A 554,522-nucleotide genomic window follows, 5' to 3' on the forward strand; every position below is an offset into this window, starting at 1 on the left:
CACCTGAGGGTGACAGCCACTCTTGGCCTGATACCGTTTCCAGACAAATTAAAAAGCGAGCATGGGAGCATGAAAACTCTGTCTTCCTGTCTCGGTTCCCTGAGACACAAACACACACACTAAGACTACATCAATCCTCCTTGATGCTACCTTTAATCACTCAGTCAGCTTTTGAGCAAAAGTTGAACAGAAGTTAAACACATTCCAAAAAGAGCAACGGTATGCACACACACAGAAAACAAACACACACACACTGTTGGCTTAGTTGGAGGGTTCATTGATCAAGTAAACATTCTGAGTCCCGGAGGTGATGATCACTCACAAATTGTGCTTCATTTGTCCTTTCCTCTCTTCATCTTTTGTCCTCGATATCCTCACCACCTGGAAATGTCTGGAACAAAATCACCCTGTCTCTCTCAATGCTAGTATAAAATACCCCCTACTGTGCACAAGTCACATTTCACAGACTTTTGACAGTTTGGAAACAAAGCAGATGTTAAGAAATTTAGCAAAACAGATGTTCAGACACACATTGTTCGTACCTTAATCTAGTTTGGAAAGTTTAAATTTAAACATTTTTTCCTCTGAAAACAGAGATATCTTGACAAGACATGGATGTAAAGAATATTTAATGTGTTAGCAGCTATAATGTTCAGTCTGTGCCTTGGATAGCATTCAGTTTCCATATCTGAGTATTTTAGTAGTTTTCCATATCTTGCAGTGTAACATTCTGAATTTAAATAGGTATATTTGTGCTTTTATCATTTGATTAACAAATTAAGCAGTCAAAAGTCCAAACATCTCTTTCATATTCAAGTCAGCCATGTGGAAATTGGCTTGGTGGAGATCTTAGAACTGGGGTTTAAGGCAAAACACTGACAACATTTGTTATGTTTTTATTTGCAAGTTATTTTGAGTTCCTTGAAATATTCACCCTTCAAGCTTTAGTTGTTCACAATTTTGTGTTGTGGCCTCACAACAAACAATTAGAGTTTAAGAGGAGCAAATACTAATTCAAGGAAGTATATTTTGGAGGTTTGCATGTTTAGCTGATAAGTAGAACTGAACACAATGTACAGCTGAGGCTGATGGGAATTTATTTGTTGTTGTTAATTTATCTATTGATCTAACCATCAGTCCATTAAACCCTCAATCCCTCCATCCATCCCTCCATCCATACATCCATCCATCCACCATCCATCCATACATCAATTTATCCATCCATCCATCCATCATCCATCCATACATCCATCCATCCATCATCCATCATCCATCATCCATCCATCCATCCATCCATCCATACATACATACATACATCCATACATACATACATACATACATACATCGATTTATCCATCCATCCATCCATCCATCATCCATCCATACATCCATCCATACATACATACATACATCGATTTATCCATCCATCCACACATCCATCATGCATATTCTCAGAGGATCTCAGGGGGGCTGGAGCTGAAAGATAGCTGGTCATGAAACAAAATGAAGGACAAAAAGTGAAACCAAAGCCATTGCACTTAATCTGAGTTGAATATGTTTGTCTTCCAATTTCTGTGATACACAGATCAATAGTTGTCAAAAGGTGGCCATTTTCTGGTGATTCTAAAAGCAAAAGTGAGGGGATAACAAGCGACTTCAGGATTTGTCCTTCTAAATCATTCATTTCTGTACAAAATGTAGCTGCAACCAACCAATATTTCCTTGAGATAATTCAGTATCGACTAAAGAAGCAACTGACTGACATCGCCATCTCCAGAGCCATAGCTAGCTCAAAAAAGAAATCAATGCAGGCAGTGATATCCTGACATTTTTTCTCTAGCTTTTGGAACATACTGTACATTTTCCCATAATGTGTATACACAAAGCCACCACTACTCCCCACTACCTTAATATGTGAAAAAATAAGAATTTTCCTTGTCTCTTGAATACCAAAAAAGATTACAATCTTTTTCTCATTTAAGTTTCTAACAGAATATTTTGTTCCATCTATGAAGTTTAATTTATAATTCATTCAAAGCTCACAGGTACGCCACTCATACTCTATCTGAAGCTGAAACAGCAGCAGAGACGAGCAATTTCTAATGAATTTCACTTTGTCTTTTCAAAAGAATCCTTTATCTGATGAAATATATTACACATGCAGTAAATGAGACAGTTTGTATTCTTATTATCCTCTCTTCCCCTGACAAACCCAACGATGAGTCCATGCTTTTCCTGTCACCACGGGTTTGTCTTTTACAGTTATTGCGTGCATCCTAGCAACCCATAAAGGCTACAGACCTCCTCCACACTCCCAACCCCATCTGTGCTTCTGCCAAGTTATCTTAAAATATCGGTTTACTTAGTTTCTCTCCTTCAGATCAGCTCATGCTGCACCCTCTCCGTCTCAACTCTGTGTCTCCCTCCCTGAGTCGCGGTCTCACTTCATGAAGCTGTGATTCTCATTTAAATAGATGTAGTAGCTGGGCCGACGCGCAAGCCTCGCCTTGTAGATCCGTGCACCTCTTGCAACACAATAGAGAAGGACGAAAGCCAACGATTGTGTGACAAATTATGTTTTTTTTATTTTTCATTCTGCTGATTTTTCCCTTTCCTCTGCTGCACTGCCGCCTATAATAACCCTTTCCACCACTCGCACCAACACTCATCAGCTTCTCCCCCATCCTGTTTCCCATCTCCTCCTATCCTCTCGAGCGGAAGGCCCATAGCAGTGGTAATGAGGGAGGTTAATTGGCCTTGCTGTGTCTTTAGGAGGTCACTGTGAGACAATGGCAGTAGGAGCAGAGGGGGTGACATTTTTCAAATTTTCTCTCGATGCCCTCCAACTTACCCTCTGCTGTGTTCACATAATCTGAAACGTTCCCCACTGAGGATGACAATTAAGGAGATTTTCAACATGAAAAACTCCCGTACCTTACACCCTTTTCAGTTACTCTCAGAGGGCACTCTCTGATACAGCATACTGTTTAGGAGTTCATTTGCATTTCCAGGGGCCGATAACTGAAGTTGGACAAACATAAGAAGATGAATTTTGCACATTGATGGATTGTGGGAAATCAGAAGAGATTGGGGAATGACATGTTGCCCACTTGGAAGACTGTTGCCTCCATACATGGGGTGTGACCTAACCGCTAGGCCATTGGCAAATCCAAGGTATGATGTTTATTTGATCATACACTGATGGGTGTGCAGGTCTATATTTGTAGCACTCACGTACAGGAACTCAGACTCGATAATTTGGCTCTGTGTTTGAACAATATCATACCCTTTAAGTCCTAGGTACAGTGTAAATATGAAGACTCAGATAGCAGAGAGTTGGAGATCAGCCATGTAGCACTTCACATATTTAAATTAGTTAATTAATTTGCTGATTTTGGAACCTCACACTCAACCCTGAGGCCTCAGACTTGGACTAGGAGTCAGGTAATCGGGCCTTGGCTCAGACTCGACTGGGATTCTTCTGGACTCTACTCAGACTTGAGCAACAAGTCGACTCAATTAGGTGAGTCAACAACAACACTGGTCACAGGTCAACATTTCTGGCAAAGCCCAGCGTACACTATATGGGTTGTATGCAATCTGTGGGGGAATGTTAGCTCAAACTGTACACCTGAATACTCTATGACGCACAAACTCAAGATGTATGTGCTCACACTGTACGAGTTTTAAATCAAGATGGAGCATGGACAATTGTCGATAGAAAACTCCCGCAGACAGAGGTCGAGTAGACTGTGTGTATTTCAGTTGTCTTATGAGGACTGCTCAAATACACCGACCGGCAAAAAGGGTCTCACTCCCTCTCTCTCTCTCTCTCTCTCAGACTCATTCTGCATTAACAAACACAAGGTTAATATAATAAATATTTCCTTTCAGCTGGAGGTCTACAAAAATTTCCTGTCAACGTTTCTTTTTATGATAGGAAGGGAAAGACAAATAAAACAGACATGCCTGCTGTTGCCATGGTGATTTCAGATGCTGTCTGTCAGTATGTGCCGGTACAATCAGGAAAAAAGTCCCAAAGGCGGGGATTTGGCTTGTGGCTCTGCTCTCACTGTGAGAGTGTGTGCAGTCTTATGAGCAAAATATAAAGAAAATGATCCATCTGATCAAAAGCCGCTGATCGAGCCGTGATCTGCAGTTGTGCCTTACACTACACGACTAACTCCAAATTTCCACTTACGCACCCTGGAACTTGAGCACAACAGAGTGCAGCCATGGCAGCTGTACACAAATCACAGGAGAGCTACAAGATCTAGCGGGGGATCGGGCTGAACCATAAGAGAGTATGTGATTAACTTGTTCAGAAAACAGCAAGAATGATCTGTATGATAAAGAGGAATCAAGAAGTGTTTTGTAAAAGTCACCTTATGGAGAATTTTTAGAAGCCTTGGGTAGCTTTAATTATGCTGTGTTAATATACCTATATGTAATTATTGTGTCTTTACATTATTCATCGTTAACTGTTTCACAGTCCAATGTATTTAACCTGCTGATATGTGATCATTCAAACGTACCCAAAGTGAAATGTCCATTGATTATTTTTAGTTGAACAGTATTTGTGTGTTTTTATTTCAGAGCACATAACATCAATATTAAAAAGAGGTCAATATATCCTTTTTCTCTTTCTTTATCTTTCTCTCCGCTCGTCCTCACAAACACCTCCTTACCCTCAATTTCCACTCAATCTCCGCCACTCCCTTCATTCTCCATTCCCACCCTTCATCCATCTTTGCACCGTGGTCAGTAAGGCCTCTCCAGGTGACCGATGAGAAGGGCCATTGATCACTTTGAAGTCAGCCTTTTAAACTTAATGAAATCCCAGCTCGCTCATTCTGCACATGCAAAGTGTCAGGCGCACTCGCCCAGCACGCACACAGACACGCTCACAGAAGTGTTGGCTGGAACTGGATTAAATCAATAAGAGTAGAAAAAGATGGAAAGGCAGGCAGATGGATGGTTTCAACTGATCGTATTTATGTGATTTACTTATGCACAGCTAAGCATTTATTTATTTTCCCTCTTGACCATTTGACCCTGTTTTTCTTCCTTTCTTCATGCTTTAAGTCGCGGTAACCTGCCGTTGGTATCAAGAAGCCTTTGATTTGGGTGTTCATGCATCTTGACAGATGGGCACTGTGTCAGGTATAGGTTAACAAGGTATGCACCTTGAGCACACCTGCTTTAAAAAAAATACACAGAAATAAGCACAGAGGAAACACTCAAATAACAAGCACTAACACAGAGGAGAGAAAAGGGTTGATACTTGTGTAACTTAAGTGGCAGCTTGTTAAACCTCAGTTGCTCTGGAAATGTAACAGTGTGTGTTTGTAGAAGACACACACACACACACACACACACACACACACACACACACACACGCCTGGAGTTGACAGTAACAAATAAATTGGTGTAGGAAGGACAAAATGAAAGTTCTCCCCTACTTCTAAAAATCAAGTTGAACACTTGATTTATGTGTTAAGAATTTATAAAAGGATATGATTCATTCATGATGAAGAGGTGTGACTGTAGCTTAACACCTGCCTCTGCTCCTGCTCTTTGCCTGTTACTGCACTGACCAAAGGCTAGTTTAAGACAGCTTCAAACGTATGCTTCAGAAACCAATAGGTGACGTTACATGACCATGTTTTGTCGTCTTTGATCAGAACTCGCGGGTCTTTCTTTATACCTGCCTTTGCACAGTCATCATTTACTTATTTTATGGAGGGTGTGAAAAATAACTCCCTTTACGATACATCTTTGAACCTCCTGCTAACATCACACAGCCCCTAAAATGCAGAATTTATCATGATTTATGAAAAAAAAAACAATATGTCTTTCCAGGACGGGAATTCACAATCTGCTGCAAAATGGTTTTAGATCAATGTTGCAACAATCATATTCTATCACCCTTTCAACGCCAAAATAAACACATGATCAAAATTATAATACAAGTAGTGTTTTCTGACACAGTGATGTTATAGCTGTTTTTTAATCTGGTTTAAAAGGAGATCCTGGACTTTCAGACCTCAAACCTGTTTTCAACCTAATAGCAACAATGAAATCCCATTAAGTGCTCAAAATGAGCTGAAAACTAGCATACCTGGGTCCTCATTTATCAACAGTGTGTAAGCATGGATGTGTGTGTAATGAGTGCATCAGAGCAAAGTAAAGAGTAGGAGTTATCAACTTGTACTTTTACTTAGAAAATGTGTGTAAATAAAAATCGCACAAAAAGTAAGGAAATTTGTGTTGAGTAGATTATTTCTTTGCTGCTTCTTGGCAATAAATCTTACACCATTGGAAAGTTTATTTCCATTTAAAATGGTGCCACATCTGTAAGGAACATGTATTTGTGGGGTAAGCAGCAGAGCTGAGTATGTGGGTTGCGCCCATGAAAAACTTGCCAAATCTTCTCTATACCAAACAGCAAGAAGCATTGCTACAGCAAAGAAATAATCTACCAAACACAAATGTCCTTACTTTTTGTGCGATGTTTATAAGCACAGTGTAGAATGAACATTGAAACTACAAATAAAACACACTACGAGTGTTACAGCATCGGTTTGGTCCAGCTTGTTCTGTTCAGAGACCGTCACTGCTTGATTGTTTTCCCAGAGAGAGCTATGCCACTGATGACCTGAAAATGCTGTCCAAGGATGAAAACTGTGTGGTACTTTGGCTTTTGGGCCGTGATGCATTTTCATTTTATTTTGCACTGAGCTTTTTATTTTGTGTTTTTTTTTATTAGGTGATGCAACAACATGACAAACATAACAAGTGACATTAAGACAAAACAAGAGTATGACTAAGAAGATGGAAACCACTACATTGAAAGCTATTCAGTAGTACTTGCTAGAGTTGAAGCAATACAGGTCACACTAATTAATTACTGTGTGATAGAATATGTAATAGATCCTCATATGTTTTTTGCAAGGAAAACGGGTATCCCATGTGTCAGGGAGAGTTAGAGGAGATACAAAGAAAGATGACTAAACAGCTATAGCGAGCTACTAAATAAGACAGTTATGAAAACAACAAAAAATTGCACAGATCTAAATCAAACGTCGTCTTCTTGACTTCTTCAAGTGTTTTCTCCTCTGACCAACAGAATCTACAGCATTTGTCAACTTCTCTCATGCAGCTTGTTTTTTTTTGTAAGTAACTTCCCAGCTAAGTTATTTAGTTCACCTCACCCTACTCCAATGTCTGTTGCTATGACGCTCCTTTTCTTTGCTCTTGTTGCCATTATTACAGGGAGGTAAAAATAAGTCATCGCCTAGCAGGTGGCTGCGACTACCTGCAGGATGAGTGGCACAGAAAGTGAGGATTAATGATGACAGTGAACCAGGTAGTGAGGAAGAAATTGACTTGTTCCAATGAAGGAGGAGCTTCTTCTCTTTTACTCTTTTATTTCTGCAAAAAAGAGAAACAATAGAAATGTGGAGCAGAGCTGTTCAGGGACAGCTTCTGATGTGGCTGTGACTGATTGATAAAGACAGAGACATACTGTGGACTGTGGCAGATGCCAGCCGAGGTGAGGGAGTTGTGCTTTTTATTATGGTAGATCAGTGCTAACTGTTTACACAGATGGCCTGTTTAGTTTGGAGCAGAGGGACAAAGGTAGCAGCAAAGCGTCAGCACTTAATGGATCCAAACAGAGCATGGTTTGCCTTTGATTTCCCAAACACGAGAGCAGAATAACAATAACAGTGACCAGGGCTGAGGTGTATGTATGAGGCCCGAAAAGACAAAAAAAATCACTTCACAGATATATTACTTTATTAACAGTTTGTCATTCGGTGTGGATATTACAAAGAAAGGTTTGTCTCTTACATGCTAATGTGATGTAATTAAGAACGATGAGTGAATATAGCTATGAGTAAAACTCTAAAAGTTTTCATAGATTTATGCAGTGTAGTCCCTACTGTGGCCATTTTCATCTGATTTCATACTCATTTGCCTCATCACAATCTCCACACTCATGGCCTCTGATTGCGCTTACAGATGGCGGGATTCTTACACCTCGTGTGTAATTTGTATGAGCCGTAACACCCTGATCAACCATAGGAGGTAGAGATGCATTTAAAGAGGAGAGAGGATGGGAGACAGTGGTGATTTGTGACATCAGAGCCGGTGTTCTGTCCAGATGTGCTGACTTACCGAAAGGATGCTTCCATATAGCAGAAAGCGATAGCAGAGGCTATTTAATTCCCTCTGAAACAATGCTCATAGAACTAAATATCTTTATATTAATTCTACTACTCACTCCATTTACATGTTTCCTTTTTTTATAGAGCCGAAGCAGAATAACCTCACTCTTTGTTATATTATCTACAAAGACTCAACATTAATCCACTAAGCTACTTTTAGCAAAGTTACAGTGGCAAGAAAGAACTTCCTTTAAAGAGGCAGAAACCTCGAGCAGAACCAGACTCTTGATGAAACTGGGCTTGAAAAGTGGGATAGATGGAGAGGCAGGAAGAAGAAGGATACAGACAAGCAGAACAACGACAATAAATCAATTAATACATTGTCAGAGATTGTGGATCTTGTTGTTTCAATTATTCCCTATCCAATAATGCACTGTGTTCAGAATCACTTTAAAACACCTCTACAGGCTGCATTTGCACTGTAAGGAGATTGGAGGAAGGTCTGATACCCTTTAATAAAACCATTATTTAACAAAAATGCATGTTGTTGGTTTTTTCATTTTTCATTTTTTTTATATACTGTCAATGTGATGTCTATATGTTTGTTTGTTTTTGTGTTACTGTGTTACAAATGAAAATATAATATATAATGAAAAATATTGGTTAAAAACAAAACAAAAAAAACATTATTGAACAGTATGCAGGAAGCACGTGTCAATAGACGAACAGCCATTAACAAATAAGGCTCCCCATACTGCACAGAACACATCTCCATAGTGTAGGTAGCAGCGTAGCACTACTCGAGCAGGGTGGACAAATGCTGTGTGTGTGTTTGTGTTTATGTGAAGCTCCCACTGTGTGCTCATACGCTCTGCCTCTCTCGCTTCCACAACTCCATGTTGCTATATGACAACACACACTTGCACACCAATATTGTGCCACTGCGGATGCATTGTGTTTGTACAAAGGTGTAAAGACAGCATATCTTCGTTACAGCGCTGTTGAAGAAACAGACGTATGTGTTGAGTGTGTAGGTATGCGCAGTGTGCATGGGCTTGTGATTGTAGGAGTGTGTGTGCGTATGTTTGGGTACCTTAGAACCAGGGTAAGCTAATGTTTTGCACATTTGTAATAACTGATGTTTGTATTTAATTGTTCTATGTTTTGTCTATGCAGCAATTTCCCCGTATCAGAGACAAATTTCTCCCGAGGGAGACAAATAAAGAAACCTTGTTCTCTGTATACCATCTGTTGCAAATTGCTTAAGGGATCTGACGTTTTAAACCAATGGGACACTCTCTGTGAGTCTGCTTCTCCACAGACTTTCCGGTCAAACTTATCCAGAGTTCATCGCATATTGGTACATGAAGGATGTGATTGTCCAGCCCCTACTGAACGTAATCGCGTTTTCAGGAACATGTGTGAAAACATCAAGTAATATCAACTTTGGAGGTGAGAGTTGGAGGCTTGAAACTGCATGGGGAGAATTGGTGTTGAAACCAATAAGTGATCTGCATCACTGATTCAAAGACGTCCAGCTCTTCCCTCTGGAAGTCGGCCATGTACATCGCTCTGACCTGTTCATGATCAATCAGGACCTTCAGGCGGTCCACTGCTGTCAGAGAAACTTCATACATGACTATTCTGCCACATATTCATTGTAAAGTAAGTTATGCTTCATTTCTCTAATGAAAAAGAACATTTTCAACATCTATTCAAGTCATATAACACTTTAAGCTGATGTAAGTAAACAACCTGGTCATATATGATGCTATTTTCTTTACACATAATGGTGCAGAGGGTATTATTAAGTCCTGAGTATTTTTCTCTGCATGCTGCAGACTAAAGGAACACTAAGGCATGTATAAAGCCTCTCACTGCCAGCCCAACAGGAGACTTCAAAAACAACCCTGTTGCTCCTCCACCACGGAGAGCTTAATGCACCTGAAGCTGGGTGGCGCTGGAACTAACAAGACTTCAGAAAAGAGGAGAGAGCTGAGGGGAGAGGAGGAGTGGGTGAGACTAAGAACATGAAGGATCAGTAAAAAAAGAAAATGATTGAGGCTTTTAGACAGCTTTCATGTACATATGAAGCATCATAAGGTTTTTCCACCCCATGACCAAGAACACATTGCCTCCATTGATCTCCACCTCCTCAAATAGTGTCCTTGTCATATTATAGAAACCAAAACTAGGCCAGAGAGAATGTTTATTTCTCCACGCTCGTCTTTACGGATCTTCATTGGGAGCTGAACTAAATCATCATTTCAACCTTAATCTTAACCACATATTTTGGTGGAATATGAAATGTGTACACATTGTCACATTGTGTGAAAAATTAACTTGTTCAACCACAACTCCTCAAAAGTTAGGAAGTTCTGTATGGTTTAAATCCTTGATTTTGGCCTTGCTCCATGCAAAATCTTATAGTGCACTGTAAAAAATGAAATCCAAGGCAGTAGTATTGGGCCTCATTCACAAAGAATGGATTGCGCTGGCTGATAGCACCATGCATTGTGCAGAAACATCACAATCTGATATCTGTTTGAACCTACACACACACTACATATATTTACTTAACAGAGACTTGTTGTTGATCTATGGGTTGCTCACAGGCGGCAAGGTTGAGTCAACCCCAAAATCAAGAATCGGTGAAGAGCACAGAAAATCAGAGAGGTAGATGGAAGATCAAGGCAAAAATACCAGATGGAACTATATCCAAACACAAAGAGACAGAGATGATTGTTCCTCTGCTCCCGTCAGTCAGACAGCCATGACTCCAGGCAATGAGCTTCGGCTGTGATCAGGAAAAGTGTCTCTCTGCACTGTGTGTGTGTGTGTAGACGTTCTGAATCTTAACTCACCTTCTGTGACTCCAGGCCTCCATCTTCCTTCCCATTCAGCTCGTTTTATTCCTCTGCTTCTCTGTGTTTCACCTACTTTACATCACTCAGCCTCTTCCTTTATCTCCTCTCCTCATGCCCAGTGTGCCTGCATGGCTTTGCATCTGATTGAGATTCCAGTTTTTATTAGATGTAGATTACACAGGCATTAGAAAGATATTGCTTACAAACCCAGAGGGGCCCCGGCATGCTTTCAATACTTTTAATGAAGAAATCCCTCGTAATCTTCATCCCTATCTCTGTGATTTTCTGCCTTTTACTTCAAATATGCCCACAAAGTGCTGGCAACAGTGCTGCAAACAGCAGCTGTGTTGCACCAGGAAAGATGTTTGCATGTTAATGGAACAGACAGGTACATGATAAGTTCACACTGCCGTCTTCCCACTCTCATTATGCTTTAAGTCATTTTCTTCACTAATCATTTTGACTTTCTGCTAATTGCACGTCTTCATAACACTAGATATGTAACAGGCATTTGTAATAAACAGTAAAAACATGATAGCTATGAATTCATGGTTTAACGCGTCACGTGCCAAGAATGCAGCGGGTCAAGGATGCTGGAATAAAGGAGCTGAAAGAGAGGGAACGAAAATTGAACAAATGACTCTTTAACTCTGTAGATTATTAGTCAAAGAAAAACATTAAATTGTGAAAAGACAGGGATCTTCAAAAGCTTCTTCAGTCAGATCAAGTCAAGTTACTTTTAATTTGATGTTTTTTATTAGCCCTGAGTATTGTTGCTTTTCAAACTCACCATAATACAAACTTTCTCTATTTGTGTTCCATGCAAGCGGCAAACCTCCGGCGTTGAAAAATGAAGCCAATGCAGAATGCAAAATCCTGCGGTTCATCGAGTGTCCGATTAAGGCTGGCTCCAGGAAGTCGCATACACACAACAGGCAAAAAAAGCTTTTACAGCATAAATAAACATGTTTACCTCCTGGTACAAAAAATGAAATAGGTCTGATTAATTTCATGAACGATACGTGTTCTCCATAGTTAGTCGTCTAGCTGACATGATTGACAGGTGGGCGTGATGTAATGGTTCATTAAGATATTTAAAACCCGCCTCAGCTCTCAGCCTGTTGTTAGGTTGACTGAAAGTTAGTCTGAGACAGGATTTCCAGCATGATGGCTGCTGCTGATGAGCCTCCAGAGCCCCCTGCAGGAACAGATGGGTGACGTCACTTAGGCTTCTTCCATATATTATTACATATTTACATTATTATGTTTATTATTCCATGTCACCATGTGTTTACAGCATATCACCAAAGTGTAAAAACACAGAGGTTTTACTTTCACCTGTACGTTGTAGACTTAGTTGACTGAATAAGTTTTACTCCGTTATGACATCATTTAATGTTTGCTGGATTTCAGCGCTATTCAAAAACCTTTCATTGAGCAAAGCAGAAAGCATGAAATCATCGACGGCGTATTGCTTCCTCACAGGTCCACATGATATCTGAAGGCAAAGCAAGGATTCGAGTGCACAGCGTCCTGTCTCCGCCGTGGTTTTGCTCCACTCCTCGGTGCTCGCCCTACCCCACTGGGTAGAGCAAAGTTCATGAGAATAAAGAGAACAACGTGCAAACAACAGGTTACCTTGGTGCCTGCTTTGACATAATGTTGATGAAGTGATGGGATGTACGATCCAGAGTCTGTACATGATGTTTTATTTTGAAATGACCAGCTACTCTATGTGTTCCCTTGTACAACTTCCTGTCTCGATGGATCTGCTCTGTGCAGCTTGACGCATGCTTGCAGCGGGCTGATAATTATTGATTCATCCTTTTTTCCTGTTTGACCTTCATTCTTTGTTTGCAGACTTTTTAAAAATGACTCAGGTCAGGTCGGAGTTTCTTTAAAACAGTCCCACTTACAACCAGGCAACCAAAAGCTAATACTTTCTAGGCTCAGGCCTTTTCACAACCACCTGTCTATACACATTTAATATTAGTCTATTATACTTCCTAGGTCCAAGTCTTTTGGGCGCTCACACAGCTCCTTTGTGCAGCACAATGTTTTACGATTGCGTTTAATTATGTGAACCTGTAAGTGCTGCCTTAGCTCCTAAATTTTAACAATAGCCTATACCCATCTTTATATTAAATATAAGTCAACTTAGTTTTCTCTATGTACTCCTTATCTCACTTTCTCCATTTTGCTTTTCCTAATTCTTCTCCAGTGTGGCGTTTCTGTCTTCTTTCTGACCCACTTTTCAGTACAGTCCTTCTGTGCTGCATATTACAAATACTAAGTCCCATTTTACCACTAAAGGGGAAAAAAAGCTTTCCTCTGGAAAGAAACTTTTTTAGTTGAGTTTGCAAAATGTCCTCCTTCAGGTGCTGCATTTGTAAAAATGATGGGAAAAACTGGTGCATACAATTTAGCCATGCAGTATATTTGATCAGATAACATCGAATGGTAATTGCTCTTCACACACGTTGAAATCAACCCCATAAAACTCAGAGACAGCTTCAGTAAGCTATACATGATGAGTTAGGGAAGACAGGAGAAATCCTTGTCCTCTGGATGTACGAGTAGTGTCAACAGAAATGGGAGACATCAGGCGCTAAACGACTCATTATGACGTCCACGCTTGACATCCGACCATTAGCATATGAAATCACGGCCGTGCTGAGCTGCCCTTGAGTTGAAGGTAAAGAGGGGCATGTGTATGTTTGTTGGAACATACGTGCTGTCGACATGCCTCAATCATTCTGCCTTCTCTCTCTCTAACACTAGCAAAGCCATTAGCAAACTCTTGAGCTGTAACAAAATGGCAAATTCATAATGGTATCAAATCAGGCTCCGGAAGCACGGTTTGTGCTGCGACTGATTCTTGCCATCTGTTTTCATTAAAATGAAAATGAGACAGTTCATCCATCTTCCTGCCAGAGTGATATCCTACATGTGGGAGATGTAAAAGCATTGAATATCTATGTAAATGACATTGGCATGTAGCTCATAGTATATTTCAAGGAAGATGATATGAACCTGACATGTCACACAGAGAGTAGAATTTAAAATGTTTTGTGGCATTGATAGTGATATAGCCTTATGCTAACTGTGGAAGTCCTTTAATGTTATCACCTCATATAACATGTTGACACCTCGGCAAAACAAAGAGAAGGACAGGCTTCTAAAAAACATGATACAACAATTTCCTGCATTGATATCCCAGCTGACACACTAAAGACTCCAAATTGCATCTGTCTAATATTTGTTTACTGTTTGGAATTTAATCCAAGAATAATTCTGCTTTCATTGAATAAATGTTTTGTTGTTCAAATTGAATTCAAAAGATTTATTATTCGAATTTCCTTGTTGCATGAAGGGGAATGAGAACTGAGTTTAAAAAGCCAACAACCTTAATCGATGTGTGTTTGCTCCGCTTCACCATGCCATGATAAGTTTTTACTGTAGTCAATGTTTGTGCTTCCACTCGCTCCGCTGTATTGGCAGCAGATACCCAAGACTTCTATTTTTCCAGGATGCAAGAGAACAGATCGAGCGGGACAGGAAGTCAGAATAATGTGTGTTTGTTGTTGTTTATAATGTTTTATATTACATACATCAGTGAATCTGTAGCTACCATGAGTTCCTGTGACTCCAGCTGTCCAGCTGTTTGTCCTTCCTTACTTTCATCATCCAAAGTTCTGTAATGTTTCTGTTCTGGACACCATCCAAAGTCAATGACCTGGACAAACTCCTAAAAACATAATTACCCAGAAAGTGATCAGCTGAGGCCTCTCCCCCTCCCCTCTCCTGTCCTCTCCTCTCCTCTCCCCCTCCCCTCCCCTCTCCTGTCCTCTCCTCTCCTCTCCTCTCCCCCTCCCTCCTCTCCTCTCCCCTCCTCTCCTCTCCTCTCCTCTCCTCTCCTCTCCTCTCCTCTCCTCTCCTCTCTTCCCCTCCCCTCCCCTCCCCTCCCCTCTCCTATCCTCCTTGCTGTGGTTTCTTCTCACTCAGCAAGCCTGAATCTGGAGGTTTGCCAGTTTGCCACTTAAACACCACCCCTAAAAATGCCTTAAGAGCTTCTCCTCACATCTTCCAGCCTGATCGACCCTGCTCTCCCCATTTCTCTTCCACCTCCTTCACTGTTGTGATTGGCTTCCTCTCCCGTGAGCTCCATTGCTCCTCTCTGCTGTGATCACTGTTTAATCTCTTTCAGAGGCACTTCCGATCTCGTTGCTGTCCTCCTCCCAGGCAGCTCTGAGCCTGTCGTACATCTCCTCCTGAGAAAGGACAGTTTCCCTGAGGAAGATCTCCTTTTCTTTGGTCTCCTCTTCCTACTACCCGAGTTACATGTCAAACTGTTTTGTGTACATGCCATGTTTTTAAGGTTTGAACAACTGTCTCCTCGGTTTCGTATGAAGACGCTCATTTGCATTCACCAGGTTTATTCTTTTCTCGTCCTGGAGAAGGCTTTTGATAGGTCATGTCTTTTCTTTGTCATTTAGAAGTTCTGAAAAGGGCTTGATTGTGTGTTGCATTACCAAAATCGAAGCCTGTGATGTCGCATGTATTCTATACATTTCAATCAGGAGAGACTTAATTAAGAATGAAAAATTATTTATTTAAGAATTCAGGAAATAAATGTGCAAAGTCTTTGGGGATTTCATCATGACGACTTCATGTACTCAGAGGGGTAATGAGGCCAACAGCAGGATAGGATACCCCCCCTATGGAGTCTAGACCCTGGTGGTGGTGGTGGTGATGGAAGAATGCAGGATGTGATGAGTAGTTTTCTTTCCTGAGGCTGGATCTGAACTCTGCTGAGCTGGTATGGAGGTGGCGGGGGTGGAGGAGGAGGGTCGCAGCAGTCCCACTGAAATGACAAACTGACTGAAGTTTAAAATTTGACAGCAGCAGGATGATTGGTTGAGAGAGGTTGTGGCAGAGTCGGGTTGGATTATTACCTAAAGAGTTAACGCCCCAAATCAGCTGATCACCAGAGCAGGCAGAGGGAGGAAGTGGTAGAGAGGGAGGGGCTAATTTTAATGAAGATGAATAAATGTGTGAGAGAATATAACCAGTCTTCCTGCTTGAACTTATGCTGAGCTCCATATCTGTCCATATTTATAAAAGATTTATTTGATCATTGAGAGTGTGGGTACTTGGCAGCCACCCACCCTTTATACTGGCAGTCGTTGTTCTCTATAAGGCTTGTGTTTATTATCCTACAAGAGGAAATCCACAGTTGCATGAAATCCAGTTCTCCAGAGCTGAGTCAAACAATGCAATATGGATGTGGAGGTGAGGACAGCGTGGGTTTCTAAATGTGTGAAAGCAATGGGGGTGGTCATTGTGTGTGTTTCTTTCTGCAGTTCCTTAAAGGCCCTGACACACCAAGAACTAGGGGCGACAAAAGCAGACTGTGACATCGCTTCATGTCACCTCAAGATGCCTTGCACTTTGCACACTGCAAAGACCATTTTCACACCGCTGTCGGTCACCACTCGTATTATAGGTAGCCTTCTAATGGAGAATAGAAGCCGATGGGTAGCGATTGAGCCGGACACACCACAGAAACTAAAGCGACGATCACTGTCGGTCAAACTAGGGCTGATGGCCGATGATCTCCTAGCTGTGACGGGGCCTTTTCAATCTAATGAAAGCAGTAAAACAGTAACACTGTTCTTCAGCTCCATAGGATAAATACATTTCTGAGGAGAGGTCTGCAAGAAAAAAAAAAGGCCTTCAGTGATGAAAGGTGAAGTTGACAAGTTGTCAGCCTTTGTTTAAAAGAAAGAAAAAGGAATGCCAGGACAAGCTTCCTGTTCTTACTTATTTTCTGTCAAGCCCAGCTCTGCGTCTTAGATCTTCCACCTCTCGGAGGTTTACTACAAAGTGAGTTGGACATACTGTAACCAGGGTATCTTTTCATGATCTGGCCTCACTAATCCTGACATGAGAGATCACATGAAACGCTAAGACAAAGCTGGTTATTTCATTTTCATTTCATTTGTTTTAATTCATTCTGATAAATCAGTACAATGTAAAGGAATGCTTTCTTTTCACTTGGCCTTGGTTTGGTTGTCAACATGATGAGTCAACACACGGCAGAAACTTGAATCTAAGCAAGTGTAGTTGTCTCATTTCTAGTCAAAAATATCTAAATACACTTATTATAATCCATATTAATCATACAGGTCCAAACAAACAACTTACTTCAAGATATTAAAAGCAAAAAATAAGGCCTTAAATAAACAAAGTGTAAAATGAGTTCATATCATAATTAGGAAGTACATCTTATACCAGGACACACAACAAGTAAAAATGTTCTCTCCCAACTAGCAGATATTTTACTTATTACAGCAACACATGTCTTATTTTTTGCTTCTAATGTTTTCTAAATTAGATGTTATATCCACACTTGTTAGGTGAATGTGGCTTATATCAAGTGTAATGAGATATTTTTCTACAATAAATTTGACAAATACACGTGCTGAGACTGTATAAAAAAAGGGGCAGACTAAGCAGCATATGAGCCATCACAGACATGAAGAACTCTGCTGTCAGAAGATCCTCATATTTCATGAACTTCAACGCATATTCCAGACTGAATCAATCAAGCTGCAGGAACACATTATTACACTGTTGTCCGGTGAAGCCATTCTCCCAGCACTGGAGAGCAGCTCTCCCCTGGCAGCCCTGCAGCGTTCTGCCGCCCGGAAGGCTTCCAGAGAGCCGGCCAATCAGAAGAAAGTGGACAGGTGGGGAGGGGGGCAGGGCCTTAAAGAGACAGCAGCTGATACAAACTGTTTCAGGCAGAGGCTGAAATGAGGGTTTTTACTGATGCAAGTAGAAGAGAAATAATGAGGTTTAGTTTTTTAGCTGCAAATTATGCAAAGCTACTCGATAGGTTTCACAGACTGACAACATGAGAGGTGAAAATGAGGAGAATATGGGATCTCTAATTATTAACCGAATAAACTGTATACCTGCTATCAAAGTTCAGAACTTTGTTAACTTATTAACAGTTTATTAAGTCCCATTTTTGATTAACTGTGCCCACCTCTTTCCTTTGAGACTTTTTTACATTTTCATTTCATGTCTGTATTCGCTTTTGAACAGAGGAGAGTCGCAGGCTCCCTGAGAGGGGAGGGGGAAGAGTTTTAACATGTGCTCAGCTATTCACACAAAGGACATCATGCTATACAATGGTAGAAGCCTGAGGTGAGTTCAGATTGAGTGCAAAGGGAACTTTAGACGTGCATAAAAAAAATCTATGAGTGGGTTAGCTGACTGACATTTCCCTCACAAAAGAGTTTGAATGTATTTTTGACTAGGATTCCTGCTGGAAGAATGTGCTCATTTATTTCATGGTCACAGTGTGAATTCACAATTATTGAGACTGAAATGTGGTAATATCCAAGGATAGGACACTGTTGCACGCCTGCAACAGAAAACCTGACAGAAATGTATCAAAGCAGGCTGGAATGAAATAAAGAAAATCACTGCAGGTTCCTCCGAAAAAAGCAGGACGCCATTAGTATTTTTTTTACTGTTCAGTGCAGACAGCCAAAGCAGGTAATGAAATCCAAACATTCAGCTTCATGACTTCTGTGTTTCACATTACTGAATATGTCTAGCTGTTGTTTTGTTGTTTCACTAATTGTCCCTTATGTCATTTAAAAATGAAAAAATATGTGAAATGTGCATGCCACTCTGAAACCTCACCTTTAAGAATCCATAACTTAGCGGACCACCTCAGCACACAGAGTTTTAAACTCTCTTATGTCATTTCTTTGTTTGTTTGGGTGTATGACTTTTTGGTTTGAGCTCATTGCACTACAATTTATTTCGTGGACGCTTTTGTCCAAAGCCACATCCATCTGCGTGCAACACAAGCAAAGATCCAGAAAGTTGGAAAATGTTAAGTTGGAAAGTTGGAAAGTGCCAAGACAGTGCATAGGGTGTATGGAAGAGTTACATAACATAGACATTACATAAGAAAGGTGATGTAGAAATTGCAAATGAAGCAACAGTGACAGACGCAATGACAGCACATTTTGCCTTCCTTTAAATGCTCTGTGTAGTTGTGTAGGTTGAGGTGCATGTTTAAAAGGCACAGAAATATAATGGTCCATTCATTTGGACAATAGTCAAGTTTTTTTTATAAAGCACATTTCAGCAACAAGGCAATTCAAAGTGCTTCACACACAACATGAAAAGTATCATGACAAAAGGAAAAAGAAACATTTAAATGAGTTCAATTCTTGAGGGCAATAGTGAGAAATAAAAAAAACAAGAACATGCATTCCTCAGAGCACTGATTGTAGGAGCCACATTTAATTTAATTGACATATTTTGTTTATTTTTCCTGCACTTCATTTGTAATACATTTTTTTGTGTGTGCCTTTCATAGGTAGAGAGTCTATAAGTCAAGGTGCAGAGCGCTTCTGGGAGGAAGATGGGTCACTGCATACAGGGCAAACCTGATTTTTGAGTTTTTGCAACTTCACTAATGTTGTTTTGTCTCACCCTGATAATACCTGAACCTTTTGTATGATACACATGCATGAAGTATGGTGTTTCTAGATGCGTGGAAATACCGTCCCTCCACTTTGACCCTCAAGGTTACACTACTGTGTGTCAAGAAAAGTGTCAACACAACATTTATATTCAGTCTGAGGCTCCACTGTCAGACATCACTTGAAGTTGATTATCATGGCAGTCACACTATTAAAAGCAGGACTCACAGTGAGAGCAGGCCAGAATACAATTACATGCTAATTAATGAACAAATAAACAACTTGATCTGTCATTAAATCCATTACGGGGACCAGCCTCTTGGGACTGTCATGGCGTCTGTGACATTACAAACTGAATGGCTTCTTCAGAAGAAGAGGACAGATGATAACAAATGTAATTTGTTTCTGAGCTGACATTTAGCTGACAACTCAACAAAATATGAGTCCAGAATTCATTTAGCTGATAGCTCCTCACTACCCAATCACTCTTTTACATCTGTATCTCATGTAACTCAAACTTAGCTTCCTTAGCTTCTTTGACACTATGTGCATCAGGACACACTTTGTGTTATAGTACGTTATCACAAACCTGCAGACTGTTTCACAAGTTTTATATTTACCTCAAAGGTTTTCATCTTCAAGATTTTGATCATCAGTTCCTTTTTCTTAGAATATGTTTTATGTTGTTTTCTTAGAATATGTCAATGCATGGACTCAGTCTAGGTTTGGGTATCTTGCATTCCTTTTGCTTTTTTTTGTTGCGTCAAACAACAACTGAGACTGGAATGAATGACGACTCCATCAAACTGAAAGCAGCAGAGTCAAGCTCATGGACGGTATACAACATGGACGTTGTCTCAGTGACGTCACCCATTGGTTCCTAAAGTGGACTTTAAAGCCCAACAAAGGTGGTCTCCATACTGAACATGCTATCTTAACCTAACTTTCGGTCAGCCATAGCAACACACAAAGAGGTGGAGCAGAGGCGGGTCTTATGCCTCCTGGTGAACAGCTACAACGCACCCGCTTACAGTCAGATCAGTCTGTGCTGATGAAGACTTCAAAATATTTAAACCTAATATGTTTGTTTTTTTATTACCCCTGGCTGGAGACATGCTTATTTTTGCTGTCAAATGCGGCTTTTGGAGACAGCCTCAAGTGGACACTTGATGTACTGCATGTTTTTGCACTTCCACATATTTGCATACCTCATGTAAATTAACCCACCTGTCACATAACTAAATTTTTTATAATCATGTTTACTTCAGCATATTTTGCACTACTCAGCACTGCTGACTTATCTTATTAAGTAATGTACATATTACTCTTTGCTTATTTGTGTTTATTTTGTGTATATTGTTGATATCTAATGTACTTTTTTACAGAGCACAGTTCACCGGAGTAAAATCCCTTGTGTGTGTAAGCATACATGGCCATTAAAGCTGATTCTGATAATAATGTGTGCATAATGAGGGGTGCGGCCGTGTTGTTTGACAGGTGGGCGCATTGTATCTGTTTGCCATAAGAGTTAAGGTCTACCTCAACCTCTTTTACAGTTGCAATCCAAAGTAAGTTGGAGACATCATTTCAAATGGCCACAGCCATCGTTGGGCTTCATTGTGTCTCTTTAAAAAACATTGGATGATGTCACTGAGACTTTTTAGAAGCACCTCTATAAATAATCTTACATGTAAAATGACATTTATAACTTAGAGATTTTTCAAGTTTTCACATGAAAGTACTGAAATGTCAAATACAACCTCCAGCTGTATAATCCACCTTTTATGTTGTCTAGCCATAAGCTGGTGATGACTCACAAAGTTCCACCAACGCTTAGTAAAATAACACTTCTGGCAGATTTCTGGAGCATCGAGGGGGAAAATAGCAGTTTATCAAGCTAAATGTTGCCAAGATGATGACTCTTGTTGCTGCACGTTGTGATTTTGGAGACCTCAGCAGATGCTTCTTTTTGAGAAAAACGATGCATGTGTCTAAATCCACATCCACTGGCTGCAGCTCTGTGGTAGAGATGGTCTTTGTTCAACAGAAAGGTCAAGGGTTTATCCCTGGCTCCTCTATTCACATGTTGAGGTGTTCTTGGCTGTGTCAGCGCTGTGTGAATGTGTATGAATGGGATTATTTAATACTGGTGGACATTTTACATAGCTCCTCTGCACATCAGGGTGTTAATGGGAAAGTGTGTACTGCAGGCGTCAAAAACGTTCCGAGTAGTCAGATGAATAATAAAGCGTCCGTCTAAGAGATTAGACAATATCAAATGTCCATTCTAGTTAGAGTATATAGCGTTTTCACAGAAAATTACAAAGGTACATTTAAAAGGAATAAAAAGGTAAATGATGCCAGTGTTGGTGTCACCTTGTACCTTCTCTGAGCAATCAGTCACCTCAATGGAAAAGCGACCAAACAAATAAAATGAAAAGAGGCTTTGTTGCACAGAGCAGGTTCATTGAATGATTTGAATTCTCTTTTGTTGAGTAATGCTGGAGGAATTTCTTCATTTGTTTTCATGGCCACTTCAATGTTTCACTTACATTCAGACCGATTGAAATAACATTCTCCATTTATGTTAATCAGACAAAGAGGAGTTGACATCAGATTAACTATGACGCATAGAAAGCAGTAACATTGAGAGATAGAAAATATGAAAGGGTCATTTTTATACCCCCAGTCACTGACAGGTAAAAAAAACAAATACACAGTGTTTCTGTACACATGATACAGAGAAATAAAAAGTACATTCCTCAGATTTCAGTCTTCTTTAATTAACTGAATGTTGCCTGAGGATTAATAAGCGTCTATATTTTCTCTCTAAAGCATTCTCTCTTCTCTGCAAATAAAGCAAACTATTGTGAAAGCACGTCCAGGACTTTCACTCCAAATGTATTTATTCGTTACACATTCAAACATTTAAATATGGCAGGAAGGAGACAAGTCAAGTCTGGACAATGTTCTCATCAATTACATCCTCCTGCTCTTCTTGAGGTGGCCGGGGGTGTTCTTTAGCCAGGTGTGATATGTTATCATTGTGTTTTGGATCTGCTTTGGGGTCTCCTCTTGGCTGGCCCAGAAGTCCTGCATGGTGAGACGCCCTGGTTCGGACATCTTATCCAGCTGTTCTGCACTTCCTCTACTTTAAGCTCCTTCAGATATTGAATGTCCTCAAACTGTGCCAAAGGGTAAACTCTGACTACCCAGAAAACTCATTTTGGCTGCTAAAAATCCACGAGATCACCCTATTGGTCACTCGCGAGAAGTGTAACATATGTGAGATAAATTAAGATTCCTGCCTCAAAGGCTCAACTTCCTAACCATGATGTTGCATGGAAAAATGCTCACTGACTTTAGTTAGCTAGTTCTCAGTTCTGATCCAGGATGACGCATGAACTAAACATGGTAAAAATGCACATGATCATTTTCCTTTTTATACCATTTATCAAGACTCAGTGGATAGCTGATTACACAATGATTCACCCTGATTTATACTAGATGCTCACCCAGTTCTAAAAAGTTTGAGGGGTTTCATGATCTGTGGCGGCTGGTTTGCGGCTTCATTTTCATGTCAACGTGCATGTTAATTTAAATAAGATTGTCTTCTGATCAGCCTAAACTTGATTTAAATGCATCCAAAATCACTCCTGGTTTTTAGAGCACACCATGTCTTCTTTCCCCCGACAGTATAGTTTCTCTCACTGTGTTCCTGTTGGCTGGCTCTTTAGTTTGTGTTTCTGTAACTCATTCAAAGACCGGACCACTTGCAATGCTGTTCTGAGTAAAGCACCACGCCTGACAATTTACAAAGATTGCATTAGTCTGTGTCTTTCTCGACTGCTATTATGGCAAGAGTTTGTTTCAAAAAGGAACACTCTTAAAAACTTTATGACACAGGCTAGGGCCAGATAGGAAGGCATCTGGGTCTGAATTTGGACTGCAGTCCATCATTTGGTGATACTTGAGTTGGATTAGACCGGAGTGTTGTGTTGTAGAAGTATAACAGCATTAACAAGTGGAGGTGCAAAGCGACTGGTGACCAGAATTGGCCATAAATCTAGCCTGGTCGGCCATGATTGGTGACCGGCCAGTCCTCTTCAATATATTCCTTTCTGTGCTGATCTGAGATTAACACACAAGCCCAAAGTTTCATGCCATGTGCACAGTGACACAATACACAAACAAGTGCCCGCTGGCTCTCTGTCCCCACTCCAGTTCACAGCCCGTTCTGAAAGGATTGTTAATGCCTGTAATCAAGTGTTTCATCATTTCTTAATGATTAAATGTGGCATCAGATGATGTCTAACTGAGAAAGTTGGTGCTAATTGTACACTCTTAGAAGAGCATGTACTGTCAGCTGTCAGCAAGTGAACCCTACATAATAAGATCAATGTCAGCAAGACTGACACAGCCATTAAACACGTCTCAGGTCCATGAAGACAAACATGTCCTTCTACAAGGACAGTAAAGTATTGCCTGGAAATGCTCTCAATCTAGAAAATTATAACCTTCTCTTTTACTGTGCGGGTGATGACAGCCTCTCACTGAACAGAAATTACAGCCTGAGGCACATTACAGGATGATTGTCTAAAAGCCAACTTAGATTACCACTATACTTGGATCTGTACAATGTATTTCCAAGTTGTCAAAGACCAACACTTTGTCAAAGACTTTGACTTCTACACACAAAGGCTTAAGGCAGCATGCTTTTTTAAGTGTAGTATGTTTCAAATAAAGAAAAGGTTTCCAGGTCCTGTGATGTTTTGCTATGCTCTTTCATCACCCAACTCCATCACTCAGAAAGGGTCCCCCTAGAAATCTGATTGGCCACCCAAATAATCCTTAAATGTGATTGGCCATTTTCCCTGTCAGAGGCGGGACTTATGCTAAAACCAACTATTAGGAATTTTTTGCAAAAGCTGCAAGTATTGTTCTTTACATCACTTTAGCATATTTTCTATTGCTTGTACTGTACTTAAAATTGTTATTGAAAACTTTGCACATCTATTTCATAAGACGGGTTAATAGGAAAGTAATGCACTCTGACTTACTGGCAATGAACTAACTGGCAATGTGTCGGGACCTAAAGAGGCCATATTCTGCCCTTTTTGGGGTTCGTATATTTAATCTATGTACCTACTTTTGTATGTTCACAATGGCTAAAGTTTGAAAAAAGTGTCTGTTTTCATGTACTGCTCCTCCTTGCTCCCTCTCCACTCTGAGTCTGTCAGCTACACTCTGCTGAGCCCACACTGTTAGACCCCACGTGGGCCAAGTCTGCTCTGATTGGTCTGCCGATCCGCTCTGTCGTTATTGGTCAGTTGCTCAGCACGGTTCTCGGAAATGTCCTGCCTCTTTTACCATACTGGGAATGCAGCCACTGGCTCCGTCCAAGGGGAGCATAAACATTAGCATGTTAGCACTACTGTGCTACCACAGGCTACGGCATATCGTGGGCGTGCTACAGAAGTTAATGGGTGTGCAACATGAGCTGCTGGGCTTGCCACAATGAACCAATGGGCTTAGATCAGTGATCTCACACTGACAATGACGTCGGACTGACAAATTTTTATCGAGGGGGGCTAGAACCGAGCATTACATGCCGCTAATGCTACAGCTAACAGGAGGACGTAGGAGAAGCCGCGTTTCCGCGGACTTTGAATTTTTGCAAATAGATGTACATGCACAGGACACTTGGAAAACACACTAAAGAGCATATAAAACCAGAAAAAGCAGAATATGGGACCTTTAAAGCATGCCAATTCATGTATTTTTGCAAGTTAGACTGTGCAAGAAGTACTTTAAATTCTGACTTTAACATCAATCTTCTGTTTGTGTCACTAAAACATTAAACAAATATTGCCATCATCTTGTGTTATAAAGTAGATATGATAAAGTTAGAACGGATAAATGATAGATATTTATTAGTGTGTGTTTGTGCACACATCACACTTTAGGCCACCCCTGCATATGTCAGAGCCCCATGGGCCATCCCAGTCACAAAAATCCGGACACGCCCCTGCACTCAAAGCAGTAAATCCAGAGTGTTACTGCGGATCAAAACACCTGTAGGAACGTAAATGTTTTCAATTCAAATTAAATAGAAAAAGGATTTGATCCTACATCTATCCTTGGGGAATCCTGAAGACAACACCTGCTGCAGCTGTTGTGTCAATCAACCAAACCAACAGAGAAATCCATGTCACATAGGAATATGACCTAAACCAGTGATGGTCAACTAATCAGTTTAATCTCAGGAACCACCATCAACTCCTTTATGAAAAATCACAACCCAAATTTATGATATTTTTCTACCAATCAGTGAACAATGTTGATCATCAGGCGGTACAAAACATGTGATAGAACTAAGAACCTGAACAAAACAAAGATGCTTCAAAAAGCATTTCACAGCTCAGCATATCGCCTCTGTTACTACCTCCACAGAGGGTACAGAGGTGGGATCCCTTTGCCCCCCCCCCATTACACCTCTGTGACATTCTGACTACAGGCGAAACATCACAGAAGCGTAAACATCGTGGCTTCAAATGGCGAGTCTGAATAGGCCTTGTGTGTGTCTCCCTGTAGGTCACAGTAGGGTGACGTTTAGCCGCACATGGGAGGACCTGGCAAGTCTCAAAGGTGTACAGGAGATCTGGCAGATGATCCATGCTCTCTCTCTATCAGCCTCTCTCATCCTCACCTCGTCGCTCCTCGTGGCACATTGTCTTACTTTGAAAGCTTATTAGATCACGCACTGCACATTTAACACACACAGAGCCGACACACTGACAAACTGACACACCTCCCTCTTGTGAATTGTTGTTATTTCGGTTCTTTTATGTAATAAACTTCTGCACCATTTTGTTGAACAATGTTTATTCCCTTGTTTTGTCATGTTTTACAAGCAGGGTCATGACAAGAGGGATCAGGATCAATGTGCATTGAAGCTTTTCAGCAGATTTAAAGTGGAACAACACCAAGCAACAGTATATGTATTGATACGTTTATTTCAATCAGGAGAGACTTAATTAAGAATGAACAATTATTTATTTAACAATTCAGGAAATAAATGTGCAAAGTCTTTGGGGATTTCATCATGACGACTTCATGTACTCGGAGGGGTAATGAGGCCAACAGCAAGATAGGATACCCCTCTATAGAGTCTAGACCCTGGTGGTGGTGGTGGTGATGGAAGAATGCAGGATGTGATGAGGAGTTTTTTGAGGCTGGATCTGAACTCTGCTGAGCTGGAATGGAGGTGGCGGGGGTGGAGGAGGAGGGTCGCAGCAGTCCCACTGAAATGACAAACTGACTGAAGTTTAAAATTTGACAGCAGCAGGATGATTGGTTGAGAGAGGTTGTGGCAGAGTCGGGTTGGATTATTACTTAAATAGTTAACGCCCCAAATCAGCTGATCACCAGAGCAGGCAGAGGGAGGAAGTGGTAGAGAGGGAGGGGCTAATTTTAATGAAGAAAATGAATAAATGTGTGAGAGAATATAACCAGTCTTCCTGATTGAACTTACACTGATTCATTTTCAACAAGTTTGACTAAGAATTGTGTTATTGTTTCTTGAGAACAAAAAGCTAAACCTGTGTAAACTTGGTGTGTGTGTGCAAAGCTACATCATTTCTCACTTTCTGTGTGTTCTTTACAAAACCATACCAAAACTGATCACCACACAACGACACCGCAGAAGCTCATTTTCTCATCACTAATTTATCACCACCGAAAGCCTCAAGAAGGGAAAGTTTGTTTGCATCAATCTAACAAAGCTGCCGGCATGGTACAGGACACAACTTTTGTCATCTTCTCTGCCTTCTCATTCCTCATGGCAGCGGGGATTTTCGATCTTTTTCATCTACTGGTGTTCTGACTCGCTCTTAATCTGTGATTTCACACTGTTCCCATCATTTTCAACCGGGTGTCCTGGCTCACATCAAAATAAAACAAATGAAAAGTGTGTTGCGGAGTGACAATTTTCTCTGCAAAGTTGTACGGCAACAACGAGCTGGCGGGAGCGTAATAGTTTCAGCGGTGTGGTCACTGCGATCAGCCATTCATCTCCCTGCATGGGGGATTGCCACACACTCACAAGAGACACAATACAAGTGTGTGTGTGTGTGTGTGTGTGTGTGTGTGTGTGTGTGTGTGTGCGCGCGCGCGCGCGCACGTGTGTGTGCGCGCGTGTGTGTGTGCGTGCGTGTGTGTGTGTGTGTGTGTGTGTTTTGATGAAACCAGCTGGTAGTACATCGGCCTGATGTAGCTATATTTTTGGAAGGGGGGGTCCAACACCAAATGAGTATCTTATTTACTGTTAAGACCCCTTTAATACAAGCACACACACATGTGCACACACTGATATCACACCTTGGTCAAACCTTGGGTAAATTGCAGGTGGCAGATTAGCATGTTTAATTCATGTTTTGAAGAGGCAATGGGGCATGTGTCACACAGAAGGCTGCCTAATGTACGCTGCATGCAAAATGTCTCATTCCAGCATGTCACTATCATCTCTGGACAGTTTTGCCATCCCCCTGTGGTGCTAATTTAGCTGGCTTAAGTTGTCTTTGTTTTAGCCCCATCAATGTTGTTATCTCACCTCCTTCTCCTCCTCCTCCTGTCCCTCCGTCGTTCTCTCATTCTCTCTCTCTCTCAGAGGAAGTACACGCGCAGAGTCAAGTTGTTCAGAAACGGTGGTGTCTCCTGATGAAAACCCAGGGGGAATGTGCTGGGAATTGCTTTCATTTTGTTAAAAAGCCGAACCATTCTTTTCTTCTGTGTTCAGCACGGCAAGGCACAGCTGTTGGCACAATTTAATACCAAGTTCCTTACAAATAGATTTTCTTCTGCCGCTTTGCCACAAACTTCTCTCCCCCTGTGTAAGGACACGGTGCACTGTTGGGATTTATTCACTCTGGCTGATTGGATGAAAAGGGAAATAAATGTGAGATAGATGCTGTAACAATTACAAATTTTTATGATTGCATACATGCTAAAATTAAAAAATCAGATCTGTTGATTTTATATATCACATTCAGGATCAACCAGAGTTGACCAAAGTGCTGTACAATAAGATAACACATATAGACATAATAAGCACATCATGGTAAAAACAAACAGCTAAGTCTGATGACCTCAGAGGTCTGGGTAGGGGGTTAGGCATGGAGGAGTTCAGAGATGTAGTGGGGGCCCAGTATAATAATAAACAGGTGTTCAAACTTGACACACAAGGAGCAAAACATCAGTCCAAATTCTTACACTACATGCACATTCTCAGCCTCACACAGTTTTGTAAAACACTTCATCAAGGCGCATCACTCAGAACTGACAGCCTGCGTGTCATCATTTCTAAACACACTCAATTAGCAGTCACCTAACTGAGAATGCACATGTGAAGACACATGCAACCAATCAGATCTGAGAAAAATAAAAGCTTGAAAACAAGAGTCAGGTTGATTGCCTCTCTCTACACTCCCAGAGTGAACTCTGTCAGACGTCACGCCCACAGCTGAGTGAAGATGGAGATGAGAGATTCAGTAACGAGCTTTGGGAGGAACTCCCCTCACTCGCATGGCAACAGGAACTTTAGAGTACATGCCAGAGGAAAATAAAATGAACTAATAATTTTAGTATAAACTATGTCTGAAGCAAAACCAGAGTAAAGGTTCTAGAGAATCTTAGTGGAATAATCACCTCTGTTATTCACAATCTGAATGTTAATCACTGCACTCTCTGTGCTGGAGATACCTTTAAAGCCTCAATGAAATATTCATCAAAGGTACTATCCTGGCTAAACATGGCAGAGCTGAGTCTTTTCTTTAATTACAGCTCAGAGGATTCAGGTTAGATCATCCTGACAGGAGGGAGAGAGAGAGTGTGAGAGGGGGGTTCATACCAGCAGTCATCCAGCAGTTAGAGGGGATTCACTTTGTCTGCCAACTTTGAATGTTTCTGATCAGAATTGCAATCACAAAGAACCTTACCTGTATTGTTGCTCCTTTAATTTGTTCCCCTCTTCCCCTCTTCCCTGTCTGGTGATGTCAGAATACAAAGAAACCCTTAGATGCCTGCTACACATTATGGAGAATCCTGCTCGAGCTGCACATGCAGAAATATACACTGTAGCAGTTTTCATACACACAATCCTGAAGATATCTAGATCATTTCAGGAGGAACGCTCTGGATATTCTCCTTACCTGGCTGTTAACATATGCAGCTCCCAGCGAGAGACTATATCCCTGTCAGACAGGAGGTGGGGGCAGGGGTCTTCCGAGACAAGACGTGACCCCCTTCATCTTGTTTGTCTAATTCTAAACCCAGTCTGGGACGTGATCAGCTGGGACAAAACCCCTATCCTGAGTCTCCCTCTGCCTGGCAGTCAGCCCATCCTCCCGGACCAGCAAACTGACAACATCCTCTTCCATCACAATAATGATCTCAACATACATTCATCTGTCTCATCATTCATATGCTGCTGTCATTAGATATCTAAAATGCATATTTTTGTGGTGTGATTCTTGCTAGTGAATGAAAGGAGAGTTAAATGTTAAATGAGCCCCCAGGAGTTTGGTCTATCTAGGAATAAAGACTGAACTGCATAACAACATGCCTGCCTGCAGGGGAACCTGGCTCTTAAAGGGAATGAGAGCTGACACTCTGATTGCTATCCAGAACACACCAATGTATAATCAGTGCACGTAATTCAACCTCTTCATGCTCTGTAACTTACTCCCCTGTGCTCCACTTAACTAACAAAATGTAGTCAGAGATGTCCCAAATCATGTTGCACTTTCCCATAAAGGATGTCCAATGCCTGAGGTCTGCCTGGTTCATTGATCTGCTGTATACTCTGCTCCTTTGCTCTGGCCTCTGGCTGATATTTGTTTCCTCTAGGCCTCCCCAAATCAAAGCAGCCACTGGTTCCCCTTTCTAGATTGACAGGCTTCATGATTTCAGCTACTTTTTTATTTCTTGCATCATAAGCTGCACGGCCACTACAGTAATCACACGCTGCAGTTGGGTGGATGCTCATTAGGTCATCCTTGTGGCTCCTGAGTGGAGATTCCATGTGGCCTGACTGAAACCTCACACACACACACTGCCATCTGCCTCGCTGCAATCAGTGTGACTTCAAAGGTTGTAACAAAAATCACAGGGGAGATGAAATATCCCATCGCTATTCCCACAGACATCTGTTTCCAACCAGTTATGAAATCTTGTTAAGCTGCAGGTCGCTGAAGCACCTTGTGATCTTTGCATCTTTATGTAGTTTGGAACATGAACGAGCTCAAGCCAAAAGCAGAACTGACCTATCGCAGTGTGGCTGGAAAACAAGGAAGTCCTTTTTTATAATAGAGATGTTCAAAAAAACACAAGAACACCTATTTTATAATGTTTGGCAACCCTTCATAGATTATCTTCCCACTGATCTGTTTGGCTTATTGCAGAAAGGGTGCATGTTTTTCCCTTTGACATGTAATTTAGGTAGATAAGATTTTATCTGAATTATATATGTTATTACGATCCATGTATGTTATTATTGTTTATATATATATATATATATATATATAACTACATATATATCTTCTTTTCTTTTCTTCAGTAATTTGGCTATGTCTGTGCTGTCTTGTTGTTCTGTGTTTGTTATATGAAAAATGAATAATATATGTATATATATATACATAAAAAAACCCACAAGAACAAAAAGTTAATTCCCTCCACAAGGAATATTACTTTTTCAGATTAAGTTGGTCACACACTAGATGGTTTTCAAATCTTAACCAATTTTATAAAACGTAGGAGACTACAGACAAAAGCACAGTTTCAACCGATTTTTAATAAGCGTTTGAACGCACATACTAGACGACCCGGCTAGTTCCTTTTAACTGTTGTGCCGGGCAAATGAGGCCCAAAATCAGGCCTGAAATCATTGTGCATGTGTTCAGCTTTAGTCATTGAAAATGTAAGTATAATATGTAGAATGTTTACAGTAAAATATCTAAATAAATAAAAAATAGACTGAAGTATTTTTCTGTTGTTGAGAACTTAAATATTTAAAACAGTTATTAAAGCCAGAGAAATCTTTAATTTTACAGTTGTACACCCCGTATCCTTTTTGGCAGCTGCCATGACAGAGCACGACATGTTTATCATTGCCAAGGAAACACCGGATGTTATGTCAAAGACTGCTACATAAGGTGGAGGGAGCTGCTACTGAAAGCTGCCGTACTGTTACTGTATGTGATAAAAACGTCATGTAAATTATACTTCTCTTCCTCAGGTCGATTTCGCCCGTTTGTATTGACTACGGTCAACTAGGAGTTTGCCTTCATCGGGGTTGGGGTGGAGTAGCACAGAGATCCCATGATCCCCCTCAAGCCTTGACATCATCTTTTGTTATGTTTTAATTGAGAGCCTCCTGGTGGTGGAGTTTTACATATTATACATTTAATCAAGAGTTCAGATTAACACATGGCTCATTTATTTCCACTCTGAAGCTTCAGTTTTGGAAAGGACAGGTATTGTCTGTGTGGGGTTGGTTAGATGTTCTCGAGGTCTTCCTTAAAAAGCTTTGAGTGATAAACCATTAACTTTAAAGGTACTTTTCAAGTGCTTTTAAATACACAGCACATTTACCCATTTAGACACTGATAATAGAGGATGCTATACAAAGTGCCCATTAAATCCCATTAAAGCACATTCACATGCTGCTGGATCAAGGACACTTTGACATATGTCAGGATCAAACTCACACGGGGCACCCCACGGGGAAATAGAAAAAAGATTGATGTCTGTAAAGTTCAGAGATGCTTCACCTGATGATTGGGGTGTGGGGCTGTTGACTGACAGAGGAAGGACATGAAGTCAAAAGAACGAAAGCAACATAGTGCAGCGCTACAATGACAATTTCTACCTTTATTATAATGCAACATGAAGTTGTTTATATTCCGCTTGAGGTGAATTTTTTTGGAATACTTCTCGCTGTGTTCAAATATCGACTCACCCCGACTTCATAAGGAGAATTCCTGGTCAAATTCGTAGTAATATTATTCAGCTGTAAGCATTGCAGTTCAAACTAGAAAGGAGTTTTGCTCCTATGTGAATATGGCTTTTTAATAATCTATAACAAACTGATATTGAGTGTAAGGAATTGGAGGAAAAATAACAAAAACTGATTGTCAAATACTAAGTCAGGAGAGTCTTCAGTAGTCTCTCAGATGTATACTTCTTCCACCTCTGTCTTCTGAGTAGGTCTATAGCAGGAGACCAGCTCAGACCAAGGACAGCAAGAGTTTATTAAGAAAATCTACTATCAGCCATTGTTGACATCTCGCTGCTTCCTCTCAGTCTTAGCCATAGGGCCCCCTCTGTGATATGGATTGTTTTCAAGTAACAGTCGGTGAAAATGGCCATCTCATTATTTTTAATGGTTGTTTGAGATGGGCTCCTTTGCAGTGGTGCGTTGTCATTTGGATACCTGGGCAGAGAGAGGCATGAAAAGGAAGAATGGATGAAGTGGGCAGGGGAAGGACTTCACCACTGTGGTAAAGGTGTGCACTAACAATTAGAGCATCCACAAGAATGTCTTAATGCGTGTTCACTTGGATCAGAGAGGAGCCGACTGAGAGGGAGACAAAGGGTGAGACACAGAAAGAAAAGGGTTCTTTGTCCACTGAAGCATTTCTGTGTGCCTGGCTGTAACCTGGGTGGCCATATCACATGGTAAGTTATCATTTTTCAATTTACATCAGTCAGTTGGTTGCTGAGCTCATCTTTAGGCCCCCACCTCTGAGCCGCCAGCGGCCTGAACAAAATGACTTTTTTTCCACTGCATTTTCCATCTAGATGAGTTTTAATTAAGTCTCCTTGCTGTGCTCCCCTGTGGCTGCTCTAATCAGACCACAGGAGCACATCCTCTTTCTCCGTTGTATTGTAAGGGTTCCCTGGCATCTGTTGGGCCCCCCGTCTCACTGTAACAGCCCCTCTGTCCGTCTCCTGCACACTGAGAGAGACACAAAAACATGGGCACTGGAGTGAGCATACAATACAGCAAAAAGACAATCAGTGGGGGGGGTTGACGTATCATTGATGAAGATTGGTGAGGTTATTACACTGCATGGATATGCACAGATGCTCCCTGATGAGGGCCAGGCTCAGACACATCAGACTACTCATTTATAAAAGTGGACAAATGAAAAAAAAGACTCTTGCTTTAATGTCACTTTTTTTTATAAAAGTTTGTCATTGGGTATCCAATGCATCTTGTGTGATACTTTGATTAAAAATGTCATCCGTAATCAGGGCAGATCTTAGCTTGTACAGGCCGATTCAGAGCATAGATGTTATATGATTACATCACGGAAGCTGTGCATGTATTGCGGTGGCAGGAAAACAGCGCTAGAAAGTGGAGAGAAAGTGGTGGACTAAGAATGTCACCCATGTTCCAACCCAAAGATGCCTTGCGGTATGACATGTACTTTTGGTCTTTTTTAAAACATCAGTAAAGCAATAAAGTGGAATAAGTGAAGGAACGTCATTATTGTTCATTGTAAGTATACGGTGGTTGAGTATCTCCTTGATAATAGAAAAGTAATTTCATAGCCATATCCTTACTAATGTAACCATTATTACATGCAGCCCAATGTCTTGGCCAGTCACAAACATGCAGCTAATGCTAAATAGCAACAGATTAACGCTTTAAAGTGTATCCTCAAAGCAGAGGTTTCTATGATGTAATTCCTTTACTTTACCTTACCTATGTTTTATTTATAGTTGTGCTGTCCCTTTAAGAGAGTTGTACACATTATAGTAAATGGACACATCGTAAAGCAAGACAACAGGTAATTAATAATCACAATATGCATCATGGGGGTTAAACATGGGTTTACTTTAATAGTGACCTTCCACTTTTGAGTGACACCTGATGTTAGGAAACGACGTTACTGTGAGAGGAGAATGGCACAGCATGCCGCTGAACCCCTAGTGAAAAACAATCAGGCACTTTTTAATATTGCCATCTGATGTTTCAGAAAAACTTTGTTATTTTATTTTAATAAATGGAGTGAAGTGCACAATAATTTTAAGTTTCAAATCTGGGCTTTACAAACATCTCTCGACTAATCTATCACCAATTTAAGATCACAGGGTTATGAAAAATTCCAGGGGTCATAAATCTGCCAAATCAAATTTTCTAAGGAACTCTCTTGAAAATAAATGTGAGAAAAAAAAAACTGAGGAAGATATTGCTGAATGAGGCAAATAGACTTCAATAGAAAAACAAAAATGACCTGCATCGAGGAGAGTAAGGCAAGCTGACGAGAAGTAATATCAAGGTTTGGACATTGTATTGTCGTTTTTATGGAAGCGATTAGTGATCAAAATTCAAATGATAAAGCTAATTTGAAAATTCAAATGCATTAACAGAAATGCTTTTTAATTTTCAGAATATGAGTGTATTATTTGGCTCAAAAATAAAATTTTGATTAATTTATCTAATTTGAATTTTAGTTTTCAACTTCAAAAATGCACATTCTTTGACTAAATTGAAATGAGGAAGAAAATGACATTTGCCTTATCATTTTCAAAAAATGCCTCGCTAAATCTGTATCATAATTCAAATGAAAAAGCTAATTTTAAAATGAAAATACAGTAACAGAAACACGTTTTAATTTTCAGAATATAGGTGCATTATTTGACCTATATTTAAAATGAATATTCAGTCTACCAGTTTGCATTATACTTTTACTCTCTATGTATGCATATTGTATGACATCATTCAAAGAAAAACTAAAAGGTCTTTGGCTTTTTGTTTTCAAACTTGCCGTGCTAAAAAGTGATCATAATTCAAACCAACTTGAAAACGAATTGGCAAAGTGAACGGCGCAGGAAAGTGACGTCAGACTCCAGCTCCCAGGCAGGCGAACATATTTGCAGTCTATGAGGTGAGCGGGCAGAACGCGTTTTCAGGGCAGTCTGAAATTCCGTTATTAGAATTGAACAGGCAAGCAAATCCAATAAATTACAGAGGGGTATTTAATATATTTGTATATAGTCTAACAATAAGTGCCCACTTACCGGTTAAAGAGCATTACTCCCTTATTATTGACCTATGAATATGGTATTTATGCCATTCTACAGAAGCCCTAAGCGGACGTTTATCCTGACATTTTATTTTCCTCCCATGATAATGAGTACTTTGGTTTCTTGTTATTTTTTCTGGATCCTGACTTATTGGTGTTGTCATCTCTAGATAACAACGCTGGTTTTCCATGACAACATGTTCATTTCTTGAGATCTGGAGAAGACCAATGAGATGAAATTGTTCTCATGAAAAACCATCTATCTTGCTATCCTGGAATAACCAGATTAAAAAGTCCAGATCTGCTGGTGAAAAATTGAGTAAAATAAAATGAACGGATACATGTCTGATTAAGGGTTCCGTACCATTCACATAAATCAGTGTTTTTTTCTATGTATTTACAATTGTGTGATTGTCCAAGGATCTAGAGGCTGTGTGGTAATCATCCAGTGTGCAATTCAGAATGATGAGGTGCTTGACTTGTCCAATTACACGGCTGTTTGTTTGGAATTCACAATGTGATATAATCAAAGTTAGACTTGAGGAGTGTTCAGTCTCCAGAAGAAAGGGCATTGTCTCCTCATAATTGCGTTCTTTCTTCTTTTTATTCGAAGGGATTAGAGAAAAATTCAATTGGAGATGGTTGGTAGGTTTGATATTTTATCATCATCACTTATTTCTCTGTGAATCTAATTTACTGCTTGATATCCACTTTGTTTGCACTTTATTTTCAAATTCGTTTTTGATTTTCTCACCTCTTTCACCTCTGCCTTTTTGTGTGAAACAGCGAGCAGTGATTAATTAAAGTACAATTAAAAAATCTCATATTTAGTCCCTTTTTAATGAGGAAATTTACAATGTGAGGGTAAAACGTTAAGAAGAACAGCAGGTTACTTCTTCTAATAGTGAGTCTATGTGATGCACCATTGTATAAATAAGAGACTCCTCGTTTTGAGATGGGAGACTGCAACTTGCTTTCATTCTGTGTTTTAGTACAAGCTGTGTTTCTTTCTCGTTATCGTCAAAAAGCGAGAAGCCTTTGTTTATGTGCGTGCCCCCCTGCTTTTGGAGTTTATCATTAGTGGCAGCAGAAAACGATGAGATGAGAAGACAAGTGTTGAATTTAAATCATATCAGTTTGAGAGAAATCCCACAGAGACCTCCATAAAGAGTTTGAGATTTCACCTGTTTTACTCTGCAGTATGTAAGCCAATACACCCACACACAGAAAGGTCTGCATCAGATTCTCTATTAACCGTGCCTTATACAGTCATGGAAATAGTGAATAGGAAATGTTGGAGTTATATGAATGCGCAGGCACAACCAAAAGCTTGACCACAGTGGTAGAAAACAAGGCTCCACCACCTCTTGGTAGATTTCTCTACTGAAAAATGACACGACTACCTCTTCTTCATTGAACTCCACTTTACTGTGTGAAACCTATCACAGTCCCGTTTCCAAACTCTACCACTCACTCTCAGGAGATGTAAGCAACATTTCATCCAACAAACCCTTTATCAGGAGGCTGCACAGTGATGCAGTGGTAAGCCCTGGGGCCTCACAGACAGAAGGTTCTTGGTTTGAATGTCTGGTGGGATAATGGATCTCTTGACATGGAGTTTGCATAGTCTCCCCATCCGGTTTGCTTCCACAGTCCATAGACATGTTCGTTTGGTTAATTGGTGAGTCTTTTCAAAGTCAACTTGGAAACCTGCAAAACTAATGGAAACAAGAATGAGGTCTCCGTTCAATGAGTGATACTGTCAACTGGTGACTTCCAGCCAAATGTGTCCTCGGCTGAAAATGTATTTCTTTAGTTTTTCATTAAATACATATCTGATGAGTGTATCTTGACATTATGATGAAAAACTGAGGTATTTGCGAGGACCTTATTGTGTTTTTAGCAGCTGCTGTAACTCCGATACCTACATAGCATTCAGCTGAAACTCACCAGTATCCAGGGTCACTGCTTCAACTGAAGCACAAAGACCAAAAGGTCTGTGAACAGAGGAAAATGTTGGAGAATTAGAGTGGAGACGGTGCAGACGGTGGGCTCTGACCACTGACTGGTCACTTATCGCCTGAGCTGATCTGATGTTACTATTGATTATTGATGTTATTATATCCATTCTGATATAAAATCAACAAAATAGTAACCTCTTCGAGTGACGCCATGGCTGTTATTAACAACCCACACATTAGGTAGTTGTTTGCAATCTGAGCTCTCTGGTCTGCCCTCTAGAGGTATCCTCCAGTAACACGTGTCGCGCATAGACAAATATTTTTAAAATTACATTCGTGACACACCTGGTCTTTAGTGTCAATTGCAAGGTTAAACAGCAGGTCTATCTCCGGCCATAGGGGCTGAATCCTTCGGAGGGCGCATTTAAAGACTTATTATGTCCCAGCTGTCCGTCCTAGATGTGTCCCAGAAGCAACCTTTGAAGGAGCTTTAGAAATGGATAAGCTTTGGATGTGTGGCTGTGATGCAATAGGTCTTATAATGCTCCCTTTGAAGGATGCAGTCCCTAAATTGAGACACAGCTAGACATCAGGAGATTCAAGGGATGGGGAACACAGGGAGAAACACAGGGGCAAACATATTAGGCCATTTTGTTAATGTATCCAACCTCTTTGCTTTTTATCGATGATGTTTGTAACTAGCAGGTCAATAGAATAAAATAATAACTCAGAAAATGACATCTTTTTCTTTAATCCAAAAAAGACTAGTTCCATTCTGCATCAACCTTTGTTGTTGCATGTGAGTATAAGGATCTCCACGTCTTTGTCTTTATGATGTTTGTGTGTGTTTATTCAGTGTATGTTCAATCTGATCATTTGGTAAGAAAAATGCAGGAGTCCTAGCTTTTCAGATGCATCTTTGAAAGAGAAAAGATTTTAAAACCGAATTAAAGGCAGGGTTGGTAATTGTCAAAAAATTAGCATGATTTTGAAAGTAGCATTCCCTCAGTGCTTCGTCTACACCCACCCCCTCCCCTCTGTGCTCCCTCTAAAGCCACACCCCTCACTTACATGAACGAGCGCTGTTGCTCCATAAGCAGACCTCAGCTCATCTCTTGCATTTTGTAGAAACTACGTCGTCTCATGTCTCATTCAGCGGTAAGTAAACTCACAGTATAAACTCCGTCATCTGTGACGCGCTTTGAGTGAGGGCTACTGCACAGCGAGGGGTAGAGAGCAAGCAGGGAGACCGGGAGGCGTCTGATTGGTTCATCAGATTGATACCTCGTGGCAGACATTGGTTGAAGTTTTTACAGGCTTACAACTGACATAGATGACAGATTTTCTTTGTTCCTTTTTCAGAGAACGTGAGTTATTAATTTCTGTCAGGACCTAAAGACAATTTACACCAAAATCTTAAAAAGAGGATCTGGAGAAAATGACCAATCCTGCCTTTAATGTATTTTGGCAATCCCTTCATATGGTTGGAAACTGAAAAAAATAAAAAATAAAAAATAAAACATGGGTAAGGTTATCTTCCTGTTGCTAAACTTTGTGTCATAGCACTTGCAGTTTGATTCTTTTCACTGTAAAACGAAACAATTACAGCTCGTGAAGGATGTTTGGGGATTCTTATCTCTCTAATCACCTAAGAAACACAAACAGCATCAATACAGCAGCATTGACAGTCATGCTGCAGACTTTCTTTTGCAGTTGTGTGTGAAATCAAAAGTCACCTACTGTTTGCATTTGTATTAATAGTGCCCGAGACAGGAAGAAATTCAGAAAAGAGAGCATTTTTATGTGCTTTGCAGACAAATTGCACACACTCTTTTCAGAGAAATGAGTAATAACACAAGCACAAAATAAAAAGCCCAATTGTTTTTTTCTGATCTCAACATGGTGATAATGTTCTGCTATCCATTAAAATTCAAAACAACAGAAAAATGCCTCTCAGGGATAAAGTCATTTTGGAGAGAATGGGCACATTTTCAGTAGCCGGGTAACAGCCCACAGTGCATATCTTTTCAGAAGAACAAACAAGTCATTTTTGAGAGTTTATCTTTTTTGTAGCTTTAACATTTTCTATATTGCTTGAAGAACTGGAAGAGGATAAAGGTAAAAAGACTGAGATAGCATGTGAGCTACACAGAACCGAGGGGAGGGAGGAGTTGGAGGCAGCGAGGGATGAATAAGGATGATGGAGGACCGGGACCTGGGCGAAGTTTATCCCCAGGGCTTGTACCATGGCTCCGTTCTTTTGTCTGAAGGCCCCTGTAGGAGGTTAGGGTCATGCAGCAGCCCAAATCGATGGGCCGAGAAGGGGCCGAGAGGCTCCATGCTAATACCCGCTCCGTGATAATACTGCCTGCTGAATCCCTGCTGGGTAATGCCATCCATCATCCTGCTGCTGCCACCTTCACAGATAGAGGAGGAGGAAGAGAGAGACACAGTGTTGCTCTGATAGATTGATGGCTAAGGATTGCTCTGGGGTTTTTGCTGTATATCCCGGACCTGATTTTAATAAATGTGGTAATAGAGCAGCAGGAAGTCCCTGCACTGTGTCGCTGGCCCTTCAGACAGAGAGATAAATGCCAGGTCCTGCAGGTCTAGTGGGACAGAAAGATGTTAATCCATATCTTACATATTACTTACCCCAGCCTCGGCGTCACAGTGCTGATACATCATAGTAGATATTGATTGGTCTCTGGTTATGACAAGGGCTTATAAATGAGATATTTCATTCTCACACAGGGGAAGCCAACTGCATTCATTTTCAGTCTTACTGCCTCACCAGTGTTGTTTCGGCTCATGTTTAATTTAATTATATAGAGGGAAAGAAGAAAGGTTGAGTGTTTTTATAATGCATGCTCCATCTCCAGAGGAGAGTTAATTATTTGTTTTAGGCGCGGGGACATTCAACTCTGCCCTCATACATTTTGGAGCAAACATAAACCTTTGTGATTTTCATATTAAAAGAATCCTCTATTTGTACTTATAAAAGATGATGGTAAAGGGATTTTATATTAAAGACAGAAGACATTAAAAACACATTAGTAATGCTGTATTCACATGGCACTCTGGCGGTTCTAGTCTCACAGTTGGGATGAACTCACTTCTTTTTTTTCACAAAACAACTTCAACTTTGGCCTGCAGTAAAAAAACTTTGGTCGGGCAGAATTTTCAGATGCCTTTGTACTTGTACTGTCGCATTTTCTCTGTGCCTGCGAGACGCCAGAATCAAAACATTAAGTCTGCTGGTGAGAACACACATAGGAACATGGATATGGAGGAAAATTATTAAAATACTGTAATGTTGGAGTCAAACATTCAGGGCTACTTTTACGAGCCAGAATATGGTGCTGAAGAATTACGGCCAGCAGAGGAGCAAGAGTCCGTTGAAGCAGAGGGTGAAGCAACAGAGAGAAAGAACTCCAGCCCAGTGCATTCTGGGCAGTGGCAGATAGTTGTTCTCCGAGAGGGGTGCAATTTATCACAGATGGACCATGATTTACATCTAAAATCTTATCTGGTGCACACATACACATAATACCCTTAACGAACTGGTTAAGAGATGCTAAGTTAGCTTCTTAGCATCTCTATGGTAAAGCTATAGTTTTTTCACTGCATGTCAGTGGTCCATGGGCTAAAAGACTTTAGCCTAAATGATAAGCAAATCAGAGGGATGTGTCATGACACCAAGCAGCAACCTCCCATGTTGAAAAATGAAGCTGATGAGGAAGTGCAAAAAACTTCACTTCCTCGAGTGTCCACTTGAGGCTGGCCACAAAAGACCCAGAAGTCACATACACAGCCAATGTTAAAATGTCCATTCTGACAGCAGAAATAAACATATTTACAGCCTGGTACCAAAACGTATCTTGGTTTGATTAATATCTCATCAGCACACACAGTATGGGGGATGAATATTCATAATAACTCTAACCATGTTTATATACAGGAAATGGTAAATGGACTTAGCATTTGTCATGTGTATGTCTTATGCATGTGATGTTGTAGTTTGGTAGTGTTCTGTTCAGTCCAAGAGGGGGCACTCTCCCTTCATGGTTGGAATATGTGTGGGAAAAACTGGGAGAAAAAACATGAAGAAAAACGATGCTATGAGAGCTGATAGACCAGAAATCTAACTAAAGAACTTTGGATTTGAACATTATTCAGAAACTTTACAGCGCTTTTCTAGCCTTCTGACTTCTCAAAGCGCTTTCACTCCACATGTCACACCTCATTCTCACACTGATGACAGAGGCTGCTATGTTATGTGGCCATCAGTATTAGCTTATCCAATTCATACACATTCATAATCTGCTGACGCAGCAGCGAGAGCAATTTGGGGTTAAGTGTCAAGGACATGTAGACATCTTACCGTCTTCCATGACCAGCAGGTGTACTCACTACATCAACAACCTTCAACCTTTACTTAATTTTCAAGGACATCCAATGAATTATGCTGTACCACATTAAGGTGTTATAAGACACAAACTCTAAGGCAACAGCTGCAGCCAAAAGTAAAGGAATAGTTAAAACATCACACTCAGCTTGTGTTCATCATGGTGGGCGATCAGAAAAAAATAGTCCTGATTTAAACAAAAAACTCCTGAGGACATAATAAATGAATCAACGTGAAAGCTTAACAAACGCCAAAACACTGTCACAGTAGGACAAGCTGAGGTGTAAATATTAATTTAAATGGGAGCTGATGATCTAACATGGCCATTGTTAATGTCATAAGCAACAACTGTGCTTTTGATTCCGTGTCAAATCCAAAATTTCTGCTTTCAAAATTAAACAAGCATTTTGAAAACCTTTCAAAATGACAAGCCTCAGTTTTATATGTGCTCTTTTACAACTACAGTTTTTACATTTTAAAATAATACAGCAAAGACATGAAAGAACACCACAGCGATAATTTAATGGCAGCACCCGGCTTCATTTCTGATCCTGCCTTTTTCTGCATCTGTTCTTGACCCAATATAACTTTTCCTCTGTTGTGCCACTAATGGAGGTTGTAACAGCGGCAAAAGTAGAAGGAGCAAAATGTAACTCTGACACCTAGCATTTCAAATAGGTACAGAAGTCCAAATTCAAAACTTTGAAGAAAGCTGTCTCCCTCCACCCCTTCCTTTAGAGTCGATGCTCACGCAGGTCACCATATGGTGGACACTGAAGCTTCAGTGTTTATCCAGCTCTGCATGGGTCTGTAAACCTTTCTGTGTTCTAACCTCTCTCCATTTTTCAAAAGCATCTCCAATATTGATCCTAGTTTGAGCACGCTTCTGCTCGTGGAGCTTATTAGAAACATGCCAAGGCTTTTTAGGTCGGGTAGAATCAGTTAGCTTGCCGCTGCAACACCTGTTGGTTTGCCATTACACCATTTGGCAAACCCAGTTGCGTCCACAACAACAGTGTGGGGGTGCCTTATAACCACCTACCTTCTCTGGTCAAAACAAACACAGAAATTAAGAAGGAGGACATACTGGCTGCTGCATTGCCATGTGAGAAGCCTATATTTAAACATAATACATAATGTTTGATGATATAGTAAGGTCATCTTATCATTTGATTCAGTAGATAGCTCACATATTGGTCCTTTAAGGCATTAGTTTTGTCCCTTACAAATCTACCTCAACTAGCATAATAAATTACCCTCGCCAATGAAGCCATTTAGCCGGCCTATAGGCCTAGACAGAGCAACAGTTGAACACCTACACATACACATACTCCACATGAAAACAGTTTGCAAACAGCTGGCTGAAGACACTCAGGTATGATAAAAATGTTGTGATATTAATGAACCTTGTCAGTCGACATAGTTCTCGTCTTTGGCACCTGCTTGTCAACAAATGCACGTTGTCTAAGAGGGGGAGGAGTTAGAAGCACTGTATGTGTTTTCTACCATAGTGTAGTTGCACTCAGAGGCCTTTGTTAGGCGCCAAACCAATTTCATACATATTGTTGTTTTGAGTCTGAATAGCAAGGGGCAATCATTTTAAAGCAGCTCTGTTTTGATTTTGTGAACGATACGTGTTATCCATAGTTAGGTGCATAGCTGACATGATTGACAGGTGGGCATGATATAACTGTTGTCAGGATCCGGCTCAGCTCCAGCTGTCAGCCTGTCGTTAGGTTGGCTGAAAGTTAGACTGAGACAGCATTTCCATCATGGCGGCTGCTGCAGATGAGCCTCCGGAGCGCCCTGCAGGAACAGATGGCTGACGTCACTCAGACTTTGTCCATTCATATTAACAGTTTGTGGTGAAGGTCCACTAAAAACTTGCATAAAGATATGTGCCTAATTCTGACTCGTCTTCCTAATTCTACAACAGATCTCCATGGTGACTATTGGCACCTCAGTGATGCATTGCATGGTTTTGCCATGGTGCTTGTACTTGCGGGTCTTTTCTCACTTTTTGTTTAACCATTTAGTCTTAAAAACAGAAAAGATCCTTTCAAAATGCATCCAAACATTCGTTACACATAAGGTAAAGATCAGACAAGTTCTTTATAGATTTTAAACAGAATTTATTCAAACAATGAATATTTAGAAATTGATCTGAACCTTGGGTCAGTCTGCTTGCTTTGTTCCACCAGAGTTAAGAGCATGTTGAGGGTCTCAGTATATTTACAGACCCTATCTCTCCCTTGTCTCTTATCAGAGGTGTCTTTGCTAAATACACAGATCATTAAAGCCAACCCAGGGTGTTGATTTTATCTCTATCTTTGTCTTTTTCCCCTCCACCTCTTCCTTTCCTCTTTCTTTTTCTGCAAAAATGCTCTTCCAATGAAATAATAGGGCATTGGAGGTGAAAACTACACTTCTCTATAAAATGAGTGAGTTCCCCCTGTTCTTCCACGCACTAGGCTCAAAGTAAGACTGTGTTAAATGGTGTCAGTGTGAGAAAATAAATGGTGGTTGGCTATCTGTGGAGGCCAGCAAGTTGAGAGAGGGAGAGGGTTTAATAGGCAAAACATTCATTCTCATTATCTCTCAGTTGACTTACTTAGCCAGAGACTTCCTGCTTCTCCCAACTGCACTTCTTCGCTCTGAGCTGTCCTTCAGCTGTCTTTAAGGCCACTGCAAACTTTCTGTCTTCCCTTTTCTCTTTTCTCTGCTCCAACATGCTCATGAGATGATGCTCATACAGAATATTGTTTTGTTTTGGAGTTTTGCTCTGATTGTTTCTCTTGACGAGGGTATCAACAGCTCAGTCTGTGGAATTCATTCTTGTTCTTCCTCTTGTGACAAATGTGATTATGGAAATCCTGAATGTTGGAGGAGGGAAATTAAAAAATACCAAAGGATGATGCAGATGTTGTAATGGATCTGTACTTAGAACAACCCTGTTTCAAAGAGTTGTGACAATCTGCTTAAGGAAGGATTCCAGCTGTTCAACAGTTCACAATCTTCTTTGTCTGATTTAACCCTTCATAATGCTCCAAACATTTTCAATGGATGACAAGTCCGTTCTGCAGAAAGGCCAGTTTATCACCTGGACTCTAACCACGTAGCCATGCTGTTGTAATCAAATGTTTTGAGCAATTGTCTTATTGAAATATGAAAGGCCTTCCTTGAAAAATAAGTTGTCTATTTGGCAGCATATCTTGCTGTAAATCCAGTATGAACTGTACTGTATGGTTCAGCATTATTGTGACTTCACATACTGTATATGTTAAGGTTACCCATTTCATGTGAACTAATGCACCCCAATACCATTTTAAATGTTAGAACTGAGCACTGATAACAAGCCTGATGGTCCCTCTCCTCTTCAGCCCAGAGAAGGGAGCGTCCAGGATTTCTAAGTCTTTAAGTGTAGGACTTCAGGAAAGCTTTCCACTTTCTCAGTCCATTTTAAAAGAGCCTGAACCCAGAGAAGGTGGCAAGTGTTCCTGGATCTGGTTTATATATGGTTTCAATGTGCATGGCAGAACTAAAGCATTTTGTGGATGCAGGGAACAACTGTGTTCACAGACGAGTAGATACAGACAATGGGTTCTGGAAGTTTTCCTGAGTCCATGCAGTGATACCTAGGTTGTTTGCAGTTTGATATTGAGAAACAATAATCTTTAAAGTTTTTCTACGAGTGGTGAACCCCTTCTCATCTATTTTTCAGCTGTCTCTTTTTTATATCCAATCATGTCATACCCTGTAGTCATTTAACCTCATGAGCTGTGAGATGTTCCATCAAGTGTTTTCTTGAATCACAACTTTTCCAGTGTTTTGTTGCAACTGTCCCCTTTGAGTGATCAGAAGACTAGAAAAGCACCATTTAAGTACAGTCACCCCAACCCCTTTAAAAACAGGTTGTTCAGTATGTTCACTGCGTTCAATGTGAGGAAGCACTTTAGTTCCAGTTAGAGGAAATCTTATGTCATCATATACAAACTGCTCTATCAAGTATAGTTTTCTGTTTTAGTGCTGTGGTTTATTTTGATACTGGCGTCAAACAAACAGCCAGGGGGCCAAACATGAAGATAAGCACACTGACACCACACATATTGATTGGACATTTCTGTGGATGCCATCCTGCGTCATCATTGCGACACAGATCTACGTCTGGTTATCCAATAGTGTTGACTAACAGAAGGTCTTGCAGCACTTTTTGAACCTGATATGCATAATCATGTGTTCTGTTATAAGAATGAGTTTGCAAACAAATAGCAGATATTCATCACTATAAATCGAGACTGGAATTCTCAGATTGTTTTTTTTGCCCTTTTTACTTTCTGTGATGAAACAGCTGATAAGAGAGAGAGAAAAAAATGCCCATTTTTACTGCAGAAATCAACATGTTTACAGACTGGTTTTGGTCTCTATACAGGGGTTGATTTTTTTCTATAATGGTAAATGGACTTGAGCTTGTATAGCGCTTTTCTAGTCTTCTGACTTCCGCTTTTTCACCACATGTCACACCCACCCATATGGTGGACAGGTGGCTGCACTGACCTACAGCTGAGCATGCTGTTGCTGTTTACCAGAGGGCTTAAGCCTCTCCTCAGCTCCACCTCTTTACATGTTAGTAGACAAATTGAAACTTAGGGTCAGTTAGCATTACCAACATGGTGACTGCCATCGTTGGGCTTCACAGCGCTCTTCAGAAACCAATTGGCGACGTTACTGAGAGCATGTCCATGTTTTATACAGTTGGTGGTTGAAACAGACATGTATTTGTAGCAGACCATTTTGTATGATGTTGACACCACTTTCTAATCCTGGAGTTGATGATCAATGGCTCTGCAGCTGATGAATGTGCAGCATTTCAAGCACAAGTTCACCTCACAGAAGGACACACATGCATCTTTCTCATGTCCTAATTAGGAGAGTCAATACCATTGTGTGCCTTGAATAGGTTGTTTTTGCTCTAGCCAACGTGTTTGCCTGGTTATCAGAGGAGTTTGTGATGTTAGTAATGGGCTGCAGAGGCCAAATGTCAGAGATAATTCAAGGATAATTAAATGTATCGCTGCCAAGTGAGAGTGAGTGAGCCTGAAGGCAAAGGAGAAAATAAAAGAGCACCACTGATCCAATGTTGATTTTTCTGTCTGGGTTGTTAGACAGCAATCTGTCTTCCGCTGGCAAGATCAATGTACATCAGGGATACAGCAGTTAATCATGCGCACACACACATTTGTACATCAAGCACACAGAAACACACAGTCATGTGAAAAAAAGGGCAGTGAAATTACCGACTACTGTGCAGACTTTAAACATTGTTTGAGCTGACACCTGAAAGTACTGTATCTGTCATTGGAGCTGAGCAGGACTGAATGTATCTGCCTTTATCTGCCAGAAATGTGGCGGTGTTAACACCTCTGATTGCTTTAATATTCAGGGGAAGAAGTCCTTTAATTTTAGAATCAGTCTGTCACCAGAGTTTTAGCAACTGTGTGTTTGAGGTGGACATTTGCCCGTTACAGTCAATGTGTCATTATAAGCTGTTCTTTTTAATGGCAAGGTAAAAAGATCTGTCTGTAACTTTATCCTAATTCTGGCAGGTTGACAAAAAAAATGGCCCCCTAGTGCTCAAGAGTGTGTTTCTTCTTGAGTGACACGTACTCCAACCTCTTAGAGAGTTTCACTAATATTCAAAAGTCAGGGTGGAAGAGTTACACCTCCATTCAGTGTCATTGGCTCGTTCGATTGTCCTGCTATAATTCCAGTCAAGCTTTCAGAAACTCAATGTGAAGAGATGCATAATAAACTGGAGTCAGTAAAATTACCTTTCAGAGTTCTCAAGGTCTTAATACACCTTAAAAGCTGAATAAATTCTGTTGCATTTGACAAATAATGGACTTTTAAAGCCAATGAATGAAATCTGTTAACAAGCCATTATCTGTTTTTTAAATGAGCAGACCTAGTCCAACATTAGCATTTTGTTTTAGTCTGGCCAATTTCAAAATGTAAATCCAATATTTGTACTTATTTCCGCTGATTTTTTTTGTTTTCACTTAATAGTGTGAAACATATCAGGCTTTTCACACTTCCTCATATGATCCTCTCTCCAGCTAGTCACATATCTTTTTCTCCCCTCATTTCATGTTGGAGCTTTAGCAAAAAAGAGCTCTTTGCTGAGAACAGCACACCAAAGCCAGATCTGGGGTAAATAGACTTGAGCTTTACTAGTCTTCAGACTATTCAAAGCACTTTTACACCGCATGTCACACCTACACATTCACACACTGATGGTAGAGGTTGCTTTGTAGTGAGAACATCAGAAGTAACATATCCCATTCATACGCCACAGCTTGTGAAGGTGAGAAGCAAGAAGAACAACAACTAGTCAATTTTCGGCAACCAAACTAAACAGTAAGATAAAAGAAACTAAAGTGTTAAAAAGTGCTGAGGTGGGCTGCAGAGGTTATAGATAGTTTCCTGTTGGATTGTTAGTTTGACAGTTATTTTAATTCGTTGTCGTTTATCAACTCTTTCAGATGTTGATTCTGGAGCCTCAGTGAATGCCTTAATACTTTCTGCAGGGAAAACATAGCTCTTGGATGCAGATTCTTTTGCTCGTAGATTTGCAAACAATGGGAGCAGAATGAGTTATAATTTCAGCTCTATAGTACAGTAGCTCTTAAACCCTTATTGGGTCTTGAGAGTAACAGGTAGATCTGGGTCTACTTTCTAAGAACAGAAGTGTGAATAAGTTTACTGAATTAAAGATAGAAAAGGAAGACACAAACTCCCTGTCGATGTGACCTTGATGAAGACAAGTGTCTGTGCTGTCATGGGCTGCAACGATTTTAAACTTTTATTGAACAGGTTGTTAAAAAAAAGAAGAAAAGCACAATGTTTCCTCTGAGCTCTGCCATTTCCATTCAACACATTGCCAAGGAATAAAGGAATTATCTTTTTGTTCTCTTGTTTTTGTGTTTCTTTTACTTATTTATCTCCCACATTCCTGCAGGGAAGAGTGCAGAGTGCTCGCAACTACGGCTTCTTCTCAGACAGCGCTAAGCAAAATATGACAACAACTCTAATACGATAAGTAGCTTAGTTTACCACTTTGCTGACACACAACCTCTAAACTGGTCCGCTAAATCCTCAGCTTCTACTTCAGGGCTTCACGTGTCAAATCAAATTCAAGAATTAACAGGCTTGATGTGCCTCTGCCTGTGAAGAGCCCTAAGGTGATGCAAGATTGGGTTTGAAAAATGGTTGATATTAGTGTCAGCACATTTTCCAATTAGTATTCACTGTTTGTCTTGTCATTCATTACAGCAATCTTTGACTTCACCTTTACTTCAGTACATCAACTGACAAAACAACAGTGCTAATCAACTTGGGGGTCTGTGTGAGTGTGGCTGTAGCTCCAGGGTAAATTCAGAGCTTAAAACATGAGACATGAAGTCTGTGTATGTTTTTTAAATCTGAAAAGTCACAGGTCTACAAGCTATGTGCTGCATAGTGCTACATATGGAGTTTTTGCATAATCATAGTGCTTTATTTGCTTGTATTTGGTCGAAGTCCTTCAATCTGCTCACCGATGGAATTGAAACAATGGGTTTCCTATCTGTGTCTGTTAAACCTGTTCTGCACTCCTCAAAAAAAGTTTGGAAACATTATTTCGGTCACTTATTTCGCCCCTTTAATAATACTAATTGGTGTTGTATTTTATATCGTTGGAAAGCCTGATTAGTCACCTTTACAACGAGGTATAACTTGTAAGGATCGTGCATTGGTGGAATGATCAACACAGCTAAACGTGTGGGTAGCGACCCAAAAAATGTGCCAAAATCCACTTGTAAACACACGTTTACAAGAAGGGCCTGAGCCGCCTCTACTTCCTGAGGAGGCTGGGGTCCTTTAACATCTGCAGGACAATGCTGAGGATGTTCTATGAGTGTCTGGTGGCCAGTGCCATCCTATGTGCTGATGTGTGCTGGGGCAGCAGGCTGAGGGTAGCCGACTCCAACAGACTCAACAAACTGATCCACAAGGTCAGTGACGTTATTGGGGTGGAGCTGGACTCTCTGACGGTGATGCCAGAGAGGAGGGTGCTGTCTAAGTTTCATGTATACTCTTGGACAATAGACTTCATTATGAGTAAACATTTCAATATTTTTCAAGTGGATGAAAAGGATGAGAAAGGTTTAGTCGGTGGCGGTTAAAGGAGTTAATGCATGTTACCAGCTGATCTGAGAAGCAGGAAGAGTTGGAGAGAGCCATATGAAGTACTGAATGTTAGTAAAACAAATGAAACTGTCACAGTTCTGCTCCTCTGCCTTCCTTCATTCACTCCACTTTCCATTGACCTTGGCCCTTTCCGAATTGTCACAGTTCAGTATGCAGTACGTACTATTCAGTAGGGAGTTTTAGTATACTGAACTTTCGTGGTCATTCAGTATGCATTTTTTGGGTCCACCTCAGTATACTGAACATTTCAGTATACTGAACATTTCAGTATGGATACTAACTTCCGGGTTTTATGCAGTATGGATCGGATGCGTTCTTTCAGGAAATGAATTGTATTTCACCACCCACAATGCTGTGCGAAATTAAACGTAAATCACCACGTCACGTGTGCCTCCAAATCAAAACAAACGAGCGTGGATTAATTGAATCAATTTCTAATCTAGAGTTAAAGTCCCGACTGAAATCACTACTTTAAATTAACAACAGAAAATAAAACAAATATCTGCATTATTATAAAACCTTTCCTCCTCTATTTAAAGAATGATTTCACTATTTAAATGTGTCTTTATTGGTTTATTTTATATTCTGTATATTACTGTCTTTCATTTGTTCTTTTCTTTATGTACTGTATGTTATTTAGTTAATTAATCTGTCTTTTACTTGATTTACATTGTGATATTGTTTTTTTTTTGTTTTTTTTACCTGACTGTATATGTGCATTATTCTTCTTGAATAAAGCTAAACAAAAAAAAACGGAAAAAAAAAAACAGGTGAATGCGGCCGGTTCGGGTAACGTAAATGACGTCACTTCCATACTGAATGAATCAGACGAAGTAGGAACAAATATCTGCCTACTGTGTGTGCATACTGAATAGTAAGTACTAACAGTATGCAGCACGGATAGTACGTACTGTATACTGCTTACTGCATACTGAAAGATTGAGTGTGTACTTGGCAATTCGGATACAGCTCCTGCCTCCGCTCCACTCTGCCTGCTAGCCACGCCCACCTCATCAGCCAGCCAACTATACTCACCTATGCACACAGCTGCCTCTCATCTGCAATCAAGCCAGTACAAACGCCTTTTCTGTTCACTCAGACACTGCCAGATTGTTCTTTGTAAACCAATGCAAGGCTCTCCAGAACTCTCCTGTGGATTGATTAACTGGTTTCACCATCACTCGTCGTATCCCTGAAAAACCTGTCCTGACCATAAGCTCTGCGTCTGCCCCTGTTGGTTTTTGTTTGCCTTTCTGTTGACTTTTTGTGATCTGCAGCATCGGTTTAATTTGATGTTTTTCCTGTTTTTATCCCTTGTGGATTCTGTGACCTTAAAACTCCCAATCTGTGGTTTTCAAACCAGCTCACTACCTGAACCTCCCCCTGGTCCCAACCTGCCTTCCACCTTCCCTGTTGGACAGTTTATTATGGTGTAAGTGTGTGTCTGACTCCTCTGAGCCTCACTCACCTATCTATAAGTTGTGTCTAGTCAGTGGACAGTTGCTTTCACTGCTTCTCTTTTCTTTGCACTAAGCTGTGTTTCTTTTTTTTTTTATTAGGTGCAATAAAGTGACAAACTGGTGATATACAAATGAGGCAAAAAAAAACAAACAGACAAGGTCAGGACAACGGCTCCAAAATACAGTCAAATAAGACAAATAAAGACAGCAAAATAAGACATCAATAGAGACACATCATACTACGAACAGAAAAACTACAAAATTATATGAAATACCTAAGAAAGGATACAAAAAGTGAAAGAAGCAATAGAGAGAGAGAAGGGGAGGGAGAGAAGGTGCTTAGTAAGGGGGACTTCAGAGGTGGCAGAGAGTTGAAGAGTTGAGCAGTGGTATGTGTTGAATATGTTGATGTTAAACAATGTTGTGGTGTGAGAGGTGAGAGTTTCTGTAATGATTATGTTTTAGCGGAAGTTGACTGTAGCCGGGGTTTTGGGGTTGGTTTGAGAAAAAATAAAAGTGTATGAAAATGCAGTCACTTATAAATTGTGTGTGTGTGTGTGTGTGTGTGTGTGTGTGTTTGTTTGTGTGTGTGTTGGGCGTGTGTTGGGTGTGATTGGTGCACAGGAAGAAAGAGTTGATGGGTGGGATGTTGTGGGGGTAGTTATGAGTTGAGGTTGTTGATTATTGGGTTCCAGACAGATTCAAATTCGGCACTTTGATTTCTGAGTGAGGCAGTTAGTTTTTCCATTGATATATATTCGGTGAGTAAGTTTTTCCAATGTGCAATGTTGATTATTTTTCTCGACTTCCAGTTCATGAGGACAGTTTTCTTGCCGATGGTTAAGGCTATGAGTAGTATTTTGCTGGATGTGATATTTAAGTTCATGGTAGATATGTCTCCTAGTAGGCAGAGTGTGGGTGAACATGGGATGTGGCAGCTCAAGAGTACAGAAAGGTGGTCAGTGATGTCATGCCAGAATTTTATTTTATTGGTGTACAGTCCCATGTGGCATGCAGGTATCCGTCTGTGGCATTTTGTGAGCAGTGTGAGCATAATTTAGAATCAGTGAAGCCCATTTTAAACATCCTCTCACCCGTGTAGTGAACTCTGTGAAAAATCTTGTATTGTATGAGTTGTAGGTTTGTATTGTTTGATATGGAGAATATGTTTCTGCAGATTTGGGTCCAGAAGTCGGCACTGGGGGCTATCTGGAGGTCAGTTTCCCATTTTGTGAAGGGTATGGATACTGTTTGGTCAGATTTCAGGATTATTTTGTAGATTTTGGATATAATTTTTATATATATATATATATATATATATTATATTTTTTATAATATTTTAGATAATATTTTTTTCCTTGTTTTGATATTGATTATGTCTGTGGTTAGTGGTGGAAGTTCAAAGTTGGATGTGATAATGTTGATTTTGCTTTTTATAGAGGAATGAATTTGGTGATATTCTAAAAAGTGCTGTTCCCCAATGCCGAACTTCTGAATCAATGAGGGAATGAGGCAAGAGTGTTGTTATGAAAAATGTGCTCGAGGTGTGTGATGCCTTTAGTGATCCATGCAGAGAGGTGGAGTGGTTTCTTGTTTATTGTAAAGTCTGGGTTGTTCCAGATGGGAGTTTGTTTGGTGTAGAAATAGTGGTGTTAGTTATTTGGTGAAATTTCCACCAGGCTGTCAGAGTTGTTGCTATGGTAGGGATTTTAAAACAGGGGTGGCGTTTGATAGAGGGGCTAATGAAAGGAAGGTCTGAGATGTTGATTTCTTTGCATAATGTTTGTTCAATGTCTTTCCAGGAGTTGTCAGATTCAATGGGATTGGTCCATTTGTGAATGTATTGTAGTTGGTGGGTAATGAAGTAGTGGAGAAAGTTAGGTGCTTGTAGACCTCCTTGGGGGTTGGGTTTTTTGTAGTGTTTCTAATTTAATTCTGGCCGTTTTGTTTTTCCAATAAAAATTTGTAGTGATGGAGTCAAGGGACTTGAACCAGGATTGTGGGGGCTTTGTTGGGATCATAGAGAAGAGGTAGTTAATTTTGGGTAATATGGTCATTTTTATTGTAGCAATTCTACCTATGAGTGATAGCAGTAGGGTCATCCAGCGTTGGAGTTCATCATTTATTGTTTTGAGAAGGGGGTTGAAGTTGAGACTAATTAACTCTGACAGCCTGGGGGAAATATTAATTCCTAAATAAGTGATGTTAGAAGTGCGCAGGGAGTTTGGTGATGTTTTCGCTGCCACATCCCAACTATTTGGACTGAGAGGGAGAATAGTTGATTTGGACCAGTTTATAGTGTAGTCTGAGATTTTTGAGAAAGTGTTTATGAGATTAATGGTTTCAGGTATGGATGATGATTTTTGTAGATAAAGGAGAATGTCGTCTGCATAAAGGCTGATTTTATGATGCATATTTTGTGTTATGATTCCTGTGATGCTTTGTTTTTGGCGGATGGCTGCAGCAAGTGGTTCAATTAAAATAGCGAATAGTGAAGGAGAGAGTGGGCATCCTTGTCCCGTGCCCCTGTGTAAAGAGAAACGGTGTGAAGTGATTCCATTGGTTGTGATTGTGGCCATAGGTGTTGTGTAAAGAACCCTCACCCAGTGAATAAAATAATCTCCAAAACCACATTTTTTAAGTGCAGCAAATAAAAATTCCCAATTGACTTTATCAAATGCTTTTTCAGCGTCCAAAGAGAGTATGACTGTTGGTGTGTTTGTGAGGGTGGTATATTGGATTAGATTGAAGAGTCTGCGTAGATTACTGGATAAGTGTCTTCCTTTAATAAAGCTGGTTTGGTCAGGGTGGATGATGGATGGAATTACTGTTTCTATACGTGATGCTAGTGCCTTACTAATAATTTTTGTGTCTGTGTTGATGAGGGATAGGGGACGGTCGTACGATGGGGAGGTGGGGTCTTTATCGGGTTTGAGTAGGAGGCATATTAAAGCAGTGTTCATGTTTGTGGGAAGTTTAGATGTTTGTTTGATTTCTGCTGTTAATCTGTTGAAAATGGGTGCTAGAATATTCCAGAAGTGTTTATAAAACTCAGCAGGGAAGCCGTCAGGACCTGGAGCTTTTTTTTGTTTGGCATGAGTTTTAATGCATTATGGAATTCTGTTGTTGTGAATGGTTTATCAAGAGTAACTGCTTGGTCTTCATCTAAATGTGGTAAATCAATATTTCTTAAAGTGTCAATGTCCTCTGGAGTTGGCTGGTGTGTTGATGAGTATAATTGTGTGTAGAATTCTTGGAATGTTTTATTTATTTTCCTCTGGTGTGTATACGGTCTTCCCTGCTGAGTTTGTGAGTGAAGTGATTGTTGATTTTTCTACATTTTGTTTAATTTGGTTTGCCAGATATTTACCGGATTTATTGTTATGTTCAAAGTGTTCATGTCTGAGTCTGTGTATGAGGAATGCAGTTTTACTGTTGATGTAGTCATTTAGTTTTAATCTGTATTTCTGTAAATCGTTTTCAGTTTCTGATGTGGGGTTGTTTATGTTCTCTAATTCTTAATTTTTTTTCCTCCTCACTGTCTTTCTTTTTCTTGTATGTGGAATATGAAATGATTTTTCCTCTTAACACTGCTTTGCCTGTTTCCCAGAGAAGTGATGGTGCTGTTTCGGGTGAATCGTTTATTTAAAGAAAGGATGCCCACTCTCTTTTGATGTGGCTGTCAAAGTTTGGGTCATTGAGTAGTGATAGGTTAAAGCGCCATCTGCTGGGTGGTTTGTGAGCGTGGGTAGTATTCAAGGTGAGGGAGACAGGAGCATGATCACTGATGGGAATGGAGTGTATTTGTGTGTCAGATATTTTGGAAATAATTGAGTTGCTAGAAATGAAGAAGTCAATGCGAGAGTAGGAGTGGTGAACCGGAGAATAGAATGTAAATTTTTTGGTGTTTGGGTGTTGTAGCCGCCAACCATCGCCAAGACCAAAGTCACTCATGAACTGTTTTATTGTTTCTGTGGATTGGGAGTTACGTGTATTATTTGAGTTGTTAGATCTGTCAAGTGATGGGTTTAAGACTGTATTGAAGTCTCCGCCAATAATTACCAGGGAGTCAGACATATTGTAGAGAGAGGTAAAAGATGTGTTAAAAAAAGAAGGATCAATATTATTTGGACCATAGACAGATGCAATAGTAATGGGAGTGTTATTTATGGAGATGTTTATGATGATAAATCTTCCTTCAGGATCTGTTACTGTGCTGTTACGGATAAATGAGATTTTCTTGTGTATTAATATGGCTACTCCTCTCTGCCTGGAGTTAAAATGGGCAGAGAATACTTTATTGAACTGTGGTGTTATTAATTTATGCTGATCAGATTCAGATGTGTGTGTTTCCTGTAAGAAGCATATGTCTGGTTGTAATTTAATTATGTGGTTAAATACCTTGAGTCTTTTTGCCTGTGCACCAATTCCACGAATGTTCCAAGTAAGAAATTTAAGTGAACTCATTGTGATAGAATGCGGGTGCCTATGATTATGTTTGTGTGTGAGTGTGTTGTGTGTGTTTTATTTGAGACGTGTGTGTAAGTGTGTGTATGTGTGTTAGTATTCCTCTCAGTGATCTGAAGATGTAAGGGGTTAATGTTGTTTGGAGTAAGGGTTTGGGGAATAGAGAGGGAAAGAAGGAGAAAGAACACAGCGTGTAGACAGAAAACAAACAAGCAAGATGTAAAAAACATTAAACACATAAATTCAAAGAAACTACAAAACCAAAGAGCAAAAGTGCAGTACATGGTGAAATTAAGGTGCATATTTTCAATTCAAGTCAGCGTCATTGTGGTGAAAGGGAGCGGGTACGGCGAGTGGAGTGGTATTCAAAATAGCCAGGGGGTTGTTGTTATGTCACGGTAGAGTTGTCCATTAATGTAAAGTTTGTCGATTTAAGAGTATTGCTTTTTTTCCTCCCTGTATGTTCTTTTTGCGGATGGGGAGTAGTGTTTTGCGCCTGTCCATTATTTCTCGGGGGAATTGATCGCTGATGCCAAAGTCCGTGCCTTTAAGATTTCGGCTGTGTCGTTGTACCTGTTGTTTTTGTTGGAAGTGTTCGAATTTGGCAATTATGGGTCGCGGGCGTTTGTTTGCGGGGTTCTTGGGTCCAATGCGGTGTGTACGGTGAAATGTAATGTCCTTCTCAGTGTCCGGGGGTATTTTCAGATGGGCAGTCATGAAATCCTGTATTAACTGTTCGGGGTTGTCGTTGTGTTGTTCAGGTATACCGGAGAAGATTAGATTGTCTCTCATGCTGCGGGATTGAAGGTCGAGGATTGATTCTTTCATTTGTTTATTTTCTTTGGTGACTGATTCCAGCTGTATTGTGAGTGAGGTGACAAAGTGTTGGAGGGATTTGTTATCTTTGGTGAGTGTGGTGAGTTGCGCCTGTGTGAATTCGAGGCTGTCGCGGATGTGTTGGAATTCTTTGTGCAGAACTTCAACAAGAGCGATTCTTGCGTCAAGACCAGACAGACTGTTATTGATTGACATTAGGATCTCACGGACCTCAATGCAGCAGTGTTTTTCGGGAGAGTTGAGAAAAGAGTCGGACTGGCGGCTTCGTTATTTGTCGGATTCGGTGGGATTGTTGTTGTCCATTTTGGGAATTTTATCGGTGTCGTTCATGCAGAGTCGGGTGAAGCATTTATCAATGTACTCCTCTAGATGCTCCAGGTCGTTCAATGGTGTAAATCCGGGTTTGGGGTGCAGAAAAAAGTAGTTTTGAGCCAGAAGAGTGGTAACAGCTGTGTTTTGGATCTAGCAGCAGGCTGCCATCTTGAGTCTCGCACCGGTTGTCAGATCTCGCGATCACAGACGCATCCTCCTGGCTCTTCTGATCCTGTCAATAATGGAAAAAAAAACTCTAAGCTGTGTTTCTGATCACCGTGTACCTGCTGGAAGGCCTCAGTTTCACTATTCTGTTTCTCTGTTTGCTTCATTTGGGTCCGTATCCTACCCGTGGACCTTGCATCTAATATGTCTACATTTAATTAAAAAGAACACAAACTGAATCTGACTTCAAAAAGGGATCTATTCCACCTAATTTGGTCATCAAGCAATGTTACCCAGAATTCAAAAACTAAAGGAATCATTGTCATACTGTCATACAAACTGCTGTGATTCCCATCCCTGCTGTTTTTCAAATTGCCTGATTTGATTGCAGCACCACGGCTCATTTCTGAATTACTGCTGCAGTGTTAGCATTCATTTCCTGCAACAAAACCCAATCTAGTGGACCATGAAGTCAATAGGAAGTGATTGGACGGCGGCAAAGAGCGAGGCAGAGGACAAAACGTGAGCGAGGCATTGGCCCAATCACAAGAGGTTCAGTGGCCTCTGAAAAAGAAAATTGCCTTCATCAGACCATGTCCACACTATGTGGATAATTCATTTAAAAGCAATTATTTTAATGATGGACAAGTGAGCGTAATGGAAATGCTGGTATATTATTCTTAACTTTGACTATGAAAATCCAATTGTTGGAGACATCTATGGATGACATTTCAGTTTCCATTGTAAAAAAAAGTGGCTTGGCATGCTATACATTTAAAGGGGCTATATGTAACCTTCAAAAATACTGCGTCTGTAGCGATACCGCGTGGCCATTAGGTGAACTGCACCAGTAACCTGTTGCTCGCTTTCCCTTGCGTGCTCATCATACGTGCTCGTACGTAAACAAACGAGTATTACCATCTGCCGCCAAACATTAGATATTTACCGGCATAATGTTAACAGAGGAGGTAAGTGGTCACACATATGTGAAAGTCTGTGAAGGAGTCTGTGTGTCTGTATTCATTCTCCATCCTACAAACGACAGTCTCTGCAGGCACTGGCTGAGAGCAGGAGTGTGTGATGAGTTTGTACTGTTGATCTCTGTAAGCAGATCGGAGTGAGGAGGACGTTGAGAATGTGCTTAAAATGTCACTTCCTGGAGCTTTCGTGGAAAATACTACCCGGGGAAACTTTTTATACAGTTAACCGTTCGCTTATTAATGGGCGATTAAAAAACGATAAAAAGTTACATATAGAACCTTTAATATTCATGTATTTATTCTTTAATTTACTGTTATTATTTTCTAAAATCATGAACACAAATCCTTAAAAATCTGAAGAAACAAAAAGCAACATGCATATCAAAGCAGATGTCAAATCAACAAAAGTATAACATTCACTCAAGCCTATACGCCAACAATACTTAAAGTAAGCTTTTTGAATTTCATCTTGATTAAAGTACAGACATAGTTAAATCAAGCTGCAACCTTAGGTCTTGAATAATGAAGCCAGTTCCGAAGTTCAAAATCCTGCTGTTTGTTGGAAGTCACATACACACCACAGCCAAAAAGCCAGTTTTACAGCATAAATTAACTTGTTTACAGCCTGGCACAATAAAAACAAAATAAATCAGATTAGTTATTGTCCCCATGGGCTGATATGATTGACAGGTGGTCACAATGTAACAGTTTGTCTTGAGGCTTGAAACCCGCCTCAGCTCCAGCAATCAGCCTGTCGTTAGGTTGACTGAAAGTTAGGCTGAGACAGCATTTACAACATGGCGGCTGCTGCCAATGAGCCTCCGATATAGTTCCTCTGGGACAAATGAGGCCTAAGTTAACCATTCGTAATGATTGAGTAATAGTTAATTAATAGTTAGTTCCTCATTTATATCTTATTTGGTCCCTAGTAACTAAAGGTTGAACGTACAACATCTTGAATTGTATTACCTTTACATTAAAATAAGTCATCAACTAAACCTGTGTTTTAAATGGAACAGGCTGTTCTGTGTCTGTAGCTTTAAATGTAAATGACCTGTGTCTGACCACGCCACTCTCTGGTGGGGGATGTGGCTCGGGCTTTCTCGCTCAATGTCCTGTTGTTTACACAGATGGCAGACTCAGAGGGCAGAACAAACACCTAGCTGTGGGAGTGTCACCCACCTGGGGGAGGGGTTACCCTTTGTGATGTCATGAAGGGAAAATCTCCAAACGACCTGTTTGAGCACACATCTTCTGAAAAGTGGAGCAGGGAAAAGACAGAGAGGACGGACTTTTCTCATCATTTAGGGGGTTTGTCAACAGACTAGGGACACATATTAATGTTAGAGAAACATGGTGAAGTGCATTTTGCATAATGTGTGACCTTGAAGTTTTAATGGCTATCCCTTTGCTAAAATCTTTTCTGGATGTTAGTCAGCATTGTCTTCTCATGAGCTTTTTGCAGAATACTGTACTCTTCTAATTCATGAAATTTCAACAACTTAATAACAGGTTTGATGGAGCTCTATGTTCACTTCTGCTGATGATTCTTATGGCTCTATTGTGTCAACTGAAAATTCAATGGGCGTATGTTTTAGAAGCACTTCAACACTGGATCAATCACTAAGTTATAAAAATGTACAATGCTTTATCATCTAATGAGTATTTTACTTTACTACACCTTGTTAAAGCTGAAACAAATATCTGCCAATATACTATTTTCTGTTTACCAAATATACACATGGTCTTCTCCAAATGGTCTTCTGAAGCAGATGCTGTGTCATTGTCGTGATGCACAAACAACCACAACCTCCATTTATCTTTTATTGCCTCATTTTAATTTCAAGGCCTCCGGTTTAACACCTCTCTGTGTGCAACACAACACAGCAAATGAGAGAGCGGCGTGTTAGCGACCTTGAAATACATGGTGACAAACTGGCACAGAGAGGGAATTGTAAAAAGAAAAAAAACTAAACTCATATGTTTTGTGCTTTTATTTTTGCATGGCGAGAGGTCTATCAGTGCAGTATTTACAACACATCAGCTGTGCAGCATTTAATGTAGGAGGCTGTTACTTGTTAGTTGTCTTTATAGATTCACTCTGACTCTGAAAGTGTTCCTGTGAATGAGGACATGGACTCTTAATGAGGTAAAGATCAACATTTCCTATACAAGCGGTAAGTAGTGAATGCACATTAAGGTTTATATCAATTTAGTGTCCGTGCGTTAAGTGTCGAGGAAAGGTTTGTAGCATGGCTTAGCACTTCATGAAGGGACGAACAGCTAGTGGAAGAAGTCTTGACAAGGGTCACCAGGTGCATCGCTTTGTGTAGGACCGCACAGCTCTTCCATCATTTGTGATGCGTCCCAAAAGTTGAGATCATGTCCCGCATTGGATTGGCTCTAGTTTTCCTTAGTGCAGGACCGTCGCCTTTCTAAAACCTCGGTTTATCCAGTAGCTGCAGGAAGCAAGAAAAGGCTCTCACTGTTGCCTGTTTCAGATGTCCATCAATCAGCCCTCACATGGGGTCAACCATCCTCACAGCCTACGTTCGGCCCCACTGCCACAAAACAAAGACACAAGCTCCCGGGATGCAGTTTTTGGCCAATTGTTTTGACAAAGAAAGGAGATGCAGCTACAACAAAGTCTGGAAAGTATTTCATCTTGGGCAAAGCCGATGGGGGGGCGATTCCTGTGATGACGAAGAGCAAACAAAAGTGACACACTGCATGCTAGACTCACAACAAACGCCTGGCTCATTAACATGTCGATCTATCAAAATAGATCCCTGGAAACCAAAAGAGGACTGCCGAACAAAACAGGTAACAGCAGCTAAAATAACTCACATTAACCACTCTGTGCACCACTTACAATCCTACAGGTCAGCAGACTGTGGCTCTGCTCATTTTTACAGATTCACAAATTACACACACACACAAAAAAATGTACAAAAGCTGCTGCCACAGATGTGCTTTCACCTTCCTCTGTGGAGATAAGCACAATCCACAGTAACCAAATCAACTTGTGATATCATTATTGATAGTTTATTCGCAAATGTTTTTCTCTACTCTTCTTGATTTGGACTGTTGGCACCTGATCTGTTACAGAAAGTGAATCATCTTAAATCCTCAAACTGTGATCTATTTACTGTAAGTCTCTGTTTCTGTATGGTTTCAACACATATTTTGTTTTACTTTAAAAACAGGATGCCTCCATCTGCTCTCCTCATGTTTTTTGTAGTTTCAATCTCCCATGATTTTAATAATGGGGCTCAATGGGCTACCTTATTGCCTCATTATTAAAGCTTTAATTATTTTAGGGTTGTGTAATGCTGATTTAAAGCATGTGGTGACTTGACTGTGAAAATGGCTACATAAATGAAGCTTACTTACTCTGTGGATCCTTTTTTTTCTGTTATGTTCCTTCTGGCTCAGGCTCAACATTTAAAAAACAAGACGAGTGGTACTCTCTGTCCTAAATCTTTTGTTTGATCCTTTTTTACTATAACAAAGAGGTAACAAGAGAAGCATGAACAAAACACTTGAAAAGCTCTTCAGTTGCACATGTGCGGTGTATTTGTTCACACACTAGTATGTGTAGCACGTCATCGTAGTCTGAAATCTTTCTCCCTGAACGTTCACTTCTTTTCAACAATACTGCCAATGATTTTTAAGTCTCGCTTCAATTCTCAAGAGACGGGTTTGTTGTGTTGCATGGATTTCAAAATAGAAGATGGTTAGTGAATACAGTCATCACAACTCAATGCACAGTGAAGAACCCAGTTTTTTACAAAGATGTGATGAAATGAAACAGAAGAGAGGCACCATGTGTCTACCTTACGCTCAGTGGAAGAAATGACCTTGAGAAATAAAAAAATGGTTCTCTTTTGAACACCTCTAATCAAAACACATTACAGATACACACCAGAGGAAGGTATCCTCATCACAGCACGGATCATGGTCGATGTTTGCTCTCGCTCTATTTGTGTCTTTCATCCGGAGCATGAAGTACAGCTTGATATGAATATCCATGACCTTGAGAAGGGTATCCCTGCAGTGTTGAGCTTGGTGATACAAGCTGGGATGACATTTGACCAAAGAACAGTTTTGGCACATCATTTTAAAGCTGTTTTAGTGTAACATCTGAGAGATGAGCTGTTATTTTATTTTGCACAACTTTGAATGTTAAAGAAATTATACATGGAAAAAATTCAAAAGTCAGTCCTCAGTAGTATTTACACACAGAAACATTTCCACATATGAAGGGTATGTTTAACCAAATGTGTTTCATGTCAATCAAAGCAGCTGTTTCAATTGAAATATTACAAGGCAATGAAGTTACTTTTACTGTAACACAAAGCGGTCAATTATGTCACCTTAAAGGGTTTATATGCGATTTTTTGATCCAGCAGATGTCGCCCTTGAGCACCAGCATGAAACCAAAACAACTTGCGCTGCATTGTTGTGTTAGCATGCTAATGCTAGCTATCTTTATTATGCTCGTATCTTCACACTGCATGTAAATTTACCTGAAATGAGCGTGATCTAGAAACACAGTTAAGCAGTGAGTTTCTCTAGTCCCTCAATTAAACAACTTTTATACACGAGGGGAGGAGCCAGCCGGCCGTCTGGGCGATGTAAACAAACTGAGAAACACAGAGTTATTTTCAGAGGATATACTTGATTTCTATTACACTTAAGTGTGAAAAATCGCATATAAGGCTTTAAATACGAAGTTGACATTGGTCGCTTTCACATATGAAGTTCGGTGGACTTGGTGTTTCTTTAGGTTTGAGAATCAGGCCTGGTATGACGGCCTGGTATGTTAATATCAAGTAGTCATAATAAAGACATTGACAGGTTATGTTGTCTGGCTTAATGTCAAGTTATCATAACAGAAACATCCTAAACAATATCAACTTTGTATTCAAGGTGGCATAAAAGACCAATGACACTTAATGACAACATTCATAAACATTCATAAAGCCTCCTTCACGGTTATGACAGGCGTCATGTCATTCTACATACCCCTTCTATAACCGACTTCAAGCTATGGACTTGAAATGTATGCATGTATTATAGTGTTCCAATTAAAAGTTGGTTCAATGTAAAAGAAAATAGCATTGATGCTGCAAGCTATTTGTTTTTGTTTTTTTGCTGTTTACAGCTTAACTTGATACTTTTCTTTTGGCTTTGTTAAATGTTAAGAAACTTTTAGCTTGCCCATCACACAGAAACCTGTGCATAAGGAAGTATGATGAATTCTGATTATTTGATGGACAGCCCCTTGAGATGAACCATCTTGTTTTTCGAGGGAAGTGTAGGAGCGTTTATTATAGTCAGTCACTCGCTGGTGTTTAGGTTTAGGGTGACACGGCGAGCAGATAGAAGAAGGTGGGGCTGCATTGTCACAGTGATGAGTTTGGGAAAATAAGGGTCGATTGATGAAGGGGAGAATAAAGAGACCCTTTAGGCCTGGTTGAATATATTGCTATGTTAATTACCACCAATATCTGCCGATAGCCCATTCAACATTTGTCTCAGGTTCAGGGCGTTACTTAACCTTGCTGAGCCTAAGTAGAATGGGAGTGAAAATGATAATTGAGCGGTCATTACAGATGAGGATCTTGAGTTAATAGGTGCTAAATGATCATCTAGGAGGGAATAAATGACTCTGAATGGCTGAGTGGGAGAAGGTGGATGGAGGATATTAGTGTCATTATTATTGGATAACACGTTGCTATGGGCATTTGCAGATTCAAAGTTATACGGAGCTGTGAGGAGAGAAGCCTGCATGCTGGAAAAGCTCCAAAGCAACTACAACTAATTACTAAGTCAAATGAAAAAGCTCAATCAGTGGATCGTTTTGTTTCTAAGTCACAAAGACGCTTAGGAAGAGTCATGCTGCCTTTCCTCAGAACAGGTTTTCAATCCCCTGAAGTTTGTGTTGAACTTTAAAGTCTCTTTATAACCACAGAGGTTCCTGTTTGTCCTTCCTGTCAGTACTCACCTTGTCCTACTTTGCTCTCTCTTGCATCTCAGAGAACATTTTTCTTCGCTGCTTTTTACCCATCAGTGTCTGAAAGAAGAAACATGAAACACAGCACATGAAAGAGTTGAGGCTAAAACAGTGTGCAGATGGAAATAGGTGCCAATATACTGCTTAGTATCTTAGAAGACGGTTTTGAGAGCTTTGAGAACGATGCAACTTTCCCATCCAAACAAAACTTTCCATGCATGCCTGGTCTCGCTTACTCTCTCCTGAAAACAAACTGTCCCACAGAGCGCCACCTACAGGCCTGGAGCACTGAGGCTGATTTTGCAGCGTTTTCTATTTGCAGTTGTTTTCTGAATATGTGTGTCTCTAACTCGTTATCTTTCATGTATCTGCTTTTTATGCCTATATTGTAGAGATAGGACAGTGGATAGAGTTGTAAATCCGGGAGAGAGCGTGAGAGAGTGGTGAAAGCATGCGGGAAAGAAGCCACAGGTCGGATTTGAACCCGGGCCGACTGCTTCGAGGGACTACAACGCCCTAACCACCATGTATGTTTTTTCTGTTGTTCTGGCTTTTTTGTTTTTAATGCTGCCCATTTCATCTATTGCATTTGTTTTGTTAGTTTGCATTTGCTTTTTAACTTGCATCGTTTCAGAATATGCTGCATGTTTTTCTGGATGTACATCATTTTAGCCATTGCAGAGCCTTTGCACTGTTCTGTTCCTAATGAAGAGAGAGCAAAATCAACAGCGTGTGGCTACTTGGAAGGCGACTGAAACATCTCAGCCCTAATTGTTCAGCGAGGTGCTGATGTTGCTGCTAGAGACAACCAATCATTTAGCAGAGGGGGCGGGACTTGTCACACAGGTAACCAGGACAACAGATGCTTGTCAGACAGAGAAAGGGAATTTGTGGGAGCAGAAAAAAAGAAAAGACGGACTGACGTGATGTTTAATCTTTAATGAGTTAGGTTTAGGATTATAATATCATGCTCTTTCTCTCTCTCTTATTTCGAAATTTGACTCATGTTTTTGAATAAAAAATAAAAGGAACACGCAATAACAAATCAGATCGTAAAAGTTGTGCTTCTGTTATACTTCAGAATTACAATACAAATCAAATCAAAGCCTATAGTTGTCATGATAAAGGTGCATCTCTTCCCAGCCTTCTTGTTTAGCAATAATAATAACTGCACATATCATTTATCATAAAAAAGTAAAGGGTTAATAAGCATTTACTTCTGATTGTTGCAAATGTGCAGGTAGGTGCATACATAGCAGCTTGCACTGATTTACAGAAAAAGCAGACTGAGCATACAGTTTACAGGTGTGTCTGTTGAGTCAGCTGTACTTCTCTGAAGAAAACCATCATTCTCTTGTGATGAATCTGACACACCCAAATCTGTTACAGTGTAGTGCTAAAAATAGATCCTAAAATATGAGATGATTGATATAGACTGAAGTATTTGAATTTAGAAGTTACAGATCACAGCACGTGAGCTAATTTCAGATCAGACCGAGGCTGACATGACAAAAGGACGAGAGCAGGGGTGTTAAGACTCACTGCTTGTTGAGAAGCTGGTAAAAAGTGTGATGAGTTTCTTTTATTAAAGGTGATTGCACTTCTTAATGACGACATGAACATGTGTGGCGAGCTAACATCCAATACACAATCCACAAATCACATGCAGGATTATATCTTTCTGCTAAAGTTTGAAGATAAGCCCTTAAGAGGTTAGACGTCAGCAGGATTTTTTTTCTTACCTCTAATTGAGGAAGATTTAACCCTTGGCTCTACACGGAGGCTGAATGAATGAAGCAGGAAATAACCCCCCCCAACTGTGATAATAATTCTAGCTTTTATCACAAGTGGTTTCTGCAAGAGGACAAATCTGGAAAATCACTGTGTCCCTATGTCCCTATGTAAACGTCACTTTCATCCACGTCCAAATCCCGGTGTGAGCAGCCTTTTTTGGCTCCTATTCAAATATTCACATCTAGCCGTTTCGACGCCTCCCATTTTCCCATTCATTTCTTACTATTTCAGCACACTGTAATCCAGCAGAGCCCAAGGTCTGAATTTTATATTGAAATATAAATCAAACTTACCACAACGTGCTAAGAGAAGTCATGGTCTGCTTTGTGACAGATATATTTTAGGATTAGTAACCTTTGTTTAGATGCTGTTTTATGCACTGTGGGCTCAATTCAAATGTGAGAGCTGACACCTGCTGTCATTCAACATTAAATGATGAGAGTTGGAGAAGAAGTGATATTAATTTTATGTCACTTTATTTTATTTTTTGGGGCTTTTTGGGCCTTTATTGGCGAGATAGGACAGTGGATACAGCTGGAAATCAGGGAGGGAGAGAGAGAGGAATGACATGACAAGGAGCCACAGGCCGGATTTGAACCCGGGCCGCCCGCTTGAAGGACTACAGCCTCCATAAATGGGGCGCGCGCACTAACCACTGTCCCACCAGCGCCCCAATTTTATGTCACTTTTAACGTTATATTCATGTGTTATGCCTGTGAGTGTATTAAAAGTGTGTTTTTAATTGGCTCTGCCGTTTTAGGGCTTTGTGCTCTTTTCTTGTTTATGCGTCTGTCTGTTTTTGTGCTGCACTGCAGGTACCAGCTACATGACTGGGGAAAATCTGACGGTGTCCGCCTGATTGGACGGAAGCTGGTGCTGTGTGCGTGCGCCGTACTGGAGGATACCAGAGGGCATCAGATTTAAAAGAGAGCTGTGGAAGCTGAACGCTGCCCTCCTTCTTGCTCCTCTGCAAAGAGGGACTGGTTTACTTTTGAGACAGAGAAACTATGTGTTCGTTTACATTGAGATAAACTATTATGTTGTGCTGTCCTTGTTATATTGTAGGGGAGATTAATCTTTAACCTGGTTTTCTGTGAGGGAGTTAGGCAAGATGCCTTAATTTTCTTTTTTTGAATTGAGCTAAGGTAGGTTGGGTTTTTGAATTAGATGTTATGTTTCTTAATTCGGCCGGTGCTCCCCCTGAAGTTTACTTAATTTTGCAAATAGTGTGAATAAATACTGTGGACTGAATATTCCTTTTATTGTAACTCATCATTTGGGAGTGAGGAAGGAGAGGGTCACTTTTATGCTACGGCTGGTTTCCCCTTGGCTGGTCGTAAAATAATTACAAAAACTTTGCCTACAATCAAAACAAACGTGCCGTTTAATCAGCAGTGTCTGCGCTGATTACCTTTCATCCTGTGCTGTTCCCTCTCTCTCTTTCTTTTCTCTCAGCAGCCATATCTGTTTGTTGGAGTTTAAAGAACAATAGATAAATAACATGATAAACTCTCTGACGAGGATAATTACAGGATGAAGAGATGAAAAACCAAAAGTGGAAGTGGAAACCAGGATGGGATACCTTTACTTATCTAATAATTCTTTATTCTTTGATCAACCGGATTTAAAGATTTAATCTGATAGCTTTATTCCTGTTGGATTCCTGTTGAACACCCAGCACTATAGGTTTGGCACGCTTCATTTTGGCAACTTGGATTAATGTGTTGAAACAGACTGACATCATCTGTCACAGTGAAAGGCCCCATGTGTACCGTCACAGATAGTGCCAAGCTAAGCTTGACTCTTGGGGCTCTTCCCAGCTGGCGTTTATCCCCTGCATGATTACTTAATGGTGCATCACCTACCTGTAGCCACTGTGTGAGCCGCTTTCTTAATCATGAGAGAGGGGAACGGTGATCTTCTCCTCCAAGGCAAACAATAAGACCCAGGGATACCCATATCTTTTCCTGAGTAGTCTAACAAATTCATTTCAAGTGTAAACACCAGCTTTACATTTATTTTGCATGTGAATTCCGATCTTATTTTTCTCATTCTGAGCCTGAGGGGGGGTTTTGCAGGGTGCACCACTTTGAGCTGAGGACTTTCATCAATGATTGCAGCTCAGCAGCCATGTTAATGTGCAGTTTGAATTTTTAAATAAAAAAAACTGTAAGAAAATACCTGAAATCTTTTTTTTTTTAAATCCTCATTTCCCAAACAGCCTTTAACTCTGTGTTAAGGAACAAAGGTTGATAAGGACAAAGGATAATGTGACACTCCTGTCACCTACAAGGTGTTCTACAATTTCTTACTGATGCTCTTTTGATAACATTACATTGTATTGCATACATAAAGCTGCTGATGCAATGCTACGGTGTGTTCACTATCAGATGACGCTGGTCTGGAAGCATCATGGGGCTCCGAGTATCTCACTCATGGGTCGCTTGCACCAAAAAACCTGGTGGCAAACAGTTTGTCAAACGCTTTTTTAAACATGTCTGTTTTGTTCAGTTTAATTCAGATGTTTTTCATCGTCTAAGCTACAGTCGATGGAAGCTGCAAACTGCAAAAACTGCACAATTTTGCATTAAATAAGAAATTTGGGTCACTGTTTTTCAGGGATGAGTGAGTGGTGGGTCCTGAGGCTAGATGAGTTGAGAACCACTGATCTAGAGGGTACTCTGATAGAGACATGATAATAATTACATCATTATGATCAAATGAAAAAGGCATATTCAAATAAAATGGATTTATATTGGAAAATGTTTGTGTTTCTACTTTTCTAGTTAACTAAATTTGTTAAATGTTATTGGGTGTCTGGGGCTCAGTGGTAGAGTTGGTCGTCTCTCAACCGGAAGGTCGAGGGTTTGATCCCCAGCTCCTGCAGCAACATGTACGATGTGTCCTTGGGGAAGACACTTGATCCCATGTTGCTCCCACTGCTTTGTCGGCGGCTTGTGAATGTGTATGAATGGATTAGTTACTTCTGATGGACTCTTTACTCAGCAACCTCTACCATCAATGTGTGAATGTGTAGGTGTGACATGTGGTGTAAAAGTGCTTTGAGTAGTCAGAAGAGCAGAAAAGCGCTATACAAGCTCAAGTCCATTTAGCATAAAAACCATGTCAACACATTAAAAAATGACCATCTTTATCGACTGCTTCTCTCTTTATTTCCCTTGTATATCCCACTCCTTCCCTGTTGTTTAGTGAGAGAGATGAGCTCTAGCTGGACATATTAACATTTTAAATCTGAGCTGGAATTGTTTCAGGTAAACCCGATGTAAGTCAAATATTGTTGAACGATGTTGGTCAGTGAATGATTGTGTCAGGATTCTGGTGGATCATTCATAGTGGGCTTTTATTTCATTCATAGTTTGTGTTTTTTGTAGGAGCCAAAGCACACCAAACAGAACTCCTCCACAATGTTGCTTTTAAGCCTTACATTTTTTCCCTGGTGTTTGTAGCAAACATCATAACACCTTAAACAGAGGACATCCTTCATTCCTACAATGTATTTAGGTTCTGTCAACCTCTAACCTCCATATCCTTCACACATTCACAGATGTAGAAGTGGACTTTGACAGGCAACTTTAACCAACAAAGGTTTGATCGCTCACACTGACTTTCACATTTTTATCTCAGAGTGGTGAAGTGTTTTTTTTATTCTTACAAGAATGAAGCTGTCTCAACAATCCATCTGCATTAGTGTTTTTGAGATCCATAAAAAGTTAGATACAAAGACTACAATCTCCAACTGGAGCAAATGTTTGCTGTTAATATGAATCTGTTCAGCCTGAAAGACAAGGTTGGCATGTCTGTACTTAAATATGGCACAGAGTCAAGTGCTTATAACACATCCTTCATCTCATTCATACATTTACCTTCGCTGGAATGCTCTTAGCATCTCAAAACTCAAAACTCATCTTCACCAATTTTGTCTATTTGAACGTGAAAACGCTGCCTGAAAGGCTTACTCTCCAAAAACTCTTATCATATCTGCCCAATTTAAGTGTCTCTGCAAAGGCATCACATGGACTAAGAGTGCCTTTCAGCCTTGGTGTTGAGATCTTATTGATTACTTTAAAAACAGACGTAAACATGGCGTACGTGACTGACCTTTTAAATCCCAGAGCAGTTACTGAACCCTGAGGTGCTAGGGCAGAAAATTGCTTTCGGTCTACGCTCAAGAGTGAAGTTTTTCCCTGTGGGAGTCCTTGTAATTATTTACCATGTTCATAAATTGCTCTCTAATAATTAAGGTAATTATTCGAAACCGTACGATGCTCATTGAACTTTCTGAAGGGTTTTGTTTCAAACACGTTCTTTACATAGGGATCATGCATTGAGTAACACTACCATTTAATAGAGGCTGTGTTCCTGTCATAATCAATGGGTGCAGACGATGCACAGCTCACACCAGGCAGGGTGAGGGTGTTAAATGTCCAGTCCAAAAACCAATGACCCGAAAAACAGCAAACAAACAAATCCAAAACGGAAGTTGTGAAAAAAACAGGCAAAAGTCAAAACATGAAATCACTCAGGAGCTCTGGGAGAAAGAAGACGAGGTGGCATGAAGTGACGTAAAGAGCAAATGCATTTACAGCATGTTAGTAGGCAATATGCAGTTTATACTGTTTGAGTATGTACTGTATGTTTTACATAGGGCAGTATTTCCCCGACCATTATATTAGGAGGAGGGAATCCAGTATATCCTGTGTAAATGTGTCTCTGAGTCATGACTGTCTACAATGAGTGAGAAGCCCGAGTCCTGCCTGCTGTGTTGTTGTCAGAGCCATGTTTACATCATGTTTACATGGACGGGACGGCCTTTGTATGACGCTGTTTTAGTCAAGGACTAGAGAAAAGAAGAACCTACTGACTGCTTATTTAGATGTCATGTAAGTGTCTTTGGATGACGGTCATTGGGTGTCAATTTCTGTGCAATATGAAGCTATGAGATAAGCAAAGTGTGCTAATATTAGCCTGCTAACTTGCAGGACACAGGCGACTAAAGCTCGAGCCAAGGAGGATTTTGTCTGCCGATTGTGCTTAATTCTTAATTCTTAATTAAGGTGTGTTGCTGGAGGAGAGCGGAGGCTTCAGAATAGCGGAGGTGTTGGCAAACAGCAGTATGTTTTGGTTTCATGCTGGTGCTCAAGGACGACTTCTACTTGATCAAAAAGTTACACATTCTTCCTTTAACTTTTCACAATTCAGGACAGAAGTCCTCTTTTGAGTGAGTGCTTTTTATTCCTAATTTTTCAGTCAGCTTGTGAAGTTTTTATACAATAAATATAACCAGAGATTTAATTGTTTAAGGATTAAAGAGAAAATAAACTTTTATGAAATCAAAGTTACTTGACTGTGATTTATCCGATGGAGCAGATGACTGTGTTGTTTGTAGCAGTGATCTTTCAGCCGATGGTTAAAATCCTGCATAAATAATGTTCTTATCATCAATCCAATTCAAAGTACTGTCTTACCTGTGAACTTAAAAAATGTACATAAATAAATTAACAATAGGGTGAAGTAAAAGCTGAGGTGTTCGTGAGTCTAAATTGGAAGGTGGACATGGCACATATCTTCATGAAAAGAAGTCACCTGCATCTGCTGCCTGAAGGTGTCTGTATTGTAGTGTGTCTAATGTTTAGTCTGTTTAGATTGAAGGAATCAAAGTATTTGTTTCCAGAGCCCTGAGTTTGATTCTTGATATATTTGGATGAAGAAAGTTTTTTGTTGCCAGACAAAATAAAAAATAGAAATAAAAGCAAACAAGAGCATCCCACATAAGGCCCGAAACCAACATTAGATAACTCAAAGACATAAATCCATCGAAACTGGAATCCCAGACCCATCAGACAAAACCAACAAGGAGCAATGAATCAGAAAACATTAAAATCAGAAACTTCACCATGAAGCAAGAGCTGCTGCTGCCAAGCTCTACTTCCTCTTTATTAGCTTTTCCAGGACCCGGCTGGAGAAAAGTGGGGAAAGGGTATAAGTTATTGGTAATATGAAGATCATTCACAAATGGGAGTTTTTAGCACCAGTGGTAGAATACATTTGTGGCCTAAATGTCGCTGCGTCTACAGCCTCACCAAACCCTTGTGGTCTCCTTTGTACTTTTTTTGTGTGTGCAAAAAAGGTGCAGTAGTCACTCCTTTTGTAATCAGTGTAATGTGCTTTTTATATCTTGATCAACCTGGAGAGATAACAAAGCTATGGTTTATTCATTACTTTCTTGGGACCATAAAAATCTGTCCATATCTGTAGATATATTGGCTTGCTTGCCTCAGAGTTAAAGCGTTTAAGATGAAAAAATAAAAAGGTGTTGTAGTCATAGATTGTATAAAACATGGATGTAATCTCACTGACATCTTCCATTGGTTCCTTGGGTTAGAGGCATTAAGAAACCCGATGCAGTTGCCATATATGAAATGGTATCTCACACTAACTTTTAGTGTGAGTCAAATATCTTTTATTGAGCAAGTAAATCGGACATACATTCAACAATATATTTCAGACTCGTTTTTATAGTTATTACAATTGTGCATGTAACCCTGATGTTATTTGAAGATCAGATATATTGATAGGCACAGAGGTAATATTTAAATAAGGTAGTTAAGAAATAAAGTGCACTAACATGCAATGTAAAGAACAGAGAGACAAACAGAGTACAAATAATACTAAAATAAAAAATAAAAAAGCCACCCACCCAACCCTTACCCCCCACGACCCTTAGAGACCTTCACTTTTCAACCATCTCAGTTGTTGTAAAGTGTGTGCTAGGACGAGGACTGTTGTATTCGGCCAGCAGTTTCAAGATATGATACAAGGGGTTTCCAGGTTTTATTGAATTGTTGAAGTCTGTCCTTCAGAACATATTTTATCCTTTCCAAATGGAGAATGTTAGTTTGATTTTCTAACCACATTTTAGAGGTAGGAACAGTTGCGCTTTTCCACAAAGTAAGAACTAATTTTTTTGCCGTTATAAGACAATAAGAGAGAAAGTACCGCTGTGTTGTAGTTAGTTCTCTAAAGGTCAGAGATGTTCCAAGAATGATGAGCAGAGACTCTGGTTTAATTGAAGTATTTATGACCTCAGACATAATTTTGCAGATATCAATCCAGAAAGATTTAATCATTGGACATAAAGCAAACTATGAAGAAGAGTTGCCACAGAAGGCTGGCATCTATCACATTTAGGCGATATCTCTGGGTATATTTTGTGTAGTTTTTCTTTCGAGTAGTGGAGCCTGTGTATAATTTTAAATTGGATAAGACAGTGTCTTGCGTTATTTGAACAAGTATGTATACTCTCAAGGCTTTTCTTCCATAAATCTTCTGAAATTGATTCACCAAACTAGTCTTCCCACTTATGCTTATAGCTTTCAGATGAGGGGGAGCTCATTGATAATAGAGTATTATAGATATGAGATATCAACTTAGCTTCATATGGGGAAAGTTTTAGACAGTCATCTATTTTTGATAGTGTTACTGTCTCAAACCCTTTTGAGTGATTCCGTATATAATCTCTAACTTGTAGATACCGAAAAAAGTTGTTATTCTCAAGTCCATACTTCCGCTGTAATTGTGTGAATGAAGCAAAGACATCTCCTATATATAGGTCTCCAACACAGTGGATGCCCTCATATGGAAGGTTCCATCAAGATTAGAGGGGGCGAAGGAGGGGTTCCTAGCAATAGGAAGTGCAAGGGATATAACACTAAGATTAAGATTAGACTTGATTTGCTTCCAGGTACGAATCATATTGTGTATAACAGGGTTATTACTATAAAGCGATTTATTTGTATTAGTTGGAGCTAGTAGGATTGTACCTATGGAGTACGGGTAACAGTCTTCCCGCTCCAACTTCAGCCAATCAGACAATGGTATCGATGTATCTAACCAAAAGGTAAATGTCTTTATAACTGAAGCCCAATGGTAGAGCAAGAAATTTGGGAGTGCTAATCCTCCTTCAAGTTTTTGCTTACAGAGATGTTTTTTACTTTCTGTGGGCTTTGTGTCCCCACAGAAAGGGAACTATTAAAGAGTCCAAGTGTTTGAAGAAAGATTTTTTGAGGAAAACTGGAATGTTTTGAAATAAATATAATAACTGCGGGAGGAAAACCATCTTCACAGCATTAATTCTTTCTATTAAGAAAATAGGCAGGGTGTCCCAAAACGACAATCTAGTCTGTAATCTTTCTATTAGAGGGAGAAAGTTTGCTTGGAAGAGAGAGGAGTATTCCTTTGTTACTGCAATTCCCAAATAGGTTAATTTTTCTAGAGAAATGTTAAATGGGAGATTATCCAGGTGATTCAAGTCGTTTAGGTGGATTGGCATTAGAACACTTTTGGTCCAGTTTACCCGGTAACCTGAAAAGGTCCCGAAGAGACTGATTTTGTCTAGAAGCATTGGAATAGTTATTTGAGGGCGAGTTATGTATAGAAGGATGTCATCTGCACATCTGTACAACTTGTTGGTTGTTTCTTTAGTAGTGTATCCATGTATCTGGGGATCTAGTCTGATATATTGAGCCAGAGGTTCGATAGCCAGAGCGAAGATTAAAGGGGATAAAGGGCAGCCCTGTCTCGTCCCTCTATGCAAGCTGAACTGGGAGGAAATTGTCCGATTTGTGAGGATTTGAGCTGTGGGATTCTTGTAAATTAATCTAATCAGCGATAGGAATTGATTTCCAAGGTTTAATCTCTGGAGAACCTCAAATAAATAATACCACTCAATCTGGTCAAACGCCTTCTCGGCGTCAAGCGAAAATATGACAAGATCAGCGGGTGGCCCTCTCTTTGTGTACATTATATTGAACAGACGTCGAAGATTGAAAGAAGCATTCCTATTCGGTATGAAACCGGTCTGGTCTACATGGACTAATTTCTCTAGCAAGGGGTTCAACCTGCTGGCCAGTATCTTGGCAAAGAGCTTACATTCATCGACATTCAGGAGCGAGATAGGACGGTAGGAGCCTACTTCTTGCGGGTCCTTCCCTTTTTTGTGAATCACTGTAATCACGGCCTCAGTCAAGGTAGGTGGTAAACCATCATTTGACTGGGCCTGTTTAAATAATCTTAATAGATAAGGGGATAGAGTTATATTAAATGTTTTGTACAGTTCCCCTGGGAGACCATTGGGACCAGGTGTCTTATTACATTTAAGCGAGGCAATAGCGCTTTGAACAACAGCACTTGTAAGCTCAGAGTTCAGCGTGTCACAGTCTTCATCGCTTAATCTGGGAAGATCGCATTTGTCCAGGAATGCATTAATAATTACAGGATCTGGAGTTGTTTTGGAAGCATACAAACCGGTATAGAATTCAAGAAACCTATCATTTATATCTTTAGGTTTTGTAAGCATTGTGTTATCTTGAGCTTTAATCTTATGTATGGTTCTGTCGCTTTCCATTTTCCTAAGCTGTCTAGCTAGGAGTTTATGTGGCTTATCACCAAATTCAAAATATTTTTGCCTGGTATAAAGGAATGCTTTACTTATTTTCGCAGATACGATATTGTTGTATTCATACATACATAAGTGATGCTATTTTTCTATCTAACTTTTATTCTAGTATACGACATGTCCACCTGTCAGTCAAAGCAGTCATGCCTCTACATATGCAAAGGTATCAATAACTCTTAAGCTTAATGAAATCATAACAGACAGATTTTAAAAATTGTAATCCCTGTATAGTTTTTACTATTAAAAAAAAGAGCTTTAGAGACCGAAGCAGGTTTTTGTACCAGGCTGTAGACATGTTCTAATATGGAGCCTAATGCCGATTCCTCGGGGGATTCAGCCCCAAATGGACACTCAGGTAACATGAATGTTACTTCAAATAACATAATCAAAACAGATCCTCCACATGTTTTGGTACACCTCAGACAGCTGGATGAAACTTGTTTACCCTGCTTCCTGAGAGTTTGATTGGAAAATGCAAAACACTCTTATACCTGTCTTCTCCTTTAAAAGAACAGACATGATTTTGATTTTAGAGTTTGAAAACCAAAAGATTCTAGCCTGGCTTTCTTAAACTTGTAAGGTTCTAATATTGACGATAATTTGCTATTTTCAAGAATCACAACAATAATCAGCATCATTTTATCAGCAATATACTTTATATGAGCTAAGACTTTTGTGACTGAAGTCGTTTTCTGGTGATATTTAGTCCAAACTGTTGAATCGTCTTTGAATAGTTGGAGTTCTCTTTTGAACCAGTTTAGAACGTCTTCCTCAACCATAGTGGTCTTTTTAGCGGGATTAATTGTGTATTTTACCTGTGGCAAGCATAAGGTACTCTATAATATGTGACTTTCAGAGATACAGATGTCCAGTATGTTTCACTTCAGCAGTCTCTCAACTCTATCCCTGGAGGCTCATTGGCAGCAGCCACCATGCTGGAAATCCTGTTTCAGCCTAACTTTCAGTCGACCTAACGACAGGCTGAGCGCTGGAGCTGAGGCGGGTTTTAAGCCTCTTGACGAACCGTTACATCACGCCCACCTGTCAATCATGTCAGCTACGCGCCTAATTATGGATAATACGTATTGTTTTCAAAATCAAAACGGAGAAGTTTTTTTTTTAATTCACCCCCCGTACATGATGACAATAATTAATCAGACCTATTTTGTTTTTTTTACCAGGCTGTAAACATGTTTTTTTATGCGGTAAAAACTGCTTTTATGCAGTAAAAACTGCTTTTTTTGGGCTGTGGTGTGTATGTTTATGACTGCCGCCTGCCGGTGTTCCTGGAGCCAGCCTCAAGCGGACACTCAATGAAATACAGGTTTTTGCACTTCCCCATTGGCTTAATTTTTTAGGACTGGAGGTCGCTGCTTGGCCCCCACGTGGTGGCAGAGCTTACAATAGGACAGCGTTGGTCTCACTTAATTAAATCATTTTTTAGCCTCTGATGAGTGAGGCATTAACAAGTAGAAGGAAGCACCATCTTGTACGAACACAGAGCTAAGAACAACAAGCCCAGAGGGAGTTTGACTTCACTCTCGATATATTTAGTTAAGATGTTTGAAATGTCACATATTATACCTTTAAAGTGTCAAACTTTTCAAAACATTGATATTTACCTGCTTACATCTGTACCTACTTCCTCCTTCCTCTGGATCGAGTTAGCTTTCAGTCATCACAAAGTTTAAAAAAACAGCGTTGTGTGAATTTTCAGTAACGGCTTTATTAAATTAGTGCAAAAGACAGACATAACTCATTCAAAATGTCATCTTTTTCTTTACGGTGGTCTTCCACATGAACCCACACAGGCTACCTTCTTTTAATGAGCACAAGAGAGAAAAAAAAAGCAAAACTATCCACCAAAACCACAGCCTTTGATTTCTTCTTACACATCTTCTTTGTGACACATGGAGAGAGAGAGAGAACAGTAGATGGACCAAAAACACATGGCAATTACCAAAGCAAGATGTCTGTTCTGTCATTAATCACAGCTTTCAAAATAATGACAAAAACAAACCCATAAAAAGATGTTACAGTAAAAGTCAACACGTCGATAGCATTAGAAAGAGTGCCTAAAATCCACAAAAAAAGTTCCCCCTTTTTATTTACTCACTGAGTGGGTGACAAAAAGAAAAACTTGCAATCAAAGTACATAAGTTAATCAATACTGTATATTTATACACTGGTAAAAAATAAAATATTTATATAATAGGTTGTTTTTTTTTAGGTTTACACCGTTACTATAAAGATATACCGTTTTCCACTCCATGACAACTAACGCAATAAAACAGAAGCAAATCGAAGAAAGGACTCCAGAGACATTCTGGCTTTGAAGGCTTATGGCTACCACCTTGTCCTAAAAGACCACAACCACCGCAGACAAAGAAACACGCTCTGTTCACTCCGCTGAAAGAGGGAAACAAGATCAAACACAGTCTGTGACGAGGAAAATAAAGGAACACATCAAAAAGTCAATGCTCCCCGACTGGGACAGTAGCTCAGCCTTCGCAGTGTTCCCGGGCCCACCCAGAGACGGAGAGAGGTCGATAGATGGAGGGGGGGAGGGGGTTTAGGGTGAGAGAGAGGCAGATGGAGACGTGGACGATGTATGGAGAGGGTAAAGGAAGGATGGATGGTGCAGAAAGAAAAAGAAAGAAAAAGAAATAGAGGTAGCTATGGGAGGAGAAATAGTGACAGAGGAGTAAAATAAAGAATGAAGTGAAGATAAAGAGCGGAGGATAAAGGTGAGGTTCAATGTGGAATTGATTTATAGCTTTTGTTTTGTTACAATATCATTAGACGTGTTGTTTCAAGTATCTCCTACAATGTGGCATGTTGCCATGAATGCTGCTAACACAACGTTTGCCTGCCAGTGTGATGGTGCAGTGCCAAAATGGAGCAGAGTAAAAACACACAAATAAATGTAATAATCGATGGCAAAGAAAGTGTAGAGGATGGATGAATAAGATAAACATGACATTCGTTATTAAGTACAGTGTGTAGAACATGTGAGATAAGATGACCTGAATTTGGGAAGGATAGATGCAACAAGGAAAGGGATGATGAAGAGGAAACAAGAGTGCCAGGCGGAGAGAAAAAAATAATGCGAACAAGTGGTTCTGTACAGCAGTTATTCCTGTGGGGATTGTGTGTTCTATTTTCTCGATTGATTTGTTGGAGTGAGAAAGCTTCTTCTCGCTTCTTCATCTTTTTTCGTCGTCTTCTTCTCTCCTTAGCCTGGGTTGCGTGAGGGAGATAAGTCGTTGCTTTTCAGTGTTGCAAAAAAGAACTACGAGAGGTTTCAGCAGAATCTACAGGCCTGGAGGGAGAGGAGAGGAGACGAGACAGGAGAGGAGAGGAGAGGAGAGGAAGGGAGGAAGGGGAAAAGAGGAAGGGAAGGAAGGGGTGGGAAAGAAGAAGAAGAAGGTCATCACTGAAACAGATCAATTGCAATCAATTAAACAGGACAGGTGATGGTAAAGCATGGTTTAAGTATGAGGAAGGTCAGAAGAGGGTTGTAATAATTCCTCTTAGTCAAGCTTTTGACGGTATAACGATTAAACAATCAGCTTTGATGTGACAATCCAGACAAACTGTGTCCGCATGAAACCTTTTCTCAACATGGTCCACAAATCAATCCATAAGGCTGAACACAAGAAACTTGAGCAAAACTTTCAATACCAAACTATCTATTGGTCCAGACACACTCTAATCATCATCAACCTTTATTTATACTTGAGGGAGCATTATGGGACAACCCTCATTTATAATGATATCAGGCAATAGAAGTACAGACAACGAAGCATTAGAGGGGACATATTATGAAAAATCCACTTCTACAGTGTTTTTGAACATTTATTTGGGTAACCTGAGTGTCTATAGACCCACAAAATGTGAAATAAACCCATCCTGTCCTTTGTTTGTGGTCTGCATAAGTCTTACAACACAGAGAAAAATGCTCCGTTTCTAATGTGTTCTCATTGTGACATCACAGTGGGATTCTGGTAAATAAATCCCCTCCCCTCCTGTGTTGTTTCCTACAGCCATGTTTTGCTCAGGGGGCACGCTGACGAGTTGCCATGGAAGCTCAAAGATGGCCTTTAACAGAACCAGGAGACAGATTTCTAAGATCATACGACTGAAGTGGACGAAAAGAAAAAGATGGCACAAAGAGGTCCGGAGTAAAACTTGAGTAAAGGTCATACACTTCCTTGTGTGTAATTTACATGATCTTGTGGTTTATTCTATATTTTTAAGGAACCCAACGGAGAGATGGTGCAGATATTGGTCTGATGGTTAATAAGGTGGCAGCTGCATTTTCATAAACTGTAAATGATTTAGAGATGTTCGTTACTGCGTCTCCTTCCCATCTAAAGGGGTCAGTTGAGGTTGTTCAGGCATCTTAGGTTGCAAACTGGGGCATACCCTTTGGAGGTTTTTCCAACATGCCCAACTGGGAGGAAACCCAGGAGTACAAACAGAGCTTGCTAGAGGGATTATACAGAATATCCCCTCAGGTTTTTGAATGCCTGAGGGGAAGCTGAAATGTTGAAGGAGAAAGATATCTGGGTTGACTGACTTAACCTGCTATGTGGCCCGACCCCAGACAAGAGGAAGAGAACAGATGGATGGATAGATGGATGTTTGTGTGAGGAACATGAAGAAAGAAACATATTAGGAGTGAAAATAAAAGTGAAACATTATAGCTCAAGATTTCAGGAGGAAATATTGATCTGATATTTCAGTAATTCCTAGCAGCAGGACACAGGACCGGAAAAGTGAAGTTGTATGAAAATTTAAGGGCATCTGATATGTGACATAGTGAATCAAAACATAGATCAACTGCAGTGGGAAAATTATTAAGTGCAGTTAAAAGTATTTCAGTTTTATTACGATAAAGATAGAGAAAGTGATTAAAGGTCACATATTATCCTCCTTTTCAAAAGGTTTAAAATAAGTCTCAGAGCTCCCCAAAACATGTCTGTGAAGTTTCTTGTTCTAAATCCACTCTGATCCTGTATTTGACCATGCCTATAAACCCCTCTATTTCAGCCCTGCTCAGAACAGGCCGTTTCTGTGTCTGCAGCTTTAAATGTAAATGAGCTGCGTCTGACCACGCCCCCTCTCTGGAAGGAGATGTGGCTTGGGCTTTTCTATCGTTTCCTATTGTTTACGGTGAGAAGGCAGACACAGAGGGCAGAACAACACCTAGCTGTGGGAGTGTCACCCACCTGGGGGAGGGGTTACTGCCCTTTGTGATGTCACAAAGGGAAAATCTCCAAACGGCCTGTTTGAGCACACATTTTCTGAAAACTGGAGCAGGCAAAAGACGGAGAGGATGGTCTTTTCTTATGATGGGGGGGTTGTAGACGGACTAGAGACATATTAGTGTTAGAAAAAAATTATGAAGTGTATTTTGCATTATATGTGACCTTTAAATCTTGGATAACAGCTAAACAATCACAAAGAGAGTTTTTTGTTCAGGTTATTGGGTTTTTCTGAGAAATAGTTCATCTGCAGAACAGGGATATGATACATCATGAAAACAAATGTGAGAATAGAGTCTGTTTAAATTCACACAACATTAAGTTTACAAAAACCAATGAGCCCCAAAGCAGCAAGGAAAATATGTAAGTTTTCATCTGCGAACCTTTAGGTCTGATCTGTACTGACAAAGACGTTTAACAGTAAGATGATCCGTCGTCTGAATGAGTCTCATAAAATATCCCGGGGTAAGAGAAGTTTCCCCATAATGTGACAGTTTGTCTCGTTAGTCTGGCTGAATTGCTTACAACGAGCTGGTTCGAAATTTGATACAACAAACACACGCAGTTGCATAAATACACACACACACACACACACACACACACACACACACACACACACACACACACACACACACACACACACTGCAGAATGAAATGTGAGAGTTTATTGATTGCCTCTCTGCCAGCCATCTCATCTAAGTCTGCTCTCTATTTCTGACATGTTGGGAGACGGCTGAGCATTCAACAGAAACCCTCTTCGCTCCTGCTTGCCATTTTGCTCAATCTGCCTCGTCTTTTTCTCTCCCCGTCTCCCTTTTTTATCCGTTATCTGAAAGGAGTGGATTGGATCGGGCACCGTGGGCCTCTACAATGTACTTTATTTCCACTTTAGGACCAAGTGGGAGTCAAATAGATTTTGAAAAATATTGAACTGGTAACACAGGTAGGGCCAGTGGCTTCCACACTGTTCACTGTGGGTTCAGGAAAAGGTCACTCTTGGTTTATTAAATTCAAATTTTTGCAGGGGGATATGAGCTCAACATTTTATTTACTGCATACTTCACAAGTGCACTCTGGAGAGCAGGGGGCAGATCCAGGTCGTTCACATTTACAAGACCTTTCGCTTCTGCAAAAACTAGTCAAACTTGCGTGTTAAACTGAAATTGCTGTGATACAGTAATTCATTATGTAGTTTAATAATGAGCTGCCAATTAATGTAATTGCAGGGTTGCAATGTAATTCACCCCGTGCTGTTTTTTTTTGTTGCTAAAGTTCTTCTCTGCTCCAGGCAGCACATTAAGTAAATTTCTGCATATAATACTTTCATTAACTCGACTAAACCCACATTGAAAAGGGTCACACGTTACCAAGCAGCTCTCAAATAGATATTAGTTCTTACTGAATATTTTTACATAATTACCCGGTGTAACTGATCAAGTATAGAGACAAATGAAAGGCTGCAGATGTTACAGTATATCGCCTAACTCAACACTTGAAGTACATTTTATTGATGATGTCCTAGAAATGTTTTAAAAAACCTAACTGAAATACCAATACAATGGTTAGCTTAGAATAATATTTACTGCTCATTCTATTATTTTGTTTTTATAGATAAAATAAAGAGATGACCACATTCATTCTTTATTAACAGATGTGTAAAGCATTGGTGCAACATTTTACACATAAATACAGCAGAAATGAATTATATTCTAGATCAAAATTGTCCGCTGCTTACGCTTAACGGTTCTTATTTATGGTTTATTCCATTTGATAACTGCTTCGTGCGAATGCAAAGTGAGGGGGGTTGGAGGTGTGTCGCTAGAGGAGAGCGGAGGCTTCAGTATGGCGGAGGTGTTGCCAAACAGCAGTTTGTTTTGGTGGTCTAATGTCATAGACACATTACTCATCTTTACTATAGAAGATATTTTATTGATTATTTTATTTGCTAAAGGTTGTAAACTGACCTGAAGCACTAGAAAAAATGAATCAAAGTACAAAGTAACACTACTGCAGTACTGCTGGGTGTCCTTCTGATGACTGTGAAGATGTTTAAACACAATAAAAGACGTATTATGTACTTCTGACACCTATAGTGTTTAAAACGGGTACTGCAGTCCAAATTCAAAACATTACAGAGAGCTGTCTCCCCCCGCCCCCTCCTCTCTAAAGTCAACCTGCACGCGGCTTGCCATGTCTTAGATACTGTAGCTTCAGTGTTTATCCAGCTCTGCATCGGTCTGTAAACCTTTCTGTGTTCTAACCTCTCTCCATTTTTCAAAAGCATCTCCAATATTGATCCTAGTTTGAGCGCGTTTCTGCTCGTGGAGGTTATTAGAAACATGCAGAGGCTTTTTAGGTCGGGTACAATCGTTTCTATCTGAACCAGTTCTCTTGCCCGCTTCCATCACTGCAACACCTGTTGGTTTGACCTGATAACTGCTCTCATATCTGACAAGCTGATGGCCGTCCAAAACGGCCGTGTGGTCAAAACAAATCCAGAGCATTCAGGAGCAGAATCTAAAGTTAGAAGGAGGACATACTGACTGCTGCATTGTTGTCAGAGAAGCCAGCACTTCAACATAGCATGTTTCCTTAATGTCTGATCATATAGTAAGGTCACTTTATCATTTAATTCAGTAGATATCTCACATATTGCTACTTTAAACCAGCACTCCCCGGTACTCAGATGCAGTGGTTACTGTGAAGAGCAGATCAGGTGTACCGTAAGCATTCTGCCTTACTTAACAGGCTTACCTTTAAGCCCTGCCTTTTACTGCTAATCTAGCGAAATGCATGTGGCAAAATGTGGTGTAAAACAACCAATTTGTAGGTGGCAATTTGTCATAGCTGGTGTTGTTTGTAAAAGGTTTACTGTTGCATTATGCTTTCTGCATTGGTATTGTGAGCGCATGAGTGGGTTGCACAGCTGCTCTGTCTCTGGTCACAGCTCATGTGTGCTCGGTTTAATAAGTTGGCTGTCTCTGTCAGTCGGACTAACTCTGCCTCGACAGTTGACATGCCAATATATCTCTGTCTGCTTTCTGTCTCCATCCTACCCCCATATCTGCCTCACTCTCTCTTTCCCTCTCTCGCGCTCCACATCTCTCTTTCTCTGAATGAGATTAGGGAGCGGTCTTGAGGAATGCAAACTATAATTTTCCCAGACACTCAAATGAATTGGTCTGTACACTTCAAAAAATTCTGAAGCGATCGAAACATGCCTGAATGTGAATATCTAATAGGACGGAGGGTATGGAAAGGGTGAGGTAGGGGCCGATTGATTTTCTCTCCTCTATTGTTTTTCTTTCAATGCCCCCCCTCGTATAACGCTCACCCCACCAAAAGGAAATAAAAGTGGAGAAACACTCAAAGGCACTCCAGACTCAGATATTGGATTTTGCAAATCTAATGAGACTCCTGCAGCCCTGTTTCACCTCACATGAAGAACTGGATAGAAAAGAGGAAACTCTGCCCCTCTGGCTAAAAAGTCAAGGCCCCCGACATAAAAATACATTGCTGAATCAATTCACCTCAGCTCTGGCACAGAAACAGGCTGTGAACTCAGAGGTCAGGAACAGATGAAAGAGAGAATTATGTCTGAGGGAAGAGGAGGAGGAGGAGGGAGAGATGGATGAACTGGGCGTAGACTCTAAACCAGAGGTTATAAATGAGTATCTTTATGTTACAGCCAGTAGAATTAGCCTGAACAACACAAAGAACTCTCCAGAGACTCACACAAGGAGGCTATGACTTCACATTTCTATAAGATGTTAATGTGATTCAGGATGTTTTTATAAAAACACATAGTTCTCTTTTTTTTGTCCTCTGCTTGAAAAAGGTTGCATACAAACACTATACTTACCTTTCATTCCTGTGGATATATACAAACAATCCTCCCTGACAATCTCCTGGATGAAAAACTGTTTCCTATTCCAGATAATGAACCAATTTCCATTTCACAACACCAGAGAAAAGGTAGGCGGAAACATTTGAGCTTGATTTTTTTTGTTCTTTTGCAGAGAATCTGAATGACCTAGTGGAGGATCACAGCCCTTCACTGATGTTGACATATCTTACCATCCCCACTTATTGAAAATCTCTGTGGGCAAAAGCAGCAGCTTAATGCGTAAAATGTAAATTTAACAAGCTGCGGGAGGCGAGGAAGAATCAAACAGGACACTGAATGGAACAGTAACCGTTTCCAGCACCGCTAATTGCTGGGAGGAGAGGAAGCTGTCAGCTGATTAGCCCAGGTGACACGGCTGTTACACAAAAAACGGTGGCGTTGCAGCATGAAGAAGAAACATTATATAGGAAGACGGGGATCTGCAAGAGAAAAAGTGACTTTAATGAAAGCTAATAAGCCTCAGCAAGGCAGAGTGCAATGATGATGAAGTTAACTGTGCTGATAAGGGTCCCTCTCATCAATGAGAAAGGACTGCTGGAGGGCTACAAAGGTAACTATACACAACCATATGTAGATAGATATATACTCCATATGGAGTGTAGAAATACCATACTCACAATCATGCTACCTCCCTCTATTGGAAACTTGTACTTATGTTTATATATATTTCAGGCTGAGTCATCCTTGTTTATCCCGGCAAAACTGCTAAACAGATGTACCAGCAAATGTAGCAACAATTCATTCATAATAGATAAAGTAGAACATGGGTGCAGTCTGTTCTAACAACTTTTTATTCATCAACCATTTATGAAGTCTCTCAGCACAAGTCGCTAATGATCAAGAAATAATTCATACGTCCTCAGAGCTAGGTCTGCCGTGTTTGGGATTTTTCAAAAACTAAAATATACTGTTTATGTTTTGACATGAGGAAATGCTGTAATGTTTGAGCTGTGAGGTAGCAGTACATTTCTATGTTTATGAAGCACACTGAAGACTTTTTTGTGTCGACCTGAATATTAGGTTACTCGTCGTCCTGTGTTTAATAAACAGCTCAGGGAGTTAAAGGTCTCAAAATGTTCATTAGTGTGCAGTGACATCTTAGTCGGTTAAAGCCTTTGTGTGCAGAAACGACAGCTCTTTTGAATACTCTTCAGTTCATCTCTCAGTTCAAAGATCAAAAAGCCTTCACAGCTTGATCTGAGGGCTGAAACAAGCCTCGCACTGTACACATCACTCCCGGCACGAGGTCTCTTCAAAGGACGCTGTGAAAAAGCCCTGTTTTTACAAGAGTAAATAAGCCCCTAAACATCCTGTCTCTATAGCTGGGAGGGATTAGTGTAGAGCCGCAGAAAGAAGAGGAAAAGTGGCTGTCGGAGCAAAGCGAGGGATCAGAGAGGAGAAATAGTGTTGGACTAAAACCCCCTCCGAGGATGGAGGTAAATTAGCGGCATCTGGGCTGGGAGTTGTTTGTTGTGTTTAATGGTAAATGCTTTGTTTTTACTCCTCCCTCCCTCTCACTCTCTCCCTCCTTTAGTCTTTGGATTACATTATTACTCTTGCTGAAATTAGAGAGAAACACGAAGGGTAGAGTTTCTCTGCAATGTATTATAACTACAGGCAAGTTTAAGCCTGTAATCCTGCATGAAAAAGATTCCACCATGCAGTTTGAGCCTGAAGACCTCCTAAATTGAGCACACGAGGGTTATTGGCACAGGAGATGATAAAATGGGTGTGCATGTGTGTGTGTGTGTGTGTGTGTGTGTGTGTGTGTGTGTGTGAGAGAGAGATGAAGTAAATGTTTAAGAGCATCAGCCTCCGCTCCCTCGGATGTTTTCATTTTATCATCTTATTTCATATCCCTCATAAGCTAAATTCACAACCCAAAACTTCATTAATCTCAAAGGTCCAGCCATGTCCGCGCCACCTATGCGCGTAAAATGCACATTATTTACATACTGTGCAACCTGGCTGACTTATTGCCTCCAGCCACACACCATCAACTGTGAGAATTTCATTTTGAGCCACAGTGAGGCTGCTGCAGAGAGATAGGGACGTGCGGTGCACAGAGCCCATCAGTGCCCACGTGCACAGATAGAGGGCAGTGTGGTCATCTGCACTGGTTCACCACCTGTGAGATGTATAACCAGCTAGAGCGAAGCATTCCTCCCTGTAATGACTTCTAAAATTAGGAAGCATTTTTACGAGTAGCTGTCTGTTATGTGTGCGTCTGCAGAATCTGGGAGGAATCTGTCTCCACTCAGTTTGCCCAATTAGTAAGTCTTATCTCAAGTGAACAATGGATGCTTTCACATACACATTTTGTACCCTGGATCTCACTATGTAAGTGTCCATTTCTTATACATTTTGCAGGTATTTTTCTCTATACTGCACTACAGGATAATACCGTAATTGTCCCCTACTTTATGGTAATCTGTGTGTGTGTGTGTGTGTGTGTGTGTGTGTGCGTGTGTGCAGATGATGTATGTGGGAGTCTATAACACCTAGAGCACAAAAGAAAGGTTTACAACAGAGGGGACTGAAAGTAGGCTCCTGCAAAGCTCTTGGATTTAGCTGCCAATCCTGCAAGAGCAACAAAGGTCTCGTAAGAATTAGAAGACACAGTATATGTTGGCACACACACACACACACACACACACACACACACACACACACACACACACACACACTCCCTCTTCCTCCTGCAGGGTTACATACATTATTTAAGGAAAAACAACCCCAGTGGAGTGTTATATGGCTGAGAGCTTAGACAGAAAGCCAGCGAGGGCTTGAGTCTACTTTTTGCAGTGTTGCTAAGCTAAGAGAAGCTGAAAGAGTCTGTGTGGAGGTACAGGTACCGCAGGGTTGTCACCCAACTGTGGGCGATGACATCAACGACGAGGATTAACCAAACATCCTTTAAATACTTGTGTCTTCCACTAGAGCCACAATAAAGAGAGAAGGACATAGATGATCAATCTCTGCAACCTAAATGGTTGTTTTATCAGCTGTTGTCATTCGAGTATCATTTTGAGACTCATTTGTTTCTGTCTGTCCTGTTTCTGTTTGAGCACATTTGAGTCATTGAGAACATTTTTAGATGGAGTATGGAGCAAGTACTTGAAAAGATCTTATTTTCAATGCCTTTCTTTTCCAGATTCAGAAACCTATTAACCCTCTATTACACACAAAAATACATCCCCCAGAGACCAAACATAAACACAAAAAAATAGTACCTGAAGCAGAGATTGCAGATTAAAAGGACATCTTTTTTTGTTATTCTTCTAAAACAGGGTCCATAATCAATACCATTGTGAGAATCCTCTCAGAGAGCTCCTGCTTTAGTCCACTTTTTTCAATTGTTTTTAATGAGTAAAGAGCGTTCGCAGAAGCAGACGGCCACTCAAAGAAAAAGCTCAGCCCACAGCATCTTTTTTCCAAGCCCATTGCCTTTTCTGTGCGGTCGCTCCGAGCGCTCAAGTTTAAAATCTTTCAACTTCAGAAAGGCACTGTTGACGTCACCGGCGCTCTCTTTCCAAATGTATGATATTCCCCGTAGTTTTAACCCGTACAGATCGTGTCTTGTACCCACATCCTCCTCGCTCCGCGTCTGATCGGGAAATAAACTATCTAAAATAAAAACATACAGTAAAAAAAACAAAAAACAGCAGTGTCGGTCATCCAGCGGCTGTTGTCAACAGACTGTTGTCATGGAGACAGGACGGATGTGCTGCACTTTTCTGCTCAGCGCTTAATGCAAGCACTCATAGTGCACAGCCGATGCTTAACTGCCCGGAAAAAAGCTAAGCTTAATGATGAAGAAACATTCTTAGAGCCACTCTGAAGGAAGCAAGGACAGGACATAAACTTTTATAAGTTTGGAGGGGTGGTTGACCCCGTTGCCAGGTGTGACAGATTCTTTCAAAAGCTGTGATTGGTCCAAAAAAAGAGGGGGGGGAAACATTCTCTTGGGGATAATGGGCAAAGAATGACAGTGAAATCGATCAATACTATTCATAGAAACTACTCTGACTGTGTGTGGACCAAGAACATCTCTGTTGAATTAATTGCAAGCTTTACTTGTAAAGTCTAAAGCCTACAATATATTTGAAAACACCAGCCCACTTATGTAGCCGTCTCTTCACTTGCTGACAGTTTTATTTATTTGCTCACATTTATTTACCATGCTGCTAATTTCACTACTTAATGTAATTGATATTAATACGAAGCTGTGACAGCGCTGTAATTGTTTGTGTGATCACCACGCTGATTGACAGTTGCAACAGACTCAAGTCATCACTGCTGCACCGTTGTATTTTTCCAGGTGCTAAATATCGTTTATTTCTTGTGATATTGTGTTGCCTTGTTGGTTGTGAGATGTGATCACATCTCTTTAACTCCCTGTAATCTAGTGTTGTAGTCTAGACCACCCTAACCGAGACCAAGACACACCCGAGACCAGACTGTAAGAGATCAGCCGGTTGCAGCCGTAACCAGGGGGGCGGACCAAACTACAAATGAATTGAATTTATTGTAATGACATGAGAAAGAAGCCTATCTGTGGTGGTCTTGATTTAAAATATGGAGTCCTCCCAGTCTGAGACAGAGACAATGCCGAGTAAAAATGCTTTCGACGAGACCAAGGCCTTTGAAAAGTGGTGTCGAGATCGGTCTTGAGACCAAGACCGATCTCGACACCACTCGAGAACACTACTGTGAACCAGTGTCAGAACATTTCTCGTCTTTCTGCCATTGTCTCCTACTTGAGGAACTCTTAAACCTCTTCAAAGTCCTCCTCACTACTCCTAACAGGTTCTCGCCTTTGGAGCTCTCTGAAGGCCTAAGATGCGTTATGAATATTTAGGATCTAGTCTAGGGAATTCTTTGAAATCATCATGATTCTAAACATTTTCTCATCACAGGGAGAAACTCTTTGTTCTAGGATGCTTCATGAATACGGCCCGTGAATTATCAGGCACAGAGAACAAAACAAATGAGGCAGTCTTCTCCATTTGTTTGTTTCTTCTTTCTTCAAGCAGAATGCTTAGTAACTTTCAGAGAAACAGAGAAGCACCTATGAAAAGCACATTTACTATACTGATTGATTATTCATGTGTTGGTGCTTATGGTCTAAATAATGTAAAATATCTACAAAAAAATGTATAATCGGAAGGTGAGGGATATGATTTTGAATCGTGAGATGTCTGACTAGTATTAATCGGCTCTGCTTGTTGAAAGAATCCTGAAGCACATCAGCAACGGTCTGCAAACATACAATCTCTCTAAACAGGATCTGCATGCTATTGCAGCTAACAGTCCAGTTATAGATGTTCTCTTCTGTCTCACTCTTATCTAGCTAGCTATCTGCTAGTTGGACTGAAAACATGTTCAGTCCCCCTGTAGGAGAACTATTGCTCATCCAAATAACCTCCGATTACATGGACAGTGTTGAACAATTGGCCTTGCTTCCAGACGCTTTATCTGGAGGTTGCGCTTACAGATATTTTGCAGAACTGTTATTGTTGTAACTTAATTGCTTAAATGCAAAGTGGTTCTTCTGGCAACAGCTTCACATGCATTAAATCCTCTTTCTAGACAGAAGGAGGGTCGACCCTGATTTACATGTAGCCCAGGGAAACTGATCTCATCTGGGTTTTTTTTGCAAAGATATGCGACTCTTGGAATACAAAGTGTAAATGAGGCCTGATATAAACATTATTACATAAGCTCTACTTTGTCAAGCAGAAAATATTTGTGGATTCAAATAGTTTCTGTATAAACTAATGCCGCCGCAGGCATGGTTGGGGACAAGAGTAGCAGAGCTGTAATAGAAGGTGGAAAAGGGGAGGGATACAGATGTAAGGAGCAAGAGAAATTAAGCAGATTTTACTGCTGTGTGGTCATGCATGCACCTGTAGCCCGGTGGGCAAAAGCAGAACAAAACAGAAGAGTTTAATCCCCACACCTTTATTCCTGTCTCCTTTTCCTATCCTTCCCCCTCTGGCTATTTCCATTTTTCTTCCCCTCATCTCTCTCCCGCGGGGGTCAGAGTTCAGCTCTCAGATAAGGGAATTGAAACAGGATCCTCGCCGCCTCTCTGTCAGACTATCTGACTATACACTGCAGCGATCAGTCCTCACTATCTGTCCCCCAGCACAGGTCTCTGTGATGAGCTCGAGCAGGAGTCATCTCTCTGGGCGCCTGTGTGTATGTGTGTGTGTGTATGTAGAGATGTTCTGCATCAGAATTGGTGGGACCGCTGCAGTACTGCGTGAGATTCCCAGCAGAGGCATGAACACACGGCGCCCTCGTATCCTCTCTCTCTTTCAAACCTCCGTCTCTTCGGGTACCGCTCGCTGTCATGACTATTTAAACATGACTCAGTTTTAGAAGAATGTACAGGTACACATGCACCAGACCAGGCAGCTGTATAATCTGTCATCTAGAGCTGCTATTTGGTTAATGAATGCCACTGTCTATCCCCTCACTATTTACAGTAGAATAATGAATGCTACTGTCAGTCAGAGTAAAAGGACATCTGTAGAAAGGACTCTCTTAATTTTCCCCCTGGCATGTTGACCAATTAGAATGCTTTCTAGTTCAGTCTCTGCTGCTGCTGCTGCCATGGCAACCAGATAACAAAATATATCTTAAAGGAAGAGCGTGAAATGTTAAGTGGCGGTTCCAGCTGGGATCCTCTCGGGACGGCTGCCATGAAACTTTCCGAGAGGTGGCTGCTCGCCCGCGAACGCTGACGCAGCACCAGCTTACGCTCATGATTAGTGTGTCTCAGTAAAACCGAGACTAATGGTCTATCAACGCTGGAGTGGGAAGTGCTTATGCTGCTGCTTGCTACACGTTGTCAGTTTAATTTAGTGGTTTGCGTCCTGTGAATCTTTGAGTTTTTAACAAAGTTGCAGGTAACTAAGTGCCTGACCTGCAGTATGAGGGAATAAAATAATAAGTCCTTTAAAAGCAGCCTTTTCATTCCCAGCAGAGTCCTTTGCTAATGTGGGGATGTGTGGAGAAATGCACTTAGAGACAGTCTGACACACACAGAGGAAGTAGATCATCGTCAAGCTGGATGTGACCATTCACTGAGAAAAAATGAGCTGCACAGTTTCTGCCTAAAAGCACAGGATGTTGGGGAGTGAGCAGGTGATTACTAATAGAAAGGAAGCGATGTTAAAGACAGAGGCGCTGCTTGTCAACAGGCAAGGCAGGCAACTGCTGGGGGCCCCAGACCAGTTGGGGACCCCAAAGCAGCGGCCTAAAATGTGCAAATTTTGCAATGAAGGTAGGACACCTCCCTAAGGTGGCCCCATCTGACAGCACTCATTCATGTTGCCCTGCTGAACGCTGGTAAGAGGGCCCCCCAATTGATTTTTTTCCGAGGGCCCCAACAGACTCTAGAATCGCGTCTGGGTAAAGAGAGCTAGGTGAGACATCAAAACAGGAAACAGACAACGCAGACTGACGATACACGAGCAGAAGTGATCACATGGGACATGAGAGACACAGAGAGGAGAGATGATGAGATCAAAAGAAGAAAAACAGGCGAGAGAAGAGTGCCAGAGAGAGAAGAAAGGGCACTATGACATTAAACAAAAGTCAAGCAGCCAAGAACTATGGTGTTACAAAGCACAATGTCCTGAAAGTGGGAGCTTGAAAAGTCTGTCATAAAAACACAAACAGTCAATCTTTCTGTGGTCCTCAAAGCAGCCGCTTATGTTGTTATTATGGCTGGGTATCTGATTGTCTGAACTGATTCCATTCCGAATCATAAGGTCCCAATTCGAATCGGGAATAGAATATCGATTAATTTAGGGATATTTAAGTTACAATACCAATTCTATTTAATTCAATATGATGAGGATTCTCAGAGAAACAGTATTAAAAATGTACACAAAAATTTACATTCAAAATTTACCCCAAAGCAGTTACATTAATGGACTTATTAAATCACCTTTGAAAAACACTTCAGCTAGTTTCATTGCCTTGTGGCTCTGTCGACCAAACAGAGGCCAATGGGAAACAACTACAGCCTAAAACAGAAGTCCCAGCCTGCTCACAGCTCAGACATATGATAATCTATGTATATGATTAAATTAGAAAATCCCAGTCCTAGTTGCTATAGAATGGAAGATTTTTAATTTGCACTTATTTGGGAAAGTTAATAAAAGACAGAAAACCTGTGGAAGAGAGAAGGAGATACAACAAAGGGCCAATGTTGGAATCAAACCGAGGAGGTTTCAGGAAGTGAAGAGTTAGCTTCTATGATGATGAGTTACCAGGGTGGCAGTCTGACGTACATTTTATAGCAAACTCCTATCGAGATCATCTTCCTCCAAGCTCTGAGTTAAAACCCCTGCACTATATGTAGGCCTAAAATCTCTTATATCTGCTCCCCCACTCTCAGCCCCCTCCTGCAGGACCGTGAGTCTGGGGGCCTCAGCTACAAATTACTCTTCTATTTCTTCTTCTTCACTAACTAACTGTTGGACATCCTCTCTTTAAGTTAGTGTTGTGAATGGAGGTCACTGAATTATTCATGCTAATGCTAATGGCTCGACTAAGATAGTCAGAGTACATGCTGAGTTTCCCTTCCTGGAGAGTGCTTGAGGCATGGCGGGAAAAAAATATGTAGACGTGTGAAGTTCACGAGATGAACTTAAGCACAATGCATGCAAAAAAAATAAAAAAAATGCAAGAATACATATGTAAGGGATAATGTATAGTGAGTGCTTTGGATCAGCCTGCTGTGGTTGCACTCCATGATAACACGTCGCTCACTTTACATTATCTCGCATGTTGGACTGCGACTTACTTAGAATCAATGATTTGACTCTGGATAGTGATTTTTAAGTATTTAATTAAAGTAAAAAAATATGAATTTCATCTGCTAGCAAACAGTCGAATCGTTGGAATCAACATTTAGAGCTTGATTCCAGGTAATTATTAACTCTACAGCCTTGAAAAAAACAAGCTAAACTAGCTTTCCTTTTACTCATATATTAAACTGAATGTTTCAACTGATATTGAGGTGAAACAAGGTGAACAGACCTGCATGGATCAGCGCAGCATCTGATATCTGACTCATTGATGAGTGTGTTGACATTTACCTGTCTTTAAAAAGCACCGTTTGTTATGTGTTTACTTCATGAGCTATCTTCACTTGGGTAGATTTCTAGCAGTTTTGCATCTTTGAACCTCCTTCCTCCCTCCATCGTTATCTCCTCTTTTCTCTTTTACCCACAGTGAATCGATACAACTAGAGTTAGTTAAATGATATGACCATTTTGAATTTGATGCCAGCAACACATTTCAAAAAGCTTGGACAGTGTCAACAGGTTAGCAACATGATCGGGTATAAAACGGCTGAGTCTTTCTGAAGTTAAGATAGAGTAAAGGCTCCATTCATGTAGAAACTTATTTACAGGTTTTGTAGCAACATATGACGCTAAATAGACAAATCACTTTTCAGTGAAGGCCCTGCTTATTTTAGAAAGACGATGCCTAAGCAAGTTATAAACAGGTCTTCCTGCAGTCCCAACTTGTCATCATTTCAAAATGTTTGGAGGATTTTGAAGCATCAAATAAAAAAACAAAAACAAAGAGACCCAGATCTGCTGAACAGCTGAAATTTTACATTAAGCAAGAATGATAAAACATCAAGAGGAATTGATTTCCTCAGTTCCAGAAACTTTATCAGTGCTGTTTCAATGGAAAGTGATGCAACATAGTCCTAGACATGACCCCAGGCCTCTGGTTAACATGTTGCTGACATCAAACTGGAAATGTAGGATTTTCAAAAAAACATTTCTCAGCATTTCTCAGTTTCAACATTTAGCGTATTGTCATTGTGCTATTTTTAGTCAAACATGGGTTCCCATGTTGTGATAAAATCACCTCATTCGGTTTGAAATTTACATTTTATACAATGTCCCGTTTTTTTTCGGATACAGGGCTGTACTTCAGTATTCATTAAAAAAAACAACTCCTGAAAGTTCAAATCACGTTCATATTATTCTCTGATATGGTTTGAATGGTACTTACAGAGTGGGACAAGCAGCAGGAGTGTCGCGAGCAGCACCCGAAGGCTGGCCAGGTGGGAGTGGGCGGAGCTGCAGTGCATCTTGTTCTTCTTACAGACGCACACCTGAACTTTGACTTCCGTGCTGTTGGACAGAGGGGGCACCCCTGAGTCGGTGATGATCAGCGGGAGCTGGTAGTTGGCTTTCTTCAGACTGTGCAGGAGCATGATTTGTGAGTGTGTGGCTGTGGGGGGACACAGAGGGAGGTTTAGTAAAGTGAAAGTCTAATCCCCCTCCTCCGTTTATTGTCCATCTATCCCACATTAAGAGCTGCCCACTGTGCAAAGCTTAACTAAATATGTGCATTACAATAAAGAACTTGAACGCCTCCAGTGTCTGCAAAGCCATTCCTGACAAGTGAAGCGACAGAAATTGGCACCACTTTAGTTGCATAAGATTGTTACAGTATGTTGCATCACATTTTTTAATTCCTTAAGAGGCACGAGAGAAAATACTGGAGTTGGTTCACTTCATGCTGAAATGTGCAACAATATGCAAAGTGCAGTTTCCTCGACTGTCACAGCTGTTTACTCCAAGGGGACTTTTGGTTGAGTACAAGAATTTAAAAAATGATCAGTGTCAGAACGTGTGCTCAGAACAACATCATAGGGTAAAAGTTATCAACAGCATGTGATATACAGGAAGTATAATGAAGAGTAGAGTCTGGATCTGCTCATTTTGTTAAATATCTTCAGACAACATGTGATATTAATTTACACTTCATGAATAAATATTGATTGATTGACATGAAGATTGAACAGGGATCAAGAAGGAGCATCTCTTTGTACATATCACTTACACTCCAACACTTGTGTATTCAAACAGTATGCTGCGTTAAGAAGGGGTCTCACGATCCAATTCAGAATCTATTTCCAATTCGAAACAATTCTGGATTCATGGATTCAAAGTCTATTTATGAACTAGTACATACGTCAGGATCTACTACAGTCATCTGTGAGACTGGCTGAATTTCCTGTTGCTCTATTTGTCATTCTAATGAGTTAAAGAGCTAGCCTTAGCACTTAGCAGGGAGTGACTGATAAGTAAAAAAAAAAGATTTTTGGAAGTTATGAATCTATTTAAAATCTCACAAGATAACAATCTAAATTTTTGATAAATATATATTTATTTTCCACCTGTAATATGAAGTGTGAGCTAAATAAACTACCAACCATCATCTCTCCATTGTTATTAGAGGTGGGAAAAAAAAAATCGATCTTATCTTCTGAGATTTTAAATAGATTCATAACTTCCATAACAAAGGACATGTGTACAGATTAAAAATAAATTTGAGCCTGAGTTATATGTAACATGTCGTTTATCTAGAAGTCAAAGATCCTTGGTCGCACAGAAGTTGAAGTCGGTCGATTCAGAAATATTCCAGTAGATGTGTGATTTGGACGATGTGGAAACTGAGTCCCACTTTCTTTTGCATTGTACAAAATATTTTGATTTAACAGAATTAGTGTTTCATGAAGTAGCTCGTCAAAAACCTGAAATATTGGCTTAGGCAGATGTGCAGAAACTGGAATGGCTGTTTAAGATTGTTGTGTTTAAGCTTAATAATTTTGTCTCAAAAGCCTGGAAAAGAAGACAGGATATAATAAAATAAAAAAGATAAAACTTAAAAAAAATCTGGGTTTTTTTGGCTTATCAGTCAGTCCCTGTAAAGTGCTTAGGCTAGCTCTTTAATGCAGTAGAATACCACTCTTATTATTCAACTGACTGCAGACAGCAGCAGTTAGTAATGTTTAGAATCTAAGGGCGTTTTCACACAGAGAGTTCCTTTGCTCTGGTCTCTTCCTGCATCTCCCTCTGTCCCCTCACAAGCCCAACACAGTCTCTCAGCAGATGTCTGTTCATCATGAGTCTGGTTCTGCTCGAGGTTTCTGCCTCTTAAAGGAAGTTTTTTCTCTCCACTGTAACTTTGCTGAATATTGCTTAGTGCTCATGATGGATTCATGTCGGCTGTTCGTGAATAATAAAACAAAGAGGCTATACAAATAAAGATTGATTGGTTGATTGGTTTAACTCTTAATGTATCAGTACAGGCCCAAATACATAAACTATTGTAGAAAGAAGAATGTAAACTTATTGTGGCATGTTAAAACTTACAAAATCTGGGTGAGAACTATCTACTGGTGAACCACCAGCTGTGCTAGCTCTGATTCCACACGCACGCACGCACGCACGCACGCACGCACGCACGCACGCACGCACGCACGCACGCACGCACGCACGCACGCACGCACACACACACACAGGCGAGGCGAGCACAGCGCCAGTCCATTTCACTGGGAGCAGGCTCTTTCTCTGCTGGCCCTATCTGTCTCTTCCAGCAGTGGTGATTGAGGAGTGTCTGTACCTCCCTTTCCTGCTGTCAGTCACAGCTAATACCTCTGGGCAGGTTTGAGCTCTGCTCTGTCACTCAAACACACACACACACACACACACACACACACACACACACACACACACACACACACACACACACACACACACACACACACACACACACACACACACACACACACACACATATATACACGTATATTTTTTGGTATCGGTCCTCCTCCCTCCGTTCTTCTTTCATGATTTGACTTTGTTGAACATGGGCTGTACAGTTAATAGCTTGACACTCAGCATACAGTCATAATATCGTGATTAGGTATATAAAGGTGAACACCTGAACATTCTAACGTTGAAATAAACTTTTTTTTTCGGTCTGGTAGCTTTGTCTTCCGTTCTCTTTGTTTCTTTCTATTCCTCTGTTCCTCAGGGAGCCTTTTGGAAAGTCTCTGTAAATGGGTTCAAATCTCTTGGTGGAAAGAAAAATAGCGAGGGAATAATAACAGGAGAAAAAAAAGTACCTCACATACACTGAAACGTATTTTGTTGTTGGGTCTATTCAGGTTATATTGTTGGCGAACAAATGGGTATTTCAAGGACATATTGATTCCTGAAAGTCTTGGCAGTCTTGGTTATTAAATTCCATTATTGCTTCTACAACTGTTGAGTTTCTTTCAAGAGCATACAAATATCATAAGAAAAGAAAAAAAAATACTCACAGTTCACCCTGGTAACCCTCCATGTTTTATCAAGGCCAGGCTGTTTTCCCAGCTCTATCTTAAAGGGGGCAGCGTTGGGCGGGAGGTCCTTGTCCCGCCCCCCAACGAGGGCCACATTCATGTCATGGGTGTCTTCACACACTCGTGCTTCCGATGGCACCACGTACGGCGCATTGTCGTTGAAGTCCTCCAGGTAGATGATCAATGTGCCAGTTCCTGTGGCTGGAGGAAAGCCTGGAAACACACAAAACATAGGAGAGGGAAAGGGGAAAGACAAAAGTGTTAATGAAGTCATTCTGCAGAGTGTAATGTTGTCGTCATTGTGTGGATAATGGGAACAGAAATGATCTGGGCCGATGTGAAAAAGAGCAATAAAGTAACTCTTCTGCAGAACAACAAGGTGTGTTCACTCGTCATTATTAGAGAGTTAATTCTCCTTTAAATCTTTTTCATTCTCTAATGTCAAAATGCTTCCACATGTCAAGAACAAAGCGAGATCCAGTGCTTTTTAAACAAAAATAGCAAGAAACTGAACAAGACTCTCCTCAGCTGACCCGCTTTAACCCACACAACACAAAACGTGTGTCATCTTCATGTCGGAGGAGCATGAATCACAGAGGCTCATGCTTTGCAAAAGAGCATTTAGCCTGGGAGCACAGCTGCTAGTTTGTATGAGATTACACCTTATTGAAGGCAGCCAGGTTTAAAAAAAAAAAAAAAAAAAAAAAAAAACAGCTGGGCTCTTCCGTATTACTTCTTTCTGGTTCACTGTGATTACAGGTTATTAAAAAAATCCACGCTGCATTCACAAGAGCTCCAGAGGTCAGTTAGCAATTAACACCCAAAGACAAGATCTGTAATTGGAAAAAACGGCTCTCCTCCACCTCTTCAAGGTAGAAAAAAATGTATTTCAGACAATTTAGGGCAGAGAGAGTCAAGAGATATGAGCAATAAATGTCATGTGGTGCTAGAATTAAACTGTGAGATTTTAAGAGTTCTGTTAGAGAGAGCTGTACACGTTGAAATCATGCTGCAATGAAATGCAGAAAATAAAAAGCTAATTGATTTCTTGAGTTGATTTGTGACATGCATCATTACACTGACTTTCCTCTAAGAACAGGATTGGTCAGTGCCTAAATGAAAGACTGGAATATTTTAAAAACAGATATCAATAAATTAAAGCTTTAGGATTAATCATTAAATACACAACGTTTAAAAAGAGAAGTGGCAGAATTACCTCTTAAAATTATTTGTTTTAAATTATTATTATTTTTATTTTCACACTTAAATAGAAATCAAGTTTATCCTCTGAAAATAACTCTGTGAGTCATGACTGTCTACAATGGGTGTAACACCCGAGTCCCATTGTCTGTGATGTTTTCAGAGTCCTATCTTCAGTTTGTTTACATCGCCCGGTCAGCCGGCTGACTAGGGTTAGGGTTACTTTACCCTTACCCTAACCCTAACCCAAAAAAGACTTAGACTTAGACTTTCTTTATTGTCATTCAACCTTGTACTTTACAGTGCAGATTAGAATGAAATTTTGTTGCATTTGGCTCGTTGTAGTGCAGGATAAAAAACAGCAGCATGTATTTACATAGAAAAATAAGGTGCAGATATAAATAGATATAAAAAGAAAAGCTATGAGTAAAATTTACTATACAGATAAATATATTGCACGTTTGTGATGTATGTTATATTGTATTTTACAGTCCAGTGAGGTAGTCCTGTGTGGGGGTTTGAGTGGGAATGGAGGGATTATTTTTTGGTGTTCAAAAGTCTTATGGCCTGTGGGAAGAAGCTGTTGCAGAACCTGGAAGTTCTGCTTCGGAGGCTGCGGAACCTCTTTCCAGAGTCCAGCAGCGAAAACAGTCCTTGGTGGGGGTGGGAGGTGTCTCTGCTGATTTTCTGAGCCCTGGTCAGACAGCGGATCTTTGCGATCTCCTGGATGGGAGGAAGTGGAGTCTGAATGATCTTTTCCGCCGTCCTCACCACTCTCTGCAGGGACTTCCAGTCGGAGGCACTGCAGGCTCCGGACCAGACAGAGATGCAGTTTGTTATGATGCTCTCTACAGTGCCTCTGTAGAAGGTGGTGAGAATAGGAGGAGGGAGGTGTGCTCTCTTCATCCAACGCAGAAAATGCATGCGCTGCTGCGCTTTTTTCACAAGAGCTCCGGTGTGAAGGGACCAGGTCAGAGTGTCTGTTATCTGCACCCCCAGGAACTTTGTGCTGCTAACTCTCTCCACTGCTGTGCCATTGATGAGGAGTGGTGTGTGGCTGGGCTGGCACCTCCTGAAGTCGACGATGATCTCTTTGGTTTTATCGACGTTCAGGGCCAGGTTGTTGGTTCTGCACCAGTCACCCAGATGTTTCACCTCCTCTCTGTAGTCCATGTCGTTGTTATCACGGATGAGGCCCACTACTGTTGTGTTGTCTGCAAACTTCACGATGTGGTTAGTAGTGATCCAGGCGCAGCAGTCATGGGTCATCAGGGTGAACATTAGTACACGTTAGGAAACGCCTTAGGAAACGCCTGTCCCCTCATTGCATTATCATAACAGGACACATATCAAGTTATTCACAGCATGTAGGGGATGTAGTTTAGGCACTAACATCTGGACAATCTGACATTAACATGGTCACTTGAGAAGATAATTTTGTCATTTTCACAAGGTCTCCTATCTGCAAAGATGAGTGACATGGAAAACATGGTTGTCCGGCCTCTCACTACAAAATATACTAAAACTAATAGACAGTGATTAAAAAAACAACCATGTTAGATAACAGTAGACCCTATTAATTGCACGTTGGCATTTCAGTTTTTGTTATTATTTATTCATTGGCAAGTCTTGTTTCCAGGTAACATGGACTGCAAGATTAAGAGTATCCAGCTCTCATTTTTATCCCATTTCCACCTCACAAAGACACTCACTCATGCAGTAAAGGCCTTCAGGTTTTAGTGCTCTAAAGCCTTGAAGAGTTTGGGATTGGACCTTTAATTTAGTATAAATAGTGTGATGAAGAAAATTCCCCACTGTCTCATCCCTGTTTCTGATTCTATCCACTTAGCTCCCTTTACAATCAAGGTAAACAAACCTAAAAAGCCTGTTTGTAGTCCAAATAGTGTGTTTTATTTTCTAAGTTGCCCGGGTGAATTGTGCTTTTCCTTGTCTGACACGTTTCTGGATCAATCTGGCTTGCATCCTCCAGGGCATGTGCTGTGGAAACACAATCATTGAGTAAGGTGGGAGCGAACAGCGTCGTAGAGCTCTGACAGAACGCTGCATGCACGGTTTAAACTCTTCAGGACTTCTCTAAGTTGCAAGTACACAACTTCAACTTGTGAATAAATCAAGTCTTTGAATAGTAAGTGTCAAACCATCACTGTAAAGATTTGATTGGCTAATACTGGTTTAGTGGGAAGGCTTAAGGGAACGGTCAGCTGGGTATCAGAATGATTGCTGAGGTACTGACAACACTGTTAAGAAGTCGTACTTAAAAAGTGAAAAACATGTTTGACTACACTGAAAAAGACTGATGTTGACCTGGTGTACGGTCATCTGCAGATGAAGAACAAAGAGGAATGACTTCAGTAAATGTGTTAAAAAAAAGTGAATCAGAAGAGACAGTAGCTGTTCAGGCGAGTCCAGAAATAATCTATTATTATAGAGAGTCGAGACCAACAGAGTGAAGGTAGGGTTCGGATCCTCCATCAGCTAAAAGAAGCAAAGCGCCTTTGCAGAGAAGAGCCGTTTTCTGTGCTGATGTATTTTTATAGATGCAATTTAAACATTCATTCACACAAGTTGCATTCACTGAAACACATTTCTCTGTTTCCAGGGTACTGAAAGCCCTCCCTCTGCACATTCACCGGAATGCTTTTCTTGAAAAATATCCAAGGCGTCTTAAATGAAATGTCAAAGACACCTGAAAATAAATCGGATGGAAAATTTCTCATCTCCTCGCGGGGGCTTTTTATTCACATAGTTATGCTGAGACAGAGGCACCATAAATTGTTGCCCAGGCAGCTAAATCCCTTTGGCAGGCCGAGGGGAGGCAAGAATCCAAGTTCTAAATATTTACTATCTGTGTAAAAGCATGAACGCACCCCTATGTCAAGTGTATGTGGAACCCTTAAAGGCATGTGTAGGTCGGGGTATCTGAGATAAAGGCAGGAATCCAACCTTATATACAACCCACACACACACACACACACACACACACACACGCACACACGCACACACGCACACACACACACACACAGACACACAGACACACAGACACACACACACACACACACACACACACACACACACACACACACAGGCTACTCTAACTCTCTGCATCACCACCAACCCACATGCTCCGGGTCAATTATAAGCTGGAATGCTTTCACTTTGCCCGAACGTAAGAAGCAGTGATAACAGTGAGTAAATACACTCACATCAGATCTGTAACCTCCTCTGAAAACACCAGTTAGATGAAGCAAACAAAAAAAAAATCTAGTCAGAACACAAGACACATCAGAAATGAACGATGGCTGGCAGAAAACAGAGTGTGCTAAATTCACCAGAAACTAAAGATTGTTCTGCTTTGTAACAGCCTGCAGACAGTCTGAATCAACCTGTGAGAGTTTCACAGATAACCACAGTGATCTGATTGATAAGCTGTGAACTTTAATTTCATTCTCAGCACACAGAGAATGTGAAAAAAAAAGAAATTAAATGTTATGGGAGTGAGTTTGCCATATCGTTCTGTATCATTATCGAGAAAATTATGACTACTGTCTCTGCACTCGGTTCCTTTTCTCTGCTTTTCTGTATGCACTCAAGGAATGAAGCAAAACAGCAAACAGCCCTTGTACACTGTCGATAAGTAGAACTGTGACAATATCAAACTGCAAGATCAAGAGCAGAGAGGAATTACTTCAGCAAAGGCGGACTGAAAATGTGCTAAAAAGCAAATCAGAGACAGTAGCTCTTCAGGCGAGACCCTAGATAATCTATTATCTCTGGAGAAGTGAGACCAAGAGAGTGAGGATAGGGCTCAGATCCCCCGTCAGCTAAAAGATGCAAATTTCAACCCATTTGCAGAGGGAGAGTGGGTCTCTGTGCTTGGCTAGCTTTAAATGAAGCTGTTTGTCTTCCTAAATGAATACTCCCTGCACCTAATCACTCTATTTCTCTGCTCCTCTCTTCTCCCACACCTCCTTATCACCATTGCATCACGGCCCTGTCATCATCAGCCTGCCTCAGCATCAATGGAGCTTGTCTGCTGGCCTTTACTTCACACCGGTCTGTCACAAAGGTTTGTGATTAAACACAGGGCAAGTTTCTATAAGAGACGGGCAATTTATAGATTATCATCTAAAACCTGCCTCTGCATGTTAGGCACTAAGAACACAGACAGTCAAGAAGGAAGTGTTTAAGAAAGGAGGAACATGGTGCCATTTCTTGTGATGCAAAAAAAAAATCAGTTCAAAATCTGTCGTCTGATTGTCTTACTCGATGGGGGTGTGTCGAACGTGCGCCGTGCAGGAAGCAGAGAGTTCCTGTCTGATGAAAAGAGGTTTCAATGTCTGTTTTCATGTCTCTCAGGACTTATATTAGTGGGATATTCTGAGCCGAGAGAACATGGAGCACAGGCGGGCCAAATCAGTGCAGAACACAATGCAAATGAGGACATGTTGTTTTTTTTTTGCTGTCTCTCAGTTAGTGTGATTAACTCTTCCTTTGCAGTGATGAAGTGTCACCCACAGCCTGACTTTCCTTCTTCAGTGACTCAGTTGTTGTGTACAAAGGGTAACTTACTAAATGATTTAGCTGTGTTTATTTATTGTGAATTGCTATGTTCCAATTACAGATGATCAGAGATCACGGCCATGTTGATGTATAATAGCTATAGTATTTACATGAACTGAGAACAACACAGTCAAAGATCTGTGCTCATATTAACTTCCTCAATGTAGTGTGTGATTAAAACTCAGAGCTGTGTGTCTTAAACCCTGTTACTACAAAGCCCCCTGATGATTCTGAGTTATTCCAATCCAAGATGTTGCAGACAGGAAGGAGTTATTCATTCAGCAGGCAGAACATGTACTGGCAGCACTTAAATTGACACGAGTAGATGTGTGGAAGCATGCTCCAACACTGTTACACTGTACAGCAGTTGTGGCTCATGCTAATATCAGCCGTCTAACATGCTGGATGTGCCAAAGCCAACAGATGACTGTAGCATTTAAAGTTATAAAGTTATTCACCATTTTCTTTCTGGTATTTGGCTGTAATTCAACATTTTGACAATATTCTAATTTTGACCTGGTGGATGGAGCTAAATGGAAAGTAAAGGAAACATTCAGAGGGTCAGGTTTAAGAAAAGCCCATCATTTTCAAAGCCTCTTTAAAAGCATCCAATGAGCTGGTCTCTTTGGATGCTTTTAATTCATGTTTTATTTTTAAGAATTATGTTTGGTGATTTTGCCTTCATTTGATTGAACAGTTGATTGAGACAAGACAGAGAGAGAGAGAGAGAGAAAGAGAGAGGATCAACATGCAGGAAAGGAGCCGCAGGTCAGATTTGAACCCTGCTCGCACTTTTGGAGGGCCCTAGTGGGTTGCGACCTAACCACTAGGCCATCAGTGCCCTTTCTCATTGGATGTGTTTAAGGGAATTTGAAATGGCCTGGAGGCAGGAACATCTGGCTGTAGATGCTCTGCCTGCGGTTCAGAACCATTGTTGTGTTGCTTTTCTTACCCAGATGAAGGAAACTAAAGGACATTTGTGTGCAGACTTTTCTGTCTTTTTTAACCAAACCATGAAAATCCAGACGAAGGACTGACTCTACCTTTAAAGTAACAATGTTCTGTTTTAAACTCTGTGAAGCACGATTAATTCCTGTATGTATGAACGGTGTTCTATAACTTGCCTTACCTGCAGACTTTTGATACACATTTCAAACAACAATCAGCTGATTCATTTCAGTGACTTTGAAAGCTGGTAATCTGCTGGATAATATAAAAAAAACAAATAGCTTAATACTTCAGATTACAAGGCCCGCATTGGCATTTAGAAAAACACCCAAACAGACACAAAAATAAGGATGTGCTAAATACTCAAAAAAATTCCCATCAGTGTTAAGAAATCCACTTAGTATAATAATAAAGGAGAGCTTATCAAATTAATGCACTCTTAATTATAACATACCCCTTTAACAGACATGTTTTTTGTACTATTTTAATATTTAGACACATAATCAATATTTTCAGAAGATCAGGTCACAGCATCCAAATACTGCAGAGTGCTACACTCCTGAGACGGATGCAGCAAAGATGTAGGTCCAAGAAAGTCTACCAAGGCTATATCCATCACCTCCAACCTCTTCCTTGTGTGTCTGCCCTCCTGCTCCATCTCCTTCGCGACCCACCACTCCTGACACCTCGACATGCCCCCGGCTGGCGGTGAGATAGCCCTGTTATTCTCCGGGCTGCCCAGAGATGAGAGGAGCAAGCAGGCTGATTGACTCCTGGAGCCGTCAGGTCTAATCCACAGCTGCAAGCTACAAACTGAGCTTTCTTTTGCTCTCTCTTTCTCCTGCTTTCTCCTTATATCACTCTATCTACCCCCCAAACGCTCTTTTGCTCCCAACGATTTAGCTTTAGGCTAATGCTCGCTCCTGTCTGACTGTCGGTTTCTGTTGTTATCGCTCTATTTTTTCCCCTCTGTAGCCTGGCTCTTTCTCTTCACTGTTGAATAGACAGGGTTGTGACCAGCAGCGGTGTGAAAAGTAATTTTTCACCCCTGCACGGTTAGGTGAGAATAAAACTCGGGACCTGCTTGGGCTTGGTCTTTCCTCTTGGGCAAATTGTGCTGTAAAAGTGAAGTGTTATGAGAGGATGTGAGAGCAGGGAACACACATATGGAGAGGGAATAAGTCCAGCCAGTTGAATTTTCATTTTGTTGAAAGAGTCATACATTTGATCAGTTTTTCTACTGTGAAATAAGTTGGGTAAGTGCTCAGGCCACCAGAGAACTGACAGGATAAACAAAAAGTCCACTATGTATCCAAGAACAAAACCGAAACAAGATTATTGTTGTTGTGCTACATTTCTTTTTCTCATTAGAATAACCATTAAATACCAGGGCAGCTCAGGTACAAACAACCAGTGGATGATGCCCTTGGCTAAAATATTCAGCGTTATAATAACCATGATTATTTTCCTCCGCACATAAAAGTAGAGGATGAAAGAAAATGAAATAACAACAAGCAGGGAGGAGAGGGGAACAGGAGCAGGGTTCGCGTATGAGGAATGGCTCATTGGAAAATGTCACAATACATCACGCGGCAGCTAAACAGGCAGGAAGACTAATTCACAGGTGGAACACAGCAAGATAGCAGAGGTGAATGAGAGAAGATAAATGGAGGAAAAATCTCAAATGAAAAAAGGGAGGAGAAGAGAGCAGGAAGGAATGAACTTTGTAGAGTATTAGTTTTGGATACCGCATGAATAAATAATGCTACAAAGTTTTCCTAAAACCTCCCCTGACACTTTTCAGTGTGTTCCAGCAAAACAAGACAAACTCATACTTTTTATTGAAACAGCATACTGATCTAAAAGTTGAGTGTGAGCCTTTCTCCTGATCCTACCGATGACACATTAGCTGTGTCCCAAATCAGGGAAAGCATCCTTTGAAGGACCCAGCCTATGAAGGATCGAGCCTTGGTAGCCTGCGTATATCGCTTAGGTAAAACTGAATTAAGATGGTCTGCAGAGGATTTCCTGTTTACATCACCACATGCTCCCACCCTTACGTTACTGCGTGCTGCTCCTGTGTCGAGCTGCACCAGAACTAGCGAAGGTCTGGCGTACACTGTATGAGGGTAAAAGTGCTAAGCAGGAAAGGAGCCACAGGTCAGAATCGCATGGGCCGTCAGCATGGAGGACCACAGCCTGCAACATGGGGTGCACCCACTAACCACTAGGCTACCCACGCCACTGGCACATGAACAGTTAAATGGGTTTTTATATTTTGGGCCAAAGATGGATCTACGGCATGGTGTATAGCATCATGACTGGACAAGAGGGATCCATTAGTGTTGAAACAGAGTACAGCATCACAGGGACTTTTCACAATATGTATCACTCCGCCTCAGCCAGGAGTCTGAATACAGTAAGTAAACATAACAGCAGAGAGTTTGTCCTGTTTAATCGATGTGGCACCTCTGAATCATAAAACAGACTCTAGTTCAACTTGCTACAGGATAAATAAAACAAACAATTAAATAAATGTACTTCAACTACAGTAACATATTGTTACCTTGTATCTCTGCTTTGTAAAGTGACCTTGAGTGTTTAGAAAGGCGCCTATAAAGAAAATGTATGATCATTATTATTAAGATTATTTAAGGTTAGTCTGTGGCTACCATGGACACAAACAAAGTCTAGTGCAGTGGATGTTTGGGTTGCTTGGCAACAGTTCAGTTTCAGGTAAGATGTTGAACTGGTTGAGTTGGTGGAGCAAAGAATCATAATCTGTTTTTCTTCTATACGCTGGCAGTAGAACTTTTGTATAAAAGCATTATCTCACTCGAAGTCGAGACCTTTTAGTGAATATGAGCACCGCTGTGATCATCGACCTTCGACCTCATGCCTGTAACCGAATCACAGAGGTGAACATATTCAGTACATCACTCCTTCTTGTGTGATATTACTTAATAAATGAGAAACACACAAGTCTCTACTTTCTGTAGTGTGTCAGCTGAATCAGAAGTAAAGGAAATGGTTATTTGAAAATGTTGTGTATTTGATTAAAATGATCACAACGTTAATCTTAAAACAAAAGCAAACAGCACTGAGAAAAAAAAACATTCAAAGCCCTTAGGGATGTGCATGTGTTTTTAAAAGTTATACACCAGAGACGTTGCTTTAAAGCTTTAAATTCTTTTTTATTTAATCTTGCTTTAACTTGATGAAACTCTATAATTTAAACGTTTTATATTAGAGGAGTCTCTTTGCCTTTCAGTACAAAGGGAGCAAAGTCCTTCTGAGCCAGTCGACCCATCAAAAACAACAAAAACAAACATAAAGGTAGAGTAGATGAAGTATCTACAAACACAAAGTTTCTCAGGAGAACACTACGCATTCTCAGAGGCGCTGCTTCTCAACAGGCAAGGCTGGCACCTGCTTGGGGCCCAAGACCAGTAGGGGGCCCCCGAGGGCTGACAAACATGTACCAAAGCAGGGCCCAAAATGTGCACATTTTGCAATGACAGTAGGAAACCTACCTAAGGGGGCCCCATCTGATAGCATTCACTCTTGTTGCCCTGCTAAGCTTTGCAGCATTACTGCTGTGAAAACCAAAGTTTGTCAATGAAAGTCAACAAAGAAAAATTTGGGGGAATTATCTGTCTACATGAGAAGAAAAAGAGGAAGAGGAGTCAGCATGGGGACACTGACATACATGATGGTGATGAACGCTGGTTGTAGGGAAAATTTATTTTTGTCTTTAGGGCCCCAATGGACTCTAGAATCGCCACTGCACATTGGTGATACATATCGATACCAAATAACATGTGAATTTATCTCTGCCATGAAGTTCAGTTTTTAACATTTTAAAAGTGTTTAACATTTTAAAAGAGCCTCTTCCCTTCCCGCTATTATTTTCTTTTCATGAAAAAGTAGCTACTCGTACCATCTGTGCATGCACAGTGAAGCTCCAGGATGCAGTCTCCCATCTCATTTTAGTATTTTCCAGTTTCCCTCGATCCGTCCTGCCACTGTATAAGTCCCAGACCTTGTTAAAGCTCTCTTCAGATAACCCACTTCATCCTGTCCCATCACTCATCAGACTCCTCGGGGCTTCTGCAAACACTATCGCATAACACCCTGCTAATCTGATTGGCTGATCAGAACTGTAAATGAAACCAGCCAGAGCCAATTACAATAGGCACAAGTCATTAAGAGAGATGACCTGAGGGAGAGACGTGGTGCTGGGGACAGGTGCATCGCTGCTAGTCTGGCAAATTACTTTCAGAATAGAGTTTGGGTTATCAGTTTCTGGCTATTATTCCGAGAGATGGGAGAAGGAGGGTATTGATACAGCATAAAGGAGCCTCATACGGCAAGCTTTTTCTTTAAACAATGAAACTGCATTCCTCTGGAAATTTCTGTTTTTTTTTGTCTGCATAAAGAAAACTCTCTGCTGCATGATCTTTACCACGATAAGGTGTCGCATGAAAAAGGAAAGAAAAAGCTTGCTTATCCAAGTGGAACAACTTTAATTGGTGAGTTTGTGAAACTGAACCTATACAAAGCAAAAGTGCTATCAAGAGACCCACTGGGCCAAAGAGCTCTTTCTAAACATTGGCCCCGTTTTAATTTAAATGTTATTGTGGTTTGTTTTTTTGCTATTTGAGGTAAAACACTAGACCAAGAGCAGTTACATATTTAAAAACGATTTAAGGCCCAATGGAAGCAAACGGTCTCCCTCTCACCTTCACACCTTCTCAGAGACAACACATTGACCTTCAGGCAAAGAACAGATGAAAATAAAAACATTTCAGCAGCTTTGCTTTCAGAGTCCTGTTGTTTTTCGTATCAGCCATGTGCAATTCTGAGACATTTGAAGAAAAGAGAGCTATTGTTGATGTTATTGGAGAAGCTTTGTCCTTTACACTATCTGATAATGGGTTTTTCTACATTTGCTAAAGAGGAGAGGCTTGTTATCAGTTCAGTTTGGGCGGCTGTGGCTCAGTTGGTAGAGTCGGTTGTCTCTCAACTGGAAGGCCGGGGGTTGGATCCCCAGCTCCTGCTGCCACATGTCCGATGTGTCCTTGGACAAGACAGTTACCCCAAGCTGCTCCAGCTGCTTCGTCTGCATTGAATGAATGTGCGTGAATGGGATTAGTTACTTCTGATGGACACTTCAGTGTGTGAATGTGTAGGTATGACTTGTCTTGTAAAAGCACTTTGAGTAGTCAGAAGACTAGAAAAGCACTATATAAGCTCAACTCCATTTACCAAGTTCAATTCCAAAAGCCAGCATCTGTGATGGTTTCCATTAGTTCACACTGCATGAATAACCTGCACATTTGTGAAGGCATCGTTGATGCTGAACCATTTATGAAAAGGTTTTACAGAGCAACACATGCTGCCAAATAGACAACTTCTTTTCCAGGAAGTGATTTTCTTACTTTAGCAAAAGAATGCCAATCCACATTCTGGACGGTGATAAAATGGCATGCCTGCAGTCCTGACGTGTCACCGACTGACAGCGTTTGGAGCATTTTTGTACAGTATGTCAACTGTTGAACAGCGGAAATCCTACATTAAGTAAAAATGCTGGAACATTCCACTTTTTAAAATGACATCATATAGTTTCCTCTGTTTCTGAAATACTTAGAAAGTGTTGTTTAAAGAAGAGATGATGCAACAGATAGGTAAACATCACCTGTGGAGGTCTCATATTTGAAAGTCATCATTATGTGTCTTTATTAAAATCTTACAGAATGTCCCAACTTTTATTGGAAACGAGGTCATTTTCAACTTAATAGGGAACTCAGACGTGTGAACACAACAACAACAACAACAACACATCCAATAGTTGTTGGGATTATCCAGTCAGAATGAAGAAGTGAATCTCTGTTTGCAAAATGAAAGCAATGACAAGCTTGTGAGGTCCAAATACAAAGTGGCGGGGTTCAGCTCATAAAATCCTGCAATTTGTCCAAATGGAGAGCAAGTTAAGTGGTGAAGATTTTACCTTTGTTTTGTGTGCATGTTTGCACAAGTCTCCATAACATAGAGTTAAATCTTTGCCTTATTAAATTTAGTTATGAGCTAACATGCATACCTCCCAATAGAAGTTGTTTGGTTATTTTAGCCTTTGAGCCTGCATGAGCTGACCCAAAAATTGGTACTCTGCTGTTTCATTTGTGTCAAGGCTCAATGTCTGGAAGGATTTTATCTCGTTAACCAAAGTTGTGAGGAAAGTTATGCACCATCCCTGTGGCTGAGATTGCAACAGCACAGCTTGTCAAAGATACACTAAGAGGCAGGTGAAGATTTTGACACGAAAGGTGTTGATTGAGGTGGCCTTTGAAGCAACTTACAACTGTGAGACTGGATAATTAGTACCCCACACAGACACCCACATCTGCCTAAATACAGCCCTCAGTATGAAAATAAATAATAAAACACACACACACACGCACGCACGGACACACACACACACACACACACACACACACACACACACACACACACACACATTCTGACTTACACAGATGGTGCCTTCAGCTCATCAGGAACCAAGGCCCTGACAGATTTTTTTAAAGCGTTGGTCTAATGACATACTTTATAGATGAGCTGAAAAACAAAATCTTCCGTCAGCTGTGTTTGCATGAGTCCATCAGCTGACTTCATCATTCATTTTCTAGCCCTCTCCATCTCTGCTTCCCACTCATCTCATTCCACGTCATTAACACTACACCCAAAGCTGTTCATGTCTCCACTGAGGAAGCTGTCGTAGAACGTCCTGATGGAAATCGGTGCTGGGTGAAGAGGCGGAGGACACTTTTTAAAATTTTAATCACATAGAGTGTTACTCACTTTGCACATAACCAGTGAGTGAGCTTGAGCATCGTGGTATCACTGCACACAGAAAGCAGCTTTCTTGATGAATGGGTAAGAGGTGTGTTTGTTTTGAAATGTGCCAGGAGGAACTAAAATAACTTCTGATCTAAAGATGAATTAGTATTCCAAAGACACAAGAGAGGCAGGGGCGGATAACAACCAACAACAGAGAGAGACATTTTCTCCCTGGCAGAGCTAAACAAAGGTAGAACTTAATCACTGATGCAACGAGAGCATGTTTACAATGGGGCGACTTCCCCAAGAGGGTCTGCTACAAGTCTTGAGATGAAAGACAGAGGCAGTCAGATAGGAACATGGAGAGAGAGACACGGGTTGTAGAGGTGGTGCTAAAGCGCAAAAATGGGGAGGACGGTGTTTATATGGGGTTAATGAGAAAGTGCAGGAAGACAGGGGAGGTGACAGACAGCAAGACGGCGTTGAGCTGTGATCTTTTGGGCTTTCTAGAGCGTATCCCATTACGCTGCTATTATCCTGGGTCAGATGCCTTGATCCCCTACCCTGCACCATTACCTCACGCCGGCGTCACCCCTGCCTGCTGCAACACAGGGTCATAATTGATTGGCTGGGCAGGAACACAATTCAGTCCGTTTCTTTAACCCGCTTGCCTCTGTGGCTGTCTCCATAAAGACATTGACAAGCGAGTGATGTATACACGGAGTGAAAGTGACCTCAACACAACAACAGGGCAAGTGAACCCTTCAAGAATTCACCCAGGCCACTTCAGTTCAAATGCTTCCCCTCAAAGCCTCTGACCTTCTGACAATGTTTGTTTAACCTCTGTTAAGTAAATCCAAGCTCTTTAAGGTACTTCAAGTGTTTCCAGACTGTTTAAGTCTCTATTGCTGATCCTTGTTATATAAATGCAAACGTGAAAAAAAGAGGTTTTACAGGACCAACTGAGGGTTTGCCCAAATCAGGAAACACCAGACACAGATCAGAGAGAAAAACACCCCTTACATTTCAGATCCCAAATTTAATCAATCCAGCACTGTGTAGAGTAAGACTGCAGAGTGCACCAGCTGGGTGAACGCCTATGTGTAGCTTCATGTCTGACTTAGAGCTGATAGTCAGGACTAACTTAAAGTTTCTTACACGTGGGTGTGACTTTTACGCCAAGGTGTAAGTACAGAATGTCACCTGCAACTCCTACATAGTCCATGTGTTTGCTCCAACTCAAGTAAATGATCATGTTTCCACAACACGCACCGCGGCCGGCCTCAGGAGCATGCCAGTAGCACCAGAAAGACAGAGTTACATGTTGTTTGCCAATTTTTCCCCTTGCAGATCTTGTAGAAAGGCTCCTGTGAGCTTGTGAACCCGTGTGTACAGCTGGTCATGGCTGTGCTCCGCTGCGCCCACGCTCCATAAACTGACCCAGTAGGGCAGGGCCGCACAGTCTAACGGAGCAAAACAGTGGCGCTGACAGAATGCAGCGTGCAGGAAATATGTGGAAATTGAAGGTATGGCTAGAACCTCTATAAACGTTGGTGGCATGTTACTGGTATGAAGTAATGTGTTAAGTGGTGCATGGGTCAGAGATCTGCTCTACATTTATATTGAAAAAGGCCTGTCTCCCAGTTCTATTATTTACACATTTATTGTGGAAATTGTGGGTCAGACTACTATCCACGGTCAAACAAAGGGAATAAAGTACCTGTGTAAAACTGACCTGACGACAGCCATCTTGTTTACGGTATGATTGATTAAAAGGAGAGGCAGTAATCTGTGACAAACTCGCTGAACCTCCCTCAGACAGTGAGCCGATGCAAATGTTTTGTTTTGACACCGTGCACACACAGGCTCACCCCTAAACTCCTGCACGTGTCAGGCAGAAACATGGAGCTGTCCTCCGGCCTGCAGGTGCTGATTGCTCTCAGAGTGTGTGCCCATTTTTAAAAGCTTCTCTCTCTCAATATGTCATAACATCTATAAAGAAAACAGCAATAAATATGGAAAACAAAAAACCTGGTGGTGGGGTGCTCATTTGGGTGAAAGACTCCTAAATTCAAGTCATAATATAATAATGAAATGACTTATATCAATCAAGAGACCAGTGAAGCAGAAGCAATGCACAGTTTAGGCAAATTGGTTGCGTGCACTGAGTCCATACCATCAGGCTGTATGCAAATTGGGCCTTTCAAAACACTGTGGGAGACATGATTAATGTTCATTGGAGAACAACATGCCAAGCTGTAACAAGTGTTTGGATTGGCTGGCTTCATCTTCTAACAAAAAAGCAGGACTACTGAAAATTAAGATTCCCTAATATTTTTGGATGAGTGAACATTTTTGTTTCCTTATTCCACTGTACGTTTCTTTTGCTTTGTGTTATCCGTATCTTCAGCTGATTCGGCCGGGTGTCAGGTTGTTTGCACTCTTAACTCCAGCTCGTCTCATCAGCTTCCACATTCTATTTCTGTCTCTCTGACACTGAGCGTCTTGTTACTATATTTACAATCAATTAGACACAGTCTGCTCCTCGGCTCTCGCTCTCTTGGCTCTGCTATAATGGATTCTTTGGAAAGTTATAGAGGGCAGTCATGGCTGATTTCTGGCATTCACTCTGCCTCTATCTGCTAACAGCTCAGTCCCAAATCCCCTATTAATCAAACTTTGATTCATAAATAACTAAAACAGGCTTTAGTGGAGTTTCATTATTAATTTCAGAGCCGGAGATGAAGAGCTGAAAGTCTCATCATTGCGTAAACACTGACACGTTCAAATGGTGAGGACCACTGATTCTATTCATTCTCTTCTTTACTATCACAGGCCTAAAGATTTCAGCGCACTGGGCTGAAACACAGGCTCATCAGGCTTTATTATTTCCCTGCTGCGGTTTGAGTTGGCCAAAAACACAACATGAGTCCACCTATCGTGCATTTATCCCGGCAGGCTGCCTCACTGTGTGCCGGTGACATGACAAGACACTTAGCGGTGAAGCCATCGTAACTGGGCTGGTTTTGGAACAGGGACTCAAACATTACCCAGCCCATTACAAGAAATGAGCAGCGCGATGGTTCCCCGCACTTAGTATGGCAACGAGGCAGCACAGTGCATACGGAGATGGACACATGTAGAGACACACAGGAAGGTGCACCTGCACACCCACACCGACATCCCACAGAGGGTATCTCTGCAGCCAGATAGGACTGTCAGTCTTCTGTGTCTTCTGAGGGAACAGATGATGAACCTAATATGCAGAGCTGTCATAAAGAGATGGACAGATACACACATTTCACACACACACACACACACACACACACACACACACACACACACACACACACTTAACTTCCATGTGAGCACCAAAGAGATTTCTTCTGTGACCCATTAGAATTCAGCACCCCCTCTCTCCTTTTGATTTAAACCAGAGGGGAGTTGATCTGACTGTTTGACTGCCGAGACGTATCACTCTGCTCTGACTGAGTGTGTGTGTGTGTGTGTGTGTGTGTGTGTGTGTGTGTGTGTGTGTGTGTGTGTGTGTGCATATAATACCTTATACTCCTGTAATTAACATAGCTCTCTCTGCTTGAGTGGAGATTGTCTCATTGTGATACACATACACACACACACACACACACACACACACACACACAGACACACACACACACACACACACACACACACACACACACACACACACACACACATCCTTTGTTCTGAGTCTGAATGAAGGTCTCTCCTCAGTATGTCCACCTGCTCAAAGCAAACACTGCTCTGTTCTTTCTTGCATAACTTAAGATTTTTTAATAGGAGGTTCAGAGGTAGCAGCCACTGAAGATTGCATGTGTGTGCGTGTTTGTGTGTGCTGGCTTGTTCAGACGACTGGGGCTTTGATAATGTATTCATGCCTCCCAATGACAAATGGCTCCCACCAGGAGGCGGTTTAACATTTAAATGAGGAACAGGAGAAAACATTGAACCGCAACACACAACAGTTAGTAGAGACGCAAGGGCAGGAAAAGAGAGGCGCTGCGTGCACCAGGACAAAGACATTAAAAACCAGGATGAACTCACAACTTCAATCCACCCACACACAAACACACATCTGCCAACACAGAATACCAAAACTAATGTGAAGGAAAGAGAAGGGGGTGAAAAGTCGAGAACAGCTGGCGTCCCGGCGGGGAATCAGAAAGCAGAAGAGAATTTGTTGGCGTGCAAAAAACAGAAGCTACTGCTGAGACTTTATATAAACAGCCCATCAAGCCCCTCTGCTCAGGTCTGAACAGTATCTCTTCTAAACAATATCGCACCACTCCGCTGGCCTGCCAGGTGCTGCTGCCCAGGCGGCACCAGGTTGTGGCTTTTCAGTCATTAACTCAGAAATAGCAGTGCATGATGGGTAAGAGGAGACGATGTGCACAGATACAGACGCAGCGACGAGTGTGAGCATCAGGCCACGCAAATAAACACATTTACAGTCACGCATGCATGTGCACCTGCGTGACAATCACAAAGTCATCCCATGTCTACAACTTCACACCTCATGGAGAGACAAGTGGATCCGTCTGCAGCTCCTGCAAGTGCACTTGATTGCTATGGCAACAGAGTGGAACAGTCAAACTACAGACTCAATGCTGCGGGTTCTCTCTCTGAGATGACCACTGACATCAACATTATCATCATCTCTACCTCCACCTTGTGTTCTGCTCTTTGCTGTACTCCACCTCTCATCCATTACATCTATCTTATTCATGACTTCTAACTTTTCTGCGAACTGTAACTTTCTCTCTTCTCCCTGTAGAAGCTTCAGTTTATCGTTCACCATCAGCATGTTTGCTGCCTGGAGGACTGCTCCTGCCGACCTGCTCTCACGCTCTTAACCAGGCTCTACAGTCAATCTGTTGCTAACCATGCAAACCATTCACCAGGAGGATACTTCCCATTTTAGGCTAGCACAAAAGGTCAAATCAGCTTTAACTATCCATGGGAGCACCGATGACAAAAAAAACGTTATTGACAGCTATTGTTGATTTTATCTCTTTCTCCCCCTCACAATCTTTTAATTGATTTTTCTCACATTTAAGAGTAGATATATGTTTTTTTCTCAAATGTCTTTTAAAAACATGTTTATCTCATGTTATCCTTTAACCTCTTCACTCTCCGTGTGAGACGATCCATAACTCTCACCGTCCTCCACCCTCCTGCAGGGTAGATAGATGTTCATCTAATGTCTTCACATAAAGTTAAAGATGAAGACGTGAGGGTCAATCGATATTCTGCTGGTAGTCTACATAGGTGGGTTGTCATACAATCATTGCGCAGGTCGCTGTGTGGAAGGAGCAAATTTGTCCTGTCAATGAGGGAGCGTGCAGCGACAGAGGCAAGGCAGCGACTGAGCAAATATCAGTATTCTGCTCACATTTCAAATACGTCCACACACAGCGCACACATTCCAGCATCGACACAGGATAGTTAAAGGTCTGGGGGCAGGGATTTGTATAGTTCTTGCTTATATTAAAAGTCGACATGGAGCTGCATGAACACAACTCCATCTAATCGATCTCACCTCATGGCATGCTGAACAATTTCAGAGTTATAGTTTGGCTCAATAGATAGCAAACCAATTTTCTATATTTATGTGACAATGTAGAAGTGTTTTTGTATGTTTAATGTCAGTTTTGTCACGAGTAGTTAACATGAACTGACTTTGAAAATGACAGTTTAGTTTCTCCCTCATGTAGTGACGAGGCAGATTTGTGATATATCAGAGAGAAATGGACTTTAATGTGTTAACATTGTTCACATACTGTATTGTAAACCATCAAAACTAAATGAAATTAATGTGTCTCTTTTTTAAATTCATAAGTGAAAAGGTCCTCTGTATGTTAAAGGTAGAGTCAGTTAGAGGTAAACTCCTGCACACTGTCTAACATTTATTGGCAACGTTTCAGTACCAGGCAAACATTTGGGGCAGTAGAAATGTTCCCTGCAGCTTGCAGACACAACATTCAAACCGGGCCCCTCCTCTTGGGCTCATTCGCCCCCTTAGTGTCAACGTCGACTGCTTGTACCTTAACTGGAAGCTACCACATGCTAGCACAAGCTAACCACCGGTGTTTGGCACCGACCTGTCCAACAGAGAGCAGGCCAGCTTACTGAGAATGATCCTGGAGTATCAGCAATACACTGTAAATATTCATGGATGAAGTCTGAGTGATGTCACCCATCTGTTATGATACCATAATGTATCCTTATGTCGCCTGGTTTAGTTAGCAAACATCCTTTATCCTGCTGATCTCAACAGGAATGTCAACTTCAGCTGTCAGCCAGTTAATCGTGATTCATTAAGCTTTAACAAAACTTTGAGAGAAAAGGAATAGTTTTAAATTTGAGTAAAATGTAATCATCTCACAATATAAAAAATAAAAAGAATAAGACAGTAAGATATATATCCCTTTCATGTTTACACAGTTTGAAGCTACATTAAGGAGCTAGAATGTGTCTTTTGTTTTGTAGAGAGAGGCTCTCTGCACGTTTAATCTGCGCCGAGATGAGCTCTCATGCTGACGGAAGACAAGTTTGTCTGTCATAAAGATAATGAGCTGGGAATGGAGGGGAAACTTGTTTAAGTGTAGTGAGCCACCAACCTCCAAAGATGTGATGTGAGTATCACAGTTTACAAACAAAGTCCAACAAAGCTTCCTCCCTGAATGGAGCAAGCAAGGAAAACAACACTTGCATCGTTGTCATGGGTTACGACTCCACACAGGGATGAAGTATGGAGCCACTGACAGCCTGTGACTGATTTAACCTCTGGTTATATAAACAAAAGTAATGTCAAAGTAACATTTCTATAGTGTAAACGGGGGGAATCGTTTTCCTGATCACTGAAAAGTTTGCACGTCTCTTATAAATCCTGCAGCGCAGTCGCCACCAACTCTCAACAGACGCTCATTTTTCAACTCTAACTGTGGGTGGCTGTTTGCGCCAGAATTTGTGAATTAAAATCATTTTTTGCAATGAGGCCAATTTGCATAAAATGGGACCAAATTTCCCCAAATGATTGCATAATGACTCATTTCAATCCGCCCAAACAGCACCGGTGCACAGGGATTATGTTTGCTCCGCAACATGGTTTAGTGTTCCTTCAGCCCTGCGTGTGTTTTGTGAATCAGACGGTGTGTCTTTTTGACTTATTTGCAGAAGTCGGTGCAGACGCCTCATTTCAGTAAAACACACGTGATGCAAACAGTGTCTGGAAAAGTTGACACAGAACCACAAAGCTGTGCGGTAACTTTTAGTCCCGCCTCCTCTACTGGCCCACTTTTTAATCTTACATCCTGCCTTGCACTGATAATCTTCCTCATGTCTCATCGCCTCCACCTTTCCCCACACACTCCCCCTGCTCTATATCTTTTCGCTGTTATCTACTCTCATGTCCCCTCCTCTCTCTTCCTCCCCTGACCCTTCCACTTTCCCCAGCTTCCCCTCCTGCCCCATCATTACTCCTCTTTCAGTGCTCATCTTTCTGAGGCTGCCAAATTCCCCAGCACAACAGTGCTATTCTGCTGCCTACTAATAGAATCTCTCAGTTCCTCTAATGGATCTGTCAGAATCTCCCTGAGCACAGGAGACCAGATAGATTGATGGGAAGAGAGAGAGAGACAGAAAGAGAGAGAGAAGGGGGACAAAGGGACAGAGACAGAAAGCCACACAAAGGGAAAAAAGGAAAGAGAAAAAAGGGTGATACGTCGGGGATCGTGACACTTTCATCTGTGCCTCAGAAAGTCTCAGAGCCGCAGCTCCACTGACACTGCCAACCAGCGACCATATGGTCAGACAGAAAGCAACGCCAATTAAGGCCATCCTATTGTCACCAGGGATAATGACAGTTTCAGTGTGGGCAGGTGAAAATAACAGTCAATCCTTTGTGTGTTCAGATGAAGAACATTTTTGTACTATTTCATTTTTGGTGGCATGAATGTGCACCGACAGTCGTCACTCAGAGAAACTGTTTTTTACAAAATATACTTGCACAAAGATTATATCTGTAAACAGAGCAGACATATTTGGCTCATAAAATAACATCTATGACACACGTATAAAGTTTAACCCCCTGAAATAGTTTGTAAATGTATATACTGATGTTTGTTCGTGTGGTTACATTTCATAAGAAGTAAGTAAAGTCTGACTCGGATTAGGACGCTGCAACCGATTTCCTGAAAATTACATTTTAACGACCCATTTCCAACACAGCTGAGATGTTGTGTAACAAAAACAGAATGTGATGGTTTTTCAAAACGATGACGCTTAGGTTGAAAATAACACAAAGGCAAAATATCAAATTCTGACACTGAGAAATGTTCTTTCTTTTGAGAAAGTTACAGGTTTATTTTAAATGTGATGCCAGCAGCACGTTTCACAACACTCTGTGAGCGTGTGGGGAACTTAGGAGACATGTTTTAGTTATTTTTTTAAATGGGATGTTTGACCATTCTGGCTTAATGTAGGGTTTGAGCTGTATAACAGTTCAGGGTCTCCTTTGTCAAGGTAAACTTAACTAATGTATCCCCAAGGGGCCATCTGCTTTACAGCCAGCAGTGAATAGCACAAAGAAAGGTGAGACTCATACACACAAGGAGCACTGAGATACTCACACACACACACACACACACACACACACACACACACACACACACACACACACACACACACACACACACACACACACACACACTGAACACTTAAATACAAACATCAAGGGGGCAAGGATTGTACAATTCCCTTAGCAGACACTTTTATCAAAAGCGACGTACATCAGAGAGGAAGTACAAGGATTCACATGATGCTGTTAAGGAGACAAAGGTACCAGGGACAAATGGTTTGACATTGTCTCGCTGAAATGAGCAGGGCCTTCACTGAAAAATTAGTTGTCTGTTTGGCTGCACATGTTGCTCCAGAGTATGGTTCAGCCTCAATGGTGCCTGCATTACTTCATGAATTTTCACAAATTGAGGAAAACTCTGTTTTACTCTCTTATTGAGAGACGTGCTTCTCACACCTCGGCAGCACTCAGGAGGTGTACTTCTCCAACTACCAGACCAACTTCTATATTTGGTCCGCATCGGGACTTGAACCAGCGATGCTCCAGTTCCCAACCCTACTCCCTATAGACTGAACTACTGCCACCCCAAATGTGCATATGACCCATGTCATGTGCACTAATGCACCGGTTAACCATCATGGATGCTGGCTTTCAACTGTGTCATTACCTGCAGGGTGGTCCATCAGGTCTTTTCTTTAAGCATTTCAATACTTTTCTATTCTTTTGTTGCTACTGTCCCAACCTCTATGAAGTGTGTTGGTGGCATCAAATTAACCTTGGGCATATCATTTTCAAAACCCTATGACATTTCTCACTTTCAACATTTGATATGTCATCTTTGCGCTTAAAAAAAAAGTGTTTTGTAAACTAATTCAGTTTTGATTAACTTAAAAATAGTCAATTTTTTTTATTCAAGAAAGGGAGCAAAAGGACGTTTACTGAACTGAAGGTTTTATGAGTTGTTTGCGATATGTGATTTAAAAAGTAATATTATATCATGTCATTTACAGTGGGGTATCTGACACATACCGTTGTCTGTGGCGATGAAGACAGCTGTGTATTTGTTGTCATGGACATGGTGAGACTCGCGGTCCAGTGGGGCCGACGTGTTGACAGTTCCTCTGACAGGGTTCACACTCAACCAGCCTGCTGGGTCTCGCAGGACAGCGTACCTGAGAGAGGGTAGATAAAGTAGGTAAGAAGTTCACACATACCAGAACATATACAAGTTGGATGTTTATTTTGGTCCTATATTTTTAGCCTCCAGGCATCATACTGGGAAACTCTGCAGAAACGTCAACAGACAACACACAAAGGTTTTCACATACAGTTTATTAGGACATCAGATTCCCAACTACATCTTAAAGAATATTAATTATAAAGTCGTTACCTATATAATAAGTAGAGATTCAACTAGCTCTTGTGAATTTCAGTTCTTCGGTCTAGCTTCCATGCATTTGATCTCTCTCCTAATTGTCTCCGTTTGTATGTGTGCCTGTAAGTCCAAGTGCTGAGATAAGGACACCCCTCCTCTTGACTTTGTATCCAATCACCATGTGCTAAAGCTGGGGATAGCTGACAACAGTGACGTCAGATTACACATATTACTTTAACACGATGAGCGGTGAGGAGAGGCAGCAACATGAGGAAGCACCGCCGTCTCTCAAATCATCGCTGTGGGGACATTTTGGCTTCAGTGTTGAGCATGATGACAAGGAAGAGAAAACGGTAAACATAAAAATGACTCTCTGCAAATATCGTTTTACATGTGTCACCCACTCAAATGGAAACACTTACGGAGGTTTGCTAAGTTCACAGACTGCAGCAGGCTGTAATGTTAACTAAAGTGGAGCTGCTGACGTGAACAGGCAGACATCAGCTGATCCCTGCATGATGCAGACCGGGAAAAGACAAAGCAGCTTATCAAACTCAGTTGCAGTACACAATTAAATATCAATGCTCTACCACCCATTTCTAAGTGTCTGTGAAAAATATTTAGCCTAAATATGAATGTCTTCCTATTTGTACAGCTGGTCTACTTAAACACTGCCTTCTTTTCACTGAGACTTTATGATGGACAAATACTGAGTGTGTAACTGAGTGCTATGCTCATACAATGATTAAGTGTCTTGTTCTTTTAGAAGTCAGTGGGTGAAAGATCAGTGGGAGTAAGCAGGTGTCCTTGGGGATGGTGGAAAGATGGTACAACCGGGCCTCTCAGAGAAGAGATAACTTCTCTGTTGCTAAGTAGCATGACGTATGTTAAGTGTTACCTGTATTGTGCTTGAAGAGGACATATAATCCCCCTTTTACACCTTTTCAAACAGTCCCCTGTGGTCTAAATGAAACATCTGTGCTGTACTTTGGTCAAAATATAACATGACTCAAGCACCAGAGGAGGTTTGTGACCCTGTATAAACCTGCTCTCTCAGAACGCTCCGTTTTGATGTGTGCGTCTCTTTAAATGCAAAGAGCGCCCCCCCCCCCTCAGTTTTCCCAGTAGACATCACTCCTCTGTAGTGGGAATAAAAATGGCAGCAAAAGTTTTGTTCTAGGCTAGGGGTGGAGTCCATGGGTGGAGACACCAGGGGAGGGGAGGGGATTTTTTTGTTTCCAGAATCCCACTGTGACATCACAAGGAGAGCACATTTGAAATGGAGCATTTTTCTCTGTGTTGTAAGACTTGTGCAGACCACAAACAAAGGACAGAGGGTTTATTTCACATTTTGTGGGTCAGTAGACACTCAGGTTACCCAAATATATGTTCAACAACACTGTACAAGGTGGATTTTTCATAATATGTGCCCTTTAAATACTGAGACTTCTCTTTATTCGGGGAGCTCCTCTCCCACTACTTTGTGTTGTGTGGGATTCTGTGCTCTGCTTGAGTAAAGAGAAACTGACTTCAAAATCCTCATCGGGAGTGTGATGTTACTTTTTCACCCACACTTTACATGATACAACAAGAATTTTTATAAATGGAAAAGTTGTTTTAGTGAAAATTAAAATTAAGAAATTGTTTTAGAATAATTAAAAAAAACAGTTTTTCTGAACCCCTTGCTATTCCTGTAAAAATGGCCTTAAACTCCAAAGAATGGGATACAAAAATGGGCCATGCCGTCAGAACTGAAAACTGTGACCAAAAATAATAACTAATGTTGTACTTTTGCTGTGTTGGGTTTGATTCCAATGTCTATCAAAAACAGCTTTCAATAGCACTGTACAGAAGTGTCTTTTTTCCCCCTGACAATCAGACAGACTTCACCGAGACAGAACATGATCTATCCTTTCAAAGAGAAGCAGCTCAGCAGAGTTACCTTGAAAACCAACCACTGCGAATGAATAAAAGAGTCTAGGCGAGAGTCCTTCAAGTACAATATGTCTGAAAACATTCGGTCTCTGTCTTTCTTTTTTTCAGATACGGATGAATCTACAATGTCACTCTTCAAAGACTTGACTAAAATGAGATGAGCTATAATCAATATACTGTCAGATTAGTTTGTACAATCTGAAACAATACTATCAAGATGTATGAGGATTCTATATTTATGTGTATTAAAACTGATAATAAGAGGTGCTAGTGGTGCAGTGGTGCAGTGGTTAGTGTGTGCGCCCCATGTATGGAGGCTGTAGTCCTTCAAGTGGGCGGCCCGGGTTCGAATCTGACCTGCGGCTGCTTTCTCGCATGTCATTCCCACCTCTCTCTCTCCATGATTTCCAACTATCCACTGTCCTATCTCTCTAATAAAGGCACTGTTTTCATGTACTGCTCCTCCTTGCTCCCTCTCCGCTCTGAGTCTGTCAGCTGCACTCTGTTGAGCCCACACTGTTAGACCCCACGTGGGCCAAGTCTGCTCTGATTGGTCTGCCGATCCGCTCTGTCGTTATTGGTCAGTTGCTCAGCACGCGTCTCGGAAATTTCAACATGAGCTGCAGGGCTTGCCACAACGAGCCAATGGACTTAGATCAGTGATCTCACACTGACAATGACTGACAAATCTTTATGGAGGGGGGCTAGAACCGAGCATTACATGCGGCTAATGCTACAGCTAACAGGAGGATGTAGGAGAAGCCGCATTTCCGCAGACTTTGAATTTTTGCACATAGATGTGCTTAAACATGCACAGGACACTTGGAAAACACACTAAAGAGCATATAAAACCAGAAAAAGCATAATATGGGACCTTTAAATTTGTAGCCCCGTCAACTAGACTCAGAGGAGATGTGAAACGTCTTCAAGATCTTCAACCAGTCCAGGTGCCTTTGGATCAAGCTTTGTATTTACAGGTGTGTGTCCCAATCTGAACTTAGAGATGGAATTTAGGGCCTATCATACTATAAGGATATGAGGATGAAATTGCGGCTTCTTGTGCACTACATGGCTTTAAATTAAACCTAACCCATAATCCTCTCCCTATATATGATCGTAGGGCTATGATTGCCACAGCAGGACATCCACAGGAAGTGCTATGGCTGAAACCTCATCATTGCAATAACAAGTTTGTCCAAGATTTGTTCACTGAAAGAAAGTTGGATGGAAAAACAATGCATCCCAGAGTTATCCCTTTGTGTGTCTGTGCGTGTATGTCTGTGTGGGTGTCTGCAGCTACAGCACTGCAGGGCAAAGGTTTGAAGATAATGAAGGACCTCTCCAAAAAATCTTGTGAGATACGCCATCATTTATTAAAAAAAAAAAGAACGCTGTAAAGAGCAGATCATGACCCCGGTGATGTGTCCACTTAGCCGGCCACTGATGGCTAGTGGATTGTGATTGGACAGGGCTTGAATCTGTTTTTTTGATGTCCCAAGTGACTGATTTTGGAGTTCTATCTATCTATCTCTCTATAAAAATATACACACTTGATGTATCGATATAAGCTGTTGTTCTGTGAAATGTGACTCATAAAAGTGAAACACATAGGAAGCTTCTCACACACTCACAGACACTCTCACACACTCTCTCTCACACACACAGACACACACACACACACACAGACACACACACACACACACACCATGACAGAGTTCCTTCACAACAAGGCCGTTCGTTGCCCGAGTGCTAAGCAGTAGACAAAATGTCTTAGAAATGGAGCTCTTCGGCTGACGGAGCGCGACAAAGCCTTGGGAAATGACTTAGCAATCAACCTCAGCAAACACCTTTCCCCTCTGCGCCACACACACACACACACACACACACACACACACACACACACACTTTCCCTTCCAGTAATAACCACTGTTAACAAACACATAGGTATGTTTTAATGTACGGTATATCCTCATGTGCTCCAGCCTAATGCTGCACTATGAGCAGAAGGTAAACAACAGGAGAGGGTGAAAGAATGGCATCCTAAAGTGCAGCGCAGTTTGTCACTATTTTGATCTATAAAGCGGACCAGAGTTCAGTTCTTTGATCTGCACCTCAGGGTGACAGCCTCAGGGTTGGCATCTCTAACTGTATGTTCTCCCCTTTCCTGGCTTTGTTCTCCTTGTTGTGGGTTTAGTCTTGATTGATTGATTTATTAAATTTATTTCAGACATATCAAATAAAATCAAACATATCAAAAATACAAAACAAAATGAAAAGCACGAAAAATACAATAAACAAAAAACAATGTTCAAATTATTTCACAAAAAAAGAAGAAAAAGAAAGTTAAATATATTCAATTGACATGCCTGAAAAGGAGTAGGAAGAAGTATACAACTTATTTAATCCTACTCCTTTTCCACAGCTCAATAATTAATATTTATTAAATAAAATTCCTGTGTTCCTTATAATCTCTCTATATATACAATCTATCTATATACAATTTGCTATACTATATTTATGATACTATATTTGATATTTACAATCCAATGATTTTCCATACATATATACAACTTGATATACTATGATTTTTTATAATTTATTATAATTTATTATATATTTATATATATATATTTTATAATTTATATATTAATTATTATTATTATTATTAGTCTGAGAGGAATCTGTAATGCAGCCCACCTGAGCAGGCTGGTTTCAGGAGGCGATAAAGCAGACCTGCTCAGTCTTCTTCATGGCCTGCAGACTGCCATCAGCATTTCTTTGTATTGTATTGTGTTGTAGACATATACTCATTCATCCACACACACACACACTCAACACTGACTTCCTAACAGGCATAAAACTATCTATCTAAATAATTTAATTAAAATATATTGCATAATGTTGTTGACTATCTGCCTGTTATGTTGCATACTATCAAGCGAGGTTGTGACAACTATTACTACCACGAGAGTCATCAACAGCAACTACAAGGTCAGTGAAACATTTGAATGTCACATTTTGAGGTTTGATTCCTTACTACATCTTTCATACTGAAATACAACTATCCACTTTTCAAGCAGGAACTGAAGTTTGGAGCAGCCTTTGTTAATCCCTAAAATGTTCCCTTAAATATTCAGTATTATTATCCTTCATAAACTTATAGAATCAGTCTTAAGCTTAAACCTTGGGAACGTAATCTCAGACATGTGGGATATTTCATAGCTGACACACGAGTACAATGGAGCTCTGCAGGCTGTAGCGTTACATATCTGGGTATAGCGGGGTTGTTTTCATAGATCAGAAGGAGTGTAGTGCTTCTGTTTGCTTTACTTCAGACTCAAAGGTAGCCGCTGCATGAGTCAGCTCCACTGTTCCTCCTCTCCGTGCAAACATGGGGACAGTCCATTAGAGCCTTTTAAAGGGCAAATTAGAAAGACATTAAAAAGCCATTAGGAATATTCATATCTGGTTATACGTGTTTATCTCCGAAAGCAGAGAAGGGACAAACTAATAAGTCATCAAATGAGACAGCCCACAAACACAACAGCACACACATCCACTTTAAACCTGCAAAAGAAAGCTTAAAACATAGCACACAAGTGTCTGACACAACACATAAGTGTCTGAAATGATTCCCATTATACTGAAGTGATTTCTCCTGAATGTATCTTGAATGGCAGAGAGTGCATATCATCAGGCACAAGCTGTGAACCTATGTTAAAGAGACCAGGCCGTTGGACTGCTAGGCTACGACCTTACAACTACTCTGAGCTCTTATAGCTGCCATCAGAGTTTAGACAGGAATAGCTTCTGCATGTGTAACTAAGAGGGTTGTATGTACACTAAAAGTGGATACAGAGGAGTTTGCAGCAGGCAGGGGCTGATGAATCTGTCTGACTCTTGATGTGGCTAATTAGATGTGACACAAAGCCAGAGACATAAAACAGTAATGTTATAGCAACACCTCCCTGATAGGTTGTATTGTAAGCTAGAGAGAGAGCGAGCCCTACTGGTCGCAGGCCCAATGGCTAGGGAGTCACTGACTTGATTTTCTGAGGCGAGTAGGGCAGGTGTGAGAGAGAGGACAGGAGAAGGAAGTTTTTGAGCTGATGAGAGACTGTTTTCTTTTGTTACCAAGATTGTCAGTTAAATTATTACTGCAAGCAGTAAAGCCCTGCATTATATCAGCTGCAGTCCGCACATTTTAACAATTTTTGTAAGACGTCAAACACATCCCGAAAGAACCAATTGTTAGCTTTTAAAAGACACATGATTTGTGCTAGTGGTCCACACCGCTCGCGAATAGCCTGATCTTTTGTCAACGTTTGTCTGGATAAGAATTTCTAAGGCCAATTTTAGAAGATGCTGAAAAGGTTTAAAAAAATAAATAAGACTAGTGTAGCTTTGAAAAGATCACAAATAATGTCTTTGAGAGAAAACCTTTTTTTATCAAACCTATCAGCATCATGGAAGCATCTGACAAAATGCATTGGACCACTATCTTATTCACTTAGTCAGTGTCATGTAAGTCCATGCACATGTTTTGATTGCACATAATATTTGTATATCTGTATTTGAACTTTATATTTTCCATTTTTTTATACTATTGCAGTTTGCACCGAGGTTCAGAGGGAAACGATTTTAAGATATTTCTGTATGTCCAAAGAATGCCATGAAAATGTAGGACAATGCTGTTTCTCAGAGTTAAACACTTAATCTGTATAAGAGGCATCAGTGAGACATGCAATCGTGGATTTTAAAATAATTATAGACTGCCTGTAGCCTCAAGTGTTTGACGATTAGATATTCCCTTTTTTCATTTCTCTTCAATTCAGGCCACACTGCACAGTGGTAGTCACACACACACACACACACACACACACACACACACACACACACACACACACACACTGACATGCATGCATCAATTGTTCAGCGCTCAGTCAAATATTCACAGACACGACGGATCAGGTTAGAGCCCACATAAACTCCCGAAGCGTTCCCTGAATTCATCCATCTCTCCCCGTAAAGCTGAGTCTGATTTTCTGCTGAGTCAGTGCAGATATCCAGGGGGGTGATGGATATTTGTTCCCTCACCTCGCTCTCTGAACGTGAATCATGAAGTTGCACAATATCACCTTAAAAAAGCTTGGGATGGCTGCATGGTCACGTCATTAATATACTGACTTTGACAGGTAAATAGGTTAGGTGTACTGAAGCACAAGTCTCCAACCTCAGGGTCAGGCAGCCAAGGTTTTGAAGGAGTCAAAATGAGACTTTAGTTATATAAACATGTATGAAAATAATATGACATACAGAAGCCGGTTACAAAGTCAGATCCTGGATGACTGAGTGTTGAGAATAAAATCAATGCAGATGTTTCACCTGTATCTCTACGAGCTTTTTTTTTTTAAACACAGTATAGCCTCCTCTTCCATTAACTTCTGAAGTGTAGATGAGTGACAGGTGTCATGGACACAAAAATACATCCAGATTCTAACGCTCCATCAGGCTCAGGCCCTGATGAAGAGCGTCTGTCTGCCACACTTTCTTAACTTTACCTATAAAGTTAAGAAAGTGCACCATGCACTAATCAAGGCGTTTATTTCAGTAACACAACAGAGTGCATTGGATATCTTTTTGTGTTTGCCTACCATACTGGTCAGATTAATTTTTTTCTCTCAAGCGACAAACACATCAACAATGTTTTCATCGTTCATTTTCCCGCCTCCTCAGAGAGCACCTGTTTGCTGTTCAGCTTGATCGAGAACCCGCGCAGCACTCTTATCCATAGATTTTTTTTTATTTTTTTATTGTATTTATTTTTCTTAATGTCAACAAAGAAAAAAGAATCTCTCATTTTAGTGACAACACTCCTATCTCAATATATCAAGGTGTTGCAGGCATCGCTTTATATTCAGGTGTTTGTGAGTTTGTTCAAAGATAATAAAAAACAGGTAGGAGTGATGACAGTGCTACGTGCTTCACTACTGTTTGGCTGATTTAAAATGCCCAGGAGTAAGTCAGAGATAGCGATGCATAATGAGACAGAGATCAGTGTCAAACAACAACACTGGTGCAACATGTGACTCCCAGGTGTTTGTGCACAGCTTTTAAGCATAATGATTCAGGCTGTCTGACGCAGAGGGAAAGCATCTCATTTGAATATCTTAATAGTTGTGAGTATACGTGTGTATCAAGAGAGGTGAAGGTCACATGCTGCTGCTGCGTTTAGTCACTTTATTAGATAAGCCTTTCAGGAAACTCCATTATGAAGCTGAATTCCATTTATGCAACACTTTAATGCAAACTCTGTTTTCTCTCACTTATGCCCTTCTTAACACGCACACACCGCCAGCGCTACACAAGAGCTTAGCCTTGCTATTTTAAGTGTTAGTGTTCCCATTTTTGGCTTTTCTGCAGCGCTCTGCAACTTAGACAAGTGTACTTATAAACTTGCATGGCAATGGCAGGATACAACAGGAAAACCTATTATGCAACTCTCCCCAATCTGTCACCCGCTTCTTTAACTTTCTCCATGGTTCTCTCCGTCTTCAGTCTCAGCTGGCTCTAGCTTTATCTCTGAGTCTTTATCTGTCCCTCTATCACTCTCTTCTCTCTTTCCTGCCAGCAAGATCTTCCAGTGATTGGAGTCTGACTTAGTGAGGGAACAGAGACAGCACAGAGCCAATGTTAATGGTGTGTTTCTATCTGAAAGCAGCCCTGTGTATGTGAGCAAAAGATACGAGAACATCAATCAAGAGACACACAGCAAAAAAGCACATGGGTTGTGTCAATGTGTGTTTGCCTGTAACGACTGTACTCTTAATCCAAATGCTCGACTGGCAAAGCAAGAGGAGGAGGAGAGAATCAGGCAGAGCAGGGCCAGGGAGATAAGAAATGGGATCGAAAAATGAAGATAAGAATGGGACGCATGAAACTGGAACTGTGAATAAGTGTGTAATGAAAACTAATTCCCCCCTCTCTCCATCACCCACTCCACTGGTCTTTTCTCAGAAGTACTCCTTTGATAGTGGTGTCATCTGAGGTGCCAGCCAGAGTCCTGTACGGCTTCAGTACATCAAACCTTCACCCAAAAAGCTCAGTGCAAAGAACTGAGCCACTGCCTACATCAATTTGGAACCAAACCTGAGCCATTAATAAATGACATGTGACCTGAGGTCCAAGGGAATTATGAGTACTAGAGTGGTCAAAAATGAGTTAACTTAACAGAAATATGCTACAAGAGTCACTCCTGGTGTCAAGTTACCACCACATTGTCATCCAAACCTGCAGTTCTGTTTTTGCTTTGCTCTCACCAACTCAACAAAAGAATAAAAAGTTGAAGACTAGAATGACATTGTAGTCTTATGCATCCGACAATTATTACAGCATATATGTACAGTATCTGTGTTTGCTACAGAAGACCAGTGTAACCATAAAAAAGCAATGGAATAAGAATAAGAATAATAAGAAGCTTTCATCAGTGCAGAGGCGCTGCTTGTCAACAGGCAAAGCAGGCAACTGCTTGGGGCCCCAGACCAGTAGGGGGCCCCTGAGGGCTCAAAAACTTTAAACCAGAGCAGCGGCCTAATTGTGCAAATTTTGCAATGACAGTAGGAATCATCCCTAAGGGGGCCCCATCTGACAGCACTTGTTTTTGTTGCCTTGCATTATTTCTGTGAAAAACTACATTTGTCAATAAATGTCAACAAAGAGAAATGAATGAGAATCATCCATCTATAGGAGAGAAAAAAGGAAAAGAGGTAGAGGATGAAGCATCGTGACACTGGCAGACATGATGGAGATGAACGCTGGTTATGGGCCCCCCCCCATGGCCATCAAAATCTGACCACATTCATCCTTCAGTATAAGTTGAAAAATGTGAAGAAATCCCATCCCGGTGTTCCTGAGATGTCTTGAATGGGACAGAAGATCATCCAGAAAAGTTTTTCTTTTTTTATGACTTATTTATTATACTTTTTTACGATTTATACGAACGTGTGAAATTATGATTTAAAAAGTAAAAATGTATTCTAAAGCCAAGAGCTGTGCTATGAGAGAGTACAGTGACCTTTGACCTGCACATTTTAAACAGTTCACTTCTAAATACTAGTATTTTGTGCCAATGTGAAAACATTTCCCCAAAGTGTTGCTAAGATACCATGTTACCGTTTAACCTCTAACCACCAAAAACAGGTTCAGAAAATCCCTCCAGCCAAGGCCGTCATCGACAAGGAGTCGGGATGAGCTGTAAAATCAACTGTACGCTAACTTATACCTTACTTATTCTACTGGCTGGCGCTCAAAGGTTAGCATTTACTTACCAAAGAGTCTGATATTTGTCTCAGGGTGAAGCAGACCAAAGTCCGAGCTGAAAGAAGAGTTATTGTTGGATTTACTTTTACAACACCGAAGGTCTCAGTCATCTGTCCTCTGACGTGGAAACATGATCTACATGATATTGAACCTTTGTGCTTTTCTTCACACTGTGAACTGTATCAAAAGAATCCTGAATTTGCACAATGAGGTATTTGGAGTACACTTGCCGTCTTATATTTACATCTTCGCTCCTTATGGACATTTAAAATGTCAAGATAATTACACTCTGTTAGACTCTTAATACGTTAGTTGAGATGAGAGCCACAGGATTTCTTTTTTTTATGTTTATTATGCACATTTGTTTTTCTGCTCTACAAAGTACCATTAGCCAAATACATGAGAGACTGTGGTGCTTGTTGTTTAGTAGGAAGGAGCCATCACTCTAACAGGGTGAGCAAGAAATAAAACCTGCTGCATTTCAAAGAAACACAGAGAGACGACAGAGCAACCCCAAAGAGGTCCTTTGGGGTTGCCCACAAAAACCTTCAGTCAGCAGCTCTGGGTCGGATCTCAAACCTTAAACTGAGCTGAGGAACCAGGTCCTGGCTAACCACGGCTCCAGGCCATGTGGACAAATGACCCGTGTCACACCTTTTCCTATTCCTGCTCTGTATCAGCACCGTGCAGCAGGTCTATACACGGCAAATAAATGTGACAGCGCTGAGGAAGGGGGGAAAGCAAACACTGGAGCGTGACACATCAATCATCCGCACAAGAGAATGAGTCAAGGTCTGTCTTTGTGTGTGTGTGTTAGCCAGCTATGTATTCAAAAAAAAAAAGGAACGACCTGGAGTGAGTCATTTCACTTAAGGAATGTGCTTTCTTTTTGTGTTTGCATATCCATGGTCATGCAAAGTTTGAGAAGTTTAATTAGCATTAGAATGGCATGTCGGCTCAGAAAAAAAGAAATCTATTCACACCATCAAAACTCTTTCCTGTTTTTTTTTTTTTTTAAGTCTTGAACACGTTCCTGCCAAAGCATAACCTTCAAGTAGGCAGGGAACAGCTTGTAGGATCACAAGAAAAAAAGAAAGTCTCAAACTCTTTCAGAAGTTCTCTCTGAATGTTCTGAGTGCTTCAGTCGATGCACTCTGATTTCCTTCTGGCACATCTCAGTATGTGGCACAGGAGAGAAGACAGTCTCCTTGCTCTGCCTGTCTTCTCTTTACACTTACTGATCCACCGTGTCAGCATATTTTTAATCCTGACAATGGACTCGATCCCTTCATTTATCATTTACTCAACCTCAAAAAGGGCTAAGAGGCTCCACTCCCTCCTCTTCAGTCTGTTGACTGTTGTGTACTGTGAGCCAGGTAAAGTCTGGAAGGAGACCCCGCTGCCAGCTCCCCTCGGCAACTGCAGACGCTCCGCTGAGTACGCTGAACAAAGACCCACTGTGTCGACTGAAGAGCTACAGCGAGCGCAGAGACAGTGGGCTGAAAATCAAAGATGGAAATGAAAGCTTTTGATTGTCAATATTTGGCAGGAGGAGAGAGAGGGGTATGTGAGGACACTTTCTTTGACACATGAGTGCACAGAGAAAGGCGCACTCGTTATGTACACGACTGTATCTGCGCATACACACACAGCCACGCCGGCGTGTCCTCCACAATGAGAGCAGCATCATTTTCATAAATTAGCAAGCTTGAGTAACACCAAACAGAACAAAAGTTATTATCATAATAAGGTGCAAAGTAGCACCTCTTTGCATCAGTTGAAAACCATAACCCTGTAATTAACAGGAGGAAAGCAATTTACTTTTGCTTCACAGCACTCTCGCTCTCCCTGCTCCTCTTGGCACCTTTTGGGTTGTTTTAATTATTTCCTGGCAAACCGACTGTGTGACTAAAGCCTCTTCCTGCTCCCACTCTCTCTCTCTCCCACACACTCACCATCCCTCCTGTACCACGCGTTCAGCGCGCCTTTACTAAAGCTGCTAGACAGGAGAGACGCATCTAAAAAATCTGATTAACCTGCGATCAACCCCCCGTCCACATCCCGGAGGGACAGAAGAAAGAGAGACGATGTGGAGGAAGCCTCATGACTCCGCCTGTTTGTTAGCTCTACAAAGAGGCATGCAAAAGAAAAAGAGAAACTTGAAGTTCTTCATGACGTCTCACTTAAAGCTTGTAGATCATGCAGTGCTGCCTAAAACAGAATCTGTGTGTCTATCGCCTATAATGAGACGTTTGATGATGGACACAGTCATAATGGAGTACACTGGAGAATTATATATAGGATATAATAGGATATAGGGATACTGCGATAATTATATATTGCTCGACAATCTTAAGATGATACATCACAATATCTGATTCACTCAGGAATACAAAACCTTACAAGCTAAATTAAATGATTAATATTTATTCACTGTGGTGTCAGTCACCTCTCATCACACTTCATCCTTTAACTTCTTCACCGCTGTCTAACATTATCCCACTTCTTCATCTTCCTTAAAGCAGCTGTCTTCTTCACGCCCTAAATATTTGTTAGCTTGTATGACTGACCTTGTTACTGACTTTGCTGTTTTGGCTTCTTTTGCAGGATTAATTTCTAATGTGATGTTAAAAGGAGAGAGAAGGAGAGAGGAGAGAGAAGGAGAGAGAAGGAGAGAGAAGGAGAGAGGAGAGGGGGAGCCAGAGCGCTTGTAGGCAAAATCCATTTAGCTGCCACTCTTTTGCAAGCCTGTTCTAGCAAAATCGTGCTCTACTGGTGTGTGTGCATGACCACTTTGAACTCTGGGATAACTTTTGGAATTAGTTAGCCAAAGTTCTGCAGCAGTTTTATTGATTTCCTCTTTACTTCCCTGCTCCAGTCCCATTACGTTGTGCTTTGTGCACTTTGCAAAAACTGCAACGTTTAACTGACCCAGCAAATCTGCCGGGACTCATTTGCAGACCGCTCTCAGCCAATCAAATCATCATTAATGACAGTCGTATTATATATTTTTTAAAAACCATCAGTGGGTGAATCACTCTTTGCTGGCTGCTTCCCAACATTACATCCTCCCTCGAGTGCTTTATGTCTTGCTGTCATCTCTCCTCAAATCTTGCACATCCAGGGACAATTTCAGGTAGATCTGAAGGTGATCAGACTGTCTGACCTCTGAAAGGTCAGCTTTGTAAACATCAAACACCTCTCGCCCTCACATGCTCTCCGTCATCCTTCCTCTTTTCTCGACCCGTCAAAGCAACCTGCCAGTTCTCATAGACATGCCAGCGCCCCGCCTGATTTTTTAAGTCTCGCTCCTTTGAAGTTGAACACGACCAAAGTGAGGAGTGAAAGTAGACAAGTAGATACTGAATAAAACATGGCAAAACTGTTTGGAAGTCTCCTTATTTTCAAAAGCAAGGAGAAAAACAAACAGAAAAGAGATCTGAAGACTGTGGCTTCACTGGGATGTAGGTGCAAGTCGATGTTTGATTTGGGCTGGTAGCATCTTTTTAGACTTTTAGACCCTCTTACCATGCTCACAGCTTCCCGTGGTGTGGTTTAAATTCTTTAGAAATGTCAGGCTAACTTCCGCCTGTTCTATAATTTCAGTGGAGAGAAGTGGGAAATTGTTACTATGCTCTCTTTGAAAAATAAACCACTAACCACACTACATCAAAAATCAAGAAATAACAGAGTATTCAAGGAAGAAGAGAAAATGTTAGCATCATATGTGCAGAGAAATTAAGCTTTGTGGTTCTGTGTTGCGCACAGTGCCGATTCTAGAGTCTGTTGAGGCACTAGGCAAAAATAATTTGGGGGCCCCCTCCGACCAGCGTTCATCACCATCATGTCCCGATGCTTACTCCTCTTCATCTTTTTTTCTTTGCTAGATGGATAAGTCCTCTAAGGCCCCTACTGGTCTGGGGCCCCAAGCAGCTGCCTGCCATGCCTGTTTTCATGCAGCGCCTCTGGTTGATCTATTGCCGGTCCATTTCTCTACTTTCTGTTGAAAACACAGTCTCCTTTCCCCATCAAGCACCAATTACTGCAGTGTAAATAGTTCTTGTTGAAACGATGAGAGTCCTGTCACGTGAAATGAGACCTCATTAGATTAGCCAAACTTTCTTAATGACACTTCAGATTATTTGCTCCCCTCTTCACATCCTACAGGATTGGCACCAGAGCAGAACAAACAGTGGGGTATCATTTCGGCTTTTAAGAGGAAACTTGATGAGGAAACTTTCTTCCAAAGTTCAGGGTACAACACCAGCCTGAGGTTCCCTCAAAGTCAAGTGCCCACGCAGGAAGAAAAAAAAACACACTTGTGTAGTCACAAGTTCACCAGAAACGTTTGTCAATGTGCAACTCTCCTCTGATACTTTCACTCAACTCAACTCCTGAGAACATCCTGATACTTAAGACGTGAGCTGTGTGTGGACAGGAAATATTCAGAAAAATTCACAGTGAGAGATTTTTATATCCTGCAACCAGCAGACGACCATAAAGTGTATGTGCGCTACAACTGCCTCATGTTTGATATTTGCACATTATGTTCTTTTCCGCTCTTTTGTTGATGTTTTAAATGTAACAACTACACATAGCATTGATATAAAGGCAATTATTGTAATTATAGTGTCAGACTGAGTTGCTTCGTCCGCATTCCTTCATTTATGTCATGCCTTGCCTCTTGAAGCCCCTCCCCCCCCCCTCTCTCTCCTGTCAGGTGTAGTGTCCTGCTGTGAGGAGCATGTGTGAAAAAGATTTTAGAGGCATGCTTCCCTGAAATTTTTTCTTGAAATGTTAAAGTTTGCATATGTGAAAATGTCTCCAGTCCCCCATCCGACATGTCTCTCCTTCTGTGTGCTGTGACTTTCCTATTCAGCACTTTCATTCAAACAACTGAAACCCTAAACCAGAGAAGAGGGCTTAAAACTTCTTCAGCAGAAACATGAAACAAATCCCCCCCAGAGCCTGAAACGACTCATAGTTCCCCTGTTTCTGTGATTTTACAGTGACTGTGAGGACTATCTGAGGTCAGGTGAGTGTTACTGCTGCACAGAGAAATCAAGAAAGAAAAAAACCCTGCTCTGATTCAGTTTAAAATTATTTCATCACTTCCAAATAAGACTAGGCATGATTGTAACTCTTCTAGCCTGAGGCAATGTTTTAATGAATGATATTCAAAATGTGAAAATAATCATCATATAATAGTTGCATAATGTTATTTGTCTTTTAAAAACCTTTTGTCATTAGGATTTAATTACATCTCTTCCAGGGAACACTTCACATCACGAAAGGAGACGTGCAATGAGATCGTTGGTGACTTCCTGTTCATTCAGGTCTTATCACACGGTAACATATTTCATTTATCTATTGACTGTATTGTTGCTGCCTCAAAAGGCAAATTCGCTTTTTCTAAGCAACATCAAGAAAAGGGTGAAGAAAGCTCCTCTCATGACCTGGATGGTGAGATAGCCCCAGCTAACCCTTCCATGGTTCAGCTCAGCTGTGGGCTCAGAGCCTGGTTCATGAGAAGCTTTGCAGCACATCTCGCTCTGTGAAGCACGTTCCTGCAGTCCCAATGTTCAGTGAGAATCAATTATTGTTGTGAAGAGAGCGATAATTACTCCAATAACATTTACATTAATGTTTGTAGAGGTTGATAGTTCTGTAAGCGGTTAGATACTAATACTGTGAAGTGAGTTATACCTCATTAGATCATATAAACAGCGTTCTCCTCTCAGGTTTCTGCACCTTCCTGCATGTATCCTCAGGTAACCTGCAGAGGCTGTGGCTCACCTCACTGCTGTGATCTACACACTGGCCTGAAAGCCCGTCTAATGAGGGTTTCACTGAACAAATTCACTCTTTATCATTTCTACATCAAGAGTTTTTCCTCAGCGATTAAATGAAATTAGCTCTCTCACCTGATTTATTTTGGTGATTGTGAAATTACTTTCTTTACAAATAGGCTTTTACCTTGCAGACAGTTTAAAGTAAAATCAGGAGAAGTAAATGTGTAAGTGAATGTGAGACGCTGCTCCATTAAAGGCTTACTATGCCACTTTCAAAGCAAATTTCTAGATCAAAACAATTACTCTGTTCACACCAAGCAGTAACCTCCGGTGTTGAAAAATGAAGCCAATGCAGAAGTGTAAAATCCTGCAGTCTGACAGCATCAAACAGGTACTAATACTAATACACATCTGGAAACTAGATTCTTGTTATTTGAATCTACCTGTGTGTCCGGACAGACTGAAATCAGTTTGTTTGCTCTTACTGATGTTGGTTCCTCCTCTCTAGATCTTTGTTGGGTTGCACTCTGATGTACGTCACTTTGGATAAAAACGTCTGCTGAGTCAGTGGTTCCCAAAGTGGGGGTCAGGGTCCCCAGAGGGGTCGCAGGCCACCAAGATAATTTAAAATTCAGTATTTTCAGCATTCTTGTAAAAAATATATACAAAGAGTTCAATTTAAAATAAAACCGTATCCTTAATTGTGAAATTTAAATGAAATGAATAATTAAAAATCCTTCAAATGTAAGTTTGCACATGACAGAAACAATGTATGTGGCTGCTGCTCTTTACACACACAGGTGAACACACCTGTGTGTCTATTTAGTTTTCTATGTCCACTCTAAAGTCTATACATGGAGACTCATGTTATACAGTATATAATACTGTATATGTCTCTAGCACCTTAATTATTGGCCAAAACGTTTGGGAAGCGCTGCATTAAGTGAATTGTAGAAGATTCTGCGATCAGTTTCAAGTATTGATATCAGGGCTGTCAGCCATAATCGTGATGCATTTAACGTCCAATATTAATGCATCATTTTTTTTCACATTGCATGCCTACTTTTATTTCCCATTTCTCCCTTTAGATGCATCATAAAATACACAATTTTTTTTTTTTTAACTTGAAGCTGCTGAGAGGAACTTTACATCTCTGCCCCTTCATCTCTTTCCCTTTACAAATGAACTGGTACTGAGTGGAATATGGGGGAAACAATCATTCTGCTGTCTTTTAACCAATCAGCAAATCACTCACTGGGAATCTTTTCCACAGGAAATGTAAAAAAAACGCTTTTCTTATCTGTGTGCTGTAAATTGATTTGTCTGAAACTGACCCTCTGACAGACATCACAGGTGAGGAAAACATTGTTCCTGCTGACGTAGGTTAAGTAGGGCATTAGAAAGACTTTCAGTCAGCTAAGAACTCCTCACAGGAGTTTGAAGAAGCAAAATCTTTTTATAAATTTTAAACTTGTAAGTAAGTACGTTACTGTTCTCCTCCTGAGGTGAGCCAGCTCTATATGTCGTTTAAACAGCTCATTAAATCTCAAGGAGGTTTATTCAGACATAGCTCACATTTCAGGAGGTTAATATGCACTTACATCTGTACACTTTAATTACACTTATTAAATGTTGATAAATACCTTTCAATGCAATTCATCTGTACAAATGTCTGAGGTCATTAAGATGAACCTGTAAAGTTTCCTTTTTCCTGTATTTAATTAGCTCCGCTGGTGTTTTTTTAATATGAAATACTTGAACCCACTCCTGTAATATGACATCGGCTGAAATGCTACTTGTACCAATGAGTAAAGGTGAAGTAGCACTGCACAGTTTTTTGCATTAAACTTTGTTATTATTCATTTCCTACTGGAATTTTAATCCTGCCTTCATGCTGCTTCTGTTTATTTCTGGGTCGAGCTGCTCTCCAGAAAATGTCACACGAAGCCGATTTACACAGGTTTGGGAACACGAGTGACCACTGCAATTATGGTGAAACGCAGAGAGACCACCAGGACAATAGACCCGTGCACATAGGGCTTAGCGGCCCACTGTGATGCAAACGGTTCATAAATGGAGTTCTTTACACAGATTAACAGTTGGATCCTCTCTGCACCCCCTTTGTTTCTCTACATGCAAATGTGTAAGAAATGAAACTGTTAGTGTACCTCATTCCTCCAAATGTTCAGTGTAAAAAGATGAAGGTTGTCCTCACAAATATACATAAAACCATGCATGTGTTTGTGTTTGTGTGTGTGTGTGTGCTTGGCAGTGTGTGCCACTCCTCCAGCGGGGCATTGTGTTCCATGTCAAATGCATTTGACCTACGTATCCCTGGGGGCAGACACACTGAGACCTGCTGAGACACACACACACACACACACACACACACACACACACACACACACACACACACACACACACACACACACACACACAGATATGCAGAGACAGGAAAGGAGAGAGGAAGGTAAACAGATCTTTTCTTTTTTTTTTTTCTCATATACTTTCTATGCTGGCTCTCTACCTATTTCTAGCTCTGCAAATGTCTGTCTTTCACAGTGTCCTCCACCCGTCTGCAGGTCACAGTTCTGACAATTCAAAGTCACTGTTGCTGGAAAATGTCAGAGGATGCAACAGCAACTAAGGCAGACGCCATGCAATAAATAGAGAAATGTAAACCGAAGATGAGAGGGGCAGAGCAGCAAGGATAAAGATAGAAAGATGCAGATATGGGACTTGAAATATCAGGTGGAGATGCACAGAAGATGTCAAAAACACAGAGCCCCTTCACTGCTATAGATAGATGAAGCAGCAACACATGTTGGAAAAGGCTTTTAAGCAATCAATATCGGTTAAAAACAAAACAAAAAAGGAACTTTCAAATTGAGTATCTGTCAAAGAAAGAAAACACAAACTGACAACAACTGTTCACCTCTAACTGGAGTGACTCGTGAATATTCTCCTTGTTATTCTGTTGTTCAATGAAAACATAACACTGAAACTGAGTCTTGAGTCAGTCTGAAGTTTTTCATTTGGATTGCAACTCAGGTAAGCAGTGGATGTTGTAAATAAAAGATAAACAGGTGCTGAAGGGAAAGTGGATAAGAGGTTCCAAAGACTAAATATAGAGATAAGAAAATGATTCCAAAACTATTTGTTACTTCAGGTTTGGTCGGGTGAAAACCAGCGGCAGCTGATCAACATAGGGTGGTTGATTGTCGCCCAACCAGTCCCCACAAGAAGAATGACAGACCTTCACTGAATAAGAGTCCCCCAAAGGCTCAGGTAAGAATAAAAAACTGTCATGTTGTCAGAATGTGCACATGAATTTGTAATCTATGTGCATAGTGGTGCAAACTTAGGCATTGTTTTATAAAAATGCATTGCATTGTGAATCCATGCCGTTGTGCCATTGTATTATAAACTGTGCACACATGGAAATAATAATGACCCAGGGAAATGACGGCCGGCTGGCTCATCCCCTCGCGTATAAAAGTTGTTTCATTGAGGGACCAGAGAAAAGAAGAATAACATACTGTACTCACTGCTTATTTCAATGTCACGTAAGAGTTTTAAGATAACGGTCATTTCATGTAAATTTACATGCAGTGTGACGCTACGTGCAATATAAAGATCACTACCATTAGCATGCTAAAACAACAATGCAGCTATAGTTGTTTTGGTTTCATGCTGGTGCTCATCTACTGGATCAAAAAGTCGCACATTCTTCCTTAAAGGGTGACCTTTATTTGGCTCTAATCTCTGCTTCCACTGTTTTCTTCTTTCTGTCTCTTTTCCATATCTTGGTCTTCTTTCCTGACCTTTCTTATAATAAATAAATAAATGTGTAATCTGGTAGCATGCTGAGCAGTATTTGTATTCAGAGACTAGTCTGTGCTCCCTAACATCTTACATTGATGTGTTCCTGTGACCTGAGCGGTGAACTCAGACACTCACTTATCAAAGCTTTATGGACACAGGTCCTGAGTCCTCGACAACATCCAGAGAGAACAACTCAGTGTTATGTAGCATTTGATACTGACACAGTGATTGCATTTTACAGCGCATAAAGCAGCATCAATAATTTGAGCAGTTAAGTCACGATCCGGTGACTTTTATTTCCCTGAGTCATTATTATCCCCATGTGTTTACTTAGCGCTCTTTTTACATGACATATAACTCCGGGGGTGCAGAAAAAGAGTGATCTAAATGGAGTATAAATTAGGCCTGAAAGCCAATAAATGTAATGATGACTTTTCCATCTTGTAAAAGGAAGTGCAGCACACGCCACAGAGCTCCCGCTGGCAGCTAGAGGAATCATTTTTATTGTAGCACATAGTGAAACTAATGGCCTTCCTGTTATGACGATGGTGATATTTGACAGAGGTTTTTTTTTCTGTAACAGAATTAAACTTAATGAGCTGGCCAACTCTGGGACATTTCAGTTGACTGGGGTTGATGCTTTGACCTGTGCCACTTAAATATTGGTTGTCCGTGCAATATCTCTCATCGGCGTGCAGAACACAAACTAATAAAGCAGCCTAACATGAAAACATTTGAGAAAGGCAGCAGAGTGAAGGAGGAGATGTGAATGAGGCACAGACACGAGAGAGGACACAGAGGCTTCATCATATTTCCTTCAGTATTTAGGCGTACACTTAGTTAACTTAATGAGCTCGGAAAGACGTGTGGATAATTAGGTTTGATTTGTGTTTACAGCAGATACTGTATATTTCATGCAGGCTCAGAGTGTGCAGACTGTATCAGAGGATACTGTTTTTAACTAACCAGGCTGTGTTGGGAAGCATCCTCAGGTACAGAGTGTGTTCATGGTACATTCCTCTCTGTTAAATTGGAAGCTAAGCTTGCTCGTCTGGTACAGACTGCCATGAAGGTTATGGGAAGGACTGAAAACCTCTCCCTACAGTCAACATTTGAGCAGTCTGTACTCAGTCAAGCAAAGAGAGTATTGTCCAACCCATCCTACATCTAGAGATGGGACCGATTCGATCTTATATCAGTATCGGGTCAGATATTGACAAAATTTACAGATAGGATACCAGACTGTCTGCTCTGATCCTCGTCAGCGATCAAGAAAGATGGTTGGGCACTTGAAACATGATCGACTCGCACAGTCTCACTATGAAGACATTCAAACTGAACTGTAAGATGTGTCCACAAATCATCTCCATGACGACGTTCAGACCAGATGGAACAGCTCCTTCTATGTGATCTGAAGTAAAATTCTTACACTTCAGTTTAACATTTATTTTGAAAACCTGACGGTTGTTTCTGCTTCCTGTTTGTATGTGAAGGCAGCACAATCCAATGCCAGGTTTACTACAGCTTGGTGTAGCCTTACACATACTACCAACAACAACAACAATAACACTATTAACTATGATAATACAAATATCGGAATCAGTATCGGAATATGTACTTATGTGAATATGCTTTGAATTTGTATGCTATTGTTGATGCACTATGAAAAATGATTTTCCTCACACTGTGTGCACCTTGATAAATTGTGTTCGCACATGAAGGTTTCCATTTGTGGCAGTTTATTGTGATGATTTGTCATGTGACCACTTGCATTTAACACACCTGTGTAATGTATGCCCTGTGATTGTGCTGGGCGGACCTGAAGAAGCTACAGGTGAAACGCGTTGTTTGCGCACAATAAACATATAGTGAAGTTATTTTCAGTGTGCCACGGACTTCTGTTTTTTCATGATTTGATCCTGCAACCGTGAGCACCACCTGGGAGCGTGTTTAGGCTGTGCACGGGGTACCCTGTTGACCATAGATATGTTCATAAGTATTGGAATCAGATCTGAAAAAGAGTGAATCGGTGCATCTGTACCTACATCCTCCACTCTGAAGAGAGAAAGTTCCACCCACACTGGCAAGACCGCTGCAGTTGGCTGCAACCCAAAGCAGCTAAAAATGTAGTTTATGCCAAATTCATGAGTAAATTCACGACTGTTATTTCCAAATCCAAAGTAATGTCCTTGGGCCGTATTAACAATGTTAGGGCCAGTGGTCTTAAAAAGCCTCAGAGGGACAGAGGCAAATCTAGCTTAATGTCAACCCCTGGAACTGTTTGTGCTTACTGCGATAAACATTTTAAATCATCTTTCTTCAGGCTGTGTGCAGTAGCGTCAAGGTGTTCTTCTCTTTTTCACTGATTATGTTGTGTTTCATGTAGCTCTTGTACAATATTAGAAATGTGCTATTTGCTGTATGTTGTTTGTGTTGGTCTGTGAAGATAATATGTGGGTTGGAGGGAGGTAAATGTGTGCAGCACCTGCAAGACCAATTTTCCAAGTGGACAATCAAGTGTAATATATCGCATTGTAAAATTGTAACATGCAGTGATGACCTATAGCCAGCTAAAATGACGATCATTGACAACTCATTATCTGGCACATCTCATTTTCAAAATCACCCCAAACACTCAGACACAATAAAACTGAGTCTATGTGAAAGTAAACTTTAAGTGCTGCTCAAAGGGCTGAATTAGCAAAAAAATAATACTTTATTATGTTGCTCAACTGAGCAGAGTAAAATTCTGAAATTGCATTACTGAAGAAACTTAGCCGTGAGCTGCAGCAGACATTCTACACACAAACAAGTTTCTCTTCCATTCTTTCAATTGGATCATTTCCAAATAAAAAAAAATGTCCAATTTTGACAACTTTTCTAAAGAAATCACCCAATAGCTCCTTCCTTACCTGATGCTCTGAATGTGTAGTATGTCTGGATCTGTAGCGTTGAGTGAAGCCACTAAGCTTCCCACAGGGATGTTTTCCATCCTGGTGACTATCAGGGGGTCTGGGAAGAAGACAGGACCCTCGTTGATGTCCTGGACTGTGACGTGGACCGTGGCTGTAGAGCTGAGGCCGTAGCCAACGTCTGGAACCAGAGGATCCTCATTCTCTACTTTGATGAGTAGCGTGTGGAAAGCCGTGGCCTCGTAGTCTAGAGGCTGATGGGAGACAAGGATTGGTCAGGTTGAAGAGGGGAGATGATGATGTTGTGCATGTGTGAAAACTGCCAATGGATTCTTTTTCATATCTTTACCTTGACAACAGAGAGCATGCCCTCGTTGTTGTCTGGGTTGGTTTGGATCTCGAAGCTCTGCTCGGGATCTCCGTTGATGATGGAGTAGGTCGCTCTCCACGCCCCGGTGGCTGGGTCGTCTCTGTCGTCTACCGTCAGGTTGACCACCACGCCTGTCGAGCCCTCATAGACATACGCCTCAAACTGTCAAAGAAGAGAGACAGACAAATCAACATGAGATGAATATGAATTGCAATGAATTTAAGAGGAAGCACGATAGAAAAGTCAACAATGACAAGCAAGTGGGTGAAGAAACCAAATAAGGCAAAGGAGATGTTGAACCTGAAAAGGTGATATGTGGAGACAACTGTGAAACCTAACAAACCACCAGCCATATCGAGCATCTGATCTTGAGCACCTGAGTCTAAGTGACAGACGATGCATTATCATCAATCACTGGACAGCTTCCTATGTTTGATGTTTTTTTCATCTCCTTGTTGGTCCTTTAGTTTCTGCTCACAGTATAGTTGTAAAAAATGCCAGCACTAGTTTTTACACTCAGAAGCTACAGGTGAAGCAGAAGGGGAGAAAAAGTATGTAGGGAAATTAATATACTGCCCGGTTAGATACTCTGCTGTCGAATCGGAGAAAAAGCCTTTGACTGAACAACAATACAAGAGACTAATATACATGAGAATGCATGGACACAAACAGCACGCATAACAGAATAAACACTTTTTGTGTTCTCTGTCGTCCTCTCCTCACAGTGCATTTCGTTTATTTTCACTGTCAATCACTCCCCGGCTCTCTGCTCATTGTTGGCAGCAGGCCTCAATCAGATTCCTATCAATGCGTTCTGCCAGCAAGGCGCCCACTAAGGACCACAATGTGAACAGGGGTACCCTTGCAAGAAGCACCAAGCAGGCAGAAGTGATTGTGTGTGTGAGTGGGTGTGTGTGTTTGTGTGTGCGTCAAGACCATTATGGTGTCAGAGCTTATAGTGTAATCTTTTAGACACAGAACACTCTGTTTAAGGATAGCGCCAGTCCAGCCTAGATTACAGCGTCTCCTGTCAGCTAACGGTATTGTTGTTTCACAGATTACCTTTTTACCGCCTTACACTGCCGGGCTCCATGCATTTATCTGAAGAGAGACTAACATTGATTTCTTCTCTTCTCTCTGCTTTCTTTTTCTCCTTTTTTTTTATTCAACCAAAGCTTTTTTTTTTTTTTTTTAAAAGAAAACACTTTGAACAATTCTCTGTCATTTAGAGCACGGCGGATAGAAACACAATGTTCTTTAAAGATGTTTGTACCCGCATGGGCATTGTTGGCCTTTGTGTCCTGCAAGCCTGCGGCAGTTCGGTACAAAAGCATCAAGTGAAAATTAAAAGGCTAGAAACATAAAAAAAAGTCCAGTAGTCGTTTTTTAAACAAGTGGGACACACTGGAATTTAAACAGCAATTGCCGTAGCTTTAGTGTAGAGCCCGGGAGCAGTTAAGGTATTTTACAAGCACAACCTACACATACTCAAAGACACAAGCACTGTGATCATAAAAACAGCACGTCATTGACATTCCCATTCTCATCCTCCTCTGGACTCCAAACTGAAGATAAGGCACAAATAAAACATTTGCAAGCCGTCTCTCTTTCCCCTGACCTCCCACAAACACACACAGACACACACATACAGTGCAGACCCGCAGACAACAGCCAGTCACATTGGGTGTAATCATGTGGGGCAGTCATGCGGTTGGAGAAAACGCTGTATTCCATGTGATGTGGCCACTGGGCTCCTGCCTTGCTGCTGATAAGGCCCCAATTCCACCTTGAGCACAAAGCAGCCAGTCACCTGAAAGACTAGAAGGAAATGACTAACTACGAGGCACAGCTTCTGGCCTCAAATGGCTTAAACACATTAAAGAGAGAGTGGAGAGATGGCGAAAGAGGAAAGAAAAAAAGGCCTGCCTTCAAGTTTGCAGTAATCCAAGTGTGTGTGTGAGTGGGCGTGTGTTTGTTTGTGTGCGCTGGCTTTTTCTATCTGAAACTACTAGCCAAAGACAGAGGGCCAATCATACAGTGGTGGCTCTCGTTCCTTCACTCTGAGAAAAAAAAAGATGACCACGTGACCAGAGAAGTGCAGGCCAAGAACACAACGAAGGAACGCACACAAAAAGACAAACACACCGTGCAAACACACTCTGTAGAGGGGAGCTTAAAGAGTGAACACAAACTTAAGCACCGTAAACAACACTCACATGGAAGGATGGATGGATGGATAGATAGATGGATATATGGATGGATGGATGATAGATAGATTGATGGATTGATGGATACATGGATGGATGATGGATGGATGGATGGATGGATGGATGGGTGAATGGATGATGGATGGATGGATTTGATGAGTGGATAGATGGATGGATGGATGGATGGATGGATAGAAAGGGTAAGCAGGGGCCATACTTCAAAGTTGTACACTTTAGCCTTTGAAGAAACCCAGCAGTAACTTCAGGTTATTGTGATTTTGTATTTTCAAACTTCTTTTATTCCAGACTTTTTCAATAATCTGTCTCATAAATCTTCAAGGTAATGTCATGCTGCCAGGAGGTAATTGTGGGTCGTCATTTGAGTCACAACAACTTAAAAGCAAAAATAAATAAAAGGTAATGTCAAGTTTCAGATGACAGTTTGAGGACTGTAATTTGGGATTGTGCTATTTATACCTATGATTGTGATGCTGGCTTTTTGTTTGTTTTTCTCCACAGTGGGTTCATGTCAAACATAGTTTCAAGCCAAAATGATGCTTTGCTCTGCTGCTCCTTTAAGTCTCCTCTCCTTAAGAATAAAGATTTTATTAAAGCAATTTCTTGGCTAAGTTCTATTAGTTCTGTTGATGGGATACAAATCATGTACAAAAGATTCAAGAAACTTGCAACCCATGATGCTATGGTTAGAAAATTATGATACAACTGAATATTGTGCCAACTGCATCATATCTCGAGAAAACTAAACATGGACACAATCTCAGTGATGTCAGCCATTGATATCTGAAGACACACTGTAAGGCCAAACAATGCAGATCTCCATACTGAAAATGCTCCCTCAGCCTAACTTTAGATCCATCTAAAAAAGGGCTCAGAGGAAGAGCTGAGGCGGGTTTTATGCAAGTTTATAAATATATATTTTAGGCTTAATAAAATGAAAATCTGAAAAATCCTCTAACTGAGCCTCAAAGTCTGCACTTTTTATGTAAGGAGGTCTTGAATCCTGAACTTTCTTGCTTTCACACAATTCTCAACCACCTTTAAACTGTTGAAAGAAAACAACCTCTTATTTCTAAAACAAGAAATATAAGAGACACCTTTTTAAGTCCTGTCGGTTACACTTACTTGTTTATGTAAAGCCTCAAACCCCAGATATTTCCAAAACACTTGCTATTGAGCCTCAAACTCTTTCCATATTAACAAAAAAAATAGCAACAAAAGAAATGAAAATGAAAAGATAACAACAAGCTCAGAAACAGACAATCGACAAATGTGGATCCCTAGATTCCTTCACAGCGTCCCCTGGCATGTTAAGTAGGTGCTGAGCTCCAAAAAGTCAACCTAAATTTGTGCTTTGTTTTCAAATGTCAAATTAACATCTGCCAGACAAATCAAATCATGCTACGTGAAACCAGCATGATTCCACAAAGTCACTCAGTGCACCACTTCTAAAGCAGATGGAGGTGCAGAGGAAGCCATTCTGGCACGTGGCCGGAGAAAGAGATTTCAAACCTTGGGAAAGCATACACATCTGTCTGCTTTACGGAGGAACACTAAATGCTCTCTGCCTCATTAACAGCACTATGGAAAGTACCTCCTATTTCTTATACAGGCTTTTAATTTGTCTTTCATTGCCAGCTGGCTTTGTTTGCTTGTTACAAACCAGTGCTCAGAACCTTTTCTTTCTTTTAGTCTAAGTAATGGAGCTATGGCCCTAATGTACAGAATAATACAAAAAAAACTGAGGAAAGGGAGAATTAGGTGGAGAGACTGAAATAAGAATTTATCAGGTCCTTAAAAAAATAGTTTTGAGTGTGATAACAGTCTGCACTAAGCTTTTCCAGCAATCAAACTTTTTCTTTGTGCTCTCCCGGTCTCCAACAAGCACAAACACACACACACAGACATGTATTCAATTACAGCCAAGTAAACAAACATATGCTCGACATTTTCTCAAAGATAGACCCCAGCATCCACCATGGATGAATGGACAGCTGTTAAATCAACTTGTTTTATTCCTGGATGTCTGTCAGGATGTGTTATGAATACAGATGGTGATGGGGGCTGCAGTGACAGACAGCTGAGCAGCTGTTCATTTGTCCTGAAGGAGAGTATTGTGTGACACGTCCCCACTGCCCTAAAAAGATTTTTCTCTGAGCGGGGAACACACATTACAGTGGCCTATCACATTAAACCTCCAGTGATGACACTGCTTTGCCTCCAAGTAGATTTTGCTGCATTGCTACAGTATGATACAGCAGCGTGTGGGAAGTATTTGAAGTTTGTCTTTTTGGGATTATTGGTTACTTTCCCAGAGTTTCCTTCTGAGCATCTAAACACATTAAAGTCTTCACTCTCCATCTCTTCTTATAGGCTGTGTTTCTGATTATACTAAGAGGGTTCTTGGAGAGCCAAGAGTTATATCTGTAATATTGTAGGTAGGTTGTATGAATTCCAACACACACACACACACAAGGTTTAAAGGGGTGTGATGTGAGTGTTTAAAAGTTTAAAGACACGTTACAGGATGAAGCATGGATTAAGAATTTATGGGCCGCTTTGTAGGCACACGAAACAAAAGGTAGATGTGATGGAGGTAAAAGTGGAATTGAAAAAGAAATACCCGGTTTCAACAGGAATCATTTTTAGCAGCCCCTTGTTTTCCCTTTATCTGCTTTCTAAAGCGGCTTAACTCCGAGGCACAACGAGGTGTAGAAAGACTGCAAATCTGTAAAAAAAAAAACACATCTTACCACACAATCCTAAACACAGTGTCTGTGTATGGGATTGGCAACTTACTCTACGTCTAACCCCCTACTCGCTTTTTAGCCTTCCCGCTAGCTTTAGTGCTGCATACAGTAAGTGTGTCTGGAGAGCTAATGAGCTTACCTGTGTCTTTATTAAATTTGAACAGCTCTTGCTCGGGCTGTTTCCAAAGATAGATTTGAGATGAATCTGACATTAAGCAAAGCCGCTTTTCTACTTTTTCAGAGCATGACAGCCCTCATATTTGTCAATGCTGCTGAGTTTAAAAAAGAGAGACAGAAACACCTTCAAGGTAGACACAAAATATATTTAGTAACCAAGTCATTCATGACTAAACATAGCCATTTGAGTGCTACAGCTGAGGCCTTGGACAGTCCTTCAATAAAGGTCCAATTTTGTATCTTTCACAAAAAACTAAGATCCTTGCATTTCCCTCTTCTCTTACTCATTAGAGCATCTGTATCTGAATCTTTTTAAGATTCATTTTTGGGATTTTTAACCCTTATTTTTTACCCTAATGTATTTGTTCAACTAAGACAGTGTGCAGGAGTTTGCTGGCCATTTTCTACCCAATACTTGGTGCCTAGGACTTCTCTTTTTGTTGCTGTTGTATTGAATCATGTCATTCGAGTATCATGTCTAGGTTTAAAACTCTGGTCCCATGACAACCCTACTTATAAAAAGGAAACGTCCAGCTAAGCCACAGACCTTACTTTGATTTACAGAATACAAATCTGGACGATGAAGATATTCACGACAGCAGCCATGGATTAATCATTGAACAAGGACGTACAAAGGCCATACAGATTATTTAAACATAATTTTTTTACCATTTGTTGAAGGAAGAGAAAGCAGTTATTCAAATCATTTAAATCATTCATTATGCAAATTCAAATCAAACTTTAGTTTAAGACTGTCTCATCACAGTTTGAAAGACAGCATGGAGGGGCAACTGTCTACTCACTCTTCTGGAAGAAGAAAGAATAAACAGGTGAAATATAATGTTTAATATATATGCCTCTATGAAACATAAGAGTTCTTAAGAGCTTCTGCAACACACCGTGTTGTTGCACCTCAAATCTGTGGCCTGTTCCTCTGAGAAAACAAAAGACTGTGAAGGCTTGAAGCTGTCTCTTTTTATAAGCCCTTTGTTACCAGTGTGGAGACAAGCAGCTGGCCTTGTGATTTCACATTAACATTCTTCAGAGCTAACTTCACAATTGAGAGACAATATGTTTTTTTTTGTTGCTATTTCAAGTGGTTTTTCTCACTTCTTTCTAGTGCTTCTTCACTCCTTATTGGGCGCACTGAGGATGTCAAGAGACACCACTCTCTCCCCCACATGAATACAATTACCCAGGAAACCCTTCATGGGTCAGCTGTCTTATGAAGTAGGCTTACCTGACAGAAAGTTATACAACGACTTCACATATGCACAGCGACTGCATACAGGGATATAGAAGAACATAATAATTGCAAATGTGAACTAACTTAAACCTGTTACCTTAAACTTTCTTTAAATTCTTCACTTTTAAATGCGACAAGCGGCAACCTAAGTTGTTGAAAAAGGTAGCCAATGCAAAAGTGCAAAAGAATGTAGTACCTCGAGTGTCCACTTGAGGCCCTGCGGCTCCAAAAGCCAAGGAATAGCTAGACACACGGGGTATTAAGATGGGAATTTTTATAGCAGAAATAAACAGGTTTACAGTCTGGTTCAAAATACACATTTGGTTTTAAAAGCTCATGTCTTTATTGGAACAAACTGTAAGGGGGTGATATTTTTTCATGACTTATTTTCTTTTTTATATTTTTTGGGGGGCTTTTTGGCCTTTATTAGATAGGATAGAAATGTGGGCAGAGACAGAGAGAGCTGGAGAGTTATCAATAAATGTGCATAATTCAGGGCATGACTGAGTTGTCTGGCTGGCTGGCGTTGTAGCTGTTTGCCAGGAGGCTTGGTTTGGTCACACTTTACAAATCCAAATTGCACGTAGATGTGCACTACTTGTCTTAAATTGAGAAGTTATATTAAAATAACAACTCATCACAAGGTTAATTTCCTTAATAATGTATCATTGTTTTCATTCAATGCATGGTTTTGACAGAACGAGGGAGAAAAGCTGTTCACAAGTGGCACCTCCTGCCTGGTCTACGCTGCGAGGTATTCCCAGAATGCTTTGCAGAAAGCTTGCAGCGCAAACAAGCTTGGTAGCTTCGCTTTTTCAACAGATTTTCTCCCTCATTGTGTCAAAATCATCCACGCAAAGAAAACAGCAGTGTACTGTTTAAATAAATCTTATGGAGTGCAATTTTCAATGAAAAGACTCACATCTCTAGGCACCTTGGATTTGTCCAGTGTGTCCGCACCACAAGGCTTGCCTTATCTCCACCTTTTTGTCCGTAAGAATGACAAAAAGTTAAGTAGAATAAGCAGCCTAATGTTAGGCTTCAAAATGCCTCTTTAGAAACCAATGGGTGATGTCACTGAGTCTACGTCCATGTTTTATACATGTTATGGGTTTTTATTTTGAGAAAACTGAAAAGCTGACCAGCAGAGTTAAAAGTTAAAAGTTTCAAGGACAAACTCTCTCCCAGCCCGCCCTGCTGTAACCTGATCCCTTTGTGTATCTATGTGTCCCTCTGTCAAATTACACAATTGAGATCCTAAACACCCCTATTTTTCTGCATCCTTTCTACTCCTACATACAGGGCACAAATCCTTTCCCACCCCCTCCCCGTTTTGTGATTGAGATTTCTGGCCAACTTCGCCACAGAATCACCCGAGGTAAGCCCAGTGTGTATCTCAGAGCTACTGAAGCAATCATGCAAAGCTCAGGCTAATCCGTGACACCCGTTAGTCATCCCCCGAGACAAACCAGCGCTGACAGGGCCCTGCTGCCCTGCGCCTGCTGCTACACCCATCACCACTAATGTCTTTATCAGCGGGACAGATGGATTGCAGGTGAGCACATTCTCCTGGTCATCGTGGTGGAGAGATGGGATGAAAAAAAAAGCGAGGGAGAGAGCAGACAGAGAAAAACAGACAAGCTCGGGAAAAGAGCACAAAATTGATTGAGAAGAAAATGCATGGACTAGCTGTTGAAGGGTGGTGGTGGTGGTGGTGTGTGTGTGTGTGGGGGGGGGGGGCTAGAGAGATAAAGGTCCATCATGGTCTTGTTATGAGGAGCAGGAGAGGAATAGGCCGAGTCAGACATAGCATGGAATTAGCAAAACAAGAGAGGACTGGAGGTGAGATGAGGTGGGCAAGCACACAGGTAAAAAAATCCCTATTCATTAATTTATCGTGAGGTCAAATTAAACACAGCACAAAATCCCAGAGAAAATGTGCAGTATGTACAATGAAGAGCAAATGCATGACAGTAATATAATGCACTGAACTCACAATGATACACATACAACACCGACAGCTGCTTTTTGCAGAAGTTTTCAGATGACACAGCTGTTGTCGGCCTCATCAAAGGGGGCAATGAGGAGGAGTATAAAGACACAATAAACAACTTTGTGGAGTGGAGTGCACACAGTAACCTCCATCTCAACACCACAAAAACGAAGGAGATAGTTGTGGATTTCAGGAGGGGGAGGAGGAGGACTCAACCAACACCAATCACCATCAGGGGCACTGAGGTGGAGGTGGTTGCCAATATCAGGTACCTTGGTGTGCAGCTCGACAGTGAGCTGGACTGGAAGAGACATATGGAGGCAGTTTACAGGAAGGGACAAAGTCTACTGTATTTCTTAAGGAGGCTAAGGTCATTCAACATCTGCCAACCCCTGCTGTGCAGGGTCTACCATTCAGTGGTGGCCAGTGCTCTGTTTTTTGCTGTGGCCTGTTGGGGAGAAGGCACCCGCACAGCGGACAAAAACAGACTGGACAAGCTGATCAGGAAGGCCGGCTCAGTGGTCGGGGCTGAGCAACTAACAGTTCAGCAGGTGGCAGAGGCCAGAGGCCAGAACTCTTAACAAACTGGGTTCAATAATGACCAACCCCACTCACCCACTCCACGCCCTGAAGGTGATCATGAGCAGCACCTTCAGTCAGAGACTGATTGCACCAATGTGCAAAACTGAGAGATACAGGAAGTCTTGTATACCAGCTGCTATAAGGTTTTATAATGCACAAAAATAACTTTGCACTTTTCTTTTGTATTTATTAATGTATTTTAGCTTATGGAAGCTATCTGATGAAATATGTGGTGTTATGTCTGTCTTGAAGCTGTTGTGGCACTGTAATTTCCTGTAAAGGATCTATTTATCTAACTAGACTGAATATTAAGATGGACGGAGCAACAACCAGCTTGGAGTGAATATTTAGAGCTCCCCCTCCTGACTGGCTGCAGTATATGTCATAAACCCCGCCTCCTTAATGATAACAGACGAGACATGGTTCAAACTACAACATTAAAATAAACGTGTGTGTAGTTTTGTACAAAGTTGTGTCTTTACTTTTTGTTAACTGTTTTATGTTACACACACACCATGAGAAACGAAGCTTAGGAATAGCAACCAGAATGTCTCTGTTAAACACTGAATCTCCCACAAAACTTACAAAAAGGTATACACAAAAGACAATATTGATCTTTTACGGGATACTAGCTCTAATAATCCAATATGTCCGGTTATAAAGTAGTTACTTATAATGAAAAGGGACTGCACAGTCCCCAGAAAAGACGGAAAATATTGGACCAACTGAAATAAATTAATTGTAAAATTGCCTACCTACAAGAGACACATCTATCTGACAATGAGCATGAAAAACTAACTAAAACTTGGGCCTCCCAAATTTTTTATTCCTCTCATATATCTGGACGAAGAAGGGGGGTAGCAATCTTTATACACAAATCAGTCCAATTCAATTGTGACTCTTCATTTAAGGACCAAGATGGTAGATATGTTTTGATAAATGGAACTGTAAATGGAGTTTGGGTGTCAATGTTAAATGTGTATGCCCCGAATGAAAATAGCCCACAGTTTATTAAAACTATATTTGATCTAGTGGCAGAGAAATCACAAGGGATCTTACTGATGGGAGGAGATTTCAGTAGCATATATGACCCATTTCTAGATAAAAGTTCTACTTCAAATCAAAGTCAGACGACAATGAGTAGGGCTCTTAAAAATAGTTGTGAGGAGCTTGGCTTTATGTATATTTGGAGAACTCTACATCCAAGGAATAGGGATTATACATTTTATTCCCACCCTCACTCTACATACTCTAGGATTGATTATTTTTTTATTGCCAGGAGTGAAATTTATAGAGCATTAGAATGCAAAATTCATAATATAACCCTGTCGGACCATGCACCAGTGTCTATGGTTTGGGATGTGGGGCGAGCAGTCGTCTCTAGTACATGGAGGCTGAACACCTCCCTATTGGGAATATCGTTGTTTCAGGCTGCTTTAAGAGATGAATTTGGTTTTTCTATCTATAACATAACAACAAAGAGGATATATCCCCAATTCTACTTTGGGAAGGAGCAAAAGTGGTGTTGAGGGGCAAAATAATTCAACTTGCTTCAATTCTAAAAAAGGCATGGGATGCAAAACAAATAGAACTGGAAAAAAAAGTAAATAAGCTAGAAAAACAACATAAAGAAAACATGTCCAGGGAAAATTTACACAAGCTCAAAGAGGCTAAATTGGACCTTGAAAATCTTCTGACAGAAAAAATTGAAAGTTTAAGATTTTCTAAACAAAAATATTATGAAAACGGAAACAGAGCTAGCCGCCTTCTGACATTTCAGGTTAGAAAACAATGTAACCTCACAACAGTCCAAAAAATTCAAAGTAATAGCCCTGATAGACACTTTCTGTACAAACCAAATGAAATTTCAGAGGCTTTTGCTAAATTTGATAGAGATTTGTATTCTGACCAATATAATGAAAGTAATTTAGAAAATATTAATTCCTATCTAAAAGACATAAAACTTCCCAAAATAGATTCTGTCTCATCTGAGTTTATAGACAGGCCCATAACAGAAGATGAAATCAAAGACGCAATTAGAAATCTAAAAAATAAAAGTCTGGGTACAGATGGAATCACAAATGAATTTTACAAAGTTTTAATTGACATCATTAGTCCAATGCTTGAGAGAGCGTACGCTGTTGCATTTGAGAAAGGTGAGTTGCCATTGGCCTGGAGGGAGGCGATAGTCTCAGTAATACCTAAACAACAGAAAGATCCTACAGATTGTGTATCCTACAGGCCAATTGCATTATTAAATACAGATTGTAAATTGTTAACATCAATACTAGCGAAGAGAGTGAAATCTGTAATAAATTCTGTAATACACCCAGATCAGACAGGCTTTATATTGGGCCGCCATTTACCTGATAACATTCCAAGACAGCTTAATGTTATAGAGCACATTGTAAACTATCCAGAACCATGCATGATACTGGCAGTGGATGCAGAAAAGGCATTTGACCGTGTTTCCTGGCCCTTTTTATTTAAAACCATAGATACATTCGGATTTGGTCCCAATTTCACCAGGTGGATAAAGCTGCTTTACAAGGCCCCCCAAAGTATCGTCAGAGTCAATGGGCATATGTCTCAGCCTTTTAGGGAGAGGAACACGTCAAGGGTGCCCATTATCACAGCTCCTATTTGTTCTATCCATTGAACCACTGGCAAAGGTGATAAGAGATAGTAGATCAGTTAAAGGGAAAGAGATTTGCATTGAAATTCATAAAATCTCATTATATGCCGACGACGTTCTAATGTACATATCAAACCCTATAAACTCCATCCCGAGATTGATGAATTGTTTAGCTAAATTCGGTAGTCTTTCAGGATATAAAGTTAATGTTAACAAAACAGAAGCTATAGCGCTGAATTCGCTTATCACAGACCAAATGAAAACATCATTCTCCTTTAAATGGCCAAAATAAGGTATAACACATCTAGGCACCAATATATCACAGAATTTAGATAAACTATATGATTTAAATTATAAAAAACTAATTGAAAAAATTTCAGCAGACCTTAAAAGATGGATAGTGCTTCCCCTTACTCTCTCAGGTAGAATAGAGACTATTAAGATGAATGTTTTACCTCGGCTGTTATTTCTATTTTCAACCCTGCCTCTTACCACCAAAAAATATGTTTACAATTGTACATCGCCTCATTTCAAGGTTTGTTTGGCAAGGAAGGTGCCCACGCGTCAGATATAAAGTTTTACAGCTGTCCAAACAACAAGGAGGGTGGGAACTTCCTCATCTCAGGCACTATTGGTTGGCCTGCCAATTAAGAGCTCTGACCGTGTACACGGTTAACCGTTTTTTTAAATTTTTATTATTAATAAAAAAATAAAATTAAAAAAAAGTGGACCTCAATCGCGCTATACAACCAATGGAGGGAGCGGCCGCTTTTCAGAAAGATTCCTCTCCTGACCCTCGGGACTGCGCAATCCCCCCTACCTGGATGAAGCGGAATAGGGCGGAAGGGCAGGGCGCTGGCCATCCGTACCGTGCTGTACCCAAGCACGATTGCCCACCCGCTGCGTCATTCCCAAGCTGGCCGGCATGGTCATACTGGCCAGGACTAATCGTGCTTAAGCACGAATACCTCTTGTACATAACGTCGTAATACAACACATGCACGCTTTATGTTATTATGAAGAGTGCTCAGTTTACAAACAGGCGGACGAGAGAGAGAGAGAGAGAGAGAGAGAGAGAGAGAAAGAGAGAAAAAGAGACACGCAGTCGAGTCCGCGTCTGCACATCAGAGAAAAACACAGAGCATTACAGCTACTTTACTGACTTTGCAGCTTATTTTAAGCCATTTTAATCAGACACAGCCATAAATAAATTAAAAAATAAAATAGACGCATGGTTAGGGAAAGGGAAAGGAGTGTGACTTAATACCTCACTCCGATGAGGGGGGTGAGAGAGGCTCACAGACTTACGTTCAACCGGTTACCGCTGCTGCTCATATATTTTGGGACTGTCCTCTCCTAGAAAACTTTTGGAGACAGATTTTTGATTCTTTAGACGGAATATTTAACCCCCACCTACCAAGGGTCCCTCTACTGGCCATCCTCTGGGCTGTCCCAGAAACCATGAAAAGCAGAAATAAGATTTATTTATTACATACACTTCTTGTAGCAGCCAAAAGGCAATAACATTGTACTGGCTTAAGAGAGACCCCCCAACCCACGAGTCTTGGAAATTACTTGTCAAAGGAATTTACATAATGGAAAAGATAATTTTTAAAATAAGACTGCAAAATGCAAAAACTTTTGAAGATATATCAACAACGTCTTCACTCCAGATACGACCAGGAAGTACCTTCTTTTAGTTCAAGCAACATTTAACAATAAAAGCGTCCAGAACAGAGACAACATATTGGCTCTTTATTCAATAATCTCTCTAAAGTAAAGGAGGCTCAGGTTGTCCCTGATCCATGTTACAATGTTCTTCACCAGAGGTTAAAGGTTTAGGTAATCATTTATAAAATTAACGTCCACGTTGAAAAATAATCAAAATAATTAGTGGCCATTATAAATAATTAACTGATTAACAGTCGTGTGTTGAGCTCTGAACATTTTTTTAAATTTTGTTATTTCATATAAAAAAGACGGGATGTGACATCATGGTCGACAGCTCTGTTGACATGTGGCTCCTTACACTATTCTTGACGGGTTAGCAGTGTAGATGAAAAGAAAGGGGGGAACCCGATGAAAAAACTAAGAATACAACCGTAAATATTTCCATAACTTTGAGTGTCTGCTCCAAACCCGAGACAATAATCTGTTCTGCTGTGGACTTCACTGTTCTGAGGGACGTTTTATCGATAGGTATAATGTGTGCTGCGATGAGCAGAAGGGGCATGTCTCAGTTCTACAGTTCGACCAGCCAGCTCCCTTCTGAGTATGTCTCAAAATGATGTCACCAGCACAATATGTCCGCGCTCATCACGTTGGCATTCTGGTTTCAGTTCAGTACAACAGAAGAAGACCATGACGTGCTAACGTCTATTTTAATACACACATCACCACACTGTCATTTATATGATTTTGTCATATTTTTTTTTCCTTCTATTTACCAATTTCAATATATAAATGAAGTCTCCAGCGTCTCAATATGGCTTCTTTTTACGAGCTGCAGCATGTTGGTTGTAATGTTGTGCTACCTCTGTGGTTTATTAGTTCATGTGCACTGTGTTTGTCTTCTCCTTCACCAAAGCAAAATTGCTATTGCTTCTGCCATGTGTCTACGCCTCTCTTCTTCAGGTAATCACATCAAACAAGAGAAGCCAAAAACGGAAAGCGCCCTCTGCTGAACAAATGAAAAGTTAAGCAAAAAAAAAAAAGTGTCTCATTGTTATAATTTAACCTACTTTGTTTAGATTTTCAGTTGTGTTGTGAGGTAACATTACATCCCTTATAACCCCCGCTGCAATAAGCAGATTACAATTCATGAGAAATATCTTCATTAGCTACAGAAGCATACGTATCTCACCTTTGACGGATCAGCCAGGGGATTCCATATCATTTTTCCTTGCTTCCCCTCCTCATGAAAACAGGATTAGAACCTCACTATAAAAATTAATCAGGTCAGAGCGTGGCCTCCCTACAGAAGCAAAATCTCATAAATTTCCCAGCACTGCAGGAGAGGATAGCTCAGCTTATGATTTTTAAAATGGAAGATAAATTACAGAGACTCATCCATCCATACAAAGACCTTACTAAGGGGAAAGTAATGGTAGTGTGACATGCTATTCAGCTTATTTCACCCTTTTTTTATGAAAGGTTTCACTTTTCAGAGCAGCAGGAGAGATTATTCTTATTACCAGTTTAACCAAAAAGAAGAATTTAAACTGTTTTTCTGCCATGACTGCGCCGCCTGCATTGTCTTTCTTTATGTTTGTTTAAATTAAAGTCGTTTGTTTGAATGGTAAAATATGTTTTTGTCATAAATAGTTTGTATATCAAATGAAACAACAGCCACCTGAATGACTTTTTTCTTAGGTTTTACTATTTTCTCATCAGCATTCTTTTTTCTTTTTGTGTGCTACTTATTGTAAACACTCAGGATAACAACTTGAAATGCAGGAATGGAGTGGGAACTTATAAAAACATTAAAAAAGCTCAAATATTATCTTTACTTTTTTTACTCTTTGGCCGATCCATTCCATCTCTCTTTCCTCTCCACCATAGTTTCCTAGTTTGTCATGATGTAAAAAGAACGAGGCCAAAGTGGCAGACGAAGCCACAGAGTCTGAGTCTGTAATGAAACAATTTGCTTTTATAACATTGCTGTGTGTAGTTAGACAGATTTACAGGATCAACAAAAGAGCGAGGATAAATACATAACGGAACAGTTTCATTACATGAACAGAGATCACACCGGGCGTCTATTTCCAGCTGCTTTCAAACATCAGCTCACCCTGACTTCACACTGAGGAAGTACTAGGGAGGAGTGGAAGGAAATACTCCAGGTAAAGTGAGGAGTTAAAACTAGGACTGGGCAACGATTCAAAGTTTTAATCGCATTAATCGCATGAGTTCCTGTGATTAATCACGATTAATCGCATTGTTATACACAAAATCCAATAATTAATTCAAAAGTAATGTATAGCGCACTTTTACTGTAGATGTACTTCTCAACTTAAACAATGTAATCAAAGCAAATAAATACAAAACTAAAGCTTATTGCCACTGCAAGGGCATAATGTCATCCTGTGTGTTATATTAAAAAAAACTGACCAGAAAGGTTTTAGGCTACGAGGTATGATGAAAATGTCGGGACGCCATTTTAAAGTGGGGGAGAGTGTGACAGGTCAATTGAGAACATTGATGTTTATTGTTTGGTTATCGAGGACCCCACAAACAAATTTTGTTGTACTTGTCATTTTGAAATTCTTTAGTTTGTAATCTTTTTGAATTCATCTTCAAAGTTGCTAATGTTAATGTATTTTTCTGAACTGCAACATTATTCAAGCAGGTGATGTTGACATGTTATTAATTAAATGCGCTGCATAATCTACGCCACAAGGTGAAGTCTGTGAGTGAGAAACAGTGACATGCAGGAGTTCAGAGAAGAAGAGTGTTGTTTTTGTGATGCTCCGGAGTTAGCAAGAAAGCTGTAGTTATTATTGAGCAGCTGAAAAGACTCGTAGGCAGAGTGAATGAAGGTACTGGGTCTTTGTTAAACGCTTAAATAAAGTCAAGACAAGTGAAATGACCTTTCAGCGTCCGCCTGAGTTTCTGGCTGCAACATGTTTTGGAGTACTTATCAAGTACTCCGGTGATAAGAAAATTCAACTTCGCAGTGGTTACAAATAACTTTGGCTCTGTGGACTGCGCCGTCTGGAAGAACTTTAAAATGAAAATGGCCATGTAAAAGTTCCGTACACATCTGTATGCTTGATTATCCGTCAATTCTTTTCTGACTGTTTCCTCTTTCCTGTGAGCGCCGCAGCAGTCATGCGCAGCAGGAAGCAACATACTAGGCTCGCTCACGATGGAATTTTAGAAAATAAAAGCCAGTGAGCAACAGACTTTTACAATAAGAAAATAAATAATAAACACTGCGTCAACGCGAGATAAAATAATTGTCGGCGATAATTAATTAATGAGTTAATGCGTAAATAATGCGTTAACGTGCCCAGCCCTAGTTAAAACATTTGGGTTCTTGTGTTCACACATGCAGCTCAACCCAAAAAATTCAGAAGGTTTGAAGGAGTTGTGTGCATGTGTGAATGCACCAAAACACTGCTTGGTCACATGAACTTAAAACACCATTTCTTCAACAGTATTTTGTTTAGTTTGGACATTAACCCCTCTGAGTTCACATGAAGCTTAAGTCTCTGTGGTGCAACCAAACTCTGACACATCACCACTGACAAACTAATTAGTTTCAACGTCTGGTTCAATGTGGACTTTGCACTGAAACTTAAAGGCAGGGTTGGTAATTTTCTCCAGATACACTTTTTAAGATTTGGGTTGAAATTGTCTTTAGGTCCTGACAAACATTAATAACTCATATGCTCTGAAAAAGGAACAAAGAAAATCCCTCATCTGTATCAGTTTTAAGCTTTTAAAAACTTCAACCAATGTTTGCCACGAGGTACCAATCTGATGAACCAATCACACGCCTCCTGCTTCTGGAGCAATGGCGCTTGTGCATGTAAGTGATAGGCGTGGCTTTTGAGGGATCGTGCTAGTTTTTGAAAATGACCAACCCTGCCTTTAAGACAGAACTTGTAGCTGCTGCATCGTGCCACTCGCTCATTAGTGTAAGTCAACCAATCACAGTGCCAGGGAAAATCTCACCCAGAGGCCTAACAGGGGGAAATTGTTACATTTCAGCAGCCAGGTTACAAATACCACTTTCTTTCAGAGCTGTTTGGAAGGATTTGCTTTGACTCTATCAAAAAAGAAACTTCCAGATCTTTGCAGCAATTTGAAAATAACTGCAAAGAAACAAAGGAGTGTGAATGTTTCTCCGCTTGGACTTTCTCTCTATGTTAACATTTCCTTCACAAACAAAATAAAGTCAGCATGCATGCTGTAGACCTTATTCAGAAGTGGATAATTATTCCCTCACAACACCGATGCTGACTTGTTTTTAGAGTTACAGGAAGTGTAACTTGAACAACTCCGCTGCAGACGGCTGAATAATGGAGAGAAGAAGAGATTCCCTGCTGGTTGATCCGACGATATGCGTGAGCAGAGAGGTGGTCGGAAGCAAAAAGACTTCACAGGCTATGAATAGATGTCTCCATGCAAAGAGCCGTGTAGGTAAGTCTGAGAAAAAAGCGAGGCACCCTATGGTGGTATTGTGTTTGCTGAACTCATGTCAACTCATGAAACCCAACTACACTGTTTTTTAAGAATTAATATCCAAAAAGGAATACATCTTGTGCACATTCATTTGCGCTCTTCTTTTCCTTCCATCTCAGACTTTATTCACGTCTTTTATGCTTCTCTCTATCTTCCTCAGCTTGAACATGGAAAACATGCCTTTAAAGCTCAGATGGGATCTGTAGGAGGTGCCGTCTTCAGAAAAGACAAGTCATCTTCTGAGGGGAAGTTTTCAAAAGTTGCATGAAAGACTTGAATATTTTTGATGAATAATTTAGTCTGAGAAAGCCTGAGAGCTGACGACGACACAAACCCCGGGCACTTGCAAGTACTCACAATATGATGGTGGTCATCGGAGAGGTCATGGATGATTCATGGGCAGATTGGAAGCGGTCAGGGAGAGTGGAGGATGGAGGATTTATACGGGCAGCTTAGTGCCTTCAAACACTTGTTTTTTAAAAGCTCCATTTCTCCATGCCGTTAAACGGATCTCTTCCCAGTGAGAAATGAGAGCATTAACTGGGACATGGTCATGGTGCACTCTGCACGGCCCTGCCGAGCCCTCTGAGCTGTAACGTTTTACATCTCAGCCGCACTCCTTACAAGCTCCCCTGACAACCCTGATGCATCATGGGAGGGCTGCAGGGGGGGGGGGCTGTTGGGGAAAGCGTGATGTTTCTCAAAACCTGACAACAGCTGCAGGCCCTTCCATTAAGAACAACACAACTCAGTGTTACAACCGCACCTTGAAGCGGAGGCAAGCTCTTTTTAAACAGGACCTCATATTTTGTTCTCTGTCTTCTCACCTACAGAGGTAAGAAAACATGAAGAAGAAAACGATCATGGTAGCAGTGTCTGACAAATTCATCATGGGTGGTACAATGTGCATGTTATTTTTGGGATAGTTTCTATATATAATTAATGTGTGCTGTTTTTCCCCAGCGTGACTGACAGGCCGAGGTTTAGTCTCTGAGCTTTTCACCAACGCCTCGAGGCACTGCTGACTAAACAAACCATCACTGAACCCCAACACGTCTCCTCCCACTCCTGCTCACAAGCTTCCCTTATCTTGCTGCTGCACCCATGTCACACAGTAACACTGATGTGTTACCACACGTCACATGTGTTCTCTGCACAAACACACACACACAGCCTGTGATGTGTGCTGGCCATTTCCTGAGCTTTACCTTCGGCAGACAAGGACAGAATCATTTTTATATCAGGAAGCTAAAGGTCACACTGAGTTGCAGAGTCGTTGAGTGGGAGAAAAACAGAAATGCACATGAAATGTGGAGGTGGGGTGAGCTGCAGAGGCGACTAAGCTTTGTGCAGGTGACTCCTTTCTGTGAAGGTTAAGTTGAGAGAGAGAACAGTGATGTTTGCTGAGGATTAGAAAGGCCATCCCATCAGTCTAACAGTACAGTAAAGAATCAGTCATTGCTGGAATAAAAACACTGATGCCTTTTTTTTTATCAAATGATTGAAATTTCTTCTTCGGTGATAGAACACCTTTAACAGTTTAAGAGGTATGTCACCATAGAAACAGAGGCATCTCTATCCAATTTAACCTGTATTCTTTGGGGCGGCAGTATAGTCAGCAGGGACTTGGGTTGGGAACTGGAGGGTCACCGGTTCAAGTCCCTGACCAAGTCTGGACATTGGTCTGGTAGCTGGAGAGTTGCCAGTCCACTTCCTGAGCACTGCCGAGGTTCCCTTTAGCAAGGCACTGAACCCCCCCGCTGTGGACAGCCCCCCCTCACTCTGACATTAATGCACGTCCACAGGATCCTGTTTGTGTGTGTGTGTGTTTTTCTGCATATGTGTGTGTAGCATGTTAAACAACAGAGTGTAAATCTGAATGTCCTCTGCGCAGTTCCACGCAGAGTAAAGATGAAGAAAGCTTCTCTGAACATTCAGAAACAAAACAAAAGCTAATTGCACGGAGAAGGACGTTCGTGCGTCGATATCGTTAGCGCTATATGATTTGTGAATCAGATCACAAGACGGAGCAGATAGCAGGAGAAAATGCTGCACAGTTTTTGGAGCCGCTTCAATCCTTTCTTAGTGAGTCTGATATCTAAAATAAAATACATTTTCCTTTGAAAATGATGATGATGATGATGATGATGAGTTGAAATAATCAAAGAACAAAGTCATGTTTCATCTTCCTCTTTCTAACAGAAAAATTGTTTTTAAACCAAAACTCAGTCATTCAAGTCTTTTGTGTCCAATGTTCGGATCAGTGTTTTACATTAAAAACATTTCAATGGCATTTTTTCTTTTTATTATTCAATTTAATAATTAACACTGAAACTAAAAGAAGGACAAAGCATTTAAATCAGAGTGTGAACAAAAATATATATAAAATAAAATATATATATATCTGAGCTTCTCAGTATTTCAGAGGGGTGCTGTAGTGGTGGTGTGACCTCCTTAATGTGTTTGTTATCAGAGTACTGAATCACATCACACCACCCCCCCCCCCCCCCCCCCCCCCCGCCCCCACACCTTTACAACATGAAGGGTCATATCCACCTGCATGTTGCTCATATTATACACAAAGACTGTCCTTTCTCTTCTTTTTCACACAAACTGTATTCATAATATGTGATTGCTGTTTCCTGTGTTTGACATTTAAGGAAATCCAGCATCTTAAAGATCAGTTAGAGTGTAGATAGATATTCACAGCAGCTTCATATTGATGAAAGAAAGCTGAATAAGTGAATGAGAACAGTTTGGCTACCTCTGAATAAAAGGTTTTTTTTTTTTTTTTTATGAAAAGATGTAAATTAAAGCTACTAATCTTTCTGTTGTTTTGTGGTTAGGATGGAGTAAAGGGCATTGCACTAAGGAAAAACTCTCCTTTGTTCACAGGTGAAATGCTCCTCACTCTTGTCTTGTTTTCATGTGGGCGGACCGTTTTTTTTTTTTTCAAGGAGCGAAAGAACCACAAATTTATCATCAACTGTGCAATGCAGGTTAACGCTCACATGCCTCACACTTAGAACATGATATGCCAGTTTAACCTGACACATTAGAGATAATACTTTATCTGCATTTTATAGATCAAAACACTTCCACTGTTGTTGTTTACTGCGGGGTCATAGTGCAGCATTAGGCCGGATGGCAGCAGCCACTGACCGAAGCTACAGCTCCAACTAGTGGTGGATGGCTGCAGTACACATTTAACGGGCTTTGTTTCTCTTGGCAAAGTTCAGTGTGAAACCGGACCAAATGAAAAATGCAACAATGTTCAATGGAGACGCTTTTATTCAAAGCGACGTACATCAGAGAGTAAGAACAACACAAGCAAGGATCTAGAAAAAAGGGAACAATGTCAGTAAGAGCAAACAATCAGCTTTGAGTCCGATTGGACACACAGGTGCTGACAGGAAGTGACCAGAGGCAAAGCACAACATTGAGGGCAGTTCTTGAGAGCTCTAATCAGTATAGAAACAATCTTATAAGTCCTACTTATATCAGTACAGACTTTTTCACTCGAGACTGCCGCACAGTTTTTTTTTTTTTAATTCAAGCTTTTTATTGGGTGATCTTAAGTGAAAGTGCTTTAATCTTGTTCCTGACCTTTTGTCTGTCAGGGCACTGTTTGTGATTAAATGTAAGGGCCCTGGAACGAGAACATTTTACAATCTGAGATGAGCAAAGACATCATCTAGTTATCTGAACAGGAGTTACAGTCTTTAATGACATGTTCTCTATCAAGTCATTTTAAAAAGAAATTAAAGTAGGAACCCAAAAGAGCAAGAGCATGCTTCAATCACCCGTCTAAGTAGAGAGGGAGTTCTTCATCTTCCTCAAACCATCTGTAACAGTGCACAACGTGAAGCGTCCTGTGTGTCAGCTTGAAGTGACTGTGACTTCCCTGGAGGTTTTCACAAACACAGTTTTCTCTGGTAATGTCTGTAGAAGCTTACATGTAAACAGGAAGTGGATTGAACAAATAAAACTCCCCTTTAAAAAGCAGAAGAGGAATGTTTCTCACCAGTGGATGTGTGAACTCAGGAGCATGGTCATTCTTGTCTGTGATAGTGATGGTCGCTGTGGCGGTTCCTGTCAGGCCCACTTCTCTTCCCGACATGTCCTTGGCCACAATCTCCAACTCATACGTCGTGGTTGGTAGTGTCTGGAAGATCAATGAACAGGGACACAGAGTCAAATGAAAGATATCAATAGACATTAAAGAAGGATAGACTTATGGATCTTGCATGCAAAATTAAAAACAAAAGGAAATTGAAAAAAACAAGTTGTGCAGTTATTTCTGCAGAGGAACACATCAAGGAGTCATGAAGAAGGTACTACCAAGGTTAAAAAGGTTAGACACATGAAAAGTGTTTATGCACAAAGAAACTGAAGCTATGAACACTTTAAGTCAACAGTCACACATTGGTAGCTTTACTTTAGGAATGACACACGCACAAACATTTCTGCTGTCTGTCCCACAGACACATTTTAAGACCGGTGGTGATCGTGCATTTGAGGCCATAGCACAAATCTTTTGGAGTTTTGGAGTTCTCTGCCCATCTTGTTGTTACGACTCTATCGAGTCTTTTAAAAAGCAGCTAAAAACGTCAATATTTAAACCGGCCTATGGGTAATCATGTCCACCCAGTCTACTTACTGATATGTTTTACTGTGCCAATTACTGTTCCTCGTCATAGCTGGATTTTTTTTTTATGTCGGTCCATGAACTACTCATTTGTTCTTTTTTTTCCTTCTTTTTTTTAAAGATTTTATTTTGGGCTTTTCGTGCCTTTAATTCAGAGAGAGGACAGTGGACAGAGTCGGAAACCAGGGAGAGACGACAGTCTCAACACATGGGACGCGCGCCCTACTACTGCGCCACCAGCGCGCCCCTACTCATTTGTTCTTGATTTTATTGTATGTTGTTTTTTATTGATGTAAAGCACTTTGTGACCTTTGTCTGTGAAAATTGCTTCATAAATAAACACGACTTACTTTACTCACAGTTAAATAGCACTGACAATTTGCAAACTCTGTGAATGCTTGAGAATCTATGTGACAGATGAATCCTGGAAAATCACTATAAAAAAAAAATGATGAGACGTAAAAGTGGCAAAATTAATCCACACAGCAGAAGCTAACACATTTGACCAAGCTTGATGTTACTGTAGGAAAGTTCTTCTAATAGACCAGCAGAGGCTTGAACCATCAGAGTCACTGTATACCAGCTTAAACAAATAATCATCATAGTGAAAACACCAGGGTTTACAAGATCCATGAAACACTCACAATCCGGCCCGGGGAAAGGTCAAGGATCCTCAGATTGAGATTCCTAAAGGCAGATGCCGTGGTGAAAGGGAGAAGAAAAGGTTCCCTAAAGCGATGCAGTACAGGATCAAAGTCTAAACATTCGACGTAAGGTTTATGTTCATCCATTTGAAAAACAATCCTCAGGGATCAGAGCTGGTTTTTACACATATCTCTCACAATGCTTTCGGGCAGATCAAGGTTTCCAGGTCCTGCCTGCAAAGGCAAACTATTTTCCTCAACATAATCTGTAGAATCAAAATAAAATCATTCAAGGATTTCGCAGGTCTGGCTGTGCTTTGATAATCCTCAGAGAGAGTTTTTTTTTAGTCTGTTTGTTCTATTTTTGATGGAAAAAATAAACGAGGTAAGTATTAGCTAAACCTAAACCAAACAAATGTCTTTAAAAAAAAATACACCTAAAATCCAGTTTTATGATTTTTCATTGAAACTCTGAGCAGGGAGGTGAATCCATCTCTGATTAAAAAGCAGCTTTGTTCATTTGGTGAAATACAGCTTCATACACAGGGAGAGGAGGGCATTCATAATGAGCGTAGCAGCAACGATCTTTTGTTGACATAATTCATGCCTCATAGAAATGTGAATGTGTAAATAACAAGGGGTAGGGGCTGCTTAAGTCAACATTTATCAGCTGCAGGGTTTTTTTCTCCTACTGGGGGTGTTAGCTGTCACATGCTTAATAAACTTCATCCATCTGTCTCACTGAGGATGCTGCTGACGCTCTCTCCTGCAGTGGAGATACACCTCTGCATGCATGTGTACTCCTCTCAGTGACTTCTGGTGCAAAACACACAGGAGGGAGATTCACTGAGCACGGTGGAGTACAAATACAAAGAGACTCAAACATGAATTTAACTTATTTTTGTAACATCATCACAGAAAATGAATCATCTTAGCTCATTTTTAACTTGTAAATTTGTCACGTATTCTATTTGGATTCCTATCACGCTCTTCATTAACACAAGGAGTGTCTCATTCACAAATTGTTTTGCACAGCTTTTGCACTCACTAAACCTGTTCAAATGAGGCTAAAAGACACTGTAATTAATGAATTAAAAACACATGCAAAGGGTGAAATGTCACCTTAACTGCACTGAAGAGCAAACATGGTCTCTGTGAGCTTGTGCTTTTTGTGAATACATTTGAATGAGACATTGGGGGACCATTTCTATACAAATCAGCCTCATCGCAAAAAGTGTCTAATTCAACCACACCAGCGCTAACAGCCATGCACAGTTAGAGTGAAGAAATGACCATCTGTCAAGACTACAGTGGGTGGAAACTGCGCTGTGGAATTTATGGGAAATGACACTCAAAAACTTTCCAGTCATTAAGGAACGATTTCGCCTTTGTATGACTTAATAAAGTCACAGGTACCCGCCTACATGTGGACATGATTTGTGTCCCTCTTGTCCGTGATCTCATGAATCTTATCCCTCCTGATTCTTGTTGATATTATTGTTCACAGTGACAAAGAGCTGTTTCCCAGTAACTGCTCATAATACTCACAAATCTGGCAGGTGTCAAACCGAGCATCAGTGCTAGCTGTCAGTGCACGTGTTCTACTTTTGCCCGTTCTCATCATAGCTAGTGCTCTGATCGATCTAATCAGAGGCAGGCAGGGGAAGATCAAACGATCAATGACGAGACACCTTCAGGATCCTTTTTAATTATCACATCAACTGCAACTCAGACAAGATGAAACATGAATTCACTGAAATGACACATTGAGGTCAGGGGTGGCTTAATGTATGGATGGCTCAGGGACAAAATCTTCAGAATACAGAACAAATTACCATTTTAAAACACCAGTAGTGAATACTTCTGACTATGGATAACGGCTTTAGCCAACTTAAGATGGTAAATGGACTTGAGCTTGTTAAGCACTTTTCTAGCCTTCTGACTACTCAGCACAGTCACAGACTGATGGTAGAGGTTTCTATGTAGTGAGACCATCAGAAGTAACTAATCCCATTCATATGCACTCATAGCTAATTCGAGTAACCAAGTTACATGTTTGAGAAGGAATTACTCACATACTGACTGAGAAAGATTGTAACTTTGGGTTTTCGTTTATAGGTGCCGCCTCCTGTCTTAAACTCTAACAGCAGCTCTACAGGAGACTTTGATAAGAGCAAGACAACAAGCAGGTGTTTCTATCAATACTTTGTCACACATACTGGGTGACAGGGGTGTCCCTCACAACCAGCTCCTGCTCCATCAAACGCTGTGCAGGCAGATGGTGCTCCACAGACCAGTGAGTTCATAGAAAAAAAATCCATGCACATAATCACGCATGAATACCCAAGCATGCTGACTCTAAAACACACACACACACACACACACACACACACACACACACACACACACACACACACACACACACACACACACACACACACACACACCTGCACACGGAAATACACTTTTGCCCTCCAGCTGGAGACGAGAAGGGCTTTGGGATCCCTGCTGTCTCAGTGGTGTCTAAACACATTGAGCGTGGCCTCCTCTGGCGACTGACAATGTCTTAATGAGTATTTCCTGAGTCTCAACTCAATTATAAACTCCCCGGCAGTACCTGGCCAGCAAAGGATGTTCCAATTCACTCTGGGCAAGAGTTACAGCTACTGGGAATTTGTCCTCCAGTTTACAGAAAACTTCTTCTGGCAAAGTGTTTGAGTGAGAGAGTCATCATAGTCCCTACTTTCATTTTTCAGCACCTGAATACGTCTGGAAGCACTTCATTAAACTTTTGTGAGCAGTTATGGCGTCTTCACCACGGGGATAAGTAACTTTCAGTCCATTACTCCTGGGAGCTTTTATAAACGATATCAAATGAAAACCATCATTTAAAAACATGTTAAAACAAGAAAACGAACCTTAAGCATAGCTGTCAATCGAAACTTCAGATTCCATACCGCCGTTGTAGGCCATCATATGTTTTAGTTATTTGGCTCAATGTGTCCAGGACACTGAGTCCAGGACTGAGTCCAGGACACTGAGTCCAGGACTGAGTCCAGGACACTGAGTCCAGGACACTGAGTCCAGGACACCGAGTACAGGACACTGAAGTACTCAAAGGACAGGACAAGATGGTTTCTCTTTCCTGTCACTGTGATTGTATACCACATCCTGATTGTCTTCATCCGTGTATTTGTCCCACCTGTCTTGATTACCCCCGTGTCTTTTTAGACCTAGTCCACACGTAGGCAGGTATTTTTTCAAACGTAGGTTTTACTGTGCATACACACAAACTGCGGTTTACGTCACTGAAAACGCACCTTTTAGAAAACACCTTCCAGGCTGGAGATTTTCGAACACTCTGTTTAAGGTGTTTATGTGTAGACGGAGGAAACTGAGTTTTGGGCTCGTAATGTCACACTGTGCGCCGGTTTCTCCTCAGTTTGACGTCATAGTGCGACGCTGTCATTTTTGTGAGGTTAGTGTGATGGCAGACTCAGCCAAACTAGTGCAGGTGTTAACGTTGATAACTGGACTTTTTAGATGCTATAAGTCATACATACAGAGTTTCTCTCCCACTATGTTGATGAGCAGAGGCGCCTGAATGGACAACTTTGTAAAATGAAATGGTCACTGCAGAGGAATGGCGAGTAAATGTTCACATGTCAAGTACTGCGTTGTTGACTTGGCGTGCTCGTGACCGCTGTAACAGTGCATTTTGGGTTTTCACGTGGATGTTTTTAAGAACTTAGTGTGTTGACGGGATTATTCATTTTTAAAAGGAGGAAAACCTCTGTTTTAAAAAATACCCGTGTGGACCAGACCTCAGTCTGTGTGTTACTTCCTTTCAGTGTCAGACCGTCCTCTATCCTTTTCCGTGTCTCCTTGTGGATTTTTCAGTGAGCTCTTGCATTTTCTTTGTTTCTCCTGTTTTTTATTCTTTGATAAGTGCATTTTTTTTGTTTGCCTTTTGTTAAAATAAATATGTTTTGTTAGATCTACACTTGGTTCTTTGTTTCTTAACTGTGACTCACACTGAAGATTGAACAGTGACTTGTTCTCACATTCATTTAGTACTGTGATAAGATTGCCGTACTTATTCCTTATTGTCATATCTGCTTGTCAGTCATATTTGTAACTCAGTATTTGTACTGAGGGATTGATGAAGATTACTGTTTGTCTTTCTAAAGGCAGAAAACATCAGTCCATTTAAAGTGGGTTGGTTCACTGAGGACAAATGTTATCTTGGGGAAACTCTTGGACTAACAGGAGAACTAAAATTAACCTTAATATGAAATAAAACACAAAAAAACACCTCTTTCCTCCTAATTACAGTCATCTTCTTAATAAAAACTTAAGTGGGAGACAAACAAAGACGCCACAAGTGAATTTATTGAGCCGTAACGTTTGTGAAAGCTGATGTGAAAGTGAACAAAGAGCTAATGAAGTTGAGCGTAGCGAATGATATGACGGGCCTTGTTTCCGAGACATCTGATAGGAAAATGACATTTTCACACTGTCACATTCTGCCTTGAAAGGATTTCATCAAAGCCCACTGAGTAAAGGCTGATCCCGACACAAAGCAAGGAGAAGGAAGAGGATGAGAGTACGATGGAGAGAGAGAGAGAGAGAGAGAGAGAGAATGATGAGTGAAGAGGGACGAGCGAAGAGAGACAGAGTGCAGGATGGCAGTAAAAAAAAGAGCGCAGCCTGACATGTGAGACACCACATTAACGCTGTGAATAGGTGTGATATTATAGTCAAATTGGCCCTGGGTTCTTTGTTCTCCTCTGGTCCTTCACTCTCTCTCAGCATCAAACCTCTGGCTATTCTTCAGGCCTCTTTTCAAATGCTTAAAGAAATCATGACAGACATGAAGAAGCTTGGAAAAAAAAAACATCCAAGGAGTTATTTAAATCCACTTGTGACAGTATTTCTACGAGAGCAACATTATTCCTCTGAGCTATATGCCTCCATATAGCTCTCCTAATTTTTCTTCAAGTAAAACCCTCTTCAGTTGAAATACTAACAAGTTCTTGTGGCCTTTGGCAGTGAATAGACGTAGAGAAATAAACTGCCCTTCAAATGGAACCGTACTGCTCTTTATCAGATTCTATTTTCTGCTCTTTTTTTTCTTCTCAGACCTTTCTTATAGCTTGATATGTATTTGTCAAAAATTGGGAAGTATTAAAGAGATAGAGTTGTATTTTTGGAGGTGGGGATGTATGAGGTGTGTGTCAATAGAAAGCACATTAGCCAGAGGAGATGCTGACGGCTTGGCCCTTTAATGTTGAGACAGGGCCGTTTGCTCCCATGTAGCTCATTTAAAGAAATACCGAGCTAAAACACAACGTCGAGGTCTCAGCACTTCACATTTCTGTCAGCAAACCATTTTGTTTTAGCACTACTTCGCTGCACCACATACATGCTCCTCCACCTACAGTACAGATGTTTGAGTCTATAGTTTGACACAGCCCGGCTCTTGGACAGTGACAGAGATGGAGGACACACCGGTATACTAATTACTAACGCAATTATGAATCATGAAAATAATCAAAACTTGCAAAACTCGGTAGATTTGAACAATCTTTAAAGTCAGTTTTGTAAGGTGTGGGTGTGTGGAAATCTACTGTATGGGTGTTGTGTTGTTAAAGAATTAAAGAGGCACAGATGTGTGGTCTCTCTGAAGGTCTCCTAAAGACTGACTGCTGCTCTGACTGTAAGCATGAGGCCCACCAGGCCCAGCTGTTTCATCTCCTGATTGCCTGCTCAGGACAGAAATAGAAACAGAAATACCTTTACTGCATTCCAGTTTGGGATAACTTGAAGAAGCTCCTACAACTCTACTTCAAAAAATACAGAAAAATGCCCTTAAGTTGGCAAGGTTAGTTTAGCCTTGATTTCAGAATGCCATTCAAAAGCCTATTTATACGTCTGTATATCTCTGAGATGCATCCAACCTGTCACTCTTATTTTGAAGACATTTTGTTGAAAGCTTTAAATGGCTTGTTTTTTTGAAAGCATCGATGAAGAAACAAAGTCACAACATGTAAGATCAGTAAGATCTGAGGTGCTTGTGCCTTATCAAGATGTATTCTGAAGTCGAGCAGTCTGTCGCTCACAAACTGAGTGGTTATCTTCCAAAGATGGACATTTTAGTAGAAAACACTATCTTTGTGTGACAGCATGTTAACTGCAGCTTCACAAAGAACAAAGGAAGAGGAAAAGACCTGAAGGAATTACATCAGAAAAAGAAAGTAACTGGAAGAAATGTACTTAATTTACTCCAAACTGCAAAGTCTCTCACTGATTTCAGATTAACTAGGAAATACTTTGTCAAGATTTGGAATCGAGATAGTGCCTGATTTTCAAAAGGGGAACCAAGTTTTTGTCTGAAGCAACTTTGAGAAATGTTCATTTTGTGCTGCAAAAACAGCATGACTCACCTCCTTCACTTTGGCTCTAGTGCTCACTGTGAAAGTTTGCTGAGGGAAATGTAACAAAAGACTGTCTCGATCTGTCTCTGTCTCTCTGTCTGACTTGGACTCTGTGGCAGCTGTAACAGCAGTTAAAGAAAGACTGTTAAGAGATGATCAGTCATTGAGCAGATTGTCTTTTGAAGGTCATAGACACATTGTTATTGAATGAAATCTGTTTCACTTCAAAAGTTAAAAAATGATCTCAGAGTCGTGTTGAGTAATAAACATATGTGTAGGAAGGGGAGCTGAGGAGGCAGCACCCTCTAAAATCAGGCATATAAAACCAGCAGCTTAAAAAAAAGATTTAAACAAATGTTTACGCACACTTCTTACATAATGTGTGTGTGCATCCTCTACCACCTTCATAGTTTAGTTTGAGAGCATGCAAACATTGTCAACATTGATGGGATTTTCCTTCTTTTGCAGGATGTTGATCGTGAAACAGTCTCAAACAATCAGACAAATATTAAGCTATACTCGATGGTGGTGTCAGGGGGATGAAAGGTGGGTCAAGGGGGGCAGCAGGTCCACTTGTTGGGTGTAAATATCTGCAACAACTGTCCATCCAGTCTATCCAAAAGATGTTCTTGGCTTGGTGCTGTTACCTGCACCTTTAAAGGGACTCAGGTCTACACATGTGTTTGTGCTGGAGGACATGAGCTGAAGTAGCTCAGTTACACACATCACTAACATTCTCAAAAGCTGTTTAAACAGTTATTAAATGTAAATTAATTACCTATGTACCAATACTGTGGTTAGATTTCAAATTCAATTCAATTTTTTATTTGTATAGCGTCAACTCATAAGTGTTATCTCAAGACACTTTACAAAAAGCAGGTAAAATACCTTACTCATTGTCTGTTAACATTACGAAAGAGCAGGTAAAAAGACCTTACTTATTGTTATGTTACAAAGACCCGGCCTATCCATCATGAGCACTTTAGCAAAGCAGCAAAAGTTACAGCGGTAAGAAAAAGCTGTCTTATTAAAAGGCAGAAATCTTCGGCCGGATCCCCGGCTCATGACGAAACAGCCTTCACAGGCCTAGACTGCGCCGGGCTTGGAAAGGGATAGGGGGAGAGATGGGATAAGATGTAGGAAGAGGGATAGGGAGCAAGGGGGTTGGGGGAGGCAAACCGTCCATCAACAATCCGGTGGGGGGTGGGGGGGGGGGTGTTGTTCTGGCAGGCCGTCAACCAACGATCCGGTGGGGAGGGGGTAGGGGTGGGGTGCGGGTTGTTCTGGCAGACTCTCTCAAACTCTCTCTCTCAAACATTTTAGCTTCCCTTCACCTCACAGGTCACTGGAAGCCCCCCCCCCCCCCCTCGCACTCCACCTCTATAGACATATGATTAATCACTTTGACAGTAGTTAATTACAGTAGGATGGCAGCCACGTAAGACCCTTTTCTAGGCCACTACCACCTACGCATGTGATCTACTTCTTTCATCAGCCTCATAGGGAGGGAGAGCATTCACCCAGAGGAGAGACTAAGGGACATATGGGGGTGGGAGTGGGAGGGTGACACATTTATAACCATGTCTCATTTAAGTTGGCCTCTCTTTTCTTCTGTTCAAATCCAAATGGGGATATTGAAAGATGCTGCACAGTGGAAAATAAATAAATAAATAAATAATAACTCAGCGGGCAGGTTTATGAAAAAGACACCAAAAGAAACTTGGTTGTAAATTAACTTTGGTAACTTGTGAATGGTGACATTGAAAACATTGAATGCATGATAAAAATCAAATTTTTGAGCTTACAGAAAATATAATTTATAGAAAAATGAGTCATATCAGACATCAGTTATTTTGAAGTCTTCATGTGCAGAGCATGAGGCTGTCACTGTCTCTGAGCATTCAAAATGTAGTACTTCATGCACATTTCTTTAGCAATCCAGAATTTTTATCTTGGACTTATTTTAAAGAATTATATTTTATATCATTATTAGTTCTAACCAGGTGTTTTGACTGGACGAGGCATGACACCACACACTTATAGAACCGTCCACCTTACAGGTAAGAAAGGCTAAAACTAACTAAGAAGAATTTTTAGTTTAGTCTAGTACTTCGGACATCTTCTTCAACATCTTTTGTAACTATGAAAACTAAAGGACACATCCTGCTTGAAGTCACCAGTTAACATATTAACTCTTTAACCGTTACGTCAGTAAGGACTTTACTTTTCAATCAATTAAATTGTGTCCTGTGTGCTGTGTAAGGGTCGCAAGTGCCTTAAACTTGCGGTTTATCTTAATATCTCTGTTTTTTGTCGTTTTTAGGTGATGTTAACTATAACATTTTGAAGAGATGGCATGTTTTCAAGCCTGTGCTGCAGCTCCACAGAGTGACAACAGAGGCCGCCACATCCTCAGCCTCCGCACCAATCACGTGACTGAAAACTGTAAGTAGAGGACAACATCACTAGGACTTTTCACAATGTGTATCACTCCGCCTAGACCAGGTGTCGAGAATACAGTAAGTAAACATAACAGCAGACAGAGTTTGTCTTAACTATGTATGTTGTATGACAGTCATTTCTCACTCAAGGTCGACAAGTTGTACTTTGAAATCAGCACCGCTGTGATTATCTCCCACACTGGGCTGGTGGCTTTGAGCCAAACGACCTTAAAAAGTATAGTGCATTTATTTAGTACATCACTCCCTCTTGTGTGAAATTTGCTTAATTTTCAACTGATTTCTTTTGCGTTGTTTTGACATTTTATTGATACTCATACGGAGATGCATTTGAATTTTCTTCACATCAAGTCAGTAAGCAGCCTTGGGCACGTCCCCCCCACACCCACCATATCTCTGCTCACTATGACGCAGCGTGTTGCTTTGAAGAGCTCGATATTATAAGTAAATTATTACAAGTTTTATCTACATCAGTATATTAGTTTCATAACAAATTAACATGTTTGGCATACAGATTTTTACAACTAGACCAATCCTGCACAGGGCTTACCTGACATTTCATGGGAAGAATTCACAGGCTCTCGTCTTGACATCAGCCTCCGCTATTTCTTACTGACCTCACTGCATACAAATAAGAGAACATTTAATCGACCGAAAGAATGAGCCTGGCTGATCCAGCCTTGACTCTGAACTCACTGCTGCAGAGTTACATTAGAAGAGTGAATCACTGCTGCGAGATTCTCTTTCCTCCGCTCCACAAAAGCATTTTTTCATCCTCTAGTTCTGAAGCAGAGATATGCCATCTTCCTCCTCTGGGACAACACTGTGCCAAATAGACTGATACATGAGGGAGAGCTGGTCAAGCTTTCCCCTCCAAGGTCCTTCCTTGCAATTTGTGGACTATCACTCCCATGATGGGGTGATAATAACTGACAAATCCCCAAACTACTTCCCTGCTCATACTGTATAACACAGGAGCTGGTGTGTGAGAAGAATGCTATAGGAGCAGCTTCAGCCCTGCATATACATCGACACAGAATGCATTCAGGAACAGCAATTACTGTAGACCCCCCGCCCCACCCCATATCTGAGCTGAATGCAAAGATCTGTAACAAAAGAAGGAAAATGAGTTTTAGAAAGCCGATTAATTGTTTCTCCTTGGTCAAACACTGATGAAAACTGAAGAAGATGAAACACACAGTTAAAAGCTTTTTCATCCAAATTTTGAACACAAACTACCAGAAAAAAAAACATCTTGCAATAAGGTTTTTTTTTTTTTTTTTGTCTCTGATCAGTATTAGGAGTCCAGCAGAAGATTAGAGACAACAGCAGAGAGTGCAGGCTTCTCGTCAGAACACCACGATTATTCAAACAGTGTTTACAGCACAGGTGCAGAAGCATCATTATTACCTAGGGGAACTATCATATACCAAATTAAAGATCTGACACACAGCTCTGATTTAATTCTGCTACTCTCTCAGGGATACTCAAATGTTATCTATATAACGGTGACGCCGTCTTTAGTTCTAGACGCAATCCCTTTGTGTTTAGTATATATTAACAACATCTAATGAACAGGATCAGAAATGACTCCCCACTGAAGAAATACATTTGGAAGTCTGTTGGGGTGTGTGCAACCTGCAAAACATTTAAAGGCAGGGTTGACAATTTTCTCCAGATACACTTTTTAAGATTCTCTTTGAAATCATCTATATCAGTTGTTAGCCTGTAAAAACTTCAACCAATGTCTGCCACGAGGTACCAATCTGATGAACCAGTCACACGCCTCCCTGTCTCCCTGCTCGTTCTCTACCCCATGCATGGACGAGCCCACACTCAAGGCATGATCTGAGGTCCGCTTCTGGACCAATAGCGCTTGTGCATGTAAGTGAGGGGCGTGGCTTTTGAGGGAGCACAGAGGCGAGGGGGTGGGTGCAGATGGAGCACTGAAGGAATGCTACTTTCAAAATCATGCTAGTTTTCGAAAATGACCAACCCTGCCTTTAATTTGAATGTACATATTCTAAACCGTGTGAGCACTGCAGCACATTCCTAAACATCCTGTCTGAGCAATGTTTCAATCTCCATCTAAAAATAAATAGTAATCTTAATTCCATCCTAAAATGCATGCCTTTCATGTACAATGTACAGTTTAAACTCTCTAGACATCCTGATGTTTATGATCACATACCATTGTACAAAATTGAAGCCTAAACACTCCCTGTGAGGGGCGCATTGGAACCCTAGTTATGCTCAGTAAGGATCTGACTGGTGGAGCTGCTGTATTGACACAACACCTCTGTTTTTGACCAAAGCACACGCTAAACCTGCCGATAAAACAACCGACACTGTCTGTAGGAGCCTATAATGTGGGTTGGTAGAGTTTACTGCAGAACAGATTATTTGTCTGATTGAAGGGAACACTCGAGGATACGTTCAGTTTAATGAATCTTGTCTTGGTGTTTGTCATGTTTCCTCTTTCTGTTCTGTCTCAACTCTGCTAATCAGGTGTAGAGCTGCTCGGGAGCTGCATTAGTCCACAGAGCTGTCAATCATGATTTTAAATCTGCTCTATTTATACATCAAAGGACAAAGTAAAAGAAAACTTCTCAGAAACATGAACAATTGGACATACATCAGCATAAGAACTAACTATATGAAAAAAAAGCATGTTTGAGAAAAAATACATTTTAATTTTGTATTTTGTCCTCCCATCTGTTAACATGGAAGTGACATGTTTATGACGATCCAGCCAGTCAGCTCTTCATCTTTGTGCTGTCCGTTCTTTACAGAGTGTGTGGTTTTAACCTGGAAACTCTTTATCCTCGAAAGTCTGCTTATATGCCAATCTTATTATAAGTTACATGACATGATTTCTGCAGTAAAATGTCTCAAACAAATAGACCTTCTCCGCCATCACCCCCCGCTAACAACCAGCACTCACCTTTAATTTGCCTGTTAGGTGTCCTGCCCTCTCACTTTGCTCACCTTATAGCTTTTCTGACTTTACTAGCGAGGCATGCTTTTTTGATGAAGTGGATGAGCCCTCATCCCCCCTTTCGTACCAAGTGGATAAAGGATGCCATGTCCTTTATGAAATTAGAAAAAAAGAAATACTCTCTCAGAAACCTTAACGCAAAATTGAACAAAAAGTGGCTTCCCTTTATGGAACATGTTGGATCCCTTCAATTGGAAGTTGCACCTGCTGACTGAGTGACCTCTGGTACTTCTCTTCACTCACATTACACACTTTCTGGTCCAGTTCTGATCTCCTTATAGATATGTTAGTACATGGTTTGTATAGTATGTCACATGTTATTGTCTTTAGATGTCTTTAGTGTTTGCATGTGTGTGTGTATGTATTCTTTTCTTTTTCCATTTGGTTGTTGTGTGATTTCATTTCAGCACCCTCTAATTATCCTCTGTGCCACTACCGATGTCTACATCATTTTACAGATATTGTATTGTTTTATTAATCTAGAAGTGGCTCATCGGAAGTACCGGGCCAATACCCCCACTAGCCAGTACGGTGTCCCCCACAATAGTCTCATAAAATTGTGTGGGAAACACTGGCAGCTAATGCTTTCAATTTGAAATTATATATATATATATATATATATATATATATATATCTTTTTCACATACACTATTTAATACAAGGTAGTGAAGAATGCACTATTTCAGACGTATGTATGTACTGTACTAGATAAAATTAGGGTATATCTCCAGTGTTGAAAACTTCATGTTGAAAATGTCAACCAAATAAAAACAAAATAGACCTATATGCCTTCAAACACTAAACTAAACTAAACTAAACACAGAAATGTGTGGCTGGTGAGAGCCTGGTAGTCTCTGTGTCATCTCACCCACCGACCGTGAAACACTGAAAATACCCTACTATGATATACGTGGCAGATAAAACGTTATTATGTGCAGGATTAAATATGTAAATGGGCCACAATCCAAAACCACAACACATCAATTCATGGATGTGACAGAGCCATTTCTAGAATTCATTCAGGAAGTGTGTCCAAGGCCTAAAGACACAAGTTAATCATCTAAAAGCTATCAAATGTAGTTAATGATGGCTGTAAAACTACCAAAAGCTGCAAATCAAATACAACTGCACACCATCAGCCTCGGACATTCTGTTGGATTTATTAGAAAAAGCACAGTGAAATAATCATGGCAGTGACCCGTGCAGGCAGGTTTGGACAGAGCTGACATTTTTATAACATGCAAGTAACAAAGAAAGCATGACTAGTCTCATACCATTAATATCATTAACACAGGAGGACAAAGCAGCCAAGCTTGTATTTCCTGTTCTTCTGCTTTAAAGGAAACAAACATTCTCTCAGTTGAATCCAGGTGTCGTGCAGTTTGTTCCTATCACAACTTGCTTGGAAGGTGCCTCTATCCTTTGCAACAAGCGACCTTGATCCCTCTGCTTTCTCTTTTAATAAAAATCCAGCTCAGAAAGGCCTCGTCATGACCAGAGGAGTCTGTCTATAGACATGTGAGACCTTTGCTGCAGACACTCACAGTCAGCTTTGTCCTGATGTCAGCTCTCCCTCCTCCACAGGCTGTCTGTCCTCATGCCCACGTGTTTGTTTCTGTTGCTGCTGTTTGTCTCCACTCTCCAGCTTCAGTCTGATTTGTGATATTTCTCCCAAACAGAACATTTAGGTTATCATTCATCTTGTCTTAAATATCAGAGACATTTAGTGTTTGTCTTCTTAAAATCAATCTTCCTTAAACTTTCTATTCAAAGCAGTGAAAGTGACTTCACAGAATACAAACTTCAGCACATTTGGGTGGGAGGCTTGGAACACAACAAGTGCTGTACTCTGAGTTTTTAGTGAGAAGTATAAATAGTTAAACAAATAAAAAACCTCCAGCATTTTTGACCCAAAAGAATGCTCTGATTCTTCACTCTGCGGACACATCTCAGTGTTTTCCTTCTGACCACATACTTACAATAATGTGTAACAAGAGAATTATGGTGAATGGACTTGAGCTTGTGTAGCGCTTTTCTAGAGTTCTGACATCTCAAAGCGCTTTTACAATGCAGGTCACACCTACACATTCACACACTGATGGTAGAGGCTGCTGAGTAAAAAGACCATCAGAAGTTAGTAATCCCATTTATAGACGCCACTGCCAAATTAGTGGGAACAACTTGGGGTTAAGGGTCTTGCCCAAGAACACATCGGACATGTGGCTTCAGGAGTTGGGGATCAAACCCCCAACCTTCATATTGAGAGACGATCGACTCCACCAACTGAGTCAAAGCTCAACTAGGATAAATATTGGAGTCACTTTTGAAAAATGGAGAGATGTTAGAACGTAGTAAGGTTTTAAGAAACGATGCAGAGCTGGATAAACACTGTTGCTTCAGTGCCAAGAGGTTCAAGAGGTATTCAACTGAAACAGTTCCCAATTTTTCTGCGCCTGCTGATGTTCAAAAAACTGTCCAGAGGGTTCAAGCTCTAAATGTTCTTTTTCTTATTTTCTTACTATCCTTTGATTTCATCTTGTCCTGTCCTTTATACTCCTTTAGTGTTAGATGATGTCTTTTTCTTCTGCCATGTCTGTATTTTTTTTGTTCAGTTGACAATGATGGTTTTTTTTTTGGCATGAGAACAGCATGAGTTTCTCATCATGTCTGTTGACCAGCCTGCCAGAGATGCTCACAAGGATTAGAAAGTATTCTGAATCAGTCATATCATTTTAACCCAGTTCTTGTATATTTCACAACCATGCACATATTCTACCAAAAGCTCATCATTAAATCCTGAATGTTAAAATGATTTGACTGCTGCTCAGAGTGTACAGTAAATCATCTGTGTCCTCCAAACCAATTCCTAAAATTGATAACTTGTGGAAACGTCAACATATGAATCTCACATACATGGCACTACTCGGCAGAGGGGTGAATTTGATCTCATTAGTTTCCTGCAGCATACAGTAAATGCCCTGCAAGGCTGGCAACCTGTCTGGAGTATTCAACCGCCTGAGGCCCAACTGTATGCTGGGACCGCCTCAAGTCCTCTGAGACCCTGATGAGCACTAAGTGGCAACAGTGAATAGAAGGAGGGACAGCGTCAGGAATTTAAGCAGCACAGGAGAGATCGTTGAGAAGCATGTGGCACACAGTCGTGTGTTTCCTTGTGCTGAGAACTCAAGCTATGTGAGGTGAATAAATAAAGTGGGAAAAGTGCCAATTCTGTGAACATGTGGTGATCAGCTTTGCACAAAAACACAAAAATGCATAGACACTGTCTGTATCAGTCATTGAACAGATAACTATATGTGTATCCATTTGTGTAATTTGATTTATACTGGAAGGGAGCTGGACACTGAAAGTTGTAAGAAATTGCAGACACTTTTTCACATCATGTGATGTAGAGCTACATTGTGGTACTACAACAACATTCTGACTGTAAGCGGACACAGTGATGTGAGTCACAGGCAGCCCAAGACAGGGAGTGTTCAGGTTCATCAGAAGTTACTCTCACTGAGCTGGTCAGTCCTTACTTGAGTCAAATACTTTTCTACAGCCTTTTCATTTTGTGTCAGCTTTATGTAACAAACATGCTTCAATTATATGCTATATTTTATCAAACAGCTTAGTACGGTTTAAGGAAATGTAAATACGTAAGCCAAAACTGAGTCTGAATAAAAGCAGTATAACTGTTTATTCTGTGTGTGAGAAATGAACAGAAGGTTTTTAACGGCTGGAAAAAAGAATTCAGAAATTCACTGGCTCTCTTAGCCATTTGGCATGCAGCTTGGAGACAGTCCCCAACTTCAGCTTGTCATGTTTCCTGTACTGTGAGGTTGTGCAGAGTGCCATATGGATCTAGGGATAAAAATAACACCTGAGTAAGATCAAGCTTTAACCTGCAATGCACGATGAAAACTGATAAGCAGTTTCTACCTGAATTAAAACTACCCACACTCCAGTGAACAGTCCCAGTGTGCATTGTGCAGACAAAGAAACAGCTGGATATCTCTGATAGCGCAGACAAAGGCTGGTCCCATCGTTCTATAGATCTGAAGTTATATCAGGCAACTTTTTGGAGGAATTCCAAGTCAGGTCAAGGCCGTCATACTCAACGCATGTCTCAGTAAATAAGGACTGTATATGTATAGATTTTGTATAATTCTACACATCTCAGGCCTGGCCCACACTAAAAGATTTTAAAAATATTAACAGATGTTGAAAATGTGACAACAAATAATCCTAGCTTTAACAGTTTTGTTCCTGTAGTGGAAGTGGAGTGCAACAATAAGACCAAAACAGCCCAACACACACAAACAGAATCCATTCACAAACAACCAGAGTCCTGACTCTAAAAATCTCTCACATTCAAATGTAACTTTAGCGGAAAGAAACATAGTGGACAATGGGCAGGAAGAATTGCCGATGATGGTTTTAGGACTTCTTTCCAATAAAAATTCAAGGAGAAAAAAGAGAGAACTATGGAGAATTCATGGAAATTATGTCAACATGGGCTGTACATGTTAAAGTAGGGGCTTCAGGTGATCAAATGTATTTGCTGTTGTTGATGTGCTTCTTCTGTCAGTTCGATTCTGAACACACACCATCGACGATTGATGCAGGCTTGGCTCCCCTTAAAGTTCCCCCCAAACAACGGTATCAATATCTTTACATGTTAAATATTTACTATTTGAAATTGCTGCTCGATGACGTTCTTCTGAGGAGATCAGGGGAAGTGTGATCACTTTTAACATACCTAATATCCTGGAAAATCTGGTGAGATTATGGTAAGTACCATCAAAAAATTGAGAAATCATTTTGACTATCTTGACTATCGTGTGTAACCTTGTCAACACTTTTGGGGAGGGCTTTTGCTCAGCTAGGTTAGCTGTGTAGAGCGTCCAGATATGTGGGAAGAGAGCGTGGAGAATGACATGCACCAAAAAGCGCCAGGATCTTGAGTCTATGCGACCAGTGCGGTTAGGACTGGAACCTCAGTACATGTGGCCTGCTCTACTGGCAGAGCTCAGCACTCTTACTGCATGCAGTTACAATTTTCAAAGTCATTACTTGAAGGTTAAATTGTCATTTTCTGTAAAGTTAAATCAGAATGTGTAATAAAAAAAAAATAGATTATGATTAAGGGCAACAAGGCCTAAACTCTGACATCCACAGCGTGATACACTGATGCTCTTTCACCAGCAGCCTGAACTCTTGACAACAGGGAGGATTCTTAAAATAGAAATGTCAGTCATGTTTGAAACCAAACAGCCAAGAAGGAAACCATGAGCATGCTTTTCTAACTCATAACTGTCTCTATGTGTTCACTTTAGTTGCATCTTGGTCTTTTTTTTGTTTTGGCAGTATTTGAAATTTTTACTTGCAGCCATCTGCTTCATCGTTGGACGAGTTGTGTTGTCGAAGGCACTGTGGAGAATTACATCTGAGCCGCTGTTTGTTGCCCAACTGTTTTGAATGAGACTTAACGTTCTCCTTCTCTCATCCGTTTTATTCTCGGGATGGTTGCTCACTAGATGTGTTTTTGTTTGCTTCATAAGTCTCACTAAACAATGGAAGCTCTAACTCTGTGTTTTGTAGGATTCAGTACCCAGCAAACCTAGCGCTTATAATCCAGTTACTTCAACAAACCTTCAATGTTACATTTACCTAACCTGAACCTCTTAAGTCTTTCTCCTTTTTAACAAATCCTTCATGAAATCTCGCTCTGGGTAAAGCAGTCTGTTGCTTGTAAAGTGGGAGAAAAACAGCCCTGTGAATGAGTTAGGAAAATGCAGCTGCTGTAGTATCTTAACTTTGTGTTGAGGAACCATGTTATATTTGGGAATACTGATGGGACGTTTCAAAAGGACCAGACCACATGAATCTGACACATGTTAATCTGTGGTCATCTGGTTAGATAGACACGAGACTACAGCTGTGATTACACATAGGATAGGTTTGATAACAACTTCAGGAGCATTTACCCGAGCATTTAACCTAGTCATGAAGTATAAATGATAAATAAAAAATAAATCTGAGCCGTGTTTACATCATGTGTACATTGACGGGACGACCTTGAGTATAAAGCTGTTTTAGTCAAGAACTAGAGAAAAGAAGAAGAACATATTCACTGCTTATTTGAATGTCACGTAAGTGTCTTTAGATCTCGGTCATTCTTTGTGCGTTCTGACTGATTAGTCTTTCTTCTTAACGTGAGAGGAGATGGGTTGGAGGTGTGCCGCTTGAGAAGAGCGGAGGCTTCAGTAAGTCCGAGGTGTCGCCAAAAAGCAGTTTGTTTTGGTTTCATGCCAGAGCTCAAGGGTGACATCTACTGGATCAAAAAGTCACACATTCTTCCTTTAACAACCAACGAGTGAGATTGATGAAATATGAAAAACAAGATCAAATAAGGAGTCAAAACCGGTTTCATGTTAGCTTAAAACTCTTTAATAACTTGTAAAAAAGGAACAATGTTTTCATCACTTCCCAACTTGACTGGCGTAACTCGATGTACACTGGGATCAACCAGTTGTCCCTGTCCCGACTGCAACTGGTACAAAGTGCTGCAGCCAGGCTTCTAATTGGATCCTGGAAGACGGATCTTACCAGGTTCATTTCGGCAGCACTTTTAGATTCAGTCTTCGCCTTTAGATAAAAATCTTTGTATTTGTCACATTTTTTGTCATTTTTTGCTCTTTAAAGTTTCAGCTCTTGATCTTGTCTACGATCAACTCAAAAGATTGAAGTAAAAAAAAGTCATGGCATTATAGTGAACTGCTTTTTTCCCTAATGTTTCCTCACTTTAAACTCATTCAATTAGCTACATTTTAAAATGAATATAATCCTGAAACACTCACAGGAAACACATTTCTGCACTACCAAGATGAGAACTCTTAAAACTAAAATACTGACATGGAAATCAGGACTTTTACTTGGAGACGTTAACTTTTACTACTACTCCTTTCGTGCATTTTATTACCGCAGAGCTGGATTTAATCTATTAAACAGCTATTTTTTTTATAAATATATATATTTTTATGTTACTGTGATTCATGAAAAAAGGCATAATTGCCCTCGCACATATCTCCTCATGCTTTCTCTCATTTCTTGTTTTTCCTGTGAGCATATCGATTGGAGGGGGCTTGCATTGCATTGCAACGTTGACCATATTTATCCCACCTCATCAGGCCAATTAGAAGCAGGATGATAAGCTGCAGCAACATCAGTGTCCCTAAGCTCTCTCTGATGAATATGGGGCTAATTGGGGTCAAGGTTGGGTTTAAGGCTGCGGTGAGTTAGAGCAGAAAGCACAGAGCGGGGCTAATCTAATCAGGTGCACCATCAGACCACAGTCTAATCGTGTCATTTAGTGAGCAGTTAGATGTATATTGGAGACTGAAATAGTCCCTTATTACCACATGCCACGGTTAAAGTAGAGCATACATTTTGAGTGTGTGTGTGTGCAGTTAGGTGTGCCTGTGAGTGTGTGTGAGTTAAGTGCAATCATCAGCCTGAGCCTGCCACCCTCACAGCTATCAAAGGCCCATCAGGGAATCGAAACATGGGTTTGTGTGTGTGTGTGTGTGTGTGTGTGTGTGTGTGTGTGTGTGTGTGTGTGTGTGTGTGTGTGTGTGTTTGTGTGTAATCAACAGCAGCCTCAGATCGTTCAGAGAAGAGCCCAGGTGTTCCTGTTAAAGTGTTAATTGGATTAGCGCAGATCAAACAGAGGTGGCATTCGCTTGGGAGAAGAGGTAGTGGGTTCATCCCACAGGGGCGCCAGCTCCAAATATTCCTTCTCATCCGCCAATTAGGACAAATTAATCATTGACTGCAATTTCACTGATAGGGTCTCCTGAACTGCATGATAAACCAACATTAGTACTATGCTGATCATGCAGAGGAGGGCAGGTGTGGTAAAGCAGGGAGTCAGGAGACTTGACCGCTCACTGCAGGGTGGTCCCCATTCCAGAATTGCAAACTTTGATATGGTACAAGTTAAAGTCCATCAGTATCACTGGTCCCGTTTTGATACCACGGCTACAAAGAACGAGTCCTAGGCACCCAACATTTTTGTTAATTCCCTAACATTGAAACACTGCTCTCTGTCAACTTGTGAGACATTAATGTAGCGTCCATTTTTTTGCGAGACGCCAAAAGGACTTGAGAATTGTCAGTTTTTTAATCTTTGCAAAACCTTGAGACACAGCATCTCTGAAAACATGTGGTGTTAACAAGTATCAAAGTATGGTAACATTTTGACAACCTAATATGGCTGTCAAGTTTTTCTAAAGCTAGATTCCCAGTAGATTTTGTTTTCCATTATAAGAGCTTCATTATTACAGTAAAAAATCATTTACTCTCTCTGGCAAAAAACGCAGCGCTTTTGAAAAAGAGACATAAGCATGAGTTTGAGATAATATAAAGACAATCTGTAGCCGAGAGAATCACCTCCCTGGTTCCCGGCCAGCCTCGACGTCATCTTTTATTGTTTTGATCGAGAACCCCCTGGAGTCAGATTTACATACTGTGCGTTTGACAAAACAGGAAACACCACTTACACAGGTCACACACAGCAAGACAAATATTCAACACTGTAACAAGTTCTTAACTATTCCCCACAAATTCTGAAATATCATTCATCTTAACTTCACTATTACCTTATTGTACAGCACAAAGTTCAACATCTTTGCCATCCTCATCCACAGATTTTGGACTCAATGCATTAAATTCCCATCAGTCTTAACGTACAACAGATGTATCTGATTTATTTTATGCCCTGACAAGCAGTGGAATCAAACCCTTAGGCTCAGTTGGTTAGTGTCCAGGTCGATAAACATTTCACAAACAAACCAAGCAAAGTGTTCCTGTGTTCCCACAGAGACTGAATCCATGGAACAGGAAGACTTATCAGTGGCAGCCAGCATCAATTCCACATAAGAAGCAGCGCCTGATGTGGATTTGTCTGTAGTGCATGACGAACAACGGCAACATATTTGCTGCATCCTTGAAATGTTTGTGTGTTGTTTTCCTGCTTCATCTATGACTATCACGGTGAGGACACATAAAGGACGAACACTGAATACTGCAGATGTGAGCAGCTGCAGGGACTCTGTGCTTATCTGACTACCAGTGAGGGACCTTTGCCCAAACACAACAATAACTATACTCCTAGCAAACAGGAAGAGGGTACTTCCAGTTAAAAGACAGTGACTTAATCTGGTAAAGGAATTGCTACATCCCATACATTTGTTAGGAACAGATGAACGGTGTAGCAGGAGACAGGAACAAGATTGTTGTTTTCCAAAGTGTTCTGGTTTACATTTTTAGACTTAGAGCTTCAACAGCAGCAGCCCACACCAGCGCTTTCATTATCCTTTGCTCCCCACATCAATGGAAAACCATCATTTTGGGGAGCAAAGGAGGTGGAAACTATTGCAATGGGGATGCAATCCGAGAGCCCAACTGCACCTCGAATCCCCCCAAAAATGGACGATGAGTTCAAAGATTGGTAACATTTTACCTACAACAAAGATTGATCAAAGACCCCAATTCACTCAAGAGTCTGATCACAATAGAGCTTTCCAATTCAGAAAAACTTTACACGAGACAAAAACAAACCCAGAAAATTACAACATAGTGGAGAACTTGTCTTTAACAATGTGTTGTTTGGGATCATTTTTGGAAGTGTGGATGCATGTTGTAAGTGCGATATAGACAATATGTTCGTCTGCGTTCTGCAAACGAGATATGGCGTTACAAGCAGACGTTTTCATGGGACATCACTGTCACTTCAGTGTCATCTTTGATGTTTGCCCAAATTGAGGGAAAAGCTTGAACCACATTTTCTCAAAGGCATTGGCTATTTCAGCCAAAATCCATCCATTTGTCTTCTTCTTATCCAAGGTCAGGTCGCAGTGGCAGCAGGCACAGTAAGTCCACCCAGACTTCCCTCTCCCCAGCAATGTTTTCCAGCTCCTACTGGGGGATTCCAAGGCCTTCCCAGTGCAGACAGGATTTATAATCCCTCCAGCGCATTCTGGGTCTGCCCCTGATTCTCCTCCCAGTAGGGCATGCCCAGAAAATCTCCAAAGGGAGGCGTCAAGGAGGCATCCTAATCAGATGCCAAACCACCTCAACTGGCTCCTCACCATATCTCTACGGCTGCTTGTATTTCTGCCAAAATATCCCCTAAATCACCAGAGAGGATCACAACAAACACCAAGATGCACATTAGAGACCTTAACCCACATCTAGAGATGCCAGGTGGCTTCAGTGAAACCTGACTGATGTTATGCTAACACTTTGGGCACAGTGAAAATTTGCACCAAACAAGAATTGCTTTGTCATTATTGTAAAAACACATTTTGATCGAGCCTCTGAGCATATTCCCCGACCACACACACTCTGCGTCACACAGGTTTATAAAGACAAACTGACATTCAATCAAAAAGATATTATGTAACCATACTTCAAGCGTCACCTACAAGAGTCACTTAAACTTCTGTAGGTAATGTCTAGACATCTCTGCCATCCTACAACTGGGACCAATTTGCAGCACTCAGTTTAAGCTATTTTTCTTTCTTAAAGATTAAAATTGTATTTAAACCAAACGGTGCAGTGTCCCTCGCTGCCAATGTTTAGAAGTTGGCAATTATCACATTCTTAAAAGTGTGAAGATGACAAAAATACCAGAAGGCTCCTTCAACAGAACGTTAAGAGTTTAGTTGCAACAGTAAATTGAGACACAACATCATTTTTCTTTTCTGATAATGTATCAATCCCCAGGGGAAATTCTGGTTTACATTGAGAGACATGCGTCTCACACACATAAAACCAGATTACACTCATGCACAAACACGACCTGTGGACATGCATTAGTGGAGAGATGTCAGAATGAGTGGAGCTGCTACACCCTGCTACACAGGAGCTCACAAGACCTGTTGGGGGTTTGTTGCCTTGTTCAAGGACACCTCAGCAGTACCCCAAAAGTGACCTGGCACCTCTTCAACACAAGATCAATTTCCATACTTGGTCAGCAATGAGACTTGAACAGACGACCCTCTGGTTCCCAACCCAAGTCCCTACAGACTGAACTACTGCTCCCCCAAATGAATTTAATAATATATATGTTTTCTTGTTAATAATTAATTAATAATTACCTGTAAGTTAACACAAACACTTGAATGAACAAATAGGACAATAATTGTGACTTGATGACTTTAATTAAAACCGCCCTGTCACACAGATACTCTCTCAACCGTATAAATTTAATCAACTGAAAAACTCAAGGAGCTGGTGTCCTTAAATGTTTTTAAATAAAAAATCAAAAACTTGGAAGCATATTCTACAGGATGTTGATGTTTTTAGCTCGACTGCTTGAACTTCTGACTCCCAGATTTCACTCACTTGTTTTTTCTCGATGAATGCAAGTTTGAGTGTTTTGTAAATTTTATAATGTGACCGTTTGTGTCTCTGTCTGTAACTGTGTGTTTTTGCTGCTGACTGTCTCAGCCAAGTCTCCCTTTGAAAAACAGTTCTTAATCTCAATGGGACAAACCTTAATTCAATCAAGTACAGAGGAGTCTGACAGTGAGTGGTTTGACAGACTGCCCAGCAATTTGATGAAACTCTAAAAAGTAAAGACAATATTTTGCAGAAGTGTGTGAATTCATACATTTTTAACAAATTACTACAGAATGGTTTGAGCATTTCAATCTGTTATGAGAATTTACATGTTGCATTATTTACCATCTGAAAACAAATCGACACTTCACATATGGAGTGACGTATGTAAATAAATAGGGCCCCCGAGGTGTGCCAGCCATGAGGCAGGGAATCATGTGTCAGATTGAACCACCTCAGACAAACACATTTTTAATTTTGTCTTTTTGTTTGCAGTAAGTTTTAAGAAGTCAGAGATGTAATAACTGCACTGCATGAAATCAGAACAAACAAACAAAACAAAACAATTAAACAAGATAAAAACACGTTTGACTGGAAGAAAGAACGTGACAGGGATGTAGAGTTCCTACACAGAAGAAATCTCAGCACTTGGTCGGCTCATTATCAACAACAAACCTGTAAGAAACCTGAGCCTGTGTGTGTGTGACATCACTATGTGCTCTGGGGCGATACTGTCCAAATAGTACTGTATTGTACACAAAGCAGTGCTTTGCTTTCCTCTAAATGTTCTCAAACTCCCTTTGGAAATAATGCACATCACACCAGAGCCAATTACATTGTGCCTGTATCCCAAACAAAAGAAGCTTCTAATGTGCAGCTCAGCGTCTAGGGATCCTGCTATTTGCTTTTTGTCTTCTCCTCACGACTGAAGCTTTCAGTAGTGAAGAAGAAATATGGTGGCACGACCACATGCTGAGAGCTTAAGTCTGTCTGTTGACTGAAGTCTGTTTCGACACATCTCTTTGAGGGGTTTACTTTCAGTGGGTAACAAATGAGCACTGGAAAAGTAAGAAGGTGAATAAAACCACACAAACACAGAATCAAGGGTTATACAGGGCAGAATACACAGCATCAATCTTTTTGATTTCTGACTTAATAACTGGCTCCTTAATGCTCTTTCATCTTCTCTTCTTGTCCTCCACCGTCTACTCAGGCAGACTCCCTTAATGACATACTTGAGGTTTAACCTTGCCTTTGTGTTTGCATACAGCTGCGTTGTGTATGTCATTGTGTACAACTACCTAATATGTGCGATGTAAACAACAGAAATGGCAACATTCGAGGAGGTTACTGTTCCGAACGAACATCAGTAATTTATAGTAACATCAGATCAGTTCCTCTGTGCACAGACGTATCAGCCGTGGTGTTTTGGTCTAACGAGTGACCCTGTTGACTGGTGACTTTCAGCCATGTGTGTTCATATATGTCATAGTTAGAGCAGCTGTTGGAAGTGAAAGTCCTCACAAATATATCTTTTTAAATGGTAAATGGACTTGAGCTTGTACAGCTCTTTTCTAGTCTTCTGACTACTCAAAGCACTTTTACACCACAGGTCACACCTACACATTCACACACTGATGGCATAGTCTGCTATATGTAAAGTGACCATTAGTATGTACTAATCCTGTTCACATGCTGCCACTGAAGCAGCGGAAGCAACTTGGGTTAAGAGTCTTGCCCGAGGACACATTTGCAGGTAGCTGAAGGAGCTGGGGATCAAGACCCCGACCTTCTGATTGAGAGACGACCGACTCTACCGACTGAGCCACAGCCACCCTGAAGCTTTCATTATAATGTAAAAATATAGGCATCAGATGTGCAAAAAAAACGAAACAAATAAAATAGGACGCAACTGGCAACTGGCTTACACCTACGTTTTCACCAATCCAGGCCTCTGCGGACTGATTCACTTGGATCTTTCACGTTAAGATCTGTTTCCATTAATCTTTACACCACTACTATCTATCTAAATTGAATCTACTTTATTTATTTTACTGGCAATTACACAATGTCATGATTCCTTTTGAGGTTATTTTATGTGACAGTGACAAGGCCTCTCGTTTTTGAAGAATTCTGTAGAAAAAAATGAACCCCCCCCCCCCATTTTAAACATCCCGCCCCTCGTCTTTTCTCAAATGAAATGTCCCTATCTCTCATGGGATTGTCATGTTGTCACTGCGGTACTTGGGAGCAAATGGAGTGATGCGTCTCCGGCTCCCGCTGAAACAGGGACAGCTTGCTTATAATTGCTGGAAAATGTCACCACAGTTGATTACCAATGATTTGTACCACTGCAAAGGGAATCCAAATTTAAAAAAAAATAATTGATGAGTGAATATTCAATGCGGCGCATGCATACTAATGTGAGTATCTCATTCCGTGCTATTTTGCCACATAAACAGATGCAAATTCCTGTAAGAGTCTGTGAAAACATAGAAAGTCCTCCTAATGAATGAAGAACAGAGATATAAGCTGCCGTTATCCCAGCTGAGCAGTCAGTGTGGAATTATATCAAATTAGGAATTCAAGCAGGACGAAAATGTCTACTGCAGTTTGCGCAGGCCAAAAAAAAAAAGTCATACAAATGTATGACCTCATTCATTTTAAGTTTTTAAATATGTGCTGCTTAGAAACACTGTACTTGAGATTGTGCATCATGAATTGTACATGTGAAAGGTTAAAGGTCATGTAATAATGTGATGCTTAAGCGGCAACCTCCGGTCTTTAAAAATGAAGCCAATGCAGAAGTGCAAAATCCTGCAGTTCATCGAGTGTCCGCTTGAGGCTGACTGCAGGAACACCAGAAGTCAAATACACATGACTGTAAAGCTGTTTTTACAGCATAAATAAACATGTTTACAGCTTGGTACAAAAAACAAATAGGTCTGATCTAGTTCTAGTTATTGTCATCACTGACACACACTGTACAGGGAGGAATTATTTAAAAATGGCTCTTTTTTTCTATTTTGAAATAGGTATGTGTTATCCATAGTAAGACGTGTAGCTGACATGATTCATAGGTTGGTGCGATGTAAAGGTTCATCAAGAGGCTTAAAACCCGCTTCAGCTGCAGCTCTCAGCCTGTCGTTAGGTTGACTGAAAGTTAGGCTGAGACAGCATTTCCTGCTTGGTGGCTGCTGCTGAGCCTCCGGAGCCCCCTGCAGAAACAGATGGCCTTTCGTCACTCAGGCTTCAATCATTATTATTTACAGTCTATAGTTATGCTCTACACACTGCATTGACAACTTGTATGAAGTGAACAAAACAAAAAAATTTAAAAAAGAAGGCTTCATTTTGTCTTTAACATTTGCTTGAGGCAACAAATAAATGATTCTGGAATTATTCCGTGAACTAATAATTTTAATTCTGGGGAGAAATGACTTGATAGAAGCCCATTTCACTCGTACTGAGCAATTATAAAGCTTAGTAAAAAAAAACAAGTACATGATGAGTAGATTAGTGGGTTTTAATTATTGGAAGCGAAGACCTTAATTTGCATGCTGGTGTTTGCACAGGATCTCTGCTGGCCCAGCTGTGTGGCACCAGGATCCCTGCTGAGAGTCTAATTAAACAGTTACTGTCTTAAGACACACTGTACACACAAACATGTCCCGCTTGCCTGTGAAGCAAAAAGACACACAAAAAAAAAAAACCTGCAGGAGGCACATGGCAAGCATACTGGCTCATGATCCTGCTTCTAGCCTGTGCAGTCCTTTTGGTGACACATACACACATGTAAACATCACACTGACATTGATCAACTGGCAGGACAGTAATCAGTGTTATGGGGCCTACATCAGGTGTATAACAACATTGATCACTCAGTGATGCTGTAAGGTGATGCACTGAGTCCAAGTCTGTCCTCTCTTTCCTTGATTGTTGTCCCTCTAAGCACGATGTTGTCTACAACAAGCTGTTGACCTGCCATGCTTTATTTCACATGCACCTGTTTGGATACACCAATATGTAAATTTACCCAGCTCCGAGAGTCCACAGCATCTGCTGGATGCCAGGCGGGGAATACAGATGCATGCGGGTGTTTAGGAAGGCTCCTCACGTCTGCATACTGATAAGAAGCACAACGACTCGGCCACAGCAGCACAGCACAGCAGCTCCGACACTCCCATTCTTCAACAGGATTGATTCTCACCAACCACTGGCAATCTGACTCATCAATATTCAGAATCAAACTTCCCTAAAATAGCTTGAGCCTGCAGATTTTAACCCTTTGAGCAAAGTGCTGTGATCTTTATCTATAAGCAGGTTGGAGCCAGATATACTGGCTGCACGATAGCAAAAGTACAACAAAGGCAATTATATACTCTAGATTCTAGATTTAGCTTTCATCTCAAGTTGCAGTCACAGCAGAATCTGTCAGATTAGTAAAGGTGTTTTTATGTGCTTTACAATGTTTTTCTTTGCTTTGAGAGCTCGGAGCAAGCTGTCTTAATCTGTGTCTATGCAGTGACTGTTTTTATGTAATGGTGTCTGTATGAGTTTTAATTTATGTTTATGTCCATAGAGCCCCATCAAAAATGAAATTCCGACTCTCAGCCGGCTTTCCTTTCCATACATTTAAATTACAATGAGCAGACTGCAGCTTTGGGTTTCCAGCTCACAGTAGAAGGCGTTGAGTTAGAAAGGGAGGAGGGAAGGTGTAAGAAACATTTGCCTTAAAACTCAGTTTATCTACAAAAGATAATTGGTAAATAGGCTGAATGAGAGCACATCACAGGAGAGTAAAACTGAGGGCCTGATTCACAAAAGGATTGTGTGGCTTTAGCACAAGCTTAACCTGCAAAAATGAGCCAAAAGACACAGGTCAAGTCTCATCAGAAAACACATGCAAGGGTTAAATGCACCCCAAACTGCTGCAGAGCAAATTGTAGCTTTATGTGCCAGTGCAGCTTGCACATATTTAAATGAGACATTGTGCAATCATTGTGGAAAAAAGTTGCTGAGAAAAGCGTGTAATTCGCAGAAGAAGGTGCGAAGAGCCACGCTCAGAGAGAAGATTATACCCTGTAGGTGGTAACTCCACCGTACTATTTATAAGGGATGACATGTGCAAACTTTCCATTGATCAGTACAACACTTCCATCTCTGTATGACCTTGAAACAAAATGATCTGTTTATACAGTGTATAAATATTACTCATCATTTCTATTATTGATACAATAGCGGGTTAAATCAGTTTGTGTCTAGAAGTGGATCGAAGAGGCAGACCCGGCAAACTTCATCCACATGTGTTGAAACGGTCTGAAGCCTTTACAAGCATGCAGGTGGTTTTGTTTTCTGTATGAGTTGACCTTACCTGCTTCATCAAGGGAGGAAGCTTTGTTTAAAACTTTTACACTTCACAGATCACATTTTTCTCATCTGGCTTCATAATAAACAGGAACAAGAGTCCCCTCCTCTCCCAGCTCATCATCTTTATATGGACAGAATAGAGAGGTGTGAAGCTCGGCACAGAGGATGGAGGTGCAGAAAGCTTCTCTTTACATTCAGATGCAAAATAAGAGCAAACTGCACAGAGCAGGACAACAGAGCTATATGCTTTGTGAACTAGACCTTGAGACTGAGCAGATAGTGGGACCAAATCGTTCAATCAGGTCCTGAAACGTGTAGTAATCATGTCTTTGGCTTCTTGTAACTCCAACTTTCCAACATATATAGAACATGAAGACTATATTTGTACTTCACAGCAGGGTGGATACTTACAGCAAGTGTCTACACTGCATCAAGCAAATTAAGTGTGAGTAGCTCAGAGAAGGAAAGTGAGACATTATGCCGCTTCAGTTAAATCATCTTAACGCATGGGAATCTATCCTCACAGTCAATATATAAAAGCTTTGTTCACACAGTTGAATCTGTAAATGTGGCTCTCAAAAGCGAGCAAACTTTTTAGTTATTCAAACTTCTTCTAAAACGACCAGCACCTCAAAGCATAACAAACCTGTGTCCCATGTTGGTGCCCTGAATAGATCATCTCCCCTTTTATCTCCCAGTTGTTGCATTGCTCTGATAATACATTCATAATAAAGGATTTGGGTTGATGGTGAACTACATTACATACAGTCAGTGTGATATGGAACATGAGTACAGGAATGTCCACTGACATTTTCAATTTTCTATGTTTATGATCCAGTTAGTATAAAGAAAAAAAAAACATGGTGGTACTTTACATGATCACATACTGTGTACTACTGTCGAGTCAAGACCACACTAACCAAGACCAAGACATACCCGAGACCGGAGTAGTCCAAGACCAGGACAAGGTTGAGACATTTAAAGATTAAGACAGAGTCAAGACCAAGACCAAGACCATAAACACAGTATCACAGAAAAATCATCATCTTGTGCTGCAGACGTAACCAGGGGATAAAAAACAAACTACAAACAAATTGAAATTATCATTTATTTAAAAAAAAAGAGTTTTCCTTCTAATCACAGTCATGACTTGGAAAAATAGACTTTCAGTGTCGGTCTTGACCAGTCTTGATTTAGAATTCGGAGTCCACCCAGTCTGAGGGCGAGACAAGAACTAGTTAAAAATGCTTTCGATTCCAAGACGAGACAAAAAGTGGTCTCGGGACCGGCTGAGACCAAGACCAATTTCGAGTACTACTACACTACTGTGTACAGATATAACCATGCTCCTGAAGATGAACCAGTGACACAGCTACATCTGGAAACATATATGCTGTCTAAGATGATTTGAGCTTCAGTAAAGTAAAGATAGCTGAATCTTAAGATATATAAATCCTTTGAACACAGACTTGTTTACGCTAAATCAGTAATCATCTGTCATATTTTAGCCTTCAAAACTTCTGGAGAAACAACATATCTATCTCCTTAACTTATGCTTGGTGACATCTAGATTCAAACAAGACCACTCAGTTTGAAGAAAATGAAAAGACAAGAAACTCTCCCTGCACACAGCGAGGCAGCCTGTGTTTTAATTGGAGTAATCGCAGCCATTACCCCTTCCTGCTGCTGGCTTAATTTGACCATTAAGTTTCTCTGACAGTGGCCAAATTGTTTGGCATGGTCACACTTGTAAGAGGATCAATGACAATATTTGGTGCAATGACTCCAATTGATTGTATTTGTTAGTAATTAGGAACTTTACAATGTGTAGTCTGGGTACCCAGATTTACACAAATCCACTTTCTGTAGATTTCTCCATTCCTCTTCTGCAACTAATCTCTGCAATCATCTGTTTTTATTAAATTGTTTTATGTAGTTATAAAATAAAAGCTCTCTGGCAATGGACATTTTCCAGTTAGAAGTATTGATTAAGAAACCTAGCAGCTTAACTATGTGCATTATTTAGTCACTGCCAGAAAGGTAAAATGACCTGTTTCCTTATTTAACTCTCAATTTTCAGTCAATGTTGTGCTTTTCTGTGCTTGACATTACCAGCCTATACTTCCTAAAACATGATTTAATCCTCCACAGAGAACATCAATGCAGACTGTTCAGTACCAGCTAACAATGTGTAGAACATGGTTCAAAAGAGAACAGGTTTAAGTTTATTTTTTCTCTATGAGGGATTTAAATCAAAAGCAAATTGGGCAACGCACTGTCTACAAAGAGTGTGTAAGAATAGAATAGATGTTTTCAAGTCTCCATAATCCTTGACACTAAAATTAAACAGCACTGTTTGATCACTGAACACCTCGAGCATCTCCTCCCACTTTGGTTGAACAGGCAGGAAATGCACAGCGGGCAAACTAAGTTTTAAAACCCTGACGGATCATTGTCACGGACCTGAAGACTATGATGGGTGTAAAGTATGACCATCAACATCAGTTCTTATTTCCTCCTATATATATATTATATATTTCCTCCTTCCTTCCTATATAAATGTTGTAACATCAGCGTATGTTTAATGTTTTAGACTTTAAGAGAAACTTCTTCTTCGAGTTTCAAAGTTATCACCTGAACAAATTGCTTTTCTCTGTCATTTCACTTTCGCTCATGTCCTGTCAAAGTTTGGTCGCGTCTACTCCTCTGGGATCTATTCATCCTCTGCCATCTTTCTGTCACGTTCAATCAGTTTGTGTCACTGTACTCCCCTGCAGGAAAAGCATTGATGGCATCAGTTTTTGGGATCAGCATGAAATGTGAAATTCTAACTTAAGCACTTTGGTTGCTACACTCCACGTATGGTATGGTGCCACTCACCAATCCCAAGCAGTTTTGTAGTCAAGCGATGGGGACTCATGTTTTTAGACTTGAACTCGAGTCACACTTAAGTGGTACACAAATGTGACTTTAGACTTTCTCCTCAAGGACTTGAGACTCAACTCGCACTCTAACTTTCTTCTGTTATTCTGCCACATTAATAATACAAGCTAAATGTGATCCCTTCCCATCATGAGTAACCTTCTGCAACCTTCTCACTCCACAGATGACTCCATGGTGAGCACAGTGCATGCAGCTGCTACAGTGCAGTGTTTCCCTAAAAGAGACTTTACCTGGGCATGCCGCCCAAGTAGGACTTGGATTGCAGCCGCCCCCTCATTACAGAGGGATGCAGTTAAACTAGTGCTGCTTCTACATTGTACATGTAGCATCCACAATTCTTAATACTACCACAAATATTCTGACTGAATGTGATTACATGTTATCGATAATATTACCGTTGTCTTGAAATGTAAATGCAATGTGCAGAGAATAAATAAAAAATCACATCTCTCCTGCAGAGTCTGTATAAGAACGATGGCTACAAAGGTTTATAGCACTGGTTAAAGGATGTGTGTGTGTGTGTGTGTGTGTGTGTGTGTGTGTGTGTGTGTGTGTGTGTGTGTGTGTGTGTGTGTGTGTGTGTGTGTGTCTCCACCATACATTTTTTTTCTCTGTCAGGGTTCTGCCCTTATCTTCATGGCCCAGAGGCCACAGGACTTATCAGGGACATATTCATACAAACGGGTCAGTGGCAGACCTCAAAGCCTCCCTGACGGTTGGTCCACATACAGACCTCCATCCCTAGGTTAGTTCTTTGAAAGAAAAGAGTCAAATATTGACTCCATTCCACTGAACAAACTTCAGAGGAAGTTTCTGCGCTGACTGTCTTACAGTGCTGCTGCTGCTGCTGTGTAGCTCCACAGGCAAGCCGAGCCGAGGGATACTGTATCTCATGCTTTCAGAGAGGTGGGGAAGTCTCTCTACTTTGTGCCTCTGGCCTCACTTGCCCTTTGAAAATGTTGTTACATTCAGAGTGTTCTGAATGCCATGGTTAGCCTGGCTCAATGCAAAGTGAACAAAACCTGCCTACCAGCACCTCTAAACCCTAGTAATTAGCTATTTGTATGTTGTTTGTTTAATCTGTGAAAACTAGCAGCTTCAGTGTGAAAACAGAAACTCTGTTTCACTTTTGATGAAAGATTTGATGGTGATTTGAGCTCTTTCTGCTGGAAGGCTTTTTTCTGAGAAACCAGCTGAGACTCCAGGAGGCTACAGCTCCCATAAAAAACAAACAAATGTTGTTTTTACACCTTTTTGCAGTAAACTAATGAGCTATAACACGTTCATTATTGAGCTTTAAAGATGCCTGTAGGTGGTTTTGTTATTTTGGGACAGAGCTAGGCAACCTTTTGTTTTTAGACTTCTCAGTCTTTATGTTAAGTTAAGCTAACGGGCTGCTGGTAGTGGTTTAATATTAACTCCAAAGATAGATGTATAGATTTTGTTGTACAACTCTTGGAAAGTATCAAGTGCATATTCCAAACATTGAATGCTGCCTTAAACTGCTCTTTTACTTTTTAAGTAATTTGTGCAGAAAGCAATGCAGAGGTAACAGCTTGACAGACTGATAACTCCTCAAACTGAGTCTCAAGTGTTCTAAAACAAAAACAAAAATAACCGTGAAGGACGCTGGAAAGTTTAAAAGAAATGGAGGCAAGTGTCAGGCTGGGCAACATGGGTAAAAGGTTAGGCGACAGCAGTCTTGATTCTCCGATGCTTTTACTGTCAGTTAATTTGGCTCAACACTTATTTTTTTAACCAGTCCAAGTCCAAGTCTGTCCAAGTTTATTTACAGGTTCCAACCAACTCTGCTGCTGTCCAAACATCAACGGTGTTGGGATCTTATAAATGATTGTGAGCAAAAACTATGAGAGAATATGACATTCCACGGCACAGATGACAAAGACAGAGTCACTGGTAAAACAGAAGACTGCTGCAGGATGATATCGGGGATTTGTGTGATGCTAAACTAAAAAAAATTACAATGGTAAAGGGGCCCATGATTAATGGCTCTCAACTAATTGCGTTGGACAGTGGTGCCGGTCAAACAGCCAAACCTCAGAGTTTGACAACAAACCTCAAAAAAAATAAAACTGCATTTAATTCATCACCACGATTGATCTTTTGTCTGTCATTGTGGGCTTATTCCCAAGTCATCTCCAGCTGCCTGTGGGATTGCAAGCAGCATCTAAGATAAGACAAAAGAATGATAAAAAGCCAATAATTTCCATATATGCATGTCCGGGCAGAATAGTGCGCTTGAAACTGGGGAGAGAGCCACAGAAAGAAGTAGGATGATCATGCTGTTTGAGTGCATTCCTTCCAACACTGACTCAGACTGGCTACAAATAGATTAAACGAGATTAAACGGAAAGTGGCAAGACAAAATGTTTAACTCCCTATCTGACAGTCGGTGGGCGGTGGGCTTACAAATAAAAGCCAATTTACAGAATCCAGAAGCTAGACTCCACTAAGGGAGTTAGTGTATGACCCTCGCACGTATGCTGCAATTTCTGTCAATGCCAACTTCCTCTTCTCATTTTCTCTTTTACAGCAGGATAAGACCATCACCGCAAATCCCAGCTGCAAAGAGCTGATCTATGTCTGGGGGTATCTATACCGTGAGGCTGTTAAAGATGGTCACCCAAAGAGAGATCATCCCCGATAGAATTGTGTCAGCTTTGGCCGACGCACTGAACCAAGCTGAACTTCATCACCAAAGAGAAAGTGGCATCGAAAGGGGAACAATAAAAAAAATACTGAGCGCACAACAACAAACTTTTCCAATCAATGCACTTTCTCATTGAGACAGGGTGAAATTAATTCTCGCCTGAAGGGCTATTGTAAGGGGGGGGGGGGAGGTTCACTGGAGAACAAGAGCTGTTGACAAATACTCTTTATCCTCAGGTCAATGAGGATGGCAAAAATAAGGGATAAAAGAGAAGGTCTGAAGGCAGACAGTAGAGGGAAGGCTTGTGAAGAATGAGACAGGGAGGAGAGAGCAGACAGAAAGAGAGAGAGTCAGAAGTGGGAAGGAAAAGAAGGAGACGTCAAGAGGGAGGTAAGAGTGTTGAAGCTCTCTCTAAGCCTAATGACAGTGTAGCATCACCAGGACCTCCCTGACATTACCAGAGCCCTCACTTCCACTTAGTATAGACGTTTCCCTCCAAGCATTGGGCAGTTGTCTCCCCTAATTATTCCGCCCTCAACCTGTATGCCTTCCTCTGCTTGTCACTCTCCATCTCTCCGTTCACAGGTCTCACCCTCCTGTCCTTTCCTCCCTCCTTCTCTCTCTGCTGCCCTTTCAGTACATCCTTAGGACACAGGAAAAGTCAGAACTCTACGCTCTCGAAGATTACTTCTGAATTTTAAAAAGGTCTCGTGTTTTTTTCTTCTTCTGTGTGAATAGTAATTTGAACGAGGCAATATTTGAGCTATCCTGATATTCTGCATCTTTTGCTACTGATGCCGTTTTTATTTTTGGCAATTAAGGCTTCAATGCTTTAAAGAAGCAATCGAGAGAATCAGTCAACACGCTTTTGGAAAGTAATTGCATCCAAACGGCAAATGGATAGCATCTTATACTATAACTAATTAAAATGACCTTACCTTTAAATTAAACATAACAGTTTGTATAACCTCAAAGATTTGTAGACATGAAAACGTGTAAAAATCAAGGTTCAGTCAGATCCCAGGTGAAAACACTTGGAGTACTGGCTGCAAAATGTTCAAGTTTACTCCTTGGTTGAGCACAGGATCTCAAACCCATTATGCTACCAACCTATTTGAAGACCCTATAAACCCTATAAATAAATGAGGGTGATTAGTCGACTAAACGATCACTCATCACCCTTGCTTGTGGACACTAGATTAGTCTTTTAAACTGACTATTAACATATTAATCAATTCAGGCCCCTAATGCTGGTCAAATGTTGTGAAAACTGTAATGCATCCGCCTGCCCCTAAACATGGCAGGCCCCTGGCATGTAACCACCCACCATGAGCAATGCCTAGCCAGCACAGGCAACCTAACCTGCAAGGAGGACAGAACACTAGTGGTGTTAGCACTCTAACATTATCCACTATCAACAAACCAATTTCACCATCAGATGCTCGGAATCCTGAGTTTAGCTGTGTTAATTAAATTGTGCTCAACTTTGCCTGTTTTCTGAGTGATTTCTAACTTAAAACTTGCGGTTAGTCTGAATTTAAATTTGTGATCCATAGATTTAAAAATTAGTGGATTAAGGTTCAAGGTTCAAAGTTGTCTTTATTATCTCTGTGAGAGGGCAAGTTGGTTTGCAGTTGACAGTAAAACACAAACATACAGCCATGTAGGGTTATTTCTAAAAACAGTAGAAATGACAGAACGATTATTCCTGAAATCCACTGTCATTTATTTTGTCTTTGAAACATTAATATCCAGGAAGGAAGACCTGCACTAGTCTGAAAATTCACTCGAGACTGGGCCGTGATCCGGGTCATCAGTGCCGAGGAGCGGAACGATCACTGAGTCATCGGCAAACTTAATGATGTGCAGGGTCTCATGTTTGCTTTGACACTCATTAGTGTACAACACAAATAAAAGAGGAGAAAGAACACATCCCTGGGGTGATCCAGTTGAAGAAAAAAGAACATCATTAGTTGAAAATATCTCGTTTACTGTATAAAGTCCAAAGGTCTAAGCAGAAGTAAATGGTAAATGGACTTTAATTTTTAAAGCACTGTTTTAGTCCTCTGAATATTCAAAACACTTTTTTACACTTCAACATGTGACAGCAGGAGCTGGGGATCGAACCCCTGATCATCCAGTTGAAAGACTAAGCCACAAATCACCCTGATGAATTCATGCAGTCCATGTTCTCAGACTTGAGAAAGTTCCCACAAAGACAAAGAAGGCTGCAACCTTTTAGCACAGGCTCGATACTTTTCAAGGTGATGAGTGGGTGACTAGCATTGTTTGTCAGGAGCCTCTTTATTGGCACTTTAAAGCACCTTAACATTTTATTTCATCCTCAGAGGCCTAATTCGTTAACCACAGCTTGATGAGAGGCAGTTTGGTAGACAGAGGAAACTTTTCCATCATCTGTCAGCACGTCAAGTTTAAAACCTTGAACAGATTGTGTTTCTGCAGTGTCTGCCTCTCTGTGCCACATGGACATAAATAATGGATGCAGGAAGAGTCATTACAGCACTCTGAGATCCCATGCAGGTTACTGCCTCGTGCAAACCATGAGCAAAGAGATGACTTAGCTTTCTTTAGACTTGCAAAAAAAAATAAAGAAAAAATACACCATTAAGGCGTTTTCCTCACAGGGAAGTGTGTCTTCAAAAGAATCGATAGAAGATAAATATGGGCAGTTTGAATGTTCAGAAACATTAGTCATATAAACTAAGTGAGCCCAAAATGTTTTACCAAAAACAGTCGACCAAACCAAACCGTATTTACCGTATTTGCAACATACAAGCTTAAGGAAGCGCTATGTGTCAGTCAGAGGCTCAAACATGTCTCGTGTTTTTTTTCTTTTAAGTGAACGTCTGACTCTCAAATTGTGAGCACTGCCAGAGTACTGCTGAAAGAGAACTTAAAGACTTTCCATACCAAAGAAAATACTTTTGGTCTAGAAAACTTCAAAGAATTAAGAACTGCATCAACTCTGAGTCCCACGTACGGCTGCACTCGGTCTGAACACTAAGGGATTGGTTGTGGAGGAGGGGGGAGGTGGCCCTCTGAGGGAGTTTTGTTTTAGTTTCAGTGTCTGGTGCAACACATACAGTTTAAAAGCTCCATATTAAACATTTAAAGAAGTCATTTTAAACATGTTTGTTCTGCTCTCTTTAGCAAGACCTTTGGCAAGAGCAGGAAAGAGCAGTGCGTGTGTTTTATTGAATCTTCTCATCTCATCGTCAAATTTGTACTTTGGATTTGCACTTCTTCCTTCTCAAGCTTCATGTTCAGTATTGATCTTCACTTTATTTGGTTGACCACAGGAACCATTTAGTCACAGGTTAGCAGAAACCATAGAAAAAATCCTTCTCCTCAAACAGCAGCTGGCTGATGGATGCTATGTTAGATCTTTTGCCAAGGTACATCGACTAGACGCCTAGTTTTTACTAGCAAAGAACACAGCCAATGATCGAGCTTTCATCTATGAATCATGGGTTAATCACCAATACTCTTTGGCCATAGGTGACTCCATTTTTAACTTAACAGACATTTAATTGATTGGAAATTTTCTTGAATTTCTTTGTAAAATGCTGATCACATTGGCACATTTTAAATTTTGTATCAAGTATTTTTAAAATTAATAATCATAGTTTTATTTGGAAAATGTCTTCCAGATTGTTTAATAAAGTTTTTTTTTTCCCGATGAGTGGGCTAACTTCTTGAAATGAAATCTGTCACACCTACTGATCACATTTTTCACCTTCTCATTTCTATTTCCCCTCACCCGTCTCCTCCAACAGAGCATCTCTCATCTGCTCTTTTGTTGAATCTAATTCTCTACCTTGTTGTTTTCTCTGGTCTCAGGCTTTCATTGACTAATGTTGGTGAGACTCAATTAAAGCAAGTGAGAGAACACTTTTACCCACAATGCCCATGGGGCTCAATTTATCTTGAGGAATGCTCAGCCCCCCCAAAAAAACCCTGTGATTGACACCTCTAACCTTCATTGGGATGTAATCTTCATCTTTAGCACTCAGAGATCTAATTAATTAGGGGGAATCTCATTTCCTCACTAATGCAACTGGACAGAGGCATGATAGAAGAGGGAGGAAGGGGAGACGGGGGAGAGGAGGAGAGGAAGGATTGAGATGGAGGGGGGTAAAGAGGGGTGCCGTCTTTCATCAATGCCTGCGAACGGCGTCCACCTTGTTCATTTCGGGGAAGAACAAGGGATCGTGAGGTGGTTGGGTTCACACCAACTGCACTGTATTGATTACAGCTGCCAGCGCTCTGGCTCCTGGCCATCACATAAGGAGACACTGCAGTAACACTCCTTATAATGGGATCTCTTGGTAATGTACTCAAGTGTTTCACTTTCTTTTTCTGGGCTTCTTCCCGGCGTTCAGTCATTTACAGTCTGTCTGAGGAAGTTTAATCTGATTGTAATTACTTCATCTTCTTGTACTTAAAACAGCATGTGTAAATTTAATTACTTTTTAAGTTTTTCAAACTCAAGTCAAGTGACTAAAAAAATAAATAAATTGCAAATCACAGCTGATGAGGCTTATTTTTTTCAAAGCTAATGAGCTTTAGTTCAACAAAATATAAAACATCTGCCAAGAGGGAAGTGTTTATTTTTCTACTGAATAATAAACTTGACTTTCTGCTTCACTGCAGCAGATTTTATTGTTGTAACTGCCTCAGGAGTCTGAACAGGAAATAAAAAACAAGGCCAGTAAAACTTGTGTTCATGAGAAGGATGCACCTCAACCTTTTGTTGACGGTTATATAGAAACAAGGTAACCCTAAAAGGTCTATTCTCTAATCAGTATATCACTGTTTCTCTGTATGGAACATTTTAACATTATGAGGGTGTGGTGCCACCAGCTCTGTTCCCCTCTCTTCATATCCTGGAGGAAGACACTGGCAAAGTATGCCCACCCTCTCCACTTCTGATTGGCCTACCCTAATAATCTGACCCAACCAACCAATGAAGACAACAACAAGTAACAAAGTGTGCAACTTTGGGAACAGATAAGAGGACTTTCAGGTTTGGAATCTGCTGCAGGAGGGTTTGGGTCTGGGGGAGCTGGTCTCCTCCAATCATTATAAAGTAGACTAAAGGTGTTGGAGGAGGATGCATCAGGTTGTAGATGCATTGACTAATGACTTGCTGCTCTGTGATCATATGTCGACCTGTGTTTATAATTTTGTATGTGTCTTATGTCTGTAACTTTGTTCAAATGTGGTTTAGTCAGGAGGGTTGTAAAGGATATTCTTAATCTGAGAGAGGATCTCCTGGTTACATAAACATTCAATAAAATACACAAGTATATAAAGTACAAAAAGTATACCTATGTATACCCTGCACTACACCACTGGGTATGCAACATGTCATGGTGAGATGCAGACATTTCATTTGGAGTGGGGGTGGGGTTTGCCCAGAAATTGGAGTAACATTTATATAAAAAAGTTTAAGGATTAATTGATTCGGTTTTTATTTTGGCAGGGGTGAAGGCACAACTTTTAAATAAGAAAGTGGATTGGTGCTTCTCAAGTCTACGTTTACTGGTCGGGATCTTTATACTGTATTCAGTCACTTTAGGGAGCCTATTCTAAAATCTGACCAGGGACTGCAGATAGAAACTAAACTTTTGGCTGACTGTGAAATATGGATTAATTTGCACTTTCCCTGTAAAATAAATTAAAAATTAAAACTCTGCAAGCTGTGAATCATGATCAAAAACTGAGCATGGATCTTCTACTTTTCTAAAATGTACCATGTCTTCAAAATAACTTTGAATTCCTCATAAGCTGTTTTTATAATTTCTTTCTGGATTACTTCTTCACATCTGAAGTACTTTAAACAGCCACTAAAACATGTTAGATACTGCAGACACGTGTTCATTTACGCAGGCTGACACAAGCACAGTTGATTCATTAAAACTGAGACACAAAACAAACTCAAAAGACTATTGTGTTAATCAACAGCAACACAATCAATTGAGCATGTAAACACCAGCCGACTGCCTCTCCTCTTTACACACTGAAGGGATAAACCTTGGAGTCATTACCACTTCACACAGGAGGTGAAAGGAAAATAGAGAACATTCTGTATCTAGTGTTTTTTTGAAGGGAAAAAATATCTATGAATATTTTTCACACTACTTGCTGAAGTTCATTTATATACTGTAACTCTTCTTTCACTCAGTTCCTGCAGATATACACTCCTGTATCTTTGAATTACTTTCACACAACTCTGAAGTGCATGGCTACAGATATGCTTGAAAAACATCTGTCTTGGCGGTGAATACAAAGTGCTATGAATAAAAGCAATATGATGTTGCTCAAGACTCTTCACTCCCGTCCTGCGCCTGCCTCGGCATCTGTGAGCCGTCCAAAGTCCAACGTCTCCATTAAGCTGTTGTCTGGAGGCTCCATCTCTTAGCAGATATCGAACGGGCACTTCAATCTCTCTCTCTGATCATCAATCCTTGTTGTCGGCCACCTCACAGGCAATCCTACACCTAATCACACAGACACACGGGTCTGAGTTTCTACATCTCTTTCCTCTTCATCCCCCCCCTGAAGGCCTCATACCTCGGTCCACACTCGATGGCTTCTCCCTCCACCAACCTCACTAAATCACACTTTCTAATCTCCAGATCACAACAGGAGGATGAAAAGGGAGTTTATAAACTGAAGTGCACATCAGATGGGCTGTAATGAAATCTTATCAATGTTCCCCCGTGCTGTATTATTTGCATATAAATGACATAATATAATAAGTCTCCCCTGCCTCTACCTGCGAGGAGTAAATATTTCTCTGTCTGCTTTGTTTCGTCGCTGTGACACGAGGAAACGAGACGCTAATTGAAGAGAGGAAAGCATCTTTATGTGAGGACTGACATTCAATTATGTCTGGGGGATCAGATTATGCGGTGGCCCCGGAAATGTTTGAAAACAACATTTTGCGGAGTGGCGACGCCGAAAAAGGCAGCCGAGGATGTAATTTGAATGGCTGTTTGAGGCCCGCTCTGAATGGCGCTGCTCTGAATGGAATCACTATGCTATGACCTGCGAGTAATTGGATGTCCACAGTGAAGTGTTGACAGAGAGGGGGGGGGGGGCTGACAGACAGTGAAGGCAAAGAGACAAAGAGAGGAAATAACACAAAATGAAAATAAGCAGGAAAACAATGTAATGAACAGGGAGCAGGAGGGGGAAACAGAGCAATACACGAGGAAATGAACGAGCAGAAAATGGATGCAGTTTTCCTGAAGAGTGAAACCTAGCGGAGCTTCAGCTGTCATTTCTCACCGCACTCGGGCATATAGCCACTATGACCACCAAGCCAAATAAGCCATTAGGCTGGAAACGCTTTCCTCATCATCAGAACACAGCAGGAAGCAACTGCCAAGGTGGCACCAAAACAAACACCAGGTCACAATTTACATTCACTAAATATTCCCGACTCCACTGATGAGGGATGATTGTGTACATTGGTCTGTCTGCCTGTCACTCTGGATTATTCCTGTTAAGCTTAAGGGAGCAGATAATGTAAAGTAAATACATTTACAGTGCAGGCGACGGGAAGAAAAAAAGTCCTTCATTTACACAACAAACAGACTAAGATCATCAGCTGACAGGAGCCGAGTGTACCTCAACAAACAGAATAAGCAATCCTGTCAACAGGGATTATTTTTAATGCACGGAGCGCGTCAGGCTGAATCTTTTTCAACCGACTCAGATTGAAGGAGAGTGCTTTTGTCACCATGTTATTCTCAGGTGCTGATTTTTTTTCACATCGGTGATTGTTAAGCACCGCTTTTCTATCTGAAAGTCACCTTCAGGTACAAACACAAACGTGTTGTTGTGCTGCATTGGTCGTTAAGATGTGCTCTCTGCTTGACAAGAAAAGAAATGTGTCCTAACAAGCACTAACAAAACATCTCCAAAGATGGAGGAGGTAAAAAACAAAACTCAGAATAAAAGCAACGCGCAGTTTGTATTCCCCTGAATATAAACATCACACTTCCACCATCCACAAACACATGCACATTGAGAGACAGCCATTCTACCTCCATGTAATTCACCTTTGTAGAACATGGGAGGTGATGGAGGGGTCGCCCGGCTGCATCGATTGGCTATCCTTAGCGGTGACAGTTCCCAGATTGGCCAGAGCGCATTAGAGAGTCAGAAAGTCACGCTGCCATTAGCAGTCTGTCCTCTCTGGTTACAGCTGCCGGCACACGGACACTCCATAGACTTAAATAGATCACGGATGGTGTGTGTGTGTGTGTATGTGTGTGTGTGTGTGTGTGTGTGTGTGTATGTGCTTGTCGATGAAATGTGATAACTCTACCAGTGTGCAGTAACTACAAATATGCTCTGCATTAAGTTTCAGCCAATAACCTTCGCTCTCACCCATTTTTCTCATTAGGAGTGTATTATTATGTCTTTTTCAGCATTTGTGTCTGTGTGTGTCACAGAAACACACACCATGGCTGTCAGGATACCAACTTTGATAGGACTCAAACAGTATTGATACCTGTGTCTATGCCAAGGCAACAAAATACAGAAGTCCTAGGCAGCCAATAAGTGAGTCATTTCTTGTTTTAAAATACCCACAAATGTGCAGACAAACTCCTGCCCACTTTCTTACCTTCACAAATATGTTGCCAATGTATTAGTGTGATTTAGAAAGTGTGCAGGAGTTTGTTTTCAGTTTTTGATGGATTCATTCCTCTTCTATGCTTCTGTGATATGAAAGTTGAAGTTTCTTAAAAAAACCTCAGTACTTTTTTATACTATTGATGGTTTAAATACCAAAGATCATTTTAAAACATGGTGAAGCTAAAGTATCAGAATATCACAAAATCATGACAACTTCAACACTCAATCATCTTGAAAAGGAATTTCCATAGACACACCGACTCTGTCAAGCTGCTCAATGCCAGCAAATATGTGGCAACAGTCTTTTTCATTTAGGTCCATATTTCAACCCGTTAATTTCTCATTACTAGTCAGATTTATTCTTTGGTAGACCTAATCAAATACAAGCTAGAAAGTTAGAATAAATAGCTCTGTGTTTTTTTATTACAGTGTGGTGACGGTTCTGATCTAATTTTATATTCTGCCACATGTGCAAAGTGGCTGAATAATTTCAACTCCACAGTGTGACGCACCAACGTGTGGAGGCTACACAGCTCAGACGTGTTCAGCTGTCTAAAAAAAACACTTCAAGATTGTCATTTTTAAAAAGCGGATTTATTCCAGTGCTCAGATGATTAAGAGAGATTTTGACTTGTATCAAGTGAAAAACATGAGCACTGCTCCGTCTTTTGAGACGTATGAAAATGGCCCCACCCCCCCTCAAATAGACACTGTCAAAAATTACAGCCTGCCATTGATCCAACAACATGGTGTGTCTGAATAATATAAGACAGTGAGCGGAGACGTGTCTCCAGTAAAGTGAGGAGAAAAACACAGAGCGCTGGAATAAATGTGCATATCAAGACAGGATTTTACGCCTCAGAAAAGTCACTTGAGGGAAAATCTAACTGATTTCAATGTCACAAAATTGATTGTCCAATTTTCTCCGGATTGCTTTCTGCTTCCCTGGGGTAGGTGAGGTGTCCGTCCAAACACACTTAGAGTTCTACCTGAATTATGTGGAAGGATCCTGGACGCCAAAACGCCAGGCTATCTCATGCTTTCAGCATGTAAATCCTTATTTCTCACACGTGCACATATGCTGAACATGCTGTCTTCTACAACTACAGCCTCCATGGCAGATGGAATAGATGGGTGTCATGGTGGAGCCATATTTATGAGAATGTGCTGAAGTGGCTGGGTTTAAAGGACCGTTCAAAACTTATGCCTTCTGCACTTCCATCTGCTGACTTACTGTGTTTTAGAAATATTCACACTTTTTTTTCCCGTTTTACAGAAACGCTGCAGTGCGGCTGGACTCTTTCTTAAAGCCCTGAGGAACATTTTTATCAAATCCAGCACACTAATAAATGGTAACGCTTTGGGAATGAGGAGGATCTATACTTGAAGATACAACATAAAGACAAGCGTGCATGGTGCTCTGGGCTTTTAACAGCTTTCTAGGTGTCCCCATCTCCTATAACATTAATGCAACACAGGCCTAGTTTCACAGACAGCGATTAGTCATAGCTGTTTGGCTTGGTAATATAGTATCAAAATCTATAGTAGGCAAAAGTCACAATATTGACTTTCACTTCCCAGCTTTGACAGACTTGAAAGGGCAGAGATTTCCTGGAGTGGGACACGTCTCCATTGCATGTGATTTTAAACACAGGTGCAGCCTTGGGGGAAATCTTAGTCTATCATCGTCTGACAGCAGTACATGCCTGCAGGAGCGCTTGACACTTTCTCAGTGTGTCCAGTGTTTAGCATTAAACGTCATATTGATCATTTCAGATGCGTTTAAGGTAGACTGACCTGGGGACTCTAAGCGCTGATTGGCTTTTGCCACACGGCCTCCAGCAGATTTGTCCTTTTAGTGGAAATGTTTGATATGACCTGATCATAATGGACTGTTAGCTGCACTTCTATGCAGGCACCTGTTTAAAGATATCAAGAGATTGTCAGAATACATAGCAGTGGGAGTCAGGATGTTATTCACACAGACTGCATCATGCCTGCTCTTGTTTGCCTATGGTTTCTATTTGCTGCCTAAACCCAAGCCTGGGATTGGTCAATACAGCTCGGACTACAAACGAACTACAGAGACTAGAAAACTTCTCATGCTGAAAATCTAGACCCACCTACATTTGAATGTAGAATCTATAAATAGAGATTATCATCGGTGTAACACTGAAGCATTAGTAATACTAATACATTCTTATTTAAGTCAAGGGGGGTGGGGAACTCAAAACATTAATGTCAGGGAGGAAAGTGTAACTCCCACTAATCAGTGATACTCAAAACAAAGTAAAGTAACCAAGTATTTAAAAAAATGCACCATTATAAGTTTCTCTTTTGAACACCACATCCCCGTGTGTACACTTTAAGCTTTAGCCCGACCAACATTGACTTAAGAGACATCCCTTTGGGTAATTTACAAGACTTTACGCATCTCCCTCTGGAGCCAAAAAATACTTTATTGAGCTTTCAATCGTTCTGTAAAGAGACTTTGATGTGCTGCTTGAGTTTCCCATAAAAAAAAGCATTTTGCATCTTTGTAAGTCTAAAGCCCTAAAATGTAAAACAGATAAGAGAACCTTTCATGTCATGCAGCAAAGCAGGAGGGGATCTGAAAGGAGCAGGTGTGTAATCAGACCTGTCTAGACAAGCTCCCAGTGAAAATTAGCTGAAAACATTGTGTCAGGACAAAAGCAGTGTGGTCGTTTACCTGGTGCTCATTAAATCAACACTGTAAGTAGAGTAATCAAACATGCCATCGGTTTGATTCTGTTGAGATTTAGTCTTTGGAAGCACATACTGTCAACTTCAAGAGTATATCCTCTGCTGAGGAGGAAAGTTTTGGGAAGATTTAGCCTCATTTAAGATTTTTTGGAGAGTTATTAGCTCACCAAACTGGCTGACAATTTCACTGTGAGCCTTCTACTTGTGTGTATTTAACATCAGCCAGTTGGTATTTGTGATAACTCTTTGCTGTTAAAAAGGTCGAAGGAGAGCTATTAAGGATCGTTTTGTCTTTTCTACCCGAGGAAGGACACCACAAAGACCAACATTTGCCTCTGAATCATCCGATATCTGAAACACCCGACAAAAAAAAACAAGCTTCAACATTGCTCACTGCATTGATTGCATCTCATTTCACCGCACTGTTAATCAATTAGGCCATTAAACAGTTTACAGTGTGAGCGGCTCATCAGAGCGGTGAGCCGTCGTGGTTCCAGCAGTTCCGGATGGGAGGTTTTTCAACCGGGCTTGTTGGACAGCAGCAGAACCGGCGGATGAGTGTGTATCACCTCAATTAAAGCGTGCGCTAAGTGTCTGACAACAGCTAATATTCCTCTTCCACTAGCAGACCCAATCGATGTTCTGGCATTCGTCACACTGCTGAAAAAGCAATCATCCCACTGTCTCGCTCCTGTTAGACGGGGAAATAGAGAGACACTCATCTGCCTTCTGCATCTTCTACTGGAATGCACCAGCACTTATTTTCACTGAGACACACACAAACACAAATGGATGGTATGCAGCGCACACACACACACACACACACACACACACACACACACACACACACACACACACACACACACACACACACACACACAGGAACATCTCACACTCTGTTCCTCTTGGAAAAGAATGTGATTGAGAGAGTGACGCACACACATAAAAGAAGGCACACATAAACAGACATTTGTTAAGTCGACCGACCTCTCTGTCCAGTAACGTAGGGGAGATGTGTGTGACGATGTCGCCTCTTTCTTCATCGATGTAGAACATGCTGGAGGACGGCTTGTCCGGTGACTGCCTGACGATGCTGTAGCGTAGTGCGGCGTTGTCTGTGGCCGGGTCGTCTGCATCCAGCGCTGTCATCGACATCACGATGGTTCCTGAGGAGACATTGAAAAACAGTGTTGATCAGGACTCCAGCATAATTCTCATGTGCAATATGGTGTCAAAAATAACATCAGGGATTAGTGCACGCGCCCCATTTACACAGGCTTAGTCCTCAGGATCGGGCAGCCCGGGTTCGAGTCTGACCTGTGGCTCATTTCTCGCATGTATTTCCCAAATGGTAAATGGTAAACTTGAGCTTTTCTAGTCTTCTGACTACTCAAAGCGCTTCTACCCTAGCTGTCACAACCCTGTTCCACAGACAGACTTAAGAACTCTTTGGGTGGGGGTCGGTTTTGTGGCTTAATTTGTAAGAAATGTTTCATGTCATGTACGTCTTGTAACCTGCTACTGGATGCTTTGAATTTCCCTCAGGATCAATAAAGTATCTATCTATCTACACAGCAGGTCACACCTACACATTTACACATTGATGGTTGGGTCGCTATGTAGTGAGACCATCAGAAGTAACTAATCCCATTCATACACCGCAATTCGGGTCACATCGGACATGTTGCCCAACTGGGGATCGAACACTCGGCCTTCTAGTTGAGAGGCAATGACTCTACCAACTGAGCCACAGCCGCCCTTCTATCCATCTTGCTAGAATAAAGGCATAAAAAAAGCATATTTCACAGAAATCAAGCAACGTTTTAGAAGATGTAAATTGTGCCTTTGTTATCCACATGTAAACAGACAGTTAATATGTGTATAGATTTTTTACTGCTCTTAGTAAAACACAAGATGTAAGGTATAGAAACCCCCCCCAGCATGAAACTTAAACTGCATATCCAACCAATCAAAGTGGGACAAGCTTACGTATTATGTCAGGCCTCCTCAATCATAGCAGTCATTGCAGCAGGTGTATGAAAAGTGCAATTGCAAACTATTTCTTAATGCGTGTATAAGTGTGTGATTCCTCAGATCAGCTCTAACAGCATGTTGCATTTTATCAGGTAATGAAAATACAAATGGAAATGCTGCCCAGTGCAGCTGAGCTGAAATAGAAGGTCATCTTTGACACACCCTCTACCCTCAATGTCTGTCTGCATCATGATGAGATGCACTTACAGGGATTCTGCGGGGCACACACTCAGTCCCCAGGTATACACACAGATAAACACACACACAGATAAACACACACACAGATAAACACACACACAGAGACTGTGTAAAGTCTCTTCTGTGTTTTGTTATTTCTATTTTTCTGTTACTGGTAGAATAGTTATCTGTATCCTATTCATTGCTTTATGTTGTCGCTGTCAGTGGCTTGCAAACATCCTCTCCGTTTTGTTAAGTTCTAAGTCTCAATGCATCACCACAAATCAGCTGACCTCACTTGCTCCTGACTCTCTGAAGAGATGATGTTATCCTTTCTCAACTGAAAACATCTGTATCATGAGTGAGGTCAACCACTGAGGGGAGGCAATGTATTGTTTCCACTAAGGCTGTCATTGGTTAAAGTAGCCTAGTAGCAGTGAATGGAAGGTCCTGATTGGTCAAAGGAGGTGTCAATAGAAAGGTCAGAGTGTATGGATTAGTACAGAGAAAACAGTTTAAAGTAATCCGTTGATCTTAATAGATGATATTCTCCACTAGCTTGTACACTAGGACAAGTACAGTAGTCCAATAAAATGATCACTGTGCTACAACCATAGCTCAACTGTGCATGTAAAGGTACCGATGTGTTTGTGACACTGATGCATGTTTCCATTAAGAGTGGTCGGGCTCACTCTTGTATGTAGAGCTGATGATGTTTTTTCTGGAGAAATCCAAAGATTATTTTAAATGTGTTGTGTCATGTTATGCTCTAAACTCTCATCAGTTTATTTAAGTTGTGCTACAACACTATAATTGAAACAAGTCACATGACAAATCGATGTGGATGATGTTGAGATTCTGCTCCTGCTTTCAGTTTTTAACAACACAAGAGCAGACGAAAGCTTTTTAAGAGAACCCTGTCGCTGCTCACTTTGAAAAAGCTGATTCCTTTCTTCCCGAAAAAGAATGATTAAACCGATAAGACTGATGAAAGTTTAATGTGTTTTCTGGCAAGGAACCCCTTGTGATTGTTATTTGACCTGCATACTTAACAAACTGTTCTCCTGAGCATCAAATCGTTAAAGTGCAACGCATGGCTCATGAACAACAAATCTTTTTCATGCTCCTCCTTAATACCCGACAGTACTCTGCCACAGTGCATTAATCAAAGTATTTGAATAAGACACAAAAAGCTTCGTGGGAAATATGCAAAGTCTACATTAAACAGTGATGGCTTAGCAGCAAACCTCTTCAGTCCGGTTGGAGGTAATGAGGGGCAGAGAGGTGTGGCTTTTATCCCCTTGGCATTTGCTCTTCAAGGTGAACCACTAATGGTTAAGTAAACCAGTAATCCTTCCTTTGCAGAATAATTACGCAGTCCCATCTCCTTCATTACCTTTGCTCTGTTCCACTTCACACCTTAAAGCCACACTGTTAGAGAGCACTCACTTGGGCATGCGCACAAACACACATGTTCCTTCAGTCAGACGCACCAACCCGCAGCAAAAATCATCTCAGTGAATTATATTCTTATTACACTGACTTATCGAAGTCCCTATAACATGTTTTATGTGATATCTGAGGTAATCTAACCCTCTCAGTCCTCACTGTCTTCATCAGATACCATAATTCCTCTTACAAACGAGTATCATGTAACCAATAAGCATCCATCAGACCGGAGTACGACGCAACATCAGCATCAATCAGCGTACATGATAAACATCGAGCATTCTGTAATGGGACAAAGGGGGCGAGTAGAACTCCAGCACTGATGTCTGTTGTGTTTAATCATATCATGATATCATGTGAGTGGCCTCGCTAAGACTCATTGCCTCCCCCTATCAGCTCCGTCCCCCGACAGGAACCGAGACTCAATCAATGTTAACAGCATCGGATGTGTCTATGGCGGGAGGGATGTGAATGTTCAGGCCTGCTATTACCTCGCTATCACTCGGACCCATCTGCCAACGCGGCCGAATGACACCAGATAGGACCAGATGAAAACAAACAGGGATGCAATAAAGATGTGGATATCTAAGAGGCCGTTAACTCACAGGAGATGTTAATGTAGTTTTAGTCTTAAGGGCCTTTTAGATAGGATGAGATGTGCACTGCGCTCGCTGTGGAGTAGGGCGCAGAGCAGAAGGGGGACGCACACGAGCAAAAAGCAGTGGTTCATGTTGCTAGGTGACCAAAACAAAAGTCGGTAGCTTCTGCCACAGCTATGTATGTGTTCACTATTGAGAAAAAAAGCCCCAACTTTACTTCTGCTGCGGAGGTGGAGACGAGCAGCAAAGAAGAGGGTGTGTGTTCATGAAATCCTCAGAACACGTCAGGATGTGGGAGAGTTAAGCTGAATCCATAACGACTGCTTCATGACTGCTGCTGTTTTAAATACACCTGGTACACCCAAACTGTTGGAAATATCTTTCCAAACAAGAAGTTTCTTTCCGCTGTCCCGGTAGGTCTTTAATCTACAGCTCGGGTGAGAGACACTTTGTTGTGATCTGAGCTGCCCTCCTTTTGGACGCACAGAGGTGACGCCACAGAGAACAGCGCCCAAGTGGAACATGTTTTAACTTCTGTGCAGCACGCACCGACAGCGAAGCAAAGTGCCCACTGCGTCCTATCTGACAGCCCTTTAGTCAAATACAAAAAAAAAATAATTATTCAGAATATAGCCAGTGGAACTCAGTTGTTATTTCTCTCATTTTAGTGAGCTTTTATTTATTTATTTTAGCCTCATTTTATTCAGTGTTTTAGTCCCAATTAATTTAATATTCTGGTTTCATGGTACTTTAAGACATTTTGGGGAAGACATTTCTCCTGGCTATAACAATCCCAATAAGAAGCTAACTAAAACTAACAAACAGGGCATGATTCATAAAATGTCCGCGGGGCTCATTTATATCTGGCCAGAACTGAGCTGCATGAGGAGGATGAGAGCGCAGATCAACACATCAGAGAGCCCAGATGCAGACGGCATATCTCCCTAATCAGACACAAAACAAGACTAAACTTCAAGGAGTTGCTGAACTTTATAGGCCTCTTTGTGCCTGAATATAATTAGAATAATATTATTTGTAAACTGGACCTGGAGACAGAGCAGATATGAAACTGTTGTTGTTATTAGCTTCCAAAACCCATTCTTTACTGAATTGGCCACTGAGTCCTCTGTTAGGGCTGTGAGCGTTATTATTCAAAATGAATGCATACTTTTTTGTTTTTAAATCACATGTTATTTTGTCCCTTTGGGCTCACCTTGCTAAGCCATCGCACAGACAGCAGCGTCTCCCTGTAGGCACAGTGATGGAAAAGAAGGACAGCGCTGCACCCCTGAAGGTTTCATTGACTTTGTGACATCACAAATTTTTTTATCGTCTACTTTATCCGTTATCATTTACTTTTCGATCCAGAACAAGTTCTGTTTTCTTCAAAATAAAAGCAAGTTTGTATCTAAACAGGAAGTACAGTACCCTCAGTTGAAGACAGTAAAGATACAAAATAAAAGCATAACAACAACTGTTTCCAAATGTAAAATAAGGGGATTTCAAGCGTGATTAAAAATGTGATTAATCGCTCAAAACATTTAAATTGTGTCCACAGGTTGTCTCTCCTCTTTCTTTACATACAACATGTTGCTGAGACTTGAACCACCAGCCACCAGTAACCCTGTCAGGTTTCATCACTGACCTCAACTGGGAAAAATATCATCCCATAAGAACGAGAAAGCTGCGTGGAGGCAGGGAGCATTTTTACCCACAGCTCACTTTCTGCAGATCCATGAAAACTATCACAGCCGACTGATTCGTCTTGTCATTATGAACAGAACATAGCGAAGCTCGCAAAGATGCACATGTTGTGGATTGATTTCATCAAACAGGCTTGTGGGCCACGGTGCTGTTGCCTTCAGCTCACTCCGATATCTTTTTTCACAAACCGAGGGAAATCAGAGGGGGCCAGCAGATCTGTCAGTGCCACTGGGGATCTGACAAAGTGTGGAAAAAAAGCCGAGCTGAGGCAAGAGAACATAGACTAGATAGAAGAAAGGCGAAATGTGATGCTAGTATGTGTAACACACAGACAGACACAGACAGACACACAGACACAGTTTATGCGTCACACTGTATCTGCATGAGAGTGAGTGATTGGAATTTCATCTTAAATTATTCAGCATGTACAATGCACATCCCAGGACCTGGAATGGGATTTAAATTAATCAGACTGAAGTGAGTGAAGAAGAGCGAGAGCTGACCCGTTCTATTCTCTGGTGTGGATGAGATCAAAGAAGGTTCAAAGATCAACCATCTTATCCAATAGCAATACTGTTAGGCACTCCATCATAAGCACATATTCCTGAGGAGCACGATATGAATATGAAGAGTCTGCAGCACAGATAAGTGTACGTGAAAATGTTTGAGGGACATCCACATGGCGAGAGACAGAAAGGAAGAAAACACATAGATATTAAAATATGATTAACACTGTGTCCATTATTTTTGTGAGAAATTGAAGCATGTTAAAAAATAAATATGATCTCATGTCCATGTTTTTCGCATCCAGCCCTGTGTGTGAGTGAGTGTGTGTGTGTGTGTGTGTGTGTGTGTGTGTGTGTGTGTGTGTGTGTGTGTGTGTGTGTGTGTGTGTGTGTGTGTGTGGTCTTCTTTTTAATGTGTGATTCCAGTAAAGCTAGCAGCGTATCAAACTGGACCACTGACATCCTGAAGCGATGGGGACTATTCTGCAGCTCTTTTATCAAAAAGTGCTTGTGCTTTATGTTTTTGAAATGAAAACATGCTGGACGTTTTATAACTGTGTGTGTGTGTGTGTGTGTGTGTGTGTGTGTGTGTGTGTGTGGGTGTGTGTGTGCGTGTGTGTGTGTGTGTGTGTGTGTGTGCGTGCGTGCGTGCGTGCGTGCGTGCGTGCGTGTGTGTGTGTGTTACTTACAGTGCTGAATAAACTGTTTAAAATACGTGAGAAGTATTTGAACAGTCTCCAAGGAATTTCTGCTGCATAATTCAAAAGTAGTCATCTTAAAGAAGACAGTCTATCTACTTGTCCACACCTGAAGCACACCTGTCTCCCTATTAATAACAGAAAATAACTGGATGATGATGCTTGGACAACAAAATAAGCTTAATTGCACTTTGTAGTTACTTCTACTATTCAAGAGGACGGCAGCAGAGGCAGAAGGTTTCTGGATTCTCTACAGTTGATTCTCAGTTATGACTGAAAGCGGTCTCTTTCTCACCAGCACGTGAGGCAAAAGTTGTAAAAGTGGTTCAGGTGTTTCAATGAAAAGGCTTTTAGCAGCCAGCCCGTCTGTTTGACTGAAAGCTCGATTGTACGCTACCTGTCCACACTGTTTGTAAGCCTATTGTTAGCACTCCATGGATCTTGAGTGCTGGGATGCTGGCCAGTCGGCTGACTTTTGTGTCTTTTGTTGAACTTGTCGTTCCAAAAAGATGATTGTTAGATTGGATTTCAGATCAAATCTTCATGCGTGCTTCATGCTTGAAAACGGCTGTCAGGTGTACTCTGCAAAATCACTTTTCAAATATATATATTTTTTGTCATGACTTTTAAACCTTTGCTTTTATAAAACAGGAAGAACTGTTATCACAAATGATGTGGGAACAATGTGGGCAGTATGGAGGCCATAGAAGGCCATATATATGAAATACTTTTAGAATGTCTGTGTAATAAACATCAGTGTAGTTCAGCTGTGGTTCATATGGATCTCTGTTCATGCTAAGATTGTATTCATCAAGGGGGGGCCAGTAGCCTAGTGATCAGTGCACGTGCCCCATGTACAGAGGCTGTAGTCCTTAGAGCAGACGACCCGGGTTTAAAACCAACCTGTGGCTCCTTTCCAGCAATTTCATTCCCCACTCTCTCTCTCTCTCTCTCTCTCTCTCGCTCCCCGATTTCTGACTGTATCCACTGTCCTATCTCTAACAAAAGGCAAAAAAACAACAACAACAAAAACCTTTGAAAAAGAAGAAGATTGTATTCCTCCCTACTGAAAAAACCTGTCTGAAAGTCTGAACTATTCTCCGGCAGGTTTCGTCCACACTTGTTCCTTTTCATGAAGTGTCCGAGCCAATATTTGTTGAATGTGCTCATTTTAGTGACATCGTCCCTTCAGGCACAGTGAGCTTCTGCAGTGCCATTTCACCACTGTACTCATTCCTCTTCAGCAGTTTGCTGGCTCACCTGTTCAACACTGCCATCTGCACTGTCCTACATCACTGGAGCAGAAACATCTCCAGAGACTCTCTTGTCGTGTCTGTGTGCTCGCTGTGGCTTATTCACAAGTGCCAAGTAAAGATTTGACTGAGCTGTGAGCAGAAATAGAAGATATTACATACATGCTGTGTTTGTGGCAGAAGTATCGACATAAACAAACTGGGAAAACTCTTTGAGGAGGAAATGAAGTCATGATGAAGTCTGTGAGGATTCAGTCACTTCGGGGAAGGCTGAACCTATTTTGTGTACGTGCAGTACGATCAATAAAACATTTACTCGAAGAATTACTGACAACAGGAAAATACAGGACTGCTGACCACCCACATTACTCAAGACTAATTTAAAAGTCAAGAGAAAATGGGTCACCAATAAGCATTATTATATTTTATTTGTTCAGTTTAATTGGTTATTTTTGATTGCCAGTCAAAAATACAAGTTTTAACATCAACCATTAAACGTATAAGTCATACAATATAGATGTGTGTTTCTTTATGTTTGAGTTGAAATGAACCAACACTAACACAATGACAAAGATAATGCAGTTGGAAAGAATGGCTTACAGCATGATTAATGACGGTCCATTGTGTCATGGATACATTTGCATTGACTAATGGTGGACTTTGGATTCCAAACTTCTATAAACAGCCCTAAGAGGAATTCATGTAAACCATGATAATTGTTTCCAAGAACACAGTGGTCTGTTTCCACATCGACAGAGAGGAAGGCCTGATTTGGGCACGATAGCCGGTTAACCTGCTCCAACATCCAGGACTTATGCTGGTCCAGGATCAGGAAGCAGGATGGTAACATCACTGCAGTCTCCTCACACTGCAGATACAAACTGTTATAGAGCACTGTACACCAAAACTACAAGACATGAGAAGAGTTTTCCCCCCGGGCTGTCACTCTGATGAACACTTCACAGTCACAGAGTGTCAGAGCAATCACTGTGCAATAACCCTGAGATGCAAACATCCACTGCTCCTGTAAGTACAAGTCTTTATCTTGATTTGATGGACACACATTTAGTCAAGTAAATACCATCCTCTCATCTGTCCTGAACCTGTACTTACTATGTGATACTGTCAAATCAATCAGCTGATGAATGGGGAGAACAAGAGTCCAGCTGCTCTTTACCGTGTTTCCAATCTAATCAGCAGTGTTGTGGGACTCAAAATCAGTCTTGAGACCATCTTTTGAAGGTCTCGTCTCGGAAACAAAAGCATTTTTACCCGGCCTTGTCTTGGTCTCAGACTGGCAGGACTCTGGATTTCAAACAAAGAACAGTAACATAAACCCCAGCTGCAACCTTCCCAGTGTTGTGGTCCAAGTGAGTGACACACCCCCTGCAAACAAGATGAGGATTGTTCTGTGAGATTTATGGTCTTGGTCTTGTCTCTGTCTCGCCCTGCCTTGGTCTTTGTCTTGACTCGGTCTGACCCCTAAATGTCTGGGTCTTGTCCCGGTCTCGGTGAGTGTGGTCTTGACTACAACACAATTAATCAACCTGTGTCTGCTCAGGCCTTAGCTGGACCTCTGGGATAAAAAAAAAGAGTAGAAAATGAACTGTCTGAAAAACACAAACATTGAGCATCTTAAAAAAAGAAACAGAACTGTTACGATAACAAAGTGAGTGTATGAAATGAAAGGTAACACAAACTGATGCTCAATGATAGAAACAAATGTTTGTGCACAGGTTAAAGGCACTGATTGACAAAGGGACAATTAATTACTTCATCACAGGTTTCCATCGACACATTTGTTAATGAGAATATAAACTACACGCTAATGAGAATATAAATAACATCCCGCCTAATGAGAAGGAGAACCTGGCAAACAACTTAAGCCTAAACAATGACAATCAACGCTGGCTAATGAAATCATATCCTCACTTGATAATTGATAAATGAGTCGTAGCTTGTCGTTCAAAAGAAAGAAAACACTGGTAGAGTCAACAGCAGAGAAACGTCATTCATCATTGTATTCATGTATCTTTATGTGTTTGTATAGGAAGGTCACTGGGCTACAAAGTCTGCGTGTGCCAGTTTGTATTTGGATTCACGTTCATGAATCTTTTTCTCTGATAATAGCTCAACCTGCTGAGACAAACCCAGACCTGCCTGAGAGTTATTTTATTACCAAAACAAAATTAAACGCAGCTGTTTAAAGAGACCACTTCAAACGACTCAAATCAAGAACCTGCGCTGCATGCCTCCATCCTTTTCTAATCCATCTTAAACCATAACTGCTTTACATTCTATAGCGGGGAAAATCATTAAACTGTACAACAATTTAGAGAATTAAATAATAATTAATAATTAGAAAAATAATCATGTCACTGTGCAGGTGTATGTATGTGTACATTGTGAACTTGTATACAAAGCTCTGGGAATATTTGTAAAGTGCCTGAAGAAGCCAGCACTTCAACATAGCATGTTTCCTTCATGTCTGATGAAATAGTTACATCATAAATCAGTAAATATCTTAAATAATGGATCTTTAATCAATATTTTAACATAAAGAAATACATGAACTCCTGACAATTTCCAGACTATTTCCATTCTGTGGATTTGCCCTTCATCACAGTCCTGACTTGACCAACTTTTTGTCAGTGGACTGAAAGTCTGAGTGTTTTGGTACCTTTACATTTTCAGGAGTTCAGTACATATGTTTAAGGGGTTAGAGAAAAGCGCAGACACAAGGCTACTCAATTATGGAGCAATTATACCAGAGAATACTCTAAACAAATACAACAGTCTGATTTATGAGATTATATGCAAGTCTGGTCTGTGTTCCTGTATTACTCTTGTCTTTATGCTCTCGGTGTAGCCTACCTTTTGACTCGGGCATTAATCACATAATTTGTGCCGATGCACATACCGCCAACTATCTCATCCGGGATTTTAATCAGGGTTTTCCCCTCCACAGTTAACTTAACTCTCCCCTGTATTTGCATAACTCTGCATGTCTCCTCCGATCCCGCTGCCATAATGAATTCTACAAGTCCCATTGTGGAGCCAAATGTCAGGCCCTGAAGCTGGCAGACAGTCCACAGAGCATAATGACCAGCTGAATCACCTCCTCCTCTGACCCAGGGACGAGCAACAAGGAGAGGAAAGTCAACTAGATGAGAGAGGGAACGATAAGTCGAGAAAGAAGCCAAGAACAGAACACGGAAAGTGCCAGACAGGAGAAGCGAGAAGAGTTTGAGAACCCAATTAGTAATCAACAATACACACAGGGAACTTCTGCTGCCAGAAAACGAGTGAAATGAAAAGAAGAATAAGCTGCATAAAGAAGCAAGGAAATGAAACTGAAGAAACTTCTAGGTCACAGAATAGAAAACTGTTCAAAGATGGAAGTGTGGAACAGTAGAGGAAGAGAAACACTGATCAAAACACAAGAAGTTGGAGAGGGGAAGTTAGCGGTTGAGGACTAATTCAATGTCATATTTTTAGAATGCAACAAATCTGTTTGTCTCAGATGTATGATTTATAATAAGCCGTTTCAAAAACAACCTAAGTCGTATTGATATAGGAAAAAAATCAGCAGACGAACCACCGAGATCCCATCATCATTTAAGAAAATCTAATTACCCCATGGTCATAATGCCACAAGACATGTCTACATGTATCAGGCTTTCAGTGTTCTGCCAACCCCTACACATCATTTAAAAAACAAGTCATTCATCTGAAGAGGCCCGGGAGCATTCATTAATCATCGCAGTGTGTGCGCAAATAGATAACTGATCACGTGTGGTGCTGCTCAGTGCTCACATGCATCCAGCTGAAGCTACAGTGAAGGACAAGGGTCTCCACATAGAGAGACACTGGATGATTTTCTGAAGAGACCAGTGGGTCTTACAAACATTACAGGTACAATGTTCATAGTCAGAATGTTGATGTATAGTAGTGTGGCAAGTGTACCGAGACAAGACATTAGGAAGAATGAAGTTAGCTTTAAAAATCAAACTATGTGTTGAAAAATCAAACTAGGTGACATAAGAACACCTTCATGGATTTCCAAAAAGAAGGGGAAAAAACATCCACGGACCAAACCTCAAGGATTTCATTCATAAAATGAAAAAAGAAAAGGGGAACAGTTCTGAAAAAAACGACAGAGTGATTGAAGTTGTGTTCCCAGCCGTTTCTATGCACAGAATCACACTGCCATGCTGGGTTCCTTTTTTTTGGGATGTCATTTTAAAGATGATTTCCTTATGATTTTGGAAACCAAACTTAAATACTGAGGATTTTGCAGACAACTCCGATTCCCAGACACAGCCTCTCCTCAGGTCGTTTCCATCCACTCCCACCTGTGTGGAGAGGTCTGGGAAGGATGTGGGGAAACAATTGAATTTAAATGGTTTTGTTGCATTGAGAGACAATATATGCTTTCTTGTGATCACAGTAATGATGTGGACAAATAAATAAGATGTCATATTTTTAAAACCCAGGATCCTCTCTGACTGAGACAGAGTCAAATCAGAGTCAAAAAGCATCAAATTGTGCTCTGAAAATGTGAGACCTTCCACAAGTGGTGTTGAGACTAGTCTCAAAAAGAGGGTCATCTTAAGTACTTCAACACTCACTGGTTGAAAGGAAGAGCTTTAAAAAAGTGGCTAGTCATGTTAAAGAAATGTAATTTTAACAACTCATCTGCAGTTATTTTCTTGTCCCTGCCAATTTTCTATTCCAACTTATGCAACATGCACCGGCCAAAAGCTGGTTAGATATCCACATTTAATTTCTTCACAAGTCTTGAAGAAGTGTGTTGAATCTGTGCACAGCACATCCTCCTCTCTCCCTCTCTTCTTTGCACTTTGCTTTAAGGCTGAGTTTCTTGGTCAAGGCTGACTAGTTGGTGAGATTTCCTTATTAAAAAGACTTTTGAATATGGACTGAAGGCTCAATGCCATTGTTAAAATGTGTGACCCTGGGGAGATATTTGAATGAAAGCTTGCAGCCTCTCACAAAAGGATTTGAATGCATGGAGTTTGCCAACCTTTAAGAGACAGATTACACAAAAGAGCCAGACAAAGGTAGAGGTGCAGGGGGTGAGGCATGATTTCACAGAGTTTAGCAAAATTTCAATAATGTGGCCAATTTCATACTTTCACCCCTAAACCCTTTAAGCCACAACTCATGGCACTTATCTGGATATTTGTACATTCCCTTTGGTGATTTATCTTGAAATCTAAATAGCCACTAGGTCCTGGTTTATGCCAAGCAATAAAATTGAGTAATCATCAATCAGCCCCTCACTGTTGAACAATGTACTCATAGATGATTGGACAATTTACAAAAAAAGAGTTAATTCATAAAAGCTTAGAAGACTAAAAACAGAACAGGAGTGATCTCTGATTGGTTTATTGAGTATGAAAATAGCCTCATATGCTGGAGCTGGAAGAAACCCTACACTTAACGCTGTAAGACATGTTCAGATTGTATATTTTCTGTATGTACTCGTGATAGTGTTAACAGCCAGCTAACTAAAGTGACCCTGATTTAGAAAACCAGTAGTCACCTCTGTACGGTTCCAAATAATCTAATCTAATCAAAGCTTTTTAGACACATGGTTTAATTAAAATGAACAAAGCCTTTAATCACTTAAATACATGAAACAACTGACAAGGAAGGAGTTAATAAGATGATGACATCTATTTGCTTGAAAGGGCTTCTGATTATGATGCAACCTTTGGAGACAAAATGCTGTTTAACTTTTCCTTTGAAAATCTAATTAGGAGATTTGACTCATTAAATAAACTAGCTGCCTTTTTAATCGTCTAAACTACTGGTTCCCAAACATTCCTTCTTGGAGCGCTCCCTACTTGTATCTAAGAAAGGATGGGACCCCCAGGGGACCCACTTGGGAAAAAGAATATACGTGACTGACAAAAATTAACCAACATTTTAATTGTTTTCCTTAATAGAAATTCCAACAGAATACATCTATATCTATACATCTTCTTCTTACTAAAAGACCTTTGTAAACTCCCATCCCCCAGCGTATCCACTTCAAACTTCTCATCATCACCTAAAGCCGCCCATAACCTGGCTCCCACAAACCTGTCTGAGCTCCTCCACCTGCATACTCATACCTGCACTTTCAGGTCTGCAGATGCAAACCTCCTGTCGCCCCCTGAAGGACAAACCTTCGGTCCTGGGGGGACAGGGCTTTCACCATTGCTCCTCCCACCCTCTGGAACTCTCCCAAAAAACATGATGAGAGATTCCCTATCACTCTACACCTTCAAGAAATCCCTCAAAACGCACCTCTTCAACATTGCCTATAACCACTAACTCTCATCCTCCTTCCTTTAAATTATATCGTTGTTTTATTTTGTTTTTGTTGTTATTCTTTGTTGGCTTTGTTCATGGCATGAATCATGCCATTCATGTGTGTTCCTCTGAGATTGGCACAGAATGGGATTTATTTATGTGGACCAGCCGGTCACTGGTCAGGCTACAGAGATTGAAAAAAGGTCAATTCCATCAGCCAGTCGACCAGTGCACATCTGATAACTGCCATTTGCAATAAACCAGTAAAATCTGTTTATTTTTTCTCATTCAAAGCAGTGTTAGAGAAAAGAAGACAGGGGAGAAAGTTACTGAAGACTAATCTATTTGCTTCTGGGAGATCAGAGTGGTTACTGTGTTTCTATAATACACAACACATTGAGTAAATGTAAAAGGTGATATATTAAGGGCTGTCAACATTAACAAGTTAACACCAAATTTATCTGAAGACGTCAGCAGAGATGAGTCTTGCCCATGTTTCCTTGGGCAAGACACTTAACCCCGAGTTGCTCCCACTGCTTCATCAGTGGCGTATGAATGGGATTAGTTACTTCTGATGGTCTCTCTACATCAGTGTGTGAATGTGTAGGTGCAACGTGCAGTGTAAAAGGGCTTTGAGTATAAGTTAAATACCATTATACCATGAAAAAAATGACTGAAGATCAGCATCATTAAAAGATCTGCGTTATGAAACCTCTGTGTCGTCAACAGTGCTGCGTCATCATAAACTAGCAGATCACATCTCCTGATCGAGTCATTCACAGCATGTAGAGATGTAGTTTAGCATCATAGGAGAGTTATCTTACTTTTAATCCATCACCTATGAAGACAGTGAACATCTGTGCCACAGGCTCCTGCTCTTCACTAGCTTGAAATCTGATGTGCCAAGCCAACTCTGAAATAAAAATTCCAGGCTGTATAGCAGCAGACTCCTAGAACCTTACTTTCCATTTCAATTTGGCACATTGCAAATATTTTAACATTTTAAAACATAAATACAAATATTTCCCTTAGCCTATTTTTGCATTTGTTTTCGTAATACAAAGTTGTATGAATTGTACTGTATGCACCCTGATCCTAACTCGTCTGAGCAGCAGTGACTTCTCTGTGACTGGTGACAGTCGTTTTGTCCACAGTGACACCTCTGTATCAAATCCACATACACCTGTGAATACAACAGGCGTGAAAAACAAGTTCCAACACATAAAATGCCGTCGGTGATGTGCGTTACATGAAATACGATCGTTTTTTTTTGTTTGCCCATAAATGCAGCACATTGTTTTAGTTAGATACAATGGAGTTATAATGTAAGACAAAATATTTAAACTAATTCTACGGTTGAATCAGTGCACATCTCCAGTCTGGGTATATAAGATGAACAATACAACTCTGTGCTCCAGGAGTAATAACCTCCTACATAAATCTCAAAGTGGCCCCAGCATCTCAGTTGGAGATGTATGATTCACCAATACATTATCTCTCTGCTCCTCCACCAACGAGGTCTCAGCTAATGACTCCACTCACTAAATCAAGACAAAAGATACTTCCCCTTTAAAAGGACACTTCAATTAATTACACCCGGAAAATCCCTCTAATTCTGTACCGAGGACTCAGTGAATAAAACTGAAAACCTATTAGTGGGCATTCATCTGATCTCACCCAGGAAAAGGAGCTAATCAGCGTGAAGCAGCTAGCTTTACTGTGCAGAGGAGGAGCGGGCACAATGCATGACACGTTACATACGTATGACATTATTCTGCAGGAGAGAACCCTGACATGCACTTACCAAAAGATATTTTTAATTTTACAGATTTATTTTTTGGGGCTTTTTGTGCCTTTATTGTAGAGATAGGACAGTGGATAGAGTCAGAAATCAGGGAGAGAGAGAGAGAGTTGGGAATGACATGCGGGAAAGGAGCCACAGGTTGGACTCTGGTGGCCTGCTTGGAGGACTACAGCCTAAATACATAGGGCGTGTGGAATAACCATTAGGCTACCATTTTTATTTTTGATTACAGAATGCTGAATGGTAAATGGACTTGAGCTTGTAGAGCACTTTATAGTCTTCAAACTACTCAAAGCGCTTTTACACTGCAGGTCACACCTACACATTCACACACTGATGGTAGAGACTGCTATGTAGTGAGACCATCAGAAGTAACTAATCCAACTCATACAAATTCATAAGCTGCCGACAAAGCAGCGGGAGCAATTCAGGGTTAAGTGTTTTGCCCAAGGACACATCGGACATGTGGCTGCAGGAGCTGGGGATCGAATCCTCAACCTTCTGGTTGAGAGACGACCAATTCTACCAACTGAGCCACAGCTGCCCCGAAGAATAATGTTATTGTCATATTTAAACTGTTAACCTGATAATGGTCAACATATTATGCTAATGTTGGCATTAGATGGGTTTACCAAAATGCATGTGTATCCATCAATCAGCTGTTCAGACATTTTCTCAGGAATACGAATGTCTGATGTGATTTGAGATATTGTAATAATCATATTCCCAGGTCAGAAGAAGATGATGAGTCACTTCTTAAAAACCTGACATGACATCTGACTTACCCAGATACCTTAAAGACTTAAGTGTATTCCAGGTATTCTCATTAAAAGAGTTTTTCACATCAACAAGGAAAGGTGAGATGAGAACCGACGTCCAAGGGCAGAAAACACAAACATAACAAAGCTGTAAAGCAGCCAAACTTCTTAAAGTACCCAGACTAAACACAGATGAGTGCACTCCTCAAAGATCAGATCTAGTCTTATTACCAGCAAACATCAGAAGAAAGAAACAGAGAGACATAACAGATGACTTAGTGTGAGAATAAAGCCTCAAATTAAGAGGCTGTGTGAACAGCATTTTGATCTCCTACTGTTGTTGATTTATACCCTCAAGCAAGACAACCAATGACAACAAAACAATCAAACTTGAAGAAGCCATTTGCATGGATTACATTCTTAAAAAAATCACTCTCTCTTTTATGTGTTGTGTGTCCTTGGATCTATTAGTAACCCTCACTCCCTCCAGTACGTACACAAGTACTTGTAGACAAAAAGCAACAAACAGCTCCTGCTCCTCAGCCATTTGTTTGTCCTTGACTGGGACAGTTATGATCATGGCTGCTCACTGCTGTGTGTCACTGTGTCTGCTAACACTGCAGGATGTTGGAGAGCGGCCCTGACAGTGGCTGACTGGAGGATGATATAGCAACCTATGAAGAGGAGAATGATTTTTACAGCTGTGTGACAAACACAGTGAGCATGCTTTTTAAAACGTGAAACAAAAGCTTTAATTGAAGATCACACACAAAAGCTACTTTATGCACTGTGAAGCAGCATTTCATTACTAAAGAATACAATGCCTTTAACGTGTCCTCTCTCTTTAATACATCACTTCTGACACTATAGAGCATCATTTTAATTCACTGAACAAGGAACACATAAGAAAAATGTAAGTGTGTCAGCAGGTTTTCATTTCATGGATTTGGGTATTTTATATCCACTTTACAATGACAACACTCATATATAATGTTTGAATCAACTATTTTTTCAGTGACAAATCTAACATTCAAATTTGATCTCAAGAAAACAGTGTGGCAAAGAAGAGATGGCATTCACTCCCTACAACTATAATGGTGGTCTGACAGTCTGAAGTTGGTTGATATGACTTTAGAAAATCGCTTTACAGGAGAAGGTAAGAGGGACACGTGGGTCAACAAAACTGACAATCATAAAATCCGGTGTATTAGATGCACTTTGAGTACCTTTCTTTTTTTAAATCTCAAACATTGGCTGCGACCTGTATGGTGCCACCAATTTGCCAGTATAAAATGCTGACACGATCTGTCATTACCACGAGTGCAACCGCCACCATCACACACTGCACGCGACCTGACGCCATTGAAAATGAATTCCCGTTCATTGTGTATTGCGAGCTGTGCTAGGAAACATAGTGACACAGACCAGCGACTTTTTCACATCTTTTCCCCCTCACAAGACCATAATCATACATTTAAAGAAAACGTTGGTATATTGTTCTGTAAATAAACCTTGTAGAGTGCACTTCTGTTTGAAAGAGTCTTTAAATTTAAACTGTGGGTCTGTAGGCTACTTCAACACTTTCCCTGTAGGATGAGAGCTCAACTACCTGAAACGCATCAGAAATAATCGATCTGACCTCCATTCAACAAATAAACATTTTGACCTGACAAAACTTGACGTTTTGCAAATCTGCAACTTGATGTTGATATTTCGCCAAACTAAATTCCCCTTTATTGCAGATTAATCTCAAGAAAATTGTTTTCTTTTTTGGGTTCATACAACTGAAGTGAACCAGATTGAAATTGTTGCATAACTTCTTAATTCATCTCTGAGAGTGGATGAACAGGTGCTGCTCAGAGGGATGGTATAGACCAAGAGAGGATGTACGTGTTTACGTTGCAGATGTAAACATGAAAAAGTCTAGTCTGGAAGTCGTTTAACTCTAACCGCTGGCTTCACTGAAATTACAGAAATACATGCATCCATTCCCAGAGGCATATAATGTCCATCAAACAACGATAGATGACGGTTGCCGATGGGTTCTGAGATTAGTATTTCAGTTAGAAAACTCATGTTTGTGTAGTTAAAAATATTTATGGCAGTGATGGGACCCCCCAGTTGAAGCCTTCAGGTGGATGCTTTGGAGGTGTTGGGGCTGAGGGAGAGTGCAGTGCTGGTGCAGGTCAGAGCTGCCGATGGAAGAGCAGAGGGAGGGACCAGAAATCTTGCATCTTAAATAGACCTCTAATTGGACGGATGTGTTGTCAGGTGATGGTGGATGATGATGCATGTCAAGGGGGAAATCAGTGCAGTTCGACTCACTGTCATTTATGTGACCAATAGGCTGATAGTCATCTGAACTCAATAAAGTTAACATTTTAATCCAAACCATTCTCTTTCCCCATCAATCACAAAGTTGTGCTCTAACCTTAAACAAACAGTTGTGTAGCCTTCAGTGAGAGATGAAGATGTCTTACTGATAGAAGTGATCAAACACGTTGATGTTTCATTGAGTCTGGAGGACTTTTTGGAGCTCTAAGTCTCTGACTTGGCGGCTGCCATGTATAAAGAGTAGAGGAGTGAACAGTTAACATGGTGATGGTAATATGCTTCAAGCTTCAATTTAAGTGATTAAACACTAATTTAGAAAACTTTCCTGAAACTCTTCAGGAAAGAGGAGCTCACTGATTAGTAATTTATTCCAACACTTTATTGATCTTCTGACAACAACAAATCCGTACGGACCGAACTGGGACAGATAATCATTACTTCAGTTCTTGTACAGAGTTATTACATAAAAAATTACCAGGATAAGGAAACCATATAAAAAAGACTGGATGATACAAGACAGAGTTCGACTTTGTTAATGAGTATATGTGATAGGCCTTACAGAGCGTCTCGTCTACCTAAATGATTACTATGATTATAATAAATGGTTATTATGATAAATTAAAAATGTACAGAGGGACAGAGGGAGCCACATTCTGAAATATTGAACTCTGGCGCCCCAGCGTCATGGGTGCACCCAACCTGCTTTGGGGGAAGAGAGGTCTTTGAAGTGACGGGTACCCCAGAGCAGGCACATCAGAGGCACATCACACCTTTTGTTTGAGTGAGTATTATTTTCAATTTCAGAGCAGCAGTTTTTTTATTTAAGGCTGCTCCATAACAAAGAGTCAAAGTAACCTCCCGGTCCTTTGATCCAGGGTTTGTGTTAACTCTTCACAGTTTTGATGGAGTTAAATAAACTCGGTTCAGGTATCTTTAAAAATGAAAAAGCCTGGTTTTAAGTTCACTAGATATCTTTAAAGAGTAAAGTATCAGACTCATTTTCCTCTCTGTGAACAGATACTGAAGTAGCGTTCAGTCCTTCACATGAAAATCTCTGGCAAATCTCTCTCTATTAAAGAGACTGTAAATAAGCTGTTTTTATAAAGATATAGAGGATTTCATAAATAATTTGCCATTAATCACATATTTTTTATATTTTGCAAATAATTCTGCACATGGTATGCATCAACATAAACATGGCTCCTTAGAGAAACAGGACAAAACAGAGGTAGACAGAGACAATAGAAGACTTGACGCTGAGTTGTCTCTATGACAACAGTCTGTTGACAACAGCACTTTATGGTCGACACTGCTCCGTTACTTTAACTGGATGTTTTATATTTTAGATCGTTTATTTTCCGATCTGACATGGAGCAGAGAGGATGTGGTTACATGACACGATCTGTAGGTGACAAAACTACGGGTAATATCATATATTTGGAAAAGAGTGCCGGTGACGGCAACAGCGCCTTTCTGAAAAGTTGAACGATTTTCAACTTGAGCACTGAGAAAAAAAGACACTGGTAGCTGCGCTTTTTCTCCAGGAGACAACTTTCTGATTTGTCTCCTTGTTTCTGAACGCTCTCTACTCATTGAAAACAATTGAAAAATGACGCTGGCGCTCAGAGAGAAAACATTAGGTGGACACAGGGCCTTAAATAACTTAAAGGGCGATAAGGAAATATGAAAGGAGCAAATAAGGTTTCAAGGTTGAATACAATTTGTATGATTGTTTTCCTCTGGGATATTGTGGTGGAAACATTAGAGCTATGAAACACTGACCGTCAGTAAAGATGTCTGGAGGGTGTGAATCAGGTGTTTTTTCTGTTTGACCTTAAAGATGATGTCATATTGCCGTGATGATTTCTTCAAACAGAGGTTTTGCTCACGCCTCCAGCACAGTGTATGATACACAATGCTTTATTTATACCTGTGCACGAAAGAACAATGGGGGGAAAATAGAGCCTTTGAAGTGTGTGGGACTTGGTTGAATCAATTTCAATTTAAATATATATTAAGAGCAAGGCTCTCACACATCGTGGATTCCATCAAGGATCAAAGAGAACACATGGAGGCCTATTATCACCAAAACACTGGACTAGTTAATAATGTGTTCATACAGAGTAGAAACATACACATCACATATGTGCTCTAGAAAAGTGGAGCATATATGTTTCTTAAAGTCACTCCCACAACATATTCATTTCTAATAGAGATAATATCACTTTCATAAAACCATAAACATTCACTGCTTGTGCTGCTGATTTTCTGAGAATCAGAATTCAATGAAAAAACTGATTGGAGAGCAGAGAACAGAATCAGTGTGTTGATAGTCAAATGTTCTATGCACAATCCAACCTGACAACTTTCTCAGGAGCTGGTGAATCAGACTAAAGCTAACAGATAAAAGTAAAGCTTCAGAATTCAATTCAATTCAAAAAACTTTATTTGTCCCCGGGGGGCAATTCAAAAGAAGAATTTTCCAGAAGACCATTCAGAAGACTTAACTAAGTGATCGCTGAGTTTCTACTTTCTGCTTCTGTAGGCAGTTTAAGGCTCAAATGTAAGCTAGCCTAAAGAGCGAGACTTCAAACAGCACAGATAATGGGGCAGTAGAGTCGGTCGTCTCTCAACCGGAGGTCAAGGGTTCGATCCCCAGATCCTGCAGCCACTCATCCGATGTGTCCTTGGGCAGCACACTTAACCCCAAGTTGCTCTCACTGCTTCGTCAGCAGTGTCCTTTTTGAATGGGGTGACTTCTGGTACTTCTGCAGCCAGCCTCAAGCAGGCACTCGACAAACTGCAGAATTTTGCACTTCTGCATTGGCTTCATTTTTCAACACGGGAGCTTGACACTTGACAAAAACCTTCAACTTCAGGTAAAAACACCTCAAGATGAATCAAGTAGTTTCTTTTTCATAGTATCATTTAGCACAAGTGTCAGAAAACAGGTTTCAAGTTTACCCAAACATCTTTGCTATCATTGTGTAGCGGCTATCTCCTGTCTTCTTTATTACTCTTGTGTTTCTTGTACTTATTTCTTTCATAATAACATCAGAGTGATGACATGGCAATGTTAGAAGTGCTGGGTCAGCTTACTACCACGCATGGTAAAGCAACTGTGTAGTTTCGCCATCACTCGTTTATTAAAGGTAACATATCCTCCTCCTCATCAACCAGTTTAAATAAGTCTCAGAGCACACCAAAACATGTCTGTTAAGTTTCTTGTTCTAAATCCACTCTGATCCTGTATTTGATCATGTCTATAAACCCCTCTATTTCAGCCCTGCTCAGAACAGGCTGTTTCTGTGTCTGTACCTTTAAATATGTAAATGAGCTGTGTCTGACCACGCCCCCTCTCTGGAAGGGCTTGGGTGGATCAGGCTTTCTCGCTCCATGTCCTATTATTTACAGTGAGAGGGCAGACTCAAAGGGCAGAACAAACACCTGTGGGAGTGAAGGGAAAATCTCCAAACGGCCTGTTTAAGCACACATTATATGAAAGCAGGTAAAAGATAGACTAGGGACACATACTAGTGTTAGAAAAACTTGGTGTACTTTGCATAATATGCAACCTTTAACTTCGACAGAGTACTACACAATAATACACCCCACTTCCTGTCTCTTGATCGCATACGTAAGTCTTACAGAATGATAAAAAGTCTTCAGAGTAAAATACAGGAATAACAGTAAATATTCAACAATATTCCCCAAAATGAACACAAATATATATCCTACTATACTCCAGAAAATTATATAATTCAAACAATATAAAACAAAGTAATAACTGGAAAATGCTTTGTCATATGAATATACAGGAAAGCAGCCTTAACTGTAGGTGTTGGTACCAGAACACTCTAGCAATAGAGGCCAATCTAATCTACAGCATCATTCTCACAGTCCACACTCTAGCCATGTGAAGCACAGCACACTGCTGAGGAGGGCTTTGCAGCGGAGCAAAGAAAGGAGTAGCCTGGAGTTAAAGAGCAGCACAGAGGGAGAGTCAGGGGATGGACAGACGGGCTGAAAAGGCTCAGGCTGACAGTGATGGCTGATGGATGGTGCACAGCCACAGAGCCAGAAGAGATTGGAGGGTATTTGTTGCAACAAATGGGATTGTGCACATCGCTACTGTAATCCACGACTGAATCCACGACTGAATCCGAGGAACAGGGGTCATTGTGTGTTTCTGGACATCAGAGTTGTGATGTGCACATGGGCAGTGGGGTCTCAGACGTTGTCCTTCACACAACAAAGAGATAAACTGGTAAAAGTTAAAGACAGCAGCTTAGCTGAGAGGTCGAATAGGGAGAAATAATTCCCCTCACTTGGAAAGTGCAGATTGAAAAAGCACCTAAAGAATACATGGGCAGTGTAAACTGCATACCCCTATGGACCATGAATCTTTTACAGTATGAATGGGCCATGGGGTTTCTTGAATTGAGCTTGCTCTTCTTCACTTGAAAAACATTGCTCTAAGCCACATACTTCTTTTTTTTACCGTAGATATCTTTGACAAAATCTCTGGCTTTCATGCTTTGTTTGACTTGGGACTTTTTGAACAGCTTCACTGATGTAGTTGAGAGTAGGAGTCTGGGTGAAATATTTGTCTGAGGGTTTGTAAAAGTCATCTCTAACAACAGTCGACCACATTATTGACACTTTACAAAAGATAAGGCATGATTAACTAAATGACCTTTGTATGAACTAGATGTTTCCTTTATTTTCTTGTACAATATGGAACGTAAACTAAAAGTTATACTATAAGTCACACTGACAACAACAATAGCAAGGCTAAAACACACCTAGGGGAACATTACAGAGGAAAGCAAAAGTTAACCTGAGCGCTGGTGAGAAGCGCTCTGAAAAGGAGGTTGTGGGTGCTGCGGGTGCATAAAGTGTTGTCTGTGGACACACGCCCTCAATGTGCCATCTTCAGTTTTGCAGATTTCTCTGTCATAGCCTGCTGTTTGGCATCTTTCAACCTCTGTGCTCTGCTGTTTTCATCTCCATTCTATTTTTCAATCAGTCACCAGACCAACGTTAAATTAATCTGACGTCTTCACAGATTGATACGATTACAGTTAGTACGGAATTTGAAAATAGTCATGGATCGATAGCAACCGTCTGCTTTTCTAAGTAACAGTTTGTTCTTCTTAGCGGCGCTCTGCTAACAAGGGATAGCAGATTGTTTGTTATACCTATTCAGCCAATCAGAATCAAGTAACATAGGCATATTTATACACCACAGCTCCATGCACTTCTTCACTGAGGTGAATTTGTGCTTCTGTAATTTCAGAACACCGTGTGCCTGTTATTTTCTGCAAAGAGAAAACATAAACAACCATTATAGAAAACAGAGGCTGACAGATCTCCAGTGGCAGAGATAGGGCCGAATTTAAAAACACAGATGTCTATCAAAAAATGTAACAGCAGAATAAAACCCATGTCTCATCCAAACATAGCTAGCTCCAAAAAAAAAAAGAACATGTTCTGTGAAATATGGATATTCAGCTTCCTCTCCCACACTCTTTTTCGCTTTTACTTCGGATGCAACCAAAGGTAAGAACCTAATGTAGCGGTCAATTCATGCTCACTCACTCTTCATTTAATCTCTATCTGATGATGAGATGTAATACAGACATTAACATGTAGTGTCTGTGAGGACATTCATACTGCGTTGACTACCAGCAGAGCAGAAATACTATTACATCCACGTTTTAAATTAAAAAAAATGAACAGCTGAGAATCATGTCTATTAAATGAGGTTAAGCATTTGATATTTCAGACACATACATTTTATCAAGCAGGGTTATGTAACCTATTTGATCCACGGATGTAAACACAGATGTATACCACATTAGCTGTTCATCAGGAAACTATGATCGCCTGAAAACTTTTTCACCTTCCTCTCCTGAGTTATTGTCCTGAAGGAGGTATTAAGGAGACAATCTTGCAAGTGTCATAAGCCTCCTTAGTCCAGTCAGCAGTCCAAGGTCAGCAGAGGTCCCGCCTCCTCTGGGCTGTAAGCCTTCAGTGTCAGAAACAAATTGTTTGATAGATGCTCTTTTTCCACTTAATCGCAGCCTCCACAGACATGCACATACACTGTTGCGCACACACACACACACACACACACACACACACACACACACACACACACACACACACACACACACACCAATGAAGGACAAAAATCTCATTAAGATCAACAAGATTGCCAAGATAAAATGTCACTCAAAACTATATCAGCCATGGGGGACTGAATCTCTGAGTCCATCAAAAATAGAACAAAACACCCACAACTCATGACCCTCAATTCCATTGTTTACATTAATGTCAGTGAAAGCAAAAACTATGAAAATATATTGCTTTCACAGAGGGTGGAAATATCAGGATGGTGAACAGTTCATAACTCTGGCAGAAATGCAAGACGAATGGAAAAAACAGATCTTATCTGGTAACATCAGTGTCATTTCATTGCAGGTCTGAAGACATTGTATGTCTGCGTGGAGATTAAAGGGAATGAGGCAACATGGTGTAATGTACTCCTCTTAGGAGGCCAGTCAAAGCTATGATTGGTGGGACACTGATGTCAAAACCAGAGACTTCTTGACATCACAGGACAGAGAGACACATACACATACATACATAATACAAACAAATCAACAAACCCTTTCATAGAAGTCTGAAGCTGTGGCCTACTGACTGCTGGGAGGCCACACAGGAGATTCATTGATATTCATCAAGCGCTTTGGGAGTGTCCAACTATTTCAACCCAGCCTGAAACAGCCATCTGACATATTTAAAGCTAACCAAAATATGCTTTTTATAAAACAGTTTGTCTGAAGTGCTCATGTGACAGTTTACAAACCAATCAAAGGGAGTGAAGACCTTTAGAGCCAAAGCTAAATACTTGTAATGTGTGCTTGCACATCTGTGAAATGAACTGCAGGGTAGTTCAACAGACAATAAAAAATACTACTGGCATCTACGTTTTTTCAGTATTCAAGCAAAATCAGGATGAGGTTTGTTGCTAAATCTTTTTACACATACAGGGATTGATCTCTGTCTGATTTGGGGCATGTCAGACTATGTGCTCAACATCAAATACAGGCAGGCTGTAAACATGTATTTACTTATTATCTCTGATGGAATCCTTGCATCAAATGAACATCCATGTTAAAAAAAACAAACGCTGATAACTAACTAGTAATGGATTAACGGATGAGTGCCCATTTCTGTTAATGTCTCCAAACAGGAAAATCCTTAACAAGGGACTTCAGAACAGCTTTTAGGTGGTCTAGAATGCACCAGCTTAGGACCTGACCGCAGCTCATTTTAACACAATCACACCCTTGGGTGCTTTAGGGGGCGCTAGTTCATTTGCTGACCCAGTGCAAATGATAAATGACACTTGGTGTACAATATAAGGCCTCAAGTGTTTAATCTGCATTACATAATAAAGTAGTTCTTCTGAGTATGATTAAAACTATTCTAAACTGCACTAAGAAACAGACATATCAAACAATGAATGAATGAATGAATGAATCATTATTCGTATAGCGCCAATTCATAACAAGTTATCTCGAGAAGCTTTACAAAAGAACATATGGGACAATATTCCCCTTTGTATTCTGATATGGAGGTTATAGCAGGCTGTGCATTAACAAGGACGGCGGTGGTTGTGTGGACGATAGAGCCCGATGGTGGTGGCTGGGTGTGAGGGACGTCGGGTGGTAGTAGTGCCAGATCACCTCGCTGAAGGTTGGGGGAGCTCCATCTACTCGAGAGGCTGACATACTGTACAGTATGTGTCGAAAGGACCCTTTAACCCTTTGTTCCACTGTTACCCTCTTTATTTGTTCATCATTCTGTTTCTTGTCAGTGTTGTAGCCTTTCGTTTATTTGCTTCCTACTCTTAAACTTCCCTCTGACAAATGATGTTAGAGGTGCTTTAGACTAATTTCTGTGTCAGCCTTATAAATACTTATATACACTATGTTGGAAGTCAAGTCTGAAGTTGCTGACATTTATTTATTCATTCTTTTTTTTCATGCACTCTTCAGCTTTCTTGAGTAGAAAGTAAAGAGCCCAGAGTTCAGCAGGGTGGCACGTCCTTAAGGACACAATTACGGTGGGTAAAAGTCAAAAGAGGTCAGAGGAGTTGGTGAGCGGACCACTTTGTCTGAATAACTCGTATTCATCATTTCATGCTTCTAATAGGGGATTGTGGTCATCATAGCGGCTAGAGACCATGTAAGCATGGTCTGAAAAATATACAAAATAAAGACAATTAGGGCAGGCACCACTTCATATGGATAATATGACTAAACAGGGGGAGAAGTCAAGTGTTATAGCGCCTTTAAGGGCTGCACAATTCATTGAATAATAATGCTTATTGTGGTTTTGGCCTTTCACAACTAAAAAACAGGATTGAATGACTCTGTTTTTTTGTCATTTTCTTGATATGTCTTACCTAATCTCCAGTGTTCTTAGGTTAGGGCTTTTCTGTTGTGTGCTTGTCTCGTTTCAGTGGTGGTGGGGTGTTCCTGAGTGCTGGGTCCTTCATTCACAGCTGCAGATCATTCAGCTCATCTACGGCAGCTCTTACACTCCTCCTCATCTTCAAGCAAGCTGCCAGATTGTCTTCACTACTAACTAGATTGTCGTTGTGCTTTATGTATGGTCACTACATTCTAACTGCATGTTGTTTTGTGTTTTTTTCCCAGCGCTCCTGATGATCTGTTTCCCCTAAAACCTCTTCGAATGACCTCAGCAGCAATACCATTTTCCTGTGTACAATCAGAGCCTGTAATAAACAATTTGAACCATTTATCCTCTCTGAGTTCCACTTTTGGGTCTAGGACAGATAAACCGTCACAAGTTGACGTTGACAACGAAAATGGATGCTCTGCCCTGATAAAGACAGTCAAAAAATCAAATCAAGTGCTTCCTGAACTAATAAAATGATCATGGGGTTTTGGCTTCAGTTTTAGGGGAATATCATGAGCACCTATCGCTAAGCAGCAGATAAGAGAGTAAACAACAGAAACCAGTTTAGAGAAATGGCTCGTCATTGGTTATTGGGAGGTATTTCCACTTTGGGGCGAGTGATGTTAAGTAATGATATATATATATATATATATATATATATATATATAAAAAGCTGAAATCTGTGTCTACTCTGCAAACCAACTGAAATAAATTACTCAACCACCCAAAGAAAGAGCACAAAGTGCAGTATGATGAGTGTTTGAAGGTCAATAGGAGAAATGTCTCTATTCCCTGTCGTAGTCAGAATTCAATAACAGTGACGCTTTACAGCCGACACCCTTTCCATCAAACTCCCAACAACAGACGGGAATCACTGATGCAATCACCTTCCATTGGCCAAAGAAATCTCCTATAAATACTGAGGGTAACAAGGGCTTCAAGAAATACGTAAAAACATTCAACAAAAGATGCTATTGCTTCACACACTTATTTCTACACGTGGCATTAGCTTTGCTGTATGAGCAACGTTTAGCAAAATAAAGATAAATAATGAATACTAACTGTAGCTTCAGTTGATGAGCAATGTGTAACCTCATCCAGCACAGGCATCATGTCGCCTTTAACCTGCAAGGAGAACCAAAGGCTGGTAGTAGCGTTAGCCCTACTTGTTAAACCAAATTGACCACTTGACTTGTTTAGCCGAGTGAAATCAATTGTGCTTTGGGTGTTTTCTCAGTGTTCTCTCAGTGTAAGTAAAGTCTATTAGTCTGAATTTGCATTCAGTCAACAGGGACATCCCTAGCTACAAGCACCAATAATAAATCATCTTCCTTTTGTTATACTACTTTTTAAAAAATGTGCATGTGATTACAACTTGGTTCCAAGATCACAAAGGAAATACTTTTTTTATTAACTGTCTTAAGCCAGGACAGAATGAAATGGTTATTTGTTTCATAACGTCCAGAAGATTCTACAAGGAAGTAAGAGACAGTGAGAAAAAATCCTGCCTATTATCACTACCTGTCAATAATCATAAATAAAATATGCTGGGGTTCACTTCAGTTGCCATTTCCCCCAATTATATTTAAAGTCTTCCGGGAATCAATTCAGATGCTGAAATTACCTCTAGTGCACAAGACCATAAAAGCATTCATGAAGGCAATTAGAAGGTTCTCTGTTGTGTGTCTGCAACATAAATACTGCAGAGTCTAGTCCCGTGGGATTAAACAAACCAGTGCATTCCTTGATAAATGAATGCAGAAAAAGCAATTTTTATAAAGCTTCAGGGAAATATGACTCTGACAGCGGTCTATTTTTATCAAGTGCTTTGTGTTTTGTTTTCATCGCTAAACCATTTTTCAAGATGTCAGAAAGAAAATAAAAACAAATGAAGAGAAAAAAAACAAACACACCCGGATAATCTATCTCGCCATCACTTCACATGGCTAAACCCATCTCAAGCCTCTTATCAATATGACCAGCCGTCTGTTACATGTGTTTACAGCTGTGTGGGCTCCACTCAAACTTTCCTAATGTTCCACTCTTGATTTCTGTCTAACGTTTCCATTACTCAGTGGTGAAATATCACATTAAACACAAATTCCTTAGCCTAAAGGTGATGTACAGCGTGTGGTTATGACAGTGGGGATTTGACAATTCCATTACAGGCGCTGAATTTACCGTATCACCTGTTTTGACAAGAATGGTGACCACGTGATCACAGGTTGCCACGGAGATGACAGCACCATGTAATTCCTGCCACATGGATACACCTCTTTGTTCTGCAGAGTTGATTGCAGCAGAAAATGTTCTGCAGGCCGCAGCCGTGTTCACATGTGTGAACTCTGTCATCTCTGCCTTTCTGACAATCGAGGATCGATACTCAATCAAAGAGTTTTTTGCCCAAAGCTGATCTGTCGCATCTCGGTGCAAAACCCAAGAGATCATGTGAGTTCTGCTTTCTGTTTCAAGAAAAAAAAAAAAAAGAACTGAAGCAGGAGATGAGGGAGGGAGGGAGGGAGAGTCGACTTTTCGTGACTGCATACTGTACAGCCTCATTTAAACAGATCAGGATGAGCAGTAATTTGAAATAAGTAGAAGCTGGTGCAGAGGGAAGAATGACAGGCTGACTAGATAGAGGTGGCTGTCTCCTCCAATCACATTCTCATCAGTACACTGTGCCGAGATGCATGTCTTAATGAAAGAATTGAATTGCCATTCTGTTTAAAGGGATACGAGAAGGTAGCGGTCTGTGAGGAGGTAAGTGAGACAGCTCCTCCAGTTTAAACACCACTGAATCATTGCTGGCTCATTAAGGTTGGTTAGGCTGACAAAAATAGAGTTATATAATTATGAGCTTATTGTGAGTTGTGTCTTCATTTTCTACCGTTATAATTTCAATTAAAAAAACCGAAATCCAAGGCCCCGTTCCCCTCTTCTTTGCTTTGTTCTTCGAGTAAACAAGCTATAAATACATGTTTTTTTTTTTCATTCTCTTTGTTTGCTGAGGCCTCTCTCGTTCAGTCCTTAACAACAAAACACAAACACAGAGATATCAAATGGAGATTTGTGGTTGTTGTAGGGAGTAAGACTCTGTTTCCATTACCAAGGCCATCAGGATTTCATCTTTGTGAAACTTTTTAGAGTACTTACCAAAGATTAGTGTCAGTATGATTTATCGTACTCTGTCAGTGAGTTAGAAGCCCAGGAGGTCTTGTCCTGGCAGCTGAGGCCGGGCTCTCGAGTAGACAGAGCTCCCCCAACCTTCAGCAAGCTGATCTGGCACTACTACCACCTGATGTCCCTGACGACCAGCATCCACCATCAGACTGTGTCGTCCCCACAACCACCGCCGTCCTCATTCATACACGGCCTCCAGCTCAGGAGCAAGGAAGTGAGGACAACAGGAACGAGAGGAACACAAAGGAGAAATCCCTCCTGCATATTTTCCCATCACCCTCTAACAAAGCATCTCGAGATAACACTTATCATGAATTGGTGCTATACAAATAATGATTGATTGATCGATGATAATATAAAACAATACATCTGAAAAAAGAGGGATTATCTTATATTTGGGGTGAAGACTTTTAAAAGCCAGTTCATACATGCCACTGATCTGTATATCCAGCTGAGGCTCACATCTGCAGCGCCACAGTGCAGGGAGAGACACGGTCACTGTCGGGGGAACATAGTGACTCAAGGGTAGGTCAGGTTAACCGATGACTGAGGTGGAGTTATGATGCCAATTTGTAGATAAATGCAGCACAGTCATTAAACAAAAGTCAAGCAGCTAAGAAATATGGTGCTATGAAGCATAATGTCCAGACATTGCACGCTTTAAAAGACTTTTCAAAAGCAGACAAAATCCTGCCATGATGCTCAAAACTGAACACAGGTACACAGCACTTGCGCTCAGATGTCAGAGGATCTGTCATCTCGACACTGTGTGATCAACTCATATCACCTGGATCAGATCGCCAACACTGACCCCACATCTGTCAAAGTACTAAAGACAGATTAGAAATCAGTGACTGTGAAGTCTACTGGAAATTAATGAATGAAAATCTAATCAAATTCAATGATTTAGAGAAATTGCAAACATGATCTTATTTGATATGTTAAAAACAACAACCAAATTGTTTGCGTCATCATTATTTTCAAATTAAGAAAAAAGTGTTGGTCTTAAGAATGAGAGTTTTGAAAAGAGGGGGTTGTCTTTTAAACAGGGTTGTCTTATAGTCACACCGAAACTTTTCTACACTTCTACACACAGACATCAAACCGGGCACCTTTCAATCTATCTGCTCAGGGACTTTGAAGAGAAACATTATGGTTTCTAAAAGAGAGAGGAGCTTGATGAGAGGTGGTTTGAAATAAAAAAGTGGAGATATTTTAAATTGGAGAATCTGGAGTTGAACTGTGATATTAGAGAGGGGCAAAGGCTGTGTTCTCTTACAAAGGACAGGGTGGGGGGGGAATGTCGATGGGAGTAGTGATGTGTAGTTCGTGAATGATTCATTCAAAACGAACAAATCATCTGGGTGAGCGAACTGAACTGAATCACTTATTGAAAAGAGTCGTTCATTTCTCAACTTCAGTTGCGCTCTCCTCTCTCCCGTCTCGTGTCTCTCTCCAGACCGTAAGAGTCGCTCAAAGCCCGCCCTCCCTCTCTCTCTCATGTCAGTGATACGTACTGACTGAACCAACAGGACGGAGTCGGTCGGGAGCTCTGTGTCTCTAAAGCCCGCCCCTACTTCTCCCTCTCATGTCTCCAAAATTGAGGAAGTAGAAAATATATCATTTAACATTTAGGTGAAAATGTTTGTGCTTTTTATATCTGCTGTCAGTTTACAAACGGCTTTTATATCCAACTTAATTTCACTCAGCTGACTGTTTTAACATCTACTAACAATCGTATTTCAGTCAGTACAGCGTGTGTGTGACTGAGGCTGGTGACTCGCAGTCTCGCTCGTTCACGTTCAGTCAGTGTTTCGTTCACTGAACGAACTGAAGGGAAGAGAGTGACTCGGAGGCGGAGCTCTCGTTCAGTACGTTCAGTGAACGAACTGAACGAGAGCTCTGACATGAATCACTGACTGACTGAGAGGAAGAGCGGAGCTCTCGTTCAGTGAACGAGTCACTCTCTTCCTCTCAGTCAGTCAGTGAGTGATTCGTGTACTGAACGTACAGCTTCAGCGTTTCACCTTATTCAATTCTGATTCACAGACAGAGCTGCGGAGAAGTACTGAACGATTCGGTGAACAAACTTTTGAACGAATCACTTTACTGAACTGATTCCACTGATTCAGTACACTGAAAAGAACTGCTTTTCACATCACTGGATGGGAGAGAGATTGGTTTGTCTTGTCGAACTCTGAGTGTGTGTGTGTGTGTGTGTGTGTGTGTGTGTGTGTGTGTGTGTGTGTGTGTGTGTGTGTGTGTGTGTGTGTGCGTGCGCCTGAGTGAGAAGAGCAAGCCTCAGGCGATCCAGAGAGGGGGACAGATAATCACAATCAAGCCCAGGGTTGATGTGGGACTTTGTGTAGGGGCGAAGGAGAGTAGAAACTCTTTAACAGATTAGCAGCACTCAAGTTCTGCTACGGCCACCGGGGGAGCCAAGAGATGAGCCATTGTCACACCTTGAAGGCCCAATCCTCTTCACAGCATCATTCTTCTATTATTTGACACTCAACAATGCTCTTTTGCCGACTCTCACGCTCTAAAATCTGGAATAAATTCTTATCTACTAAACTCATGAATGACAAGGAGAAGAGGGAGAGAGAGAGAGAGAGAGAGAGAGAGAGAGAGAGAGATGGATGTTGATGCCATTTTACCTTGACGCAGGGAGCCATATAAGACCCACCAGGGAGCAAAATAATTTACTCCAAACTATAGAAATGTATTCAAATCAAGCACTATTCACACATATTCAGAGCAAATCACTGCTGAAAATAAAGACCATTTACAATGCAATTTTTTCCTCAGTGGTGTAATGCATATCGCTCCCTATGGTAATTCAAAAGAAGATAGCTCAGTTTAGAAGGCTCAAGAAAATCAATGAGGCCTCACTGGTGAAAAGAGAACAGATGCATATAGATGAGAGTGGTTCTTGTTGGATTGGAGCATGCATTTCTATACACCGTCCATGAAGACGTAGATCATGTTACAATATTGTGTTTTGACGGCTCATTTTTACACTTTCAATCATTTAGCTTGTTGTGTTTAATTTGTAAATGTAAATTGCATATCATCCAGTGAAGATGAGTCACCGAGTAATTAGAGGAAAAGAAAATGTAACCAGGTGACCTTTTAACTTCACTGAACCAAATGGCATCATGTACATTCACATCTTTAAGTGACGGGGGAGGGGGGAGGAGGGGGTTAACTCATTTATCCTGGATATATGCCCTGGAGTTAATTGGGCAGCAGCTCCAGTAAGATACCTCAGACATTAATTTAGCAGGCTCCTTCTCAGTCTGACAAGCTGATAATGAGGCATTGTGGGACAGCAGTCACCTGGTAGGGTGTAGGACAGGCTGTTCTCCAGTTCACAAACATGGGAGGAGAAAAAAAGGAGCGAAGGAAAGAGAGAGAGAGTACAAAGGTAGACACAGAGACTATAATGGGACGGACACCATCCAGATACAAATTACCTGCCAGTTTTGGTGTAATCTCCAAGCTGAATCATTATCTATCTCCTGAATCTATCTCGTCCCGTTCTTGCCTCCTCTGCCCCAATTTACTAAAACTGGCACTTCACCAATCCGCTGCCTCTTCTTCCCTCACTAGCAGTCTCCGAACCTGGCAGAATATGTGAGCAATTACCTATATACTGTTCACCTGTTGTTATGCTGAGGTTTTTGTGTGGCATGCTGCAGGAGGAGGATGCTGCATGCTACTGTCGGGGGCAGTTTTAATGCTTGAGCAGGAGGGTTTACTCCTGAGCTTTAAGATCAAGGGAGCGCAGCAGGGGAGGGACTGTCAGGATAGGACCACAGGTCAGAGGATGATTAAAGTTGTCATGCTACCAGAATCAAGAATTTAGATACGCTTTAAACATCATAAAAATGGTGTTCATTTGTGAAGATTATCCTGCTGAACAAAACGTCTACGCATCAGAAACGTGAGTTTGCAACAGAGCTTATTTTCTGCAATGATCCAAAATCCAATGCAAAAATCCCATAGGCGAATTCTTGATAGACCCCATGACGATGCTACTTCAGGGTTGGCCTACGAAAAAACGTCATTTGGTTTGTTCTCGATAGAGAGAACGTGAAGCGAGAGTGGCATTATCAGTGTTGTAAGAGAGACAACATGCACTACAGCTAAATGGAATAAATGACATCATCTCGTAAATAAAACGTGTTTTCTGTGGAAAACGTTGTGTTTTTTGACCTCAAAAAACACAACGTTTAGTTTGATAAATAGAATTACTCGTGACATGACAGAAATTGTATTCATGTTGTTCCTAAACTGAATGTGTCCTTCCTGCGTGTGCCTGTATGCCTGTGTGTGTGTGTGTGTGTGTGTGTGTGTGTGTGTGTGTGTGTGTGTGTGTGTGTGTGTGTGTGTCTGAGTTCACAGAGCATAGAGCAGAACTGCACACCAGATCCATCCTTGCGCTCTTCACAGCGGGGACTCAGGCCTTAATTACCTCTGATATAAACACAAATTAGTCTGGATCCCAAACAGAGGCCAGGCTCTGAGTAATATCTTCATTTATACCCCATCACGTCCACTTACATTAGATATATCACCTAGATGCTAGCTTTAACTCATCGGCATGGTGTTGGCTCAGGAAACATAAACATAAATTGCAGAGAACATGACAGTCTTAACACAGTCATTTTCCTGCAGCTCACCATTTCCTCCCAGAAATTTAGATCAAACAATTTCCTCTCTGCAAACACTGACATTATTCATGACTCCCACTGATGTGACTGCTTTGTTGATGTTGCAACAATGACTCCCGAGTGACTCTCAAAATAAACAGACGAGTGAAACTCAATGCCCTCTCCAAAGAGATGTACAACACGGTGGAAAAAGTTACCTCAGCTGTGAAGAGGTTAGGCTCAGGGATCATGCATTTTTGGAATCTTTTAGTTTATTTCAAGCCACACAGATCTCCTTATGTTGGGTACGACATCCATGTACCCCGTGTGACCCAGAACTAGCGTATGCTTTCCACAGTTCTAGCACCTGTGTGGTCGCGCTGATTAGTGCGTCATTTCATGCTGCATTTCTATTGGTTGGTAGTTGACTTAAACCATAGATCCATTCACATTGTGAGACGATCGTCCGAAATGTCTGGCACTGTCACATATTTGTTGCAGGCTGTCTTTTTTTTTTTTTTTCTTTGGTCACAAGACAGGGAGATCAGTCTTCTTTGGTCCTCTCTCACAGTGTGACATATAAGGAGCCTCGTTTTTTGAGCCACGGCCACAGTAATCGCCACGATTGCTCATCATTCGCCTTGGACAGCCCAAAATTGTACACTTTGTACCCAACATTAAGTACCATGGTCAAAGTCACCTGTCCTCAAGTGACCGTTTTGAGTATATACATTTTTTTCTTAAGATTTATTTTTGGGCATTTTAGTGCCTTTATTGTAGAGATAGGACAGTGGATAGAGTCAGAAATCAGGGAGAGAGAGAGAGTTGGGAATGACATGAGGGAAAGGAGCCACAGGTCGGATTTTGAAACCGGGCCGCCCGCGCGGAGCACTACAGCCTCCACACATGGGGCGCACACACTAACCACTGTCCCACCAGCGCCCCCGTTTTGAGTCTATTTTTAATGTATTATGAATTACAGGTGAAATAAAGGTATTCATAGGTTTGTTATGTTTTTAAAACAAATGAATACATCAGTTAAAAGAAACAGTCTTCTCTTGGGGCCCCTTAAAGCATAAGGGTTATGTCATGCGCCCCATGTAAGGGGTCAATAGTCCTCTTAGTGGCGATCATGGGTTCAAATTCGACCTTGGCCCTTTGTCGATATCTTACCCTACTCTCTCTTCTCAACATTTACTTTCTCTCTTCAGCTGTCTTATTACTTAAAGGCAAAAATGGCAAATGGCAAAAATATGATTTGCTGTGAGGAGCTCAGCAGAGAGAAACAGGAGAGAGAAGCTTTTGTATTGAAGATCTTTAAATAACCTGATTTATCTCTGCATTCAATATTTCTAATGCAATGAATTAAGCTAATGTCAAGAAATGCAAATAAAGTGTGGGAGTGATGATGTGTCACACTGTTGCAGTGGGTGACATTTCCCCCTCATACAATGAACATTGACATGATGGTTTATTTTGAGTCCATTCCTCACACACACAGTCCTGCAGCGATAAATAGTTCCCGGAGCATATGGTACTGTTTGTATTAATCCACTTCTACAAAGAGTTCACACAACATCTCCTGAAGGAGGATATAAACTATATGACTTTCTTTGTTATCTTTATTTGTTTTGGAGGTTTACATCATGAAGGAACCTTTCAAAGTACAATACCTAGCCACACAAGAACAACATAAAGTTTTGACCTGCACATTTTTTAACCCCTTACCTCCTTCAGTACATTGGGTCCTTCTCTGAATAAAAGCAGAATATTGCTTAACATTCATTTAAAAGGAAGTCAGGATTTAAAATATGAAAACAAAGGTTTGCCGGTCCAGGTCCTCTGAGCCACGGAGAAATCCACAGATTCAACTTCTATTAATGATTTTAAATCAATGCCACAAGTTGTTTTTAAATGATATTCCTTGCTGCCAATCCCTGAACCAATCAGGCCTCCTCTGCATCCTTCTGATTGGCTCTTGGGACAAAGCATCAAGCAGATTGTTTTGCATGTAGATTTTTTAATCCAGAAGGGATTGTTAGCTGCATTTTGCATGCACAAATCTGTTTATAGAGATAAATCGTCTTGTGATCACCGCTGATGGGAGTAGTAATGTCACTATGGGGGGTGAGGGTTACTTTAGCTCCCCCAGCAGCCTTCTTTCCCTGCATGTACCAAAGCCTGCTGATTTGTGATTAGTCAATACTTGAACAAAGAACATTTTTCTGACACAAACCGACAACCCCTGATGAAAAGGGCGAAAAAAGTCAATATCCAAAGGATTGTAGACAGGACAAAGATAAGAAGAAAAAGAAGAAAGAGGGTGCTGGATAGTGTTCACAAAGCGCCCTGGGGGTTGCAGGTCATGACGGAAAAATGGAGAATGAGAGAGACGAGCGAGAAAGAGAAAACATGAAGAGAAGGAGGGAGAGAGAAGGAGGGAGAGAAGGAGAAGGATCGTCGTGAGAGTCATGCTTTGGCTGCTTTTTGTTATCGGTTTGAACAGAAATGTCAGAGCAGTGTGACATTCTCCCCTACAGCTTCCCCTGCTGCCCAGACACCGCTGGGTAACACACACCACACTGCTACAGACCGCACATGCACGCAAACACACACACACACGCACGCACATAAAGAAAGTTGTGGATGAGCACATGCACACATTTTCATTCAATAAAAGACAAATAACATGCAATTACACTTTTGTACGTCTGCATGCATGGTGCTGTATGTTTTTTATTTTTATTTTTTTAAGATTTATTTTTGGGCTTTTGTGCCTTTAATGTAGAGATAGGACAGTGGACAGAGACAGAAATCAGGGAGAGAGAGTGGGGAATGACATGCCACAGGTCACAAAGAAGCCACAGGTCGGATTCGAACCCAGCGCTGAGGACCACAGCCTCCATACACGGGACGTGTGCACTAACCACTGCGCCACCAGCGCCCTGTATGTTTTTTAGAGAGTAGGATAAAGTGATGAAGTTAGAAGGTTTTTACCACAAATCTATATTTGTATCACGGAGTAAAAGGGAACACAAAATTAAACAATTTAAGTATTAAAATTGTACCAAAAGAAAAGAATCACTAATTAGGGCTGAACGATATTGGAAAAAACTGACTTTGGGGATATTTTTTTATTTCTAGATATATTATGATATGAAAAACCAATTAAACAGACCAAGCAGTGTCTTTGTATGTACATCAACTTAAATATCAAACTATTGTGCTTTTCATTATTTTTTGGGTCTAAAAGTCAATTAGTGATTTCAAATCTACCCCCCCCATATCCGACACTGGCTCCAGCTCTGCACAGCACCCAGAGAAGCCACCTATACAGCTTGTACCTTAAAATACCTTTCTAGAGTGTGTTGCCTGACAAACTTTCTAACATCTATTCATGTAACACACGGCACTCTGTCAGCAGCATCTTCTGCATTTTTACTTCTTGCTTGAGGAATCTGATTTATTGTTGCCCAAAGCAAGTGAAGTGGAAGTATGGTGGAACAAATATAAAACACATTTAGATCCAATCTCCATGCTTCAGAGGAAAGCCATACAAATCAAAAATAAAACCACTTATAGAGAAACCCAGCAAAAAAAAACTCTTCATCAAAATGAATACTGAAATTCAGGGACTTGGTTGACTTCAGAACTACTCAAAGAGTAAAGAAATCAAAAGTTACCAAACAGACAAAAAGAGAGAAGTTAACTCAGTCTCAGAGAATATTTATTTTCAGAAACTTAAAGTTATTTTACTGTTTTAAGTGCCAAGGACATCTGCTTTTGTTGATTTGGTATCAAAACATAATCTTTTGATTTGTACTGTAACAAAGTCGAAAATTCCTGACAACCTGTGTTATCACACAACCAATAAAAAGGTAAGATTAGAGCTGGATGAAGCTCAGCCAATGAGAAATGTTGTAAAAAGATCTCAGCCGATGATGAGGACGATAAGTGTGGCTCCACATCCTGGTAGCTTCCTCGACAAAACTATCCTTTCAAAATGTCCGACAACTGTCCAGGAAATGTATGGAGAAGTGACAGGTTGTTAAACGTAATTTGAGTGACTGATTTATTACTCGAGAGATCGTTTAGGCTGAACTGACATGTTGGCTAAGTAGACTATTTAGTGCGTGGCTCTGCAGGCGTCTGCCAGAAAAACAGTCTTCAGAGCTGCATCCCTCATCTTATCTCTGAGCTCAATTAGATCTGGCATCCATGGCAACGATAGTACCAAGGAGCTGTCAGATCATACTGACTGAAAATAAAATCTCTCTTCATTTTATTTTGCTCACTTTGGTTCATACAACCGGGGAATAAAGGCATTGACTGAACGTTTTTAAGACAGACTGTGTATTTAAAATGAATTATACACTATCAGATGAATGAATTTAAGCCAACTCGATGATATCACATCAAGAGAGAAAGTCTGTGTGGATGATATCAGATCCAACCCATAATGTAAAATCAGTTTTTTTAAAGTATTGTTGCTGAGCTTGCAGAAGTCAGAGGTAACTTTTCCATTAAACGGAGTCAGAGCTTCACATGTAAGTGATGATTGAGGTGTTTGTGAGGTCTGGTCCTAACTTTGGACAAACCAATACGACATGTTCTTAACAGAGATTTGGCACATTTATTTTTGCTCCCAGCAGGCTGTATGTCTCTTTAACTGGTACTGAAAAACAACCAGGTGTGTGTGCAAGTAAGCCATAAGGTGGGCACCTAAAGTAAAAGCTAGGGCCTGACGAAATGTTTTTTTGGGGGCCAATACCAATATCGATATTTGGGAGAGAAAAAAAATCTGATACCAATAAATCGGGTATCACATATGATGCAAGGTTTTAAAGGAAGTTAATTTATTATAAACTAAAGTTAAAACAATCATAAACATGTAAGTCTGATAAATCAGTCATGAATGGATGAGTAGAGTGGTGTGAAGTGCAAACAAATAATCTGTACTCAGGTAACTGATATCCTTACTGACTCGGCCTACTGTCTGCAAAGCCAGGACGCCAAACCAACTAAACTCATGCAGAGAGAGGGCAGGAAGTCACAAGAAATAGAGATAGATATTCACATGTATTGATCCCTCAAATGAAGTTATAAAACTCAAGGCTCTAAACAACACACATTCTCTACATGTGTGTGACCACAGAATAGACTGTCACTGCATAATTTAAACGAGATTCAGATGTGCGAGTTTGTCAGCCTATTATCTGGTTTGGTATCCTGTAATGACATGACGTTGCTCCCTTAATATAAAGCGTTGCATGAGCAACGTCGGCATTAGCAATTCATAACGCAAGTCCAGCATGAGACTGACAACCACTCAGAATGTCTCTATGGGAAGCCGTCTGTACAGTGTGTGTGTGTGTGTGTGTGTGTGTGTGTGTGTGTGTGTGTGTGTGTGTGTGTGTGTCCTTCCTCGTCCTGCCTGTTGACTGATCCCTCTTATCCGTGCAGCTCTGTTGGTGATTAAAGTTTTTTTCTGTTGTTTTCGTGCTAATGATGTGAGAACAAACAAAGCGAGCAGCCTCGTAGTCAGCAGTGCAAACCTTTTTATTTTTATTGTATCCTTTTTGTTTCCCTCTACGTGCTTTCTAAATGTATGTCGGGGGCTTTCATTTAACACATGTACAGTATTCCTCCACACAACCTTCAACATGTTTGCTCCTCAGACTCTTGACAGGTAGACCTGCGGGGCTCTTCTTCAGCAAATCACAGAAACATAGTTCAAGGTGAACAGCAGGGGCACACAGAGTGAAGCAACAGATTTTTGATAATTTCATCATCAGTGCCATGTGGTGCAACTATGACAGTTATTGGACTAAGAAGAAAACAATCCATTTCAGGGACTGGGAACAGTTGAGGCAAATAAAATCACCTCTAACTTTTCTTTAAACACAGGACAGTAGGGGTGTAACGGTACACACAAATTTCGGTTCGGTACAGTTTTGAAGCTTCAGTTCGGTACATTTTCGGTACAGTAAAGGGACCTCATGCAACACTTTTTTTTTTCTTTATTAGGAAAACTTAGAATTTCCCTTTTACAAATTGGGCTAAGTGCAGCATCGACAGTTCAGACTTCTATACCTGTTCAAGTTACTTTTTAATAACATTTTAAACTAAACATTGTCAAAAAAAACATAAAATAAACTTATGCTGCATCCTTCAACCAAAGGAGTCTCCAATAAATAAAAGATATGAATGAAACAAAGTATTTTAGAATGAAATTAAGTAATTAATATAGTCTATATGTAAAAGTATTTCTTTTAAATTACACTGACACCTTTTAGTTTATGAAGGCAACACTTTTTTGAATGCACTTTGAGCACATAATAAACCTAATCACATCTGGGACAGTATAGTTTCATAGCAGAACTATTATTATTTCCCTCTGTTGATATATAAGAACTTCAATAGCATTTGTCATGGCTTTGGCCCGTTCAGAATTACTAGCAAAAGGATGTCTGTTGGGGAGGGAGGGTGTTCATTCTATCATGCTGCAGGTTATGCTCCCACACAGACGTGTCTCCCTGCTGTAGGAGCAGGATCATCGCTGAAAATGAAAACCAAACTTAAGAGTTAGTCTGTAAAAAGAACTCCATCCCGGTTATATGCAACTGTCCAAACCGACAGGGCTCGAGGAACTAGTAATCTGTACAGTTTATGTTTGAAGTTTTTTACAATTTACTAACTAAAAGCCTTCCTTCACACTGAGGTGTGCTTCGGCTTTGCGGTCCGTTTGGTAACACAGATTAAAGCACTTCTGTTCTGTGCGGACCGGACCGAAGGCCCTGTACCGAAACGGTCCGGTCCGAGTAAGTGTACCTTTACACCCCTACAGGACAGTATATGCTTCAAACTCCCCAGCTAATTCAAGCTCTACCTCAAAAGCAGTTTGAGAGAGAGAGCATTTTTATCCTCCTGTATGTCAAACCTTTTTTTCCTCTGCTGATGGGCACCTTACATCTACACTGCCGACACGTTAGCTTGTTGTGTGTGTGGCGCTGTGTGCAGTGGCATGAAACGTCCCAAATTGGCAATACTTGTGAGGACCGGCCAGTCACTGGTCAGGGCTAAGCAGGCGGAAAACTGGCAGATTACAGTCACATCGCTTCACCTTTAAGTATCAGCCTAGATTTTCACATTCACTGCATCTCCAGTTTATAAATATGAAACCCAATCAACTCGCCAGAAATGGACAATTCAACATTAAGAGACAAAAAGCAGCGAGCAAAGAACAGCAGGACGCCCAGGATGTGACCACCTCCACAAATCTCACACAAACAACACAACATATATAACCACGGTACGCTGACTGACAGTGATTCACAGCACAGCTGGACATGGACAGAATGAAAAACAACATTAGAAACGTCAGCCAGCTTTAAAGACTGCAGGACAAAAGCACACATGAACACACAGCCAGCTTATATAAAGGTAACAGAAGACTGGAACTTTCCTGAGAAGGAGAATAATTCAAACAGCATCTATTTATATTTCCCCACAGTAAGGGCTCAACCGTCACCTCCAAACAAAAGAAAAAGGTGGCGGATTTGACAATAGTTCAAAGAAGCTCCTGTGACAACATGACATCTAAGAAAGTGTTAATATTTACAGTGGAGGCCGGAGGTGAGGAGTCGCTCAAAGGCTCTGCCAGTCTCCAAATGATCCATAGTGAAAGACTTTCCAGTGAGACAGTGACAGTCTCCTGCTACAGCTCTTAAATTAACAATCTGTTGGCACATATTCATCAGAGTCACGTACCTATCAAGTGGAGATGTGTGCGATTGGACCATTACATGAATAAATCCGGCACTCTCAGCAGTTTTCAATCCGTTAAATAAATGATTAATATTTTTTCATGAATTCAGGCCCGCAATACCGATCAAGAGTTAAGTCTAAACTGTAACAAAGCGGCACACCACTAGCCGGGGGTTTACTGTAGCACCAGTTCATGACCATACTGCCATAATGCTCTATTACTCGGATGTCGACAAGCACAGTGAGCAGATAGCACCTCAGAGAAGCAGCACAGTTTGGCAGTGTTCAGATCAAGTAAATGGAGATTTAGTTGTAAAAAGGCTGTGTCCAATTAATCTGGCATACAATCACTTGACCAAAGCAAAGCATTAACACCATTTAAAGGCAGGGTTGGTAATTTTCTCCAGATCCACTTTTTAAGATTTTGGTGTAAATTGTCTTTAGGTCCTGACAGAAATTAATAACATGTGCTCTGATAAAGGAATAAAGAAAATCCGTCATCTGTGTCAGTTGTAAGAACGTAAAAACTTCAACCAATGTCTGCCACGAGGTACCAATCTGATGAACCAATCAGACGCCTCCCGGTCTCCCTGCTTGCTCTCTACCTCTCGCTGTGCAGTAGCCCTCACTCAAAGCGCGTCACAGATGACGGAGTTTATACTGTGAGTTTACTTACCGCTGAATGAGACATGAGACGACGTAGTTTCTACAAAATGAAAGAGATGAGCTGAGGTCTGCTTCTGGAGCAACAGCGCTCGTTCATGTAAGTGAGGGGTGTGGCTTTAGAGGGAGCACAGAGGGGAGGGGGTGGTTGTAGACGAAGCACTGAGGGAATGCTACTTTCAAAATCATGCTAGTTTTCAAAAAAGACCAACCCTGCCTTTAACCTTCAAGGAGGACTGGAGGCTAGTGGTGCTAGCACTGCTAACGTTAGCCACACATGGCAAACCGATTTACCGATTGTTGAAAAAACTTGAATAAACTGTGATCAATTTCGACTGGTTTTTTTTTGTGTGTTTTTGTGTGTTTTTCTATCGATACACTCGTCGACTAGACTGGATATAAATTTATTTTCCACCAAATTTTAAATTAGCAGCTAGGAACATCCCTAGTCAAAACTACCTGAAATCAATAACAGAAGAATTATAAAGCTCTAAAAATGTCTTCAAATCTCATCTCTCAGACCGAGAGAAGGATAATGAGTGAATATCTGGTTTTACTCTAAATCCTGTATGTCGAAAAATGTCAAGTACGCTTAACCCTCACATACTGTTCAGGTCCATTTGATCCGTCTTGACATTTGACAGCAGTAAAATCACCCTAAATGTCCTTGTTTAGAATGTATGATTGGTCTATGTGACATTAATAAATGGATGAAGTAGCATGTCTGGAATTATGCTGCAGCTGAAGGAGGATATCACACACCTGGGAGATACCTCTCTGAATGCTGAATAACAACAGGGTGGTTGCACAGAATCCCAAACAAATCAGTGAGTGACACCATTACACTTTTATCTCCTGGATTCAGATCCAGGAATCCTGAAGGCTTCATGGCAACATCTTAAAGTTCATCTCAACACACACAAGAAGAGGAAAAAAAAGGGGGGATGTCTCTGCAAAGAGCAATAACACAGCTTCACACACACACACGGTAAACAACATCAGATCATGCTGGTATCATCAGGCCGACGTGATCTTTCCAACAAGTGTCAGTGGTATACTTTCTCAGTCTAGGCAGAGCAAAAGGAAGAAGTTAGAACAGGATGGAATATACTTAATGACGTATCAATAAATATTGTGCTGTTCCAAGGATTTCACAACCACAGTGTGAATAACATCTTTTTCACAAGTTGTACAATTTCATGTTGAAAAACAAGTTTTTGAACTTATTAAAAAAAAACGTGCTTTCCGCCCCTTTATGGCATTTTTTTTACAAAAAATAAATAATTAGAGCAGCAGCGTTAGGTGGCAGCGCATATTACTGCTGATCACACTAAAGCAGTTTTCACATCTGCACTCCTGATAATATCTAGATTATTTCAGGAGGAGTGCTCCGGATATTCTCCTACTACTTGTAGTTTGGCAGAATCATAATGTCAACAAAAGAGCGGAGAACAACATACTGAAGAACAGGAAACGTAATGCAGCTGTTTAATTATAAACACAGAGATCATAGTGGTCGTGGGCAGACAATATATGCACTGACAGTCACAGGATAGAAACCTCACTCCCCCTCCTATTGTCTCGAGCTGAATTCTCCAGAGAATATCCTGCTGCATTCTCACATCAGGTAACTGATGCAAGACTTGCTGCAGAGAAAATACTCGGGTTCTAGCCGGAGAAACATTGGGTAAAGTCCGAGTGAAACGTTTGGCTGTTTGCGTTCATACATACAGCTCTTTTCGAGTTTTTCAGGAGTTTTCTGCAAGTGTGAACGCCCTATCACAGTATCTTTTCATATACATCTGAAGCTACCAAAAACATACATTTTTGTGTTTTGGTGAATTTCCTGCAGTGCTTTGAAGTTCACAGACTTACATTTCTGGAACTTCATCATCTTAAATAATAATTTAAGAACTGAAGAGGGAGAAGTTTGTAACATGTTTTAAAATACTTTACATTACTTTCAAAAGTCAAAATGTCAAAACAAAAGTTTGTGTTGTTTAAGGTAAAGGTTTGCTCGTATAGAAATAACATCTACATTGTCTTTATAAAAGAACAGAATCTGTCTGTCAGCCCTAAAATTGCCAACAAAAGTGAGGAACTAATGAGACTGGTGTCTGATATTGAAGCAAGAAGATAAAAAGGGGCATGTGCTCTTCTCAAGGGCCTCTGCAAGTCGAAGTGCTGAGCTGATAATTGTAAAAGAGAAAAAGAAGGAGGTGTTTGTCTTCAAGTGACTAAGGCATGTGCAGAGTGTTCACAACTCATCAAACAACAACCTGTACAAACCATCAGCTCACACACATCAATACATCCACAGCGAGTGTCAAGATCAGAGTACATCTCGAGTGTAGCAATCATACTGTGTGTGATATTGCTGTCTGACTAAATCCAATAACAGCCTGGTTCCCTTCAGGGCCCTTCAATACAACAATGTCACCTACCGTACGGGGATCCCTCGAGCACTTCTCCAGTGTAACGTGTCTCTTTGAAAATAGGCCGGTTGTCATTTTGGTCGATGACAGTGATCATGAGAATGGCCGGTCCCTCAACAAGGTTTCCCTCGAAGTCCGTGGTTGACACTTCCAGCTGTGAATCAAAAGATAAAGGAGTTATTTCCTACAGTGAAGAGAACGTCCGGGTGTATTCAGTACAAAAACCTTGAAAACCCAAGGACAGCCACAGTTAAGTTTCATTATTTATTTTATTTTGTTTCAACAGTACAAAGCATGAGTTTTATTTCAAAGAGCAATGCAGCAGAAATAAATCAAATAGAATCTGAAATAAAGGATATAGGGAAGAACTCATAGGTTTGACACTCTCATGACACGCATAGTTTATAAAGATTACAACGATTACTCTCTCTCTCTCTCTCTTACTATAAAATGTTCCTGTGTGGCTGTAAATATACCTGGGCAGTCTACCCGACTTACATGTGTGTGTGTGAACACTGACTTCAGAGTGCGACAGATTACAGCCTCTTTGTTGCCGCTGCTGATGGTCACAAGATCGACATCACATTTGATATAATCTCGGCTTAATCCAATCTTCCCATGAGGCAATGCACACTATGAAGTCACTGATCTGTATCCTATACAGAAACTGCATGTAATGACATTACCTCCATTTCAATCTTAATCTGTGGCTAAAGAGATCCCTTCACTTCCTTTATTAGCGCTGGAGCAGGTCTGCAGAGATTCATCACAGACGGACAGATCTGGTGTGAGCACTTCCTCCTTTATCTGCAGCATCACATTAGCAGGCTTTCCTTCTCCTATCAGTAATGCATGACATCACACAACCCCTGTATCACACGGGTCAACCCACTCCTTTTTCTCCCTCTCACTCCCATCTCTTCCTCTTTCCATGTGTCTGTCACTATGGCGCCTACAGCATATGGTGTATAGTGGCAGTAATGGCACACATGCAACTGAACTAAGTGTTTTAAGTGTTAGGAGACTAATAGTTTCATATATCATCCCACCCTCCTCTCTACCTTGAGAATATACCACAGGAGGCTTTCCAATGAGAGGAACCATTTCCCCCCTGGATCCATCCTGCAGAACTGCTGACTCAACAACTCTGCTCTCAACCAAACGTGCATTTTTATCCAGTTCAGCCCACAAACACACCGGCTCACAGTCGCCAGGAGGCATATTATACAACGGAAACAAGCAGAGATCTGCATGGCAAAAGAACAACAGTCCTACGCCAGCAAGTATGTGTATGCATGACTTCACCCACTCGTGCAGACACACACACATGCAGAGTCTAGCTTTTCTCCTCGCCATGTCTGAGCAGTAATGAGAACATTCGCAAAGAGGAGCCTTACATCAGATCATTTGAATGGGGAACACACCAACAGCACAGCAATAACCTGTTTGGCACGCAAAGAGAATACATAATCAAACACTTCTAGTCTCATAGCAGAGAAGAAGCTGTGATGTGTCTAACAAAGACGGACATGAATAGCTCTGATTTACATCACTTTCTATGTGACCAAAGAAAGTGGGCAAGACACTTAACTTAATTAGTTAAAACTGATGGACTCTTTACATAGCAACCTGTGACATCAGGGTGTGAATGTGTAGGTGTGATCTGATGTGTAAAAGCACTTTGACTAGTCAGAAGACTAGAAAAACACTAGACGAGCCTAAGTCCATTTACCATTTAAATGCACAGTTAAGTCAACCTATAGTTATAGCTTGATTAGGCAATTTAATCGGACTAAAGCAATGATACTCAACCCAAAGCTCTCGAGCTATTTGGCTCATTTGGGACGAGTTGTGGCTCTTTTAGGTCCTACTTTGAACAAAAAAAAATCTTATTGGGGTGCACTGGTGGCGCAATGCTTAGGGCGCGCGTCCCATGTTTGAGACTCTCGTCTCGAGTGGGAGGCCCGGGTTCACTTCCACCCATGGCCCCTTTCCGCATGTCATTTCCCACTCTCTCTCCCTGGTTTCCAACTCTATCCACTGTCCTCTCTCTACATTAAAGGCACGAAAAGCCCAAAATAAATCTTTAAAAAAAAATCTTATTTAAAAAGGAAAACATTGTCAGAAATGATTCTTTGCAAGTCATGTCACTGTGTTTCCAACACATATTTTAGGAAAGAAAGAGGTTTTTTGATTTTGGCTCTTGCAGAAATATATTTTGGTCAATGTGGCTCTTAAGTCTAACAAGGCAGAGTACCACTACAGTCTTGTCCCAGCATACAAGCACCAGAGAAAAATCTTTTTACTGACATTATTTCCTATTCTGCAATTTTAGACGGTGAAAACCCCTTTCTAGCCCCCTACCGCTGGACCTTTTTCTGGTTTACATACTAAGTCGCACACAAAACAATCAAACAACTTAGTGGTCAGCAAATTGGTTGAATGTTGAAAATCCTTAACCTGACAAAACAAACTGTGTCTCCTCATCTGTCCAAAAATGCATGGCTCTGGCTCTCACACTCGCCATGTTGATATCTTAATTCTGTGTTCTTCAGCCTTCAGTTCAACTTCCCAGCATGAAACTCTTAGGCTTTTTTGGAGCCAATTGACGTGTATAGCTTCAAGAGCAAATCAACCCCCACCACTTTATCCAGGCTAGATGTGTTAGTTCGACTTCAGGAAATGTCAGACTAACATTTTGACATGTATTTTAAAAGTCCAGTTTTATTCTTCTTTTTCCACCTGCTTTCTTAAGTACTTTAAATGATAAAGCATTTAAACTGAACTTTCCATAGAAATAATAATTTTTACTTTTTAAAGTTATTTTGTAATTTTCTATTTTCATAGTACAGGCTTACATCAGAAGATTGAAGCTGAAGAGCGAGGATGGGAGAATCTGTCTTGTAGAAGTGGGATGTAGAGGGTTCATAGCACAATCAACTATCTCATTACTGGGAGAACTGGGAATGCGTGGACAGAGTTTAGCAAAGACAGCTAAGGAAATGTCGGATGAAGCAGTGAAAACAAATCAGTGGATTTGGATGAGGAGAAATGATGTGAGTTGGGGGCAAAAACACAGGAAGAGAATTTATTTTCTTCTGTGTCATTCCTTTATCATGTTTAATGTTGGCTACGGGAATAGTTTTTTTTTCTCTCGACATAAGGATACAATAGGTTAGAAAAGTTCTGCTGGTGGGTATGAGAAGCGGTTAGAGAAATAGCATGGAGGGGGGTTGGACCTGTGATGCCAGAGCAAACTCTTAAGCCTCCTCAATGTGGGCCTCCAGTTTAATGTTTGGGTTGTGGGGGCCATTAGGGGCCATGCAGTAGGGCAGATAGTGCAGGTGTTGTCAATACCTGGAGCTTGCATAAACAAAGCCTGTGTCTGTTGATATGGTTTGGTAGGTTATGAAAGTCATCAGAAAGGCAGAAGTACTGGAAGAGGGTCTCAATGGTTTCATCACTGAGTGGCCTTTTCATTGGGGCACAACTATGTATTGTTTTTATTCCACTATACTGTTTTTAGAATTATACAGTTCATACATGTTTAGACTACTGAATTGATAAAAGCACACATAAAAAAACATTTACCTCATATGTGATATTTATCTATTCGTTTATTTAAAGGGGCCATAATATGTCCCTTTTCCACCTTTTCAAACAGTCCCCTGTGGTCTAAATGAAACGTCTGTGCTGTGCTTTGGTCAAAATATAACATGAATCAAGCACCAGAGGAGGTTTGTGACCCTGTATAAACCAGCTCTCTCAGAACGCTCCGTTTTGGTGTGTGTGTCTCTTTAAATGCAATGACTTACAATAAAGACGGTGCACATCAATGAACATAAACATGTAATTATGTCAGATTATAGACTTATTTCCATCTGTGGTCCCCTGCCAGGTTGAAGGACACACATATACTAATGTACATAAATTAGATGAGATTTTGCTCAAAACAAACCAGGAATAAAGTGACTGACGGAGTTAAAGTGCTAAAGGGACAGGAGGTTAAGTGCTAAAGTGCTGGTGTAATGCACATAATTGTGAAGTTCTGGTATGAATTGCACAATTGCCCTAATTCCAATTAATGTAAAGAGCTGTTGTAATTGCAGATTGGCATATTGCACATAATTAACAGATATAGATGTGTGTTCGCACATACTATTGCACAAGGGTAGAAGACATGAGTGTATTTATGCGTACAATATTGAACCAGAGTTGCATACATAGATGTATATATATATGGATGCACAGTGATGGTTAGACATGACCCCATGTTCTAAGCCCTTCATTTGATCACCCTTGAAAGTTGCAAAGCTGTATTGAGTTGGGACATAACTACTTTTCCACTCTTTTCGTTCCCTTTATTGCTTTCATCGACACAACATATTTCAAAATGGTCTGGACACAATAATCTCTTAGACCATTTTTCTTACAATTCGGGCTTTATGTGAAAGACTGAGTGTGATTAATAGCTGGCCATGCAACAATGTGAATATAATACTAATAATATCAAATAGAATTTGGTAAAAGCAGCACTCGTCATAGTATAGTAACCACTGGAGGGGTCTCCTCTAATAGCTCATTTTGTTGCACTAGTGTCTGAAGAACCCTCAAGGGTCCTCATTGGCTCGATTCTAGTGCAAATCCTAGTAACCTGCACCTTCCCTTTCTCTTAGAGATGTTTGCATAATAAAGAACTGCAGAAAATATGTGGATGATATATTTATGTCGTCTAAAGAAGGTGCACGAGAATGCACGTTTCTGTGCATATACGTATGTAGGTACTGTTTATTAAGCATGAGGGAACATGTGGAATAAGGTCTTTAGAGACCCAATCAACCTCCAGCATGTAGCATGTATCTGTAATAGGACACATACTTTACAGACACTATCATCAGTCACTCCTACCTACAGGGATCTGGAATATTTTTCTTACTTGTTCAGATGCTTTGCCTTAAATTCCATTTATTCTTAGTTATTGGTTTTCTGCATCAATGTTCAATTGCCCATCACATTCCCTAAAAGCACCCAATCACAACGTCACAACGTGTGTGTGTGTGTGTGTGTGTGTGTGTGTGTGTGTGTGTGTGTGTGTGTGTGTGTGTGTGTGTGTGTGTGTTGCAGATATTAGCTAAGGAAGTTGATGTCAGACCCGAGGAATTGCATTCCTCACACGGCTCATCACTTGCCTGTTAGCAAAATGAGGAGGCTATTTTGTCTCTATCACGGATCATAGAGAAATATTTCCTCAAGTTTAAAATTAGAATCTGTAGCAGTGATTTGATTTGGAGGCAAAATTACTTATTAAAGGGAGAGAGAATTGGAGGAGATTGGACTGCTCATGATGCCGGAGCAGCAGCACATAGTCACAGGGGAAATGATAAAGTCTGTGACCATCACCTCTGTGTTTATTGGCTGACCCGGCTCCACCTTCTGAGTGTAGATCTGTGACTACAGGCCATCCTGTCTGATAACATTACAGGGCTCAGTGAAAGTACCTCTCTCCTGCAGCCTTGCTTTCCCTCTCACTCTGCTTTTAGCTCAGAGACCATGTCAGGAACGCTTCAGCACGGCATTTCCCCTCAGAGGTCAGATCATTATCACACTGAGACCTCGACACTGTACATGGTGGAAAGGTCACAATTTGATTGAAAGACAACTTACTTTAAAATGACAGACAGTGACTATTCAGAAGGTTTTCTCTTAAATTAATTCATCAAAAAAAAAAAAAACACCACATTATGAATATCTTCTGTTGGTGTTGCTGTTGAACTTCACTGATTTAATTTTCCTTTTCAGACATACCAACACATCCTTAGAGTAACCAGTCTGTGGCTCAGTCCTCTTCTCCTTCTGCTCTCTAACATCGAGGCAGACATTCACAGTTATGGGAGTTCAATGACTCCTGTGGGGTTTGTTACGTTTCCTCTCCCTGTTTCTGATCTACTCTGCTCTTCCTCTGCATAAAAGCGCCGCAGGAGCCACATTTGCCAACAGAGCTGTCAAACGTGGTTGTTTATGCTTTTTCAAAGCATCAAATTCATTAAAAAGAAACTTCTCTGAAAAATAGGTGACCTGAATACAAATCAGCGTGATAACTATTACCATAAAACCAGGTTTCAGACAAATGTTTTTAATGTGTATTTTGATTTTCTGGATTGACCAATGTCCCATCTTTTAACGTGAAGGAGGCAGGGTTCATGACTTATACTGTAGCCAGAAAGTAGAGGGAGCTCTAATTATGTTGGCTTAACTTCAGGTGAGGTATTCCACAGTCCATTCTTTAAACAGTCTATGATGGTGACAGTCACCTATCAAAACTTGAAACTGATCAGTTTAAGGGGTTTTAGCAGTTTTATGTTGAGGCTCTTTCGTCTATTTTAAACTTACTAGAGCATACCAGATATCATCTGATTAAGATAAAGCCTCTAGATATCAGAAGTTATTCTGACAAGATATTAAGGATTTCTAGGCCAATATACTTTATTCTGCTCACCTATCAAAGTCTGCCAAGAAATGTGAAGGGGGCGAATGGATTAGGAGTAGAGAGAGACAACATCTCTAATAAGACTGTTAGCCGTACTTATGCTGATGTGTGTTACAATACAGTAATACAAAGCTAAACCGTAGTCAGATGAAAGCCAAGGAGATCAGTGATTGCATTAGTTTGTACATTTTGCCTCTCTTACTCTCTGTACAGACTGTTTTCCTGTATGCATCCAATGCCCCCAGAAATGCTAGCTGTTGAGACCAAAGGTACTGCAACATAGTCCAGAAAGCCCCCACAGCAAATATGCTTCCCCCTTGAATACAGAGTATGTATTCTTGCAAATCAAAAACAACAGTAGCCAAAGCTATTGTTTTTCTTGCCTTTCTGTACTCCTCTTCTCTGTCTCTAAGGATACCTCTTGTTTTTGATAGAGGGAAAGCCATTGTACTCACATGAGAAAATAGGTTGATTGCAGGGGGGAGACACACTGTAGGCCGCTGTGAGCCTCAGTCATTTGGTTGCTTAGCTCAGTGTGGAAGTATTAAAGGAAAAGGTAGCTGAGCTTTGGTGCATTTTTCACATTCTTAAACACAGACAAGAATAGGAAGGGGGAAAAGGGAGCTGGTGAAAGGGGATTGAGTCATGCATATGGAAGGGGCTCCATTGCTCCATCCACTGCCATCGACTCATTTCACATTCATTCAGCATCCAGCTCCTCCTGAGCCATTCAAGTTATCCTCCCTTTGCTGAGCCGGTGAATTCAAAGGGGCTCTGCCTGCCTGCCGTTTTCTTAAGATGCCAGTGAAACTGCTCCACAGTAGCTCCAAGGTGAATAGTGCTGTGCACCTCCCAAACACTCCTTTGGCTCGGCCTTTATCAGCAGGCTGCTCTCCACCCTGCAGACCCTCGGGCCTGCCCCTAACACAGTTCAGACAGTCCCCAGGAGGGAGAGCTTTCCCTCCCTAAAACTCTCCTCATGTTCTCCCTGGGACACAGCAAGGGGTGCATAATCTGATCACTAAGAAACCTGCTGAACTGCTGTAGTGCAGCTCCAGCACAGTGATTCATCAGGTCAGTTTGGAATATCTACAAACTGAAGGAACTTGAGGATGAAGCCAGCATATTAAATACTTGTTTAAGAAAGGCAGATCTTGACAGTGTCTTGATGGGAAGTTGGAGGTGCCACTCATTGTTAGAACTCGAACAGAGCTCATGAAATATAGATTATGCTAATTGAATAGGAATTGTTTAAAACATTTTTTTTTTTAATTGTGCTTAAGTCACAAACAATCTTAGGAGAAACTGTTTATTTCATTTTGTTGAAACCACAGCTTTTACACTGTGAAGACAACTTTTTGGTTTTTATACTGCTGCAAGATGTTTTCCCCTCAATTTCTCAAGCATTTTCTTTTCCTCTTAGATCCCACAGCATAGATCCTCAAGGTGTCGGCTTCCCTTTGAAACACCCACGGGGACAGCGGGATGCTAATCCACCGGTCCTGTCCACATCTGCTGCATCTACTGTACCTTCACATTCTTGAATAATCCTATAGCAATAAAATTAAGGGTTTGGAAGCAGCCTGCCAAGTAGGAAACACAGATGAAAGCTCATTTCATCATCTTGCTGTGAGAGAAATGGAAAGACCAACTTGGTTTGGACGAAACACTTTCGAAACAACAAGTCTCTTAAGACATGCTAAGGTTGAAATATAAGTTACATAGGGCTCGACATTTTTAGCAATGCTAGTACCTACTTAAGGATGGCTATGTTGATATATTAGTCCATATATATTAATATCTTATAAAATATTAGATTTCGTATCAAGCACCAATGACTCCCAGACTCCTCTTGCATCCAAAGAGGGTTGTTTTTTTATTTTCTTTTTTCTTCTATTTTTTTTTTTACGGGAGATCTCAACGGCTATAGGATGGATACATTTGATATCTGCGGGAAATATTTATTATGTCCACTGGTATTAATGCTATTGAAACTGAGAATCTACAGATTTTTTTTAGGTGGCTACACCAAAAGGTTACGTGATATTACCCAAGATCTACTGCACTGGTTGGGTTGAAACATAACACTGTACAAATTACAAGACACTATATCCATGTAACATTGCTGTAACAAATTATCTTTGATGCCAACAGAAGATGTATATCATAGAAAGTATCATTTATGTATGTGGCCTCAGTGACACCACCCATAGGTTTCTGAAGTGCACTTATGAAGCCAAACGAAAAATGCTGTATCAACCTAATTTAAGGATTTAAGGATAGCCTAGTGACAGGCAAGAATGTGGAGTTGAGGATGGCCTTAAGCCTTTTGGCAAACAGCTACAACACACCTGCTGGTAGTCACCTCATATCAGTCAATTCCCTAATTATGCATAACTTTTGTCTTGCATAAAATCAAAACAAATGATCAACCCCCGAAAATTGTTTGACTATAAAGGAAAGAGATATTCAGATCGATATTGATTTCTGAACCAGGCTGTGGACACTCTAGGAACTACAGTGTTTTCCACTTCCACATTGGCTTCATAGCAAGACCAGTTTTTTGCTCGGTTTCTATCTGAGGTTTGGCATGAGAAGTCCTAACTATCGCGATTGGATGGTCATGGTGCTTTGTGCCAATATGTATGTCCAAATCAGATTCAACGTTATAACTTTGGTGATCTCTTCATGTTGAAAGCCTCAGGTCAAAATTTTAATAAGTCTAAAATTGCTTGTGACTAGAAAGATGTCAAACTGATGGAATTCCAGTCAGCCTACTTGGGTAGTGTCAAACATGACATGGTAACACATAAACCTTATCAGGCTAGCAAAGACGATGACCTCGCAGTGAAATAGAAGAGGGGCTTCTCGAGTACATTGCTCAGTCCTCAGTACATTTGTCTTTTACCACTTAAAAAAACACATGACTTCTCTCCACTATCACTCCCAAAATATTAGAGTTTGCAATCCAACGTGAACAGTAGAGAACAAAATAAACTAAGTTTTGATTAAAATGTTTCATCCATTTGACCCATATTTGTGGTGATTGAGCTCATCAGTTAATTCCTTTCATTTTTTGACCACTTCCTGACCCAAATAATTGCATTGGTCTAAAACAAGATGTCATGGAAAAAGCTCAACCTACACTGAAAACTTTACATAAGAGGTTTTTATTTGAACTGAAATCACAGCATGGCTCTTTGTGTTATCCATGTTTGAGCAGCCAGCTCTTAATCTTTAAAAGTGGAATGTGGATGCCTTTGTGGTCTAATTGGCAGTCATAAAAGCTGACTGGTTGTAATCAGCGTGATCATCTCGGGCTCAGTGTGCTCTTCAGCAAACAAAAGCTAACAAAACTGCTTTTGGAATATCGGATTGTGTGATGTATGAATTTATTTTTCTGTTCCCTATCCAAGAATCTGAAACGTTCCTCATTACATCAAAAGAAAAGAAGCCCTTGGAAAGTCAAAGAACGATATAAATAGATGGTCTTTGGAGAGAGAGAGAGATTGAACAAAAGATGGAAGGTGGGAAAAAAAGTCGGGGAGTGAAAAAGTAGAGAAAATGACAGAAAGGATCTTTCATTCAGCTGGCCGTCTGGTGAGATAAAAAATAATCCTGCTTCAGAAAGGTGTTGAAAGAGTCACAAAGGCTCTCCCTGGTGTATCTTGGTAGAAAAAACCCCGTCCTCTCAGAAGGTAGCCTATAATTCAATCTCCTTTGTCTGCCACTGAAGGTTCTGTTTGGAGGGTCGGTGGAAACCAGGCTTAGCTGCCTGCACCAATTCTTTTGCAATGGAATATATTCGTCCCCATAGGTGGCCTGGATTTGGAGCTTTCAGGTCTGAGCTATGCCATCGACACAACAGCTGAGTGTAATTACTGTGCAGGTTATTCCCATCATAAAGGTGTAAAGTTCTAATTGTGCAAAGGTGTCTTCCTTTTTTGTCAATTTCCATTGCATTCAGCAAAGTCCACAACGTGCAATTTCTGTGCAGCTGTGTCCACTAGCTCGGTATAGTAAGGTGGTTCTCAACTGGTCGAGCCTCAGGACCCACCACCAAGTCCTTCAAGCAGATTGTATTTAATAAGAAAGTGTGCAGTTTGGACCTCAGATGGTAAGTGTGATATAACAAAGAAACTGAACTAAACAATCTTGTTTTAAAAAATAGACCTTTGGACACAATTTTTCTTCCAGTCACACCTTTGTGACCCACTGAAAATGGCTCCGCGACCCACCAGTTGAGAACCACTTGTCTAATATATCAGTTTGCAGTCCTGCTAGTCATATGGCAGTTAAGCTCTCAGCCTACAGTAACGTTGATAGTTGTGAGGAAGGAACCCACAAACAGCGTCCCATTTTCCTACCTTTACCTGGTGGCTGAACATGCGGTCATGACGCTGTGAGTGTCAGCATTTTATACTGGTATACTGGTCACATTGGTATAAGACATGGTCCACTTTTTAGGGGAAATAAAGTGAGTTGTGACTATTTTATGGTTGTTAATTCAAATGTGGATGAAGGTCTTCGTAAACGATAGATGTGTTTTCCATTTTTCTATGTGATACCATTAGAAGCACAGGTTTGGTGCCTCGATTCTGTGATCACATTCATTCTCCCTTCAGAGATATACTTTAATAATCTATTTAACTATGTCAATCAACTGCTCCTCCTTTGTGGTCAATGTCAGCCATTTTAGTGGATAATGCTGAGAATCATTCCTGTCTCCACAGATGAAAGTGGAGCTGCCCTGGTACTAAAGCCGAGTGCATTAGGGGCTGTGCTGTGCTCCTCAGCAGGCAGTGGACAGGCTGTATTAGCAGCAGTAATGCCCGAGGCTGAGCAACAGGGCACTCACTGTTTAATCAGGTTATCTGGGAGTAGAGGCACAGCAGTATGTCTGCAGGGGTTTTAGGGGGTTTCTGGAAGGACAGCAGGATAGTGACACATCTCACTGAGTGGAATGATCCTGACCTGGAGAGAGGCTTAAAGCTTACCGAAAAAAAGTCCCTGTGAGCGGTGTTGAAACTGCTTCAAAGAAAGTTTATTTCTATCGTGCAATTTATTTGAACTTTGGTAAGATATGAGAGTATATTTCTAAGAAGTAATTAGTGGTATGAGACACCAAACAACGGGCTGGCGAACCGTTTCCTGTGTTGTGCAATCATAGTGGCCCACACAATTAAGCATGTAAAATGTTTATAAACCACAGGCGCAGGCGGTGTAGTAAAATGTGCAGGACTCTGTGGAATGAGAGTAAAAGCTAATATGGTGGCCAAAGGTCTTCTTGCTCGGGGAGTAGGTGTATGCGGTGCTCCTGTTGATGGTGTATGTGTGTGTTTTTGTGTGTCCTTTATCTCCTGCCCACATACAGGGACTAAGTGCACATCAGGGCTGTTTTCCTGTGTGCAGGGCAGCGTATCCTGCTCTCCAAAGCCCAGGAAATTACAGTCCAGCCAAGCAGAAAACAGGAGTGGGATTTGGACAACAGGCTTCACCTGTCTCAGGACTCTCGCTCATAAAGCATCTTCTACTCTAAATGAGGAAGGCGTTGGATAGCTGTATGAAACAGTGGTGAATGTACTCTGAAGACTTCAAGTGTTGGAGTGTGCACCATATGTTACTGAAATTGCAATGAATGGTTTGCATTTATATGGATACAAAAAAAGTGTGAAAAATAGAATTGTGATTATTTACCATTCGCCACTACACATAGTAAGGCGCCTATATGCAAAGTTATGGACGTACACAGGATCCCTCAGACAACCATGTTTTGCACTTTTCGTATTTTAAATCAGATGTGTGATTAGTCCATTACTACACAATAATTAAAGACAATGTGGCTTACCCAGTGCAACAGGAGGAGCCTCTTTTTACGGCTGTGCCCGGCATTGCCCTCTCACATATGTTTTCACTTCATCATGACTAAAAAGACTTATTGACTCTGATTGGTGGTGTGACGGCCCTCGCGCCAGCAGGGCCTGCTGTTGTGCTTTGCCCTTTCTGTCTGAGTGTTTTTGTTTCGGCTGGTGGCCGGTGTTCTGCCACACCTGGGTAGACCTGGCCGGTCTCTCAGGTGTTAGGCTACTTAAGATCGGGCAGTCAACCCATTCACTCTCAGCCACTCATCACCGCAGCTCCTCGTCTCATCAGGCTTTTGTTGTAGTTTGCTCATGTTAGTTTAGTTTTACACTTTACCACATACAGCACACACTCACCCAACAGGTGACACACTGATTCACTGACAAACACACCTAACTCTTTTGTAAATTGTGACTTTTTGGTATCTTGTTTAATAAACTTTTACACCATTTAGTTAAACTGGTGTTTTACTAAATGTAAATTAATGTCTCCCTGTTATTTATCAGGCCTTCAGAGCCAGGTCATGACAGTAGTTAGCTTAAATATTCAAACCTTTAACATGTGTCACTATCTGCATCTCTCTCTTGCTTATTTTAAGTCACTACTGTATAACATGCATGCAGCAGTAGTGTGTGGGATGTCACATTATGCACAAGGACCCAGATACACTTTGCAAAATGAGGGCACACTCGGAAGACTTGGGAGAATGTTTCCCACAAGACCAGCAGACAGGAAGGTCTTGATAACTCAAAAATTCATTGAATGCAAATTAAAGACACAAAGGAACAAACATGTTACACGTGAAGAATACAAGAAGAGAGCCGTTAATGTGCGACGGTGGAAAATGTTTGTCATGTTGTTCCTGCTGTTTTTCATGAACTGTTACTGAATGGCTGATTGCTTTGAACTTGTTAACATACGTTTAATTTTTTTTCCCCCCAGAATTATAAACGTATTAAAACATTACCTCTTCCGTTAGGAGGACACACTCTGTAAACTATAAATGATATACACAAGAAAGAAACTGTATATAACAACAGAACCACACATACAGCATTCAATTCAACAACCAGAAAGGTGAACTGTTTTGATTTTCATCTATCCTTCCACCTATAAGCAACACGACAGATTAATATAAAAACCCTCTGTGTGACACCTGAGCAGGAGAAAACAGCCGCAGTCGAGCAGCTTTAATCCAGATGGACAGAAACAGGAGCAGTGACTGTAAAATGTGATTAAACAACAAAATTGCGTAGGCATCCCGGGGATCTGTGCCTTGTGCTGTGAAGTATAAGGCTAAAAAACATGCAAAGTCACCACATTTTGCAAATTGTGAGAATTATATTTTTGTGTCTGTCTGCAAAAATTAAATGCCTGAAGCAAGCTTAAAGTCACACTGTTCTGAATGTTAAAACACCTGTGTTAAAAAACCTGCTCTGTGTCGATGTATAATATACATTAGTATGATGTAGCGATTATTTTTGTTGGAAATGTTAAGAGAACTGTAGGAACAAAGGACTGAAGAGTTTTAACGTCTCAGGGGAGGACCGGCGAGCTGTCATCAAATCCCTTCTTCCTCATTCATATTTCAACTCATGTTCATCACACTACTGCAGCATCATCAGCAATGAGCAGCCAATCATTTGTAGACACTTAACTTTCAAATTCACATGAATGACTGACGGTTCGTTAGGCATTCACCAGGAAGTGCAAAGTGTTAAAGTGCACCTGCTATGCTGATGTGTGTGTAATGCTCTTTCTCTGCTCAAAAACTATTCTTTTTTAATTATATTCTACAATGCATGTGCAAAGATGACAACATGTCTTTTATCTTTATGCATCTTGCAGCTGATAGCACCAATCCATCGCTGCTTGTTCAAGTGATCACAAAAATTGTGTTGCTGAATAACATACTGTAGCAGATGTCTGTTTGTGTCCACACCTGCACAGTGAGACTGACCTTTAAACTCTCTGTATCAGGGTGAAAAAGCTCCTCCCCATGGTTCTGACAGACAATTTAGCTTTGAGTGATGTGCACATTTCTATACATATCAAATCATGCATGCATAATTAAACTTTATTTATTTTCTTTGCTACTTTCCACCAAGCAAAAACCTTAAAATGAATGTAAATATATAAAGACAGTGACCACAGCCAAAGCCATTTCCATCAGCTGAGCTGTCTAAGCATGACGCCGTTTGAATTCTACTCTCTCTGAAAAAGGTAAATATAGGTGAAAATGTTTGGCTTTATTTGCACAGTTTGACAAGCTAACAAAACAGTTTTTGAGCGGACAGCTTTGGATAGTTTTTTGAAATCTCAGATATTTAGAAATTCTAAACAGCTGTCAGTTTCCGATCAGTCTTTGCAGGGCTGAGATAGGTCTATATGTTTGTTTTTTAAGTGAGCCCTCCCTTTGTCCCTGTGTTTTTGCGGCTTGACAGAAGGAATAGAGGGTATATGGTGTCTTTTGGATCTGCTGTCAGAGAAGATCACGAGGATAAATGTGACTTTCTACTGCAAGACTCGAGCTGAGACACAGAGCTGAGGCCAGAGTAAGCAGACGTGAAACCAGACGAGAAGAAAACTTTGGTTTTAATTACGTTAAAGAGTTAAATGCTGATATTTGAAGAGTAGTATCTAAAGCATCAAATTATCAGCACTAGTGATGGTGATAATGAGCCTACAACTCCAGACTATTTTGGTCTAACCAGCATTGTAAGTAAAAGCTTAAATGTGCAAATCACAAAGAAAATAAAAACATGTTTTAACTCCAAAAGATTGTCCGACGGAGCCTTTGTGTATCTGTATCATATTGTGTGTCCAAACATTTCCACATCTGCCAGAAAAGCAGCCCAAAGGACTCAGCACACTTATTGTTGTGATGACCTGCATTACTGAGGGTCATATCTCTACCTGTGTAAACAAGACTGTTATTTATCACTTCACGTTCTACCCTTCCTCTGTTCTAAGCCAATTAGAGTTCTCCGACGCCACTCTCGACACGACCCGAGCTTGTCACAAACACATTGATAAGCCCTGTTCTCCTCCTGCACCACCTCCCCCCCTCCCTGCCTCTCCATTTTCCATCTCATTAGCATTCATTTTCTCCCTAATTGAGCCTAATAAGGAAATAATGTTTGACATTAAATCCTTCTGAACATGTGGCCCAGCTGATCGCTGTGTCTGTTTGCTATTCCACAGCAAGTGTTGACTTTGCCTGGCGTTTGTTTGTTTGCCTTGCTTATGGTTCTTGTAATAGCCTACTTACAATTCCCACTTTCCATCTGTCTGGAGCTGACCCCTCGCTGTTTTTTCAGCTGAAGTTTGACTGCACTTCTCTCAAATGTGTTTGCAAAGTTCTACTTTCATTTCTAACAATGTGTGCATCCATATTGTTTCAGATTATGCTTCCAAAACTCACCAGCGCATTAAAGTACCAGTAAACTTTTCAGATTTTTTTATTTTTTATTTCTAGGACGATTATAATATGATTTAAAATAAAGACAATCATCAAGCAGCATAACAAAGAGAAGAAGGAATAGAATAGAATAAATCATCAGGATAATCTGTTTAATATAACCTCGGTTGAATTATTGTTGTAAATCAAGAGAAAGAAGCTGGAGGAGTAGTTGGACCTTAAACATGTGCCTGAAGAAGAGGACGTGTCCGTGTTATCAGGTGGCTGCACGCGGTCGAGACTAAGACCCTGAACACAAGGAGCAACACTCTACAGACAGATAGACATGATCTAAATCTAAATAACATCTGACTCTATTGTATTCAGTTAATAATAGACTTGGCCTTTTTTTTACATTTGCCCACAAACCCATCATGGATTACAAAATGATGGTCAGACCACCTTATGTTTGTGTGGCAGTTTGAGCATTCAGTGGAACTGTACAAAAAAAAAACATACCAGATATCAACGTTACCCATTTTTTGTTTGTTCTGGTCAGGTTGTCTGCACAGGTTGTTTTTTATTTATCTGTGTTGAAGCAACTGTTTCTCAAAGACATAAGGGATACATTCCTATACCACAGTAGGAGTTTCCAGAAAAATAAAAAAATAAAAACTAACATTACATGAGGTGTATCAGATGCACTTTTAATCATGTCTTTCATTTAAAAAGTGGACTGCATGCTAAACAGTACCAGTAAAAGCAGTATAATGGTATGAAAGGCTGCGCCTGCTGTCATGACTGCAAGAGCAGACGCTACCAACACTCACCTTGTGCAACCTGCCCCCATTCATTGTGTACTGAGAGCAGCTGCTTCAATGTGTTGTGATATACAGAATAACGGCAAAGGCTGAGCAGGCTGGCAATGTCACTTTTTAGCAGTTTATAGCTCATAATCCTGCCTAGATGAACAGCAGAGGTGGGCAGAGCGACTCTAGGTAAATGGGTCTATACCTCACAACTATCAACGTACTGTTAGCTGAGAGCTCAACTACCGTATGACTACAAGGACTACAAACTCCACATGGCAATAACAGATGGTATTGGACAGAGCTACACAGCTGTACAGAAGCTATACGTTGTGGACAGTTTTTCCCTTTTTTCCCCTCTAGGAGACCCCCAAAACAGACTGCCTTATATACTGGTGCGATTTATATCCTGGTTTTTATGGAGCCCTAAAAGCTCCACAGAAGTGAGAGGAACACCAGAGTCAGGAGATGAAACACTCTGGGGTGTTATATGGCAGCCTCTTTTAACACACTAGTAATAATGTGATTATGTGTAGATTCAAAAATATTGATCATAGAGCCAAAACAGACACATTTAATAAGGCTCTGCCATATGTTAGATTTAAAAGACCCCAAGGTCTCCTTTTCACAGTGCCAATAAAGTGCCTTTAGAGTAATGGGGATTTCAATCCGCCTCTGAATATTTAATGTTTAAACTCCCACATAAGCCATTAGCTACAGAAGCAATGGAGACCCTGACAATGAATGTGAGCGGGACAGCCTGCAGGGAGCACGGGGCACCGTAAAAGTGATACAGTCTTCATTGTGTACACAGAGGACCGTCTCTGTGTACACAGACGTTACATTTGATAGGAGCCCCTTGTTCTGACTTAGGACTGAGACACAGACTATCTGCTTGTGATAATAGTGAACAAGATATCGTACAGACCTGCTCTTGAAGAAGAGAATTCAGAAATGAGTGACCATGTGAAGCCTGCACGTGCATCAACACAATGAAGACATAACAGCTCTCCTTCAGGAACTCCAATAACCACGTTAGAAATAATGATCATGTAAGAAGCTAATTCTAACTCCAGGTCATTGAAATGATCACACATCAAAGGCAGCATTCACTCTAATGGGGGTGTAAAAGCCATTTCATATCATTTTTTGGTCTTTGTTCAGACCATGAAAGAGAAATCCCTCAGTGTGTTTGTAAAAAAAGACTAATGCTAATCTGGTATCATGAGAAGGATTAATTATCTTATAAATGCATTCAATGCATTTAAAATCTAAAACTTATACATAATATTTTGATAGCTTTTATGCTGGATGTTTGACCTACTGACTGACAGTTTCAATTAAGTCTGTGTTTGCCACAAACAGAGCTTACTCGTGAACTTTTATGATTTCCGTTATTCTTGTAATGTGGAGTTGTGTCTTAAAGGCAGAACAAGTGACATTTTACACATAAATAAAACATAAATCAAGTCTACCATCTGTAAATGTCTCCCTGAGTCATGACTGTCTACAGTGAGTGAGAAGCTCGAGTCCCTCCAGCTGTATTGTTTTTAGAGTTGTGTTTACATCATGTTTACATGGACGGGATGGCCTTGAGAAGAACGTACTCCTTGCTTATTTGGATGTCATGTAAGTGTCTTTATATAACGGTCATTCTGTGTTAATTTGTGTTCAATGTGAAGCTAGTTAACCAAAGTGTACTAACATTAGCCTGCTAACACAACAATGCAGGTCACAGGCGACTGCAGCTCGAGTAAGTACGAACAATTTTGTCTACTGCTTGTGCTTCATGGTGCTTAAACATGGTGCGTTCTAATTGATAACTCCTTCATGCGAACGTGAGTGGGGAGGGGTTGGAGGTGTGTTGCTGGAGGAGAGCGGAGGCTGGAGGAGAGCGGAGGCTTCAGAATAGCGGAGGTGTGGCCAAACAGCAGTTTGTTTTGGTTTGATGCTGGTGCTCAAGGACGACATCTACTGGATCAAGAAGTCGCACCTTCTTCCTTTAAAAATAAAGAGCCGAAGGCAGAAACTGAATAGTGGTTTGTGAAAAGTCTGATTGGAAAGACAAAAATCGACTCATACATGACCCTGTGTGTTAAAAAAAAAAAAAAAAGCAAAAGACAAAAGAAGCCGAAGAATAGAATAGAATAGAATTACTTTATTGATCCCAAACTGGGAAATTGTGGAAAATTAAAAGAGAGGAGAGACATGTCGCTCAGGTGAGGATTCAAATTTGTTCAGAAGTCTTCAACTGTGGAAACAACTGAGTAAAAAAGAGTTTAGTTCTATCACCTATAGACAGATGATGTACTGGTCGTATACATTATCCAGCCTCATGTGCATTCTGTATATTAAGGATTCTTCTGTCTTCCAGGTCATGCACTTCTGTATTATAATAAATCAGAAGCTTCAAACTATTTTCATTGTTCATCCTCAGTAGGTTTCTTTCTCTCTATCTCTTAAAGTCCCTCGTCACATTGGATTCAGCTGAGTCTTTGTGTCATTAAATATTTCTGCACTGAGCTAAAGTTTTTCCAAAGCAAACACATTCAAATCTTAATGGAGGAGCTCCCTCGATCCCTGGGTCTATTCTTTACCGTCCTCTTTCAATTTCTCTCTTTGTCTGCGTCTTTAGACTTTGCAGCAGGCAACATTATTTCATTAGACTTTTGGTTTTGAAAGGAGAGGCTGAAAGCTGGAGCTGAGGCAGATTTTTAACAAATGTACAGTGTCTTAGAGTTTTGAATAGTGCTTATAAATAAAATGTATTATTATTATTTACTTTGATGAACCGTTACATCGCACCCACCTGTCAATCATGTCAGCTACGCGCCTGATTATGGATAACACATATCGTTTTCAAACTCAAAACGGAGCAGTTTAAAAAAAATTAACCCCCCCTGTACAGAATGGTCCAGTGATGACAATAACTAACCAGACTTATTTGTTTTTTTTGTACTAGGCTGTAAACATGTTAATTTCTGCTGTAAAAACTCTCTATTTTTTGCCAGTCATGTGTATGTGACTTCCTGTGTTCCTGCAGCCAGCCTCAAGCAGACAGTCAATGAGCTGCAGGATTTTGCACTTCTGCATTGGCTTCATTTTTCAAGACCGGATGTCGCCGATTGAGTAGGACCAAACTGTTGCTACTTTTTGTTTTATATACATATTGACAGACTGTCTTAAACACATTTTGCAGAGACAACAATTACATTCACAATTTCCAAATACTCTGTGCGTGCGGAAAAAAGATAAAATCGCACAAACAAAATGTTGCTTTGTCTTTCTGAGGATGATTTGTTGTTCATTTGGTGCCCAGTTTGACGTTATGTTGATAAATTGATGGAAAATACGATAGTGAGTTTGTATATAGTGTTTTATTTTGAAATTGATGGGACGTGCTGTCCTTTTCCTTGTCTGACTTGTCTGTCCAAAGGCCCAACTAGGGACACGAGTTGGAAATTAGCAATAGCTATATGCTCTTTATGCTGCATCAGTTTCAAACCACGTTAAATTGCATTGTCCCTTTTAAATAAATACATTCAAATTCAAACTTCTTGTCCAGGTTGTTCTATTCTGTCCAGTCAGAGGCGCTGCTTGTCAACAGGTAAGGCAGGCAACTGCTTGTGGCCCCAGACCAGTAGGGGGCCCCTGAGAGCCAAAAAACCTAAACCAAAGCAGTGGCACAAAACGACAGTAGGAAACTTCCCTTAGGGGAAGAGTTAACAACATTCAAGGTGTTTGAAGTGCTAATTAAGGTTTGGGCTTTTTGCTAGTTAACTTACAAATACACAAACTTATGAAGTTAGTAAGTGATGCACTCAGAAGCCTTGGAAAAACTTCTTAGTTTCTAAAGAAGGTGGTAGAAGAAGTAGGTTGATGAGAAAGCCTTGATAGCAACTGGAGCCTATAAGGCACACCAGATAAACAAGCAGTTAAATGTTTAAGTAACACTCTCTTTAATTTTGGTTTTGGAAATGTTTAAAAATAGATTCAATCCTCCAAACTCTTCAAATGGCATATACAAGAGCCAAATAATTTTGGCTGACATTAACATAACAAGTGACTATTGGTATTCACCATTCAAAATGCATTTCATTTGAGTATCGTTGTATCAGACTAGCAGTTCTCTTTCTGGCTGTCACCAGAAAAGTGAACTCTATGGATTATAATAAGCATGATACTTCTTCAGAGGGTCAACAAGTGATGCACGTACATGCGCAGTATGACTGCATTTGGGGGATCAACACAATATATGTGTATATCTATATCTGTCTCAACAAATTGAAGATAGACCTAAGAAAGATATCGTCCAATATATATCGGTATCGGATGTTTTTTCTCCCTAACATCGATCTATCGAGCTTCAGACTATTTATTGCACATGCCAACGTTCTCCTTGTCTTTGGCAGCATTTGCTTTAGCATCCTGTTTTTTCTTTTCTTTGCTTAATGGCGTGTTTCAAAACTCAGAAATACCACCTCACACTCATATTGATAGCTAACACCTGACTCGTTTGATACTGTAAGGACTTAATGTGGCATGTTTTGACATTATGCTTTCCAACACTTGTGTAAACCCAAATCTTATAAATCAGTATTTTACACAGTGTGGGGTAAAGAGAGGGTACAGCTGAAAGTTATACTGCTTCTACTCTGAGTTCTGACCTGCTTCTATGTTAAGAGAATACTTTTGTTTGACTCCTAACGTGCACACAGCAGCAAGCAAAGCAAAAACCAAGTGTTATTGGTATTTACCAACAGAAATCCTGTTATGTGGGTAGCAAATGTACCCGATTGGATATTTGCCCTATCAAGTTCTGGACTTGTGTTAAAATCAACTATCAGGTATTTTTTGTAGAAAGCTGCTGGTAGTTTTTATGTCAATGTAGCATATTTTATTTTGTTTGGACTTTAAATTCTAAATTAAGTTAGCAAATATATTCCTTAGGTGCATAGGACACTGTGTACTCTGTCTTACTTGCAATGAACTAACATTGGCAGTGAGACAGGGGTGCAACATTTTTAAGTACTTTAAATTGTTACTGTGAACATGCATTATTATCTTTTTGTCTCACTAAAATATTAAGCTAATGTTGTCATTATCTTGTGTTATAAAGTAGATATGATTGATGAGGTTAGAAAGGGTTAATCATTTATATTTGTTTGTGTGTGTTTTTGCGCTTGTCACACTTCAGGCAACACCTGCATACCTCAAAGCCTTAGATGGGCCGCCCCAATCAGAAAAGTCTAGACATGTGTGTGCTGGAAAAATCCATCAGCTGAGCTATCAGCTAATATATATTGTAGAAGCCAACACAGGGAGGTAGACCCCACGGTGCTAATCAGAGGCATAGCAATGTGCCTCAAGGTCTAAAGTCTCTCCGAGAATGCGAGAGTCCAAAGTTGTGATGGCTGTTTTGACTTTCTGTCCATAAAACCATATGATAAATATAGCAGAAAGATGTAAGTAAGATATATTAGTAAGAAACAAACTAACAGACTGCATAAAAGATGTCAACTCCTGGATGTCCAACAACTTCCTCAAACTAAACACAGACACAACAGAAATACTCAACATTGGTCCTAAAAATCAGAGATAGCACATCCATCTTCACCTCAAATCCATGTCCATGAAACACAGTGAGCAGGCCAGAAATCTTGGCATTATTTTGGATTCTGACCTTAGCTTTGACAATCATATCTCCAACATTACCAGAACAGCATTTTACCATTTAACGAACATATCAAAACTCTGATCCTTCATATCCCAAACTGACGCTGAGAAATTAGTCCATGCTTTCATCTCAACTAGGTTAGATTAGTGCAACGCTCTATATGCCGGATTATCCAAACAATCTGTAGGAAAACTTCAATTTATTAAAAATTCAGCAGCCAAAGTCCTGACCCGTACAAGGAAATTTTATCATATAACTCCAGTCCTCAAAACTCTCCAGTGGAAGTGGAAACACTTTCTTTCTTTTGTATGCTGTATTTTGATTTTGTTTTTAACCTCAATACAAATCACATTGAGCTTATCTGTAATGAAATGTGCTACATAAATAAAATTGCTATTGCTATATTATATATATATTATATATATTAATCAATGTTGTTTTCTCACACAATATCACTCCTAAATAAAACACATCCTACCTCCTTCTCACCACTAAAAAAAGGCTAAATGGATTAAGCTCATCTTCCCTATGAAAGTAACACGTCTGATTGTCCGACCAATGAGAGTTCATCAACCAACTAATCCACCAACCGACTGAAGGGTGTCAGCCCTACATATCACAACATTACTTGTAGTAGTCTGCGTGTGCTCTGGGTGTATACTAACATATTGGAAGGGGATAAAAGTAATAATCCTGAGTCTGAACCCAGCATGATCTCTTGATCACAGACAAAAAAGACAAAAATCCAACATATTTCAAGTAATGTAAAGGGTATATGTGGCTTTCAAATGGAATGGAAGACAACACCCTGATTGGCCTGATTTGTTTGACAGTCACATGAATAATCAAGCAACCACTTGTGCCCCTTGTGCCCCTTGTGTCTGACTTTGCAGACAGATTAAGTGTAAAAAGCGAAGCTGAAACACCACTAACACACGTGCCTCATGCTCTTTGGACAGCGCTCCACGGGTTGTATAAACAGAGTCCTTTATGTTAATAGATTGAACCTGTATAATGACTGGATGTATGTTCTCTCTAACAGACCATAATGTCTGTTTACCAAATTATTCATGAGATACAAGGACGTTTGGTTACTGGCTGTCAAAGGTGCTTTGTAAACAACTGGAACCAGACGGTAACCACTGAAAGTCAATGTCCTGGTTTCATCTTGCATGTAATGATTCCAGAGCAGGGAAAGACACCCAGAGAAAATTAAGATGATATGTTTGCTGCTCTCAGCCTCCCTCCTCTGCCTGCTCTCCTCTCACATCTGTTGGTATTTACAGAGTGAATTATTTCTGAGGTTTTATAAAAGCCAGTTAGCTTATCAACAGCTTGCATCCAGCTGAACGCTCGCACTCACGTCTGGTTTCAGAAAACAGGATGAGATTAATCAACTTACTTAAAAAGTACACTTATATGCCCCTCTTAAACTTTCTTTCCTTACAGCAATGGTTCCATCAACAAACAGAACAGGCCTCTCCAACGGGCTCTAATAATGTTCTTCTTCTGAGTGCATCAGTTCAGCCGTGACAAAATACAAAGCCCATCCATTCCTGTTTAACAGCCAATCAAAAGCTTCACCACAAACCATCACGACAGATCATTTTCCACATGCCCGTTTTCTGAACATTTGTTAATTTGAATTTGATTTGTTAAAGTAAATGATGATTTAACTACAGAATTTAATGAATAAGTTAAACAAAGATTTAATCAGGGGCCAAAATTGCATCTACATCAACTCTAAACTGACAAAGAAATTGACAAAAAATAGAAAATGTTTCAAGGAATTAGGCCTGGGCAAAAAAATTGATATAGCTAAGAATTGCAATATTCGTTTCCCAGTAGTATTTTAATTTTCCCACCACCACATCAATGCATTAAATGCCAGCATTTTTAAAGATCTTGAATGTCTCATCAAGATGCAAAAGAGTTACATTAGTGTCTGTTACAGGCCGACAGAAGACATAAGAGAGAGAGAGGCAGGGATGTAACCGGATTAGGGGAGGTTCCTAGAACCCCATTAGAGGAACCTTTTTAGCTCCTGCTTCAGAGTAGGTACCATGGTGGTAAAAATGCAGATTGAGAAAAAGTCCACGAGGCATGTAGTTCTCAGGGAACTCCCTAGTGGATAGTTCCTCTTCAGAAAGTCCCCAGAACTGTTTGGGTCCTAAAACACCTAACGACTGTCATACATACATATCCCAAACACAGGAACATGATGAGAAAACCTGAAAGAACAGACAGAAACCAGTGTCTGTGTAGATACAGGCCATACACTTTAACTGGATAATGAGGGATTATTTACTGATAAAAAGTATTAGAAGTCGAGAATCTTGTTCATTTTGTCTTGCGTTAATGTCAACAGTATTTTCAGCTGCTTTCCTGCACCTTTTATTGTGTGCAGGTGGGTAAATAAAAATGAGAACGTCCTAATTTGTCAGTGCCCAGGACTTATATTTTTGTTGCTATGGTAACTTGATATGTATCGTATCGTGAGGTCCTTCCCAATACCCAGCCCTACAATGAGTCACAAAAAAGAAACAATGCAGAATTGGCTAGAGAAAATAAAGGAACATACACACACACACACACACACACACAACACACACACACACACACACACACACACACACACACACACACACACACACACACACACACACACACACACACACACACACACACACACACACACACACACACACACACACACACACACACACACACACCTCGTAGGAGTCAATGGCCTCCCGGTCCAGTGAGCGGCTGACTGACACTTCTCCTGTGTCTATGTCGATGGTGAAGAGACCTTTGGGATCCTGGTCAGCACCAGGACCTGTCAGTCTGAAGATATGGTTTCCAGGCTTCTCTGTTGAAATCACCTGCACACACACACACAAACACATACAGAAACACACGATGACACCAACAACTCAAACAATTGCCACACAAGCTTTTGCCGTTTAATTCTTAATCAGTCTGCTTCCTGGACTGGAGAACAGCTTCTATTTTTCATTTCTCCGGAGCACAGTATGCTGAGACACTTTTTATTAGCATCAGTGTGCTGCTTGATATACTTTGGTGCAAAAGGAGCTCACTGAGCTTCGATGGTGATGCAAAATTCCAGATAGTTGGCTTTTAAAAATTTATATCACACAAGACTTTGATTTGATTTCATCAGTGAGATAACTCCTCCGTGTAAAGTAGGAGAGTTAGCATATTCTGCAACAGCCCTGGCGTCCTGCTGTGAACACTTTAAAATCCAAGAGACTTCTTTTAGATAAGAACACTGGATCAGTTAAGTATCTGAAACAAATCATGGAAATTGTATTTTACCTTGTATTGTGAAATAGCCTGATACAATAGTGATGTGTTTTGTTAAAGTGCTTCCAGGATTGATGGCTAACAATCCTCCCTAAAGAGGGATCTCACAGCGGGACTTTTGGAAACATATACTCACATGAGACTGTCATAGCCAGAAGCATCCACAGATTCCCAGACAACAGGAACAGGCAGGTTGGAGAGAAAAAAAAGACAGAGAAAATACAGCATGTTAGAGGAATATAGAAGAGCAACACACTCCAACTGAGGCCTCGATCTTTGCAGCGCCTGAGTTCAGGGCAGACGATCGAGGAAACTAAAAAAAAATGTTGTGTTGGCAGACTTTACTACGTCCTGTTCTTTATGAAAAGCAAAACAAAACTGTGAGCATGCCTCCAAACATATTGCTCAGTATGCGTCAAGCTTTTTCAAGCAGACTTTTTCACATAGTTTCAAAACAGAGCATGAAACTGATGTGCTGCACAGAGAGTTTATAGCTCTTGCTAATTTCAAACTCAAAAACACTAAATGAGATACATATACATCAAAGACAATATGACAATAGAAATTCTAACAACCAATGAAATTAAATCACAGATTTAAGACACAAATTAAAGGTAGGTACAGCTCTGGTTTGCTTGCAGTGAGCATTTCACCTTTTTTGTAAACGATTTTAAATCTGAGATTCCTTTTATTTCAGGTGTTGATGTGTTTTAGAGTTTACAGCCTTTGATGGACTAAGCCGATTGTCTACAAGTAGATCTAGGTTGTTGTACGCAAGTCCTGTCTTTGAACACATCTGGAGAGAAGTTCAGGGGCATGATTGTTGAAACATTTGAAACTAGTTTGAGAAACACAAATGTACATATCATAACTTCATGTCTGCTGTTCATTTAGTGTTTAGTGTTAACTGATATTTCCATGAGTCAGCAAACATTACAGGAGAAAAAAGACTAAAAGGTTCACCTCAACACTTCTTGATCTCCTGCAGGTGATCCATGACTAAGTGGTTCAGATGAAAAGTGTTTAACCTTATTGGAATAATAATTGATAAAATGACAAAATTAAAACAACCCTCTTACCTGTTTAAGACTGAGCTTGAAGCCAATAAATTAAATTCTATAAACATAAACGCTAAAAAGGTTAGCCTGGTTTAATCCAAAGAGCATTTGTATTGCTGCATTGGGATGTTTTATGGATGTTGTTCTTTTTCATAGAGCTCTGTTATTCTACATTTGGAGAGAGCAAAGTGCTAATCTAAATAAATAAACACAAACCAACTGCAGAGAGATGAAACACAAAGTTGACCATAAATGAGAATCCACATTTGAAGTATTTGATGTTGGAGATCTGCCTCTACGTGTCATGTTCAGAACAGAACAGAGTTCATCCTGTGATTTTCAGCCCCATAATCATGTTTTCATCCCTTTATGTCCAAAGTGCTGGAGCACAGAGCACACACCAAAACAATGAGTCACTCTATAAATACTTTAAGATGATCTAATTGGCTTTGCTGTTGACACTGGGAGGATATTTGGGATTGACAAACAAATGCTTTAGAGCTTAGATATTGCAAACATGGATAATGGTTAAACAGTAGACAGGGTTTGATCTTTTAAACTGTTGTGGTGTGGTTGTAAGGAATGAGTCTACTATAATGCCTGTGTTTGAAGAACCATCATCAAATTAAACTTCCATGTAATGTGAAGCCAAAAACTGCACACAGGATTTGCACCACCATAGAACTTTTCACTCATGCATCCCTCCATATTTCTAGAAGATTTTAGGAAAGCCTGCAACTGAAATGTAACCCCTTCACATGTCCCCCAAAGCAGGAGATTTTTGGAATGGGTGTCCGGGAGCAAGACATGACGTTACAAGGACGCAAAGTGTAATGTTTACAACATAACCATGATGGTGGACGAGGCATCACATTGACTTCTTGCAGACATTTTACAAAGGAGCTGAGCGGAAACAGTCAGTTAGAGTTTAGATTTCAAATTCAGCCATTTTCATTAGAACATGCAGCTCAACCCAAAAGATGTCTGGACTTTTTTTGTGCATGGTGAAAAGACACCCTTTTAGGACTCATTCTGCACTGTTACTCGGTGTCTGGGATAAAAATTGCCCCCCCCCCCGCTGCTCTCTGCCTCATGATCAGAGCAGGGTCATGAGGTCACCTTTAATGAGAGCGCGCTTCCCTGGAACAGCAGCTACAGTTAGGGCCTTTCTACTCCCCACTTGAAAGAGCATGGGAGATGAGACTGCAGAGTTACAAGCCAGACGGAGCTCAGGCCCTTACAGCCTCTCTAAAGGCTCTCTGCCATTTATCTCCATGATTCGCTTCATCATTTCCCTCTGTTCCCTCTCGCTCTCGGGCCACGCTTGGTTCTTCTTCTAATGTGTCCATCTAATGTGCTCTTTCACTGAGCAACTGTATCTCACTTTGCATTCATCCTTTTTTCAAATCTCAGTGTTCAGTGTTCTCCCATTTTTCACTCCCTCTGCTCCTTTTGTTTATCATACTAGATGATGAGAGAGATTAATGGTAAACATGCTACATGAAAAAAAGAAAAACCTTTATTTCTCTTGCCGTTTCTTTTTCTCCATGATGTTTTAAATATATGACTCTCGTCTATCGATTTTTAAAAGAAGTAATATCAAGGGCACCTTCGCTTACTTTGAGTTGTGTTGGATATTCCTAATTCAACAGCAAAGTAAGATTGTGTAACATTGTGAATTGTATTCCTGTTCTATCGTTGTGAGGACATAAACACCGCTATACAAAGCCTACCCATGCATACACACTCTCACAGGTGCAACAGCTGTCACTCAAGACAGAGATATTTCCGAGCTGTAATCACAGTGCGAGCCAACACCTGCTGAGAGTAAAAAACTGGGTCAGATGAAGAAAACCAAGGCGCAACTTTAGTCGGATTCACAGATGGCTGTGCATCAAACTTCCAACTTTAAAGGATGCAAGAAAGACGAAAACAGGAACGGACGTACAGGGAGGATAAGGGGGGGGGTGAGAGAGGAGGGAGTAGAAAGTACGAGAGAGGAAGAGATCGCTGATAAAGACGCAGGAAGTGCAGCTGAAGAGTAACTGAAGTGTCAGGAGGAGTTTGGTGTGATTAGGAGATGTCTCTGTGGGAGGGAAGTGTGATAATCTGCAACGCACACACACTCGGATTCTCACACATGCTGGCATAGAAACGTGCACCCAGTGGCTTTGTCTCTGTACGAGTCTGTCTGCCTCTGCGTGTGTGGGAGCTGCGATGGGAGAATCTCACCCCCTTTCTATCAGCTCTCATTACCACCCGAGCAGACATGAAAGGCTGCAGGGCATGTGATTCTGGAGGTAGATGACAGGAGGTGTGGTAGCTCCGCAACACCAAACGCTTCCAAGCAGCCAGAGAAAATGAGCACCAAAACAATAGGTCGTCACCGGAGTGTGTAGCTGAATGCTTGCTGGCTTGTGTGTGTGTTTAAAGCCTGATAACACCCCCCTCTGTCTGAGTGTCTGTCAGGTGTGAGGATGGCAACAATCAGAACCAGCAGGAATGTTCAAACATGTGCACACATCCAGAGAGACTCAGTAGGTTTGTCTCCATATCAGATTTGTAAACATTGATACGATTCTAGTAAAAAAAAAATCGAATGACCACCTTTACTCACAGACATCAAAAGTTGGAGTTAAGGTTTTATCTGTAATAAATACAGACAAACACGTTCATTGCAAGGCAAAGTGTGCCGCAAAGGTCAGAAACTATCATCGCACTTAATTATTATCATGCCAGTTCTGCACAAACACACCCACACAAGCCAACTCAAGACCAGTGCAAACGCATGCTCCCCATGCCCCTGTGTATTAAGGGAAACATGGGGAGGATTCTGACTCTTGCCTGTTTGTGTGTATGTGTGTGCTTGTGCATGTGTGTGTGTGTGCGAGAGAGAGAGAGAGAGAGAGAGAGAGAGAGAGAGAGCGAGAGAGAAGGAGAGAGTATGCAGTAGCATCCCTCAGTGGTGCTTCTGTTATCCCTGTCAAGGTCACAGAGCCAGCTGTGAATGACAATCACTGGCCATGAATGGGCTCCTGGGACCAGGCCAGGCTGTTTGTGAGAGAGAGAGAGAAAGAGAGAGAGAGAGAGAGAGAGCGTGAAAAAGAGAGAATATATGTGAGACTGAGAAGACATCGTAGTTGATGGACTGATTGGACCCAAGTGTACAAGAATGTGTGTTTGTGTGTGTTTGTGTGTGTGTACAAGCATGGCAGGCTTGCACCAGTGCTCCGCCTGATTGTCCTGCCACTCCAGCCTGCTAATGACAGGGACGAGGTGAGGTGGAAAGGCCTGCTGAAGACATGGACGGGTAGAGCCGTTCTGAGTCAACAGCACAGGACAATGGGAAAGCTAAGGCGTTAATTAAATTAATTAAACGGCTTTGATTGACTAGCCAGGCCGCTGCTAATCATTTCCCATCAGCCACTGTGTCCTGTGTCAATCACGACAAGCCTCAGAAGGGCTGCAATCAAGAGGACCCCCTGTTGAAAAGAGTGTCATTAAGAAGCACGTCTGTGTTAAGAAGGTCAACAGAATCAGCTGCAGAGGGAAAGTCTGCTTTCAACCATGGTTAACTCGGCAGTATGTACCGGCTTTACCAAGTGACACATGCAGTTGTCGGGCAGATACAGATATTAACGGCCAAAATGACCGGCTGGGACATATACCTAAAAAAAACAATAATGATGAATTAAATATTGGTTTTCCCACACCTGGATCACCAGTCACAATTCATACTCTAGTGTACAGTCTCCCCTTGCTCTGCATTTCCTGTGTTGTGGAACCATTCCTATGGGGGATGAGGGCAGACTGATGAAATGATTTCATCTGTTCTGGTTGATGGCAGAGTTCAGTTGAAGAAGTAGACCAAAGAAGAGAATAAGTAATGAGACATAAGTACTCAGACATTTTAATAATACAGTTCATTTTAAAGTGGAGAATAATTTAGTTAAGTAGATTGTAGTAGAATGTAACGTTATATTACTGAATGATGATTATTGATGCATTACTGTCCGTCACTTGTTGCAGCTTCTAAATCTGGAGCTAATTAGAACGTATTTCATAATGCTGTGGGCTTCTTTTCATTTCTTTTCATACAATAAAACGATTTTTAATAACAAGCTGAGTCTGCAAAGTTGAGAAAATACTACAATAAGGTCTGTATAATCTAATGCGGTTAGTCATTTTTCATCCTGGTTTTGTCAAAGTATTGTCATGTTCCAGGAAGAATGTGCGACTTTTTGATCCAGTAGATGTCGCCCTTGAACACCAGCATGAAACCAAAATAAACAAACTGCTCTTTGGCAACATGTCTGCTATTCTAAAACCTCCGCTCTCCTGCAGTGACACACCTCCAACCCCTCTCCACTCGCATTCAAATCAAGGAGTTATCAATTAGAACGCACTTTAATTAAGCACCATGAAGCACAAGCGGCGGGCAAAATTGTCAGTATATATTTCAACCCTTTTCCTGCTTATTTCAGACTTCCAGATAATAACAAACTAGTTGCTTGTAATATTCTGCTCATGCAACAGAATAAGGAGTCATTTAATTTTGCTTAAGATTACTCAAAGACAGTTCACATCTCATTACTCTGCTTTTTTTATTCTACATCTTTTCAGAATCTCATCCTGTCAAAACAGATTCTCCATCTGCTGGACGTGTCTGCAGGTCCAGGAATGACGAGGAATTTGCATCAGACATTTTTAACTCTCCGAGAGCTAACATCTGTCACAGACAATGTTAAACAGGCTGAAACACACAGCAGGAACTTCCTGGACTTCCCAGGACAATTAAGATAATCAATTAGTCTGAATGATGAGGCCTGCAGGCTGTCTGCTTTCAAGTGCTGCAACATCACACAACAAAACATGCTCACTTCCTGTAAGCGGCTCAGATTCATGATCTTGAATTGTTGTTTTTTTGAGAGTAGGAGCAAAAAAACAGACATAAAACAGTAAAGTGTTGGGGAATAATGAAAAGGAAAAAAAGTAGGGTAATAAAGGAAGGCAAGGAAATGTGTAACAGTTGACAGATAACAGATAGAAGACAGCAAGAACAGTGAAGTGCCCAAGAAGACGGACTGACAGGCAGAACCAATGTGGATGAACTCTACACTGAAGCAATGGAACGAAAGGGCCACACATGTCCATCCTCCACACTTTATCAGCCGAGGCTTCAGCTGAACCAATCTCTCCATGCTCTGCTTTATTGGACCTGTCATTTCAAGTCCTGCATTTTGTGCACTTGTGGGATCTGTACTCCGAGGTAAGGAAGGATAAGGATAGATTTAATGAATGACTGCTCCAGGGCTGCACAGAAAGTAACGCTGGCCTCTCAGATTCAAGTTCTGATATCATGCTGAAACTTTAGTTTGTTCTGTAATGGGGCTGTGTTTTTTTTTTTTTTTTTTTAAAGAACGTTTTTTTCTGTGGGCATGCTGACAGCAAACTTCTATAAGTAAAAACATTGACTTTCAATAACTAAGTACCTTATAACACCTGAAGTCTGATTTAAAGGATATCTATTCTGCTCATCCATATTTAAATGTATACATATAATGTTACGATGTTGGATGTCCATACTGAACCTCTGAAGATGTATTTTTAACATGAGATACAGAGTTGTTGGCATGATCCCCGGACGTGGTCTCCTGCTGCTCTGAACAAGACATTACCAGAACTTGGCCTGAACCTGACGTCAGGTTCTGCCGACGTATAAGAGTATAGTTTGGAGCAAAGTTGTTTGGCATGCCCACCTGGGCCGCTCACTCAAATTTCCCTGCGACTGCAAACAGAGCTGGCCAATCAGAGGGAAGTGGGCAGGTGGCGAGGTGGGCCAGACAGCCGACAGCTGAAATTAATCGTTCCAGGCAGAGGCTGAAATGAAGGATTTAACTGACGCCAGTATCAGATACATAAGGAGGTTTTCAAGCAACAAATCTGTCCACATTACTCCATAGGTGTCCCAGACTCACATCATTAATTGTGAAAGTGAGTGTAATAGATCTCCTTTAAACTTATGGGATGAATCTACCATTTAGCTACACCGGAGCGGCTTACATTATCATGAGTCCTACATACTTGTGCATTGGTGTGTCTGTGTAGCTCTGCAATACTCCACCTTCAAACGTTAGTTGGCTGTGCCATTTTTAAGCCAGTTCTGTCACCAGTTTCCGGTTATGTGTTTGTGTACAAGAAACCATGGTGACGGAAACAAAGCGTATTATGTTGGAGTTGGAGCTGGTGAACATTGAGCAGCAGTTGATTAAACTAATTATTGCAAAGAAGAAAAGAGCGGAGACATCGGAGGATCCATGTGTGTGCTTATTCATCAAATGAGAGGAAGAAGAAATGCACGTCAGATATTGTCAGATGTCGGCAAGTAGATTTGATGAATTGGTTTGTAGTACACATCATGTAATTTGTACTTTTTTTTGTGCCTTACGGTACTATAAGGGTCAGCCTCATCAATCTACTGGACAAAAAATGTCAGAAACACAACTAATTCATCAAATACAGTGAGGGTGACAGCTGTCAGTCAAACAGTCACACTTTAATCATCAACTCTGATTGGTCTGCCACAAGATTGAGTAGAAGTCTTAGTTTTCTCGACATTGAAATTATAGTCATTTGAAACCTCGAGGAGATGTAGAGAAAGTGTTTTAATGTAGGAGCGAGATGATGGCCTAACAGCCAGGTGATGGAGAACAAAGGTAAAAATAATAATATCATGTGTTATCTTTCATGTCCATTATCTGGGTTGTACATTTGACTTAAAAGCCTGTCTATAAAGATGTGTTTTAAGAGGAGGTTTAAAAGATGACACTGATCGTGTAGCCTCTAACTTCCTCTAACAGACTGTTTCACAGTACAGGTGATCTAACAGAGGAGGCAGAGTCACCTTTTGTCCTAAGCCTGGACTGTGGTCCAAGGTTTTGGGTAGCTGGAGCTGTTTGATTTTTGAATTTGAAAAGACAAGAATAAAGAGATTTGCAGTAGTCTGAATGAGAAAATATTAAAAGCACGAATGACCTTCTCCAGTATGACTTTATTTGTGTTATACAACTAAGCTGGTAAAAGCATGACTCGACTACTGTGCTCACCGGCTTGTCAAAAGCCTGGTTGCTATCAAAAATCACTCCTACATTTCTATCAGCTGGCACTACAATCATTCATTTTTATATCAATCATAATTTATGCTGGAGAGATCATTGAGGGGCAGCTCTCATTTACACAGACATGGAGTCATTACAGAATCAATTAAAAGACAGACAACAAATCATTTAAAGAACCAGAAGAAAGAGGAATACAAGTAACATCAACAAACTGGAGGATTTCTAAGAAGCTAAGATAAGAAAAATGAATACGTAACTACAAGAGTGCAGGAAAAGACTAAGAAGTACTAAAATAATTACTTGAGCTCAATGAATGTTATAAAAATGAATACAATACATAAAACATACCTGTGTAAAACAGTGTCAAACAGAGGCTGAGGTTTAAAATTAGGTTTCTAAAATGTCCAAAAGGTTAAAGTTCATTGCCCTCATGGAGATGTTGTTCAAAGAATAAGAAAAAAACAGATTTACTTGACCTGTCAGGACTTGAGGAACATTCAACAGTAACTGGTTTGAGGAACATGTCTGGTAATGCCCAGCTGAGTAAAGGTCTGTGTCCACAGGCAGCCTTTTTAGTTCTATACCGCCCTCAGATTCAGCTGTTTTGTGCCGCTGCCCTCACAGCGCTCTCAGTTGAAAACAGTTTAACTTTTGGAACAGTGCAGCACTCATCAACGTCACTTCTCCCTCACTGACCAATCCAAATCATCCATCAGGCTTTATCAACAACAATGGCCTATGGGCTGATCTTTTCAAGAGAACAATTTCCAGTTGAGGGTAGAGCTGCTGCTGATGTCAGGACATGACTTCTTTACATAGTTTTTATGTTTTCTTGGTGATAATTCCTTCAATTAAAACAAATATTAAGCACAGGGAGCTATCTTAAAGACAACAACGGGACATCACCGAGGGAAGCAGAAGTTAACTTAGCAACGATGAGCGCTGGGGAGAAGGAGAGGAGGTCTACAGCGCTGTCTGTGGATACAGGACCTGATGTTTGAGTTCTGTGAAGTATGATGTGAAGTATGATGGTCATCCTCAAATGAGAGCGTATGAATCAAAAGATGCAGATGCATATCAAATCTTTCCGTGAGAGAGGAACACCCACGCTTAATGTACAAGAAAAAATGATGTGTATCACGTAATGTGTAATACATCATGTGACAAACCTGCTTTCATGCACTGCGTTGAAAAACACTAAAACTTCAGTTTGATTAAATATAATAGAAGAAAGTTCTTTGAAATCCAGTGTTTGATGGCCTTATAACTGTTCCTGGGTGGGTTAAGGTCGTTGGGATAGTTAGCTCAGAGAACATAACCAAAGAGCTAACTCACTGCCAAGAAAACATGAAGATGCATTCATGCTTTTATAAGCACTACTAAGATTGCTATATTCATTGAAATGTTAATGGCTGTACAAGGTTCTTCTTTTACCCTCATGGAAACAGCCCTGAACTAAACGGCCCCTTGTATTTTTATCACAGTTTTATTCATCAGATCCAAGGCAGCAACATAATTCATTTGAGCAGAATTAGCTGCATATTTCTCATGCCTTTTTGTAGAGGGAATACCTAAAGATTCAGGCAGATGAATCTGTAAAGTTATCTTTGAATGAATGAATAGGCAGGAATAAAAAGGACACAGTATTCGGGTTCCTTATTGCATCAATTTTACAGGCAGGATATACATAATATATGCAATCATATTGAATGGACTGATTGAATCACTAAATGATAGAGTGATATAAATGAGACATATTTTCTCTTGAATTCTGATGTCAGTCTCATCCCCCCCCCTACTTAAGTAGTTTAAATAAACATTTAAACTACTTAAGCTATGATTGATTTATCTCCCCGAATATTTGAGCAGTCTTAAAAAATGGTGCTCTCTGCAGGGACTCAAGTGGCTTGTACGAGGAGGAACATTAAAGCATATCAATTTCATTGCATGCTCCAGCTGCTGTGCGAGTTGTTGTGAGCTGTTTATGGGCCCCAGAGGGAGGGCAGGGGAGACACCTCTGTATCAAAACAATTCCACAGCTTGCAGGAGGTGTGACATAAACAACAAGGTTCTTAACCTTCCCCTGTGAGTCCCGCTGACAGCCAATCCTCCCTTACCCCTACAACACAAACACACACACACACATGCGCACACACGATCAACAAATACACACACTGCACACACGTGCATGTGACCACACGGTCAAACATGTCAAATTGTAGCTCTCTCAATCTCAGCTCTCCACTGCTTTCAACTTCTTATCATCTGGGGAGAAGGAGGGAGCATGAAAAATGAATGGCTGCCATATGGAAGTGGTAGGTTGCATAAGAAGAGGGAAGCTATTGGTGTGGAAAATCAATTTCACCTAGACTCCGACATATAGCTTCAATTGGGTAAAATAGCCCACATTAAGCTGTCTTCTCATGCAAAGCTGGCGGTGGAGGTATGGGAGCAGGATGGAGGGGTACAGGAATGAAAGAAGGATGGAGGGATACAGGAATGAAAGAAGGATGGAGGGATACAGGAATCATAGAAGGATGGAGGGATACAGGAATGAAAGAAGGATGGAGGGATACAGGAATGAAAGAAGGATGGAGGGATACAGGAATCATAGAAGGATGGAGGGATACAGGAATCATAGAAGGATGGAGGGATACAGGAATGAAAGAAGGATGGAGGGATACAGGAATCAAAGAAGGATGGAAGGACACAGGAATCCAATCCACATTGTGTGCACCTCATTACATTACACCTTTTAAGACACTTTAAAGCCTAGTGGCTAATTCAAGTGTTAAAAAATATACTAATGTGGAAGTGCAAAAAAAAACTGCATTTCTTCTGAGAGGTTGGCTGTTAAACCAACGAGTCCTCATTAGGTCCATTAAAACAGCACGCTTTAAGGAAAAAATGTCTTCTCTGTAGTTAATTTCTTTTTGGGGGGTTAGATTTGTTAAATCATCTGTTTTAATGTATTGAACCTTAGATGTTATTCATGACTTTGCATAATTTGGTGCATTGCTAAATTACTGGCTGGTTTGCTGCAGCTGATTGACAGGAGGCCTAAGGCCCGCCTCAGCTCCACTTCTTTGTCTGTTTCTAGATTGATCAAAAGTTAGATTGAGACAGCGTTTCCTACATGGTGACCACAACAGAAAGGCTTCAAACCTACAGTAACCAATGGGTGACATTACAGAGGCAGAGGTGATGTTATGAACATTTTGTTTTTTAGCGTGCAGCGAAATGTGAAGCATAATGTAGAGATAATATCTGTTTCCAATGCAGCACAGATATCTGCTGACTCTCGTCCCTCCCTGTTCCTGTCCTGTATACAGTTCACCAGGGGAGATATTTGCACAACTCCCTGGTGATTAAATTTACCCTCTAAAAAATCTCACTTACTGGTCCCATGCACACACACTAAATCCACTGGCTCCCCGCCATTCTTATTTCTCTAAGCTGTTGAGTTTCTTCACAGGGACCACATGGAGGCTGGTGGCCGGTTTCTGTTCTCTCCAGGGTACAATTATATGTAATGTGCTCGGTGGCGGATAGCCCTCTGAAATGGAATCGCCAAACGGATAATATAGCCACATATGGCGCTGGGCGTGTGTTAACTTCAGACCCTGCGGGGGAGCCTTTCTGAGGGTTTAGAATCTATGTTATTATGTTGACCATTTGTTCAAAGTTGATTCAGGTGATCTGATTTGCATGCACAATTCTAACCATAGAAAAGTTAAGCATGTAATTGCTTTTCACAAGAAATTAAGTGAAGAACTTTAGCAGAGGTTACATGCATTATGTCATTTATTTTACAGTCAAAATACTTCAACAGTGACAAGCAAAGCATAAAACCTCAAAATGAAATAGCACTCTGTCTTTTGAGAACAAGTCAGGCTTGAAAATCTCTGATCTATATTGGCTTAATGATGTTGGAAAAGAGATACACGCCTTCTGCAGGACTAGCAGCAGCAATGTCACAGCTTCAACATCCACAGGGAGTCCTAATGACGGCAGAGCTGATGAAACTTCTTAATATCAAAGACGTAAATTAGGTATCAAACTGTGACGCAATACACTATTTTCCCTTGTCAGTCTGTAATTAGGTAAACTGAGAGTAAGAGGCAAGTCTCCACTGGGATCTTCAGTTTTCTATATACTTACAATTTAGCCATTTATTCTATTTAGCACACCAAATATTAATTTATAGCAAAAAAGGGGTTTCTGAATTTATGAGGCAAAATGTATTAAAGTATTATAGAGGGACATAAAAAGATGAAAGATGAGTCAACAGATAATGGAAAAGACGTATGAGAGGAGAAATCGGCCGCCTCTCAGGTATTAAATAAAAATATATATGAAAAAACTTCACATAAAGTTATCCTTAAGATGAAATATAGATTCACTAGCTTGAGAAAATGTCCCTGCACTTAGTGTGATAAGTGGTAGAGTCCTTGAACCTTCTGATATTTAACTACCTCCAGAATTAATAAAACATCTCGTATGTGTGGCACACACATTTCATCATCTATCACCTCCAGAAATGCATGAGACATCTATAATTTATAATTGAACTGGCATCAGATTCAACCCCCTGCTATCTATTTTGGTACAGCCAATATATTTAAAATGATATTTAACAGAGAAGGTGAAAGGGTAACTGAAGGTGACCAGAACACCTAAATGATGTCAAACTCACAAACACAGATGCACAATGCTAACAGATTACAGAGTGCCAGTTTAAGCCAAGATACTTTTTATTAAGGCCATGGCCTGCAAAGCGTGCTGTTTTAATACTGGACCTACGGGGACTCCTTGGCTTTAACAGCCAACCTCTCAGAAGAACTGCAGTTTTTTTTTGCACTTCCGCATTGGTTTTTCATTTTGAGACTGGGAGATGGTGAGAGATGGTGAGAGATGGTGGGAAAGGGGTGAGAGACCATGGGAGATGGAGAGAGATGGTGAGAGACAGTGGGAGACAGTGGGAGACAATGAGAGATGGTGAGAGACAGTCAGAGACAATGGGAGATAATTGAAGATAATGGGAGACGGTGGGAGATGGTGACAGACGGTGGGAGACGTTGGGAGATAGTGAGAGACAGTGGGATATGGTTGGAGATGGTGGGAGAGAGTGACAGTATGTGGAATAATAGCTATGACAGAGAATAAACAAATTGGAAAAACCCTCAAATAGCTCTAATCTTTCTTGTGTTCTGGAGAAGAGATGAACATAAAGCCTTGTTGAAAGCCAACTGCCTGATGCAACGCCTCAGGAAATCTTTGCTCTGCTTTAAGGCATTTGAAACGCTGTTCCTAAAGTTGTACTTGGAAGTTTGAGCCCGGAGTAAAATATAAAAATAAATCCATTCCTGCTCATCATGATATTTGGAGCAGAGTTGCACTGATATCTTTATTATTGTTATACGATTAAAATAAAAAAGTCCTATTAAAGAAAATATTGTGCTGTTAGAGTTCCAATATCACCTCTGGTTGCACAATGAGATGTTTTTAGTGTAGCAGTCTTTTCTTCAGCATGGTCACCGCCAACAATATTGTTACAAACTGTCCACTTAAGCAAAAACATATTTCTCACATACACAGCTCTGGAAAATAGGGTCTAAATATTTCATTTGGAATTCAGGAGAAATGTTGTAAACAGTAACACTAGTAACACCAGGGGCGGCAGTAGATCAGTCTGTAGGGACTTGGGTTGGGAACCGGAGGGTTGTCGGGTTAGGAACCGGAGATTCCCCGGTTCAAGTCCCAGTGAGGACCAAAAATAAGAAAGTTGTTCTGGTAGCTTGAGAGGTGCCTTACATAGCACTGCCAAGGTGCCCTTGAGCAAGGCACAGAGCCCCCAACGCTCTGGTGCGCTCCCTGTGTAGCAGCCCCACTCTGACATCTCTCCACTAATGCATGTCCACAGGTTCTGTTTGTGAATGTGTGTGATTCAGGCGTGAGTGAGAAGCATGTCTCTTAATAACAGAGTGAAAACAAGGATTTCCCTCAGGGATTAATAAAGTATTTCAAAATTAAAAGACATTTCCAGAGCTGTGTAAAATATAGGCAATGAGTTTCATGGTGCAGCTGTTGTAGCATTTATAAAGATATGTATCTACTAATACTCTTATTCTACATGTAAAATACAGTATATAAAAACTAACACAAGCTTGTGAAGAGTCTGCAGGCAACTCCTTCCTCATTTCATGCACATGGGTGCAGGATGCTCACTGTCAAAGACATTACTGACACAGAAATTAGTTGCCCTTAAGAAAAGAAGAAGAAGAAACCCCTTTGAGTGAGATATGTGGACTGTGATTATCTGCTCCCTGAACAACACAGAGGTTCATCTCTCCAAACCAAGTGTTTCACTGCAAACACCTCCATGAGTTAATGACATATTAAAGTATTCCAGGCTGCTATTTATCTCCACATCTGTTCCCTCTCCAGTGAGGAGTAAACAACATATTTGTAGACTTTAGCAAAGCTGTGTTTTTTTAAATCACACTTGTCTTTTCACATATGTATACAGCTCCTCTGTTTGTCTCTGCGATTATAATCTCATTTAAAAGTCTTTTATTAATTAAATGGATGACATTCTCTGAATCAAAACCTCAACTCAGGGCTGGTTTGAGCTCACGCTCTCCCTATCATTAGGTTTTTTTGTAAAACGTACTTTTTTTCATGTCGATGAAAAGGCCTTTTATGATGTAGTTTCATGTTGAAACTTCACAAAATCCAAATTTCCAACGATCTGAGGTCCAGCAAAATGTCTTAGATTTACCTGGTTTCTTTAACTTGGTCAGGAAACAACCGTTCAGTGGTTTATCAAATACTTTGTGTATTTCTAACTCTTGTTATATTCCAATATTGATAGGCAAGGGACACCATCTGTAGTTTTTATTATAAGCTGTTTACATCACAGGTTTAAAAGCAGCACATAGTTTTAGAAACTTATCAGAGAGAATTAAAGAGGAGGAAAGTAGCAGCAGTGCACTCGGTCAAAGCTCCACTCGGATGGAAAAACTGCTGCTTGAACTAAAATTGGATCAAGTCGTTTCATAGGTCGAAGCTGAAGTATTAATCAAGCCATTGTTTCTTCTGCTAGTTCTCTGCCAAAGAAGACCTCATTCAAATGTTGCCTTTAAATGAAAGAAAAGAGCTTGAACCTCTGCACTCTGACAGAAAGTTGTACCTTAATAGATTTTTACTCCAGGGTATTTGTTTTTTTAATATAAAACAATAGCTATGAGGATAAACAGAATGGTGAATATTATACTTTTCATTCAAGCAGGAGTGAAGTAGCAGTGAGAAAGCTAGGAATTAGTTAATGGTGTACGACAGATCTAAATGTCAGATAGATGTTTTCTGAATTTTTTGAGTTATTGGGATATAAAAATAAACTTTAAGGTTAGTTAAGGCTTTGCTAACATGTTTAGTGTCGGCCCTTGGTGAGTTTATATTGTATTATTATATACCTGCTAGGTTTAAAAGAGTGAAGGGGAGGTGAAATTGAGTCAAATATTTATGAGCAATAAGCCGAATACAGTAAATATAATGGTGTCTGAAAATGAAAAAACATTATATTTCTTTAAAGGCTCAATACCAACTCACTCTGTAACGACTGGATCAATAAATAAAACATATTCAGTGAACTTTCTGAAGCATGTTGTTATACTGCAGCAGTGGTATGAAATGATAACAGGCTTTCACACTTCACAAAACTCCTGAGAAACTCCTGCTGTTTCCAGGAGGAGCTTCATATGTGAAAGCAGACAGACACATTTTTTTATACTTTGACTGTACTGACAGTTTCTCCTGCCAGCTTCCTAATATTGTTTCCACATTAAGTGAGCTGATGTGAGAACGCAGCAGGATATTATCCTCAAGCCCGTAGGAGGGGGGCGTTTATATCCTATGACTGCTGCACGGTGCATAGAGTGTATGAACGCCTCCATTAAACGGCTGCATTACGCTTGATGTTCGTCAGTATGTTGTGCTCCACCCTTTTGTTGATAGTGTGATTCTGTTGAACTACACGTAGCGTTGATATAAAGGCAAATATTTTCATCATGGCGTCGTATAGCATTTGACTATTTCGCCATGGGACAGTGCTAAGCTTTCCCACAGTGTCTCTGAGTGCACCACAGTTCTGTGAATCCATGAATGTGGAGCTTTGGGATTCAGCATAAAACTGTAAAGGGCAAGAATGATTCAAATTAGGCTAAAACTAATAAGTATTTTATCTAAACACAAATCTAAAATAGCTGCCAATATTAGCACTACACCAACCATAAAAAAAAGAATCGTGTCAAATGGCTTTTTTTGTGGCTCAGTTTGTTTTCTCTCCAGGGTTATTATTTTGAATGAAACACCCCAGACACATTTGTTTTTCTAGTCATGAAAAGGTTCCAGGGTTAGATCTTGGATTGTTGTTGGGGACTCGAGGCCACCTGGCTATGAGACAGCATTGGGTGTTTCTTACCCGGCCAATGACCTTGGGGAAAGGGGCTCTCTGGTTCTCAGTTATGATCACAGGTGGGACCAGCAGGGATCTCTTAGATCTGTGTGGCAACGTCTGGCCAACACCCAGGATATCCTAAAACACAGAGAAGGGACACAAGGTTATTAACGTTACAAATAACAATCCTTAACATTGTTTTTCCTGCATGGTCACATTGAGTAGCTAGAAACATCATTGCATGTATCCATTGAAGATATAACATCTTATGAGGAACAACATTGTACAAATCTGATTGTTTTGTTTCTTTGACCTCAGATTAACTCTGATCCCATTTTTTAAGAGCTTATACCTGGACATACAACCACACAGTCTTGATAGTTAAACAGAAGCATTGCTATCTGATGCATCCTGATAACCCCACAAAATCTTCAGTTATTTCAGAGGGAAAACCATTCTCTGCATTCTGCTTCATAAGTTAAATACATGAACAGGTATATGAAATTCAAAATCAGTGAAAATGAGACAAAAAGACAGCTTCTAATACACAGAGTACATGCAAAGCGTTAAATGCACCACAAACTGTACTGCTGAGTAACGTTTGAATGTATTTAAATGACCCATTATGCAATAATGTGGTGCAACACTGGACCATATCTGCAAATAAACCTTGTTGCAAAAGAACATGTAATTCACAGTGCAGCTATGAGCAGTGAGGGTAAGAAAGTTGGTGTTAATTGCGCCACAATATTTATAACAAGAGATGTTAAGCTCAATCATTCCAGTTATCAGGATATACAGTACATTTCCCTTTCTGTATCACCAACAAATACTCTTAAATCTGTAAACATTACTTTTACATGAATGTTTCTGATATGATAAAGGGTTAAATCAGTCCAGGGCTGTCGCCAGCTCAACCCCTGCGCATCAGCACACTCTTTGTCCACATGTGTAAAATGGCTTGAGTCCCAGAACTACAAGATCACGAGAAAAAACACACAAACAACATGTTGCTTTGTCTTTCTGAGGATGGATTGCTGTTCATCTGGTGTTTGTTTTGACGTAATGTTGATAAAGTGTTGAAAAAATAATACAATTGTGAGTCAGTTTACGGTGGTTTATTTTGAAATTGACCCGACGCTCTGTGCATTTCCTTGTCTGACTTCCTGTCCGTTGGGGATTAATGTATGAAGAAACGCATGCTTTAGTAAGTGATGTAGGAGTGATGCAGATGCATGGCCCCTTTAATGTAAGCACCAGAGTTGTTTTTTAACTATTAACAAACCTGTGTTACTGACATAGAAATTGAGTTCTTCTAAAGCTTGGGATGTCATCAAACTCTCCCGCTTAAATCATTTGCACAGAGATTATGAGTTCTTTGATACGGTACGTTCTTTATTCTCTAAAGTCTGCTTTGATTGTGGATGAACTTAGTCACTATGTTTTGTTCTAACAACAAATTGAACAAGATTTGAATTCCGAGAGCTCTGATTTGCTCCTCAAACCGGCCTCTGTTCCAGGCTTACAGCGGCCTGGGCTCATGAGCATTACATCTTAAGGCTTGTAAACAATAGTTTCCAAACAGAGCTTGTTTACTCTGCCTTTGTTGACCGCACCAGACTCGCCCCTTTAGACACTTTGTAGAAAAGGAGCACTTCTGATGTTTTCCTGAAGAACTTTTTAATAATAAAAACCTGAACAAAAAGCAGAGACAAATAACTAAAAGTAGATGTTCTCAACAGATATCTGATCTGCAAATACACTGCATGTAACCACAGTATATTGTCAACAAAAATGTATTCACTGCTGAAGTGTCAGAGGAATGACAATGACAGGAAGTACGTGTTAACAACCTCGGTAGTTGAACCGAGGTTAAAATGAAAACACACTTTTACTATGAAGGAAAAATACAAACCTGGGTGTTTTTGGGGATTCATTCGGGATGCAAATAGTCCCTTTTGTCCTTCATCTTTTGTATACTACTTTACAACACCTTATTGACAATGTGCAGAGCATCCAGATATAGCCTTGAGTATGTGTGTGTGTGCAGGGGGCTGTTTGCCTGTTTACTGTTCACACTGCTTTTGGCTGACAGTGAAGCTGGCACCATTTTTACTGCTGTCATAATGACGGAAAGAGAACAGGTAAGAGGGAAAAAACAGAGCCATTTGTTTACAGCACAGAGCTGCCACTTTTACAGAGAGGGCAAGAACACACGCACACACACACACACACACACACACACACACACACACACACACACACACACACACACACACACACCTAACCACCTCTCTCTCCTCCACCCCTCCAAGCGACAAAGGTCAGAGAGAACACAATGAAACAGTAATCATAAACACAAGTCGACCAGAACAAAGCAAAGACACAGCGAGCGGTCTCTGAAATGGCCACTCTTATCGAGCTCACTGGGGGATGACCTTCCAAATGTCAAAGACCGAGATCTAAAACTGGACCTGAAGCAGTTAAACAGAACACTGCTCATAACTGTGAGGGATTATTTGACCTATTTGGTGTCTAAAGAGCACAGTCATGTGTGTGTGTGTGTGTGTGTGTGTGTGTGTGTGTGTGTGTGTGTGTGTGTGTGTGTGTGTGTGTGTGTGTGTGTGTGTGTGTGTGTGTGTGTGTGTGTATGTATGTGACCAGTTCACCAGCCAGTTGATGGACTTTAAAGCGCTGCCTGTAGGCTTGAGTCTGAAGACTGGGGGGGAGATGAGCCTATCGATCCCATCATGCACAGGTCTCAGCTGTGTGATATGTGTGGAGAGGCAAACAGGCACCACAAGGTAAATGTAGTGTCTGGATGTGGAGACTGGTGACAGGGGTTAGGGCTAAGACCGATCATGCTGTCAAATCCACGTCGGCACTGAGCTGAGAGACAGTGGATATAGGGAGGGAATGATGGTGATTTAAAACCTATCAATGTTCTGCAGGAGGATCAGGATGGCGAGACACACTAACAGACGTGTTCAGGTGGACTCAGCTTGCTTGTCCAGCTTCTCGTTACTCGGCATCATGGAGAAGATAGTGTGCTCCTTCAGTCACTCTCAGTTTTATCCATGTTTGCAGTACATTCTCTCTTCTGGTAAAATAACTTCTCTCTATGCCGTTTCTCTTTAGAGTTTGCATTACTCATCCAGAGTTTCCTTACAGCTCAGTAAGATTGTCTTTTTGTCATGTTCATTATTTACTGCTGCTCCATTAACCCTAATTCAACTTCATTACATTGGTTTCCCGGATTCTGTTTCCACTGCTAAAATAAACAAAGCGAATAGCAGGGATGAAAGTTTCATAAAAACAAAAAAAAAAGCAGAGATGGATTGATCGTCCAGCTCATATTCAGCCGTGATTGGTGATCGGCCAGTGTTAAATATATCCCATTCTGTGCCAATCTCAAATTTATACATGCATACCATGCACACAGCGACGCTAACACCAAAGACACACACACACACACACACACACACACACACACACACACACTCACACACACACACACACACACACACACACACACACACAGTTAACAAGTTGTCGGTGTAGCATTGAGGTGCCCATCAACAAGAGGGTTGACACATTGGCCTGCTGGAGGATAAACAAATATGTGTCTGTTTATTGTGGGGACAAAGAGAAAGGATTCAGTAAAAAGGAGATAGAAGACTCAAAAATGCACATCTACAAAAGTGATGATTGTTAAATTAACTTAACACAAAACGCAATGTGGTGGAGGATATCGTGCCGTTTAAAGACTGGTGCATCAAAAAAAGTCAAAAGATTGTGATGTAACAAGTCAAGAAAGTTGAGTCTCTCCATTGACGGAAATGTTCAGTTATATGGGAGGAATAAGAGCTAGGTGAGCTTAGAAAGCTTAAGAAATGGTCGGTTCAATGGGAGTAATGACAGCTAGTCATTCAGAATGACCTGTTGCTATGGACGCAGATTAAACTGTAGGTTCCAATGGACTATTTGTTGAGTGGAAGATATAAATTAAATAATTTACAAAACAGTAAATGACTGATTTCCTAAGTAAGTGCAATAAGCAGGCCTGTAAAGTGAACCAGTTATTATCAATCTTCAGGGTTCAATTCCCATTAACTAACCCGCTGACTAAGAGCTCCTTTTGCTGTTCTTTGTACAATTACAATAAAGGCTTTCTATTATATCCCATAATTAATGCACATTAATAATGAAAGGATATACAATGACATGAAGACTCTTTGTAGCTGCAAATCGTTTACAGAGGCAGCAAGAAAGACAAAGACGAGTGAGAGACTGCAAGCAATAGTCCTTGCTAATTGTCTACAGTTATTTTTTTGTGCAATTCAGAATTTCTTCAGGAGTCAGAAAGCATGCAGCTGGAGAGGTTTGCAGGTAGGAATGATTATGTAACCTCATTAACAGTGTGTGTTTCATTATGAACATAAAATTAAATGTCCATTGAAGAAAAGTGAGCTTGTGCTGACAATTAGAGTTCTTTAAAGAGAGACCATCAGAATTGGAAGGTCCGACCTTAAAGACCCAACAACGATATTATATTTTCACCTTTCATGATTTCAGTCTGTGAAACTGAGTAGCTTTGCATGATTTACAGCTCAAAAACCTTCTTATTTATCTGATACTGGCGTCAGTGAAAACACTAATTTCAGCCATTGCCTTAATCGAACAAGTTTCAGCTGTTGTCTCTTTAAGGCCCCTCTCTCCATGTGTACACTTTATCCTGATTGGCCAGCTCTCTGGACATTTAATGAACGCTGCAGGGCTGCCAAGAGAGGGCTGCTCTCATGTGCTGGTAGAACAGCCAATGAAAACAGCTTAATCTGCCTACGTGGAGAGATACAGGTCACTCAAGAAAGTCTGGCTTTCATATCAGGGAACGCTCACATGATTTGCAGAACAAGTACTTTAGCGCCCTCTGCAGACTCATCCTGGGAACACTACAACATACTGTATGTTTAGATCATGATCTAAGAACTTTACCCCATGTTTAGTATGGGCATCCATATATATATATCAATCAATCAATCAATCGTTATTTGTATAGCGAGGTATAGAGACGTTTCACAAAAGAGCATATGGGATAACATGCAGGAGGGATTTCTCCTTTGTGTTCTTCTCGTTCTTGTTGTCCACACTGCCTTGGTCTTGAGGTGGAGGTCGGAGCAGGCCGTGCATGAATGAGGACGGCGGTGGTTGTGGGGACGACACAGTCTGATGGTGGTTGCTGGTCGTCAGGGACATCAGGTGGTAGTAGTGCCAGATCAGCTCGCTGAAGGTTGGGGGAGCTCTGTCTACTTGAGAGCCTGGCTTCTGTCAGTTTTTAAATGAGGATTATTAAAATAGATCAACGTTTCTAATAAATTTGATTTTGATAATCGGCCAAAGAAACTAATTGGTGCTTCTCAAGTTGAAAGATAAACGTACTTAAGTTGACAGTATTTATGTAATATACTTTGGTAAGAGAGTCTGGTTGTGTTTGTCACTCCCTGCATTAATGAGGAAGAGGAATATGAAGCCTTCATCACTGTCACCTGAGCACAGAGTTACTGTGGCAGGAAAGTCATGTCCTTGTCTATTCTGCCATTTTCACTCTCAATGCTATATTGAGAAGTGTCATTACTCATTCGTGACAATGTGTAGGAGAGCCGGTGAGAAATGGATTATATCAAGGCCAGCATCGGCCAGTGGTGACAGGGATGTACAGCTAGTCGATGTGGAATAAACTCCTGGATATGCAGCCCTGTCAGCCAATCAGTCACTTTGCAGATCACACTGTTAACCTCACTTACAGTAAGTAAATGTGTTTATTATGCATACATACAGAGCAACATATTTACACCCTTGACTGATATCACAGCTCGCTCTGCGTTTTGACAGCATCACGCCTCACACTGTTAACTGTTGTCAACCAAGCATGAACACCTTTTATCTCAGTCATATAAATATAGGGAGACACTGTAACCGATAATTATTTCAAACAGTCAGTTATCTGGAATAATTAACTCATCTCAAACTAATGACAACATGATTTTCTTTGGTGTTAAAAAACAACAACCTGCCTTTTTTTAGTCTAAGTTACTGTCATCATTCGTTTTAAATACAACTTTCTTTAGAAACATAAGATTTGGTCTTCAGTGCCGTCTCATTTTCAGACCACTATGGTACCTACAGGTGCGAGTGGGAGTTTAGTGACGATGTAAAAAAAAGAGAGATTCTGAGCTCATTCAGCAAAGAATACTTTGTGTGCCTGCTTGGTTTGTCAAGTGTGAAAGTGTAAAAAGCCAATTTCCTGTTGTATCGAGTCTCCTGTTGTGTCTTATTTGTGTTACAAGAAGTTACCACAACAATTGTGCAAAACAGCTGTCATATCATTATTTACATTCAGATTATATCAGGTTTATATCCACTTTAGTGCTTTTGAACCCATTTGTGTGCATTTCTATGCATTTGGACAAGAACAAGCCCATAAGTCTGAGAATGAGACAGTAATGGCAGTAGCTCAGTCTGAAGGGACGGGGGTTGGGAACAGGAAGGTCGCCGGTTCAAGTCCTGGTGCAGATCCAAAGTATGGAAGTCGATCTGGCTGCTGGAGGGGTGCCAGAAGGGTGCCCTTGATCAAAACCCCCATCGGCTCTGCCACGCTCCCTATGTAGCACTCTGACATGGCTGCACTAATGCATGTCCACAGGTTCTGTTTGGTCATGCGCGATTCGGCCTGTGTGTGTGTGAGAAGCATGTCTCTTAATAACAGAGTGCGAAACCAGAATTTCTCCTAATTTCTCCACAAAAAATATCATATAAGATGCTACGACCACCAACAAATGTTCCCTGTTTCCTCCCTTTGACACTTTTTCCTACATTATTGTCTTTTTTATCCTCTGCTGACCTGAAAAAGTCATCATGTGAGGATTCCTGTTTCCCTCGACTTCAGTCACAGGCAGCCTTTCTCTCATCTGCAGCTGCTTTTAACTAAATCTGAAAGACCTGAGCATCATTTTCATAATCTAATTTTAGCGTCTCTGCTTCAGTGGCCGCCTAATTTTAGGACTCATTCCCAAATTTTAACAGTTACTTGAATCCCCAGCCTTTAAGATGCCGCTGAGCTTAACTGGAGTTGACCACCCAAACCACTGGAGATGAACACAGTTTTTGTGGAAATAGTACAAAGTACAAATCCATGTACTGATGCTGAAAGTCGTGTAAGAACAATGCTTTATTCATGGCAAACATTATCACCAGATCAGAAATGATGGGCTTCTTAAATATCCATTTAGTTTGCTAACAAAAGTCAATAAGACAAACTTCATATCCAATGTTTGAAAAGTGTTTGCTGCTAATTTTATAGCCAAATACTTTTTTTCAAACACATGTCCTATTGTTTGTTTTTTGCTCACCTGATATGAGCCAACGTTTTTTCACAATTAGCACCGCTTGCTTGAATCATGCATATCAATTATTTGTAGGTGAAGGTTTGTTTTGCCAATCTTGTAAATTAGAGATGACAGTAAGCTCTTTCGTTTTCCTCTGCAGCACTCACTCCCACACATAAAAGCTCAAACAAAAACGTTGAAGTAATAAGCAGATGCATTAAACCATTTCAGGAAAAGATGGAGGGTTAAGAGGAAGCAATATAACGAGAGGCAGACAATAGACAATTCAGTAAACAGATTAACAAATGACAGCTAGAGAACGAGCGGAGGAAAAGATAGCGTGAGTGGGATGGAGACAGGGAGAGGAGATTATTTGTGTTGTGCTGTACAATATGAGATGTTGTGCTGTGGTTGCAAGATGTCACATCTTAGTCATCCCCAGAAAGCCTCCCTGAACACTGGAAGCTTGCTTAGAGGAAATCTATTTGCCATTGCACGGCGAGGATTCTTCCCAGGATGCAATATTGCTTTTCATTCAGGACGTGAAAATGGATGAAACATAACAAAAGGAAATATAAATAGGCTTTTGGACGAAAATGATTTTGGGTTTTATCAGTTTCAGTTGTTACAGTTGAATGGTGCCTGTAAATGCGCCCTGAAGGTAAGCAAATGCTCTGCATCCCTGTTGTTCTGCACAAACAAACCAATACAACAGAGGAGAAGCACACACACATAAAAAGGCCCATATCTTGGAGGGCGCATTTGTTAAATTGAAATGCATTCTACCATTAATTCAAATATTGATCGGTTGAATTCAGAGTCGTTTATTCCCTTTTTTTGCAGAGTTTTGCTCATAATAGGAATCATTCATCAGCTGCCTCTCTCCCTGTGGGCTTGTGTTACAGCAAACTAACAGCATGCACAGAGGTATTAAAAACAGATTCTTGCAACCTTCACTCACAGCACTCAGTTATTACAAGCCAATATTTTCTGCCTTGATACTATAATTACGCTACAGAATCCACCATGGGAAGTTTCCATTGTGTGTCTTACAGGAATCAATGGGACGTTTGGCTAAATGCACAATCTGATGTTTACAGGAATACTAAAAAAGGGAGTTAATTTCTTAAAACAAAGTTTCAAAAAGAAACCTCCGGTGAAATAATTGAAAAGTGGTGATAAGGCATCCAGGACATTGAGGACAGTGATTGGAGACTCAAAGCTCAGATGCAGAGTCCTTCCACAAGTCAATCCCCGGGCTTATTGAAACAAGCTTCAAAATGTGCCAAGAGTTAGTTACTGATTCTTCAGAGGCTGCTGCTGTGAACTCGTGTTTGATGGAGCGCTTGAGACTGTGCAGGAGGGTAAGTGTGGAGGGACTGCAGGATAGGGACATAAGCAGGGACAAACGATGTCCTGACGATGTTGGTCCCAAAGCTGGAGGATCTACAGCAGATTCATTGATAGTGAAATAATGAGAGTTTAAAAAATCATGCCTCACAGGAGGACACTTTCATTAGCTCTGGGATGTCTTCCTCTCTGTCTGCTTATGCTACAACCTTTTTTTCATGTTTGTTTCTCTCACTACCATCTACCCAATTCATGCTATGTGAGTGTGCATGCTCTGCAATAGAAAGTTAAGGACATACACTTTATGTTCTTTAGCTGTTGTGTGTCTACAGAACTTTCTCAGTCATAACAAAATATTTTACAACAATAGAATTTTTTTTCCAGACCCCTTGAAGTCCATTGGTGAGATGTCGCCATGTTTACGGATCTAACCAATCACCTCTGTCCACAGAATGTCATGGTAACCAAGAAAAAATAGGCTAATCAACAGAGCTACAAAAATACAACCCAAGGTCCGGGCCGTGTCATTGTTACCACCTCACTTCCATGAGTGTTTTGTATTTTAACCTGTGTCTGTCTTTCTGTGTGTATCTGTATAAGTGTGGCCCTCAATCACACTCGTCCTGCCAATGAACTTGCAGACTTGGGACCCATCCACTTAGAAAGCTTCTGCAGAATAAACAAACCACATACTATACTACTAGTACGTACTGATTTGGCCAAAATGCAGTATTCAGTATGTGAACAACTGCGAGATCCGCAGTATGCCAAAAATACCAGGATGTCATACTGATTCGGAAAAAATGTACAGTATGCATCGGACCAGTCTACCTGGCGTACTGTTTCCCACAATGCAAAGTGCCAGGTCAGAGATCAAAATGCCGGAGCGCAGCTGTTTGAACTCGTCGGTGGCGGTGAGTGAATATCTTGCCACATTATGGTTATGAACCAATAACAAATATGACATGTTCATGTATCTATATGTCTTTACATACAGTTACAGTTACAGGGTCCTTGGCTTGCTATTCATATTATTCACAGCTGAGTAAAAGTTGAACCTGAATGTCTGAAAAGTATACTACAACTTTAATAGCATGCCAATCATATTTCAACCCAGGGCATTGTGTATAAAAGACAGAATATACTAGAGATTGTAGACTTGTTTTATTTTAATTATGTTAATTACCTCCAGATGGGCTGTTTTCTACTTCCGCATTCCAGGACTGGAAACCAGTTTAACCGTGTAGCGGGTTTGACAAGGTTTTAATTTTGGGGTGCCAGTCAGAGTCAAGTCTGACAAATAAAAATCAAATGCAAACAAAAAATAGTCAACCTGCACAAAATATGAAATAAGCAAGCGCCACAAAATAATCAAACAAAACAGCAAGGTGATTTCAATAATATATATTTTCACAGGTATCAACCACACTGCAACAAAATGAATGTGCGCACTGTGTGTGCGTGTTCACAGTCTGGGTTTGTAAAGCAAAGTTCCCTCCCTTCCGGCAAAAGTCCGCTCTGGTAACCCACAACCCACAGTTTAGTCCATTTCAATCCAATGTTCAAGTACAAAACACAAACTCTGCTCCGGGTTTTACCGCAGCCTCGAAAACAAATGAGGAAACAAACTCAAAAGAAAACCAGCGTCTCTCTTTGCGGTGCAACAATCAAAACACAAAGAAACAAAAGACACACCAGGTACTCACGGTACCAAAGTTTTTAAGTCAGTCAGTAGGTTTAAGTCAGAGTTGGACTTTTCTCCACCGATATCTCCTATTCCAGGGAACAGCTGATCCACCCAGAACAGGGAAATAACAAATCCAACAGGTAGTCGGGCCTGACAGCAACGGACCTCCAGCGACGAAGAATTTAACAAACGGCTATAACACGAACTTTCAATCACCCTCTATGCCGAGGTAACCTTCTCCTTCACTGACTTTTTTCCAATGACTGTCCGCGCCGATCATCGGTGACTTGCACCTATACAAATGCCCTTCCTGGAGGACGGATTCAGACTTTGCGGGCACTGTGATGAATGAATGCGCTACAACCGTGCCAAGCATACTGCAAAATAACCGACGACTGGCAGTCATACTACGTACAACTGTTGAACTCAGTATGCAGTATACAGTATATACTGCATACTGATTTAGATAGTAGTATGTAGTGCGCAGTTTCGAAAACAGCCCCTGCCTCTACACATCAGTCTTTGCCAGACTGTTCTGTTGGCCAGTGTTGTAATGTGCAGCGGCCAGACTTAATTCTTGTAGGAGGGTTTTTTCTTGTTTCTGACTCACAACTCACTTTGAAGTTAACCTCAGCTTCATCGTTCATTCGGGACCTCAGTATGTCTACCTCACTCAGCCATGCTCTCAGCTCCTGCCACGGCTCCACCATAACTCTGGCTCAACTCTTCACCTTCACACTCTCCAACTACATAAAAAACAACACTGAAGTCTTCTGTTTTCTGCTTTGGGGCTCAAGAACGACACACATGTTTGTGATAAAACTCAATATTTGACAATATTTCTGTTAAGGCTGTATGTTTCCTTGTTCTGTTTGTCTCCCCTTCTATTGTCTTGAGCTCTGCACAGGTGAAGCTACTGATGACTTAACGAGGTGTACCTGGCCTCAGTGCTTATAATGTGTTGAGTTCAGGAGGAGAGGCTTTGGAGTTGGGACTTCTATGTCTTTCAGTCAGGAATTGTGTGTAGTAAAAAAAAAAGTAGTTCTGAGTTGATCTTCGTTTAATGATTTAGTTTGTGCTTTAATTATTAAACCCTTCATTTCGACTTTGGTAAAGTGTGTGGTGTTTTATTGGGTCAATTTGTGGATTGCCTTAACCTATAACTAAAAGAATAATATTAAATATAAATGTTTTTAAGACTTCTAATTCCTCAGTGAGAATGTTTGAACCTGGAAATCCTAATGGACACAACCGGATGCATGCAGTGCACAGATAATACCAACAGGGACAGAAAGCATGCACCATCGACCTTGTATGGCACGTCAAAAATGGTGGATATTTCAGCATGAATATTGACTGGATTGATGCAACATACAGTAAAATGACAGTTTATTTTCTGGCTTGTTTTACAGTGAAACCATGTCCAAAAGGTGTGTATCATATTACATACAGCAGCTAGGTTAGGTGATATTGTCATATGCTCAAAGTGATAATGCTAACATGCTGTAGCTAAACAGGGGGAGAGTTTGTAATACATTAGGCCTAAAGGTTAGCACATGTTGATATGGAAATTGCTAATTAGCACTAAACAAAAAAGCACAGCTGAGGCTGATGGGAATATCATTAACGTGGCTTATATGTGGTTTTAAAATGTCCCCCATGGTGTCATGGAGGAGAAGTCCGTTGCCAAGGTAACACCCATGGACTAGCTAACCAAATAACTGAGCGAGAGGCACAAACAAATGAGACGCACATCACGTTGAAAGGGATGGAAACACTGATTAAGCTCGGGGCTTGAGGAAAGGAAGCAGCAGGACTCTGAGCTACGCAACAGGAAGACAGATGATCACTGAATAAATGAAGAGAACCCTGACTATATCTGGAGTCCAGGGAAACGTTTTCCTCATCAAATTAGTGTGCATAATCGAGGTATATTCAGGATATGAATGGGGACAATGGTGCTGATTCAGTTGCACAGAGTTTCGAAAGCAGCTGATTCTGCTGGCCGCAGAAACACTTTTTTTTGGAGACTACACACAAAAGGACACATTTGCAGAGAAACAAAGCTCAGTGCTGAGGTGCAGGCTTGCTGGCCAAGCTTCCATATAAATTGGAGCTGGCCAGTAATTCCCCATAAACCATACCCTGGTGCATACTATTACAGATGTTTGTTTTTCTTTCCTGTAGAAACGTCATGCATGTACTAAAGGAAGAATGTGTGACTTTTTGATCCAGCAGATGTCGCCCTTGAGCACCAGCATGAAGCCAAAACAACTTGCGCTACATTGTTGTGTTAGCATGCTTGCAGACTTGGGACCCATCCACTCAGAAAGCTTCTGCAGAATAAACAAATCACATACTATACTAATAGTATGTACTGATTTGGCCAAAATGCAGTATGCAGTATGTGAACAACTGTGAGATCCGCAGTATGCCAAAAATACCAGGATGTCATACTGATTCGGAAAAAATGTACAGTATGCATCGGCAGTGAGTACAGTATGTTATTCTTCTTTTCTCTAGTCCCTCAATTAAACAACTTTTATACGCAAGGGGAGGAGTCAGCCCCGTCCATGTAAACACAATGTAGAAACGGGTAGACAAAAGCTCTGAAAACATCACAGACAGTGGGACTCGGGTGTTACACTCATTGCAGACAGTCATGACTCAGAGTTATTTTCAGAGGATATACTTGGTTTCTATTATATGTGAAAGTGTGAAAAAAGGGATATTCTTCCTTTAAAAACATGAGGAAAGTGAAAAAAGCACAAAGTTTGTAAAATATGGTTCGATATGGTTCAATAATATGTTTTAAAATAATGACCGATCTTCAGACATATTCTTAAAGGTGCACTGGAGAAGTGAAACAGTTCTATGCTATATTTTCTGAACTACACAAATTTAATTCAAAGATAAAAATGGGTCCCTGGAACACTGTTTGGAGCTAAAAAGCTACCAGGAGAGTTACGGTTTCACTGTTGAGTCACTTCTCACTCGACATGTTATCTTCAAACAGTGTTACAGGGAACACATCTTTCTCTGAGGACAGTTTGTGTATAAAATATGACTTAACTAACTTCCACATTTCTCTTCCAAAACTCCATAGTGCACCTTTAACCCAAAGCTGCTGGGAGAGAAAGAGAGGGAGAGCACTGTCTGAATTGCACAAATACATAAGGAACATTTCAGTACCAAAATGTTGCCAATGTATACTTCAGCAAACATTGCAAAGTCTGCCTCAGTGAGAGTGTAAAACATATGTGAATTTTCTGGGACAACTGATAGTGTTATAAACGCCTTTGATCTGCATGAATCTGGATCAATAATCCAGACCCTTAATCATCAAATATTAAATCCTAAAAATCTGCAGACAGATATAAAGCTGTGCTCAGTTCATATTGCCGCTTGCAACAGTGTTAGAAACACACATCTCTGGTGATAGTGATGACATGTTCGTCGTATTGGCAGAGCCCAGCAGCAGCTGCTCTTCTAGGCTCGTCCATCTTTCACACGTCCCTCTTTAATAAATCAATTACTCTTTCAGCTCCATATATGGTTCACCGGTGGATGTTACATCGATCACCTTCTCTGTGCAGCCCCAAGTCTTTTCTCACCAACTCTCTTTCACCTCTGCTTCTCTTAAAACAGAAGGCTACTTTTCATTAAAGCATCAGCATCACTCAAACATGAGTATATTGGACTTTCTGTAATCATGTTTTAAAGGTATGGGTGCCTAATACTACATCTGTGAGGAAGCTGAATGTCAACTGGTGATAATTAAGATGGCAAGAGTGTGGCTCACATTTATGAGTGATTAGAATTCATTAACATACTGTATGCAGGAATAAGGCTGCCAACAGATCCCTCTGAACATTTGATGAATTTCATTTTTAATGTTTTTAATTTGCAATTAGGATGTATGAATGCGTTGTGAACAACATCCAGTGCCTGTGATTGCATCTCTAAGCAAGCTCTCCATACTAATCTACCCACTTTTCTGTTTTAATAAAGACAAAGTTTAATTTGTTGGGCAATAAACTAATGGAAAATTAATCAAATACAATTTAGACCAACGTCATGTCTGAACAGGAAGGTGGACACTCTGTTTCTCACCCTGTGTGGGGTCAGGAAATGAAGACTGGAGGTGGATTAATAAATCTCTTCTGAAGGATGGAAAGAGTGAGGTACGGGGGTAGAAACTGCTATTAATCCTCTGATCTCATTCATCTGTCTATGGCAGCACGTGTGTTCTGTAGACTGGAGAGTAACTCTCATTATAAATATGAAAATCAGAAAAACTTAATGAGCAGAAAAAGCTAAGTAGCTAGCAGTAATTAGTAGCTGCAGAGATTTCACTCAAGGTGTATGAATCTGTCCTAAGTAATACTGAATGTGTGGCATGTGAGCTTTCAAACTGTTTAATGATTAACACTTAATAAGTGCATAGCTAATACAAGCACAAATAACCACGGGGTAAATAACAGAAACAGGCAATAAATGAAATTTCCAACTTTGACTCTAAAATGACTGCAACTACGATATAAAAATCATAATTTTGAAAGTAGCATTCCCTCAGTGTTTTGTCAACACCCACCCCCTCCCCTCTGTGTTCCTTCAAAAGCCACGCCCCCTCACTTACATGCACAAGCACCATTGGTCCAGAAGCGGACCTCAGATCATGCTTTGAATGTGGGCTTGTGCATGCATGGGGTAGAGAGCGAGCAGGGAGACAGGGAGGCGTGTGATTGGTTCATCAGATTGGTACCTCGTGGCAGACATTGGTCAAACTTTTTACAGGCTTACAACTGATACAGATGACAGATTTTTTTTGTTTCTTTTTCAGAGCACAAGTTATTAATTTCTGTCAGGACCTAAAGACAATTTCCACCAAAACCTTAAAAAGTGTGTCTGGAGGAAATGACCAACCCTGCCTTTAAGTATGTTCATGATATTTGTCACTTTAACAAGCAGGATGCTGAACTCTTTCTATTGTGTTTTTCAGATTGACACATTCTCAGACACACACACTAACACAGCGGCTGGCCCTGTACTGCCTCTGTCACTACCTCCAATGACAGCACAGAGGTGGGATCCCCTGGTCCCCTAATTACGCCTCCTTCATTCACAAGGAAACTGAGACATCACAGGGGCGTCAATATCACGACATGAACTGACATTCTGAATATGTCTTATGACGCCTGAAAAGGGCTTATGACAGTCAGAACAGCATTCATGACGTCGGCAGCCTGTTTGCTTTTAAGTGCAAAGACCGGAAACATTCAGACAAAAAAATGTTGTCACAGGAAAACAAAAACGAGAAATATTGCTATTAACTGATTAATCAGTGTAAGGAAAGATTGTTTTTTTGTTTCAAGGAGTTTTCTGCAGGGATTGGATTTGAGCTGTGACTTGAATCTGTTGTCTTTTGGGCTGTGCCATAAAAAGAAGAAAGATTCAGTGAACATCTGTGGTTTTTGTTTTACAGTACTATACCGATCATTCCCCCTTTGATCATGACATTAAAGGAATTAAAAATGTCCCTTTTATGTCCTCTAAAGTCCTGTCATCACAACCAACTCTGCGCCTGCCTGAGCCGAAAGCTTCAGCTATAGCAAGAGGGAGCAGAGCGAGCCAAACACTGACATTTTGGACAGTTACAAGTTAAATGTGTGTCTCTTGCAGACAGACAGAGAACACAGGAGAAAAAAAAGTGATATGTTTTATTTTAGTCCTGATCTGCAGAGAGTTTGCTGTGAGCTCTATACACCACGAAAGTGTGCTAACATTAGCATGCTAAAACATAAAGGCAGGACACAGGCAACTGTAATTTTGGACTATGTTGTACTCCACTTGCGCAAAACTCCTTTGTGTGAACGTGAGTGGAGAGGGGTTGGAGGTGTGTTGCTGGAGGAGGCTTCTGTATAGTGGAGGTGTGGCCAAACAGCAGTTTGTTTTGGTTTAATGCTGGTGCTGAAGGGCGACATCTACTGGATCAAAGAGTCACACATTCTTCATTTAACAGTATTTCAAAGACGTTGGTCTGTGTTCTGGGTATTTCTCTGTACCAACACAATGCTTATCTTTTTGTTACCTTGGTATTGTAAAAGGTATTGATATTGTGTTTACACTTGTTTTATATTGAAGATTAAATTATGGTTTCGTAAAAACTCAGGCCCACCTGTCAAGACTCAATAAAGTTACTGCCCCTTAATAGCATTTTAAATTGGTAGTGTTTGTACTCCAACTGAATCAATTCATGAGATGAAAGATGTTAATAAATGACTTTGATACATGCTACTTTGTTATCTTCAGACGGAGCCTGGCTGGACTTTCTCTCATTTCTTTGTGGTCAGCTAACCCACTGCTGGTTGTAGCTTTGTGTTAGCTTTGTCATCGAAATCTTGGCATGAAAACAAATTAGTAAAAAAAAAAAAAAAAAACTCATATTCTCTGGTTTTAACCCAGGGGCATTGCTATTTGATCACGGATACATTATGTTCCATTATGCTACATTAGCGTGACCTTTTCAATGCTTTAATGAAGCGTAACCTTTTCAGTTGTGATGTTTTGAAAATAAACAAGCTGATTTTAAACAGAATGACCTGCACACCACATGCCCAACACACACACATACACACACACACACACACACACACACACACACACACACACACACACACACACACACACACACACACATTAGAATTAATTGTTACTGACCCTGAGAGTGTGCTGCGAGTGACCTGGCCGTCCACTGACTTCCACTTGTGCCGTGTCATCTGCATGTGCACTCAGCCCGTGGATGAACAGGACGGGCCCGCAGGTGAGGACTTCACGTTGAGCAACCAGATTCAGATCTCTATCCACAAGGAAGCTGGGGTCTGACACCTCAAACTCCACGTTCTCGTTCCCCGCGCAGTCATCAAACTCAACTAGAAGACACAAAAAGAACAGATAGATGTTAAGCCTTTGCACAGAAAAGAAACTACCAACATGAGTGATGTCAACAATCTGTCTTGTGAAAAACAGTCACAGTTTTTTTTATGCAGAAACATAACCAAGCAAGGGGTTGCCAAACAGTTCACAAAAACATGTAATTCTCAGACATAAAGAAATGCCCTGAAGACAAACAGATACCCTGCAGAGAGAGTAGGATGTTCTGAACACTCTGTCAGCCAGGCTGCAATGATCTGTATTCACGAGCCAGCTGCAACACTTATGAGCAATTACATAACGTGCAACAGACTCTTATTAATATGTCTGTCTTATACAGGCCTGTTGCATTTGCTGCAGTGGTACCCGGTTAAACGACCGGGGAGGGAGGAAAGGATTTCAGGTGCATTGGAGGGAAAGTGTCACCACAGAGATTTGTGCGTGTGTGTGTGCATGTGTGAGCTTGTCTTGTCTGACTGAGCGAGGTACCGCCAAGTACTCTACCTGGCTTTATCCCTTCTGATCATGTTCATCCTCTTTTTATCTCTCTCACACACTCCCTTCGGTGTCAAGACATGATCCCCATGTCCTCCCCCCCCTCAGCTCTGACAATCCTCCCCTCCCTCATCCTTCCCCTCCTCTTTACCTCACCCCCCCTGTGGTGCTCCCTGCTGTTGTGGATTGTTGAGGGAGGTGTTTGAGAGAAAGTCAACAAGTTGTTGTTGATTAGTGAATCAAGTGGAACTGAAATTCTCAGTGTGAGTCTGAAAATGCAGGACAATTTCAAGCGTCAATTAAGTGTCTGCCTTAGATACAGTATGTGGTAGATTCTATAAGTTGTAATTATTTATTTTTCAAGCCTGATTGAGATCCAGGAGTGGCTGCAACAGTGTGCAAGATTCCTTAAGGCTATAGCATTATCCTTGTAGCATGTTTTATGACATGTTGTCCATTATAACCTGTACAAACTAGTAGTTAGAGCATCATAAAAATAATGTTTTTTAGAAATAGATTACCTTCAATCCTCTGGGACAAAGGCAGGACTGTCAAGACAATGTTCTTACTGGGGCGCTGATGGCCTAGCGGTTAGAGTTAGGCTTCAGTCCTCCAAGCGGGCGACCCAGGACCTGTGGCTCCTTTTCCCGCATGTCATTCCCCACTCTCTTTCTCCCTGATTTCTGCACTGTCCTCTACAATAAAGCCACCATGCATCAGTAATAATCATGATTATTTCAGCTGAATATAACACAGAAAACACAGAGGGAATGTAGGGCAACATGAAGTAAACCCATCACAAAAAGTACTGGGAGTTTCTTATTCCTGATTTTTTATCCAATCAGGCATTGGGAACCATCTTTCTGAAGGGGAAAAGGTTTCAGATTTGGGGGAATATGTATCTGATCTTTCAGAGCAGCTTGTGGATCAGTGGAGTCTGTCTGAAGATAAAGCAGGACTCTCATCTCCAGTGTGAACACTAGGCTATGTCTCAGCAGAACCAGCTCATTAAAAGCTCAAACCAATATAAAGTCAGGCGCCTTTATGTTGAGCTGTTGAATTTTTATACCTTAAAAAATACTTTTAGCCATTTGTTGCTTTGGATAAAAGTGTCTGCTTAATGAATTCTAGAACTATACCTGAACATGACTTAAACAAAAAAACATGTAGATGACAATCTGTTTGATTTATGAATACTCTTCCTATCAAAATAAATTATAAATGAATGAACATGTCGGGAAAATGTGTATTTTTGAAGATAATATTTCAGAGCCTGGTCACCTTCGTTATCAAACACCATGTATCATAAGATGTGCACTGTTTGCAAATTAGTCATCCAATGATCATTTTAGACTTTTTTAAACAAGTACAGTAAAATCCTCATTTTGAAGTTTGCCCTTACGTACTTCAGTACAGTTCGCTACTGTACGGTAGTTAAGCTCTCAGCGTACGATGAAGGTTCTGAAGTCGAGCTGCCCACTGACTTTTATTGAGGAGTATTTAAATCAAACCAGAACTCCACAAGGTTTATTTACTGAACAATAAACCATAGTTTTCTTTAAATGCCTGAGTATGACCTGATGAGGGAGAATACCTGTTAAAAACAACGCTGACAGCCTGGTCTGAATTGTTATGTATCCCAGCACAGCTACACGAGTGGAGGTGAATTTCCAGGGCATGTACAGTGTGTGATGGTTGCAGCTGCACTGACGATGATGATGATGATGATGATGGTCTGTGTGTGAGCATTTCATACTGGTATAATGGTGGCACCAGTATATAGAACACATCCAATGTTAGGAACCCAAAAATAGGTATTAAAAGTGCGTCTTAAACGCTGGATAGTTTGTTTTTGTGGCACTTAGTAGCAGGGTTAGAAATGTCTGGATTCAAACCACTTTTGCTCTTAGACACGAGGCACTAACTGGCACACCCCAGCATGTAATCCAGAGTTAATGTTTTTCATCTGATATCAGAGTGAATTTTGATGTTAGTGTCAGATCTACTTTAAATTATAGAGCTTGTTTGGCTGTGCAGTACACAGACCAGATGTTCTTCAGTTGTTGTTTTGTCTAAAAAGCTGCACAAAGCAACTATTGCTTTCAAAAGGATTTTCAGAGAAGTGTTTCCACTGGTGATGCTTCTCAATCTGGTTTGTGAAGATTTTAACATAGTAACCAAAAAATATATAATCTTTAAATCAGCTTCCTATTTATGCATGCAAGTTTGTATATACACGTGTGTTTTCTATGTGAAGGTTACAGAAAGGATGGACTTTTTTTTTTTTTAAGTGCCCATAATGTAGTTAGTTGAAACTTTCATGGAATCATCCCCATGTGACTCCAACTCTAACTTCATAGAGAAAAGAAGCCATTGTTTGTTTAGTAGTTTGTTATTTGTAAACGTAGTTACCTCTAAATATCAGGATTGACTTGTTGAAAGAGAAGCAGATGCCTCAGTATCTTTAAAACATAATAATGAATACTCCCAATGCCTACCAAAGGAGAAATGTTGTGATGCAATTTAAGCTCAACAACCAGCTACTGTTGCAGCTTTGTTGCTGGTGAAGTTATGGAGGAAGTTCTCAATAAGAAGAAAAGCAATGATGTTTGGATTAATCACAAGTTACTGGGATACACTAGAACAGGGGTTTTCAAAGTCTTGCAAATTGAGACACATCTCTTTGCTCTGTTGCTGTTTGTGCATATTGAAACTCACCAGCAGTCCAACCATTCACACACCCCCTTTCTTCAGAGACCTGGTGCAGGGCTGAACACACCACACATTGTAGATTACAGCCAGGAAAATCCATAACCGAAGACTCAAGAAAACTGGTCTCCTTACCACCCAGCTCACTATCTACATGTGGACAGAACCGAGATCCGTCTGGAAGATTCAGCTTCTCACCTCATGTGGACTACACGGGGCAGATCAACTTTATGGGTGTGTTTGAGCTTGAATAGCTTTAACAATATCAACTGAACCTTGAGATGGGGAAGATAGTGGGGGAAACTGATGAGCAGTTCATTCATTGCGCTATTAGCTGCCACAATCCAGTTTTTTTCAAATCCCCCTTTAAAGTATTTACAGAAGCCAAAAGTCTCCTCTCTCTCAGTAGTTACGAATTATCTATCCATTTTGCACTAAAACTTACTTTCTTTCTCACAGTTTCTTCCAACTCTTCCACCATCACCCGAAACTACTTTTTTAGAGCATGGCTGAACATCTCACTTAAGCTCATTAATCTTTGCTCATTTGTCTTTCAGTGCACCGGCATCAAGTGAAATGGAAAGAGCCCATGGTCAGCCCGACCCGACTATAAAATCAAACCTTTAGGACTGTTTTTTTAATCTCTCTTGATGCAGCAGAAATAGTTAACTCTTCCCTTTGGACAAAACCATATTTTCTGCCATCTGGATGAGAGTACAGAGAGAATACAGGAGTGAAGAATGGAGGAGGGAAGAAAAAAAGAAGGGAAAATGAAAAAGAAAACGACAGGAAAGGCGAGGCTTCAATGGACACAGAGGGAGAACTACAAAGTCAACAACCTACTCTCCAGGGAAACAAGGCTCCATCTTCATATCCAACTGTCCCTTCTAAGCCAAAGCATGAAAGATGTGTTCATTTCCATTCCCATTACAAGCCTCAGATTTATTTCAATAACACGGGCGCGCTCTTTAGAGCCTGCAAATTGCAGCGCCAAAGAGTGTCAGTAGCATTTCAAAGGCAGCCACAGAGTGTTTGATGGTATTCTAATGTTGTCAGGTTTTGGGGGATTCAGAGGACAGCATGGTGAGCTGGCGGCTTTGAAGTCAGACAACAATGACAGAATGCAACTTACCCCACTCACCAGCAGTATGACTATTCACGCTCTCTCTCTCTCTCTCTCTCTCTCTCTCTCTCTCTCTCTCTCTCTCTCTCTCTCTTCAGAGAGCTGGTACAGGGTCGGAAAAACTCCACAACATGGATTAGGGCCACACAGATCCATAACTGATGACTCAAGAGGAAAGAAGGGGGGGTTGACGGTTTTGTCATGTTTGACATTAAAGTTATTTCAGGCCAAACCTCCCGTGGAGCCTGTGAGAGGCAAATGTTTCAGAAACTCGGGCCCGTAATGCTTTAGGCTTAAAAAACGAAAACTGAACTGAAAAAATAAAATAGTTACTAACTGTTTGCATAACCCTACTCCCTAACAACCTGTGCCCACTAACGGCCACGAGCTGAATGGGGCTTTCTGTTGCTAGGTTATGAAAGTTGGCTTACTGGGTAGTAAACACTAAGTGGTTTTAAACTTCTCTGTATATACAGTATATAATATTTGCTTTTATTCAAAGACATTTCACCAAGTAAACAATGCTAAGGATTTCTGACCGGGCTTAAGCTGCAGCTCTAGAAGATTCAGATTTGTTCCTCCTCCACCACAGTAGTTGACTATGCTGATAGCAGAAGTCCCGCCCTTTCTTTATGTTGATTGGTCAGTGATGGAGGAGTGACATTAACGGGCGGCCATGTGCCAACATGTCTGCTGTTCAGTCATTACATTTATCTTTTAAGAGATTTAACAAAAAACATTAAATGAGTCTATTACGAAGAATAAATCTAAACATCTCCTTACACCTCTGTGATCTTGATTTCCTGCCTCCTAATAATGAAGCAACTTATTTTGATCGTCGACATCATCAAAATGTTATTTACATCGGCTTCAATCTCTTTGTCAGCCACAGCGATTGGATTCTTTTCCCCCTTATCTGTCAGATACTAAAGTTTTCTTTGAGGTGTTTTGAAGACAATTTTCTGTCTTGTAACTAAATGTCAAGTCTTCATGACGGGAGAGATGTGAATCACAGGAGTAATCTCAAAGGTGGCAGCGGTGGTGTGTTTGAGCTGATAGCAGCCGTGTCTAACCCGACAGAGTGCGCTCAGTCTCATAAAAAAGGCTCAGGAGAATACCTGCCTGAAATAATCACCTGGCATTAGAGGGGTAGCTGCTTTTGAAAATGTATTTACACCCTGAATTGCATTTTACCCCAGAGCTTCCTATCACAGATATGTGTAAGACCGTTTGTAAGAACTCAGTTTTAACAAGGCTTTTCAGCTACAGACAGATTTAACCGAGTCAGGGGTCATTACAGGAGAATCCCTCTCCTTAGGATTAACAGGAAGATAACCCATCTCCACTTTAACCTTTTGCCACTCTAACCATTCAAATCATGTCAGACATGCAAAGAGTAGAGTCTCCATACCTAGCAACCCAGATGGTTTTATGTCATCCACAGAGGAGGAAGTGTATCTGGAGATTGTCAGTGTAAATGTACACACTAACAGGTGTGCACAAGGGTTTGTGTGTATATGTGTTTGTGTGCTCCAGTTGGCCCTTGATCATACTTTAATTGGCTTAAGTCACCACTGCAGCAGACAGCAGTGCCACACATCAAAGAACAGATACTTTCTGATCTGACACAGAGCGGCACAGTTTTCATGTGGACTTCTGAAGGTCAGTGACGCTAACTACCTGGAAACAGGTTTATAGCCTCTCTGCACATGTGAACAACACTTTGAAGCTGTGCCTCAGTTAGAGAGCATGTTTTGTGTTGCTCTGTGTGGATGATGTAGTATCATTTATGCTTATTAAAGCACCAACAGAACATAATCTCCAAAACTAAATGTCAATAAACAACCAAAATATACATGTAATCTCGCTTGATAGTTTTCACTGCTTATTGATCATAATTAATGTGATGGGAAAGTTGGTGTTCCTTATATTGGCCTCAGGTATAAATGTGAACAGCTTTTTGTTTCACAACACTCTGCTTAGACCAGCAGGAGTTGTGGTGAATAAAACATGCAAAGAAACCATGTAAGGAAAGCCTGTTGGAAGAGCAAACAAATGACTCCCGTGAAACACAAATGTGGAAGAATATAGATTTATCATCCTAAACCGATAGAATGACTCACTGGAGTTGGTACTGTGTTGCCCACACTCTGAGAGTACACACAGACAAAGCCCTACTTTGTATTGTCAGCATCACCCCTGAGCAAACTGTTTATCAAACACCACGGTAGCACCTCCTTTACTTATAAAGAATATGGCCAGGGAATGTCATTGAGGGAGAAAATACATTTCCAGAGAAAACAGATGGAGATAGCCATCATAGCAGCCCAACACAGTGTAGCCCGCTATTAATGTAGTTCAACGAAGAAGAAGAACGGGACACAGTAAACAAAAGGGACCCTTTAGGGTCGGATTGGTACCCTTGGCATCCCAGCAGAAGGGTACCAAAAAATTAGGATGGTACGGATCCCTTTTTTTGGTACCCTTCCCAACTTTTGATAGTGGAAACACCAATAAATGTGTACTGTACCGAACTGAACCAGACTGCTTGGTGGAAACGGGGCTAATGGGAGCCAGGGAGGCATTTGATTGGTACTTTCCATTTGGACCTCAGGGCGGTAATAGGTCAGAGTTTTTACAGGATTAAAGCAGCGAGAGATGACAGCTGTGTTCCTGTATTTTTTTCAGAACACATGACTTAATGATTGCTGTCTGGGTGCAGAATGTTTTAACAAGTAAAACAGAAAGGGTATACTGGTTAAAATGACCAACCATACCTTAAAGAATAAGGAAGCTGTACATGTCTTAGAAACCACAGGGTCAAGCCTTTTTTAAACTAATATTTGGTGTTACTGTCCATTCAAATAAAGTTAACTGCATTCAAAATTCATAAAAGTTAAGTCTAACACATATTCAACTCTTGATAAGAGCAGAAAAGTTGTCGTTCTACATATTTGGGAGACATGGGTCTTAATTTCTTTTTGACATTCATTGTTTTGTTTTTGTTTCTCTACTTGTTCTCTGTCAGGCTGCACAATACATTTCAACTGAGAGGAAACAGCACGCTAATTATAACACGGTGTTTCCCTTGAGTGTTCTTACAAATAACAGGGCTGTAAAATGTCACTGTCAACTTATGCCCTCAGAAAAATAATTCTATTGTTAGTGTTGAGAATTTCTTTTTCTTTTTTTTTTTAGTTTAAGCTACAATAAAACTGTCAAAACAGGAGAGAAGTTTCACTGTGCAGCACTGACATTCTTGAAATTATTTACTTGAGGTTCAGAGATTGTGTTGAATCACCGGCTTAGAAATGTGCAAAAGCTGATTATGATAAGCTGGCACTTACAAAATAGATCAGTCAGTTACAGCTTAGCAGCTGAGTTGAAGTCATTCTACAGGCTGCACACAGTCAAAGCTATCTGGTTCCACAGCCTCTTTTGAAAATCAAAATCTGCATCTCCTTCCATGAAAAGGTTTTGTTGGTGCTGTGCTAAAAAAGAAGCGTGTGGTTTAGGAGCGATCGGATGGTTTGGTTCCTTACAGAGATCTGTGAGGCTCCTTTTTGTGAAAGTCAACAGCACGAGCTGGTTCATTCTGTGCTGTTTGAGTCGGCTGTGTGATTTTCTTTTGGTGAACTGAGCGTGCGGTTTGTCTCTCTCTGCTGCTGTCAATGAGTGTAAGAGAGACAGAGGAAATGAGAGAGTGAGCAAGAGACAGAGAGAGTCATTATGTCGGAATAATGAGGGGCAGCCTGGTGCCGTCTCACTCCGGGCTCAGGGTGATCCTCTCTGCAATCGCCCCGAGTTACAGCACGTCCACCTTAACAGGACGGGATATGTGGGACACTGCAGCACACACGCACAACCACACGTTTTGCACAAAATAATGAACCTAATACTATTTTATTGGAGTCTCATTTAGAGCTGAGTCTAGAGGTCTTATCAGGTATAATTGATGCTCAAATGGCGCCGCATGAACTGGCTAATGGTCACATAGTTAAACAGTTAAACAGCAGTGTCTATGCTCGTGGCTCTGTGACACTGAGCTAAATGCCAAGTCATCATGTTAACTGGATCACATAGAAAAACAAAACTAACATTTTAACTTGCTATGTACATCAACAAACAAGCAGATTCCACACACATCGCACACTCTGGAGCCAATCGAGCCCTCTCTAGTCAAAGCATATGTTTCAACTGCATGCATATGGATGCTGTGGAATCTGCGGGCAAGTGTATTAGCATGCAATCATTTGTTTTTAAAGACAAAGCACACAAGGAGATTATTTGAATTGAATGCTTTATACACACACACGCACGCGCACACACGCACACACACACACACACACACACACACACACACACACACACACACACACACACACACACACACACACACACCAATAAACCATACTTGTGCTTCTGCTTGCAGAGCCTCTGCTTGTGATAGACATCAGTCCTGCTTCTCAGTGTTAGCCAGATGTTATGATGAGGATACAGAGATGCATCAGTTCAACTTCCATATTGGACGATATTGGCCCTAGTTGACAGACATCGGCACATCAGCAAGTAATCTAGCATGAGCCGACGTTAGTCACAGAAGTTAATTTGTTGTGCCAAATCGATTTAATGTTGGCATCCTGTACACCTAACTACTGATTCAGAGAAGAGGTTTTATTATTCGGAATTGGCATTGTGGGAGTCTTACACCTGAAGAAGTCATGAAACAAACATCGGTATTAGGATTGGCCCTCATTTTCCCAATCGGTGCAACTCTCATTTGAAGCTAAGGTGGATTAGCAGCTGCATCCCAATGGATGGCTTCAGAAATCAGTATTGATCCAGATCCCATGAGGTCAGTGACAGGTCGAATGGAATTGCAGTTGTTAATTTCTTAATAGTATGCATTTGCAATCATAGCACTAGCTGCTCTTTAACCACAAGCAGTGAGAAATAACTGCAGCAGTGCACGTACAGCTGAAAGAAACAGAAGATCAGAAAGTTCCACTTCTATCCAGTATTCTTCTGGTTTTTGTTTTCTTCCAGCTTTATTTAATTTGGGTTTTTGCTATCTTAATATTCAGCCTTGACAGAACAAGGCAAACAAGAAAGAACCCTGGGCTTATTAGATTTTAACAAGGTTTCCTGGGCATCTTTTCTGCTATAATTGCAATGTGGATTTCCCCTGACGGGATGCAGCTCTCTTGTTGTAATCACCCGCGTTAATCAGGATGCAAAATAAGCCGCAGACAGGCACCTCTCCTCACAGTCACAAACCCAGACAGAGGACAAAACAACTGAATGAAATGCTTAATATTAGCGGCAGCACTTCATTAACATGTCTCTGGAAGACGATGACAGACTTTATTGTCCCCAAGGGGAAATTCTTTTCCACAGCACTGTTACTGTCCAAACAGACAAGTCACACCAAAGAACATTAGCATGTATCTTACACATTCATAGACTTCAGTGTAACACATTTTCTTGAGAGTGATTGGGGTAAGTGAAACTGCCAGCACCTCCCCACCGCCATCCTTAAGAAAGTGGGTGGCCAAACATAAGCAGACAGTATTTACTTATATCTCATTATTTCATTCATGCTATCATTCGGCTAGCCAGCTGAGTGGTATAGAGTTCAAGGTTTTTCAAAGTAAGTATGCACACTCAGAGCAACAGTAAATATCCTGTTTTCTGCACACAAGAAGGAATAGAACTGTTTGGGCCTAAAGGCAGGGTCTTTGAAGTTGCCTGTTTCAAGGTTACACCTGCTTTAATATGAATTCATTTAAATTCTTATTTCAAAACCCATCATTGCACTCCTCACCCTATTTATATAAATGAAAATAAATCAGCGTATCTGTGCGACTGAGATCCCCTGAAGCCCGGTGTGACAAGTTTAACCACAGCCACATATCTGAAGGGAATGGGTGAGATTTATTTCAGCACCATAACAAACTTCAATCAGGCTGTTTGTTTGTCAGTGGCAGGGTGATGTGATTCTTCAGAGAGGGTCAGAAGTGAGAGGGATGCCAGCCCGTTAAGGTGAGACAAGCGAAATCATCGCTATAGAGATTTCCAAGACACGTCAAATGTTTAATCAGCAGTATGTGTGGTAACTGGACATTGATTGCTTTGATGGTCATTAATGATCCAGGTGGTACGTTCAGAGCAACAAGTTCCACCAGGCAGCCAGGCAGATGAACCAGAAGACCTTTTACAACACCAGTGTGATGTTAAACTGCCCTAAATCTAACTCATAGATCATACTTTCAAAAATGCAATCACAGTGATTATTTTGAGATCATCCCGTTAATTACAGCATCAACACATGCTTGCACACATGACAGCTTAACTGCTGGAACTCCTGTGAGCGTACTTCACTTGGACATGGATTGTTGCACAGGTTTTCTATCATACACTAGTTTGGTAAAGTGTTTTAAAACCACCAGCTCCTGGCCAAAAGCTGGGGGGAGGGGGGGGGATCTACATTGAAAGAAAAGAAAATCAACGAAAGAGTCGAGGGAGAGTGACAGGGAGTATGAAAACAAAAAGGAGAGAAAGTTCCAGCCACTCTGAAGAAACAGCTGGAGTAAGGCTGGTCTTTTGCCAGATGTGCTGATGAATGCCGACACCTGTGGAAAAGCAAGTTAAGTAAAATAAATGAGAAGGCAGTTTTGTAAAGGTTACTCTCTTCTGATGTTTGTAAAAATCAGATCGGTTTATTTTCTGGTGGCCATTTTAACTCCACGTCTTCCCAGCTGACTTCTAGTAAGACTGTGATCTCAGTGAAAGTCGAACAACTGTTCCATCAATGTACTCTTTACCCTCTCAATAGAAGATAAACAGCCATCAGTGAATTTGGCATCATCAGGAGAAGACTAATGACCCGAGGGACCCGAGGGCAGCATGTGAAAATTGGCAGTTGTCTGTCCCACTCTGTCAAAATCAGACCTTAAATAATCATTTTGAACTTGTTGCCAACATTAATTCTGGAGGTCAGAAGTCATCCCATATCCTCTGAAACATATGACAGCAATTGACCGACCATCTGGTGTCGAGAACGCTCAGAGTGATAGAAAACTGTCAGTGACCCAAAGTCACTGCAGCAGAGCCGTGCTATAAATTGACTTCTAGATGTACTGAAGCAATAAATATTACGTTATGTTTCCTCTTTCACATGCTTTCCCTAAATACATGTTCCAAATTGTTTTTCGATTACATTTTCAGACGATGTCCAGCTAAAAGTTTGAGATTCATTTATAAAAACATGTGGTTTAAAGGCCTGTAGTCTAAATGTCCACACTCAAAGATCTTCATGTGCTCCCCTGATCGTCCACGAGTACTCAGGGCTGGGAGATTTTGTTGAAATCTTTTTTCTATGCAGGGTTCTCTGAAGTCTGCAGTGCTCTAGACGGCTTTAGGATTTGGACTATGTATTGTTGTGTTGTCATGTTTTAAACAGGAAAGACAAAAGGCATTATTTTACAAACTCTGGAACGAGCATGAATACAGCAGCAACTTTAACTCTGAAATCAAGGATCCATCTGTTGTTGTTGTGTTTTGTGTTGAGTTCATCCAGCAGTCCAAAACAATAAAGCAACACATTGCACGTTTCAGTTTCAGGGTGAGTAACTTATGGATTCAAATGTTTCATGCTGCATAGATTTTGCAGCAGTCCATCCTCTGAAATCACAAGAATCCATCTTCAGTACAGTACCAGCCAGTGAGCTACAAATCAGGACAACCTCCTTATAGTCAACAAATAGTGCCGGTAGTCAAAAAAACGGTCCCCCCCCCCCCCCCCGAACTAAATATTTACATTATTTAATTAATAGCATACATGTGCAATGACAAGGTGGTTATAGTCTTGAAGAAATGAATAGAAGATTGGGAAAGTCTTAAGATGTAGAGGGATCCTGCTACAGTATAAATGATCTATTTCCTAGCCTTCACACACTCAGCTGACCCCTAGTCACACTCACAGTGATACCTGATATACACCTGACAATGTCAACTACTGAGGGAAGCTTTAGTTGCCTTTGTGAGTATGCAGACTGTCATTTTCAGATTATAATCCTTGAGCCCTTGGGCTGGACAATAGGGCCCTGAGTTACAGGATATAGGGTCCTCAGTATCTGGATACTCAACAGATGCTATGATCTACTTGTTTATTTGAGTGTGCCAGTGCATCTGTAAGGATGAATGCACACCATAAGAAAAGATGCCAGATGGCACTGAGAATAGACACACAAGCATGTATATAATTGCTGAGGTTCACCGCCTCTCTGACAAAGCGTACTCTCCTTAGAGCCTAAAGGTACCAGTTGCACCTGCAGCGTATGAGCAGATAAGTTCATGGCTGTCTTCAAAGGTCTATTCTGGACCCAAGCACAGGAGGGATTTTTGCCAACCCATTAAACAGCCAGGCAGAAAAAAAAAAAAGAAGAAAACTTCCTGCCAACAGCAGTAACACCCAAACCTGTCAATCAAACAACTCTGCACCACGGACACACACATACACACACAAATCCATAAGCAAACGCAATTTCACACACAGGCCTAGATCCAGCAACGCAGGAAGGCACCCAGCAAGGCGTTCAAGCATTCAGGCAGATCGATGGGCTTTCAGGAAGCAGTAACACCCAGGTTGAGCCCCTGAGGCTTGAACCAAGTTACTCAGCACTTTCCCTGACCACTCAAGGGGAGCCGTGCTGGGCTCAGGGCCAACAGCCAAAGACAGAGAAAGTAGCATATGGGTGAGAAATGAAACTTTTAGACACAGAGTAATTCTGTCATTCCTATGACAGTAGCCATCATCAGCTCCTTTGCGAGTTCACAGTTCACATGAAATGTCTGCTCGGAGGTCTCGTTGAGGTGTGGCCTCTGTTGGAGCTGTCAAAGTGTATCGTCGAGGACTCTGGGGTTTGAAAGACTTTTTTAAACAATACATCGAGAAAGCATTACAGTTTCCAAACACAGGCGGTGTATTTTTAGATTGTGCTGTTTTCTGTTCCTTTGATTGTTATTTTTGGGATGCCCTAATTAAAGTCAAACTGTACCAGCGTGTGCATTACCGTTTCTTGTTGGCCTAAGCACAATCTCAGGCCGTCTGTTTCATTCGGTTTGATCAGCAAAACCAAAGAGATCATCCCAATCTAACTATCAAGGGCAACTGTGACGGAGAATATCATGCACAGTATAAACAACTTGAAAATCAATTGAATACACAGCAGTAGAGTTCAGAGTACATACCACAGACACTGACATGCTGGAATGTTATCGCGGGTGTTGGAATTTATTGTAAATGTAAAAACATGTTTAATATTACGACGTTCTTCTGGCCAGAATAGATCACTCTTATCATACCTCACACCAAAAGAAAATCTGGAAAGATTATCCCTTGAATCATTGAAAATAAGGGCTCTGTTATTAATGTTATGAATTAATCCTGATAATCTTGTAGTGTGCACCCTAGGCTACCGGTGCACCCTTCATAATATATTTTAGACTTTTTGATTGACTTATTTATCTTGATGGATTCCTTCATGGTGAGACCGTTATATTCATTAAACACCACTGTGCTCTTTATCTCCTAATCTGCATTTATTTCAAAATGTGTAAACCAAAAGTAAATTAAAAAAAGGGATTCATCTTGTTTTTCAAATGTCCAATCAGTGAGAATCTCTCTGAGTCCCCTTGGCTCAGGCTGTGTGTACAGTATAGTTTACTTATATCATCAGAAAAATAAATAAAAAAGGACATGTTGCTCATGCTTACAGAAATGGAACCATATCTGATTGGAAAGGTTTTCAAACTGTTACTCCATGAAGGCTGTATTGATGTTTAGTCTCCAGTTGTTCAGTGTAGTAAGAACTCACTGAAGCTGTGTGACCAAATTGATCTCCTGAGTGTGGTCCAAAAAGAAACAAAAAGAAATACCATCCCAAAACCAAGGCTACATATAAACAGTGCAGTACAAAGTTTATTTCTCTGGAACACAATGACCATTAATAATGACCACATCCTCATTAGACCGGTCCACCATGCTAACGACTCTCCAACTCTACAGCTAACAGATCGCTCAGATGAAAACATCTTTAAAAATTAACTATGGACAAAACAATATCAAAACTTTACTGCTGAAGACAAATGTTTTGAATCAAAGTCAGATCATAAGACATGCAGTTGGAATACTCAAAAACTCAAAACTGTTGTTAGCTGCATGATGATTGAATGCATTAGTGCAGGTGGGCCACATGCGGCCCCCATTAACCCTCAACGTGGCCCTCAGGTCAATTTTTAAATATCAATTAATTGGAAACATGAAGAAAACATGACAAAATCTGCCATGAAATCATGAAAACCAGAAATATGTCCATAATAATATTTGATCACTGGTATATGTTGAGTTAAATTTGAGACATAATTGACTGTAATCGGTTTTATATCCTACAATTTGGCCCTCTGGCAGTGAGAATTAAATGAATGTGGCCCTTGCTATGACCAAAGTTGCCCATCCCTGCATTAGTGCATTAATCTGCCTTCAAACATTTCTGTTAGTCTACAGCTTAAATGTTACTGTTGACCAAAGTCTGGTAGCACTTTTTAGGGCAGCATGCCATCCATTCTGGATTAAAACTTATTAAAAAGAAGGACTTATAGTTTGGCAGGAATGGCTGCTAGGCAGGATAGAGGTCTGAGAAGCAGTTGCTGGACTCCCCATAACATACCATGAATTTATGTCAGAGGTATTCAAAAAGAAAGAAAAGCACACAGTAACACCTGAGACTAGGTGTGTGCCCCTTCAACCCAAGTGGATTAAGTGGATTAGCATTTCCCACAACCCCAAGATACGATACGTATCACGATACAGAGGCCACGATACAGAGGCCACGATACAGAGGCCACGATACGATACATATTGTGATAAACACTGATTTTGGATAATGATCACATCCTACACATAATTTCCTACAACAGTTGTTCTTTATTGTTGAGAACAACAGCAGAGGCATATTGAAGATCTTACAACTTCAAACACTTCAATTCAGGTCCTCAGAGATCCTAGAAATACACTGAAATATTTTAATAAAATGGTGTTATTGTGAACTGAACCATACAGTATGTCAACTGTCTTTAAAAATTGTCATCACAGCTTTGCAGCCGTTTATATTCTGTAACATCTGCATCGATTTGTAAGGAGCACATGACAATATATTGCCTTATATATATTTTTGAGCACAGTCCTGTAACCCATGCCCTACACTCCTGGAAATGCCCAGGGGAGATGCATGTGTGAATGACAATGATCTTATTTGTTCACCCCTTAGATGCGTCATTTACATTGAGCAGAATTTGTAATGTTTACCGCTTGCCTTGATTGCCAGTTTAGAGTGTTGTCTTGTGGAAGTGTCCCAATACATGTTAATAATGTCAGAAGCTCACGTTAGAAAAGGGATTCTCACAACAAACTCAAATAGTACGGACTCTCCGATCCAGGAAACTCTTCAGAGAGTCAAGTCAGTGTGCAGTGGTGCATAGACGCACTGCATTGGAAAACAACAGCTGAAACACTTTACTGACCATCCGTTCAGAGACACCTACAGTGAGTCAGCTTGTTGTGCAATTTAAATGACAGTAATTATTCTATAGAGGTGAACTTATTCTGCTTAAAGAGACTCAATGCACATATTAAATCAGTTTCAACAGAAGAACCCTGTCCTGCACAAAGTAATGGCTTGCTTTTTTCTCTCTCATGCAGTCCTTCATATTCTGTATTGTCTGTACAACATGCTGTACATCACAGTACACTGATCATTACTTCTAAACCAGCTCTACCAAGTTTCAAAGGAAACAAGCTGGAGGATAAACAATTGATGTGATGACAAATAGCTGTAAATCTTTTGATTAGTGTTATTGATGGTAGATCTTGAATGTTTCACTGAGTTGTAGTGTTGACAGTGTGTTCTGAGGACAGCAACCAGCAACCGAGTTTCTTCTGTAAAAACACTTTAAAGGAATAAAGGAAAGGGCACATGCTCCTGCTTGCAGTTTGAAGCTTTCTTATCTTCACTAACTTTTTCAGCTCACTAATCCCCTCACCATACACCCACCTAACCCCTGGTGACATGAAAAGCCTTTGATGGTGTTCTGTGGGTAGCAACAAGGAGCACTGTATATCTCACCTCAGGAAGAACATAGATGTTGTACTTATGATACAACAAACACACAATCATTTCTAATACAAGCAAAAAAAAAGAGAGATCAAATCCAGAAAAGTCTGAAGCAGTTTACAGCTGATGAAACAAGCTCTCTCACATTCTTTCAGACGTACTAACGTCTGGTCAGAATAATGTGAAATTAAACCTGACAGTTCACGTCGGCTTGCCAAAACCTGCTCCCTGAAGTCCCTCAAAGCTGCAATTAAAAAACATCATGTTACTAATTGATAAGTGCCCTCTTAGTGAACAGACGGCATTGAATTAAACATGTGGAATTATTTATTTTCATTCCAGGAATGTCGTGAATAATGTTTGTTAGACAGACAAGCAGATGTACTGCAATTTGCATTTGAAATGAAAATATCTTCCCTGAGAGTAGGAAGGCAGCAGAAGTGATCTTTTTCAGGGTGTAAAGAGGAAGAGAAAGTGATGAGACAGGGGACAGGCTGTGAAAGACAGCCACAGAGAGAGATAGGGCATCAAAAAGTTGCCAATTGCAGCATGATTGCAGATGGGGTCTTGGCATCACTGTCTCTGTGCCCCTGAGGTCCGGTGATTGCAGCCTCTACAGGCAGTCTCTCATGGCTGAGGATGCCAGTTTATGTGCCAGTGGGCTGAGATGCCAGTTCACAGCCAGCAGCAGATGTGCTGATAGAAAGGTGAGCTATCCATCTGAATGTTGAACAAGACACATTATCACTGTAAGAATAATCAAATGAGTCCTAATAGAGTTAATTCAGGCTCTTTATTCCACTGATAGACTTAAAAAAAACAAAAAATAAAACAGAGAATAAACTATATAACTATACTTTGGCGGCTGTGGGTCGGTGGATAGAGTCGGTCATCTCTCAATCTGAAGTTTGGGGGTTTGATCCCCAGCTCCTGCAGCCACATGTCCGATGTCTTCTTGGGGAAGATACTTAACCCCAAGTTGCTCCCGCCGCAGCACACATTTTCATTGGGGGGTTTGTAGACAGACTAGGGACACATATTAGTCTTTAAAAAAACAAGGTGAAGTGTATTATGCATCAAATGTGACCTTTAAAATATAAAGATTTTAAAGATTGTATAAGTTCTGCTCAGGATATCCCCATGAATCAGGTTTTATAAATTTATTTTAAAGCCTTCATATAGAGCAGGCTATGTACAGTGTAGCTGTGGAGCCAGAGAAGTCCACCTGGGACCCACATATATTCTTTATTCATCCTGGTTCACACTTTTACTGCTACAAGCAGTTACAATGCCCATATGAAAATAGTGTGCATACGATACCTAGATACACAAAAATACAGTTTACTATGAAGAAGTATCTGCTCTCACATTCAGGAAACACATGCACACTCATACTAGTAATGGCTGGTGCTGTAATTATAGTCATTTGTCAAAGCACACCTTGATTTATGGTTGAATTATAAATACACCGGAAAGAAGCTGCAGGTTCTGGTGACGCCGGGTGCAGAGGGTGATTAATGCTTCACTATTACAGGCGTGAGAGTGGCATGATCAGGATATGCACCCTGCCATGCAGACAGAGGTGAGGAGGAACATCATACCAGCAATCTGAAATCTCCAGATGACAGTCAGTGGGCTCTGGGTGCACTGGGTGAGGCTTCAGTGGGTTAAGGGGAGTGGAGGGCAGGTTATTGTGCCAAATTTAGAAAGTAGGGCAACAATGTGAGAGACACAGCAGAGCTTTACTCACAGTGAGGACAAACTGTTTTGAAGCCTTGCTCCATCTCCATACAGTGAATTTCTTTTTTTATTGACTTTTTCTCTTAAGTTTTGGCTCCGGGCCTGAAATACAACAGCATTTAACTAAGCAAGAGCAATAAACAGCTGGCTAACATGGGCTCTTACTATGCTAACTGGTTAATATAACGCCTGTGTCCTTGTTATTCTTTGTTAAGTGGGACACATTTGATAGCTTTTTTTTGTAAAATAACATGGCGATCAGAATGCAAAAGCTGGATTAACTTTATTCCAGTGAGTACTGCATAGTGAGCTGACTAGAAACAAACAATTAGCTAACATTAGCAACAGAAATATTAGAAACAAGTGCAACCTTTAAAGCAGCAATAAATCACCAAACTCATCGTTCCTATGCTTCATGGTCGAGTATTTGATGAAAGATACTTCTAAAGTGTGTGTAGTGCATGTGGGAGGATGTGTATTTGCAATGTAATAAATCCCCTGACCAACACTGTTGTGTGCAATGAGCACAAATGACAGCAAACTTCATCAGCTAGCCTAAGAGAGCCGAGTCGAGTCAGAGAGACGCAGCATGTGACAAATTAAAGAGCTGATCCATTTGTCCAGCTTATAAAGAATGACTAAGCTATACCAGAATTCAAGTACTTTTTAATTGCCATTATGATAAAGTTGGTGGAAGCACGAGTGAGAGACAAGAATTGAGCCAGTAAGGAGAGTAGCTGAGTGTAGATAATATGCCCCAGGCCCTGAGCCAGCCAGGAGTGCAGCTCCTCCACACACAGCTGCAGGAAGTGGAACTCTGACTGCCAGCCATGCCAAGCCCGGAGAGGAGCTCCTGCTTCAGGTGTACTTCTTGAAGTCAAATCTTAAGGAATGCATAATTAAGGGACGTGAGTGATGCAATTTGGCTAAAGGCTGCCATGTTTTTAGGAGTAATCATGTTTGGTGGTGGGATTGTAGCAAAGCCTCAAAGAGTCATGGTTTTGCTCTGCAGGAAACAGATAAGGATGTTCTCCTCTTTTCTTCTCTGCAGTTTTATTGGCTGTCAGCGTTGTTAGCCCTATAGCGTTCCAGTGCACCATGCAATCAAAAGCTTGTTTGCATGAATTAACAGACTAGAATGTCTTCTTCCGATGGCCTCTGTTAAAAGTATTCCTCCTGGTTATAAATGTTCTTAGAGAAGTCCAGTTCCTGCACAGTAACGGCATTACTGATATTATCAAGTGCCATTATTTCTGACAGCCTGCCAGGTTGGTGAAAGAAAACTGCATCAACTGTTCTGCCTGCTCGGAGAAGGCAGCAGCTAGGCACTAAGAAACAGCTTGCAAAACTAAGGTGAGCTATAACACCGTCTGAAAATCAATACATCTCATTGCTGTATTTCTCTGTGTCATGGCAGAGCCCGCTGAGAGACAGAATGAAGAGAGAAACTTTTCCAAGCCAAGAACCTAATTTATCCTTCAGTAAATGTCAGCCCACGCCTCGGCTGCCTTATGCTCCTCGACTCAGGGAAAACATCAGGTATTTGGAAAAATTACATGTAATTATCCAAAAAATAAAAACAAGGTAAAGCCCTCATACATCAAAAGTTTATTTTGCCTGTGCGTCTACAGAATGTTTTCTGAAAAATGGTCAGTTTTCAGGTTAGCTTGGAAGCTCAGCATTCAGAGCAAATAAAGGAAACAGCTATTTTATAAATCAGAGTCTGTCCATTTTGTTATTAATCATTCATCAGATAAGGCATGACTCACTTTCAGGTCAAACCTCTCTTACCCTTGAATCGCCTCAACACTCTTTGCAAGCGTTTTCTATGTAGCCTTTAGTATTTTGAAATGAATTTCAATTTGGTTCAGTTTGGTTTTCACGTCAAACAGTGGGCTGTTCACAGTGTGAGGTTAATTGTTTCAATCCAGAAGTGCACATGAACAGATTGTAGTTAAAGTTAAATTCTCAAAAACAAGAGTGATTTCATTCAGACATGACTGAAAGAGATTTCATTGAATAAATGTCGGGATTCACAAAGTATGAATGTGGTTAAGTTCATCTTAATGTGCATTAGGCTTTCAGACAGAGTACATGGATTCCGGTACAGAGTACCCGTATTAACTGTAATGTCCACAGATCCAAGTGGGTCGGGTTCTGTAAACACTACACTGGGCTTAGGTGGTTATTAGGGTGATACAGTATCCCTCAGTGTCTAACCCTAACCCAAAGATATCTGTTTTATTACTTCAAAAATTATAAAAAATGTAAACTGCTGCAGCGTGTCTTGACTTTAGGGTCGTGGTTTCAGCGACATATTGGGGCCAGAAAGAGTCTAAGAACAATGCATTCATTGGAAATCTCACATGTGACGCTACCAGGTCAATCAAATCTTTTACTCAGACCAGGCACTGAAAGTGAACATGACTCGTGTGCAGAAGCAAATGGAATAGTTAGCTGTCTGCAGCTGACAGGCGGCGTCTGCAATGTACCAGCGAAAATGTGTATCCTACATAACAGTGTGCCTGAGTGTCTCTCTCTGTCTCGCTCTCTCAATGATATGGACAGAAAGGTAAATATAATAACATTATAATAACTCACTTGAGCGGGCATAAATATATTATAATGCTGACAGTATAATTTAATTACTAAGGCGACTCCTCTGAAGCCCTAAAGCCCTACAACGTAATTAGTCACGGTAATACTGTATAACCCGGGAAAAATGACAATGTGGATACCTCCAGACTCTACGCCACGCACTCCAGAGCTGATCGCTCTCTTTTAGTCAATGGTTGCGTTTCCTCAGCACCTGCAGTGGTCCGTCAAGAGCCAGTGTTTCCCCTACCATTATATTGAGGGGGTGCGGGGGGGGGCTTTTGGTGCCTTTATTGTAGGGATAGGATAGTGGATAGAGTCGGAAATCAGGGAAAGAAGTCATTTAAGGATACCTTTCCGATAGAAAAGGACATCTTTCATTAAAAGTAACACATGAATACCAAGATTCCTTCAAGTGTTTGTGTCGTTGTGTCATTGTGTCATTGTGTCGTTGTGTCGTTGTGTCGGCCGCCCCCCCAACGCTGTAAACCTAGGGGAAACACAGAGCTATCAGCAGCACCAGTCCACTCTGCTCTGTTTCAATAAGTACAGTCTATTTTTGATGGAGCCCGCTGCAAGCACGCGTCAAGCTTCACAAAGTAGATCAAGCCAGACATGAAAAGAGAACGCACAGAGCATCCAGTCAATTTTAAAACAAAATACAATATATAGAATCACACTGGAATATTTCAACACTTTATCAACATTAGGTCAAAACAGGCACAAAACGAACAGCAAATCTACCTCTGAAACATGTTTGCACATTATTTACTGTGCAATGTGTGATCCTGTGAACTCTTGAGTAGAGCTGCTCATGGCTGCGCTCACGCTCCTGAGACACAGACCCAGCGGGGTAGGGCGCGTGCTGTTGGACAAAGCAAAGCCGTGGCGCTGACGGAACGCATCGCACACAATCCCTGTGGAAACTGAGGCTTACACATGCTGTCTATTAATGAAAACATAGGATGAGCATCTTCACCAATTTCAATAGTGGACTACTTTCATGCGTTTTGAATGCATAAACGATTCCTTGCAAAAACAATTTACCATTTAAAAAATCCAACACGGACCTAGCCGACTATTTCCTGAACTCTTACTGTCCCAGAATCTGCAGTTACAGCCTCTCTGTCGACACAAATCAGCTCTCAATCCTGCGGATCCCCATTAAAGTTTTATAATGAAGTTTGTGAGGTCAGGAGGTTTGAAAGAAAGACAAACATATCCTCAGTTGTGTGAGAAACAATTACCTGAGGAAGAGGAAATGGACCGATGGGGGGAATTGAGACAAACACAGGAGCCAGACAAGAGAAACAGAAACAGGAGCATCACTGAGAACTGAATGGAAGAGAACATGAGGAATGCTTACACTCTGTACGTGTGTTGGTTTGTTTTGTTTTTCCATGTGGCCATTAGCTGAGATGGATGTCCTTGAACCCGGGTCTGTGCAAACAGGTATCTCTCGCGAGCAGACCGCCCCCTCGACTGGTAATTACACAGGGAGGTCTACAGCAGGTGGCACAGGGCTGAGGGGAATTTACATAAATCTGCATGTGTCACCGGGCCTGGCTGTAGCCTCTGGCACCCTGTATGAATCACACTCTCACTCAGCAGACATTTGGTTCAAATCTAACAAAACGAATGGCGAGGAGGTAAAATGATGTCAATCCTCTCTCAGAAATCAAAACCTACAGGGGAATTTGTTGAATTTTTTTTTCTCTTCCATTTTAATTTTTCCCTCCTAAACAGCTTGCGTCAGATAGATATGTCCAGGTTCAACTGAGCAGTCCCTGACTGAACCACAGGTAATATCCAGATTTCAAACTGCGAGCTGAAATCATGTACTTGATTTGCCTCCCATGCACATTTTTTATATACATTACTCATGCAGTCTTATTGTTTTTAGCATGCTGTTCACTTTCACTACCTGCTGTTGGATTGTGCTTTTTGCAAGTGCTTTGAATTCTTAACAGACAAAAAAAACTGTTCTGTTTCTGTTGTGGAGCACTGTGTGACATCATAAATCAACAACAACATTAAAGCTCTCATCTCTGTGTGTGTCTCAGATTTGGATGTATACTGTTCGTATGTGTGTGTTCAGTGAGAGCATGCATGCCAGTGCTTTGTCCATGGCTCGCAGTGGGACCCCCCCATGGTGAAAGGTGTTTCTGCTGACAGGAGCACATTGAAGGTAATAGAAGCACTCTGTCGTCCTGGAGCAGAGCGCTAAAGCAGAACTGAGTTCTGTCACCAACTACACGCACCGCTGAGCCTCCAGATGACAAAATGCCTCAGTGGCTGACCGAATCAAACACAATAAAACTGAAAAGGGAGAAAAAAAGAGATTGAGGGAGAGAGTGCTCAGATTTGTCATATTTTGCCTCTTAGATAGGAAGGTATGCGTTTTCGGTCAGTGGAGCTGTGTATTGGTAGAACTGTGTGCTGCATCAAAAGCACCTCTACAAGCCAGTCATGACACACCATGAAAGGAGTAAATGTGTAACTTCTGTGTTTACAGATACAGCAGCATATTGTGCAAGTCATTGAAGCAGGTAATGATATTCCAGCAATATGGCCTTGTAACACCCAGGAACACAGTAAAAAGATGAAATAAATAGTGAAAGCTGAATAATGAGAGGGGAATGAAAACAAGTTCCACAGTAACTGACAGACTGCATTAATAATCTATAAATTATTCCTGTTTGAATTTACATATTGCTGTTGTATTTCATCATATTAAACAGAGAAAAGCACAACAACTCAGTGCAAAAGTGAATGAATTATTGAGCAAATAAATTAGTGAAAACTTTTCCTGCTTTGTAGTAAATCTTGACTGCACCTTGTCGATCTCTGCGGAGAGACGAGCCAGGAGCCATAACTCCCGCACAACCCCGAGAGGAGCAGGCCAGCAGACATTATTGCTGATCTCTGTGGAGATGGAGTGGAGGCTGTGCAGGGGGGCGCTGCTGAAGGGTCCCCCAGGAGCAGACTGGACCAATAAGTTGTGGCAGCAAAATGGAGTTTAGAGTGGAGAATCCTCTGGGAATCGGACTTGCCACTGCAGTAAGAAAAGGGTGACAGGGTGGCCTCCCAACTGGTGCAGAAACTCAACAGAGGCTTCATGAGAAATGACCACTAAGCAGTGAACCCAGAGACCTTCCTCTTAAACCTTGACTAGTGTGATTACAAACCTGCTGAGATCAAACACACATTTCTGCATCCAAAAAAAAATACATCCCAGAGGCAGTTCTCTGGGGGGGGGGGGGGGGGGGGGGCTCAGTCGACTCAGGCGTGGTAAGTGAAAATCTCCAGCAGAATAGTGACAAGGCAAAGAGGCAAACGCACAGTTAACTGAGCAGCCCGAAGCACGCTTCAGGGGAGGAACAAAAGAAGATTATAGAATCTGTAAATATCCTCCAATCAAGGAGAATAATACATTTACAAACAGATTATGTTGTTTCGGTCTATCTCCTGTTTGTTACAAGAATCCTAATGAATGCAATACTCAAAGCAACTAGCACACAACACAAACACACTAAGCTTGACCTGGATGGTGCCTGGCTTCGCTCTGCTCCACACAGGCAGACTTATTGTTCAGTGCTCCTACACATGTGTTTGTGTTTGCTTACCCACATGCAGATTTGTGTTGCAGAGTGGCATTTAGGAAACAAAGAGAGAGAGGGAGCATCCTCCAGAGATTTCAGAAACAGTCCTACTGTAAAAACCAAACTTTGTAACATCCATGTGAACTGACCTCGTAGAAGCGACTGGCCTTTCTGGAATGGTCCACTGTACTCCACCTGGTAGTGTTTGACCTCGAAGCCTGGCACACAGCCCTCAGGGCCTACCTCCTTTTGGCCGCCCACACAGGCAACCTGCAACACACATAACAAAGGAGAGGTCAGAGGAATAAACATGAGCACATGGTTTCTGTGGAGATAAACCAGTCAGGCACAGGCAGGTGGATAGAATAAAATAAATCAAAGAAAACGCTAATCCTCATTCATTCTAAATAAACAACATACGGCTGCAGCAGATAGGGAAAAATACAGAGACAAAGGAGAGACAATGTGTCTATGTGTCTAAACCATAACAAGAGAACAATTTCATTTTGCAATGTACTTGTGTAACATTTTTTAGACCCTCAATGGAAGTTTTAAAACGAAATACAGCTAAACTTTTTTTTATTTATCAACACATTCTTCTCTTTGCATTTGTGGGTGGAAAGCAACAATATGAACATACGGAAAACAAGGAAAACAAAAGACCGGACTTTCCAAACTAGAAATCTATAAAATATCTTGCAGTCAACAAGAATGGTATAACATGATGGCTTTTGGAGAATTTTACAGAAAATTCACAAATAAAACAGGGAAAAATATAGATGAAGGTTAGAACACGGGCTGTAGATGTTACAGCCGAAGCTGGAGGTGAGTAAAATGTAATTTACTGTCGTTGTTGAACCATCGTTTTGTTCTACTTGACAATCCATAGAGGGCTTTCTCTGCAGTCCTCTGGGTTTCCTCTACACGAGAGCATATCAGATAATAAGCACTGTATTGAACATGTTTTAATAATGAAGAATTTAAACAGTTGCATCCATAATGTTATTCCTCACAGATCATGGTAAGGAAATCATTCTTAACATATCTCATAACACAGGGAGATCCAGCAGGATAACCTTTAGAGACATTAAGAAATCGCACTTTGCTTGCTTTTATTGAAAGGGAGGAATCAAGCCCAAAAATCAGCTGATTATTCCCTACCCTGCTATTGGCTGTTTCATTACCCAAGATGCAACTCTGTGACATCTGACTTGGAGTGAGAGTTTGCTGAGGTAGCTGTAAAGTAGGCTTTAGAGGTCTGTTAATATCACATTTTCTGATGTGGCCACACTCCTCTTTTCTTCTGTCATAAGCCCTAACCAATGCTGACTCAAGTGACATCACTTAGAGGCAAAGTAAACGATTCATTGGAGGTTTGTTTTCAAATCAATATGCTCCATAGTTTCACTTTGTTATCACTGAGAGTAAGGTCAAGATGTAAACTTGTATTCTGTAGAGTTTAAAACTTCAAATCAAATAGCTCAGCACTACTTACTGATTCAAAGTCTATTTATGAAATAGTAGCCTACATACTTCAGGATCAACTCCACTCTACTGCTCCATTTGGCATTCTACTGAGTTAAAGAGCCTTAGCTAGGTATGAATCTAGAACAGTGGTTCTCAAACTTTTTAGACTGCGTACCACCACCACCGAAAATATTTGGCTCTCCAAGTACCACCATTATGGTAGACGTTAAAATACACTGTAGGCCTATTTCTACACACATTTTACGCAGGAGGTTATTTATTATTGACTGTTGGCAGCCACACTATAGGACTGCTAAGGGCTAGCGCTAGAACTGACACTTAAACTAACACAACACTGACATTTGACCAAAAAAAAAAAGTGCAGCACAATAAAAATGACAACTTTACACCAACAACCTGTTTGAGAATATTTAGTCTCCAGTGTTTCCCACAAAGACGATACCTGGGCCCAAGTATATTTACGACCTGTTCTTATTTAATTTTTCATTTATTCATAAAATTGCTGCATGCGCGAGAGGGAGAGAGAGAGAGCGGGGGGGGAGAGAGCGCGTGAGAGAATGCAGGCGCTCGCTCTGCAGGCTCCGTGCAACCAGAGCCACTGTATTATAAGTCGCTGCGTTCAACATAGAAAAACTGCCTTTTTTAAAAAAAATCCCTGCAGAGTGTTAACACTAGAACCGCCAAGACCGTGTGACGGACGGTTTGGGTTTTTATAATACAAATAACTCTTTTTTAAATAAAAACTACGAGTCTCTCATCCAATGACTTTTCTTAAATATGTGTCCTGTATGTTTTCTGAAGCCTATGTAACTAAAATAAAACACACCAGATTTCTGAGCATTTATACCTCTAACCGCCGCCTTCATATTGACGGCAGTTGAAAATGATACATTTCCCTGGATTGTTTTCGCGCCTCGTTTTAATTTTTATTAGTTATTGTTTCTATTTATAGACTTCATATATATGAGCAGGAATTTAACAAAGAGCGACAGATAGATAGAATATACAGACAGATAGATAGAGACCATAGACAGATAGATACATGCTCATTCTTGAGCCGGCAAAGGAACAGAGAGAGGAACACCTGCGTGTCAAGGCCAGTCTGACGTCGGTGCCCACTGAGCCACAGCATCTACAGAGCTGAGAAGGAGGCAGTGTCAGACAAACACGCACTGCAAGAAAAATATGACCGTTGTCTCCTGCAAGTGGTGCAGGCGCCCTGTGAGTGGGAAGTGCACCATAAAGGTTCAACACTTTTACCGCAGGTTTGTGCATTACGTGCTGCGGCGCTGTCCAAGGTGCTGATCGTTCATTTGTTCATCTGTTTGTTTGTTCGCCGCTGCATCTGTTATGGATTTCTGCAGTTCTTTTTGTAGGCTATATAGTTTGTCATGCCCATAGACAGCCGTGTTTTTGTTGTTGTTGTTGTTGTTGTTTTTGGCGTGCGTGTGTTGGTCAATGATTTCCTCTATGTCGTGAAACAAACCCAGTTGCAGAGAGGAGGAGGAGCATCGGTGTTTATCTCTTTTGCAGTGTTTTTATTAAAATGCATAGCCTAATATATCCAACAATATAATAGACTAAAAGTTATGTATGTTTCATTTTTGTAGAATGTGTTTTAGCAACAGGAGACGTGGAGCAGCAGTAAAAAATGGCGCATTAAGAAAGCCGACAGATATTGTAAATTGACATGCGACATTTAAAAGGTTACCAAACCTGCCTTATGCTGATAGCCTATTTGGTTTGTAGATAAAAGTAAGTTGTATTTAACTTCATCAAAAAATGCATTATTTGCATTATAACAATTTCATTTGCATATGTCGTCTGACAGACGGCTGCGGCGCTTGGAGGGGGGTCTAGAATGTTGGCGGTCCGAGTGTTAAGACAGCAAAATAGAGCAGAATCACATCAGCTTCAGAGCAAGAGAGAGAGAGAGAGAGAGAGAGAGGTGAGCGACTGTCTGTACATGCATCAAAAACTGAAGCTTCTTCTGTACAGCTGCTTGCTGCCGATTGTGCTGAACTCCAATAAATAACAGAATATCTGTTAATGTAGGCCTGCAGCTGCTTGCTGTTGTTTCAGGACTGAAATAAAAACGGAATATCGAGTGGAACTTTTCAAAACGCGAGGTGTACTCCTGTTGTTGTTTATGTCTGTGCGAGAGCATAAATTGAGCAGATTAAAGTTGTTTGTTGCAAAAACTAGATTAATTTAGAGGGCAGTTTATTTACTGTCATATATGTGTTATTCAATTTATTTTCATTTTGTTTTAAAAGTTTCTAATAAGACTCCAGATTCTAATAATTTGAATTTGATGAAAATGATTGGATGGTTTAGTTGTTGGAGGAATAATTGCTGCTTGATCCAGACATAGCTGGTGCTGTAATTGCAAACACTATTTGATATTATGCATGTGATACACATCTGTCAAGCTGAGCCATCTGCCCACAGTATTAACCAGTGACATCCCAGCTGCTCATCCTCACATCTTTTCGACCCTTCTTCAAGCAACACCTCCAGAGATAAAGAGAACATAACAAGGGGGAAATTAATTGGATGTTGTCTATCACATATTCATTCCACCTCTTCATAAATTCAACTTGTAAAATCTGATGTGGCATACAGGAAATGGCTTTGCCTTCAGTTATTGAAATTGTCCAGCATGAATTGAAGCAGTTAGAGGTTGTACATTTTTTTTGTTGAGGTTGTAGTTTGCAGGGATGGTGAACTGGGGTGCATTTGATTGGTAGATGTGCCTTATAAATTGGCCACCACATTAACACGCGGTGATGGTAGGTTATTAGAGTGTATATAGAATTGAATGTATCTTTTAAACAGTTTCTGCTGAATGTTTTGGCACTTCAACATGGATTTTGGATCAGAGGGTTCTGGTTTAGTTTGCAGTGGGTGTATAATATTCACAAATGTTTCAGCATGGATTGGTGTCATACACAAAAATACTCCATGTGAAGAGTAAAAAGACTCAATGCATTAATCGGTTATTACAATCGGTTTTTAAACAAGTATACGGCTTGCGTCCACTCTCAGACTCCGCTCTAAAAGATGCCAGTTGGACTGCAAACATCAACCAGCGCTTGGAAAAGGAAGTCTTGGCCTCTTGTTCTTTATCCCTCTAACTTATGGCAACACTATAAAGTTGAAGGTTCACTCCCAGTGATAATTACCATCTGACAACGATGGATCGGTTCCCAGATTATACTTAATTCAGTTCAATACAACTCCAGCACTCACAAGAACCTCTTGATATAAAACTTGCACTGAAAAAGCAGGAAGTATCATTTACAGTCAGAGACTAAAATACAGGGAAATGGCACTAAGTAACATTTCCATGCAGACAAGAGAAAATAGCCTGACAAAGAATATTACCAAGATCAATAAAAAAGACTCATCAGTCGTGTTGAGTGTTTATCATCCTGATGCAGAAGAGCTCCGCAAAAAGCCACTCAGAACTGTCTACTTATTCAATGAGCTTTTTAAAGCCAGAAAAAGGATCTTACATTAGAGGCAAAATTTGGCGCTGTGCTGATTCCATGTCATACCGTCTGCTATTATTATGGTGGCTGACAGAATTTAACAGCTAAATAACAGTGAGTCATTCATTTACCACTTCATTTTATTAGCAACAAAAAGAACCTTAAACGTTTTCCAGGGAAATCTACAGACGTGAAATATTTCCTCACATTTAGAATGACAGTTATATGTTAAATCATGTGAGTTACAAGACTCTCGCAGAGCAGTGTTTAGGTAGTCAATGGAGATCTGTCTGCATGATGAAAAAGCCTTGGCAGACGTTCAGCCGTAGAGGTCATTACATGTAATGTCCCTGCAAAGTAATCACTGCACCCAGGGGACTTAGTGCTCTTCCTGCTGATGTCAAAATGGTTATTCAGTCCTTTCAAGGCTTCCTGACAAGACAATGCTTGTTGGTCCATAAACTAAATCAAGTTGACTAAAACCTCTCTAAAGCCTGTCAGAAAGGGTACACGGGACACACATGCAAATACAGAACACTACACCCCCCGTGTACACACACATACAATGATGTGCACACAACCGATGGTTACCTGCAAACACATGGTATACAACCCCTCAGCAGGATTCAACAACATGAACAACCATGTTAATGCCCATTAAAAGGGAAAATATGGATCCAGCCCCTATGACTCACTGGAGGACATTGAAAGCATTAAGGCAACGCAATGCTAATGACAATGTTGTTAGCAAAGGGGACTATCGTTGTGGGCAATATTCCTCATCAGGAAACCATTAAAGGATGTACTAGACATCAAGGTTATAGCACTGAAGCCTATCAGAATGAATTGAAGCATTTTATCAAGGCTTTCCATCATTATACGGCTCTGAAAACTCCCTTTCATACAAGACAAATTAATTAAAATCCTATCTCAAAGGACAGAGGGACATTGTCTGTGGATGTCATTTTACAGAGGGAGAACAGTATCAAGGATTTCTTAAGGCTTTTTTGAAATAATGTGCTTTTTCCTATGCACTGTACATGAAAGAGTCTGATTTATTAACGTGTTTATGGCTACTACAGGCATAGTAGGAGTTCATTCATCTGCCCACAAGGAAAAGCGAAGACAAACATCCACATCTGTTTTGTAAGTTTACCACACAAAGGCAACCCTGGCAACCCGATCCTGTGTGCCCACAGGGTCGGGGCACTGGTGGCGCAGTAGGAGGCTGTAGTCCTCAACGCGGGCGGCCCGGGTTTGAATCCGGCCTGTGGCTCCTTTCCCGCATGTCAATTTCCTCTCTCTCCATTAAAAGGCACAAAAGCCCAAAAATAAATCTTGAAAAAAATGTGTGCCCACAGGAGTGTTGTACTCAAAATCAGTCTTGGTCTCCAGACTGTTCTCGAGACCACTTTCTGAAGGTTGTGGCCTTTCCTCAGAGTCAAATGCATTTTTACTCGGTCTTGTCTCAGTCTCAGACTGGACGGACTCTGGATTTTAAATCAAGACTGGTCAAGACAACCACTGATCAGCTATTTTTCCACATCCTTACTGTGATTAGAAGGACAACACCCCTTTCTAAAAGAATTAATGACTTCAATTCAGTCATAAATTCATTTATTTCCCCTGGATACATCCGCAACCTTCCCGGTGTTACGTCTGATTGTCATGCCTGCTGCGGGAGAGGGTGATTTCATTGATATTTATGGTCATGGTCTTGTCCTGGCCTCGCCCTGCCTTGGTCTTAGTCTTGACTCTGTCTCAATCCCTGAACGTCTTGGTCTTGTCTCGGGCTCGGATTGCTCTGGTCTTGCATGTGTCCTGGTCTTGTGTCTGGTGTTGTGATCTTGACCACTACACTAGCCCACGGGATCTTACTATCACTGTTGAACATGTTCATAAAAGTTGGTCACAGTTTTTACATAGGGACAGCTGGAATCTGTCCAAGACAGAGTTTCCAGCAGCACTTCATAGTTACAGTGGTGGTCGCGTTGACAACCCGGCCCTCCGCCTTAAGTACTGTAGAAGAAAACAAACCCCAAATTAATGAAACTCCTCCTGCCTCCCAACTGTGGACTAAAAGATATTTACGTTATGCAACCATGTCCTGTTGTAGATGCCAAAAGAGATAACAGTCACTGCAAACGAGGTGTTAGCTCTGAGCGGCTCCTTGTTCATCCCTGTGGTTTCTACCTGCTGACTGCTTATTCCTTCACCTGCCTGAGCTCTTATTAATCCAACATAGAGGGGAGATGTGTTCTGTCAGTTTGTCTCTTGAAATTATGTGTGCTTCATATCACAGTTCCCTGGGTCCTGATGCTCTCCATGGTCTGATTCTGTTTACCTTTCTAACAATAATTAGCCTCACAAACTAAGAGTTATAATTATACTGCACTCGCCTTTAATTTGACTTTACTAAAGTGAGTTTTGTTCATTCAAGGAAAAGCAGTGCAGCTAAAATGTGGCTGAGGTAACAGTGTGTGCAGGACACAATCAACACTTTCCTGAACAAAAAGATGAACAAAATTAATTCTTCCTGGGGCTCGGCTCTAATTAGAGCGATTCATTGATTCATGTTAGATTTCTCATCAGAATATTTCCCGTCTTTATTGCCTTTGTGAAGGCATCAATGTTCTGCGGTGATCGGCTGGGTATGACTTTGTCAGAGCAGAGTGCCACATAGCGGGATTACTGAGGTTCAGTGTAGAGAAAACAAAGAGCCTTAGTAGCACAAAAACAATATCTTTCAAGCAGGAACAATTATCATACTCGAGCAGAGCTGGACTCACAGAGAACAGGGTATTGTGTACCAGCTTAATGAGGTGATCAACACTGAGCCAAAGAGATGAATAAATATGTAACATTCTGCAGCATGTGAGGACAAAGTGGGAGAGAGCAGTGGGGCAAACTGGGAATAGACAATACAGAGAAGAAGTGAGCGTGATCATTCAAACCTACAAAATAACACATTATCAATGGCTTTGATTTCCATCATGTGAAAATGATGTCATAAAAATGAAATGTACAGCTACAGTAAGCCACTGTTAGACCCCACGTGGGCCAAGTCTGCTCTGATTGGTCTGCCGATCCGCTCTGTCGTTATTGGTCAGTTGCTCAGCACGCGTCTCGGAAATTTCAACATGAGCTGCAGGGCTTGCCACAACGAGCCAATGGGCTTAGATCAGTGATCTCACACTGACAATGACTGACAAATCTTTATGGAGGGGGGCTAGAACCGAGCATTACATGCGGCTAATGCTACAGCTAACAGGAGGACGTAGGAGAAGCCGCGTTTCCACGGACTTTGAATTTTTGCATATAGATGTGCTTAAACATGCACAGGACACTTTGAAAACACACTAAAGAAACCAGAAAAAGCATAATATGGGACCTTTAAATTGCTCGGTTGTGGGGCGCTGCTGGCGCAGTGGTTAGTGCGCGCGCCCCATGTATGGAGGCTTTAGTCCTCAACGCGGGCGGCCCAGCCTGTGGCTCCTTTCCCGCATGTCATTCCCCACTCTTTCTCCCTGATTTCCGACTCTGTCCACTGTCCTATCTCTCCATTAAAAAAAGGCATACAAAGTCCAAAAATAAATCTTAGAAAAGAAAAAATAAATTGCTCAGTTGTTACAGCTGACTGGAATGTATCGTCAATATAAACTCAAATTAAATGATCTGAGTTGCTTCAAATCTTCACACATATTCCCGAGCAACTACAGGTAGTTCTGGTTGGGAGGTACAGACCTTGAACACAATATAGCAGTCTTGTTATTGCTGAGAAAAGACCGAAACAGAAATGGAAGGAGCCCTTAAAGGAGCCCTGAAAAGATCGGTTTTATATAGATCAGTTTGAAAGGGGGGAAATAAATACAGCTATCTATTGACAACCACTTGGAGTGCAGGTCTATAGGTTTATGTTAGCTCTCTAAGTGCAGCCAAAGCATGCTAAATCAGGAGAACAGATCTATACCCTACCTTCGGCATCTATACCTTGGCCTCCCACTATACGGGGCTTTCCCAGCAGAGAAAGTGTATTTAAAAAAAGCTTTTAGATTCAATTATTTGGAGAAAAACAGAAACTCCACCATCATGATTAAAAGACGAGTGCTTTGCTGTGTAGTGAAAAAATAAAGTTAAAAAGTGTAAGAGCTGGTGTACAGAAGTGAGAAGACGGAAGTATTGATTCAAACGAGAGAGGCGGATAGAGGACATGTCTGAGTGGCTTCTGGCCGCAGTTGTTACAGTTGTAGCTGTGATGTCGGTCAACTCATATTCACGGGGGAGGAACAATAACGGGTCAGCTCATCACTTGAGAGTTTGACATCTGATGCAGTTCAAGTGTGAAGGAGCAGTCAGGTGATTAAGGCAATGACTTGGCAGAGCAAACAGTAAATGTCACCTCTGGTAGAAATCAATATGGCCTCAAGAATCCACAGTGCGTCTGATAGATGGAGGGGGCCACCATGTCTGATATTTGCTGAAGAGGGTGGGGGGGGGGGAGAGGCTGTGATAGCTGTTAGCACTCATGTGGGAATGTACTGTATGAACACACACTATGGGTATGTGTGAACAAACTTGGTCAGACAGTTGGAAGAATGGGAGATCACTACAGGCTATAGAAAAGAGATCACATCTTTCTCTTTAAAGAATTCTAATGCCTTTATTATTACGATGTGATAGTGTTAGTGTCAGGTCCTTTTACAGAGCTGCACATGGCAAATAAAAGACTGAAGCCTTGAACAAAACAATGAACTGTGGTCCATTTAGATTATTTGTTTGTAGTATTGAGTGTTTTAGCCTGAGGCTGTCTCTCTTTACTCAATATCCCAGAATTTGTATTTAAAAAAAAGATAATTGCACAGTCAGAGATATAAAAGCAATTTGTCACAAATTGTTTTCATTGAAGCTGAATAAGAATCAATGTGACCTTCATACCAACTTTTTTTTTTAGCTCCAGGGGGATGGAGCTGTATTACAATGCTCTGTGCATGTTTCCCAATATTGCGTCTGAGCATTTGTGTACGGGCTTGCAAGCCAGCATAAGTGCATTTCTGTTGTTTTGTGGGGGTTTTTCAGCGTGTGTGTGTGTGAGAATGTTTCTGTGTCTCAGCATGCATTTTTGAAAGTCTGCCAACAATCCAGCCGGCCAGACACATTTCCAGTAGCCTGACATTTCATCCAGCCGATGCTGCTCCTTCCCCACTCTACATTCCCCTTCCTCAATCTCACAGTGCTTCCCTTCGCCATCAAGGTAAATGTCAGTGCACACACCTCAGTATAGGTCTGGCTGACCCGTCCAGGCCTGGCTACATCCAGGAGTCGGAGAGCCAGGAGAGAGAGAGAGAGAATCAATCATGCCGGACGTCAGACACCTGCAGCTGGCAGGTCAGCCAGGCGTGGAGCATCTGAGTCATGAAACCATCTGGTTCCCGGCCTGCGCTGCCGAACTCTGGCCACACCTGCTGGGTCTGTAGAACAACACTGAAGCAGTAAACACACAGCACACTACGGAGGAGGAGCAGCCGAGCGAGGAGCGGGAGGAGAAAAAGCATATTTGCTGCCGGTGGGTGGTTTCTGTCACTGAATGAGTGTAATATTCAGGTATAATTAAGGAGAGATGCAGAAACCGAAAAAACAGAGACAAACTAAATTGAACTAAATGATGAAAATAATAAGGTACAAGAGAAGATACGTGTGTTCTAATACTGATAAACATACAGTCGATGTTTTCATTAGTGAATGTGTGTAACTGATTGACTGTGACCTTCAGCGTATGTAGAAGGACGACTCATGAGATCGGTTGGATTCATGGTTCAGTGACACCCAGTTATTCATCAAATGTTACGTTACTATCTAGTGAAGTGCTAATATTGCAATGTTTTTCAAAGTTTAAACACATAAGAAATTATGATCATGATTCCATTGTGTAAGAAGGAATCCTCTTGGTGTGCAAACCAAGCTGAACAGCCTCTTATGTGTTTATGTTCTACATTAAAAAAAGAGTCTAGTCACACAACTCATGCTGCTTTAAGAGCCAACATTCAACATGGGAATCCAGGTCAGGTTAGGACATAACTAATCATCTGCAGAGTAAGTGTTGGTATTATTGTCATTGCTTTGTACGAATTTTTATATCTCCATAAATAAAATGCATTTTTGTCAATTTTTAGTGAGGGGAATCGAACTAAACTTAGATTGTTTACAAGTGAATACGACCAGAAGTGCAAATCTGTATCCCTCAAACAACTCTGAACAGAAAGCTGAGCTGGTGTCAAACCAAAATGTGTCACATCTATAGTGCAAGATTAAGGGTCACAGAAAAATGCATTAGACTGAAACCAAATTATTTCTATTCATGAATCCACAGCTTAGAGCAAAGGTGAGCTAACAGCTAGCATACTTCTCTGACACATCAAAAAGCTCTGACTCTTGAAGAGCAGGTGACAAACACTAAAGATACCTGGTGAGTCATCCAAAGCCCCTGAAGAGCTTTTAACTCCAGTTAACACTTTCTCTTACAGGTTTATGAAGCCGATTCGACTTGGTGTTACGTTTTATTCAAGCAGTCCATTTGGGATGCAAATCCAACCCCCCTGGTGGGTTGAGTGTAGAGGTCCATGGTAAGGGATCTGGTGAAACCCTGACAGTATCATGTCCTTTGCTCAAATCCCTTCACTGGTTGGCAAGCTAGTCAATACATCCACCTCACACACCTCTCACTTTAGCACACAGGCACTGAGAGGAAGAGTTATAAAGAGAGGGAAACAACAAGAGCATCAGCTTCATGAAATGCATTCTATTGATTTTAATAATCAGTGATGATACGATACTGATGTTTAAGATAACAATTTAGCCGATTGCTAATCCCATTAATTCTTTTTTTAATGACTTCTGCATAATACTTTGTGTCTGATGATGTATTCAAATTGTTGTTAGTAGCTTCATCTTGAAATGTCACTCACATGTCGTATACACTGCATGTTGCTGATCAGTTCTCTTGCAGAGACGGTACGAGACTCCCACACTGCAGACATTTTCTTTAACGTTCGACCATGAAAACAAATCAGTGTGAATAAGCAACAGATGACTTCTTCTCTCAAATGAAAAAACTCATCTCTGTATCAGCAGTTGGGCAGCCTGCCACCTTTAAATTGATGCAACCCGACAGATATGTATTGGCAACTGACATCATTATTTTCAGATGGACCAATACTTGCACTCAGCCAATACAGATGTTCAACTGATGCATCTGTGTACCCAGAATGCACTTTTAACTTACTTTTTTTTATTCACTGTTGGGATTTGTGTCAATTTAAGCAAGTTAAGATTTTTCTAGATGCCATGTTCATTCACCTTGAAAGTAGTGTGTTGTCTAATAGCTGACATGAAGCAGAGTATTTTTGTTTAAACATTGAAGTGACTTTCCCCCGTCTTTGTCTGAGTTGGTCTTGTCTAAACAACTGCCACACCAAAGTTTTCCCGATGATCGTGCTGGTTGAGTAAGTGACGGATGGATACCCGATGCAAGGCACAGGCTGCTGCGACTAAAATGCTGCCGTATTGACAGGAAGGTTATACCTTTTCAGACTACTTGAGAATGGTGATGCTATCACACTTTGCTGGACAAAGACTGCAAATTGTAAAACAATTCAAGTTTGAATGGTCAAACCAGGAGCTGCTCTTAAAGACAATGGTATCGGATCCAGGCATCAGTCGGTGAGGCAGGAGTTTATGGACACACATTCATGAAGCCTGCATTATCACTCAGCTTGTGTCCACAGCTATAGTCGTGCAGCTGGTGGGCTGCACACATGTATTGGTCTTGTTGTCGTTTGAGTGCTGTGTTTGTTTCTCCTCACAGTTTATCTGTCCTTATCAGCTTACCTTTCTCCTTCTCCAGCTGACCTCCATTCATCAAAAGTAACGGGCTGCTGCTGATACTCTCTCTCCGAGCGCTCCTCCCTCCACCTTGACTTGACCTGAGCCAGAACCTTTTAAAGCAGGATTCCATCTCTCATCACTTTCCTAATTGCTTTCCTAACACGTCTCAGTTTGCCCTCTTCTCCCTCTCTTTTTTTCAAACTCTTTTTACTGATTCCTTCTGTCTAACCTCTTGTTTCACTTATATTTTTCTCCTTCTGTGTGTCATTGAACTTTGTAAAAATGTACGCCTTCCTACTCATACCCGTTTCTCAAGTGACTTGCATTATGCGGATGATTCATGTCAACAGTTTACCAATGCTGCTCATCGCAGAAGAAAGCCAATTAACACCTCCATTAGAACTTGTGATTATTTAATAAATTTCAAGAAGCTGTGAAAATTAGCAAGTAATCCACCTGTGGACCAAATTTGAGAAACAATAGTGAACAAGAACACTCTTACATTCTTGTTCATTGTCGACTACAAATATGTAAATCTGTGAGGTTTGCTCATCAATCATTGGTACTACTTTAATTGACGGAGACAAGCAGAAAGATCCAGATCCAACTAGAAAAAGACTCTGAAGTCGGTCCTCCCTCAGCATGCTACTGCTGCTGATGTATAAATTATGTTCATTACTGAATACAAATTCTGAACTCAAGATTGTTTTCTTCCATGAACTGTAGAAATATTGGCTGTGCCCTAGGAAATAGTAAGAGATAATTGTTGAATTACCAAAAAATGTGTTTACCTAGTCATGATTGCGATGCTTATAAAGAATGGGTTTGTATTGGTGGTCAACGGATCACAATTGATCAGCGATCCGTGAAGCTCACCCCCCACTGTTCAGACCAAATGTCTTCTGTAAATCGATGGAAAATGTATCATCAATGTGTACAAATGTCTCAGTGCAGAGTCTCAGTGGGGAAGGCAGGGTTTAAATAGTGCATGACGGCGCCATGGAGATCGGCTGCACAAATATGAAGACAAATCAGTTGCTTAAACATTATATCAACTCAAGTTTTTTATAGATTTTCATGTAGAAAGAAAGAGTCATGAAGTTGATATTTCATAGTGAATGGATACTTTCCATCAAATGGTGCTTTGACTTTCTTCCTTTACTCACATCCTGTCTGTATTTATCATTCATCAACTGTTGTTGCATGTGACAGCAGTCCAATACTTAACATCAGTAATGTTTTACAGCAGCTGTAGCCTGTAGCTCCAAACTTAGCCAAACAAACTCCATTACAGAGCGCTGAACCAAAAACTGAAGACATAGTTAGGTAAGAAAAACATGCTTCTTGTTGTTTAGTCTATGACATCCCGCGCTGCAGGAGCAGCCAGTGGATAGACATGCACATCCGCTGAATGAAAGATGTGTATGTTACATGTTCAACATTTTCAGAGCTCAGACAAAAAAGATGATTTTGAAGATTACAGCTAACCTGTTATACACAGTAAGATTGTGTATTTAATTGTGTCGGATGTTACGTCAAAGACGGCAAGGAAAAGGGAACTGCTAGTGAAAGCTGTCGTACTGTTGCTGTATGTGCTGCTGTGATAAAAATGTTATGTAAATTATACTACATACATCATCTGTAAATACATTCTCTTCCTGGGGCGCTGGTGGTGCAGTGGTTAGTGCGCGCACCCCATGCGCGTCTCAAGCGGGCGGCCCGTGTTCACATCCCACCTGTGGCTTCTTTCCCGCATGTCATTCCCCACTCTCTCTCCCTGATTTCCGACTTTATGTACTGTCCTATCTCTCCATTAATAAAGGCATTTAAGATCCAAAAAGAAATCTTTAAAAAAAAAAAAAAAAAATATATATATATATATATATATATATATATATATATTTTTTTTTTTTTTTTTTTTTTTTTCTTCCTCAGGACAGTTTTGCTTGACTACGGTCAACTTACAAGTTTGTTTTCATCGGGGGTGGGGGGGGGGGAGTAGCAGAAAGAATCACTCCCATGATCCCCCTCCAGCCTCGACGTCAACTTTTGTTATAGTTTGGATTGGTGAAATTTACAAGCTGTGAGTTTCATGTTATTTCAATAATGCACCTCATTCTACTACTCAGTTTTTTATCATAAAAATATACAGTATATATTTTTTGCCGATACAAAAAAAGATCCAATCTACTAAAAACTGTATCTGATCAGCTCTGGGACAATTGTGAACCTCTGCACACCTAGTTCGTATGATTGCTTATAAGTTCATAAGAAGCATTTTCTTCTTACAAGTAAACTGCAAGCAATTTAAAAAATGAATTTAATTCATCAGAAAGAAGTCTGCTCGTTGTTTTGTTCTCCTTCAACCATTAACCAATAATGGAGGGATGTTCTGAAATATTGGCAGCACCAGTGGGAGGACTCTGAGTAAACCATTAATAAACTCACCACACAGATGCACAGACATGATGCTGTCTGCAAATGAATACTTCCCATTTCATCTATCTCTCCAATGTGACTGATTTTCAACTCTCCCACTCACTCATTTCACTTCTTCATGTTCTGCCTGTGCCGGCTCACTCTACCTCATCTGTCCCTCTCTTTTCCCAAATGAAAAACTTCCTGCATTGACTGGGGGCAGTCACAAAGTCAGAAACCTCCTACACACTGGAGAGCTGATGGGGTTTTATAACTTGGGCTTTTCTGTTACGCTTCACCAGAAAAATTCCTCCTTTGTGTACCGAGTTATTTGAACAAATCATTGAACGAACCCATTTCATATTCCTCAGGCTCCGGGCTCCACCGCCATCTTATTTGCTCCTGTTTGGTTTGAGCGAGGCAGTAGATAGATTTATTTTGCAGGAGGACGAGTAGTTTGAGAAGTTTCTGAGGATGATATTCTTGATTTTCCTTCCATGAAAACTTGTTGACAGTGAAATCTATTTAAACTGCCGTCAGTCCAAACTGAACAAAGTGTCTTTTCTCTGTGGGGAAGCAAAATAAAAAGTCGATACAATCCCCGCTTACTCTGCACTGTTTGGTTTTCATCTGTGATAGGATGCAAAATCAACACTGAACAATTCTTTACACAGTCTGCTCCTGTCTGTCTGAACCGATATTCCTTCTAACTCTTAATACAAATATTAAATACAGAGGTTTCCTGAGAGCAGCACGCTTTAAAAGACAGATACCATGTATTAGCATAAACAAAACCATTTGGACTCTTAGCACCCTGAGGATTTTTATCTCGTCTTCATTTTTCAAACTTAAACACTGAACATCGATGTTATGAAAGATTGTATCAGAGAGAATTATTTTCAGTCTTTCTTCTTGCAAACAAGAAAGTGAAGAAACAATCTCGGATAATTATCAGCAACAAACAGAAAAACACTTAAGAAGCAGTGGCAAGCTCACACTTCACAGAGCCGATGTGAAAAAAGACAGACAATTCAAGTGCGAGCAATGACATATCTAGTAGGGAATTATGTACTGTGTATGTTTCTCTTTCTATTTTCATTCTTGAGACCTACACTTTGCACAAACACAAGTTTATCTACAAAACCAATTTTTCTCCAGATAATCTGCTACCTTTTAAACAATCATTTCAAAGACCTCAAGCCTTTAAATCCTACGAGATTGGACACTGTGCTTTCACAAAGTCAATTCAAAAGAATTTCCCATACACTGGTGAAATTAGATTCTTTGATGGAACATCACCAGGGAGCTCCTAACCTGATTGGAGGTATAGGGAAAGTACATTTTCAAATTCGGCCGTACATCCAATCCCTTTTGATCCTGAGAAAAGAGCACCATAAATTGGGGGAATCATATTTCCGGCCGCTTCCCAGCTGTGCACTCACACTCAGCTCGGATGGCCAAGTGGATGGATTATTCTCAAGAAGACAACGCCGTCTCGCCCCATTGCCCTTGGAGGACCTGACATAAAACAATATGGATAAATATTCTCTGCAGGGTATCGTGCTGCTGTGTTTGCAGCTCTTGCTGAGGGACTCCAGTTTTACTCAATTGACGGGACGTTTGACTTGGAAGACAGTCTAGTAAGGAAATGCTTGGCCTAATGAGCAGCAAGTTTAAAATGCTACAGGACACTGAAATCCACATGATCCCTCTACAAGATAATTTAAGGTCTAAGGTATCCGACAGAATGGTTGTATACAAAGGATGGTCTCGTCACAGAGGTTGCACGTTATTATTTTAACTGTCTCTGGATTTACTAACATCTAGTTTCCACACTCCTCAGAGTTTTTCTTTTTCTTTTCCTGCAATGACACAAAGTGATTAGTTTTATGTTTCCACGTTCAACATGGGCTGCAAGAAACAACCCAAATGTGTAACAGATGTTTGCCAATGTACTAATACATTATTTACAATTTCTCACTGAAGCAAAAGATTAGCTGATTTACATTTCAAATTCATTTCTGCTTCATATTTTATGTTGATAAATGTTCTTGTGCGTCTCATAATTATTGCCTGGTTTGAAATAGTTGTGAATATTTTTGTTCTCAACTGTTAAGCATCTGATAAACCTGCATAGAGACCTTTTAAATTAATATGAATATTGGCTGATATATTTATTGTAGTTCAGGAGTTTGGCATCATTCAGACGCTCTTATTGCTCTTTTATTCCTCTCTCTCTTTATTTATGACGATCTGTAATCAAATGGCATCCTGAATACAACCCGACCACACAGAAAGAACACAACCACAATATCTGTGATGTCCTCTTCCGTTTTGGTTTCAGAATAACTCAAAACTAATTAGTGAGGTAGACGCAGCAGATCGTTTTTATAGATGATTAGATTGTGCTGTTAGCCCTAAGGCATGATGGGAATTGAATCACTTAAAATAAAAAAGGAGGTTCCACTCATGCATGAGGAATTAAGAATATATCAAAACACTTTGTATTACCAATTCATTTCATCTTGTTTTCAGATGTTCTGTCCTTTGAGTGATCATTTCTTATTTGGTTGTTTGATTGTTTTTGGATAGTTTTGAGAAAGTTAATTCCATTAAAACTAGAGATGGGACCTTATGTCGGAATCGGGCCCGATATTGATGTAATTTACATATCGGATATCGGACTGTCTGCGCTGATCCTCGACAGCGATCAAGAAAGATGGTTGGGCACTTTAAACATTCAGTGCTCATACAGTCTCACTCTAAAGACGTTCAGACTGAAGTGTTAGAAGTTTCCACACATTGTCTCCATGACGACGTTCAGACGAGATGGAACAGCTCCTTCTAGATGATAAAAATTGCATTCTTACACTTCAGATTCAAAGATTTATTTTGAAAACCTGACGGTTACTGCTGCTTCCTGTTTATCTGTGAAGCCAGCACAATGCGATGTCAGGTTTACTACAGCTTTATGTAGCCTTACACATAATACCAACAACAACAACACTATTAATTATTATAAAGAAAATATCAGAATCAGTATCTGTACCTATGCATCGGAATCAGATCGGAACTGAAAAAGTGGATCATGCATCTCTACTTAAAACTTTAAAAAGGACGACATAACTATATATAGTGTATCTACACAATTCTACAATTTCATTAAGTAGACGGTTTTGTCCAAAGCGACGCTACAAATGCAAGGACCTTGAAAGTGGAAACAACTTTAGTCAGTGCCAACAATCAGCTTGAAGTCCGATCAGACACAAGTGCTGACAGAAAGTGAACATAGGTGATGCACAGGATGTACAGAACAGATGTTAGTTGGATCAGTATATAAACAACAACAACAACAACAACAACAACAACTTCACTATAAAAACCATCATGATCATCACCGTCATTAAACTTTAAATCAACATCAAAACCACCAACAACCTGCTCTGACAGATAGTGTCTGATCTTTCTGACATTGTACAGGGCAAATTGACAAGACCTGGCATTAAAGCCAAGTGAACCTTAAATATTAGCTGGCCACCAATCACACCTAAAACTCTTGAAACAAAGAAGTTACAAGAGATTTTTTTTGTGCCTTAGTGACTCAATTATCATCATTTCACTACATATTTTCATATGCAAGAACACATCTAAAAAGGCATATCATGTTCAAGTACTCAACCTGAGGGTGGTTCTACTCCTTGAAGCTGAGCCAGGGTGAACTCAGCTGAGCGTTAACAAAATGATCTGTACAATGAATGGCAAGAGGTTCATTTCTGAATGTCCTCTGTTTGCTACTTTTAATGAATAATCCATAAGCGTTTGATTTAATGATAACTCGTGAGCTTTTTAGAATTTGCCTTGATGCCAAGGCTATGCCAATAAATATAAATGAGCATTAATGAATACACTAGTTTTCCCAGTTGCGCTCAAACAAGAGAGGAGCCGAGCTTTCATGAGTGTCGCCCACTCATCTTCCAATTTGCCACTGAATAAGTTGTTTTATTAACAAAGTATGATGAATGCACAACTGTTTAAACATTCATGTCCTCCATAATATGCTCTATTAATCTCTGTGTGCATGCGGGCGCAGCTCTCCTGCACTGAGCACAGACTAGTTAACAGAACTAAACAGGGAACAATTGAAATATTATTCAATCCAATGGGGAGGGGAATGTGTCATACATTGTGTATCTTATTTTAAGTTTTTGCACTTTAAATAGGGAGTAAGAAAGAGATTTGCTTTTTCCATTTTAAATCACATAATACAGTTTCATCAAAGCCCTGTGAAAGCAGTAAGAGTTTACTTTTATTTCCTGCCTCTTCACTTTACTGGATAACAATTACAACCACTAATATTCATTTTCTCCATCTGTACCTGTACAAGCACAGCTCAATAATACATTCAAACACAAACAGCAATGTTTCCACATCCCTCTTCCATGGGATCGAAGCAATAAATGTTACTGCAGTCCCCTCCCCGATTACACAATAGTAAAATATTGAATATGCTGGATGTACTGCAGCGCTTCTGTATGGAAATAATCGTAACAGAGTAGTAAATGTTTCCTCAGCCCCCTCCCAACCCCTGCTGACCTTCCCTGTGTCTCTGGCCCTGAGATGGGATGTTAATGTCTGTGTCTGGACTGCTGCCATGCTGCAGCCTGTGCTCTAATGGATTGATAAAAAAAGCTCTGAGCACAGAATCAATCATGATATAAACCTGGAGTGAAGCTTGTTAAACTCGAAGGAAAGTTCCTCCACCCTAATGCCCCTAATCTTCGGCCATTTGCTGTCGGACAGAGAGATTGCAGTTGTTACCTTCTTCCTGCCTGCATTAGGAGGCCACGACTATTTCAGGTGATGGACCTGAGGAGGATCTGAGGAGAGGAGTAGATTGGACATGTTGGAGTTTGGGGAATATTCAGTGCAAAAAACATATTTTCATACCCAAAAGATGGGCCCTTTTTTGACTTAATTTAATGATTTTAAGTATTATGTTACCATGTTTTACTTTTGCTGCTGGGCGATTAGTAATTTTTCTACATCTCTTTCTTCATTTTCTACCATGGCACGGTCACAAATAGCGACTGAAATAAGTGTAACATATTTAACCCGAGAAGACAGTGTCCTCAACAGCTGATAATAAAGCTCTTTCAGTCGAGGGTAAACATATTTAGTTAAGAGTGTTGGGTTGGTCAAGGATGAGACTGGTTCATCCGACTCAGGAGGAACAGTTCTTTAGAGATTTGGACTTCATGATATATGTTGACAAAAGGAATTTGGAAACAGCAGCTGGAAAAGGAAGACATGGCTGCACAATGCAGAGAAAAAGTCAATATGATTAGATTAGATTAGATGTTTATTGCCATTTGCACAGGTAGAGGACAGTACAGGTACATTGGAATTTTTGATGCTGACAAACACTATGATGACAGGTGTGGTCAAACATTCAAAATCATTCCGACCACATGAGCCAACACAGTGATTGTCATCCTATTGGTGTACAAATCAATATTTAAGGGAGTGACCCCAAGAAGACCTCTGGTGCACACATCGTGATTAATTGGGAAAATTGTGATATTTAGTAATTGTACAGACAGGCCTTCTTTTTCTGGCTTCCTGATGAACACTTAAGTTGTAAATATAGACAAAGACTATCTTGTGATTTTTTTTCCTGAATGTTGAACTTTTTAGTATTTAATTAGAAATAAATATGTAAGAGAACATAACCAACAAAAGCAATCTAACGACTGGACAGGATTATTATTTGGCTCAATTTAAGATTGAGCCACGATACTTTTATATCAATTCTTTTCTGGTGATATTGTAAATTGAAATCTGTCAAATAAAATGTGAATAGCCAAACCCCTGTTTCTCCAGCACCCTATTATTTCTCATAACATAATTTATTTTTCCATTTCTGCCAACAGTTCACACCTTGACCACCATTTGCATCCCCATTTCAGTCAAGCAATTTCCTTTAATGTCCTTTCAAAATTCATATTCAAATGACAGGGTGAAGAATGGTCAAATAGCCGTGCTGAGCTTTAGCCCTCATAAGCCTCCAGCACATCCTGTAGTTATTGTAATGCTCTGCCTTTAAGCAGCCCCCTCACTGACCCTAATTCCAAACAACTCTGGTGTCATTCTGAAAACTCAATGTAACCAATTCCAGGTAGCAAATTGAGGGGCTATCAATTGTAGAAGGGGGCATTTTGTCACTGAGGAGCAGAGATTGAGGGAGAGGTGTGGGTGGGGGGGGGGGGGGGTTGGGGGGGTTGGTGTGGCTCCAGGGTGTTAGTTTGGCAACATTTCTGTGGGTCAGACACAATTCTATTGCTTGACAATAAATCTGATTTAATATCTATTGTGCTGCAGGTCCTGTTCGGGTGCGAGTTGATACGAGGGGGTGAAACAGGGAAAAAGCGAGAGCGAGAAGGCAAGACACAGTGTTATAAATAAAAAGTGAAAGGCGAGGAAGCAGAATGGGATATTGGGGGCATTGCTGTATTAAATCCAAATAATAAAGCTGTGCATGCACAAACGTTGTCTAATAGAGACGTCTGGGAGCCGAAGAGACACACTTTCTCACCAAATGGTATCGGTGGTCCACAGTGATGCCGACACAAGGACACAGCTGCAGTGGCCACTTTTAATCAACACATCGCAGAGCAGTCCCACTCAGAGAGTAATGTGGCATGTACCGTAAAATGCTACTCTGTTTCTGCCGGTGCGCTGGCTTAAAGTGTTGGTGTGGAATAACGAGCTCCACCACTGGTTTTAAGTGTGTTTGTAACCTGTTGGATTGGTGTCAAATTCCCAATAGCAGGCTTGTCTAGGAGTAGCACGCAGCTTGGTCACTGACTATGCTAATGGGTGCCATTGCAAATGCTCTGAGAGCTTTATTATTGCTTTAGACTACATATACCAAACTGCATAACACATTGTGTGTCCCAATATGATTCACTTCTAGCAAACAATACAGTATAACAGCCTCATTTGGTGTTAGAGCGAGAAGGCCAGACAGAAACAACCACTACACAAACAGCTAAACACAGCATTGGCTTATTTTCATTACCACCCCATCACTGATTACTGTTTGTATACAGCATCCTGTTTCACATTGCAAAAGAGACATGCATGAACTCCCATGATTCCCTGCTAGCCTTGACCTCATCTTTTCTTATTGTTTTGATTGAGAGCCCCCTAGCGGCGGATATTACATACTGTGCGTATGATATGTAAAAAGTATGTTTGCTCAAAGCTTTGTACCAGGGCAGCAGAACACAAATCTTACCAAGAATAAAGACTTTGAAGGTCTTAGACAGCTTTGAGACGTCTGTTGGAGAAACTAGAATTGAGCCCCCCTCTCAAAATAAAACCACAATGAAAACCTTTTGGATGGCAAAGCTTGGAATAGATCAATGTATTAAACCATTGTAAAGCCTACCCTCAGATGAGTATTTTCATAGAATAAATATGACCACCCTGTGGATCTCTGATTGATCAACAAGGTAAAGAGCCCTGCAGTTGATGTCTGATTGTTTTCCATTTCATGTGTTGTGTGCACTGTCAAAATGTCATTGCAAAGTGTCAAGCATTAACATTGTAGACACGACTTCTTCCAATGGCGACAGTGTATTTAGTTCAAAAAGGCAATCTCTGTGACATAATCCATTGGTTTCTGATGTGCAATTTTTAAGCTGAATGATGGCAGTCCCCACATTGGAAATGCTCTCTCAAAGCTCAAAACTATTGTATGGAGCTATTATTGTGGCAAAAGCATTTGAATATGCACACACAGATCCACAAATGCGTAAAAAGATCCACAAATGCGTACACATATTTGCAAATGTGTGTCTGACGATCTGCAAATATATTAGTGGGGTTTGTTGACCTGAGCTCAGGCTCACAGGCTAGGCTGCCAGTCCGCGGTAGCACCCAGTGAGTTCAAGACAGACATTACTGAGCTGGATAGCTGTCGTGGGTGCAGTTTTACTGAGGAGGCTACGATAGAGGGTCCATTATGTAGTATGTGTTTTGGAAATTTGATTCCTGTACAGTGCGGGCAAAGCGGTATGCAGCCTGGCAGCCCAGCAGCCTAGCCTGTGAGCCTGGACTCAGGGCAACAAACCCCACTAATGTCTTTGCAGATCGTCAGACACAGATTTGCAGATATGTGTACGCATTTGTGGATCTTGCATGGCAGGAGTGTTGCAAAACTCAAGTGTAAAATGACAGCCAATGGAGAGGCCCGCCTCAGTTGTAAGCGGTCATTATTATTATTATTATTATTTGTATTTTCAGGATTTACAGCTGAAAAGGTTCATTGCCATTAATAAATAAGTCTGCAGACAGCAGAGCAACATAACACCCTGTCAGTTAGATCAGCCACAGCCCTATTTATGCATATCTTCAAGCCTTAATATAATAAAACAAAACACCTCTAGTGCAGTCAAGGCATGAGCTACTCAGACATAAACAGTTATTTGGACCAGGCTGCAAAATGGCTGTTGTAACAGGGGACCTAATGGGACGTCCCTGGCTTTTTGAGCCAGGCTCAAGTAGGAACTGTAGTTTTTTTTCATTTCCACATTGGAATCATTTTTCAACACCTGAGGTTTCAGCACTGGTGTCAACACAAGGTTTAACAGTTCATCATATGAAAAATGTGTACTTTATTATAAATCAACTAATGTTTGGTCAATAATTGTTCTAAAGTTGGCCCAATATGAGCCATACAAAACCAGACCACAATACAGGGTAATTGCCGGCCATGCCTGTAATAGCTATCCAGACAGTTGCTGTAAATCAAAGAGATCTAATCGATATCTGAAACAGACTTTTCCTCTGAGCCTTCTCTTTTTTCTTTGATTGCAGTTCACCGTCAGTGCCTGATCACTCGTCTTTCTTTTCTCATTATGGCCACTCAAATGGCTACTGTACGTCTGCCAGCCCGTGTCATTATAGATAAAAATGTTGCTCGCTCTAAAACCTCTCCCCCATGACAGCGGAGTACCAGCTCTTGACCGCGGTCCCCTCCTCATTATGTGCACTCAGCTGGCGGCTGTCCAGCTCATCAGCTTGATTTCTGATGGGATGACACATTGACGATGTAAGGGGAGCATATTAAAGATGTTTTATTTGTTGCATGTCAATGTATGGGAGTACACAAAGGGAAAGGTTATTTAGAAATGGCACTCTTGATGTTTCTGTCATTGGGCCACTTTGTGAGCTTCATTTCCAATAAATGTGGACTAAAAAAAATGAAAATTCAAACCTTTAACAGAGGACATTTTTAATAGACTCAAACAAGCTGAGAAGTTCCTTTCTAGAGGAACATTTTTATGAACTAAAACACACTTAGAAGAACATTTTTAGTTATTTGAGTGGTAAGGTAAAACCGAAGACAGAGGGAAAAAAACATCAAATCAGACTGTTTCCGATATTATGTGACTTCCCCAACCTAGCTAAAACTTCCAATAACTTCTATCATGACATTAATAACCCACAGGCAGTCTTAAAGGATGTCTTTGATTTGAGAAGCACAACGGTTTTTGATCTTAAAAGCATGCATTAAAATATCTTTATAGTATTCAGAGGAAGTCAAAACATATAAATGAAGGGAAACCTCCTCTCAGTACCTTATTCTAAAGGCTGGAGGAAAACACATGTTGAGTTTTGTTTTTTTTAAATAGAATAACACTGTTTCCTACACATAGACGATACTTAGGCGGCCTGCCTAGGTATACTGACGGCAAACTAAGAAAACAATACAAAGCTATACTTCCATGAGTGTCTGTGTGAGAGAGCTAGAAAACTATTGTGTTGCTCATTCTTGCTCACTTAAGTCCTGCGATGCTGTTTGATATCAAAATCAGCACTCCCTTATCGAACAAGAAGCAGCGTAATGCTGCCCGGCTGGAGATAAATGAATAGCATGCGGGACAGCAGCAGAGGTGGAACTGGGGTCAAGCACCATTCTGCCAGCGGCCCAGGAGACTGCACTACCTGTCACATCCCAGATACCCCCAGAGAAGGATGGAGAGAGAGAAGGCAACCGCGGGAGCGAGAGAGGCTTCAAGAAAACAGCTGGGTAGGAGAACAGAGGGTACAAATTAGGCCGGTCATAAACTGAATTATTGTATAAATGTTGAGGTGGAATGTCAACTTACAAAATACAACCAACGGTTTACGATGCACAACCAAAGCTAACAAGTTGTGTGCTTACACTGCACAGGCCTATGGTTAAGCATCACCTGACTGCTCACACTGTACATGTAAAATCCTGATGGAGACTTAACAATTGTCCCACAGATGGAAGTTGAAGTCAGACCGAAGTGTATTCCAGTTGTTGCATAAGCACAACTAAAATACAACTGCACTCAGCATCACAAGCAAACAAAAGCATACTAGGATGCTTAATCATAAGCATAAAAATCTTCCTCGGCAGCTGGAGGTCCGCAGCTATTTTCTGCAACATTTCTCTTGTTCATATCTTCTCAGATAGGATGGGGAAGCCTGCTGTTGCCGTGTTTCTTTCAAACACTGTTTGCCATTACTCAGGAACAAAAACAGCCCATAAGTTGGAGAATCGGCTCATGGCCCTGCTTTCATTGTGAAAGTGTATGCAGTTGTATGACCAAAATTCAAACACTTCAAACATGCCAGAAGCTCATTGAGAGCAGGGTTGTGATTTGCCCTTGTGCTCCTCTGTAAACTGTATGGTAAATGACACGGGATCGGGTCAGACAGTGTGTCAGACACGGCCTCAATTTGCACAGTGTATATGCAGCTTTTTGGAGATTCAAGCAAAAGGAGGGACACAGGTGTATTGATGAAGTCTCTCTGCTGCCCAGCACTATAGCTTTCAGCCACAACCCATTCAGCCAATGGGGGTTAGAGCCAACACTCATCAGTCTCGCTGGTAGTAACACGGAGAGACAGGCAACAAGAGGAGGACACAGCAAAGTTTGGGTCAGTGGGGGACAGGAGGGTAATCTGTTGTACGAGTGTTACCCCTCACTGATGTCCTTCATCCACTGCCAAGGCCGCAGTCGAGAGGGGGGCTGCCCATTACAAAGTCCCTATGGGGGGGGGGGGGGGGGGGAGAGATAGAGGGGGGAACCTCTTGCACTCGCTTCGCTGACAACCGTGTTATTGAAGGGTGGGGACGTAATTAGAGGGCGCGCCAGCTAGTACAGAATGTGGAACATCATTAACAAGCTCACATTGTTGTAGTGGGGACTGTAATTAAAGGGTTCCCACAGCAGTGGGAGAGAGGACTGTGGTTGCAGGAGTAGAAGGAAAGAGTCATTTTCACTCATCAACCTATAGTGGCTGTTATGACCTTCACAACCATTTGCAGTAAACTGTGTGTGTGTGTGCTCATCGGTGTATGTGTGACTACTGTATGTGACTGAGTGCATGTAAATGTACTTTAACTCGATGAGAAAGACACAAGGTCAATGAGACACTAGAGTCTACAATTTAAGACACTGTTCATCTGACTAAGAGAAACAGGGAGCAACAACGATGGAACAACCAATTTACTGTTCAATTCAGTCTATAAGGGAAAAGGTCAAAGGAGGAAATGTCCAATGAAAGGGCAGGAAATTAAGTTTTATTCAAAGCCCTGAGGGCTAGAAACAGAATACAAGGCTTAACTGTGAGTCTTGCCTCTTTTGTGACTGTTGAATGCATGCAAAGTGATTCACCATGGCCTTGTAACTACTTATAGCGTGGCCATTTGTGGACAAACCACTCAGTTCTCAAGACATTGTTACATTTATGGAGGTTAAGATTAAGCTTGAAAACCTCACATAGTTATTTTATGTGAAACAAAGATCTCTGTGAATTGGAAGCTAGACCCACCGCTCGAAGTACCAAGAACATGATGACTCACTCAGCAGATATTCAGGGTCTGCGCTACAACTCTAGATATCTTAAGAAACTTGTTCCAACCCCTGAGGTTGTTCAGAATTCAGAGGGATGTCACTGCCTTGGACTTCTGCTATAAGAAACTTGAAACATCTTTCTAAAAAGCTTTTTCAAAATTATCTTTGTGAGAGGACAAACACAAATATCATGGCCTTTGAGAGCTCTATCATGCAGTATTTCTAAAAACAGGCCGAGGACTCAAGCTCAGGGAAAATGGCTCGTTCAAACACTGAAGCAAAATAATAAAGTGAACAAAATCGAAATAAGAAAACCCCACTGAACTTATCATTATTATACAACCTCATTAGGAATAACTGTCATAACCAAACTTACTGTAAAAAAAATCAACATGTTCTTCTAAAAAAAATGGATACCTCATTACACGGAAAACAGAACTGAATCAATCCTGAACTGTGTTTTGCTCTCAGCTTTTTATTTACTGTACGGAACTTGTCAGCAATAGATGTGGTCTGAGAAAAAGGACAATCTGGCCTGGCAGCTAAACACAGAACAAAAACATACAAAGTGTTCGACTATCTGCGGCTCAGTTAACCATCCAACAGCTACTGGTAGGGGGCGCCAGTAGCCTTGTGGTAAGTGAGCATGCCACATGTAGTCGGGTCCTCTCTGATCAAACCTGTGGATCTTTTCCCACATGTCACTCCCCTCTAAATAAAGGCATTAAAAAGCCAAAAATAAACTGCTCATAAAACTGTACAATTTGTTGTGCATTAAGCATTTTAAAATACCTATTATTTTCTAAAAAGTGTGCTGCATCTGTCATACCAGTGCAACCAATATACCAGTAAAACGCTGAGACACGCACTGTCACGACCAAAATTGCAGCAGCAACCATCACCAACTGTACGCTACCTGACCTGAAAATGTTTTACCCCAATTCAATGTGTATTGCAAGCAGTGGCTTTGCTGCGCAGAGCATGCTGGGATACATAACGAGATGCGCACCAGTCTGTCTGCACCCCTTTTTAACAGCTTTTCTCCCTCATTGGTCACAATAATGAATTTCAATGGTTGATTCTGGTTGACTGTTTAATAAGTAAACCTTGTGGTGTGCTAGTTTGATTAGAAGACTCCTCAATTAAAGACAGAAAGGGACCAGCAGAGGTGAGCAGTGCGAGTCTAGGGAAATCGGTCCTGTGTCTGTCCTACACAATCATCAACTTTACAGAAGGCTGAGAGCTCAACCACAGTACAGGTAGCTGGCAGAATGCAAACTCCACACGGCGTAACAGATCGTACTCTAAGAGATACTTAACTGTAGGAGAAAAGACACTTTGTGGACTTAATAACACAATGAAAAGCTTCACTCAGGAAAACAGGATCAAACTTTTTCACTCCGGGAGACCACCAAAAAACAGACTACATCTTAAGTACATGTGCAAATTGTTTTCTGGAAATAAAGTTACATTAAAAAATAATATTTTAGGACCAAACTTTCACTGCTGACTGTGACTCTTACTGAAACTTAATTAAGTTACTTACTTACTTATTACCACAGCAGACGACATAAATACCAACATAGTCACTAACAAAAAACTCAGAACCCATGCTGTGGGTCCTTTTGCCATTTCACCTCACAGAAAATAAGTGTTATAGTTTCAAGGAGCGCACAGTACTTAAGTGATACACAGACTATACACAGTACAGAGGAAGGAAGACACCTCGGCTGTGATTGCTTCTTCTTTATCACACTCCACTAGAAACGCTCCTCTGTGGCCGAGCTGGACGGACCGGAGTAATCAGTGTGTGTGTGTGTGTGTGTGTGTGTGTGTGTGTGTGTGTGTGTGTGTGTGTGTGTGTGTGTGTGTCCTTCTTGAGTGTGTGGTGTGAGCCCAAACTTTTGTTCTTTTTCAAAGACCTTCCCTGTCACATCATGAAAAGATGACAGGAACATTTTCTCCATAAACTCGGCCAGAGGAAAACAGCAGCAGACCTGTAACCTGTAAAGTCTGACATAAAATATCAGTCATAAAAACCCTGATGACACACAAAGTCAGCTCCCCAGGGAGGTTAGCCCAGCTCAATGTTCAAATGTGAAACAGTCTAAGATCTTATATTATCAATTGCCAGTGTTCATCATTAATTGGGCGAGGCTATGCTAGTTCCAACATCATATTAGGGCTGCACCATTTGGTAATCTCGTCATCATTATGGCATTCCCAGATAACATATCCCAAAATTATGAATTAATCACAATAAATAGGATAAAATATTTAATGTAAACAAGCAATCTCCCTCAGCTGACATCCATTATATCTGTTTGATGGAGATGTGATATAATGTCAATGCTTAACATTTGATTCAGTCAGATGAAGCTGGCCTTCAGTTACACTCACTAATTGGTTCCGTTTAAGAGGTGAAAAAAAAATGCTACATAGACTGTTGGCTTGATATTATTCTGCAGACAACACTAATAATTGGTAATTGAGGCGGCTGTGGCTCAGTTAGTAAGAGTCGGTTTTCCCTCACCTGAAGGTCGAAGGGTCTCATAGCAGTCTCTACCATCAGTGTGTGAATGTGTAGGTGTGACCTGCAGTGTAAAAGTGCTTTGTGTAGTCAGAAGACTAGAAAAGGACCTTCCTTACAGCTAATTGATTACTGCAGAAACAGCACATTAAACATCAACCACAGCCATCTTGGTTAAAATGGGGTTAAAAATGTCTACAATTATTGCAGAAAAACTAGAAATGTTTTTTTCTAGACATGTTTAGATCAAAATTATCTATTCTTGTATTCTGGCTTTAAAGAGAAGTTCACATTCCCTGGTGATAATTTGTTGAGGTGGAAAAACCTTGTTTCATCTCAGCAGGGAATTTCTGTAGCAGATAGAAGAGAGTTACATCAATACTTATGTGATACAAAAAATTACGAGACAAGACAAAATAATAGATGACAGTACTTTTTTTTTTTTTTTAACTATTCACTTTGACTCAGTAAAATGTCGACATTTTAATTGGGGGATGTACCGTATTTTCCGCACTATAAGGCGCACTTAAAAGCCTTTAATTTTCTCAAAAAACGACAGTGCGCCTTATAATCCGGAATCCGGCTCAGCGACACTGACTCGGATAATGACGAGAGGGAGCCGGGCATGTTGGATGCCGTACTCGCCCAACTGTTCAATTCGGACACTGAAGAAGAAGAATTCAAGGGATTCGTGGACCGGGAATGAACTGAAAAAGTGAGCTTTACGTGTTATACGTAACTGAACAATGTTGAGTTATGCACTAACGTTTGAATTAGCGGTATCAGACTGTGTTTCTTTTACGTGTTTACAACTGAACAAGGCTGGGAGATATTGTGAATATGCACATTAACGTTTGAACAACGTTGAGTTATTGTGAATGCACTAATGAATGAACAATTTCGAGAGTTACTATATTGTGAATGCACTAATGAATGAACAATTTCGAGAGTTACTATATTGTGAATGCACTAACGTTTGATTTAGTGGTATCAGACTGTTTCTTTTACTACGTGTTTACTGAATCAGGGAAAAGTTCCCCTCCACGTTTGGGAGAAGAGGAGTGGATGCATAATGCAACCCCAGGCAGTATCTTCTATTCTATGCGCCTTATAATCCGGTGCGCCCTATATATGAAAACAGTTCTAAAATAGGCCATTCATTGAAGGTGCGCCTTATAATCCGGTGCGCCTTATAGTGCGGAAAATACGGTAACCAAAAAGAGGTCTTTGTCAACCACAGTTGTTTTCAAACAAGCGTTCTTTGTCTTCCTCGCACACATCTAATGCTCTTAAAAGGTAAATCAGTGATGAGTGAAAGACATGAGAGGAAGAACTATGAAGAAGGTCAGAAAACATGGATAGAAAATAAGGCACCGTCTTTCTTTTTACTTTCAAGCAAAAAAAAGGTTTAACATTAGAAGTGTTTTTGACAGCTGGAATAAGAAAGCTGACTGAATTCAATCAGATAGTGTCAGCGGCTGACACATACGACGCTGAGTGTTGTTCTGCCTGCTCTGTTGTAAGAGCACGCTGCATTTCAGATGAGCAGAGAGAGACTGGAGTATAAAAATCATATTTGGACAGCTGCATCCCTGCAGTTGATAAACTGTTCCCTCTGTCGCGCTTTTCTTTATACTTTTTCTTTCTTTCTATCTGCTTTCACTTCCCTGAAGCATGCACTGAGGTCAAACCAGTTTATCTGTTCAGCACTGAAGGCTGAGTAAGTGTAGGCTGCTGCACTTTGTTATTCATGCATCAATGTGTCCTCTCTACTTCCAATGTTTTCACTGTTCCTCAATCACTCACAGCCTATCATTCCCACTGACACTCGCTTACAACAACCTATTAACTGTCACAGCAAGTGTCAGCTATTCTGCAGACATGATGATCAATAACAACCTTGATTAACAGTAGAGATGTACCTATTCGGGCTGCACGATCATTCGTTTAAAAATCAATAAATCACAATCATACATATGATCTCATTTCTAAATGATGGCGATTCACTTGCTCATATTTACCCAAGAATTCAGAACAAGCTGCATTAACATCATTTACCACACATAGATGATACTTGGGCCGGGCTTCCCAGGTATATTTCCAACTTTTTTTCAATTCATAAAAAGGCCACGCCCAAGAGAGAGCCAGAGAGACCAAGAGTGAAAGAGAGAGTGGTCCAATGTCCCTACGTCCCTCCCATTAATGCACCGATGGAGGTGCAGCCTCAAGTCAAAACTCAAGTTGCTCTAATTGTTTCAATATTATTCTGCAGCTGTTTGCTTCGGATGATGTTCTGCACTCGTAGTTTATGATAATTGTTATGAAAGTCATCATCGATAAGCACGGATCACCTGGTATGTTAACAGAATCTCTGGTGTCCCTCTTCAAAAAGCGAGTAATCTTATTTGATCGTCTTTAGCGTACTGCTGTGAATATTGTCAAAAGAGCAGAGACACAAAAAAGCTACAGCATACGGCTAGAAGGGACAAGCTCGTGTTTAAGAGGTGCATGTGTGTGTGTGTGTGTGTGTGTGTGTGTGTGTGTGTGTGTGTGTGTGTGTGTGCGCGCGTGTGCATGTGCTTGTGTGTTTGTGTGCGTGTCTGCAGAATAGATTAGAAGGGGAACAGATGAGAAAAAGAGAAAATTAAATTGTAAACAGATTAAAGCTTTTTTCTACTAAAATAAATGAAGAGAATAAAGCACAATTTATATGTATACAATACAAACCGAATACTAACACACAACTTAAGTTAGAAAAACAGTGGTTTCTACACCCGAGTTGCACGCTGTACAGTGCGATGCTACAAGCTAAAACTTTCACGGATCACACAGCAGTGACTCATTTCCGCTTGCCATCAAGGAAAAAAGGGCAACACTGGAGTGAACATACAACGCAGCTCTTACTCAACGAGGGTTTAACTGTCACTGGAGAGGGTGACTGATGGACAGATAGTGGGGCACATTGAGATAACAATTTAGTCCATTTATATGGATTTATATAATAATTAACATGTAAAAACCTGATGCTGCCTTATACATGAATGATTCCCAGTCTCATCATCACAGTGAGGAATAAAGGTTTTTTAATTTACCAGAGGTATCAGACTCGTATCGGCAGATAACCAAAGCCCAGGCATCAGATCATTATCGTTTGGATAATTGAACAACCTTCTTCTTGGATATACCCTAGCATACAGTTCCCATGCACACTCACTATCAACTTAAAAATAAGTAAGTGAGTCTCCTGTTTGAAGTTTTTGCAGAAAACATTTAAGCCTGGCTTTAATTGAACCTCCAAAAACATCTGACGCAGGTAGCTGTGCCAGAAGTAGAGAGTGTCCTGGCTGTCTTGGCCAGGTCTTTGTTTTCCATTAGTCAGAGTTATAGCCCCTGAGGCACTCTGGGAGAGCACTTAAAGGTGGTGATAAATACACACAGCCACTAAAACAAAGCTGACTGACAATCCAGGGACAACACACACCTACGTCCACCTTGAATCATCTGTCCCAGGCTTAGTCGCAGCTTCCTGTACTCAAACGGTCTCACTGACTTTCCACATTTGGTCTGCATATCACTTTTATTCAAAACCGAATCAAGGGACGGACTACCAGAATGAAGGGCCCTGCATCCAAGCCGTGCTGTCATGACAAAAAAAAGAGATGACATGTGTTTTTGTTTTGATTAATCTATCACCGCGGTAGCCATGAAAAGCACCCCCCCGGATGACTGAGCCTGTGTGGAAAGCAATCATCAAAGGTACCAAATGGGTGTAAATATGCCCTCAAATAAGCATGAGAGACCCAGGTCACATTATTATTTGAAAAGTCTTCAATAATTTTTCTGTGATTCAGTGCCTGGCACAAATGTGTTGACCTCATTAATCTGCTTCTGCAGGCAGGCTCAATCAAACACTCAACTGGGCAACATATTGGAGAGTCGTGTCTGAGTCGATGCCAACAGTCCTGTTGGACGCTTTTCAGTAATACTGTTAGAAGATTGGTTAATTAACGAGTATTTTCAAGGCACTCAGGCTGAAAAGTAATGAGCTCTCTTGTCATGTATACAGTATATAAGCCAACACAGAACATAAACACCAGAAGCTGAATTTAAATCACGTTGTTTCATAACGACGCGAGCTGACAGTTTGACTGAAGATGAATACACAGCACGCCTCCATCTCACATTTTACTCCCACTCTCTGTGGACTGTCAGCAAAACGAGGCAATGGACATTTAGTTCAATACTGAATGTGTGTAATGTGACATTGCATTGCTGTCTTTTCACTCAGACATAAGTACCGACCTCTCACAGAGAGAGAAATACCGATTCAGGAGTGAGAGTGGAAGTGACTCTGACGTTGTGCTAAATCACATCGGAATAAATCTTTCAGTGCTCAATGGTAGCAACTGGAAGTGAGAGATGAGAGCTGTGATGTGTGTTTAGCATTCACCAGGTGAAAGCTGCAGCTCTAAATGAGGGACGGAGGCAGCAATGGAAACAAAATAATGAAAGAGAGCGAGAGAGACAGTGACAGGCCTGATCGTTATTTACTCTGGTGAGGGGGCATTTAGGTACCAGCACTTCAGTCAACAAGCAATCAAATGGTGAAAAACACAGCCTCATTGTTGACATACATCATAATTATACGAGAGCCTCACACTGCAAGTCCTGATATGAGAGCTTTGCAATCTGGAAAATGAGACTGGTATGGTTGAGATTTAGTGCAGAGTAATCATAGGTTGAAAGTGATAGTGAAATGAGGGGCTGATTTTTCAGAGGAGAAATGTTTGAGATAACATGGTTGGTTATTGTGTTGTGTATGTAAGGGTTGCCATGATAGAGTCTTAAATTTGGATATGATACTAAAAAAATCAAACAATTTCGATACCTGTTTGGATACCATGGCAACAAAAAGATCCTCGGAAGCCAATATTGGGTAACATGTTTTAATCCTGCACACTGGCTAAATTTCCCACATATGCTGGTGTATTTGTTTAATGTGGACAGAGCTCTCTCTTTCAGTCACAGCAGTTTTTGGTTAAAAATATGACTGAGGACTGGTATTTTTTAAGGCTTGGGTGCATTAAAATCTTATTATTCATTAATATAAAATGGGTTGTATTGTTTAAAAGAAGAAGATGAAGGAGGGGAATTTTTTTCATTCTGTTGTTGAGACATGCTGTGCACACATCGGCGAACACGGCTGCAATTTTACAATGACGATTTGAATTGCTAAATAAAGAAAAGTAAAGAGTGCATATCAGAATCTGAATCAGCTTAATTGACCATGTATGCTAAGACACACACAAGGAATTTGTCTTCGGTCACTGCTCTCAATGTACAAAAGAATAACATTAAATATAAACATAATATAAGCAACAAAAAAAAAAAGACTAATACATACACAAAGCTAAATAAGATAATAGTGCAGTTGTGAGTAATGCAATAAAAATAAAGAATTTCTCCGCTACATTTGCACTTGAGTGGCTGATAGCTATCTTTAACATCACCTGACTGCATTAACATGATGTGAAGGCCTCTGTACAACATGCAGGGTGTATGTATGCAGCAGGAGAAAGTATTGCTTTACAACATTTAAAGATGGACTTGAACCTGGTGACCCTCTGGTTCCTAACCCAAGTTCCTACAGACTGAGCCAGAGTGGTAAGACATGTGGTATTTGAAGGAATCAAATAATTTGCAATTTTTAAAAGCTTAATATGTTCCTTGTCCTACTTTCGTCCTTCACCTTTTTTTACCCCGAAAGGAGAAGCATCGAACATTTCTAAGGCCTTTTCCACAATATTTAAAGTTATAAAGCTACCAGGTGCATATCGCTACTGCAAGAGAATATCCATCACGACTGGATTTATGACAAATGGAAACACCATACTGACCCCAACAGATTAACAGTTACTGTTGGTTCTTTATCTAAATGATAAACAGATTACAGTTGTATGAAACACAGAACAGCAGCATGGGCTTCAACCAATTACAGTTTTGTTTATTTCTGATATGCAAAGCTCATACAATTGATTGTTATCATAAATGTAGTTGATTAATTTGCTCTTGATGGAATAATTAGCTGGCTAATCATTTCAGTACATTAAAAAATGTTAAATTGTGTAACAACTTATTAATTTTATCACATAGGTGTCAGCATTGAGCAGGAAATCCAAGAGACTTTCTTCTAGTGTGAGAAAGCTTCTTACTCCAAACATAATCTTGTGTCTGCATTATGTTCTTGTCAACTTAGGCTGCTGTCACAGAACTGCCTGTTCAATGTGCACAAAAGAAGCTCTTTTAAATCTCAAAGCTTGCACAAAGTCTAAACAGACAAACAGAGGAAGAGGAAGTGTTAGAATCTCAAAAGCCTGGTGGGAGGCACACAGGTTGTCAATTACTGTGTCGACAACTTAATGGAAAAAAATGATCTGAAACACACATGCTGCATCCTCAAGCAAACGTCAGAGGACATCTGTTAACATTTAAAATTTAGGACAGAATGGTTAGTTCGAGGACGGGAAAATAGAAAACCTTTCAAATATCTGGAGACTGAGCAGTTACAACTACTGTCACCTCATCACTTGGGGACCATTCATCAGCTCCTACTGAGGGAGTGGAAGAAAGATACATTGAGAGAGGAGGAGGGAGCTGACAGGTTGGTGCTGGCAGGGGAGTAGCAGACCCAGAAGGTCTGTAAGGAGTGAGCATCACTGAGCCACACACACACACACACACACACACACACACACACACACACACACACACACACACACACACACACACACACACACACACACACACACACACACACACACACACACACACACAACCAAGCCCTCAGAACACACTTTCCTCCGTCTGTGTTAGGCTCTCAAAGGCCAATTCCGACCAGGGGCCGATGGGTCGCGACCATAGACTGTAAAAATAATGGACGGGACAAGGTCCCCGGTCTAATGAAGCTTCTATTTTTAGAGCTCCCCCTACTGACTGGCTGCAGTATAGGTCATAAACCCCGCCTCCTCAATGATAACAGATGGGAAGGTAAAATTATCTCTCATATGATTGGACCGTGTTATTGTAACCGCTATCAGCATCAAAGTAATTTTAGTAACAATTTATAATCCTTAAAATGTAAGGAAGACTAGCAGAAGATTTTAACAGCCTCTATGGTTCTGCAAGAAGTTCATGTTTAAATTGTTCTTCTTTCTGTCTTCAAGGAAATCAATGCCCAAAGGAAACAGCAGTCCAGAGTCTGATTCCAGCTCCGGTGAGGTTCTGCACACAAATTGGCTGTCTGATTACATATATGAGAATATTTAACATTAGTTTAATTTATCAGGCTGGCCCATGTGATGACAGTTTAAAATAATCTTCAATAGAAAGTGGCAGGAACACTTTTGTCTTAAAACATAAATTCATAAAGCTGATCATATTATTGAATTCATCATGTCTTATTATATAGTTTGTTTTTCCTCTTAAATAGTTCTCCTGTCATAAAAACAAACTTTAGAAGCTGAAGTTTAGCAGAACCTGAGGACAGAGCTGATTTCAGGTCTGAGGCATAAACATCACAGTAAAATTCATTATACTTTACATTTAACTCCATGATTGTTTTTCTTTATTACAGAAGATGCTCTCAGATTCAGATCCATCAACAACCCCTGACAACGGAGGACTCGTCCCCTGAACGTTTCCTGTCCTCTCTCGATGGTCTTCTTCTCTTCAGTTATTAACTCTTGAAAACAGTAGCACAAAATGCCAGACTGTTTGACAAGTCTGTGATTGAATAAATGGAAATGGAATATCATGGGTATCTTGCTATGCTTATTGCACGACCTACGACCTGGCGTCCACATATGTGGACATCACATTTTGGGTTGTCTAGACCACAATATTAAATTTTGCTCTACAAGGGCCTGGGGTCCACATACAAGGACTTTATACTGCCACTTAGTGGTGTCAGAAGAGTATAACACATTATACATTAGATTCAAGATGGCCGACAACACACCCAGAAGTTCAGATGGCAACTCCCGATCCAAACTTCGACCAGGTAAAAAATTCAAACAAATTTCATGGCTGATTCTTGTTCAGATATGTATAAAAGTGTTCAATGTTTGTTATGGAATGAAAATTGTAACGATTTACCATGCCGCTAAACATGATGTCCACGTATGTGGACAGAGGGACTTAGTTTTGTTAGTTTTGTTGAAAATGTTTATATGTGATCATAAATGCTAGCAACAAAACATGAGAATGAAATAGTATTTTGGGATGATTTTGGTAGAAAACAATAGTTTACTACAGTACAAGCAGATGTAGCATGTTTTATAAATAAATCTACATAGATTTTTATTTGATTTTTCTCATGAAATTTTTTTCCAGAGCGTGATTCTCTGTCAAGAGTAATGGAGTTATTGGGGTTAATTGGTAGAGACAACTCAGAGGTGGAAGATTTGTCAGACATCGATGATCCCGTAGGGGATGCTGAATATCAACCCCCACGACAGGAGCCAAGCACCAGTGAGGAGGACAATAGTGGATGTGAGGGCCCCATTCCACAGCCCTCTCAGCCTATCAGGGGACGTAAACGTCTCCGTGATGAAAATGAAGGATATCGTTCAGATCGTGACAGATCACGCACTCCCAGACGTCGCTCTCAGACACAGCAGGATGAGGCCGATGTCTCAAACAATGTCCCTGAAGAGACAACACCAGGACCAAGCCATCAAGAACAGTCCAAGAAAGGGTGTGGGATGCGATGGAGGGCTTCTCCGCTCACACCAAATCAAGCCCAGTTTGAGCATGAGGAGGAAACTGTGCAGGACAGAGCGGGCTGGACCCCACTGGACTACATAGAACAGTATATTGATAAAGATTTGATGAAAATGATTGCAGATTGCTCTGATGCTACGTCACTGGCTAGAAGTGGGGACCCACTCATCAACACATCAACTGATGAAATTTATCATTTTTTTGGTGCCTGTATTTTGATGTCTTGCATACTATATCCTGCAATCAGGATGTACTGGTCCAAAGCCTTGAGATTCACTGAAATGTTCACGTGACAGATTCTTCAGGCTGAGGCGATCACTCAAAGTGCTCATTGATGATGATGTTCCAGAGGACCTGAGAGATTGTGATAAATTCTGGAAGGTGAGGCCTTTTCTGAATCGCATTCTGAAAGGCTGCAAATCTCAGGCTCGACCAGAATGCGTTTCCATTGATGAGCAGACGACTCCTTTCACAGGAGCTTGTCCGTATCGACAATATCTGCCAATGAAACCAAACCCAGTTGGCATGAAAAACTTTGTTTGCGCAACAGCAGATGGTATTGTGCTGGACTTTGACATTTATCAAGGTAGAGATGCACTCCTTGAGCAGGTTGAAGAAATATTGAGATATTGAAATTAACAGTTTAGAACAGTTACAATGCAAAATGTTTAGAATGTTGCTTTGTCACAGACATACGTCTTCCTGCAACTGTTAGCAACACTTAAAATGAGCCATATTGCTCAAAGGGGCACAATTGTTGTTTCTCATTTTGTTTTTGCACTCAGGAAAAATGCTGCTGTGTTCAGGCACCAAATAAAGAGTTGTGCATATCATTACTCAATTGTGACTTTATTGTGTTCTATCGAAATTTAAAACGAATGTCCTCATATGTGGACATCATTTTTCTCAGAAACTACATCATGTAAAAAGATAATTCTTTGTTTTTACACTCATCAGGTCCCAATCAGCCCAATCAGCAAAGAGAAATTAAAAATGCATGCCATGCAAGAGTTCGGGTCTTAGGAGGTTAAATGTTTAATACTAAGTAAGTTTAAAGGCCATTTATCTCAGATGAGACCAGCTGAGCTCGTCTGTTAGCTTTGTTGTTGTCTTAGCTGTTGTTGGTCAAGAAGAAATGAATGTCAGTTCAAGGCCTTTTCAAATGTGAGCTATAAACTTAACTGCTAAATTATTTTACTGTGACCAACACTTTGCAGTGCTCCAGTTAATCAGAGACAGTCATATCAGATTTTTAAAAAGTTTATTTAAACATTTTATGAAAAAAAATCTTCAATAAACAACCCCTGGCTTCATTAACCATGTGGAAAATAAGTAAGGGAGAACATCAGGTCGAACTGCTGGGACATAGGAGAAAGTATAAAAAATAATTAAACAAAGAAATCCAAACAAAAGTATAGAGATCCTGGATGATTGTTTGAGTGTTAAAATATGAAGGAAAAGCAAATCCAACACAACCCTCCAGCATCTGGCCTTTCAAACACAGGGCAACATCATGTTAAGAAAAATAAATTAAATATTGACCTGGATCTCTGTGTTTTATCTGACGATGACTATGGTAGCCTTCTCACTGTTCACTGTCACAAAGCTCCAGACTCTGTCCACCTTCTTCAGACGTCGATCAGCTCCTCTGGGTGATGGCAGAGAGGACTCTTCATCTGGGAGAGCTGCTGGTGTAAGGTCATTTCTACCACAGTGGATGAGCAGGGCATCTGGCACAGGTGAAAAAAGGAGGAGGTTCCTTCAAACTATGTGACCCCAGCCTGACCTCTGTAACAGGTGTGCAGATGAAGGTTGAAATTAGTCATTTTTAGGTTCTGTTGATTGTAAAATGGAAAAGAAAACATCACCTTTCTATTTAACATTTAGCTGGTGTATGACTCAGTGTGATTTTTATTTTTAGAAGACTGTATTGTTAACAATAGCTTGTTTTGAAAATCCTCTTGTGAAACTTAAAAACAATGACAGGATATAAAACTTTTAACAGATGATTTTAACTTACACTTCACCTCTGTGGAAGATGTCAGACCAGCTGCTTTTATCTCTTCTTTGCCTAAATGAAAATACAAAATACAATTGATTTACTGTTCACTTAAATATATTAGAAAAGCAGACATGAATCACATTGCAGACTATCAGTTTACATCATAGCTTACCACCTGTAGTCTACGGTCTGTGGTGCTAACCTAGCTTAAATATATCTTAAATATAGAACGATTTCGTTAAAAACAGAGGACCCAGCAGCCCACGTATTTTCAATAATGATCAAAATAGCGGGATTTTTATAAACAGTGCGTTTAAATATTAGACTTTGAATACAGTGGTTTGTTGTACTTACACATTTCTTCATCGTAGACCGGCAGAGCGCTTTCGGCGTAGCTGGGCTGTGTAAGTCATCAGGGCAGTACGCTAAGTGGGCGGGGCGTGTTACCAGGGCTCCTGCCCCCGGACCCTACTTTGCAGACTCTGGCTCCAAATGACGTCAAAATCGCAAGATGGAAGCGCCCCTAAGCGGCGTATTTTGGCTTCAAGAATGTTGAGTGGGAACAGCTACAGTGCGCGCCCACTGGTAGTGACGGAGCCGGACAGAGCACAAAAACTAGGGCGACGACCGCTCACAGATCTCCTTAAGAGGTGTTAGAAGTTGCAATGGCCCTGATAAGGAGTTTTTACAAGGGGTTTAGAGTAGAGGTGGGCGATAGGGGAACAATATCATATCACAATTTTTTTTGCAAAATCACAATCACGATTTTTTTCATACTGATCTTTAGACAAATTTGTAAGTTACTGACCAGTTCAACCAAACTTATTTCCCTGTATAATGTTTTTAAATGCACAAAAACTGTGCAGACAAGTTTAATCTATTTGAAAAACATCTTTGTAGGAGGTCTGGAGGTCTCTCAACCAGAACATCTTTAGCAACAGAAATGTCTTCCCCTCAGTTTAATCAATATTTATGCACAATTTGAAGGTTTTTCTCACCACTTTGAAATTATGATTTAGTTATGTGTCCTCTTTTTATGTTCATCAGGAACATTTTCACGCAGTGATGCATTCATTTAAAAACATGTAGACTTCGAGTTCTTGTGTTTCTGTTTTATTTAGCCCTGCAGAGTTCCTACAGCTGTAGCTTCATACAGGCTCTGCAGCCTTTGTTGATTTTTATGACATCATTGGACTAACTTTAGTTTAGTTTATATATAATCAAACATAATAGAGAATGTGTTCATTCTGTGACACATGATCAAAGTAAGTTTTACTGACAGAAGAGTTTAATTCATAGAGGGGGCGAGACATTGTCGATTGACAGGCAGACAGTCACCATGGTTACTCTCTCTCACCTGCCTGCTGCACACATCGTGTAACGTCGTTTAGTGTAATCCCTATAAATTCAGTTATCACAACAGGTGAGCTTTGGTTGGGGAAGCTTGATAGTAACTTTTAAAAATCGAGAGAGAGCAGAAAACACCGACAGCAACATTTTAAACACCGGGGTTATATCTCTCATCACTGACTGTCTGAGCTCCTCTCTGTCTGACTCTCTGCAGACTGTGAACGTCTCTCTGGCTCGTTAAACAGTTTCTTGAGTCGCTATCCGAGATGCAATCTTAACTGTGCAAACTATGCGGATAAGTTAACTGTTCATCACAGCGTGTCGGTTTGGAAAAAATATCACAACAGTTGCATATAACCGGAATGGAGTTGTTTTTGCGGACTTTACTTTTAAATTTCGTTTTCGTTTTCACTGCTGCAGAGCAAAAAAGGGGGAGACTAAACTGGCGAAGAATACACTGCAGCATGATAGAATAAACACATTAGCCCGGTTCTACGATCTTTCTGTTTCGGCAGATTGTCAGCACATTAAAATCTTTCACAATCTAAGATTGTTATATTGCCCACCACTAGTTGAGAGCTGCTAATAATATGATACATTTTCTTTATTAATAAAACATTGGAGGGGGGCAGGGATGAATTTCTCTGTGTCCATCATGTGTTTCTTCATTCACTCATCAGATTCAATAGCACAGATACCGAGGGGAGGATGTGTGGGACACGTTGCTTTCAGTTCGTTTAACTGGTTTGGATTTCAATGTGGAGGAGGAAAATAAAAGAAAGAAAGAAAGTCAAGAAAGGCAGTAATTGGGGGGAACAAGGTCATTTCCTGGTTTTTATTCAAGCTCACAGCCTCATTGTGAGCAGAGATTTGGTGCCATCATTCAGGGGCAAAATTACAGGTGGAAATGTGTCACATTTTCTCAGCTCTTTCCTGTTCTTTGAGCACCACTCGTTTGGATCAATTCCACCCTTTGGACTAAATTCCTTAATTTTCTTCCTCATGATGAATAATGATGAATATATTAAAATTCTGAGTCAAGGCTGCAAGAGCAACATTTCTGCTAAAGAGAATACAAAAGTATTTTCAGTCAGAATTGGTGACAGTGTTTAGTGAAGGAATGGCATGATGATGATGAACAGGGATGGCTTTGTGGAGAATTCCTCTGGAAAGCAGGAGTTAAGCATGGTGCTTTGCCTGCTGAAGATATTTCATAGAAGAAACTGGCATGAACACAAACTGTCCTCTGTGGCAGTGAATTGGATCTGCCATCCTCTCTTTGGAGAAGGATTGTAAATATAATAGAGAAATCACTCAAAATCCTTAAAATTACATGCACAGACATTTAATCATTCATAGAGACGCGCCGAATCACACAGGGAACATTAACAACAGAAAAATGTGCTTCCTTTCGCAACCACTATAGGAGGCTTTTCAAAATTACCAGAACATGGAGCCAAAATGTAAGCAGAAAGAGATTAGGGCAATTTTCTGTTGATTAAAGAGGTCATATATTCTTTTTATCCACAAAAAAACCAAAAACACACTGAGCATGTCAAGGCTTTAGTTCAATTTAAAAAAAATCAGTTTCTGCCTATGAAGTGATACTTTGTCATAGACCTTGACATGCAGAAGCACACACAAACAGACCTCCTCTATTCACATCCATTCAAACAGCAATTGGCTTTTTAATTGGAAAATACTACCAATGGGAGTTCACATTACGTGTAGCTTTTTTGACATTTTGCAGCTGAATTAATACAAGCAAAGTGTAGAAGATGATGTGGAGTAAACTGGCCAAGACTTTACACCAACATCAAATTGGATACTGTTTTGTCAAAGTTCTTTAATCCTTCTGCTTTCCTCTTTTTGTGTTGGATCATCCAATGGCAGCGCATGATTTTCTTAACCATAAAAAAAAAAAAATGCATAACCAAGGTGCTTTGTTCTCGACATGTGTTCGCCATGTGCCGTCTGTTTTAATTCCAGTCTGGGTTGCTTTGAGTCAAAGCATTCATTAACAGAGATGTTCTGAGAAAAGTTCAATGGTAGAATAGGCCAGTAGTTCTTCTCAACTGGTAAAGCCTCAGGTCCACCAAAATAAAGTCTATCCTGTGTAAATGTCTCCCTGAGTCATTACTGTCTACAATGAGTGAGAAACTCCTGTTCCACCAGCTGTACTGTTGTCAGAGCCGTGTTTACATCATGTTTACATGGACGGGACGGCCTTGAGTATAAAGCTGTTTTAATGTTGCTTATTTATGGTGCGTTCTAATCAACAACTCGTTAGTGTGAACTTGAGTGGAGGGGAGTTGGAGGTGTGTTGCTGGAGGAGAGCGGAGGCTTCAGAATAGTGGAGGTGTGGCCAAACAGCAGTTTGTTTTGGTTTAATGCTGGTGCTCAAGGGTGATATATCGGATCAAAAAGTTGCACAGTCTTCCTTTAAGGCTCTTGCACACTTTTTGACACATTTATTTTTTTCAGACAGCCAATCGTGACCCACTGAAAATGTCTCTGCAACCAACTTTTGGGTCTGGACCCACCAGAAGAGAACCACTGGAATATAAGCTACAGGAGATTCACTGACAGAAAAGGACAATGGGTAAAGGACTCCATTCCCCCATCCAGCCCTGCAGTCTCTGTAACAGTGTATGTTCAGTGTTTCCCCTACCATTATATTGGGGGGGCAAGTCGTCGTGTCGGCATGTCGGCTTGTCCCCACCCCCCTAACGCTGTAAACCTAGGGGAAACACTGATGTTCATCTGTTGGCATGAACTATGCATCAATAGTTCTCGTGTTGAATTTGAGGAAATGTATAGGAACAATTTGCAAACCTGTCTCCACCTCAGGGTAAAACAGACTTTGTATTTTTCCGCCTTGTCTGTTCTGGCTTCCTCTCTTGCTGTTTCACAGCCTTTTATTCCTGCCAAAGGATTTTTGGAACAAAAAGGGATGGTGAGAAATCTAAAATATTCAGCATCTGATAAGCCTGCCCGACCCCAGTGATGGATCATAAGATTCTGTGCAAAAATAGTGAACAGAAGTTCTTAGTGCTGCCGGAAATTATTGAATTTTAAAAACATGTCATACAGATGGTGATTGGTGGCTGGTTGTTCATTTTTCTGACCTTGAACCAGACTGTTTTTGCATAAATACGATTTAATTTGCACATTTAGTTTATCTTTGCTTCACTATCAATGTAGAGATAAAACACATGGCATGCGAATGCTCAGATAAAAAATACTCCCACTCCTTATGACGTCTGAGATGATGGCACTCACACTCATGCTTAAGACAGCAACCAAATCAACAACACCATATCCAACATGACTTTCTGATGCTTTGACACGGATGTCATTGTGTCCCTGCTCGAGCCCATGTCTATTTGAACACTGTTTGTTGTTAGTGTGTAGAGCATGCAGTCAGATCCAGACAGATATTACAGATACTGGCAGTGCACAGTTCAGCTTCCTGTATCTCGGTCCAGAACAGATGGCCACAGATCCATCAGCCAAGGCCTTAATAGAGCCACAGCTGCTGGCAGACAAAGTGAATCTCCCTCCATATGCACTTTCTTGGAAAACACAGCAGCGCTCTGTTTGCACGGCTGTGGGGGTGTGACACAGTCCACAAACTATGACTCAGACCACCGATACTTATCATTTGGTTCTAGTCCACACGGAGCCATTTGTTTTGATTTAACAAAGGCTGACAGCGGGCAGGTACGTCCTTTTCTCCTGTTCACATTCAGCCATAAAGCAGACATTAACAAGGTGGCTCTTTATTCAATAACAAGAGCCGATCCATCCACTACAATTTCCACCTGGGAGAAATACAACTGAAAGTAGAGTCCCACATGCCCTTACTGAACTCATTAATAAAGAAGTCAATGCAGTTCTCCTGAATGAAAAAACAAGTTCTCTGTGTGACTTCATCGTGCTCCAGTGATGAACATTTTTGATACTTCTTTACTTTTCAATACCCCATGTTTCAAAATGGTAAAACATGTTATTTTCATGATCAATAATATCGCTTTAGAAAAACTACAGATCTGCATTCATGTTTTTAACCAGAAGTTACATGGTACATAGTGATTTGTGACTGAAGACGGCCCAAAGTTAATCCAAGATGTTGCACATAGCACATTTTAAATAACCCTGTAGTCATTTTCAGTTTATAGGTATTTTAGCAATAAGTTCTCTGAAAGCAACAGAGACAACAGTTGATATGAAGCGAAACGCCAACAACCTACCTGTCTATCAGTCTATCAGACCGGCTTACAGATTGTGGAGCAGGCTGTGTTTTACACCAAGCCTTGTCTGTTTGGACGGAGTGTCTCCTCCTTGGTCTGCTGAGCTAACGTGAGCTGCACCTGGGTCTTCGGTGTCTGCAGCACGGTGCTCTCTGACAGCTATAGTTTAGTAGAAGTGTGTTGTTCTCTAGCTCGCTGTTTTGTTCTTGTGAGAGGAGTTTTCCTTCCTGCAACTACAACTCACTGCTATACTCTTTGTTTAACTGGAGCAGGGGAAAATAATGTCGGTATTCCTGAGACGGAAAGCTCACAGCTGATTGATCACCGGTCTGTGTTTCTTTATTCCACATGACATTCCCTTTCCCAGGATGCTATGTGCTGACGTTAGCCCTCGCTCGCCAAATGAATGCCAATTTTCATCGTTGTCAGCTGTTTCACATAAAGCAATGAGTAACGCCTGTTTTTAAATGGCAGTTATTATAATGGCGTTATTGAATCTGGAAAGCAACTAGGTGCATTACTAGTCCCCGCAAATAGTCTTTGCATTACAGTGAAGTGTTACTTAGTAACAGTCACAACACTGGGGACAAAAAACACCGTCCCACAGGAAAAAGCAAGGGGCTTGAAGGTTGTAGTTAATACTAATTGAATAACTTGAGTGCCTTGATGACTGAGTAGAGTTTCCACCTGCTGCACAGGTGGAAATCACAAACTAAATATGTAAAATGCACCCACACTTGTGTTGTAATATACGGCGAGATCTTCAGAAGAGAGCTCATTAAAGTTAGCACCACGTGTCTGTGGGAAGAAAGTGGGGAGAGAAAGGTATAACCAAACTTCAGTATGGAACATCAAAGTGTTCACAATCCATACAGTGCTAATCCGTTTTGGCACACGGCAAACCACAAGCACAGAGACTGCCCACGTTCAGTTACAGACTGACACAATCTCGCACACACACTTCAAAGTTTGTTATGCTGGTGCTTTAACTTGTTGAAGCTTTCTGCTGTAGACTCATCCCAGGTGAATCATGGTGGGTGAGTGTCCACTAATGGCTCCACTCGTTTAATAGCACCTCCTGAGTTTCTGCATGTCTGTATTCAGAGAGAGCTGCACGTTTGAAGCCAGGGGGGGAGTAATCTGCATGAAGCCAAGTGCACAATGAAAGGGAAACAGCAAAGATGGAGAATAGTTGCAGAAGAAGAACGGATGAATGTGTTTGTGTGGGTAAAAATGAGGCAAAGTTAGTAAGATAGGCGAGCAGTGAACTAATGGTGAGAGATAAGAATGAGTTGATGTGCAGTGGTGACTGAGAGGCAATCAGGTGTGATGTTTGACATTTATTGAAGGTCGTGGACAGCAGTTTGTAGTGGTCTCTGTCAGGTGAGGAGGATATCAACTAGACTGAATAGTCTGTCAGAAATATGAGCTGCAGGAGACGGTGTGAGGGAAATTGGAGGGTGCTTAAAATCAATAAAGTGGATTTGTGGAGTGGGGACATGGAGGGGTGCAGAGTGGGGAGGAGATGGCACTAAGGACAGATGGTGTTGAAACACTCTCAATGCTGGGAGAGCAGGGGAGTGTGTCCAAAAAAAAAATCAACTGAGGGTGTATTAGTGTCCAGCTTGTGCCATGGTACATCCCAATGCCAAGTGGTGAATGGCAGCACCCTTTGGCATCAGTCTGGACAGACTACACCATCTGAACATTGTAGGCAATCTGACGCTTCATTTGGCCATGAAGCGAACACACACTTTCTTCTCCACACTCCATGTTGCCCATCTTTTAACCGCTGAACACAGCACAAATAGTCGATTTCCCCTTCAGAATAAATCTAAAAACAGACATCATGACCTGTTGTTCAATCAAGCAGTTGGCTGAATACACAAACAGCATACAGCAACAGCAAAAACTAGGCCAGTCACACCCCATGTCGATCTCTTATTATGTCACACCTCCGAGTCATTCCCACAACATCAGCCTCACAGCAGGGCTCTCTGCTGCTGTGACAGTGATGATTGCCGACCTCTTTAACGGGGAGACAAGCATCAACAGCGCGGCAGTTTACAGAACGCATTGGAACGGAACTGCCCCCCAAACAATACGATCACAACAGCAGTCAGACTGTCTACATGGACGTGGTCTGCACACTGAGCAGCGGTCTGTTTGAGGATTCTTTCTTTGCCTGCTGTTGACAACATCGTTCCCACAGAGTCTTTGGGTCAACAAACATAAGTTGACTACTAACTATAGAAGGTTAAGAAAACATCAGGCAAGTTAAAATGTCATGCGTAAATAAAAAATAAAACACCATTTAAATGAAGTAACCAATGTTTGCCATAGTTTAAAAACTGCTATAATTTTTTTAGTTGTAACTGTTGTAGTTGAACCTGGTATACAAGAGGAACAATGCGGATTCCCTCCTGGCCATGGGCCAGTGTACCAGCTCTTTACCCTTGTAAGGCTTCTTGGGGGATCATGGGTGTTTGCTCACCCATTCTCTGGTGTTTTGTGGACTTGGAGAAGGCCTATGACCATCTCACTCTGGGGGTCATGTAGGGGGTACTGCATGAATATGTGGTTGCAACAAGTCATCCAGTCCCCTGCCAGACATGTTCCTGGAGCATTTTAGCCTCCACCAGGGTTGACCCTTGTCACAGATTTTGTTCGTAATTTTCATAGACAGGACCTCAAGGCGCAGCCAGGTGGGGAGTAAGTCTTTGCTAAGTGAAGGAGTTTAAGTAACTTGGGGTCTTGTTCATGAGTAAAGGTAAGATGGACCGGGAGATTTATAGTCAGATTGGTTCAGCATCGGCAGTAATGCAAGCGTTCAAACAGACCGTCGTGGTGATGAGGAAGCTGAGCCTGAAGGCAAAGCTTTCTTTTTACTGGTCAATCCGAATTCCCTCACCTATGGTCATGAGCTATAGGTAGTGACTAAAGAATAAGCGCAAGTATCGAAAAAGTGCACGAGCTTCTATTTCATAAGACAGGTACTTAGAAAAGTACTTATTCCAACAACAATTTCAAACAAACCCCTTAAGACTTTCTAAATTGCAAACATATTGTTGGCAAAGTTTCGGTATCAATTATACAAACGTTGGTGTTGCCTTGTGTTTGTGTAATTGTCACTAAAATTGGGTGGCTAGGACTTCTATTTTTTGTTGCCTTGGTATTAAACTCTGCCCTGCACTTACTTTCAGAAATGAAATGGATATAATGCACTTTCGATGCAAAACTATTTGGTCCAAATCCAATATCAAGCTATAGATAAGATGCATTGCATCAAATTATCTATCCGACTGAAGGCAACCTTGCACGGCCCATCCCTATAAACAACCTGCCTGTGGGGGTTTACCCTCTGATCAAGGTCTCTCACCTGGGAAGCCTCTAAGCACACCAGGCTAACTGAATTGAAAATAGATATGGGTAAATGAATTATGAATTATGAATCGGCATCAATCCAAAATGCAATAGCTTTTCAAATTAAAATGGATTCTGCAACCATTAGAGTATGTGATGGTCCTTCCAAACTTAACACGGACCGTGAACTTTTACAGATTGGCAGACCAACGCAGAGAGGCTGCTGGGAAAACTGAAATATCTGCATCATTTGTATGTAGCCACAACAGTGAAAACTCCTGTGAGGCATTTAGTGAGTGTTCTCTTAAAAACTCAAAGACATTTCAAGAGGCTCTTAATGGTGTAAGAGTGGCTGTGAATGGGCACAGATTTAAAGCAAAATGGAAGAAATGTGGTAGGTGTTTACGCATTTGAAATATTTTTAGGAAGTGAATTACGAGCAAGGTAAAATCTAATGTCTGATGATGGTATGGGTGCGTCATAGTTTAAGCCTGTGGGTGCAAGTGTGTGGGGGGAGTTGGGACAATATGACACACACACACACATACATATATACGGACACACTCGGCCCGACAATCCTGCTACGTGTCAAATCTATTCCCGTGGAGGGACAGCTGAAGTTGATCTCATTAACTTGCCCTTCATTCAAAGAGCTAATTACACGCATACACACAATCACAGCCCTCACAGCACAATCAAGTACTGACAGAGGAAAGAAAGAAAGACAGAGGGGGGTAAGAGGGGGAGAGAAAGTCTGAAACAAACATAAGGAAACAATAGAGAGCGGAGGAAGCTCTCTGATAAAAAGCGGAGCACAGAAACCACAAAGAAAGAGTAAGGACAAATACAGTAGAAGCTTCATTAGCTCTAAGCCTTCATCAAGAATTTTCCTCGAGCGTGAGCTGATTCAGCCTCACATGAACACAGTGGATTGGCTCAGAGTCAGAATCTCTCTGAAAAGCTATTTGTTTCCACTATCCCTAATAAAGGAATTAATGTTATGTTAATGACTTTTCAGCCTGCATTACTGCACTGCTGATGGATCCATCTGTACTTGAAAATGTCTTCTCCTCCACAACCCTGTCGCATGGCTATTTGTGTCAGAGTTTTTGTCAGGTAATTTATGGCGGGACATTAAGCCCTTAATACATTGTGTTACAAAAAAGACGACAGTTTAATGGCATTGCGTAGATGAGCAAACTAGCCATTAATAACGCTATATAATGAAGCCTGTTGAAGGCCTTTTGGGAACAGGAGCTGATGGCTGCAGAAACTTTGAAGAGAATACTCGTAGTTTGTGGATATTTGTGTGTGTGTGCGCGTTTGTGTGTGTGAACATTGTTTCTTATTTAAAAGTATGTGTATCTGATTCAGTGGAAGTAATACAGTAGTAGAAACGATGTTATTAATAGAGACGGGTGGAATATAGGGGACAGTATATTGATGGTACACTTTTACCACTGAAGAGATTAAGGCTCATTGCCAAGCTGTAACCCTCAAGATCTATAGCTGATTCCATTTTGGATTTACTTCCGGTTGATAAAATATTCAGAAATGCTAAGCTAAATTGCGTTTGTCCGAACCAAAGTAAGGTAAAATAGATAAAATAAAATGAGGTAAAAATAAGATAAATAATATTTACAGTAATACATTCTAAATTGTGCAAAAGGTACAAAATGGTAAATAAAATAAAATTTAAAGAAAAAGTAAACTTGTGCAATATGTGAAATGTGCAGTAAACTGAGTGTACTTTTGAATAGTTGGCTTCAGAGTTGTTAGTCCAGAGTTCTGTAAACTTGTGCAATGTGCAGTAAACTGAGTGTACTTTTGAATAGTTAGCTTCAGAGTTATTAGTCCAGAGTTCTTGGTGGCAAACGGGAGGGGGTTTCAACGTCCAGTGTTCGTGGGGGCAGAGGGGAGGGAAGGAAGAGAGGGGAGAGAGTTAAGCTTCCTGACAGCTTGGTGGAAGAAGCTGTTTCCCAGTCTGGTGGAGCCGGCCCGCAGGCTGCGGTATGGCAAGAGGCTGAAGAGGCTGTGTGAGGGGGGGGTGGGGTCACGCACAATGCTGGTTGCTTTGCGGGTGAGGCGGGTACCATAGAGGTCCAGAAGAGAGGGGAGTGGGACACCGATAATCCGTTCAGCAGCCTTCACTGTGCATTGCAGGGTCTTGCGGTTGGCAGCAGTGCAGCTCCCAAGCCACACAGTGATGCAGCTGGTCAGGATGCTCTCTGGATGGTGCCTCTGTAGAAGGAGCACATGATGGATGGGGGGGCTCGTGCTCTCTTCAGCTTGCGGAGGAAGTAGAGGCACTGCTGGGACTTCTTAGCCAGTGACGTGGTGTTGGTTGTCCAGGAGAGATCCTCACTGATGTGAACCCCCAGGAACTTGGTGCTGCTCACTCTCTCCACAGCAGCACCGTCGATGGTCAGTGGGGGTTTAGGAGTGGGGACTCCGAAAGTCGACAACAACCTCCTTGGTCTTGTCGACGTTCAGGAAGAGGTTGTTGTCTTTGCACCACGTGGCCAGTTGGCTGACCTCCATCCTGTAGTGCGTCTTATCGTTGTTGGAGATGAGACCAACCACTGTTGTGTCGTCCACGAACTTCACCATGTGGTTGCTGCTGAAGGATGGAGCGCAGTCGTGGGTCAGCAGCGTGAAGAGCAGGGGGCTGAGCACACAACCTTGGGGGGCCCCCGTTCTCATGATGGTGGTTTTTGATGTGCTGCCGTCAACCCGCACTGTCTGAGGCCTCTCGCTGAGGAAGTCCAGCAGCCAGTTGCACAGGGAAGTGCTGAGCCCCAGCTGGTCCAGTTTGCCGATCAGCTGCTGAGGGATGATGGTGTTGAATGCTGAACTGAAGTCTATGAACAGCATTCTGACGTATGAGTTTTTGGTGTCCAGGTGGGTGAGGCCTGGGTGAAGAGCAGAACAGATGGCATCCTCGGTGGATCTGTTACCTCGGTATGCAAACTGGTAGGGGTCCAGGGTGGCGGGGAGGGTGGATTTGATGTGGGCCATGACTAACCTTTCAAAGCACTTCATGGTGATGGGGGTCAGTGCAACGGGTCGATAGTCATTGAAAGTGGATGGTGAGGGCTTCTTTGGAACGGGTATGATGGTGGTGGCTTTGAAGCACGACGGAACAACAGCCTGACTCAGAGAAGCGTTGAAAATGTCTGTGAAGACATCTTTAAGCTCCTCTGCACAGTCCTTCAGCACACGGCCAGGAATGTTGTCTGGACCTGCAGCCTTGCGGGTGTTGATCTTGGAGAAGGTTCTCTTCACGCTGGCTGCAGTCAGGCACAGGGTCTGGTCGTGGGGAGGGGGGGGTTGTTTTCTGTGGGGGCGTGCTGTTGTGTGCTTCAAACCTGGCAAAGAAGCTGTTGAGGTCGCTCAGCAGAGAGGTGTTGCTGTCACAGGTCTGTGGCTTGGGTTTGTAGTCTGTGATGGTCTGGATACCACACCACAGGCTCTGCGTGTCTCTGCTGTCATTGAAGTGTCCGGTTATTTTTAGTGTGTAGCTGCGTTTGGCTTCCCTGATGCCACATGACAGGTTGGCCCTCGCTGTTCTCAGGCAGGCTGCGTCCCCAGCTCTGAAGGCGGTGTTCCTGGCCCTCAGTAGCCCGTGTACCTCTCCTGTCAGCCATGGCTTCTGGTTAGCCTGGGTGGTGATGGTTCTGGTGGTGGTGACATCAGCAATGCATTTGCTAATGTAGGAGGTAACAATGTCAGAATACTCCTCAATGTCTGTGTGGTTGTTGTAGGTGGCTGCCTGCTTAAACATCTCCCAGTCTGTGGTGTCAACGCAGTCTTGTAGTGCAGCAGAGGGTTTGAGATTTGCATGGTTAAAATCCCCAGCGATGATGACAAATCCGTCTGGGTGGGCTGTCTGTTGCTCACTGATGGCGTTGTAAAGTTCCCAAAGTGCGTCGATTCTATCAGCGTTGTTGGTGGTGGTGGGGGGGGGGGATATACACAGCGACCAGCAAGGTCGCTGTGTATATTCCCCCCACCACCATTATTTGGTTTAAGTAGTTAAAAGTGTCTCTCAATAGGCTTTGAGAGGCACAACCACTCATGTAAGTAAAATAACAGTTGAAGCATGAAAAGACGCGTCAGGTTACAGTGAAGGGTTTGACAGCTGGAGCGCGAGTTGCATGAAGTGTGAAGGACAAATAAAAACCGCTGCTGAGTTGTATTCGGTGTAGCCATTGGGTGACTTTCTGCAGCTGCCACCCTCACTGTGATGTCTCACTGTGCTGTGATAATACGCGGGCTTACAAATCAGCAGACACACACATACAGGAGATCAGGACTTCATACACACCTACTTGCAAGAATCAAAAGCTTGATTATGGCTTGAGCAGGATGTAGCTTTTCAAAAGCTAATTTTTTTTATTGAAATTACTGATCATGTTATTCAAAATTCAATAGACAAGGGTGGAGTATAATCCTGACACGGAGTGTCATACTACAGGGCAGAGCTACATGCGGCTCCTCGATAGCAGCCTGAGCTGTGTCTTTCCCAGCCCTGCCCTGCAGTCATTCAGACTACTGGGAATAAATGAGCTAAGCAGCAGAAGATTAAGACGGATTATAGCTGGTGTAGTAAACCACCCGAATGCTGTCACATCACTATGGAAATGAAGGCTTATGATGATATGCACTCTGTGTCTGTGTGTATGGAGGGAGTTCAGACATTGAGTCATACATTACATAGAAGTTATAAAATGTAAGCAGTGTGCACGACAAGTTCCACAAACTGCTACAAAGAGCTCATAAGGAATAGATTGGAAAACAAATTATGTACATCATCAAAAAAGGTGGATATAGTATAACTCATTTTTAAAGGTCCAATCTGTTACAATATTACAATTCCCATAACAGGTGCTTTTATCCAAAGCAACGTACATCAGAGAGTAAGTACAACACTAATCCAGTCATACACCGCCACCGAAGCAGCGGGAGCAATGTGGGATCAAGTGTCTTGTGGACATATTTATGGATCTAAATCACAAAGTGACCTTACTATATGATCAGACATTAAGGAAACATGCTATGTTGAAGTGCTGGCTTCTCTGACAACAATGCAGCAGCCAGTATGTCCTCCTTCTAACTTTAGATTCTGCTCCTGAATGCTCTGGATTTGTTTGGACCAGAGAAGGTAGGAGGTTTTAAGACATCCCCACACGGCCGTTTTGGACGGCCCTCGGTTTGCCAGATATGAGAGCAGTTATCAGGTCAAACCAACAGGTGTTGCAGTGATGGAAGCGGTCAAGAGAAGTGGTTCAGATAGAAGCGATTGTACCCGACCTAAAAAGCCTCTGCATGTTTCTAATAAGCTCCACGAGCAGAAACGTACTCAAACTAGGATCAATATTGGAGATGCTTTTGAAAAATGGAGAGAGGTTAGAACACAGTAAGGTTTACAGACTGATGCAGAGCTGGATAAACACTGAAGCTTCAGTGTCCACTACATGGCAACCTGCGTGAGCATGGACTCTAGAGAGGAGGGGGCAGAAGGACGACAGCTCTCTACAATGTTTTAAATTTGGACTGCAGTACCTGTTTTAAACAGTAGTGTCAGAGTTACATATTGCACCTTTAAGAATGAATAACTTTGGATTCTACAAATCCTCCTGATGCTGTTGGATGTTTCGACACATGATAGTAATATAAAGCTTAATTGTCATTATACTGATGTGCAGGACAACCATACTACATAACTGTGATAGCATGCTCTTAGTTAAACCAATAAAAAAATCGTTAAAGAATGTTATGAGAAAGAATATGAGTAAATGCATAAACTAGACTTTGTTTTGTACACATAGGCACCTGAACAGCTGCCACTGTAGCAGAGAGGTGTGTTTCCTTTTTTTAAAACTAAAATATAGATTGAGATCTTTAAAAGTATAACTCATCACTCAAAAGCCATTTTGGCAACATTCATAAACATTCAAAAATGTTTTTATGGTTTTCATATTCTACGTCAAAACCACTTTCATGTTCATCCGCTTGCCAGCTTCTGTTCAAAAGCATTTTAAAATGTTTCTTTCCTTGGTTTGAAAAGTATTCCTCCTCTTTTGTCTCAGTTTCTCATTCAATGTGGTGACAAAGATCCGATAAGAAGGTCCTGGAATAAATGGCCCCCTGCCCCGTTATTGACAGGCTCTACTCAATTGAATTTAATGCTTGGCTGCCCTTCTGTTTTCTTTCTCAGTCTTGCAAACAAACTCATTTATTCTAATGTTGTGATGTCTCCATTTGCATCTGTGAGCTGCAACATTTCAGCTCCACCCTCTTGCGGTGATGTGCTTCATTAGGGTGGCATCCATTAATTGACCACTTAATCTGAGCCAATTAATGTAATAATGCACGGCTTGGTTAACAAAATTGCTATCGGCATTTCAAAACAAGGTTTACAATATCTAATAGAAATTGGTTGGGAAATGGCAGGTAATTATCCTATCCCAGTTTAAGTGAATATGCGTAACAGAGTGGCTATACTGAGCTTGAGGGAGATAACAGGTGCTGACTGAATGGTGTTCACAGACTGAGAAAGAGCCAAGACAATTGGCTGCCCATCTGAACAGACGATGAGTCATATCAAGACTGTGAGGAGAAAGGAGACCAAAAGCTTTTTGCCTTCAGACTTAAAAGCTGATAATGGAATAATCCCATACGGATATTTATCCTTTTCTGACAGACATGCAGGGAGCAGAGGGAGGTCGAGATTCTCATCTTCAAATCAAAGACACTTTAGCTCTACTTTTTTTTTTTCATACATGGTCAAGTAATAGAAGGTGCCATTTTTCCACAAACTACAGATGGAAAAGAAAAAAACCTACACAGATCATCCTTCTGTCTTAGTTATGAAAAGGCATACTGTCAGTCTTAGACACTATTGGGTGATCGTTCCCTCCGCCTCCATCTGCTCCTTTCCTGCAGTCTGCCTCAGAGGATGATGGCAGGAGATCTACCAAATAACGATCTGTTGTCATCACGTGCAAAAAAATAAAATAAAAAACACCTTTGCACACGCTTGCTCACCCTCTACAGTAGAACTCAAGTCTTTCAATCACAGTCTCCACCAGAACGTTGAAGTCAATAACAGCAGAACAGCGTACAAACGAGCAAAAGAAAATCCAAGAATCTAAGAGCTCAGTGTGCTGTTGAAAGTTTTCTGCCTGCCTGGATCAACGTGTTGGAGCATTCAACCCGACTGCTGCAAAACTTGCACACAGTTAAGCTCATATACACACAGACACAGGAGAACACACACAGAGGAGCACACAGCAGTTAATCATACAGCAACGCTTGCTCAGGTTCACAGACAAGCAGCTGCTCAACTGAACTTAAAAAAAAAAAAAAAAAAAAAAAAAAAACTTCCCCTCTATGGAGCTGCAGGCAGAGCGCTTAAAACTACATCGGAACATGTGAGTTATTGATCAGATCAATGGAAGCAGGGTTGCAGGCGCACCAACACTTAATATCTCTCATAGGAGACAGAGGAAGCAGGGACAATGACTGACTTCTCCTGGCATCTGCCTGGTCTGAAGCTGCAAACCAGTATCAAGATAGGGAACAGAAGTCACAGAAGTCATGTAATGTCCATAAACTGAAAAGGTTTTCCAGATTTACCTTAAAATAGAGAAGTCATCCATAATAGGCCCGATAGTTTGTTCTTAACTGCAGGTGGAAGTATTTGATGGATAAACAGAGAACTTGGCAGCCTGACAAAGTAATGTAGTCAGACATTGAGTGTCTTGTTGAAGTTGCACAGTTGGCAACAAGTGCCAAGCTTCAAAAGTCTACAAAATCATAATCTGTTTATTTGACCTCTGCTTATCTTGTCCTTTCCTCTCATTCATCATTTCATTAATTCAAAACCATTCCACTGTGTAATTGTGTAGTCGGAGAATCTGCTAATGTAATCATAAAAAATGTGCTTTATGATTAGCTCATGAAGAAAGCTGCAGCTAAAAGCCGTTGTAATTTAAAGCTGAACAGCCAAAAATACGAGGGCACTCCTGTGCAGCTCAGATAGAAGTAGATCAAAGCTGTCAAGATCCTGCTCGAGCAGATCAACCATTAAATTAACTGAAAAGATACTTTATAACAATAACAATGGGTGTTTTTTTTTAATGCAGCATCTCTTCCAAGGTCAGGCATTCTTGAAATGTTTCAGTCATGTTTTATATTTGATGTGTTCTTGATTACAGCTGCTTGTCAATGAATAAACAGTCTTGTATATTATGAGGAACCTCCCCTGAAGGACGACTGATCTCAATCATGTTGAGCTGAGGGTACGTGTGATCTTACATATCAACTGAAGGAAACAAAACTCAAGGGCAGGAAATAGAAAGTACAAATAAAACTTTGAGAAATATCAACAACAGCTCCACAGTGACCTCCGATGTGGATCCCTTAACCATCGCCAAACATGTTACCATTATCACATCTGACAGCCACATCTGAGAGCGACGCCATTATTCCAACTATTGTAAAAACTGCATGTGCATTGGATGGTTCCAACACTCGTTGCCACATAGTTATGCTGATCTACTGAATGTGAGATTCATGCAGACGCTGCTTCATCAATAACTCATCGAGTAGCTCATTCCACCTTTCTGGTAAGCCACCTCCACGCCCTGCAGGCACTTCCTGCAAAGCGTGAAACAATTCGGCGCCGGGTAGGACTTGTTAAAAATATATAATCTCAAGAGACGCAGCACTCACTGAAGAATACATAAGCAGGTGCTTTTGTCATCGGTGTCAGTGTTCATGAATGTATGTATGCATGTTCATGAAGGTATGTGTGCATTTCAAAATGTGCGCATGTGGATATTCTGTCTGTGTGTTTTGGAGGCAGCGCCGCTCTAGCTTTACTCCCCCCGAAGGTCTGCTCCACAAATATAGTCCATGCCACATACAGTACATCATGAGAGTGAAGGGGGCCAGATAACAATGCTGGTGCTGTCATGTTTCATGCATTCTGATGAGGCAGCCGACACAGGGAGGAAAGCTACAAACAAGGTGAGCAGCCTACAGGGACAGCAGGCTGCAACCATCAGTGAACCATGTTGGTACACAGCCTTACTCTTAACACGTCAACTGAACAACAGAGAGACTCACAGCTCATAATATAGCTACAGAAATATGACAGGTGAACATTATGAGTATGCCATGAATCACATTCTACTTTTGTTTGCTATAATCGTATCTGCTTTGAAGCGCTTTTGAGCAGTGGCCAATGAAACTACTTTCTTAAAAAGAAACTTCTCAGGTAGCTTTGTGCATCATTGCTGTACAATATGCGCCAATTAATTCACTATTTTCTGAATTTAAATGATACATATAGGTTTGAAAAAAGTAATAGATATGAGGGGTTTAACTTTTGGTTAGGAGCACCTCTGTTCTAGTATCACACAGTGATTCAGACCACTGAACCGTCAATTTGCCCATCTGTTTCTTGATCTAGTATCTCTCTCGTTCACAACGCACTTGTCTTTTCAGCTCTCCCACCTCCTCCCCATCCCCCCACCCCACATCAATCACATATCTCATTTCTCTTATGATTTAGCTCTCATCGCTCTCTCTCAATCATCTTGTCCCTTACACACCTGAACACCATTTTTATATCTCTACCAGTAAGGATAAATGGAGAAGCATGTGATATCACACTGTTTTCAGGTTTTTCTCCTCCTCCCTTGTTCCTTGCTACCTCCCCTCCTGGATTTTTTAATATTTTTTTTATTCTTGGCTTGAACTTGTCACCAGCACTTAATGTTGCAGATAACTGGGTTATTGACTGGAGTTAGTGCAGGAGCATGTCTGTGTTTTAATGACTGGCTGCATTCCTAAGGTCCTTTATGTCTCGCCTGCTCCGTGCTCAAGTGACCATTTCTTTTTGTGCCGACAGCTAAGTGTGAAGTTACAGGTATGCTATACACAATCTGGAGTTCAGAAAAGAGTATGAAGCAGCTTGACTGCGCCCACGAAGCCAGAGCCTGTTGCAGGATATGAACGTCATTACTCTGCCTGCTTGCTTTCTATAAATATTTCCGGCTGCGTTGACCAATCGGCTCAACTTCAAAAGACAGTTTTATCTAGGGGGCCGGCATAAAGACATTCAGATAAATTCTGAGTAAATGTATAGAAACACAGATATTTTAAAGTCTAACGCGGTCTTTGACGTAACCTTGGAGTTCAGTAAACAGATGATACCTAAGCAATAAACGTGCACACCCAACTATGAGTCTTAAAATTAAGCTTGTGAGGAACTTGAGGTTTGTGTCTACTTTGATGACCCCTGGACGATTGGTATGTCTCGTGTCTTTGCTGATCTTGTTCTTTACATTAGTAAGTATTGTTTTCTGACATCTGATCATTATGTTGTCTTTAAACATTTAGACGTAAAACTCGTCATCATACTTTCTATGGAAATGGGGGGAAAAAGGCTTTTTCTTAAGTGGTTTGTTTTTCCCATTCCCCATTTACAGAAATAAAACACTACATATGGACTCTATCAATGTCATCACTGACTCAAATGCTTAGTTGGTCATACAGAGACATCCATCACTAAAAAGTTTCAGTCCGTTTCATAAAATGATCACCTGAAGAAGACCTTGTGATCAATTAAAGATGAATTTTTTGGCTTTTTTGGCTTTATTGGAGGGATAGGACAGTGAACAGTGCTGGAAATCAGGGAGAGAGAGAGCGGGTATCGACATGCGGGAAAGGAGTCACAGGTCGGATTTGAACCCGGGCTGCCTGCCTGGAGGACCACAGCCTCCATACATGGGTTGCACGCACCAACAACCTTTTTGAGGCATTTGAGCGAGTGTGCGAGCCTATCTTCTTCTTTAGTCTGCTGATTTTGCACGGCCCTGTACCTAAGTGATGAGCGTATAACTACGTCCTTTTTCTATGTTTCATAACCAGATAAAAAAAATTCTGACAGGGGCTTTAAGCAACTGTTACATTGTATTCAATATTTTAGTAATTTGCATGTAGGACTGCAATTTTTTTTAATAATAAGAGACACATTAAAAATTTGGAAGTGTGTTTGCATGTACGACTGTGTGAGGGAGGATTCTTGCAGTTAAACTCCCGTAGGGCTCCTGAACAGTCCTCCCCTTTAGTCTCCTTACCCCCTACCTCTAAGCCCCACGTCGGCCCAGCTTGGCTGTGCCGGCTCTCTCGTTAATCACACAGTGTCAGGCCTTTAATAAGTCCTTGACGGGGGTTTCGCCGTGAACGACACTCTTTATCAAAGGTTTACACTGCCAGTGTGTCCAGGAGAATGATTGATCTTACCAGGCTCAGGTCTGCCCTTCATGCTGACTGACAGAGCGATGCCCACACAGCCAGGGCTAGACAGTGATGGCAGAGGTCCGCGGACATGTGTGTGACTCTGACTGTGTGTCTCTGTGTGAGTCAGAGAGTGTGTTTGGGTGGCAAAGGAGCTGAGAAGGCACCAGGCGGCTTTGTCTGGGTGATGGATACTTCTGCTCATTCCATTTCTCTTCCTACCAACGAACCCTGCTTGATCCTGCATCTGCAAATGCAAAACACTCCCATTATGGATGCTGTGATGAAGTGATGTTTTAACCTTGCCTGCCTCCGGCTGGAAAGGAAGCAGCCAATCCACTTAACAAATGAAGTAATATCAGCAATCTGCTGGCCTTGTCGCTTTACTTATGGACATTATACTGTATGTGAAGCATTATCAGAGCTCTGCTGGCCTTGTCACGGGGAGGCTGGAAATCTGAGTGAGTTAGGTGAATATGAAATTCATCAAATCGGAACTTGGCCTGACCCTTCCTTAAATCTGTCGAAATAAGACGTACAATGGAGAGTGAAGAGGATTTGTTTGTTGTGCTTCGTCAGACTTCAGAGCGTTGGTCAAACTTTACTCCTAGTTTTAGATTTGATGTCACTGCAGGACTCAGTCAGATTCAGATCAGATTGAGGACAACTCGACTGCTGGTTTAACAACAGAAAAACTTAATGGAAAATAAGATGTAATTGTTAGATTCAGTGCACAGACCACTAGAGCAGCAAGCTGTACATTTTAAATTAGAATTGTTTTTCTTTCTTCAACTTTTTCAACAGGGTTATTTTCTAATCTAAGTACAGTACATTGAAGGGGTCCCAATAGGGCTGCATAATGTGAACACAAACACAATTACTCCTAGTTGGCTAGATCCATAATAAGTGTGAAGAAAAAAAAGTACACTTATAACATGAAATTACAGCGCACTATTAAAAATAGATGAAAAACACTTCAGGCCATAATTCATCACAGAGATCTCAAGTGTCATGGCGAGACTTGAAGTTGATTAATAAAAGAGCACGATCATTAATACCCCTGAGAAAAAACACACAATTGGCTAAACATGCTTCTGTTTCAGTGAAATAAAACATGAAATGAGTATAGTATGTTATATACAAACATTACTGGATTAACATTAGGTTTACTGATAATGACAAGAGACGACTACAAGGGAAGCGGAAGCATTGTTAGGAAAACAAGCACAGAGGAAAGTTTCTTTGGATGCATACTCCCTCTTTATGAAAGTCTCTCTGAAAGCTTGTAGAAGCCATCAACCTGCCTTTAACTGTAAACTCATCGTGTATCCACTGGTGCATCAATACACCAGCTGATGACTAGAATCAAACTATTTTGACCCTATTGGCTCTCATGGGTGACCCGCTGGACCTCAGACACTCACAAAAGCTAACATGCCAGCAGTGTTGTTTTGAGGAGCCAATCAGTAGGTGAAAGAGGTGAAGTGTTGATCTTTCAAATTTGACCCACTTTGATTTATCACTTCACATAATCATATTACAGAATGCATCTTGGTAATTAACAAATATAAAACAAGATAGGAACTCATTATAGCTGCAAATATCATTCACTTAGAAAGACAGAGGCAGACAGGTTAGAGACCACTATCTAAGGTCTTACTGTATGGATTAGTCACCAGTTGTTATTCGTTGGGTAATTCAGAATTCCTGAGGATTCAGGAGACCGCTGTTGAAGAGGGCGCAGCATGTTGTACTCAACATGAGAATGAGAGATAGTCATGCATTCAACCTATTTTTAAGGATCTTTTGTATCAACAGAAAGTATAATTAACAGTCAGTGTTTTATTATGAACATAAAATTACATTTCCAAAATTGAAAAGTTAAAAGAGGTTTGTTTTTTTTGCTTTTGATTTTGCTTTAAAGACAAAAAATGTGATTAAGCTGAATTCTAATCAGTGAGTCAGACCTTGAAGTTATCAGAAATCTAATCCGTCTGTGAATCTCTGTTATCCATTGTTTTCATAAAGGCATGAAAAGCCTTTTAACGTTTTATTCTCAAGAGTTCTGATTTGATCAAATCATCATAATAGAAACTCTCACCATTGAGACCATTAAAAACAAACTGGTTACACCATAATGTCTCTATTCATTTATCTCCAGTAACAGAGAGTCAACATTACCAAACATCATTTATATAATTTGAAGAAACATGGCTAAATATGTCTACCTGGTTCCTTTGAGATCTTTACTGACTCTTCTTACTTTTTTATAACAGATTTTAAGTCAGGTCAGGTCAAAATGCCTTTGGATTGGTTATTGGTGAGCAGGTTTGTCACCAGGTTGTTCAACAATATGTCAAAGACTTTGAATGCCAAGTCATTGACATTCATGTCTGGCTCAAAAAAATGTGTATATTTGTATACTAATTGAGGATTTCAGTGCACATTGTACGAGCAGACCTGTTTGTCAATGATAGTACAGAGATGTAAATGGCTCCTGGAAGTTGAATAAAATCTACACAACACAGCGATTAGCAGGCTGACTGTAAAGGCCTTCCTCTGAACCCGTTCTCTGACCTCCACTCTCTCTTTCAGCTAAACACATTCCCACAAGTGCACAAAAGATCCTTTCATGAGATGGCAGACAGACCATGTGCTGGAATGGACAGGGACACACAGAATGAAAGGAGAAACATTATTCAGGAATGTAATGATTCAGTTTTGGCCTTCCCTTAATCCATGTGTGCCTGTATTTTGTCCAGAGACTCTCTCTTGGCTGTGATGTCCACCCACGTTCCTGGCCATGTCCCCTCCCTCAGCTGTTACACCTCTGCCACTTGTCTCCACAGACAATGCCCTGATAACCATGTTTTTGTTCCAAAAACAAAAACACAGCACCTGTTGACAGAGGCCTCTCGTATTGTTCTTGCAGACCTCTTAGCCGAGGCACGCCTCTGGAATAAGCTCTGTTACAGTAAGAACCCAGAGCATTTTTTACCAAACCAACACTGGAGCTTTGAGTTCCTGGACAGTTACTGAAGCAAGAAAACAGATACAAATTCTTACTAGCCTGGCATGCTTCTGCGTAATACAAGAACAACTAATGCTGTGAATTCTGTGCATTGTACGACTGTATGTTGAGGTGGAAAGTCAACTCACATTGAGCCAGTGAGTCATATACAATGCAACAACCAACGTTTTTCGAATTATGCGCTTTACGGTCTGATTGTCAAGCACGACCTGAGTGCTCACACTGTACTTGTTAAATCAGGACAGAGCTTTGATAACTCCCACAGACAGAAATCAATGTGAGATCTATGTGTTCTTGAGTTATTTCAAAATGCTCTCACTCTCTTACATGCACACAAACTTGTCATCACCAACAGAGATAAGGTAACTAGCAAGCTGAATCAATTTCATGTTCCAAATGCCTGTTTCCATCCAATTTTCCTGGCTGAAGGTCTGCAGCTATTTCCTGCAAACGTTTACTTGTTCACATCTTTCGTGATAAAAGGTGTGAGACACATCAAACAGGCATGCCTGCTGTTGCCATGGTGCTTTTAGATGCTGTCTGCCATTTTGTACGACTGCAATAAGGAAAAAAAAGCCTGAAGTTTGGAAATTGGCTTGTGGCTCTGCTATCACGTTTAAAGTATGCATTAGGCTGACCAAATTTGACCAGTCAGTAGCAGCTGAATTGAGCTGTGATCAGCCCTCATGCCCCCTGTACACTAAGCTACAAACAACGACATTGGGATGAAATTCAGCCCAACTTCAACATCAGTCCTGCTGCTCAGAAATATGTTAAAACAGCCTCATTGTTCACAGTGCATGCTTGGCCTTAAAACCCAACTGTGCCTCATCAAACTATGTGACTGTGCCTTTAAGCTAAATGCCAACATAAACTGCATTCTGTCCTTTTCCTGCAGGAGGCAGCAGTAAAGATTAATGTTCTTGTTTTTTTTTAAGTTGCATAGAAGGGGGAAAATAATGACAGCAAGATAAAATCCAGCATCCTGAGGTTTCGAAAAATAATTTCCCCTTCCACAATGATGCCATGCTGGCTGCATGGTTCTGTATGAGGTAAAGAACCCCAGCTGATTAATCAAGTGACTATTGGTATCAGCTAATTTTATTGCAGATATGCGGCGATATTACTGCGAATATTATTTTATTCAACCGTCAATTATCATTTCATTTGAGAATCATTGTATAACAATGGCATTTCTCTTTCTGGCTGTCACCAGCAGACTGTGCTAAATGGATTACAACGAGCATAATCACTGTGACCATCATGTCTTTGTTGTATCTTTTCCACAAAGATACATTGTTCTCTGTTTTGATGATGCAGGTTGGATCCCACTGTTCTCCTATTTGATACCTCGAGCCTTTGGTTCCTTTGTTTGTATATTCACATTTGCTCTACCTTGTCTGATTTCTTAGATGTAAAATATTTTTGTCTGCTTACACTGAACAAAGTAGAGGAAGGAACTTATCACAGCAACGACTGCAGCAGTCATTCAGTTGTACATGAAACTCGTCTTTTCTACAAAGACTTCTCTTTAAGGATCTCCAAGAATGTCTTAAATTCTGCCCTGAGGGATGCAACTGCACAATGACAAACATTCATGTGTGAGGCCATTTATAACCAGCCATACAAAGGAGAAACATCTTCTCTTCCTGTCTCAAAAGTTGGCTGAAATGTGTCTGCCAAAGATGTTTGCCAAACAGTGGCTCTTTGCATGTAATGGACAGCCCTGCATCTGCGCCTAAAGGAAAATTCCACCCTGAATTTCAACTCATTCATCTTTCCTCGACGCTCACGCTCTCTAACACACACACACACACACTCAAATATGAATTTATCTCCCCATGCTGTTGTCTCTTCAACATGTTCTCTCTTGTCAAGCTGTGGTCATACATTTTCACATTCACTGAGACACTTTACGTTCAGTGGAGCGTTTCACTGGCTTTGTCTTCAGATTTCTTCATCTAATTATCTCTCAATTCAAAGTAGGTGTCCAACAGTAAAGTATATTTTAAACTACTTCTAGTGACTTTTGAGAATGGCTTTAAGCAAGTTTAGCATGTTCTTTCCTTTATCAGGTTAAAGGATACAGAACCTGTCTTAGTTAAAGGATTTTATTAAGTTGATGTCTGGATGGTGAATTCTGAGGGAACTAATAGTATCCAAGAATATTGTAGAGTATTGTAGAGACTTTGAATGATTGTGATTTCCTACCTTTGCATTGAAATCAACCAGTCTATGTCAACTTACAGGCCGCACTTACTTGCCAGTGTAGGGCCAATGTACGGTCTTGAAAAACCCTGCATAGGCTAATTAAAACATTTAATTATATTGATTACTTTAAAAGACAAAGAAAATGGAGTTGTGAGTAACTTTGTTTCAGTTTGGGTGTTGGAGGTGTTAGCTGCAAGGACAATGATCAAATAAACCAGGAGTTGAAGACCTCTTCTCCCACAATTAAGAACACGTTATCCCAACTTGTCAACCTCCCATCACCCGTATCGCTTTAGAGCCCTTTTTGGCAGAAGCCATGACAGTTGATGGTAAAAGCTGATTCAAGGCCTCAGGCGCTTGTCAAGATTGATAGCCACCTGTAAGACGGTTTCACTGAAATAACGGATGAAAATGAAGGTCTTTTGTTCATGATCAAAGAAACTGTTAGCCACGGTGACGTTCGCTTTTCACAGCGTTAATCTGAGGCCTGGCCTAGTCATCACTTAGCTCATGTATGTAGCGGCTGTTAATAGATGTTCCTAAGATCCTTGCATGTCAAGCACCAATCATCCTGGAGCTGTGGGTTGTCACACTGCCACATGTCAAAGCCCTTGATGTACGAGCCACTTTCTCTCTGCTTTAATGCATTTAAATGGAGCCGTGAGTCCGGCAGGACCAGCCCAATTTCAGAACCAGCGGAAAAGGCCAAATCTCATCTACTGCCCTGGTGGACGGAGCGTGTACATAGGAAATGAAATTGAAAATCTATCAGGCGCACCCACATGTACACACTGACACACACACACACCAGGCCTTCTACAAAGTCCCTCTATTACACGCTCACACACACGCTCACACACACGCTCACACACTCACGTAGGGTCATATCTCACATTTCAAGGCGTTATAATAATAACCAAAGTGTGATGAGCTGCTGCCTGATGTAGAAAGTTAATCCAAGCAAAAAAAATAGATTTACTAGAGTAATTGAACCACAGTCAAAGAATTATGAGTGAAAGAGCTCACGAATGCACTCAGTGTAAAGGTATTCTGACCTTCAATTTAATTAAATCCTTTTTTTTTTTTGTCCTGTGGACTTCTCATGTGTGTGTCTTAAGTGATTTAGTCAGACTTACTCACTCACTTACTAGCCAAGTATTCATCAGCTTTACTTTTTTAATCAATGTGCTTTTGATATGATATATCATGCCTTACATGAATATATGATTATGCATTCAAATTGTAAATTGGAATTTAATGTATTAAGGTGAATATATCAAAGTAAGGTACTCAGCAAATTCTGAAGTCACACAGAGTCATTTGCTAGTCATTCTGATTTGTGCTCCACAGAGATACTTGTTACAAGGGCCCAACCGATATGTTTTAGGAGCCGATACCGATATTGATATCAGGGAGAGAAAAGGCCTGATTTGATATATCGGCCAATATCATTCTGTGATCTATGTCCAATCCGTAGGGATTGAGATATATATATATATATATACACACACACACTTACTGTGTTGATCCCTCAATTACAGTTATCAAACACTTGTGGAAAAGAAATATAATGAAGACAAGATTGTCACTCAACTAGCCTTACTGTGCATGTACATGCATCACCGTTGACACTCTGGAGAGTGATGATGCCTGTTGTAATCCATAAAGCGCCCCCTGCTGGTGACAGAGAACTGCTAGTGTAATACAAGGAAACTTAAATTAAATGCTATTTGACTGGTCAATAAATCTAGAAATATCAGCGCATATCTGAGATAAAATTAGCCGATACCAATAGTCACTGGATATCCTAATATCTGCACATATTTTAGTGTCCTAAAAATGGTGAAATGAAAACAGATAGTTCAACAAAAGGTTGAGACACTTCTGCTTTCCAATTCACACATCTTTGTACATCCTCCCACAGGCCACACACGGTTGTTAAGCTGTACAAACTGAACTACTGCAGCCTTCTCTAAAAACAACACCAACAATCAACTTTACCCATAAATGATGAAGCAAGTGCTCGGAACATAACCTCGGACTTTAAATGTTTGAAGACATGTTTCCCTCTCTGTTTTCAGCTGATAACAAAGCTAAACAAAAGAGCTGGGCCCCTTCTCCCCACATACTGGTTGAGTATTATGCATGTATGTATGTATGTGTATGTGCACGGGAGAAAATCTGCTCCCATTGAAAGAGCACAAACATTGGAGATGCTGTCAATGTCCTGCCAACACCTGTCTCTCTGAGTGAAGCAGTAGACACAGGCACAAAGGACAGGAGGGAGACATCAAGAGCCAATGACGTGTCAGTCGGGCACATTGTCACTGAGGAAATGTCACCAGAGCACACCACTGGTTCCCAGTTAGGCAAATGTCTTTCATGCAGGGAGATTCTGTGTTTGAATGGTTGGTTGACCCTGCATCTGTAAGTCATGCCTAGGGATGTCATTTGTGTTGTTTACTGCTTAGAGGCCAAGGTTAGGGCTAATCCAACAGAGTCAGTCCACAGTTTCAAATTGCCTGTTCCAAGAAAGTCGACGTGATTGTTCTACAAAAGGAAGCGTTTGCTTTGTTTCTTGGGTAAGCCTGGGGCATTGCTTACAGGATCATTCTTCAAATCATGCTTTTAACTCTAGCAACAACATTCAACATGACCCAGTATCAGTGGTGTAATGCAGGGTATTCACAGGCATACCCACTTGTTTTTCATTCTCCATAGGGTATACCCACTTCTAAATCCCCTCTGATTCACATCACGGATTAAATGACAATATCTGTCGTATGCTGCGATTTATTTTCCTAGGATGGTGAAGGGATAACCCTCCCTCGTCCCTACTTTTTCTCTAATTGGCTCATCCGCACTCACTACATATTCAAAAGGAGCCTTACATGTCACTGTTTATAACAGAGACGGATTATCCTCTGCCGGGCGGGCCACAAAAAAGAAAAGAGTATACCCACTCCTTTAGGCACCACAACACCACTGCCTAGTATAAAAAGGGAACATGGCATTTTTTTAAACATTGGCTTTATTTTTGCAAACTTAGTGTCATAATGTCTAATAGTTAGAATAAAAGTATGGACTTGCTCTGGTAGCTCACCTCAGCTGGCAGCCATAAAATGGGCAATTGACCAACTAATCCTTAGGGGCATGTGCCCCATCTAAGTACGTCCACTAAAAGTGTTTTGACACTGACATGCTCAGGTTGTTACTCTAAGTGTCTGACAACATAAGCCACTTGATGCAAAGGTCAGGAACAAAAGCCTCACCATTAAGCGAGCTGACAGGTTACTTCAAACATTTGATTTAAAAGTTTGGAGACCAGCCTCCTGGAACAGCAAGAATAAAAATCCTAACTGCAACCCTGCAGTACAACTCCCACAAGGTGGTTGTAAATTAAAAAAAAAGAAAAAAAAAATCACTCTCTGTCTAGACATAATAACTTCAAAGTAGCCACATGTGTCCTCACATAATGGGGCAGTATGCTGAGAAAATAGACCTTTTCTCAGCAGATACCTTCAAAGGAATCAGCAGGCAAAGTGCAGATGTATTTTACAACATCCTGAAGGACTATATCCCATTTTAGCATGGGTGTCAGGGTTCTGGTATTGGGAATACTGGTTGGTTTACAGCACACACAAACATAAAGAAATCTGTAACGTAAATAGTTTCTTGTGTTGAAATCTCCACAGGCCCAAGTGATGTCAAAAAACTATATTGTTACATCTACAAATTTTTCACACCTATGTAACAGGGTCATATTTACACCCTGTTTCTTCATTTTCTTTTTTTGGGGTATAATGACACTAAATGTGCCTGGTGATTATGGTGTGTTATGTGCAATTGTTTTCTACTGCTGTCGTCATTCGTATTTGTTTTGCTCCCTTTTCCCTCAACAAACCCCCTGTTGGAGAGGTAGGTGTCATTTGTTTCGGGTTAAAGGCAGGCTCAGTAATTTTTTTCGAAAACTAGAATGATTTTGTAAGTAGTATCCCTCAGTGCTCTGTCTACAACCACCCCCTCACCTCTGTGCTCCCTCTAAAGCCACACCCCTCACTTACATGAACGAGCGCTGTTGCTCCATAAGCAGACCTCAGTTCATCTCTTGCATTTTGTAGAAACTACGTCGTCTCATGTCTCATTCAGCGGTAAGTAAACTCACAGTATAAGCTCCGGTGACGCGCTTTGAGTGTGGGCTACTGCACAGCGAGGGGTAGAGAGCAAGTAGGGAGACCGGGAGGCGTCTGATTGGTTCATCAGATTGGTACCTCATGGTAGACATTGGTCAAAGTTTTTACAGGCTTACAACTGACATAGATGACAGATTTTCCAAAAACTTAATTTTGCACTTTGACAATTCCTAATATACCAATTCTAAACATTTGGCATGACAAAGACCTGCAAGGTCCCAGCCTCGAAGAATGCATCCTTCATGTGCTCCTTAAAAAGATACTTGTTACTATATTAAAGAGTTATTAGTACATGAACGGCCCTCCAAAGTCGTAATTACAAGTGGGAGATTGGAAAATGTCTACGAGTTGTGACATTAGCGTTCTATTTCAGAGCAGTCAAAATGTCAGAAAGCTTGGAAATATTGTCATGAATTTAAGTTTGAAAATTATGTATGTCATTATTTTAATGATAGTAGTTTTTTATAGTTGCACATTTTAGTATATGTCCATGTATTAGCTGTAGCAAGAAAGCAAACTTTTAACTATAAAGCATGCCAGGGGAGTAGGCCTACATTAACATTGATGACAACGTTTACCCGATTCTCAGTCTATGTTTTACATTCAGCTGATTAAACTAAAAGGAGCTCTGTGCTTTGGTAATTAAACATCAGCCACGGGAAAAAAAAAAACATCAATGTTTGATGCTTTGTATTTCCTTATTTTAACTGCACAACTGGGATGTACGAGCACGTGAAGGCAGCACAAGGCCTAATATGCCCCTTTTAAAACGAATATATAAACTACACTACTTTCTCTTTTCTTTTTATTAACCACAAGTCAAACAATCAGTCTCATTATTGACATTTAAAAGGCGCTATTCATATGTAAAGTAATCACAAGTGCAACACATGAATCCCTTTAGCTGCATTTTCACAGGATGCTGGTGTCGTGTCTGCAGGCTAATGGTCACAACGTTACAGACACAGCTTTCTGAGACAACTAATTACAACAGCGCCACCTAAAGGCTTACTTTAGCTGCAGCCACGTGCAGTGTTAGACAAATAGCAAGTAAGCTAACACCAAGAGAAAATACTTAATATTTTATCTCTATCTTAATGTTTTCATTCATGTACTCACCAAGTCACTCCTTAAGCTCTCGAGAGTTTTCACACTGTTGACGTTTTTTTTTCTTCTTTTTTTGGCTCACCTGTTTGAACAGCATGACGCTTCCAAGATTGAACTTTCCACACACCTGTTTCCACACACCTGTTTCCACACACTCGGATGAAATAACTTCCGTTGGAGCAAGAAAAAACACGCAGTAGAAAGTCTTGTGCAGCTCAGAGTGAAGTGATACAGGTGCACTGCTTTGCAAAGGTAAGAACAACCCATGATACAAAACTGTCTTAAAGCAACAGGTGCACTTCACTCACTGCATGTTATTGACTAACCTAAATTATGCAATTTAATACTTGAAAGAGGTGAAATGGACAACAAATAAAATGGAATTATTAAAAACGTTTTTTTCTATTTTCGTCTTTAATGTATTTCAATAAATGTTGAGTGTTTGCTCTGCTCTATATGTATTTAACATGATTGTTATTTACCTTTATTCTTACACCATTGCCCCAAGTGTTATCAAAGAACTGTTTCATTTTGAAAACTAAAATAAAAAAAACATAAAATCTTTGGAATCCCCCCCAATCCAACCCCAACCTTGTGTCTTTATGTTAAGGGGGAAAAACGCATCCGTCTTGGATGCCCCTGTGGTAGATAAAACATACTGTAGTGTCCTCCAGGGTGCCCTCTAAGTGGACAAAACATGATAAAGTGCCCTCCATTGTGCCCCTCCAGTGGATGTCACAATGAATGTATATTGACTTTTTGTGCGCTGTTGCCCCACCGCATAGAGCAAGTGGCCTTTTTATTATTTTCACCCCCCCGTCCCTCAAACATCCTGAGTCCGCCGGTGTTGTTTGCTTTCATTGTTTTTATGTTTAGTAATACTACTGTGGAGAAGCTAAATGTGTGCACCACTTGTGAGACAAATTTGCCTACGGTGAAATTAAAGGGTGTTGGATTGTATTGTATTGTACAAGATAAATAAGTCTTGACCTTGAGAAAACAACCAGAAAATACTCATTATCAAGGGGAGATAAAGTATGGATGCATGTCCGGCTAGAGTGTCTTTATGGGATGATGTTGTAGCCAGCCCAGTTTACTTGCAAACTGTTACTAAGTAAGACGGCCAGAGGTAAACAGTGGACACACATTCCTTTGCATTCAGAGCATCACTTATTAACAAAGTTGCATCAAACTCTTCAGGGTTGCATTGATGGAATATTAATTCAATGGGCGGCAATGAACCTTCACGTCAGCACTCAACAGAGTGCAGTCATCAACCAAGGCCGCACATCGATTCGAAAACATTTCTGAAAGGTTATTAGGAGGTGAGCCAGGAGACAGTGGATTATCAATCAACACTGTAGTGGTTAATTGGAAGTGGAAAGAGTACTTAAATATTCTATTCAAGTAAAAGTAAAGCTTATCTTGATGACATTAAACTTTTAACAAACTAAAATGACCAGTCAATGAATGTAATGAAATTGAACTAAAATGTTTGTTATTTGAAAATTGACTTAAGTTACTGAGTACTTACATGTCACTGAGGGGGGTATAGGGGTTGTAGATATAAAAATTAAGATATGATCTCTTCTTTCAGTGAACTGGAAAATGGACAGGGGATTCTGAGACCAGGTTGTTTAATTATTTGATTGCATTAAATCTGAACTCTGGCTGGTTTCTCATGGATGTTATGCAACCCCAACTCAAAAAATGAATTATCTCTTTTAGTGCCATGCCAGTTTCATGGATTTGATGGAAAGCTTCGATTATGCACGGTACACTTCATTGGACCTGGCATGTTTGCAGGAGGTGTGCTTGGAGCACGAGAGCACAAGAACGGCTACACAACGTGGACATGAAGTATAATCAACCCCGCCTCCATAAAAAAAAATCCTGGAGTGTTCTGGCTGTATCTGACCAAAACAACTCAAAATAAGCCTCAAAGTCAGTAAAGTAGCTGTCATGTTCTCTACGTTGCGGACATGGACTTGACCGTGCGTTCCTTTTTATTATTTTTACTTTAGTCTGTCTTGTAAACTAAGCACGCGCCATGATCCCATAAAGCCATGCAGGTGTTGTATTACGACGTTATGTACAAGAGGTAACTGTGCCTCAGACCCAGTTAGTCCTGGAGCAGTGTGAGTGCAGGCTGATTAGTACTCAGAACATCACCTTCATTAGTCCACCTTTAGTATCTGCCTACCAGACTGTCTTCATGCTTAGTCTAAGCTTTCCAACGTTTCTGCCTTTCTGCTTCTTGATCTAGTTTTTGGCCCCGCTTGTTTTTTTTTTATTTGCCTCAGCCTGACCTCTTTAACTCTGTTTCCCTGCCCCGACTGTGTGAGAAAAGACTTTGTTGAACCTGTCAGCTGAGTCGTGCGCTTGGGATATTTTGCCTTACAACTGTGGCAGACTATACGCAGAAAAAAAAGATTTTCCAATACATTTTAAGAAACATACCTCTTACAATACTTTGCTTTTACAAAAAAAGTGTTACAGAGACAAACAATGCAGATGAAATCTCCAAAATGAAATCTACTGGGACCGTATTCACAAAGATTCTGAGAATCCTCTCAATGAGCTCCTAACTGAGCTTAAAAAATCCTAGCAAGGAGTTTTAGTTTAAAAGTGATTTAGGAACATTCTCAGAGCAACTCTGAGCAAGGAAGGGACATTTACTTTTATCTTAAGTGTGGTTGACACTGTTGCTAGGTGTGACACTTTTTTTCAGAAGCTGTGATTGGTTGATCCACTTTTTTTTTTAGAAAAAAGTTGATCAGAGAATATAGTTGAAGATTGTGTAATAATGAACCCTATGAAATTAGCAGCTGTGTGATCATTTGTAAGACATACTTTAAAAGTATATAGCCTACACAATGTTTGAAATCAAATGCCCACTTGTGCAGCAGCTTCTGCACATGCTAATAGATTAGAGCCTCAGCATGTGAAGAGCCTTAATTAGTGATTGGATGCACCTGTGGAGGTAACCACATGTAGAGAAACTCAACATGCATCCCTCGCTTTGTACTGAAAACAATCAAAGATGGATTGAAATGTCTGTCTGCACAAGTTATTTTTGTCTGTTAGGCCCAACTACAAGTCAAAAAGATTAGTCTTCATGTCGTGTTTGGAGAACATTTCTCCATTTTCTCCTCAGCTAGAGAAATACTTCACCCTGTTAAAAGTCCCTCTCACTCCTAATAGTTTGACACCTTAGGAGCTCTCTTCAGGGCTAAGATGCTTTGAGAATAACTTTTTTCTTTACTAGGAGCAACTCTTAGTACTCAGGAAGCTTTGTGAATTCGGCCCCTGGTCTTTTTCATTTTCATACTTTTTCCATCCTTTTTTTTACAGAACTAAAGAATTTCTTGTAAATACAATTCTACTTTTTGATGTTTGCCTCAACATGGTACAAGACTAAGGTGCAATAAAAATGCATCACTTTTTGTGTTGTTGGATTTTCCTCTGATCCAGGTATACAATCTCATGTATCGATTGAAGGACTGCTGTGAATGCAATCATGGAATCACATTGGCCAGTCAAGTGCACTACCCTGTATCAAGGTTTTATAATCTTCCCAGGTCGCCATAGCTTTCAAAAGCCAAACTGTGCAAACTGAACCGTTCTTTAAAACTTGCTGTCGCCAGCCCAAGATCAAAACTTTGAATAGTATCTCTTTGTGCAATAACATCATGGTGTTCTCATGTCTTGTCATTGTTTTCTGACCTTTTTATTATTATTATTTTATATCTGTTGTGTTTTCCATGAGGTGCTTGTGCACTATGGGTAATCTAGTTTGTGCAGCTCTGTTGATATGCAGATTGATATTTCTGATGTTTTTATTTATTGATTCTACTGTAGAGGCAATTGAAAGTGTGCAACAGTGCAGTCTAAGACAAATGTACCCAAAAGGACAATACAGCATATCATATCATATCATATCATATCATATCGTTTTGTGTCTATTGTGTCTCATCTATGGCGTCGTGTGAGGCCGCGTCCAATCATATCGTATCCTCAAGGTTACAGTAAAGTGTATGGTATTGTACCATACTGTATCATGTCATATCCTATCTGATAAGATCTCTGTTCATATTGTACTGTTTTGTTTTAAGGACATTTTTCTGAGGTTGTGGGGGAGGAAAGAGTAAATTCCTAGTCAACACTCTGGTGGTTGGATAAAAGAAAAAGGGTAATTTGAGTGTCTTATGTTTGTGTAATGTTAAGGGGAAATAAACTTTAAGTCATGTTAGTTTGTGTTCTTGAATACTAAGTTTATGTAATTTCATTCATGCTGAAAACTGTTTTAATGTATTTAAAACCCATCCAAATTCAAACACCTCAACACCTGAAGGGAAAACAATTCAAAGGAAAAGTTAGATTCTGAAAAGAAAAGTATAATTCCTCTAAATTCGGAGGAAACATAAAAATCCTATTGCATTTATACGATAGACAACCAGACTCTTATCTTGACGTCAGGAGAAAGTAGTCCCCAAGTTGGACCGATCATTTGCCACAACATGCACAACAAAACGTACATGTATGGTGTGATCAAAATGTATCAGTTGTTGTGTTGTTTAATAGTTCTCTGCAGGTACAATCTCATGTATCGATTGAAGGACTGCTGTGAATGCAATCATGGAATCACATTGGCCAGTCAGGCGCACTACTTGTTATACTTTAAGGAAGAGGCTATCAGTTCATTGAACTATGCTGCTGTGGGCCACTGACCAAAGCTGACGAGACCGTTCCTTCTTTTGCACTCTAAACTTTCCCCAGAGACTAAGCCTGTACTTCCGTTAAGAGCGTAAATTGAATTAGGACATACTTGCAGCTGGCAACTGTGAAATTGAGTTGAAGTGTACCCTGAGGTTATGTGTTTGAGATGCAGGATTTAAACACCCAAACAGAAACAGAGCAGGATCAAGCTTTGTCTGCGAGCTGAATTCTAAACAAGCAACAAGAGGAGAGATAAGGGACAGCTGGAGTTCACTCGGTTAAGGGCAGCAAGGAGGTTTGTGTTTATATGTGGGTGGGTGCGCGGGCATGTGAGCAAGCATGCGTTCAAGTGTGTGCCTGTTTGTCGATGTGCACAGGGATTATATCACTGCAGGGACAATAAAGTCAGTCGAGTGATATGCAAGCTATCTGGAAAGAATTTCTCAGCAGAAGCCTTAATCTTATTCCTGTTGCAGCTTACAGTGCCTAAAAACACAAAATCGAAGCCTCAGCTGTTACAAAAAAAACAAAAACACCAACATGGAGAGAAATGATAACATACTCTGTTGGCCAACGTTTTTCATCACAAACAGGCTGGGTATTCATCTGTCAGTCATGGCTAATGTTCCCTGTTTGTTCAATTCAGCTTGTCTGTTTCACTCAGACAAACTAGATCCGTGCACAAATCTGGGACCCTCAAGGTGTAAAAGATGAAAAAAAGGCTGCAGCAAATCTACAAGAATACGACTTACAATACCAAAGTCAATGAATTGATCGAGTATTGTCTGTTTCTTGCTGAGTTAATGACTGCTGAGAACCATAACGTTTTCTAAGGCATAACACGTCATTTCTTTAATGTTGCTCCTCGTTGTGCATCCCACTGCATTTTCCTTTCTGCTGTCATTCATGTGTATCAGACAGCGTTTTGCATCCCTTTAAAAAATTAACAGAACAATCATGCTTCTATTCATCCAGTGTGTGGTCTCAATCATCGACGTGAATGTGCCCTGGCCTCCCACAATGCTGTAATCCATCAAAGCACTGTTGTGGCCTTCCTCTGCAAATCATAACACTGCGTACAAACGTCCTCTAACACCTGCAGCAACTTCCATCTCCTGCCGATCGCCTTCCTTCTCCTATTATTGTTTCTTTCCCTTCCACCCTCCTCCCTTCCCTTCTGCCCTCTAGTCCTTCTCTTTCTCTTGTCTTGTTTCCAAACTTTTCCCATTCCTCTCTTTCCCCCAACATCAAACCATCTCGTTTTCACTCCTTGCCTTTGACCCCTGCAGCCAGCGTTTGCTCCCTCCATCTCTCACACTACCATTATTTCCAGCCTTGGTGCCAAGTGTTTGCCTTATCCATCACATTTTTCTCATCCAGTCTTTCCCTCTAGCAAAGCACTGTTCCATCACTCACTGCTCAACACCCGCTTTCACCCCCTCTCACCCCGTCGTTGTGATGGTTAATTCCATCAGTCACACGCCTCTCACACACCCTCACCGAGCCCAGCCACTTCCATCAGAGCGTTAATCCATTTAAGAGAGAGAGAGAGAGCGGCTTCCTGCTCTGCCGGTGTGACTGGGAGGTGAGGCCACAGAGAGAGGGGAGGTGAGAAAAAGAAAAAGGGAGGCTTTGTCAGAACAGCTATAAATGCCATGCCACAAAGCAAGGACAGTAATTAGTATTTCATTGTCAGGCTGAGAGGAGCATCAGTTGGAACTGAGCCTGAGAGTCAATCTTGAACTGGCATTGAGACTGGGACCAACAGCAGGGAGAGACCGAGATGGTGCTGGAGGCGCTGTGTTTATGAGCAGCTGAAGGCCTGGGGCAAAGTGAGGAAGGTTTCAGCCCAGACGCTGATTAAAACTACCACTATGTTACTGCAGTCATTTTTATTTCCATTCAACCAGTGGGAACATAACGTGTCTGGAAACAGTTTGATAAGTTTGCTGTCCAAAGCCTGGATCCATGTGATAAACTGACAACATCACTGGAGCCATACATCTAAAGGGCTAAAGAAATGCATTTCTCATGACACATCTGGGTTTCCATTTGAACTGCGATACACTGAATGAATGAACAAATTAATGATTAAACCAAACTCTTACCCTCTGCTGAATGCACCGGAAAGATCCAATAAACCTGCTTGCTGTGATGTGCTATTTATTCATGAGTCAGTTCAGCTACACTGAGAATACTGGACCTCATTCTAGCTTTAATATTATGTTGAACATCACTTCAAATAAAGTATGTTTGTTACAAACCCACAAAGGCACCTGTCTATTTTTACTTGTAGTATGAAAACATCCTGCAGTCATACCCTCAGCAGTAGAAGCTGCATGGTTTTGGGCCAACTTTTCCCACATGAAAGACCCTGCTGATAAAACACCGGCTCTGCCAATAAATCATCACAGGAGGCGTGTTAATGTGTGACCGCCGTCTTTTGCATCTCTCCATATTTCCTCTGCAATCAGCAGCTCTTCAGCATTCAACAGCGTGCTCGTCTCATCTCCCATTCTGCACACATATTCATGCAAAATGTATTCAAATTACAGCTCACAGTATAATACAAAGCACACTTACACCTTGTGTTATTAAATACGCAGGGTGTCTGAATATCGATGTGTGCAGATACTGACGCTAACGTGCTGTAAAATAACGGGGAGAGAGAGCACATCTGAAAACCAGGTGGGGTCTGTAATACTGGCAAAAAAAAGAAAAGGGAACTGAAGATGAGCTGTGGAGTGGATGGAGAGTCTAATTCAATCCTGCTGTTATTCTTTGCTCTCTGTAGGTTTAGGAAAAACTAGAACAGCCGAGCCGTCCCTGAAGGCCCCGGTGAAGGAAGGAAATGCTCACCACGCTGTGTGGACGGGGACTCACATGGGGGGAAGTAATAATTATAATGAAGGGGAGGTGATGAAATGGGGTGTTTGAAAAATTAAAAGGAAGACGAGATAATGAACAGAGGGCGGGAAGGAGACACTCTTTTTCATTATCTAAGATAGGAGTTGGAGTTGTTTGTCATCATTTCCTCTCCCAGCTGTCATCATCTCTGATGCAGTGTTGTCATTTTGTTTTAATTCTCCTTTAATCTGATCGGCAGCTGTTCTGCTGTTGTTCTGCTCTTTCCTTCATTATAAGCTTTCCATTATTTCTGCGTTCTCATTATCTTCCCCTGTATGAGTGTTTCATTGAAAGTGTTTTTTTTTTCCAAATATCACTTGGAGGTGCCTGATCTTACGAGTTGTGTACTTTAAAATCAAATTATTCTCCTTTTATATATCTACTATTTGCTTCCCCCAGACGTTCTTCTGTTTTATCTGTCTGTTCCGCTCTTGTTATTTCTGACAGCTTCCATCTCCTTTTATTTTTGTCTCCGTCTTTCAAAGTCAGACGCCGGCAGTGGAACTCGGCGGCTGCCTTAAGTTTCAAGCATTATTTAATGTCCTATTAGCCTGTCTCTCTCTTTTCATGCCAACCCATTTTATGAGGTTTTTAATCAACTCATCTCCACTTCCTCCCACTGCTCTCTCCTCTCTCCCCCCCCCCCCCCCACGCACACACCTCAACTTTATTTCTCTGTCACCCTCACTCTGCTGCTTCAGTCACCTTAACAGACCTTTTTCAGAGACAGAGACAAAGGCATAAAGAAAAACTCCAGAGAGATCAAGACAGAGATACATCAAAAGCAGCCATTGTAAGGTCCTTCTATTCAACACTGATACTCCTCAGTATTCGGCTCTTGTACCAAAGATCGCATCACCCTTCAGAGAGTGCAACTGTGTGTGTGTGTGTGTGTGTGTGTGTGTGTGTGTGTTTTTGTGTCATTTTCACAAGTTGAGAGTCAGTCTCGAGTGGCTGGCCTGGAGGCTGATGATCAGTAGCACTTCCATCCTGCCTTCGTCTCCAGCCTCAAGGGGACACACAAACAGTGATACACATAGAGACCCAATCCCACACAAAACATACGTGCATGGTCAAACACACAAGAGTTGCACGCACGCCACCGCTCCTGGGACCGTCTGCGCCTCAGGCTTGTCTCTGTCTCCTTTCCCTGTTAGTCGGCCCGAGTCCTCATAAGCTCGACATCTCTCCCCGCCTGCCTGTGCTTCATTCTGACAGCGTGCAGTCTGAGAGAAGCAGCGAGACAGTGAGTCTAGCCGCTTGATGGAAACAAATATACAGCAACAACACTCGAATCAAAACGTGTTTTTTCTTACAAACGGCTGACGAAGTGTGGATACTGAAACAAAACTGTGATCCCTCAGTCATTTAGAGCGCTCTACTGCAACAGACAGACGTGGAAACAACAGAGGGAAGACACATGCACGCCATACAAAAGCTTTGTCTTGGTTTTCAGCCTCATTCCCAACTGCGACCCATTATTTCCCAACGTCTGAATGCTCCGTCAACCTCTCTCCCTCCCTCTCCCCCGCCTCCCTCCCCTCTTCCTTCCTCTTTCTGCCTCGTCCTTGTTGATGCTGCTGTAAAACAAGTGGGATTTGTTATTCCCTGTGCTATGGCCTGCTATCTGGCAGCCCCTGTTGTTCTGATAAAACCCCTAGGAGGGAGAAGAGATAGGTAGGGACAGGGTATCAACAGATTCCCCCCCCCCCCCCCCCCCCACCATCCAACCAACATTAATCTCTCACCTTCCATAGAGACAATAATAAATAAGAGGACTCCACATTCCTCGTCTTCGCCTTCTTCTCTACCTTTTTCTCTCTTACACCATATTGAAAATCCCATGACTCATTCAGGATTTTATTGGATTGGATGGGTTGTTCAGCGGACAGTTGTATCATTTCAAGGATATCATAGTGTGGAGGACGAGGTGAGAGTTAGAATCCCTCTGAGGTGAAAATATACGAGAAGCAGCGACGCAGGCTAGTTTCTTGTATCTCAGCTGTGCTGCTTGTTTTTGTCTTGTGACTGCAGGCAGAGCAAGAGGTTATCTCCTGCCTGTGACTGCCATGTTTACAATAACTGAACCAAACGATTACCATTCTTATATATTACTATTGTTTATTTAAAGTTTCAAAATGTAAGATATCTACTGAATGAAATGATAAAGTGAACTTACTATATGATCAGACATTAGGGAAACATGCTATGTTGAAGTGCTGGCTTCTCTGACAACAATGCAGCAGCCAGTATGTCCTCCTTCTAATTTTAGATTCTGCTCCTGAATGCTCTGGATTTGTTTGGACCAGAGGAGGTAGGAGGTTTTAAGGCACCCCCACACGGCCGTTTTGGATGCCCCTCGGTTTGCCGGGCAAACGACAAACCAACAGATGTTGCGGCGACAACTTTAGTAAACATAGACATGTTCGTTAGGTTAATTTGTGATTCTACATTTCAGCCCAGTGATGGAATGGCGACTAGTTCAGGGTGAACCCTGCCTCTCGCCCAATAACAGCTGGGCTCATTTGTTAGAGTCGATCGTCTCTCAACTGGAAGGTTGTGGGTTAGATCCCCAGCTCCTGCAGCCACATGTACGATGTGTCCTTGGGCAAGAGACTTAACCCCAACGTATGAATGTGTATGAATGGGATTAGTTACTTCTGATGACTTTACACGGCAGCCTCTGCCATCAGTGTGTGAGTGGGTGTGCAGGGGTAGGTGTGACATGCGGTGTAAAAAGCACTTTGAGTAACCAGAAGACTAGAAATTAGCTATAAATGCTCACGCCCTTTTACCATTTGGACACAGCCACCATGCTTTTGTAATCAAGGAAATGATTTGCCAGCTTTGAACAGCTGACATTAAATCACCAACACATTTTTTTCTGCTGATTGAAATGATTATAGTCAATCCTCCAGAGTGTGTGATCATATCGGTGTCCTTATCAACAGTCTGTTCATCACAGAAGTTGATGAAAAAGCAGATCTAGGTAAATTATTTTAAAAGGTTAATATTTCGGTCCCTTATTTGACGGCATTAAGCGCATTGTCTAAAGCAAAGTGATCTGGACCGTGTCCGACTAGATTTTGTTAGCTATGCAGTGCACAATCTGTAAACAAAGCCAGCCGCAGAGTGCAAAGAAGTTAAGTCCCTTTATTATACATAGGTGTTTTTTTTAGTTTAACATGAATTACACCAATCAGAGTGTCAGTTCTCATTCCCTTTAAGAGCCAGGTGCACCTGCAGGCTGGCAGGTGGTTATTTACACGGCTGATTTCAGTCTTTATCCTTAAGTAACTGAACTCTGGCCGGCTCATTTAACTTCTCTGTATCCATGGTGCCCCTGAACACACAACTTTGGGCTATGGGAGGGAACCCACACATGCATGGTGAGAACATGCAAACGCAAACACAGAAAAGCTACAGTCTGATCAGGGATTTGCACCAGGACCTTCTTGCGATCTCCTATTTGAATTTTGCTTTTTTAAGTATGATCCTTTATGAATATTTGGAAACAAGAGAATCATAGTACTGTGAGATGCAAAACAATACCTGATGTGACTGGACCAGGTCAGTGAGCTGCATGAGTCCTTTCCGTGCAGTTATCAGAGCCTAGTAAAGGGCCAAGGTGAGAGAAAAAGGCCAGCCTAGAGGGGCTGATGTGCGATGGTGAGAGTTAATCGCTCGCTCTCTCTTTCTCTTTCACAAACAAAACCACACACGCTCACACACACACACACTCACACAGCAGTCAGAGGCTCAACCTGTTTCCCAGTTGTCTGCTACCAAAGGCAGGCCTTAATTCCCTCCAATCACAACTACAAAGCCCAATCTCTCCACCCAGAGAGAGATCCAGCCGGATAAAAAAGATTGCCTCAAACCGTTCTCTTTCCACACTCACCATTCACTGTAATAACACACACACACTGCCACGTGTGAAGCCAATGCTTCATAAGCCGAACAAAAAGGAGAAATAAGAACCCACCCACGCCCTCTAACATACCCACACCAGTTTGTAGTTTGTCACTTTTCATATCCCTCCTTATTTGCCCTCCCTTTAATACAACGGTGTGAAAATTAAATAATAGAAAACAAGGTCATGCTCTGTTATTTTTCTCCTTTCTCCTTTGAAATTATTGAAAACTTGATCTTGTCACCAATGTTTACCACTTGGATTTGGGGGAAATTGCAATTCTTTTTCTATTTTCCATTTGTGTTTTTTTCTCCGGGACAAACAGAGCAAGACAGGAAGCATCTGTGCAAGACAGGCTAAAAAAAACAAGGACTAGCTGCATGAACAAAATGCATTAACACTTTTTTTTGCACTGAAACAACCCTTTTATGGCAAAACTTCAGATCTCTTCCTTGGATTAAGAGTGATACAATCCTTCAGTGCTCCTTGGCTGTAAGAGGAGAGATGTGAGCATGGATGCCATGCCACAAATGAACTATGTAAAGAATTGGCCGTTAGAAGCAGAGCCAGAGAAAGCACCAAAATAGATTTTTATTTTTTTCAAAATCCTTTGCTGGAAGTTGTGTGAATACATGTGATGCCTTCAACACTTCAGCCAGCCTGCAGCGCCCTGGCTAATGCCTGTCTACCAACAGATGATCCAACCTGGATCCAAATCTCTCTCCAAATCTCTGCAGCCATTGCTGATAACATGATAATAAAAAAGGGTGTTTTGCAACTAGACTGCAACTTAGACAGGGATAATGTTGGAGCAAAATGTCTGAGCTGCAGGATTAGAGCCACATTTGTAAACGAAGCTCATGAACAAAAGTTTCTGACTGCAGCATTTAGAGGTTTCTGTTTGTCCATACAGGGACACAGAGGATGAGTCGGACCCGGTGAACAAGGCCATTTCATTTCGGGATATGGCATTTCTTCCAAATTGGGTAATGGAGGGTTGGCATGCAGGGACATCCAGGATATCATGCAGCTGGTTGTTAATGTGGGGAGATATGATGAGAAGAGATAAATTAGAACATTTATGGGAAATCACAAATCTACCCGTCCAAACTGGGACTAGTTAAATCCACTAAAGAACCCTTTCCACATCATGAGAAGTGCATTGTGATATCCTAAAGCTCTACTCATCCATATTGTCATTCACAGAGTTAGTCAAATAACTGTTATGTGTGTGGTGTCCAAAGAGATTTAAACAGTTTTATTCAGTGCCATCAGCACCGTTTAAAGCTACATCTGGCAGCTTTTTTTTCAGTGAGAATGTTGTCAGTGAACCTTTATGCAACCTGCAAAGCACTAAACAGTGAACACACAAACTGAGGGACTTGCTGATAACATAGTGGAGCATGCTGCTGCTGAAGAGCCGGATATTTCTGTCAGACTGCTAATGGAGACCAAAGTGCAGCTAAAAGGAGAATGAAAATGTAAACTCTTATAGAAGAGAAAAGTCCGGACAATTGTAAGGGCCCATCAGGGGCCTACAAAAATAATACCAATAGTTAATGAACTTGTTGTGTTGAAAAATGAAGCCTTGCAGTGCATCGAGGGTTCCGATATAGGTCTGATTAACTATTGCCCTCATGGGCACATACAGTACGGGGGGGGGGGCTGTTTCTGGTGGGCCCCCTGTAATGGTTTGTCAAGAGGCATTAAACCCTCCTCAGCTCCAGCTCTCAGCCTGTCGTTAGGTTGACTGAAAGTTAGGTTGAGACATAGGCTTAGTCCATTAATAATTACAGTCTATGGTTACTAATGATGGGAAGTTCGGCTCTTTTCAGAGAGCTGGCTCTTTTGGCTCAGCTCCCAAAGAAGAGCCGACTCTTTCGACTCCCAAACGGCTCTTAATTTAAGATCTTTTGTAGCCTCATATTTTAGCTTAACTTTGCAAAAATGTATGGTTTGTGTGTTGAAAACCCTTTTGCGTGCATTTATTCTGTTACGAAGGCATTCTTACTCTTGTCTAATATTCTAATCAAACTTCTTAATTGCACAAATACAAAAATGCAAATACAAAAAACTGCAAACAAATCCACAGAAGGATCACCTCCATTAAAGCATCAGCTGTAGGATTTCTCCTAGCAGCATCTCCTGTAGCTCTTTCATCAAAGCGCCTCCAAAAAGCAGAGGTTTAGAAATTTTCGGTCCATGGCTGAACAAAGAGCTACAACCAATTCCTTTATTTTCTGCACAGTTACTGGCCATGCTGGCCAATCAAAACAAAGTTCTGCCATGAGCAGAGCTGGGGCTAACCCACTGTGAGAGCTAAGCAGTGAAAGGAAAAAACTGGGAGCCGGCTCTCAGTCGATGAGAGTTGGCTCTTCTGATTCACTACAAAGCATCAACTCTCAGAGCCGCATCTTTTGAGCATGACACATCACCAATGGTTACAACCAGTTACAACCAGTTACTGAATCCTCTGCCAATACGAGACATTGAGAGACAGCTAGACCGGAGGCGTGCAGTCCACTGCCTGTGAGTAGAAAGAAGAGCTCCACACTATCAACGAATAAGTTCCGTATTGTGGACTAAATGAAACAACCTTCACCTGGGGCTTTCTCAAAAGGAGGAGATTATAACATCAAGTTTCTTAGCTTCATTTGGATGTACTTTGAGGAGGTTTGATTGAAATGAAGCCACAGTCTCAGTTAATTTTTTTAATGCTCTACATGTTAATAATGTTCGGTTTTTAACACTGTGTGTATGTATGGTGCTCATTGAAATTAACTGGCCTTGCCTTGCCCTTTGATTTTTCAAAACGTTTCAGGGACACTAGTAACTGCTGGAAACATAAAAAACACTTTGGAGTCCGAATCACTCACTATGTCTTTTGTCTTACAGCACAAAAGGAATTAAACAAACTTTATATTTATCCAACCTGAATGGACACTCAGGGTCGCAGGGGGGCTGTCATTAGGCGAGAGGCGGGGCACACCCTGGACTTCACCATTCAATCAAAGGGCTGACATATAGAGACAGACAACCAGCCACATTTACATTCTCACGTACAGGCAATTCTAGAGTTACAAATTAACCTAACGAGCATGTTTTTGGACTGTGGGAGGAAGCCGGAGTACCCGGAGAGAACCCACGCATGCACAGGGAGAACATGCAAACTCCTCACAGAGAGGCTCCTGTCAGACGGGGATTCAAACCAGGAACCTCCTAACTGTGAGGCAACAGCACTAACCACTGCATCACCGTGCAAATGAGTCCATTTAGAATTGGTCTCTCAACACGATACACTCTGTTTACACCTGTTATCTATTACTATACGACGTTCAATTCACTGCTTTTAATCCATTTTCCCATTCTGCTCTTTGTAGAAGCATTGTTTCTGGTAAAAGAAAAAACATTTTTTAATCTGCGTACAAACGGTACAAATAACTGCAAATCTTTGCAGGAGAACAGTAATATCATAGGCTTTTTGTGCTGGTGATCAAATCTAATGCTGGCCCAAATGAAAATAAGTGGCAGGCTTTTAGAATAAGTACAAAGCAATGGTCATTTTTCTCACTTAAATTACGCTTTGCTTTTGCAGGTCTCATGTGACATTAGTATCGCATAAAGACTGTTTCATAACCTGTCAATAACTTTCCCCATTAACTTTATTGTCTACCTTTTAGCACACTTACACTTGGTTGACATTTTCCAGAAATAAACTGCACGTCCGTCTTCCAGTAAGCTGCATTCTCTGTTAGCCTCATTAGAAAGGTACTTTCTATCAGTGGCAATTACTAAACATGACTAACAGTGGAGGGAAAATGGCTGCATTCATAAGTCATCAGTTGTTTAATCATAACTTCATATTGATGTTTTATGTGGTGCCAAGTACTGTTTTATTTTTCTGCTACCTCTTGACATGGTTGTACTGTACGTGGAGTTTCTGACTCTCATCTCATGATTTTAACATTGTCTTGTATCCCTAAAAAGATGTTCAAATAAGGGATGTGAATCTTTCAATAAATCTCAAGATTCAATTCCATTTCGATCAAATATTGTCGATAGCTGGTCAAAAATCTATTACAAGGAGGTGGGATAGAGTGAACCCCCCTACTCAGGAACAAAGATAGAGACAGTAGAGGAAATCCACATCATGGTAAAACTGACACATGGTTTGAGACTGCAGGAAGCACAATTGAAGGACAAGTGGGAGAAATGTACCTTATTCAGGGCTCAATGCAGCGACGAAGACTACAAAAAAAAAGAATCGATTCAGCTACTGATACTGAGGAAATGAACAGACTACTGGAGTTACTGCTCCCAAACAGCACTTTGATTTTACATTTAACTTTTACAACTTTTACATTAGTTTTTTAGGACTTAGATTAAGGTCTTGTTTGTTTGTCTACATGTTCATCTGTGGGCTTTACCTGTGAGCTAATGTTGAAAACACCAATAAAAATGTGAAAACAACAAAAAAGGCCAAGGAAATGTGTTTAAAATAATGCAGCAGTTAATTTTCTAATGTTTTGTTACCATCTAATTGCATTAATGTAAATTCACTGAGGAAATATTTAAACAAATATGAGCTTTTTATGCTTCACTTGCAAAATACTTAAATTTAAATCAAATGTATGAGCTCCGCTAACTTAGGATTCATCAGGAACGTGCCGGTTAAAAAAAATGAAATCTTCATTTTGCAGACCTTGCATTTTGAATACGTCTGGTCCAGCTTCTTCCTACCTGGGGGGGGGGGGGGGGGGGATTGTGGAATCCAGAGTGTGCACAATGCTTATTTTTCATGAAGATGGTAAGGGGCTGAATGTCTAAATCAGTGGTTCTCAACTGGTGGGTCGGGACCCAAGAGTTGGTCGTGAAGCAGTGTTTGGAAGAAAAATTGTGCCAAAAGGTCTGAAGCCCTTCTTTGACAAGATTTATCATTCAGTTTCTTTGTTCTGTCAAACGTTGCCCCATCTGAGGTCCAAACTGCAAAATTTCAAAAAATTCAAAAATATCAGAAATGTGGGGTCACGATTTTTCATGAAGGAGTCGGTGGTGGGTCCTGAGGCTTGACCAGTTAAAAACCACTGGTCCAAATGGTTCATAGGCAGGACAGGCAGTATGATAGTATGTCACACAGACATACATTACTGACGTTGACAGCTGGCTAATGTGAGCAGCGTGGCTGATGAGCCAGGATGGACACTTCCCTTGGTGTACTGAGGAAGGTGGAAAGGGTGCAGCGGAGATAATGACAGCAGTAGGTTTGACGCGCTCAAATCGGCTGCTGGTGAAAATGTACAAATGATAAAAGACGTTACATTTAGAAAAATCTATATTTGGACATCTTGAATAAATTCATATTTGTATGATTTATATTTGCGATTCTGAGGTTTATCACCTTTTCCCCCCCACACCCCTTTCCCAAATGCTCGGGCCATTTTAAACAACCAAAGAGAAAACAGGCTCATATCTAAGATGACTATCCCAGGTGGATGGGGAGGAGAAACAGATGGGAAAAGATAAAAGTAGTTGACCACAATTTGTCATTCTAGATGCAGCAGCCTTTGAACGCTCTCACAAAATAAATATTCATGACAAGTCGAAAGGGTCGTTCACTCTTGTCCTCCCACTTTTGGAAAGAGCCTGGGTAAATCTCAACGTGAGAAATGACTCTGTCAGGAACCATTGCAGAGCCACAACTCAGCGACCTTGTCCACCCACCGTCCACACATCAGCCATGCCACAGAGCCTCCATCATCCGTAATTCCTCTATCTCCATCCTTTCTCCCATCCTGCCTTCCCCTTCTCTCCTCCCTCCACCTGCCTTACCTTTTCTATCGCTCTGCCGTTATTACTCCCTCCCTCCTGCCTCTCTAAGTCCCCTTCTCTTTTCTTTACTCTTCATCTGTCTCCTCCACTCTGCATCTTTAACCACATTGAGGCTGAGGCAGGGCGAGTGCTGAACAGACTGGTAATTTCAGTTGGAAAAAGCAGCTCCATGCATGCAATATTACTTCTTATAGGGTCTTTGATCTTGTGCACAGGAGAGCAGGAGCCAGTAAAACAGATTTCAGGTTTTTGCATTTAGGCTGAAGAGAGTAGATGCAGGGAGAGAGAAAAACAAGAATAGAGAATAATGGTAAGGGAGAAAATGAGACAAAGATAATGTGATGAAAATGAACCACTCAGTGACACAGAGTGAATGAAGGATGGAGAATAAGGATTTTAAGGCACAGTTGCATTATTCAGGATTAAGTCCTAACTGACTGCCAGACTGAACCAAGCTTCATCAATGCTTGCTGACTATGTAGTAAAAAATGAATTCATTCTGTGTTCTGCTTCATGCCTTCTTTTCATACTTTGCAAGCAGCAGCTCCTGCAGTCGACCAAATCTTCATGAAAAACATTCAGATTATCTAATCAGGGTGAGGAACAGGGTGAGCAGTTTGGAGAAGCCTACCGGAGTAACAACCGGCCATGGCTGTATGGGGGAGCTGCGGCATCCACTTGTGGAGTAAGCCCAACCTAAATAATTTGGAGACTGTCCTTACTTATACTTTTATTTATTCATATTTACTAGTTGGATGCAATTTCACGTTTTAAACACTGTTTGCCTTTTCAATGCATTTTTTGTGTTTTTCTTTTCCCTGTTTTTGATTTGGACAGATGGAAAGTGACAGGAAATGTTGGGAGAGAGAGTGTGAGATGACTTAAGGAGTCGAGCCTGCGACCAGTTAAATGAGAATGGCGTTCTCTGTACATGGTGAGCCTGCTCTACCAATTGAGCCAAACCAGCACCCGATGCCATTATGTTGCTGTTATGTGTAAAGCCTTGACCAATCAAATCAGACCTCCTTATTCTACCCAGGCTTGTAAAACTAGCGTTGGTGAGCTCACTCTTACACACGTCATGTCACTCTGCTCAGTAGAAGATGGATCTCTCACTTTCCGGACTAATCGAGCCATGTCAAGCTTTGCTCCCACATCCATCAGGCTCATGAACAAATGATCTATTTCTTATTTATTTTTAAGACCATTCATTTAACCGCTCATAACAATTATTTATGACCTATCATGCTTTTAATAGAGTCACTTGTATGTCTGTGTTTCTGCTGTTGTTTTTGTGTCTAGCTGTATGCGTACTGATGCTCTTTTACACAAATGAAGTTCCTAACGGATAAATAAAGTTATTTGAATTTGAATCCATGTGAGACAGAGGGTTCTGCTGACGGGACAGGGTTTTTTTCCTTTTTGCATTCATTTTTTTCCGCTTTCCGAGACACTTCTAATGCAAACAGCTGATCTGACGTATGTGCAGCATACAGGCAATATAGCAATTTACAGTTTTCTAAAAAAAACGACGTTTTCTGGATTTTCTGAAATATGTTGCAGATCTTTTCCAGCACTGTACATAGCTTAGCATCTGTGTTGGGTCTTCAGACAGCATCCTCAAACAAGGAACAAGCTGAGCCCATCTATTGGAGGTGATATGCACACTGCCCCCCTTAAAAATCCTTTAAGCAGGCACATATATAATAAGAGCAGGAAATGTGGATCATGTGTGCAGACCAGTGGCTTGGAGTTTTACAAGTGTTCAACTGACACAGGGTTCGCTCCAGCTGTCAGATCGTTGAGCGTAGGGAGAGAAAAGTGGAGACATCCAGCGTCCAGAGACACTCATTAACACTTCCTACAGATGTGAGTGTGCGTGTGTACGCATTTAGGAGAGCCTGGATGTGTGAATCCATGTGTGAAATGTGTAAGTGTTTCAGAGTGGGTAGTGTGGGAACACAACAAGTCTAAGCGTGCATGTCTAAGTGTGTTTTACCTCCTCTGCTGGGCTATGGACAAACACATCTGGCACAGACAGCCTGGTCTGTATAGGAGCCACAACATGTAGGTCAAGTCTCAGATGTGTTATCTCATGTCAAATATAACACTGAGACTTTTAGAGAGTCTACATTTCTAAAGATTTCAGTTTCCGTTTGTTACGAAAAAAAACACCTGACTAGATCTATTGTTCATGTACAAAGAAGAAGACACCAGTCAATAAAGTTCTAAAACGTTTGACCTTATGTATATTTAAATTTCACATAACATAACAATGGATGTAGTAGTTAGCATTGACATCAAACCTATAACTACATAACTACTTTTATGCAGTTATTTGGCAAGCATAGGTAGAATCCTGTTTTCTGACCAACAATGCTAGGATACACCATCTGTCAGGCTCAGTTGTGTCTCCAGGATAATGAGTCTGCAGTGGCTTAAATATGTGGAGGAGAGGAGAAGTGTGTATTAATTATACTGTTTGATCTGAGTATTACCATTTAAAAAAAATGTTGTCAGAGGCCAAGAGCAAAAGTTTTGGTCAAACTGTAGATTAGGAGGATTGCAGGATTCCCATCAGACGCTGCTCAAATGGTAAATGGACTAGAGCTTGTATATTTCTTTTCTAGTCTTCTGACTACTCAAAATGCTTTTACACCGCAGGTCACACCTACACATTCACACACTGATGGTAGAGGTTGCTATGTGACCATCAGATGTTACTAATCCATTCATACACATTCATATGCTGCTGACAAAACAGCTGGAGCAATTTAGGGTTAAATTAAGTTTCTTGTTGCTGCAGTAACTGGGAATCAAACCCCCAGCCTTGCAGTTGAAAGACCACCAACTCTACCAACTGAGCCACAGCCGCCCCTAATCAATTGAATAAATAAATGTGCATTATGTTCGAATCTAAATAGGAAAGAGTCATCTTGGTATGAGTCCTTAAGAAAGAACATTTAGAATTGAACCACATTTGTTCTCACAAGCATGCAATAGGTGATGATGCAAGTTTGTTAAGTACACAGCGTGACATTATCTATAGAGGAATGTTCATAGCGACTCATTTCCTGTTCAGACTAACCAGGTAGTCTAACTGAAGAGAACACTGAGAAAGCTGTTAAGATATTTCATTTCATCTTGCAACATGTAGGCCTCTTTTTTGTGTACAAATCAAACCATTCTCTTTACTTTACACATTTTAATTTGAAGTTATGTTGTTACATTGTCACTCTTTCAAAATTCTCATTACCTCCCAAATTTAAGAAAAAACAACTCCTAACCTTTATTTCTCATCTTGGGAACATGGTTGTATTGTCTGCTCCCACACACATTCATTATCACTTCTTGGCTAAGTCAAGTCATTCTCCAACTTGAGCATAGAGCAGCAGCAGCGGCTTCCATCCACCCACTGCAAAAACAAAGTTAAGTGCCGGAGCCTCTTCACATTCAGACGAGGAGAGAGAATAAATTGTCTGTGCTTTTGACGTTGAGAGTTATCAAGAAGTGCCTGCGGTGAAGTCAAATACTTGACATGTGCATTACCTTTTTTAAAGTGTTTTTGGTTCGTTAGTGTTTAGAATAAAAGTCTGTAATGGTGCTGAGTGCTTCAGTCCCTTTTATTAGCGATGAATTATTCGAGCATTCCCATGGCTGACTCCTCCGGCTCAAAGAGCGACACATATTAATGCTCAAGAGCGATGTTTGCTTTTCACTGGATCGTTGTTTCTGCTGCAAATGTTCATGAGATACAGAGATTTAAAGGGCTCAGAGTTGTTTGAGTAGAACAAGTACACACAGACACACAGACAAACACACACAAAGACACATGTTCATACCCGCAAAGGGATGTTTTTTTTTCTTTTGAGTTGGGTTGTATGAGGTACATGTCAATATTAAGTATATCACCCACTGGAGGTGCTGGTCAGTTTGGCCCCTTTAGTGCCGACACAGGAGCTAGGCTACACATTGTTGCAGACGGAGCCAATTTAACCATGTGATTCATTTTAAGAAAAAAACAAAAACCTAAAAAACAGTGTGCACGCTATAGTTAGACATTTGTCAGTGCATTACTTTGCCTTTAGCAAGCAGCTTTGTTTCTGTTCTACTTTGCGATGCAATACATAAACATAAACTGCCAAATATTGCATACCGTCCCCTTCAAAATGCCTTCATGCTTGTGCTGCTGTAATTGAAGCGCCTCTGTAATTTTCTGTTTATTTAGTGATGTTTTATAGGATAGTTTCAGAAATACACCTCTTCCAACGTTGACATATTCTGACTTTACTCTCTCCAACTCTCTCAGATCAGCATAATTAATGAAAATGAATTAATGATTGACTTTGACTTTTCTTGTATGTCCCTGCATGCCTGAAAAGGGCTGATCATGTTGGCATGGTGTAACTCTTTATTGTCATTGCATAAAATAACACAGCGTAATTTTGTTGGCAGCAATCATGTACAGCAGCGTTTACAAAAACAGTTCACATTTAATGAATGATATGTAATGAAATTAATAAAAAATGTACTAAGCCTATGGTATATATAATTTTTTGTTGAATACTTACATTACCTCAAATATTTCCAACAGTTATCAAAGCCAGAGAAATTCATCATTTTATTGTTGTAACAGGACAAGTCTTGTCGCGGCAGCCGGCATGAGCCGCCATGAGCCGCCATGACAGACACAAAATGTTTATTGTTGCCAAGAAAACCCTGGATATTACGTCAAAGTATGCTGCATAAGGATTTTTATATGTTTGGTTGTTTTGTCGTTGACGACCCTAAAAACTGATCATTGCGGGTAGAGGAACATATAGGCCTATTAATTGCATCCCAAAGAAGTGCTGAAACGAAGTGGCTTGCTACTGTAATTGGAGTTTTTAAAGTTTTGCTTGCTTGTAACTTAATCACATTTCCATAAACTGCTAAATAAATGAGCTGTATGGCCCAAAACTGATTTGGCATCGTCATTTTGAAACCAGGAAAAAGTGATGCCACTCTCAAAAACTACATTTGGAAACTCTTTAAATTAAGGTCACAATATTCGCCATTAACTAGTTGTTTATTAACATACTCATAACAGAACCATACTGGCTGCTTATTAGCACCTTATTCTACATGACTATAGCTAAACGTCCATTAACTAAGAGTTTACCTTAAATACCCTCCTAATTATTGCTTATTGATAGGAAGTTAGGAAGTTGTTGAACATGAGTTTTGATCAAAGTCAGTAAAACATGCTGATCTAAAATAAGTATGCGAGTTGCATCAGAGAGAAGGAGACTGACCGCAGAATAAGTGAGCCAGACTAGGCCAAAGCAGAATATCATAAATCACAGGATAGAGCCATGATAATTTAGGCCCATGTCCTGTGTCACAGTGGAAACACACTGCAGCTGTAATGAATGTTCATGTTCTTGACCTGAATACCAAAACGTAAGATGCTTTGAGGCTTTGGAGACAAAGCTTTATTGGAAATCTACAGAAAAGGCAACTATCCAAACGATACTCAAAATAAAGAATTATGGATCTTTTTGTAGTACTTTTGTAGATTGAATGAAAGATGTAATCAGTAACACAGCATTGAGGTAAAAATGTGGCTGTATGAACTCAAATTCGAGCTGACCAACAAGCTCAAATGAAAGGAACATTTTTTAATGGGTAAACGCTGTACAGGGCTGTTTTTTTGCCTTTTCCATTTTGATTTGATTAAGGCTAAAAGTGATGCATATGTTTGCATAATTAGGGGCATGTCTGAAGAGGTGATGCAGACCTGTCTCTACACCACCTCTTTGCCTGTTCCTAAGATGACCTAAAATTTGTTTTTAGACAGCATTTCCAACATGGCAACCCCCATCATTTGGCTTCAAAACTCTGCCTCAGAAAACAATGGATGATGTCACCAAGACCTACGTTCCTGCTCTATACAGTCAATAGTATTTATCAGTAACTTATGTAAATGTTTCCAGGGTTTGGCTTTTAATCACAAGGCTTACAGTTCAGCTCTGATATAAAATGGCAGACATTTAATAACTGCAGTGCCCAGCCGACTCATTTGTATTTAATTAAATCCCCAAGACAATAAGGAATCTTAGTCAAACACTCCGGATGTCATGTGTACACACACTCTTTGGCTCTCAGCTGTGGCTGGAAAGAACACTCTTGTCTCTGCTCAGGCTCCATTAGAAATAATTATCTCCAATCGATCTTTGAAACCCTCTGTGGAGCAATAACATCAGCCTGTACTGTCTCAGCCTTCAACTGTCTGTCAGCAGAGTGTGAGTGTGTGTGTGTGTGTGTGTGTGTGTGTGTGTGTGTGTGTGTGTGTGTGTGTGTGTGAGGATGTGTGTGACCTGCACATCCAGGTCTGAGCAGAACACTGTTTGACTTGTGACTGTCTGCTGCAGTTGCTGTAATTCTGTAGGTTGCTCGTCCCGGCTCAGCAGCAGAGCGTGTCTCCTAGTGGGACTCCAGAAAAGCCCTCTTTGAGCGGGTCAACCACACAGGACTCTGTAATGGTGAATGCACTGATAACCGGCCACCCGGTGTGACTCTACTGCGGCGTAAAAACCCAAGCCGTCAGTACGGGGGCCACCGCAGCGGAAAATTGTGTCCAGTAAAGCGTGCAAGGTTGGGAGCGGATGTGACAGTGAAGACATGCAATCCTAATGAAAATCAAATCCAGTCAGCTCGCTTCCCGGAGAATCTGTGCAGCAGCAAGCCTATAGCACGGCTGCAGCTCTCCTATAGCTGATAACAGAGGTGAAGGTGAGATAATGAGAAGGGCAAAGACCAACTCTATAATATAAATTTGCAAATCATGTTTTTCACTGAAATTGTAATCCCTTTGTGTTAGTAACATCAATGCCTTTTGTCTTACTTGAATGAATCACAGCATGTGTTTGGAGTGCTGCCGCATCGCTGTGGAAATCACTGCACTCACCTTGCTAGGAAAAGCCACAGCCTCATTTTTCCCCTGATTACTGCAGCCTCAGCCTTCCCCAAGAGCTCCACAGCCCAACCAACTTCACCAAAATCCCTTAAGTGTGCTTGCAAATAGCAATCCCAGCACTTATCCAAATGGACTGCGAGTGTCGTGCACCTAAACTCTATGTTTTAATTACTCAAGGTCCGCGGGACAACTTCCTGCACGGATCACGTCACACAGGAACTTATTGAGGCGGACCTTTTGGGGAAGTTTTGAACACTTATAGCAGTCAGACATGAGTATGGAAACAAATAAGCAAGATGTAGAAAGGGAAGCTTACGGGCAGCTTAAACACCACATGATACGTTGGAGCGACGGATGTTCCTGATTACAGTGCACAACAAAACAGATTTCTGTGTTGTCTCACAGCCCCCCCATATCTGTAAGTCAAGCCTCGACAATGTTTCATTTCCCACAGAAATAGCCGTACAGCTTGTTAATGTCTAACACCGTGCTCAAGCAAAAGCCTTTGTGAATGACATCAGAGCAACAGGAAGAATTACCATTGTAGACGAGAATCCTTTTCTTTCAAATGAAGAACGCTTGTCTCTGTGTACAAACTGGAAGGCATCGAGAGAGTCAAATATAGAATCCCTGCAACATACCCATGGCCCGAATGTTGCATAAAAGTAACATCAAAGTGTGGATCATCACGACAGCACTCAATGAGGCTTTTCAAAATATGGTTAACCAGTTAAAAAAAAAGTGTCATGGACAAGGTCATTAGCAGTCCAATAGCATGCTCCCTGCATAGCTTCTTTCCGCTTAATTCTTTTTGCCCCATCATTTAATTCATTTGTGAATTCAAAGCCTTGGACCTTCCTGCAATAAAATGAGATAAACCTTTGAATGGAGGATGACATTAATTTCTTCTGAATAATTTCAACTGAAGAGTCAGCCCTCTCTGTCAGTGGCAGCTGAAAGTTGGCTCTCTTGTTCCCCCACATGCTGACATCAAAAGCAATAAGTGGGAATAGCTGTCCTAATTGCCTTGAAGCGACCTGCTTGCATTTGTGCCAACATAGAGCTTTGTTTGATGGCTTCGAATGAGTCCTTCAGTTCCTGTTGGTTTCTTGACAGTCAGGTGCAGAGGTTTGATTGGCCACTTTACTTCTATAAAGCACCTTTTCACAAAACACTTTGACCAGGGATCACACTGGCACAAGTGCACAAGCAAACACACTCACATAAACTGGCATACAGACCTGCACATGCATACACACACAGTTTAAACGTTAAGTGGATCTGAGTGGCAATTATCCTTGAAAACCCTTCAAAGAATTTCTGGCATTTTGTCGCCATCTAGGCAGGTGGGAAGGTACTACTTGCATCAGAGCAGAGGAACACATTGATTTCTTCTCCCCCAAGTCAAATTTTTTTTTTTGCCTGATGTCTCCTGCAACACTGGAGCAGGGGTAATGGAACACACAAGGAGAGAAAAGGGCAAAAATTAGCTGTTAAAGCTGTTAGGCTGTCTGGTGTGAATCGCCTATTACTAGTGACACAATCAGGAGAGGAACAAGAGAGCTGATGAAAAGAACAATTGGTAAAGAAATGCTGTGAAGCAGCAAAGTGAGAAGTGAGTAAGCTGCAGTGATTTCTTGTAAAAGTCAAGAACACCTTCTCAGCTATCACATCTGTTTCGACGGAAGAAAGGGATTTGATTACTTCAAAGATACTTGATGAACAAGAAGCAAAATGAAAAACCCCAGAGTCATTTAGAGGAGGAATGAAAAAGTAGGGCTGATACCTTCATGCAATCACATCACATCCTTCCAGAGAGAAGAAGCAAATCAGTGGATCCGATTTCACCGGAACTTTAAGAACAATGTTAAAGTCAAGGGGATGCTACGTCTTCTATCATCGTCGTTTGATACGTGGCTCACTTTGCAGTAGCTTGTTATCCGTCTCAAAATCACATTGAAATCACCTCAAACTCAACTGAAAAGTGGCACACTCAAAACCCGAGTTCAGAACCAGAGTTTGGGGAAGAAAAGTTTTGCATAGTGTGTGTGTGTGTGTGTGTGTGTGTGTGTGTGTGTGTGTGTGTGTGTGTGTGTGTGTGTGTGTGTGTACTCTGGCATAAAGAATGCAGCTGAAACAACATCCATGAGTAGCTAGCATGACACAAGTCTGTCCCATCCACTCGTTGTTTACATGCCATCACTGCTAACACTGTCTTTCTTGTTCATGGCGTATGACTAACGGACACCAATGTATATATCTGAAAGTGCACATGGCAATGGACTCCAGAGCTGTTTTTACACACGCTCTCCTGAAAATTTCAAGACAGTTTAAGGCAGACTGTTCCAGGAAAGCAGTTGTTCACACATGCACTTCATAGCAGGAGACTATAGGATGGGAGGGGTACTCAGGATAATATAGAAAGTTTATTTATAAAGCATGTTTCATGACAGGTAAGCTCAATGTGCTTTACAGTGATGATAAAAACATAGGAATACAAGAGACAAAATAGTTATCTCAACAACCATGAATATAATACATAAATCAAAGTACTATAGGAACAAAACAAAAACCAAAAACGATGCAGGACATGAAATAAATAGAATTATGCGGAAACAGCTAAGGCAACAGAGTTGGAAACTACATGACAATGATTTTCCTGATTTTTTCTTGTTGCAGTCCCAAACAGCTCACCTCGACTTCATGGAAATTTAACTTAAATGTTCAGGGTAAAGATCGTTTGCTTGTGTTCACAAAACTCCATACATTAAAAATAGTTTAGTGCATGTGTGAAAACACCATTACAATGCCTAAATCAATTACTTGCTACTGTCGTCTCAAAAGCAACTTATTGACATGTTAATTGCATTTGGCTAAAGCTGTTCATAACTTTATTTTTCTCATTGCACATTTTATCCCCCATAAACTTGGCTATTGGTGATATTTTTAAACTTTTAATTCACAAAGTTTACTATTTGACTGCCTAAGCAGACATTGTTATTTTCCTGCTTAAAGAGATATCAAATACATTGGTTGAGTCACGACTTTTGCCTCGTTTTAAGGCAGATAACTCCATATTAGTATGCCAGAGGTAGGCTTATCCATAAGGGATAGTGCAAGGTAAGCACACTGCAGGCCATGCATCTCATACTCTCAGCTGAGCATTCACATCTACACCTACACCATTAAAGTAAAGTAACACCCTTAAAAAAAAAAAGGCCAAACTTAACACCTCAGAGAAAGTGTTCTTCTATGTGTTTTTCTAATTATGTGTTGAAAACTAATTGGGTCTGGGTCAGGTTGAAACCTAGTGGTGTGTTTCCACCCCGGGGTACTTATTACAGCGTAGTGGATAACTGTGAGCATTTTGAATTTTCCTCTCCAATGCTTCATTTAGTCTGTTAAGTGCAAGTAAACATGAGGGCAAGAAAAAGGAGCCCCCTTTTTCTGCTGGAACACCAAGTCTTTGATTTACATCTTTTTCATTCTACTTGCCACTTAGCTACAGTACCATGTGTTCAGGGCAGACTGCTACAGAATGACCCATCAATCTGCAGAAACACTGCTCAGGAGCTACTCACCCACCAATACACTCATGAAAAATAGATCAAGTGCAGATGGAAGAAATCTCCATTTGACCCTGTGGCAACAATTAACAATGCAGTCAGTGATGAAAAGCTTTATTCAGTGACATACACTAAGTGGCTTTTATTCACGAACCAAGAACGACTTGCAACACATCTATTACCTTATCTAAATAAAAGTGCAACAAGCCAACAGCAGAGCACTCCTCCCTGAAAGGGCTAATGCATCTTATAATATCATCGCTTGCTTCTACCGTCAGTAAAACTACTCTTGTGGAAGAAATGGGACCTCGCAGTACCAGCCCTTTTGAATGAATACTCCCACTGTGCTGCTGGCAGCTTCAGCGCTCTTCGAGGCAATAGAGAGGGAGTCATCGCAATCACACCGAAAAAAGAAACTTGTGCCTCCTGCCAAACATAGGCTGGGGCTTGTGCCTGTGACAGCAGAAGAGAGGGGAGGACATGTCGGGATGTTTGTGAGTGTGGCAGACAAACAGAGTGGATGAACAGCCCATGAATATCTCCAATGTGTTACAGAGAGTGTTTGTCAGAGCTGATGGTGGGGGAGGAGGACGCTGAACGAGGAAGAAAGTAAGAGACAAGGGGTGTGTATCGTGTCTCGCATCCTTTCAGATGTACACTTTCAATTTTTCTTTATTTGTGGTTGTGAGTTGATTGCTTTTTTTTTTTTTTTAGGAAGGGATATCAGTTGCTTTTCTTTCACTTGTTTTCTCAACCTGAGTATCTATCGGGCTCTTTGTCTGCCTGACATCCATTTTATCCTTGTGCTTGTTCATCTGCCAGTCTGTCTGCAGAATTGACAAGTGGAGAACAAACTGAGATGAAAGCGTGATCAACTGGAGGAACAGGATCGCATTGTACTGCTGTGTCCTTCACACATGGTTACTGAGGCCCTTTATGTGCGTGTGTGTGTGTGTGTGCTTCCCATCTCCTCTCTGCTTTCTCTGCCCACTAAAACTCATCAAATACTCACAAATAAGCCATTAATCCACTCTCCTAGGATGCAGGGCTTTCTCTATTTTCTTCCTCACGCCATGTCCATTGGCGGTTTGCATAATTAGGCCACTTATATCAAATCGAGCAGATTCTAATGGAGCGTTAAGAGTACATATTTACTTAAATTGCTACTCTCACTATCTCCATCCCTCATCCTCTCTTGCTGCAGCCTCCTCGCATTGACTCCGTCCCTCAGGAGAGCTCGGTGGCGACGTCGAGGGAGAGAAGATTGAGGAAGACGATCTTTCCCTCAAAGGTCACAACCCCCGCACAGAGGAGTTAAGATAGTGTTTGACCTTTCAGTGAACTGCGGCTCAACCACAGTCACCGGAGAACACACAGAGTAGTAACAAAGCTCCTTTGTAAGTAAGTGTCTGTGTTACAGATTAGAATTGGTAAAAATATAAATTGTTGCACGGCCCTTTGTGTCCCTTAGGGTAGAAACTTGCATGAGGTGTGCACATGTGTGCCTGTGTTTGTGTGTTAATTTACAGGAAGCTTTTAGAGTTGGATGTTTTCTGTCAATAACATCTGACTCCAAAAAACCTCCAAAGAGCACTGTAGCAACGCACTGTGGTTAGCTGTGTGTTTTCAAGGAAACAGCACTCATAAGTAGAATGGGAAGGAGACTGAAACCTCAAAGCCTCATACTAGAAAGCCCATTTGCCCGCTGATTGTTAGAACAGCAGTAACACCCTGGTACATTTAGACAGCAAAGTCGAGATTGCTATTGGGCTGCTTTCACTTGAGCCTTTTCATGCTCCTTTTATTCTGAGTGTTTTTGTGTCTCTGTGGGCTGTTAAATTGCAAACTTCTCTGCAATTTTTCTAAACTCTAACCCTTTATTCTGGCAGCTCGACTTTGTGAGCTGAAACAGCAGCAGCAGTGTGAGAGGGCAGAACGGGAGGAGGACAAGAGAGTGTGAGGAGGACAGACGGGCGAAAGAGAGAAATAATCCTGCATTAATGACTGACAGAGCTCATGAGTGTCGTCATTAGACTTTGTAGTGTGTCACACTGTTGCTCCTTAACCACACTCAATTATAAAAAAAACTTGCCCAGAAAGTGCAAATGGGACAGCTGGCCTGAGAGGACACTTAAACCTTCCCAAGGGGCCACAAAAGATTGGCTCCATGTGTGCAGTTCATAAAAGTTGCAGAGGGTATACAAAACTAAGGGGTTTATTTAAAAACGCTATGTGAGATTTGTGCAGCCATTAAACCTTTGCAAATTAGCCAAAATAATCCATCTTATTTTCAAAGCATTGCAAAGGCAATCGCATCGCAGAGCAAGTCATTCTGAGTGCCCCTGTGCTGTTTGCAAGAATATTTTAAATCACTCAATATGCAGACATTCTGGGAAAAAAATATTTCTCTGTATGCAAGTGAGGCTCATTTAAAAAAATGTCTAATTCAGGAACACCAGGGCTTGAATCCATTCAAAATTAGAGGGAGATGTTTAGTGTCCTAAGAGAGTTGAGAGTTGCAGCATCGTATCTATGAGAGGTTTCATACTTTGGGGTTGGGTTGATAGCTAAATCAAGTGAGACTCAATCCATTCTTTTCAAATTTGTCCCTGAGTTTGTCTTCATTATCCTCAAAAGACGTTGACAGAGGACATGCATGAGTATGCTTTCTTTGTTTACGATTCTGAATCGGTAACATGCCTCTTGGGTTGAATCAGGGTGAGACAGAAAATAAAGGGCAGATCATCAAGTGCATGTCAGTGTGTTTGTGTAAATTTCAGTCAGACAACTTGTGTTTGAAATGTTTTTTTTTGCAGCTGCAGAGCATAGCTTGTGTTTTATCATCCAGGTCCCCACCTCAACACGTCATGCAGATTCATTTGAAATGTAATCTGAGGAATGGTGTGATAATATCTTGAACCCTCTGGTCCCAGCCTGCAGGTTGATGCTGGGGTTGAAAGTTAGAGTGCAGCACTGGTGCAAGGGCAGAGCTGGCAATGACAGAGCAGAGGGAGAGAATGGAAATCTTGCTATCTTAAATAGACTGCCACTTTGGGAGGATGTGTGAGAATGACAAATGTCAGTATGAAATCAATGCAGCTCATGGAGCATGCCTCAACGAGGTGTCGCTACAAGAAGGTCAGCTCTGCACAATATGGCAACCGTCAGTCTTCAGTGCCAAGATTTTAGTAACCTCTCTCTCTCGGTCTCTCTCTCTCTGTGCCTTCAGAGGCTTCAACAGGAACTTTAACAGTCTGTTGGTCACCGCGCCCATAAACGTCTGTGACAGCAAATCTTCCTACAGACACGCCCAGGTGCCAGCCCAGAATTTAAACTGTGAGTATAACTGTCGACCACAGTCGACTCGTAAGACACAGCAGAGGTAACTAAGAGAGAAAGTAAAGGGGGGATATTCTGCTGAGCATGTGCGGAAATGATGGGAGATTAGTGGTTAATCACATTAATTAAAGTAAGAGACAAGTTGTAAAGGGTGGGAGCATGTGGAAGGAAACAAAAGGATGTAAAACAAATTTTAAAAAAGCCATACAGAGAGGAGAGAGAAAGTCGGAAAAGGACAAAAAATAATCCTCGCACCTGCACGTCCCAGCTGTGCAGTGCTTATTCTGAATCATTGCTCCACCCGGAGAGACTACTTAGCGTTTCATTTGGAAAACAGGGATTTATTGCCGCAGGAGGGGCCTGCTTTTGCTGTGTGTGCCCATATGTGGGTGTGTGAAATGTAGGTGTGAATGGCAAGCCTGTAGTGGAGAGGAACTTGGCTTTCCTTAGCAGCTATAAATATAAGAACTTCCTTGGATCCCACTCTCTTTACGATACAGTACAGAGGGAAGAAGGTAGGTTTTCACTTTTCTTGCTGAAGATGAGTCAGGTGAGTTAAGTCTGTGTTTTTGTTGTTTTTGTTTTACGAAAAAGCTGGGGAGCTGAGCGTTGGATCATTGGAGGGGAAAACACTGACATATGGTAAAAGTTGTCAGAGGTTTGCATCAATCTGCGCCTCATTCACTCTGAGGATTAATTTACGTTTGGGGTTCTCAAAATATTTACAGCTCCTGCTTCTGGTGAGACAGCGAGAGGATAGAGATCCCCCTGTGGAGCTCGTTCAGCCTGTAAATCAACCAGCCAGAAGTACAAGCCAAAGGCAGCACCATAGCTCTAACCTGCTGTGGATGAGGCACTCTCAAGCCTTTTTTCACACTTGCACTCCTGAAATGTGTAGGGTAAATAGCGGACGAAGCAATGGAGACCGACACTGTGACAGTTTTTAGCCTTTATATCAATGTAACATTTTATTAGATTAGATTTCACAGTATTAACTTAAAGGTGGAGAGGTACACACAGGGGACCAGAAAGGAGTATAAAGCAGCTTCATTACAAGCACGAAGATGGTGTGGGAAAATGAAGCCAATGCAGTATTCACAAAACTGTAGTTCCTCGATTGTCCACTAGGTCGGAAAAGCCCCCAAAGTCACATACACACCATAAAATCAAAGCAGAAATAAACATTTATTTCAAAGCCTGGATCGAAAAAGTATTTGGGTCTTGTTAATGTCTTTATTGGCACATACTGTAGCTGCTGTTGTAGTTGTAGCCGTTTGCCAAGAGGCTTAAGGTCCACCTCAGCTCCACCTTTTGCCAGTTTTGATTGACCAAAGGATAGGTTGGGACAACATTTCCAACATGGAGACTGCCATCGTAAGGCTTTAAAACATCCCTTCAGTAACCAATGGGTGACGTCACTAAGACTACATCCATGTTTATACAGTTCATGAACATCAGCAGCGCACCAACTGAACACATCAGCCCCCCACCAACTCACCAGTGGAGAATTGTCCTGAATATTTCCTGCTGTGTTCAGACATCGGCTCAACCCGACTGCATGTGAACATTTTACCAAGGGGTTGGCAAGAAGAAGTAGGGGTAACGTCGATGTAAAAAGATTGTCGCTTTGTCACACAAGAAGCTGCACCCTGCAAATGTTCACTATTTTCTTGCATATGTGAAAACCATATAAATGAGTGTATGACTCTGAGTGCACTACTACAGCAGCAGGTCCATGTATGGATTACAAAAACATTTATCTGAAGGGTTACTGAATTAATCCAGTCAATGGAAAGCTTCAGAAATGTAGCCACACACATCTGTTCAGGAAGGGTAGGCGGTATGCATGAGTGGGCAGATTCGAACCAATAATCGGCAAAGTTAAATCATTTCTTTGTAGGCGCTATTAGCCTGAATCATGATCTTCTTAGATCAGAGGATTGAACTACAGCATGGAAATGAAGGGATGGCTTAACCAATTAAAATGAATAATACACTGTAACAAATGTGCACCAAGCCTACACAGGTCAATCTAGAAAAACCAAATGAGCTGCTTCTGTCTGTCAGTAACCTCCCAATACATCCACAGAGCGGGCGAGAGAGACAGAGAGAGAGAGAGAGAGAGAGCGGGAGGGAGAGAGGGAGGGAGGGAGAAGGAGAGAAGCACACACAGCTTCCCAAATGAGCTGTTTTCCTGCCATGCTTCGGGGCTCTCCTATGTTTGCTGTGTTTAGAAACACTCTCTTCTCCATTATTTTAAAATTAGCTGCCACTTAAAGCTTTGCAGTGTGCCACACAAATGCAGCTACACGTGCACAAATGACAGGATTTTGTTTTGATCTTCAAGAAGGGACCAGGTCAGGGGTCACAACAGCAGTGAAGAGCATTACCCTATATAGCAAGATTGTATTTTTTCTCCAATGACCTTTGCAAATGATGAATACTTTTTGATACCAAGAATGCTTTTTGATATGCGATACAATCTGCAATATTTTAAAGACTGAAAGCATCTAAAAATACCAAAGCTTTTAAGAAACTTCAGATCTCCAGACATATTTTCCACCCGGAGCTGAGGCAAAGCAAAAGAGAGGGAGTGCTGTCCAAATGCACAAATAAGTAAAGACAGTGTGCAGGAGTTTGCCTGCATGTTTAGGACCTTAGAACATAAAGCTCATTCTGAAGGGGCTTGGGTTGGGAACCGGATGGTTACTGATTCATGTCGCTATGGATCAGAGTGTCATTGGGTGTCTGGAGGTCTGGAGGTGCCATTTGCTTCCCTAGCTCTGCCTATGTGCCCTTGAGTAAGGCACTGAACTCCCAACTGCTAAATGGGCTCCTCGTGTGCAGCCCCCTCTGATACCTCTCCATTCATGTATGTCCATAGTTCCTGTTTGTGCATGTGTGTATTACATGCTTATATGTGTGTAAATCGCATTTCGCTCAAGAGCAAAGTGTAAACCAGAATTTGCCTGACAGGATTAACAGAGTATATCAAATTTAAATCACATAATTTTGGGTGCCCAGGACTTCTATTTTTATATTTATGTGGAATCAAAACAGCTATTGTTAAGGTTGTTTTTTTTGCTTGAATCATATTAAAGTTTTAAAAATCCAGTATCATGACAACCTCATGTGCTGTGGGCTTTAGTGTTGCGTGACCATGCCAGTCTCAGAATACAATACAATCCACATTTTTCTCTCATAACACATGGAAGTCCCTGTGCCTGATTTTGCTTAAAAGAGTGAACAGTGAACTTTGGCTATTGAAATACACATGTGAAGAGTGTCCACTTTTATACAAATGATCAATTAGTTGTCTTTAGAAAAATGTTATAAAAACATATAGGACAAAGCGTTTTGGAAATTAGGAGTTCAAGAACACACTCCCACAGACAGCTGGCATTTTGATAAAGAACATTGCAGCTTGTTTTGCACACAATGTCACTGTGGTGAAAAGTATTTTCAGAATGTCATGACACTGTAATTTGATACATAAATTTAAGGTTTTGGAGGAGTCCCTTTCTCTGGTTAAATTTTGTGTTTTACTGCAAGAATAAGCTGTTCAGGAAAACGCATCCTCAGTGCTAAGAACTTTAAAAATGTTTCAAGAAAAGTGTCCAAGCATTTGAGACAACTAAGATGTCACAAAACCATCAAACTGAGCCTTGCTGCTGCTCCTCTCCATTTATATAGACATCTTAAAACTTGACTGTCAGAAACAGCTGTTCCGAGTCTCTCACTCTCTCTCTCTCTCTCTCTCCTCCCCCACATTAAAGTCAGATCAAACGGGAGAGTGGCTCCATCACAGTGGGAATTAAGACTTTATTAAATATCCCGAGAGAATCCACGTCTGCGGAGAGCAAGAGACTGAGTCAAATACCCAGAGAGACGCTACAAATAACACAGCAGAGCGGCCAAGTTTCTTCTCTCTCTCTCTCGCTCTGTTTTCTCCTCTCCTCTCCTCAATCCGCCTGTGTGCTTCCCACACACACTCACACACTCACAAGCCCAGAAAAACGCTCAAGTTGGTGGCTGAGCGGAATATAGATGCGACTGGAGACAAGAGCCGGAGCCGTGATTTGCACATAGACATAAGATACACCCCTGAGCTCTCTCTCTCTCTCTCTCTCTCTCTCTCTCTCTCTCTCTCTCTCTCTTTTATCTCCTCTCCATCCTCTGCTTCTCCCTAATCTCTCCCTCTTAATTTTCATCTCTCTTTTATTTATTTATTTTTACAAAATGTGGAAGGCATTCTTAAAGTAGGCAACCACTGCAGGCTGCCAGACCCCGGCACTCTCTGCCCCAAACTCGGTGCCACAAATAACACCCATGCGCACAGAAACACAAAAACGGGGATGAACTTGCTCTGGCACGGCGCGGACAGACCTGGCAGTGTGCAGGTGACTCTCTGTGTGTCAATGGTGTTCAGGCAGACGCGGGGCAAACTTGACAAGCCCTCTGTTCTCATCGTGCGCATAAAAGTATCTTCATACCGAGGGCAGACCAGAACCCCGAAAACAAGAGTCGGATCACCCCGCGTCTCCGTAAAATTGTCTCCAAATCCATGTCACACACAGGCACGCACTCTTCCACGCACATCTCCGCGTCTTACCTGAGGGACGAGGAACGCCAAGAAGATGCGCACTCCAATCTCCATGGTCGGTTCAATTATTCTCGTTGTGAAACAGAAACAGATTCAATACAGGGTGATAGAGGCTGGTTCAGCTCTGCTCATAATTCCACTGTCCAAGCGCCGGAGAGAGAGGAGAGCCTTTCGCCGTGAGCCGCCGGCTGCCAACTTCCCCGAAATACAACTGCAGTCTGATCAGCAAAGCATTGGATGGTGGAGCCGAGACCACAACCAATAGATTTATGAGGAGGATGGAGGGTGGGAGGAGGTGAAACGGAGGGAGAGGGGAGTGCTGGTGGTATTGGGGCGAGGAGGAGGAGGAGGAGGAGGAGGAGGAGTGGGGTCGTGTCTTTCAAAGTCAGCGTCACTATTTTTAATTGCCAAATTTTCACCCCAGATTATTAGGCGGAGTATTTGATGAAGCAGCAGGTTTCCACGCATCCATCATCAGCGTTACACATATCATATGTTTCTCATCAGACAGCTTTATAGACCTTAAATCAGCATGCATATTAAATCTGATTTATGGGATTTCTCATCGTATATTCAATGGAAGCGTGAGGGCGCACGGGATGCCTCTATTTAACGCGTCCTATCTGAACGTGCGCAGCGGCGCCGGTGCCTGCGGGGCAGCCGGAGAGAAAGAAACTTCAGTAATGAAACATTTCAGATTTGTGTAATATTACAATAAAACTATGTACGAGGCTACATAAAGAACATATAGACGTCTGCTGTGTAGACACCGTAGCTTTTACACTCCTGACTTTAATATTCTTTCACCATCACAACGATTCTTCATTTCTCATTATGAGCGCTCTTTCTTCCTTCTTCTTCCATAATGAATAGTTTATTTGTGTGGGGAATGTTGTTTGGTTGTTTGTCAGATGGAGCGTTTTCTTTATCAGTCGGTGTGCGCTCAGCCTGAGGGCATCTCTCTCTCTCTCTCTCTCTCTCTCTCTCTCTCTCTCCATAGCTAAATTCTTAATAGGGGGAACATAACTGTATGTGCGCCTTGTTATAAAAAAGTATTGGTTTTATATAGTGAAAAATGTCCGGTTCAGTGTTTTGAACAATTTCATATTTGAAGTCCTGATTTGTTTTGCCAACAGGTGAAACAAAAAAAAGTAGTTAGTAAGGTAAGGTAGTTGGAAGCTGGGCTTAAGGTTGCATATCAAATAGGATTAGTTAGTCATTGTTGTGACATCACGCAGGTGGTCGGTGCAAGAATCAAAAAGAAGTTTGACCTTCTAATACATGAGGTGAGAAAATCGACATATAAGCTTCTGCTAGTTTTCATCTTAAAGTAACCCAAAGTTCACTGGTGGGGCAGTGGTAAGTGTGCGCCCCATGCATGGAGGATATGGTTGTCCAAGTGGGCGGCCCAGGTTCAAATCCCACCTGTGGCTCCTTTCCCGCATGTCATTCCCTACTATCTCTCCCTGATTTACAACTCTATCCACTGTCCTATCCCTCAATGAAAGGCACAAAAAGCCCAAACATAAATCTTTTTTTAAAAAGAGAAATAACCCAAAGTAACAAAGCTAAACTGAAGCTGAATTTTGATAGGAAACTTTTTGTGTTGTTCCCTCAACCCTCATTATGATTTTGGGTGATTGGGGACTGAAGAGAGAAAGGATATGTTGGGATGAGAGAGTATAGGGGATGGCATGCAGCAAAGGGCTGAGGTCAAATTCGAACCCACCGCTGCTGCATCGAGGATTATAAACTCTGTACATGAGGCATGCAACATGCCCGGGAGGCTATGGGTGTTCCCAAAGGGCTTTCCCGATAAAGAAAATAATTGACCTTGCATTAGAAAACCCTTATGTATGCTCTGTATGCTCCGGATTAGTGGTTCCCAAGCTCAGAATGTGTGCACACCCCTAATTAACCACAAACATGTTCATGGAGAGGCTGGATATTATTTGGGTTTTTGCCTTTTGCTCAAAGCCAGCCAGCCAGCAGAAAATGCCCATTAAATCCTGCTTTAAAACTCAAACAGCAGCCTATGCAACTCAATAAAATGTGTCCAATTAAATTTTGATTGACTTAACTAATGCAAATATTTGAAGAAATAAAACATGGCTCACAGCCCTAATCAATGATTACTATGAAGTCCTGACTGCTAACCACCCAAAGTTTCTGCCCCAATCACCCAAATGTTCAGAGAAAAAACAGTTTTGGACGTGTTTACACAAAATTCCTCCTTGAAATGAGCTCAACCTTCCTTTGTTCCACGTTTCATCTCCAGTAAAGCGGATACTTTGTTTTTTGTCAATGCATGGCAAGACAACCTATATAAAAGAAAGAAATGTCCCAATATCCCTGAATGCACCTGAATAAAAAAGAACCTGTAAACGTTCACATTTCTGAAGCTGCAGCCTCTTATGATTATAATATTTCTGCTTAAAAATAACTAGAATGGTTTATTGATTGCCAGAATAGTTGCCAATTAATTTTCTGCGGATTAACCATTTCATAAATTATCAAGACTTCAGCAACAATGCATCCCAAGTTCACATTTAAAAGCTGTTCCAGGAGTAGCTGCCAAAAATTCTAAAACTGTAAACCAAAAATAAAAGCTCTGATGGAGATCAGTGAAGTGCTTTTCAAAAGATAAATCCTGTTATAATCCTTTTGTCTGCGGATTTTTTAAAGAAAAAACAAGGACAATAATTATGTAACCTCTCATTGAACTTTAATTATCCTCTTTTATAGATGACAAATCTTATAACAGAGTTGGCATAGTAACATATTGTGTCACTATAATAAACTTGTGTTTTATTTAATCCGAAGCCAAAACACTTACAGCTGCTGTAAATACCATCCAAATCACCGTCATTTTGGCTATAGTCTCCAAAATATTAACTTTTTTACTTAATTAAATGTCTTGAAACCCACAGAGAGGGGTGTCACCAGGATTTCCAGGAGCTATGAAAGATCTCATATCAGGCACCAATCAGGAACCAATATAGTTTGACTTTTACTGTCATCATATCAAAGTTTAAAATTCCTGTCGTTGAGTAGGGACTCGGGTTGGGAACTGAAGGGTTACCTGTTCAAGTCTGGGATCTGACCAAGTCTGGAAATTGGTCTGGTAGCAGGAGAGGGGCCAGTACATTTTCTGACCACTGCTGAGGTACCCTTGAGCAAGTCACAGAACCCCACCCACCCCCACCAGCTCTGTGGCGCTCACACTCACTCAGCCCCCTCACTCTGACATCTCCCCATTAATGCACGTCCACAGGATCCTGTTTGTGTGTGTGTGTGTGTGTGTGTGTGTGTGTGTGTATGTAGTTCAGCTTATGTGTGTAGTAGCATGTCTCAACAACAGAGTGTAAAACTGAATTTCTCCTTGAGGGTTTAATAAAGTACTTCTTTTCTCATAGTTTCACAGAGTAACATGTTGCGTCACGATGATGAACAAGCTTTTCTTGATTCTAAGCCACAAACACTTACAGCTATACTGTAAATACTCTCCTTAGCAACACATTCTTGGCTATAGTCCCAAACAAATCAATATCTCAATAACATTTCTTGAAAACTTCAGGGGCCATCTGTTTTGAAGTCAATCCTGATTGAAACATTAACAACATTTTCAGCAAAGCAACAAATACACTTTGAGCAGAGAGCAACAGACTTTACTGTCTTTACTGGAGTGAAAGTTTGATTTCTTTTTATACTTTAATGGCATTTGTTGTCATGTAAGATTTAAAACATCACCACATGTTCCTCTATAAGATAAAAGACAGACCGCTAATTGCTCAGGTGTCCTTCAACAAAACACTCAAATGCTCCAGACACCCAGCTCTGAAGGCTGCTTTGACCTCTGAGTTTCCTGTTGGAAATAATCAATTAACCATCACATAATTATTAAAGTGGAGGATGGCTCATTTGAATTCAACCCTGTGGCTGATTAACGTCCTGATGGCATACATTATTTTGCCGCATGCATGCACTTCATTGATTTAGTTAGTGTTTTTTGGTTTCATTCAGTCAGATGGGGACTTACATTACCAGAGTGTTCAGACTATTAAAGTGTTACATCAAGAAGTCAGGGAGAAGCATGCCCCTGATCTTAAAGGGGAACTTAACTGTCAAAACTCAACAAGAATTTGAACGTGTTTCTTTGTTTCTTTAAAGATCTGTTGGATTCCTGCACCGGGTCACTCCAGCTCTGCATCAGTTCAAACGCAACCTAGTTTGAACTTAATTTCTACAACACATATTTTGGCTTGCACCAGCTGAGACAGGGAGAAAGAGAGAGAGAGGGGGGGATGACATGAAAGGAGCCACATGTCAGACTAGAACCGGGGCAGCCGCTTCAAGGAGGAGCCTCTGTAAATGGGACAAAATACCCGCTAGGCCAACCGGCCTAAGTTCTTCATTTTAAGCAGCGATGAATTTTGTCACTTAGGCATCTAGACTGTAAAAAAAGATGGCATGATGACTTTAAAAGATGCCCAATAGCGAAGCCAAAACATTCAGAGCTCCCCCTACTGACAGGCTGCAGTATAGATCATAAGATCCGCCTCCTCCATGTGAACAGATGGAACATGGTTACAAGTCGAAAATACCTCAATAGAACATTTTCTGGTTTCTGTCATAGTTAATTGTCACCCTGCACGTTTACGTCTCAGAGTTCATTTTCTTAGAAGTTTTTTTTTTATTATAGGATTTGTCAATACCAGCTCACAGATTGTGACAAAGGGAGGCGAGACGAACTGGCAATTTTAAACAGTAGATTTATTTACACAAACGTAATTAATTCAATATAATGTGTTATCAGTTGTGTATGTGTGAATGCGTATGTGCTTAACAGAATAAGAAATACAAGTCTTTAACAGGTGATTCATTCTCCAAACTGAACCAGCAGACCAGGGGCCTGTACTACGAAGCGAGATTTGGGGATAGTGAGGTAACTTCAGGGTTAACCCTGGGTTTTCAATCCTACGAAGATCGTTCACTTCTTACCTGGGTATATCGCCACGGAAACTTGTGCTGCACGCCTAACCTGGTTATGTTTGAGATATGAGATCAACCTGTGGAAATCTCTGCACACTGACCAATCAGATCTTTTGATCGTGGAGCTCCTGCAACTCATCGAGAGAGGGGAGGAGGGAGAGAGACCCTTCATGTGTCCCGTATAATAACATTATAGTCCCGCTAAGTTAATGATTATTTTTAACTGATGTCATCCTTCATCAGAGACTAAAAAAAGCACCGGAGCCTTTGAGTTGTGTTTTTACGATGTTAAATTATGCATATCTTCTTATGTCTTTGAATTATATTTTTTCATATTTAATGTTTAGTGTCTCCATGCCGCTCTATCTGTTATCATCAGAGCTGCAGCTGAACTATAACTTCTCAAATTGTTATACTCGCCACATGAAAGAGTAGGAGCAACAAAATCAGTAAAGAGAAAAAAACCTGAGTTATTATAGTCAGTTCTAAGCTGAACTAATGATGGGAAAAAAATGTTTTTAATAAGCTGTAGTTTGCACTTTAATACTCTGCGATTTGTCTTTCATCTGCCAATTGTTCTCCCTGTTTGTTTTAAATGTCTTTATATTATTAATAGTTTGTTCAGAGTTTGTTAGATTTGACGGTCTGCTGACGGGAGACGCAGTTATGCCTGTGATAGGCTATATGAAGCTAACTCTGCCCCTTTGATGTGAACGCGTTCTTGGAAACTCGAGGGTAACTTATCAGGTTGATAACCGGCTTCGTATGACTGTTTATCACGGTCTCTTATGTTAGGGTTAGTGTAGCCAGATAGCCCAAAAATACCCTGGGTATGTTAATCTCACTTCGTAGTACAGGGCCCAGAGCCAGATCCAGAGTGTCAGCAAACCAGGGCCGGCAAGTCAGAGTCTGTAGTGAATAAGGGAAACCAGCAGATCTTTGTAGACAGAGGGTACCAGGCCCAGGTGCAGCTGATCCTGCTGATGATCCTCCAGTCAGGACACACCTCCTAAATCACTCAGAGAGACAACGACAGCAGGCCGAAGACTCACTGTGGCCTGGTGGCAGGGTTATCTCAGCTTATCATTTTTTTTAAAGAGCGTATAATGCCATGATTGACAGCAGATTTAACTGCAAAAACTGGCTTTTATTTTAAATGAAAAATAATGCAACATAGTGGAAAACATAAAAGTCTTCATTCTTCAGTTCTGAAAAAAAGGTATATCTTCAAAGTGACAGTTTAATATGACAAAGCACAAAGAAAGAAAATATGTTACATTGCAATGGGACCAAAGATACTGTCAGCCTGTTGCAACAAAGCCCAATCGGTTTAAAATTCAGTCCCAGCTTTAACTGGTCAGAGCGCCAGTCATATTTTAAGATTAATGGGCAGCACCTGGGGTGCCCAGTCATATTTCTGCGGGAGTTCAATGCCACCCAAGGCCATCCCTTGGAAATGCCCCTGTTTAAAGGTCACATATTATCCTCCTTTTCACCGAGTTTAAATAAGAGAGGTCGTCGAAACATGGCTTGGAAGTTACTTGCTGAAAATCCACTCTGGTCCTGTATTTGATCATGGCTATGAACACCTCTATTTCAGCCCAGGCTGTTTCTGTGTCTGTACTTTTAAATGTAAATGAGCTGTGTCTGACCACGCCCCCTCCTTAGAAGGGCTTGGGTGGTTCGGGCGTTTTTGCCACATGCCTTATTGTTTACGGTGAGAAGGCAGACTCAGAGGGCAGAACTGATACCGAGCTGAGTGTCACCCACCTGGGGGAGGGGTTATTGCCCTTTGTGATGTCATGAAGGGAAAATCTCCAAACGGCCTGGTTGAGCACACATTTTCTGAAAAGTGGAGCAGGCAGAAGACGGAGAGGATGGACTTTTTCCATTCTTTGTGGGTTTGTAGACAGACTAAGGACACATATTAGAGTTAGAAAAAATGCTAAAGTGCATTTTGTATAATATGTGACCTTTAAAGCTCATACTTCCAAAAAGATGCAGACCTTGTGCCTCTGTATTTGACCCCATGAAACCAGGACACAGGAACAATATTTGATGCCTTTGTTACGAGAACAGGTTGGGTTGATGGTCAAGGTTTAGACATCAAAGAATAATAATCAATGAGCTCACAAACTTTTTCTCTTTCTGGGCCCAAAAGGTCAGATGTCTGTTAAAGTAGCTCATCTGTCTTTCCTATAGGGGGCAGGACTGTCAAAGAGTTCACTTAATCTTCATGCAAAGTACCCTTAACCTCCAACACACAGACCAATTTATCGAGAGTGAAGCAGACAAATGGGTCGGCTCTGCAGAGGAAGAGCAAAGCGTCCCTTTCTCTGCTCCCTCCTTATTCAATCTCTCTGTCTTTCTCACACATCCAAAAATGTTGAAAAAGGTGTATATAATGCGATGAAAGATTTCTGCCAATATATATCTTGACTACAGAGGAGAAGAAAAAAGTTAGCCTCACACAAAGTCAGACGAGGGTCTCAGAGTATCTCTCAGCGCAGGAAAAGCAGTCAAAGTCTTCCATTTCCTTCCTCAGTGAATGTGAAAAATGAGGGTAGGAATTGTTGTGACGCCTGAGGAATTGCTTTTCCTAGACAATTTTTCTGCCATATTCATTTATCAGGAAAGTAAAGGCATCAGGAACAGAGCACAAGTGACTTCTAGTTCAAAGCACTCAAGTTCAGCGGCGGAGGAACCAGTGGACATGGTCGACAAAGAAAGACGACTGAACAAATCAATTAAAATGACATGGCTGGATGAAGAATAAAATGTCAAACAGTTTCTTGACAGACTTTTATAAATCCTCCAGAGATACTGTAGATTAAGGGAATTAAAAGAGTGTTATGTTCAGTTTGTAAGCCATGGCTGAGTAGAATCAGAAAAATCATGAGTGAAACGTCTGTTCGGCTTATGAAGAGAGAGGCCTGTTTAATCAGTTTGCCAGTTTTTAGGCTGAACTCCATTACTCCGAATGTTGATGATTCTGTTTCGCAAACACAAAAACAGAGAGAGTCTTAATGGCTGTGTTTAAACAGATTTTTTTCTCTGTGGAGTGGTTGTTTGTAATGCTATTCTCTCCACTGAATTGGGTTTTGAATTACAGTGTGTACGTGTGGGTCAGTTTGATAACTAGTGTGATTAGACATATTATTATAAAAGGACAAAACATATTTACTGAATTAAATCTTAAAGTGACCTTACTGTATGATCAGATATTAAAGAACCATGTTATGTTGAAGTGCTGGCTTCTCTGACAACAATGCAGCAGCCAGTATGTCCTCCTTCTAACTTCAGATTCTGGTCCTGAATGCTCTGGATTTGTTTGGACCAGAGAAGTACAAGGTTTTAAGGCACCTCCACACGGCCGTTTTGGACGGCCATCAGCTTGTCAGATATGAGAGCAGTTATCAGGTCAAACCAACAGGTGTTGTAGTGATGGAAGCGGGCAAGAGAAGTGGTTCAGATAGAAGTGATTGTACCCGACCTAAAAAGCCTCTGCATGTTTCTAATAAGCTCCACGAGCAGAAACGTGCTCAAACTAGGATCAATATTGGAGATGCTTTTGAAAAATGGAGAGAGGTTAGAAGACAGAAAGGTTTACAGACCGATGCAGAGCTGGATAAACACTGAAGCTTCAGTGTCCACCACGTGGTGACCTGTGTGAGCATCGACTCTAGAGAGGAGGGGGGAGACAGCTCTCTACAATGTTTAGAATTTGGACTGCAGTACCCATTTTAAACACTAGGTGTCAGAGTTACATATTGGTCCTTTAATGAATGGAATCCTGCAGAGCAAAAATTGGGAAGAATAAACTATTGTAAAATTACAAAAGAGGCCATTTCTAACTTTGTACAAAATTACTACAAATCACTCATTTGATTTTGCTTTGTAACGGCCTATCTATGCCAACCTGCTGCACTGTAGAGGAGAGACAATATAATCACAAACGAGGGCTGTGCTGGTCTGTGGAGACGAGCGTCTACTGTATGTAAATGGCAATTAATGTGTAAAGTGCTAAGTGCTAAATTTCTCCAATTTAATCACAGTCTTTCTAAACTTCGTTTGATGTTTTTCAACATCATAAGTGTAAGCCTACTTCTTAAGACTTTACCAGGAAGCTTATTGAATTCAAAGAAATCATTATACATCAGTTTTCCCAGCCTGAGTGGTACCATTATAGGTTTGACTGGTGTATAAAATCAGTGAATTGCTTCTTTAGATTCATTACATATAGCAAGTGTATCAATATTTGAGAGATTTTGGTGAATAAGATTTGTATTTTGAAAAGCAGGATGTGATGATTTATGCAAGAAAAGTGGAGTCTAATCCAGTAAACGTCCATTAACACATCAAAACTTAAACTTAATTACTCGACACCATTAAAAAAAAAAAAAAACTTTCAAACATAATTGGTGTCTAAACATTCAGGCTGGATGCAGTAAACTGAAATGTTATGCTCAGATTTTGCTTGAATACATTAAATGAAGTTTTTTTTTAAACTTGGTCGGCTTAGTTAACATCTAATTTCCTTGCTGTATGTATTTATCCACACCATATCTGTTCTTCTCCCCTTTGCGCTCACATCCCTCCCCACCAAACCCCTTTTTCTGCATTTGCTTGACTTCCCTGTCCCTTTCCCCCTCGTCTCCTCTGTTTATTACTCACCTTGCGTTCATGTAAAAACAAGTTTCCCAGTTGAAAATGTACATGAACACCTGCTCGAGTCCTGGAAACTCAGGAAAGAATTAGGTGCCCGACTTGCCGACATATTCGTCATCTCATGGGAGGCAAAAGCTGTTTTGTCAATGCTTTTTATTAATTCATGTATTGCACGTCAACTATTTGCTCAAATATAACCTGTAACAGAGACATTCCACACATCTTCCATCCATGCTTGTGTTACAACATTCCCATTTTCCGAACTGAAAGCACCTTAACACATTGAAGTCTGCAGAACGACTTCCCAACTCGGAAACTTGGACCACCCGAGGAGCACATGACTGCAGCAATAATACAGCAACCACAGGGGTACCATAAAGTAGTACGGAGAGACGGCTCCCCCACACTGGGTCCAAACGCAGGCGGTTCCATCAACGCCACCCGACCTCATCCGATATGAGTCCATCTCACTCCTGAGAGCATCGGTCATCGACCACAACCCTTCATCCCTCCTCTCTCGACTCCTTCCCTCATCCCTCCAACCTCATCCTTTTTGCGTCCCTCCTCCCTGCCTATCAATCTGTGCCTCATCCTTAATTTCCAAGCTGCCCTTTAATTTCTGAAATAAATGTTTAAAATGATATCCCTGTTGCAGCGGTATTTGTTTGTTAAATATTTACAATAACAGACATTTGCACAAAATATTTTTTTATATTTATTTCCATCATTACTGTTACTACATTGAAACCTATCCTCTGTGGTCCTGAAACCTTGAACTGTAGCACAATGTAACTGCACGTATACATGTTTCCAATTATTCAGATTCATTAGGCTAACCATGCGTAACAACAACATGAACTCACAGGGGACATGGGAAGCAATTAGCTCCATTTATCTGATTTAAGCCACAAAACCTGCTCTCTCTCTCTCTCTCTCTCTTTTACCTTTCTCTCTCGCCCTTTCATGTTGGTAAACCAAATGGTTTTCTTAGCCTTTTATGATAATGTCATATTATAACTTCCAGAAAGATGATGTTTTTTTGTTGCAGGAGGTGCTGATATCTCATTTGTGTTTCAGTACGAACCAGTTCTCACAGTTAGTTTATGAAAATGAGCTCACCTTGCTTGAGAAATATTGCCACTAGATGGAGTGAAAGTGTACATACCAGAGCGGGTAACCTTTCATGTCGAGGATCTGAGCTTTAACTCATACAAAGAGAAAGAGAAGTCATTCAGCCACTTTTCTACCCCCGTCCTCCTTTTTTCTTTCTGTAATGGAGGAGAGGGTCCTCCTCCATCTGAATCAGCCGCTTTAAGTGAAAGCCTCAGGCCAGAGCGCTCTTCTGTCTGCAGAGGCCATTAATGGGAACCCACTGTCTTCCCTGTAGATCAAACTGGACTGTGAGGATCTTCCTTGCGTAACATCCTCAAAAATTGTTCTCTTTTTGTTTCTCTAACTCCGTCTCTCTTCACATGCTAAAGCTGTGACCGACGGGGTGAAGTGAGGCAGACACCATGTTTTCCTGAGAGAGAAAGACGGCTGGATCACTGAGCCTGACATCCGCATGCCACAAAACAATTCTTTATGCCTGGGGAGAAGAAGAGCTGAAAGTACAAGCTTTGAACCAGAGGCAACACAACAAACCACAGAGCTCTGTGTAGTCTGAAAAACATCTGGGAATATAGAAACAGAACTGAAAATAACACACTCATGTTTAATGATGTAATGTAAGATATTCGCTAATGTGACCTTGTGCTGTAACAAACAGCTTGGAACCTGTCAGGCTTCAGCGCAATGTCTAATGGAAAAAAAAAATCCCAAACTCTATTTTTATACAACCCACCCATCTGACATGACTTAGCTCTGCTGAATAAATGAACGATATTCAACCCAGAAGAAAAGAGCCTTATTTCTTAAGACTCACAGTGATCCTCCAAACCTTTTTAAGGCCATAGAGACCATGTTCACGGGCACAGGAGCAAGGGTTGTGACCCAAGACACCAACAGCCAGTAGCTCAACATCCAGGCTAGGGTGCTGCAAAGGGGCACCCTCACCCCCGTCCTCTTAATTATAGTCCCGGACTATGAGCTCAGGCAGGCCATCACTGGAAGAGAGCAGGAACTTTGCCTCACCTTAACTTTAAGTCGATGCAGGCGATTCCCTGCAGGCCTAACAGACCTTGACTACCCAGACAATATCAGACTGCTAAATGGCCGGCTGGAGAAAGTGCAGGTGATTCTTACCAGAGTTGAGACAGTGTGCCTATACTGTAGGTCTCAGGCTTAATGGCAGGAAAACAGAGGTCATCCCCTACGACATCCTCCAGGACCATCCACCTCAAGAGGCAAAAGAACTGAACTTAGAGAGGTCAATGACATCACATATCTCGTGTCAGGGCTTAGCTTGTCTGAGCAGGATATTAATTATATTAGCCAGGAGAGCCCTGGCTTAAAATGGTTCTGAACTGTAAGGCTAGGTGTGGAAGTGCTCCAACGCACACAGCTCAGCTTCTTCTCTGTGACTGTGAAGTACGTTCTTGTTAAGCATATTACTGAATGTAAGTGCAAAGCCATGTTAAATAGCCCACCCAGTGACGTCATTATTAGAGCATGTGTGCCTGCGTGCACCGTTAAGAGGTAATGTGAGCATGCACAGAATAAACGGTCAGAGAGAGAATTCCCAGACCAAAAGAGATGATAGCGGACGTGTTTTTCTTCTTTTGATATTAGCCACTAGATGGTATGAGCTAACCATTTCAGGATGACTGTAAGGACGCGATAGACTGCTGCTGAAATGTCTAACGTAACAGGTTATGGGCCCAGTCATGCAGGCCAAAAGTGGTTCAGACTTTTATTCGACGGTGATGAGAAAAACTACGAGCTCTGGGAAATGAGGTTCCTCGCGCACATGGAGTTACGCGGCCTCAGAGGAGTCATCATGGAGGACCCGCAGATAGATGAGGACGACGAAGAAGCCCTCGCGGAAGAACGGAGAGGCATATGCAGAGTTGTTGCAATGTCTAGACAACAAGAGTTTGTCATTGGTAATGAGGGACACGAAACGTGATGGAAGAAGAGCACTTGAGATTCTTCGCACTATGCGGGAAAGGACAAACCCCGCGTTGTGAGTTTGTATTGTGAACTTTCCTCGCTCCATAAGGCTAGTAATGAAACTGTAACTGACTACATAATTCGAGCAGAGACTATATTCACATCATTGAGAAGAGCAGACGAGCATATTAGTGATGGGCTTCAGATAGCAATGGTAGTGAAGGGGCTACCTGATTCATACAAGCCATTCGTCGTGCACATCACCCAGACAAATGACATTGTAACGTTCAGCGAGTTTAAAACAAAACTGCGAAGTTATGAGAGTACTGAAAAACATGGGAAGAGTGACGGGAATGTAGAAGAAGACAGCGTGATGAAGACTAGCAGGGCAACAAGGGCACGTGGAAGAGGAAGAGGAAAGAAAATGAACTTGGCTGATGTCGAGTGTTACACATGTGGTAAAAAGGGGCACATGGCAAGGACATGTCATGACGGATTCCAAGCGAGAAGGGAAGAAAGAAAATGGGACACACCACAGCGAAGAAGGGGGCGCGGCCGAGGACAAGACCGTGAGTATGTAAAGAAAGCTGATGGAGAAACGGAGGCAGAGCCGACATCGTTCTGTTTCTTTAAAATAAGTGAATGTCCAACACAAAAAGAAAACAAGAAGGGTCTCATGGTCGACTGCGGCGCCACAACACACATGATCAACAACCCCAAAAAGTTCAAGACAGTTGATAAGCGCTTCAGACCCGAAGGCCACACGGTCGAGCTTGCCGACGGAACCAAGGTGAGCGGGATGGCGAAGATGAGGGGAGACGCCAAAGTCTACTTGCTGGACAGCGAGGGACGACAAGTGAAAACGAGGCTCAAGCAAGCACTCTACATCCCATCTTTTCCTCAAAACATCTTTTCAGTAAAAGCAGCGACAGCCAATGGAGCCGAGGTCCGCTTTAAGAACAATGATGACTGGCTGAGCCACAAAGATGGTACCAAGTTCAAAATGGATGTGTATGGTAGGCTGTATTACCTTAACACAGTAGAAGATAAAAATGTGAACGGGTGCTATGACATTCAGACGTGGCATAAGATACTTGGTCATTGTAATTTTAATGATGTTTAAAAATTAGAAAAGGTGGTAGGAGGGATGGCGATAAAAGGGAAACATGACAAGTCCAATCACAATTGTCAAATATGCACACAGGGCAAATTTACACAAAACAGAAACAGACAGGCAGTCGCTAAAGCTACAACCGTACTAGAATTAGTACATACAGACCTATGCGGTCCAATAGAACCAGCAGATAAAGATGGGTACAGATATGCTATAGCATTTACTGATGATTACAGTGGGATGATTTTTCCATACTTTATCAAAGCAAAGAGTGACACGACAAAAGCTACTGAAAAATTCATAGCAGATGTAGCTCCATATGGAAAAGTAAAGTGCATAAGATCTGATAACGGTACAGAATTTACCGGGCAGGAGTTCCAGTCTTTACTTAGGAGTAACGGGATAAGGCACGAGACGAGTGCACCCTACTCACCTCATCAGAACGGTACTGTCGAGAGGGGTTGGAGAACCTTATTCGAGATGGCACGATGCATGCTATTGGAGAGTAACCTCCCAAAGCAATTATGGACATATGCTGTACAGACAGCAGCTCAGATTCTTAACAGGTGTTACAGTAAGAGACTAGAGCAGACACCTTACCGTGTGTTCACAGGAAAAACACCTAACCTATCTAACATGAAAATATTTGGCTCTGAATGCTATGTATATAAGCAGGATAAGAAGAAGCTGGATTCTAGGTGTGCAAAGGGAATCTTTGTTGGCTATGATAAATATAGTCCAGCATATAATGTGTACTATCCTGAGACAGGAAAAGTCCTAAAACATAGGCTGGTGAAATTTATCACCAAAGGTAACGCAGATAGCCAGACTCAGACAGACTATAACATGGGGGACGACATTGAGTGTTATGGAGATACACCACCAAAGATAGCCAACCAGGGTCAGGAACAGCCAAAGGGGTGTAAAGAGTCCAGTGTTGAAACTGCTGAGACAAGTCCCACTCAGACAGATAGTACTCAGAAAGAACAGGAAGAAAGGAGGTATCCTACCAGGCAAAGAAAGGCTCCAGAACACTTAAAGGAATACCAGTGTAAAGCTGAGTGTAACAATGATGAGAGTGAAAATGAAGATTATTTCTACAGAGTGACTTATGGTGTACCTAAAACACTTAGAGAGGCTATGGACTCTAAAAAGTCAAAAATGTGGGCTGACGCAATGAAAGAGGAGATTAACTCTTTAACAGAGAATAAAACTTTCACTCTAACCCCACTGCCACGGGGCAAGCAAGCAGTGGGAGGTCGCTGGGTATATGCAGTAAAAGAGAGCTCACATGGATCTGAAACTTGTAAAGCCAGATATGTCGCAAAGGGGTATAGTCAAGTGGAAGGGATTGACTATAAAGAGACTTTTTCACCGACAGCCAACATGACCTCTGTCCGAGCATTGATGCAGGTGGCTATACAAGAGGATCTTATCCTCCATCAAATGGATGTGAAGACTGCTTACCTCCATGCTCCGATGGACTGTGAGGTATACATAGAACAACCGGAAGGTTTTGAAACCAAGTCAAAAACAGGAGAACACTTGGTATGTAAACTCAACAAGTCACTGTATGGTTTAAAACAGTCCGGGCATAACTGGAACATGTTATTGCATGATCACCTTACAGAGAATGGTTTTGTACAAAATGATGCTGATCATTGTGTCTACAGCAGAGAATCTGAGAACGAGAAAGTGATTCTGTTAGTATGGGTAGATGACTTAATCATAGCTGCAAGTAACAACACCTCACTCTGTGATGTAAAAGAGATGTTGATGAGGAGGTTTAAGATGAAAGATATGGGTCCACTTAGACACTTCCTGGGTATCGACTTTAGACAGAGTGAGGGAGAGATCAAAATGACTCAAAAGAGACACATAGAGAAGATGTTGACTAGGTTTGGAATGTCTGAATGCAAACCAAGATCAACCCCATGTGAGCAGAAGTTAAACTTCGATACTGAGGGTGAAGTTATTGACTCAACAGGGTACAGGGAGATAGTAGGTAGCTTGATATACATTATGACATGTACAAGACCTGACCTGAGCTGGGTTGTGAGTAAATTATCACAATACCTAGCAGAACCAAAGCAACAGCATTGGGCTACAGCAAAACACCTACTGAGGTACCTAAAAGGTACTATAGGTCAGGAACTACACTACAAGAAAAGTGAGGAAAACCTACAGCTTGAGGGATATAGTGATGCTGATTGGGCAGCCGATCAAAATGATAGGAGAAGCACAACTGGATACTGCTTCAGCTTAAATAGCTATAGAATACTGCCCTACTGCAGACATGGTAGCTGATGTCCTTACCAAACCAGTGATGAAGGTTAAGGTTGAGAAGTTTAAGGGGTATTTGTTTGGAGAGTGAAGTGTACTGACAGATGTAAAGTTTTTATTTCATTTTTGTTTTTAACACTGTCAATATGCCAAATGGTTATTTTAGAGTGCTGTAATTCTGTTTTTTGTTTACCACTATAGAGAGCTATAAACATGTCTTTGAGTGGGAGTGTTAAGCATATTACTGAATGTAAGTGCAAAGCCATGTTAAATAGCCCACCCAGTGACGTCATTATTAGAGCATGCGTACCTGCGTGCACCGTTAAGAGGTAATGTGAGCATGCGCAGAAGAAACGGTCAGAGAGAGAGTTCCCAGACCAAAAGAGATGATAGTGGACATGTTTTTCTTCTGTTGATATTAGCCACTAGATGGTATGAGCTAACCATTTCGGGATGACTGTAAGGACGCGATAGACTGCTGCTGAAATGTCTAACGTAACAGTTCTCCTGCACCGATGTGAATGCTGGACCCTGAAGCCCACCCTCCAGAAGTCCCTGGGTGGATGCTACACTGGAATGCTGTTTTTAGTTCTTAACATCAAGCAGGCCACGCATGTCACCATCATGGAGCTGTATGGGGGGGCTGCTGACGGGGAGTGAAAAAAGAGCATCAAAGAAGATGAGGCTGGACGGTGACAGAGACATTAGGAGCTCCAAGCCAGTAAGCTGGAGCTGTGGAGTCAAAGTATTGGCCACAAAGACATCCCATAATAACATTTGTGGATGTTCTTATGACAGATGAAGGTGCAGAAAGTGCTGGCATCTATCCAGATGCATGGAGGATCGGGATGACTGGAAATGTCACTGGAGGGCCCATCTTAGGATGAATAATTAATGACATTTAGTAGTCATTTAAACAAATCTGAACAGTCCAGGCACCATACTTCAATGTCTTTTGTTTGTTTGGATTTTCTTTGAACATGTAGTCCCTCAGCCTTGGCCTGTACACAAATCTGAAAAACACTATATAACGTTAGCTAACATATATGCATGTATACTTATGGCACTAAAAGAAAAGGGAGCGTAATTATTAAAGTCTGTATGTTTTATCGGAGGAACATGAATTTGAATAAAGGTTTAAGCTGCATGACTTCTGGTTGCAGCACCTGCAGGCTCTGGCTGGGACTTTAAGATATCTGATCACTCATTTCTGCATGTAAAATAAATCTGTTAGGAGAGATGAGGTGGGAGTTTAGACAATGGATGTTCCAAGCAATACATTTCAAAGTCTGGTAAAACGCAGACCAGCAGACGAGTCTGAAGTTAATAAAACACTCAGAAAACAGTCGAAATGGAACACAATTTATTTAACATGGCTAAACACACAATCATGGTCACAGCAGGTCAAAGATGGCAGAATTGGTATGCAGATTGTGGCTAATGTTTCAGTGTTGGCACCACGAGTCAGTATAGCCTCCGGTCCTCCTCGCAGCTTAACGTCCACATGTCTGTGCTGAATGCTGTTGCGGAAACAGCGGAAACAGCCCTCATTCAACTTTATGTCAATTTCTTTGATCCAAATATCGGCAAACTGTGCCGCTCCTTTGAGATGCTTTCCATTCATTGAACTTTAGTCAATGCAAGGATGCATGTTAACAAATATGCCACCTTTTGTAAATTTGTCCCATACATTTTCAATTTCTCAACAACCCAGCAGGTTATCTAAGGACCACACAACATTATACAGTGCTCTTGTATCCAATTATCCATTAGAACAAATGCATACTCAGATTATTAAGAATATTAAGCAAGCAAGTGAGACAAGTCTACATGATTTTCTGTATGCAAATATATGCTGCATCATTAAGAAGCCAATCTATTTTCAGGAACATGCAAGCGGCAAAATCCAGTGTTGAAAAAATACAATGTGCAAAATCCTGTAGTTCTTTGAGGTTCCACTTGAGGCTCGTAGCGCGATATAGTGCTTTGTCATGAGGCTAAAAACCATCCTAAGCTCATCATGATATAAAAAAAGGATTACTCAGTATAGTGACCAGGATGCATTTGGGACAGAGAGCCTCAGTGGTTTTAATCATTTTAAACTCAGAACTAGTTTCAGTATGATTCATCTACAGCCCTGCTCCTCTGAGGAGAGAAACTGTCTCATTGCTTACATTGCAGAGAGCACTTACAGTGAACTGGCACAAACTTTAAATGAGGAGAGACTTCATTTTAACTTAACTACTTTTTATTTATGTCTGGAAAAGAGTGTGCAATATATCTGGCAACCAGTTCATCACAACATCTTTATGTGTGACTGGGTGGAGGAGGCTGGCAGAGATTCATGCTTAAATTTAAAATTGACAGCATCAGAAAGGAAAACAGATTCAAAGTTTGACAACGGCACGATGATTGGCTGATGGAGGTTATGCTGAAATCTGGTTGGTTTATTACAAAGAAGAGTAAAAAAGAGAAAAAAGAGAACCATTTTCAAAGTTTGATGAAGGTTATTTCTGGCCCAAACAGAACACTTGGACTGAGAAAATTGGCACTCTTACAAGGTTGAAACCACCTGTTGTTATTATAACATAGCATTTATAATAATAATAATAATAAAGTTTATTTAAGAGGCACTTATCAAAACCAACGTCACAAAGTGCTTTACAGAAAAAAGAAAAATCCCAATGGTCAATACACAACAATAAAATCCTATTAAAAAAAGCATGAAAAATAAAACAACAGTGCAGCAATCATCCAATTAACAGAGAAAAGAGAAACAACCGAGACAAAAATTGGCTAAAGTTAACAGTAAAACAAATAAAACAACATGGATGAAACAAGGATTATAAAAAAGCCTTACGATAAAAATGTGTTTTTAAAAGTGATTTAAAAGAAGATACTGATGTAGAGGGGCTGAGATCCTCATGCAGGTCGTTCCACAGCCAAGCAGCCCGAGCTACAAATGCTCGATCTCCTTTAGTTTTCAAGTTTGAGGTGTGAACAGTTAAGAGGTTCCTGCCTGAGGATCTCAGGGGACAACAGTTCAGAAATATATTCTGGGGCCAGACCGTGAAGTGCTTTAAGATAAGAAGTAAAACCTTAAAATCAATCCTAAAAAAAATGGGTAGCCAGTGTAATGTCATTAAAACAGGATATGTTCTCTCTTCTTCGTTTTTTGTTAAAAGTCTCGTGGCTGAATTTTGCACCATTTGGAGACGGCTGATTAATTTTTGGTTTATTCCTGTTAAAAGACCATTAAAATAGTCTAATCTTGAAGAGATAAAAGCATGAATGATTGTTTGTGTGTCATTAAAAAATAGCATTGATCTTATTCTAGCAATATTCCTGAGGTGGTAATAGCATGACTGGACAATTTGTTTTGTGTGTTTCTCAAAGGTTAGATTGCGATCAAAGGTCACTCCCAGGTTTCTGACATTTTGCTTCACATTAAAAGAGAGAGGACCAAGGGAGGAGAGGACATCTGGGTGCAACTTATCAGGGCCAATTTTGAAAATGTCAGTTTTGTCAGCGTTTAATTTGAGAAAATTTGCTGACATCCATTTCTTAATGCCTGTAAAACAATTTCTGAGGTCTTGTAGGTTTGGAGAAGCCCTTTGATCAATTGGGAGATACAGCTGTGTGTCATCAGCATAGCAGAGAAACTGAATGTTGTGTCTTTGTATAATTTGACCAAGAGGGAGCATATAGAGGGAGAATAAAATTGGTCCCAGTATCGACCCTTGGGGAAGCATGTTCATCAATAGACACAAAAAATGTCCAATCTGATAAATAAGAGTATAACCACTTCAGAGCTGTCCCAGATAAACCAACCCAGTGCTGAAGCCTCTCAATAAGAATTGTATGGTCCACTGTATCAGATGCTGCACTTAAATAGAGCAGTACAAGGACAGATTATACACTAGTATCAGCCATTCTTAAAAGATCATTTGTTACAATAAGCACAGTCTCAGTACTATGTTTTTGTCTGAAACCAGACTGGAACTTTTCATAAATGTCATTATTTTTCAGTTAACTTCAAGCAGTTGCATTGTGATAGTTTTTTCCAGAATTTTTGCAATAAATGGTTACTTTGAAGATTAGTCTGTAGTTGCTTCAGTCCGATGGATCGAGGTCGGGTTTTTTTTATTAAGTGGCTGAACACAGGAAGTTTTCAAGTATTCTGGGACATAGGACAGAGGATAGGGAACTATTAACTATTAACATTTCTCAGAGCGAAACATGTTTACCATTCTAGTGTGCAAGAAAGAAAAAGGGGTATCCATGGCTTGTAAACTCTTTCTTGAGAACATCATGTTCACTCAAAACATTTAGTTTTGATATTTCTCACATTATATCCCAGAATAAAACCACCTCTTGCACTCCACTGAAGATATTTACAACCATCGATCTGAGCTGGCCTGAGGAGCTGAAGAAGATGGTTTGTAGCCAACGAGCTACAGAGGCTGGCCTCTCTGCGATAAACTATTGTTATAGTCCAGAATGAATTTTATATCCATAAAGTGTTCCAAATAGGGGAGATAAATCAAAGCATGTTTGGATGAATAGATTATGGGAGCACACAGCAGACATTCACCTCGAGCCAGGGTGAGAGGGTGGTTTTTTTTAGTGTGTTTTTTTATGTTTTTATCCTGTGACTGGAGTCAGTGAATAGACTGTCTGCACGCGACAGCTACGATCTCTGTGCAAGTGGCGATTATAGAGTATGTGGGCCCCTCCAACCAGTGTTTATCACCATCATGTCTGCCAGTGTCCCAGTGCTTCCTCTCTTTTGCTTGTATATTTGTTGTCTCCTATAGACGGATAATTCCTCTTAATATTTATTTGTTGACTTTCCTTGACAAACTTTGGATTCAACAGGAATAATGCATACAATGCTTAGCAGGGCAACAAGAGTGAGTGGTGTCAGATGGGGCCCCCTTAGAAAGGTTTCCTACTGTCACTGCAAAATGTGCAAATCTTGAGCCACTGCTTTGGTTTAAGTTTGTGAGCCCTCAGTGGGGCCCCTACTGGTCTGGGGCCCCAAACAGTTGCCTGCCATGCCTGTTCACAAGCAGCGCCTCTGCTCTGTGCATGTAATTAAACGGCTACATTATGTTTTTTGATCTGCAGTATGCAGTATCAGTACTGATATAAAGGGACATATACTCATTACAGCATGGTATAGCGGACTCTGTTGCTTCGTCCGCTACTCCTGCGTCATTTATTTTACCTGATGTTTTACCTGATGTCTTGCCTGGTGCACATGCCAGGTGAGGAGAATCTCAGGAGCAGTCCTCCTGAAATGATCTAGCTGCAAATAACTGGAGCTCACACTAACAGAGCCTGGGTCTGTTTCTGTAGCGCACCATTCATAGCATTTATAACATTTATAACCTCAGAGCATAAAAAGAACACATGAGGGAGATCCTCACTGAGCACAGATCCTTGTTGTTGGTGCACAAGTATCTTGTGTTTGTTTCATTTTCAAGCATCCACATAAGCGCTCTGTGCAGCAGTCAAAGTAAGAAAAGATGAGGAGAAGATGAAGATATGAGGAAAATCAAGGCTCGAATTTGTTGGTGCTTACTGTTGCTTAAATGTTGTGCAGTACCACAGTGAAATGTATTTCTATTTTTATATCTCAGATTCAGTAATCCAGTCACAGTATTCTCACACAAACACAACAGGGAGCAGCTTATTAAAAACCCCACGGCCTTTTTGCTGCAGGTATGAAGTGTACTGCGTAAGACTTAATATTGTGTACCATGGGAGGAGAAGACTCAGTCATCCTCTCCCATCTCTATCATTTTGACCCATGCCCCCCTGCTATAGAGTGTTGTGAAAAGTCATAGAAGGATTTTTCACGTCTTAGCTCATGCTCTTCTGTGGTGCCTGATGATGTAAGCTATCTAGTGCACCCATTATCCAGGCCCCACCTGTTATCCACAGTGGTGATAAAAGAAGCAGGTGAACTGAACATAAACGTAGAACAATGCTGCTAAATGTGCACCAATGGTGACATAATCAATTGACGATAACTCCTATAAACTGTGCTGCAGTATTTATAAGAGATATCACAGGCAAATGTTCCAGTGATCAGGAAAATAAGTCCACCACTGAAACTATAAGATACCTAGGCATCAATATCTCCCTCAAATTGTCAGAACTTAAACCACTGAATTTCAATCCACTTATCAGAACTATAGAAGACGACACGACCAGATGGATGAATCTACCGGTATCACTCATAGGACGAATAGCAATCACAAAAATGACCATACTTCCCAAAATAAATTACCTTTTCTCTATGATCCCAGCATGTCCACCCCCCCCCCCCCCCCACACACACACACATGGTTCAGTTCCTTGAACTCAACAATAACCAAATTTTATTGGAAAAACAAAAAACCGAGAATAAAATTGACCACACTTCAAACACAAAAAAATACCGGAGGACTAGATGCACCAAACTTTTATAACTACTTCCGGGCAAACCAGTTACAAATCATAACAAAATGGATACACCCCACTGAACAATCCCACCCATGGCTAGACATAGAACAGAAACAATGCAAAAACATACCCATATCAACCCTACCATTTATCAGCACTTCAAATAAACGTCATAACTCCTTCAAAAATCCTCTCATTGCTACAGCCCTAACGGCATGGTGGAAAGCCCACAAAATAATGAACACAAAAAACCACTGAATATCACCACCTGGAAGGACAAAGGCATCACCCAGCTTCAACACATAATTCAAAACAAAACCTTCATCCCCTTCAAAGAAATAACTCAAAAGTACAATATCAACAATAAATCTAACACACCAATTTCTGACAACTTGGGAGCCAATCCTCACCTCACTACTTCCCGAACAACACAGTTCAAACCCCTGATATTCACTACCACAAATATAGACACATACAAATACATACACACACACACACACACACACATTAAGACATACACAAGCACACATACACGCACACACACACGCACACAAAGACCCAGACACACATCCTTATATTTTAATTTAATTTTATTCCTTTCCTTTTTATAACTATCACAACTTATTTGTGAATTTCTTTTATTACTATTATTATTATTATTGTCCTTAGCCACCACTATATTATGACCTATTTATTGATTGATTTCCTCTCCCCCCTTATATTCATATCATATTCATCATCATGAATTCTCATCACAGCCACTCTCATTTTTCATGCATTTCTTTTTCTTTTATTTATTTCTTTTTTCTTTCTTTTTCTCCATCCAGATGACTGTCTGTTTTTCTTTGGTTGCCTTGTTTTATTCATTATTTATGTTTTTTCTGTTTCTCTTATAATTGCTGTTTTTTGGGGTTTTTTTTGGTTCTTTTTACTATTATTATCATTATTACTACTGTCCACCCCGTAACAATTGCTTCAAATATTGATATTATCTCTATTATTTACCATTATTTAATATTATTATTATGTTTTTTCTCTTTCTCTCTCGCTGTCTTGCTTTATGTATATATATATATATATATATATATATATATATATATATATATATATATGTTTCTTTCTTTTTTATTATTATTATTTATTTATTTATTTTGTACTATCATTATTATTATCATTTTTCTCTTTTTCTGGTATTAGTGGTATGTGGAGGGGGGTGAAGAAGGCAAGATAATGAGAATTAAAATGATACACAAGAAAATCATAGTCAAACAATCTGGACAAATTACATTATTATTAATACAACATGATTTGCACTATTTAGATTACTGTCATCAATACATAACCCAACAACACACTACACTGGAACACAAGTGATATGGTCCATTACCCACTTTCTTTTGTTCTTTTTTTTTTATCATTCCTCAGTTATTCTAGTTCTCTTTTTTCCCTTGGTTTTGAATATGCTTTCTAGCCCCTCCTGGTGCCTCCATCCTCTCAGTGATCCATCTTTAAACACTAAGGTTAAAAAAGGATAGACTTCAGGACAATGATAATATAACAAATACAAAAACATACAAATACATTAAAAAATAAAATTAAAAATACTGTGCCTTAAAGAAATTAATCAGATGATACCTCCGAGCACCAACACAAACAGATCCCCTCCCATCGGGTCTGGGGGTTGTTCAAGCTTGGCGGGAGGGTAGCAGTAGGTAACCCTATCAGCTGGCCCCCTCCGCAGGGTCTAGGGGCAACTGAGACAGGGGCACCCCTGCACCACACAACGACTGAAGTAATAAAAATTATAATATATATAGAAAGGAAGAGGGGAAGGAAAGGAGGAAAGGGGAAAGAAGAAAAAGGAGGGGAAAAAATAAAGAAAAGAAAAGAAAAGAAAAATGGAATGAAGGAAAGAAGAAGGAGAAAATAAAAATAAAAATGAAAAAAAAAAGCATAGGCTACACTTGAATTACACACACACACACACACACACACACACACACACAAGCAGGGCCCTTCAGCACCCTCAACATACAAAATTGCTAAACGTTATTATTACTCCCTGCTTGCCTGTTTTGTCTCTGCCTATGCTGTGCATTGCATCGTCGCGTCTCCCCTGTCTCCTACACACTTTTGCTCTTGTCATGTTCCTCACTCGTCTTGTATTGTTCTGCATCACCTAAAAAAATAATAATAATAAAATAAAATAAGTCCGCCTCTGTTTGACTTTAAATTAAATGATCTATATTTAAGTCTGTAAATATGACTTTGACATCTCTATTAAAGGCAGGGTTGGTAGTTTTCAAAAACTAGCATGATTTTGAAAGTAGCATTTCCTCAGTGCTCCGTCTGCACCCACCCCCTCCCCTCTGTGCTCCCTCTAAAGCCACGCCCCTCACTAACATGAACGAGCACTATCGGTCCAGAACCTCAGCTCATCTCTTGCATTGTGTAGAAACTACATCATCTCATGTCTCATTCAGAGGTAAGTAAACTCTGTCATCAGTGATGCGCTTTGAGTTTGGGCTTTGGACGCAAGGGTAGAGAGTGAGCAGGGAGACAGGGAGGCGTGATTGGTTCATCAGATTGGTACCTCGTGGCAGACATTGGTCCAAGTTTTTCTTTGTTCATTTTTAGAGCATGAGTTATTCATTTCTGTCAGGACCTAAAGACAAATTCAACCAAAATCTTAAAAAGTGTATCTAGAGAAAATTACCAACCCTGCCTTTAATATAATAATATATCCTTTTCATGACACCGCTCTTTCACAGCTCCCTCTGTCTTATTTTTGTCTTTGTTTCTACACCAGTGAAGCATCCTGTTTCTTGACTTTTGGTATTTTATTCCGTCTTTTAGTTGAACTCTCACGTTATGAGTTGACTGTATATTTTCTACCTGGCAACAGTAGAACCAATCAGGCAGTGGGGAGTGACCTGGAGTGTTTGTCATTGACTGGTTATTAAAAATGGTGTCATCTGAACGCAGAACTTTTTTTAAAACCGAAAAAAAAAATCACATTTTCAGTGTATTGTTTTCATGTAAACGTGTCATTAGACTGATAAATGGATCAGAATCACCCAGGGCCAAAATATTTAGAGCTGGGCCTGCTGACTGGCTGCAGTATAGGTCCAAAACCACAAATCCTCCATGTGAACAGATGGGACACGGCTCAAATAAGTTCAAGAAGTATCTTGTATAAAATACAAGTCAAATACATTTTAGTCAGATTTATTTTATATTGATTTATGTTTCTTTTTCTGTGAGGAACACTCACTCTTGCTTCTTGGTAAGGCAATCAGCTTGATTCAGGATCAGGTGTGTCTGTGTGTGTGTGTTAGCATGTGTGTCTGCGCATGTGTGTGTGTGTGTGTGTGTGTGTGTATATAATTGGCCCTGATTAATACCTTTGGGTTTCAGTGCTCTGTGCTCACTCATTATTGAGAGGTGCTTTGAGTGTTTTCTTAATTCATCAGGGAGTCTGCATAAGAATTTTCAAAATGTTCCTTTGTGATATTTCCAACGTTACTAGTTAATCAAAGTCTGTAGGTTGTTGGTCTTTGTCTCATTTGAGGAGTGTTTTCTTGGTCTCCCAAAGAGACAGCTGCATGGGAGTAGTGGTTACGTTTATTCCACTATCGGGTACAGGACATCACCAGCATTTGAATACAATGAAAGAAGACCATGTCCATATTCATACACAGTCAATGGTTCTTACCAAAATGATGGACACAATATGACTTAAATCATGTCATTTTCTTTCACTCAGTTTCTCCTTATTTTTTTGTTCATGTTATTTTACTAAAAAAGATGAAAAAAAAGATCTGCATTGCAATGAAGCAACTCCGTCTGCAGAAGTAGTCTCTAGCCGTTTTGTTATAAACACTCCTGAAAATATCTAGATAATTTCTGCTCTGTATATTCTCCTGACCTGGCTGTTCACATATGCTCCTCACAGCGGGAGACTTTCCCTGGCAGATGGGAGGTGGGGCGGGGCTGGGGGGTCTCCAGAGGTAAGGCGTGATGTTAAAAAAAGACGCAGAAGGCTCTGCCCGCCCACTCACTGACAAAAAGAAAAACTACAAGCAGGGGAGCAGTTTAAAGTTTTAACAGCAGCAATGAGCTCGGGGAACACAATGGCTGAATCGTAAACCCTCCACTCACAGACTCAAGGGCTTTGAGGTGAATTATCAGTAAGTGTGTGAGGGCTTAGTGCTGACCCTCTGTGAAATGGTCAAGTGCATGAGGGCTCTGATGTGGACTTTTCAACCGCAAATGATTCACTTTTCGTGAGTCTGCATATTTGCAGACTTTCCCGTGGGACTTACCCAGAGTTCATTGCAAACTTGGTAAAGAATGGACATGATCGTCCAGCCCCCCCAGTAAATGATAACAAATGGTCGTCTACTGAAGCAGAACTGAATAAAGTTAGAACTAAAAAAAAGATATGTAATCAAAGCAAACATGGACATGATGGGACAATGCAGAGAAGTATTATTTTTAGCATGTTTCAAGAATTGTTTGTAAGGTTTTTAAAAAATATATATTTTTCTGACTTTTAAAAGTGTAAATATATAAACACTTTAATGACAGAAATAAAATTATACAGTGTTTTTAGTATTTAATGGCACACTTTATTTTTGGGCAACCTGTGATGTCATCATTTTTATACCATCTCAATGCTCAAGGAATCCCGTATTCATACAGAAAAAGTAGTCCATGTGAATTGTTGTGTCTCATATGGCCTGAACAACACGCTCTGTCTGAATCCATTTGTTTCCCTATAATAACACAACATTCTTCAGAATGCCAACAGAGTTCAAAGTTCAAATATCTACTCTTTTATATCTTGTATTTTTAAGTTAAAGTTAAGCTTTAAGTTGTATTTAAATTGACACTTTATATTTAAAATATTTCATTTACTTGCACTGTTGTTAATTTACTGCTCTGTGTGCCTTTGAATTGCCCCCCAGGGACAAATTAAGTTTTTTGAATTGAATTGAATTGAACTGAAGTGTCTTTTTTTCAAAATGCCAGGACTGCTGTTGAGTTTTTGGATGATGTTCTAAGAGCTCATTCAAAATGTAAGTTACTGTCAGATGGGATCTCATTCATGCCTTTGATGTATCTGATGATACGGTACTATAAGACTGGCAAGGAAACTGGGCTGAACTTTAAAACACAGTCCCAAAGTGTTCCAAGTGATGTCTTCGAGACAAAAAATATTTTCTGCTTCGCTGTTCAGTCCTTTAAAATATAGTTTTACAAAACAAGAATTAAAGGTCCTCATTCTAGCCTTTTTTTTGGTTTGAGCACATATCTCATATCCATCTGCTGAAGTAGATGGATATCCTTAAAAACTCCTGATATTCCCAGGAGGAGCTGTATATGTGAACGTCAACAACCACAATTTTGTTCGGACGTCACACGGAGTTTCTCCTGACAGACCCCTCGTATTTTTTCTGCAACAAGTCCGAGTGGGCTGAGAACCCAGCAGGATAATCTCTAGAGAATTCAGCCCGAGCTAATGGGAGGGGGAGTGACGTTTCTATACTGTGACAGGAGTCAGTGCATTAACTGTCTGCCCATGACCGCTATGATCGCCATGCATGTAATTAAATGACTGTGATGATTATATGTAATGATTATGTTTCCTGTTCGTCAGTATGTTGTTCAATGCTTTTTTTGTTGATGTTGTGATTCTGCAGACACACGTAGCATTGATATAAATGCAAAAATTCTCATAGCTTTGTATATAGCAGTGGTTCTCAACTCGTATAGCCTCAGGACCCACCACCAACTCCATGGTGAAAAATCGCAACCCAAATTTCTGAAATGTTCCGACCAAACAGATTTTTAGCAACTGAAAAAAATTTCAGTTTGAACCTCAGTAAGCAAAAAACTGAACAAAAGAAACATGTTTGAAGGGTTTAACAGACTTTTTTACACAAGTTTTAGTCTAGGCACACATTCGCGACCCACTGAAAATAGATCCGCGGCCCACCTCTTTGTCCCGACCCACCAGTTGAGAACCACTGGTACATTATAGAGGACTCCGTTGCTCCATCTGCTCTGTCCGCTACTTTTTTATAAGACACGTCTTATCTCCGTAGACCCCCTGACAGGGATAGTCTCCCGCTGTGAGATGCACAAGTATGTGAACAGCCAGGTCAGGAGAATATCAGGAGCAGTCCTCCTGAAATTATCTAGATATTTTCAGGAGTGCATATGTGAAAAACAACTACCCTTGTTGCATCTGTCAGAGCAGCACTTAAATCATCATTTACGTTCATATCATTAAGTACTCTTCACATGGGATTAATATTAGGTGGGGCCTCTGGTAATTTGTGAATTTCCCCCTCACATCAGTGTTTGGTGTGGCCCATTCTCACGATAGGGGTGAAGTCGGTAATTTATTCAAGTTTACTGAGATGTCTGATTGAAAATGTCAAGGTGCTGCATGAAAGCAACAATAAAGAAAGCACTGCACTATTTTTCAAATGCTATATATAAAACCCAAAGTAGTGCACCTGACATTTTGCAGGTGAAAATCCTTTAACATACAGTTAACCAGTGTATCCCATGAACGATACCTGGGTGGGCCGCTCATGTATCTGCTTACCGTTTGTTACATTCTTCTTTTTTGAAAACTGTATTAGACCGCCATACACAATAAGTAAACAAGTGGATGATCACCCCTCACTCTCCCTGGAGCGTGAGGGGGAACAGAGAGAGAGAGAGAGAGAGAGAGAGAGAGAGAGAGAGAGAGAGAGAGAGGAAGACGTTCACTGTTATGTCCATCCTGTTAATGCATTGAGAGAGAGATGAGATGTCTCATGTTTAATGTGAACCTTCATAAGCCGTCATTTTAATAGTTTTCTGCAGCTGGTTGTTGCTGCTGATGTTATTCTGCACTCTATTAGTTTCAGAGCGCCGTGACATGCATCAACAACAATCCTCATCCACACACGGATCACCTTTTGTGATTGCTGAAAATTGAGTGACACATTCCAAAACAAGAGTAGGGTTATTTTGCCGACTTGATAACAAGTATTGACGTGAGATCAGGCACATGTGAAGAGAAGCAGCAGGAGGAGGGGCGGGGGAAGCGCTGTGTATCAAGAGAGGAGGTGTATGTGTGTGGATGGTAGAACTAAAAGGAAGTAATTCAATCAATTTAAAGTCATGTGTGAACAAACAATGATAAGTTGGAGAAAAAGCCCAGTAAATTGCTTTTATATGTCAAAACCTTTGTTTACAACGTCCAACGCAGGCTCCCTTTTTTCGACTGGAAAAGGTGCAAAGCAGCAAGCTACCCCAATTGTTGAGCTGCCAATTCAGACTGGATTACTACTATCAGAGGAACACTTTTTGTGCTGATCTACAGAAAGTAACTTGCCCTGAAATTTTAATTTAAAGGGTACATATTTTGAAAATCCACTCTTACAGTGTTTTTGAACATTTATTTGGGTAACCTGAGTGTCTACAGACCCACAAAATGTGAAATTAACTCATCCAGTCCTTTGTTTGTGGTCTGCATAAGTCTTACAACACAGACAAAAATGCTCCGTTTCAATTTTGCTCTCTTTGTGATGTCACAGTGGGATTCTGGTAAAACAAACAAAAAAAATACCCTCCCCTCCCCTGATATCTCCACCCATGGACTCCACCCCCAGCCTAGAGCAAAATTTGTTGCGGAGGTCCGCCATTTTTTCATTCTCTCTACAGAGGAGTGATGTCTAACAGGAAAACTCAGGGGGTGCTCATTGCATTTAAAGAGACACACACACCAAAACGGAGCGTTCTGAGAGAGCTGGTTTATACAGGGTCACAAACCTCCTCTGGTGCTTGATTCATGTTATATGTTGACCAAAGCACAGCACAGATGTTTCATTTAGACCACAGGGGACTGTTTGAAAAGGTGTAAAAGGTGTAAAATATGTGCTCTTCAACTAAAAATTAAAGACATGGTTGATTAGCACAGGATTAAAAACAGTCTTCTCCAATTATTAAAATTGATCAGAGGTCCCCAGTTAATATGAATCCCATGTGCATAAGACCAGCTTGGTCTAAATTCAATCTGAGGTCTAATCAGCCAGAACACCTCTGCAGGAGGGCTGGGCCTTCAGATTAGACGTCAGGGGTCACCCCGGTGGCCTTGTAGTTGAGACTTGTTCCATGTCACCTCAAAGTCTCTGCTTTGTTTCTGCACAGATTTGATTTGTGAGTGTAATTTCTTCTCTCTTCCTGCGTGTTTCCTGTCTTCATCTCATGGTAGGAATCTAATAAAGGCAAAGAAAAAAATCTTTGTTGTCAGCTTTTCTTTGATACTCCTGTGAATGATTCCTTTCTCTGTCTCCGTGTGTTGCATTGTCATCTTCAATTTGTGTGCTGTTTGAAAGTAAGACATGGAGGAAAGCACTTAGTTTGTCTTTCTACTCTGTGTGTGCATCTGAAAAGTTTAAAGTGGAGTCAAAGGGCTGAGAGAAACTTCACAAGCCAATGTGTGATTGTGTATTTCATGACTCATGTTGTAATTTTCTTTTCTTTTTTCTAATAAGGGACCTTATTGTACACCAGACATTTCATTTACAGACGAGTCAAAGCAGAGTAAGAGCTGGTGACAGGCAGTGTTTCCATAAATGGAGCGGATCAATATCACGACTCTGCAGTTTCCAGGAAGCTTGTTACACTCAAAGTTTTGCAGTGACCTTATGTGAGATGAAACTTTAGTCTGAACACAATGCCATACCTGTGAAAAAAGACGAGTCTGTAGAGAGAAGGCTGTTCATTAACTTGCTGGATTGCTGGTCATTCAAAATTATGACGTAGTACAATCAATGGTCCTAATCATGTAAAACTATTCGTGTGGTGCAGTTATCAGGCAGAACAGAAAACAATGAAGTAGTCGAGGGCTGCATTGGGAACGGCATCCTGCAGGACCAAATGCAAAGCACGCTGGAGTGGGCAGTTTTAATGTTTCTGGGCGGTCACAAAAAATCCCATTGGGTCCCAGACTTAGTGCTAACAATGTTGACATTAATAAATGTCGCTGGTAAGAAGGTTAGAGCATTTTTTTAAAACACAAAGGCAAAGCAAGGCAAGTGATCCATTGGACAAATCTCTTAATTGTTACTTATAATGATTTTAAAGAACTGGACTTTGCTGAAATTAATGTGTAAAGTACTGATACACATTGGGCACAAAATCTGGAGCTCTCCTCGGTTATAAGCTCTCCTTCAAAGAAAAAGCATTTCTTCCTACACATCAGTTCACCTGCTTATGTAGTGAACAACCTCATCGAACAAATCAAATAATTCACTCAGGCTTCTTCAGCTTGCTGAAGAGGAAGAGAAGGTCGCTGACTGAATGCAGTCTTCTGCCCTGTCTGTCTCTCTTCCAAGAAGCACCCACTGACAGTAAATGGCCTCTCTGACGGGCTGGACACTGATGCAGGAATACTCACAATGGTACTAGCAAGCTTCAAGAGAGCATATATTATTATTATTTTAATTGAACCCATGTGTTGGTCTGTTATCCTTAATCTTTAAGGTGAATGGTAAGAGTCTGAGCGAGTGTGGACTGAATTAGACACGTGTTGCGGGTGTGGCGGGAATGTAATCACACACAATGTGGTCAGAAATCCAGCATCGGTGAGCGGTGTAGGGGCCATAATGTATGTTTTACCTCTGTTGATTTGTTGTGTTTCGCTCATTAAATGGATTTGATCTCATTTCCGGTAATGTGCATTTGGGCGTGGTTTTACAGGACTTTACTTGTGCAGTTGTTCGGCGGGAGACAGAAAAACAGGGTGAGTTGGTTTGAGTATTTTATGTTGAACATTGCCTTTTTTAAATTTATAGGATAACTTATAGGATTAAATTCTGAATATGCATCACTGTTACAGGCCCACTTCAGTTGCCGTCAGAAAAGCAGGAATAAGAAAACAGTCCAATGTGAAGCTTTGGTGTCACATGTTTCTTCCTACAAACAACATACATCCTTTGTGGGTTAATTCAAGTTGATAATTATCTTTACATCTGACTCAGTATATGCATGCAATCTTTAAGAAATATTTCACTCAAGATCAGCGGATGATGAAGGGATGAAGAGGCTGAACAAACTATGAAGACTGGGGTTGACCGATGTCTGATGCTGTGATCTGAGGCTGATAGGATGAAGAAGGTGATTAAAACTGTGAAGACTTACTTGGTGGTGATGGGGAGGTCGAGGGTCGCACGTAAAGATGGCATGAACTGGGGATAGAGAAAAACAAAGCTGCAAAAAATATATGCCAACAGTGAGGGGGTGGAGCAGCACCTCAGTGACCAGCTGATGATTACAAGAAAATGAGTGAGCATGCATGGAGGAGCAATGTGACACAGTATGAGAATGACCAATGAAACCAGCGTTGCAGAATATATTCTTCCTGACTGAACTTTCGCTTGAGTTACATATATGTTGGTTTAAAACTTCTGTAAATAATCACCTCATGAAATGTGATTATCTCCGAGAGATTTCACTTAATTTTCCTGCATAAAACAAACATGGAGATCCTCATTAATATGCTCTATACACCTCATGTGATGTATTGACAACTGTTGACATAATTGCTTTCTGTTGCTATGGCCACTTATGGGACAAGGTCAGTGTGTGATCTGATTCTTTATGCACTCTCATTTAATTTGTTGACTTGTGGACTTTTCCTGCAACGCTTGACCGACCAAATCCATTTAGAGCATTTGACGAGGAAACATTTTACTTATTAAACATTTAAATCAGGTGGGTATACTGGAGCAGTGGATGTATGAGAGTAACAAGTGTTACATCACGTCTCTGTGTGTAGATTTGTGTGCTTGTCTTTTAAATTAAAGCGAACAGAAGTCTAATTAAAATGAATTAATCCTTTCTCGGCAGCATTGCGGCTCAAGATAACATGTGCTGTGTTTACTGCAGAAGTGAACTTGACCTTGTGTTTTTATTTATTTATTTGTTATGAAGGATTACCTATTTAGCTTCTCCTCCAGTTCAGCTTGGGACGTACAGTGTATTTTAAAATGAGACCAACAGGAATAAAACTACAACGTGCAAGGCCATGAGTGAGTGAGTTCTGGTTGAGCTGGTGTCTCACACAGGATGCAACATGACATTTCCAAGGGGCTTTGCACACAACTGAGACTACAGTTTGGCAGAAATAACAGCTCTTTCTGCTCAACGTTAATGTTTCATTCTGCATCTTTTTAAAAACTTTTTGTGAGACATCATTGTCTTTGCATGTTTTAGGAGGACCATTGGCTCGTTGTCTGTCTATTAAATTAAGTAAATGATAAAATAGTAATCCGTCCCTCCGGGTTTTTGCAGGTTTGTATTGCAAGTTGTGGTAATTTGAGGCTTTTCTACATCATTGCATATCTACTATGAGCTATTTGGACCAATGGTAATATAAAGGAAGAATGTGCAACATTTTACATATAAATACAACAGAAATCAAGTATATCCTCTGTAAATGTCTCTCTGAGTCATGACTGTCTACAATGAGTGAGAAGCATGAGTCCAAACACTTCTCCAATTAAGATAGACATTTAATATCCTCATAGAGACGTTAACAATTTAAAATGTGTATTGTATTGAGGATTAAATATATGCCGACTCTTCTTTCTTCCTTCAGTTGAGGTGTTTATTTAATTGTTAAGTGTTTGATATATATTTACAGTGACTTTTTCAAAAACAAAAGAATATTAAATCATGTTGCAAACAACTTCTCACTGTTAATATTTATTTATTAGTTTTCTACTTTTGATGTCTTTGTGAAATCTAATTAAAAACTCAAGCAACAACAAAAAAATTAAGTTTTTGCTGCTCTGATGTTCAACAATAGTCTCCTTGTCTTTGCATTAATTTAGGACAACATGTTCTATGAAATTACAATAAATCACAATTAATTAGGCTTAACTGAACATTAAATTATAAATTACAATAAAGAATGTAGGCTCCATCTAATAGTTTTGTCACACATATACACTTATATAACTTAAGCTGCTAAAGAAGAATAAGGATAATCTAAAGATTTTTACAGATTGCTTTTGCTACCAAAAAAAGAGCTGCTCCCGCAAGAAGTCGCTGAGAAACCATGGTAACGCACAGTTTCTTTTTCCGCCTGAGAGAGAGAGAAGTTTTTCCCAAAGCCTGCCGCTGTAATTCTACCCAACACCTCGATGAAGGAGACTTCACTCAGGTGCGAGTGTGACTTCTAACGGAGTGCACTCGGTCACGGAGGGCGAGGGTGTAGGGTTTGGTTTGAAAAAGGCCCGCAGAGTATATAAAAGCTCCCCACACCTGAGCTTAATCAAAGCCAATCAGTGCCGCACACACACACACACACACACACACACACACACACACACACACGATTCTTGAACAATTTAACATAACAATCCCTTATTAAGTTAACCATCACCAGTGCAGTCTGCATTTTGACTTACTTGATACGTACAATACTTGAGGAATATAGTCTGGTGTCATTCAGAGATTTGTCCAATGACAGTGAACATTGTAGTTATTCGCTAGCAGACCGATGCAGTCACTGTGTTACATCTCGAAGTACGAGCGTTCCTTTATGAAACATGCTTCAATGTTATTTTATAACTTTCAGGTTTGTTGATCAATCATCAAGCTCGGGGGAAAGGTCAAGGCACATCTTAACTGAACAATCTCTACATTTTCTTCAAGGTCAGCACTAACAAAGAGCTCAGTCTGGTTTGAAAAGATCCTGAACGCATCTTCAGACACGGTGAATTTCCAAGTTTTTACTTATTCCCTTTATTGTTCCCCTGTCTAAACAACTTTATCTTTATCTGTGGTTCTGTTTGTGATTTGCAAAAGGCTCATTTGTCTTCATGACCTTAAGGACGTCAGGTTTTACAGAAAATCCTCATGCTGAGAAATGAAATGTTTACCTTCTCCCCTGGTCTTTTGTTTGAAACATATTATCTCGGCCTCTGCAATCAGAGCACTCTATACACTTTCTGTGTCTGTGCCTGAAAGAGGTAACCGATAATTGCAGAGGTGCCAACATGTTTTGTGTCAGGCGCTCCTAAAATTACAAGGTGCAGTATGTTGTTGTTCTTTTTAATCGTCTTTGCAGAAGTGTAACACAGTTGTTTTGAACGGTGCTTGTTTGAAGAATCTCAACATAAAGACTGGGAGTAAACACACATCATAAAAATAAATTGTTTAGAAGCAGGCAGTGTCAACAAACAGGAGACTATCAGATATTGCTTAACTTTTTAAATCTGCTTCCTGTCAGAGTAACACATCTTGTTTGAGATGTGTTTGGATACAGATTATGGGGGGGAAAGGGAAACAACATTTAAGGTTGAGTTTTTTGTTGATCAATGTGATGTATGGTCACACAAAGTGTGGCCTGTGGGAGCCGTTCAATATAACAAATATGTCCAAAACTTCACCAAAGAAGCACTCACAATATCCCTTAGCCAGTGGTGTAGTGGTGGCTGAAGAAGTGGGTATACTCTTCATTTTCCCCCCAAAATGTGTTGGGAGTGATCCATCAAGCAGAAAATAAACGACCTCTGTTGTAAACAGTGACATGTAAGAATACTCATGCACATTCATACCATAGACTGTACTTAATAATACATATATTTATACAGTTTATGGTATGTACCAGTCATTTAGAGACAGAGTTGGAAGGTCATCCCTTCACCATTCTAGGAAAAATGTTTTCTGCATATTGTCAATCAGTCAATGATGTAAATCCGAGGAGATTTGGAAGTAGGTATACTCTATGGAGACTGAAAGTGGGTATACTTTGTAAACCTGCATTTAACCTACACTACACCACTGCCCTTACCCCCCGACAGCTGATAATCAAACTGTGTTTTTACCTAAAGTCAAAACTACCCCATCCTCAGTTCCAAGTGTTTCAGTGAAAACTCTCAAACTTTCATGAAACCTAAATAAGCACAGCCTACTCGATATGATTTCTGGTTGATTTAGACTCAAATCTTCATTCTGCACTTGTTGAATTTCAGCGCGTTGTTTGTCCAGCGGCCTACAGCGACAATGGCTGACTTGATAAGCTGCTCCCGCCCGGTTAGATGAATATCGTCATGTTTGAAATGTTGGTCATACGACTGCATCAATACACAATTTCTACAGCATAGTGTGACAAAGTGGGTGAGATGCTCTTTTGTTATTCACCAATTGTCACTTAAATCTTCATTTAATATCAAATCAGTTCATTCTTTACAGTTGTGTATTTTGCTATAATGTATTTTTTGCTTTTGGAACATTTCAGCATTTACTATCCTGTCTGAGCTAGTGGGAGCATGTAGAGGTTAAACAGAAGAGGCCCCAGGATGGAACCTTGGGGAACTCCACAAGTAAATTTTGTTTGCTCAGATTTGAAGTTACCTATAGACACGAAGAAGTCCCTGTCCTTTAAGTAGGATTCAAACCAGTTTAGTACTGTGCCAGAAACTCCCACCAAGTTTTCCAGTCGGTCGAGTAATATATTGTGGTCAACTGTATCGAACGCAGCACTGAGAGCAAGTAAAACTAAGACTGAGGTTCTGCCTCTGTCTGTGTTTAAACGGATGTCATTAAACACTTTAACCAGAGCTGTCTCAGTGCTGTGATTTTGTCTAAAACCTGACTGGAAGACACTGAAACAGTCGGTCAATGTCAAGAAGTTATTTAACTGTTGAAAAACAGCTTTTTTCGATTATTTTACTTAAAAAAGGAAGATTTGATATAGGCCTGTAATTGTTCATTATTGACTTGTCTAGATTGTTCTTTTTTAATAGCGGCTTGATGACTGCTGTTTTCAGGGCCTGTGGGAAGACACCTGAGAGAAGAGACAGGTGGCTCCTCTCTTATGCACTCTAGCCTCGCTTACAAAACTGAAGTTGGGAGGGGTTGACTCGATAAGAACAGCTGCACTGTTATTTTTGATCTAACCAAGTTTCAGTTAAAAACATAAAATCAAGCTTGTGCTCAGTGATTAAAAATGATTTCCCTGCCAGTGATCTAATGTTTAGAAGAGCCAGCTTTAGGGTCCGAGAAGCTTCATCTGCTAACGTTTTTGGGACAGGTTGTGGCTGAATAGGAATGGATGCTAAGTTTGACAAGTTTGCAAAATCACATAACTGCCTTTTGTTTCTTGGCAGGGTCCTCTTTATTCTTCTATTACCTATCATCACAGAGATTGTGGAACCTACTGACGTGCAGGGCCCCGGCTTATCCTGGAGAGAGTCATGACTGCTGATATCCTTGCAGCCTGGACCCAAAACACATCAGTTTGACCTCTGAATGTTCTGCATTTCATCATTATCAAGCTGAGGAGACAAAACATGACGCACCCGCGGAGGGATGGGGGGTAGAGAGCCGTGTTGGAATGGGCGATGGTGGGCGCTGTCGGGTGTTTATGGAAGAGAAAAAGGGAGAAGATGGCAGGGGGGTACTTTTTAATCCAGCATTGACCAGCTCCTTCATCTGGTCAGTGACCTCCAGGTGGGGGGAGGAGGGAGATGATGATCTGATCAGGGTTCGAGGGGGCAAGGGCTGTGAGACTTAGAGGGTGTTGGTGAGGGGGTCGAAGGTGGATGGAGACCCCTCCTCTTGGTTCCGATGTCTCTCCTCTTTAGGTCTCTCCTCAGATACTGGCAGATGTGATTCTTGACAAAGGTTTCCATCACACTGTGTTTTGTCTTTATTGAAAGCTGTTTTCTTTTGTCTCTTGTCCTTGGCAGAGAGAACTGATGGTTGAGGCAGGGAGTAAAATAGGTTAGAGGTAGACAGTTTCACCCCTGACATGTTCAGGCAAAATCCATCTGCCTTAAAAAAATGTCTGCGTTCCCAGAAAATGTTAAAATTGTTAATGAAATTCACTGAATGGGCATTACATGCAGTTGTAGGCTAGTTATTCAGTGCCAACAACCTGCTGAATCTCTCCTCTGCTCTTCTGAGTGGTGGTATGGGGCCGCTGATAAACACATCCACATCCAAGGTGCTGACCATCCTCAGCAGATCAGTGAAGTCCTGCTTCAAGACTTCTGATTGTTGTTTTGTGACATTATTTGACCCAATGTGCAGTATGACATTCTTCACAGTCGGGTGTTCAGCCACAATATGCAGGATCCTTTCTGCTAAATCAGAGACCATATCTCTGGGAAAACACAATACTTCTGTGTTTTTACTGCACATCCTTTGTACATCTTTAACAGCAAAGTCACCCACAATCAGAGTTTCAAGCCCAGGCTTTAGCTTTCCCTGTAGCCTTTTACTTTTTGATATGTTTTCAGTCCTTACCCTGGTGTCTGAGGATGGAGAACCAGATGAAGATCCAGGGCTCTGCAACAGAGGAGAATATCTGTTCTGTAGTTCCACATTCGGTTGTAGGGGAGGTGTGTTCCTAACCTTCCCTTTCGCAGCTGTCCACGGCTGTGTCCCTCTTGATACAGGGGTTGAAGAGGCACTTTGCAGGGGAGGTAGTGCAGGCCAGCCGGTCTCATCACATATCTCAGCTCGCTGTGCTCTGCCTGTTATACGTCCTCCCATTTCCCAGAGAAATTATTTCTTCACTACACCAAGACAGTTCCAAGGAGGACTACCATTCGTAGACTTATTAGACAAAACAGAGCCCACCTTTGTCTTTGTAGAGGTCTCTGTGCTCCTTAGCCGTGTGTTAGCTTGCTCTTGTCCACTATTCTGAGTTAGTGGTAATGTGGTGTCATTCCCGCACAGTCCGTTCACATTCACTTCTAGACGATTCATCTTTGTCTCCAGCACTGCAATTTTATGAAGAAGTTTGTGGTCAATAAATGTTAAAAATATGGCTAAAGACCTCCTGTACCTATCAAAAAATACAGTCCTGAGGATTTGTAGATGTCCAGGACCGGCTGTCAGTTAAATTAGGTTTAGAAAAAAGAAGATATCAGTAAAAGAATGTAAGCAAAGCAGAGAGCAAGAAGAAAAGCGTCTGCACTGTAAGAAAGCAGGAGAAGGAAAAAGAGAGAGTGTTTCTACTAAAGAGTCAGTCGTTTCCTCAAACCCCACAGCGAACAGAAGCCCTGATTTGAATGATTCACACATTGTAGCACACCTAAGATACTACAGCAGTTTGTTCCAGATGTGTAAGGGGCACACAAACTAAAAGCTGCCTCAGCCCGCTTGATTCTTATTCTGGGCACACTGAGGAGGCCTACCCCAGACGCCCTGAGGGGGCGACCTGAGTAGGTCTGAGAGGTATTTATGTGGGAAGAAACAAAAATGTGAGATGAATTAAAACATAATAAATAATGTTAGTGGGAATAGTTGCATCATGTTGGCAGAGCTTGCTAAAGCATGATTTAAATGGTTATTAATCAAAGATGACATAAACAGAACACAGACCGTCGGGTGAAAAATTAGCTTCCTGATGTTGGTGTGCTGTAAAGGATTCCTTTTCTTTCATGTCTTTGAGACTCAAATAGAGACAGATTCGATCTGAGATAGAAATATGTTTATTATTTGCAACAGTGACGACCCCTCCACACCACCAGGTGTTCCCGTTTCGCTGGATCTTCTTTCTGTTGTAGGTTCCGATCAAGGCGGGGGATGAGGACTACACCTGGTCCCGGTTGTAGTCCTCATCTATATAACTCCTCCTCTCCAAAGAGACGCTCTCTCTCCTTCTGTTCTCATACTCTGTGTGAGCATCGTGGAGAGTGAGAGAGAGAGATAGCTGCTGCTGCTCCCGTCTGTCGCTCCGCTTCCAACATTGTAATGACATTAATAGATCATGAAACAGAAAGACCATATCACACGATGAGAAGTGAGTCAGCCTTCTTTTTCTTCCTACTGCTCCGTCCATCTGAGTGTAAATACTCATGCTCTTTCTTTCTTCTATCAAACTGAGGAACACAGTGACCAGAGTGACCAGAACACAGGACAGAGGGAACAGGGAGGACCACTGGGAGGAGAAGGGGGAGGACACAGAAATCCTTGTATAAAAACTCTAACAGTCTCTGTTGTTCAAGCTACATATAAGCCTGGGATTATGACTTCAAAAAACCAACATTACCCTTCCTTTTCCATTTCATCTTTGTCCTCGGTGCGTCGTCTTGCTTCTTTTTTTTTTCTCAGCTCTGTGCATGGGAAGTGAAGCCTATAGTGACAGCCTCTCTCCCACTCTCTTTTTCTCATTGTGGAGGAAAAATAGTGGAGATAAAGCCTACAAGAAAAAATGATTCGCAGTGTAGCATAATGGCCCATTAAGGTCTCCCTTGAATTCAGTTCAGTGGCAGTTTGTGCTGCAAAGCCTCGACTCAAAGTTAATTTATTATTCTCTGAAATGGTTTCGCTTGCCATTAACAATACAATAATGACACAATTAATAAAACAGTGTTTTTTTAGCTCCTCTACAGATAAAAAAGGGAGTCTTCAGCTGAATTGTTCGGGGAGTTTATTACACAGATGAGACAACGCTGACAATACAGGATTACATGGTTAACATGTTCTTTAGTAAACAGAGGAGGAAGTGAAATCTCTGTAAGTGTAAACCAGTAGACACAGCAGCATGTGATACCCAAGAGTCATGTATGTGGATTTTCTCTTTCCTTTCAATAGGCACACGTGATGAGTTCTATTAATAGTGTTATTCAAAGTGAGTTGATGTCTGCAGAACAGAGGACTGTTAACCAGGGAAGCCTTGAAGTGGGTCAGTCTCTCTGTTCTCGTATAACAACCCTGAAAACAATGTTGCACCGTATTCTCCCAGTCTGAGATAATCGCCACTAAATGAAGTTATACATAAGATGATGATAATGATGATGAATGGGTCGGCCGCGCTAATAGAAGAGACTTCTGTGAATGATGTAGGAATGATTGACAGCGAGGAATAAAAGCTTGGACAATCAATGCATATTGATTGATTTCACACCGGCAGAGCTCAGAGAGAGAGAGCGGCTGAGAAATGAAGATTACTGAAAAAGAAACGAATGCAGCATTAAGTATGAACGGGTTTATGAATGAAACTCTGTGTTTAAGGGTGCAATGCATCACAGATCTGTGTGTGAGCTGCGTTAGCTGCACCTGCAGTGAGTCAGATGAAAATAAACCAAGATCGGGGGCGTTCAGGGACTACTGTATATCTTCAGTTTTGGGACCGAACACAACGCTCGATAGCGGAGTCTGTTTAGCTAAGTTTGCAGCTACAGACAGCGAGCTGTAGGTTTACGATTCTACCGTAAAGCTAACAGGTTGCTGCACCAGGTAACAACCAGCTGATACCTGCATGGTGAGACTGAGTGGAGGAAAGTCGAACCACCATTTTTTACATTCATATCCATGCACTCACATATCAATTTACTATACGGACTGTTTGAAGTGTGAGACCAAGAGAAGCTTGCAAAAATGTTATCTCTGAACAACTGCATTGTTTTCATAGTACAGCGTCTCTCCAAGGGAGGATATAAATGTGTTGTAAATGGTGATCTGTTGCACCACTACCTGTGTGTCATTACAAACGGAACCAAGAGGAAACAGAAAGTAGCACGTTGGCTGAGTGTGTGATCATGTCTGCGAGAACATACGTTATCTGAAAACATATGAGGGCTGAATAAGCAGAGGACTGCGAAACACACGGATATAATGACAGGATGGATGGCTGGATGGTAATCATTGATGCACTCAGGATTATCCGCTTGTTTACACACACACACGCTTATGAAATAAGAAGATGGCACCCATTTTTTCCTGTTCCATTTGAATGAGTTTTTGTTTGTTTGTTCCTTCGTTGTTTCTTTCTTCGCTCTGGATACAGGATATTAGTCAGATGAGCAGCACAGCACTGCCTGCTGAGTCTCTGTTCCCTTACAGCACAGTTGAGATGAAACACGCTGCAGAGCAGGGACAAGATTATGATGGCATTAGCTGCAATACACACGGTGAATCCAGTTGGAGTCATATCGGCCCGTCAAGTATGCAGATCGTGAAGGGTGGTGGGGTGGTGGGGTCGGCCATTTGTAGCATCCATGGACCAGCATGAAGACAGTGTTTTGCATAATGAGTTACTGAAAACTGACTTTAGAAAAAATGTATACCCAGGAATCCACCTTGTTACAACCTCTTTTACTGTGTGACCTGCTCCCTTTACTTTCACACATTCTCCTTTATTGTCGCGCCTGCATTAAATACCACAGCGTGTAAATTGTAATCATGGTATTCGGGACGAGTGTAGTTACTCTAAGGTGGCAATTTTCTGACTTAGAACTGATAATACAATACATTTCTCCCATTAATTACACAATTAACTTGAAAATGGCATGCTGCGACTGAACAGTCGAGGGGCAAAACAGCCCGTGCAAAAGGAACGATAAGAAGCATATCCTTATCTTAAAGACTGCCTGACTGGATAAACACAAAGCACCCACAAGCAGAGTTCAATAATTAGATCAATTAAGCCAGTGGGTAATCAGATGCAGAAAGAGCCAACTCACAAAAGCTTCCTTTCAGGTTGTGAAATGAAGGCCCCAATGGACCTGCAGCTCTCATTATGCTGATTGAAGGACAGCTTAATATGGACTCATTTGTAGGTAACACACACATGCACACACTGTGTCTGAAGCTCATACTGATATTGTAGGCCCCAGATGGGAGCACTTCTTCCACATTTAAACTTTCCTGTAAACAACAGGGAGAAAACGAGACAATCAATGGGTAGTGAGTGTTCTTCTGTTTTTTTATTGTATGTATTACATGTATTAGGGCCTGACCGATGTGGAATTTGTGGGGTTGATATCGATATAAGGGATCCCTCAAATGCAGTTATCAAAAACTTATGGAAAATATATATACTGAAAAAGATTGTAGATCAACTGCAAAATCATGCTAGTTTTCGAAAATTACCAACCCTGCCTTTAAGATAAAAAGTGTAATGCTGTCTTTCAGTTGAATTGTGTTAGCATCATTCTAAACCAGGATTTGTGCCCTTTTGCTTGTTTAACTGGAAACATTTTGCTACTGTACTGCACTTTTAAAAAGCATGTTTTTTTAAAAAGCTTTTTTTTTTTAAAAGCTTTTGATCTGCAGACCAAATAAGTTTTGAGACTGACTTTTTTTAAAACATCAGGGAGAACATATACAGTACAGGCAGATGTGCCGCCTCCAAGTAGTTTAACATCCGTTTAAAAGCATCCAATGAGACCAGCTCGCTAACTCTCAGCTCTCTTTGTAATCCGTTCCAAATAAAGAGAGCAGCAAACTTTTGTTTTCCCCTTTTGTTCAGCTCTTACTTTCAGAACAGGCAACAAGAATAGGTCCTGGGACTGAAGATTACAAGTTCCTGTACTGTTCTGACTGATGTAGAGCAGAAGGTAAGAAGGAAGCAGACCCAAAACATATATGTGGATAAGAATGTGCCAGGTTTAAGTCTATGTGTGGACAAAGAAGTCCATCCAACAGGTGCATTCATCAAACAATGATGAGTGAGGGCTTTAAAATGAGTGATGAACCTCAGAGCTCCATGATACACAGAGTCTAGATCATGTACGATTTGAGAAGAGGTAAGCATGAAACATCACCATAGTCCAGCACAGACATGAAATTGGCAGCAACCGGTCTCTTTTTGGTTTTAAATAAGAGACATGATTTGATTCTAAAATAAAAACCCAGTTTCAGATTGAACCTTTTCACTAGCTGCTCTGAGGTCAAAGGAACATACACCATATATATAAATGCACCTAAAATATACATAATACATAAAAATAAATCAGAAAACGTGTTCACACTCTGAAAACAACACGGGTCAAATCTTGTAACCTTTGTTTGCCTTGCACTGAAAGCATTAAAAACACAATACAAACAAACATATACAGGACAGCACATAAAAAACACTAAAGCATCACATGATTAAATGAGGGATTTCAGTAGCAAGTTCAATAAAATGCCGAGTTCAGACTCTATGATCAGATCTTATTAAGCAGCTGAATACTGCGCGGTACAAAGGATTTAATGCCTCTTTTGGTCGTCGTCCTGGGCTTGCTGTACCTGCGCCCTGAAGTCAAGAGTTCATATTCAAAGGGGGTGCAGAGGGTCAGCTCTAATCTATCTATTGGCTAATTTCAGGATGTACTGGTCTGTCAGGTAAGAAATGTTACACATTAGCTTCCCCGTTATCTTGCTGCTTACAGTAGGTTAACAAATTTGTTCTTATTTTGTAAGGACAATGCTCCTCCCCAACACTGAAAACAAAAGGTCAACACACTGTCAATGAAACTTAAACTTGTGAAATAATTTCAGCCGAGTGCTGTCAAAAGTACAATGTCAAAGTTTCCTAAAAAATTAGAGGCTCTGCTGAGCCTTTGCCAAGATATTTCTACTCCTGTACAATTTCAGTCTCTTTGTCATTCATATTTACAGGGGAGAGAGATTAATTCCTTCTTAAATCAACAATCATTTCTTTAGTTTTCTTTGTGTTTAAAGAAATGATGTTAAGAAAACAACTTAAAGCTTTAATCAAACTTCTCAAAATTGAGTCCTTGATTTACAGTAACATCCTGCTCTGTTAATGCAGAAAAGCCAACCCTTTATCAAATAAAAGCCCCCATTCTCTTCCCCTGTCTGTAGCTCTCTCAACAATAGCCTCTCTGACTGCACTTCTCTGTCTCCTTTGTCTTTTTAAATCCACTTTATGGACAGGTGATCTGTTTTTCCTTTTAGCAGGGGTAACATCCATTCGTGACATGAATACTCACAGCCATCGAAAAACTGTTTAAAAACTTAAAACTGGCTGTCTTCAAGCACCATGAGGAAGACGGTAATCTGTTTCCTCAGCGGATGGCTGAAGGAAACAACACTTTAGCTCAACTAACTTTACCGACCTCTTTTCATCTCCATTTTCGTCTCTCGCTAAAATCTTTTTATTTTTATTTGTGAGGCGCAACACCACAAACGTGGGCCTGATATAATGTGCTCTGTTTGCTACAGCTAAATGTTATTCCTTGGCATCTTCCACTTACAGGCATTCTGTTGCCTTTTGATCTCTCAAGATGGAAAGAATAAGCTGAGCAGGATCTCTCCATGGTGCTGAACTATTTCCATCTGAGCAGCTGCCCTCAGGCCACAGCATCCAGAAATATGCACCGGCAGTGTGAGACACTGCTCTCCATGCAATAACACTGCACAGACACCGAGAGATGGCACCGGCTAAACTCATTTTAGAGTAATACTAGAGATGTTTTTTAGAGTAATCTCTCCTTTTTTTGTTCTTTTTCCTTTGTGTGTGTGTGTCCCCTTGTTGTTTTTAAATCTCTTAACTGATGCACAGCTCATACGGAGCTGAATTTTAACTATACATACACAAAGACAAAACCCTCAAAATGAAATCAGAGTCGTGTGTCTGTGCATGTCAGTTCTCCAGTTATGGCCTTAACCAAAACTTATTCTGTCATCAACGAGCTGCTCAGAGTCACGTGGAAATTCAGAAGAGGTGAGAAAGCCACATCCATTTTTTTCTTTTCACAAATCAATCATCTTTATTCAAACAAGTGAGACACATTGAGAGGGCCCTGCATGTTAACTTAATTTTACTTAGATATTTTAAAAACATTTCTGTACTGATGTTTTGTGATGCAGAGGTGGAAAACAGCACTGGCAGCCATTGCAGTGTGCAGAATCCATGCATGCATAAATTCACAATTTTTCCCCGTTTGGTTCAGCATATTCTGTCAGTGAAAATAATCCACGTTGAGGTCCAGTTTTGTTAAATTATATGTATTCATTTATGCACAAGGATATGTAAAAGAGAAAGCGGCAATATGCAGATTGCATCATTAGTTTCAGCATGGGGTTAATGAGGGTTTAGAAGAAAAGAAAAACTAGAGCAGTGGTTCCTGATCTTTTTTCCTTGGAGTTCCCTTACTTGTACCTTACTAAAGCTGAGCCCACCAGGAGCCAGATGAAAAAAAAAATACATTGCTGTCAAAAGTTAAAGCAGCAATATATAAGTCTGACACCTAGTGTTTAAAATGGGTACTGCAGTCTAAATTCAAAACACTGAACGGAGCGCGCCCCCTCCTCTCCAGAGTCGATGCTCATAGAGGTCACCATGTGGTGGACACTGAAGCTTCAGTGTTTATCCAGCTCTGCATCAGTCTGTAAACCTTTCTGTGTTCTAACCTCTCTCCATTTTTTTAAAAGCATCTCCAATATTGATCCTAGTTTGAGCACGTTTCTGCTCGTGGAGCTTATTAGAAACATGCAGAGGCTTTTTAGGTCGGGTACAATCACTTCTATCTGAACCACTTCTCTTGCCCGCTTCCATCACTGCAACACCTGTTGGTTTGACATTTGCCTGGCAAAGTGGAATCCTTAACGACCGTGTGGGGGTGCTTTAAAACTGCCCAACCTCCTCTGGTCAAAACAAATCCAGAGCATTCAGGAGCAGAATCTAAAGTTAGAAGGAGGACATACTGACTGCTGCATTGTTGTCAGAGAAGCCAGCACTTCAACATAGCATGTGATCATTTAATTCAGTAGATACCTTACATATTGGTCCTACAGAGTAGGCCTACACACATGTTCTTAAAGACCTTTACATAAACTGTCCAGCAGGTGTGAGTATGAGTTCATATGTGCAAATCTATTTTTGACAGACCTCATCGCAAACAAAGCCTTGTCTGGATCTCAGGTTTGGAACAAATGAACTACAGAGTAGTTAGAGCTCAGTGACAGAAGCGCAATAGAGATAAAAAAAAAAAAAAAGCTATAAATGTTCATACAGTCTGCATTACATGAGAAAAACACATCAGTGTCCAGTACATCTGCACTGGAGGAGGCATGCACAAACACTTGTTGGGATGCAGGGCTGATCTATATTCACAGCAGTTTCATCTCAAAACCAATTACAAGAACGTAGGAGTCTAAATCGGTACATTGTTGCTTTCCTGAACATGTTTGTGTGTCAAGGAATGTGTTTGTGTGAAACAAGAAAAAAGATCGACACAGCGAGAACACAGTTTGAGACTCTGCATGATCCATCCTGTCAGCCATCATTTCAAGCTCTTTCATTGTCACTGAAGAAACAAATCAATGCAATGTATTCTTCTTTAGACCTTTTATATAATGAACTACAATCGCTCTCATTTTAATGGAAATGTCCTTAAAATAGACTGCAGACAATGAGTGTTGCTTTCATCCCCTTTAAAAACAAGCAGACCACTCACAAGCACATTAGCGTCTGAAATTAGCAGTGAAATAAATCCCTCTTGAAAGCATAGTCAATGAATGGAGACATAATTGATGATAGTGGAAAATACTGGGTATAGGAATTGCTTAATAATGTCCTTTTACATATTGGTATCATATATTACATGATAGCTCTCAGCACCAAACATGAGCAAACTCGAAGCCTGGATTTTTTAAAATTTTCTCAAACACTGGTTGCTTATCTGAGTGCAGGGATTACAGAGTTGAGAATCCAAGTGAGCCGAGCAGAGCAGCCGCACATGCTTTAATACTGGGCTGCTTAATCTTCTGTAACCAGCTCTGGAACTCCTCATTAGTTTCCTAGAGCCCGAGTACTACAAGAAAAGTTTCATTGGTTTAAAAGTGAAACTTCAGAGAAAAGGGGAAAACAAATTAGCTTTAATCTCGGCATTAAGAAAGGGAAAGTTCATGCTATATCAAAAAAAGAGATACTCACAATGCCACAGCATCTCTTTGGCCTCAGCTGACACCATGTGCTAACAGCACACGAGTGTTAGATAAAAGTGAGTGTCAGTGCTGTGAAGAGCCCCTTCTTCTCTTGTTCTTCATCTGTCTACACGAGTGACAGAAAGGGAAATAGAAACGGGACGTCTGGGTAAAAAAAGGGTGCTGCGTTGCTCGGGGGCAGTAAGGACACTCCAATAGTAAACAACAGAATAAAGTAAATTTTGTTGCTAGCACTCGCGTCGCATGCTGTTAGCACAGGCTGTTACCCTACGGCTCCACTGCTTCAAACGAGGACGCTAGGGATCGTGCTGGAGCGCTAAACCCGCCTCTTGATGGCAGTGTACCCCCTGAAAAGTGGGTTTGTTCTTATTTTCTATTGGACCTCTCCACCCACTCTTGACAGCCAAGATTTTCGTTGTGGATTACGCAATAGGTGACGTAGCCTCAATGAATGCACCTGATTGGATAAATGCGCAGCAGCCCCTCTTGAAACTTGCTGCAACGGTCCCAATATGCACTGCGGGACCGTTCCTATGGCTCTCCAGAAGAAGTGAATAGAAAACATTGAGAAACAATCCTTCATATGAACCAGTGGAGCCATACGGTTACTCTGACTTTTTTGGTTCACTCTCACTGCCTCCATAGACTCGTTTTCTCTCTGCGTTTGGAGTGGATTTAATAAAAACAATAAAGAAAAAGCTCAAAACTACCTGCATATCTCACAGACACGTTAAGCAACAGCCATGTGATCACAGAGGAGCATTTGGCAGCTGAACAGATGGATATTTCACAACAGATCAGAGAGAACAGAAGTAAGAGGAAAGCGAATATTGAATTTCTTCTCCCAGCTGGATAGCATGTGCAGGTTTTCAAGTGAATTCCCCACCAACAGGTTACGTGGTAGAGGTTCTGTACCGAATCTTTTCCTGTTGCAAAGCATCACTCCTACCCGACTTGCCAAAAATTGTGGATTTAAACCCAACTGGGTTATTACATTTTTAAAAAGACATGAGAGAGGACTGGCTGGTTCGATAGTATTTCTGCAACTGACAGAGCAAAAGACGTCAGAATAAAGAAGGAAAAGCTCAGCGTAGACCGTATTCACATTGGGGATTTTTTTCCCCCGATGACATCACGCTCAGGGTGGAAGTTTGAGAAGTCCCCATGTGAAAATGTCAAATGAACAAGAAACCTCAAACAGTCCTTCAAACAAATTGACTAATTGGTTGAAAATTTTGATTTGAATATGGATGGGTCAGTGCAGTGTTGAAAAAGTGTGGGTGAGTTCCAGAGGGAGGGGGCAAAGAGACAGTGGGCGTGCAAGAAAGGGATGAAAGAGGAGTAATCAAAAACTGTGAATGCGATAAATGTTGTTTCACTGACTGAGCTTTTGCGCTTGAGTCCCATTTTTCAAGGACTCAAAAAGATCTGTGTTCAAGGTCACATTTAAAATACTGACAACATGTGCTTCATGGAATGGAATGAAAGCTTCAAACAGCCTGTTGTTACATAGCTCCTAGTCAATGTTAACACAAGTCCCGCCTCTCTCGAGACATTATAGTCAATCATTGTTTAGGGTTTTGGTGTGGCCACTTTGGTGCTTAATTTCTCTGAAGGTGGAAAAAAGGCTTGAAAGAAGATCCCACTCATAGGATTGTGCAATCAAGCTACATAGATGGGTTAAAATTATCATTATCATATTCACATCTTAATTTTTTTATGATATTAAAGGCATCAAATAATAGGGGAAATAAATGCAGGAAACATATAAAATTGCAAGTTTTAGGATGGACTTTTTCTACTAGCTGTTCTTCAGAGTTTTGAGTCTGTTCATCAACTGTTGATGCAACAGAGACGGTTTCAGCACCCTAACCAATCCTGATGTAAGAATTTAAACTGCTATCTTGGCAATACCTAGATTTGTGCCAGCATCAAGTTGGTCTCGATGAAGGCAGGAAGTAGTCTGCATATCATTTTATTATTGAGGTACATGACTTTAATGCAACTATTTTGTACAAGAAGCACAACACAACAGCATTTTAAACAAACAATGGTTTCCCTAGGGCCAAGGTGCCACTCCTGGCATTTCATCCCTCTTCCTGCCTATCATGCTCGCCTCGGGAGGCATCTGTTTTCAGGGTCAGGTTTTTCAAAATGCTTGGAAACATAGTGTACAATAATACACCCTGCATAACAATTTGGATTCACAAATACACACAGGCCCAAGCAGAGATTACAAAAAAAGAAAGAATAATGTAGGCGACAAGCATTCATATAGTAAGAGCATATGATCAAAACAGCAGATAGTGTTTTACACATTCTGCTCACACCACATCCGCCAAAATATTGATTGATCCTTCAGCTGCGTTTGTGACTTTCTGGCTGTGTTTGTTTTCATCTCTATCAGGGCCCATTAAGACAAAAAGCCAGAGCTTCTCTGTGGTTTCTTCCTTCAGGAGGCAGGGGGAATATTGAAAGCAGCTCAGCACTCTGCCTGCTTTCAAATCCAGAAGGCAGGATGATTGGATAAGTATTCAGTGCACATCGGCATCCCTGAATGGCCTCGTCTACCTTTGCTCTCAGCACTCTGCGCTCACTCGCTGGGATCCATGCACATACACTGGCTCTCTAATGGATGCAGTCAGAGAGAAGAGAGAGAGGAAGACAGAGAGGCAGGTTGTTCAGGAGGCTGAGAGTACTGTAGTGTACATGCATTGAACTTGAATCGAAGTGAAATGTTTAACAATGTTGCATCCCATGGTGACGCTGCGACATGTCAGCACACAAAGTCTTGGGACAAATTCCTGCCCCGCTTTCCCTCAATCGCCTGTGTTCTCCCAACATCCCTCACACCTATTGCACCACCTTAGACATGGTCCAAATTGGCACCAGTTTAACTGCTCCACAGTGCAACTGGGAATTAAATTCTGTGGCCCACTGTGGACTGTAATCACCATAATAAATTCACAGGATCCAATTAAATCTACCATATAATCAGTGTGTGAGCGGCTATCGAGGAACAATGGTGGAAGGCTTCATGCAGCTTACAAACAAAATGCAGGAGAGTTATGGGAGGTATAGGAGAAAAGTACACAAAGCAAAAAGTGTGTGTATGAGCGTTATTGTGTGGGAGTGGGACTATTAGAGGAGTAGTTGCAGGGGGGCCATATGGAGTGTGACTTCCATGCATGCCAGCAGGAGGTGCCTGTGAAGTTGTGTAGTAGTGCATCAATCTGGTATGTCTCAGCGGCAAAGACGGGCAAGAGCCAACAGCCCTGTACTCTCACAATAATTCTACAGGACTCTCCAGCAGCCAAATGGACTGTGGCTGTAAGCTGCGGGAGCCTCTGTGTTTGTGTATTTCTATACTTAGAGCAACTCAACTGCCACTGCAGAAACACTTCTGAGATTTTTTTTGTGTTTTAATAAATACAATACAATTCACAAAATGTTTTGTTTTGTGTTTTTCGTTCAGTAAAAAGTGTTTGCATCTTTATAAGCTTCATTCAACGATTTTGCATTTTGGAAATTGTCTTGGTTACTAAACACATACTTCCTGGGAGCTCCTGAGCTCTCATGTCTTGTACGTTCCTCGGGATTGTTGGTGGGGACGTCATGCTGCCCCCACTTTGTTTTTCCCTATCCTTCTTCCTGCATCTTATCCCATCTCCCCCTATCCTATTTTTCTTTTGTAACATAACCATGAGTACAATATTTTACCTGCTTTTTGTCATGCGTCTCCAGAAAACATTTATGAATTTGTGCTATACAAATAAAAATGTATTGATTGATCAATTTTTACGTTTAGTGAAATGTTTCTGCATTTCCAATAAATGTTTGACGTTCCATACAATTCATTAAATTAAAAATGTGTCACTTTTTGATCCAGTAGATGTCGCCCTTCAGCACCAGCATGAAACCAAAACAAACTGCTGTTTTGCGACACCTCCGCCATAAAGCCCCATCTGTCCTCCAGCAACACACCTCCAACCTCGCTCCTGGAAGGAAAAAAATTGTCCTTGGCTCGAGCTGCAATTGCCTGTGGCCTGCATTGATGTGTTAGCATGCTAATGTTGGCGCTCTTTAGTTAGCTCGTACCTTGACATTGCATTTAAGTTGACAAAGAATGATCCAGGAAGAAATTTGGTAAAGGGGAGGAGCCGGCCGTCCCGTCCATGTAAACATGATGTAAACACGGCTCTGACAACAGTACAGCCACCATGACTCGGGCTTCTCACTCATTGTAAACAGCCATGACTCAGAGATATATTTACAGAGGATATACTTTATTTCTGCTGTATTTATGTGTTAAATGTTGCAGATTCTTCCCTTAAATATTGGTGTCTAGTTAGATATTTCTAAATTTTGTGCAATATCTGTTTATTTTTTAGTTTATTTTGCGTATCCTGAAATGTTTCCTTTTGCATTTAGTAAAGAAAAAAGTATTTAGTGAAACGTTTTTGCAGTTGACCTTAAGGGCGCACAGTTTTTTTTTTAAAACTCTGCAAATTCCTCTCCTTCTGACGGGGCTTATTTTCAGAGTTTGTTGTTATTATCACAGTTAGAATTCATGGTCATATTTTGAAATATATTCATTTCAGCTATGACTGCTCCTCAGTCCCAAGTGACTATAAAACTAACAAAATGGAAGGAAAACAGTGCAGCGCGCTTGGTGCCCTTGCAACTTTATGGGGCTGCTACACGTTTAAATGACAGGACAGACGCAATAAAGAAAGCCACAAAGTATTTAATGCTGCTGATTTGCATAAACGCTCCAAACTAAAGTTTTTTAATAACTCCCCTTAAGAAGTTTTATCTGCACACGTTGTTTCTTCCTGGAATAGATTAATATCCCCGCTTAAAACAAGTGTTACTGTGTGAAACTAGGCAATTTGAATTCCTATTATGCAAGGTCATTCATTATAGCATAAATGAGAAGCAGGGCCAGCTCCAGCTCGGCTCTTTCTGCTCTTATTTGTTTTCATTTACATAACAATTTTGAAATCATTTTTTTGTGTTAGACCATACATTTCCTGAAACCCTATTAATATTTGTCCTTCCAGGGTAGTTAGGGATTAGGATTTGCGGTATAAAATTAAATGAAGGATACAAGAGGATTACAGTCTGTAGAACTAATGAAGGTCCTGATGTACAAAACACAAAGACGTGTACGTAAGAGTACTTTCTATCACATTACACTCATCAAATGTGTGCGGCACCAGGTCGTACTTTGTAAGTGTTTGGAAGAGAAAAAGGAGAAAAGCTTAATAGATAGGCTGCACACGGAGGTACCTACATTATACCAACACAATGCCATTTGCACACACACACACACACAAAAAAACACGTCCAAACATCTACACAGAGAGATAATACACAGTACACTCTAAGTGCTAAAAGTGTTTTTTGAACAGTTTCCTTTCATGCCAACCTTCTGAAGTAATCAGAACGACACAATAAGCACCATTAGGAATTCACAAGAATGGTACAAAGCCAAAACATTTTTCAATTAGCAATCTTATCAGCCCTCTTGGGTGTTGGGGCACTGCAAAGCAGAGACAATGGACATACAGTGCATTTTTATTCACAGCGGTCTGTCTCTGCAGAGCTTACCTCGTCTACAGGCCGGCCCCTGTGGCTGTAAAACATTCTCTAATTAGTGTTTTTCTCTTATTTGCTTGTGTTCATTGATTAGCTATTGTACTAAACACAATGGTGGGAATCATACATTTTTGTGTCAGCACTCAATTATCAGACTTGTGTGTCAAGCGAGACTTAATTAAGATTGGACTGAATCCTGCCTGAGCTTTCTACAAAGGTGGAGAGTGTGTGGGTTTGTATTTACAATAAGCAATAACGTAATTTGTGTTTTTTTTAATCCTGTTTATGTATTTTATCATTTTTCTTAAGCTCCCATACAGGACATTTTAAAATATTATGTGATTCTTAATTAACTCCACACATTTTACATAATGCACCCAGTATTTTAATGACAATAATTATGATGTATCACTGCTCTCTCTTATGGATCAATGTGTGCCACATTGCTTTAAGTGTATGGCAATGTCAATCATTCCGTCTGTTGTCTTGTTGTCATACATACATCAACACCTTAAATGGTAAATGGACTTGAGCTTGAATAGCTCTTTTCTAGTCTTCTGTCTACACAAAGTGCTTTTACAATGCAGGTCACATTCACACACTGATGGAAGAGGCTGCTGTGTAAAGAGTCCATCAGTATTAATAATAATAATAATAATTAATAGTAATATTGATTCCTCAATGCATTGCAATTATTATTTTCCCAATTCAATACCGATCCAGGTAAATCCTTAGATTGATTATTTTTGTTGTAATGACATCCCTCTCCACTGGGGGCACTAGGGGTGCTGTGAATTCAGGTCAGGCACAATTGTGCACTTTAGATCACACTGTACTTTAATGTTATTCAATTTAATGAGACACAATGTAATTGCAAATCAACAAACTCAAATATAACAGTTGCTTTCGTGCGGGATCCCAATTGTTATAGAGACAAAATAAAATAAAAACTTGACAATGGAGGGGATCCAAGAGTCCATTTATATGTTCATTAGTGTCAATTACTGTAATCTGCCTCATGCAACAGCAGGTCCCAGTTATGCTCAAAAGTCTTAAAAGATGCAGAAGTGAAAGTCTGTTGACAAGGCAACATTGGGGACAACCTCCCCAGCTTCATTAAGATATCTACATGCCTTATTTCAACCTCTGAAATATTCATAATACATTGGATGGAGCATACATTTTCTCATGCATCCTTGAAACAATGTCTACCCTTGGGTAAAATTATCTAACTACTGCAAACCCAGAAACCCAGATGCCTTCCTAAAACAGTGGAAGAGCAGATCAGCCATGTGCAGGTTTAAACTTGTGCTCATCACAGACACGCTCTTTATACAGGTCCAAAATTACAGCTGTGACAGGGGATGATTAATGCATCCTTTTAAAATAGAACAGCTTTGTAATAAGTGATTATGACCAGGTGTGTTCTAGAAACTGATCTTGTGCAAACAAAATGTCATTCAGTGGACAGGGAGACCTGCGCAGCTCATTACAGGAGCTAGACTAACTCTAATCGAAGGCATTAATACAGAGCAGAGTAATAAAGTGTGATACATACTGTAGTCCTCTCATGTCAAGGGGGCGGGTCTTCCTGCCTGGTCGTAGGCCAATGGCTGGGGAGCCACCGTCTTGATTATCTAAGGCGGGAAGGTGTGCAAGGTAGGACAAATGTCTGGGACTGTGAGATGCTTCATGGGAGTTTGGACGACAGACTGTTTATTGCTTCCTGTTTTTCTTAGTAAAGCAAAGTCTGCTGAGTTATTGTCGCGTGTTTGTGTTATGATATTGAACTGTCATGCGACTTGCAGGAGAACGCGTTGGAACCGAGCAGAGTGAGCTGGTACAGAGAGCGGCGCATCGGCGTGCTGCATTAAGGCGGCAACAGGTAAGGTCCATCTACCTTACCTTAGTTGGCAGCCGCAAGCTACTATACCACGGGCAGCAGATGCCTGAAATTCCTAGATGAGGATAATCCAAGGGTTGTGTTTGTCGTAACTAACCACAAGAAGGAAGAACTGAAGCTCTAAAGAGTTTATCTTTCACTATTCCCATTCCTTCAGAAAACATTTATGCTTTAATGTATTACTGAAAGAATCAAAGAGAGGTCATTTATTTATTAGGTTTATCGCTTAAAAGATGTTTTCATCAAGTCTATTTTAGTCTTTCTCAGGCAGACTGAATGGATCTCATTTTAAACAACACAAAGAGACATCCAATAATAGAATGTCAATGACTCTGCTGCACTTCAAGTCTTCAACATTTGATCTTATGAAAACATGAGTTTTAAAGGTCAGGTCGTGTTTTGCTGTATAGCTTTGAAGCTTTGTGTGTGGTTCAGTTTGAGTTGTTTCTTTAAATAAAGACTCATCAAATGAATGTTTACGTCTGTGGGTGGTGTTACTCTTATTATTATTCCACCAAAGCACAAATATCTTTTGTAATTTTGTGGATGTAAACAACACTTAGAAACCTATGGGCTGCTCAGCTTTCAGACTTATATTTATAAAACCGCCTGTGGTACATTGTGTTAATTGGGCATTCGAGAAATGGACCAATGAGGTGAGTTCTCCGCTTTAAGCACACCTCATCAGCCTCTCTTCAAAGTCTACTCATAACAGACTGCTGGCTCTGCATGAACACACAAAAACTCTCTACCCCATGTAAATGAACCCATGTGTTATAATTACATGTTTTATTATCATGTTTATCTCAGCACGTTTGCACTACCCACCACTGCACTATTGTCTAATTTATTTGACATATTAGTCGTTTTCACATATGCACTCCTGAAAATATCTAGATAATTTCAGGAGGACTGCTCCAGATATTCTCCTTACCTGGCTGTTCACATATGCTCCTCACAGTTTGAGACTATCCCTGTCAGGGGACCAACATTGAAGTAGCAGATGAAGCAACAGAATCTGCTAAACGCATTTTAATGAGAATATTTGCCTGTTGATGCTGCCATATGTTGCATCAGTTGTGAAGCTCTTTAGGGCCAATATTTGACTTGTGATTGTGAGATATACAAAAAAGTAAAAACTTGACTTGACGGTTTGGCTTCAATTAAGCTCAAAAACTGTCATAGTCACAACAAAATGAATAGACTTTAAGTCACAAGCCTTGCTGACTCATAAGCCTACAGTGTTTTGTGACTCTTAAAGGGACCAATATGTAAGATATTTACTGAATTAAATCACAAATTGACCTCACTATATCATCAGACATTTACTAATTGGATGTCAGCTGAAAATGTGTTATTGTCTCCTACTGTAGTCAAACTGTGAGAAAAAATGTACACACACAATTTGCACAAACAGTCAAAAAGACACATTGTGCATGCAATGATCTAATGTTAATATAACAGTTGATGATACATCTCATAAGTGCTTAACTGCAGTTGTGAAGAACTTTGTGTCCAGTAAAAACAACATATCAGCTAACTTGTGTGTATGTAATATAGATGTGTATTTTTTTAACTTTGAGGCTCTGTAGATATCTTTCACATCACAGTTCATTATTAATCTTAGTTCATAGTTAAGACATTTACTGATAATATGATTAAGTCTGTCTTTGACTCATAAACCAGTTAGCCATAACTTTTTCAAGAATTTCACATTCTGGCTCACATCCTGTTCTCACTTCTCTTCCCTTCCCTTCTTCTCTCCTCTAACTCTGTCTCCTAATGTCTATCAGAGTCGGGATAAAAAAAGGGTAACGTGTCCGATGCATAATCACATTCAGGCTGACCCTGTCATGCCCTATCTTCCATTTCCTGAGCAGCGAGTCTAAATCTGGCTCAGTCAGATTTGAAGCCCATGAAAGCTGTTTTTTAAAGCTTGTTACTCCTAATAAACCTTACAGAAGAATCATAAAACAATTGACCACAAAATAATAAAATGCAGTAAATGAGAATTGAGCACATACTATATCTGTGTCAATGATATTTACTTCTTAATCCAAAAATCTCAATTTGAAGGATCAAATACAAAATCAGAAAATGGAGCCAAGTCGTTTCACCATTATTAAAGCAGTTAGCTGTAATTGCTTCAAATGTTTGGCTCAAGGCCAGATTATATTGAACCTCCTAATGGCCAATGAGCAGACATGAACCACAATTAGGGTTTGGATAACATTTTGAATTCAAGGCTTAAGATCACACAAAGGGTTCAAATAAGATGATTAATTAGACATCATTTAAATGGTATAGCCGTGGAAGGATTGGACATACTGATTGATCAGATTGAGCATATTTTTATAGCCAAACATCACTAATGATACATTAAGTTTCCCCACAGGTAATCATTTTCTCCTTAGAAAACTCACGAAAGAAAAAAGAATACAAGGAAAGGAATAACAAAGGGAAAATCCTCTGGGAGTTGAAATAGTACAGTCAGTTGTAAAAATTAGTGAGACCATAAAAAGAAATTTGGAAGAATTAAAGAGTCCAACAGAAGGGTCATGAGGTCAAACATTGTAAAAAATGTTGAAATCTTGATGGATTCATGAAAGGCTAAAATGTTAGAAGAGTGGATTGATGGACATATTTTAACCTGCCACTCTTAAAAAAATGTATAGCAATACTTTGTTAACAACAAAGATGGCTCTTGATGAGGCTCTGGAAAGTGTTTCGAACAGCAGGCAGCATCTTTAGTGACAGCTGGATGTGAATGTAGGAAGTTCTTCAGATGAAGGGTAATGTATTAAGCATTCAGCCTGCCTGAAGGAAACAAAGGATCAATATTTTAAATGTTGGTCTGACCAAGATTTTTCAGTTTTTAATAGTTTTTCCATCTGAATGTAAATGGTAAATTGACTTTTATTGCACTGACTACTCACTGTCAGTAGCATCCATTCACACACTGATGGCAGAGGCTGCTATATAAAATGTCCAAAAGTACTTTTCCATTCACATGCATTCACACACCGCCAGCGAAGCAGAAGGTGAAATTTAGGATTCAGGGTCTTGTCCAAGGACCATTCAATATGTGGCTGCAGAAGTTTGGGATTGAACCCCAGACCTTCTGATAGAGACAAACAACTCTACCACTGAGCCACAGCCGCCCCCCCCCCCCCCCCCCTGCCAGTCATCTAAATCTAATCATGAAATTATTGCCAGCAAAACAAATGTATAATACCTGGCACTCTGTTGATTCACTTGACGGATCTAATGCTGCTTCCCATCTTCAATAAAGCCAGTATTTAAGTTTCACCTGCTCAGTCACTCATTGCCAGATTGTTCTTTGCCATTTCATGCAGAACTCTCCACTCATTCTCAGATTGATTTTCTGTTGCCGACCCTGTTTTCCTGGCACCTGCCCAGACTTCTGCAAATTTAGAAATATCCTCAGCCTTCACCGACCAAAAGTTCTGCCCCATTGTACCAGGTTTCTGCCTGCCTCTCCAGTCTACTTATCTGTGGTCAGACTGAGACTCTCACCAAGACAACACACTCGTCACTGTTTGTGTGTCTTGTAAATTCTTACTCGACATCTCCTTGAACCTCCATCTCACCCTGATTCATCTCTCATCTGCCCCCTACTGGTTTACCTTTTTCTACTGAGTGCTTACCTGCCTGCTCCTACAGGTAGTGTTGCCCTCTTATGAACTTGCGGTGTGAGTGTGTTGCTGTTTACCTGCTCGCTCTGTTACCTGCTCAAGGTTTAACAGATTTCAGAATGAACCGAAGAGATTTGGACTAGACCCAGACCAAGCTTTCATATTCTGACATCCTAGTTATTTTTGAGACCCATGTAGACCTCTGCCAGTAATGAATTAATAAATCATATGGATTACTTTTGATTTTAGTGCCAATTTCCTTCTAAATTATTCTAATATCTATTGTCTGATTTTTTTTTTTGTACTCAGAGCAGCTGTTGCCAGTGGGGCACGCAGTGAGATGGGGGAGCATGTTATCAAGTGACGTCAGGGTACAACCTCAACTGCTAATTTCAATTTTAAACCCTCCCAAGTCTGCATCAGTGGGGGGAGCAGGACATGCTTAGTTCCACCCACTCTCAATCACTTTTGCACACACACACACACACACACACACACACACACACACACACACACACACACACACACACACACACAGGAAAGGATTGTGGCCTTGAAGGAGCCACAATGATTTCCATCACTCTCTGTCCAGCGTATTGACTGGCAAACTTCTGGAAGGGATCTCGATGAAAAATGTATGCCTGTGTTCTGCTGTTCAGCCTGTCGAGGCATTGTTATACAAGGTGTATTAAGTGAGTCAACAGGCGGTGGAGCATCACTCATGCACAAACTGTTTTTAACTGCAACCTTGTTCCTGAGATGAAAATATTTCAGAAGAGGGATGATGTTGAACATTGGTCCTGTGCCCTGCCTCTGCTCTGGCCTCTCTCTGTGACAAGATACGACATCATAATAGAGGACCACAGCCCATGACTGAGCAGGGAGCTGATGTCATAAATCAAATTCAAGTAGGTTCAGTGCAAGTCAGCATTAGAGAGAAATGGATTAGGGGAAAACTTCTTACATGAGACCAGGTTGGAACAAATTTTAAAAAAAGATTCAATCGGTGGACAGAGCATAAGATCTACTTTTTGGGAAAATTTCATTTTTTTCAAGTGGAAGAGATCAACCTCTCTGGTGTATAGTTGCAGATCTGTAATACTTAAGTGCACCTCAGTTTTTTTTGTCTCCAAATGTCAAGGTAACCATCTCTGACTCCTGTGAGGCTTCTTGTGTTTGTGACTCAGACATTAAGTTTCACAGCTTTAACGAAGAGCAGATATTTCAGGGATGTGTTTTCATGGTACCTATTTTCTCTGACGAGGTGTTATAGATTTGGATGCCTAAAGGTCCCACATCTGTGTTGATGTTTGTCATTGTGAAAATCACATCACCTCTCGTTTGTGCTTTTATCTCCGATAACAAACTTTCAGCATATTATGTTGAGAGACTCTGGATAAGAGTGCTAACATAATAAGGGTTCTTCACCCAAAGAACTGGAAAAAACACATATGAAAAAGAAAAGTTTGATGGTGTTTTGATTTCTTTAGCCATCCTCCCAAGGTGCAGTAAAAAAAAAATATCCAAAATTTACAAATGCCCTAAAGGCAGGAGTTAACTAAAATCCCCCCGCAAAAATAAATCAAACAATGCCAGTGACTTTCTCTGCAACCGAAGTTTGACTGAACACAAAGGCCCAAGACAGCCTTCTTCTTCATCAGTCCAGCTAGGCGTTATAAATTATATATGTATATGTATGTCTGTGTGTGTTTGGCTTACTTTGTTTAAATGTATAGCCTATTTACTTCATCATGTGACTAAAAGTGATCATGTGACTGGTTGTAAATCTTTAAAGAAGTATCTAGGCCTGTTCTGCTGTACCTGCCCTGATGAAGGTTTGTATTGCTGACACATATTGGCAATGTTTGAGTCTGAGGCCCCGATGAAATAAAGGCATCAAATGTGACATAATCATTAATCAAACAACTTATAAGAATCTAAAGATGAAGAAGATTCCCTTGAGGGGCAAAGCTCTGGGGAGGGTTATATGATCGATCTAACATCCATCCATTGTCTTCCACCTATATGAGTTTGGGTTGCGGTGGTAGCAAGCACAGTAAGTCAAGCCACTTCCCCCTCCTGAGGTCTCCTCTCCTGAGATTCTGATATGGATGAAACATCCACTTCAGAAATAAAGGAGAGGCTGGAGGAAATGTACAATTACCTTAAAGAAGAAACCAGAACTGTATGAGAAAAATACAAACATATTCTAAATGCATGTGTGTATACCGTTATGTGCACGAAAGACACAGCTGTCAGACTAATTGGCCGCTGAACATAAAATTGAGAAGATGACTTAATGTTTGGCAGCCTCCACTGTGACTGAGGCCCAGTCAGAATTGGCCTTGACTTGCTGCCTTGGACTCAATGAACAAGAGCGAAGATAAGCTGCTTATCAACATCATGATTCTTTCTCTCAGAATGAGGCGGATCACACAAAGATCATGTCGTTAGAAAACGACATTCAAAGACTCTTGTTCTTGTCCTTGTCCCCCGAAGACCACGAACAGCCGCTGATGTCCGGCAGAGCTGGACAGCCACTGAGGAATCAGCTTCTAATGCTCATCAGGGGATAAATAGCAGACTTCTACTGTTGTGGGCATCATTATTTTTTCTTCAAAATTATCAGTATACCTTAGATGATTCAGAATGTGATGTCGGTTGTAAAAGTGATACATGCAAATTGCAGCTGATTAGAAGTGTCCTTTTATACAGTTCAGTCCCATCAAGTAGAGAACCTGAAGCTGGGTAATCAGTAAAAAAACAACCTTTTGTAAGTGCACAATCTGCATTAACTTAACTATTTGAAATGATTCCTACTGTGTTGGCTCACAGAAGGAGTGTAGGTGGGAATAAAACAACACAGCCATTACATAACTCATCAGAAATCCCAGTGGTCTATTCAAGCCTCCCACAGTATATACTATATAACGGCTTGCTTTTCAGATTATGCCATTTCCATAACAGTGGGAAACAATCAATTATGTAGTCATGGCTTTGTTGGTTGCACGCTCCTTCCACAGAAAATGTGGAAAACATTTTCTGTCATGATCCATTTTCAGCAAGCAGAGTTTACAAAGAAGCGGCAGCTAATCCCTGCAAGATGACCTTTAGTGTATAGCAGCAGTAATGACAGCTACAAGGATATATTTTTTTACCACTGCATTGGTTTGATGTGGGAAATGCATACATTCTTCAGCAATGCCATTTTTAAAGAGGACAAAGCAAATCAGGCAGGAGATATGCCTTGAGGCACTTCCTGCTAACCAATGGTAATAGTGTGCCTCCTAAGACAGACACAGCCCCTGACTGTCAGTATTAGGGAAATGGTGGAGGAATGATTCAGTGGTGGCTGATAGGTGGGAAGGCTCCACAGGCCATTTATTAGCATTGAGCTTAATCTCAATGTGTGGCAAAAAGAATTGAGCCCAAGGCTTTCCGAGAAATACATTTATCTCGGTCTCTCTCTGTGTGTCTTTTTTGTCACTCACTCACTGATGTTCCTTCATGCCACTCATTGCCTAACTATTTTAATAATTACAGGCCCTCCCAGTGTGTGGCTGGCACCTGATGGTGAGATGACTTAATATGCGTAACATTAAGTGATTTTTTTCTTTTCTTGCCGAATATATTCCGCTGTGTTCTGCCTCCCACCAGCCTGTATGGTAGAGTCTGATAATGCACCAGAAAGTGTTCACACGCCCCCACAAAACTTGCATGCACCATTTCAGAGCAATGTATTATATCTTTGTGTATCATTTATCTTTACTCCACTTGCAGAGTGAGTCACGGTGTAAGTGGAAGCAGTGAAGTTTCAATGGTAGAGTTTATAAAGGAGGAGGACAGGAGGCCTTGTCCAGGCAGCAGAAGCGGTACTCTCGAGTAGACGGAGCTTCCCCAACCTTCAGAGAGGTGATATGAAGCTCCAGAGTATGTTCAGTTCTGGGGCTGCCATTGGATAATCAGTTGTCTCGTCAGCGGTACTCATCTAACCAATGGCTCAGCGTTCCTCCTTCATTTTCAACCTATCGTCGTTCTGCTCCCGTTTTAAATATGTTTCTTTCTCTGCTTTAGTTCCTTCATGCTGATGTTTCGTGCAGCCATCCACCTCCCCAACAGAATCATCATCTATCAAATCTTCACCCATCCTGTCTCAACAATTCCTCAGCTTCATTCTCCAAACACATCACCCACCCCATAGAGTCCAAGCGCCGAAGTATTTCTGTATTTCCATCTTATTCTTTGTAATAAATAATTTTCTTAATTCACTGATTGAACTGGCACTACTACCCTGACTCCCAGCCACCACCATCAGACTGTGTCCGATTCCATTTGGGTTTCCATTTGAAAACGTTCACTTGTTCTTTCCTAATCTGGTTATGAGTTAGTTATTCTGGGTTATTATTAACCCAATAAACCACAATTACTTCCTCTAACTTTAATTTCAGATTTAATAACTAATTATATTTAAATGACAATTGATTTTTTGTCTAAGCCATGCTCTCTGACTTTTTCCCCCTGCATTTTTGGTGCCGTCAATCACCTTGTTGAATATCACATGCAGTATACATTAGAAAAAGGAAAAGTTCATTCTACTGATTACTTTTTTTTATTAATTACTAAAACTACTATATCTTGCATCTGCAATGATCTGTTTTGAAGAATAGGAAATCTCCTCCTTGAGACCAAATTGTGTTCCCTTTCTTGGACCTGCGGCAGCTGCCTTCTTTTCTGCAATGTCGTGAAATGTTAAACTTCACCACACAAAGCAAAAGTAATGTTTTAATGAAGTACGTATGAAGTATGCAAAGTGATTCACCAGTTTAACTGTGCAGTGGTAACACTTAACACCCCCCTCACTGTGTGAAAAGATCCTTTGGTTAAATAAAACAAACTTCAGAAGTTCATCCAATTAAACACAGATACACTCTGCTCATGCTTTCTGAATTAAATTGCCAAAGCTCCATTGAGAGCTGCTGACTTAGAAAGATGTACTTTTGTTTTGAACAAAGAAATATGTTTTAATACCTCCTGCTACAATCTGCATTTGAGATTTCTAACAAGTATGAAGTGAAAAATAATCAAAAGACTTTCTGATCAATTCTTCTCACAGATTTGCTTATGATGTAGGTAATGTACTGTCAAATTAGAATTACTGCATATAATTATAAATATGTAAGAAATGTTTATATTATTTTGGAGTTATTGAAAACCTTCTGTAGATCTTCATGTTTGAATCCTGTCTGTGCACACACTGGTTACGCTGGTTATTAACTGGTGGATAAGAGGTTAAAGTCAGAGCAATTTCTCACCAAGACTCTGAGAAATTCCCTGTTAAAAAACGATAAACAACTGGCAGTAGGGTTGCCAGGAAGTTACTGTAAAATTAACGGTATGTTGCTGTTGCTGAAATTTACAGTTTTCTACCGTTTTTGTAATTACAGCAAAAAGCTGTGATTTTAAACCTTAACAGGAAAATACTGTTGAAAGTATTAACTGTTTAATACTGTTTATTTACACTTCTTCACAACAGGTATATTTGCAGATTTGTACTGTTTACTGTGAATTGTAAATACTACACCTAGCTATAGATTAATTTCCTTCTATCAAAATGGACACAATATATGTATTTTCTAAACCTAGTGATTGGATCAATTAATCCTTGCATGTCACGTTATAAAACACCATGTTTTAAAATAATAAATAAACAGTGCCTTTAAAATTGCAACTTAAAATGTTAAGACAAATAATAAAACTTCAAATTGTCTTCTCAAACCACATCTGTCTTTATTGAAACTGTGACAAAATCAAAGAAAATACACTTTAAGAACATGAAGGTTAAATAGGCCAAAGATCTCTCACATATATTTACATTTAGGCATTTAGCAAAGGCCATTTCCAATGTAGAAAAAGTGCATAAAAGAGTTTTGGTAGATACATTTTAAACAGAGAAGTGAAAAAATGTAGTTTCATAACTGAATAAACAACCTGTCCTCTGAGGGAAATTGGGTCCCTGGACCTGCACCTCCCTCTGATTTCTCCTTCAGACTGAAACTGCCACAATGATTCTGTAAAGGGAAAAAACAACATTGGAACAAAAGCAGCTCCAGCTGAACAGTGAACATTATCATATGGACAATCCTTTCTGAATATTCTCCATATACAAAGAAGTAAAGTAAAAATATGAAATAGAACTAATATGAATAAAAATAAGTCCTGGAATAACTTTAAGTACATGAATTCAGGATGTATGGCAGCAGCTTTATGTGTTAAAATATAAAAAACAAAAAACATGCTTCAGGCCCATTCTAACAGTCTCACTAAGGTTTCCTTTTATACATTTTCAAATACTGTATATTATACTATTTATACTAAGGCCATATTGCCCAGTAGGCTCAGTTAATCATCATTTCTAATTCAATATTTAATCAATAGTCAGTGTCAGTTGAAGCTGAAACAAAGAAAAAGTGACTGTTGATGTTAGCTAATCTTACCATTCTAGTACCACCAGGCAAGCAAGTCAAGTTCATTTTAGTCCACTTAGTTAACCACATTACAAGAAAATGTTTTGTTTTTTCCCATTTAGCAACTGTTAAGATCTGTATTTAAAGCTAATGTTAGCTGGCAAAGAATTCACTCACTGCGTTTGTGTCTGCCTGCAGTGTTTCTGTGTAATTTCCAAATCTAGCTAACATTATTCTTAAAAATAACTTCAATCTTAGTAAGTGATGGTTTTTGCCTATTCTAACTAGCAAAGCAGTAAGGCACTCACCTCTTAATTATCAGGATGGAGATGGATGACAATCTGGCAAAGCCAACTCCACTGTCCTTTCAACCATGTGGTCTGAACTTCTTTTTCCCGAAATGCATTGCAAAAACTACGGTAAATTACCGTTTTGTTTCCTTCAAGCAATAATACAGTAAGATATTGTTATAAACCGTTATAATACAGTAATGTCCCGTATTTAAACATAACAGGATCATACTGTTGAAATTTCCTTGTAAATTTACAGCAATTGCAATGTGCTCCACAATTGTGTGGAAGAAAATGTTTGGTGTTGTGACCCCTGAAGCTATTTATTGAGGGAACAAAGCCTACTGTTTTGTTATGTAGGTGACTAAAGTGCTCTTACCCAGCCTGCTGGTTGACTCACCAGTTTAGCTTCTTTTTTATCTGAGCTCCAACATATTGTAAATGTCAATAACAATGGTAAGACTTTAAAATTATCGTTGATGTTAAGATGGATTACAAATGTGTTTAACTCAAATGGGTTGGTCCATTTATTTCATTGCTTTTCTCGACTAGGTGTCTCTCTCAAATAGTTTTCCAGCTCTTCTTAGGGGATCCCAAGGTTTCCCAAACATTCAGACCAGAAGCTCAACTACCCACACCTGACTTTTATCGAGGAAAAGTATCCACAGCTCTCTATTCTTAACTTCTTCCTGCTGTCAGAGGCTCCCCCATTCTCCCCACATTTCAGCAAACAGAAACATGTCCCAGGATGTGTAGGGGATTCATTTAAACATACATGCTACATACATACTCAACTGAATACTGAAGGGCACAGTCCACTGCAGCAAACAGAATCATATCATCTGCATACAATCGTATCATCTGGTTTCTTATGTTGTGTTAGATGCTTGTGCTTTATACTCTTTCTTGTGTCAAAGCACTTTGTAAAAACCTTGTTTTGTTTAAAAATACTATTCAAATAAATGTATTATTAATATTATTAAACAATCTAAGGTTTTCAAACAATGACCATCTTCTCCTGTAGTTTGGGCCTTTTATCATCTGAGAGCCACTACATGAAAAATGTAAGTGGCCTAGAATAACTTGTATCACATTACTTTTGTGTTTTTTAACATAACGTACCTAAACAAATGAACCAGCTGAATTAGAACATTCAGTCTATTGAGTGCTGCCCACAGGGAAGTCCAATGCTTTTTTTCATTTAATTTTTTCCTTGCATGGCCAACCTATGTTGGCCATTATAAATTTGGCTGAACAGGCCAGTAACACCAAACGCCTCACTTTAGCTCACCTGGCATACGTAACAGTTTGGAGGAAGTTGCTGTTAAATTTCTGTGGTTGGTTAAGTTCAGGTGTCGACAATCTTGACAGAGGCTTTCTTTTTTTTTCTTTTACAGCTGATTGACCTATCACAATATTTTGTTTTGGAGCGAGTGGAACTTCTGTTTATGTGATGAAGTGGGAGGAGGCTATTGAGGTGAGCTATCGGTTTAACTGCAATCAACAGGTAGGAACATTGTATTTGAAAAAGATAAACTACATTTCTGTCTGCACGGGATCTAACATGCATCGCATCAAAAGTTATTGTATCGTATTGTATCAAAATCTGAACCTTTCCAGTACTTTGAGTAGTAATGGTATAAGTCCTTTTTGCAGTCTTTGTGCAAAGTGAACATTGCAATATTCAGTGTAGTGACATGACAGTAATATCAGGCATCATATGTGACATAAAGTTAAATGTCCATAAATGTCCAAGACCAAACTGTTTTATTATTACTTACCACATGTACTCGGCTTCACCTTATTATATCTGGTTCTCTTTGACACTTGGGTTCTACACAGCTTTCACTGAAAATTTAGGAGATGTTCCTTAGATACCTTTAACCATTCCAAATTCAATACCAGAAAATCCGGATTATAGTCATCCAGCTTCAAAAAGAAAGTAAATCATGAAATATTAAAAAGAAAAGTGATATGGGGAGAAGAAAAAGCTACAAGAAGAAAGGGTATGTCATTAAAAAAAGCTGCTGATGCTCTCAGTGGACAGTTGCAGTTCTGTTCATGCAAACAAATGAAATGACACATGGAGAAGAAGAGATGGAGAGAGAGGATTCTTAAAGGCTCATTTGCCATCTTTCACCCGGACTACTGATGATTGCAGCCATGATGTATCACCCTCACAGAGGCAGAGTCTAATTGAACTTATGGTAGCAATGTGGAAACTTTAATGATGTCAAACTCTTGATCTCTTCCTTTGTGAATAAAGTTAACATTATGTTAGACCAGGCAGTCTGTCAGCTACGTGGCAGGCCGAAGAGAACAGAAAAGAACAGAGGAGAGAAAGCTTGGGAAAGGTGATTAATCAGCTACAGTTTCAAAGAGATTTTTTCTCATTTTATTCACATGTCATTCTGGTTATCCGGCAACAAAATAGTTTACGACAGTATTATGGCCAAAAGCTAATGAGCTATTTAGAGCTGGCAATGCTGCCTGGAGAATGGTTCTGCTGGCTGCTGCTTGAAACAACAATTTAATGTTAAGACACAAGTGAAAGCTGACACATTCATTGCAACCCAAAAAAACTATTTAAGTTCTAAAACCCTGGAGAGATGTCAGAGCTTAACATGCTGTGTGTGTATTTTTCTTTTTCGGTTCAAGTTTTGCTCTTCTTCGGCCATCGATCAATACATCCATCTATCCGTCCATCTAACCATTCATTAATTCATTTGTCCATCCATCCCTGTATCCAGTATCCCTCCCCAATCACCCAACTATCCATCCATTCATTAATCCATCCATTCTTGCAGCATCCCACCCCCAACCGTCCATCTCTCCCCTCAACTGTCCACCAATCCATCCATCCGTCCATCTACCCATCCATCCACCCATTCATCCATCCATCTATCCATCAATCCATCTATCAATCTATTTATCCATCCATTCATGTATCCAGCATCCCACCCCTAAACCTTCCACTCATCCTTATGTCCAACCATCCATTTATCCATCCATCCGTCTAGCATCCCTCCCCCAACCGTCCATCCCTCCATCCATTTATCCATATATATATATCTATATCTATATCTATATATCTATATATAGATATATATATATATATATCTATATATATATAGATATATATATATATATCTATATATATATAGATATATATATATATAGAGAGAGAGAGAGAGAGAGAGAGAGAGAGAGAGAGGACTCCAGCAGGAGGAGCCAAGGGCTTTTGAGTTGTGATTTGGAACATCCAACTTTTTTTCATTTTAAGGGAAACTGTATATTACAATTTCCTCACTGTCAAAATTCCCCTTTAGGCAATATGTATGAAAGTAACATTCTATAATAATGCATCATAAGTCACATTTAGTGCCAAATGAGTTCAATATAAATAGTTATTTGATGAAATTCAGGGCGGTGTCCGTGTCTGCATCTGTATCAATCTGAATCTTATACCGCCGTCTAGATCCGTGTCTGTGTGTGCATCTGCATCTGAGTCTTTATGATTATAATGAAGACTTCTCTTTCATAAGCATGCTTTACCCGAACGCCCCCTTGCATTCCAACCAAAATCAGTATTTCCAGTTGTGAGAGCACATACAGCACTGACAGTCTCATGCTCTGTGTGAAAAGAGAGAAAATATCAGGAACTATAAATCGGATAATTGTCTGGAAATTGTCTAGAGTTCATGCGCGAGGGGCTTGTGACTTGACAAACAGTTCCAGACAAACAAAAGTCTGTGGACTTTTTGTTCTTGTGAATTGAGGAGTGATGCAGCATTGGAATACTCCCCTCTCTGTGTCAGACAAATCCATGCAGTCACAACACTGTGACTGAATAACTGTTGCTGTAGCAGCTCAATTAAGTGGTTTAGACCAGCGGTTCTCCACTGGACTAATAACAGCATTTATATGTTCACCCAATAACCATGCCTCATGCAGCTTTTAGAGCACTCACAACTTTTCTTTGCCTTCTTCTAGAATAACTCTCCTAAACTTCCTCTTGAGGTCGACCCAGGCCAGCCAACCTGGCATGTGGAAACCCTTGAGCATTGATTCCTTGAGTGAGACATCTGCACCATCACTCAGAGGACTTGCTAACCATGGTTCATAGTTATTCCTTCGTCAGACCGTCCGGCTTCATTATCCTGCAGGTACTGAGTCTCAGGAGACACACAAGACGGCAAATCACCACCCTCTCTGTATTTGATACTCCTTATCCTCTGCTTTCAGTCCATTCCTACTGACTCCTGGCCTGATGCTTTCAGATTTCCTCTCTGAACAGTGCAGGAAGGGCAGCAGTAAGAGACACGTAGAGGAGGCAAAGAGAGAGAGGCTGCAAAAGAGGGAGCGTGTCCTAACAACCCCTTTCTGTGTTTCTCGGAGAGCAGACCTGACATGAAAAGAGCACATTTTGCATTTCTGTCTCTCATTTGCCTCCCTCTCTGGCATTCTCTTTAGCTCACACTCATTACTGCTCTGCCTTTTATCAACAGCACGTATGACTTTAGCGCCGTGTCTGCCTCCTTTTTTCTAATTCTCTCTTATTCATAACCTCTTTTCTCCTCCCTCTCTGTGGGTGCAGGATGACAGGAGCAGAGAATCACAGACACCCGACAGTCCTCTGCAGGCTCCTGCCTCATCCCTGCTGCGTTTTGATCACAAAGGGATGAGCAGCAGTCACCTAAAAGAGACAGAGCTTAGATATTCACCCTTACTATCAACTGAATTATGTATGGAAAAGAAGCACATAACCAAAGAGACCTTTATTTTAAAGGTCTAAATGCTACAAATTAAACAATTTCAACAACAGTTTGACACTCAAATTAAGCTATTTAGTTCAATTAAGTGTGAATGTAAAGGCAACTGTGTGGAAGAATTTTAGAACACATAAAAGAGCTTACAGTCATGCTGGACGCTATACCACTGTTCAGGAGACACAGTGGAGTTTTAATTATATTTGATGATGCCAAATTGTTTATTGCTAACATGCTGATATTTATCAAGAGCAATTATTTTCAATTACTGTAAAAAAAAAAAAAAAGGTATGGTCACAATGAATAAGCAATTCCAAAAAGGTGGATTTTCAGGCAGGATGTCAAAGTATGAAGGGACTCAATGTCAATGATGGCTTGTGGGATAATTCCAGAGATGGGGGGCAGCAAGGCTTTGAGCTCAAGACCCCATAGAGGTTAAGCGGGCAGGAGGTATAGTGAGAGAAGTATAGAGGAGGAAGAACTGCGAGTACGGGTAAGTGTATCGATATGAAGGAGATCAGAGAGGTAAACAGGCAATATAGTTTACAGAGCCTTGAAGGTAGGAAGGAGAATCTTGGAAGTCAATGGGATATTTGAAAAGGAGCCGTGTAGTTGTTATGAGACAGGGGTGATGCATTCTGTGGAAGGGGTTCTGGTGATGACCCGGGCAGCTGAGTTCTAGACCAGTTTAAGTTTACGGAGAAGCTTCAGAGGAGGACCAGAGAGGAGAGAGTTTCTCTAATAAATACAGGAGGTAACCAGGACATTGACCAGGATAGCAGCGCTGCTTGGTTTGAGAGATTGCCATTAACAGTTGATATTGCATAAATGGAAATATGAAGCCCTAGTTATATTGATATGAACTACAAAGGAAAGCGTTCTGTTGTGGATTACATCCGGACTCTTGACTTGGAAGAGCATTTGTAAAACACACAGATATGCTAGATGAAATCCACAGGATCACAAATGGGATAGGAAATAATTCTCTATGATATCAACATGGTAATCAATCCAATATCTTTCAAGATATGTGATGTAAAAAATATCATCCTAGGGTTTTTTGAATGACCATAATACGAATGACTTCCCTGTAGACCATGGATCTCTGTAAAATATTTCATGGCAATCCATCGAGAACTTTGAGATGTTTCAGTCTGAATCAAAGTCGTGTAATTGTTACACCCCTGAATAAGCAGAGAAATAATCACGAGAGTGATTCAGTTGTGTTTCCTCATCAAGAGTGTTTAGTGTAATGAATTACATGTTTACAGAAATATAACAATGTACAAAAGTACACATTTACAACATCTTTCACATTTCAGAATGAATAGAGGTGGAGGTAGGATATACACCTTTTCCTTTTACAAACAATAACAAACAGTATTTTCCTGCAATAAATCTTTTCCTCACACATTTCTTTTAAGCATCAAATATATGTCTTAAACTCATTGAACTAATAAAAGTCCATGAGTCCAGATACATAAGAAAATGAAACAACTTAAACACATCCTCACTCCTGTGAAACAGAAGACTACACAGAGGACGACACACAGAACACGCTGCGGCGCAGCTACGGGTTGTGCTGTGGCTCTGAGCACGGGCTCGTATGCTAGCAAACTTAAATGTTCTGAAACTTAACTCTAAACCTACTCAAACATCGAAATTACTTAGTCATGAAACTCTTTACTTGTTAGTAAGTTATTTCGGACATGTTAGCTGTGTTTATGACCATAAACATACCTGAATAAGGAGAGAAATAATCACGAGAGTGATTCAGTTGTGTTTCCTCATCAAGGGCGTTTAGTGTAATGAGGAAAACACCGCGATTTCTCCTGGTATGTGGGCGGAGACAAAAGCAATCGCTCCCAGATAATCTAACTCAGACAAGTCAGTAGATCACAGATACACATCAACAAATCTTACTTTTAACAATAAAGAATGAACTAAATCATGTCTATTAAATATTTCAGCATCTTTAACCTTTTCTTTTAACATAAAACTGATATTTAAGCATTTTAACTTATTTATACTTTTCAATCACTCTCTATATAACTTCTTGTGACTATGCAATGTTTTTTATCCACAATCAATTATTTAACCCTGTAACAGATCATGAACTCTGTGTTTTATTCTTAACTGTAAGTGCATTCCTTTTTAACATGTCACATAATGAGCAGAGAGACTAACAGCATGGCTAACAAATCTGCTCAGGTTTTGGAGATATTTTTACACCATGAAGTGGAAATCAATCTTTTATGTGCAACTTAGCTGATTTCTGTTATTAAGTGCAACAAAGATTCTTAAATTGACAATTTATCCACAAAGTAAGCTCATAAAGCTTTCAATCAGTGTAGTACTAAAATAAAAACAACATCATTGAGCACTGACGTGAAATGCAACACAGGAAGAACAAATGACAGACGAGGCAATACAGTGTTGTAAATGTAATGAGTAAAGTGCTGTACAACTCCTTTCACTGTGCTGTTAATTTAAAAGCCGTCCTTGCTTCTGCCTCCAGTAGAAGCTGTTAAATCATAGAGTACAGCAGAAACAGAGAGCCTGCAGCTGTTTGGGAAAACGGCCCAATGGTAGAACGGGATAAACTGTTGAATTGTCAATTTGCACAACAACCAACGGGGAAAAGAATGTGCTCTAAGATAAATCTCTGTCTGATTGGTATTAACAATGTCATACAGTAGTTTGTTTTTCATGTTCAGACATGCAATCAAAGAGAGAAGACTGGAGAAAATAACAAAATTATGTTTATGCGTCAACCCTGCTCACACTTCTAAGCCGATGTCACTACATTTGGCCGGTGCGTCTGTGATTTTTAAGTGTCAACAATCCCTGCAGCTTCAAGATGGCTATACTTGAAATTATACTTACACTCATATTCAAACTTACCTGCACTGGCGACCTGTAAGTTTTACGGGATTTTAAAATGAACTATTCTAAAGCACAGAAAAGTCTGGACCCTGGCTGTATCTCCAAGCGCTTTTTTATGTGTTGCACATTGCAGGTCAGGCTAAAACATGGCTGTGCTTCCACTGTATAATCATGATCATGATCATAATAAGTATTATTCCACTATTATTATTATTGACACACTGTCACCCCTGTCCACTCTCTGGATCTTAGTTTTTTCCCCCAACTTTTTCCACAGCTGCCTCTCATCTGCAAAAAAAAAAGCCAGTTTTTGAGCCTCTCCTGCTTACTGGTACCAACCCTGCCAGCCTCTGACCACCAAACCTTGTCTCTCTCCACGTCAACGCCTCAGCCTTCTGTCCTGGCATTGAGTGATTAGGAGTTCTCTATTGAGTTTTGTGGATATCTGTGCTAAAATTCACAGCTAAAAACTAAACTTTAAAACAAAAAAACTAAGGAGAAATAGTTAGGGGGACCTAACTATTTTTTTTTCTAAAAAAACATGAAAACATTGAGAGAAAGAGAAACATCCTTTCACTCAAAAACTAAATTATCAGTAGAGTTTTGTTTGATACATGAGCTCTTAAAGGTAAAGCCCAGAACACATTGTTAAATATTATAAATAAAAGGTACCATGAGTTGATTAGATTTTGTGTGTCTGAGTCATCTGATTCAGTCTTTTCCTTTCTTGTCCTGTGTAATGCGTAAATAGTACTCTCTAATAGAAAAGGCCTGCCTGTTAACCGTCAGACATACCTCTCACTGTGAATTGTTTCCGTCATCAAAGGCTGTTTCACAGCTTGCAATAACTTGCTTGGCTGGACACCAATCAGTTGGCAGGGGAAACAGGTATTAAAATAACTATACAGACTGTGAATGTTGTCTCTGATGGTGCTGTTTGCTTTTATAGCTCGTATAGAGGCATTGTTGTTAGTTTCAGTGTGTTTATGACAAGTTAAAAACTCTTAACAGGACTTTTAAATACTCAGATTTAAGCATCTTTTGCTGTTAGCCCCAGTACATGCATGAATGTGTGTAAGAACCATGGTCATATATTTGGATTTAAAATAGAATATTGGAAAAGGTCTCTTAGATCGGGCCTGTACTACGAAGTAACTTCAACATACGCTGGTTATCTTTAGGTTATCTGGCTTCAGCTACCCTCACATATGAGATCCAACACGAAGTAGATTCTCAACACTATGAGACAACCCAGAGTTTGATGGACCTGTCCTCTTAAAAGGGATGGAATGGTAAATGGACTGTAGCTTGTATTGTATCTAAGCGCTTTGACACTGCAGGTCACACCTACACATTCACACACTGATGGCAGAGGCTGCTATGTAATGTGGTCACACTTCCACACATCCCCCAGGAAGCAGCGAGACCAACTTGCGGTTAAGTGTCTTACCAATCACACAGTGGACTGGGGATAGAACCCCTGACCTTCCAGTTGAGAGACGACCGACACTCCCACTGACCCACTGCCGGTTGCTTATATGATGCTGGAGTTAGCGTCATAACCAATCCCTATCATAAAGAGCCGTCAGCCAATCATCCTATTAAACAAACTGAGCAAACATAACGCTTATTAAAAAATAAGAATTAGTTAAACAAAGAATACTACAGAATAATAACTCCCGTTTCTTCCCCTAAATACATTTCTTACTCAGTTTTTTTCTTGTGGCATGTACAGTATGACATTTTAAAATGTAATATTCCAGCTGCAGCCTCGATGGTAACACATTATGGAGTAGCAGTATGGAGAAAATAAAAAGCAATAATAGGCCTACTATAATTTACATCTTATAATCACAACTACAAGGCTCCAGTGTTTTTTCAGTCTCTTTTGAAGGATGATATCAGAACAGCACAATTACTAACTTTAATTAATATAGCCTGTTTCATATGATAATCATAGGGGAAAGACAAAGTTTTCTCTCTGTAGTCTCTAGATCAGCTCGCATAGCTCCAAGATAAAGGGATCTGATTGGTCAGTAGCCGGAGATTTTCACAGGATGGTCTCTTATCTCGAATCATAACCTGCAGTGGGAAAGGTTATATGTTACACATTATTTACCATGGCAATATACATCTGGTAAAAAGTGAACCACCGCAAATCCTGCTTTGTACGCCCAGTTCTGGAGTAAACAGACATTACAAAACAGTTGTAGGAACTCAAGTCTGCAGAGTATCTGTTCGGATTCAAGTTGGACACAAGTGGAGAATCCAGCCTGCTAACTGCAGTGTCCCCGAATGATCTCTGTATCTCTACATGACAGAAACACACACACACACACACACACACACACACACACACACACACACACACACACAAAGACAAAAGTCACTGAGTAACATAACCCTGTCTGCGCGGCCTATTATTTTTACAGCTCTCATAACGTGAACACCCCAGAGCCATCATTTCTGGATAGACGACCCCTCCACCCCCCCACCCACCCCCTTAACAGCTGTGACTTCACATCCAAAAGAAACAACCTCTGTGATATCATAACCCCCCACCCACTGTAAAGGTTTACGATCCACTGAATTCAGGTCATGTTTAATGATAACATTGTGGAGCAAGGGCAGGAAGCGTTTAAATAAATCCATGAAAAGTCTGTCCTGGAGCAAGACTGCATTTTGTGAGCAATCTGTTGGAACCAGTGGTACAATGGGGCAGCAGAAGGTGGTGGCTATGGTTTTTGATCTGCACTGTGGTGCCAAATTGGTGTACATGCATGGTCGCAACCTGCCAACTGTAGTCAATGGCTGTCGACAGTCCTCATAAGACGCATTTAGAGAACGTTTCCTAGTTATGTGGATCAAATGTAGCACTTGCTGCATATTGTGTAAGAAAATATACAACCCTGCTTCTGCTTAGAACATTTGACCCCTCTACTTATAAATTCAGGGCATTCAGTACTTATTGAACTTGATGGTAATTGCAGTTTTTTTTTATAAAGAGGGTAAAAAGCTAATTGTTGGTCAGGTATGAATGAACCCCCTCCCACATATACACACACATGCATTAACCTGAGAGCAGGGAAGCATTCAGGCCTGACATTCCACGGCCAGCCCTCTAACCCACAGGCTAATTATAAACCTCATTAAGTTCTTTCGTTCCTGTTCTCTCACCACATTAATTCTGCTATGTGTTCAGACTGATGTTGACTAGCACAAGAGAAAAAAGTGAGGACCTCTCACTGTACAACACTTGCTTTTTCCAAAGACATTTAATTCTAGGTTCCAGATGATTTAATCATTGAGTTGAAGGATTTTAAAAAAAAAAAATCTATATGTTTCTCAACCCAAGTAATTTCATCAGCAGGCCTATGATTACTTGGAAAGCCAGGTTTTGTTTATGTTTAGCATATATTTTCAAGCAGATAGAAAAATAAATAGATCATGGTATGCAGACACAAGACAGGATTTGAATTTGTTGATTGGGAAATGAGTTGGCGAAAAAATGCAGATGTTTACAGGAAGAAATATGAAAGAAATTGTCTGTTTGGACAGTAACGATGCTGTAGTAAAAAAAAAAAGTATAGGACCATGTAGGTAAATATTGATCACCACTTCCTCTGGATCGTTATCAGGGAAGGCCTGCTGCTATGCTGCTTAAGCCCCCACAGTTTCGGTATATGGCTATACAACATGAGTCGGGTTTTGGCCAAGGTTTCTGCCTCTTAAAAGGACATGTTTTCTTGCCACTGTAACTTGTCAGTTCCACATAAAGTCCGGGTGTGCTGATGTGTCAACTCAGCAGGAAATATTCTGGAAAATTCCCCCCAGGTCAGCAAGAGGGGATGATAATGTTTGTATGTGCAAACGGTGATATTGTCAAAACTCGGTGGTATTATCCACCATCTTTGATTTCGATTTAATTTCAGATACAGTTTTAAAAGAAGGCAGCACGATGGCTCAGACTAAGCAGTGACAAATACATTAACCCTATACCAGCCATACACATCAGCAAGCATTTCACCATGAAAACATTAGGTTTACAAAAAATACATCTGAGCTTTTAACCCCTTATGAACCAGGACACAGTCTGAGATCCTCTGGCTGTTCCAAGGTCCAGGCTGAAAACTAAAGGGGACAGGGCTTTAGCTGTCGGAGCCCCCAGACTCTGGAACAGCCTGCCAGAGGAGATCAGACTTCCAGAGTCAGTCCCTCGTTTTACTTCTCTACTGAAGAAATTATTTTACAAAAAACTTTTACTCTGTGATGTCCTTTATATTTTTAATTTTCTATTCTATTTGTCTGCTTTTATTGTCTCTTTGCGTTTTTTCTGTCTGTTGTGAAGCACTTTGTTACTTGTATAGAAAAGTGCTATACAAATAAAGTATTATTATTATCTGCAATCATTATTTCTCAATCAAATTTTCAATCATGCATTCTTTCTTAAAATTATATTTAATAAAATTCCTCTGGTGCCTAGTCTGGGTGTCGGTCGCCATTTCAGCCACAGGACTATGTGATGTCCAGCTCCTAGATCTCAGCCAGAGCCCCAATTCAAAGGACTGGGACTGAGCCTAGTTGGTGATAATTAATGTATAAAAAGTTACATTCATTATGGAAAAACTCCACACCACCTTACCTTTCCTGAAACAATGTCTCTAAACTCTGAATAATCCAAAAGCTCTGGATGAATAAATTTGGGCTGCCTTATGTAAAGTTTCAATGTTTGTCTGATACTAAACTGTTCTAGTATGAACATAATCTATAAATCTCTTCATGTGAACAGGTGGTGGTCTCTCCCTTAAGACTCTAAGTTATTATATGTTATTAAAAACTAAAGGGTCATTCAGGGTAAGCGACAATGTCCTCTTCCAGCTCCAAGAACCTTAGTTTGAAGTTTGTCTGCTTGTCTGGGTCATCTCAGTCTGCAGCGTGAATCATCTCTGTCTGGAGTGCATTAGTTTTAACCCTCAATCCAAAAATAGCTCAGATTAGTTGGAAAGTGTACAGTAATTATCTGTAGCTTTGACTATCTTCATTGTGTGACAGACAGGTGAACGATCCAGGTTGTGTCATGTCTCTAACCATGTGTATGATGGAGAGGATACATTACAGCCTCCCACAACCCTCACATGTCTATGACAGTGACAGAGATGATCAAAATAAAGTTAATAATCAGTTATTATTACGCACCCGTCACCACATCACACCCGTCCTTCATAACCTCCACTGGCTCTCTGTCCCCCAGTATATCCACTTCAAACTCCTCATCATCACCAACAAAGCCCTCCATAACCTGGCTCCCCCCAACCCTGTCTGTGCTTCAGCAAGGTGAGCTGGCACTACTACCAACCAGCGTTCCTGATGCGCAGCCACCACCATTGGACTGTGTCACCCCCACAACAATCCTGTTTTCACACATGTATTAGCCCTCGTCTCCTGCAGTCTCTGCTACACAGAACCCTGCTGGTGGAACAGGACAGGAGGGGTGGGGGGAGCTGAGGGATGAGGATGGTGTGTCTGAATAGAACATTTTTTTTGATCTAAAAACCTCCTCTGAATGTCGCATAGTAAGCCTTTAAAGCTCCTGTGTGATATTTTCTGTTTGTGTTGATTTTGGCGCCCGTTTAGGACAAAGCGGTGCCTCTTTTCTTTTTCTGATTCGACATTTTAAAGAAATGTTTGTTCAACCAACTGTCCTTTAACGTTCAAACGCAGCACTAATCAAGAATATTTGTTGGGCGAAATCACTGCTGATTGTTGTGTGCAGTTAATCACTTTGTCTGACACCTCCCCCTGTTCCAGGAATAAATTCTAACATTGTAGAAATTATCTATGTTGTTGCTGATGGTCTGATTTGCATTTGTAGCTTGTTAAGAGGCATCAGTATACTTTTCAGTGTGTTTCATGACCAGCTTAAAACTCCTCTAAGGAGCATTTAATGTCAAATTGGTCAATTGCATCAAATTGTTATTATTTAAAGCCATTTACACTTTTTTTATTTTCTCATCTTTGAGTAGGGTTACAAAGTGACACACGCCCTGAAAATAAACCTCAACCTGGCGCTGTCCTATCCAGACACTGAAGAGCTTTGAGTAAGGTGTACACCTGGCAAGACAGTCACTTGTTGGAGGTTTAAAAGTAATGTTCATTCGCTCTTTCTGTTTACATTTGCCCTCTTTTAGCCACCAGCACTTGGCTTGCTTAGTATTCCTTGTTTAGAGCAATTCTTACATTTTATTTAACCACTGTAGACACATTTGGAATGCTTTTCAATAGCTCACTGTGCTGTACTGTTAAGGCTCATTAGTTAAACAAACATACCATCCAAACACTTGTGATTATTTAACCACATGGAAATGTTTTATCTCAAGAACACGAAGAGTAAGCCAAGGCAAACATATTCATACAGTGCCTGCATATTAATACAGAAGTAATTGCGTAAAAAATTATTGCTTACAGTCTCTGGTTAAACCCTGAAATGTGATGATATACTAAAATTATATTGTTGAACTGTTGTTGTTTTTTAAGATTTATTTTGGGGCTTTTTGCCTTAATTCCATAGTACAGTGGGTAGATTAGGAAACTGGGGAGAGAGATATATTTCACAAATATTTCACTAATGTTCAGAAGACCACAACACTTTAAACAACCATTATTAACTGAGACATGGCTTGAGGCTTTGGAGTCATAAATTACTAAAATCTCATCATCCTCACTGAATAGTCAGTTTTGCTTTGATGTGTTTTCATGATCCAAGGACCGTGGATGTTCACAGATTTAAAAAACATGCAAAACTGTGCTTTGGTATTGTTCAGAGATTCTGGTCACATATGCGATGACAGTTGGGCTTTGTTTGCGCTTTAATCAGATTTCCGTCTTAATTCTTTCGGCCTTTGTTTGAATTCTAAGTGAGGCCTAATTAGGTTTTACCCCAACCTTTTGAGAGCCATTTCATCTGTCATTCTCTTCCTTGGCTTTGTCTTTAATGTGTATTCAAAGAATTGTGTGAATCAAACGCGAGGTCAAATCCCTGCGACATGCAGGTTTTAAGCCTCTTGACAATCCCTTACACTGCGCCCATCTGTCAATTATGTCAGCTATGCGCCTATGGATAATACATATCGGCTATAAAATCAAAACGGATGCATTATAAAAGAATTCTTCTGGGTACAGTGTGTGCCCATGAGGACAATAACTAATCAGACCAATATTGTTTTTTTGTACCAGGCAGTAAACATGTTAATTTATGCTGTAAAAAAGGGCATTTTTGTATGTGACTTCCGGGGCTCCTGCAGCCAGCTTTAAGCGGACAATCGACGAACTGCAGGATTTTGCTCTTCCCTATTGGCTTTATTTCTCAAAAATGGAGGTTGCCGCTTGATATTACCGGACATCTACTTTCGATCTAGTGAATTACACATGGTATCAAAGACCCCTTAGCTGCCCCAAAAGCGCCTGTGTGAGCCTTACTTATTTTAACCACAAATGAAGCTACTGAACTATTACAGGTGCCTTAGTACATGCACATATATCACATTATGACTAAACAATATAATATACAAACTATCAAAAATAAAACCCTGAGAAGGGGGGATGCCTAGTGTCCATAAACATGCTTGACATTACCACGATTCACACACAAGCATTTTCAGAACGATAATGTTGATATTCAGCAGGTCGTATCTGGGTTTGAGACTTGTTAGTTTTGCGGGTAATTGGATATGACCTGAAGAACAGTAGTAAGCTGTTTCTTTGTTGGGTGGAAAGTCTTCCTCTGCCAACCAAACAATACAGATAAAACAACAGTAAGTCACTGCCAACAAATTTCGAGGTATAACCAGCCTGTTCTTCAGAGCTGCAGCAGATTTCATACATTTATGTGTCTGTTCCTCCTCAATAGACACATTCTCACTTATCAAGGTCCCTTGCAGATCTGCACCTCCTCACCAGACGCCTTCAGACGTACCTTTCTTACGCTCTGTCTGTCTCATACGTGGACTCTGCACTTTGCTTTGTTGCCAGTTCATCTCATTTTTCTCCTCTTTAAGCATGTGCTTTGTTAAGTTAGTAGATCAGTGTGTAGATCATGTAGCACTTTCCACAGACATAAGTCACAAAGTGCATCACAAGGACATATGATACACAAAAGAACATAGTCAAGTGAGAGAAGAGAATTGTTGTATTATTGCCTTGTGTGCCTGCCAATCATACCTTCCTGTCAGGGCCGGGTCAAGGGTAAGGGGATGTAGCATGTGTATAAGCATACTGCTACCTCTCCAAGTTTGCTCATCGCTTATCTGCCGAGGGCCCCAAAATTACGGTGGCCGACCTGCGTCCTTCTTTGCAGACCTATCAGACCATCTGACATGATCTATGTAAATTTTCTCTCCTTTGATTGCTTTTACATGTGGAGCACTTTGTAGCAAAGTGCTATATATAAAGTTTTACTTACTAACTTACATCTCAACACAATTTGTCAAAGCTGTGTGTGTGTGTTTTTTGTAAATGTAATAAAGTTGTGTTTTTCGACAGTAGACAGTGGGGCATGATCCCCAGAGACCCTCGGCTCTGGTGGCTTTTATCTTCATGTGGTCTGATTATAAATTCAAAAACTTGTGTCCAGGCATCCCGGGGAAACCCAAACAGAAATCCTGACTGCACATTACCGCAGAGTACAACATTGTATGCATCAATAGGTTTGTATGCCTTGAGTTTTTCTTTTGTATAGAGGCAGGTTTCGGTGTTAAACACTGTAACACTGATAGGGAAAGCTCAGCCCATTGCTAAGGGTTAGCTTGTCACTGTAGGACAACTTGTCATACAATTGGAATTATTATAGAGTCGGCGTCCACTGACTTTCAGATGTGAATTGACAGCAAGCTACAGCTAGCAGAACATGTCATCAATGTGTAAAAAACACTAAAATGGTCTATAGCGCAGTGACCCTCATCATTAGCCAATCATTACTTCGCTCTTATGACTCCAAAATATGGTTCCTTTTTCTCTGTAGTTCGTTCATGCTGCAGTCACATACGCCCCTCCAACTTCTCATCACCGCCCACTCTTCACAGGATCATCATCCATATGGTCTCAGCAAGTCACCATCCAACAGTGTCTGGACTCCGAGGAGGATCTGTCCTGATACGGCTAAAAAATAAAATCTCCCTGTATAGAGACCAAGCCCTGAAGACCTTCTGTCAGGCCATGTTATCATAGTGTTATATCATCTATTTAATTAATTACCTTGTCTTCATTCACTTTTCCTTTTATTGAGGGCACTACAAGTATATTTGGAGCGGCAGTAGCTCAGTCTGTAGGGACTTGGGTTGGGAACCGGAGGGTCACTGGTTCATGTCTCAGTACAGACCATAATATCGAAATTCGTCTGGTAGCTTGAGAGGCGCCATGACACTTCCCGAGTACTGCCGAGGTGCCCTTGGGCAAGGCACCCAACCCCCCTGGTGCCCTCCCATCCCCCACTCGGACATGTCTCCACCAATGCATATCCACAGGTCCTGTTTGTGCATGTGTATGATTCGGACCTATGTGTGTGAGAAGCATGTCCCTAAATAACAGAGTGTCTACCCGAATTTCCCCTCTGGGATTAATAAAGTATATCAAAATACTCACACAGCCACAGCAGCCTAATCAAATCATGATGTTATCAAAAGTATGTACATTCAGATTCTAGTCACCTTTGTTTGTGATGTTACATGCATACATTTTGCTATACTTTTTGATTATTTTTCTCATTTAAGTGGAAGGCAGTGAAAAACTGAATTCTCAGAAGTAAGGATCCTTAAAGTCACTTAAATAAAAAAAGCACTGCAGTAAAAGAAGTAGAAGAAAGTTAGATACATTTTCCAAACTTATCGCTCTGTTAATTTGCACAACGGCCTTAAATACAAACCACAGATCTTTCTTTCGTAACCCTCTTGCATTTTTAAATGAAGTCTATTAACAGAAAGAAAGAAATGAAACTGTCTCTAGCTTGTTTCATATTGCATAAAACTACTACAGTACATAGAGAGACCATCCTCCTGTGTAGTTATCTGTGCTTAGTACTTGTTCTCATTCTGACACAAGAACATTTTTTTATCTGTTCCCTGTTGCCCTTTGAGATTTTCCTTTAATGAAAATTCTGTTAGAAAGGAAATGTGAAATCCTTTATCCGTCCTTCCATCTGTACCCCAGCTCTTCACAGGAGTTGGAAGATTTTTTAAAGCTTGACTTGATAAAAGAGCGTGTTTTAATTCCCACAGGCAGTTAATTTCTTACAGATTTACTGGCAAATCTTTTGCCTCAAAAACATGGCAGTATGAGATTACTTATTACCTCTGTTTTTCTTTTACCAAAGCACCATGATTAAATAGCTTGCTCTGGCTTTCTACATTAGCTGTGTGCAAAAGCCTTTTCTCGATCACTGAGAGGAAGAGACAGAGCTTACAGTTTCCGAAACAAGCTCTAAAGACCAAAGATTATCCAGCTAATTACAAATTATCTGAGACAACACACAGTTATGGGAGGACCAAAAAGCACAAAATCACCACTTAGAAGGCAATTACAATTACTATCAGTCCCACACTTTTACAGATGAGGAAGGTGATAATGGTGACAATCATGATGCCTAACAAAGCATGGAGTAATCAGAAGTGACTGTGGATTGGACCCTGCAGCCACAAGAACAGCGCTAACAAGGTACCCCACTGAGAGACAGAGATGGCTGGGGTAAAGTAGTGCAGAAAGTATTTGATCTTGTTTCATTTTATTTTGGGCCGTCGGAAGAGTCGAATTATAACAGATCAGAGCATCAGACCTGCAGGTGAGCAGTTTCAAACCATAGGTTCTATTATTCATGGATGTATCCACTGTCACAGCACTGCTGTTGCTTCTACGCACCATCAACTTTATCAGTCTTTCCACACAGCAATGGCTTTATATTCATCAACAGGGAAGTTTGTCCCTCTCAGGCTGCCATAGCTTGGACAGTGTGGAGCATAGAATCAGACGAGCTATAGATCAGACATGACACGTCGGTGTTTATTGTGTTATTTAGTCATTAAAGTAGATGGTTCTTGTTGCAACTGGTTGTTGTCTTTTAAAAGGTATAATTATAGACATCTGTTTGAATTCATCAATCATCATCATCTAATGTACTCAAAAACATCTTCATCCACATGAAAACACAAACATGCACTGTTACGTCAATTCATATAAAGTGTTATCTCGAGACGCTTTACAAAAGAGCAGGTTGAAGACCTTACTCGTTGTTGAGAAAAATGGGACAGAGAGAGATGTGATAATATGCAGGAGGGATTTCTCCTTTGTGTTCCTCTCGTTCCTGTTGTCCTCACTTCCTTGCTCCTGAGGTGGAGGTCGGAGCAGGCCGTGCATGAATGAGGACATCAGGTGGTATTAGTGCCAGATCAGCTCGCTGAAGGTTGGGGGAGCTCTGTCTACTCGAGAGCCCGGCCTCAGCTGCCAGGACAAGACCTCCGGGGCTTCTAACTCACTATCACAGAAGGTGGGAGCAGCAGGCCATCCTCACCAACAATCCTGAGGAACCTACAAGACAGGAGAGCTAAGGAGCTCCCAGGAAAACATGTGGTGAGTAACTAAGATTTAAAGACAGGGACATGCAGTAATATGATGTGAATGCACACAGAGAGAGAGAGAGAGAGAGAGAGAGAGAGAGAGAGAGAAAGAGAGATAGGAGCTCAAGGTGCCAGTTCACCCAGTAGTAAAAGCCTAAAGCAGCATAACTACTATAAGCCAAGTCAACAACCATGCCAACATTTACTATGACCATTTCATTCATTTTGAAAGTAGTCCGACTGGGCCTCGATCAAAGGAACACTGACGGGGTTTGGGTTGTCGGAGTGTGGTATGAAGCAGCAGTGTCCTCCGTAGTTCATCCAGCTGTCTCTGCTCGTCAACATAGTGGGAGAGTAACTGTGTATGTAATGTGTACGCGTGTGTATGTAATGTAAAACGTCCAGTAAGCAACGTTAACACCAGCACTAGTTTGTTTATGTCTGCCATCGCACTAACCTTATGTAGGCTGCTGTCCGTGGTGCTGATCAGAGAATGCTTTTAGTTTCAAGGTGTTTTTCTGCAAAGTGACATAAATCGTTTGTCTGTGCTTGATTGTGCAAACAAGGGCCAAGAATATATAAGGGGGCAAAAAAATATATATATATCTATATATATATATATATATGCACCAGGGCCAAGCACAAGTTCGTAACGCTGCTGTCAAGAACAAAACTTTCCATAAAAATGTTGTTGAGCTTAAGTTTTTTCCTAAACAATACCATTTCATTTAGTGAACATTGTGGTGTAGGCTGTTTAATGTTTCCAGTTTTACCGCATACAGGGCAGTAGATCTTCAAATTAAAAAAAAAAATTGCTTAAGCGTGTTTGTTTGTTTTTTGTATCGACAAAGACACAAATTGCAGATCAATAAAACAAATCTCAGTATGCATTGATCATAACAGATCATTTTACCCTTTATTTTTCAACTATTTTCCTTTTTGTGTCTGCATACATCAGAAAGATCAGCCCACTGCAGTGTAACTAAAAAATAAATATATAAATAGCCTAAAGAAGTCGTACTCAACTGGTGGGACGGGATCTACAAGTGGTCTCAGTGGGTCACGACTGAGTGCTTGGAAAAAATAATGGGGTCAAAAAGTCCATAAAGTGCACATGTTTTTAATCATCTGAGGTCGAAACTGCACCATCTTTCATTAAATAAACCTGATTGGTTGAAAAATATCAGAAACTTGTGTGCGGTTTTCATGGAGGAGATGGTGTTGGGTCCTGAGGCTAAACCAGTTGAGAACCAGCGGCCTAAAGAGTCCATTTAAATCCCCATTCCTAAAACAATTATCAATCAAACAGCTATTTTTAAACATATTTGTTGTATTTACAAGTAATTTGATTGCAGCTGAACAAATGCACTTTCATTCTGATATTAAAGTGTTGAAATTCATTAAAGCAGAATTTATGCTGAAATTATGGTCCATTTGGAGCCAGCTTTCCCTCTGGCTGGCTGAGCTACAGTCAAAACGTAAAACCCAACAACACAAAAAATCAGTCCGCCCGTTTTAGCATCATTCCAACGATGATGAGGATCATTTCTTGTCTAATTTGAGACTCCACTTTGGTGGATTTTTTGTGTGCACCTGATCCAGTCAGAGGTTCAGGAGCAGAGCTCTATTTAATCAAGTGACTCACTTCACTGTGATCACAGCATCTCGCCGAGTAATCTGTACCTCCTAATTGAATCACTCACATCCACTCCAGTGATGCATCGGTAAATTTAACTCTGACCTTCAGGAAACTAAGAGGGGGGTGGGACACACACTCTGATAATTACTTGTAAAGTTTAACTTTAACAGACAAAGCTAATATCTATCAAATGAAAGACTGTTACATGGTTGTTATGACTGTAAGCTGTGTTTCGCCACTAGAGTACAAGGTCGTCAAAATGTTCCATTCTTTGAAAGTTTTTGATACCACTTCTTTTAAAAATATAGAATACAATATTTTAACGATCAAAAGTATCAAGAAGTACATTAACTCTATAAAACTTTCCGATCATCATTCATTTTTCAAATCCAAAGCTGCTGATGGGAGAGAGAGAGAGATAGAGAGTGTGAGAGAGAGAGCTCTGTACACATTATAAGAAGTTTACTAACTTGTAAATAATTTTCATTATTCTTTTATGCAATTGTATTTTTTGACATTGTTTAATTTCATATGTAAATGATTCTATTGTGTATTGTATATTTCGCTTTTGCAACATGTTTAACACAAACATCATGCCAATAAAGCCATTTGATTTTGAATTTGATAGAGAGAGAGAGAGAGAGAGAGAGAGAGAGAGAGAGAGAGAGAGACAGAGAGAGAGAGAGAGTGTGTTAGTGACTCTGATGTTGCTATTAATGACTGCACTCAGTACAAAAAACGAAAAGAATGGGGGTGGGGGATGGGGGTGGCTGACGTGGTTGTAGTTTAAAAACCTATATCGTGGCAACCCTAAACCATACCTTACCTCTACCATCAGTGTGTGAATGGGTTGATGTGACCTGTGGTGTAAAATCACTTTGAGTAGTCAGAAGACCACAACAGTGCTATACAAGCTCAAGTCCATTTACCATTTGCCCCCTGTTAATGACATGCATATTCGCTGTCAATGTACAAGACCCTTTCAAAGGTCCATTAATCCATTTACAAATATGAACCTCTCTCTCCTAGAACTGTGCACAAACAATTACTCCTCCTTACACAGCTAAATGTCAGCAGTAAACCTCCATTAGCCATCCACAATAATGAAAGGCAATGTCACATATTCATTTGCCACCAAGGCCTGGGATCACAGCTTTCGTCAGATCTAATGTAATTTGTTCACATTTACATGTGCTGGTACTTTGTAATTCAGCTTATCTGCCGAGTCCTGCTGAGTCAACTGATGAAAGGGAGAAATAAGAGGCTCAAACACAACCTCCCTGACTGTGCTCCTACTGCGTCCTCCCCCCTCTGTTTGTGAGGAGTCGAGGATGTCACATGTGAATCCTCACAGCCCAGATGGATCAGTGGGTGGTCTCCATACACCTGAGCTTTGCCGCTGCACTGGAAACCCCCCAGTGAGATTAAGGACTGTGTTTACTGGGAGAGAAAAAAGGACTTTAGAACTGTGACTGACATCTTGACTGCTTGTTGTAAAAGCAGACTTCCATCAGTCAGACAGCTCAGCATCTCTTTAGTGGGAAGCCTCCCGCCATGTGTTAATAGGTATGTGTTGTTTTTTCAAAATGTGTCATATCACTTGTCTTCTTTTAACTTATGTGTGATGTGCACCTTTATAAAAAAAAGTGTTAAAGATTTTCACCATTAGGCTACACATGTGTTTGCACATGTGTCTGTAGAAGCACACTGCATTGATGGGGATGGCGAGTTAATACAGGAGAGATTTAGACTTACTCCTGTATCTTTTAAACACATAACTTCATCTGTCCTTTGCTTACTGTGACTGAGGCATCATGACCACGAGGTGTCATCTGTACTTGATGTCACTTTGTGTGCTCTTTCGCCCCCTGCTGGCAGTGACAGACACCTTCAAGCTTCGACTTGTTTTGTCCTTCACAGATCATAAACCTAGGTATTTGTTTATCTGGCACCACCAGCGATAGGAAATAATACTTGAAAGTCAGAGCACTGACCAATGCACACTTCATATATGCACAAATATGTGTGACATACACGGGTGACTTGAGAGCAAAAGAGCCTCACTATTGTTGGGAGCCTATGAGGAAGATGGAAAATACAATCAATAAAGAAGTGTCTTCCTCAACCAATCGATAGCACAATTTAATTCATGACATGCATTATGATCTGCCTCGCCTCAGAAACCTCCTCATTCCTTTAAGTCCTTCAAGTAGCATAACACTTATGAATGAATACGAACAAACAAACATAAATCCTTGTAAAGGGGTACCTTGTCTTCATTACTTCGTTACTGCAAAAGCCTCATTGATTGGTTTCCTGAACAGCTTTCTATTTCATGATCAAAATAGGGTATTGTTTTTCCCAGCATGCTTCATGCAGAAGCCAAAAACACAAAACATGTTTCACTTAGTGTCTTTTCAATTGAAAGTCTCTGACGCATCCAACTTGTCTGTTTATGGCTGTGAATGCAACATTATTTGCCTTTGCAAAACACAAGGTACGTCATAAGGTAGTGTCCTCTCCTTGTAAATATGTAATTTATCTTATTTCAAAGATAGTGGGAAGTTAAAACGGACCACGCACCTGCTAATCAGGGATCGCTGCTTTAAACAGGTTTGAAAATAATCTAGTTTGCTTTGTTCCTTTACTACTCTCTTAATTTAATATACCTGTTATTATTCCACTTTATCTGTTTCCTTTATCCATTTACTCCAGTAACACATGAATTCATCTTCTCTGTTTCTTAGCCTATATGTAATTCTTTCCATTTCTTTAATATCTTCCACTGTTAACTTCCATGCATTAATACACATTCAGTACTTCCTGATAAATTGTATTTTGATGTGATTTTTGGTGTTGTGAAAACCCTAATGTTAATTTTCCAGGCAAATTCTTTCCAATATTTTGATTGTGTTGTCTTAAAGATGATTAATTGACATGCTTGCTCCCAGTCTTCTTCTGAACTTGTTATTATATCTGTCTTTGGTATTGTCTTCAATTGTCTTTGTTTCTTGTAAGATTTTATACAGTTTTTAGATTTTGCTATTTCCACAATTATTTTTGCTTATAAATTCTATTAACCTACACATTATCTGGCTCTGTTCTTGTCTCTGCTGTTTCTTGAGGTAACTCCTAACTTGTAGATACTTGAAGAACTGATTGTGGGATATTTTAAATTTAGCTACTAATGTTTCAAATGTATCAATCCTATTATTTCTTATCATTTGTTGGTAGATTTTTAATCCCTTGCATGCCCATTCTTCCAGCACTCTATCAATTTTATTTGGAAGAAAATCAGGATCATTCGCCATCTGTCTCAAATAAATGCAGTCTCTATCATATTTATACTTTTTACAAATATATCTCCATATATCTCTATATGCTAGAGGTTTTAAAGAATTTGGACCACCGTCATAATTTTTCTGTTTTGCATATGTCATTAATTTCTCCACTTCCTCTGTTCGGATCCTATCTAACTCTTTATATTTCTTTTTTTAACTCAATTTTTAACTTAAGTTCGTTAGTATTTTTACATTTTTCTTCCAAACATTGTATTTGTTGCTCTTACGTCCTCTGTTTTACTGTTTTAATCTTTTTTTTAAATGTTGCATATGAAATTATATGTCCACGTAACACAGCTTTAGCTCCTTCCCATAAAGTCATTGGATTCACCTCCCCAGTATCATTTATCTCTAAATATTCTTTAAGCTAATTTTTCATTTTCTCTACAAATATTTGATCCAGCAAGAGGGAGTTATTAAACCTCCATAATTTTTCCCCTTCCTTTAAGTTGAGTTTTAAATTTAATGTCACTATGGCATGATCTGATAAGTCTCTTGTGCCAATCTGTCATTTTCATTTCACTATGTTTACGCAGCCTCGAAAAAAAATACCATATTTCCATACATATATGCATGTTTTTTCTACCTCTGTGTCTTTTTTGTACATGAAAAAATAATCCAATCTGTTGTAAATTGAGAATCTGCCTGAGTAATATGTATATGCTTTTTTTATTGGGTGCATCATCCTCCATATATCTACCAGTCCATATTCTGAGATTGCCCCCCTTAAGATTGATGATGCTTTATCTGCTCTATGGGATTTAGAGTTTGAAGAGTCAAGTCTGGGATTTAACAGGATTTAAAGGTTCAAGTCTCCCCCCATTACTGTGACACCTTTGCATTTTGTCATTAATAGTTCAATTATGTCTGTCATAAAGTCTGGACTTCTTCTGGTGGGTAATACACATTTAGCAGAGATAGAACCACTGATTCTATTTTACCTACTACCAGAATAAACCTTCCCTCTTTATCAACAATATGATATTCTTCTACAAAAACTATGTGTGGTTGTATAATTATAGCGACCCCCCTCTTTTTTGATCCATATGAACTGGAGTAAATTAGACCCTTTGTCGTTTTTCATAACTTCTTATGCTCATCTTTCTTCTTCTTTGGGAAACAGCTTCTTCCACCAAGCTGTCAGGAAGCTTAACTCTCTCCCCTCTCTTCCTTCCCTCTCCTCTGCCCCCACGAACACTGGACGTTGAAACCCCCTCCTGTTTTCCACCAAGAACTCTGGACTAAAAACTCTGTACACTCAGTTTACTGCACATTGCACATACTGCACAAGTTCACTTTTTCTTTAAATTTTATTGTATTTTATTTACCCTTTTGCACAATTTAGAATTTATACCTTTTGCACAATTTAGAATTTATTACTGTAAATATTATTTATCTTATTTTTACCTCATTTTATTTATCTATTTTTACCTTATTTTGGTTGTATTGCACCGCGGGACGGAGACAAACGAAATTTCGATTCCACTGTATGTCTGGAAATATATTTTGAAATTGACAATAAAGTTGACTTTGACTTTGACTTTGACAGATGAGTTTCTCCTTTGGTTTTCTTCAACTGAAGAAGGATCTTATTCCTTTTAGTTAGATTATTTAGTCCATTAACATTAAGTGAAATTATTTTTAGTTTAGTCATATGATCTGTTGAAAATCCAGCTTAGTCTTATTTTGGTTTGTTGAGAGTAGCTGCTGGATAAAAGGGGAAGATAGGGAGGGAAAAAAACAAACAAACAAATAGAAAAAGCCGAAATTACATCAATAACGTAAAAAAAAAAAAACAATACTCACAATAAGAACCAAGACATCTGTCCAGGTTCCACTGGTACCACCTAATAATAAGGTGGCGTTCATTAGTGACCATTGTTCCCAACTGGTCTATAGGGCGCACTGTATCAGTCGCCGTGTTGTATTTAACTTTCCAGTGCCTACAGCATATAGCCCCGTCACACCCCTACTTACCCCGTCATCGCTGTCCCGTTAATTTCTCCCCTCTCCAAAAATGTCAAATTCTACATATGTCTGCCTGACTCAGGGAGGGTGTTTCAACTCATTAATTAAGACTCCCCTTTTCAGTTTCATCAAATTGATAATAATATTAATAACTCATGTAAAGTTAGTTGAGCTGAGTAGTGTAACATCAACTTAAGTTTATTTCATTTAACTATTTTACTACTTTGTCTGAGACCTCAATGTTAGCACTAAACAGAAAATGCCTATACCCAAATCAATATTAGAACTTTTACATTGACTTATACAACCTAAGGTAAGCCTATCAGCTTTCCCCTTGAATTAAGCCGAGCCTCCTGTTGTTTAGCCTACTCATTTAATTGCGTTGCCTTTTTTAATTCAATGTTTCCTTCATAAAAAAATAAAAAAGAAAGAAAGAAAGGAGATGGCGAGGGAGATGTAGGCCTATATACCGGCATTAAAAAATAAATTAGAAAACACTATGCAGGTTGTGTGTATATTTAAACAGAGGCAGGTACACACATTTGTTGCTTTTGTACATCCCCAGGAGTCTTGAAAAATGACAAGAAGCACAGGCTGCTGACCTGTATGATTGTAAGTGCTGCACAGTGTAGTGAATATTAATTATTTCAGCTGCTCATACCTTATCTGTCGGGCACTCCTCTTTTGGTTTCAAGTTGAATGTATCCACAGATCCACATTTCCCTTCATGCGTTCCTTGTGAGTCTTGTATGCAGTGTGTCGCTTCAATTCTTTTCTTCTCCTTGCGCGGTAAAAATAAACAACAACTCTAGCCTACATCTTGCAAAAAACTTTTTGGGAATTGCCCTCCACAAGCTTCACCTAAAACAAAAAACGCAAGTAAATACTTTCAGAGATTATGTTGTAGCTGCATCTCCTTTCTTTGTCGTAGTTTCCATCATATTCGGCCAAAAAGTCCATCCAAGTAGCTTGTGTCTTTGTTTAGTGCCAGTCGGGTGTAACGTCGGACAAAAGGATGGTGACATGTTGACCCCACATGTGGGCTGATAGATTGACATCTGACACAGACAATGGTGATAGCCTTCTCTTGCCTTCTAAACAGCGACAGAAACCAGGTTTAAAAAAGCCGACTGTACTGCACCTTGGAAAATTAGAGCCAATCAAATGCAGGTTTTAAGGTTTTAAGTTTTTATTTTAGGTTTTTTATGCCTTAATTTAGTTAAAGGGCAGTGGATAGAGACAGAAATCAGGGCGATAGAGAGTGGGGAAAGTCATGCGAGAAAGGAGCCCCAGGTCAGATTGGAACCATGGTTGGGTTTGAAGACTGCAGCCTCTGTATACGGGGCGTGCACACTTACCACTAGGTTACTGCAGCCCCATACCTTGTTATGTTAATTGTGATTTTCTGTTATATTTTGACATTCACCATTGTGTTCCTGTTTCCTTATATGAATCTTCTCTTCGTATTCCTGAGTTTAGTTTAAGTGTTTCCTGTTTTATTTTGTAATTCTTGCATATATTGTGTTATATCTAGTTGTACTTCCTGCCTTTGTGTGTTTTCCCTCCACAGTGATTGTTTCCACTTGTGTAATAAGTCACACCTGTCTTGATTAACCCAGTTACGATTTAGTCTCTGCCATTCTGTGTCAGTCGGTCGTTTAACCTCCTCTGTGGTTGTCTAAACTCCTTGTGAGGATTTTCTATGAACTCTGTGTTTTGTTTTTGTTTTCTGTGTTTCCTGGACTTGATTTAGAATTTTTGGACTATTACACAAGTAAGATTTTTGTTTGCCTTTTTTCCATATGTTTACATCAACAATTTAGGTTATGCACGTGGGTCCTCTACCTATTATTGAGTTGTAAAATTGTGACACAGCCTCTGTTCATGAGGCTTGCAAACTAACCACTAGTCCACCGGCACTCCAGATTGATAATTTCTGATGTATTCCAAGAAGTCTGGAAATCCAAACGCTTATTTGATTTCATAAGCAGGGGCAAGCAAATTCTTTCCAAAATCATTTTTTTATGTAGAATATATATATATATATATATTTTGCACTTGCATGCAGATATGTGTTTATAGAGGTTAACAAGTCATTTGGAGCAAAAGTCTCATTATTGTTACATTATGCTGGCTTCTTACCCTCCTTACAGAATGTTTTTCCTGCAAACACGAAAGCCTGCTGATTCCTGATTGGTCAATACCACTTAACAGACTATGAACATACTATCAACAAAAACCTGAACATTTCCCATACTGAAGCCCAATCCTGCATGTACACATTCTATATTGTTACTTAGAATCTGTATACATAGATGACTGTTTTCCTTGTAGAATAATGTGGATGAGTGGTGCATGCACCAAAGGAATCTCTCAGGCTGCAGGTGAGTACTGTACTCATATCCTGCTAAAGTATTACAGCAGCCAGTGTTATATTATGGAAAAAGCAATGACTGCAGTCTGTGGACTTTATAGCAGAGGCACAGAGATTAGAAGTGATGGATTTTCAGCTCTCCTCCAGTTATCATGCTGGAGCCCTTGGTGGGCATACTAATAACAGCCGACGTTGATGAATAAATGTCCACAAACAGAAGTAAATGAAAATACACTATGTTTTCCTTAGCCAGTAAGAAAATCCAATAAAAATATGCTTTTAAGTTTCTGTGTAAGTATATGCTCACTATCAGCTGCATAAAACAACAGAGATGTTGTCTGAACACGGTCAAGGTACTGAGGTGTGACTGATCGAAATAACTCAGTTATGATAACAAAGATTTAATGAGGTGAGTCAACCAGAGAGGCCTCTAGTCTGAAAAATATTGGGGTGAAAAAAATGCACTGTAATTGAGGAGTGAAAAAATGACCTGAATCTAACTGGTATTAATTCTCTGTGTGATTACAGTTCCTGGTGCATAGGGTACAATAAAAACACTCATTTGATCGGTGGTTCTCAAACATTTTCAGTCATGCTCCTCCAAGCCTGCCATCTGATCTATAGTGACGCCCGCCTGAGTTTAACTTGGCGTCCTGGTAAATTAAATATCATTAAGTATTTTCTGTTAAACAGTTGTAACCATAAAACAAGAGGTGTTTGGGGGATCTCCCGCAGAATTAGTTTTAGCACCAGACAATTCTTTCCCTGCATTCTGACACATATTATGCACAGAACTTTTTACCTTCTCTGCACCAATGTATGATGTTTATCTAGTTTTGTGTCTTTACAATCTATTTGAGTACTGATCAGGCATATTTTTACACAATGATAAATGCAATCATTTGGATGCACTTGGACTTTAAAGGTCACATACGATCTTCCTTTTCAACAAGTTTAAATTAGTCTGAGAGCTCCCCAAAACATTAATAAAATCGAAACAGAATAGACCTACACACACTTTGTCTTACCAGACGACCTGTATAAACAGTTCAGTTAGTGTGTTATCATGATTTTGCTTAATATGTGAAATTCTAATGTTTACAACTTCAGAGCAGACAAAGCCTCATGCCCTCGTGAGATCTTGAGATCCAATTCACCTCATTGGTGTTAAGGCCCTGACACACCAAAGAGATCGTCGGCGTTGCTCCTAGTTCGACCGTCGCTCCTGACACAGACAATAACCGTCAATAAGCGATCGTTGCCCCTAATTTTTGCGGTGTGTCCGGCTCCGTTGCTACAGTTCGGCCTCCGTCAGCGTTTTTCGGCCGATTCGACATGTTGAATCGGCGTCGGCGCGGTGGGTGAGAAGAATCTCTCTGATTGGCTGTTCGGAGGTTTCCTTTAACTCCAGCTCTCGACACAGGTTCAGGAAAGCCCCTTGAGCATGCCGCTGTAGTACCCATGCTTTCACCCATTAGTGCGGTTTCTCATTATTTGCTGAACGCAAGTGGAAGCAGGATAAGCTTCAAATCTCATCCTAAAAGAACAGCTGATCACTTACCAAATTGCAGTCAAGGCAGCGAGAGCAAAACATTTCTCAGACATCATCTGAAAACATCACCATAATCCCAAAGTCCTATTCAATATTAGAAACTCTCTCACCTGTCCCCCGCCTGGATCCTCAGACACTCCCCCTAGTAGAGCAGAAGACTTTTTAAAGTTCTTCACTGAAAAAGTAGCTGGCATTAGAAATAATATTTCAGCCCCAACCAGGCACATCTCAGCCTCCCAGCCCTTCAACTGCTCTGCCCAGTTAAACTGTTTTGAACCTATCTCCTTAACCGCACTCAAAGAGACTGTTTTTAAAATGAAATCTGCCACCTGCCCCAGTGACATTGTACCTACCAAGCTCCTCAAATATTCCTTTGATGTTACCGGCCCTTTTATCCTCTCCGTTATAAACAGTTCTATGTCCACAGGTGCGGTTCCTTCCTTTTTTAAAGGAAGTGCAGCCCTTGTTAAAAAAAAAAAAACAACCTGGACCCCATACCACTTTCCAACTACAGACATCTCAAAACTACTCTTCCTTTCTAAGGTGCTAGAAAAGGTTATTCTGGAAAAATGGCTTATCCTGACTTGGTTTACATCATACCTGAACAACAGAACCTTCTCTGTAAACTTAACTAAAGCCACATCCTCCCAATCTGGTCTGAGCTGTGGGATACCACAGGGATCCAGCCTAGGCCCTTTACTATTTTCAGTATACATGCTCCCATTGGGTCAAATTATCCAGAAGCTCAACCTCTCATACCACTTCTACGCAGATGATACTCAGCTTTATCTACCGGTCAAACCAAACAATCTCGCAGAATTCACCTCTCTTACACAATGCCTCGAAGACATAAAACACTGGATGGCCCATAACTTCCTACAATTAAATGAGTCAAAAACCGAAGCTGTATACTTATACAGCCACATTAGGCCCCATGCCAGGAACCTTGGCTTTATCTTCCACTCAGGCTTTACATTCGATCGCCAAGTAAATTCAGTTGTCAAACCCAGTTTCTTTCAGCTCCGTACAATTTCCAAGCTAAAACCTATCCTCTCATTCAGTGACTTAAAGACAGTAAACCATGCGCTCATTTCATCCCGGCTTGACTACTGCAATTCTTTATATACTGGGATAAGGCAGTCGTCCCTGTCCAGTCTGCAGCCGGTACAAAATGCTGCAGCAAGGCAGCTGACTGGAACCAAGAAGAGGGAGCATACCAGTCCTGTTCTTGCGTCCCTTCATTGGCTCCCAATACGATTCAGAATCGATTTTAAGATTGTGTTGTTTGTTTTTAAAGCCCTGAATGGCCTGGCCCCCCTTTATATTACCGACCTCCTCAGGCCGTACACCTCATCTAGGCGCCTGAGATCATCAGACATGTGCCTCCTGGCTGTTCCCCGCTCATGGCTCAAGCTAAAGGGAGATTGGGCTTAACCAGTAAAAGCCCCTAAACTGTGGAACAACCTCCCTCATCCCATCAGGTCTACACCCTCTGTTGACTCTTTTAAGTCCCGTCTCAAGACATACTTTTATATTTTAGCATTTGAGTCCTCTGGTCCTGAATAGACCGTTTCTTTCAGGTTCCTTTGTTGCTTTCTTTATTTTGTTGCTTTCTTTATATATTATTTCTTTATATATGTATACAGTGTTTCCCCTACCATTATATTAGGGGGGCAACTTTTTATCAGACATTTTTCTAGATTAGATTATAATACATGTGGTGATCGACAGCGGTGTGAAAATGATTTTCTCGTATCATAACAACGGACTACCGCCGCCAGTTGGCATGGGGAGTTATTTCCTCTTACACATGTGCAGAACATACGTGGTGGTTGGCCGTTGGCTGTAATCTTTGCGATGTGTTCTAGTGCAACTTTTTATCCAAGACGAGAGGCGATGTGAGGTGACGACACTAGTTCTTTGCCGTCCGCTTGGTGTGTCAGGGCCTTTAATATACAGATAAAATAAAACAACAATGGGAAAATGGTCTGCAAATATACATTGGCTACAAGTGCTCCCCCCTGACATGTTTTGGGCACATTCAGCATTTCAAGAAGCACTGAGGACCCACAGAAAAAAACTGAGAAAAAACATTCAACTGGAAAACTACTTTTAATCTGTTTTAACTGACTATTTGCTTGAAATGATATCTAAAGTTTCGTTGTATATTCATTTTTGCATATTTGTGAACACCGCTGAGCTGCTGAAAACAAGCGAAAGAGTTGTTTGACAATGAAGCTGAGCTTAGAGGAATAACCCTCAGCCTGTGTGTCAGGGATCGCTCTTAATTACCCTCAATCTTAGTACGACTGTTTGTTTCACGGACTAATGACTAGGATGGGGATTAAGCAGTTGGCGCTGTGCTAATTAGCTCACTAGCTCTCCTTGGGCATCCCAATGGGAGCCTCTGACAAAAAGCCATCAACCAGGAGAATGAACTGTTAGTTTTTCCGGCGACCTCCCTGCTTACACACCCTCTGCCCCCGAGCTTCATTTCTGGCTTTTTGCCTCACTATGATTAGATTTTCTATTTTTTGCTGCTTCATCTCTTCCCATCATATTTTCATCTTGAATCGCATCTAATCACTGAACTGTATCCACTTTGTAACTCACCTGTGCGCTGACATTGGCTGGAGGAAACACACCAGCTACCCACCCAGAAACGTCCCAAGTCAACCAAACAAAGCAAAACATCTCAATCAAAACAGAGGACAGGGTCTCTGCAGACACAGTCACATCAACACACGTATGCCCAGAAGTAATGATTGAGCAGCATTACTTTTGTAAAAGTTTTTATTATGGGAAAAAGCTACTGACTCTATCTTTAACAGGCTTGTTTTAAAATATCCCTCACATTTAAGTATCTCATATTCACTGTACTGTATTCTCCCTTCTGTCCTCTGCAGCCTTCTATATTTGGTCTGTGCTCCCTTGCCCTTTGCTATCTGAAATCAGCAAATAATTAACTTTCTCTGACTCATACCTCACAAACAGAAAAAAAGCTACAAGGTTTTTCTTTCCACATTGTTCTACTTCAGAACGACAGATTAGGGAAGAAAGAAAAACACATTCTCATTGCTATTCATTTCTTTGATTTAATTACTGTTGTGCTGTATGTTAGCCCACAGGAGAGCGTCTGATTATGTAACATAATTAAGTCAACCCAAAAAAAAAGTCTGTAGCAATCGTCAAGCCAAAGATCAACACAGTGCGGCTTGCAATAAGTTCTTTTTTTATGTCTTTTTCTTATTGATTTGCATATTGTTTTCTCATTTAATGAAGAAGTAACCCATTTTAATTCTCATATCTTTCTATTACATTTGAATAGTTATCCGTATACATTCATTGCACAGATATTTAGTTGGCCATGTTGCGAGCCGTTGGGACCAGAGGATTGATTGTGCAGAGATGTTTTGTAAAAATGTGAACAAATAATCATTATTTAATAATTTATCAATGAAAATTCACATTGCAAATGAATGCAGAACGTCAATGTGCTGCTGTTACTTTTGGAGCAAAGAGGAACAGAAAAACTCAATAAAAAAAGGCAGGGTCTCATGCCATGTGCTTAAGAGCGAGAAGAAATGACCCACACTGCAGGTAGGAGAATTATTCTTCAGCTTTTTATTACCTTACATGGCAACGATGACTTACAGTTTATGATGTAAAATGTTGCATTTGATTTTAAACATTTTTGTGTACCCTGTTTATCAACAGTGTTTCCAACCCTTTTCCCATTGAGTGCCCCCCTACTTGTTTCTTAGAAACGCTGAGGCCCCTGCCACTATTTCATCAAGTCCTCAAGTTCTGCACAAGTCTTTATGTGCAGAAATAAGTCCTCATATGAGATGATGAGATGAGATGAGATTCAACTTTATTGTCATTACACACATATACAAGTATAGAGTAACGAAATGAGGTTTGGCATCTCACCAGAAGTGCAAATAAGCAGAAAGTGCAAGAGTCTGTGCTATGTACAGTAATTACAAAATTTACAGATGTAGACTAAAAAAAAGTGAATTATTAGGTATATCTGGATGGCTGGATTAATGGGATGCTATAAATATAAATAAATGCTATAAATAAGTAATGCTACAAAATAAGTGTATTGTTAGGATTATAATATACAGATTAAGGTGCAGTGAGCATGCTATACTAATAATATACAGATTAAGATGCAGTGAGCATGCTATACTAGTTTACAGATAATATAAAGAATATGGACATAATATGAACATACTATAATACAATAATACAGATGGATGAGAGATGTGTGTGTGTGTGACCAGGAGGAGTGGTGGGGGGATGATGGGTGTGAGGTGATATGCAGGGGAAAGGGGGGGGCGGAGAGAGAGAGGGAGAGAGAGAGAGAGAGACAGAGTTCAGAGTTCGGGGGGGTAGAGTTCAGTAGAGAAACAGCTCTGGGGAAAAAGCTGTTCCTCAGTCTGCTGGTTCTGGTCCGGAGGCTTCTGAAGCGCCTACCGGAGGGCAGGAGGGTAAACAGTCTGTGGGCAGGGTGGGAGGAGTCTTTAAGGATGCCATGAGCTCGCCGCAGACAGCGTGTTCTTTGGACATCCTCAATGGCAGGAAGTGGACACCTTGTGATGCGCTGGGCGGTTTTTACCACCCACTGTAGCGCCTTACGGTCTGTGACAGAGCAGTTTCCGTACCAGACTGAGACACTGCTGGTCAGGATGCTCTCGATCACACAGCGGTAGAAGTTCATCAGTACAGCTGAAGACAGGTGGTGTCTCTTCAGTGTCCTCAGGAAAAAGAGGCGTTGATGAGCCTTCTTAACCAGACTGGAGGTGTTAGTGGACCAGGAGAGGTCCTCTGTGATGTGGGTCCCCAGGAACTTGAAGCTGGAGACACGTTCAACAGCCATCCCGTTGATGTGAATGGGGTTGTGCGTGCTTCCTCTTTCTCTCCTGAAGTCCATGATGAGCTCCTTCGTCTTGCTGGTGTTGAGGAGCAGGTTGTTGTCAGCACACCAGGCGGCCAGATGCTGTACCTCCTCCCTGTAGGCTGTGTCATCGTTGTGGCTGATGAGGCCAATCACCGCTGTATCGTCCGCAAACTTGATGATGGTGTTGGATCCATGTACAGGTCTGCAGTCGTAGGTGAAGAGGGAGTAGAGGAATGGGCTCAGCACACAGCCCTGTGGTACGCCTGTGTTGAGTGTGATGGTGGTGGAGCAGGTGTGTCCTGACTGCAGTTACAATAGTGGAGCTGAGCTCCCTTGGCTGATTGAAAGGTCTACATTTAACCATGAGAAACTCAATGTTAGCTGAGCAGTGTCTCCCAATAATGACAGAGTCTGTACACCAAGCTTTGTTAATATAAATGCACAGCCCTCCTCCTCTGGTCTTACCGGAGTCCTCTGCTGTTCTGTCTGCTCGGTGTGTGTGGCGACCGGCTAGCTTGATAGCATCGTCCGGTACTCCGTTGTTTAGCCATGTTTCCGTGAAGATGACGTGACATGACATTACAGTCCATAATTCTCTTGCTGTGGATGATGCGAAGTCGTAACTCGTCCATTTTGTTCACCAAAGACCGCACATTAGCGAGGAAAATGCTGGGTAACGGGAGACGGTGCGGTGTTAGCTTTAGCTTAGCCCTTATACCTCCGCGCTTCCCCCGCCTTTGTTTACGGTCTCGATGCCGCCTGCGAGCACTTCCGCCCGGCCGGGTAGCGTGCGTAGCCTCGGGTGTTTTGGCGACCTCAGGGATGAGTCGAAGATTGTTGATTAGATCGTCAGGGAGGTGTATTCCAATATCCAAAAGTTCCTGTCGGGTGTAGGATGTTAAGGCGAGGCTGTTCCGTGCGAACAGACCCGAAATTAACAATAAAATTACTGCAAAATTGCAAATCTGAGAGAGACGCTGGGCCTCGCGATGCGCTCGCGCCGCCATCTTGGTCATTTTTTTGTATGCCAAGATTTTCATATGCACTTGAACTCCTTCACTTTGCCTAAACTGTCAGCACTGTTCAGCAAAAAGAGCCATCAAAATTAAAAAAGGAGATGAATGCATGAGCTGAATCCAAAACCTGCAGTTCTAACAGTGATTATAAAAGGTATAGAAGGGAACAACCTTCTTTGCCATTGTGCAGCATTTCTGCCACAATGCTCTGGAGGAGGCCAATCAGTCAATTAAATAGTCTATAATCTAGGACAGCGGGCTGCTGTTCACCTGTCTCACTTTGAGCCTGGCCCTGAGGGGTCTGACCATGAAAGCAGTGCAATCAAAGACCATGATTGCTGCCATGAAACCACCTCTCTGGGTGGGTACAAGCCCTGTGGAGCTACTGCTGCTACAAATGAATATAACATTGTCTGAATAGTTACTGTATGAATGTGCGTCCGCTGTTGCCGGTCACTATTTTATAGATTTGAACCTCAAAGTCTAATTGGGTCGCTTTAATTTACATAAAAAAATAAGACACAGAGTACCCCGTCATTGTTGTCATTTACTGCCTTTAATTTGTATATCTATGAGGTATGACCTTCATTTATCAGTTCAACTCTTATCTTACATACTTCCTGTTTCCCTATTCCTTCAAAAAAACTGCACCCTCTCCAGGAAATGTGAATTACTCCAGCTAACCTGCCTTTCTCGGGAAAAAGCAAAGAGCAC

At 40.7% G+C, this 554,522-nt stretch overlaps 1 protein-coding gene and 2 long non-coding RNA genes across 3 annotated transcripts; 1 reads left to right on the forward strand and 2 right to left on the reverse strand.

The window, feature by feature from the left end:
• Positions 1-77,470: 77,470 nt before the first annotated feature.
• On the reverse strand, positions 77,471-451,842 carry cdh13 (cadherin 13, H-cadherin (heart)). The gene is made up of 15 exons (XM_020639134.3): positions 451,582-451,842; positions 344,576-344,696; positions 319,777-319,988; positions 302,659-302,772; positions 286,137-286,142; positions 285,406-285,558; positions 260,448-260,592; positions 214,593-214,771; positions 166,654-166,794; positions 144,812-144,994; positions 144,463-144,716; positions 121,334-121,476; positions 98,101-98,334; positions 94,995-95,216; positions 77,471-79,086 (listed from the first exon to the last, which is right to left on the reverse strand). Exons 1-15 carry the CDS (start codon positions 451,624-451,626, stop codon positions 79,079-79,081), a joined length of 2,160 nt encoding a protein of 719 aa, XP_020494790.1. The 5' UTR covers positions 451,627-451,842; the 3' UTR covers positions 77,471-79,078.
• On the forward strand, positions 375,065-383,756 carry LOC136179734 (uncharacterized). The gene is made up of 2 exons (XR_010666715.1): positions 375,065-382,193; positions 382,526-383,756. It is a non-coding gene; the product is annotated as an uncharacterized lncRNA (long non-coding RNA).
• Positions 384,478-385,355, reverse strand: LOC136179735 (uncharacterized). Its single transcript, XR_010666716.1, has 3 exons — positions 385,272-385,355; positions 384,936-384,986; positions 384,478-384,703 (listed from the first exon to the last, which is right to left on the reverse strand). It is a non-coding gene; the product is annotated as an uncharacterized lncRNA (long non-coding RNA).
• Positions 451,843-554,522: the final 102,680 nt, after the last annotated feature.

This window comes from Labrus bergylta, chromosome 7 (genome assembly GCF_963930695.1).
Source record: "Labrus bergylta chromosome 7, fLabBer1.1, whole genome shotgun sequence".
Taxonomy (NCBI): domain Eukaryota; kingdom Metazoa; phylum Chordata; class Actinopteri; order Labriformes; family Labridae; genus Labrus; species Labrus bergylta.

Bases quoted from the DNA above. Each gene is read 5' to 3' on its own strand.
- cdh13 (XM_020639134.3), bottom strand. From the start codon at position 451,626: ATGGAGATTGGAGTGCGCATCTTCTTGGCGTTCCTCGTCCCTCAG. The intron at 319,989-344,575 runs GTCAGTTCACAT...TGTGTCTTCTAG, and splicing joins AGGCCAGTCGCTTCTACGAG to TTGAGTTTGATGACTGCGCG. The intron at 166,795-214,592 runs GTCGGTCGACTT...TTGATCTTCCAG, and splicing joins CTACGTTACTGGACAGAGAG to ACACTACCAACCACGACGTA.